At 41.4% G+C, this 562,500-nt stretch overlaps 2 protein-coding genes and 1 long non-coding RNA gene across 4 annotated transcripts; 2 read left to right on the plus strand and 1 right to left on the minus strand.

Annotated features, from left to right (window-relative positions):
• Nucleotides 1-56,998: 56,998 nt before the first annotated feature.
• On the plus strand, nt 56,999-62,024 carry LOC309568185. Its single transcript, XR_014226009.1, has 3 exons — nt 56,999-57,089; nt 59,958-60,063; nt 61,918-62,024. It is a non-coding gene; the product is annotated as an uncharacterized lncRNA (long non-coding RNA).
• A 111,851-nt stretch (nt 62,025-173,875) lies between these two features.
• LOC309568990 (sialic acid-binding Ig-like lectin 10) lies at nt 173,876-433,109 on the minus strand (the record flags this gene model as incomplete). Its single annotated transcript, XM_082274753.1, is given in 13 exon segments — nt 173,876-173,945; nt 178,634-178,727; nt 267,719-267,991; nt 269,573-269,608; nt 272,728-272,982; nt 323,135-323,407; nt 324,469-324,504; nt 326,471-326,723; nt 372,445-372,754; nt 383,091-383,349; nt 387,058-387,414; nt 431,312-431,662; nt 433,043-433,109. Coding segments are annotated over 13 exon segments (2,625 nt in total), but the record flags the coding sequence as incomplete, so codon positions are not given.
• A 24,297-nt stretch (nt 433,110-457,406) lies between these two features.
• LOC309568169 (sialic acid-binding Ig-like lectin 12) lies at nt 457,407-492,091 on the plus strand. Of its 2 annotated transcripts, none has more exons than XM_082273802.1 (11): nt 457,407-457,543; nt 460,953-461,038; nt 463,366-463,734; nt 465,868-466,125; nt 474,463-474,504; nt 477,005-477,256; nt 479,651-479,686; nt 482,953-483,000; nt 484,504-484,626; nt 487,649-487,704; nt 491,865-492,091. In XM_082273802.1, exons 2-11 carry the CDS (start codon nt 460,975-460,977, stop codon nt 491,877-491,879), a joined length of 1,263 nt encoding a protein of 420 aa, XP_082129928.1. In that variant the 5' UTR covers nt 457,407-457,543; nt 460,953-460,974; the 3' UTR covers nt 491,880-492,091. The 2 variants fall into 2 exon arrangements, with proteins under 2 accessions (XP_082129928.1, XP_082129929.1); XM_082273803.1 differs by having other exon boundaries at nt 457,422-457,547.
• The last annotated feature ends 70,409 nt before the right edge of the window (nt 492,092-562,500 follow it).

Genomic DNA, 562,500 nt, shown 5'->3' on the forward strand with positions numbered 1-562,500 from the left:
ATGGACAGTAAATGTATGCTAGCATCATGTATACGTATCATCCCGGTGAGCATGAGTGCCAAGGGCCCCACTCCTAAAGGTCAAAGTAAGAAACAGAATCAGTAAGTAGCTATTAGGAAGGGGCCTACTAAGGCAGGGATATATCTTGTCACAAACAAAAAGAAAAGGAGGAAGAGGGAGTAGAGCAAAGGGTTAGAAACGAGGGTGTGAAAAGAAAAAAGGAAGAGGAAAAATAAAAAAAGGGAAAGGAAAGGGAAGGGAAGGGAAGGGAAGGGAAGGGAAGGAAAGGAAAGGAAAGGAAAGGAAAGGAAAGGAAAGGAAAGGGAAGGGAAATGAAAAGTAAAAGGAAGAGAAAGGAAAGGAAAGGAAAGGAAAGGAAAGGAAAGGAAAGGAAAGGAAAGGGAAGGGAAGGGAAGGGAAGGGAAGGGAAGGGAAGGGAAGGGAAGGGAAGGGAAATGAAAAGGAAGAGAAAGGAAAGGAAAGGAAAGAGAGGGAAAGGAAAAGGAAAGGAAAGGAAACAGAGGGAAAGGAAAGGAAACAGAGGGAAAGGAAAGGAAAGGGGAAAAAAGGAAAGGAAAGGGAAGGAAAAGGAGAGGAAAGGAAAAGGAAAATAAAAGAAGGAGGGGAGGGAAGGTGGGGAGGGAAGGGCAGGTGTGGAAGGGGAGCTACCATGATAGCTTACAAAATTTAAGAAAGGAGAAAGAGAGCAAAGGGACAGACCCTCAAAAACCTTTTGTTTTGATGCACCTGGAATGTATTTAGCTGATATAAATGAAAAAGTTTGATTGGGTTTTAATTATTTCCTAATCATTTTTTTAGACACCTGAAAGTTCAAACGAGTACTCAGATGTAGAGGATGTCAGCTACGCATCAATTAAGTTTTCCAAAGGGATTGCCAAAGTCACACCAAAGCAATCTGAGACTGAATATTCAGAGATAAGGTTCCCATAATTTATACTGGAATTTACGAAAGGACACATTTACAGAATAACAGTCTTTACAGCTGTCCTCAATATAAAAGTGAAAGGGCAACTTTTTTACAATTCACCACCATAATGTATTCGAAAGCAGACTGGAAATGTTTGGTTTTCCTATAATAAGATAATCTGCATCTCTTTGAACATGGGTCACCTACTATAAGATTGGTCCTAGGATGTGCAGGATACTGGTGGATTTATTTTCTTAGACTCTACAGACAAATATCATTCTTCGAAAATCCTGTGTCAAAGGCCACATGAAAAACACCCTTGGCAATGGTTACCTGATTGGGGATCAGAAGACTGTGGAATTTACTGTATGACAGAATAGGGTGCATTTTTAAGATTTGTGGCTAACCCTAAAGTAAATGTAAACCTTGACTGAATGACATTTAGTTTGTTGGTGTATCATAATAATTGCCAATTTTGTTTTTACTAATAATGTACGTGTCTTTGGCTTTTTATCTGCTTTACATTGCAGTGCTGCCGATCGCTTTTTTGTAGCCACTTCCTGTCTACATAGACTCCAGTGATGGCTGAAATACATTTCTAAGGACAGGTTTCTAATTGTGACAACAGTGGACCATGCCTGAATAATGTGTGTTGAAATGGTCTCTTTTGGTTCCAACTGGAAGCCTATATAACCTGGTTACAGCGTAGGAGAAAAAATAGGAAAAAGGGACAGAATGTTAATACCCTAGAATAGAAAATGCTCGAGAAAAGTAATTTATGACAGAATCACCAGGTATTATTTAATGAAAACAGAAAATTTAAAAATGATTGAAAATCACTTTTAAAATTGCATTAACATAATAAAGATTATAAAAGATTTTCGTGAATGGTTTGATCCAATTTAAAATATATGTAAACCCAATCACTAAAATCTCATATAAGTTTGAGCATATTATTGTCACTTCAAACATTTTTTTTTTTACATTTTTTATTAAATCATTAAAGCATAAAACATGATTAATATTAATAATAGTAATAATAATAATAATAATTAATAACAATAAAATATTTTTTCAGCACCTGGCGATTTTGGAACATTTTGTTATGGTTAATAACCATCTCCCAGTTGACGCTCCTGAGTTGTGCCACCCTATCACATGCATCCCTGGTGGAGACAAAGTAGCCAAGCTGATACACATTGGATAGATTTTCTAAAACTGGGGAGTGCAAGATCAGGTGCAGCTGTGCAAAGAAACCAATCAGCTTCCAGTTTTTTTTTTTTTTTGTCAAAGCTTAATTGAACAAGCTGAAGGTAAGCAGGCCATACATGGGTCAAATTCCAAAATCATTTTTTTAGGAAAATTGTAACTAAGAATTTTCTTTCGAATTCCCTCCATTAGTGGGCTGCAGCAACGGACAATTTTCATTCGACCATTAAATTTGAATGATCGGGCATGTTGGAAATTTTTGAAAAAACAAACTAATTTCTAATTATTGATGGGAGAATCCTGCAAGAAATATAATTGAAAAGAAATGTGCATGAGCTGTGACCCAGAAAGAAAAGAAGATTGCCAGCCACAAAAATTATTTTCTGTAGCAACATGAGGTGAAACTGAAGGCTTGGTTGGTCAAATTTGGAAATCAATGGTGGCGCCATCTGATAAACACACAAAATTTCTAATGTTCGAAAGAAAATGTGTTCGGAATTCGACCCATGTATGGGTCTCTTTGCATTTTAGTAAATAAACCCCGTTGCATACGCAGGACCCATTGGTATCAAAATCAGAAGGTGGACTTGCTAACCTCGTTGATTCTGCCTGTGGCCAAAATCTTACATTTACAAAATTCGGGCCAAAAATAATTCACTTACATAACAATATCATATATTTTTTTTCTAATTCTTTCATTTCAAAGAAAAAAAAATTCCAACAAAATACTTAATTATTAACCTGCTTACTCTCCCTCCACATCTGTTCCTATCCACTATTGCACTGCACTCACCCTGAAATAGAAGAAACAAACTATACAAAAGAATATATATATATGTATATATATATATATATATATATATATATATATATACACACACACATATATATATATATATATATATATATATATATATATATATATATATATATATATATATATATATATATATATATATATATATATATGTGTATGTATATGTATGTATATGTATATGTATATGTATATGTATATATGTATATGTATATATATATATATATATATATATATATATATATATATATATATATATATATATATATATATATATATATATATACATGCCCACACAAATTCTGTCATTCCTAACTCCTCTTTCCTAAAAATTAAGACAATCTAAACTTCCCATTTACTTATTTTACATAATTTACTAATAACCACAATATCCCTTCCTCATTCCTTCCTATATTACACAGCCCAAACGTCATCATCTCAAATGTTACTCTTTCCACCCCTATCAACTTTTTTGTAAATTTGTTGCATAGTTTTACCCCAGCAGTTCCTGTTTCAGGCTAATAGCACTCTGTCTCTGCCCAGCATTCCTGATGAAGGGGGAGTTTCTTTTAACCCTGAAACATGTTGGCTGTTATTTATTTTAATTTTTTTTTAATTCAAACCAAATCAATGGATTTGGACTTTTTTATCCTTTAGTCTGGCGTTGCTTCTGTTTGTGCATTTATTTTTTTTATAGGTGCTTAACTGCTTATATAGTGCTGTCCATTTACACAGCATGTGACATATATGTTGTACGATCACATCAGTCCCTGCCTTGATAAAACACAGTGGACAAGCACCAAATGACATGGCTCCCCAAATCATCATGGACTGTGGGGAATGTTGCATTTTATTTGGAAATCAAGGTCCCAGAGTCTGGAGGAAGAGTGGAGAGGCACACAATCCAAGTTGCATGAGGTCCAGTGTGAAGTCTCCACAGTCCGTAATGATGTGGGGAGCCGTGTCATCTGCTGGTGTTGGTCCACTGTGTTTTATCAAGTCCAAAGTCAGCGCAGCCCTCTACCAGGAAATTCTAGAGCACTTCATGCTTCCCTCTGCTGACCAGCTTTATGGAGATGCTGATTTCATTTTCCAGTAGGACTTGGCACCTGCCCTGCACCAATACCTAGTTTAATGATCATGGTATCACTGTGCTTGACAACAATGCAGATGAGCTGAAGGCCACTATCAAATAAACCTGGGCTTCCATAACACCTCAGCAGTGCCACAGGCTGATCACCTCCATGCAATGCCACATTGATGCAAAAAAAGCCCCGACCAAGTATTCAGTGCATACTATACTGTACATGGAAATACAGTGGGTACGGAAAGTATTCAGACCCCCTTAAATTGTTCACTCTTTGTTATATTGCAGCCATTTGCTAAAATCATTTAAGTTCATTCTTCTTCCTCATGAATGTACACATAGCACCCCATACTGACAGAAAAACACAGAATTGTTGACATTGTTGCAGATTTATTAAAAAAGAAAAACTGAAATATCACATGGTCCTAAGTATTCAGACCCTTTGCTCAGTATTTAGTAGAAGCCCCCTTTTGATCTAATACAGCCAGGAGTCTTTTTGGGAAAGATGCAACAAGTCTTTCACACCTGGATTTGGGGATCCTCTGCCATTCCTCCTTGCAGATCCTCTCCAGTTCTGTCAGGCTGGATGGTAAACATTGGTGGACAGCCATTTTTAGGTCTCTCCAGAGATGCTCAATTGGGTTTAAGTCAGGGCTCTGGCTGGGCCATTCAAGAACAGTCACGGAGTTGTTGTGAAGCCATTCCTTCGCTATTTTAGCTGTGTGCTTAGGGTCATTGTCTTGTTGGAAGGTAAACCTTCGGCCCAGTCTGAGGTCCAGAGCACTCTGGAGAAGGTATTTGTCCAGGATATCCCTGTACTTGGCCGCATTCATCTTTCCCTCGATTGCAACCAGTCGTCCTGTCCCTGCAGCTGAAAAACACCCCCACAGCATGATGTTGCCACCACCATGCTTCACTGTTGGGACTGTATTGGACAGGTGATGAGCAGTGCCTGGTTTTCTACACACATACCGCTTAGAATTAAGGCCAAAAAGTTCTATTTTGGTCTCATCAGACCAGAGAATCTTATTTCTCACCATCTTGGAGTCCTTCAGGTGTTTTTTAGCAAACTCCATGCGGGCTTTCATGTGTCTTACACTGAGGAGAGGCTTCCGTCGGGCTACTCTGCCATAAAGCCCCGACTGGTGGAGGGCTGCAGTGATGGTTGACTTTCTACAACTTTCTCCCATCTCCTGACTGCATCTCTGGAGCTCAGCCACAGTGATCTTTGGGTTCTTCTTTACCTCTCTCACTAAGGCTCTTCTCCCCCGATAGCTCAGTTTGGCCGGACGGCCAGCTCTAGGAAGGGTTCTGGTCGTCCCAAACGTCTTCCATTTGAGGATTATGGAGGCCACTGTGCTCTTAGGAACCTTAAGTGCAGCAGAAATCTTTTTGTAACCTTGGCCAGATCTGTGCCTTGCCACAATTCTGTCTCTGAGCTCTTTAGGCAGTTCCTTTGACCTCATGATTCTCATTTGCGCTGACATGCATTGTGATCTGGAAGGTCTTATATAGACAGGTGTGTGGCTTTCCTAATCAAGTCCAATCAGTATAATCAAACACAGCTGGACTCAAATGAAGGTGTAGAACCATCTCAAGGATGATCAGAAGAAATGGAAAGCACCTGAGTTAAATATATGAGTGTCACAGCAAAGGGTCTGAATACTTAGGACCATGTGATTTTTCAGTTTTTCTTTTTTAATAAATCTGCAACAATGTCAACAATGCTGTGTTTTTCTGTCAGTATGGGGTGCTATGTGTACATTCATGAGGAAGAAGAATGAACTTAAATGATTTTAGCAAATGGCTGCAATATAACAAAGAGTAAAAAAATTAAGGGGGTCTGAATACTTTCCGTACCCACTGTACTTTTCAGTAAGCCAACATTTCTATACTAATTTGTTTTTTTTTTATTGGTCTTATGTAATATTCTAATTTTCTGAGATACTGAATTTTGGGTTTTCACTAGCCGATAATCATCAAAATTAAAAGAAAGGAATGCTTGAAATATATCACTCTGTGTGTAACCCATCTATATAAAATATATGAGTTTAACTTTTTTTTATTGAATTTTTTAAATAAATGTACTTTTCCGCCTTCCTCTGGATCAACTGAGGGTATAGGATTGTGTATTGCGGGATTGTATGGTTGGGTTTTCAATACTGTTGTTTTTTTTTTTTTTTGGTTGAACCAGATGGTCTTTTTTCAACCTGACTAACTATGTAACTATATAACTATGTAACTATGTAATAATATTCCAATGGATATGAGATATGATATGCACCTGATTGATATGAGATGCACCTGTATATGCAGGATATTTCAGAGAAATTATTGATACAATCAAAAAGAATTATATTAGTATGGAATGTTTTTATAAAGCAGAAAATATGACTTTTCATCATAAATTCACCATTGGTGAATCAGTCACTATCACTTAAAACATTTGCACCAGGAATATTTATTCGTGATATACTTTCAGTGTAAAAGTATGCAGGAAGTTGCAGCATGATCAACTGATACAAACTTAGAAACATAAAGGAGAAATCGAAAAAAGGAGAACAAACAGTGTTAAAAAAAAAAAAAAACTAACAAAAAAAAAGAAATGATGAATAAGGGGGCAAAGAACCAGCCAGCCTAGGGTATACACAGGACATGCATTCTGCATATTTTCTAAGACCAGTACCAAGACTACGACTATATTGACCATGTTAATCACAAAGTACAGATTACTCCCTAAGTCTCCAGGTATATCTACTTATTAAATCATTTTATATAGTGCTTACATTTTTGCAATGCAAAATTGAAAATCCTTTTATTGTCTTTATTGGCTGGTTGGCTACCATTGGCCTACAGACTTTAAATAAATCTACTATTTTACCATATATTCATTTTCTATTATTATACATTAACTGGTCACACCTCACACAAAGTCCAAATTTTATATTTATGTTTCTCCTTTTGCTTTATTGCATATAGGGATGGAGACTCTGTTGGTCATGAGTCTCATATAAAGTCCAAAACTCCCCCCCCCCATGTTTTATTGACTGGTTGGCTACAGGGGAGTGGCATGGTTGGAGAGAAGTTTAGTTTCCTTAGAATGAGACTCCCCTGGTGAAAGCAAGAAGCAACATTTCAGGGTTACAATTTTATTAAATATGAAAGAACCATGGAGGACAGTGTGTTCCATTGGCATGACTGTTGTATGCTTTTTTCAGTATCAGCATTTATGTTATTTTCATCCAATTTTCAAGGGATTTCCAAATCATTCAACATGATAGTATATTTATCAAATATTGATGGGCTGAAAAAATTTCCATCAGAGTCTCCCCTTACATCTGGGTACCCATCAGTGTCCCCCCTTACAACAGAGTCCTCTTGACATCAAGGTACCCATCAGAGCCCCCCATTACATGGATAAATATTGAGCTGGAGACTATAGGCAGCCTTTGCTGACCTTAATTCTCAAGCTGTGCACTTTGAGGATACACCACCAACCCTAGCTGTGGGCTCGATAAAATCTTATAGCAGGCCAGATGTGGCCCATGAACTGCTGTTGAAAGATCTCTGTAATACGCTAAAAAAGGTTCAAAAGACTCTACGGCTTCTTACTATTGTCTACAACTTTTCACATTTACATGTATTTGTAAGAGACTAGGAACATACTGCAGGAAAGTATCATGTTTTTGTGGGCATGTCATGACAAAATTAATCTCTACCCTTGCCTATACCCTTGTGGAAGTGGTCCACACTCAGTAACTCCAGGGATATTTGTATTTTAGATTCAGACATAAGACAATTTTCTTGCATAATTATACTCACTTGCTATTTATATACTCTACGTTTCCCTATCAGAAATTACACTTCCAGGTCCTTGTCTGTTATAGATTTTTCAAAGCACCCCTGTGTTTAGCAAAATATGTATTCTATCATGAAAAAATTATAATTTCTCAGAGTCTCTGTATTTAATAATCTTTTTTTTTTTTTTTCACATAAGGTATTTATTAAAAGTAAATAAAAGTATTACATTATATATGGTAGTATATAACTTGTATAACAAAAGAATATACAAATGCAAACAATAACAGCATATATAAGCACAAGATATTCGTGATAGTAATGGATAGAGTACATGAATTAGGTTTTAATTGTGGATAGAAAAAATAAAATAATACGGTATGAAAAAAATGTATTGACGTGGGGTAAAATACATAAATAAATTCCAAAGGAAATCAAATAAAATCAAAAATCATAAATGGACTCAATATTATGAGGAATAAATGACACATAGGTAAGGGACAATACAATGTTGATAATATGATTACATCAATATAGAAAGGAAATATTCTACTGGTGTCAGAGGTATATGTTCTCTATATACGACAGTGGCGGCTGGTGCACTGAGGGCGCAGGGGCGCCCCCCCCAATCCATGCGTCCGGCAGCCTAATCTACATGCGGGGCGCCGGACGCATTAGAGTTCTTTTAGCATGTGATCAGAGGCAGAGGCTCTAATAAGCTAAAAAAAAGGGTGGGCTCGGGACGAAAAGCACTGTGCCCCGAGCCCACCCAGTTGTGTGACAATAGTGAATGAATATTTGCTATTGTCACACGGATTCTCCTCTTGGCCAATCAGGAAGCTGGTCTGAGACCCGTTTCCTGATTGGCCAAAAGGAGAAGCCATGCCGTTGGCCATGGAGGAGTTGGGAGGGGACGCAGAAGACAGGGGGAAGAAGCTGAAGCTGAAGCCGCCGCCACCGTGCGCTGCTGCCTACCCTCCCTCCACATATCCAGGCAAGGTGAGTGAGCCGGCGGGGGGGGGATGGCATGGTGTGCAGATGTGGCCTGGTGTTATCCGGGGAGGGGTAGTATGGTGTGGTCCGTCTGCCGCCCCCCCTCGGCCCATGGAGCACCAGCCGCCACTGATATACTAGTTATTAAATGAGTGAACCATCAATCCAAGAGACGTGTAATGTAGAGAAGTGTTGATATTGTGGATATGGGGAGAGTGATGATACTCTTGTGAGCCACCCAGCTCTTATTTATTTATAGTTTCATATTCTTCAGACAAGGTGAACAAAAGCCAATTACTCCATGTTTTGTGAAATCTGGTGGTGGACTATTTTTGAATGGCGAAGGTTTCTTCCATATAATATATACTGTTTACCTTTGCCAGCCAATCTATAATTGTCGTTATATAGGAGGATCTCCAGTGAATTGGAATTAAAGCTAGTTGGTGACCTTTTGTATTTCCTATATCTATAGGAATTTATGTGTAGAAGACATGCAGCGGGATTTAGATCTAATGTGGTTTCAGTAATATGTCTGATCCATTTTTTAATCTGTTGCCAAAAATCAAAGATTGGGAGGCATGTCCACCACATATGTAGAAAGGTGTCCTTGCTTTTGTGACATCTCCAGCATGTGTTCAGAAGCCGAGGGAAACCAATTACCTATTTTTAGTGGAGTAATGTACCATTGCATGAGGACTTTGCAGGAAATTTCCTGCATTTTTGTGCTCAGGGGACATTTGTGGGCAAAAACATATGCTTTTTCCCATTAGGCTCCTGAAAATTGCATTTTAAGCTCCTTTTTCAATGCTTTTTATGTTTTTCAATGTCTTTGTGCCCTTCCTGTGTAAGCCAGGAATAGGCTAGCGACATCATTTTGCTGGTATGCAACTTGTTATTGCAGATGACTTCAATAATCTCTATATTATGATATCTAGGACAGCAAGTGAGGGGAATTCTTCAACAGCAACACAGATAGAAATAACAATTATCCAAAACAACATACTCAAAGAGGCACTGGGAACTTTTAGACATGCAAGTGTAGTCAAGTAAAGTAAAATCTCAAACAAGCTCAATAAATTTGGTGAGGCAGCTACCAAACAGCAAGTCTTCCTTCAATGGGCACCCAGCAGTAGCTCAAACCATAGAAATACAGAAAGGAGCAACAGACCAAATTCAAATAATTGGAGATAATTTTAATTGTTGGTATAAAAAGCCATTCAATAAACCTCTGATCCCCCCCCCAACACTTCCCTATCTCCCTCCCTCTCTTTTTTTTCTCTCTCCTGCCCTCCTCCTCTCTCACCCCCCCCCCCCACACTGTCTCATCTTTAATGAGCCTCCCCACTACTCACCCGTCTAGTCCAACAACTGTCCAATCTTCAGCCTAACTAAACACAGTCCCTATACGGCTGTCCCCATATGCCTTGGACCTATTTAATGACTTCCATCTATAACCTTGACCGCCCACTACCACAATGGGCAACTTGAACCTCAATAAGGTGGCCAGTCTGCAGATTCGGACACAGCTTGATCCCTTTGGGGTGTCCGGTCCCCGAATGGGCCATCATGTTATAGAAGTATAACGCACATCATTGGTGTCATGTTGCCATTTTCTAGGCTGGAATCAGGTAAACCATATAAACCCTCTATATTTTGTTGGACAGCCGCCCTATATTGTTTGATATGCAGCTTTTTAGTTATGCAAACTCACTTCTACCATGGTCTTGTTTAATGCACAGTAGTCATGCGTGTTTCTTTTTTGTATATATCTGTTCACTTATGTATACATTGTTTATTCCTTTAAAATTAATAATAAAACGTATTAAAAAAAAGCCATTCAAAAACAGTCGACATGTTTTGGAGTTGCCATGTCAGGGGTTCAAGCTTATCCTACCCTACTAAAAAAAAAAGTTACATTTCTGTCTATGTTGCATTAACCCCATTTCCAATCTGGTAAAACTTAGTCAGCAGGACAGAAACTGTAAGGTCTGAATTAAATATAGAAATATAAATTTATAACAGACAGGTAACACAAATTAGATTATAAATAATACAGTAATTGCGCTAACTCAAAGCATGTGCTATATATCTACAGTAAATGTGTCAAAGAAGTAAGTAATGCTTGGGACGCTGCTGCTATTTTCGTTGTACAGCCACAACTTGCTCATAAAATCATCAATAAAAATGTGCTGCCACCTACACTCTGAACTCTATATAATGTATACAGTGCCACAATTCATAAATTCCAACATTAACCACTTTAGCCCCAGCCCTATTTCGGACACTTTTTGTTCACAAGTTAAAACCAGTATTTTTTCCTAGAAAACTACTTAGAACCCCCAAACATTATATATATTTTTTTAGCAAAGACTCTGGAGAATAAAATGTCGGTCATTGCAAAATTTTTTGTCACGCGGTATTTGCGCAGCGGTCTTTAAAACGCCATTTTTTTGGAAAAAATTTGAAAAATCACATTTCACTGCATTTAAAAAATACTAAACAGTAAAGTTAGCCCATTTTTTTTGTATATTGTGAAAGATGATGTCACGCCGAGTAAATAGATACCAAACATGTTACGGTTTAAAATTGCGCCCCCCCGTGGGATGGCGACAAACTACGGTCAATAGAGATCTCAATCTGCGACGCTTTAAATTTATTTAACGGTTACCAGTTTAGAGTTAGAGTGTAGCTCTTTTTTTTTTAATTATTGCCCACGCTCTGGCGATCGCGGCGATACCTCACATGTGTGGTTTGAACAGCGATTTCATTTGCGGCTCGACTTGCGTATACGTTTTTTTTTGTGCGCGAGCTAACGGTGACGGGGACGGCTAAATTTTTTTTTTTTTTTTTTTTTCCTATTTATTTTTTCTTTTTTTTTAAACTTTATTACAGGTTTTTAAAAAAAAAAAAATCTGATCACTTTTATTGCTGTCACAAGCAATGTAAACATCCCTGGTGACAGCAATATGTCGTGACAGGTACTCTTTATGGAGGGATCGAGGGTCTAAAAGACCCTAGACCCCTCCACTACACTTCCCTGTATGCAAAACGCCGAAAACGGCATTTTTGCATACAGCCGTTTTTCAAATCTGCCGCCTTTTGCAGCACAGTAACCCGGACGTGACGTCATGGACGCCGCCTCCGGGTTACGTCATCGGAGACCCGATCGATGCCGTTTCCGGCATTCATCGGGACTCCATCCAGCCGGCGGACGTGCCGGCTGGGTGCTCGGGGCTCCCGGTGGGACGGTAGCCCCGAGCAAAGCCGCGGAAGGCGGCGGGAGGGGGGGGACGTCCCCTCCCGCCCCCCCGGGTAACGATCGAGCGGCTCCCGAGCCGCATCGATCGTTACCGACGGAAAGCCGACCGTCGGCTTCAAACAACGGTACCGGGATGATGCCTCTAGCTAGAGGCATCATCCCGGTATAACCACTCAAAGTCTGATCACGTAGAGGTTACGTGACTGGTAGTAAAGTGGTTAAAGTGCAAATAATTCATCGAAGTGCAAAGTGCTTCAAATAAAGTGCTCCAATTCCAAGAGATACTGAAATTTTTTCACTAGCTGTAAGCCATATTAATAAAAATGAAAAGAAAGAAATGCTTGAAATATATCACTCTGTGTGTAACACATCTATATAAAATATATCTATATAAAATATATATGCTTTACTTTTTGAATTGAATTACTGAAAGAAATACACTTTTTGATGATATTCTCATTTTGTGAGATATATATATATATATATGTATATATATATATATATAGATGACCAGTGCTATGATATTACTGAAAGTTCCTCATGTGTGTGTTTTTTTATAGTTACCTACCGTAAGTGATTCTAATGAAATGTAGTACATAAATGTTTGAGAATGTTGGATGCGTAGCCCTACAAGAGAAGACACGGCTAAAGCAGTCACATATACAAACCAGTATCTTTTTAATTTAATTGAATACCTTTGTTCAGCTATCACAATGTGTACCTCTCATTATAAGTCAGATTGTGTTTAAAAAATTATTAATTATTGGCTGCCAAGTTTTGCATTATTTTTGGTGTATTAGTTGGTCAAAAACCAATTGTTGGCAAGGAGCTTATTAGTATATCTAGAACTTAAATGTATTTATATCTTTCTACCTACACCTTGTGTTTTTCACCTACATAAGATGTGCATTAATTATATAGTTTCATCCCCGAAACTCACCAACCGATACTACCAAACTGCCTTTCATGCAACAAACAAGCATGCCAAAACCAAAGGAGTGTCTATTCTAATTTCCAAACGCGTTCCAATGGCAATTGACGACACCCTATTAGATGATGATTGCCGATTTCTCTTTATTAAAGGTATATTATCGGGAAGACCAGTCCCTCTTGCTAACATATATAGCCCTAACACAGCTCAAGTGAGCTTCTTCAGGGCAATAGCTCAATCTCTATCTACCTTCCAGTCAGGCATGCATCCAGTCAGGAGGGGACTTCCCCAAACTTTTATACAAACATGTCTCAATCACTTACCCCATTTGAAAATACCTGCTCAAAAGCCACCCCTCAACAACATGTCATTTCCACAATGTACACTCTCATCGGAGACCAGGTATCATCTAATTCATGGAAAGCATGCCAGGCATGGAATCGAGATTTAAAAGTTAACATACCCCAGGAAGGCTGGAATAGCATCTTCCATGCTACCCACAAAGGCTCAGTGCACGTTTCCATTCAGGAAACTAATTATATTCTTCTCTCTAGATGGTATAGAACTCCAGAAATACTACACAATTTTGACCCCTCGCTTCCCCAACGTTGCTGGAGATGCCAACGAGAGGTAGGCTTGCTAATACACATTTGAGGGGATTGCCCTCTTCTAAAATCTTTCTGGAAGGAGGTACACTCAATCACTCAACAGGTCACAAGCGATACCCTGGAATTCTTATTACTTATTACATCACAACGCACACCTTCCAAAAGGATACCATAAATCACTTGCAATGCACATGATCAATGCAGCCAAATCTTGCATACAAGTTCACTGGAACTCTTCACCAATACCTTCCTTATGAGAATAGTTCACCAAATTGACAAAGTAGCAGAAATGGAAGAACTGATACATATTGCAAAGGAAACCATAGATAAATATAACCTGACTTGGACCTGCTGGATTCCACAAATAATCCCACATAACTTTCCCCCTACCCTCTTCCCCTTTTGGTGTTTTTTTATTTTTTCTTCTTTCTTCCTCTTCTTTTCCTCTTTTTTACCCATGATACTCTCACATAGAAGTAACAATTGAAACAGCAAAATGTTTTCCGAATCTCACCTAATAATTACACAAGCAACCGAATACTCACTCACCCTGGCTTCATATTCTCCCCCACAATAACAATATTAAAAGTTCAAAGTGTGGAAAAAAAGATCTGTAATGAAACAAAAAGAGGAAGACTACAACCAAAACATTTCAAAATTAAGACTTTTAAGCATTCACGCCTAAGTTAAAACCACACGAGAAAATTCAAGCTAACTTGTTTAACTCTGATAGCTCACAGAAAACTTTTCGACAACAAAATAATTTCTTGTTATTTTCTTGTTGTGGTTCTGTTTTTATGGTCAGACTCTTTTGTGTATCATCACAAATTAAAATTCGAACAAGATGATTGTCTTCTAGTTTTGTAACAGGCCATCTACCTCTGTACATGTTGTGAAATACCAAATAAAATGTTATCATAAAATATGCTAGATATCCCAGAAAGAAAATCTAACATTACCATAGTAGCACTAATAAATGTGCATAAATGGCATAAAACAAGTGCATAGTCTATAGAGTAGTCCATGCATTGAAAAAACCCAAGATAGAGATCCAATCGTCCATAAATTGTTATATAACACCAATGCAGTGGTTGTGATGGTACAGCCGGACCGAATAGCTGAAGAGAAGGAATAAAGCCGTCACCACACCTCGTGGACTCCTCTCCCCCTTAGTAATGCACTCACCACAAAGCAGACTTATTGGGCCATAAGTCACATTCCATCCAGTCACTTATCTCAGATCTTCTAATCACTCTCCACCCGATAGATGTAGGTTGTACAGGGGGTCATGGATCAATTGATACCAAAACCACAGACTTCTGTTGACTCCAGCTCACAAATTAAAATGCGAACAAGATGATTGTCTTCTAGTTTTGTAACAGGCCATCACAATTAACTCTGTACATTTTGTGAAATACCAAATAAAATTCGTTTGAAAAAAAAAAAAACAAAGTGCATAATCCAAAAATATTAAATTAACCTCTTTACGACCGCTCACATTGCTGCTACTGTGGCAAGGTGGCTCGTTAACGTCCAGCAATGTAGACCTACGTCGCTGGACTCGTCCCCTCTAAATTTCCCGTAGTTAGTAACTGCGATAACTTTTGCGCAAACCAATCAAAATACGCTTATTGCGATTTTTTTACCAAAAATATGTAGCAGAAAACAAATTGGCAAAAAAAGTTAAAAAATTTTGATTTTTACATTTTTTGGGGGGGGAATTTCATATAAAAAAATGTGAAAAATGTTGTTATTTTTTCAAAATTGTCGCTCTTTTTTTGTATATAGCGCAAAAAGTAAAAATCGCACAGGTGATCAAATACCACCAAAAGAAAGCTCTATTTGTGGGAAAAAAAGGACATCAATTTAATTTGGGTACAGCATCGCACGACCGCGCACGCAATTGTCTGTTAAAGTAACGCTGTCCCGAATGGCAAAATATGGCCTGGTCAGAAAGGGGGTAAAATCTTCCGCTCTTAAAGCGGTTAAAAATACGCTCATTGAGAATTTTTTTGTCAAAGACATGTAGCTAAATACATTTTGACCTAAATATATGACAAAAATTGAATATATTGGATATTTTTTAACTGTCAAAGTAGAAAAATATTGTTATTTACTCGGAATTACATCATCTTTCACAATATACAAAACATTTTTGCTAACTTTACTGTTTAGTTTTTTTTTTAAATCAGAGAATTGTATTTTTTTCCCAAAAAATTGCGTTTGAAAGACCGCTGTGCAAATACCGTGTGACATAAAATATTGCAAGGACCGACATTTTTTTCAGAGTCTTTGCTAAAAAATATATATATACAATGTTTGGGGGTTCTAAGTAATTTTCTAGCAAAAAATAAAGATTTTATCTTGTATGCAACAAGTGTCAGAAATAGGCTTAGTCCCTAAGTGGTTATAGAAATAGTTCAGCATTATGGGAAAGTGTGTAGATGGATGTGTACCACTGCTGGACTCCCTGCTGTCAGAATACACTGAGTAGAGCTGTAACCAATTGGCTGCAAACTAATGGTTGAACAAGGTTTTCCAGCAGGACTGTTCAAAAGAAGCTGATCGAACGATCAGCTTCCATCGAGCAGAGGGTGCTACATGAAGGCTGCTAAACCGGACAAACTTTGATCCATGTGTACCCAGCTTTAGTCTTTAGGAGATCCTAAAATAAACACTGATTTATAGTAGTAAATACATAATTGAATTTGTATTCATATAACCCATGAATGAACAAAAAACACATCAAGCTTTCATTTAAAGAATATCTACTACATTTTATTTCCTCTAATCCTTAGGTTTGCACAGCCTACTGCATTAGGGTGTGCACCCCAAAGCTCAAACACATACTGTATGTGTGTGTGTGCATGTGTATATACAGTAGTGATCGCTGGATATCATTTTTTTGATGCCGATACTGATACCGATATTTTGGTCATCAGATATTGGTATCGGCTGATATCGGCCGATATTTTCGGACATGTACATTTTTTTTTATTTTATTTTTTTACCAGGTACTCCTTGTGGAGGGATCTGGGAGTCTAAAAGACCCCGAACCCCTCCTCGGCACTGAAAAGCATCAATAACATCAAGTTTGGCTGTTTTATATGCTGTCAGTTTTTTTAATGTGACGCCGAGTACCCAGAAGTGATGTCATGACATCACTTCCGGGTTTTTTACATGGGGAGACCCGGACTAGCCACGGAAGGCGGCGGGAGGGGGGGGATGTCCCCTCCCGCTCCTTGTAATGACAGCTGAGTGGCTTCTTAGCCGCATCTGTTGTTATTACAAGACAGCCGACCGTCAGCTATGGACGCCGGCACCGGGTGATGCTTCTAGCTGCAGGCATCACTCTGGAACATGCACTTTCCCGAAATATCGGCAATATCGGTAACCTCAGGGGCCGATTCCTATACATCGCCCCCGATATATCGGTGGTGCCAATAATCAGTCGATCCCTAATATACAGTATACTGACGGTATCAGTAGAGCAGTGCATGGTGTCATAAAGGCAGAGATTGGTGTCAGTAGAGCAGTGGACAGTGTCAGTAGTTTTTATTTTTATTATTTTTGACAATTTTATTTTTATTAATATTTTTTTTTAATTTTTTAGCAGAAAAAAGGATATATTTTTTTTTAATTTGTTGAAATATCAGAGGTCTAAACCAGGAATATGAGCCACATGGGGTGATTAGGGTGTGCCGAGCCACACCTGGCACACCCTGTGCGCGCACCTATGCTTTAAGTAGCAAAAATGGCCAACCATAAGGTCAAGTTAAGCTGTAAATGTTGTGATGTAAATACCTAGCATTTGAAACAACACTCCAAAGATGTTTTATTATCCTAAATATTCAGGTCCGTAATTCCTCATTAAGCAACCAGCCTAAGCTAAGCCTGTAAGCTCTCTAAATGTTTTTTCTTCCTCTCACTACCTTAAATAGTGCAATGCATACGGTCCCAGAGCAGTGGTGCAGCATTTGGGAGGTTAACAAATTACATCCCATTACATTACTCCTCATTCCCATTGTTCATTTTGACATCAAATTTCGATTCAGTTTTAGTCCTAGTCTTTTGACTAAAATGCCATTTTAATTTTAGTCATATTTAAGTCATCTAATTTTTTTTAGATTTCGTTGTGATTTAATCGACTAAAATCTAATGGGTTTAGTGAAATTGTAATGCATTATTTAAACATTTCTCTATAATTGCCAAACTCATTACATACTCCTGGAGTAAAAATCTAATAGCATGTTATAATTTATGATATCAAGATTTGAACATGCACTGCGCACACAGATTTAGCCGTTGTGATATATAACGTCTTGATAAATAAAATCAAGTTTAATAAACAAAAAAAATATTGCTTTTTGACAAACAGAAGCGCAACTTTAAAATATTGAAAAAAAAAAACCTATAAACCCTATTGGCTGTAATGCCATTGCACATATTACCTGAATTTATTACTAACATTAACCACTTTACCACCGGAGGATTTTGCTGTGTTCCGTCCAGGCCACTTTTTGTGATTCGGCGCTGTGCGACTTCAACTGACAATTGCGCGGTCGTGCGACGCCGTACCCAAACGAAATTTACGTCCTTTTTTTCCCACAAACAGAGCTTTCTTTTGGTGGTATTTGATCACCTGTGCGATTTTTACTTTTTGCGCTATAAACAAAAAAAGAGCGTTTATTTTGAAAAAATAACAATATTTTTAACATTTTTTTATATGAAATTCCCCCCAAAAAAGATGTAAAAACCAATTTTTTAAAAAATTTTTGGCCAATTTGTTTTCTGCTACCTATGTTTGGTAAAAAAAAATCACAATAAGCGTATTTTGATTGGTTTGCGCAAAAGTTATTGCGTTTACTAACAAAGGGAAAGATTTCTGTCATTTTTGGTGTTTTTTTTTTTAACGCGTAATGGCGGCGATCTGCGATTTGTTTTGTGGGACTGCGACATTGCGGCGGACAGATCGGACCCTTGACTGACATTTTTGACACTTTTGGGGTTACCAGTGACATTACTGCAGTAATCAGTGCTATACATATGCACTGTTACTGTAAAAATGACACTGGCAGGGAAGGGGTTCATTTTATTGGAGAGGGAGGGGTTAATGTATGCCTGGTGCTTACTGACGTGTAGGGGGGGAGGTGACTGAGTGAGTCATGGACAGATCGGATGTCCAGCTATGCTGAACAGTCCGATCTGTCACTCCCTGTCACTATGGAGATCCGCCGCTGTGTTTACACACAGCGGGCGGATCTCCACACTAGATCCCCGGCGATCGGGGCAGAGCAGCGGCGATCGCCGCTGCTCCTCCCCTGGCCCGACTCCCGCTGTGAATGAAAACAGCGGGAGCGAGCCTCCGGCGGCGCGCAAGCGCCGCCCAGAAGGGGGAGTGTCTGACGACGTTAATACTACGTCGTCAGACGATAACGAACCACTTTGCCGCAGTACTATTACCGTACTCGGTCGGCAAGTGGTTAAACATAAAAAAAATAAACTAAGAAAAATAATTTTCTGAATATTCTTTTCTTTCAGCATCTTAGTAAATGGCCCCTACTTATTCTTGTGTGGTAGTGCAGTGTTAATTTTGAGGTCAAATTCTGTTTTAGTTTTAGTCATTGGGGTTGATTGACTAAAGGCAAATAGGACTGTGAACTTTGCAAAGTGCAGTTCCTCCAAAGCTTAGTAAATGAGGTAAAGCTTCACTTTGCAAAGAATGCCCAATACTGTCCAAGGAAAAAAAAAAACTGCATTTTTGCTTGCACATGATTGGATGATGGAAGTCACCAGAGCTCCTCCTCATTTACCAAGCCCTGGAGCAACTGTTCTTGCAACTGAAACTGGCCATTGTCCTTTAGTAAATCAACCTTATAGTCGTTTGACTAAAATGCCATTTTAGTTGTATTTTAGTCATCTGACTTGTTTTAGTTTAGGTTGTGTCTTAGTCGACTAAAACAGTATTAATTTAGTCAACAAAAATATTTTCAAATCTACAAAATGAACACACGGCTTACTCTTTAGCACCAGAAGGTTGGCAACAGCCTAAAAACCTTTAAGATCTCTCACAGCGGTCTGTACTCGCAAATGTCCTTGGAAAGTTGGTCACCTTCTTCCAACATCCATGCGGCACCTTTTTCTGTGAGACAAGACTAGATCTTCAGACGACAGCCCCTCAGACAGCTCTCTGTAACTTCAGCATCCAGACCCCCCAGCTAGCCCTGCTGAGGCCTCTCAAACAGCAAGCACATGGCAGGGCTGCCAGAGGGCAGCAAGCCCTCCAGGCTGGACTTCTCCTCTCCGGGACAAGACAAGACTGTTTTGTGTCTCAGAGTATTTATACAGACTCCCAGCAGCCTTCAGGGCTTCTGTCCCAGGGACTGGCCAGGTTGTATAAATATTCATGCTTCTATTTGCATTGCTCCACAACTATGTTCCAGGGTGATCCACAGTTTTCTGGAAAGCAGAGCGAGCAATCAAACCTGCAGCAAGTAAAACACTGAACAGACTGGCTTGACCCTGCACTGTTAAAGCCATCCTAAGCCATTATCCCCTGATTCTGCCCAGCTCTAAGGCCCCTTTCACATGGCTCCGTTACGTCGACGGAGCCATGCTGCTCAGCAGGGGATCGATCTGCCGATCCCCCACTGAGCAGGAGGGTGACAGCTCCATCTTTGCTCTGTGTGCAGAGACGGAGGTGTCAGATCCCCACTGTCCTCTATGGGGGAATCGGATGAGAATAGGGTTTCCATCCGTCCAGATTTGACGGACAGGATCGGATCGGATTTCAGCGGACATGTCTCCGCTGACATCCGATGCCCCATGGAGATGCATGGGGCATCTGTTCAGATCCACCTGAAAAACTGACAGGCGGATCTGAACGGTCGGCAAGTGTAAAAGGGGCCTAATGCTACAATTCATTTTATTGCAGTTTACCAATCTCTATTCTGTGTAAATAAGCATCTTGTGAAGAAAATGTCATTGAGGTCAAGGCTCTGTGCTCATTTCTCCCACTTCTTGTCATGTCTTTGCCACTTTCTGTTATATCTTGGGAGCAAAATAGAAAGAGAAATCTCCAAAAAAGGACACAGACAGCAACACAAACATGAACAAGGGTTTTAGCAAAATTAAAAAAAGTCTTTAGATGTGCACAACCACATTTGAAAAGGTTCCCTTTTCACATCATAATCTAAAAACCAGTGTTAATTTAGTTGACAAAAATATTTTCGTAATAATTTCCGTCAGTGGCATCTTTCCAGTGATCAAAACTATACGAAAATTACCACAAATTTTTGTTAATTGACAAAAACTATGACAAAAATCGATTCCAATTTTTGTCAATGAACTAAAATGAAATGAAAATGTGGAGGGAGGAAGGGATATTTACCCACGTGAACGTCCAGTTTCCTCAGAGCTCCCCCTGTAAGGCCCTTGAGTGTTTCCCCTCCCAGCAAAGCAAGGTAGCAACTGTAGTATACTTAGTGGTGTGTTGTGCTTTGCACTGTGCAGCATTATAAGCCTCCTCGGGCGATTTTTTCAGAGCACTGTGTGCTTCAGCCTCCTCAGACCACTGTCCAGAGCATTGTGCAGCATTTACAGGCTTCCTGACCATCCAGAACAATGTGTGCATTAAAGGGCTCCACAGACCACTTTCCAGAGCACTGTGTGCATTACAGGCCTACACACACCACTGTCCTGAGCACTGTGTGCATTACAGGCCTACACAGACCACCGTTCAGAGCACTGTGTGCAATACAGGCACCTCAGACCACTGTCCAGGGCACTGTGCATTAGAGGCCTCCACCGACCACTGTCCAGAGCACTGTGTGCAATACAGGCTCCTCAGACCACTGTCCAGGGCACTGTGTGCAATACAGGCTCCTCAGACCACCGTCCAGAGCACTGTGTGCAATACAGGCTCCTCAGACCACCGTCCAGAGCACTGTGTGCAATACAGGCTCCTCAGACCACTGTCCAGGGCACTGTGCATTAGAGGCCTCCACAGACCACTGTCCAGAGCACTGTGTGCATTACAGGCCTCCACAGACCACCGTCCAGAGCACTGTGTGCAATACAGGCACCTCAGACCACTGTCCAGGGCACTGTGCATTAGAGGCCTCCACCGACCACTGTCCAGAGCACTGTGTGCATTACAGGCCTACACAGACCACTGTCCAGAGCACTGTGTGCAATACAGGCTCCTCAGACCACTGTCCAGAGCACTGTGTACAATACAGGCTCCTCAGACCACTGTCCAGGGCACTGTGTGCAATACAGGCTCCTCAGACCACCGTCCAGAGCACTGTGTGCAATACAGGCTCCTCAGACCACCGTCCAGAGCACTGTGTGCAATACAGGCTCCTCAGACCACTGTCCAGGGCACTGTGCATTAGAGGCCTCCACAGACCACTGTCCAGAGCACTGTGTGCATTACAGGCCTCCACAGACCACCGTGTGCCATACAAACCTCCTCAGACAACCTTTCAGAGATATTTTTTACTCCAGGAGTATATAATGAGTTTGGAGATTCTAGAGAAATGCCTAAATAATGCATTACAATTTAACTAAACCTATTTGAATTTAGTTCACAAAAATGTATCTAGAGGACTAAAATGCACTGCAGATTTTAGTCGACTAAATACGAATAAAACTAAAACAATTCAGATTGTAGAGATTGGGATTGCTACTTTGATGTAGTTGTGCTCCGTCAGTGTGCTGAAAACATCAGCGTCTTTGTATGGACTACAATTTGGATCGGAGGTAGTTTTTCTAGTACCTACAATTAAGACATGCTTTAAAATACAAAAATGTCTCTTTTTTAAACTCCTATTTTGGAAAGTGTAGTCCAAGCTAAAAACACAAAGGGCTTGATTTCTAATGTCTACATGCAATTATTATCTAACTCACTTCTTAAATTTCCTATCCCATGTAGGCAGAAATGGGAGATGGATATCGATGTGGCTCTTGGAGATATATGGGATCAAATAATGAAGAATGTCCAGCAGGTTTTGTTGTCTCCAACTCATAGAGTCAACTCCACTCTTTATCCTGTATAGGTCTTATCAAACCCCAGAACTGCTGCATAGGATAGGCAGGAAGGAAAATCCTGAGCGAGCAAGATTGCTTAATCTCCTGGCATCCTGGTTCTTTTTTTTTTTTTAAGATCTCCAAAACGACACCGCTACCGGCAGACTGTGATAGATGTGATCAATTCTGTTTAAAATACTGTGTTGATTCTAAATCCTGTTCTATGTCTCCTAGGGTATATAAACCCTAACAACTTGGAATGTGATCAGGTAGTGGCCATTATACAATCACTTTTTATGACTCATAATTAAAAAGCTTCTATTTGGGCCTCACCCAACCCTCCTACCCTTGGGTCTGGACTGAATCCGGGAAATGGATACACATGTAATGTTTGTAAAATACAATTATGTTCAACAAAATGCATCCTGGAAGTTTGAAAAAATATGGAAAAAAATAGATGCTCCATGCTCTAGCTTGAGCTCATAATAAAGAGAGGTAGTACTTGAAGTGCTTAACTAATTATTCTACATAGCATATCGAATGCCCTGAAATACTTTTGGAATCTTTGGAATACTGGATAATGATGAATTAATTGTGTTGTCGACCTTAATGTTTTATCAGCTTAACTGAGTAGAAAGGGAAGGAGAGGGAAATTGTGTTTTTTGTTTTGTAGTTTGTTCTGTTCTTTTATATATTTTTGACATGGAAAATAAAAAAAAAACTTAAAAAATAAAATCTGATTTAAAAAAAACAATTCAGATGACTAAAATACAACTAAAACCAAAATTATATTTTAATTAAAAGACTATGACTAAAACTAAATCAAAAATTGACACCAAAATTAACACTGCTACAAAAAAAAAATAAAAAAAACAGGCACCTTAAAAAAGATAACTAAAGTTCTGCAGAAAATATGATGAAAGATAACATTAGAAAAAGACATTGGTACAAGATACTTTTTTAGATAAGAGACAGAAGTTAGATTTGCTGATAAGTTTATGTGAAATAGCAAAAAAGGAGAACTTGGTTCTACGAGACTTGAAGGGGAGCAGAAAGAACAAAGTTGTCGATATATAGGCACAGGGCATACAGTACATTATACTGGCTTTCTCTGGATGATTTAATTCTACTCTGGTACCCAAGGATTTTTCCAAAGATTTGAGGAACTACAAAATAGAAGACTTCAATTCTCAACATCCAGGTATGTCCAATTCTCTAAGAATATTGTACAGTTGTAAATATATAGGATGCAAAAACAGAATGTCATTTCAGGGTTTTATCCCACAATTTCTGTCTCTGCTGTCACCTTCTGGTTTTTTGAGACTTATCGGTTAAAAGTCAGTATAGAAAATGATAGATAAAAAAGACTAAATAACAAAGAACAGTGCTTACAAAATTATCAATGTTGAAACCCGCATATATATATATTAATACTACCAAAAAAATATATCTATGGACATATATAATGATAAAACAAAGTGTAATCGTGCTTCAATACATCGATAATTAGTGCAACTCTAAACAGGTGCAATAGTGCTGGAAATAGCCCAATATAATGTGCAATAAATATAATAGAAAGTGCTGAAAAATAGTCCAATATAATGTGCAATAAATGCCTAAAGTGCTGCAAAAAAAGTGCTGTAGTGCTCCAAATCGCAGAAATTCCCCTCCAAGTGAGCACTTTGAGACCCTTTGCTATAAGTTTCCTCAGAAGTGATGGACCCTCATAGAAGGTCAAATGGACTTTGTAGAAATCCACAGAAAATCTCCTCCAAGTGGACACTTAATCGACATAGTGAAGTCCGCATTAATACATTTTATTTCCACCTCATATTGTACTTTTACAGAGTAAAAACAGAGGCACGCATAAAGGAAAAATGGTACCCATGGACCGCTAACATGAATACTTCCGGGAACGCCGCCGGCATGCGTTCCACTGACTCCAGGAATTGATGTAGTTGGTTCTGCCGTGACCGGAAGTGCGTTGACGTGTTTCATCTCACCTCCCAGGGCATTATCAAAGACATCCAAAGACATCAAAGTGCTCACTTGGAGGGGAATTTCTGTGGATCCCTACTAAAGTCCATTTGACCTTCTATGAGGGTCCATCACTTCTGGTGAGTGTGGTCCCAAAGGGGATTGAAACCCCTTTACACTGATTGCGATTTGGAGCACTACAGCACTTTTTTGCAGCACTTTAAGCATTTATTACACATTATATTGGACTATTTTTTAGCACTTTCTATTATATTTATTGCACATTATATTGGGCAATTTCCAGCACTATTGCACCTGTTTCGAGTTATCTGAAAAAATATATACAAAGTATATTCCTCACGCCAGTGGAACTACAAGGGTACCATGTAGATTAAAATATTAATAAAAATTAATTTAAAAACCAAATAACCTAAAAACAATATATTTTGCAGCTGCTGTATAAATAAAAAGGTATTGAATATAAATGGTCTTATAGAAGACCAAATACAGCGCTTGCTAAACCAGTGGATACCAGTATATATGTCACTCTCTATATAGTATGTGCAATTCCATTGTAAACTTGACGTCTACTAAAATAATTCAACATATATTCATTTAAACAAAAACTCCCTCTAGTGGATACTTGTGCAAATTAGTGCATGGTGAATAAATATATAAATATATAAAAAATCCAATTATGAATGAAACAATAATTAAAATGTTTTTAAATATTATGAAAAAAGTCCAAAATATATCAAGTGACTTCAGTGCTCAAAAGTGGTGGTGAATGTCCTTAATGACAATAAATCTTCAAATCCAAAAGTGCAAGTGCTCTGGCGTGGTTTGCCGTGACATCAATTCCTTGGTAAATAGGTAAATTGGATCACTTACCAGATTAAGTGGGCAGTATATGCCATATGGCACTAGAACCATTCTCGCTTGAAAAAGCCCCCTGGGCTTAGTAGGTTTCCCCTTTAGATGGTCCTATGAGCTGCTGATGGCTCCTCTAGGCTCCAGGGAACTCGGTCAGTGGTAATATATAGGAGGAGAAAAGAAGGCTCCAAATGGTGTAATATTGCTTAGGAAAATCCTTTATTTCCCATACAACGGGTAAAAACAGTTTAAAAGGTTTTAAAACATCACTGGTGGTCTAGCGGTGCGGGCTGCTCGTCCTTCTCACAAAGCAACGGGCTTCCTTACAGCTTGCGCTCCACCTAGTAGACGTCAAGTTTACACTGGAATTGCACATACTATATAGAGAGTGACATATACAGTATACTGGTATCCACTGGTTTAGCAAGCGCTGTATTTGGTCTTCTATAAGACCTGTTTCGAGTTGCACTAATTATTGATGTATTGAAGCACGATTGCACTTTGTTTTATCAATATATATGTCCATATATATATTTTTTTGGTAGTATTATTATATATATATATATATGAGGGTTTCACCATTGATCATTTTGTAAGCGCTGTCCTTTGTTATTTCGTTTTATCTGAGTTTTTACTTGGTGAACAGCAGCTGCATTATTTTTATTGTATTTTATCACCAATTATTCACTATTGATTTAGCGCGGGTTTTAATTATTTAGATAAAATAAAAAAGACTCCTTTTCTGTTCACAGACACAGGGACTTGGGTGTGGGACTAAAATCGGGTAAATATACAACAAAGAAAAAGCTTGCTAGCAGTGTAGGACCTTCCAGTGGTAATGGCAAGATTTTTTTGGATCCCAACATTGACTGCTAAAAATTAAAAATACGTTGTCGGGAATGACAAGTCATATAGTTGTAGTTTAGCTTTCCATTAGTTGCTTAATTGCAATAAAGCAGAACTTAAAGTTAGTTGACCAAATCTATAGATTATGAGATTTAATATTTGTCTGATATGATTTGGTAAAGAGGAGTCCTTAACCAAAAAGGAAAGTTTCAACAAAACAATAGAAATGTATTGATAAAGAGTATGAAGGTCTGAAACTAACAGAAATAATCCATCGGGTTACAAAAAAGAAACATTATTAAGAGAGCTCTAACATATTACTAAATACAAATAGTGACAAAGAAAAGACATAAGACAAACATTTAGATATAAGTGCTATATATATTCCATATTTACCATGGAACTACAGGTGAGGGCCCCATTCTGGTAACTAGTGTTCAAAAGGCTTTTCCCCCCTTTCTCCGTCTAGTGTGTTTATTATTATAGGCCTCTCTTTCAATGGTTTGCATCGAGTGGCTCTGATTGTTGGGCATCTCTATTCCCTCTATTAAAATCTTACTCATCCTTTATAACATTGACTAATTCCCAATCCTCTTTGCTTCCCGTAAGTCAGCCCCCTTTAAAGAAAATCCTTGGCACAAACTATGTTTCTTGGTAGTGACAACTAAGTATGCCAGTTTATCACCTTTTTCATGGAAATTAAGCATTAATGACAATAATAATAATAATAATAATAATAATAATAATAATTAATGACAGGCTGGCCACCTTCATTGCATATCCTAATGAAGGATCCTTTGAAGTGGATATTTGTAAATCAAACAGGTTTGGGTCTCATTGTTAGATAAGCAAACTCCAGCACCAAACTGTCTGAAAGAAGACTTTCAGCATATTAGCCTTCTAGCACACAGTAATAAATATTAGCATATTCCCTCTGGCAGCTTAAAGTGGTTCTAAAGGGTGGGACCAGACGTGAAGTCACCACACTCTTCAGCTGCTCGCTACTCTGTTGTGACCATCGTTGCAGCTAATTTTTGGATTGTATACATGCTGATTCTGATTTGAAGTACGCCATGATTGCCAGTATCTGCATGGTTATGTTTGGGGAAGCTTTCTCCCTACAGCGCATTTGGATTTTCCATTAATTTGGAAACCAACACATTTTTTCTGAACCTTTATGGACTTTTATTTTGATGATATGAAATTCACTGTCATATTATTTTTGTGCCACACTATTACCTTTGTTTGTGTATGAGCAGGACGTCGCTTAGCACAGAGCACTCCCCATTCATTCACTGTCCAGTGCAGATGAGGCTGCAGAGAAAATCATATATTTTTGAGCTTTGGGGTGCACACCCTAATGCAATAGGCTGTGCACACCTATGTACAGTGGGCACATATGAGGAATATGAAACGTTAGGTTTACATATTCTCTAACTGTTTAAACAGTGCCATTGAGTGCCCACCATCAGTGCCCACAGTGCACACAATCAGTGCCCATAGTGCTGCCAGTTAGTGCCCATCAGTGCATGCTCATCTGTGCTGCCCATCAGTGTCCATCTGTGCCACCCGTCAGTGCCCATAAGTGCCGCACATCAGTGCTCATCAGTGTCCATCAGTGCTCATCAGTGCCACCTGTCAGTGCCCATCAGTGCTGCCAATCAGTGCCACCTCTCAGTGCCAATCAGTGGCACCTCTCAGTGCCCATCGGTGCCGTCTTTCAGTGCCCATCAGTGCCGCTTATCAGTCCGCCTATCAGTGTGGCATATTAGTACCTCCTTATCAGTGCCACCTCATCAATGCCCATCAGTGCAGCCTATCAGTGCCCATCAGTGCCGCCTCATGAGCGCACATCAGTGAAGGAGAAAAATTATTTATTTTCAAAATCTACTCACAGAAAATAAGAAAAAAATTCAGTTTTTTTTTTTCTTTTGTAAGAAATAAAAAACCCAGCAGTGATTAAATACAAGCAAAAGAAAGTTCTATTTGTGTGAAAAAAATGATACAATTTTCATATAGGCACAGTGTAGCATGACTGCGCAATTGTCATTCAAATTGTGACAGCGCTGAAAGCTGAAAATTGGCCTCGGCAGGAAAGTGCACTGTATTGAAGTGGTTAAAGTAAGGTGTACATAGAAAGGATTTTTCACACAATAAACCAAATGCAAATATTTCCTAGCACACTTACCAGCTGGGCAGCAAAAAAAAAAAAAAAATATTACACTTTTTTTACAATTTGCATTTAAAATTAAGATTTTAGTTGCATACATTTGCAAATATATGTGGAAGGCTCCTCTGTGACATGTGGACCCTAACTCTAATCTATGAGAACTCCCATCTTGGGATATATAAAGTGAAAAGAAAAATAGGACAGGCATGCCTGGAGGTAGCCAGTACCTCCTTAAAGGTGCAGGAACACACTAGAAGCTCAGCATAGAACAATGGCAGCTAAAGACTTTCAGAGTTTCTCTGGACCAACTCAAGCAAAACAAAAATGGTGACCATGACTATCAATTTATAACTGCCTTTTAATCTAATCTAATCTCAGCCAGATCCCCAAATGTCACCCATAAAATAGCAATACCTTTAAAGTGTGCTTATACCCAGGAACTCAATTACCAGTCCTTAGATGGGGTGGCTGCATTATTATTTTTGTTTGGCTAAAATATATTCAGCAAGTTCAAAAAATACTTATTGATCTTGACCAGACATGTCCTTGTCATTAGCTGTGAGCTAAACAATGTTATCTTCCTTTGGTAAACTTCTAAACCCATCAGCCCCCCTTCCCCCATGCAGTGGAGATGGCATGTAAAGTCTGGCCTGTGTGACAGTCATGGCTCCATCTATAGATACAGTGAAGAACTAAATGTAGCCACCCCAGGACAGGATGCGTGTTGTTTTTGGGATTAGCAAAATAAAGGGGAAGAAGTCTGAATAAAGAAAACCAATGCAGCCATTGCTTCTAACGTGCTGCAATATATTATATTTTTGATGTGGGAGCTTTGATATGCTTTAAACCTGACCCTTGAAATTAACCCAACTTCCATTTTTAATAACATGGTAACAAAACAAGCCAATTGTACCTTCCATTTCCGTAGGTCAAAATTCTTCCAAAATTTGCAAATAACGCACACTCCAACTACAGCTGGAAAATTGAATGACCCGCAAAGGGGGTGTAAACAAAAATCACTTCTTTTACCATACATGTGAATGTGTCCTTCTGCAAGGGCTGGATCTACACAAAGGCAGACTGCTTCCTTGATTGCTGTGATGGTTGGGCTGCTGGGGCAGGAGTCTCTCCTGCCGTCATCTTTCCCTCTTTCCCAAGGCTCTCCCATTGTAATATGTTGGGAGTTTCACTGTCAGTTTGACTTTCTGTGTATCAGAAGTGCTGATTGCAGCCCCCTGGCAAAGCAGCATGTCCCCATGTTGATGAGCTCTTTCCCATCCTTGGCCCAATTTACGTGTGAGTCTGCAGGGGGGTACTTATCCTAATTTGAAATATGGGGCCGGCTATTTGTTCCCCTTACATGAATGAGTAAGGGATGCTTACTTATTCATAAACAATAAAAGAATAAGTAATCAAGTCCTTTTTTGAACAAAAATATTACAAAAAATGTTCCAAGATGTAAATCCATTGTCAATCTTGTCATCCAGAGATATAGATCTATCATCAAAAAAGGACTTTGTCACAGTCTTGTGGACTTAATTACTATATTACTTTTTTTTGTGAATGAGTAAGCAGAGGTACTATGTGGTGCTTGGATTTCCGGGGGACCAGTGAGCTAGCCTGGAAATGGGTCTAGTATGGATTTTGTGGGGACTCTACTCCACACTTTTTTTGTGTTTTTTTTTTTTTTTTTTGCAGGGGGGGAACCCGTTAAAAAGCATTTTAGGGGTACCCCATGATCTTTTTTTTGTTGTCTTTTTTTTTTGCATGGGGTCCTGCTCCTAACTACCATACCAGAACCCTATCTAGGTTAACGGTCTCAATTTTGTGTTGGTTGTAACCGCAACTAAATTTATGGCTTCCAGCTACAGCAGCCATATGTTTTGTTCCCCTATTTGCCTGGCCCTCTTTTATGTGCTGTGCTTACACCCACCAGTGGGAAGGGGGGGGTGGAATCAGGGGTGCAAACATTCACGTTGAAAATATCTTATAAAGATTGTAATTAGGTCCATAGCTCTTAAACAGGGTGAAGATCCAAGGGATGGGCAGATGGACAATTATGTCTAAAAATGTCTTCTTTTGCTTTTTGTCCAAATTTCTAAAATGGTGACATGTTCTCATCTTTTAAATCATTGTTTAATTAGTTTACGGCTCCTGTAATAAGCCCAGTCAGCACTGATCCTATAGTCAAGATGCGGCATGAAAGACGGGTTCTTTGGATACAGATGGTAGCAATTAATTTCTTTCTCCTCTGGGAAGGTATGTGTGATCCATAAAATCTGGGTTTTCATTTAATTAGTTAGCACTGTCTATCCTTTGCTGAGAAGTTTAGTGGGTAACTCCACTTCTGGGGAAAAGCAATATAGCAGGAAAAAAAAATCAACAAATCAATATATATATATATATATATATAGATATACACATATACATATATATACATATATATATATATATACATACACATACATATACATATATATATGTACAGTATCTTCTCACATTTTTGGAAATATTTTATTATATCTTGTTTATTCATGTGACAACACTGAAGAAATGACACTTTGCTACAATGTAAAGTAGTGAGTGTACAGCTTGTATAACAGTGTAAATTTTCTTTCCCCTCAACATAACTCAACACACAGCCATTAATGCCTGAGCCACTGGCAACAAACGTGAGTACACCCCTAAGTTAAAATGTCCAAATTGGGCCCAATTAGCCATTTGCCCTCTCCGGTGTCATGTGACTCGTTAGTGTTTCAGGTGTGAATGGGGAGCAGGTGTGTTAAATTTGGTGTTATCGCTCTCACTCTCTCATACTGGTCACTGGAAGTTCAACATGGCACCTCATGGCAAAGAACTCTCTGAGGATCTGAAAAAAATAATTGTTGCTCTTCATAAAGATTGCCTAGGCTATAAGAAGATTGCCAAGACCCTGAAACTGAGCTGCAGTCAAGACCATACAGCAGGTTAACAGGACAGGTTCCACTCTGAACAGGCCACGCCATGGTCGACGAAAGCAATTGAGTGCATGTGCTCAGCGTCATACCCAGAGGTTGTCTTTGCCCAATTCTTGCTGCGTCTTAGGCTCACAGAGATTCCTCTTGCCATTGCTGGGAAGCCCCCATACACTCAACCGGCTCAAAGGTGGCGGCCATCTGGGAATCTGTCAGGTGCCCGACAGCTTCCCAATTATGCCTCTGAGAACCTCTGTGAGCCCGATCATTTGGTTATTGTACTTGCATAGAAGGTGCATTATAATATCTACTGCAGCATAGCCTACATGGAAGTTCCCGGGTTCTGTAGTAGCTGATGGGTCAGAGGCGTACTTACAGGGGGTCGCATGGGTCGCAATTGCTTCAGGGGTCCCGCACAGAACTTATCTCTCCATGCAGCCACTGAATGCCTGCTTCTCCTCCTCTCCCTCCAGCAGGCATTCAGCAGCTGCAGGAGGGAACTGGAGGATATTGGTTCCTCTACATGCTGCCCCCGCCACCTCCCTATCCCTGTCCTGCTGCCCCTGGGCCCCTATTGTCTCTCCTAGCCCCTAGATATGTCAGGATGGAGAGTGGAATAGAATTGATGATCAGTACCAATCACTAACTTACTATGCTTTAATTTATGAATGAATGAGAAGCTCTGTACAGAGCTATCCATGTTCATTCATTCAGTCCTGTAAAGCAGGAGCAGCAGAGATGGAGAATGACCTTTCTCTGTCTCCAAGGTGAAACATCAGAGGTCCATTTAGATCCCTGATATCTCAACAAATCCCCCCAACAGTGCTCCTAAAAAATGTATAGCCCTTTGTGGTTTCATGCACCAGGGCCCTGAAGGTTCTAGCTACACCTCTGCGGTGGGCACTTCCAGGTTCAAAGATGGACCCTGCTGTGTGTAACTGCAAACTTTATCTTTTTTAGGGGCTGTAGGTAGCATCTGCTGTCTACACAGTACCGTAAAGATGTCTGATGATTGAGCAGTTAAAGGAGTCGTAAAGGCTCAAGGTTTTTTACCTTTTTGCATTCTTTACATGAAGTAAAACAATCTTCAGTGTGCAGCAATCCCCTCACCCCCCAGCCTCCCAGTACTTACCTGAGCCCCATCTCGATCCACCTTTATCCAGCGACATGCATAAGAGCCTTGGCTCTCTGTAGTTTCTCTCTCTTCATGGGCTGAGACAGCAGTAGTAGCCATTGGCTTCCACTACTGTCAATCACAGCCATTGAGCCAATGAGGAGAGATTGGGGGCAGGGCCGATCTGTGTCTGTGTGTGAATGGTCACACAGAGCAGTGAATCTGGAGTGAGCCTGCTTGGGTGCCCCCATAGCAAGCAGCAAAAAATAAAATCTGCCTTTGCAATCACTTTAATTGCCTTGTTCGGTTATTTGGCTGCCACTAAGAGGTGAAGGAGGGGTAAAGGGATATAGACAAAAGTGAAGAGGGGGAAAGGGGAGGAGAGATGGGTGAGATGGGAAAGTAGGAAAGAGATGGAGGAAGGGGAGAGGGGGAAGGGGAGGGAGGTGAGAGAGAGGGGGGAGAGAGAGGGGGTGAGAGAGAAAGAGGGGAGTAAGAGAGAGAGAGGGGGAGCTAGAGAGAGAGGGGATGAGAGAGGGGGCAAAAAAGAGAGAGGTTGAGATAAAAGGGGACGATAGAGAGAGGAGGGTGTGAGAAAGAGGGGTGAGAGAGGGGGGTGAGAGAGGGGGGCGAGAGAGAGGAGGTGAGAGAGAATGAGAGGGGTGTGAGAGAGAACATAAGGGGGCAAGAGAGTGAGGGGGTGAGAGAGAATGAGAGGGGGTAAGAGAGAGGGGGAAAGAGAGGGGGGAGAGAAGGGGACAAGAGAGGGGGGGTAGAGAGAGAGAGGGGTGAGGGAGAGAGAAAGGGGGGGGACACCAACAATATTCTTTTCTGCAGTTTATTTGCACTCAGAAGAAGAGATTACTCTATATCCACACACAGGATCACTTCTGGATGGTCCCAGCCAGGGATACAACACAAAGCGATATCAGGGCTGGAGACCCAGGGCAGTATTCCCATTGGCCGGGCTGCAGAGGGGAGTGGCATGCCATGCACGGCTTTACCGGAGAGGTGTTCCATTTTCTGTGGCCAGACACTGGACTCTAAGTGCTGTCTGCTCTCAGTTGTCTCCATTCTGTCCTCAGGTTAGGGGATCTGTGTGTGTGTGGGATCATCAGATGTCACTGATCTATAGGTGTACAGACACAAATGTATGATCAGTGCTCTGAAGCAAGTAGAGATGAAGTGACAGAGCCTCTCGTGGGGCACTTACTAACCCCGGGCCCTTGGGCAGTGCCGGAGTGCCCGAATTGTCAGTCTACCCCGACACCATTGATATACAGAAAGCCTCCAAAAATGTAATGTCCTGCTTGTGTAATTGGCTCACTGTTTTTTTCTGCACTAGTCTGTACCAGTGTTAATTTTGACATCAAATTTCGATTTAGTTTTTGTTACGAACCCCCGGACACAAAAGGGTTAAAACCGTTTAGGAGATCTTCCCCTTCCAGAGCTACAGGCACAGCTACTTGCAGGACACCAAACTCCCGAACTGGAAACCAAGGAATGATGCAAACAGTGTAGCTGGAACCTTATGAATGCTGCATACAGCTGAATAGGAAAAACCATATGAAGGGTTTACACTGATAGCAGTCAAACTGGAGCAGCATACAATAAATCCCCCCAATAACGAGACAAGGCTCCGCTTTGAGGTTAAAACAGGAACAACATTTATTGGAAGAACACAGCACACTTTTATACAGAATTTGGAACATCCTGCCCCCAACAACTGCTTTCCTATTGGTCAATTGTAAAGTACCTGCAGTTCCCCATAAGGTCCTCTCCAGCCATGCAAATGAGGGCTTGAAAATGAGTCAGCAGTGATTGGTCAGATAGCTTGATCAGAAGGACTGCCATGTGCAAGGAGACAGAAGCCCCAGGGGGCAATCAATGTACACAATAGTCAGACACAGAACAATGGTTCCCTAACGAGCCCTCAATACACATTACTCTGAGTGTCAATACATCCCTTAGCAGACAACAGGTGAGGTCATTAGCACACCTGACAATGGGTGAATGGAAAGCCACCTCAGACCAAAAGCAACATTGTTTAGACAGCCCGTCTCCACAGTTTTAGTCATAGTCTTTTGACTAAAATGCCATTTTAGTTTAGTCATATTTTAGTCATCAAAAATTTTTTTAGTTTTCGTCGTATTTATTCAACTAAAATATTGGTAATTTTATCAATGAAAATATCAACGAAATTAACACTGGTCTGCACTAAGATACATTGTAAATTGTAAGCACCCCTTGCTATAGGAATTTCATTTTTGGTGAGCATCTCTACAAGGGTTAAATACTGCTAAAGAGATGCAGACACTGGAGCTTTTCTCATTGGAACATTGAACATGAGCATGTACCTATTGATTATAATGTTCTAGACCCCTTTTCAGAATTGGTCTGGAAGTAAAGGCTATCTAAAGACAACATAAGAAAAAAAAAATGATATAATACAGCTTACCAGGGCTTGTACAGTATGTCATTAGTTTTATTTTATTAGGCTAAGTTCATTGTCAACAAGTACAAAACATACCTGTTGATGATGAATAGCGGAGGAGTTTGTAGTCAAATCAGAAGAGCCTAGGGTGACAACGCAAGAAAGAGAATCTGAGGAATGGTAAGCTGTAATACGTTACTTTTTTTTCCCCTGTTTTAGGTTTTAGATATGCTTCTTGCATTCTTAGTTTGGTCAATTGTAAGGTATGATTTTGTAATAAGTCTTTTCTCCATAGGAGTTGCTTATGGTGGCCCACGTAAATATGTGGCCAAAAACGTCCCTGTCCATAAAGATGAAGGTATCACCATTGCAGGTACCTCTAATCAGATTGTTGTGCGTTGTATGGTTATAATATCAGATACTGTATACTGTACATATAGTGTGCTACGTTAGCCTGTCAACAGCGGCATGAGGAAGTGGCCTAGCATGAAAGGACACATAATCCAGTCCATGATCAAGGTAAACTTTTTCTTAAGGAAACAATTACCCCAGATGAGATACATAAAATATCTTTAAAACACGTAATTACTGACCTTTCTAGCTTTTGGTCATGTGGAGTAAAAAGATTGTATGCTAGCCAAAAACTTTCTTTACTAGTTTCAAATAAAATTCAGAAGAAAGAAAGAAAGAAAGAAAGAAAGAAAGAAAGAAAGAAAGAAAGAAAGAAAGAAAGAAAGAAGAAAGAAAAAGAAAGAAAGAAAAGAAAGGAAGAAAGGAAGAAAAGAAGGAAGGAAGGAAGGAAGGAAGGAAGGAAGGAAGGAAGGAAGGAAGGAAGGAAGGAAGGAAGAAAGAGAGAATGAAAGAGAGAAGGAAAGAGAGAAAGAAAGGGAAGGAAAGAAAGAGAGAGGGAAGCAAGAAAAATAATCTAAGGACTGGCAAGCTGTAATACATTTTTTTTTTTGTTAACTGTTTTCATCTTTATATACACTTTATGAACTCTTCATTTGATCAGTTGCAAGTTTTTTGCTTGCTGAGACTTGCTGTGCGCTGTATGGTTATAATATCGAAAACTGTTAGTGTGCTAAGGGTAGCCTGTCAAATGTGGAGTAAAAAGATTGAATGCCGGCCAAAACTTTTTTTACTACTTTTGGATAAAATCAGAAGAAAGGAAGAAAAAGAGAGAGAGATAGAAAAATAATCTAAGGACTGGCAAGCTGTAATAAATTATTTTTCTGTTAACTGTTTTTGTCTTTATATACACTTTATGTACTCTTCGTTTGATTGTTGTAAGTTTTTTGTAACAAGTCTTTTCTCCATAGGAGTTGCTTATAGTGGCCCAAGTAATTATTCCAAAGTGACCAAAAACATCCCTGTCCGTGAAGATGAAGGTGTCACCACTACAGGTACCTTTACTCAGACTTGTTGTGCGTTGTATGGTTATAATATCGGATACTGTTAGTGTGTTAAGGGTAGCCTGTCAACTGTAGAGTAAAAAGATCGCATGCCAGCCAAAACTTTTTTTTACTACTTTTGGATAAAATCAGAAGAAAGGAAGAAAAAGAGAGAGAGATAGAGAGAGAGAGAAAGAAAAAAAAGAGAATGAAGGAGAAAGAAAGAAAGAAAGAAAGAAAGAAAGAAAGAAAGAAAGAAAGAAAGAAAGAAAGAAAGAAAGAAAGAAAGAAAGAAAGAAAGAGAAAGAAAAAAGAAAGCAAGAAAAAAATTCTAAGGACTGGCAAGCTGTAATGACTTCTTTTTTTGTTAACTGTTTTTGTCTTTATATACACTTTATGTACTCTTCATTTGATCAGTTCTAATTTTTTTGTAACAAGTCTTTCCTCCATAGGAGTTGCTTATGGTGGCCAAAGTAATTATTCCACAGTAACCAAAAACATCAATGTCCATGAAGATGAAGGTATCACCACTACAGGTACCTTTACTCAGACTTGTTGTGCATTGTATGGTTATAATATCGGATACTGTTAGTGTGCTAAGGGTAGCTTTTTTTATTACTATTGGATAAAATTCAGAAGAAAGAGAGAAAGAAAGAAAGAAAGAAAGAAAAGAAAGAAAGAAAGAAAGAAAGAAAGAAAGAAAGAAAGAAAGAGAAAGAAAGAAAGAAAGAAAGAAAGAAAGAAAGAAAGAAAGGAAGAAAGAAAGAAGAAAGAAAGAAAGAAAGAAAGAAAGAAAGAAAGAAAGAAAGAAAGAAAGAAAGAAAGAAAGAAAATAATCTAAGACTGGCAAGCTCTAAGAAAGAAAGAAAAAATAAATTATTTTTTTGTTAACTGTTTTTGTCTTTAATAAACACTTTAAGTACTCTTCATTTGATCAGTTGTAAGTTTTTTGAAATAAGTCTTTTCTCCATAGAGTTGCTTATGGTGGCCCAAGTAATTATTCCAAAGTGACCCAAAAACATCCCTGTCAATAAAGATGAAGGTGTCACCACTACAGGTACCTTTACTCAGACTTGTTGTGCGCTGTATGATTATAATATCGGATACTGTTAGTGTGCTAAGGGTAGCTGGTCAACTGTGGAGTAAAAATTTTGCATGCCAGCCAAAACTTTTTTTACTACTTTCGGATAAAATTCAGAAGAAAGAGAGAAAGAAAGAAAGAAAGAAAGAAAGAAAGAAAGAAAAAAGAAAGAAAGAAAGAAAGAAAGAAAGAAAGAAAGAAAGAAAGAAAGAAAGAAAGAAAGATGGAAAGAAAGGAAGAAAGTAAAAAGAAAAAAAGGAAGTAAAAAGAAGAAAGAAAGAAAAAAAAATAATCTAAGGACTGGCAAGCTGTAATAAAGAAAGTAAAAAAAAAAGGAAGAAGAAAGAAAGAAAGAAAGAAAGAAAGAAAGAAAGAAAGAAAGAAAGAAAGAAAGAAAGAAAGAAAGAAAGAAAGAAAGAAAGAAAGAAAGAAAGAAAGAAAGAAAGAAAGAACGAAAGAAAAAAGAGAAAAAAAGAAAAATAATCTAAGGACTGGCAAGCTCTAAGAAAGAAAGAAAAAATAATTTATTTTTTTGTTAACTGTTTTTGTCTTCATAAACACTTTAAGTACTCTTCATTTGATCAGTTGTAAGGTTTTTGTAACAAGTATTTTCTCCATAGGAGTTGCGTATGGTGGCCCAAGTAATTATTCCAAAGTGACCAAAACATCCCTGTCCATGAAGATGAAGGTGTCACCACTACAGGTACCTTTACTCAGACTTGTTCTGCATTGTATGGTTATAATATTGGATACTGTTATTGTGCTAAGGGTAGCCTGTCAACTGTGGAGTAAAAAGATTGCATGCCAAAACGTTTTTCTACTACCATCGGATAAAATTCAGAAGAAAGGAAGAAGAGAGAAAGCCAGAAGAGAGAGAAAGAAAGAAAGAAAGCCAGAGAGAATGAGAGAATGAAAGAAAGAAAGAAAGAAAGAAAGAAAGAAAGAAAGAAAGAAAGAAAGAAAGAAAGAAAGAAAGAAAGAAAGAAAGAAAGAAAGAAAGAGAAGAAAGAAGAAAGAAAGAAAGAAAGAAGAAAGAAAGAAAGAAAGAGAAAGAAAGAAAGAAAGAAAGAAAGAAAGAAAAGAAAGAAAGAAAGAAAGAAAGAAAGAAAGAAAGAAAGAAAGAAAGAGAGAAAGAAGGAAAGAAAGTGAAAAAAAGAAAGAAAAGAAAGAAAGAGAGAATGAAAGAAAGAGAGAAAGAAAGAAAGAAAGAAAGAAAGAAAGAAGAAAGAAAGAAAGAAAGAAAGAAAGAAAGAAAGAAAGAAAGAAAGAAAGAAAGAAAGAAAGAAAGAAAGAAAGAAAGAAAGAAAGAAAGAAAGAAAGAGAGAAAGAAGGAAATAAAGTAAAAAAAAAATAGAAAGAAAGAAAGTAAAAAAAAAAAAAAAAGAAAGAAATGAAAAAAGAAGAAAGAAAGAAATGAAAAAAGAAAGAAAGAAAAATAATCTAAGGACTGGCAAACTGTAATAAGTTATTTTTTGTTAACTGTTTTTGTCTTTATATGCACTTTATGTACTCTTCATTTGATCAGTTGTAAGGTTTTTGTAACAAGTCTTTTCTCCATAGGAGTTGCTTATGGTGACCCAAGTAATTATTCCAAAGTGACCAAAAACATCCCTGTCCGTGAAAATGAAGGTATCAACACTACAGGTACCTTTACTCAGGCTTGTTGTGCATTGTATGGTTATAATATCGGATACTGTTAGTGTGTTAAGGGTAGCCTGTCAACTGTGGAGTAAAAAGATTGCATGCCAAATCTTTTTTCTACTACTATCGGATAAAATTCAGAAGAAAGAAAGAAAGAAAGAAAGAAAAGAAAGAAAGAAAGAAAGAAAGAAAGAAAGAAAGAAAGAAAGAAAGAAAGAAAGAAAGAAAGAAAGAAAGAAAGAAAGAAAGAAAAAAAAAAGAAAGAAAGAAAGAACTGTCAAGCATAAATACATTCTTCATTTGATAAATTGTAAGGATTATGTAACAAGTCTTTTCTCCATAGGAGAAGAAAGAAATAATCTAAGGACTGGCAAGCTGTAATAAATTCTTTTTTTGTTAATTCTTTTTTTGCTAATTGTTTTTGTCTTTAGATGCACTTTATGTACTTGTCATTTTATCAGTTGTAAGGTTTTTGTAACAAGTCTTTTCTCCATAGGAGTTGCTTATGGTGGCCCAAGTAATTATTCCAAAGTGACCAAAAACATCTCTGTCGATAAAGATGAAGGTGTCACCACTACAGGTATCTTTACTCAGACTTGTTGTGCGTTGTATGGTTATAATATCAGATACTGTTAGTGTGCTAAGGGTAGCCTGTTAACTGTGGAGTAAAAAGATTGCATGCCAGCCAAAACTTTTTTTACTTCTCGGATAAAATTCAGAGGAGAGAAAGAATAAAGCACTGTCAAGCTGAAATGCATTCTTTTTTTGTTAACCGATTTTGTCTTTTGATACACTTTATGTACTCTTCATTTGATCAGTTGTAAGGTTTATGTAACATAGAAGTTGCTTATGGTGACCCAAGTAATTATCCCAAAGCAGGGACCAACAACTACTATGAAGATTATGATGTCACCACTACAGGTACCTTTACTCAGACTTGTGCGTTGTATGATTATAATATCAGATACTGTTAGTGTGCTAAGGGTAGCCTGTCAACAGTGGCATGAGGAAGTGGCCTAGCATGAAAGGACACATAAAAAGGAAACAATTACCCCAGTTGAGATAGATAAAATAGCTTTAAAACAAGTCATTACTGACCTTTCTAGCTGCTCGTCCTGTGAAGTAAAAAGACTGTATAATTGTTAAAGGGATAACCACGCTAAAGATGATAAATCTTAACAAACTACATCATATATTATACGAAGCAGCAACTCTACTGTGCGATATCACTACAAAATACAAACATAAAAAAGAAATAGAGTTGCGCTAAAAGTGGTGATTAAACATGCCAAGTATTTGAAATGGAAGCAAATAGAGTGAACATATTGACTGCAAAGGTTGCAGTATAAAATAAAATCCAAATAAATAGATTTTAAGCCTGAAGGTGCTAGGTCATAAATGGTTACCATTCAAGGTTTCACACAGCCCCCATCCACCACTGTGTGCCGCAGACCACCAGAGATACCGCCACCTTAGGTGTAAACAAATGCCTGCTTACCAGCAGTACTGGGCCTCTTGTCACAGGAGGCCAGTAGCATTCCTGCAGACTTTTCGCTATACTGTAAAGTCAGGCATCCAGCTAGAACATCTGTGTATTCAAGCTCAAAGACAAAAATATGCTCCACATGGTGTAAAATCCAAATAACATTTATTTAAAATGTAATAAATTGCACTCACAATAAAGAAGATCAAAATTACATTAAATCTCTTGCCGGCCAGCATGTAGACAAAACACCCGCACTTCCGGGACTCGTGGTCAGCGATGACATCAGCGCATCAACCACCCTATGCATTTCATCATAAATTACGTCATTCTGAGGCAAGGGCAATGTACCACGCCATCGCCTTACATAGTCGAACAACATACCAAGCCTCAATTTGAGTTCTGAATGCTCGACTAGGCTTTATCCAAAGCCTCATTCTGTGTCTGCGGTAGTAGAACACAATACAGAGCAAAAAACTCAATCTGGACCCTGAGGTGCTCAACTGGACGCCACCCAAACCTAACATTTCCATTAAAAATTCACTTCCCTTGGTAATGAGGATCTATAAGCACATAATACAGATAAATAAATACACTGCTCAACAAAAATGAAAGGGACAATTTTAATAAGAGCATCACGTCAATTAAACTCCTGGGATATTGATCTGGTCAGTTAAGTAGCAGAGGGGGTTGTTAATCAGTTTCAGCTGCATTGGTGTCAATGAAATTAACAATATGTGCACTAGATGGGCAACAATGAGACATCCCCCAAAACAGGAATGGTTTTACAGGCCACTGAATTTTTTTTTCCTACTCATTTTTTCTGACAGTTGTTTTACTAGTTTTGCATTTGGCTAGAATCCGTGTCACTACGGATAGCATGAGGCGATACTTGGCCCCTATAGAGGTTGCACAGGCAGTCCAATTCCTCCAGGATGGCACATCAATACGTGCCATTGCCAGAAGGTTAGTTGTGTCTCACAACACAGTCTCAAGAGCATGGAGGAGATTCCAGGAGACAGGCAGCTACTCTAGGGGAGCTGAGCAGGGCCGTAGAAGGTCCTTAACCCATCAGCAGGACTGGTATCTGTTTCTTTGTGCAAGGAGGGACAGGATAAGCACTGCCAGTGCCCTACAAAATTACCTCTAGCAGGCCACTGGTGTGAGTGTCTCTGACCAAAAAATCAGAAACAGACTTCATGAGGGTGGCTTGAGGGCCCGACATCTTCTAGTGGACCCTGTGCTCACTGCCCGACACCGTGGAGCTCGATTGGCATTTTCCATTGAACACCAGAATTAGCAGGTCCGCCACTGGTGCCTTTTGCAGATGAGAGCAGGATCACCCTGAGCACATGTGACAGACTTGAAAGGGTCTGGAGAAGCCTTGGAGAATGTTATGCTGCCGGTAACATTGTTCAGCATGACCGGTTTGGTGGTGGGTCAGTGATGGTCTAGGGAGGCATATCCATGGAGGGATGCACAGACCACTACAGGCTAGACAATGGGACCCTGACTGCAATTAGGAATCGAGATGAAATCCTTGGACCCATTTTCAGACCCAACGCTGGTGCAATGGGTCCAGGGTTCCTCCTGGTGCACGACAAAGCCCAGACTTACTGTATGTGGCGGGAAAATGCATGCAGCCAATTCCCGGAGGAATCCAACAGAACACTTCTGGAACATTATGTTTTGGTCCATCCAACACCGCCAGGTTGCACCTCAGTCTGTTCAAGAGCTCAGTGATGCCTTGGTCCAGATCAGGGAGAAAATACCCCAGGATACCATTCGTCGTCTCGCATCCGTCGTCGTCTTGTATGCATGCCAACGTTGTCAGCCATGCATACAAGCACGTGGGGGCCATGCAAACTACTGAGTACCATTCTGAGTTGCTGCAAAGAAATTTCAGCACAATGGACTAGCCTGCTGCATCATTTTTTCACTTTTCGGGGTACCTTTGAATTCAGCCCTCTGTAGGGTGATAATTTTCATTTCCGTCAAACGATGTGGCATCCTTTCATTCCTAACACATTATCCAGTCCATATCAGTGTAGATATCCAAAATAACATTTTTCCCAAATGAGATCTGATATGTCTTCAAAGTGTTCCTTTCATTTCTTTGAGCATTGTATATACTTTCTACCCCCTCGCGTTATCATCCTGCCATACTAGATTGAATTAACGATACTGTCCCCTCATGGTAAGAGGTAATAAAATATTCTACATGATAAAAGAAAAACATTATTATCTACCACTATTGTTCATTAAAAAAGAACTAAAGAAATGGCTAGGAAAAATATATAAATATATATATATATATATATATATATATATATATATATATATATATATATATATATATATATATATATATATATATATATATATATATAGACAAAAAGGACTAAGTGAACCTAAAATTAAAGTTGTATAAGTCTATGTTTGAGTCCATAGTGCTTCTCAAGGACCAAACATTTGCATTGCACCATTATTTCTAAAAACACATAAAAAAGGTCAAAGGCATATTGTTTCCCCTCAAGACTTGATACACAAATAGTGGAACACCCCTATACAGCACTAATCTGAAATGTCTAGATTGTTTTCGGAATTATCAACAAAGGCATTAACGTCTACATCAACATTAAGGCCTAAAGGGGAGAAACATTTAATTTTTAATGTGAAAAGGAAAAATATATTGCGCTCAACACACTCAGAGACACAAGAAAGTGCTTGTGTGCATATAAACTGATATTAACCATAAATAGGTATCATTGCACTGATCCAAGTGAAACAAATAAGTGATAGAAAATGTCCTTTCAAATAGGTGAGTGATGAATAATAAGTGATAGTCCTTAAAGTGCTCAGTGCAAAAGGATCTCTCAGCAGAACCGAATGTACTTCAACTTGATGTGAGGGACCTCCACCATTAAAACAATTAAAAGCCTCTGGGCTTGAAAGGCACCAGCACTAGCAAAGTGTCTGGATTGTTGTCCAGCTGAGGGTCAAAATCTGCTGATTCTGGATAGAAGAAGCGCAAAGTAGTCTTGCTGCCAACATCCTTCTCGTACTTATGGACAGGAGCGTTGTTCAACCTGAGCCTGATTAAAACAATGAGGATATCACAAGGATAGCCTGGAGACATGTGTGGAGATCAATGCTGAATGAGACCCCCTGTAATTAAGGGGTCAACTACCTCTGGTAAGGAGTACCTAATCTAAGCACTGGGTGGAGTTTTAATGGTGGAGGTCCCTCACATCAAGTTGAAGTACATTCGGTTCTGCTGAGAGATCCTTTTGCACTGAGCACTTTAAGGACTATCACTTATTATTCATCACTCACCTATTTGAAAAGACATTTTCTATCACTTATTTGTTTCACTTGGATCAGTGCAATGATACCTATTTATGGTTAATATCAGTTTATATGCACACAAGCACTTTCTTGTGTCTCTGAGTGTTAAGCGCAATATATTTTTCCTTTTCACATTCATGCGTTTTTACGTTTTTATTGCAGCTTGCACTGTGGAAGCAATTTCCAAAACTTTTTTGCACTAATTTTTTCTATGCACATAATTTGTTGATTGTGTTAATTAATTATTGTCAGATATCACCGTTCGCGCAGTTTCTTTGTTTGGGTTACACCAAATTTTTCTTTATTTAATTTTTAATATCCACTTAATTGAGAGTTGTAAGATCCCTCCCACCAAAGAACCCCCCCTCTAGTGTGGACTGTATCTATTGATACCTAAAAAGATTGATTTTGTAGGATCCATACTATGAGCAAGAGCATAATGCTTGGAGACGGAATGGTTCTTAACCTCCCTGGCGGTATGATTATGTCTGGAAGTTCATACCAAAAGCGGTACAATTATTTTCATGGAAATTTGGTGTTATGTATTATAGGCCTACAATTCTTAGTAATTACTGACTTAAACTTGAGCAAAACAAGAGTCTAGTAGACATCCCAGATGTGATAAATTTTGAAACACAAAATCATGAATTATAATCTCATAAATAATGTAATTTTATTCAATAATGCAGTAAATAAGGAAATTTGTCAAAGAAAGAAAATTCAATACAAATGCTGCGTGTGATAAATCTTGAAACAAGGAACTACACAAAGTCCAACGTCACAGTCAGGACAAAGGAACCTAGTTTCCTTTCAGACTTTCTTTCCATTTCTATCGCGTTTCGAGCAGCAAACAACACACATCCTGGTTGGTGCTGCCTTTTTTGCAGTTGGCGGAATATAGTCTGCAAAGTGACGGCCGGTCAGACGCTCTGGGTTGACCACGTCAACAGCGCGACGTCCAGGTCTATTTTCAACTCCTGATGGTGTCTGGTACTTTGCAAAAATCTGCTCAGCCACCTTCCAGACAAACTCGGAATGAGCAAGAGGGTTTTCACTGTTGGCTTTGTGCAGGATGTAAGTGTTCCATAGACATTGTTCCAGAAGATGTCTAAATATTTTTTTATAGTATTTTTTTTGCTGTTTTCGTACAGCGGGATAGAAGGTCATGGCCTGATCGGCTCTGTCCACACCTCCCATTGTTTTGTTATAGTCAATTACGACCTGTGGTTTCAGCACATCAGTCCCACGTTTTGTATGGACCGTGGCAGTGGAGGTAGTGTGAACAGTGCTCATAAGACACACATCCTTCTTGTCTCTCCATCTCATTGCCATCATCTTTCCCTTCTGCCAGGCAACCATTTCTCCGGTTTTTAGGTTTTTTTTGGCAAAAAAAGATGGCATGTCTCGACTGTTAGGCCGAACGGTACCATATGCGTCGGTTCTATTTTGTAGCAAAACATCATATAGTTCCGGGGAGGTATAGAAGTTGTCCGTCGTCAAACAATATCCCTGGTTTAGCAAGGGGTCAAGAAGTGTCAGGACGGATGATGTGGCAATCCCATAGTTGCTGTACCTGGGGTCGAATTTAGTGCCTTTGCCGGTGTAAATTATGGAATTCCATATGTACCCCGTGGATGACTCGCAGAGCATATATGTTTTGATGCCAAACCGCGCTCTTTTTGATGCGATGTACTGAATCCAACTTAGGCGACCCTTGTAGGCCATCAAACTCTCATCCACGCTGATGTCCCTTTCTGGCACGTAGGTCCGCTGGAAATTTCCCACAATAAGTTGCCATACCTCCCAGATCTTTTTCAGTTTGGGCGCAGGATGCGTGGCCTCATCAAATTCCTCATTGTTTGTGAAGTGGAAATACTTCATAATCAGGGAGAAGCGATACTCAGACATCACGGTCCCAAAGAACGGTGTGGCCAGTAACCTGTTGGTGGTCCAGTACCATTTTTGGAACGGTTTCCCCACCAACCCCTGAAGAAAGAGGAGTCCCATAAACAGCCACATGTCCTCTTTCGTTACCGGTTCCCACCTTCTGCTTCGGGAAAGCCTGGCATGCAGCGTTGCGGATTGCTGCTGTTGGTAGCGATTCGTCTCGGCGACAATTAATTCAATTACCTCCTCAGTGAGGAATAATTGCAGGTAGGCCAGAGGATTGTCACGCTTGACATCTACCTTCATCCCAGGTGATCCGGTGAAGGGGAATCTTTGGGGCGCTACCTGGTCCGCATCGCAATCAATAGCGCACCAAGTGCGCACATCGCTGAGGTCAGGGTCATCGCCGTTCTCACTTGCCAGATCCGTGTCAGTGTCAGTGTCGGACGACAAATCACCGCATGACTCGCTATCGCTCACTTCCGCGAGCACCTCTGGGTCGCTGTCGCTGCCGCTGTCACTCAGCTGGTCCAAAAGCGGTTTAGACTGGCGCTTTTTTGATGCCATAATATATTTATTTTTTTGGGCACAAATCACAAGTTTACTGAAGAGAGGGGCACTGTAATGTCAGATCTGAGGTGATCTGTGGTGATACAGTGTAATCCTTTCAGATTACAGTGTATCACCTCTTTTATTTTGTTTCACTTTCAAAACTCCCGCCCAGTTCCGCTCCCGTGCGCCGCCTCTGCTCGCAGGGAACGGAACCAGGAAGTCAGATGCCGGTCACCCGGCGATCGGAGCGAAGGACATCGCTGGATTGCCGGGACAAGGTAAGTGGAATGCTTCTGGGAGCCAAGGGAGGCTCCGCTGGCACTCTGCAACTCTACCCCGAGCGTGACTCGGGGTTACCGCTCTTGATATGAAAATTCAACCCCGAGTCACGCTCGGGATTACCGCCTAGGAGGTTAAAACCCTTTCTGACATTATTGATGTGTTCATTAATTCTAACTAGTAGGGCCCATTTAGCCCTGCCCACATATTGAAGTCCACACAGACATTGTAGTAGATATAGGTTCGATTTTGTAATTTCTAGAAGTACTTGTGGACCTAAATTCACTTGTTTTTCTATTTTTGCACCCATTCAAAGCACATACTTGGCATTTTCAAGATTGCTAGTAGCCAACAAGATTCTGAAAAAAGGGGTCGGTTTACAAGGTTGATTGAGCACACTAGGGGCAATTCCATCCCTCAGTGAATGTACTCCTCTTAACACTACTTGAAGTCTAGCTGGTAAAGATCCTCCCAGCATTACACAAAATATGCCAGTGTCTTTGTATCAGTCGCTTCACCAGCCAATGTTGAGTGGAGTACGTAGTAATAAAGGGGAGGGAAGGCTCTTTCTTACCTTCACCTGGTCCACTGTGTTTTTTTTTTTTTTTTTTTTTAATTTTACTCCTATCTACCTGTTGGATCTGATCCACTATGGAATTAAGTGTGTACCTCATATCCCTTTTCCACAAATCTCTTAGTCAACACTGCGGCCTGTTGGTTATATTCCTCGACATCTGTACACTTTCGTCTTAGTCTTATATTGGCTTTTGGGAACAGATTTCAGCCATGATTTGTGGTGACAAATGTCAAGAGGAATATAAGAATTCCTATGAGCCAGTTTTAAGTAAGTGGATGTAACAAATCTATCTTCCTCAATATGGATCTCTTCCCGACTTGCTTCATAGTTTAATACAATACTCTATGATTGTCATTCAGAGATTCCATGAAGTCACGGAGGCCATTGCTGTCTCCATTCCATAGGAGGAGGATGTAATCAATATACCTAACCCACAGGACCATCTCTGGTCTCTGGTGGGCATAGATGACATCCTCCTCCCATTTGGCTATAGACAAGTTAGCAAAACTCGGGGCATATTTGGCCCCCATAGCAACCTCTCTATCCTGGCGGTAAAACTGTTGTTCCAACCAGAAATAGTTGTGGGATGCTGCATATCTAAGGATTTCCATTATAAAATCGGTTTGTTTAGTGGAAAGACCTGAATCTCTACTAAGATAGTGCTCAACCGCTGTCAGCTCAAGGTCATGTTGTATAATAGTATGTAATGAGGTACCGTCAGCGGAAACCAACCACATGTCATCACTCGGGTGGCAATTGGACAGAATATTGTCCTTTATCTTTAATGTATGATGGCATTTTCTGCACCAAAGGTTGTAAATAGTGATCAATGATCAGACGGGTATGGTGCCAGCTGATTGGAAAAAAGCCGACGTGGTATCAATATTTAAAAAGGGCCAAGGTATATCCCGGGTAGCTATAGGCCGGTCGGCCTAACATCAATAGTCTGCAAGATTTTGGAGGGGATGTTAAGGGACCACATACAAGACTTTAGTAATGAAATGGTATTATTAGTAGTAATCAGCATGGATTCATGAAAAATTGTTGTTGCCAAACCAATCTATTAACCTTCTATGACTAAGTGAGCTGCCACCTAGATAAAGGTAAGCCTATGGATGTGGTGTATCTGGACTTTGCGAAGGCCTTTGACACCATTCCCCACAAACGCTTACTGTTCAAAGGGTGGTGAATAATGGAGAGTACTCGGATTGGGCGGGTGTGGAAAGTGGGGTCTCCCAGGGTTCTGTCCTGTGACCAATCCTGTTTAATTGATTCATAAATGATCTAGAGGAGGGGATATCTAGTACAATCTCAGTATGTGCGGATGATGCTAAACTAAGCATGCCAATATCTTCTATGCAGGATGTGGAAACATTACAAGCGGACCTGAACAAAATAATGGGGTGGGCAACTACATGGCAGATGAGGTTTAATGCTGAAAAATGTAAAGTAATGCACTTGGGTGCCAGAAACCAGAAAGCAAGCTACTCACTAGGGGGGGGGGGACCTCTGGGTGAGTCTAAGATGGAAAAGGACCTGGGGGTACTCGTAGACAACAGGCTTGGCAGTGGCATGCAATGCCAAGCCGCTGCAAGCAAAGCCAACAGAATACTGGGATGTATAAAAAAGGAGATTCACTCCAGAAATAAAGAGATTATTCTCCCTCTCTACAAGACTCTGGTCTGGCCACATCTGGAGTATGCTGTCCAGTTCTGGGCACCGGTCCTCAGGAAGGATGTGCTGGAACTGGAAAGATTCCAGAGAAGGGCAACAAAAATAATTAGGGGAATGGAGGACATCAGCTATGAGGAAAGACTACAAGCTCTGAACTACAAGCTCTCAACAAAAAATGGTAATGGCTTATTATAGTGATCGACCGTGATCGACCGTTATCGGTTTTTTTAGTGCCGATACCGATGGCATCTTGTGTGGACTCCTTGTGTACTAAAATCATATAGAAGGGAACCTGGTTTCCCATCATTTACTCATTTGTGTATCTGCCCCTGAGTGAGGGGTTTTTAGATGTTAAACTCAAGGTGTTTTTGTAAAATGAACCTTTTTTTAGTGTTGTCATCAAGTGAATAATACCACTGATGTGCCTACTTCTGACACCTGTACTGACATTTAAAGTATTTTGTGTCTTATCTGTAGAGGCTGAAAATAAAAGTTTAAAAGACGGAACATCCAACCCAACTCCAGCACCATCAACAAAAAATGGTAATGGCTTATTATAGTGATCGACCGTTATCGTTTTTTTTAGTGCCGATACCGATGGCATCTTGTGTGGACTCCTTGTGTACTAAAATCATATAGAAGGGAACCTGGTTTCCCATCACTTACTCATTTGTGTATCTGCCCCTGAGTGAGGGGTTTTTAGATGTTAAACTCAAGGTATTTTTGTAAAATGAACCTTTTTTTAGTGTGGTCATCAAGTGAATAATACCACTGATGTGCCTACTTCCGACACCTGTACTGACATTTAAAGTATTTTGTGTCTTATATGTAGAGGCTGAAAATACAAGTGGAAAATGCGAAACATCCAACCCAATTCCAGCACCATCAAGAAAAAATGGTAATGGCTTATTATAATCTCTCTGAACTGAGAAATGTGATATAGGATAAGAATTCAATTTATGAGCTCTCCTAATACAGAATGCCAACTCATCACACATATACTGTATCTCTCATCTTGTTTTCATAGTAACATTCTTATTATATCTTTTTAGGTGTTTTTTGTCTTTCCAGACAATTATTTGTCTTTAGTAACAAAATTTGGATGGGTAAAAAAAATTGGCATTCTGTAAGCGGAGCTGTTGTTTTTCATCATCTGTGTTAATTATTACAAGTTCATACTTGTAATAATTAAGAATTTCTATCAAAATATTGGCACATTTTTTATAAATTAGCTTTCAAGGGGGATTTAAAGTGGTTGTAAAACCTCAAAACCTGCTGTCAATCAAATCCAATGACAGGTTGTTATTATTTTTTATAACCCCTTTAAATTCATAACCCACATGTTTTACATTGGAAAAGATCCGTATGCAGACCCAGTAAATTATAGTTTTCTTCAATGTATCTTTTGTGTAAAAAAAAAATTATTTTGAAGAAAAAAAAAATAGTTTTCATTTCAGAGCCCCGCAAACCTTGACTAGGGCATAGGGCAACACAAAAAAAATATATAATATTTAAAACAATATAGCAATTTAAAACAAATCAACATATCATTTGTTTGTAAAGCACCCTGTAAAATGTTCACAAATATTTTATACATTGATCCATAGGCTACAAGTCAGCATTGGAAACCTCTATATTGTTATGCTGAAAAGTTACTTTAAAACTTTACCTGTGCTTACAAGAATTTTTTTTTTTTTTTTTTGGTATCACTTGTAGTAACACTAGCAACGCTTAAAGTGGTTCTAAAGTCAGAAGGTTTATTTACCTTAATGCATTCTTAGCATTACGGTTAACCACCCCAGCGCCCCTCATACTTACCAGCACCCCATCTCGATCCAGTGATGTACATGAGAGCAACTGCTCTCCGGGTTCTCTCGCCTTATTGGCTCCTGCTGCTGTCAATCACAGCCAGTGAGCCAATGATGAGAGATCAGGGGTGGGGCTGAGCTGGACACTGTGTATGAATGGACAATGTACATTTACATTTACAGGAGCGCGGCTTGGGAGTAAGCCTATTCAAGTACCCCCATAGCAAGTGACTTGCTATTGAGGGCACTCGGCAGGGGGGAGGAGCCAGGACTGCTGGCATGGGATCCAAAAAGAAGAGGATTGGGGCAGCTCTCTGAAAAACTATTGCACAGAGTAGGTAAGTATAATAAGTTTGTTATTTAAATATTTTAATGTTTAGTTCATTGTCTTTGCTCATTCAATGTCATTGAGTTAATGCCTTGGGGGCAGAATTCCCTGAGAGCTGGGATTCTGTCAGCAGACCATTCATTTCAACAAATATTCTAATAAGATTATATGTGCATTTAATGTATAACATACATGTTGTTTACCTGTAAATACCTCCCTGGTGTAGTCCTCCAAAACTCCTGAGAATTCTGCTAGGTGCCACCATCTTGGATGTGATGTTAGCAACCCAAGCAGACTCAGAGCTGGCACTCAGGTGACACTTTATAATATTCCCCTTAACCCCTCTGGCAGGTACATAAAAAAAATGATGTAGGGAGGTAGAGAGAGGACAGGAGGATCTGTACCAGAACATTACTGACGACCTTAGCATAAGGAACAAACTATTCAGAGAAAGGGAATACAATAAGACACGTGGCCACTCACTAAAACTAGAGGAAAGGCGATTTAACCTTAAAGTATGTAGGGGGTTCTTCAATGTCAGAACAGTAAGGATGTGGAATTCTCTTCCACAAGCAGTCGTATCAGCAGGGAGCATCGATAGTTTCAAAAAACTATTAGATGGGCACCTTAAAGACCACAACATACAGGGGTATACAATGTACAGTTAACAGCAAACACACACACACACACACACATCATAGGTTGAACTGGATGGACTGATGTCTTTTTTTCAACCTCACTAACTATTAGGGCTGCTGAATATAATCAAAAGATCGATGCATCGCGATTCGACCCTTTGCGATTCTGCATCGATGCGGGTTGCCGGCATAATCGATTAGGAAATGACGTCATCAGCCGCGGCCACACCCTATCGCGCAAGGGAGAAAAAGTCACAAGATCGGCAGCGGATTGGTGGGTTAGTGGCGGGAGCTTAATAAAAAGGCTCCGCCCCTCCCCTTTCGTCTCTTTGACCCGGGCCGAGGCGCAGCAAGACATCCCCCGCGTGTATCGGCGTCCCACCTGCGGCCTTGCAGCCAAGAAGCCAGCCAGCCAGCCAAGCCACAAGCCACAAGCCAGTCCACACTCCACAGCACAGGAGCGAGGAGCCCCAAGTGCGTCCCCATCGCAGCCAGCCAGCGCCGCCAGCCTCATCGTAGCCGACCGCCCCAGGCCCAGCCGCCGCCACGCCACCACTGCCAGTGATGCCAGCCGCCCGCCACAGAGCAGCACAGCACCTGTCCTCCTCTGCAATGCAGTGCACAACAACCCACACAGTCACACAGCAGCAGGTATGTACTAGTCCGAACAAATAATTGTATAATCATGACATTCATGGGGGTCTTGTCTGTATCTCTGGGGATGTCTGATGGGGGGGGCTGGGACAGGGGACAGTCGGTCGGGGCCCGGGGGTACTGTTCTGCTGTGGCAGTCTGGCAGCCAGGGGGCTCTCTCTGAGTGTCAGTGGGGGCCTGGGGGTCTCTGTCAGTGTCAGCTGTGGGGGTCTGGGCAAGGGGGGGACTCACTCAGTGTTTGTCAGTGCTGTGGGGGATTGGGGAAGGTGTGGGACAGTGGGACATCGAGGTCTCTGTCAGTGTCACTGTCAGCTGTGGGGGTCTGGGCAAGGGGGGGACTCACTCTCAGTGTTTGTCTGTGCTGTGGGGGATTGGGGAAGGTGTGGGACATCCAGGTCTCTGTCAGTGTGTCCGGCTGTCAGCTCAGCTGTGGGGGGAGGGGGGTCTCTGTCAGTGTCACTGTCACAGGCAGCTGTGGGGTAAGGGGGGGCCCCGGGGGTTTTGGCTCAGTGCATGCATAAGAGGGAGTCTGACAGACAGACAGTCATATTTTATGAAAGATGTTGCTTGGTTGACTTGTTGCGGCTTAGTTTACAAGTGGTATTTTTTTTTTTTTTTTTAAACACTGACAGTTTGGTAACTTACGTCATCTGTCTCCGTCACATACGTGGTAGTATGGTGGTAATGGCAGAAGGAGAAAAAGTTTGAGAGATAAAAAATGCACCTAGCGTTTTAAGAGCAAACATCTGGGCACATTTCGGATTTTACGAACATACAGGGAAGCGTGAGTTGGACAAGACACACGCCGTATGTAAAGCCTGTCACACAAAAATTAAATACCTAGGGAATACTACGAACTTGACAAACCATGTTAGCCGTTTTCACTCTGAGTTAGCAACACCTGTCGCCACCAGCAGTGCCACCACTGCTAAGGAAAGACTGCTAGACCCAGATCAGCCAAGAATTGATGCCATACTGTCAACTTATCCGCCCAACTCAGAAAAAGGGAAGAAACTAACCAAAGCTGTGGCAGCTTTCATCGCCAAGGACCTACGGCTTTACTCAGTTGTGGACAACGCCGGGTTTTGCTACCTTGTGAAGATGCTAGAGCCACGTTATAAGATCCCATCACGCAGTCACTTTACAGAAAACGTTATACCTGCACTCTACCACGACACCAAAGCTCAGGTACTTGCGTCAATGAACCAAGCCAGTCGAGTCGCAATAACGTGTGATTCATGGACTTCAGTCACAACGGAGTCCTATGTTACAATAACAGCACATTACGTTACTAAGGACTGGCAGGTCTTGTCACATGTGTTGCAAACAAGAGCCATTTATGAGTCTCACACAGGTGCTCATCTGGCAGAGCTACTGTCTCATGTCGTGGAAGAATGGCAGCTGTCTGATAAATCTGTAGTGCTTGTGACCGACAACGCGGCGAACATGATAGTTGCAGCTCAAGTTGGTAAATTTCCTCATGTTAAATGTTTTGCCCATACACTCAATCTTGCATGTCAGCGGGCACTGAAAGGGGCCACGCTCTCCAGGCTTCTCGCCAGAGTGCGACGAATATCCACATTCTTCCATCGCAGCACTAGAGCAAGCCACTGTCTAAAAGAGAAACAGAAATGTCTGGGCCTGAAGAATCATAAGCAAATAACTGATGTGCCAACAAGATGGAACAGCACATATGACATGGTCGAGAGGTTCTTAGAACAACAACCTGCAGTTTGTGCCACCTTGCTGTCTCCAGAAGTCAGAAAAGGAGAGTCTGATCTCTGCACTCTCAATGAAACAGATGTGTCAAATGCAGAGGACGCTGTGAGTGCATTAAAGCCAATGAAGGATGCAACCTTGCTGATGTCAGAAGAGCGCAACCCAACAGTGTCTCTCATTGCCCCTCTAAATGCACAACTGCTCCAGAGCATGACAGACACCATGGGAGACACACCCATGACCCATGAGATCAAGAATGCCATCAAAACAGATCTACTGAAGAGGTACAGCAGTGAGGCAGAGAAGATCCTTCATATAGCCTCTGCACTGGATCCTCGCTTTAAAGGACTGCCTTTTATTCTCAAAGAGGAGGAGAGATCGGAGATATACAGAGGAGTGACTGAGGAGGCTGCATCTTTGGAGGTAATTAGAATTTCATCATGTTTCCTCCCAGACAGCTAGAAGCTCAGCTACATTGTGTTGTGTAATAACATGCCCTGATTCACTGATGCGGTGTGGGAAGTGGAACTGTATGGTATGGATTACCGTGCAGTTTCCCACACCTCATCAATGAATCACACTCTTAGTCAGTTCAGCTCTTCTTATACTATTATCTTTTGTTCAAACGCACAGATTACATCTAATAGAAGGACAAATGTGGATAAAGTGCCTAGGGAAAAAGCAACTGTGGAAGAAGAAACAACACCCATTGAGGACAGCCATTCTCCTCCCAAAAAAAAGGCCACAACATCGCTGCTCATGACTTTGCTGGGGCAGTCTTTCACTGATGGTGCAATAGAACCTAAGACCCCCTATGCCAAGGCAGAAGACGAAATGGAAAAATATTGTAAAGCCCCACCTCTGCCTCTCACTGAGGACCCTTTGAAATGGTGGCGTGAGCATGAGGTCATATTCCCCCTCCTCTCTCAGCTGTCAAAGCAATACTTGTGTATCCCAGGTACAAGTGTATCTGCAGAGCGGGTTTTCTCTACTGCAGGAGATGTTATAACAGCGAAAAGAAGCAGTCTGAAACCTGAGCATGTGGATCATCCAGTGTTCTTACAGAAAAACCTACATGTTCCCAAATGCTAAGCACTGAAATAATTACTAATTCATGTTTTTAATGAATTAGTAATTACTAATTCAGTCTGCCACCAGTCAGTCACATCACCAGTCTTGTTTTATAGCTTTATAGTAAGGATAATCGAACTTTTGAAAAGTTCGGTTCGGCCAGAACATCCGAACTTCCCGAAAGTTCGGCCCGGATTTCAGAACCCCATTGAAATCAATGGGACCCGAACTTCTGTAATCAAAAAACACAATTTTGAAGCCCTAAAACCCAATAAATGCCCCTAAAAAGTGCCTAGGGTTCTGGGTCATGCCCCATTAACTATTACTCACACAAAAAAAAGTTCTTAAAAATTGTCATTGATTGAACAAAAGCCAATGATTGAAAAAAAAAAATTGAGATTTTTTTGATTTTGACTTTGGATTTAGTATCTGGGGGGTCTAAAAGGTGTGCATGTGAAGTTTCAGCTCTGTAGCATGTCCAGAACCATGAAAAAAAAAAAGATAATTTTTCAGTAGAACAGGGATGTGGGACCCTCCTTTAACCTATATGATCTTTTTTTCTGGTTCTGGACATGCTACAGAGCTGAAACTTCACAGGTACACCTTTTAGACCCCCCCCCCCCCCAGACACAAAATCACACAAAAAAAGTTCTTAAAAATTGTCATTTTTGATAAAAAAAAAGCCAATTATTGAAAAATTAAAAAAAAAGAGAGATTTTTTGACTTTGGATTTAGTATCTGGGGGGTCTAAAAGGTGTACATGTGAAGTTTCAGCTCTGTAGCATGTCCAGAACCATAAAAAAAGATCATTTGTATTAGAAAACTTTCAGCACAGGAGGTTGGCTTCGCTGCTGTAACACCTTGCCGGTTTAATAGCAGGCATTTTTTTGGGTTCTTTGCAGTCAGGAAAAACATCTGAACTTGTGTATAGTGGTACTGTGCACAAGTTCTGATGTTTTGCCTGCCTCCAAAAACCCCCAAAAAATGCCAGCAAAAACACACCTGGGCATTTTTTTTTTTGACGCTAGGGTTTTTTTGGCATTTTTTGGGGTTCTTTTGAGGCAGGCAAAACATCTGAACTTGTGTATAGTGGTGTATATACACACATCCATATATTAATATAAACTAGTGTTGTTGTCTGTCTCTGCTATGCTGTTTGCATTTTCAGACCTTCCTATATGTTTGCAGTGCAAGTGCACTAAAGTATGCAGGGCTTGCAGGCCATGACAGGGTCCAGGAAAGTGTCCTTTGAAGCAAATGAAAATAAAAAGGATTCTTTTATTTGTGACTGCTTGATTGTTTGTTTTTTTTGATAAAGTTTTGAAAACCATTGGGCAGTGGGCTGGGCATGGGCATTGGGCAGTAATCGTGATGAATCGTATCGAATCGCGACCCTAATAATCGTAATCGCATCAAATCGTGAGGTAAGTGAAGATGCGCAGCCCTACTAACTATGTAACTATGTAACAGTATGTAGACACTATCAAAAAAGGGGATGGCAAAGGAGGGAGAGAATGGACTCTTCTTGGATTTGTCCAATTTCTTAGCAAGTTCCCAAGCACATTGCAAGTGAATGAAAAAATGTTTATGGAAAGAAAAAAATCCAGTAAGTATTTAAATACTTAATACCATGCAGAATTAAGTAACAGGTTAGTATAACAGGGCCCTTTTAAGACTTCCAATAACTGTATATACAGTATGTGAAAAATATTATTTGTGATGGATGTTTGATGGTGTAGGATGGTCAACTGACCATTGATGAATTGTTCTGTACAATTAACTTATTTCTCAAAATTCTTACTTTTACCTAATTTCAGTTTTTATGTCTTGTTTCATTTTTAACAGTCAGTTATTGGATCATTGGAATAATATGTGGAAGTATCCTCCTCATCATCATATTTGCTATTGTTCTTCTATATAAATTGTGTTTAAGGTACGTTTTTGGCTCACATATGCAGCCAAATTTATCATTAACTATGGACAATGCCTACAGACACCCGTTCTGAAAAGTTGGGTTTAAAATTACCACATATTTTGACAATACTGGATAGAGCAAGATAATAAATGGTATTTAACCACTTCCCGACCACCCCCCGCCTTTTTATTGCGGCATTGTGGCTCTCCTGCAAAAACCGACGTAGATCTCCGATTGCAGCCTGATACCTGTGATCGCTCCCCGCTGAGAGAGAAGGAAGGTCAGCTGTAAACACTGCCGATTGTCCTTCTCCCTGAAATGATCACAGAGCTCATGTGATCCTTCTATATATGATCACATGTCTCTATGGTCATTTCACAAGCCACGCCCCCCCACAGTTAGAATCACTCCCCTAGGCTCACATTTAACCCATTAATCACCCATAGGGTTAACCCCTTCCCTGCCAGTGTCATTATTACAGTAACAGTGCATAATTTTAGCACTGATTACTATAGTTATGTCACTGGTACCCCCACAAGTGTCAAAAATGTCATTAAGGGGTCCGATCTGTCCGCCGCAATGTCGCAGTCCCGCAAAAAATTGCAGATCGCCGCCATTACTAGTAAGAAGAAAAAAAAAACAATAAAAATGAAATAAATCTTTCCCGTAGTTTGTAGACCCGATAACGTTTGTGCAAACCAATCAAAATACGCTTATTGCAATTTTTTTTCACCAAAAATATGTAGCAGAAAACAAATTGGCCTAAAATGTTAAAAAATTTTGATTTTTTAATTTTTTTCCCCTTATTTATAGAGGGGATAACGTTTGCGCAAACCAATCAAAAATATGTAGTAGAATACAAATTAGCATAAAAGGATGAAAAAATTTGATTTTCATTTTTTTTTTTTTTTGGGAATGTTATATAGCAGAATGTGAAAAATATTGTTTTTTTTTTTTTTTTTTTCAAAATTGTCGCTCTTTTTTTGTTTATAGTGCCAAAAAATAAAAATCGCACAGGTGAACAAATACCACCAAAAGAAAGCTCTGTTTGTGGGAAAAAAAGACAACAATTTTATTTAGGCAGAGCGTTGCACGACCGCGCAACTGTCAATCAAAATAACTCAGTGCCGAATCGCAAAATAGGGCCTGGTCATTAAGGGGGCAAATCCTTCCGGTTTTAAAGTGGTTAAAAAGTATAGGTACAGCAAAAACGTCTTCTCTATTTTCGACAGAATAGTAAAAGGTTACAGCTCCTATCATTTTATGTTTTACTGTCTGCCACATTGCAGACCTTTCCCTTTGCTATAAGTAAGGCAGTAATGGCCGAAACATGTCAGCATTGATCTTGTGTGTATGATGTAGCCAATAAAGGATAATACCAAGGAGTTAGCATGTTTCCGGCTTAATTTCTGCTTTCCCTTCACTTCCTATCCTGGTAATGCAACATTGCAACAAATGAGAGGTTAGGGTAAATCTTCCAATGCAGATACAATGACAACTTTTATATAAATTTGGTGAGATTTCCTGTTGCATCTCCAGGCTAGAAGGGAAAGGGTAAACTTTCTAGCAGGACACAGACAGCAAAAAAAAAAAACATCAAAACTAAAAATTATTTCAGACATTCCCTATGCAAAGCAAACAAAATGCAAAAATGTTTTGACAATCTAGAAATTTTAATCTGGCTATTAGAGACATAAAAAACAAACAAAACAAAAACCTGATAGCTCTAACCAATAAATACTCAAGCCAAAACTAGGGAATAAGGTGTTGGCTATACATAATGTGCACTCCTCTCCCCTACATCAAAATGCATCTTTCTTTTCCTCCGTTTGGTAAAAGTGCAACACTTGGCAATTCCAGACATAGGTTACTCTTCCCCCCATACAACTCATTATTTGCCCAGCATTGTATCATGGGATCAGGGAAGGAGTCCTTTGCCCTGTATAACAAAAGCTGTTCATTCGAAGGAATTGCATGAGGACTCAAGGACATACAATGCGATTAGAGGAGAAGCGTTTTAACCTCAGGCAAAGAGGAGGGTTCTTTACTGTTAGGGCTACAAGATTGTGGAATTGTCTACCACAAGAGGTGGTTTCTGCGGGAAGTATGGTGGCTTTCAAAAGATTCTTAGACTTACATCTCAAGCATCAGGACATTAAGGGCTATGTTAGATGATTACGGCCACACACACCTACACAGGTTGAACTGGATGGACTATTGTCTTTATTCAACCTCACCTACTATGTAACTATGTAACATTTCAGAAAGATAGTTTAGATTTTGCTAAGGACTGTTGGTCCCCTTGGTTCCCTTGGTCTTGGTGCCAAACAGAGAGGGAGCTGAGAAAGCCAAGTACGCTCTTGAAAGGGCATAGGGATATTGACCTTTTTACTTTTCTTTGCAAAGAGCTAGGTCAAGAGTCACTTTCCCAGTCTGGAAAAATAAATATTAGGAGAACCCAGGAGGAAGAAGGAAAGAGGGAAAAACCAGAGCAGAGTGAGGTTGTGAAAGACAACTCAAGAGACCTAGGGATGAGAAGATAAGGATGCAAGAGTAAGGCTGGAAACACACTATCCAACTTTTGTGGTTAGATTTCCTTCAGATTTACCTTTTCTATGTAGTGCAAGGGCCTGCCAGATTGCATACAAATTGAAAGTGTTTAGGTTTGACCTCATATTATCTGGTTTTGGTAAGTCTAAAGGAAAAAGTCTTCAGAAAATCTTATAGTGTGTATGGCCCATAATTGGGATGGGCTAAAAAAGGGCAGGAAGACCTTATTATCCAAGAGCTGTAGTGTCAAAAAGATAGCAAGAGTAGGATATTAAATGAGTGACAAGACCACTTTCACATTCAGAGATATTTAGAGTATTATTTTTTTTTTTATAGAGAACGCCCACATAATGAGGTCTCCCAACAAATGCCTTCACCCCAAGATGTTCCACCAGATGACATGAGCCATTTATATGCGAAAGTCCAAAAGGAAAAATCCAAGGTTGGTGAACTAACCTAAAATGTATCTTAACCCAAAAATAAAAATGTGATACAGTATGTTGTAGCTTACCAGTAACTCGATGTTGCGAATAATTTTCCTTTATTCAGGCGATTTTTTTTTTTTAACCTGCTAAACCTGCAAACACCACACTCCGGGACTGATTTACTAAAACTGGAGAGTACAAAATCTGGTGCAGCTCTGCAAAGAAACCAATCAGCTTCCAGTTTTTTTTTTTCTTTTGTCGAAGCTTAACCACTTTACCACTGAGTACCGTAGTACTACTGCGGCAAAGTGGCTCGTTATCGCCTGATGACGTAGACCTACTTCGTCAGACACCTCCCCTTCTCGGCGGCGGCCGGAGGCTCGCACCCACTGTATTCAGTCACAGCGGGAGTCGGGCCAGGGGAGGAGCAGCGGCGATCGCCGCCGCTCTTCCCCGATCGTCGGGGATCTAGTGTGGAGAACCGCCTGCTTGTGTAAACAGAGCGGGCGGATCTCCCAAGTGACAGGCAGGGTCAGATTGCAGGGTTCAGCATAGCTGAACCCTGGATCTGTCCTTGTGTCACTCAGTCACCTCCCCCTCCACACGTCAGTAAGCACCAGGCATACATTAACCCCTCCCTCTCCAATAAAATTAACCCCTTCCCTGCCAGTTACAGTAACAGTGCATATTTATAGCACTGATTACTGCAGTAATGTCACTGGTACCCCCAAAAGTGTCAAAAATGTCAGTCAAGGGTCTGATCTGTCAGCCGCAATGTCGCAGTCCCGCAAAAAAAATCGCAGATCGCCGCCATTACGCGTTAAAAAAAAAACACCAAAAATGACAGAAATCTTTCCCTTTGTACATAGGTAGCAGAAAACAAATTGGCCAAAAATTTAAAAAAATTTGATTTTTACATTTTTTGGGGGGAATTTCATATAAAAAAATGTGAAAAATATTGTTGTTTTTTCAAAATTTACGCTCTTTTTTTGTTTATAGCGCAAAAAGTAAAAATCGCACAGGTGATCAAATACCACCAAAAGAAAGCTCTGTTTGTGGAAAAAAAAGGACGTAAATTTCGTTTGGGTATGGCATTGCACGACCGCGCAATTGTCAGTTAAAGTTGCACAGCTCCGAATCGCAAAAAGTGGCCCAGACGTAAGACAGCAAAATGCTCTAGTGGTAAAGTGGTTAATAGAACAAGTTAAGGTTAGAAACTGATCATGCACAGCTGCATCAGATTTTCCACTCTCCAGTTTTAGTAAATCAGCCCTCCCTGTCCTTTCTTGTTTACACTAATTTTTCCGTTGTTTCTATGGAGGGACCCATAGTTGTCATAAAGGCCGGTTCTCGAACATGTCTGCATTTGTTAATTTCTGTTACATGGGTGATTGATGGGACTAGTAGTTGTAGATAAGGTTCATGGGGTTTATTTAATAAAACTGAAAAGTGCAAAATCTGGTGCAGCTGTGCATGGTAGCCAATCAGCTTCTAACTTCAGCTTGTTGAATTAGGCTTTGAAAAAAAAACTTTGAAATTGATTTCTATGCAGAGCTGCACCAGAGTTTGAACTACCCAGTTTTAGTAAATCAACCCCTTTGCACGTTCTTTTAGGCTCACAAGAAGTGACAAGAACGCAGCATTTCTAGCAAGATCCACAGGCATTTTCTATAATTGTCGAAAAAGTTCCTTTCACGAACTAACGCAGACACATCTAAGAATTAGTAAGCTGCAATATTTGAAACTTTTTTGGGTGTTATTAAGAAATATATTATTTTTCCTCTCGCTCCAATATCCTTAATGATTTTTTTTTTAATACTTACAATATTTGCATTTGGTGTTATTTTTATTATTTAATTTTTTTATTTTAGGAAAATTGCCCCTCCACTGTAGAGGATATCAATTATTCATTGGTAAAGTTCCCCGAAGTGGTGTCTACAGACAAAGTAGAACAATCCGATACAGACTACTCAGAGATAAAACTTCCATCATAACTCATACTGGAATTACTTTAAATGCCCACTCAAGTCTAAACTGTTTTTTTTTTTTTTTTTTACAGTACATATATGTGCCACGGCTAATCCTGTTCATGTCACATCACAATTAAGTAGTCAAAAATTAAAGAAAGAGAGAGAAACTGGTACTTTGTGGGCATTAAACTCCCTCCCCCCCCCCCCTCAGATGCTATTAAGATAACACATAAGTTGTAAAAAATTTGCATTTTATTAGTAATAAAGTTTAAAAAACTCCAATATTTATAGATATGGCATAGAATAGAAAACCAATTTTTAACATAAATGAGGATATAATTCATAACGTGAAATCCCCACGTAGCAAACTTGAGGGTACCGCCCCTATGCACATCAATACAGGCAGCCAGGCAGCCGATGATGCAGAGGACGGGACTGCTTCCCAACACATTTCGCCTTACAACTTCTTCAGGGGTGTTTGCATGGGGACATTTTTCAAATGGGTTACTATAAATATAAAAGAAAAAAGATTTTCATCATCTACTATCTACTGTATAAAACATTCAAATGAATATCTCATATAACTATACATTGCATAGAAACTTACAAGTAAGAAAATGGTTTTGCAATCTTCTGAATGAAATCAGAGACACTCATAAACGATCAGAGTGGACACTTGCAGCCAGAGGAACATCATGTATAGGTAAAGCTACTTCCAACCTATGAGTAAAGAGGAAAGGGGGGACCCCGTCTTCTCGATAGTCCACAGATGAGATAGGGGGCAAGGAGGAAGACAAAAATGTTTGCTTTTAGGGTAAGTATCACATAACCTTGGGCAACTTTAAGTAAATGCCAATGACTTAATAGGATCCTTTCAACTTGAACATGGTATTGTGAGAAACGTGTGATGATACGAGTAGGTTCATTTGCTTGTTGAAAAGATCCTATTAGGTCATTGGCATTTACTTAAAGATGATCCAATAGTAGCCAAATTTTTAGGAGAGAGACGTCAAATAACTTACCGCCGGGCTAAATCACTGTGTGCTCATTTAACCAATAACCATTTACAAGTTTTTTGACTATTTTCCCTGCTTTCAGTGACCCAAGGTTATGTAATACTTACCCTAAAAGCAAAAGTTTTTGGCTTCCTCTTCGCCCCCATCTCATCTGTGGACTATCGGGTCCCCCCTTTCCTCTTTACCCATAGGTTGGGGGTAGCTTCAGCTATACATGGTGTTCCTCTGTCTGCAAGTGTCCAATCTTATCCTGGTAATGCAACATTGCAACAATTCATTTATGAGCGTCTCTGATTTCCTCCAGCAGATTGCAACACCATTTTCTTACTTGTAAGTTTCTATGCAATGTATAGTTATACAAGATATTCATTTGAATGTTTTATACAGTTAATAGTAGATGATGAACATCTTGTTTCTTTTATGTGTATAGTAACCCATTTGAAAAATGTCCCCATGCAAACACCCCTGAAGAAGCCATAAGGTGAAACACGTTGGAGGACTCCTGTTTTCTGCATCACCGGCTACCTGGCTGCCTGTATTGATGTGCATAGGGGCAGTAAACTCAAGTTTGCTATGTGGGGATTTCATGTTATGAATTATATCCTCATTCAGGGTTACTTTATGTCATATATTGGTTTTATATTCTACGCCATATCTCTTGGAGTTTTTTCAACTTTATTACTAATAAAATGTGTAATAATAATTGTAAAATTTTTACAATTTATGTGCTATCCTAATAGCATCTGAGTAGGGAGTTTAACACCTACAAAGTCCCTCCTTCTCTCTCTTTCTTAAATTTTTGACTGTTTTTTTTTTTTTTGTTTGTTTGTTTGTTTTTTGTGTTTTTTGTTTTTTTTTTTTGTTTTTGTTTTTTTGTTTTGTACATAGCAGGGATTTGGTTATTTGTCAGATTTTAAATGTGTTTTGTGAATTTTTCCTTTTCTGTAGCAAAAATGAATTATTCTTTAAATTGTACATAAAGCAAATACTTTTCTTTTTAAGGTATAACATTAGGAATGTTAAAATCCCTGTCAGGTTTTATCTACAGTTTGCTAACTGTTTCCTTGCTGGATAGATTTCCCTTCTCTTTTCTTACTAGTAACCATTGTCACTGGGGACTGGACATGATGGGTGATCCAAAATTTTAGAGTCTTTGCAGCAGGAAGAAGAGAAAAAATATCTTCCAATAGGGACACCTGTTCCAGTACAAAGCTGGCTTTACATAAACTTTAAATAATATTTTTATAATTTTAAATATTATTTTATTGCAAATATTAAAAGTAATTATGAAAAAAAAAGGCTTGCAAAGGAAACAGCTAATTTTTCATAACCTCTCTACAAAAAGTAACTTTCTGAGAACTTTTGCAATCAGTGAGATTTTGAAAAGTGATAAAATATCTCTTGAAGAGAGTTAAAAAAAAAAATGTTGCAATGTTAAAAGCCAAACCCATGGTACTCTCTGAAGGGTCTTTTGACAGGTCAGACCTCTACTCAGGCAAGAGTCTAGTCTTCTTAAAAGCAGGCAGAGAGAAAATCATAGCTTTGTCATATTTTACTATTTAGTTCTTCGATGTTTATAATACAAATAATAAATATATTATTATATACAGTACATATGGCTCTTTGTCATAGAGGCTTATTTCCATTATATCTCCACATGATATTCTGCTTGGTACCTTAGACCAAATGCATCAGGATAAACTTTTAGTCATATTTTAGAATTCACAAATATATGTTATAGCAGGAGATGTAATTGCAGTTCAACACATGTAACTCTGAAAAAATATAAAAAATCATTGTAATTATATATATATGTATATGTATATATGTATATATATATATATATATATATATATATATATATATATATATATGTGTATATATGTATATATATATATATATATATGTGTATATATGTATATATATATGTATATGTATATATATATATATATATGTAGCGGGGTTAAACATGCCTAAAGACACTGTTTGATATGTGGGAAGGAACTAGGCTCCCTCTAGTGGTAGCTGCATGGAATTTCCCGGGCTGTGACTTCCTTTTCACAAGATGAAGAAACTACATCTCCCAGGCTGCTTTGCAAGATCCAGGAACTAGGCTCCCTCTAGTGGTAGCTGCATGGAATTTCCCGGGCTGTGACTTCCTTTTCACAAGATGAAGAAACTACATCTCCCAGGCTGCTTTGCAAGATCCAGGGTGCACGGCTGCACCGCACGGCACTATGGGGGAGGTTATTTAAAGGAAGAGAGAAGCGCGCGGGGGGGGGGCCTTTCTGCGCTGGACTCTGAGGAACCAGCGAGCGAGAGTGAAGGACTGACACTGGATATTGGGCCAGAGCCTTTTAGCCTGGAGGGACGACGTGGAACCGTCCCATCTCAAGCACGAGGCACATTCCTGGAGGTCATACTGCTGTTTGCCGAGACCGGAAGTCATCCGCCAGAAGGACCCCGCGCGGCTGGCATATAGCCAAAGGACTGAGACCGCAGTGGAAGCGCGCGAAGGAGAAACTTCTGTTGGTGAGAGGGCACATGCCCAATAACTGACTTTATCTGCTGAAGAGACAGTTTTATCTACAGATAGCGGTAGCGCAGCAGGAGGTGATAAAACCCCGGGGTTTATCACCATACTCTCTCAGGAGACTCATAGACAAACAATAAGGTCTGTAAAGGAGTCGCCAGAGGCTTATCTCTCTCGCAGAAGTTATTGCTCAGTTACGCAGACACCCTGCGGTGACAACTAACAGCTCGATGTTTTTTTTCTCTCTTGATCTTTATTCCTAATCTGGATTACAAATGAGCTCTATTCAATAACCTTGCTAGCGAAGATCAACAAGAAAGAAGAGAACTCTGGGGGAGGGACTCAGATAGGCCCACCTACCTGGTACTGTGTCTAGCCTTAATGCAGGGGGAGTGTGGGGGTATTCTTTTACCTTTTTAAAGCTGTTTTAAATAACCTTTTATGGACTTGTATTGTATTGTATTGTATCTCCCCTATTCAATTTGATACATAGTAAACTAAGTTTGGTTAATTACAATCTTGTGCGTTGTTCCATTGTGTCACCCAGAAGGACTACTATTCAAGAAGGTAACAAGGTATTGTTGCATAGTGAAGTATTGTATTCCAACCTGTGTATCTATTTGATAGTCCAGTCCTATTCTGGGTCAGTTGTGCCTGAGGAGGGATCGAGCCAATTTGATTGGGTTGTTAGGCAGGGTGTAGACCCAATAATATAATCAGCAGCTCCTGCGGGGGTGGTGCTACACGTGGGGGCTCGTCCGGGATGCAACAGCATCCAGCTTGTCCGGGTCAGTGGCCACCCCTTCTTCAGACACGATATGGCCCAGGTAATGGACCGAGGACTGATAGAATTGGCACTTCTCAGGAGAAAGTTTCAGACCTTCTTCATGTAGCCTCTTCAAGACCTTTTCCAACCTCTCCTCATGTTCTTCTAAAGTTCTGCCAAACACGATAACATCATCCAAGTATACCAGTACCTCTATCAAATTCATATCTCCAACGGTCCTCTCCATCAGCCTTTGGAAGGTAGCAGGGGCCCCGGACAACCCCTGAGGCATGCGATTGAACTCAAAGAACCCCACAGGGGTGATGAAGGCTGTTTTCTCCCGATCTTCAGGGTGCATGGGGATCTGATAATACCCACTCTTTAAGTCCATCACACTGAACCACTTCGCCCCTGACAGACTCTGTAGGGCATCTTCGATTCGAGGAGTGGTATACTGGTCTGGGATGGTTCTTCTGTTCAGCGTTCGGTAGTCGATACAAAGCCTCAAAGATCCATTTTTCTTCCGGACTACCACTATCGGGGAAGCATACGGGCTCCTGGATTCTCGGATAATCCCGATCTTTTTGAGCTCTGCCAGCTGTTGACGTAGATCTTCTAAGTCACCTAAGGGGACTCGCCGGACTCTCTCCCTGAAAGGCTTGTCCTCACTCAGGCGGATCTTATGAGTAGCGCTCCTGGCACATCCCACGTCAAACTCGTCCTTAGAGAATATTTCCCTACATCGAGCAAGTTGTGCCTTGGCCCTCTTCACCCATTCCGGCGGGAGGGCAGCGTTTCCAGAGCAAAGCTCCTCTATAACCGCTTCACCCTGTTCCTTTTCTTTGAAATCAATGGGGGCAACTGGGGTAGCCGGGTTGACTTGGCCCAGGAGCACTCTGGCCGGTACCTTCACTGGTGTAATAGAGGTGTTTCTGACACTCACTAAAACCCTTCCACGGTTTTCCTGTAACACCTTCAAAGGGATCACCTCAGGGATCACTTCTATCCCTCTCTTTCTCACCTTTTGATGTTTTTTTTTTCAACACAAACTTTAAGATGTAAGTGTTTAAGAAATTGCAAAGGCACATGTGCTTTTTAAAGGAGCACTATATAAAAGCACTAGAAATCAGCACTATATTAACACTGTAGAAATCACTTATTTGCTTATTAATTGCACTTTATCGTTTTACTGTTGCACTGCTATTAGAATACAAAATTGGATGTATTCAGATTGACTTATTTCAGCAAAATGTTAATGTTTTTGTTGTATAATGCCAACCTATGCACTAGGGTACATACTGTTGACCTCTTTGGGGACCAAAGTTTCTCAAGTGGGGGGAGTGTGTAGCGGGGTTAAACATGCCTAAAGACACTGTTTGATATGTGGGAAGGAACTAGGCTCCCTCTAGTGGTAGCTGCATGGAATTTCCCGGGCTGTGACTTCCTTTTCACAAGATGAAGAAACTACATCTCCCAGGCTGCTTTGCAAGATCCAGGAACTAGGCTCCCTCTAGTGGTAGCTGCATGGAATTTCCCGGGCTGTGACTTCCTTTTCACAAGATGAAGAAACTACATCTCCCAGGCTGCTTTGCAAGATCCAGGGTGCACGGCTGCACCGCACGGCACTATGGGGGAGGTTATTTAAAGGAAGAGAGAAGCGCGCGGGGGGGGGCCTTTCTGCGCTGGACTCTGAGGAACCAGCGAGCGAGAGTGAAGGACTGACACTGGATATTGGGCCAGAGCCTTTTAGCCTGGAGGGACGACGTGGAACCGTCCCATCTCAAGCACGAGGCACATTCCTGGAGGTCATACTGCTGTTTGCCGAGACCGGAAGTCATCCGCCAGAAGGACCCCGCGCGGCTGGCATATAGCCAAAGGACTGAGACCGCAGTGGAAGCGCGCGAAGGAGAAACTTCTGTTGGTGAGAGGGCACATGCCCAATAACTGACTTTATCTGCTGAAGAGACAGTTTTATCTACAGATAGCGGTAGCGCAGCAGGAGGTGATAAAACCCCGGGGTTTATCACCATACTCTCTCAGGAGACTCATAGACAAACAATAAGGTCTGTAAAGGAGTCGCCAGAGGCTTATCTCTCTCGCAGAAGTTATTGCTCAGTTACGCAGACACCCTGCGGTGACAACTAACAGCTCGATGTTTTTTTTCTCTCTTGATCTTTATTCCTAATCTGGATTACAAATGAGCTCTATTCAATAACCTTGCTAGCGAAGATCAACAAGAAAGAAGAGAACTCTGGGGGAGGGACTCAGATAGGCCCACCTACCTGGTACTGTGTCTAGCCTTAATGCAGGGGGAGTGTGGGGGTATTCTTTTACCTTTTTAAAGCTGTTTTAAATAACCTTTTATGGACTTGTATTGTATTGTATTGTATCTCCCCTATTCAATTTGATACATAGTAAACTAAGTTTGGTTAATTACAATCTTGTGCGTTGTTCCATTGTGTCACCCAGAAGGACTACTATTCAAGAAGGTAACAAGGTATTGTTGCATAGTGAAGTATTGTATTCCAACCTGTGTATCTATTTGATAGTCCAGTCCTATTCTGGGTCAGTTGTGCCTGAGGAGGGATCGAGCCAATTTGATTGGGTTGTTAGGCAGGGTGTAGACCCAATAATATAATCAGCAGCTCCTGCGGGGGTGGTGCTACATATATATATATATATATATATATATATATATATATATATATATATATATATATATATATATATATATATATATATGTTTTTTTTCTTATTTTTTTTTTTTTATATTTATTTCTTTTTTCAAGGTAAATATTTTTTCAAAAGTACTAATGACATAACATTTTCACTATATGTCGGTAACAACCCATGCAGTCTATACATACAAAGAAACCTAAACAAATAGGTTCAGAATTTAAGTTATGTGTAATAAAATAAAATAACACAGGGAAAAGTATTGAACACGTGAAGTAAAGGAGGTGCAACTAGGCATGGAAAGCCAAGACACCAGCTGAAATCTATCAGTAATTAGAAAGCAATCCTGCCCCTTGTCAGTGCAAATTATTATCTCTCAGTCTCAACTAATAGCCTACATTACCAAGGTGTCTCATGATGGGTAAAAGCAAAGGGCTCTCTCATGACCTTTGCAACCTTATTGTTGCAAAACATACTGATAGCATTGGTTACAGAAGGATTTCTAAACTTCTGATTGTTCCAGTGAGCACTGTTGGGGCCATGATCTGGAAGAGGAAAGAACATAATTTCACCATAAACTGGCAATGGCCAGGTGCTCCTTGCAAGATTTCTGACAGAGGAGTGAAAAGAATTATCAGAGAGTTGTCAAAAAGCCAAGGACCACTTCTGGAGAGCTTCAGAAAGACCTGCAATTAGCAGGTACATTTGTTTCAAAGCAAACAATAGTTATTGCACTCAACTGCCATGGCCTGTATGCATGCTCACCATGCAAGACTCTTGTTAAAGAAAAAGCTGGGAACATCCCTGCTACCCCCCTCACCTGACACCCTGCTAGCCCCCTCACCTGACACACTGTCCCCCACCTGACACACTGCTACCCCCCTCACCTGACACACTACTACCCCCACCTGACACACTGCTCTCCCCCCCTCCCTGACACACTGCCCCCCTCCCTAACACACTGCTCTCCCCCCCACCATGACACACTGCTCCACCCCCCTCCCGGAAACACTTCCCCTACCCCCACCCTGACACACTGCTCCCCCCACCCTGACACACTGCTCCTTCCCCCCACCTTGACACACTGCTCTCCCCCCACCCTGACACACTGCTCTCCCCCCCACCCTGACAGACTGCTTCCCCCCACCCTGACACACTGCTCTTCCCCCCACCCGGACAAACTGCTCTCCCCCCACCCTGACATACTTTTCTTTCCCCCCCACCCTGACACACTGCTCCCCCCCTGACACACTGCTCCCCCCCTCCCTGACAGACTACTCCCCCCCACCCTGACACACTGCCCCCCCCACCCTGACATACTTTTCTACCCCCCCCCCACCCTGACACACTGTTCTCCCCCCACCCGGACACACTGCTCCCCCCCTATGAGTAATGCAAGTATAGGGGAGGGAGTATGGAGAATGCATTGATGCAGGTGCTGCAAATATAGGAAAATATGGACATTTTGTTTTTTTTTTTTTAAATTTATTTATGGGGGGGGGGGGGGGGCGCAAGTAGCTGGTCTTGCCTAGGGCGCAGAATAGTCTAGCACCGGCAAAAAACAACAAACTAAAATTTTCAGTTCACTGACCAGCCTGTCTGCAACCAACCGAATGGACCCTGTCCTAACATGTTAAAAACAAGGGGGGTTTCGTTTGCACACATTTGCAAATACAAGCGTAAGCTGCAGAGGCCACGTCATGGCACCCTAGTGTACTGTAGTCCGAACTCTATAAATTTAAGATTCTCCTGAGTTGGAAAACATATACAGGCATACCCTGCTTTACATACCCTCACCTTACGTACGCTCGCGAGTATGGACACATTGGTCAGCTTGTCATGGCATTGTTCCTGGTTTTTAACATGGGTGTCTATGGGAAATCTTGGTCGGCTTGACATCTATGGGAAATCTTGGTCAGCTTGGCATGGCAATGTTTATTAAACATAAGTGACACGGACACCAAACTTAGGGAGCACCGAGAGGGGACCCAGGACTACAACATATCCAAAGATTTGGGGTAATCTATTATGTTGTAGTCCTGAGACTCCCAAATGTGCTTCCCAAGTTTGGTGTCCTCGTCATTTTTTTTTTTTCGGGAGCAGTGCCATGTCAAGCTGATAAAGATATCCCATAGAGCTAGTGTATTTACATGCATTGAGAAGTGAAAAAAAGGTATTGCTTCCCTTTAAGTACATTTTCATTTTACATACATGCTCTGGTCCCATGGTGTACTTAAAAGTGGGGTATGTTTCTGTAGCCCTGTTATAGGGGAGTCATATGAAGTTGTCCTCTCCACATAGGCTATGGCGCTAACCTGCAGGTAACCAAATGAGCCAGAGCCTTCGCTAAAGGAAGAGTGGACTATGGATATATAATTGGCAGTGCCTCCACCTAGAACAGGGCTTCAGGGTATGTAGAGGTGATCCCTTTCTAAGACAATTAGTGATAACTCAAAATAACAGACAGCAGTAGTACTAATACACTCAGCATAGATTTCTAAAAGTAAAGATATGCAGACATACCAGTATGTGATTAGTGTAACTAACTTTACACATGAAAAAGTGATGGCATTACATACAACCAAAGCAATAATAGGAAAAATGTAAATATGTAGAGAAGAACAGTGTATATATGTATCTATATATATATGGATATATAACTAAAGGCCTTTAACACCAATACCTCCAAATAAGGCACTGTGGCACAGTTTAGTTGCAGGGGCCCCTGATAAGCTGACTTGTAATGCGTAACACAATCCGGCTTGAGAGGATGAACGCCGATGCATCTGTGGAGCGGTGGCTTCCTGGGGACGCGTGTACAGATGAATACACAGATGGTGAAGAAGTCTAGAACGTACCAACTGCAAAGCAGATCAGGCCTATCTGAACCTCTCTCTTGGTCCCTAACCTGACTATAGACTATCAATGCTACTGGGCCGCTACCTATCCAAATGGCCATCGGAAGCCTATCCTGTCGCTACCCTGAGCTGTTTACTGTTCCCTAGGCTAATACTAGCTAGGAACCCCCTAGACCAAAAAGGGACACTGTTGCTTTAAATAATAAAGTGGTAGATATACACTTCAACCCAAACCAGTCACTTGATAGGTTATAATCAAATGAGCTTTGGTCTACAACTGAGGTTGTATGAGGCTAAAACTAGAAGCCAGAAACATATGTCAGGGATGTATAGCCCAGTGCCTGATGGTCACCCGCAAAGAGGAGTAAAAGGAGATACAATCAATAGATATATGTCTGTATTAGCAATTAATTTACTAAGAAGGGGATAACTCCTTCTTTATATATATATATATATATATATATATATATATATATATATACAAACCGAATTCCAAAAAAGTTGGGACACTGTACAAATTGTGAGTAAAAAAGGAATGGACTAATTTAAAAATCTCATAAACTTATATTTTAGTCACAATATAATATAGATAACATATCCAATGTTGAAAGTGAGACATTTTGAAATGTTATGCCAAATATTGGCACATTTTGGATTTCATGAGAGCTACACATTCCAAAAAAGTTGGGACGGGTAGCAATAAGAGGCCGGAAAGTTAAATGTACATATAAGGAACAGCTGGAGGACCAATTTGCAACTTATTAGGTCAATTGGCAACATGATTGGGTATAAAAAGAGTCTCTCAGAGTGGCAGTGTCTCTCAGAAGTCAGGATGGGCAGAGGGTCACCAATTCCGCCAATGCTACGGTAAAAAATAGTGGAGCAATATCAGAAAGGAGTTTCTCAGAGAAAAATTGCAAAGAGTTTGAAGTTATCATCATCTACAGTGCATAATATCATCCAAAGATTCAGAGAATCTGGAACAATCTCTGTGCATAAGGGTCAAGGCCGGAAAACCATACTGGATGGTGGTGATCTCCGGGCCCTTAGACGGCACTGCATCACATACAGGAATGTTACTGTAATGGAAATCACAACATGGGCTCAGTAATACTTCCAGAAAACATTGTTGGTGAACACAAACCACCGTGGCATTCACCATTGCCGGCTAAAACACTATAGGCTAAAAAAGAAGCCATATCTAAACATGATCCAGAAGCGCAGGCATTTTTTCTGGGCCAAGGCTCATTTAAAATGGACTGTGGCAATACTGAAAGGTTTATCCAAGTTCTAGAACAACATATGATCCCATCCTTGATGTCGTCTCTTTCAGGGAAGACCTTGCATTTTCCAACATGACAATGCCAGACCACATACTGCATCAATTACAACATCATGGCTGCGTAGAAGAAGGATCCGGGTGCTGAAATGGGCAGCCTGCAGTCCAGATCTTTCACCCATAGAAAACATTTGGCGCATCATAAAGAGGAAGATGCGACAAAGAAGACCTAAGACAGTTGAGCAACTAGAAGCCTGTATTAGACAAGAATGGGACAACATTCCTATTCCTAAACTTGAGCAACTTGTCTCCTCAGTCCCCAGACATTTGCAGACTGTTATAAAAAGAAGAGGGGATGCCACACAGTGGTAAACATGGCCTTGTCCCAACTTTTTTGAGATGTGTTGATGCCATGGAATTTAAAATCAACTTATTTTTCCCTTAAAATGATACATTTTCTCAGTTTAAACATTTGATATGTCATTTATGTTGTATTCTGAATAAATTATTGAAATGTGAAACTTCCACATCATTGCATTCTGTTTTTATTCACAATTTATACAGTGTCCCAACTTTTTTGAAATCGGGTTTGTATATATAAAAAAGACCATTTCAAATGTTGACTTACATTCTCAATTAATGCTGTTCAAAAACGGTAACACTCAAGAAAGATGGTTTTTCCATCAGTATACAAAAGAACTCTACCCTACCTCTGTTCAAAAACGGTAACACTCAAGAAAGAAGTTTTTTCCATCAGTATACAAAAGAACTCTACCCTACCTCTGTATAATAATGGAAAGATTAAGGGCAGCTATGTCTGGAGGGAGCCCACCCCTCCTTAACCACTTCCCGCCCGCCCTATAGACAAATGACGGCGGGAATGTGGTTGTGTTATCCTGACCGGACGTCATATGACGGCGGCAGGATAACACAGCTCTGGGCGCCCCCGGGGGCGCGCAGAGCGGCGATCGGTGATGCGAGGTGTCAGTCTGACATCCTGCATCTCCGATCTCGGTAAAGAGCCTCTGACCGAGGCTCTTTACCATGTGATCAGCCGTGTCCAATCACGGCTGGTCACATAGTAAATAGGAACAGTCATTGATTGGCTTTCCTTAGTTCGTGCCTGACAGGCACAAGTAAAGGAGCGCTGATCGGCGGCTCCCCTGACAGGGGGGGGGGGGGGTCGGCACTGGTAATCAGATCATTGATTACCAGTGCAGACCCTCGGGGGGGGATGCCACTAGATCCACCAGGGATGCCCACTATGACCCCAGGGATGCCCACTATGGCCACCAGGGATGGCAATCAGGGCTCAGGGAGCCCCCCATTGCCCTCCCCATCAGTGCTGCCCACCAGTGCCCTCCCTATCAGTGCTGCCCACAAGTGCCCATCATTGCCATCCTTTAGTGTTGCCCACCAGTGCCCATTATTGCCCACAGGTGCCGCCTATCAGTGCCCATTAGTGCCCATCAGTGCCGCCCGTCAGTGCCAATCAGTGCCGCCCATCAGTGCCCACCAGTGCCGCCTATCAGTGCCCATTAGTGCCCATCAGTGCCACCTATCAGTGCCCGTCAGTGCCACATATCAGTGTCCATCAATGCCACCTATCAGTGCCCAGCAGTGCCGCCTATCAGTGCCCACCAATGCTGCATATCAGTGCTACCTATCAGTGCCACATATCAGTGCCTATCAGTGCCGCCTATCAGTGCCACCTCATCAGTGCCACCCCATCAGTGCCTCCTCATCAGTGCCTGTCAGTGCAGTCTCATCAGTGCTCATCAGTGCAGGAAAAAACTTATTTATTTACAAAATTGTATAACATAAACAAAAAAACTTTTTTTTTTTTTTCAAACTTTTCGGTATTTTTTTTTTATATGTTTAGCAAAAAGGAAAAAACCCAGAGGTGATCAAATACCACCAAAAGAAAGCTCTATTTGTGGGGGGAAAATAACATCAATTTGGTGTAGGTACAGTGTTGCATGACCGCACAATTGTCATTCAAAATGCAACAGCGCTAAAAGGGGAAAATTGGCCTGGGCGGGAAGGGAGGGAAGTGCCCTGTATTAAAGTGGTTAAAGGTATAGGAAAGTACTGGACACCCAGCAATAGAACAATGGCAGTAAAGGTATCCAGTGCTTTCCCTCACCAATATACCAACATTACAAACAAATGGCAACCACCCCAACCTATAACTGGCCTTTACAACAAAGAGCACATGGAAGGGCAACACATATCAAAAATCATAACATAAATGAAATCATACATTTCCAGCTCACTTACCAGCCCACCTGTAAAAAAGTAAATTTACCCTGTGTTAACAATTCACGTTAAAAACCAGAGGAAATTACAGTAAGATGAAATGATATAAGATGTAGAAATACATAAAGGAGAAATAGCACAAAAGGAGAACTTAGTGCTACAAATAGGCTCTAAAAAAAAAATAAGTAAGGGTGCAAGGGAACCATCCTGTCAGTCTGAGGTATACACAGGACACGCATTCTGCTTATTTTCTAAGACTAACACCAAGAGTACAACAATATTGACAGACTTAATCACAAAGTACAGGTTAAGCCTTCAGATTCCAGGTATGTTGATTTATTTAACAATTTTTTGTAGTGCTTAACCATTTAGCCCCAGGCATATTTCGGACACTTTTTGTTTACAAGTTTAAATCAGTATTTTTTCCTAGAAAACTACTTAGAACCCCCAAACATTATATATATATTTTTTTAGCAAAGACGAATAAAATGTCGGTCATTGCAATATTTTTTGTCACGCGGTATTTGAGCAGCGGTCTTTAAAACGCCATTTTTTTTGGAAAAATTTTGAAAAATCACATTTCACTGAATTTAAAAAATACTAAACAGTAAAGTTAGCCCATTTTTTTTGTATATTGTGAAAGATGATGTCACGCTGAGTAAATAGATACCCAACATGTTACGGTTTAAAATTGCGCACACCCGTGGGATGGCGACAAACTACGGTCAATAGAGATCTCAATAGGCGGCGTTTTAAATTTTTTTAATGGTTACCAGTTTAGAGTTAGAGTGTAGCTCTTTTTTTTAATTATTGCTCACGCTCTGGCGATTGCGGCAATACCTCACATGTGTGGTTTGAACAGGGATTTCCGTATACGTTTTTTTTTTGTGTGCGAGCTAACGGTGACGGGGGCGGCTAAAAAAAAATTTTTTTCCTATTTATTTTTTAACTTTATTACAGGTTTTAAAAAAAAAAAAAAATGATCACTTTTATTGCTGTCACAAGCAATGTAAACATCCCTTGTGACACCAATATGCAGTGACAGGTACTCCTTATGGAGGGATCGAGGATCTAAAAGACCCTAGACCCCTCCACTACACTTTCCTGTATGCAAAACACAGAAAACTGCGTTTTTGCATAGAGCCGTTTTTTAAATTTGCCGCCTTTTGCAGCACTGTAATCCGGAAGTGACGTCATGGACGCCGCCTCCGCGTTACGTCTTCGGAGACCCGATCTAAGCTGTTTCCGGCTTTGATCGGGACTCCATCCAGCCGGCGGATGTGCCGGCTGGGTGCTCGGGTCTCCCGGTGGGACAGGAGGCCCGAGCAAAGTCATGGAAGGCGGCGGGAGGGGGGGCATCCCCTCCCGCTCACCCGGGTAACGATCGAGCAGCTCCCGAGCTGCATCGGTCATTACTAACGGAAAGCCGACCGTCGGCTGTAAACCACGGTACCGGGATGGTGCCTCTAGCTAGAGGCATCATCCCGGTATAACACCGCAAAGTCTGCCGACGTAGATCTACGTCACTTTGCGGTAAGTGGTTAAGTATGTTAGATTAAAAATGTAGGCCTTCTGTAGGCCAGTCCCTTTATTGTCTCTATTGTCTGGTTGGCTGCAGAGGAGTGTGGTGGTAGTGGAGATGTTTAGACGTTTTAGATTGAAAATTACCTAGTAAGAGCAAAAAGCAAATTGCCGGGGTTGCAATTTCTGCAATAGACCACATATCATAAACATTATAGAATCTTGGAGAACATGTTCTGTCATGACTGTTGTATACTTTTTTTCAGTATAAGCAATTATATTCTTGTTATCTAATATGTCAGGATCTCCAAATTCTTCAGTTTTCAGAGCAGAACCACAATGTATATTTTTCAAATATTTGCAGGCCAAAAAAAAAAAAATCCCCATTAGAGTCCCCCTACATCAGGGTCCCCATAAGAGTTTCCCTCTTACATCAGGGTTCCCCTTACATCAGGGTCCCCCTCAGAGTCCTCCTCACATCAAGGTAACCATAAGAGCCCTCATTACATGGGGGAATTTTGAAGTGGAGACTATAGTCAGCCTTTGCTGACCTTAATCCTCATGCTGTGCACATTAAGGATACACCATCCTCCCTAGCTGTGGCATGGATAAAATCTTGTAGCAGACCAGATGTGGCCCACAAGCTGCTTTTGAAGACCCCTGTAATATGTTTATACAGGTTCATAAGGTTCTACGCTAAGGATGGGCGAACAGTTCAGCCCGAGCATTAGTTCGGACCGAACATTTGCTTGTTTGCACGTTCGCTGAACACCCGAATTTGCAGGGTGTTCGCCAGGTGTTTGCCTCAACAAACACCCTGCAAAGCACAGTACAATATGCTCTCTGATTGGGCAAATCTTTGCCCAATCAGGTCACAGTGTAAGGTGGTTGTTAAGGAGTGGGGCCGGGAAGCCGGCCGTGGCGTCCTTAACAACCAATGAGTCATCAGCTGTCAATGGGTTTCTCCACTGACAGCTGAAAAAAAAAAGGGCTGGTTGAAAAAAAAAATTCCTTTAAATATAAAGCCTGGGGGGTCCCCTTAATGTGTCTGTATAGTGGCGCATCTTTAGCATGCATTAAACATGATACAACAAAAATTACATTTTTAAAGAAAAAAAGTTAAATCGCACTTAAAATGACTCAGGGTTACAATTGCTGATACCAGGCTATTGAAAAAATAAAGAGTAAAACGGTATGTGGTCCCTCCCCCAGTCCATACCAGGCCCTTAGGGTCTGGTATGAATTTTTAGGGAAACCCCATGCCAAAATTTAAAAAAAAAAAAGGCGTGGGGTCCCCTGAAAAATCCATACCAGACCCTTATCCGAGCATGCAGCTCAGCAGGTCAGAGGCCAAGCGAGCGCCCCCCACCTGAAGCATACCAGGCCACATGCCCTCAACATGGGGGGGGGTGGGTGCTTTGGGGCAAGGGGGGCTCTTCCCCCCACACGCAGGCCCTGACAACCACAGCCCAGGGTTGTCGGGAAGAGACCCTTGTCCCCATCAACATGTTTGACCATTTGTTCGTCCCACTAAGTGTGTTAGAGCAGTGGTCCTCAACTCCGGGCCTCTGGGCCCACTAAAAGGGCAGGTTTGCAAGATAACTAAATTACATCACAGGTGATCTCATTTGCTGCTCAGTGATTGTTGTATTCTAGTCTGCATCTCCCCAAGGTAATACTTAAAATCTGGCATGTTAGTGGGCCCAGAGGACCGGCGTTGAGGACCAATGCGTTAGAGGCCCTAATTGGCTGAAGTAATGAAGGATTTTCCCAATTAGGGCACAAAACACTGTCAGAGCCATGATTGAAGAAAATAATGATGACAGTGTCCAATCCTTCCCAGAGCAGCCATTTTCAGTGTAATATGGTTGATGGAGTGGAGATAGATAGAACAGGGCTCTGTTCATTGTACTAGCAAGTTAGTGTGCTATAGTGTGCAATTGTGATTCTTTTGTGAGTGTAGAGTGTTAGAGTAGTGTGAATATAGTGATAGTGCAGCATGAGTGTAGTGCGACCGTTCATTTTTACTGTAGTATCAGTTTAGTGTTTCAGGGCAGGTTACCTGAGGTGTGTTAGTGTACAGTGTCAGTGCAGTTTTACTGCAGTATACTAGTGTGTTAGGGTATTTTTACTGCAGTATAGTAAAGTGCGTTAGTGCACGTTTACTGCAGTATATTGAACAGCGCTAGTGCACTGCTACTGCAGTATATTGAAGTGCGTTAGTGCAGGTTTACTGCAGTATACTAGTGCGTTAGGGTATTTTTACTGCAGTATAGTAAAGTGCGTTAGTGCACATTTTTGTGTCAGTGGAGTGTCTGTGTAGTAAGTACTCAAGTTAACCACTTTACCACCGGAGGATTTTGCTGTCTTACGTCCAGGCCACTTTTTGCGATTCGGCACTGTGCGATTTTAACTGACAATTGCGCGGTCGTGCGACGCCGTACCCAAACGAAATTTACGTCCTTTTTTTCCCCACAAACAGAGCTTTCTTTTGGTGGTATTTGATCACCTGTGCGATTTTTACTTTTTGCGCTATAAACAAAAAAAGAGCGTAAATTTTGAAAAAATAACAATATTTTTCACATTTTTTTATATGAAATTCCCCCCCAAAAAAATGTAAAAATCAAAATGTTTTAAATTTTTGGCCAATTTGTTTTCTGCTACCTATGTTTGGCAAAAAAATCACAATAAGCGTATTTTGATTGGTTTGCGCAAAAGTTATTGCGTTTACTAACTAAGGGAAAGATTTCTGTCATTTTTTTTTTAACGCGTAACGGCGGCGATCTGCGATTTTTTTTGCCGTACTGCGACATTGCGGCGGACAGATCGGACCCTTGACTGACATTTTTTACATTTTTGGGGATACCAGTGACATTACTACAGTAATCAGTGCTATAAATATGCACTGTTACTGTAAAAATTACACTGGCAGGGAAGGGGTTAATTTTATTGGAGAGGGAGGGGTTAATGTATGCCTGGTGCTTACTAACGTGTGTGGGGGGAGGTGACTGAGTGACACAGGGACAGATCGCAGGTTCAGCTATGCTGAACCTTGCAATCTGTCACTGTCTGTCACTTAGGAGATCCGCCCGCTTTGTTTACACAAGCGGCGAATCTCCAGACTCGATTCCCCGATGATCAGGGAAAAGCAGCGGCGATCTCCACCGCTCCTCCCCTGGCCCGACTCCAGCTGTGACTGAATACAACGGGAGCGAGCCTCCGGTGGCGCGCGAGCGCCGCCCACTAGGGGAGGAGTCCAGCGACATAGGTCTACGTCGCTTAACGGGAACTAACCACTTTGCCACAGTAGAGCTCGAGTGAGCGGTCGGCAAGTGGTTAAAGTGCACCAAAAACCACTTCTTATTGATTAAAGTGCATCCAAGTACACATTTCCCCTTTTCTATTATTTTCGGTAAAAAGCCCCCCCCTCCCCCTCCATCATGTCTGGGAGGCCAACAAGGAGAGGTAGATGTTCCCATGAAACTGTGAAGGGGCCAGCAGTGTCTGTGTCCACAGGCAAAGGTGGATGTGGTCTGTTGTCAGGCAGGGCACCATTTCCTCTGTTTAGTGATGGTGCTCATGCTATCCAGCCACAGCATGCAGAGGAGGTGGTGGCCTGGCTTACAAAACCATCCTCATCTTCTATCACCCAAGCAGAGACTATGGCATAGTCCACCACAGCTGCCGGAGAGGATTATTCTGCCTCCTTGTCCACTGTTATTCCTGCAAAAGCCCCAGCATCATGCATGAGGGAGTCAGCTGAGTTATTTAAACACAGTGTGAGCCACTTGCTTTCTGACGATGCAGAGGCATTACTTCATTCTGATGCTGGTTCTGACTCTGAGATTGAGGAAGGTAGGAATGTGAGCCTACAGAAAGCAGAGAACACTGATAAACAACACATTGGCAGTCATGTTCCCCCAGCTGCAGCTTATTGCAAAGTTGGATCCAGTGATGATGAGGATGGAGGGAATGATGAGGTCACTGACGTGACTTGGGTGCCGGATAGAGCAGAGAAGGAAAGTAAGGGTGAGGCACAACCCTAATGAGGCAGCCATCATGGAAGAGTAGAGAGCAGACACCCTATTCCATCACATTGTGGAGCTGTTATCTTCCAGCCCACTTCCCACAGTTTAGCTGTCTGGGCCTTTTTTAGCACATGTGCAGCAGATCACATTGTTGCAATGTGCAAACTTGGCTTCAAGCAGATCAAGCATGGCAAAAACACCAGCCATTTGGGTACCACATGCTTGACAAGGCATTTAACCACCCACCACTCAGCCCATTGGCAAGAGCTCCTGAAAGCCACACAAAATGGATGCAATTCTGCTCTTCCTCACTCCTCACCTTTCAGGTCTACCACCACTATATCGCATGACCTCTCAGCAGCCTCCACTGACAGGGATGATGGTACAGAGGAGGGTGTCACAGGTCCTTGCAACATGTCATTTGCAGAATGTGCTATACCACAATGGCAGGTTCCCAGTTGCAATTTCTTTTCACTTAAGGCCATTCCAGCTCTGTACCATCACTTGGAAGGCAATATTGTGACATCATTGGGAAAGGCAGTCAGCTGCTGACACATGGTTTAGCAAGCATGGTCAGGGGTGATAAATTTTGTTCAGAGCACACTGGATAACTCTGCTTTCAATTCAGAAGGATGCAGGACAGGGCTCAGTGCTGCAGATTATTTTGCCGCCATGTCTCCATACCGCTGGTGGTGATGAAGTGAGATTTGTCATTTGTCTTCCTACCTTCACCTTGTGTTTTTCAAATGCATAAGATGTGAGTTGACTATGTAGTTTCATTATGTTATTTGTTGCCCTGTATGCACACCATAAAGTAGAGTAAATTTTCCCATTCTGGTGTCAGCAATATCTGTTTGTGTTCAAACATGAGGCATGCAGTATGCCACTGCAAAGGTTAATATATGACCTCTGTCTTTAGTGTGATAATTGAAATTTCCTTTTAAGAAACTAAATATCCCACAATCCCAGGGTCTCTCAGTCTAGTACTCTGCAGGTGAGACCTAAATAGTAATAAGATCTGTAACAGACACAAAACAGGCAGGGCAACTGACACCGAGCTCACACATGGTAGGAGAAATGTGTTTTCATCACAATATCACTCCCACATGCGTGATGGAACACAGAGAAAAAGGCAAAGCATGCACTGGACACTGTGTGACCTGGAACAAGTGGTTGTCTATCCTTAGGGACAAGCTTGGAGAATGAACACATGGACAAATGGGAATCAAGCAGGCATGACATTGCAAACTGCAGGCACAGCATGTGAGCCCATCATTAGAGGTAAGGTAAACAAACATCAAAGGGAGTAAAACTACATTAATACCTAGTTAAAACAACAAAAACATTTAAAAATGTGCAATGCCTTTAAAGTTACCCGTAAAGTCTCAAATAATGTTATATCCAGGTCCCTAAAAAAAAAAAAAAAAGTATTATGCTTCCTCACTCTGGCATTTAAACCCTTTTTAGGAGTGTTGGATTCCAGGTTCCCTCTTGCATGCAGTTCTTCCTCCCTCAAACTTTTATTTCCCAGCAGAACTCAGTAGTGAGGTAGGGGCAGAAGGATGGAACCGCAGCATACAGAGGGGTACACAGACATCTAACTCTCCTGGAACTGCTGGATGTTGATGGGACTGATTTAGGCCATAGTGTAGAGCAGAGAAAAGGTATTTTTCTTGTTTTTCCATCCTTGAATCTGTTTGGTTAGTTTACAGATCCTGTGCAGAGCTGATGTGGTTCTCATGGTCAGGATGCATCATAAGAAAGGCATGATCTGGCTTCAGATGGTGGCAGTGCAATGGTTCCTGCTTTGGAAAGGTACGTGTGTTGTATTCATTGTGGGAATTTTAGATAGATTAGAGAAGCATTGGGGATTCATGCAGCTTGAGGCCTTCCAGTGTCTCATGTCAGTAGATCATGCCTTACATATTCTTCACAGAACACTTTGGTTTTCTGTGATAGAATAAAGAAGAAACCTTTTGTTCTTTCTTTGCATGCCAGGATTTGGATTTGATCCCAGGGCCCATTCTATGTCTTACATTGGCTCTTCCTACTGAGCCACCTGAAGCTCTCAATACCTTCTTGCGTGATTTTGTAGTCTGTCTTTATTTATACCCAGTTTCCTGCTGAACTCTGAACTCCTTTCTCCTCCCTTGAACTTCTAATTCAAGCCATGTCTCTTCACTTCCCGTTAGCCACAGCTATTGTGCATATTCTAATTTCTTGCTTTTGTTGCTACTGCTACTACTGTTTTTTATCTATCACTACATGTACACCCACGTACACCCACCCACTCTCCACTTCAAACCTGATACCTTCCTCTACCAACTTTGTCTTCACCTCTAACTCAATTTTTGCTTGCTAATTTACTTTTATACTTACCTGCTGTTTCTGCTACTGGGCTCTGAGCCTGACCCTAGAGCATGACACTTGAATGATTAAACTGTCTTAAGACCATAAATGGAGGGTGGGCTATTAAACCAATAAAAACCTACTAAACCTACTAAAAAAAATCCCCTCTCATAATTGTGGTGTATTGCAGTGCATTACTGCACACACCAACGAGCAGCTTGTGGATGAGCGACTTAAACATTGTATTGCAGCCAAAACTGGTCCTGATCTTTTGCTTCTTTGTTTTTAATCCCTTCCCACTCAGCCTTTATGACCTTATGGACCTTTAACAAGGTCTGTACACCTGGAGCACAGGAAGGAACAGCCAATCATGTCACCACTGTGATTGGCTGTCACAGTGGTCACATGTTTGGGATCCACCTAAAACAAGAGCTCGGCTTGGTCACTGTGCTGGTATCATGTTGTAAACGCGCTATCAGCACAGAAAGCTCTGCCACCCATTAACACATATTTGCAGCTTCTGACTAGGGATCGACCGATTATCGGCAAAGCCGATATATCGAGGGCCGATATGCACTTTCCCCGATATATATCATAATTGGCCCCGGAGGTTACCGATATTGCCGATATTTTAGGAATGTGCTTGTACCAGAGTGATGCCTACAGCTAGAGGCATCACCCCAGTACCGGCGTCCAAGGCGGACAGTCGGCTGTCTTGTAATGACAACTGATGCGGCTGAGAAGCCGCTCGGCTGTCATTACAAGGAGCGAGAGGGGACGCCCCCCTCCCGCTGCCATCCGCAGCTCGCCCGGGTCTCCCGTCCCACTGGGAGACCTGGGCAACCAGCCTGCATGGCTACCGAAGACCCGATCAAAGCCGCATTTGTCACTGATCGGGTCTCCATGCAAAAACCCGGAAGTGATGTCATGACGTCGCTTCCGGGTACTCGGAAGTACCTGGTACTGCCAATTTTTAAAAAAATGACAACATTCAAAACTGCCAAACTTGGCGTTTTGAATGTTTTTAAGTGCAGAGGAGGGATTTGGGGTTTTTTTTAGACCCCCAGATCCCTCCACAAGAATACCTGTGAAGAAAAAAAAAATGTTTTTTAAATATACAAAAATATTGACGCATATCGGCCGATACCGATATACATTGGCCAAAATATCAGTATTTGTGAACTTAAAAAGTGCGCTTATTCAATGTATGTCAGAAATCACCTAACAGTGATAAGTGAACTGAAATAGGATGGTGAAATTACATACAAATGTTCTCAAATTAGTAGCTCTTAAAAGCAAAACTAAATTCCTAGTGATAAAAACCAAAATACAAAAGTGAATCATATAACAGTTCGTGAAAAATAGAAGAACTCCTCTTGCTGGGATATAGGTGAATAAATCAACCAAAACCAGTGGTGTGGAAAAGTCCAAAACTTGCAAGAGAAATATGGGTGAAAATGAATAAAATATCCCTCCACCAGGTGAAATTCCTCCTTACCCAACGGAAGAAGGTAAGTGCTATAAAGATGATCCAACTGTTCACAACATCAATATTTTAAACTGGGTCACCTTCAAACGTGAATAAAACTCCAGTGCAACACAGACAAACCTGGCCTCTTACCAGAAATCAACAGCAAACAGGCTCAGTGATCACTATGATAAAGCTGAAAATGTTGTTCCTTCCTCCCTCTTATCAGATGGGTGGCTTTTCAGTTTCCACAGATTGACTCCAATATGCATAAAAAATATATAGGAGGCTGATAGTGTATTACCCTTGATAACGTTTATTAAATAGATAAGATTGCACTTACATAAATGAGATGTTAGCGAGTGTTAAAGGATGATCTTAGCAGAGAGAATTTTGTGTAGGACTTGCGTCCGGCTGCAGCGGGACGCGAGTCCTACACAAAATTCTCTCTGCTAAGATCATCCTTTAACACTGCATTTGGCAAGGTACTTTATGGTTTTATTGAAAAATTAATAGTACCACAGAGGGCCTTACTGTCAATTTTGTCTTGTCATTCCTCACATTTGTATGTGTTATCCACTTCTGGACCGGAAGGATTTTCCCCCTTAATGACCAGGCCATTTTTTGCGATTCGGCACTGCGTTACTTTAACAGAAAATTGCACGGTCGTGTGACGCTGTACCCAAATAAAATTGATGTCCTTTTTTCCCACAAACAGAGCTTTCTTTTGGTGGTATTTGATCACCTGTGCGATTTTTATTTTTTGTGCTTTAAACTAAAAAAGAGCGAGCGACAATTCTGAGAAAAAAAAAATATATATATTTTCACTTTCTGCCATATATCATTCCCCCCCCCCCCCCAAAAAAAAAATCTAATTTTTTCATCCTTCTAGGCTAATTTGTATTCTGCTACATATGTTTGGTAAAAAAAAATCACAGTAACCATATTTTGATTGGTTTTCACAAAAGTTAAAAACTAGTGGAAAGATTTATGCCATTTTTATTTATTTATTTTCTTTACTAATAATGGCAGCGGTCTGCAATTTTTAGCGGGACTGTAACATTGCGGCGGACAGATCGGACCCCTAACTGACTTTTTCTTACACTTTTTGGGGGACCAGTGACATTACTACAGGAATCAGTGCTAAAAATATGCACTGTTACTGTATTATCGCCACACTGTGGCCTCCTTGGCTTTTGTTGTTGGACTGCTAAGAATAGAAGCACAACAATAATGTTCTCATGCAAATAAATCCAATGGCAGTATCTAAAGCTGACAAGCTGACATGCCTCACATTATTGAAATTTTATGTGAAAGTATCTCTCAGGGGGGACTGATGAAAATAAGTCCCCATTCTCAGGACTTCAGGTCATCCGTATGGCAGTGCAAAAGCAAAAGGAGATATGGAGCTATATAGGAAAATGAAGGGGGACAAAAATGGGGTATACTACAGGAAACAATAAGGAAAATATTTATAATTTAGATGATCCTTTAGTTCATAAATTATCTGTACACATATTAAACAAGACTACTTGTGTTCTGTATTCAGAGAACTTTCTTTTTTTTCCACAGGTGTCATTTATGGTGAGCAGCACCCTGGATATTCTATCCAAATGAACAACAATGTCACTGTGCAGGAGGGGCTATGTGTCACCATTCCATGTAACTTTACTGCTGATAACAGGACAGCATTTGCAAACTCTACTGGCATGTGGGAGATGTATTCTCGAATCTTTGTTGCATATAGTAATAAATCCAAACAGGGGACAAAACCAAACTTCCATGTAGTGGGAAATCCAGACAATGGAGATTGCACCCTGACCATAACTGATGCCGGGAAAGGAGATTCTGGGTTATACTATTTCCGATTTGAAGAAAATGAGACAAGCCGAGTTAAATACACCTATAAACAACTAATTCTAAATGTGAATGTTACTGGTATGTTTGTATTGAGGACATACTCTAGACTTTAATACATTTTTACATTTTTGTCAGAATCCAAGCAAGATCTGTAAATCATTAAAAAGCCGCTGTTCGTTTCCTCTTTTTTTTGTTAAATTGATGCCACAGTTCAATTCAGAGAAATTATAGCCCCCTTCCCACCAGTTCTGTACAAAGATTTTAGCTTTATATTGCTCTATATGGCTTCAATCTTACCAGATCTAGCTGATCTACAATAGTTTTAGACGTGCTACAATGTCTTGCTACTTTTTACCCCTCTTATTTCAGAATGTTTTGCTTAGATTGTTCCTTCAATTTGTAACATTTTAAACTTGAAGTGGCCATTTATTTAAAAAAACAAAAAACACATTTTTATATATATATATATATATATATATATATATATATATATATATATACAGTATAAGCAATTATATATATATATATATATATATATACACACACACAGTATAAGCAATTGTATATATATATATATATATATATATATATATAATATATACTGTATATGCAGTATATACAGTATAAGCAATTATATATATATATATATATATATATATATATATATATATATATACATATATAAATAACTAAATAAATATATATATAAAAAAAATATATATATATATATATATATATATATATATATATATATATATATATATATATATATATATATATACAGTATAAGCAATTTCAAGACATTAGTAACATGGCTAGGTATCACATAAAATGCCCAGGTAAAATATATAGCATAATAAAATAACTCAGAAATGTCATGCTTTGCCTAAAAGCATTTCATGGGTTGCCTAATTTCACACATTGCCTGCTAAATATATATTGTGTTAGGATAATAATAAATATAATGATAATAATTAATAACCATGCATATTATGTAGCTAATGCTACATACTGTATAGTTCATATGGCACTGACAGTGGCCACATTTCTTAATAATGAAAATTATTTTTTTGGGCCAGCTTAGCCCAAACAAACTATTTAAATTAATGCCCCGTTCACACGTGCAGATTATCTGCAGACTTTTGTCTTCAGATTTACCTTTTCTATGTAGTGCAAGGGCCTGCCGGATTGCATACAAATTGAAAGTGTTTAGGTTTGACCTCATATTATATGGTTTTGGTAAGTCTGCAGACAAAAGTCTTCAGATAATCTGCACGTGTGTACGGGGCATAACACAAAACATGGAATTAGACTTTAACAATTACAAGAATCGTTTTAAAGGCATTTTTTAAGATTATCATTTCCATTTTTTTTTTCTACAAATCCAAATTAAACCCGTATGCTGAATTATAGATTCTCATTGTATCATTACAAATGAATTTACTGAGATTGGGGTGTAAATAGGGTATTGTTTTACAATTCACCATGTCTTGTATACTACACAGAGCTCAAAGATAAACCTCAAATCATAGTAGATGGAAAACTGATCGCAGGTGAAAAGGTAACTTTGACATGTATCCCTCCTGGGAATTGTACTGGTACACCTCCGAATGTTCAATGGACGAAGAGTGATCAAAAAGTTACCTTGAAAAATTCATCATTTTTAACATTCACCCCTACAAAGAGCGACCACCAGATAAATGTCATCTGCAAGGTGACCTTCCAGGCTGGGAATAATTCCATCACTAAAACCACAAAGAAACTCCAACTCAAAGTTCATTGTAAGTCTACCATCCACCATATGCGCATTTTATTTGCTCTTTTTCTTGTAACTGGCCATAGCTAAATTGCTGTGATGGAAGAAAAGAGCTTATATTTTGTGATGAATTAAACAGCTGAATACACATTTTCAAATGCATTATCATACTAAAGCTTGGCAGGATCATGCTATTAATAAAGCTGAACTCCAGGCACACAGCTATATACACATTTGAAATGCAAATATATGAATTATCTTATCTACCAAGTCATTTGGAATTAACCCCAGGCAATTTTGTGATACATACACCCCTACAGACCACACATACACTATATTGTCAAAAGTATTGGGATGCCTGCCTTCACACGCACATTAACTTTAATGTCCAGTCTTAGTCTGTAGGGTTCAATATTGAATTGCCCCCCCTTTGCAGCTATAACAGCTTAAACTCTTCTGGGAAGGCTGTCCACAAGGTTTAGGAGTGTGTCTATGGGAACGTTTGACCATTCTTCCAGAAGTGCATTTGTGAGGTCATGCACTGATGGTGTTCTTTCAGGTTGAGGTCAGGACTCTGTGCAGGCCAGTCAAGTTCCTCCACCCCAAACTCACTCATCCATGTCTTTATGGACCTTGCTTTGTGCACTGGTGTGCAGTCATGTTGGAACAGGAAGGGCCATCCCAAAACTGTTCCTACAAAGCTGGTATCATAAAATTGTCCAAAATGTCTTGGTATGCTGATGCCCTAAGAGTTCCCTCCACTGGAACTAAGGAGCCAAGTCCAACCCCTGAAAAACAACCCCACACCATAATCCACCCTCCACCAAATGACTTGAACCAGTGCACAAAGCAAGGTCCATAAAGACATGAATGAGCGAGTTTGGGGTGGAGGAACTTGACTGGCCTGCAAAGAGCTTTATTAATGGCCTGACCTCACAAGTGCGCTTCTGGAAGAATGGTCAAACATTTCCATAGACACACTCCTAAACCTTGTGGACAGCCTTCCCAGATGAGTTGAAACTGTTATAGCTGCAAAGGGTGGGCCGATTCAGTGTTGAAACCAATGGACTAAGACTGGGATGCCATTAAAGTTCATGTGCATCTAAAGGCAAGAGTCCCAATACTTTTGACAATATAGTGTATGTGTGGTTTGTAGGGGTGTATGTATCAGAAAATTGCCTGATGTTAGTTCCAAATGGCTTGGTAGATAAAATAATTCATATATGTGCATTTCAAATATGTATATAGCTGTGTGCCTGGAGTCCAGGCACACATTATTCTTGTTAAAGAACAATAAAAAATCATTGTCATGTATTCTTTTTTACATTACAGATCCTCCTACGGTTAGGGTCACAAATGCAGGTAAGAATGAAAGGCTTTGAGTTGCCTCAGTATTGATAAGAAGTGCAGTGATGTCAATTGTGGTTTTCTTATACAGCACTACTAACCCAGAGTAATTTTAAAACTGCACTGGGGATTCAAGTGGCTAGTTCAGCCAAAACTGGATGGAGTGGGGAATGATTTGAATCCCTGTTAGGTTTTACTGCTCTATGTTGTCCTTCTAACAGTAGTTTCACAACAAAATAAATGGAAAAAATCTGCAGCAAAATTACTGACAAAAATACAAAGCTGACTGATATTAAGGCCATTAAAGTTCATGTGCATCTAAAGGCAAGAGTCCCAATACTTTTGACAATATAGTGTATGTGTGGTTTGTAGGGGTGTATGTATCAGAAAATTGCCTGATGTTAGTTCCAAATGGCTTGGTAGATAAAATAATTCATATATGTGCATTTCAAATATGTATATAGATGTGTGCCTGGAGTCCAGGCACACATTATTCTTGTTAAAGAACAATAAAAAATCATTGTCATGTATTCTTTTTTACATTACAGATCCTCCTACGGTTAGGGTCACAAATGCAGGTAAGAATGAAAGGCTTTGAGTTGCCTCAGTATTGATAAGAAGTGCAGTGATGTCAATTGTGGTTTTCTTATACAGCACTACTAACCCAGAGTAATTTTAAAACCGCACTGGGGATTCAAGTGGCTAGTTCAGCCAAAACTGGATGGAGTGGGGAAGGATTTGAATCCCTGTTAGGTTTTACTGCTCTATGTTGTCCTTCTAACAGTAGTTTCACAACAAAATAAATGGAAAAAATCTGCAGCAAAATTACTGACAAAAATACAAAGCTGACTGATATTAAGGATCAACCGATTATCGTCAATGCCGATATATCGGGGACCAATATGCACTTTCCCCGATATATCGGAATCGGCCCCTGAGGTTACCGATATTGCGGATATTCCAGGAAAGTGCTTGTACTGGAGTGATGCCGGCAGCTAGAGGCATCACCCTGGTACCGGCGTCCATAGCCAACGGCCAGCTGTCTTGTAATGACAACCGATGCGATGCGGTTGTTTACAAGGAGCGGGAGGGGACGTCCCCCCCCTCCCGCCACCTTCCAGGCATCCTACCTCCATGGCCGCCGAAGAGAAGACCCGATCAAAGCCACATTCGGCTCTGATCGGGTCTCCATGTAAAAACCCAGAAGTGATGTCATGACATCACTTCCGGGTATTCGGGCGCCAGATTTAAAGGCTGTTTTGAAGGCTTTTAAGTGCAGAGGAGAGGTTTGGGGTCTTTTATACCCCCAAATCCCTCCACAACTGTACCTGTGAAAAAAAAAATTTAAATGTCCGAAAATATCGGCCAATATCGGCCGATACCGATATCCAATGACCAAAATATGGGTATCGGCACTAAAAAAACGATATTGGTCGATCACTAATTATAACCTACCTCTACTCTACTAAACAAAGTATTTTTACTTCTGACAATTTTTTTCGCTTTCTGGCTGGTTAAATGGCCATCAACATTGTAGGATGTGAGTCTTGGATAGTAGTAAAAACCTAAAAGAGTTTCTAATACTTTTGCACCCTCTCCAAAACAAAAAAAAAAAAAAAAAAAGTTTTGTCTTGACTTACTGTACAATTATCTGTAATTGAGGTTACTAATAATAATACTTATTAATATTAGTGTTATTATTATTAATAATATTATTATTAGTAGTAGTAAGGTAACATTATTTCCTTATTAGAACCCATAATGTTCTGCATCACCTCAGCTTAAATGTGTCCCCTATATTAATATATACAGGTGCATCTCACAAAATTAGTATATCATTAAAAAGTTAATTTATTTCAGTAATTCAATTTAAAAAGTGAAAATCATGTATTTTATATAGATGTGTTACACACAGAGCAATATATTTCAAGCATTTCTTTCTTGAAATTGTTTAGAATATGGCTTACAGCTAGGGAAAATCCAAAACTAGTATCTCAGAAAATTAGAATCTTACAAAAAACTAATAAAAAAAAAATAATATTTTTAATACAGAAATGTTGACTAAGGCCCCGTTCACACTGGGGCGATCCGACTTCCCCGGGCGACTACACAGGTCGCGGCGCGCTGCTCGCACCGCGACCTCGGAGCAGCCGGCACGGACTTCATAACATTGAAGTCAATGCAGGTCGCTCCAGGTCGCCCCAAAGAAGCTCCGGACCCTTTTTCTAAGTCGGAGCGACTTGTGTCACTCCTATTAGAACGGGTCCATAGCTTCTGTATGGCAGGCGACCTACGGGGACCTGGTCGCCTGACAGGTCGCCCCAGTGTGAACGGGGGCCTACTGAAAAGTATGACCATGTACAGTATAGTATGCACTCAATACTTGGTCGGGGCTCCTTTTACATAAATTACTGCATCAATGTGGCGTGGCATGGAGGTGATCAGCCTGTGCTTTGATAGCGGCTTTCAGCTCATCTGCACTGTTGGGTCTGGTGTCTCTCATCTTCCTCTTTTCAATACCCCAAAAATTCTCTTTGGGGTTTAGGTCAGGCAAATATCATAAGAAAATAAAAGAATGCATGTTGACTATCATGAATAATCCTTATATTTAAGTGTCATGTTATGCAAGCCATATTTGACTTCTCTAATCAATGTTACTTTCTGAAAATCCCATCATTTGTATAATGATTGCATATTACCTATTTGTATTCTCAGTGAATGTGGTATTTCTCTTTCTTTTTCAAAAAACTTCAATTGTTAAAAAAAATGTATACAATATACTGTATATTGGAATATTAATGTAATTGCTTAAAAAAAAAAAACAGGAACAACATTAAATAAATAGCATTTATGAAAATAATAATAGGGATACCATTTAAAGTCCTTCATAATTCTGTTGTATATTTTGAATTGCAGAAAATGAAGTTGTTAATAGATTTGTTGATGTGAGTGGACAGAAGTACGTAGATCTAATTTGTAAAGCAGACAGTAACCCAGAAGCCATTGTTACTTGGTACGAGGAAAGAAATATTGTCAACAGGAATAAATCATCAGCCCTTCTGCATGTTGATAAACCGAATCACACAACCTATGTTTGTTTAGCATGGAATGAGCTGGGAATGGATCTACAACCTGTGGAAGTGGGTATGTGCATTGCCTACAAAATTTTTTGACAAAAGAGGAAATGCTAAATCACATATAGTATGTACTCTGAAGGACCAACACTTTAGTTGTGCTCCAGACTCAGATTGTGATCAGTTGACTTCTTAGATGGCCATTTAGATATTGCTATTCTTATTATGATACAGGATTTATATAGTGCCAGCAGTTTGCACAGCGCTTTACAATATTAAGGGAGACAGTACAGTTACAATACAATGAAATGCAAGAAGGTTAACAGGGCCTACTCATACCTGCTTATAAGAGCTTACAATCTAATAGTATGGGGTAAGTGGTACAAAAGGTTATAACTAGAGGGATGAGTTTTCAGGGATTGCCTAAAGGCAGCCAAAGTAGTAGATAGCCGCATAGACTTGGGTAGGCAGTTCCAGAGGATGGGAGAGGCTCTGAGAAGTCCTGGAGGCGAGCATGAGAGAAGAAGACAAGAGAGCTAGAGAACAGGAGGTCAATTTGGGTGATATTTGGAGACAAGATTGGTGATGTAGCTCAGGGCAGAGATGTGGATGGCTTTGTATGTTGTTGTTAGTATTTTAAATTTAATTTGTTGTGTAATTGGAAGCCAGTGGAGGGATTGGCAGATAGGGGTGGCAGACATTGAGCAGTTAGTAAGGTAGATAAATCTGGCAGTAGCATTCATGGTTGGTAAACTGAAGAGGGGTATGGAGAGGGAGGCCCATGAGAAGGGAGTTGCAATAGTAAAGGAAAGAAATAACAAGTAAGTGAATTGAGTAGCTTGGTGTTTTTTTTTAGTTAAAGGGATGAATTTTAGAGATGTTACGGAGGTGTCTATATGCTTTTGACAGTGATTTTGAACAGGAAGGGCAGGTCAGAGTGCAGGATTACCTCTAGTACCCTGGGGTGAGGGGAGGGACTGATAGTTGTATTATAGATCTTTATGGAAAAGTCATGGAGGAGGGCACGGGCTGTGGGAAATATTATCAGCTCGGTTTTAGAGATACTTAATTTAAGGATGTGGTGCAACATCCATGCTAATATGTTAGGTAATGAGTTAGTAATGCGAGAGGAGACTGAAAGAGGGAGGTGAGGAGTAGAAAGGATAAGATAAGCCCTTAAAGAGGCTCTGTCACTTTACCTTTATACTCACATTTGCCATTTTCCCCAGTTTGTTGGTATAGAGGGTATTTAAACTCCACTTAGGATGTTATGTTCAGCCCTAAGTGTATAATCACCAGGTGTGGACACTGTCACCTGACAAGGAGGACCATATTATCAGTCCTATGTAAGCTTCAATATCATCCAACACAGAGCTTACATTGGATTTGACACCCGGTGAAACTGAGTATTACAGGGAAATATGAGTGAGACCCTTTAAACTGAGTTCAAGCAAAACTAATGTGAAAAATGAACATGCTTTACTCTTTCTTTATATTAATTACCTACAGCAATGATGTAGAGGTAGAAAAATGGAACCACAGCACATGGTGGAAGATAAAGCTATCCATAGTGTTGAATACCGGAGACAGTCAGGCTGCATTGTATCTCATTGCTAAAGACTATAAAAGGGTATAATAATCCAGTATTTAATTCCATTCAACTGCAGCTATACCACACATTTCAATTGGACTGACCATTTAGCACAAGTGAAAGCTGTTGCCAAACTCGCAAAGTGTATAAATAATTTGAGATGCAATTCATGAAATCTTACATTTTTCTTTCAGGCACAACTCCTGATTTAAAAAGCTTCTTTCAAGGTATGTTATCTTACGTGATGTCACGTTGACTTTAAACTCTGCCTTTAACATTCAATGTAGACTGGCAAATCACCAGCTTTCCTGACTTAAACTGGCTATACACATTACCGTCTAGCTGTAAAATCTCCTTTAGCTTTACCAAAATGCAACAGCCTACCTAAACTATCCATTCAATCTGTATCCAATCAAACAGGCCCTTGCACTATATAGTCATTGGTAGCCCCAAAGGAGGCTATAAAATCAAATTGTAAACATTTTAGAGACACTTAAAGAAAACAAAACTGGCCCTCAAAGTAAGAAGATGCCAAATTCATGCAACCGATGTCAAAAAGAGTCAAAAAGCCCATCAGTCTATTCTATAAGGGACTAAAGGGGTTAAAGGCCACATGAAGCTACATTCCCCTAGTCCCCCCTCCCCCCAGAGTACTTCATATTTTTATACATGTAAATAAAAGAAGAAACTCTGCGCTTAGGTATTAGCCCCCGTTCACACTGGGGCGACCTGTCAGGCGACCTGGTCGCCTGACAGGTCGCCGTAGGTCGCCTTCCATAGAGAAGCTGTGGACCCGTTCTAATAGGAGTGACACAAGTCGCTCCGACTTAGAAAAAGGGTCCGGAGCTTCTTTGGGGCGACCCGAAGCGACCTGCATTGACTTCAATGTTATGAAGTCCGCGCCGGCCGCTCCGAGGTTGCGGTGCAAGCAGCGCGCCACGACCTGTGAGGTCGCCCGGCGAAGTAGCGTCGCCCCAGTGTGAACGGGGCCTGAGTGTAATAAAAATAGCAGCCAGCACTATAGGTCTTGAAACTAACCCAAAATACAGGAAATTTTTAAAAGGTGCAGCGTTAGTGAGAAAAAAAAAATAATAATAATTAACCAATACACGCACAGATTTATAAAAAGTATAATAATAAAAAAAAAAATGTTGGTGTAAGAAAAAAAGTGACCATCAACTGAAAAAAATCCATGCACTAATAATCCATGATCCATGTTAAAAAGTCCACCTCAATAAATGTGTAAAAATATGAATTAAATGTCCCAAAATCATACAAGTAAAAAAGATAGGCTCCCATTTACCAGGAGAGGTAGCAGAAAAGTCTCCACCAATGTGCCGCTCGTCTGTATAAATATACCTTAGCAGATAACGAGACCACCTATGACAGATGGTCAAGACAAGCTCTGTGTATAATCACTGGGGCAGGGAAAGCACTGCAGCTCCTAAAGACCTTCCATGTAGCACTCAAAAATATCCACCGAAAAGGTCAAGGAAAATGTAAAGAGACTCTCATCGTGTAGTAGGTAAGTAAACTGGTTTAACGTAAAAGAGATTAAAAATACCCAAAAAGCCATAAGTTAAAACGAGTTTAATCGTATAATCCAACAAACAAACATTGGAACTTCTTCCTCGTGCTACACACTCGCTCACTCCTGGGTCCTGGCTAGAGTGATTGCGTCACCTTCACTGGCTCCGCCCGATACGTTTAGTCACAACAGACATCATCAAAACCCTTAATGATATCTGTACTTCTACACATATTTGTACATATTTGATGTCATATTTCTACACATTTATTAAGGTCTACACAGTACATAAATTTTTTCATTTGATGGTTAATTTTTTTCTTACACCAAATATTTTTATACATAACTTCTGATTGGTCATGTGGCACAGGGTCCTCTTCCTCTTAGCTGCTAGTGCAAGCCTCCCTTGTTAGATTCTTGATGCTAAACCCAGGAGAGGGTGATAGATTGTAGAGTTTTTAGTCTATAGAGACAGCACCAGAAGTTGGTTGAGGATTTCAGTGAGGAAACCCATATGGAGGATTGATAGTAAAGAGACGACTTTGATTCGTTTGCAAGGAAATAAAAAATGATATTTAATACCAGACTGCAGTAGTATTCCATGTTAACTGGCTCCTTCTATACGTACTGTATATGTAATGGTTGATGTATGAACGATGACAGGTAAATGTTAATCAATTTGTGTCAGTTGATTTAATGCATGTAAATCAGAGGCTTCATATATTGTTTCCATTTAATAGAAACCACAGTTCGGGATATGCTCATTGGGGTAGCATGTGGACTCACTATCGGCCTTATTATTATTGTTCTTCTCTTCAAATTCTGCTCATGGTAAGTTTTATGATCACGCTTGCTCTTACTCAAACACTATACCCATTGTAGGTCATGGATGTGCAGAAAAAGCTCAAATAAGCATGTCTCTAAATACATTTTGAAACAACACATAACATGGGGTCTTAGATAGCACACAAAACAACAACAAATGGTCCCCCGGCTTTGAGCAGACCAACCTATGGCCTTCATTTCAAAATGTCTCTTTCCAATAAATGGGCCAAAGGAAACCTTGTCCCAGTCCTTGGGATTTAGTAAAAGTTTGAAAGCCTAAAAATTATGAGCACCAGTAACTCCTGTACCAGGTGTACCACATTCCTTTACTTATGGAAACAACGTGTGACATTATTGTACTTTACAAACAAAAGGCACACAATTAACAAGTCAAATTAGGACTTTTTTTTTTGTTGATAAAATAAATAAATAAATAATAATAAAAAAAAAAAAAAAAACACATTCTCAGTCCCCTTTCTTTTTGTTGTTTTTTCATTTTTTTTCTTTATATATGTATGAATTAATTTATTAATAATAATATATATATATATATATATATATATATATATATATATATATATATATATATATATATATATATATATATATAATATTATTATTATTTATATATATATATAATGTTATATATTATTATTATTACCTGTTTTTTTTTCTTTGTTTGCAATTGGTGGGGGCAACTCATATTATCATGCATTGACTTGTTAATGCATGCACAATAATTAATTAATTAATTAATAAAATAAAAAAAACACATTCTCAGTCCCTTTTCTTTTTGTTGTTTTTTTTTATTTATTTTTTGTCTTTATATATGTATGAATTTATTTATTTATATTATTATTATTATTATCATTACCTGTTTTTTATTTTTTTTTCTTTGTTTGCAATTGGTGGGTGCAACTCCTATTAGCATGCATTGACTTTTTAACCACTTGCCGACCGCCGCAAGTACATATACTGCGGCGGTCAGCCCCTCACAGGCAAAGTGACGTACTGGTACGTCACTAGCCTGTGGGGCTCTGGGGAGTGAGCGCCGCCAGGCGCGCGCTCTCGCACGGTCACGGACCCCCCCGCGCGTGTGAGCGGCGGACCCGATGTCCGCCGCTCACTCACAATTGTCCCTGACAGCGGGAGAAAAGCAGGCGGCTAGTGTAAACAAGCCACCTGTCATTCTCCCCTGTGTAGGAACAGTGATCATACGGTTCTACTATGTAGGACCGTTGATCATTGTTCCTACACCTCAAGCCACAGCCAATCACAATTAGAATCACGCCCCTAGGGACACACACAGCCCCTCCCTCTCAAATAAAGTTAACCCCTTCACTACCAGTGTCAATTTGCAGTAACAGTGCATATGTATAGCACTGATTACTGCAGTAATGTCACTGGTAACCCCAAAAGTGTAAAAAATATCAGTCAAGGGTCCGATCTGTCCGCCGCAATGTCGCAGTACCGCAAAAAAAATCGCAAATCGCCGCCATTACGTGTTAAAAAAAACAACAAAAATGACAAAAATCTTTCCCTTTGTTAGTAAACGCGATAACTTTTGCGCAAACCAATCAAAATACGCTTTTTGCGGTTTTTTTTACCAAACGTATGTAGCATAAAACAAATTGGCCGAAAATGTTAAAAAAATTAGATTTTTACATTTTTTTGGGGGGAATTTCATATAAAAAAATGTGAAAAATATTGTTATTTTTGCAAAATTGACGCTCTTTTTTTGTTTATAGCGCATGATCAAAAAATTGCACAGGTGATCAAATACCACCAAAAGAGAGCTCTGTTTGTGGGAAAAAAAGGACGTCAAATTCGTTTAGGTACAGCGTCGCACGACCGCGCAATTGTCCGTTAAATTCACGCAGTGCCGAATCGCAAAATACCCCCTGGTCAGGAAGGGGGTAAAATCTTCCGGGGCTTAAGTTAATGCATGCACAATAATACACATTTCTTTGTGTGTGGATGGACGTAAAGGAAGCACCTTTCCATTGATTGAACCCATGATGACCCTCAACGCAGCTGAACTACTTGTAGACAATTGAGTGTTTATTTACACTGTGTTTGTGCATTTAGGTGTCATGCAGAATAACTTGGCCACATGTTGTGGCACATGCACATTAACACCAGAATTGTGTAAAAGTGTACTGAATCCTAAGTTACGTGCGTTTCATTTTTTTTTTTTTCATTAGGAACCAGCCAACACTGAAGCCAGATCCTAATCACTCTCAGGGATTCCAATCATCTCAAGAATATCCATCAAATGATAACAACCAAATATATGCGCAAGTTCAAGAGCCAAAATTACAAGTCAGTGAAACAGATGAAATTATTTTATCTGTATATTTGACAAAAAAAAAAACAACCACAATGTGTTCCATTTAAAGGGTCAGTCCAGTCAAAACTGATGTTTCAGTTTAGGGTAGATGCTGTAAATATAATTCACCTGACATTGTTTTCCTATATCTATGGGATTCTGCTGCAATAAAAGCTCCTTACATTCCTGTTTGAAAAGTTCTGAAAAATTTACACTGAACTGCCCATGCGTTAGTGTCAGGATTAATTAATCCCTGTACACAGCAATGGGAGTTACGTCATCCCAGGACAACCAGTCAAAATGGTCAAAGACACCAACCAGGAAGAAGAACACGGGGAAAAGGTTGGTGCCAGCCAGGGAGCCCACAAACGCTGCATTGCTGGAGAGTTGAGCATTTGCATATTTCGGAAAGCTTTAAATATCACTTTTGGGTAGACTGAACCTTTAAATGATTTCCAGTTTTCATTTTTTTTATTACATCTTTGTTTAAAGTGATTGTAAAGTTGTTTTTTTTCACTTAAAATACCAAACATGTTATACTTATCTGCTCTATGCAGTTGGTTTTGCACAGAGCAGCCTGGATTTTCTTCGGCTCTTCTGGCCCCTCCCTCCCTTTGAGTGTCCCCAGAGCAAGCAGCTTGCTATGGGGGCACCCGGGGCCAAGTCACAGCTCCGTGTATCCATTCAGACACGGAGCTGCACCACCCCCCTCTCTCCTCATTGGCTAACTGACTTTGATTGACAGCAGCAGGAGCCAATGGCTGCTGTGTCTTAGCCAATGAGGAGGGGGTTCCCGGATGGCTGAGACAGTTGTGGACATGGCTGGATTGAGAGGGGGCTCAGGTAAGCTTTAGGGGGGGGGGGTGCTGATGAGGGCTGCTACACACAGGATGCATTAATTTAAAAAAAAAACCTTTTGACTTTACAACCCCTTTAAGCCTTTAACGAAAGCTCAACTGGGCTTTCAGTCTGAATCATTTGATTACATTCTAGGTGCATCAAAACAAAACTTAGTTTGTTTCAAAGAGGAAACAGTCACAACTTGAGTTGAAGTTTTCCTCAGCCAGCATGCTGCAGTGAAGGAACGTTGCTCTTTGCGTGAAAGCAGTGGTCCCTCTGCAGAGGTCTGTCATGCCCCCTGAGTCAAGATTAAGGCTTTACATTTATCAGGAAACATAAGCTTTGATGGTTGCAGAGATACACAGTGTCTCACAAAAGTGAGTACACCCCTTACGTTTTTGTAAATATTTTATTATACCTTTTCATGTGACAACACTGAAGAAATGACACTTTGCTACAATGTAAAGTAGTGAGTGTACTTGTATAACAGTGTAAAATTGCTGTCAGCTCATAATAATCCAACACACAACCATTCATTTCTAAACCGTTGCAACAAAAGTGAGTACACCCCTAAGTGAAAATGTCCCAAATTAGGCCCATTTAGACCCCCCCCCCCCCCCCAGTGTCCTGTGACTTGTTAGTGTTATAAGGTCTCAGGTGTGAATGGGGAGCAGGTGTGTTAAATTTGGTGTTATAGCTCTCACTCTCTCATATTGGTCACTGGAAGTTCAACATGGCATTTCATGGCAAAGAACTCTTTAAGGATCTGAAAAAAAGAATTGTTGCTCTACATAAAGATGACCTAGACTATAAGAAGATTGCCAAGACCCTGAAACTGAGCTGCAGCAAGGTGGCCAAGAAGTTACAGCAGTTTAACAGGACAGGTTTCACTCAGAACAGGCCTCGCCATGGACGACCAAAGAAGTTGAGTGCACGTGCTCAGCGTCATATCAAGAGGCTGTGTTTGGGAAATAGACATATGAGTGCTGCCAGCATTGCTGCAGAGATTGAAGGGGTGGGGGGTCAGCCTGTCAGTGCTCAGACAATACGCTGCACACTGCATCAAATTGGTCTGCATGGCTGTCATCCCAGAAGGAAGCCTCTTCTAAAGATTATGCACAAGAAAGCCCACAAACAGTTTGCTGAAGACAAGAAGACTAAGGACATGGATTACTGGAACCATGTCCTGTGGTCTGATGAGACCAAGATCAACTTATTTGATTCAGATGGTGTCAAGCGTGTGTGGCGGCAACCAGGTGAGGAGTACAAAGACAAGTGTGTCTTGCCTACAGTCAAGCATGGTGGTGGGAGTGTCATGGTCTGGGGCTGCATGAGTGCTGCTGGCACTGGGGAGCTAAAGTTCATTGAGGGAACCATGAATGCCAACATGTACTGTGACATACTGAAGCATAGCATGATCCACTCCCTTCGGAGACTGGGCTGCAGGGCAGTATTACAACATGATAACGACCCCAAACACACCTCCAAGACAACCACTGACTTGCTAAAGAAGCTGAGGGTAAAGGTGATGGACTGGCCAAGCATGTCTGCAGACCTAAACCCTATTGAGCATCTGTGGGGCATCCTCAAATGAAAGGTGGAGGAGCGCAAGGTCTCTAACATCCACCAGCTCGTCATGGAGGAGTGGAAGAGGACTCCAGTGGCAACCAGTGAAGCTCTGGTGAACTCGATGCCCAAGAGGGTTAAGTCAGTGCTGGAAAAAAATGGTGGCCACAGAAAATATTGACACTTTGGGCCCAGTTTGGACATTTTGACTTAGGGGTTTACTCGCTTTTGTTGCCAGCGGTTTAGACATTAATGGCTGTCTGCTGAGTTGTTTTGAGGGGACAGCAAATTGACATGGTTATACAAGCTGTACACTTACTGCTTTACATTGTAGCAAAGTGTCATTTCTTTAGTGTTGTCACATGAAAAGATATAATAAAATATTCACAAAAATGTGAAGGGTGTACTCACTTTTGTGAGATACTGTATGTCTAAATCAGCAGGTGGTATGCTGGATCTCTATGAAGGGATCCCAGCTTCCGCAGAGAGAGAGAGAGAGATAGTCTTTCTTTTCAGCATGCTTGCAGGGGACAGGTTGTGGCTACTTTTTAAACAAAACTCACCATTTATTTTGATGCCCCTGGAATGTATTTAAGGCTTCATGCACACTGCAATTGATAAACTCGTGTTTTTGTGAGTTTGGGCTTTTTTTTTTTTTTTAACAGCCTTTAAACTCCCCTATGTGTCCATGTACACATGGACATTTTTATTAGTTTATCAGCAAGGGAGTTTATTGACTGTTATCTGAATGCCCTAAAATCGCATTCAAGAGCAGTTCTTTTGACCACAAAAACTTTGAACTCTAATAAAACTCTTATAAACTCCTGCTAGTGGCCAATAATCCTGGAATGGTAATCCTTTCAGTCTTTAAAATCCTAATTGGACTCTCCAGGTGTGGTTCCCGTGAATCAAACAACAATCACCTTATTAAACCACCACCAATGTGCACACCAACTCCCATTGGATGGCTCCTTACCAGAGACAGTGGCCCCTCATTTTCATGGTATGGGTAAAAGTGCTTTGGGAATAACAGTATTGGTAATTCCCGGTTAGAATGAGCTCAGAGGGACCTCTTGTGCATGATTCCCACGAGATAATATGGAAGAAAGAAAGAACTCTCCTCGTGTGATACTGTTTTAAATTAACACATTTTTTAAAAACTAATCCTTCTCCCATTGCACTTACATAAAAAGCATAAAAAATTTCCAAGAAACCAGTGTGCATGAAGCCTAACTGATATAAACTAAACATTTGATTGGGTTTTAATTCTTCCCTGAATCTTTTTTCAGGCACCTGAAAGCTCAAACGAGTCTTCAAATTTAAAGGATGTCAGCTACGCATCAGTCAAGTTTTCCAAAGCGATGGGTAAAAGCACACCGAAGCAACCCGAAACTGAGTACTCAGAGATAAAGTTCTCATAATTTATACTGGAATTTCTGAAAGGACAGCTGTCCTTAATTGAAAACTGAAAGGGCGTTTATTTTATAATTCACCACTGATAATGTAATTTAAAGCATACTGTAAATGTTTAATTTTCCTATAGTAAGATAATCTGCATTTCTTTGAACGTTGGACACCTGCTGTGATATTGGTCATGGGATGTTGATGGATTTATTTTAACCACTTTACCACCGGAGGATTTTTCTGTCTTACGTCCAGGCCACTTTTTGCGATTCGGCGCTGTGCGATTTTAACTGACAATTGCGCGGTCGTGCGACGCTGTATCTAAACGAAATTTACGTCTTTTTTTCCCCACAAACAGAGCTTTATTTTGGTGGTATTTGATCACCTGTGCGATTTTTTGATCATGCGCTATAAACAAAAAAAGAGCTTAAATTTTGCAAAAATAACAATATTTTTCACATTTTTTTATATGAAATTCCCCCCAAAAAAATGTAAAAATCAAAATTTTTTAACATTTTCGGCCAATTTGTTTTATGCTACATATGTTTGGTAAAAAAAAATCGCAAAAAGCGTATTTTGATTGGTTTGCGCAAAATTTATCGCGTTTACTAACAAAGGGAAAGATTTTTGTCATTTTTGTTGTTTTTTTTTTAACGCGTAATGGCGGCGATCTGCGATTTTTTTTGCGGGACTGCGACATTGCGGCGGACAGATCGGACCCTTGACTGACATTTTTGACACTTTTGTGGGTACCAGTGACTTTACTGCAGTAATCAGTGCTATATATATGCACTGTTACTGTAAAAATGACACTGGCAGGGAAGGGGTTAATTTTATTGGAGAGGGAGGGGTTAATGTATGCCTGGTGCTTACTAACGTGTGTGGGGGGAGGTGACTGAGGTAGTCAGGGACAGATCGCATGTTCAGCTATGCTGAACACTGCAATCTGTCACTCCCTGTCACTTAGGAGATCCGCCGGCTCTGTTTACACAGGCGGGCGGATCTCCAAACTAGATTCCCCGACGATCGGGGAAGAGCAGCGGCGATTGCCGCCGCTCCTTCCCTGGCCCAACTCCCGCTGTGACTGAAAGCAGCGGGAGCGCGCCTCCGGCGGTGCGCGAGTGCCGCCTACAGGGGGAGGAGTCCAGCGAAGTAGTACTACGTCGCTGGACGATAACGAACCACTTTGCCGCAGTACGGTCAATGTGACCGGTCTGCAAGTGGTTAATACACTGTACAAACAAATACCATTCTCCAAACATTCTGAGTCAGGCGCCACATGAAAAATACATTGGAAGCAGTCATTTCATAGAAGACCGGAAGATTACAGATTTTACTGTATAACAGGATAGGGTGCATTTTTATGGTTGGCCGCTAAACCCTTAAAGGCTAAGTTTATAATTCGGTTCCCTTATGTACCAATATACCATAAATGTACCTCAGTTGCAGAAAAATACAAGCTTTCTTTGATTTTGAGAGCAAGACCTTACCTTAGCCCTTGCTATATTTCTTAGAAAGCTTCAATACTTGCTCAATACACAATAAATGCTGTGCTATATGAATGCTAAATGACTGTACAATCAGAATATAACAATATTAAAATAATATTAAAAAGTGCATCAATTTAGTGAAAAATTGTCCAACATAAATGTGCAATCACCATAGGAAGTGGGTGGAAGGTAGTGTTGTAATAAAGGAGGTGTAGTCCATAGTGGTGCAGAGGTGAGAGGTTGATGGGGGGGCAAAGGTGAATTGTGGATAGGGGTGCAGAGGTGAGATGTTGATGGGGGGGGGGCAAAGGTGAATTGTGGATAGGGGTGCATAGGGAGTGGAGCTGTGGACAGGGAAAAAAACAGGTGAGCTGTGGATGGGGGACACGGAGGTAAGCAAAGAGATAAGCAGAGGTTTGGATTTGATGGTTACTTTTGGGGAAAAACCAAGGACATTTTCTGGGGGACTATAAAGCATACAGAGTTAGTGACCAAGAGTATGTAATGTATGTCACAGTGTGCAGGGTCCAGTGGTGAGAATTTTGTACATTACATATTCAGAACCGCTATACTCTGTATGCTGTGCTGTATGTTACATACTAAAGGCCTCTGGATGGTACGCCTTAATGCTATACTCTGCACAATGCGTTTTGCCTTACATACTCTTAAACCCTGCACTCTGTATGCTGGACTGCATATTACATATGCCTTACCCCTGCTCTATGTGTGCTGAGCTCTGTGTTACATATTCCTGACCACTGCACTCTGTACACAGGACTATATGCTCCATATTAGAGCCCTGCGTGGGACTGTTTTATTAAAAGCGCACCTGCTTGCACCCGCTAAATGTATGACCAGGACCACCCGCACCTGCAATGTTTGTGTTCCACTCCTGCCCGCACGTACAATGGTTGTGTCCACTCTCGCCCGCACCCGCGATGTTTGTGTCCACTCTCGCCCGCATCCACAATGGTTGTGTCCACTCTCGCCCGCACCCGCGATGTTTGTGTCCACTCTTGCCCGCACCCGTAATGTTTGTGTCCACTCTTGCCCGCACCCACAATGTTTGTGTCCACTCCCGCCCGCACCCGCAATCTTTGTACACTTTTGTACATTTATCGCAACTCCATCACATCCCTATTAAATATTTTAGCCCGCTTGATGTGCCCTAATATGTACTGTAGCTTCTGCTACATACAGAACTTCTGTATTATTAATATTTTAGCCCGCTGGATGTGTATACAGTAAGCTTCAGCTACTTACAAAACATCCCTTTGCTGTAATACTCTATGTACTGCGTTGAGCCAATCATGGCAAGTGGTGTATTCTATTAATGCATACAAAGCCTGCTCGGATTGGCAAAGGTTGTATAAGCCCGCCTCAGCCAATCCGAGCAGGCTTTGTATGCATTAATAGAATACAAAGCTTGCCGTGATTGGCTCAGCACGGTACATAGAGTATTACAGCACAGGGATGTTCTGTAAGTTGCCGAAGGTACTGTATACACATCCAGTGGGCTAAAATATTTAATAAGGACGTTCTGTAACTAGCTGAAGCTACAGTATCTGGCATATAAGATGCCAAGGGTATCTTTTTTATAATAAAAAGGGTATCTTTTTTATTATAAAAAGTCATCTTATACGCCGGAAAATACATTACACCAAATCGCACCGTTCCCCGCGGGTCTCCTGCAGAATTTTGTGACCTCCCACTCCCGTCCGCCACAGAGGTAAAACCGCCAGCTCCCGCGAGATTTGCGTTGGGTTCTGCGGGTACTGTGGGAGCCCAAACCCAATGCATCCCTCTACTCCATATTTCTGAGAAAAAGGGATGCTTCACATTGAATGTAAGTGCTATTTCATTTGCTGATTTTTTTTTTTTTCTGCGCCTTGTGTTGTGTAATATGCACTGCTCTCAACTGCACAATACACTCCTGAGCCCTGTGTGTTATGAAGTTCTGAGTCCTGTATTTTGTTACATATTCCTGAACCATGTGCCTTGTGTGATACGCAGTTCTAAGCCCTAACTTATTACAATCATTTGGTGCCGCTGTACTTTTCTCCTCTAAAGAAGGTGTGTCTGAGGGTGGGGTTTGGGCGTGGTTGGGGGTGGGATTTGGGGGTGGTTGGGGGCGGTGAGTTGGGCACGGGGGTGAGTTCCTGCACCTATTTTTGGAGAAAAAAAAGCCCTGGCTACATGTCTATATATACAGTATGTGTATAGGTATATGCAGGGCTTTTTTTCAGCGGGAACGCGGGGGATCGCAGTTCCGGCACCTCCAGCACTAAATGTATGTAATGGCCAGGAGTGCTGGGGTGTGCTACAGGATCTATTGATGCTGGCTGCTGGGGATCTATTGTCATTTGAGGGGATCTATTTTGGCCTGAGGGGGAGGTCTGTTGTTGCTGTGGGGAATCCATTGTTGCTGGAGGTGGCTCTTCTGTTGCTGGGGGTCAGTTGTTGCTGGGAGGGATCTGGAGAGTCTATTTTGCTGTTGGGGTCTATTGTTGCTGGGGGGGGGGTATTTTGTTGCACGTGGTCCATTGTTCCTGGCTGCAGGGGATCTATTTTACTGCTTTTCTTGTTAACGTTAACAAATGTTACTTGGTTCTATATTCTCTGAAAGGGGCAGTACTGGGAGGTGGGTGGGAGTTGGAACCAAGGAACGATGCTTGAAGGTTGATAGGGGCGGAGACAATGGGATACCTAGAAAGGAGGAGTTCTTGCACCTATTCTCTGAGAAAAAAAAACCCTGGGTATATGTATAAATTAGGGATCTACCAATTATCAGCAAAGCCCATATATATTGAGGGCTGATCTGCACTTTCCCCGATATATCGGAATCGGCCCCTGAGGTTACCGATATTGCCAATATTTCGGAACAGTGCATGTACCGGAGTAATGCCTGCAGCTAGAGGCATCACCCCAGTACCGGTGTCCACAGCCGCTCGGCTGTCATTACAAGGAGCAGGAGGGGATGTGTCCCACCGGGAGACCCGGGCAACCATCCTGCAGGACCGCGAAAAAGAAGACCCGCTCAAAGCCGCATTTGCCTCTGATCGGATCTCCATGTAAAAACCCCCGAAGTGATGTCATGACATCACTTCCGGGTATTCGGCGCCAGATTAAAAAAAAATTCCAGCATTCAAAACAGCCAAACTTGGCGTTTTGAATGCTTTTAAGTGCAGAGGAGGGGTTTGGGGTCTTTTAGACCCCCAGATCCCCCCACCAGAGTTCCAGTAAAAAAAAATAAATAAATAAAAAAAAAACATTTTTAATGTACAAAAATATCGGCTAATATCGGCCAATACCAATATGCGATGACCAAAACATCAGTATCGGCAATAAAAAATGATATTGGTCGATCACTAGTATACATGTATGTATATACTCACCGTCCATTTTTATAGGTACACCTTGCTAGCACAGGATTGGACCCCCTTTTACCTTCAGAACTGCCTTCATTCTTCGTGGCATAGATTCAACAAGGTGTTGGAAACATTCCTCAGAGATTTTGGTGCATAGTGACATGATAGAGCAGGGGTCTTCAAACTATGGCCCTCCAGTTGTTTGGAAACTACAACTCCCATCATGCCTAGTCTTGTCTGTGAATGTCAGAGTATTACAATGCCTCATGGGATGTGTAGTTCTGCAACAGCTGGAGGGCCGTTGTTCGAGGATCCCTGTGATAGAGTCACACAATTGCTGTAGACTTGTCAGCTGCACATCCATGATGCAAATCTCACGTTCCACCACATCCCAAAGGTGCTCTTCTGGATTGAGATGTGGTGAGTGTGGAGGCCATTGGAGTACAGTGACTTCATTGTCATGTTCAAGAATCCAGTAGTGAATACACTGTCATATACTAGATCTTCCAATAATCTTGGAATAGCTCGATGTATTACAAATAAAGCCCTTCAGCTATTTTTTTATCCAAGGTTAGGCACTTTTTGGTCTCACATTTCAGACCCTCCCCAGTTCCCGTGTCTACCTGGAAATGGGAGACTTCCCTCCCTGGCACACTATGTTCCCAATGGGAGTGCCTAGGGAGATGGAGCCTTGCACTGGGAAGCCGAATTTCTATTTCTTGTTTAGTCCCATCACTAAAATGCTCATGCTTTACATGTATCAGTTGCACAAGTCTTCAATTTGGAACCAGTGGATATAGAATGTTATCGAATGTTATATAAGTTGTTCATCTCACCTCATTTTATATTTCTGTTTGTATATTTTTTGTGACAAAACTAATAAAAAACAATATAAAAAAAAAAAAAGAAACCAGTGGTGAGATGATTGGAGCTTTGTGACATGGTGCAATATCCTGCTGGAAGGAGCCATCAGAAGATGGGGACACTGTAGTCATAAAGGGATGGACATGGTCAGCAAGGCCATGGTGTATAATCCATGATCAATTGGTACTAAGGGGACCAAAGTGTGCCAAGAAAATATCCCCACAAAATTACACCACCAGCCTGAACCGGTGATACAAGGCAGGATGGATCCATACTTTCATGTTGTTTATGCCAAATTCTGACCCTACCATCCGAATATTGCAGCTGAAATCAAGACTCATCAGACCAGGCCCTTTATTACAGTCCCGAAGCGGGACCTTTTCACAAGTTCTGCAGTGTACCCCCTTCCTGCCATCTTGGGGCCTCCCCACGGTTGCAAGTGTGACCTTTGCAATCCAGAAAGTTCACCCACTGGTGTCAATAGTTTTTATTTCTGTGTATTTTAATTGTATTATTTTTTATTATTTTATTTTATTTTTTTACAATGTCACTGACTATGACTCTGTCCATTCAGGAAAGGAAGGAGCTGGTAAATAACATATTTACCGACCCCTTCCTGGTTCTCTATTGTGACACATCCACTGCAGCAATCGGCAGGAGAGGGAAGGGAGCACAGTGGGGGGGGGGCGCAAAAGTGGCAGGGGGGGGTGCTATAGTGGCGGGGGGACCAGGGGAGCACACAGGGGCCCAGAGACAGCAGAACACTGCCCCCCCTTCCTGCACACTGCCCCCCTTTAATGCTACACCCCCTCCCTGCACACACTGCCCTCCTTTAATGCTACACAGGGCCGCTGATAGGGGGGGAACCACCAGCCCTCTTGTAGGGGGCCCGAGCACACAGGGGGGCCCACACAGAGAGGGGGATTAGTGATGGACAACAAATACAGAAATCTTCCTCCAGCACCTGAATCTGATCTGTCCCTCTCCCTGCTATCAGCTTTTATCTGTTGAGAAAGAGACAGTTGTCCCTCACTAATCCCCCTCCCTTGTGTGGGCCTCCCTCCCAACACTGGCTCCAATGTTATCTCTGCTCAGGGGTTTATTTGTAAATTGTAACTTTGTTTCTCTCTCTCTGTCTCTCTGATCACTGAGCTCCAACTGCCCAGCCTGTATATTTTTCTCATCTCATCTTCTTTTTTATTTAACATAGTTTTTTATTTAGATTTAGCAGGAATTATGTGAGTTATGTTATATTTGTGTCTGCTAATAGTGATTTTGTTGTAATTTTAGCTAAATATATCTTTAATATTTTCTTGGGGGGGGGGGGGGGCCTGCCAGGTAGTCTGTATGGGGCCCCATGATTTCTAACAGCAGCCCTGATGCTACACCCCCCATTCCTGCACACACTGCCCCCCTTTAATGCTACAACCCCTTTACCATAACAACCCTCTTCCTATACACACTGCCCCCTTTTAATCCTACACCTCCCTTCCTGTACACACTGCACCACTCTCTAGAGGTGACATCCACCGGGGATGAGGAGGTGACAGGAGAGGAATGTGGCACTGGCCATGGCTGCGCCCTAGGTGGCAGTGCACCCTAGGCGGCTGCCTAGTTTGCCTAGTGGCCCTGGGTCTAAGTGGGCATCTTGTGTGGTTAGTGGCATTGAAGGCAAGGCTCTGTGGCCAATTAAGGTTAAAGCTGTGTGCTCATTTCTCTCCCTTCCTGTTGTGTCTTTGGAAAAAAACATGAAGAGAAAATCTCCTTAATAGGATATAGACAGCAACACAAAAAATAGGCCAAACTCTTTGTAAACCTCATCCTATTCTAAAAAATAAAAAAATAAATAAAAAAAATAAAAAACAGGCACCACCAACGAGACATGTACATTTCTTAAGAAAAAATATGGTGCAAGATTATGTTAGAAAATATTGACGCAACACATTATTTTAGGCAAGAGGCAGAATTTAGATGTGCTGATAAGTGTATGTAAAATACTAAAAAAGGAGAACTTGGTTCTACCAGACTTGAAGAGGAGCAGAAAGGACAAAGTTGTCGGTATATACGCACAGGACATATAGTGCATTAAACTGGACTGGTTTCATTCTGCTACAATACCTGAAGACCTTTTTTACAATTCTGGAAAAATACAAAGTAAAGGACTTTGATTCTCAACATCCAGGTATGTTAAATTCTTCAATATCATTCTACAGCTATTGAAGTGGTTGTAAAGGTAACAGACAAGGGTCCCCCACATCCAATTAGCAAGTCAGGAGATTGTGATCGTCTCTCTATGGAGCCGGTTCACATATCTCCGGAGCGGCTCCGTTGCTAATTGCACAGGAGTCCTATGCGTCTTCTGGTCCATTTCAGGTCCAATCTCAGCCAAAAATTCGGACTGAAATGGGACCTGAAACTGTGAGCAAGGACCCCTGCTGTGAGATGCCCTGTGCGGCAGTGTGTCCTTTTCCCCTACAAATAGAGCTTTATTTTGGTGGTATTTGATCACCTCTGCAGTTTTTATTTTTTGCGCTATAAACAAAAAAAGAGCAAAAATACTGAAAAAAAAACAATATTTTTCACATTCTGCTATATAACATTCCCAAAAAAAAATTAAAAATCTAAATTTTTTAACATTTTATGCCAATTTGTTTTCTGCTACATATTTTTGGTATAAGCATATTTTGATTGGTTTGCGCAAAAGTTATCGCGTCTACTAACTACGGGAAAGATTTATGTCATTTTTATAGTTTTTTTTTTTTACTAGTAATGGCGGCGATCTGCGATTTTTATTGGGACTGTGACATTGTGGCGGACAGATCGGACCCCTAACTGACATTTTTGACACCTTTGAGGGGACCAGTGACATTAATACAGTAATCAGTGCTAAAAATATGCACTGTTACTGTAATAATGACACTGGCAGGGAAGAGGTTTAACACGTAAGCCTAGGGGAGACCTGTGATCCTATATAGAAGGATTACAGGAGCTCTGTGATCATTCCAGAGAGAAGAACGGTCAGCTGTGTTTACAACAGCTGACCGTCCTCTCTCAGCGGGGAGCGACAATCTGAGCCGCCGGCCCTGTGCATTGGAGTACCGGCTGCCGAGTGGGGACGGGAGCGCGCCGCCGGCAGCACGCGCTCACCCCCTAGCTGCAGGCGCGCGACCGATGTAGAGCTACGTCAGTTCGCACAGGAGGGCCAACCTGCCACGGTAAATCTGCGGCAGGTGGTCTTTAAGTGGTTAAGATAAAAATACTTTTCATGTTCTGCTTCCCCCTAGCCCACTTACCTGAGCCCGATCTCAACCTAGACCTTGCCTGAGAGCAGCAGCACTGCTCTCTCTTCTCACTGGACATGGAGACAGGAGCGGGAACTCTACTGACTTGTACCATAGACTTATGGGATGCGTTTTTCAGGGGGGAAAGACTCAGACTGACAAAGGGGATGGTTTTCTCTCTGTCAGTTGTCTGTGCACTCTGGCAGAGTCAGCGGGGTTCTGAAAGGTTTTCCAAGCTGAAGAGGTCCTTTCCAGGGTGCGGCTCCAGTGCTTCTCCCATCTCAGCGGCAGCCAACTTTCCCGCACGCTGTTGTTGGACTCTGTGATCCTGATCTATAGATGCTCCCTAAGCGCTGTTGTTTGTAAGCGCATGATCATTTATTTGCTTTTTTGTTTTGTATTTTAATAAGACGTTATCTTACTACGAGGCTGCTTGGCACCTGTGTTTTGTTTTTGATGGACCCTGGTTCTTCCAAGCCCCTTCTTTGAGTGGCAACACAGCCAGTAGCTAGATTCAGCCTTTACCTTTGTTCAGCAGACAGCTATACCTCTTATGCTATTCTGCTATTATCTTTATCATCTGTTTACTTATCTATTGGTTCATTTTGTCCCATTTGTTACTTACACATTTCATTTACATGTACCTCCTGGGCATGTCAGTGTTTTTTCCTTCATTGTTTGTGATTAATACATTTTTTCACTGTCAAATGTATTTCTTTTTAAAACATTTTATAAGAGCCCATTCAGACTAGCACGACTTGTCAGGCGACTTGTCGTCCTGACAAGTCGCGGTCGGTCGCGGTCCATTGAGTAGTACCGGACCCGTTCTAATAGGAGCGACACAAGTCGCTCCGACTTAGAAAAAGGGTCCTGTACTACTTTGGGGCGACCTGGGAGTGACTTTCATAGACTTCCATTATGTGAAGTCCCTGCAAGTCGGGCCGAAGTCGCGGTGCACAGTGGTGCACGCGACTACACAGGTCGCCCCCCCGAAAGTCGGATCGCCTCAGTGTGAACCGGCTCTGAGTGTTTCAACACACAGAGTATACATGACAGAAAGCAATGCACAGAGACCATGCAGCTAACAGTATTAAAAAAAGCCTTATTTTGGAATCCTTGGATCTCCAAGGTGCTTCCCTCAGACTTTAATGAAGATGTTTTACTTTCCTGGTAATATTACCACACGTCCTGTTATATTGTCTTCTCCAACCTATGCCTTATTCCCAAGATTTGCTCTCGTTTCTTTCTCTTTTTTTACTTTCTTTTCCTTTTTCTGTTCTCTTACTTTTTATTTCCTTTCCTTCTACTTCATTTTTATATTCTTATTATTTGCTCGTAATGATCCCTTGATACAACAATATGTTTTCTCTAATTTATTTGAGTCCCTGTCCATTTTATAAGACCAAGTGACTATATTTCATATCATCTTGGATTGTTCTCTACATGTTATATGAGATACTTTTATTAGTTGAGATTTGTAGAGATCCTTTGTTTGTGGAATGTTCATCCCGCTTGTTCTCCTTCTGGGTCACAGTTTGAGCCCATTAAGGGTGTCCTAGAAGTTGGAGGCGGGCATATTGTTTATATTGATGCAATCTTTTGGACCTTAACTTCATATTTAATTATTATACATATTCATTTTTCTCTCTTGTCGGATGACTCTCTCTATACTCTTTGTCCCACTTGGCTACAAAATATTTGGACTTAAGGCCCATACACACGAGTCGAAATTCAGCCGGGAATTTTCGTCCGACGACCGATCTGCCGATTTTCGGTTTGTTAGTATGATGCTTCCGACAACCGACTCCGACTTTTCGGCCGAAAAAAATCTGGTGTGCAGGGTATAAAATTTTTGTCCTCCGTCAAAACACGTCCGATTTTCGTGCAGTCAGTACAGATTTCGACAGGGAAAAATCTTATGAGCAAGACTGGGCATGCTCAGAGAAGAAAGAACACAAAGAAAGCAAACCAACACATAACATTACTTCTGAAGTAGAATTTTGTCGTGCGGGAAAATTTGTGTGCAGTCTAGGCACATTCCAACCAACAAAACACCACTCTGGACAAAAGATGGACGACCGGTTGGCGGAAATTCGTTGCGTGTGTACTAGGCTTGAGTCTTCTTTATATTTTTTTGTTGTATCTTTTGTACATCGTTGTTGTATCTATTACATGTTTATAATATAATAAAATGCTTTGAACGAGAAAAAAAATGCCCTATAACAACATAATGAATTCGTAAAAGACAACGGTATGGAACAGGTTTATTGAACTGTAAGGAGAGTGTATCAATGGAGCCCAGCGTGGGTGGAAGTGAGCCAGAAGTTACCTAGATCTTCTTGGCAATCCTCCCGAGATCCAGGCACCCCCGGAATGATCTTTCTGTGTCCGAACCTGGGGAGAGACCCCCTCAACAAGGGTTGGGCTAGCCATTGGATTGCCTAGAGCAGGGGTCTTCAAACTATGGCCCTCCAGTTGTTTCGGAACTACAATTCCCATCATGCCTTGTCATGTCTGTGAATGTCAGATTTTTACAATGCCTCATGGGATGTGTAGTTCCGCAACAGCTGGAGGGCCGTAGTTTGGGGATCCCTGGCCTAGAGGCGTCGATGAGTGTTATCAAGTTAAATATACAGGGAAAGTGTTGCATGGAGGAAGCATAGAGAGATGAATAAAAAGGACAGCAAAGGTCAAATTTATTTCTATTGGAGTTTTTCATACAGTTGTTGTGACTCTTGTGGTGCTTTATTACTGTCCCCATTAGCCACAATTCATTGCCTGTGAGCACTGAGTTAGCTTCTATTCTTTTTTTTTTTTATTGGAGTTCTTGTCCAAAATAACCATTATTTGATATAGTATATGTTCATGTTGATATTATATTCCATGGGAGCCAGTTTTATTTAACCACTTAAGCCCCGGAGGATTTTCCTGCTAAACGACCAGGGGGTATTTTGCGATTCGGCACTGCGTGACTTTAACGGACAATTGCGCGGTCGTGCGACGCTGTACCTAAACAAATTTGACGTCCTTTTTTTCCCACAAACAGAGCTTTCTTTTGGTGGTATTTGATCACCCGTGCGATTTTTACTTTTTGCGCTATAAACAAAAAAAGAGCGTAAATTTTGCAAAAATAACAATTTTTTAACATTTTCGGCCAATTTGTTTTATGCTACATATGTTTGGTAAAAAAAATCGCAAAAAGCGTATTTTGATTGGTTTGCGCAAAAGTTATCGCGTTTACTAACAAAGGGAAAGATTTTTGTCATTTTTGTTGTTTTTTTTTTTAACGTGTAATGGCGGCGATCTGCGATTTTTTTGCGGTACTGCGACATTGTGGCGGACAGATCGGACCCTTGACTGACATTTTTTACACTTTTGGGGTTACCAGTGACATTTCTACAGTAATCAGTGCTATACATATGCACTGTTACTGTAAAAATACACTGGTAGTGAAGGGGTTAACTTTATTTGGGAGGGAGGGGCTGTGTGTGTCCCTAGGGGCGTGCTTTCTACTGTGATTGGCTGTGGCTTGAGCTGTAAGGACACTGATCAACGGATCTACATAGTAGATCTGTGTGATCAGTGTCTTTACACCGAGGAGAATGACAGGTGGCTTGTTTACACTAGCTGCCTGACATTCTCCCTCTCCCCCGACGATCGCCGAGTGACCGGCGGACATCGGGTCCGCTGGTCACACGCGCGGGGGGGTCCGTGACAGCGCGGGAGCGGGAGCGCGCGCCTCCGGGGGGCGTGCGCTCGCTCCCCAGAGCCTCACAGGCGAGCGACGTAGGCCTACGTCGCTCTGCCTGTGAGGGGCTGACTGCCGCAGTAAATATACTGTGAGCAGTCGGCAAGCGGTTAACCATTGCTTTTAAGGCCTCATGCACACAGGACGTTTTTAAAGCGGCTGTTTTTGGCATCAAACTTTTTTTCTGCAGCCAGTAAACTCCCCAGCATGTTATCCTATGTCTCCATGCACACACAGGCTGTTATCAGCCGTTTTTGGCAGGGGGCGTTTTCTGGCTGGGAAAAAAAAACATTGAAAACGAGTGGGTTTTGAGTGGCGTTTTTCAGCTGTAAAAACGCTCTAACGCCGATAAACGCTGATAAACACCAAACAAACGTCAAAAAACACCAGTTAGCAGAGGTTTTTTTGACATTTTTGATTCCATTTTTTCTTTTAAAATCTGGGTTCTGTTTTAACCACTTAACGACCAGCCACGTAGATCTACGTCGGCTGACTTTGAGTGGTTATACCGGGATGATGCCTCTAGCTAGAGGCATCATCCCTGTACCGTTGTTTGAAGCCGGCGGTCGGCTTTCCGTCGGTAATGATCGATGCGGCTCGGGAGCCGCTCGATCGTTACCCGGGGGGGCGGGAGGGGACATCCCCCCCCTCCCGCCGCCTTCCGCGGCTTTGCTCGGGGCTCCCGTCCCACCGGGAGCCCCGAGCACCCAGCCGGCATGTCCACCGGCTGGATGGAGTCCCGATGAATGCCGGAAATGGCATCGATCGGGTCTCCGATGACGTAACCCGGAGGCGGCGTCCATGACGTCACATCCGGGTTACCGTGCCGCAAAAGGCGGCAGATTTAAAAAACGGCTGTATGCAAAAATGCCGTTTTTGGCGTTTTGCATACAGGGAAGTGTAGTGGAGGGGTCTAGGGTCTTTTAGACCCTCGATCCCTCCATAAAGTGTACCTGTCACACATATTGCTGTCACAAGGGATGTTTACATTGCTTGTGACAGCAATAAAAGTGATCAGATTTTTTTTTTTTTTAAAAAAACCTGTAATAAAGTTAAAAAAAAAGAAAAAATAAATAGGAAAAAAAAAAAAAAAAAATTTAGCCGCCCCCGTCACCGTTAGCTCGCGCACAAAAAAAAACGTATACGCAAGTCGAGCCGCAAATGAAATCGCTGTTCAAACCACACATGTGAGGTATCGCCGCGATCGCCAGAGCGTGGGCAATAATTTAAAAAAAAGAGCTACACTCTAACTCAAAACTGGTAACCGTTAAATAAATTTAAAGCGTCGCAGATTGAGATCTCTATTGACCGTAGTTTGTCGCCATCCCACGGCGGGGCGCAATTTTAAACCGTAACATGTTTGGTATCTATTTACTCCGCGTGACATGTTCTTTCACAATATACAAAAAAAATGGGCTAACTTTACTGTTTAGTATTTTTTTAAATTAGTGAAATGTGATTTTTCAAATTTTTTCCAAAAAAATGGCGTTTTAAAGACCGCTGCGCAAATACCGCGTGACAAAAAATTTTGCAATGACCGACATTTTATTCTCCAGAGTCTTTGCTAAAAAACTCTAACTCTATATAAAAAGTATATATATTTTATATATATACTGGTTTTAACTTGTGAACAAAAAGTGTCCGAAATAGGGCTGGGGGTAAAGTGGTTAAGGTATCGTTGATGGAACATAGCCTGGGTTCACACTGGTGCATGCTGAACACCGCATGTGATTTGCACCAAAAATGCACCGCATTCCTGTACACATCACATGTGATGTCTGTGCAATGCAATTTGAGCCATGGATTTTTTTTTTGGCTCAAATTGCATCACATTGGCACCAAAATGTTGTAGAACCCTTTTTTCTCTGCACCTTATCGCATTGCATGAGTGTGAACACCCATGTGATGCCAGTCTGGCAAGCTCACTGCATTTTGCAATCTGTTTCGGGGTATTTCTCATGGAACATGATGCTTCGTTGACATTGTGCCAATTTGGCATAAGATTTGTCAAGTCAAATCGCATGTCAAATCGGAGCCTAATACTGGCAAGGGCGGGTTTGAAATCATTCAGCTGTACGCGCACAATTTCAAACTCGCATGTCAGTATGAGTTCGGGGGTGATTTGACAGGCATCTGTACGGGTTCATGCACAGATGTCTATTGAAATCGCCCTGAAGTCGCCAAAAATAGTGCAAAAATTACTTTTGGGAATCAGTGCGGCACCACAAAAGTCAGGATTGCACCAATTCGGAAAGTGATGTTGCCGGCAACAGGCTCTGATTTGGCATGCGATTTGACATGTCAAATCTGCCCGATGTGAACAAGGGCTTAATGTTCCATGAACTACAGCTCAAAACAGATTGAAAAATGCAGTGAGCTTGACAGAATCGCATTGTTACCAAAACGTCAGTAGCAAGCTCTAGCTATAGAAGGGATTTTTCAGCATTTTTTAGCTTTTTTCAGCTGTAGCGTTTTTTAGCAAAACTATACTCTCACAAAAGCTTAAGGCTCAAAAATGTTGATAAACGCTGCATAGTCATGTTTTTTAGAGTTTTTTGGCGTCTTTCAGCATTTTTAAGCTTTTATCAGAGTTAGAGCGTTTTTCCAGCTAAAAAACGCCTCTTAAAACCCACTAGTTCTGATTTTTTTTTTTTTTTAAAGCTGGCTTTAATGTTAGCTCTGCTTCTAAGTGTGTTATCCTTGTTACTTTGTTTCTCTCCCTCTGTCTCTCTGATCCCGGAGCTCCAACTGCCCAGCCTGTATATTTCTTTTATCTCATCTTCATTTTTATTTATTAACTCAATTTTGACTTTTAGATTTAGCAGGAATTCTGCAAGTTTTGTTGTAATTGTGTCTGCTAATAATGATTTTATTGTATTTTTATCAAAACATAGCTTTAATATTTTCTTGGGGGGGGGGGTTGCTGTCAGGTAGTCTGTATGGGGCCCCGCGATCTCTATCAGCAGCCCTGGGTACTGTAAATATCTCCTAAATGGGCACCATGTAGGAGATATTTATTATACATGCAGCCATTGACGTCATCGGCGCATGTGCTTTGAAGGGACAGCCGCCCATGCCATTCCTTCAGATTCCTGTGCCATGAAAGGCGGCTCCCCCGGGCACACGCTCCAGCCAATCACACAGCCAGAGTCTGCGGACTCGGAAGGAAGACAGGAGAAGACTGATGTGGCCTGCAGCGGGAACACGGCATCGATCTAGGGCTTCATTTGTAGGTAAGTTTCACATAATGTGCTAGTATGCGTTGCATGCTAGCACATTATGTCTTTAATTTGCAGGTCATAAAAAAAAAACCTATCAGTTTACTTCCTCTTTAACTTACAAGTTTTAGCTCATTTAAGTTCGAGCTAAATAATTAACAATAATAATAATTGTAAAAATTTTACAGTTTAGTTTAGTCTAATTTAGTTTATGTAAAGTCTGTGTAAATGTACTGCCTTTTTTTTTTTTTTAATTTTGGATACTTTTTGATAAGGTGGGGAATTTTTTGTTGCTTAATCTCTCTTTTAAATTATTCTTTGACTAGTTTACAGCTCCTCTAATAAGACTGGCCAGTACTGATTTTGTAGTCAAGATGTGGCATGAAAGGCAAGTCCATTGGATACTAATGGTGGCTATAAATTTCTTCCTCTTCCAGGAAGGTAAGTGAGACCTATAAAATCTCTGATCCATAAAATCTGTTTAAAAAAATAGTTTGCACTGTCAATGTGAGAAACGAAGTAAAGAACGACACTACACATAAACAGTAAAATGTTTGTCACGAAAAATAATTTTCTTCTAATGTTTCCTTAACCACTTAAGCCCCGGAGGATTTGGCTGCTCAAAGACCAGGACCTATTTTGCGATTTCGGCACTGCGTGACTTTAACGGACAATTGCGCGGTCGTGCGACGCTGTACCCAAATAAAATTGATGTCCTATTTTTCACACAAACAGGGCTTTCTTTTGGTGGTATTTGACCACCTGTGCAATTTTTATTTTTTGCGCTATAAACAAAAAATTGCGTCAATTTTGAAAAAATAACAATATTTTTCACATTTTTTCATATGAAATTCCCCCAAAAAAATGTAAAAATCAAAAATGTTTTAACATTTTAGGCCAGTTTGTTTTCTGCTACATATTTTTGGTAAAAAAAATTGCAAAAAGCGTATTTTGATTGGTTTGCGCAAAAGTTATTGCGTTTAATAACTAAGGGAAAGATGTATGTCATTTGTATTGTGTTTTTTTTTTTAACTTGTAATGGCGGTGATCTGCGATTTTTTTTGCGGGACTGTGACATTGCGGCGGACAGATCAGACCCCTGACTAACATTTTTGACACTTTTGGGATTACCAGTGACATTACTACAGTAATCAGTGCTATACATATGCACTGTTACTGTAAAAATGACACTGGCAGGGAAGGGGTTAACTTTATTAGTGATCAAGGGGTTAAGTGTGTCCCTAGGGGCATGATTCTAACTGTCAAGGGGCGTGGCTTGTGATGTAACCACAGAGACATACGATCCTACATAGCAGGATCCTATATTCTCTGCAGTTACACCAGGGAGAATGAAAGGCGGCTTTGTTTACATCAGCCGCCTGCCTTTCTCCCTCTCCAGTGAGAGATTGCGAGTGGCCGGCGGACATCGGAGCCGCCGGTCACTCGCGCGGGGATCCCTGTGAACAAGCGGGGGCGGGAGCTCGCCTCCGGCGGCGCGATCGCCCCCTATTGGCTCGCGGGCAAGTGACGTACCGGTACTTCACTTTGCCCAGGAGAGGCTGACCGCCGCAGTATATGTACTTGCGGCGGTCGGCAAGTGGTTAAAGGGGTTGTAAAGTCAGAAGGATTTTTATCTCAAAGTGGATGTAAACCTGATTCATGAAATTTGACCTGGGCACATTTATCTGTAGTGTTTCTTATCTCTTTCCAAAGCCCTAAGTCCTGTGTGTTTCTGCTGCTCTGTTCCTCTCTTATCAGCATGATAACTTCTGACAAGTTCTCCGTCAACTGAGATAAAACCAGGCTGAATTTTGTGTCTGGGTGGCTGCTATAAATAGATTAGTAGAGATCTGGTCTATTCACAGCACATTCATTCCTTCCTCTGCCTATGTGGAGTAGGGGGGGGGGTGCCTTTCCTCCAATCAGTTGACATACATTGTATGCCAAGACTACACTCCCAGTGCTGAACAGGAAGAGAAAAGTTCTAACACGATGTGCACTTTCTAAAGAATATAGCAAGCTGAAGACAGCAGATATACATGTAAAACTTATGTAGGGAGATTTGTGTATCATCTGAGGCTGTTCACTTCACTGGGTATACGAGAGGGTTTACATCCACTTTAATGCATTCAATGCATTAAGATAAAAAGCCTTCTGTGTGTAGCAGCCTCCCTAATACTTACCTGAGCCCCCTCTCTATCAAGCGGTGTCCATGAGAACTTCAGCCGTCCGTAAATCTCTTTCCTGATAGGTTGAGACACAACAGTGGCACCAATGGCTCCTGCTGTTGTAACACTAAAAGTATCCCCTAATACTTACCTGAGCCCCCTTTCTTTTAAGCGGTGTCCATGAGTACTTCAGCCGTCAGGAACTCTCTCTCCTGATTGGCTGATACACAACAGCGGCGCCAATGGCTCCTGCTGCTGTAACAGTAAAAGTATCCCCTAATACTTACCTGAGCCCCCTCTCTATCAAGCAGTGCCCATGAGTACTTCAGCCGTCCAGAACTCTCTCCTGATTGGCTGAGACACAACAGCGGCGCCATGAGTACTTCAGCCGTCCAGAACTCTCTCTCCTGATTGGCTGAGACACAACAATGGCGCCAATGGATCCTGCTGCTGTAACAGTAAAAGTATCCCCTATTACTTACCTGAGCCCCCTCTCTATCAAGCAGTGTCCATGAGTACTTCAGCTGTCCGGAACTTTCTCTCCTGATTGGCTGAGACACATCAGCGGCGCTAACGGCTCCTGCTGCTGTCAATCAAACTCAGTTAGCCAATCAGGAGAGAGAGGGTGGGGCTGAATAGCAGCTTCGTAACTGAATGGATGGTTGAGCTAGATGGACTAGTGTCTTTTTTTCAATCTATGTAACTTTCTAAAAACTGGCAAGCTGTAATACTTTCCTTTTATTTCCTGGTTTTGTGTACTCTCAGCCCATTATAAGTTGTATTTTTGTAACAAATCGTTTCTCCATAGGAGTCGTTTATGGTGATTCAGCTGAAAATGCCATTGATAAAGAAGGTCAGTGTATCACCATTCAATGTAACTTTACTGCTGATGGAAAGACAAGGTTTATTTGCTCTCTTGGCATTTGGAGAAATGCATCTGAAAGTAATGTTGCATTTAGTAATAATTCTACCAAGGCGACAAATCCAAACTTTAACCACTTAAGCCCCGGAAGATTTTACCCCCTTCCTGACCAGGGCCTATTTTGCGATTCGGCACTGCGTGAATTTAACGGACAATTGCGCGGTCGTGCGACGCTGTACCTAAATTAATTTGATGTCCTTTTTTTTCCACAAACAGAGCTTTCTTTTGGTGGTATTTGATCACCTGTGCGATTTTTTGATCATGCGCTATAAACAAACAAAGAGAGTAAATTTTGAAAAAATAAAAAAAAATTTCACATTTTTTTATATGAAATTCCTCCCAAAAAATGTAAAAACCAAAATTTTTTAACATTTTGGCCAATTTGATTTCTGCTACCTATGTTTGGTAAAAAAAATTGCAATAAGCGTATTTTGATTGGTTTGCGCAAAAGTTATTGCGTTTACTAACTACGGGAAAGATTTTTGTCATTTTTGTTGGGTTTTTTTTAACGAGTAATGGCGGCGATCTGCGATTTTTTTTGCGGTACTGCGACATTCCAGCGGACAAATCGGACCCTTGACTGACATTTTTGACACTTTTGGGGGGACCAGTGACATTACTACAGTAATCAGTGCTATACATATGCGCTGTTACTGTAAAAATGACACTGGCAGGGAAGGGGTTAACTTTATTGGAGAAGGAGGAGTTAAGTGTGTCCCTAGGGGCGTGATTCTAACTGTGCAGGGATGTGGCTGTTCATGTAACAGCAGAGATCTACGATCCTACATAGTAGGACCATTTGATCTCTGCTGTTACACAGGGGAGAATGACAGACGGCTTTGTTTACATTAGCCGCCTGCCTTTCTCCCTCTGTAACTTATGATCGTGAGTGACCGGCAGACATCGGGTCCACCGGTCACTCGCGCAGAGGTGTCCGTGAACGAGCGGGGGCGGGAGCGTGCCTCCGGCGGCGCACGCTCGCCCCCTATTGGCTCACAAGCGAGTGACGTACCGGTACGTCACTTTGCCTGCACGGGGCTGGCTGCCGCAGTATATTTACTTGCGGCAGTCGGCAAGTGGTTAAAGCAATTGGAAATCCAGGCTATGGAAATTGCACCCTGACTATAACTAATGCCATGAAAAATGATTCTGGGTTATATCATTTCCGGTTTGAAAAAACTAGATGACTGCAGAAAGAGTTATTCTTTTATCATCAACACTGTAAATGTTTCTGTAATAGGTGAGTTTCTGTGAACAGAATAACAGCAAATAATAATAGAAATGAGTATTTCTAGGGCAGTTTTTAAAGATTTTCAAATTATTGAAGAGGGTCTGATCTTTGCATAGTCAATTAAAGCAGACTGGGCTGTCAGGGGCAGAACACAGTTGGCTATACTTCCCATAGAACCAAAGGGCCAAAGTAATAGTTTGCCCTACTGTTCTACTGTTTTAGTAGCAATAGCTACTGGCAATTTTCTCCTTTAGGCAATGTTCCCCAGAAATGGCATGCATTGGGGGGTTATGACCTCCAATACTGTTAGGGCTCATTCACATGTGCCGCAACCCTTGCCACCACTCATAAAGTGTTATCTAATACCAAAGTGCCCAATAAGTGTTTAGGTGCTTCACTATCCAAATTATATGAAAGGGTCTATTGGTTGATAATCTTTCTTTAACCACTTCTGGACCAGAAGGATTTTCCCCCTTAACCGGTTGCCAACCGCTTACCGCATATTTACTGCAGCGGTGTGGCTCTCCCAAGCAAACCGACGTAGGGCTACATCGGTTGCTTGGAGGCAGCTAGGGGGCGAGCACGCGTCAGCATCAGTGGGGAAGCCGATGCATCAGGCAGGCGGCTCTGATTGCCACCTGACACTAGCGATCGTTCCCCGCTGAGAGAGAAGAACGGTCAGCTGTTGTAAGCACAGCTGACCGTAATTCTCCCTGGAATGATCATAGAGCTCATGTGATCCTTCTATATAGGATCACATGTCTTTATGGTCGTCTCAGAAGCCACGCCCCCCCCAGTTAGAATCACTTCCCTAGGCTCACATTTACCCTCTTGATCAACCACAGTGTTAACCCCTTCCCTGCCAGTGTCATTATTACAGTAACAGTGCATATTTTTAGCACTGATTACTGTAGTAATGTCACTGGTACCCCGAAAAGTGTCAAAAATGTCAGTTAGGGGGTCGGATCTGTCCATCGCAATGTCGCAGTCCCGCTAAAAATCACAGATCATTACTAGTAAAAAAAACAAACAATTAAAATGACATAAATCTTTCCCGTAGTTAGTAGATGTGATAACTTTTGCGCAAACCAATCAAAATATGCTTATTGCTAATTTTTTTTTTCTAATAAAATATTGGCGTGAAGCGCCAACAGTACCTGCGCAAATGGATAAAGTGCAAAATGTGTTTAAAGTGTATCAATAATAAATAAATAGATATATATAAATGCACATATATATAATGGTGTGAACCAAAAAATGGGGAGCTGCAGCTAAATCGTGGAAAACATGAAGATAATAAATGGTACACCTACGGTGTGTTAAGCTGCGCTCGCCTAAAAGTGCAATGTGCAATAAAGTACAGAGTACGTAAACACAGTATATTAACTAAATATAAAGTGCTATGCCCAACAAACTATATAATGCATCAAATATTCGAATAAAGTGCACGTGACAAGTATAAAGTGCATCAATAATCAGTGAAAATAGATCATAAATAAAAGTCCCATGCACCAACAAAAGAAAAAGAGTGAATAATAAATAGTGCAGCCTCCGGGGGATATTTCTTCCTCATAAGACAAATCTTCACTCCCTTCACCACATTGGCACCCGGTGTGTGAGGATGCTTACCAGAAAGCACCGACCCCTTGATTATAGGGTGTCAAATGCAAGCAGAATGGTATCAGGATAACCAGAATCCGAAGTGAAAGACCAAGCCCTCCTAGAGCATCCACTATGCAATCGCCTGTGTATCAAAAGGCTTCACACTCCTCCGCCTCCTCAAGCTCATCAGCGATATAAAACAAAGGAATGGCCAGAATAGTGAAGTACATTCAAGCAATTTATTAAAATAAAGTGGACACACTTACATCATATACAGATATACGAGCATTCAACTCAGGATCCGAAGATAACACAGGAAAGTGCCCATTCCGCGTTGTGCAGTCAGTATCATTCGGTCCCCCAAAAAAAAAAAAAAAAAGATGTAGCAGAAAACAAATTGGCCTATAATGTTAAAAAAAATTTTGATTTAAAAAAATTTTTTTTTTTGGGAATGTTATATAGCAGAAAGTGAAAAATATTGCTTTTTTTCAGAATTTTCGCTCTTTTTTCGTTTATAGTGCATAAAAATAAAAAAAATCGCACAGGGGGAATTGAATACCACCAAAAGAAAGCTCTATTTGTGAGAAAAAAAGCACATCAATTTTATTTGGGTACAGTGTCGCACAACCGCACAATTGTCCGTTAAATTATCGCGGTGCCGAATCGCAAAAAAACGGCCTGGTCATTAAGGGGGCAAATCCTTCCGGTCCAGAAGCGGTTAAAGTGTATCTAATACCAAAGTACCCAATAAGTGTTTAGGTGCTTCACTATCCAAATTATGTGAAAGGGTCCATTTACACCCGATGGGTTGGTAATATTTATTTAATACACACCAATGCAAGGACCTGTAAAAAATAATGTATGTGAAGGGAAGCAGTTTTTACTGGTGAGTTGTGCTGGTTCGCAGTGGAAAAAAAAAAAGTAGCGCAACCCCTACTTTTCTCTAGGGCAATGCAACCCATGGTTAGCACGTGTAAGCCCAGTGCCATGCATCAAATCACATGAAAAACTAAATATGGCTACCTTGCTGTGCAATAGACCCCCTTGCATGTTCCAGAAGGTAAGGAGGAAAGTACAAGGTAAAGCACAATGCACCACAATGCATGCAGTGTGAATGGACCCACCACCCTCTGTAGAGTTTTGTTTACTAAAATAATTTATAAGTGAACCTGGTTTCCCCATACTTCACTCATTTATGCACCTGCCCCTCAGTGATGGGTTTTTGTATTTGACAATTAGGTTGTTTATGTAAAATAAACCTTCTTCTAGTGGTCCTATCTCTACTGACGTTCGAATTATTCTGTGTCTTATTTTTAGACTGCAACGGAGGCACTTCATCATGTTCAACTCCAGAACCAGAAACCATTGGTAATGGCTTACTCTAATCTTTGAACTGAGTAACATGTAGGATAGGAATTCTATTTTTGCAATCTCCTACTACAAAATGGCAACACATCCCACATATACTGCTTATCTTTTCCTATGGTACTATGCCTTGTTATATCTTTCCAGATATTTTGGTCTTTACAATCAATTATTTGTCTTTAGTAACAAAATGTTGATGGGTAAAAAAATTGACATTCACAAGTGGAGCTGTTCAGGTGCATCCCATAAAATTAGAATATTGTCAAAAAGTTTATTTATTTCAGTAATTCATTTCAAAAAGTGAAGCTCATATATTTTATATAGACGTTGATGTGTACGTTTATGAAAATGTGAATTTTTTTCAACGTTCACTTCTCTGCAGTTCTCCGAGGAAAATTATCTCCTCTGGCACCCTGTTTATGAAGCGGAGAACTTCAGTTCTCACAGGGTGATCAGAGGAGATGTGTTTCCTCGGAGAACGTCCGAGATCTGTGTAGAAGTGAATGGGCTGCCTGTAATCTCGTGAGACAAAGCGAGATTACAGTACGATAAAATCACTAGTGCCGGTTTAACCACTTTAGGATCAGAGGATTTTCCTGCTTTTTTTTTTCCATTAAAGATTTTTATTAAATATTGAGGCAATACAAGCATAATAACATCCAGCATTTAAAAGGGAAATACAAAGAATTCAGAGTAGCGTAACACGGACAATAATTGCATCATTATACACAGATGTACATTCACGACCTGATACGCTGCAAGCAGGAGACCTGATACGCTGCAAGCAGGAGACCTGATACGCTGCAAGCAGGAGACCTGATACGCTGCAAGCAGGAGATGAGCCAATTGACACAATCATAGTCTTCAAGGAAGGGGGGGGGGAAGAAGGGGGGGGGGCAGGGGAGGTGGGCAGAGGAGGAGGAAAGAGGGGTAGGGGGGGGGAAAGGGGGGGGAAGGAGACGGGAGGGGGGGGGAAGAAGGGAGGAGGTGTGGAGAAGGGAGGGGAAGGGGAGAGGGAGGAAGGGAGGAGGTAGATAGGGGGGTAGAAGTGGGAGAGGGGGGGGGCTCAGAGGAGAGGGACGAGACCTGGGGGAGGGTAGGGGGGGGTAGGAGCAGGGGAGGAAGAAGACGTGAAGGAGGGGAAGGGGGGGAGGGAAGGAGGAGGGAGGGAGGGGGGGAGGGAAAGACAGGAGGGGGAGTAAGGGGGAGGGAAAAGGGGAAGGAAGGAATGCCTGAATTGGGGTAGCATGAAGGGGGGGGGGGGGGGAGATAGGGCATAGTGTACGTGTTGGAGGGGGTGGGAAGCATGTCAATAGCCATCTCCAGTATTGCCAAAATGAAGGAGTAATGGAAATTGGAATAGAAGGTATAACAACTAACAACTTAACAACATAACAACAGCTGGTCAGCTGAATTATCAACACATCAATTTCAAAGTATTCAATATTGGGGTTACTCAATGTTAGATTTTACCCTTGAGCCAGGAGGACCATTTAGTCCACTCCTTATCGAATCTGGCACCGCGACCGGCCTTATGGGCAATTAGGCGTTCATATTCAAAGGTAGTTTTTACTCTAGCAATAACGTCTGAGACTTGGGGCACAATATTAGATTTCCACTTCTGAGCCACCAGGCTGCGAGCAGCCAATAGATTGTGGGTAACTATGGTGCTGCTATCGGAAGGGAACCTCTCGACCCCCACATTCAAGATCGCCAATGCTGGAGAAGGCAGGGTAGGGAGCCCAGAGATATCCGATATCATGGAGAAGAGTGCATTCCATATATTAGTAAGGTGTCGGCAGGATTTTCCTGCTTAATGACCAGACCACTTTTTGCAACTTGGCACTGCGCCAATTTAACTGACAATTGCGCGGTCATGCAATGCCGTACCCAAACAAAATTTATGTACTTTTTTTTGCCAGAAACAGAGCTTCCTTTTGGTGGTATTTGATCACCTCTGCACTTTTCATTTTTTGTGATATTAATAAAAAAAAAAGCGAAAATTTAGCAAAAAAATTTACATTTTCTACTTTGACAGTTAAAAAAAATCCAATATATTCAATTCCTGTCATATATTTAGGCCAAAATGTATTTAGCTACATGTTTTTGACAAAAAAAATTTACCCCATTCCTGACCATGCTATATTTTGCGATTCATCACTGCGTTACTTTAACGGACAATTGTGTGGTCGTGCGACGCTGTACCCAAATTAAATTTAAATTTATGTCCTTTTTTTTTCCCCACAAATAGAGGTTTCTTTTGGTAGCATTTGATTACCTGTTCGATTTTTAATTTTTGAAAAAAAGAGCGCAATTTAAAAAAAAACAACAATATTTTTCACATTCTGATATACTGTATAGCATTCCCCCAAAAAAATGTATAAATCAAAATTTTTTAACATTTTAGGCCAATTTGTTTTCTGCTACATAATTTTGGTAAAAAAATCACAATAAGCGTAGTTTGATGGTTTTCGCAAAAGTTATTGCGTTTACTAACTACGGGAAAGATTTGTAATTTTTATTGTTTATTTTTTTTTACTAGTAATGGCGGCGATCTGCAATTTTTGTTTGCGGGACTGCGACATTGTGGCGGACAGATCGGACCCCTAACTGACATTTTTGACACTTTTGGGGGTACCAGTGACATTACTACAGTAATCAGTGCTATACATATGCACTGTTACTGTAAAAATGACACTGGCAATGAAGGGGTTAACTGTATTCGTGATCAAGGGGTTAAGTGTGTCCCTAGGGGCGTGATTCTAACTGTCAAGGGGTGTGGCTTGTGATGTAACCACAGAGACAAACGATTCTACATAGCAGGATCCTATATTCTCTGCAGTTACACCAGGGAGAATGACAGGCGGCTTTGTTTACATCAACTGCCTGCCTTTCTCCCTTTCCAGCGGGAGATCGCGAGTGGCCGGCAGACATCGGAGCCGCCGGTCACTCGTGCGGGGATCCCTGTGAACAAGCGGGGGCCCCCTATTGGCTCGCTGAGTTTGGCTTGCTGAGTTGGCGAGTGACATACCGGTACTACACGTTGCCCAGGAGGGGCTGACCGCCGCAGTATATGTACTTGCGGCGGTCGGCAAGTGGTTAAAGGGGTTGTAAAGTCAGAAGGATTTTTATCTTAAAGTGGATGTAAACCTGATTCATGAAATTTGACCTGGGCACATTTATCTCTGGTGTTTTTTCTTATCTCTTTCAAGAGCCCTAAGTCCTGTGTGTTTCTGCTGCTCCGTTCCTCTGTTATCAGCATGATAACTTCTGACAAGTTCTCCGTCAACTGAGATTAAACCAGGCTGAATTTTGTGTTGGGGTGGGTGCTATAAATAGATTAGTAGAGAGCTGGTCTATTCATAGCACATTCATTCCTTCCTCTGTCTATGTGGAGTGGGGGGGGGGGTGTGCCTTTCCTCCAATTAGCTAACATACATTGTATGCCAAGACTACACTCCCAGTCAGTGGCGGCTGGTGCTCAACATTTTTGGGGGGAGGGCGCAAACAGAAAAATGTAATAGGCATTGCTTTGCGGTAAAAAACTCTGTAAAATATTGCGTGACTTTGAGGTCGCAAAAGTGTGAAAGGGGCCTTCAATAATTAAGGTATAATGTGCCTCCTTTCAATGCAGAGAGACCAGCGTGCCCCCTTCAATGCAGTGACCAGCGTACATGCCCCCTTTCAATGCAGTGACCAGCGTACATGCCCCTTTCAATGCGGTGACCAGCGTACATGCCCCCTTTCAATGCAGTGACCAGCGAACATGCCCCTTTCAATGCAGTGACCAGCGTACATGCCCCCTTTCAATGGAGTGACCAGCGTACATGCCCCCTTCAATGCAGTGACCAGCGTACATGCCCCCTTCAATGCAGTGACCAGCGTACATGCCCCCTTTCAATGTAGTGACCAGCGTACATGCCCCCTTAAATGCAGTGACCAGCATACATGCACTTTTCAATGTAGTGACCAGCATACATGCCCCCTTTCAATGTAGTGACCAGCATACATGCCCCCTTTCAATGCAGTGACCAGCGTACATGCCCCCTTTCAATGTAGTGACCAGAGTACATGCCCCCTTTCAATGCAGTGACCAGCATACATGCCCCTTTCAATGTAGTGACCAGCATACATGCCCCCTTTCAATGTAGTGACCAGCATGCATGCCCCTTTCAATGTAGTGACCAGCATACATGCCCCCTTCAATGTAGTGACCAGCATACATGCCCCCTTTCAATGCAGTGACCAGCATACACGCAGAGACTAGCATGCGTGCATGCCCCCTTCAATGCAGTGTGCCCCCTCCCCCCCCCCAGACCAGTGCACTTACCTGGAGCCCTGGAGCAGTCCTGGCAGCGGCTTCTCCTCAGTGTTTCGGCGGCCGGCTTTTCTTCAGTCCCCCGGCGGCGCGTCTCCTCGAGTCCTCCCGCTCCCACCTCCTCCTCGGCCAATGGCATGGGGTTTGTCTTGCGGCCAATCAGGAAGCGCGTATCAGACGCGCTCCCTGATTGGCCAGGAGGAGGATCCGTGTGACAATAGCAAATTTTCAATCTCTATTATCACACAATGGGTGGGCTCGGGACGCACTGCTCTGCGCCCTGGGTCCACCCTTTGCATCGCCCTATTGAGCCTCTGGCTCTAATCACGTGATGCCAAAAAAAAAGCCCCATTGAACTCCATGTGTCCGGCGGCGCCCTTGCGCCCCCAATGCACTGGCCGCCACTGCTCCCAGTGTTGAACAGGAAGAGAAAAATTCTAACACGATGTGCACTTTCTAAAGAATATAGCAAGCTGAAGACAGCAGATATACATGTAAAACTTATGTATATATAGGTGTGTTCCCGCTAATGTACATCCACTGCTGGGAGAAGGTTTGATGAGCGAGCATCTATCCTAAAGCACAATTTGATTGGCCTCTGCCCATCTGATCAGGCTACAATTGGACTCCAGTTGTGACACTTGGCCCTCAATCTGTGCATTCTCTTTGTCGCATATCCATTGGCTCTACTTTGACCTTATACTTGCACCAAACCTTCTTCACACACATAAAACCATCAGTTCCTGTGGGTGTTTGTCAAAAAAGCCGTGTTTTTACTTGCTGGCAAAACAATTCACTGGTGTTCATATCTCCACCAACCATAAATAACTATTTCCAGTACAGTCCCTGAAGAAGAGGTCTCCACCTCGAAACGTCGGACCACATATGGAATAGTTGGTTGAGTGTATATGTACATCTTTTTTATTTACACCAGTTTTGCCGAATTTTTAACTGTATTCCTTACATTTTTGTATGTGTATTTTTTCATATTTTTGTATGTGTACCAATAAAATTACAATATATTATAATCAAATTATACTTGTAACAAAACTCATTTCGAGTGACCTATAAAGTCCCACCCCTAGGGGATTTTCCAAATATGTAAAACTTATGTAGGGAAATTTGTGTATCATCTGAGGCTGTTCACTTCACTGGGTATACGAGAGGGTTTACATCCACTTTAATGCATTCTATGCATTAAGATAAAAAGTCTTCTGTGTGTATCAGCCTCCCTTATACTTACCTGAGCCCCCTCTCTATCAAGCAGTGTCCATGAGTACTTCAGCCGTCAGGAACTCTCTCTCTCCTGATTGGCTGAGACACAACAGCAGCACCAATGGCTCCTGCTGCTGTAACAGTAAAAGTATCCCCCAGGGCTTTTTTTCTCAGAGATTAGGTGCAGGAACTCCCCCTCCTAAGTTACTTTGTGTCTCCGCCCTCTACCCACCACCGAGCACTAACCCTTGGTTCCATCCCTTCCAACTTCCGAGCACTAACCCTTGGTTCCACCCCTTCCAACCTCCGAGCACTGACCCTTGGTTCCACCCCTTCCAACCTCCGAGCACTGACCCTTGGTTCCACCCCCTACCCAGCTTCCAGTACAGCCCCTTTTAGAGAATATAGAGTCAAGTATAATTTTGTATTGGAATGTATAGGATTAGGTTATAACAAGAAAAGCAATAAAATAGATCCCCCACAGCCAGCAGCAATAGACCCCACCCCCAGCATCAATAGAGCCCCAGCAGCAGCAAAAGATCTCCCAACAGCCAACATCAATAGACTCTAGCAGCCAGTAACAGTGGACCCCTCCCTAAACAGTAGATCCCTTCCAGTAACAATTAACCCTCGGTATCAAAAGATCCTCCACCAGCAACAATAGATTGCCATGCAAAAATAGACCCCCTCCAGCAACAGTAGATCTCCCAGCAGCCAGCATCATTAGACCCTCCAGCACCCATTGGAGGTGCCAGAACTGCGTTCCCCCGCATTCCCGCTGAAAAAAAGCCCTGGTATCCCCCAATACTTACCTGAGCCCCCTCTCTATCAATTAGTGTCCATGAGTACTTCAGCCATCCGGAAATCTCTCTCCTGATAGGTTGAGACACAACAGCAGCACCAATGGCTCCTGCTCCTGTAACAGTAAAAGTATCCCCTAATACTTACCTGAGCCCCCTTTCTATCAAGCAGTGTCCATGAGTATTTCAGCTGTCCAGAACTCTCTCTCCTGATTGGCTGAGACACAACATGGGGCGACAATGGCTCCTGCTGCTGTAACAGTCAAAGTATCCCCTAATACTTACCTGAGCCCCCTCTCTATCAAGCAGTGTCCATGAGTACTTCAGCTATCTGGAACTCTCTCTCCTGATTGGCTGAGACACAACAGCAGCGCTAACAGCTCCTGCTGCTGTCAATCAAACTCAGTTAGCCAATCAGGAGAGAAAGAGGGCGGGGCTGAATAGCAGCTCCGTATCTGAATGGATGGTTGAGCTAGATGGACTAGTGTCTTTTTTCAACCCTGTAACTTTCTAAAATCTGGCAAGCTGTAATACTTTCCTTTTATTTCCTGCTTTTGTGTACTCTCAGCCCGTTATACATTGTATTTTTGTAACAAATTGTTTCTCCATAGGAGTCGTTTCTGGTGATTCAGCTAAATATTCCATTAAACTGGTGAACAATGTCACTGTTGAAGAAGGTCAATGTATCACCATTCCATGTAACTTTACTGCTGATGGAAGCACATGGTTTAATTGCTCTGCTGGTATTTGGAGAGATGCATCTGAAAGTAATGTTGCATTTAGTAATGAATCTACACTGGCGACAAAACCAAACTTTAAAGCAATTGGAAATCCAGGCTATGGAAATTGCACCCTGACTATAACTAATGCCATGAAAAATGATTCTGGGTTATATCATTTCCGGTTTGAAAAACTAGATGACTTCACAAAGAGTTATTCTTTTATCAACAACACTGTAAATGTTTCTGTAATAGGTGAGTTTCTGTGAACAGAATAACAGCAAATAATAATAGAAATGAGTATTTCTAGGGCAGTTTTGAAAGATTTTCAAATTATTGAAGAGGGCCTGATCTTTGCATAGTCAATTAAAGCAGACTGGGCTGTCAGGGGCAGCACAGAGTTGGCTATACTTCCCCTAGAACCAAAGTGCCAAAGTAATAGTTTGCCTTACTGTTCTACTCTGTTTTAGTAGCAATAGATACTGCCAATTTTCTCCTTTAAGCAATGTTCCCCAGCCATTGCATGCATTGGGGGGGTTATGACCTCCAATACTGTTAGGGCTCATTCACATGTGCGGCAACCCTTACCAACACTCATAAAGTGTTATCTAATACCAAAGTGCCCAATAAGTGTTTAGGTGCTTCACTATCCAAATTATGTGAAAGAGTCCATTCACACCAGATGGGTTGGTAATCTTTCTTTAACCACTTTTGGCCCGGAAGGATTTGCCCCCTTAAGCGGTTGCCAACCGCTTACCGCATATTTACTGCAGCAGTGTTGCTCTCCCAGGCAAACCGAGTAGGGTTACGTTGGCCACTTGGAGGCAGCTAGGGGGCGAGCGCCCACCGCCGGTGGCGTGCTCCCGCCCCGCTCGTCAGCGGGGAAGCCGATGCATCAGGCAGACAGTTCTGATTGCCGCCTGACACCCGCGAACGTTCCCCGCTGAGAGAGAAGAACGGTCAGCTGTTTTAAACACAGCTGACCGTACTTCTCCCTGGAATGATCATAGAGCTCATGTGATCCTTCTATATAGGATCACATGTCTTTATGGTCATTTCAGAAGCCCACAGTGCTAACCCCTTCCCTGCCAGTGTCATTATTACAGTAACAGTGCATATTTTTAGCACTGATTACTGTAGTAATGTCACTAGTACCCCCAAAAGTGTCAAAAATGTCAATTAGGGGTCCGATCTGTCCATCGCAATGACGCAGTCCCACTAAAAATTGCAGATCGCTGCCATTACTAGTAAAAAAAAAAAACAATAAAAATGACATCAATCTTTGCCGTAGTTAGTAGATGCGATAACTTTTGTGCAAACCAATCAAAATACGTTTATTGCGATTTTTTTTACCAAAAACTTTGTAGCAGAAAACAAATTGGCCTAAAATGTTAAAAATTTTGATTTAGAATTTTTTTTTTTTTTTGGGGGGGGGGGGGGAATGTTATATAGCAGAAAGTAAAAAATATTGCTTTTTTCAGAATTGTCGCTCTTTTTTTGTTTATAGTGAAAAAAAAAAATAATAAATCGCACAGAGGGGATCAAATACCACCAAAAGAAAGCTCTATTTGTGAGAAAAAAAGCACATCAATTTTATTTGGGTACAGCGTCGCACAACCGCACAGTTGTCCGTTAAAGCAACGCAGTGCCGAATCGCAAAAAAATGGCCTGGTCATTAAGGGGGCAAATCCTTCTGGTCCAGAAGTGGTTAAAGTGTTATCTAATACCAAAGTGCCCAATAAGTGTTTAGGTGCTTCACTATCCAATCTATGTGAAAGGGTCCATTCACACCAGATGGGTTGATAATATTTCTTTAACCTCCTTAGCGGTATTCCCGAGCGTGGCTTGGGGTTAAATTTCCGTGCCAATAGCGGTAACCCCGAACCACACTCGCTGGATTCTGGAAGGGGTTACTTACCTTGTCCCCGGGATCCCGCGATGTGTCCCTACAGCATACGGTGGCCGGATCTTCTGCCCGATGCTGTGAGCCCCGGCTTCCGTCTCCTGCGATGTGACGCTCGCAGGGGGGTGGAACCGGCGGCAAAATTGAAAAGTAAAACACACCAAACACACTAATATATTGTAATCTTTTTGGATTACATTGCAAAATAAAATAAATTTACATTAGTTTGCCCCCCAGTGCCCTTTCCTGCAGTTTTACTGTACATATATATATATATATATATATATATACTTTAACTTATTTATAGTTATTTATTATATTATAATTTATGATTTTGTATTTCAAACGTTATCATACCCGAGATGTTATAAAGAGCACACAGCAAAAAAAAAAAAAAATCATATGTAAATAGTTGGTTTGGGCTGCTCATCCTTAACCCCTTCCGTACCGCGTCATGTCAAATGACGTCGGCACAAATCCTTTCTCGATCCGGGCGGACGTCATATGACGGCGCCCGGATCTCCCCGCTACTGCGCGCCCCCGGGGGCGCGCAGCGCGGCGATCGGGGGTGAGGCTCGTCCCTCGGACTGAGCCCAACCCCGATCAAGGTAAACAGCCAATGAAATTGGCTGTTTACCACGTGATCGGCTGTGTCAATCACAGCCGATCACATGAGCGGCTCCAGCGCGAGCCGCTCGTTCCTTCCTTAATGCGCGCCCCCGGGGGCGCGCAGCGCGGCGATCGGGGACGAGGCTCGTCCCTCGGACAGAGTCGATCCCCGATCTAGGTAAAGAGCCAATGAAATTGGCTCTTTACCACGTGACCGGCTGTGTCCAATCACAGCCGGTCACAAATGTCATCAGAGAACACGGTAACTAGCTGTCACCGTGTTCTCCTCCTCACACACTGATCCTGTGTGAGGAGGAGATTGTGGTAACAGCTAGTTACCAACTACAGTGCACCCTAAACACACTGATTGCCCCCCCCCCCCAATAAAGAGCACCTGTCACTAGCCCATCAAAGTACCCGAGTACCTGTCACCAGCCCATCAGGTACTCTGATGACAGGTACTCGGGTACTCTGATGGGCTGATGACAGGTACTCGGGTACTCTGATGACAGGTACTCGGGTACTCTGATGACAGGTACTTGGGTACTCTGATGACAGGTACTCGGGTACTCTGATGACAGGTACTCGGGTACTCTGATGACAGGTACTCTGATGGGCTGGTGACAGGTACTCGGGTACTCTGATGACAGGTACTCTGATGGGCTGGTGACAGGTACTCGGGTACTCTGATGATGGGTACTCTGATGACAGGTACTCGGGTACTCTGATGACAGGTACTCGGGTACGCTGATGACGGGTACTCGGATACTCTGATGACGGGTACTCGGGTACTCTGATGACAGGTACTCGGGTACTCTGATGACAGGTACTCGGGTACTCTGACGACAGGTACTCTGGTACTTTGAGTACCCGTCATCGGAGTACCCGAGTACCTGTCACCTACCCATCAGAGTACCCAAGTACCTGTCACCTACCCAACAGAGTACCCGAGTACCTTCCACCTGCTCATCAGAGTACCTGACACCTGAAGTACCCGAGTACTTGCCACCTGCTCATCATTACCCATCACTACTCATCAGTACTCATCAGTACCCATCAGTACCTATCACCTATTAGTATCAGTACTGATCATCCGTACCCATCATCAGTACAGTATCAGTATCACCTATCAGTATCAGTACTACTCATCAGTACCTATCACCTGCCTGTCACCTGCCCATAAGAGTACCCGAGTACCTGTCACCTGCCTATCGGAGTACTCGAGTACCTGCCACTTGCTCATCAGTACCAGAGTACCTGTCACCTGCCCAGCAAAGTACCCGAGTACCTGTCACCCTTCATACAGCCACCATGTCCAAGTCCAAAAAGGTTTATATACGTCGTCCGTTTAAACCTAAATACCGGTGTTATGGCAGCAGATAGCTGCCATAACCCTGGTATTTTTTTAAACGGTGGACGGTTGGCTTTCCGATAAGGGTGGTCCCAGCTGCGGATTCGCCGCGGGATCACCCTTCCGTGGTGGCGGAAGAGGTGCCCCCCCCCTCCCGCTGCATTCTGGTCCTTTTCCCCGTTTACCGGACCCGCCAGCAGCGGGGAAAACGATCCGGTCCCAGATCCTCACAGACAGGATGTCGAGTGAGGGCAAGCTTGCCCTCACTTGACTCTATGGTCTTGGAGGACCGGAGCTACGGCAAACGTCATTGCCTAGCAACCAGTTTAAAGGTCCCTTTTTTTTTTTTCATCTTATTAAATTTTTTTTTAATTTTTTTTTTTTTTATTTTTTCTATCTTTTAGTGTACTTGTGAGATCTGAGGACTTTTTTTAAAATAAATAGTAAAAAAAAAAAAAAAAAAAAATTAAAGCGCCCTGTCCCCGCGAGCTCGCGCGCAGAAGCGAACGCATACGGAAACCCCGCCCACATATGTAAACAGTGTTCAAACTACACATGTGAGGTATCGTCGCGATTGTTAGAGCAAGAGCAATAATTTGAGCCCTAGACCTCCTCTGTAACTCTAAGATAGCAACCTGTAGAAATTTTTAAAATGTCGCCTATGGGGATTTTTAAGTACCAAAGTTTGTCACCATTCTGTGAGCGTGGCGCAATTTTGAAGCATGACATGTTGGGTATCTATTTACTCGGCGTAACATTATCTTTCACATTATGGAAAACAATTGGGCTAACTTTACTGTTTTCTTATTTTTTAATTAAAAAAAGTGATTTTTTTCCCGAAAAATTGCGTTTGGAAGACCGCTGCGCAAATACGGTGTGATAAAAAATATTGCAATAATCTCCATTTTATTCTCTAGGGTCTCTGCTCAAAAAAAATATATAATGTTTTGGGGTTCTAAGTAGTTTTCTAGCAAAAACAACTGATTTTAGCTTGTAAACACCAAATGTCAAAAATAGGCCTAGGCAAGTGGCTAGGATGCATGATGATGCTCCTTGGATGTTTAGGCCCCTCTATATGGCTAGGCTGTGAAAAAGTCTCACACATGTGGTATTGCCATACTCAGGAGGAGTGGCAGAATGTATTTTGGGGTGTCATTTTTGCTATGTACATGCTATGTGTTAGGAATATTCTATAAATTTACAACTTTGTGTAAAAAAAAAAGTTTTTATTTTTTTCCCACATTTTCCAAAAACTTGTGGAAAAAAATGACATGTTCAAAGGACCCATAATGCCTCATAGAATATACGTTGGAGTGTTTGCTTTCCAAAATGGGGTCATTTTGTGGACTTTTCCATTGTATTGGTGCTCTAGGGCCTTGAAAAGTGTGATAGGTAGTAAGAAAGTTTTATGTGTATTTATGCTCCTAAAACGCCTTATGGTGCTACTTGGACGTGGAGTCTCTTTTTGTGGCCAGGCTGTGTAAAAGTCTCACACATGTGGTATCACCATACTCAGAAGGAGTAGCAGAATGAATTTTGGGGTGTCATTTTTGCTGTGTACATGCTATGTGTTAGAAATAGCTTATAAATTGACAACGTTTTGGGAAAAAAAAAGAAAAAAAAATGTTTTCTTAATTTTCCCAAGAATTGTGGGAAAAAATTATAACTTCAAAAAACTCACCATGCCTCTTACTAAATACCTTGGACTGTCTACTTTACAAAAAGGGGTCATTTGGGGGGTATTTGTACTGTCCTGACATTTCAGGGCCTCAAGAAAGGAGATAGGCCATCAGTACATCTGGTGTGATCAATTTTCAGTAATTGGTACCATAGCTTCTAGACTCAATAACTTTCACACAGACTAAATAATATACACTAATTTGGGTTAATTTTACCAGAGATATGTAGCAGTATAAATTTTGGCCCAAATGTATGAAGAAAAATTAATTTTTTGCAAAATTTTATAATAGAAACTAAAAAAAGTGTTTTTTTTGCAAAATTTTTGCTCTTTTTTTGCTTATATCACGGAAAAAAAAAACCCCAGTTGTGATCAAATACCAGCAAAAGAAAGCTCTATTTGTGTGAAAAAAATGATAAAAATTTTGTTTGGTTACAGTGTAGCATGACTGAGCAATTGTCATTCAAAGTGTAAGAGTGCTGAAAGCTGAAAATTGGTCTGGGCAGGAAGGGGGTCTAACTGCTCTGTATGGAAGCGGTTAAGAATTACTAGCAAAATAATTGTACCGCTTTCAGCACCTAAAATCGGAAACAATCATACCGCCAGGGAGGCTAATACACACCAATGCAAGGACCTGTAAAAAATAATGTATGTGAAGGGGAGCAGTTTTTACTGGTGAGTTGTGCTGGTTTGCAGTGGGAAAAAAAATAGCGCAACCACTACTTTTCTCTAGGGCAATGCAACGCATGGTTAACACGTGTAAGCCCAGTGCCACGCATCAAATCACAGGAAAAACTAAATATGGCTACCTTGCTGTGTAATAGACCCCTTGCATGTTCCAGAAGGTAAGGAGAAAAGTACAAGGTAAAGCACAATGCACCACAATGCATGCAGTGTGAATGGACCCATCACCCTGTGTAGAGTTTGGTTTCCCCATACTTCACTCATTTATGCACCTACCCCTCAGTGAGGGGTTTTTGTATTTGACAATTAGGTTGTTTATGTAAAATAAACCTTCTTCTAGTGGTCATATCTGTACTGACCTTCAAATTATTCTGTGTCTTATTTTTAGACTGCAACGAAGGCACACCATCATGTTCAACTCAACAATCAGAAAACACTGGTAATGGCTTACTATAATCTTTGAACTGAGAAACATGCAGGATAGGAATTCTATTTTTGCACTCTCCTACCACAAATTGCCAACACATCCCACATACTGTATACTGCTTATCTTTTCCTATGGTACTATGCCTTGTTATATATTTCCAGATTTGTTGGTCTTTACAGTCAATTATTTGTCTTTAGTAACAAAATGTTGATGGGTAAAAAATTGACATTCACAAGTGGAGCTGTTCAGGTGCATCCCATAAAATTAGAATATTGTCAAAAAGTTTATTTATTTCAGTAATTCATTTCCTCACTCTGTCCCCGACGATTGGGGAATAGCGGCGGTGATCACCGCCTCTCCTCCCCTGGCCCAACTCCCGCTGTGTCTGAATACAGCAGGAGCGAGCCTCCGGCGGCGCCTAGAGGGGGCTGGATCCAGCGACGTAGGTCTACGTCGCTGGACCCAGGAGAGCCACTCTGCCGCAGTAGGCTCAAAGTGAGCGGTCGGCAAGTGGTTAATAAGCAGTGATAGATTATCACTGCTAAGTACAACAGCGTTCGACCCCCACTAATGTTAATAAAATAATTAGTCCCCCCACATAAATATATATATATATACTGCATTCACACACACACATACATTTTATATATATATATACACACACATTAAAGATATATATACATGTACATATATTCATAAATATGGCAGGGGGACATGATTACTGTGTTGGGGGGGTCTGAATGAGGAAGAAGGATGTCAATAATCTTCCTTCTTCCCCCTCAGTTCTACCCCAATTCGGTCTTCTCTCCCCGATTCACCACCTTGTGGCTGGTGAATTCCGGTAGTGTGAATTCTGGCACAGATCACCAGTGAAGTGCAGAGATCGCAGCTTTATAAACTGGCCGTTTCTGTGTCAATCAATGACAGATTCTCCGTGTGTAGAGATGATCAGCGGAGAACATGTTCTCCTCTGATCATCTCTGTTTCATAAACCGATAATGATCCGAGATGAGCTGTGATCAGCAGGATCGCTGCTCATCTCGGTTTCATAAAAGGACACCAGAGGGATATATTTCAAGCATTTCTTTTGTTTAATTTTGATTATTCATGCTTACAGCTAGTAAAAACCCAAAATTCAGTATCTCAGAAAATTTGAATATTACACCAGTAATAAGACCAATAAAAACAAAAAAATAAAATTAATACAGAAATGTTGGCTTACTGAAAAGTCTGTCCATGTACAGTATAGTATGCACTCAATACTTGGCCGGGGCTCCTTTTGCATGAATTACTGCATCTGTGTGGTGTGGCATGAAGGCGATCAGCCTGTGGCACTGCTGAGGTGTTATGGAAGCCCAGGTTGCTTTGATAGCGGTCTTCAGATTGTCTGCATTGTTGGGTCTGGTGGCTCCCATCTTCCTCTTGACAATACCCCACAGATTCTCTGTGGGGTTTAGGTCAGGCAAGTTTGCTAGCCAATCAAGCACAGTGATGCCATAACCATTAAACCAGGTATTGATATTTTGACAGTGTGGGCAGGTGCCAAGTACTGCTGGAAAATGAAATCAGCATCTCCATAAGGCTGGTCAGCAGGGAGAAGCATGAAGTGCTCTAGAATTTCCTGGTAGAGGGCTGCGTTGACTTTGGACTTGGTAAAACACAGTGGGCCAACACTAGCAGATGACATGGCTCCCTAACTCAATGCGGTAACCAGGATAACCAGGATATTAGAGGCTTTCTTACATTTGTGAGTCAACTGAACAACTTTATTAAGGAAATATGAAATATGCAATTCCCCCATCAGCATTTAAGTACTTAATTTCGTGCTTTTACCCAGAATTTTCCTTAACCTCTTGCCGACCACCTGCCGCAGATATACTGTGGCAAGGTGGTTTGGCTGCGTGAATCACCATACCCATACATCACTCCTCTGGAGCGATCATGGGGGCGCGCATGCGCGTTGAATAGTAAGAAGGAAAGCTGATCTGCGGGGGCGGCGGCAATCACTCCCAGGGCAGACAGAATGGCGGTCTGCCGTTATAAACATGGTAGACCGTTGTTCTGTCAGCAATCAGCACAGGGATCCTGTGTTCCTTCTATTTAGGAACACAGGTCTCTGTGTTGATTCCATAAGACCACCCCCTCACAGATAGAAAGCACCCCCTAGGCATATATTTAACCCTGTGATCGCCCCTGGTGTTAACCCCTTCCCTGCCAGTGTCATTAGTACAGTAACAGTGCATATTTTAAGCACTGATTACTGTAGTAATGTCACTGGTCCCCCCAAAACTGTCAAAAATGTCAGTTAAGGTTCCGATCTGTCTGCTGCAATGTCGCAGTCATGCTTAAAATTGCTGATCGCCGCCATTACTAGTAAAAAAATAAAAATAAATAAAAATGAAAAATAAAAATCTTCCCCCTAGATGGTAGATGCGATAACTTTTGCGCAAACCAATCAATATACACTTATTGGGATTTTTTTTTACAAAAAATATGTGGCAGAATACAAATTGGCCTAAAATTATGAAAATATTAGATTGTTTTTATATTTTTTATTGGAAAAGTTATATAGCAGAAAGTAAAAAATATTGTTTTTTTTTTTTTAATTGTTACTCTTTTTTTGTTTATAGCGCAAAAAATAAAAACGCAAAGGTGACAGAATACCACCAAAAAAAAGCTTTACTTGTTGGAAAAAAAACGACATTAATCTTATTTAGGAAAAGCATTGCACAACCGCACAATTGTCAGTTAAAATAACACAGTACTAAATCGCAAAAAATGGCCTGGTCATTAAGGGGGGTAAACCTTCCGGTCCTTAAGTGGTTAAAGATATTGTAAAGGTAGAAGTTTTTTTTTTATCCCAATTTTTTTTTATGCATTAGGATAAAAAAAAAAGCTTCTATGTGCAGCAGCCCCCCCCCCCCCCCCTCAGTCCCCCTAATACTTACCTGAGCCCATCTTTATCAAGCGATGTTGCAGGAGTTTCTCAGCTGCCCAGGACTCCCCTTCTCATTGGCTGAGACAGCAGTGCGGTGTGATTGGCTCCCACTGCTGTCACTCAAAGTCAGTCAGTCAATCAGTAGGGGGAGGGGGAGGGGCCAGGTCACGGCTTCATGTCTGAATGGACACAGGGAGCTGTGACTCAGTCCGGGTGCTCCCACAGCAAGCTGCGTGCTGTGGGAGCACGTAACAGGAGGGAGGAGCCATGAGCACAGAAGAAGGACCCGAGAAGAGGAGGATGGGGGTAGGTAAGTAAGGTAGGTATAACATGTTTGTTATTTTTTTTTTAAAACGAGTCATTACAATCACTTTAACCACTTTACGACCGCCCACCGCAGATATACTGCGGCAGGCAGCCGCTCCTGGGCAAAGTGACGTAGGTATACATCCCTCACTCTCAGGAGGCTAGGGGGCGGGCGCGCACCGCCGGCAGCATGCTCCCGCCCTAGCTCGTCAGCGGGGAAGCCGATGCGTGTGTCAGGTGGCTCCAAATGCCTTCTGACACCCGCGATTGTTCCCCGCTGACAGAGAAGAATGCAATGATCATAGAGCTGATGTGATCCTTCTATATAGGATCACATGTCTCTATGGTCATTTCAGAAGCCACGCCCCCCACAGTTAGAAACACTCCCTTAGGCTCACATTTAACCCCTTGATCACCCATAATGTTAACCCCATCCCTGCCAGTGTCATTATTACAGTAACAGTGCATATTTTTAGCACTGATTACTGTAGTAATGTCACTGGTCCCCTCAAAAGTGTAAAAAATATCAGTCAAGGATCTGATCTGTCCACCGTAATGTCGCAGTCCTGCAAAAAATTGCAGATTGCCGCCATTACTAGTTAAAAATAAAAAAAAAACAATAAAAATGACATAAATCTTTCCCGTAGTTAGTAGACACGATAACTTTTTCAAAAACCAATCACAATACTCTTATTGCGATTTTTTTTTTACCAAAAATATGCAGCAGAAATCAAATTGGCCTAAAATGTCAAAACATTTAGATTTTTATTTTTTTTTTGTTGGAGAATGTTATATAGCAGAATGTGAAAAATATATATTTTTTTTTTCAAAATTGTCGCTCTTTTTTTGTTTATATTGCAAAAAATAAAAATCGCACAGGTGACCAAATACCACCAGAAGAAAGCTCTATTTGTGGGGAAAAAAAAGGACATCAATTTTCTTTGGGTACACCATTGCACGACTGCGCAGTTGTCCGTTAAAATAACGCAGTGCCGAATCGCAAAATAGGGCCTGGTCATTAAGGGTGCAAATCCTTCCGGTCTTAAAGTGGTTGAGCTAGTAACAGCGTAGTTTTAAAACCTGTATGTACAGTAAGTGAAAAATGTTATTTGAGATTGATCCTTGATTGTATATGATGGTCAAATGACCATTATTGTAGAAAACTAATTTTTTTTCTCACAATTATTACTTTTACTTAACTTTAGCTTTTATGTCTCATTCCATTTTCAGCAGTCAGACATTTGATCATCGGAATAACCTGTGGGATTATACTACTCATCATATTAATTGCTATCATTCTTCTATTTAAATTTTTTTCAAGGTACATTTTGGTTCACATATGAAGCCGAATTTATCATTAACTATGGCCAATGCTCATAGACACCTCTTTTAAAAAGTTGGGTTTAAAATTATCCTTTCTTTTTTGTTACAAGCAGCCCCCGGGTTACAAACAAGATTGGGTCTGTAGCTTTGTTCTTAAGTTGAATTTGTATGTAAGTAGGAACAGGTACATTTGCTAAGTGTAGCTCCTGCCAAAAAATAATAATTATTACGTTTTTGAATAGGGAACGGTTAACACCTCTGTAACATTTGTTTTGCTATCTATGTCCCTGTTCAGAAGATTTTACCTCACTTTCTGTCCCTGGATTTTGAAAAATTTGGGTTGTTGTGGGAACAAGGATTGTTGATAAAGATTCAGTGGAGACACCTTTTTTCCCATGAGAACTCTTACAGGAGTGAATTTCCCTTCCTAGGGGGAGATTTCCTCTCACTTCCTGTTGTCTCCCTTAATTTGTAAGTGGGAGTCGTATGTAAGTCAGATGTTTGTAACCTGGGGTTGTTCGCCTATTCTGCATAGGGCAAGATGATTAATGTTATTTAAAGTATAGGTATAGCCAAAAATCCTTCTTTATTTTGGACAGAGTAGTGAAAGGTTATGTGACAAACTCACTCAGGACAGGGGCTTTTGGACTGCAGGCTAGCCTTTTGCCTACTGCCTATGGGCCCTGGCTTGTGAGGAAACACTATTCTTTGTGGGGTGTATGCTGGGGGGACCCTTGGAGTAATGCTACTTTGCATTCAAGTCCACATCTCCCCAAGACACACACACTCTGGGACCCTGGGCCTAGGATCCATATTAAATGCCTAGCTAGCTATTGCCAATAGGAGACTGCTCCGCACAGTCAGACTCATGGCAGATGCTAATGTCATCAGCTCAACCACCTGTCTTCCATACATTGTTGATTGTGCTGATTAACTCACCTATTGTCTTTTGTGGGGATGTGTTTACACTTATAATAATGTCTATTGTACTTCATGAGCTTGATGACGGCAAGTCTGCTAGTTAATTAGCTCAAGTTAATTAAATCATTGTCATCTATTAGTTGCTAGAGGGAAAGTAGAATACTGTTTGTGTTGCTTGTTCCTTAGATATGTTAATTATATTTCTGTACACAATTTCATCTGCATATGATAACGTAATCAGGCACCTGACCTGGTGGGGTATATATTCGGTGTGAGATTGTTTAATAAATGTTCCAGATCTTATACAAGCTATTCTCAGCTAGTTTTGTATGGGGGCGGCTAGAATATCTGATATCTATGTTCAAGACTGAAAGAAGTGGTATACTGACGGAAGCATACAAGCACATTGGGGGTTGCGGTTCCGTTACAGGTTACAACTCCTATATTTTATTTTTTTACTCTCTGTCCCACTGCAGACCATCCCCTTAACTTTCTGTCCTGGTGAAGCCACAAGAAGTGAGAGGTTGGGGTAGATGTTCAAATGCAAATAAAATGACAAATATCTGATAAATTTGGTAAGATTTCCTGTTGCATCTCCAGGTGAGAAAGGAAAGGGTAATCTCTCTAGTGGGACACTGAGTGATAGTGGTTTCAGACATTCAACAAAAACTATTTTAGCTATCAATAAACTTTAATCTAGCTATCAGGGACACAAAAAAAAACCCTGACAGTTCTAATCTATCAATACTCAAGCCAAAACTAACAAAACGATGTTGGCTGCACATACTGTGCACTGTAATCCTGCACCCATCTTCCCAACATCAAAAAATATTTTTTTCTGGGAAAATGTAATACTTGGCAATTGCAGTCAGTTTAGAGCTTACCAAGGACTATAGTCTTGATGCCAAACAGGAGGTAGCTGAGAAAGCTGAGTATATGCTGTTGAATGGGTGGAGGGTTATGAGAAGTTCAGTAATATATTTATTTTTTCTTTGAACAAAAACAAATCACCCAGGAGAGCTGGGGATGAGAAGACAGGGATGCACCAGTAGGGGAAATGGGCTAAAATAGGGCAGAAAGACCTCATTATTCAAGGCTTGTGTGTCAAAAAGATAGCAAAAGTAGGGTATTAAATGCCATGACCATTTTTGCTATTCAGAGATATTTATATGATTTGTTTTTCTTTTTTTTTTTTAATAGCGAACAGGCATCAAAGTCAGATATGGAGTGCTCTCAACAGATTCCTTCATCTCAAAACGTCCCACCAGATGACATGAGCAATTTATATGCAAAAGTCCAAAAGGCAAAATCTAAGGTTGGTGAGCCAACCCTAAAACAAAAATGTGATATGCTGTAGCTTACCAGTCATTAGATATGGTGGCTGGGTTAGTTTTCTTTTTTTTACAGACTTTTGTTTCTTTTTTTTTTTTTTTTTTTACCTATTGATCCTGCAAATAAAACACTCCCTGTCCCTTTGTATCTACACAAATGTATTCATTGCTTCTATAGAGGGAGCCCTGGTTGTCATACAGGCTGGACTTCAAACATGCCTGCCTTGGTTCAGCTCCATTATATTGAGGATTAATAGAACTAAGAGTCTTAGATAAGGTTCTTCGTGTCTTCTTTTACGCTCACAGGAAGTGACAAAGACATAGCGTTTCTGGCAGAGGCGTAACTAGAACCTTCAGGGCCCCGGTGCAAGAAACCATGAAGGCCATGAAGGGCCCCTGGACCCCTGGCCCGGGCCCATCCCTTCAAGCCTGGGGCTCTTCCCACTAATCCTGGGGCCCTTTATGCTCGTTGCGGGGCCCTTTATTACGGTCCCGCAGTGGGACCCTTTCACAAGTTCTGCAGTGGGCCCCCTTCCTTCTTGGGGCCTCCTAACAGTGGTGGAATGCCAGGGCCCGGTCGCAAGTGTGACCTTTGTGATCCTGGAAGTTCACCCACTGGTGTCAGTAGTTTTTATTTTTTGGTATTTTAATTGTATTATTTTTGACCATCCGCTGACATCCAATTTGCGTCCTTTCCGATCAGTTCAGTTTTTTTGAACGGAAGAGAACCCTATTTTTCTTTTGTTTAAAAAAACAGAGCGGACGCAAAAATGGATGTCAGCGGTGTCATCCGCTGACATCCGCAATCCCATTGACATGCATTATCTTCATTTATCATCCGCAAACAGATGGGATGATAAATGGACATACTGATCAGATGACAAGTGTCATCCGTGTCCATAAAAAAAAAGAAAAGTGCCGGAGCAAGGACCCTTATTCCAAAATGGATTAAATTCATTATTTTCCTCAAAATTCTACAAATAATACCCCATAATGAAAATGTGAAAGAAGTTTTTTTTTTAATCTTTGCAAATGTATTAAAAAATAAAAAATTAAGCAAATCCCATGTGCATAAGTATTCACAGCCTTTGCTCAGTCCTTTGTTGAGGCACCTTTGGTACCAATTACAGCCTCAAGTATTTCTGAGTATGATGCTACAAGCTTGGCACACCTATTTTTGGACAGTTTCTCACATTCTTCTTTGCAGGACCTCTCAAGCTCCATCAGGTTGGATGGGGAGCGTCGGTGCACAGCCCTTTTCACATTTCTCCAGAGATGTGCAAATGGGTTCAAGTCTGGGCTCTGGCTGGGCCACTCAAGGATATTCACAGAGTTGTCCCATAGCCACTCCTTTGTTATTATGGCTGTGTGCTTAGGGTTGATGTCCTGTTAGAAGATGAACCTTTGCCTTAGAGGTCCAGAGCAATTTTGAGCAGGTATTCATCAAGGATGTCTCTTTACATTGCTGCATTCATCTTTCCCTTAATCCTGATTAGTCTCCCAGTTCCTGCCACTGAAAAACATCCCCACAGCATGATGCTGCCACCTCCATGCTTTACTGTAGGGATGGTATTGGCCAGGTAATGTGCAGTGCCTAGTTTCCTTCAGACATGACGCTTTCCATTTAGGCCAAAGAGTTCAATCTTTGTTTCATTAGGCCAGACAATTTTGTTTCTCATGATCTGAGAGTCCTTTAGGTGCCTTTTGGCAAACTCTGGGTGGGCTGTCAGGTGCCTTTTACTGAGGAGTGGCTTCCGTCTGGCCACTCTATCATATCAGCCTGATTGGTAAAGTCCTGCAGAGATGGTTGTTCTTCTGGAAGAAGATTTCTCTCCACAAAGAAATGCTGGAGCTCTGTCAGAGTGCCTATAGGGTTCTTGGTCACCTACCTGACTAGGGCCCTTCTCCCCCGATTGCTCAGTTTGGCCTGGTGGCCCGCTCTTGGAAAAGTCCTGGTGGTTCCAAACTTCTATTTATGGATAATGGAGGCCACTGTGCTCATTGGGACCTTCAATGCTGCAGAAATGTTTCTGTACCCTTCCCTAGATCTGTGCTTCAATACAATCCTGTCTTGGAGGTCTACAGACAATTCCTTGGACTTCATGGCTTGGTTTATGCTCTGACATGCACTGTTAACTGTGGGACCTTATATAGACAGGGGTGTGCCTTTCCAAATCATGTCCAATCAACTGAATTTACCAAAGGTGGACTCCAATTAAGTTGGAAAAACATTTCAAGGATGATGAGTGGAAATAGGATGTACCGGAGCTCAGTTTTGAGTGTCATGGCAAAGGCTGTAAATACTTATGTACATGTGATTTTTTTTTTATTTTTAATACATTTGCAAAGATTTCGAACAAACTTCTTTCACGTTGTCATTATGAGGTATTGTTTATAGAATTTTGAGAAAAATAATAAGTTTAATCCATTTTGGAATAAGGCCGTAACATAACAAAATGTTCAAAAAGTGAAGCGCTGTGAATACTTTCCAGATAACCTGTATATAGGGGAATATGGACCTCCTTCCTCCTGCTGGTGACCCCTCTAGTTATATAAAGGTCTATATAGAGGAATTAGAACCTCCTTCCTCCTGCTGGTGATCCCTCTAGTGATGCATCCTAGAATTCAATTTGCTTTTCCCACTGCCTGCTCACACTGTTTGCTCATTTTGCAATCATCTAAAAAATACCCCCAAATCTTTATTCTTCTGTAGTGCTGGCTAACACTATATCCCCAATGTTGTACTCTCTCAGAGGATTCTTTTTTTTTAGGCGCATTATTTATATATATATATATATATTATATATCTAGAAATATAGAACTGCAGTCTCCACTGTTTTGATCAATCCTCCAGCAATGTCAAATCATGTTTCATGTCAGAGGCGTAACTAGAACCTTCAGGGCCCTGATGCAAGAAACCATGAAGGGCCCCCCAGACCCCTGGCCGGGGCCCTTCCCTTCAAGCCCAGGGCTCTTCCCACTAATCCTGGGGCTCTTTACACTCCTTGCATGGCCTTTTATTACGGTCCCGCAGCAGGATCCTTTCACAAGTTCTGCAGTGGGCCCCCTTCCTGCAATCTTGGGGCCTCCCCACAGTGGTGCAAAGCCAGGGCCCGGTCGCAAGTGTGACCTTTGCGATCCTTTAAGTTCACCCACTGGTTTGCTACCGGGCCCCCTGGAGCATGGGGCCCGGTAGCGATTGCAACCCCTGCAACCCCTGTAGTTACGCCCCTGTTTCATGTTATAGACACCTCCAGGGATATCAACTCTATTACAGACCTTTGTATCATCAGAAAAAAGACATACCTGGCCCAACAAACCTTAAGACCCTTTTCACATGGGCGGTGTGCCCCAGGGACTCTGTTTTGCTCAGCAGGATCGATCCGCTGATCCCCGCTGAGCAGGCGGATAACAGGTCCGTCTCCGCTTACTTTGCAGAGACGGAGCTGTCAGATCCCCGCTCTCCTCTTTGGGAGATCAGATGATAATGGACTGCCTGTCCATTTTCATCCGATCTTATCTGATCCGATCCTCCAGACAGATGGAAAATGGGGTTTCCATCTGTTTGAATTTCACAGACAGGATCGGATCGGGGAACAGCGGGTGTCACCGAACATGTCACTGCTAACATCCACTGCTCCATAAGGCTGCACGGAGCATCAAATCAGGTCCGCCTGAAAAACTGACAGGCGGACCAGATGGGAAAAGGGCCTAAGTTATATCACTTACATATCGAATAAATAGAACAGGACCCAGTACAGGGCCTTGTATTGCACCAATAGTGACTGGTCTCTGTTCTGCATGATCCCCATTTACAACCACTGTCTGGTATCTATTCTTTAGCTAACTGCATATCAACTGAACCACCCAAGAGTTAAGTCCTAGCTTAAACATCTTTTGTATTAGATCTGTGCGGTGTGCGGTATCTTACTGCATACTGCAATGCTGTGCGGTATCTTACTGCATACTGCAATGCTGTGCGATATCTTACTGCATACTCCAACACTGTGCGGTATCTTACTGCATACTCCAACGCTGTGCGGTATCTTACTGCGTACTGCAACGTTGTGAGGTATCTTACTGCATACTGCAATGCTGTGCAGTATCTTACTGTGTACTGCAACGTTGTGAGGTATCTTACTGCATACTGCAACGCTGTGCAGTATCTTACTGCATACTGCAATGCTGTGCAGTATCTTACTGCATACTGCAATGCTGTGCGGTATCTTACTGCATACTGCAATGCTGTGTGGTATCTTACTGCATACTTGGATCCGGTAAGTTACCGCTTTGTGAATCTTACTGCATACTACAATGCTGTGCAGTATCTTACTGCATACTGCAATGCTGTGCGGTATCTTACTGCATACTGCAAAGCTGTGCGGTATCTTACTGCATACTGCAACGTTGTGAGGTATCTTACTGCATACTGCTACGCTGTGCGGTATCTTACTGCATACTGCAATGCTGTGCCATATCTTACTGCATACTGCAACGCTGTGCAGTATCTTACTGCATACTGCAATGCTGTGCGGTATCTTACTGCATACTACAATGCTGTGCAGTATCTTACTGCATACTGCAATGCTGTGCGGTATCTTACTGCATACTGCAACGCTGTGTGGTATCTTACTGCATACTGCAATGCTGTGCGGTATCCTACTGCATACTGCAATGCTGTGCGGTATCTTACTGCATACTGCAATGCTGTGCGGTATCTTACTGCATACTTGGATCCGGTAAGTTACCGCTTTGTGAATGAAGCCCAATATATTATTTTTAGTGATGTCGCGAACCTAAAATTCGCGGTTCGCGAACGGCGAACGCGAACATCGGCAAATGTTCGCGAACCGGCGAACCGGGCGAACCGCCATAGACTTCAATAGGCAGGCGAATTTTAAAACACACAGGGACTCTTTCTGGCCACAATAGTGATGGAAAAGTTGTTTCAAGGGGACTAACACCTGGACTGTGGCATGCCGGAGAGGGATCACGCAAAAAAAAGTTCTTAAAAATTATAATTTTTTGATAGAGAGCCAATTATTGGAAAAATTAAAAAAAAATAAAAATAAAACATTTCTTTGGATTTAGCATCTGGGGGGTCTAAAAAGTGTACCTGTGAAGTTTCAGCTCTGTAGCATGTCCAGAACCCCTAAAAAACAGCATTTTTCTTATATTTTCAGTAATACGGCTTCTCTGCGGCTGGCTTTTTCTCTTGCAGGCATTTAGCGGGCATTTTTTTAGGCAGGCATGTCATTTTTTGTATTTAGTGTCTGGGGGGTCTAAAAAGTGTACCTGTCAATTTTCAGCTCTGTAGCATGTCCAGAACCCCTAAAAAACAGCATTTTTCTTATATTTTCAGGAATATGGCTTCTCTGCGGCTGGCTTTTTCTCTTGCAGGCATTTAGCGGGCATTTTTTTAGGCAGGCATGTCATTTTTTGTATTTAGTGTCTGGGGGGTCTAAAAAGTGTACCTGTCAAGTTTCAGCTCTGTAGCATGTCCAGAACCCCTAAAAAACAGCATTTTTCTTATATTTTCAGGAATACGGCTTCTCTGCGGCTGTCTTTTTCTCTTGCAGGCATTTATCAGGCATTTTTTTAGGCAGGCATGTCATTTTTTGTATTTAGTGTCTGGGGGGTCTAAAAAGTGTACCTGTCAAGTTTCAGCTCTGTAGCATGTCCAGAACCCCTAAAAAAAAGCATTTTTCTTATATTTTCAGGAATACGGCTTCTCTGCGGCTGTCTTTTTCTCTTGCAGGCATTTATCAGGCATTTTTTTAGGCAGGCATGTCATTTTTTGTATTTAGTGTCTGGGGGGTCTAAAAAGTGTACCTGTCAAGTTTCAGCTCTGTAGCATGTCCAGAACCCCTAAAAAAAAGCATTTTTCTTATATTTTCAGGAATACGGCTTCTCTGCGGCTGGCTTTTTCTCTTGCAGGCATATATATCAGTGGTGGGTGGGCAGTGGCACAGTACACTCTCTGTGGACCTGACAGCAGTCACTGGCACCCAGGCAACTGCAATTTTAAAAAAATATATTTTTTTTTTTACTTTGCAAGCTGCTGTGCCACCTTATATATCAGTGGTGGGTGGGCAGTGGCACAGTACACTCTCTGTGGACCTGACAGCAGTCACTGGCACCCAGGCAACTGCAATTTTAAAAAAATATATTTTATTTTACTTTGCAAGCTGCTGTGCCACCTTATATATCAGTGGTGGGTGGGCAGTGGCACAGTACACTCTCTGTGGACCTGACAGCAGTCACTGGCACCCAGGCAACTGCAATTTAAAAAAATATATATATTTTTTTTACTTTGCAAGCTGCTGTGCCACCTTATATATCAGTGGTGGGTGGGCAGTGGCACAGTACACTCTCTGTGGACCTGACAGCAGTCACTGGCACCCAGGCAACTGCAATTTAAAAAAATATATATTTTTTTTACTTTGCAAGCTGCTGTGCCACCTTATATATCAGTGGTGGGTGGGCACACAGTGGCACTGCAGTGGGCACAGTACACTCTGTGGACCTGACAGTCACTGGCAGCCCAGGCAACTGCAATAATAAAAAATATTTTTTTTTTCAATTTATTGCAACAAGATGCTGTGCCACCGTATATATATCAGTGGTGGGCAGTGCACTGCAGTGGGTACAGTGCACTCTGTGGACCTGACACAGCACTCACTGCAATTATGACAGAGGAAAAAAAAATATTTTTTAAAATGCCAGGTACTGTGCCTGTGCCACCCGAAATGAGTGTGGTGTGCACACAGTACAGTCTGTGGTAGGTCTGTGGCCTCTCACACACAGCGGGCAGGCAACTGCAGTGTACAATAGATATATATAGATATATATATATATATATATATATAAAGAAAAAAATCTATTACCTTACCAGCCCTTAAAAGGGCTTTTGGGGACACTATATATATATATATATGTATATATATAAATAAAAAAATCCTCAATTACCAGCCCTTAAAAGGGCTTTTGGGGACACTAGATAGATATAGATATATATATATATGAAGAAACAACTCAATTACCAGCCCTTAAAAGGGCTTTTGGGGACGCTAGGTATATATATATATATATATATATATAAAAAAAAAAAAACACAAATACCAGCCCTTAGAAGGGCTTTTTGGGGTGCTGATATTACAGCAGTAGTGGACCAAGAACACTGCAAGACCAGGAACACTGACTAACTGTCCCTAGCTTAACAGCAGCAGCAGCAGCAGCAGCAGCTCTCCCTACTCTCACTACACACACTGCTTCAGAATGATCTAAGATGGATGCTGCCCTTGCTTATTTATAGGAGGTGGGAGGGTGTGGGAGGGAGGTACGCTGATTGGCTGGAAATGTGTCTGCTGACTGTAAAGTTCAGGGTCAAAGTTTGCCTCAATGATGTCTTATGGGGGGCGGACCGAACATCGCATATGTTCGCCGGCAGCGGCGAACGCGAACATGCTAAGTTCGCCGGGAACTGTTCGCCGGCGAACAGTTCTATACATCTCTAATTATTTTATCCTCTGCTATATACAATGTACCTTATTTCATTTTTTTACTATTTGCCTTTTTTATTCCTTTCTCTTTTATTTTAGGAAACTCACCCCCCTGCTGAAGAGGATCTCAATTATTCATCAGTAAAGTTCTCCAAAGGGGTGGCCACAGACAAAGCAAAACAATCTGATACTGATTATTCAGAGTTAAAATTTCCATAGCTCATACTGGAATTACTGTAACAGCCCACTCTAGTCAACTTTGAAGTTTGTTTTTCAGCTTTGTACAGCAGAGAAGTCTTGCATATTTGTAAGATAGTTTCTTTTTTGCTTTTTTTTTTTGCAAAAATTTTTTTCCCTTTTATTTGTATGTAAAGCCAAAACTTGTCTTCTTTTTAGTGTAACATTAAGAATGTTAAAATCCCTGTCAGGTTTTAATTGCTGTCAGAGAAGATTTATTCTTTCTTTTCTACCAGTGATCATTGTCACCAGGACTAAACACGATGGGTAATCCGATATTTTAGAGTCTTCACAGAAATAGACTAAAAAAAAATTCCAATAGGGACACCTGTTCCAGTGTAAAAAATTGTTTTACATAAACTTTAAATGATATTGTTATGTACATATTAAAAGAAAATGGAAACATTTTAAAGCATGACATGTTAACTATCTATTTACTAAGCATAGCATCATCTTTTTATACAAAAAAATGGGCTAACTTTACTGTTTTTTCATGAAAGTGTATTTCTTTAAAAAAATGCATTTGAAAGACTGCTGCGCAAATACCGCATGACATAAAGAATTTCAAAAATTGCCATTTTATTCTCTAGGGTTTCTGCTAAAAATATATATATATAATGTTTGGAGGTTCTAAGTAATTTTCTAGCAAAAATACTGATTTTAACTTGTAAGCAATACATGTCTGAAAAAGGCTTAGGCATAAAGGGGTTAAAAAATGTATAGCATTGTTTAACGCCAAACCCAAGGTACTCTCAAAAAGCTCCTTTTGATAGATCAGACCTGCATTCGGCTAGTCTTCTTAGAAACAGAGAAAATCATAGCTTTGTTATATTTCAATATTTTCTTCTTTATTATTTATCAGACAAAAATTAATAAAACATATTAAAATATATATCATGATAGAGGATAATTTCCATTCTATCTCCTAATGATATTATGATATCTGCTTGGTACTTTAGACCAGGGGGTCTCCAAACTTTCTAAACAAAGGGCAAGTTTATTATTTTTTTTTTTTTTCAGATTTTGGGGGGGTGGACTGTGGCCAGCGGAAGTGGAAATTTTCCTGGTATCAGTGGGAATAAACATTGACACATTTGGTATTAGGGAGGAATAGTGCCCCATTATTAGTATCATAGGGAGGAATAGTGCTCCATCATTGGTATCATAGGGAGGAATAGAGCTTCATCATTGGTATCATAGGGAAGAAAAGTACCCCATCATTGTTATCATAGGGAGGAATAGAGCTTCATCATTGGTATCATAGGGAAGAAAAGTACCCCATCATTGTTATCATAGGGAGGAATAGTACCCCATCATTGGTATCATAGAGGGGAATAGTACCCCATCATTGGAATTATAGGGGGGAATAGAGCTTCATCATTGTTATCATAGAGAGGAACGTACCCCATCATTGGTGTCATAGGGAGGAATAATAGCCCTCATTGGTATCATAGAAAGGAATAGTACCCCATCATTGGTATCATAAAGAGGAATAGTGCCCCATCATTGGAATCATAGGGGGGAATAGAGCTTCATCATTTTTATCATAGAGAGGAATAGTACCCCATCATTGGTATCATAGAGAGGAATAGTACCCCATCATTGGAATCATAGGGGGGAATAGAGCTTCATCATTTTTATCATAGAGAGGAATAGTACCCCATCATTGGTATCATAGGGAGGAATAATCCCCCATCATTGGTATCATAGAGAGGAATAGTACTCCATCATTGGTATCATAGGGAGGAATAGTACCCCATCATTGGTATCATAGGTAGGAATAGTACCCCATCATTGGTATCATAGGGAGGAATAATCCCCCATCATTGGTATCATAGAGAGGAATTGTACCCCATCATTGGTATCATAGGAAGGAATAGTACCCCCTCATTGGTATCATAGGGAGGAATAATCCCCCATCATTGGTATCATAGAGAGGAATAGTACCCCATCATTGGTATCATAGGGAGGAATAGTACCCCCTCATTGGTATCATAGGAAGGAATAATCCCCCATCATTGGTATCATAGAGAGGAATAGTACCCCATCATTGGTATCATAGGGAGGAATAGTACCCCATCATTGGTATCATAGAGAGGAATAGTGCCCCATTCTTGGTCTCATAGGGAGCAATAGTGCCCCATTATTGGTGCCAGTGTGAGAATAGTGTATTGTATAGAGGGGAGGAATAGTGCCTAAAGGGCTGGATAAAGGCAATCAAAGGGCCTCCAAAAAATGAGTCCAAAGCTTTATTCAGCGATCACATTGTTACATCAAACATCAACATTTCTGATCCTCACAAGACCCCTTCGTCAGGCATGTAACAAAGTGTGATACAAAAGAGAAGATATTTAAAGATATTTACTATCACCTCTAAGCAACAAGGGGGCATGCGTTATTTACAAGCTTATGTATATGGTGGGAAAATGAAATCATTATGCCGTCAGGGGGCAGGACAGAGGTATTTAATTGCTCACTGATTAGTGGATGGTTCTTTCAATATCTTCTGTTTTGTATCACACTTTGTCACATGCCTGATCAAGGGGTCCTGTTAGGCTCCGAAACATTTTTGTTTGCTGTAACAATGTAATCACTGAATAAAGCTTTGGCCCCTATTTTTTGGAGCCACACCTATGGTCTGCTGGTGACTAGTGTTGAGCGAACACGGACTGTATTATTCGTGTTCGTACCGAATAATTGGATTTTTTGTACCCGAACACGGACACGGACACTTTACTGTATGTTCGGGTAAAAATCCGTGTTCGGTCGTTTTATTTCCGGGTTTTGCATGCTTTGGCGCTCTTTTCATGGCGGGCTTTCAACAGCCAATCAACAATCGTTTAACTGGTGTGCCTTAAGCCATCCCAGCCATGCCTGCAAATGTCTCAGTAGCTGTGATTGGCCGTCTGAAGCATGTGACCAAGTCTTTATAAGTTCGAGGCAGCCGCAGCGGCGTCATTATGCTGCTTAGATTCAGGGACAGAGCACACATCAACGTGCTGGCTGCTGATTAGGGAAAGATAGGCAGGAAAAAACCATTTGTGTCCGGATAGAATTGAGGGACAGGTCGGAGTGTTTAGGCAGGGCGAGTTGTAGGCATTTTAGGGATAGAGTCTGCTGAATTATAGGGTCAGTGTCTTCTACAAACTACAATCGATATTGCTGTGTGGGGGGTGGGGTCTGCACTCAATCCTGATCTACGATCTCTTCTCAATCCTGTTAGGGACAGAGTCTGCTGAATTTTAGGGAAACTGTGTTCTACAAACTACAATCGATATTGCTGTGTGGTGTGGGATTGGAGATAGGCAGGTGTCAGTGATCCACATCCATTTTTCTGTGTGTGAGCTGCAGTGAACACAATCTTTTTGGGCTGCAGTGAACACAATCTTTTTGGGCTGCAGTGAACACAATCTTTTTGGGCTGCAGTGAACACAATCTTTTTGGGCTGCAGTGAACACAATCTTTTTGGGCTGCAGTGAACACAATCTTTTTGGGGTGCAGTGAACAAAATCTTTTTGGGGTGCAGTGAACACAATCCTTTTTGGTGTGCAGTGAACACAATCTTTGTGGGGTGCAGTGAACAAAATCCTTTTTGGGGTGCAGTGAACACAATCTTTTTGGGGTGCAGTGAACAAAATCCTTTTTGGGGTGCAGTGAACAACATCCTTTTTGGGGTGCAGTGAACACAATCTTTTTGGGGTGCAGTGAACAAAATCCTTTGTGGGGTGCAGTGAACACAATCTTTTTGGGGTGCAGTGAACACAATCTTTTTGGGGTGGAGTGAACAACATCCTTTTTGGGGTGCAGTGAACAAAATCCTTTTTGGGGTGCAGTGAACAAAATCATTTTTGGGGTGCAGTGAACACAATCTTTTTGGGGTGCAGTGAACACAATCTTTGTGGGGTGCAGTGAACACAATCTTTTTGGGGTGGAGTGAACAACATCCTTTTTGGGGTGCAGTGAACAACATCCTTTTTGGGGTGCAGTGAACACAATCTTTTTGGGGTGCAGTGAACACAATCTTTGTGGGGTACAGTGAACAGAATCTTTGTGGGGTGCAGTGAACACAATCTTTGGGGGGTACAGTGAACACAATCTTTGTGAGGTGCAGTGAACACAATCTTTGTGGGGTGCAGTGAACACAATCATTGTGGGGTGCAGTGAACTCAATCTTTGTGGGGTACAGTGAACACAATCTCATACTTCTGAAGGTTTGAGGGTGCTGCCTGTTCCATACTCCCCCTACTCCTCATCTAGCCTTTTAGGGGTACAAACAATAGTAATTGGGGCCTAGTGTGGTTGTGTACGTGTGATATACATACACTTTTTTGGGATCATATTTTCTATTCCGCTATTTAATCAAAAACCTTTGGGGATCAGTTAAATTGGGGGATAGTCTGTGTTGGTACGTGTGAGAGAGATCCACCTTTCCAAGTTGTTGGGGTTCATCTCATACTTCTGAAGGTTTGAGGGTGCTGCCTGTTCCATACTCCCCCTACTCCTAGCCTTTTAGGGGTACAAACAATAGTAATTGGGGCCTAGTGTGGTTGTGTACGTGTGATATACATACACTTTTTTGGGATCATATTTTCTATTCCGCTATTTAATCAAAAACCTTTGGGGATCAGTTAAATTGGGGGATAGTCTGTGTTGGTACGTGTGAGAGAGATCCACCTTTCCAAGTTGTTGGGGTTCATCTCATACTTCTGAAGGTTTGAGGGTGCTGCCTGTTCCATACTCCCCCTACTCCTAGCCTTTTAGGGGTACAAACAATAGTAATTGGGGCCTAGTGTGGTTGTGTACGTGTGATATACATACACTTTTTTGGGATCATATTTTCTATTCCGCTATTTAATCAAAAACCTTTGGGGATCAGTTAAATTGGGGGATAGTCTGTGTTGGTACGTGTGAGAGAGATCCACCTTTCCAAGTTGTTGGGGTTCATCTCATACTTCTGAAGGTTTGAGGGTGCTGCCTGTTCCATACTCCCCCTACTCCTAGCCTTTTAGGGGTACAAACAATAGTAATTGGGGCCTAGTGTGGTTGTGTACGTGTGATATACATACACTTTTTTGGGATCATATTTTCTATTCCGCTATTTAATCAAAAACCTTTGGGGATCAGTTAAATTGGGGGATAGTCTGTGTTGGTACGTGTGAGAGAGATCCACCTTTCCAAGTTGTTGGGGTTCATCTCATACTTCTGAAGGTTTGAGGGTGCTGCCTGTTCCATACTCCCCCTACTCCTAGCCTTTTAGGGGTACAAACAATAGTAATTGGGGCCTAGTGTGGTTGTGTACGTGTGATATACATACACTTTTTTGGGATCATATTTTCTATTCCGCTATTTAATCAAAAACCTCTGGGGATCAGTTAAATTGGGGGATAGTCTGTGTTGGTACGTGTGAGAGAGATCCACCTTTCCAAGTTGTTGGGGTTCATCTCATACTTCTGAAGGTTTGAGGGTGCTGCCTGTTCCATACTCCCCCTACTCCTAGCCTTTTAGGGGTACAAACAATAGTAATTGGGGCCTAGTGTGGTTGTGTACGTGTGATATACATACACTTTTTTGGGATCATATTTTCTATTCCGCTATTTAATCAAAAACCTTTGGGGATCAGTTAAATTGGGGGATAGTCTGTGTTGGTACGTGTGAGAGAGATCCACCTTTCCAAGTTGTTGGGGTTCATCTCATACTTCTGAAGGTTTGAGGGTGCTGCCTGTTCCATACTCCCCCTACTCCTAGCCTTTTAGGGGTACAAACAATAGTAATTGGGGCCTAGTGTGGTTGTGTACGTGTGATATACATACACTTTTTTGGGATCATATTTTCTATTCCGCTATTTAATCAAAAACCTTTGGGGATCAGTTAAATTGGGGGATAGTCTGTGTTGGTACGTGTGAGAGAGATCCACCTTTCCAAGTTGTTGGGGTTCATCTCATACTTCTGAAGGTTTGAGGGTGCTGCCTGTTCCATACTCCCCCTACTCCTAGCCTTTTAGGGGTACAAACAATAGTAATTGGGGCCTAGTGTGGTTGTGTACGTGTGATATACATACACTTTTTTGGGATCATATTTTCTATTCCGCTATTTAATCAAAAACCTTTGGGGATCAGTTAAATTGGGGGATAGTCTGTGTTGGTACGTGTGAGAGAGATCCACCTTTCCAAGTTGTTGGGGTTCATCTCATACTTCTGAAGGTTTGAGGGTGCTGCCTGTTCCATACTCCCCCTACTCCTAGCCTTTTAGGGGTACAAACAATAGTAATTGGGGCCTAGTGTGGTTGTGTACGTGTGATATACATACACTTTTTTGGGATCATATTTTCTATTCCGCTATTTAATCAAAAACCTCTGGGGATCAGTTAAATTGGGGGATAGTCTGTGTTGGTACGTGTGAGAGAGATCCACCTTTCCAAGTTGTTGGGGTTCATCTCATACTTCTGAAGGTTTGAGGGTGCTGCCTGTTCCATACTCCCCCTACTCCTAGCCTTTTAGGGGTACAAACAATAGTAATTGGGGCCTAGTGTGGTTGTGTACGTGTGATATACATACACTTTTTTGGGATCATATTTTCTATTCCGCTATTTAATCAAAAACCTTTGGGGATCAGTTAAATTGGGGGATAGTCTGTGTTGGTACGTGTGAGAGAGATCCACCTTTCCAAGTTGTTGGGGTTCATCTCATACTTCTGAAGGTTTGAGGGTGCTGCCTGTTCCATACTCCCCCTACTCCTAGCCTTTTAGGGGTACAAACAATAGTAATTGGGGCCTAGTGTGGTTGTGTACGTGTGATATACATACACTTTTTTGGGATCATATTTTCTATTCCGCTATTTAATCAAAAACCTTTGGGGATCAGTTAAATTGGGGGATAGTCTGTGTTGGTACGTGTGAGAGAGATCCACCTTTCCAAGTTGTTGGGGTTCATCTCATACTTCTGAAGGTTTGAGGGTGCTGCCTGTTCCATACTCCCCCTACTCCTAGCCTTTTAGGGGTACAAACAATAGTAATTGGGGCCTAGTGTGGTTGTGTACGTGTGATATACATACACTTTTTTGGGATCATATTTTCTATTCCGCTATTTAATCAAAAACCTCTGGGGATCAGTTAAATTGGGGGATAGTCTGTGTTGGTACGTGTGAGAGAGATCCACCTTTCCAAGTTGTTGGGGTTCATCTCATACTTCTGAAGGTTTGAGGGTGCTGCCTGTTCCATACTCCCCCTACTCCTAGCCTTTTAGGGGTACAAACAATAGTAATTGGGGCCTAGTGTGGTTGTGTACGTGTGATATACATACACTTTTTTGGGATCATATTTTCTATTCCGCTATTTAATCAAAAACCTTTGGGGATCAGTTAAATTGGGGGATAGTCTGTGTTGGTACGTGTGAGAGAGATCCACCTTTCCAAGTTGTTGGGGTTCATCTCATACTTCTGAAGGTTTGAGGGTGCTGCCTGTTCCATACTCCCCCTACTCCTAGCCTTTTAGGGGTACAAACAATAGTAATTGGGGCCTAGTGTGGTTGTGTACGTGTGATATACATACACTTTTTTGGGATCATATTTTCTATTCCGCTATTTAATCAAAAACCTTTGGGGATCAGTTAAATTGGGGGATAGTCTGTGTTGGTACGTGTGAGAGAGATCCACCTTTCCAAGTTGTTGGGGTTCATCTCATACTTCTGAAGGTTTGAGGGTGCTGCCTGTTCCATACTCCCCCTACTCCTAGCCTTTTAGGGGTACAAACAATAGTAATTGGGGCCTAGTGTGGTTGTGTACGTGTGATATACATACACTTTTTTGGGATCATATTTTCTATTCCGCTATTTAATCAAAAACCTTTGGGGATCAGTTAAATTGGGGGATAGTCTGTGTTGGTACGTGTGAGAGAGATCCACCTTTCCAAGTTGTTGGGGTTCATCTCATACTTCTGAAGGTTTGAGGGTGCTGCCTGTTCCATACTCCCCCTACTCCTAGCCTTTTAGGGGTACAAACAATAGTAATTGGGGCCTAGTGTGGTTGTGTACGTGTGATATACATACACTTTTTTGGGATCATATTTTCTATTCCGCTATTTAATCAAAAACCTTTGGGGATCAGTTAAATTGGGGGATAGTCTGTGTTGGTACGTGTGAGAGAGATCCACCTTTCCAAGTTGTTGGGGTTCATCTCATACTTCTGAAGGTTTGAGGGTGCTGCCTGTTCCATACTCCCCCTACTCCTAGCCTTTTAGGGGTACAAACAATAGTAATTGGGGCCTAGTGTGGTTGTGTACGTGTGATATACATACACTTTTTTGGGATCATATTTTCTATTCCGCTATTTAATCAAAAACCTCTGGGGATCAGTTAAATTGGGGGATAGTCTGTGTTGGTACGTGTGAGAGAGATCCACCTTTCCAAGTTGTTGGGGTTCATCTCATACTTCTGAAGGTTTGAGGGTGCTGCCTGTTCCATACTCCCCCTACTCCTAGCCTTTTAGGGGTACAAACAATAGTAATTGGGGCCTAGTGTGGTTGTGTACGTGTGATATACATACACTTTTTTGGGATCATATTTTCTATTCCGCTATTTAATCAAAAACCTTTGGGGATCAGTTAAATTGGGGGATAGTCTGTGTTGGTACGTGTGAGAGAGATCCACCTTTCCAAGTTGTTGGGGTTCATCTCATACTTCTGAAGGTTTGAGGGTGCTGCCTGTTCCATACTCCCCCTACTCCTAGCCTTTTAGGGGTACAAACAATAGTAATTGGGGCCTAGTGTGGTTGTGTACGTGTGATATACATACACTTTTTTTGGGATCATATTTTCTATTCCGCTATTTAATCAAAAACCTTTGGGGATCAGTTAAATTGGGGGATAGTCTGTGTTGGTACGTGTGAGAGAGATCCACCTTTCCAAGTTGTTGGGGTTCATCTCATACTTCTGAAGGTTTGAGGGTGCTGCCTGTTCCATACTCCCCCTACTCCTAGCCTTTTAGGGGTACAAACAATAGTAATTGGGGCCTAGTGTGGTTGTGTACGTGTGATATACATACACTTTTTTGGGATCATATTTTCTATTCCGCTATTTAATCAAAAACCTTTGGGGATCAGTTAAATTGGGGGATAGTCTGTGTTGGTACGTGTGAGAGAGATCCACCTTTCCAAGTTGTTGGGGTTCATCTCATACTTCTGAAGGTTTGAGGGTGCTGCCTGTTCCATACCCCCCCTACTCCTCATCTAGCCTTTTAGGGGTACAAACAATAGTAATTGGGGCCTAGTGTGGTTGTGTACGTGCGAGATACATACACTTTTTTTGATCATATTTCCTATTCCGCTATTCAATAAAAACCTTTGAGGATCAATTGAATTGCGGGATAGTCTGTGTCGGTACGTGTGAGAGAGATCCACCTTTCCAAGTTGTTGGGGTTCATCTCATACTTCTGAAGGTTTGAGGGTGCTGCCTGTTCCATACCCCCCCTACTCCTCATCTAGCCTTTTAGGGGTACAAACAATAGTAATTGGGGCCTAGTGTGGTTGTGTACGTGCGAGATACATACACTTTTTTTGATCATATTTCCTATTCCGCTATTCAATAAAAACCTTTGAGGATCAATTGAATTGCGGGATAGTCTGTGTCGGTACGTGTGAGAGAGATCCACCTTTCCAAGTTGTTGGGGTTCATCTCATACTTCTGAAGGTTTGAGGGTGCTGCCTGTTCCATACTCCCCCTACTCCTCATCTAGCCTTTTAGGGGTACAAACAATAGTAATTGGGGCCTAGTGTGGTTGTGTACGTGTGATATACATACACTTTTTTTGGATCATATTTTCTATTCCGCTATTCAATAAAAACCTTTCTAGGGCAAGATCTTAAATTACAGAAATATGAGGAGACCGTCAAATAAGGGCCGTGGCCTGGGTCGTGGTGCTGCTGGTAGAGCTCCTGTTGCAAGGAGAGGACATGGTCGATCTGTGCCAGCTACACGCACAAGTGAAACACCTTCCTCAAGTGTGAGTAGGCGACAGAACCTGCATCAGTATTTGGTAGGGCATCAAACGCCCCTAGAAGTGATGAGGCCAGAACAAGTTGAGGCGATAGTAGATTGGTTTGCTGCTGACAGTGCCTCCAGTTCCTTCACATTGTCTCCCACCCAGTCTACTGCAGAAAGGTCAGAGTTGGCACCTGCAGCCAATGTCCAACCGTCTTTCACCTCACCCCCTTGCAAATCAGGCCAGCAGTCTGAGCCCCAAGCCATACAGCAGTCTCTTATTCTTTTTGAGGACTCTGTCAGCAGGGTTTCCCAGGGCCATCCACCTAGCCCTGCCCCAGAAGTGGAAGAGATTGAGTGCAGCGATGCCCAACCACTTATTTCTCAAGATGAGTACATGCAAGGATCATCGCAGCACGTCTCCGATGATGACGAAACGCAGGTGCCAACTGCTGCGGCGTTCAGCATTGTGGAGACCGACAAGGAGGGCAGGGGTGAAGACTGGGTGGAAGATGATGTGGAGGACGATGAGGTCCTCGACCCCACATGGAATGAACGTCATGCAGGTGACCTGAGTAGTTTGGAGGAAGAGGCGGTGGTCGCACAGAGCCACCAGCACAGCAGAAGAGGGAGCAGGGTGCAGAAGCGGAGCGGCCGTGCCCTAGACACTACGCCCGCTACTGCCCAACGCAGCAAGGGAACGAGCGCACCAAAGTCAGCTCAAAGGAGTTCTCTAGCGTGGAAGTTCTTTAGAAAATGTGCTGATGACAGGACACGAGTGGTTTGCACCCTGTGCAATCAGAGCTTGAAGCGAGGCATGAACCTTCTCAACCTGAGCACAACCTGCATGATCAGGCATCTAAGTGCAAAGCACGAGCTGCAGTGGAGTACACACCTTCAAAACCAAGAAACGTCTCTGGCTCATCCTGCTTCCTCTTCTGCTGCAGTCTCGGCCGCTCCAGCCACATCTGTAGTGATACCGGCACCTGCCACCCCGCAAACAGACGATCTGTCAGCAACACCACCACCTGGGTCACCAACAACCATCTCCACAATGTCCCGTGGAAGCGTTCAGCTTTCCATCTCCCAAACACTTGAGAGGAAGAGGAAGTACCCCCCTACCCACCCGCGATCCCTGGCCCTGAATGCCAGCATTTCAAAATTATTGGCCTTTGAAATGCTGTCATTCCGTCTGGTGGAGACGCACAGTTTTAAAAACCTTATGTCGGTGGCTGTCCCACAGTACGTCGTGCCCAGCCGCCACTACTTTTCCAGGCAAGCCATCCCTTCCCTGCACAACCAAGTGGGGGAAAATATCAGGTGTGCACTGCGCAACGCCATCTGTGCCAAGGTCCACCTAACTACGGATACGTGGACCAGTAAGCACGGTCAGGGGCGTTATATCTCCCTAACGGCACACTGGGTAAATGCAGTGGCGGATGGGCCTGAGGCGGATAGCAATTTGGCGCATGTCCTTCCACCACCGAGGATTGCAGGGCGCTTCAGTTTGCCTCCTGTTCGTAACTCCTCCTACTCCGCTTCCTCATCCTCTACCGCCTCCTCATCCGGACAGCGTAACACCTTCACCACCAACTTCAGCACGGCCAGGGGTAAACGACAGCAGGCAGTTTTACAACTTGCCTGTTTGGGGGACAAACCACACACCGCGCAGGAGTTGTGGAGGAGCATGGAACAGCAGACAAATGAGTGGTTGCTGCCAGCGAGCCTCAAGCCCGGCCTGGTGGTGTGTGATAATGGGCGAAATCTCATAGCAGCTCTGGGCCTAGCCGGTTTGACGCACATCCCTTGCCTGGCGCATGTGCTGAATTTGGTGGTGCAGAGGTTCCTTAAAAACTACCCCGATATGTCAGAGCTGCTGCAGAAAGTGCGGGCCGTTTGTGCGCACTTTCGGCGTTCTCACCCTGCTGCTGCTCGCCTGGCAGCGCTGCAGCGTAACTTCGGCCTTCCCGCTCACCGCCTCATATGTGACGTGCCCACAAGGTGGAACTCCACCTTGCACATGCTGGAAAGACTGTGCGAGCAGCAGCAGGCCATAGTGGAGTTTCAGCTGCAGCACGCACGCGTGAGTCGCTCTGCGGAACAGCACCACTTCACCACCAATAACTGGGCCTCCATGCGAGACCTGTGTGCCTTGTTGCGCTGTTTTGAGTACTCCACCAACATGGCCAGTGGCAATGACGCCGTTCTCAGCTTAACTATCCCACTTCTATGCCTCCTTGAAAAAACAATTCGGGCGATGATGGAAGAGGATGTGGCACAGGATGAGGAGGAGGAGGAGGATGAAGAGGTAACATTTCCAAGGCTTTCAGGGCAGTCATTCGCAAGGGGCTCCGAGGGTGGGTTCCTGCACACGCAAACGCCAGGGACGCAATTGTCCAGCAGGGGCACAGTTCTGGAGGATGAGGAGGATGAGGAGGAGGAGGAGCTGGAGGAGGAGATGGAACCATGTTCACAGCAGGGTGGCACCCAGGCCAGCTCATGGCCATCACTGGTGCGTGGCTGGGGGGATACAGAGGACACGGACGATACACCTCCCACAGAGGACAGCCTTTCGTCGCCTCTGGGCAGCCTGGCACACATGAGCGATTACATGCTGCAGTGTCTCCACAACGACCGCCGAGTTGCCCACATTCTAACTTGTGCTGATTACTGGGTGGCCACGCTGCTGGATCCCCGTTACAAGGACAACGTACCGTCCTTAATTCACTCACTGGAGCGCGATCGCAAGATGCGCGAGTACAAGCGCACGCTGGTAGACGCCATGCTGCTGGCATTCCCATCTGACAGCGGGGCCACAGTGGAAGCACAAGGCAGAGGAGGAGGAGGAGGAGGTCGCCAACGCAACCAGGGCACCGCCAGCACCTCAGAAGGCAGGGTTAGCATGGCCGAAATGTGGAAAAGCTTTGTCAGCACGCCACAACAAACAGCAGCACCAGCAGCTCAGATGGAACGTCTTAGCAGGAGGCAGCATTTTACCAACATGGTGGAGCAGTATGTGTGCACACGCCTACATGTAGTGAATGACGGGTCTGCCCCCTTCAACTTCTGGGTCTCCAAATTGGGCACATGGCCTGAGCTTGCCCTTTACGCCTTGGAGGTGCTGGCGTGCCCTGCAGCCAGTGTATTATCTGAACGGGTATTTAGCACGGCTGGGGGCGTTATAACAGACAAGCGCAGCCGCCTGTCCAGAGACAATGTGGACAAGCTCACGTTCATTAAAATGAACCAGGCATGGATCCCACGGGACTTTTCCGTACCTTATGCAGAATAGCAATGGATACCGACCTTACCCACCCATTGTTCCATTTTTGCTCTTTCTCACTCTTTTGGGGTGTACCCTCATTTAAAATTTTTGAAAAGAAGCAGTGTTGGCTACCTCGTCCTCCTCCTCAGGGCCAGATTAATGTAGGGGCTATTGGAGCTGCAGCTCCAGGCCCCTACCTTTTATATAGGCCCCGGGTTGGCCATATTCACTGTTACCGCTCTTCTGTCACTTGTAAACACAGAAGTCTGGCTTCTATGCTCGCTTCCCCAGGCAGCACCCTCAGAACCTCCCCACACAGCGTGAAGGCCGGACAAGGAGGGACAGTTGGCGATGCATGGATGTGTTTATGGGCTTCAGAGACAGCATCCCATGTTGAATTAGGCATGCATGGCTGCACCCTTCCTCCTCTGGGTGCATGGCAAGGCACGGCCCTTAAGGCCCTTCAAAATCCTCAGCACCAAGCCCATGATGCTGTTAATCCGGCCCTGGTCCTCCTCCACCGCCGCTTCCACCTACACCGCCCATAGGTGTGCGCAGCCTATTGCATTAAGGTGTGCACCCCAAAGTTGAAATACACATGCATGTGTTTGCCAGCAGGGAGAGTAATGTATCGGGGCCATGTACCTGTAGGCAAGGAGAAATAGAGCAGAGCAGGTCCCAGGGAGATCTTTCCCATCTCCTCACTGGCAATGCTATGTGCCCTAGGTGATTAGGGTGTGCCCAGGCACACCCAGCACACCCTGTGCGCACGCCTATGTCACCGCCACATCCACCACCACCTCAACCTCCCTCCTACTCCATATGGGCCTCGTCCTTCAGAGATGAAGAAGAACATTGTTTTATTTTTCTGTTTTTTTTTTGTTGTTTTAAGTTATTTCCCTATCCACATTTGTTTGCAGAGCACTTGCCATGCTCTTAATTACGTTTTGCTGCCATTTGCAGCACTCTAGCCCTTTCCTTTGGTGTTTTAGAGCCATTTTAGTGCCTTAAAGTTCGGGTCCCCATTGACTTCAATGGGGTTCGGTGTCCGGGAAAAGTTCGGTAAAAGTCCGGGACACGGACCCGGACTTTTTTTTAAAGTTCGGCCGAACCCGTCGAACACGGACATCTAGGTGTTCGCTCAACCCTACTGGTGACATTAATTGTTCTGATTGCTCACAGTGCCAGCCGGTGGTTGCTTCAGCACCTGCTTAGACATACAGCCACTCTCACAGAAAATGTGTGCCTTGGGAAAAGTTAGCTGGAATCTTAAGATTCATAGGAAATATTTATTAAGGAATGAAACAAAAAGACAAGACAATGAAGTTTAAGGGTCTTCTCACCCACTTTTATTCTTAAAATCCAGAACATAAAGTCTTTACTGGGTCTATCAAACAAACAGATCATTTCAAGCTTCCTGGTTTACATTCTTGTATGGGACCCAAATATTTTACTTCTTCAGCCCATCCAATATATATATATATATATATATATATCCTGTATATAGCACTATGTGAGTGGGGCAGAAATTGCTTTCAGGCTGTCTGTTTCTGGTTGAAACCTGGCCTAGACTAGAGCCCTGTGTAGCCAGGGAAAGGTGTCACTGCTTTAACTCATTTATGTGTGCAAATTTAGCTTAAGCTACTGAGCTCTATAAAATAACAAGCATATTTCAATAGCGGGTAAGGAAAAAAATGTACAAATAAGGAGCACAGAGCTTCACCTGCTGTCTGGATTATAGAAAACATATAATATGCTAAAAAGTTTATTTACCTGACTTAAAAAGAGAGAATTTTTTTTTTTTTTTAAGCTCTAAATATAATAAATGAAGAGAATATATACACATATATATATATATATATATATATACACACATATATATATATATATATATATATATATATATATATATATATATATATATATACAAAATTGCTATGTATTTACTTTGTTTTTGGTGTACACAATATAGTCATGTTGTACGATACAACAAAAATTACAAGTAGAAAGAGCAGCACTGCCTGCGTGCTGGCTGACCACCTCTGTTTAACCACTTAAGGACCGCCCGCTGCAGTTATACTGCGGCAGGCAGCCCCTCCTGCATAAACCGACGTAGGTATACGTCAGTCGCGCGGCTTTGCTAGGGGGCGAGTGCGTGTCGCCCGGTGGTGCGCTCCCAGCCCCACTCGCCAGCGGGGACTCCGATGCACAGGGCAGGCGGCTCCGATTGCCGTCTGACATCTGCGATCGATCCCCACTGAGAGAGAAGAACGGTCAGCTGTTGTAAACACAGCTGACCGTTCTTCTCTCTGGAATGATCACAGAGCTCCTGTGATATTTCTATGTAGGATCACAGGTCTCTATGATCATTTAACAAGCCCCGCCCCCATATAGTTAGAATCACGCCCCTAGGCTCACATTTAACCCCTTGATCACCCACAGTATTAACCCCTTCCCTGCCAGTGTAATTATTACAGTAACAGTGTATATTTTTAGCACTGATTACTGTAGTAATGTCACTGATCCCCCCAAAAGTGTCAAAAATGTCAGATAGGGGTCCGATCTGTCCACCACAATATCGCAGTCCCGCTAAAAATCGCAGATCGCCGCCATTACTAGTAAAATAAAAAAAACAATAAAAATACATAAATCTAGTCTGTAGGCGTTATAACTTTTGCGCAAACAAATCAAAATACGCTTATTGCGATTTTTTACCAAAAATATGTAGCAGAAATCAAATTGGCCTAAAATGTTAAAAAATTTTAAGTTTTACATTTTTTTTTGGGGGGGGGGTGTTATATAGCAGAATGTGAAATTATTGTTTTTTTTTTTTTTTTTTTTTTAGAAGTGTCGCTCTTTTTTTGTTTATAGCGCAAAAAATAAAAATTGCACAGGTGATCAAATACCACCAAAAGAAAGCTCTATTTGTGGGGAAAAAAAATTACATACATTTTATTTGGGTACAGCGTCGCACGACCGCGCAATTGTCCGTTAAAATAACGCAGTGCCGAATTGCAAAAAAATGGCTTGGTCATTAAGGGGGCAAATCCTTCCGGTCCAGAAGTGGTTAAGTAAAAGCCCAGGAAAGGTACTTTCCTGCTAGAAGAAGGAGGGGATGTGTCCTTGCTCTGAGTTTTTCAATTGTGTATGTGTGACTTTACCTCCTGCTACTTACATTTATTTACAGCACAGACTATTCAGGCTATTTAAGACATAGAAGTAAATCACACTTTAGAATAGATGGTGCTGCTTTGCCTGATGATTGTCATTAGTTGCAGGTGGTAAAATGAAATATGCTTTGACAATGCCTTCTTAAAAACTTTTCATAATATCCCCAACTTCAGTTAAGGTATACTTACCCATCACCAATTTCTAAAACTTCTGAGGCATCCCATTCTCCAAAGCAAAAATAAATGTGTGTGTGTGTATATACATGTATATATTAGTGATCGACCTATATAGTTTTTTTATTGCTGATACCGATACCGGTATTTTGGTCATCGCATATCGGTATCGGCGGATATCTGCCGATATTTTCGGACATTTAAAAAAAAAATGTAATTTTTATTTTTTTACAGGTACTCTTGTGGAGGGATCTGGGGGTCACAATATAAATTGCTAATTCACCAAAGCATGTTTGAGATATCTTCAGGTAAACTCATGTGTTTGCATAAACAGACTCTTCTTCAAAAGAATCAAGGTCCTCTTCAAAGTAAACAGGCTCCTCTTCATAATTTGGGCAATCATACACCGCATAAAGGTTATTGGGTTCAGGAGTGTAATGCGCCTCCTACCAAAATAAAAATAAAAACATATATAAATATATCCCGCACAAAATCAACTAAATCAAGGTCGGAGAGAATGGTGTACTCCTCCTGTACAATATCAACCCCTTTATCCCTAATGCTGGGTAAGGGGCTGTGTTTGTGAGTGATTGTACTCAATGAATTTCTCTTTATTTTAAAAATGAATGTTACACTATGATCCTCCCTATCTGCCTTGAATTGTTATGAGGGTAATCAAGGCTAAAGCCTTTTGGAGGCAGGAGGCAGGAGACTGGAGGGTGTGGATGTAATACCATTTGTATGACCAGCTTATTCAGTTAAAACAGAAGGAAGTAAACTCTTCCACTCCTTTGCCACTTTTCATCTAGTCCAGGGAACTACGGCCCTCCAGTTGTTCAGGAACTACAATTCCCATCATGCCTAGTCATGTATGTGAATATCAGAGTTTTACAATGCCTCATGGGATGTGTAGTTCTGCAACAGCTGCAGGGCCGTAGTTTGGGAATCCCTGATCTAGTCCATTATATTAGGTTATTAGCAAACATTACCCATTGATAATCAGCCTCAATCAATTATTTACTTTTTATAAAAACTTTTATAAATTGTGTCTCTAGGGATCAGGCTGGGCCATTTTAGTCATTGTTTCTGGAGTCTGCACTGCAAATGACTTCTGCCCTTTCACATATCTTGCTGTGTGATCGCGTCTTAACCAAACCTCAATTTGCAATCAAACATTCCTATGGCAATCGTGCTCTGCCACTCATAGCTGACCTGACAGTGCAGAATTACATAATCGTTTTGCCGTTCTTGTATTGTGTGTCTGTCATGCTGCTGTATGCTGCGACTAATCACTGCCATAGTATGCAGTCCAATGACAAGGTTTACACCCTATGTGATGTCACACGGTCCCATGAGGTGTAGCAGGAAGTTCAGAGAGAATCTACAGTCTCGTGGGTTTTGATTGGAGTGCCACTGGGAGAGGAACTCACAGCTATTGCATTCTGTCAATGGATAGACGGCACCCATAGCGTGCCATGAAAAACGGGGGTGATGCGCATGCGCCGGTGATGTCACTACACAGGGCGGGATTGATTACAAGAAAACAAAGCAAATAAGGACACAACATAGCTCCTGGTTTACTCTCTGGTCATCTCGCGCCTCGACTACTGCCCTTCTCATTGGCTTACCTATACACAGGCTATCCCCCCTTCAATCCATCATGAACACTGCTGCCAGACTCATCCACCTTACCAATCGCTCAGTGCTTGCTGCTCCCCTCTGTCAAGCCCTCCACTGGCTTCTGCTCACCCAATGAATTAAATTAAAAATACTAACAACATCTTACAAAGCCATCCACAGTTTAGCCCCCAGCTACATCACTAGCTCAAAATACCAACCTAATCGCTCTCTTCATTCCTCTCAAAACCTCCTGCTCTCTAGCTCCTATGTCACCTCCTCCCATGCTCGCCTCCAAGACTTTTCCAGAGCCTCTTCAATCCTACGGAACTTCTTACCCCAATCTGTCCGATTATCTCCAACTCTATTAGCTTTTAGATGATCCCTGAAAATCCTCCTCTTCAGAGAAGCCTATTCTATCCATCCATGAAAACCCTGCTCTTCAGAGAAGCCTATCCTACCCAACCCTGAAAACCCTGCTCTTCAGAGAAGCCTATCCTACCCACACCTTACAACTCTACTCCTATTTTCTCCATCAGCCCATCCCCAACAGTTATTGCCTTCTGTTTCATTTAACCCTCCCTTCTAGATTGTAAGCTCTAACGAGCATGGCCCTCTAATTCCTCCTGTATTGAATTTTATTGTAACTGTATTGTCTTCTCTCACATTGTAAAGCGCTGCGCAAACTGTTGATGCTATATAAATCCTGTATAATAATAATCTACAAGCAGTGATCATTAGGGTTTTTTTTATGCAGATTAAAATGTGATAAATTTGTGGGAGGACAGTTTACTTCTACTTTAATTGGTCATCTCCATTTGGTGAGCCTATTTAGATTGGGATTATATCAGTGGATAAAAATCTTTAACGTTATGCTACTGGGAGTGAATCACTTGTAGATTGGACTGCACCATGGAATGAACTGCACAATATATGGATTGCATTTAATATACTGTACATTTGCTTGACTTATTTTTATTTTGAAGTTTTACACATAAAATTCCAACAAGTATTGCATTCTGATGTATTTTTATTTAGTACTGTTTTAGATTGTTTTGCACTCGGATAAATTAAAATAAACAATTTATCCTAAAAATTAGCATCTAAAACAATATGTTCAAAAGACATTTATAAATGTTTCCTAATGCAAGTTTTTTTTTTTTTTTTTTTTAAATATATATTAATAACATTAACCTTACCTCATCATCCTTCATGGCACAGTCAGTGTTTGCATACACAGAGCACAATTCAGTGTTTCCTTTCAAGGAGTGTGGTTGGCTGTCGTATTGATTTTTTGTAGTAAAGCGATCTTTGGTTTTATTTTTCTCCTCAGTGCTCTTCCTATAGAAGTTTAAAAATAAACAAATGAATTTTATGTGTAACTTGTTGAAATATCATACAGGTATATATATATATATTGTAAAAAGAAAAAAGGTAGTAGCGCTCAACAGAATATATCAATCAATTAAATCAAATAAATCAAATAACATCGTGCAAATAAATCGTGCAAATAAAGTCTCTGGTGTCCAAAGCAATTAGATCAATCAAAACGGCCAATGTTGAAAACACAGACTTGATAGGAGTGATTCCTTAAACAAAGCCTTCACCTCCACACGATCACCCAGTGAGAAGTATATAAATACGGCTTACCAGATCCACTGGACCCCTTAATTACAGGGGGTCAAACACGCTGTGTATTTCAGATCAAAATCTTGTGCATCCCATTTCCATAGGTGTACACACAACAGCCAGAACGATGCCACAATCAAGAAGCCAAGCCATAAATAGGGACATAGAGAACGCTCTCATGGTGCAGTAATTCTTAATAGGTCTTCATTTATTTAAGATATAATGCACTTACTGCAATTTAGTAGATAGAAAGCCTTCAGGTTAAAAATCGTTGGCTGGGAATAGGAGACGCCGCTCCACGCTGCGCTCCTCAGACCTCAGACCCGGAAGTGTATGGTCTCACGTTCCCGACGTATGTTTTGTCAGTCACGGCTGACGTCATCAGGGGATCATGTGACCGTACCTTACTCTGCATTATTTATGCAGATCGAGACCATGTCCGCACCAATCACTTCCATAGTGTGTGTTCCTGAACCGCCCATGCCTTTCAGCTTGTAGGTTCAGCCCCTATGTTGTTTTGCTCACTTTGGACGTTTTTATTCAATGCGGTCTGTCATTGCTAACATTAAAAGCGAATTATAAATACACTAAAATCCTGGATATATAAATAAGGTTACACACATAAAAGGTGCCAAATACCATAACCAGGTTTTGGAAGTGAATGGGGGATGAAACATAAGTTTTAAAATAGGATTAAACAACAATGGCATAATACATATTAAATCGCAAATACATCTTTAATATAAAACTGGAATTTATCCTAAAATAGACTAAAAGCTGGATAAGAACAAAGATAAAAAGGAACCTTAATCATTTATAGGACTGAGGACTGAAAATTAAAAATTTATATAATTTTAAAATTAGTATTAAAAATTTGATATATAGCAGTTTAGGTCGATATCAATGTTCATACCTGCCGGATACAAAGTGTTCATTTTATAGATCCATTCGGTTTCATTCATGGAAACCTTCTGTGTCATATTTCCTCCTCTCCAATGGTTCGCCACTTTGTCTATCCCACAAAAGGACATCAAGGTGGGATCTCTATTGTGGTACAGGCGAAAGTGGTTCGAGAGGCTGTGTTTGGGGAACCCTTTTTTCACATTCTTTATGTGTTCATTAATTCTCACGGATAGTTTCCGAGTGGTTCTCCCAATATACTGTAGCCCACATAGACAGGTTATCATGTAAGTTACATGGGTGGATCTGCAGGATATGAACTTTTTGATAGTAACATTTTGACCTGTATCTTTTGATTGAAAGGTGGTTATTTTCCTAGGGTTTTTCTTTGCAGTTCTGCACGCGTTACACCTTTTACAAGGAAAAAAACCTGTTAAATCTAAAAATGTGACTTTTTTAGTTGGGGGATCAGGTATATTAGGGGCCAAGTTGTGCCTTAAATTTTGAGCCTTTCAATATATAAAGGTGGGTTTGGGTGGTAATACTTTAATTAGGGTTTTATCTTTCTGCAAAATGGCCCAGTGCTTTCTAATAATACCTTCTATCTGTTTATAATCTCTATTGATTATAAACAGATAGAAGGTATTATTAGAAAGCACTGGGCCATTTTGCAGAAAGATAAAACCCTAATTAAAGTATTACCACCCAAACCCACCTTTATATATCGAAAGGCTCAAAATTTAAGGCACAACTTGGCCCCTAATATACCTGATTCCCAAACTAAAAAAGTCAAATTTTTAGATTTAACAGGTTTTTTTCCTTGTAAAAGGTGTAACGCGTGCAGAACTGCAAAGAAAAACCCTAGGAAAATAACCACCTTTCAATCAAAAGATACAGGTCAAAATGTTACTATCAAAAAGTTCATATCCTGCAGATCCACCCATGTAACTTACATGATAACCTGTCCATGTGGGCTACAGTATATTGGGAGAACCACTCGGAAACTATCCATGAGAATTAATGAACACATAAAGAATGTGAAAAAAAGGGTTCCCCAAACACAGCCTCTCGAACCACTTTCGCCTGTACCACAATAGAGATCCCACCTTGATGTCCTTTTGTGGGATAGACAAAGTGGAGAACCATTGGAGAGGAGGAAATATGACACAGAAGGTTTCCATGAATGAAACCGAATGGATCTATAAAATGAACACTTTGTATCCGGCAGGTATGAACATTGATATCGACCTAAACTGCTATGTATCAAATTTTTAATACTAATTTTAAAATTATATATATTTTTAATTTTAATTTTCAATCCTATAAATTATTAAAGTTCCTTTTTATCTTTGTTCTTATCCAGCTTTTAGTCTATTTTAGGATAAATTTCAGTTTTATATTAAAGATGTATTTGCGATTTAATATGTATTATGCCATTGTTGTTTAATCCTATTTTAAAACTTATGTTTCATCCCCCATTCACTTCCAAAACCTGGTTATGGTATTTGGCACCTTTTATGTGTGTAACCTTATTAATATATCCAGGATTTTAGTGTATTTATAATTCGCTTTTAATGTTAGCAATGACAGACCGCATTGAATAAAAACGTTCAAAGTGAGCAAAATAACATAGGGGCTGAACCTACAAGCTGAAAGGCATGGGCGGTTCAGGAACACACACTATGGAAGTGATTGGTGCGGACATGGTCACGATCTGCATAAATAATGCAGAGTAAGGTACGGTCACATGATCCCCTGATGACGTCAGCCGTGACTGACGAAACGTACGTCGGGAACTTGAGACCATACACTTCCGGGTCTGAGGTCTGAGGAGCGCAGCGTGGAGCGGCGTCTCCTATTCCCAGCCAACGATTTTTAACCTGAAGGCTTTCTATCTACTAAATTGTAGTAAGTGCATTATATCTTAAATAAATGAATACCTATTAAGAATTACTGCACCATGAGAGCGTTCTTTATGTCCCTATTTATGGCTTGGCTTCTTGATTGTGGCATCGTTCTGGCTGTTGTGTGTACACCTATGGAAATGGGATGCACAAGATTTTGATCTGAAATACACAGCGTGTTTGACCCCCTGTAATTAAGGGGTCCAGTGGATCTGGTAAGCGGTATTTATATACATCTCACTGGGTGATCGTGTGGAGGTGAAGGCTTTGTTTAAGGAATCACTCCTATCAAGGCTGTGTTTTCAACATTGGCCGCTTTGATTGATCCAATTGCTTTGGACACCAGAGACTTTATTTGCACAATTTATTTGCACGATGTTATTTGATTTATTTGATTTAATTGATTGATATATTCTGTTGAGCGCTACTACCTTTTTTCTTTTCACAATATCACGTTTTTCACGTTTATGTAGCAGCTGACAGTGTGGGAGAAATTCCACTTTAACTTCACAATTTATTTATACACATAATCCTTTTGCGCAGTTTTGGTATTTGTACCCTCTTGTACCCTCTATGTATATATATATCTTTTAAAAACATGCGTTATTTGAAAATCATATTTTTTATGCCCTTGACTTTAACCACTTCTGGATCTGAAGATTTTGCCCCTTAATGACCAGGCCATATTTTGCGATTCGGCACTGCGTTTCTTTAATGGACAATTACGCGGTCGTGCGAAACTGTACCTAAATAAAATTGATGTCCTTTTTTTCCCCCGCAAATAGCGCTTTCTTTTGTTGGTATTTAATCACCTGTGAGATTTTTATTTTTTGCGCTATAAACAAAAAAAAGTAACAATTCTGAAAAAAAAAAACAATATTTTTCACATTCTGCTATAAAACATTCCCAAAAAAAAATAAAAAATCAACATTTTTTAACTGGCAGGGAAAGGGTTAACACAATAAGTGATCTAGGGCTTAAATGTGTACCTAGTGCATGTTTCTGACTGTATGGGGGCGGGGTTTGTGAAATGATCATAGAGACCTGTGATCCTATATAGAAGGATCACAGGAGCTCTGTGATCATTCCAGAGAGAAGAACGGTCAGCTGTGTTTACAATAGCTGACCGTTCTTCTCTCTCAGCGGGGAACGATCGCGGGTGTCAGGTGGCAATGAGAGCCGCCTGCCCCGTGCATCGGAGTTCGCGCTACCAAGTGGGGGCGGGAGCGCGTCGCTGGCGGTGCATGCTTACCCCCTAGCTGCAGGAGCATGACCGACGTATACCTACGTCGGTTCGCGCAGGAGGGCCGCCTTGCCACAGTATAACTGCGGCGGGCAGTCGGGAAGTGGTTAAAGGCATAAATTAGGTAAAATGTGCAACATTTATGCAGGTGTATTTCTTTAACAATCTTTATTCTTTGACTAAACTAAGCAAAAATAAAAAGAAGACATAATTGCTGTTTGTCAGCTTCAGTTCATCCCTGCATACTTTGTAAAATAACAAGTGGTATAACCCCATTGCTTCAACTCTTGATTGGTTATCACAGTTTCTTTTGTAAAACAAAGGTGAATGTCTCAGCTATAATATTGGCTTACCTGCTACCCAACAGTAGTTTAAGTGTAATGCCAACCAACAAGAAGACAGCAATTCCCACTCCACCAGCAATCAGAAGATACTTTGTAATATCCACTGCAATAAAAGATACATATGCAGGTATTTAATAAAATTGGGATTCTTCACTGTGTATTCTACAGAATCCTATATACAAAACGCTAGTCATTAAGAGCCGGTTCACACTGCCGCGACCACTAAAGTCACCTCATAAGGGGCGACTTCTAGTGCAACTTTTAGCGTGACTGCAGTGCGACTTCGGCGCGACTTCGGAGTGACTTACTGCGACTTCAGTGCGACTTTACGTGAGAAGACTTTGTATGACTTTGTATTTGGCCAAGCAGAATGATGTGTTGTGACCTAATTTCCCTTTCCTGTTTTTTTTTGCTGGCATTTATCGGGCATTTTTTGGGCGTCTTTGGAGGCAGGCATGTCTTTAGTGTCTGGGGGGTCTAAAAAGTGTACCTGTGAAGTTTCATCTCTGTAGCATGTCCAGAACAAGAAAAAAAAGAGTATTTTTCTTATAATTTTTATTAGAACAGGAATATGGCTCCTCTCCACCTGGCCGTTTTTCTTGCAGGCATTTATCGCACATTTTTGGAGGCAGGCATGACTTTTTTTTGGATTTAGTGTCTGGGGGGTCCAAAAAGTGTCCCTGTGAAGTTTCATCTCTGTAGCATATTCAGAACCAGAAAAAAAGAGCATTTTTCTTATAATTTTTATTAGAACAGGAATATGGCTTCTCTCCACCTTGCCATTTTTCTTGCTGGCATTTATCAGGCATTTTTGGAGGCAGACAGGATTTTTTTTGGATTTAGTGTCTGGGGGGTCCAAAAAGTGTCCCTGTGAAGTTTCATCTCTGTAGCATATTCAGAACCAGAAAAAAAGAGCATTTTTCTTATAATTTTTATTAGAACAGGAATATGGCTTCTCTCCACCTTGCCATTTTTCTTGCTGGCATTTATCAGGCATTTTTGGAGGCAGACAGGATTTTTTTTGGATTTAGTGTCTGGGGGGTCCAAAAAGTGTCCCTGTGAAGTTTCATCTCTGTAGCATATTCAGAACCAGAAAAAAAGAGCATTTTTCTTATAATTTTTATTAGAACAGGAATATGGCTCCTCTCCACCTGGCCGTTTTTCTTGCAGGCATTTATCGGGCATTTTTGGAGGCAGGCATGATTTTTTTTTGGATTTAGTGTCTGGGGGGTCCAGAAAGTGTCCCTGTGAAGTTTCATCTCTGTAGCATATTCAGAACCAGCATAAAAGGTATCAAACTCACATTTAGACGAACATCATGAGCGTTTGTAAAGTAAAAGCCAAAGTGGAAATGGAGTAAAACATCTCCTTGAGCATGTCAAATCGTAGAAGCCGGCTGTTGAGGGCGTGGTAGCATCACGTCTGACTCACCTGACCGGTTTCGTCACACGTAGGACATCATCAGGGGCAATGATGTTGCAATAAATGTACCGCTCCAAGAGATCCCAACTAATTTAACCTACTCCCAGGGTTGGGTCCTAATGCACAATATTATTTGGTCTCAATATACAGTAACTTCTCAAGAAGAATTCCAATCTAGGAGCAGATTTATTGTACTTTTATGAACTCAAAATTGAAAGTAATCCAAAGTTTAAAATACTTACAGTAAGAACTCCCCATGAGCAAGCCACATGCTTTTCGTAATACGCTTTTAGAAGTATCAAAAAAGGTTTTTCCCATTTTTTTCTTGAACTGAATGCTAGTAATATCTTTCTCTATCTAGTGTTGAAATGTAACTTTTATAGCAGCACCTTCCAACTGCCACAACCTTCGCCGAAATAATGTTGTCATACATCCTCAATGAGGTCTCCATAATTAGAATGTTCAAGTAACTGGTGAGTTCATCTATGACAGAATGCCATATTCATCACTGCTACTATGGGGGATTCAGAGACATGTACTTTTGGGATGAAAACTATTGATTGAAGTCTCAAGTGATATATAGAGTTGGTTAATGATTTAAGTAATTATCCCATCCACAACTGAAATATTGGTCTCAGAGGGTACGGCCTTGGCCTTTATTTTTCTCTCTAAATACTTGGTTACCCCATTAAAACATAAACTTACAAATTATAGACAGTAACAAGGTTTTTAGAACAGTAACACATACTGATAACATTAAATAAAGTAAAATAATCCCCTTACTTTATTGTAACCTCAACAGTTTATCCTGTTTATCCTATAACCTCAAAAGTTTTGTCTTGAACTTCCAGGTTGAACAAACCCTATTTTTATTGGGCAGTAAACCATTTCATATGTTTTATACCTCTCATGGGTACCTATCCTCAGACAATGCAAAGTGTTACTTGTGTAGAACCCTCCTAGGTAGGTGCTAGGAAAACCATAAGGGAGGTCCTGTGTGCTTATCAGGGGGGCCTGATTGTTCAGCTAGGCTGTCATGTGTGCCCAGGTGTGTCTGTTGAGCTTGGGGAGTCTCTCCACTGTGTCCAATGAGGGCTCTTATTGGACAGTGGAGTAAACCTGACCAATAGCACACCAGGGCATGTATCTACCCCAGAGGGCATAATCTGCCACAATGCATCCTAGGATGGGGTATAAGTCTGGGGGAAACACGAGACAGAGCATCTTTTGCGGGAAGCAGAGTCCTAGGAGGAGGGTGACGGCTGTCAGCATGAGGAAAGTGTCCTGGGCAGTCGGCCTAGAGGACGGAAGGTTGAGCTGAGCTGCAGAGAGGGATCCAGTGTGCTGTGGATCGAGTGGATCTGCTGGGCAGAGGTTTCCAGGAAAGCAGTGTCATGAGTACTGAAAACTGCCCAGGGGTCTGCCTAGGATAGGGGACCACTCCAGAAGGTCAGAGGGATCCAGGAGCCAGCTAACCAGTAGAGAAGGCTTAGAAAAGGGGGTGCCAGTGCCTAAGCCCTGAAGATAAGTGTGTGAAAGAGGATGCCGGTGCGGGCCCTGAAGCGTACAAGTGTTCAGCAGTGCAGCAGTGATATAGTAGCTACCTCAGCAAGGAGTGCCAAAGGGAGCTTCAAAAGGACTTTGAGTCACAAGGAGGTGATTAGAAGTCAGTTCAGGGTTAACAGGCAGCAGGCCAGCGTTAACCAGCGTTAACCGGTGTTGACCACCAGCATCAAGCCAGCATCAAGTCAGCGCCAACAGGCATTTTTCAGTTGTCCCCAGAAAATTGTGCATAGTTGAGCCAAAGGAGTATCCCACTCATCCCTTCTCCTATCCAAGTTACTAAATAAACATAAAAACCTAAAGATACTGGACTGGTCATTGTCTCAGTGTTCACGCTTGGAGAACATGCTTAAATGTGCTGTTGTTGTTAGCGGTAACCCAGGCAGACCCACATCCAGCACAATGGATGGGAATGTTGCTACACTTGTAAATTTTTTTTTTGTTTTTGTCGTAAGGCCTCTCTTAAGAGTTGTACTTACAATAAACTGGAAGAAGCAGCTCTTCGGTGCCCTCTTTGTTTTCAGAGTAACATGACACAGCGGTGAAAGTAGATGGCAGTCCCTTTAGCAGACTCTTTGTCACATGATCATAAAAAGAGGTTTTGACCTCATATCCTTCTTCCGACTTGGTTATGCTGGAGTTCATGAAGCGCCAGATAACAAAAGCTGGTGGATTGGCTTTTACTATACACGTGCATTCCATATTGTTAAACATTGATCGGCAGTATGATTGTGGATTGATTTGTGGCTTATCTAAAAATAAGAATAGTAGAGTGATTATGACGTAAGACACTGATCATTTAAACGCTTCAGCTAGAGTTTTTTTAAAGGTGACTTTTTTTTCTGAAGGATACGCAGCATAGTACTGAAAAAAAAATTGAAAAACCCCCAGATATAAAAATCCCTCACCAATTACATTTCAATAGTTTATCGAATTTTCATATGTAACAAAACAATTAGCCAGTATTACTGACGTATACAGGGTATGAAGGCATCTTATTTTGAGCAATATACGCTGCAAATAACATAGGGCTGCATATCATTGAAACTGACTTTTCAATGAGCATACTGTAAAATAACGCCTCTTATTTGCCCTGAGCATTATTAGAAAAATGTACCTGGGGAAAAAAGACGGATCAGAAATATAGGTAAAATGTAACTATTAAACAAGGAGGATTGCACTGAAGTGAGCTTTACGGGATAGTATTACTACCAAAGAGTTGTGGGCCCATGGGCTCTAAGCCTTTTGGATGATGTTCTAAGTTTTCCTATCATAGGCCAACAGTGTTTCATAAGTATAGTGGTTTTGGATTTTGGTTTGCACCTATCAATGGGGGTGTGTTAGACTTTCACTTTCTAGTTATCGACAGTCTCGCTGCTAGCAATATGTGAGTTACTACTGTGCATAGGGGTAGGGGATGGTTTCTATAGATACATTGAATAGAGCTAAGCCTGGTGATAGAGGAATTGAGGCCTTGGCAATGTCTAAAATGAGATCTAAGACCAGAATCTCTGGAGCATTGGGCAGCTCCACAGGATATGGAACAGAGATCCTATCAGACCACATCCTCTCCAGCATAGCGGAGACATTTGAGGTTTGAATGCGGATATTTTCAGTGGTATTAGGTACCATCTCTGGGTGATTTTTATGGTCAGTTCCCAAAGGGAAGCACAGCATTAGCTTTGATAAATCGCCTTTAGTGCGCATTGCCATTGAGGATGGGAATATTGTTTCCCTAGTTTTCGCTCCCACTCATTAAAAGGAAGGGATTTCTCTCATTTTTTCTTTACCTGGAGGAGGTTATAAAATAGTGAGATCCTTTTTTATTGGGCGAAAGGGATATAAGATACAGCTATGCCTGCTTGGGTATCTCCCACATAAGGTGAGGTGTATGCACAGGGCAATGGCCACCCCCCACCAATTACTACAGTTCTATACTTTACCTACCCCTGAACCTAAAGGTATATCCCTTACATACAACATGCTACAGGAGAACTTGGCCTTCTTTAAGTCCAAATCCTTCCTACTATGGGAAAATTATTTAGCCTCTACTTTCACCACTTCACAGGGCCGTATATCCTTCCAATCAATTTATAAAGCCACACATTGTGTACATCATTGGGAACTAGTACAAAAGATGACTCTTCGCTGGTATCTCACCCTGTACTGTTTAGCCCATATCTCTCTCTCTCTTATGCCTCGTTTCCACTGAGTGGTACAGCTCGGTTCGGTACAGTTCAGTACGGTTCGGAATGGTACACCTTGATGAGGCTTGCGTTTCCACCAAAAACAGTACCTCAACAGTGTAGCTCCACCCTGTTGGTACGGTACTAATGTGCTCGGTACCCCAACGAAAGGGTCCCAAAAAAGTGATATGGTGCAGAAATTAGGGTACAATTCACAACTTTTGACAATTGAAACGTCAAAAATTGCAGACCATACCGAACTGAACCGTACCGCTCAATGGAAATGAGGCATTATTCTCCTTTTTGCTGGAGGAGGTGTGGCCAGACAGGTACGTTTATACATATTTTGTGGCCATGTAAAACTATAGTAAGTTATTGGAGGAAAATGTTCCAAATGATCGCAGAAGTTATGGAAATATATCAGGGCCTAATCCGATCCTGGCAATCCTGAGCCTGGGTATTGATCAAGTACCCAGTCCATTCTGTGCGGGGGGTTATGAACATTCTCATCGCAGCCAGGCTCACAATAGCCAGACATTGGAAGACTCTGTGTGCACCCAATCCTTCAGAGGTTATCTCAGTGGTCAACCTTCATTATTCATATAAAAGAACTCTTGGAAGTGGCGTTTGACACTCAATAGAAACCTTGCTCTAACTGATCCAATAGATCTCGTACTCCTAGCAAAAAAGGGCGCACCGACCTAGCGCATTATCCTCAATAGAAGGCTTTATTAAAGTAACATTAAAAAATGGCTACTCACAGACGTAGATAAAATAAATCATATCAAGCTCAATTGCTCAAACGTCCGGGTGTAGTCCATACAATCGTTCATAACTGATGAGTTGACGGCTGACGCGTTTCGAGGCCCAGCCTCTTCCTCAGAGCCTTCCTCTGGGCCTCGAAACGCGTCAGCCGTCAACTCATCAGTTATGAACGATTGTATGGACTACACCCGGACGTTTGAGCAATTGAGCTTGATATGATTTATTTTATCTACGTCTGTGAGTAGCCATTTTTTAATGTTACTTTAATAAAGCCTTCTATTGAGGATAATGCGCTAGGTCGGTGCGCCCTTTTTTGTTTCTTTGCTTTCAGTACCGGTGGACTACCCCAGTCCGTTATGGGCAGCAAGACCTAAGCCATCTAAGAAGCCAGTTGTGAGTCCCGGGAGGAGTGTGGTCGAGGGGCCTGGATACCAAGCGCAGGAGGAGGGTGGTCACACCTTATTGTTTTTTGGAGATCTCGTACTCCTACCTGATTTATGCTGTACTCTGACAAGCTTTAAATTGGACTCTGCTGTTTAATTGCCTTTATGATTTGTGGTATTTACACTATGGTGACTTTTTTTTTTTTGCATTTATGCTTGTCTGATGAATCTTTGCATGTCTCGTGTACCAGGCTACTAGCGATCAGATTGTATTTTCTCTCTCTCTTAAACATCCAATAAAAATGTATTGACAAAAAAAAAAAATAAATAAATAAATAAAAAGGGACTATGTTTAATAGATTGGGTGCTATTCTTATATTCTTGGCTATCCACCAGTCGTTACTGATCTAAAATAATCAGTTTGCTCATGTCCAATTACTATGACACCATGGTGCTTAATATTCAGGCTTATTCAATAAAGCTCACTTCCAATATGATTTTAGTAATCATATTAATCACAATTGAAAGTTTCAGTATAAAAATATGTATACCTTTTATTGGTACATAAGGCTAAATACACAGCCCTGCAGAAAAATCGAACATGTTTCAGCCCCAAAGGGCCTTTACCTCAGCTAACGTGAATCCAGAAGTAACTTTTCAAGTCTGTATTAATAAATTCCTGATGTGTCACAACAACAAACAGCAAAATTATATATTTTTTTTAGAAAAGCTCTATCTTATATAATTAAAAAGCCATCCATGTCAGTTACTTTGTGTAGGCTGGCGTGAGGTTATCAATCTGCTGCAGGCAGAGGGAAGCATTTTCTCTGTCTTCTCTCGGCCAGTGATCAGACTTCAAAATTATAATGTTGTAGCGAGCCGTGAGAGGCCGTAGCATGGGCTGATCTGTGTAGGATATTTGTAACATTATTCTTAACGTGGTAGTGTCATATCTGAGCTGATGATGAACCTAGATGATGCCTACACAAAGATGATTCTGCTCTTCTAAAGAAAAAATGTTTGGTGATCTCAGGGAGAGGTAATATATACCTCCAAATATTACACTTGCCCATTAATTACCATGCATAGAAATATATATCTGATGCTAGGTCTACTTCAAAGTCCCAATTCAGCTATGGGTTAGGTGGAGAAGGTTTGTAGTCATGACAGGTATTTATTGGTGAGTAATTAGCTAATAAAGGAACTAGCGTGTTTTTGGGCGAAAGAGTTATAGGCCTCTAACCAATAGGGGTATTTAACAGAGATGCAGCCAGTGAACCATAGCAATGCTATGTAAGTGATAAGTGAAGACTAAAATGAGTGCAATATCTGTAGATTTATGTCCTATTTTAGGTGGAGAAGGTTTGTAGTCACTGACAGGTATTTATTGCTGAGTAATAAGCTATTGTCACACAATGGGTGGGCTCGGGGTGCACTGCTCTGCGCCCCAGGTCCACCCTTTGATGAAGCCTATTAGAGCCTCTGGCTCTAATCAGGTGATGCAAGAAAAAAAAAAAGCCCCATTGAACTGGCACCCTGCATGTAGATTAGGGGGCCGGATGCATGGATGGGGGGGGTGGCGCCCTTGCACTCCCAACACACCGGCCGCCACTGATAGCAATGCTATGTAAGTGATGAGTGAAGACTAAAATGAGTGCAATATCTGTAGATTTATGTCCTATTTAAATATAAATATAAATAATAGTTCAAAAATTGTTGGTGATAATGAATATTAAATATTAAATATTAAAGTGCTGTACTAATATTATGGAGTGAATAAATAATTAAAAAATTAAATCTCATATATAAACTGATTAAAGTGCTGGTGCAAATGTGTGTTGAATTAAAGTGCAATCAATAAGTACGATTAATATATGAAATATATAAAATTTCAAACAACCCTGAGTATATGAAATTAATATTGGATGCTTGTGCTGATCTTCAAATAATCAATAAATATTGCGCAAAAAAAAAAATATTATAACCAAAAAACTCCTCCAATATCAAAGTGCAAGTGCAAAATATTAGAAAAAAGGGTGCTTATATAGTGCAATATAAATTTGCATAAATAATATGAAAGATCATCCATAATAAATAACTTTAATTTTTAATTAAGATTTAATTTTTCAATTATTTAATCACTCCATAATATTAGTACAGCACTTTAATATTTAATATTCTTTATCACCAACAATTGTTGAACCATAATTTATATTTATATTTAAATAGGAGTATAAATCTAGAGATATTGCTCTCATTTTAGTCTTCGCTCATTTATTGCTGAGTGTAATAGGTCAAGAGAGCGTCAAATGAAACATTTTTTGTGAATCCAAAGTCTTCATCATTCAACGAGTTATAACAAGCAGGGAAAAAGGCTTCCAACGCGTTTTAGAGATCACACAATCCCCCTTCATCAGGGCTGGGTAAAATGGCAAAATGTTAAATGGAATAAAACGATACTCCAAAGCAAAGTGATCTACAGGCAACAAATGTATAAACTACAGTCAGTGCTGGTGTTCACAGTAGACATGGCAAGTGGCTCCTTTGTAGATAACTAAGTGTAATTGATAATTTGTTATTCAGTCTTTTTAAAGTCAGATTTATTATCAGAAACAAAATCAAAACTTACATGTAATATTAAGTTCAGCGGCAGGAGAGGTCTGAATTCCAATTGTATTCTGAGCTGTACAGTACACTGATCTCATGTTCGACGTGATATTTGATATTAGAATTGTAGTTTGATTTCCTGTTAGAGATATTAGTGTACCATCATCCAAAAACCCATTCCAGATGTATTGGGAGACTTCAGGATTGCTTTGACTGGAACATTGTATAGAAACATTTTCCCCTTCTCTAATTTGACCAGCATTAATAATTGTCACTGTGGTATTTTTGGGTGAATCTAGAATATGAATAAAATATAATACAGGTGACAGGTTAGTATAAATATACAAATAGACCTGTACTCAATGATAAAGCCAGACTCTTTATAATAGATACTGTAGCACTGCCCCCATGGGAGCAACTTGTAAATTCCTAGCACTTTAAGTCTTTGGCTCAGTCAGTAAACAGTCCAGGGGATTTGGGGTTTCTTTGGAAAGTTTGGAGACCCCTGCAATATAGGATACACTATAACATAATGCTGCACTATTCCACAAGTAAGCATATATCACCATAACCAAAATGTAGAGAAAATATAGTGAAAACAAACATAAAAATGAAAAAAGTCAGTGCAGATCAAATAAGAAAAGTGCTTCTCCTACAAGACAAACATCCATGGTGAACCGTTAATCTTAGATTTCCGTGATCAAATAGTGCAGCGTGATCTCACATGGCTGTTCACCAATATAAAACCTTGAGTCCTCCACTTATTAACACTCTGAGGCTTACCAGAGGGTATGTGACTCTCATATAGGAAGCCAGGCAATACTTGGTTGGAATAATGGTAAGATGACATTCCAGGCCCACCTGTCCCTCATCTATCCATTCGCTAGCATGTGCTCCAAACTGTGGAGACACTCATAAATTAGTAGCATTAGGACAGCAAGTAATACAGGGTGCCGTGAAGAGGCCTTGCAGCCTACACATGCGTTTGCAAATGTGTGTTAACTAAACCCCTGTTTCAACGTACATTGTTAGACACATTGATTCAGTTTGTTAACAGACTGGTTGGTAAGTATGGTTTACTTAGGGCCGGTTGTTCTCATGCTCCTCATTTAAAGTCCCAATCTTTTTTCCTTAATTTCCATCACAGGGATGGAGACGCAGAGCCTTACCTGGCTCTTGTCTCATTCAAAGTCCCAATACTGCCTTCACTTTACATACAATCAGCGATGGAGGTGCGTGCTCCTCAGCCAGTCATTCTTAGTCTTAACCCTATGGCTATCACATAGAAATTCGATTATATTTACTTGTGATTTTGTAATATACATTGAAGGCCAGTCATAGATGGGGGCAGGTTGGGGGAGGCTTGGGCTACCTCCAGGCCCATCTGTCCCTCATCTATCTATTAGCTAGCATGTGCTCCCACTGTGGAGACACTGATAAATTAGTAGTGTTAGGACTGCAAGAAATACAGGGTGCCGTGAAGGGGCCTTGCAGCTTACACATGCGTTTGCAAATGTGTGTTAACTAATCCCCTGTTTTTAATGTACATTGTTAGACAGATTGATTTGGTTTGTTAGCAGACTGGTCGGTGAGTATGGTTTACTTAGGGCCAGTTGTTCTCACACACCTCTTTTAAGGCCCCAATCTTTTTTCCTTAATTTACATCACAGGGAATGGGGAAGCAGAGCCTTACCTGGCTCTTGTCTCATTCAAAGTCCCAATACTGCCCTCACTTTACAGATGACATTCCGCAGCTCACATCACCATCTCTCCTCCAGATACAAGGCAACATAAAGTATAAAAAAAAAAACAAACACGGTCCACGTAATAAAAAAACTGGATATATCAGCTTTAATAAAATGGTTAGAAACACTTACATATTTATATATATTATTGGCTGTATACAGCATCCTATACAAAATCCACAACTACCAGAGTTCGAAGCATCCAAACATGCATGGTAATGTCACAACCTCTAGCTATGTCCTATGCACTTCTTCAAATATGACGGCATCGGGGGCATGGAGATCTGAGATTGTTGGTTCACCATAGATGTTTGTCTTATATGAGAAGCAATTTTCCTATGAGATCTCGATGGACTTTTTTTTTTTTATGTTTGTTTTCGCTACATTTTGGTTATGAACAGTGTGGTAATATATGCTTACTTGTAGAAAAGCATGGCACATATATATTGCAACATCATGTTATAGTGTCGCCTATATGTATTGGTTGCTGGCAGCTTTTCCATATAGATCCTTTGCAGTGTCTTTTGGTTATTCTGTTATAATATTTTTTATATAAATAATACACATTTTAAATATATCCACGATAATATCTTTTTATTGTGTTATTTTATCAAATTTTCATATGTATATATAATTATGTTTTTGTTGTATCTCTAAAGCCCTGACTTACTTGTGGAATAGAGCAGCACTTATATACCGTAGTGCAAACATATTTTAAAAAATTGCCCCCGCAATAGCTTTGTAAAAGGATTTTTACACAATTTAGAATTTTTTTAATCTGTATTTCATTTGTTTATAAAAGCAGTTAAATAAAAAAAGAAAAACTCACACAAGACATTCATCTTATAGCTCCTACTCTTGGGACTTGTTTGGACCTTCATATACTTTGTCTGACAGTCTACAGTGAGCCCATTATGACTGATGGATGCTGTGATTATTTGGGTAGATACAAACTGCCAGATGCCATTTTCAAGGTGCACCACGTTTGGTGAGATCTCTCCCAGTATGTTATTCCAAACCAAGGATGGTGGCCTCATATTACATGTATGGTTTGTCATGCAGGTCATTATCACTGTGTCGCCTTCCATGATATTCTCAGAATTAACTTGTAGCTCAGGGGCTGCTGGCATATCTATAAACCAAAAAATAATTTAATTAAAGCATATTTAAACCCAATAACAAAAAATGTAATATATTTCTGCTTAGTGTATTTTAGGTGTGGTGACTGCATTTGTTTTTTCATTTTAGTTTTTGTTTTCTTTTATTTTCATCTTATTATTTTGCACCCCCTAACCGGTTCCTGACCGCCCGCCACCGATTTACTGCGGCAGGCAGCCCCTCCTGCGCGAAAAAACGTAGACCTATCTAGCCCCCTAGCTGCAGGTGTGTGCCACCGCCGGCGCGCTTCTGCCCCCACTCTGCAGCGGGGACTACGATGCACGGGGCAGACGGCTCCGATTGCCGCCTGACACCCGCGATCGCTCCCCGCTGAGAGGGAAGGACGGTCAGCCGTTGTAAACACAGCCGACCGTTCTTCTCTCTGGAAGGATCGTAGAGCCCCTGTGATCCTTCTACATAGGATCGCAGGTCTCTATGATGATTCCACAAGCCACGCTCCCCCCCCCCCCCACAGTTAGAATCACTCCCCTAGGCTCACATTTAACCCCTTGATCACCCACAGTGCTAACCCCTTCCCTGCCAGTGTCATTATTACAGTAACAGTGCATATTTTTAGCACTGATTACGGTAGTAATGTCACTGGTCCCCCCAAAAGTGTCAAAAATGTCAGTTAGAGGTTCGATCTGCCCACCGCAATGTCGCAATCCCGCTAAAAATAGCAGATCGCCGCCATTACAAATAAAAAAATAATAAAATAAATCCAAATTGCATAAATCTTTCCCCTAGTTTGTAAAAGCGATAACTTTTGTGCAAAGAAACCAATCAAAATATGCTTATTGGGATTTTTTTTTACCAAAAATATGTAGAAGAATAAAATTTGGCCTAAAATGATGAAAACATTTGGTTTTTACATTTTTTATTGGGAATGTTATATAGCAGAATGTGAAAAATATATATATATATTTTTTTTCAGAATTGTCGCTCTTTTTTTGTTCATAGCGCAAAAAATAAAAACCGCAGAGGTGATCAAATACCACCAAAAGAAAGCTCTATTTGTGGGAAAAAAGGATATCAATTTTATTTGGGTACAGCATCGCACAACCACGCAATCGTCCATTAAAATAACGCAGAGCCAAATCTTAAAAAATGGAGTGGTCATTAACCACTTCTGGACCGGAAGATTTTCCCCCTTAATGACCAGGCCATTTTTTGTGATTAGGCACTGCGTTACTTTAACGTACAATTGCGCGGTTGTGCGATGCTGCACCCAAATGAAATTGATGTCCTTTTTTCCCCACAAATAGAGCTTTCTTTTGGTGGTATTTGATCACCTGTGCAATTTTTATTTTTTGCACTATAAGCAAAAAAAGTGCGACAATTCTGAAAAAAAAACAATATTTTTCACATTCTGCTATATAACATTCCCAAAAAAAATTAAAAATCAAATTTTTTTTATATTTTAGGCCAATTTGTTCTCTGCTACATTCTTTTGGTAAAAAATAACATTCACAATAAGCGTATTTTGATTGGTTTACGCAAAAGTTATCACGTGTACTAACTACGGGAAAGATTTATGTCATTTTTATTGTTTTTTACTAGTAATGGCGGCGATCTGCGATTTTTTGAGGGACTGCGACATTGCAGTGGACAGATAAGACCCCTGACTGACATTTTTGAAATTTTTGGGGGGACCAGTGACATTATTACAGTGATCAGTGCAAAAAATATGCTCTGTTACTGTAATAATGACACTGGCAGGGAAGGTGTTAACACAGTAAGTGATCAAGGGGTTAAATGTGTACCTAGGGGCGTGTTTCTAACTGTGGGGGGGTGTGGCTTGTGAAATAACCACAGAGACCTGTGATCCTATATAGAACGATCACAGGCGCTCTGTGATCATTGCAGAGAGAAGAACGGTCAGCTGTGTTTACAACAGCTGACCGTTCTTCTCTCTCAGCTGGGAGCGATCGCGGGTGTCAGACAGCAATCGGAGCCACCTGCCCCATGCATCGGCATCCCCACTGCCGAGTGGGAGTGGGAGCGTGCCGGTGGCGGCGCGCGCTCGCCCCCTAGCTGTAGGCGTGCAACCGATGTATACCTACATCGGTTCGTGCAGGAGAGCCGCCCTGCCACAGTATAACTGTGGCGGGCGGTCGGGAAGTGGTTAAGGGGGTAAAACCTTCCGGTTCATAAGTGGTTAAGTCAATTTATGTATTTATTTTTTTACTGTTTATTTATTTGTTTGATTATCTCATTTACATATACACATAAAACAAAACATTCTCTATAAATAAATATGGAGTTAGAAGAGACTTACCTGATACACGTAGGTCAACAGATGAGGGGGAACTAAAATTTCTAACACCATAGATCTCTATGAGGAATCGATACACCATGGAATGTGCTTTGGTGATGTCCCTTATCCACAGGGAGCAGTTACCAACTTCAAGGTCATCCGCCAAGGACGTCTGCTTGTTGGGGAAAAGTATTTCTTGTGTTGCCTCCTGATACCACACGATTTGCTTCTTTTTAGATCTCTCTAAATCTGGTAGTGTGTACCAGCATGGAATCACCACACAGTCACCGGATAAAGCTCTTATCTGCGTAGGGATTGTCACTGACCAGTCTCTGCTCATGACATGAGGGAGAACAACTGATAAACAAAACACATTAGTGCAATTATTAAAGATAATTAGGATGGGAAAGGAAGGACGTAGTAAAGGAGGGCAAGTACTGCAAAAAGGAAGAGTGGGGTAAAAGGCAGAAAATGTAATGGGATTAGAAGGGAGGTAAGATGGAAGAAAGGAGAGGAGAGAGTAGAATAGGAGAACAGAGGAGAGCAGAGGAGAGGGGAGGGGAGGGGAGGAGAGGAGAGAATGGGAGAAGGAAGGAAAGGAAAGGAAAGGAAAGGAAAGGAAAGGAAAGGAAAGGAAAGGAAAGGAAAGGAAAGGAAAGGAAAGGTAGGGGAGGCAAGGGAAAGGAAAGGAGGGGGAGGGGAGGGGAGGGAAGAAAAAGGAAAGGAAAGTAAATGGATAAGGAAAAGGAAAGAGAATGGAAGGAGGGGAATGGGAGGCAAAGGAAAGGAAAGGGGGGGAGGGGAGGGGAGGGAAGGGAAGAAAAAGGAAAGGAAAGGAAATGGAAAAGGAAAGAGAAGGGAAGGAGGGGAAGGGAGGGGAGAAAAGGGGAAGGGAGGAGAGGAGAGGCAATGGGATGGGATGGTATTAAAAATAGGATAAGTAGGAAGAAAGGAAAGGGGAGGGGTGGGGAGGGTAGGGGAGGGGAGGGAAGGAAAGGGGGAGGAGGAGGTGAGAGGAAAAAGAGAGATGTAAATAGCACAAAAAAATAGGGATAAGAAGGCAGATAAGACAGGAGGGAATAGAATGGAAATGCAGTAAATAATGATAGGATTATGGGACAAAGGAAAATTGTAGGGAAAAGAAAGGACTGAAGGGGTTAGGAAGGCAGGAAAGAAGGAGGTAAAGAAGTGATAAAGCAAGTAAAGAAGAGAAGAGGGCTGAAAGGCAAGTAAATGCATGAAGTGATTACAAAAAAAGGAAGGCCCTTGGCTAATTCCTATTGGTTGAATGCAGTATAAACACTTCCTGCCCGTAGGCCGCATACATTCAGCCTTGGGGTGAGGTGGTTTTACCCGGATCATGACTGCAGCTATAGTCATGATCCTAGTATTGTACTTTTCTGCCATTACCTTTTAGATAAAACTGATCTGCATGATCACTTTTACAGGTGATGGAAAAGGGTCTCCTTTCTCCTGCCACCGCCACCTTTACTGGGCTCTCCTGTCTCACCAGGGAGCCTGGTGCCGATACAAATGGTTGGGTTGCATTCCTTGTGAAGAATGGAAGGAACCGAAGTTCCTGTCGCTCTTCTGTGATGTTTGAAATGACAAGGATTTCATCACTTCTTGTTTCGGTATGTTTATTGACAAGCCGGTACTGGCTTGTACAGCATCTGATCAAGCTGATTTCAGTTTGATTATATGTTTTGGAGGCCAAAGGAGAGATATGGGGTCTAATAGACCCAAGATTTTTCCAAAAAGAGGACCCGCCACAAGTCATTCTTTGCAATAGCAATAAAGTTGATCCAAAAAAATGTGTAGGTACAGTGTAAAAACAGTAATCACCGGTAATCAGTATAATCACCTGTTTTATTTTACCAAAAAAGTGGGGTGTTGTATTGTGTTTGTGTTCACTAAAATTCATGAAATTGTATTTTTTCCAAAAAACTTGCGTTTAAGAACCTGCTGTGCAAATAGTGTGTGAAATAAAAAAAAACGCAACACCCACCATTTTTTTATTTAAGGTCTCTGCTTAAAAAATATAAAATGTTTGGGGGTCCTAAGTCATTTTTACATGTATAAGAGAAATTGCAGAACTGGCCTTAGGGTTAAGTGGTTAATAATTATTAAAAACAAAGATAATTAACATAAATTTAATTCATATTAAAAAAAAGTATTAAAAACGTTGTGAATTTTATACTATGTTACCTTGTAGGAAAAATAAATGTTTCATCATCTTGGTGACCCCTGAAGGAACAGCACAGCACAACACTGTAAGAAAAGTTTTTATAAAGAAAGATTAGAACAAATACACTGGAAAAACTGGGAACTATATATATATATATATATATATATATATATACATATATATATACAGATATATATATGTATATATATATATATATATATATATATATATATATATATATATATATATATATATATATATATATATATATATATATATATATATATATATATATATATATATATATATATATGTATATATATATATGTATATATATTTATTACTACTTTGACTCAGCAGACAGCAGGGGTAATGCCAGGCCTCTTCAGAGGGACCATTGCTTCTACACAGAAAGCAAGGATCCATCTTTACAGCATGCTGGCAGGGAAGAGGATTTTAATAAAGTGGTCCTAAAGGCTCAAGGTTTTTTACCTTCATGCAGCCCCCCCCCCCCTAATACTTACCAGATCTTCCTCCAGTGCACAGGAGCCTCGGCTTCTCAGGGACTCTACCTTTTTTTAGTGACTGAGACAGCAACAGGAGCCATTGGCTCCCTCTGCTGTCAATCACAGCAAGTGAGCCAATCAGGACAGAGAGGGGGTGGTGCTGAAATATGGCACTGTGTGTAAATGGACAGTGGGAGTGAACCTGTTTGGGTGCCCCCCATTGCAAGCTGCTTGCTCTGGGGGCACTTGGAAGGAGGAAGGGGCCAGGAGTGCCAGTTGGAGACCCGAGAAGTGGAGGATTGGGACTGCTCTGTGAGAAACCATTGCACAGAGCAGGTAAGTATGACATGTTTTTTTTTTTTAATTGTCTTTAATCTTATTTTACAGCTGGAACTGCTTTTTAAACAAAATGAGTTGTAAGACTGCACATCTTTTGTTTTGTTGCATCTGAACCTGATTTATGTTGAAAGTTCAATTGGGCTTTAACAATGAGATGATTACCCAGCCCTAATAAGGTCTGTTCTAAAAACAAAAATAGAATAATAAATAACTGTTTGAAAGAGGTCCTAAACATAGTTAGTCATGTTAAAAAAGGACACAAGTCCATCTAGCTCAACCAATAAAAAAAGAAAGAAAACCCAACCATACAATCCCATATACACAATCGTATACCCGCAGTTGATCCAGAGGAAGGCAAGAACCCCAGCAATGCATGATCCAATTTGCTACAGCAGGGGGAAAAAAATCTTCCTGATCCCCCGAGAGGCAATCGGATATTCCCTGGATCAACTTTACCTATATATTAGTACCCAGATATATTTTGTACACACAGGAAATAATCCAGTCCTTTTAAGAAGAAATCTACCGAGCTGGCCAGAACCACCTCTGGAGGGAGTCTATTCCACATTTTCACAGCTCTTACTGTGAAGAAACCTTGGAAACAAAATCTCTTTTCCTCTAGAGGTAAAGAGTTCCCCTTGTCCTCTGTGATGACCTTTAAAGTGAATAACTCAACACCAAGTTCACTATATGGACCCCTTACGTATTTATGCATGTTGACCATATCCCCCTTAATCTCCTCTTCTCAAGAGAGAATAAATTCAGTTCCTCTAATCTTTAGATCATAGCTGAGCTCCTCCATGCCTCTTATCAGTTTGGTTGATCTTCTCTGCTCTTTCTCCAGTTCCCTGATATCCTTTTTGAGAACTGGTGCCCAAAACTGAACTGCATATTCCAGATGAGGTCTTACTAATGATTTGTACAGGGGCAAAATTATATCTCTCTCTCTGGAGTCCATGCCTTTGTTAATGCAAGAAAGGACTTTGCTTGCTTTGGAAACCGCAGCTTGGCATTGCGTACTATTAAGCTTATGATCTACCAGAACACCCAGATCCTTCTCCACTATGGATTCCCCCAGTTGTACTCCCCCTTGTATGTATGATGCATGCATATTCTTAGCCCCCAAGTGCATAGCTTTACATTTTTAACATTAAACCAAATTTGCCACATAGTTGCCCAATGAAACAGTGCATTGAGGTTGTTTCATTGTGAGTCCTAAATGAATGTCCAACCCTCCAGTCATAATCAGACACATGTGCTAGCATATTATTTTTTTCAAATTTTTATCAAAAATCTAAAAACCACTTAAAATTTTTGAAATATTTGTTTTTACCAATGAAGACAAATGTTCTTCCAGAGCAGAAGCATGGAATAATTGTTTTTCACACCTAATGCATTGCTAATGCTCTAAGCTACATTACAGTCTCTGAAAGCAAGAGGTGTGGTTTTCAAAGGAAGTGTGATGTCACAATCCAACCACAGGCACAGTTCTAATTCAAGGGCAAGAGATGTGTCATTTACAATAGGCAGCTAAATTGAAAACGAAATATGAACTTTCTAAAACATGACACGCAATGAAGTCACTTGGACCATTAAACTCAGTTTGACATCTTACATTTTCTGAAGAATATAAAATCAGCTTGCATACATATTTGTATCACACAGGTTGTTTGGCTAAGGTTCCCAAAAGCTGACATTTTCCGAGAAGATCTCTATTTAATACTTTTGAGGTTGATTTACTAAAGGCAAATAGACCATGCACTTTGCAAAGTGCACTTGCACTCTTCAAGTGCAGTAGCTCCAGAGCTTAGTAAACCACTTAAGGACCCCCCGCCATAGATATACTGCGGCAGGCTGGCCATCCTGCGCAAACCGCCTTAGGTATACATCAGTCACGCGCCTGCAGCTAGGGGGTGAGCTTGCGCCGCTGGGGGCGCGCTCCCACCCCCACCTGGTGCGAGGACTCCGATGCACGGGGCAGGCGGCTCCAATTGCCGCCTGACACCTGTGATCGTTCCCCGCTGAGAGAGAAGAACGGTCAGCTGTTGTAAACACAGCTGACCGTTCTTCTCTCTGGAATGATCACAGAGCGCATGTGATCCTTCTATATAGGATCACAGGTCTATGTGATCATTTCACAAGCCACGTCCCCATACAGTTAGAAACACGCCCCTAGGTACACATTTAACCCTTTGATCACCCCCCCCCCCCCGGGTTTACCCCTTATTGCCAATGGCATTATTACAGTAACAATGCATATTTTTTGCATTGATTACTGTAGTAATGTCACTGGTTCCCCTAAAAGTGTCAAAAATGTCAGTTAGGGGTCCGATCTGTCCGCCGCAATGTCGCAGTCCTGCAAAAATTCGCAGATCGCCGCCATTACTAGTAAAAAATAAAAACAATAAAAATGACAAATCTTTTCCGTAGTTAGTAGACACAATAACTTTTGTGCAAACCAATCAAAATACGCTTATTGCGATTTTTTTTTACCAACAATATGTAGCAGAAAACAAAATGGCCTAAAATGTTAAAAAATGTTGATGTTATATAGCGGAATGTGAAAATGATTGTGTTTTTTCAGAATTGTCGCTCTATTTTTTTTTATAGTGCATAAAATAAAAACCGCAGAGGTGATCAAATACCACCAGAAGAAAGCTCTATTTGTAGGAAAAAAAGGACATCAATTTTATTTGGGTACAGCGTTGCACAACCGCGCAATTGTCTGTTAAAGTAAAGCAGTGCCGAATCACAAAAAATGGCCTGGTCATTAAGGGGGCAAATCCTTCCGGTCCAGAACTGGTTAACGAGGTAAAGTTTTACTTTGCAAAGAATTCCCAATCACATGCAAGGAAATTTAAACAGCATTTTTGCTTGTACGTGATTGCATGATGGAAGTCAGCAGAGCTTCTGCTCATTTACTAAGCTCTGGAGCAACTGCATTTGCATAGTACAACTGGGCAGTCTCGTTGCCTTTAGTAAATCAACTCCTTTTTGTCATATTCCTAGGCAGAGGAGTGGATTTTTTTTTTACTGTGCTCATTATGACTACATTACATTAGTTTAACCACATCACAAAATCCCCCTGTAAAGAAGGACATACCAGCAGACAGGATGGCTCTTCTAGACAGCATCCTGTGCATCGGAACAGGCTAATTTGTGTTCCTTTACATGCTAATAGAAATTGCACATCTGTTACTCGCATTGGCACCAACCGGGGCTTTTCAACCATTTGCCTACTGGACACTTTTACCCCCTTCCTGCCCAGGCCAATTGTCAGCTTTCAGCACTGTCACACTTTGAATGACAATTGCGCATGTCAACACTGTACCCATAATACATTTAAAAAAAAAAAGTTTTTCGCACAAATAGAACTTTCTTTTGGTGGTATTCAGAGCTGGTTCACACTGAGGCGACACGACTTCGGGGGGCGACCTGTGAAGTCGCGTGCACCGCTGTGCACCACGACTTCGGCGCGACTTGCAGGGACTTCACATAATGGAAGTCTATGCAAGTCGCTCCGAGGTAGCCCCAAAGTAGTACAGGACCCTTTTTATAAGTCGGAGCGACTTGTGTCGTTCCTATTAGAACGGGTCCTGTACTACTCAATGGACCGCGACCGACCGCAAGTCGCGCTAATGTGAATGGGCTCTTAATCATGCTGAGTTTTTTATTTTTTGCTAAATAAACAACAACAAAAAAAATGTACCCGCTTGACAACTGTATACTGTATATAAATGGCAGCATAGTAGCTCTCCTGTGCAGGATCATGTAGCTGTAGGTGATCCTGCACTTCTGGGTCTGGGGCGTGCACACGCGCTGCCAGCGACCCGCTTCTGCTGTGATTGGACATAGTGTACATGTCCCTTTTACTCAAGCCAGTTATCGGGGAAATTACAAAAAACTGGCTTCTGTTTACATTGTGATCAGCTGATCTTAATGTTTTTTTTATGCTGATTGGCTCTTTACCTCAGTCTGTGATCAGCAGTGTCTGAAGGACATGGCGATCACAGGGCGCGCCGCCCGCACGCTGCAGCTGGTGCGCAGTGAGAACAAACATGGGAAAATGTCAAATGATGACTTTCCAGAACTGGACGACCATGCTGTAACCGTCATACAGCTATAGCACAGTTGGAAATTGGTAAACTAAACCTGGGCTACACTTCAATGCTATCCTGTCTACAGCCTTCCCATGCATAGCTGCTACCTGTTACTCTACACCTGACTATGGTTACTGACCTGACTTGCCTCTGACCTTGCTTCTGCCTGTTTCCCCTTGCTGATGCTCCACTGATCTGTTACCAACTCGGCCTGCATTCTGACATTGCTTCTGCCTATGCATCTGCACCTAATATGTCTGCTTGTGTATGTCCCAGTTGACTCTGCTTCTGTTCCAATTACTGCTGAACTTCCTGCTGCGAGCCTCTGCCTATATTCCCCTGATGCCCGTTTACCGCCTGTCTGCTACCAGCCTGTGCATGTCCGCTTCCTCCAGTGCCAGCCTTCTCCTGTCTCCTGCTTACTGGTGTCCATCAAGCACTCCTGCTCTGTTGCGGTCTACTGACGATCTTCCCCTGCTTGATCCTGCTAGAAAGGCCAATTGGTTCCCCTGCCGCTCTGTACTCCTGCGCTACCTGTGTGCTCCATCAGGGGCCCAGAGTCAGAGGTGTAAGAGAGGACTTTCTCATCGTGTCAGATTTCCACCAGGTATGTGACACTCCCCTTTCCATTTGTATTTCCATGAACCAAAATATGGTCTGCCCAATCAGTGTTGGCCCAGCCATGGTATGTTCAGATGTGCAAGCACCATCCATCTTAGACTTGGCAAAGGGGAAGGGGGTTGTCACACTTTGACATCTTTGCCTTGAGTAGCAGAGCGAAAGATGAGTAAATGTGCCTGGATTTAATTTTGTGATTCTTGCTCAACCCTTTCTGTGAACCCAAACTGAAATTTAGGGGGAAAATAATTTATTAAATTCTGGCCATTTGTAGGGCTAATAAGCAGAGCAAAGAAAACACATGGAAGCTGGCACTACCATGGGGCACATGTACCGATATGAAAATAAAAAAAAATACAAAATAGTATTTGTCCCTACACTGCTCCAACACACACTGACAATATGGCTGCTAGAAGCCCACCCTTTTATAAAGAAAGAAGCTGGTTATTCATTTCTCTCAAATATTGGCTTTTTGTGACTCCAGGGGAAATGCAAAGCAATGCACTGCATTAAAGATTTGTTTTTCCTATAGCAAACCTGCAAACCTTTTGGCCAAAAGATCAACATTTGCTTGCTTTGTAATCTTATAACAAAATGCAAAGTCCATTTATCATCTTATATCAGGGGCACCCCTGACTATGTCATATGATGTCATACGATGACGAAACGTGTAGGAAGGAGTGGATGACATATGACACTGATACATGCTTGGATATGGCGGCCATCTTGTTGGCTTGAAATGCCGAACTGACAGATTTGGACACGCTGGAGGCTTATAACTTTTATGTAAGTTGATATTTTATTTTTAATTAATCAATTTACGACATCTACACCATGAGAAGTGTTTCATTTATTTCCACATGAGATGCTATGATTGCAGAGAGGATCATTGAGGAGGAACATTGAAGGATTCAACTATCACCTGTACCTATTGTATAATACACTGCTTCCATAGACCTTTGTAGTGAGGGTCTGTGGCATATGGTAAGAGGTAGTGATTGACCAATATCGTTTTTTCATTGCCGATACCGATATTTTGATCATCGTGTATCGGGTATTGGTATCGGCCGATATGGGCCGATATTTTTGTACGCTTAAATTGTTTTTTTTTTTACTTGACAGGTACTCTTGTGGATCGATCTGGGGGTCTAAAAGTCCCAAAACCCCTCCTCTGCACTTAAAAGCATTCAAAACGCCAAGTTTTACTGTTTTGAATGCTGTCATTTTTTTTTAATCTGGTGCCAGTACCCGGAAGTGATGTCATGACATCACTTCCGGGTTTTTGCATGGAGACGGATTCAGAGCCAAATGCGGCTTTGATCGGGTCTTCGCCGGCCGAGCAGGCTGGTTTCCTGGGTCTCCCAGTGGGACGGGAGACCTGGGAGAGCTGCGGAAGACGACGGGAGGGGGGTATCCCCTCCCGCTCCTTGTAATGACAGCCGAGCGGCTTCCCAGCCGCATCGGTTGTCATTACAAGACAGCCAACCGTCGGCTATGGATGCCAGTACCGGGGTGATACCTCTAGCTGCAGTCTCCGGTACAAGCACTTTCCGAAATATCGGTAATATAATTATAATAATGATAATAATATAATTCTGATATATCGGGGAAAGTGCATATCGGTCCTCCATATATCGGCTTTGCCGATAATCGGTCGATCCCTAGTAAGAGGCTGTGTGATTGGGTGTCGGTAATGGTCCTCACAATATGGATTGAAGATTTGCTTTATGTTCTCTCTTTGGATGTGGACCTTATGTTATTTGATTAGCGCTGCATCTTCCTTGATCAATAGGATTGCAATGTTTAATAAAATAAAAAGAAGATATGTGATAACCCCACTATGTTTTGTATAATTTCTTAAAAAAAAAAGAAAAAAAAATTATTAAAAGAAAAAAAAAATCTCTCCAAAAATTTTGTGACAGCTATTTACACCCAATATTCAAAAAGATTATATCCATTTTTTGTGCAAAAATGAAGGGTTTTAGGACACAGTATAGAACTATCACTTTAATAAGCAAACAAAACATTTGGCAAACTATTATCTGCTATCATAGCTCTCCAATAAACTTTATTTTACTGAATAACACCACAGTCCATTCTCAGTATATACATTACATTTCACCATATAGCATCACTGCTAAAATGTATACTTTACAGGAGTGACATTACTACTCCATAAACATATCAACATATCAACATCATCGTTATCTAAATAAAACTTACTTTACTGCAACCAGTGCAATCTAAATAAAAGCTTATACAGGTTCTAATTTTGTTAGGCATAAACCCATAGGAGTATTAACTTACTATAGTCAGTGTGATGTTGTTCCTTCTTTCTTTCTTTCTTCTGTGTAGCCAGATCACATCATCACCTCTACTTACGGGTATGGTTACTCTGGCTTCAAGTTATTCATAATGTCACTCTGCAAATTCACAGGAAACCCTAATACAGAAGATGTCATATTGTGCTCATATCACTTGCTAGTGTTCTTTTCCTCCTCAGTGTACATACATTTTTATGTAAGAGAAACATTAAATACCAATACCTTAATACATATGTAGCACTACTCCCATGGGAGCTGCTTAAAGCGGATTCCCCTGGGTTACCCATAGCAACGAATTGTAAACTCTTAGTACTTTAAATCCTTGGCTCGGTCAGTAAACAGTCCAGGGGATTTGTTTTTTTGTATTTTATTGGAACTTGGATGGGAGAAGGGATGAGTGGGATACACCAACTTATCAAACTATGCACAATCTTGAGGACTCTATCTGTGTTGAATGCAGCAAGGCCACTGTTTCACCTTGCCACTGAAGTGACGTATTGCAAAGCAAACTATTTAGTAGATTACTTTTCAGGGTCTAACTTGGCACCCCCTTTCTCGCTGACTGTGTGTGCTGACCTTCTGTCCACTGACCTCACTGGAGTGGTCCCCTTCCTGGGAAGACCCCTGACAAGCCCCTGGTACTCACAGGCACTGTTTTTCCCAGGTAGCTCTGCCTTCAGCTCCACTGTCAGTTTCTTCAGGACCTCTATGGCTCAGCTCCACACCTGGCTCACTAGGCCAGGTTTTGAGGACACCATCACGCTATCCAGCAGTAGAGAAGTGTCCTGGAAGCGAGCGGTGCCCATTTCCTATATGCTTGTTCATATGCTACGTTTGTGAGTATATTGTACGCTACCCTTCTTTGATTTTAATAAATTTTAAGTGGTAATACACAAGGTCGGTGCACCCTTCTCTTGTTGTTTTCACTAGGCCGACTGCCTGTGACCACTTCCCCTTGCTGACAGGAGGAGAGACAGCTGTCACCCTCCTCCTGGGACTCTGCTTCCCGCCAATGACACCCTGCCTCATGTGCTCTCGGCTTTTAAGGTCAATCAGAGGATGCATTGTGGTGGTGCCCTCCCACTGGGACTGCCACAAAAGCCTGTGCATCATTGACCAGGTTTCCTCCACTGTCCAACAGGCCACCCCATTGGATGCAGTGGGAACACTCCCTTAGACCAGATAAATGCACACTGTACACATGAGCAGGCCTAACTAAAAGATCAGGCTCCCCTGATAAGCAGATGAAGCAAAACAAATGCTTTACCTAGCACCTCTCTAGGAGGGTGCTACACATAGTTAAAAATATATTAACCACTTGCCGGCCACTAGCAGTACATAAACTGCGGCAGGTCGAATCTGTCCCACCAAACGACACACCTGTATGTCGCTTCACTGGACTGCTAGCTGTAGCGTGCATGCCCATTCGCCACAGGGGAAGCCAATTCACGGGTCGCTGGCCGTGATTGCCGCGGGGCACACGCGATCACTTCCAGTGGAGACAGAACAGCGGTCTGCCATTGTAAACACAGCAGACCGCTGTTCTGTGAGTTATGAACACAGGGATCCTGTTTTCCTCCTATTTAGGAACACAGATCTCTGTGTTCATGCAGCAAGCCCCTCCCCCCCACAGATAGAAAGCACCCCCAAGAGACACATTTAACCCTTTAAATGTCCGATGTGTTCATCCCTTCTCTGCCAGTGTCCTTAGTACAGTAACAGTGCACATTTTTAGCACTGGTCCCCCCCAAAAGTGTCAAAAATGTCAGTTAGGAGTCTATTCTGTTCTCTGCAATGTCGCAGTCCCACTAAAAATTGCTGATTGCCGCCATTACTAGTAAAAAAAAATAAAAATTACATAAATCTTTTCCCTAGTTTGTAAACGTGATAACTTTTGCGCAAACTAATCAATATACACTTATTTTTTTTATTTTTACCAAAAATATGTAGCAGAATACAAATTGGCCTGAAATGATGAAAAAAATTGAATTTTTTTTTTTTTTTTTATTAGGAATGTTATGTATCAGAAAGTAAAAAATATTGTTTGTTTTTTTTTTTTCAGAACTGTCACACTTTTTTTGTTAATAGCGCAAAAAATAAAATTTGCACAGGTGATCAAAAACCACTAAGAAAAAAATCTATATGTGGGAAAAAAAGAACATCAATTTTATTTGGGTACAGTGTCGCATGACTGCAAAATTGTCTGTTAAAGTATCACAAAAAATGGCCTGGTCATTAGGTGATAAATCCTTCCGGTCCAGAAGGGGTTAACTAAGATTAATCAAAATGTAAAATTGCAGCCCTATGAGGATGTCATATATGACGAAACGCGTCATAGTACTCCAATTCCGTTGCAATCATTCCATGTTACACAAGTTGTATACCTGCAGACTTCTGTAAGTGTTTTGTACTTTTAAAATACATTTATTTTTAATGGTTTTGCACTATGTGCAACTATTTGGCTTGTCTTTACATATTGACCTAGACCGGGAGACACAGTACAGCTAAGGCGAAGTCCATCTTCATCAGAGTGAGGTGACACATCTATGGCTATTCCAATTTCTGATTTATGAGCTACCGGGGTTCCATATATCATGGTTAACCATTTCTGCTTGTATGACCCTTTTACTTTATGGTACCTGGGTCCAATACCTCTGGTAAGCGTAACTTCTACATCCGTGGTGGTGGGCTTGTCACACTGGTGACCACTGACATCTGGATATATATGTTTGCGATTCTGATTGTTCAAAATCTTCACCTGAGCCTCATGTTGGAATGGGGGACTTCTTCTATCTTTTGGATTATTTTTGTCATAATTATGTGGACTTCATTATGAACTTTCACAATTACACATATTTTTCAATATATATGTTTATCAATTAGTGCTGCACTTTTACATTTTGATTATGCTTTCAATTGTTTGTCTATTGTTATGCTAGCAGCTTTTTTCTTATGTAAATGTAGCAGGATTTGGGCCTGATGTGGGTCTGCTATGGTCACCGGTAACACCTTCAGCCCATTTAAGCTGAATACCCAAGTGTGAGATTGGAGTCAAAGACCAGTCTGGCATCTTTGGTTTGTTTTGTTTATTTGATATTGGGAATGGGAGAAGGGAATGAGTGGGATACTCCTCTGGCTCAACTAGGTACAAAATGGGACACTTGAAGAAAAATGCCTTTCAGCGCTGTCTTGACGCCGGCTGGATGCCGTCCAACGCATGCTGGCGCTTGAAAAACACTGACTTACTGTACTGTACTTGAAACTTGACTTCTGACACTCTGGTTAGCTCAAAAGTCCTGGACTGTACTGAGAACTGACTTCTGAAACTCTGATTAGCTCAAAAGTCCTGAACACTGCTCCCTCCGGTCCTTCCTGACTGAGGTAGCTTCTGTAAACTGCTTGTGCTGCTGCAAATCTCAACACTGCACACTGCACGCTGTACACTGAACACTTCAGAGCCCAACTGCTAGCACCCCCTCTACGCTTCAAGGTCCACACACTGGCACCCCCTTTACAATTCAGGGTCCACACACTGGCACCCCCTTGTACACTTCAGGGCCCAAACACTGGCACCCTTTTTACACTTCAGGGTCAACACTGGCACCCCCTTTACTCTTGCTTCCAGTACCGGCTAGCTGGCTCCCGGATCCCTCTGACCTTCTCCGGAGTGGTCCCCTCTCACTAGGCAGACCCCCAGGGGAAGTTTGCAGTACTCACGAACTGGAAATGCTTTCCTGAAACTCGACCCCTTTCAGCTCCGCTGGTCCTCGGCACACCGGATCCTCTCTGCAGCTCAGCTCAGCCCTCTGTCCCCACAGGCAAGCCGCCTGGGACACCTGATTCCTCTGAAAGGAGGAGAGACAGCCGTACTCTCCCTCCTGGCACTCTGCTTCCCGCCAAAGATGCTGCGTCATGCGCTCCTCTCAAACTTCTACCCACTCCCAGAATGCTGTGTGGCAGAATCTGCCTTTCTGGGATAGATACAGGCCTGGGTGAGCCATTGGCTGGGTTTCCTCCTCTGCCCAATGAGAACCCTCTCATTGAGTACAGTGGAGAGACTCCCCAGTCTCAACAGCCACACAGGGGAGGCATGACGACCCAGCTGAAAATCATGGCCCTGCTGTTAAGCAGACAAGGCCCACTACACTTTACCTAGCACCTACCTTGTAGGGTGCTACATACACTTTATTGTGTTAGCGCAGTAATATCTGTTTTTATTTGTGTTAACTAAGATTAGTATGAGATGTCTAATCTAAATGGTACTCTCAGAATACACTGTATTTACCATACCATAATTATATGTAGCACTACTGCCAAGGGAGCTGCTGAGTGTGGATCCCCCTGGGTCACCGCTAGTAACAACAGTACCTTTAAGCATGTTTCCAAGTGTGAGCACCTCAGACAAAAACCAGTCCAGTTTCTTTGGTTTTTAGGGTTTATTTGAGAACTTGGATACTCCAACAATTGAACTATGCACAATTAGGCAGGGACTCCACAAAAATGCTGCTTGACGCTGGTTAACGCTTCACTGACGCTGATCGCGGCTAGGCCGCTTACTATGACTTCACCTCTGACTGTGAGAAAGTCCTTTTTGAGCTCCCTGAGGTACTCCTTCCTGAGGTAGCTGAATTGTAATACAGACTGTATTGCTGAACACTTCAGGGCCCTTCCTGGTGCCCCCATTACTCCCCAAACTTCAGGGCTTTAATACTTGGCACCCCTTTACTGTACACTCCTGGTTAGCTGGCTCCTGGATCCCCCTTGACCTCTCTGGAGTGGCCACCTCTCATAGGCAGACCCCTGGGCAGATCTTGAGTACTCACGACACTGTTTTTCCAGAAGATCTCTGCCCAGCAGCTACACTCGGTCAACAACTTTAACTTCCACTTTATAAAACTCTGTTCCGACCGCATCTGGAGTATTCTGTCCAGTTCTGGTCGCCAGTCCTCAGGAGGGATGTGTTGGAGCTGGAGAGAGTCCAGAGAAGGGCAACTAAACTAATTAGGGGATTGGAGGACCTTAATTATGAAGAGCGTCTGCAATCGCTTGATTTATTCTCCCTGGAGAAGAGACGTCTGAGGGGGGACATGATAGCAATTTTTAAATATCTCAATGGGGATCTCAGCTTAGAAAAAAAGCTATTCAGTCGAAGGGATTGCATGAGGACTCGAGGGCATACATTGCAATTAGAGGAGAAGCGTTTTAACCTCAGGCAACGTGGGGGGCTCTTTACTGTAAGGGCTACAAGATTGTGGAATTCTCTACCACAAGAGGTGGTTTCTGTGGGTAGTATGGTGGCTTTCAAAAGACTCTTAGACGTACATCTCAAGGATCAGAACATTCAGGGCTATGTGAGATGATTACAGCCACACACACCTACACAGGTTGAACTGGATGGACTATTGTCTTTATTCAACCTCACCTACTATGTAACTATGTAACTCTGTATCCTCTGTAGCCCAGCTCAACCTCTGGTCCCTAGGTCGACCGCCTGGACCACCTTCACACTTTAACAGAAGGAAAGACACCGTCACCTCCTCCTGGGACTGATGCTCCTGCCAAAAGACACTCTGTCACATGTTCCCTCAGGATTTATTCCCAATCCCAGGGTGCAGTGCGGCAATCCCCGCCCACTGGGACTGTCATAGACCCTGGTGTGCTATTGTCTAGGTTTCCTCCACTGTCCAACAATATCCCTCATTGGATACAGTGGAGAGACTCCCCAGACTCAACAGACCACACCTGGAGGCATGTGACAGATTAGCTAACAGATCAGCCCCCCCCCCCCCCCGATAAGCAGACAGGGCCACATACATGCTTTTTCCTAGCACCTACCTAGGAGGGTGCTACATATATTTTACCAGAATCAAATTACTATTACCTAAATATATACCACTATTTTCTCAAGACACAATTCATAACAGATCCCCAAACTGTATACAAAATGTTCCAGCTGGAAAATAAACAGAGACACCCAGTAAGGCAGGCCATAGATTGTACAATTTTCTTTCCTTGAACCATGGGCTGAAGAAAAAAAAAATCACTTGGTTCCTCGATCAACACAGTTGGTATAGATGGGACATCCCTCTCCTGGAGCTATTGTATTCTGACAGTGAAAGGTTCCCCCTGTTGTCAGAAAACAAGGATCACTGCTGCCAGCTATAGTCGTTGGCTGTGATTGTAAGAAAAAAAAAAAACAGACAGGCTGGTTGTACTGAAGGCAGCAAAAAAAAAAAAAAACTGTTTTAATGCAGGTGAGCTTTGTGCAGCAAGTCCATAGCATAAGCAAACAACTCTTCTGCTCATCTAAGCAAGTAACGAAATTAAATTAGAACTATAGGCAAAACCTTTTTTTTTTTTTTTTTCATTTTGGATAGAGTAAGGGAGGGCTATAACCCCTTACAGGTTCTTTGTTGCCACCTGTGTCCCATTGGTGAGATTTCCCTTCACTTCCTGTCCCCTAGCCAAAACAGGAAGTGAGAGGAAATCCCTGCAAATTAAGGGAATTCCTTGGGGACCCCAAGGTCACCAGAACTAGTGTCCACGTTGGAAGATTTCCCCTCTATTACTTTAGGACAACCCAACATTTGGCATTTTCTTTTAGTTTCACTTTCAATGATAATGATAAACAGGGCAAACAGTGAATGTCCCAGGGGCGCAGGCAGCAGAAAAATTTGCAAGTGTTCTAATCTCTCTTTACTCTATCAAAAACGAAAAAAAAAAAATTGCCTATAGGTGTACTTTAACCACTTTACGACCGCAGTTATACTGCGGCAGGCAGCTCCTCCTGCCCAAACCGTCGTAGGTATATGTGTTTGTGTGTTTTACTTTTGAATTTGCCACCGGTTCCACCCCCCTGCGAGTGTCATGTCGCAGGAGATGGAAGCCGGGGCACACAGAGCATCGGGAGGAAGATCCGCCGCCGCACACCCCCCACATACATCGCTGGATCCCGGTCACAAGGTAAGTAACCCCTCTACCAGGATCCAGCGATGCTTCTGGCGGTACCCCGAGTGTGGCACGGGGTTACCGCTTTTGGCACTGAAATTTAACCCCGAGCCACACTCTGGAATGCCGCTAGGAAGGTTAAAGTAACGCAGTGCCGAATCGCAAAAAATGGCCTGGTCATTGAGGGGGCAAATGCTTCCAGTCCATAAGTAGTTAAAGTTAGTTTCTGTTTAACAGGGTACACCCTACTATGTCCTCCCACCTAAAAAAAAAAAAAAAAACACAGCATGTTGTATCTTTATAGTGTTCTATCAGCACTCAGCCTTTTCTCCAACAGCAGACTCCTACAGCAGGGAGAGCTACAAGGATAACAGATGGCAAAGTTCAAATTTCAAATGTCCCACAAACATCATAAGTAAAAATTGATCTGTTTTTAGAACACATCTAGAACAATTAATAACTGCTTAAAAAGGATTTAAAATTCCCATGTCTACCCCTCCACCCATGACTGGACACCAATTTGTTGGCATATTTCTTTTTTTCTTTGCAAATTTTAATTCAACTTTAAAACTGCTTATAAGTGTTTCAATTTGTTTTGTTGTACCAGTGGGGAAATATATTCTTGCAGAGTAGAAGAGTGTAAAAAATGTTTTCACACCTCTAAATATAAAATGGTCTAATCTACATTAAAGTTCCTTAAAGCTAGGGGTTTTCAGTGCAGGGAGTGTGGTTTTTACAGGAAGTGTGACAACATACTTCAACCTGATACAAAGTGCCAGTTCAAAGGCAGCAACAAGACTTGTCATCAAAGATAGACATCAGTGAGACAAACTGAGAATCAGATAAGAACGTATCTCTCTAAATGACCATCATATGACAGCGATAAAATCGCGTGTACTATCAAACTCGTTTTTTCAGAAATTGCCTGTAAAATCGGCAATTATTTTTCACACCTTTACTTATAAAACACTGTGTTTGGCTAAAGTTCCCATAAGCAAGGGGTGGCTATTTCATAAAAGATCTCTATTTGTTTATTTTTATGTTGTATTCAAAGTCAGAAAGCTTGGAGTTAATGGTATAATTTACTGGTAAATTTAATAGATAGAAAATTAAAGTGTGTTTAGTATTTTTCCGGTTTTCACATCTTAAACAAGCATAAATGCCTAAAGAATAAATCCACTTTTGTTGAGAAAAAAACATTCCCCTCTGGGTGATCTACATAGATTGCAAGGATTATAACAACCTGTGTTGCACATTCCTTCCTTTTGTTATTCTGAATAAATCATTGTTTGTTCCTCTGTGCTGAGTGTGTCTAATGGGAGTGGTTTTATAATTTTCAATCAGCTGTGCAGCTGCAGGGCACTACTGAGGAAATCTGCTTGGCCTGCATCCCTTTAGATGTGTTTCTATTGGAAGATATTCTCCAAAAACAAAATTTTTGGGATGCCTGAAATCTGACTTGTATCTTAGGCAGACTTCTGGGAAAATTAGTGAGCCAATCACACAAGCAGGAAATGATGTTTCTGGGGGTGTGGTCAGTATACATTCTGTGTACAGAACAACTCCGGGTTGCCATATTGCATTTTCAGAAAATTACGGCAGCTGCAGATTGAAAAGGAAAGGTCATTTTTAATAACATTCAATTACAATATGACTTAAATCCAATTTCCCCTTGGTAGGTAGTCTAAACCCCTTGACTATATTGGAACAATTGCTAAGAAAGAAAAGATGGGGCTTTGTATAGACTGGTGGTACAATATGACTTGTGTCGCAATTGTATATGCGGTATTATTTTTACTTTATTTGCTATTTTTTTTTAAAGAGTTACCCTTTAATTTTCTATTGGGATTTTGATTAGCAAAGCCCTGTTTTTAAAGTCTGCTTTTTTAAAGGTAAGTGATCACTGTCGGAGTGTATTACAACACAATAACAACTTTAAAAGGAAACTGTATAACATTTTAGTCCTTTTGTAAATTCCCTTCTGGGTTCGCAAGTAATATTTTATATACTTTTCATTTTTTTTTGTTACTTAATAAATGATGATTTAATATATGGTACTTTTAGGATACAAAAAAAGAAACAAAAAAAGAAGAAAAAAAACAAAAAAAGAGAAAAGGGCGCACCGACCTAGTGCATTACCACTAAAAATGTTTATTAAAATAGTATAAGATAAGCATTATACTCACAAACCAGATTTGAATATCGCACATAACATCATGTTCAACATAGATAAATAGATGGATAATATAAACTCCGCGCAAAAGATCTCTATTTGGATGTGCAAAAGGCAAAAAAGTGCAACTATAAGTGACAATGTAAAGGGATAAATGTATAAAGCACAAATGTGTAAAAAATGTGTAAATATAAAGGGTAAAAGATAATAGTAAGGCTGCAGTCTCCCAGAATATTAATCCGGAGACTAAATTAAAAGTGGATAGGAGATGGGTTTTGGCGCTGCCTTAGGTAAATTAAAAATCAGTGTACAATATAAACGTATAAATGGATAATGCAATAAAGTGACAAGTGCAAATATTAGAGTATCACAACTTATAAAGTGCACACTTAAAGTGGTATATAGAAATAAAGTGCTATTATCAAATAAAGTGCTATCATGCACGTGCAAAAGTCTTTAGCCGGATCACACAGTGTGATATAGGTGCTGTGAGTGCTAGTAGAAAGCCAATTAACTCTAGGGTATAAAGAATATTCTTTATTCTTTCTTTTTTGCAAAGGTTCAACCCAAGAATCAGGAACATAAATTTTGTAGTGTGTGTGTGTGTGTATGTGTGTTTGAGAGATGTATGGCCATGAGAAATCACCCCTCTCCAAACATAAATATTTTATTTTGTGACATCAATGTTCTCCATATAGGCAGGCAGGGATGTTGTCATGCTGGGCAAAGTCAGGATGCCATTTTGTTGAGTACTTTCATACATGTAGTTTTACATGCAATTTTACCTTTATCATTTGTGAGTACATCTTTACTTTAATTCACAATAAAACAACAATTTTCGCCAGTCCTCAGGAGGGATGTGTTGGAGCTGCAGAGAGTCCAGAGAAGGGCAACTAAACTAATTAGGGGATTGGAGGACCTTAATTATGAAGAGCGTCTGCAATCGCTTGATTTATTCTCCCTGGAGAAGAGACGCCTGAGAGGGGACATGACAGCAATTTATAAATACCTCCATGGTGATCTCAGCATAGAAAAAAAGCAATTCAGTCGAAAGGATTACATGAGGACTTGAGGGCATACAATGCGATTAGAGGAGAAACGTTTTAACCTCAGGCAACGCAGGGGGTTCTTTACTGTTAGGGCTACAGGATTGTGGAATTCTCTACCACAAGAGGTGGTTTCTGTGGGAAGTATGGTTGCTTTCAAAAGACTCTTGGACGTACATCTCAATGATCAGAACATTCAGGGGTATGAGAGATGATTACAGCCACACACACCTACACAGGTTGAAATGGATGGACTATTGTCTTTATTCAACCTCAACTACTATGTAACTATTTAGCATTTGTAGTCTGCACTATTGTGTTTTTTTTTTTTTTTTTTATGTCTTTCCGTAGTATGATGTCCACGAGAGGCTGAGGACCATTTATTAAGGAGGATTCAAAAGAATGTTCTTTGATTATATACAAATTGTTTTTGACCTCCATTTATACAGTGGGGTCCTTCCAAAATGACCATTTTGAAATTTATGGGGTCAGCTCGCAATATAGTCCTTATGCACATGCATGGATTAGAGTGGATGACATCATTTGAGATGTCTTGCACATGCACTATACAACATTCCATTAATCCGTGTAAAAAAAAAAAAAAAAAAAAAAAAAAGGCTTCCCCGAGATCAAATTTTTTAGGTAAATGTAGTGTTGAACGGAGCATGAGTAAGATGAACCACAAGAATTCAATAACTCCATATTAGGTGTCTGCAGTGTGGCAATACTGCAAGATCTGTACCTTGTTTTTGAGGAGTACACAGAAATATACACTCTTTATTTTATATTTATTTTTTCTATTACTTGATATATATTTACTTATATTTACTTGATTAACAAGAAAAAAAAATACATTTTTTTAGTCCATTTAGAGAAAAGTAATATTGACTTCTGAAACACAAATAGCCTTTTCAAAGCTCCCCCACCCCCATACTCAATTAAGGTCTACTCTCCTATCACCAACTTCTCAAACCTCTGAGGCTTTCCATCCTCCAAAACACAGCTAAATGTATTTTACGAGGGACGTTTCCACACTTTTTTTATATTTAATAGAGTTAAAAAAAAGTTTGGAAACTTTTTGAAGAACCCTCGTACATATGTCTTGGTGGATAGCCAGACAGGAGTTGATTAGGGGCTCATTGCTACCTATGGCCTCAAAAGGCTGAAAACCTGTAGGAGTTTCAATTCACGGGCCCAGTCAGCTCTGGGTACAGGAGGAGAGAGCAGCCCGTATCTTGTCAGAGGGTGAGAAGGAGAAAAGGAAAGGGGAAAGAAAAGAAAAAAGGTGGAGGGGGAGGAGGGGGAGGGAAATGGGGGGGAATAGGAAAGATGTACAGTCACCGGGATATTATATTTGTTGCCTTTTGTAATGGGATCAAATAGATATGTTCAAGTTTTGCCCAAGGCTCCCAAACATGCTCAAATCTTGCCCCTCTGTTTTGTAGGATGCTAACTAATTTCTCCTGTGACATAATCCAGGAAATCTTCCTTTTGGCTACTATGAAGGATACTGAAAGTTGTTTCCAGGCTCTGGATTTTGGCACATAAAAGTATGTAGAAGAGGAGAGACTGAACATGCCTGAGAGCCTTTTTAATTTGCTTATTTAGCAGTGCTATTTGAGGAGGTTGTTGGATTTGAAGGCCCGTGACCTTTCGGATCAGGTGAAAATTTTTGTTCCAAAAGCTTCTGATATGGGGGTATGTCCGCCAGATATGAAACAAGGTTCCCTGGTGGTTACATCCTCGGAAGCAGAGTGGGGAAGAGTTTGGGAATATCCAAGAGAGACGTGAGGGCACAAGATACCATTATTAAGAGTATAACATTAGCCTCAATATATTAAGAGTTTAACATTAGCCTCAATCAGGGAGACATTAATAATTTCTTTGAATGATCAGTGGAAGGTCTGGTACCAGGTGTCCAAGTCAAATTTTTCATTGAGATCCTGCTCCCAGCTCCGTTCACAGGATGGTTTTTCTTTAGTATCTGCTAGTAAGGCATAAATTATGGATATACCTCCTCTTTGATCCTGGGCTTCAGCGCACCAACGTTTATAGGGAGTGAGAATAGGGAGTCCGGTTTGTTAGTCCAAAGCAAATGGAGAAAATGTGTTATTAGGGAGAGTCAGAATTTTTCTGTGGTGGACATATTCAGTTTGCTAGTGCAGTAGGTAAAGGAAATAGGGCCCATGGGTTATTTTGTGCTTTTATGACCATTATAATTCATGGTCCACGCTATCTAAGAAGCGTATGCTAAGTGTAGGTGCTTTGTGGTGGATTTCATCAATTAACGTAATATTATTATATCATTTGGATCGGCTGCCCCTGTTTAGGGTAGTCCATGGGTAACAGGGGATAATTGATCAGGAAGAGAAGAGAGAAGATAGAGGGGAAAGGAGGGGGAGGAGATAGAAGGTGGTTAAGAAGGGGAGGAGGACCAGAAAGCAGGGGGATGTGAGAAAAAGCAAAGACCAGAAGAACCACGAGGAGGGGAGGGGGAGGCAAAGGAGGTAGAGACAGGTCCCAGGGGGGGGGTGAAAGGGGAGAGGAGATTAGGGATCCTCATCAAAGGGGCCCTAATAACATATATGCAGAGAGATCAAGGGGACATTATTGTTTCATCAAAGCCAGGGTCCCTATAACCATCTGTTTTTTGGGAAAGCCCATATGAATGCAGAAAACCAGCCAACTGCATGCAGATAGTATCTTTGTCTATTTAATAAACGCTGATTTGAACAAAGTATGGATACAAAGTACAAATTAACATGTATACAATGGTTGGTTAAACAGCAAAGTGGAGAAAGATCTAGGAGTCTTAGTAGAAGATAGACTAAGCCATAGCATGTCAAGCTGCAGTTGCCAAAGCCGGCAGAATATTGGCATGCATAAGGAAGGAGATATATCCCAGAGATAAATCTATAATCCTACCACTTTATAAAACTCTGGTCCGGCCACACCTGGAGTATTCTGTCCAGTTCTGGTCGCCAATCCTCAGAAAGGATGGGCTAGAACTGGAAAGAGTCCAAAGAAGGGCAACTAAGCGAATTAGGGAATTGGAGGACCTAAATTATGAGGATCGTTTACAGGCGCTCGATTTATTCTCCCTGGAGAAGAGACGCCTGAGACGGACATGATAGCGATTTACAAATACCTCAACGGTGATCTCAGCATAGTAAAAAACGATTCAGTCACAAGGGTTTTTTATAGTAAGGGCAATAAGATTGTGGAACTCGCTTCCACAAATGATAGTAACTGCGGGGAGTATGGCTACTTTTAAAAGACTCTTGGACATACATTCAGGGGTATGGGAAATGAATACGTCCACACACACCTACACAGGTTGAACTGGATGGACTATTGTCTTTATTCAACCCCAACTACTATGTAACTATGTAACTATGTGTCAAGGTTGACAAGTACAATCCAAAATGTAATACTCATTATGTATAGAACTTGATATGTACAATTTGGAGGAAAAAAGGGAAAAAGGAGACATGATTGAAATCTTTAAGTACACGAAGGGGTAAATGAGGTTAAGGAGAGCAGTATTTTCAAAAAGAAGCCAGGATCAAGAACTCTTGGATCTCAAACTAGCAAGAGGGAAGTACAAAATTAAACTTGGAAAGTTTTATTTTACTAATGTTTTTGGTTTTTGGAGGACATGCCGAAAAAGTGCAAAATAATGCAGAAAGAACCAAAAATCTTTGTCTCTTTTACAAACACTGATTTGAACAAAGTTTAGGTATAGATGCAAACTGTACAAATTGACTTGTATGCAATGGTTGGTTATAAAGAGTAATGTATAAAAGTTGATAAGTACAATCCAAAAACATGTGATACATGAAGATACCAGGACATTGACAACATAAAATAAAGTCACATCTGTCTTCCAGCATGTCTCTTTTTTTTGTTTGTTTCGTGACTGGATTTTCTGCCTTATCTTCTTTTCAAAACATTTTATTAAAATTTTTGATAAACACATGCAACTGAGTAACAACTGGTATACAGAAGTCATAAAATGCAAGATATGCTTATGACCAATATAAATGAAGCATAACCATATAAAATTACAAAATGAGTACAATAAAGCCTTTAGTTTTTATATATATGGTGTTAACGCTCGTATAAAACACCCAGCATGACCATTAAAAAGGATTAATGTGGGTATGTAATACTCAGAAGGGACCCCCCCCCCCCCACGGCCCAAACACCCCTAGGGGATCATGCTGTGTCCGGACCATGGAAGAGATCCCCCAGAGTAAGGATAGGTCTTCTTGATGGTATTTATTTTGGAATGGGTTGAGGGGGGGGGGGGCCTCTCATTGACAGTAGAGAAAATCGGATAAGGGGAGAGCCGAGTGGTCGAGGGCCAACAGTGACGGCTACTTGAGGTAGATCAGTAGTTGGGTGTATCAGGTAAGAGGGGGAAGAGGGAGGGTAGGGGGTACAGGTAGGGAAATGAGACAGAAAGTGATGGGGGAGAAATTCAGTTATATAGAGTACTTAATATGTTGTAGGGATGAGCAAACAGGTACCTGAGCAAGAAATTACAAGACGGACACTAAGAACGTGAATTTCAGTTTGTAACTATTAGTGGGGTGGAGGGGGTTAGGTAGTTCTGGTATTCGTCAGAATTTGTGAATTCAAGCCAAGGAGCCCATATAGTGTAGTATTTTCCAGGGGATTCTCTCGCTTGATGGATTCACTCTTCCATCTCAGCTAATTTGGTAATGCAAGAAAGCCGTTCACCTATAGAAGGCGGGGATGACGACATCCAATGACAGGGGACGCACATTTTGGCAGCATTAATAAGATGTAATGTGAGTGATTTTCTGTCTCTTGTCATTTTAAAACATACGAAACAAAAAAAAGGGAGAAGGCATGCTTTTAGTTGATAAACAAAGGGATACTCAACCTCACTTAGCTAAAGGGCATGCCTTTAAGTGAGTTATCCTCTGAATTTTAGTGTTTCAATAAAGACCTGCCAAAAAATCCACAAATTTCCAAACTGTTCAGCTTTATCCCTATTTTGAACAAGTAATTATTCCATTTTCATAATTTCATTCAAAGCCTCAAACCACTCAACCAAGGTAGGAATTACTTGTCACTTCAAGTCACTGCTATGCTGTGCTTCTTAAGGCAATAAGGTACTTTGCATAATAACACACATATTATACTCATTATACATTTTAAAAATGTAAACCCATTGTCATTTGATGGGCAGGCAGCTCCACTACATGTGAATATAAGTGTCTTAATGTTGGAGGCAATGGCAGCAGAGACTAGGCAAAGTAGGGAATGGGCTACGCCTTGAGGCCGATACCGAGGCAATTTTTTTTACCAGGCCACAAGCCCTAGCCATTGTACATTGGAACTTTAATCATTTTTCATGTTTGTCACAGAAATTATATATACTGTATGTGTCTTTTTCCATTACTAAGTCATGGTAGGATATGGGTCTTCTGGCCAACTCTGAAGTTCATGGGGAGGATGTGTGCCCATCAGGTTTCTTCCTCCCCTGCCTTGTGTGGGTCTCTCTTAAGAAGAGCTCCCCACCAAGTTCTCATTTGTTGGTTTTGGCTGATCATAAGGAGTGAGATCCACTGGGCCTTTTGACTAGGTGGGCTTGAGTATGCCTAGTCCCTTCAGGAGTCTTACACCCTCGGGGGGGGGGGAGGTCCATCCTCTTTGGGAGGGGACCAAAGACACACCCTAATGCACTTTTTGTGTGTGTGTGCGTGTGTTCACATGCATTTTTTGGTTTACTTTGGTGATTTCTTTTTGTGCACTGCAGTGTAGGCTCGAAAAAAATAAAAACATCTTCGAGCATCAAGGGGCAATAATACCATCTCTTTAAGATTTTAAAATGATGCTCTTGTATTTTTCAAGAGATGAAAAAAGAATAAGTAAGGAAGAACAATTTTTGCCATACCCCTGTTGAGAAATGTGTAGCGCCAACAGTCACACATTGAGTTTGAAAAGGTAACGAGGGGGCAGATTCACTGTTCAAGAGAAGTGTAGAGTATATATTTAAGAGCTAGTGTGCAAAGGCAGTTGGGGGCTGAGTACAAAGTTCAAATGCCGTCAATGAAGGATCCATGGAGGATTAAAATTTGTCAACGTGGAAAACAGAAAAAGGCAGATAGTATCTTTAATGGATACTGAAATCTGAACCCTATGTATGAAGGTCACATTGTTAATTGCTAATCGACCCAAGCATTCTTGAGATATCTTCAGGAAAGCTCATGTGTTTGCATAAACAGACTCTTCTTCGAAATAAACAGGCTCCTCTTCAAAATTCATATAAATGTTCTTGGGTTCAGTACTGTCATTTACTTCCTACCAAAATAAAAATAAAAAATATATAAATATACCCTTCACAAATTCAAAGCAAATCGTGGTTGGGGTGAGTGGTGTGTTTTGCCTGTACAGTATTATACAGTATTGGGCCTTTTATTCCTAGTACTGGGTGAAGCACTTTGTTTGTAAGGGATTTTAGTTTATGGATTTCCCTTTCTTTTTTTTAACTGGTTGCCGACTGCCCGTCGCAGTTATACTGCGCAAACCGACGTAGGTATACGTCGGTCGTGCGCCTGCAGCTAGGGGGCAAGCGCACGCCGCAGGCAGCACGCTCCCGTCCCTGCTCATCAGCAGGGAAGCTGATGCATGGGGCAGGTGGCTCCGATTGCCACCTGACACCCACCATCGTTCCCAGCTGAGAGAGAAGAGAACACAGCTGACCATTCTTCTCCCTGGAATGATCACAGAGCCCCTGTGATTCTTCTATATAGGATCACAGGTCTCTATGATCATTTCACAAGCCATGCCACCCACAGTTAGAAACACGCCCCTAGGTACACATTTAACCTCTTCCCTGCCAGTGTCATTATTATAGTAACAGTGCATATTTTTAGCGCTGATTACTGTAGTAATTTCACTGGTCCCCCCAAAAGTGTCAAAAATGTCAGTCAGGGGTCCAATCTGTCCGTTGCAATGTTGCAGTCCTTCAAAAAATCACAGATTGCCGCCATTACTCGTAAAAAAAAAAAAATAATAAAAATGACACAAATCTTTCCCGTAGTTAGTAGACATGATAACTTTTGCACAAACCAATCAAAATGCGCTTATTGTGATTTTTTTTACCAAAAATATGTAGCGGAAAACAAACTGGCCTAAAATGTTAAAACATTTTGATTTTTAAATGTTTTTTTTGGGAATGTTATATAGCAGAATGTGAAAAATATTGGTTTTTTTTTAGGAATTGTCACTTTTTTTGTTAAAAGCACAAAAAAAAAAAAAAAAAAATCTCACAGGTGATCAAATACCACCAAAAGAAAGCTCTATTTGTGGGGAAAAAAGGAAATCAATTTTATTTAGGTATAGCGTGGCATAACTGTGTAATTGTCCGTTAAATAAAGGCAGTGCCAAATCGCAAAATATGGCCTGGTCATTAAGGGGGAAAATCCTTCCGGTCCAGAAGTGGTTAAATAGTGTTACATTATGATCCCCCTACATGCCTAAACTATTTATGAAAGTAGTATAAGCCACAGCCATTGGAGGAAGGAAACCAGTAGGGGATTTAATTACAGGACTTGTATTAGCCAACCTATTAAGTTAACTGGTCATCCCCATTTGGTGAGTCTATTTCTACTGGGGTTATATCTGTGGATAAACAACATCTTTGTTGTTTTACACTTGGGAGTGAAATCCCTTGAAGATTGGACTGCACTGTGGAATGATTTGCACAGTCTTTGGATTGTACTTGCTATACATTTGCGCTGATTTCATTTATGCACATAATATTTTAAAATATATTGTATTCTTGTGATTTTATACTTTAACATTACTGTTTTTTAAACTTGATTTACACTGAACAAATTGAAACATGTCTCTTGAAAAATAAGATGTAAAACAATATGCCTAGAAGATATTTTAAAAAAATGTATAAACATACATTAATATATTATTATTATTATTATTATTTTTTTTTTTTTTTTTTTTACATTAATAACATTAACTTCACCTCTTTAGCGCTGTCAGCAAATTCTGCATTTCCATACAAGGGGTCTGGTTTGTGTTCATACTGGTTCTCTGTAGGTATGCAATTATTTGTTTTATTTTTTCCTTCAGTGTTCTTGGCCCTAAGAGTTTAAAAATATACAAATGAATGGTGTGTGTAACATATATTTGAACATTTGTATTGGAAAACATTTGATGTGTGTGAGTATATATATATATATATATATATATATATATATGAAAAAGTGGAAAACAACCTAAGACCAACCCCCCAGTATGGTCTTAGGTTGTTTCCCACTTTTTCATGTACAATTTTAGGGATGTAGGTACTTTATAAATCCTACCTAAATTCAATCCAGGAGCCCATTTATATATATATATATATATATATATATATATATATATATATATATATATATATATATATATGTATATACAGGGGTATCTCATAAAATTAAAATATCATCAAAAAGTTCATTTATTTCAGTAATTCAATTCAAAAAGTGAAACTCATAGATTTTATATAGATGTGTTACACACAGATGGATATATTTCAAGCATTTCTTTCTTTTAATTTGGATGATTATGGCTTACAGCTAGTGATAAACCAAAATTCAGTATCTCAGAAAATTTAAATATTACACAAGGCCAATAAAAGAAAAGGATTTTTATTACAGAAATGTTGGCGTACTGAAAAGTATGTCCATGTACAGTATAATATGCACTCAATACTTGTTCAGGGCTCCTTTTGCATGAATTACTGCATCAATGCGGCGTGGCATGAAGGCGATCAGCCTGTGGCACTGCTGAGGTGTTAAGGAAGCCCAGGTTGCTTTGATAGTGGCTTAAGCTTCAGTTTGGTTTCCAAAGGAAATGATAGATTTTTCACAGTCCGTGATGATTTGGGGAGCCATGTCATCTGCTGGTGTTGGTCCACTGTGTTTTATCAAGTCCAAAGTCAGCACAGCCCTCTACCAGGAAATTCTAGAGCACTTCATGCTTCCCTCTGCTGACCAGCTTTATGGAGATACTGATTTCATTTTCCTGGAGGACTTGGCACCTGACCACACTGCCAAAAGTGGCAATACCTGGTTTAATGATCATGGTATCACTGTGCTTGATTGGCCAGCAAACTCGCCTGACCTAAACCCCGAAGAGAATCTATGGGGTATTGAGAGGAAGATGGGAGACACCAGACCCAACAATTCAAACGAGCTGAAGGCCATTATCAAAGCAACCTGAGCTTCCATAACATCTCAGCAGTACCACAGGCTGATCGCCTCTATGCCATGCCACATTGATGCAGTAATTCATGCAAAAGGAGCCCTGACCAAGTATTGAGTGCATACTATACTGTACATTGACATACTTTTCAGTACGTAAAGTAATACTTTTCATTTCTGTATTAAAAATCTTTTTTTTTGGTCTTATGTAATATTAAATTTTTTTGAGATACTGAATTTTGGGTTTTCACTAACTTTAAGCCTCAATAATCAAAATTAAAAGAAAGAAATGCTTGAAATATATTCATCTGTGTGTAACACGTCTATATAAAATTTTAGTTTCACTTTTTGACTTTTTGAATTGAATTACTGAAATAAATTCCCTTTTTGGTGATATTGTAATTTTCTGAAATGCATATATATATATATATATATATATATATATATATATATATATTATGAATTAAATGTTGGGACTCTCAAAAGAACAATCAAGAAACCTTTCAGAAGACATGGCTACATTGATATATGTTCATGTCAGCTCTCGAAACAAGTCAGCTTCCTTTGGAGATATCCATTCCATGACTGTCATTGAGGCCATGCCAGGTGGAAATCTGGGTTCATTTATACTTTTATCTGCTTGAATTTTCTTCCTTATTTGTGAGTATGATGTGCATATATTTTAAATAAAACCCCTTTTTTGCAAAGGTAATGTGCTAAGCGGGTGCCCTCTATTTACCTTTTCTTTCTAGAGTGGCATTCGGGTTTCCCCTGTCCTGCTGAGAGTGGCAGCACAGCCCACGTGGTGCTTGTGGTAGTGGACCTTCAGGTTCCATCCGTCACATTACCACCTCTCAAGTGCAGGAGCATTTACTTTCTTCTTTCTTCAGCCTTTTTGATGATATTCTAATGTTCTGAGATGCATATATATATGTGTGTGTGTACCGTATATATATATATATATATATATATATATATATATATATATATATATATATATATATATATATATATATATATATATATATATATATATATATATGTTGATAGATAGATAGATAGATAGATAGATAGATAGATAGATAGATAGATAGATAGATAGATAGATAGATAGATAGATAGATAGATAGATAGATAGATAGATAGATAGATAGATAGATAGATAGATAGATAGATAGATAGATAGATAGATAGATAGATAGATAGATATGTAGATATGTATAATGAATTAAACTTTAGGACTCTCAAAAGAACATGCAAGAAACTTTTCAGAAGACATGGCAACATTGACATATTTTGACATGTATTCTGAAGAAGGCAATCGATTGATGGCCAGAGTGGAGTAAAGCCCCGTACACACGTACCGAGTGTCGGCCAAACGATCGGCCGTCTTTTGTCCGGCGCTGTCCTGTCGGTTGAAAAGTGCTAAAGACTGCACACGAATTTTGTCGGCCAACAACAGCCTACTGTTGAAGTGATGTCATGTGATGGTTAACTTTCCGTGTGTTTTTTCTTCTCTGAGCATGCCCAGTCTTGCTCATCTGCTGTTTGTCGGCCGAATTCTGTACTGACTGGCGAATAATCGGCCATTCTGTGTTGGCCAACAAAAATTTTAATGCCTGCACACCAGATTCTGTTTGGCCGAAAAGTCGCAGTCGGTTGTCGGAAGCATCGTACTAACAAGCCGACAATCGGCCGATCGGTCGGTGGCCGAATATTTACGGCCGACAATCGCTACGTGTGTACGGGCCTTTAGAGAAGTGTTGACTTGGAAAGTCACAGTTCTATCTCTGTGGACTCTGTATGCTTGCCTTGGTTCCCTGTTGTCCCCCATTTTATTTTGGTCACCCCCTCTTACTAGATTTGAACAGAATACTCATGTTGCCTGATCCCCACTCATCTTTTCACACAAACCTAGCGGAGAACTCTCTGCCCTCCTTTTGTCCCAGATTTTTGGCCCCCAACTCTCGGGACTATCAACCTTAGTTCCCCATTTCCTTAGTTTGTTTCTCCTGATACTCTACCTTGGTCATTTGCTCCTTTTTGGTTTTGTTGTTTAATCCAAAATTTTAATTCAATGAAATGATCCTATCCAGTGGACAGATATTCTCCTTCATAGTATGGATGGATAAAAACAGCAAGTTGTCTGTATTAGTATAGATTACTCTAAAAAGCACGTGACTGACGACCAAAGAATATCTATGCTATGTCTCATGTAATTAGACAATATAGAATATTCCTCCATGGCTTTTGTCCCAGTTTTCTTTAATCATGTTAAATTCTAAAAATAAAAATTTAAAAAGGAGCAAAAATAAATAAATTTTAGGAACAATTTGATATTTTTGTTTGTAGCCTTGGAAACCAATCTAATTAACCCTGTTTATAATTTTTGTACACATTCCTTCTAACCTTCTATTAAAGGCATGAGTTGTATAAAAAACATATTTCTACCCCCCCCCCCCCTCTCTGTAGAGGCATTTCATTAACTAGGTAAAATGTGAAACTATATAAACATTTTTGTTTCTATTGCAATCTTTATCCTTTGACTAAAACAAGTAAAAAACAAAAAATACAATAAAAAAAGAATTTGTGATTACTATTTGTCAGCTTTAGTTCATCCCTGCGTCCTTTGTAAACTAACAAATGGTGTAACCCCATTACTTTAACACACATATTTATTTGAGGTAGCTTCTGATTGGTTAAGTTTTTTTTGCCAAATAAAAGTGAATACCCCACCTATAAAAATATCTCACCTTCTACGCAACAGAAGCGTCAGTGTTACTGCAGCACACAAGAGGGCAGCAATTCCGATTGTACCAGCAATCACAAAATATTTTGTATTATTTGCTACAATAAAAGATACATATGCAGTTATTTAATTCAATGGGAATTCCACACTATATATTCTACTGAATTCTAAATTCAAATATACTGTTCATTAAAGAAGAACTAAGGGCAGGAAAAAAAAAAAACATCTATTCAAACAGTGTTCATCTATAAGGAAACACTGATTTTTAAAACCAACTAATTTAAGGGGGGTGATTTATAAATAAATTACTTTGCAAATATTTCAACATGCATCCAAGTGTAATAAATAATTCCTGTAATGCTTATGATATGCGTGCAATAGTTTCCTCGTTGCCTTTCCATTGGCAATTGCAATACCCCTAGCATTAGTTTATAAGATTAAAATTCACATATAAAAAAAAAATTGATGACATCATAATAATCATACAAAATGAATAAAAAAAAAAAAAAACACTTATAATTCATTTGATTACTACCAGACCTTGAAGAAAAAAGATTGCATTAAGAATTTGTAATTTAATTTTTCTATAAGTTTTATCAACAATCCAATCAATTATAATTAAATCAAAAACAGGCAACAGCACATTTAGATAATGATGCAGATAACAAATTAAAGGAACTTTAAATATTCCGCCAAGGAAATCATAACGAATATTAACAACATGAACAAAAAGATATCCATATAAGCAATTTGATATTTATTGTACACACAAGGTTTAAAAAGATGCTGGGTCAAACCAGCTCATAATGCACAAGATGCTGGGTCAGACCAGCTCATAATGCACAAGATGCTGGGTCAGACCAGCTCATAATGCACAGTTAAAATCATACCACACACTCATATAGAGCAAAGGTAAAGACTTTGCCTCCAAAAAACAGATGTGTTGTGTCAACTTGTTTCACAGAAACCTTGTAACCAGACCTTGACCATAGATAATATCAATCTTCAGTATATCAAGGATAGTTCTCTAAATCAAATACATATAATGAAAATCACATTAAATATAAAAAATAAAAACAAAAACATACTGTACATACCGTATATTAAAAAAATGTACCATCCCAACAAACAAAGGTAATTAAATCACATAAAACACAAAAATATCCACGCTCTGACTGGCTACCTGGTATAGAAAGCTGCTAGGCACATCTGCTGGTTACAAGAAGGACAATGTAAAACAAAAATGCAGCACTTTTATGAAAGCACATAAAGTCCATTTTCCTTTCATAAAAATCATGACTTGATAGGGTGAGCGGGAACAGAGATCCTGATAAGAAACCACCACCTCCAACGCCAACACATACAGCAGGAGTTATCTCCCCAACAAGCAATCCAAGGTCCACAATGTATATCTCCAGCAACTTCGCTAACTGCCATGTAAATCACATCCAGGGCCGGCTGGTGCTCAAAATTTTTTTGGGGGGCGCAAACAGAAAAATGTAATAGGCATTGCTTTGCGGCAAAAAACGCTGTAAAAAAATTGCGTGACTTTGAGGTCACAAAAGTGTGAAAGGGGCCTTCAGTAATCAAGGTATAGTGTGCCCCTCTATAGTGTGCCCTCATCAATGCAGAATGACCAGCGTGCCCCCTTCAATGCAGAGTGACCAGCGTGCCCCCTTTCAATGCAGAGAGTCCAGCGTGCCCCCATTCAATGCAGAATGACCAGCATGCCCCCTTTTAATGCAGAATGACCAGCGTGCCCCCTTTCAATGCAGAATGACCAGCGTGCCCCCTTTCAATGCAGAATGACCAGCGTGCTCCCTTTCAATACAGAATGACCAGTGTACCCCCTTTCAATGCAGAGAGATCATTGTGCCCCCATTCAATGCAGAATGACCAGCGTGCCCCCTTTCAATGCAGAATGACCAGCGTGCCCCCTTTCAATGCAGAATAACCAGTGTGCCCCCTTTCAATGCAAAATGACCAGTGTGCCCCATTTAAATGCAGAGAGATTATTGTGCCCCCATTCAATGCAGAGAGATCAGTGTGCCCCTTTCAATGCAGAGAGATCAGTGTGTCCCCATTCAATGCAGAGATATCAGTGTGCCCCCATTCAATGCAGAGAGATCATCGTGTCCCCTTCAATGCAGAGAGATCATCGTGCCCCCTTTCAATGCAGAGTGACCAGCATAGCGTGCCGTGCCCCCCGAGACCAGTGCACTCACCTGCAGCGGCGGCGGCTTCTCCTCAGTCCCCCGGCATCTCCTCGAGTCCTCCCGCCTCCTCCTCGGCCAATAGCATGGTTTTCGGGAAAAAATGGGTCTTCCTGATTGGCCAGGAGGAGGATCTGTGTGACAATAGCGAATTTTCATTCGCTATTGTCACACAATGGGTGGGCTCGGGGCGCACTGCTCTGCGCCCCTGGTCCACCTTTTTTCTGAAGCCTATTAGAGCCTCTGTCACTAATCAGGTGACTCAGAAAAAAAAAACATTGAACTCCATGAGTCCGGCCGGTTTCCTTGCTCTCTGTATATTTCACTATTTCTTCCTCTCTCCATTGCTGTTTCTTGCTTTAATGTTCACCCTCAGGGGATCCCATACGAAGGTGTTGCTCCCTCTTGAACATGCGAGGTAGGCGATGTGCAACTTTGGATCTCTAAGTTTGCCCACCACTGTTGTGGCTCCACTGCCTTGCTCCTAGTGATAGGTGCCTGCTTATGCGCATGGCAGTGACCACCTACATTTTTCTATGAGGGTGCTTTGTTTCTGCTAAGGGTTGTGGCTAGGGGGCTATGCCTCCACTGCCACCATCCTCTTAATTTACAGTTCTGATGTTGTTTCTAGTTTTTCCTTATTGTTTGCAGGTACATTCACACCCGCCTGCTGTCATTCCTGAGCAAGCTCTGCACTGGTGGGGCCCTGATCCCGCAGCTGAATCAACTGTAGGAAACAGGCCTGGCACTAGCTGGACTTTTATGGGCACCCTGACGTCTTTTTCACAACAACTGAACCTCTCTCCTTTCTTCTTGAAAAACAACTATTTCCAATAAATAGTTGGTTTAGGTGCCATCATAGTAGCAGCAACACCCTTGCTTGTGAATCCCTTTTTTTGTGCAAAGCAATGATGGCTGCACATGTTTCCTTGCAGGTAACTATCGTTAACCAGTTCTGGACCAGAAGGATTTGCCCCCTAATGACCAGGCCATTTTTTGCGATTAGGCACTGCATTACCTTAATAGACAATTGCGTAGTTGCGTGATGCTGTACCCAAAAAAAAAAATGTCATCCTTTTAAGCCAATTTGTATTCTGCTACATATTTTTGGTAAAATAAGCATATTTTGAGATTGGTTTGTTCAAAAGTTAATTGCGTCTACAAACTAGGGGAAAGAGCTATGTCATTTTTTTTTTACTAGTAATGACGGTGATCTACGATTTTTAGCATGACTGCGACATTGCGGTGGACAGATCGGACCCCTAACTGACATTTATGACACATTTTTTAGGAGACTAGTGACATTACTACAGTAATCAGTGCTAAAAATATGCACTGTTACTGTCTTAATGACACCGGCAGGGAAGGGGTTAACCTAGGGGCAATGAAAGGGTTAAGTGTGAGCCTAGGGGAGTGTTTTCTAACTGTGGGGGGAGGGACTTGTGAAATAATCATAGAGACCTCTGATCCTATATAGAAGGATCACAGGCACTCTGTGATCATTTCAGAGAACAACAGTTAGCTGTGTTTACAACAGCTGACCGTCCTTCTCTCTCAGTGGGGAGCGATTGCGGGCGCCCGGCGGCAATCACGACCGTTGGTCCCATGGATCAGCATCCCTAATGCCTAATGGGGGTGGGAGCGCGCCCTGCAGCACCACTCCCGCGACCGACGTACCCCTACGTCGTTTCGCGCAGCCGAGCCAGCCTGCCGCAGTAAAACTGCGGCGCGTGGTTGGCAAGTTGTTAAAAGAGGAAGAAGATTGATTTCAAGCACCACCCTCCTTTTAAAGTGTACAGTTTGTTATTCTAACTCAATCAGCATTACAGAGTGATTTCCAGCCTTGTCTTTGTCAACACTGACACCTGTGTGAACAAGAAAATAACTGATATGATGTCAGCTGGTCCTTTTGTGGCAGGGCTGAAATGCAGTGGAAATTGTTTTTTTGGGGGGATTAAGTTATTTTAATGGCAAAGAGGGACTTTGCAATTAATTGCAATTCATCTGATCACTATTTATAACATTCTGCAGTATATGCAAAATGCCATAAAAAATTGTGGCATCAAACGTTGTGAAAATTATTATTTGTGTCATTTTTAAAACCTTTGGCCAGGGATGTGTATTTTATGATTTTAAGAGTCATTTCAGTTCTTTTTAGCTTATTGATGATTGTCCCCCTATATCCTAGTTTTTTTTTCAGGACCTCCCCACAGGCTGGGGGGGACTGTGAGCCTCTTTGGGCCACAAGTGTGTACTCTATCTGGGCTCCTATGTATAGGCAATTTATGCAAGTATTTTGAGCAGTTTGTTGGGATGTATGGGTGTTCGATTGATGCGTGATATGTATGTTGGTTTTTCTTTTTTTTTCTATTCCAGTGTTTTAGACAGTGTATATGGTTTATTTACCTTTGTTTATTTAGATGGCATATTTTTTTGGAAAACATATATATTTTTGATTTTTTTGTATTTAACCCCTTGGAGGCGAGGCAATATTTATGATGTAACCGCAGTGACTGGTTGTCACGGTGGTCACATGATCAGAAAACTCCCATTTCCAAATACGTGGCCGCTTGCCACCAAGGCCCACTTGCTGAGAGGCCGCATATTTACGTACAGCCGGTGCCAAGGGGTCAGTGTGGTTTTCATTATATTTATTTGCTTTAAAGAAGTCTATTTTAACCACTTAACGACCGTTCGCCGAAGATTTACACAGGTCTCTAAGATCATTTCAAAAGCCCCTCCCCCATATGGTTAGAAACACTCCCCTAGGCTTACATTTAACCCCTTGATCACCCACTGTGTTAACCCCCTTCCCTGCCAGTGTCATTATTACAGTAGCAGTGCATATTTTTAGCACTGATTACTGTAGTCATGTCACTGGTCCCCCAAACTGGTCACTGATGTAAAAAATGTCAGTTAGGGGTCAATTTTGCGGGGACCGCAATGTCGCAGCCCCGTAAAAAAATCGCAGATCGCCGCCATTACTAGCAAAAAAAAAAAAACAATAAAAATTAAATAATTATTTCCCGTAATTAGTAGACGTGATAAGTTTTGCGCAAACCAATCAAAATATGCTTATTGCGATTTTTTTTTTTTTTACCAAAAATATGTAGCAGAAAACAAATTGGCCTAAAATGTTAAAACATTTTGATTTTTTACCTTTTTTTGGGGGGAATTTCATATAAAAAATGTGAAAAATATTGTTATTTTTTCAAAATTGTCACTCTTTGTTTGTTTATAGCGCAAAAAGTATAAATCGCACAGGTGATCAAATACCACCAAAACAAAGCTCTATTTGTGGGGGAAAAAAGGACATACATTTATTTTGAGTACAGCGTCGCACGACCGTGCAATCGTCCGTTAAAGTAACGCAGTGCCGAATCACAAAATATGGCCTGGTCAGGAATGAGGTAAAATCTTCCGGTCTTAAAGCAGTTAAAAATACGCTCATTGAGAATTTTTTTGTCAAAGACATGTAGCTTAATACATTTTGGCCTAAATATATGAAAATATTGAATATATTGGATATTTTTTAACTGTCAAAGTAGAAAATATTGTTATTTTTTCAAAATTGTCGCTCTTTTTTTATTAAAATCGCAAAAAATGAAAAGTGCAGAGGTGATCAAATACCACCATAAGAAAGCTCTGTTTGTGGGAAAAAAAGGACGTAAATTTTGTTTGGGTATGGCATTGCATGACTGCGCAATTGTCAGTTAAAGTTGCACAGTGCCAAGTTGCAAAAAGTGGCCTGGAAGTAAAGCAGGAAAATCCTCCAGTGGTAAAGTGGTTAAGGGGGCAAATCCTTCCGGTCCAGAAGTGGTTGATATTTTGATGATTGATATTATGCGTCTATGTCCTGATGAAATGGTTTCAATTAAATACACTGACAATACACAAGTGTGTTAGGACTCAGGCTCTTTAACTTTGCTCCATGTAAGTGTGTAGCTTTAACTGTATATTATGAGGTGGTTTAACCAAAAATCTTCAAACTGTGTTTAAACAATAAATTTGTTATTTTGTTCATGTTAGTGATATCCAGTATGATTTCCTATACATATTTAAAGTCCCTTTAATTTGTTATCTGTATCATTTTCTATTTTGCTTGGGATGATGCTCCCAGCACATTAGAAATTAGATACCTTATGATCCTACCACCTTTTTTTTCTTTTATTTACAACAGTGCATACACTTACATTTCACAATGATATTGATTGTTTGATTAATGGCCCCAAGATTATTTTGAGCCAAGCAATGATATGTATTTGCCTCACTGGCTCTTATATTGGCCAGATTGAGAATAAGCTCACTCCTGTTGCCCTTAATGAGCACGTTCCTCTCTTCCTTCATCCAGGTCACCTGAGCCCCTGGGTTACTGTCCACCATACATTTCAGAGCCAGCGAGCTTCCTTCTTGTACTGTTACTTCCTGATTTGTAATGCGGTCAGTGCTGGTGTGGTTTTGCATTTCTGTGAGACAGATAAAAACAGCTTTTAAAGAGGCACTGTCATCTCTGTGAACCCCTTTCAATTCCACTGATACCTGTCTCTTCAAAATCCCCCCAACACTTCTTCATCCATCACAGCTGGCCTTGGCACCAAACTATCAGCTGGTATCAGATGCAAAAAGGGTCCCAGTCAAAAAACTGGTTGGTGAGGGTAGTCCTTCACCGACTCACCCCAAAATGGGCTGTGGGGAATCTATGGGAGTAGAACCATCAAAAACAAAATAGAATGGGAGTAACCATTCACAAGATATAGAAGGGGTGATGTCATTGCTTTAGTCATGTGACGGACAGTGCCTGGGACTATCGATTGGCTGCTACACCTGAATACATGGGAGGTGGTCACCTGCTCCTCCATACCTGGAAGAACAGTGGCAGTTAAGTTAGATGAAGATGTGACGGGTACAGGCGGGACAAGGGGTGGGCAGGAGGATAGCTGCCCTGGGTGCAATGATTTATTGCAGAGGCGGGGGGTGCCCTGACCCTAAACCTAAGGGAAGGGGGGGGCTCAATTTGGCATCCTTGCCCTGGGGGCTGAATGACCTTGTCCCGGCACTGGATGGGTGAATTGCTGAAGAGAGGAGTATTAGTGGTCACCCCGAATTCTCAAACTAAATTCTCCTGCTAAGAAAATAAATCAATGAAGTAACTGTTTCCCCCAGAAGTGTGAAAAGTGCATCTTGAGCTACTGGGCTCAGTAGGCAACAGGATTTTTAATATAGGAGGTGAGGGAGATGAGGAATTACTGGAAAATGTGAAAAAAACTAAGAGCACCTCATGCCAGCTTCATGGAAGGTATAAAATATTTATATGTAATATTTTATATTTATAATAATGTAATATTATAAAAGAAAAATATATTAATTATAAACATTATCTAAATGTAATTTAGTCTGTTAAAGAGCTGTGTGTCAAAACATTTTTTTCCTATTAAATTATTAATATAATAATAATAATAATAATAATAATAATAATAATAATAATAATAATTATTATTATTATTATTATTATTATTATTATTATCGTATTATTATTTTTTACTATTAAAATAAAATGGAATGGCCATTGGTTTAGCTTTCAAGATTTTAGAGACAACATGAGTGAAAGTGATAAAATATATGAAATGCACAATACCTGGAGTGGTAATAAAGATGGAAGGTGGATCTGCAATGTAAACAGTGAATCAATACCACACATTAGAACAAAGCATTTGCAGTTTCATCAGATGATCAGTATTTTGTAACATAATTATTCTGTGGCTACCATAGCACAATTTAAAGGGAATCAGTCACTATTTTAAAACCCAAAACCCAAAAACCAGGTATTGTGAATCACTATGGCTCAGAGTTTATATACAGACTTTGCTGCTCTGCTATAGGGTCAGGGGATACCCAACGGAAAAACTGTAGAAAAGAACGAAAAGAGGGCGCACCAACCTTGCGCATTACCCAAGTGGTGTTTATTGACAAAAACAAAGAAAATAAATATACTCACAAACAAACATGTCATCAAAACATTTCCAGTCCACAATGGACACAAAGCTCCCAGGTCACCGGGACCATGTTCAGCACGCCAGAGGACCTTCCAGATGGCTGACGTATTTCGAAGGGAGATCCCCTCTTCCTCAGAGCCAATCTGTACTGTTGCATGGACACATTAGATATAGAAAGTGGGTCTCATGACATGGTCTCGATACCCCTCCCATTGGTGGGTGGGAATGGGAATGGTAAAAGGCGGGCTGCGCACTTGTACATAAAAAAAGACATATATACTGGCAAATGGCAAAACATCAACACTAAAACATCACAGTATTATGCACTCCAGACAAAATGATGGAACATGGCTGCTATGGGACTGTTGGCTGATACTGCAACATATATACACCTCTCAAACCTGCATATGTGAATAAAAAAAAAAAAAAGCTCACATCGATGATACAAAAATGTGGACCCATATGTTACATATGAGGAATATGCAAAATAAACCACCTACCAGTGGTGATTGCACATAGTCAAAGGTCCTGGAAGTGGATGAGTGGTGAAGACCATTCTCTGCAGCACAGTGTGGGACTAGCTACGGAGTGTGGAACGCATGCTGGTGCATTCCACCTGTCACTTCCATCTTCCGAGATGCACCAGCCCTGATGCAAAGAGAGCCTAAACATCTGGGGAACTGGAGAAATTGCAGAGAAGGGCAACCAAACTGATAAGAGGCATGGGGGAGCTCAGCTATAAGAAAAGATTAGATGAACTGCATTTATTCTCTCTTGCAAAGAGGGGATGAAGAGGGGATTTGATCACCATGTATAAATACATAAGGGGTCCATATAGTGAACTGGGTGTTGAGTTATTCACTTTAAGGTCAACACAGAGGACAAGGGGGCACTCTTTACGTCTGGAGGAAAACAGATGTTGTCTCCAAATACGGAAAGGTTTTTTCACCGTAAGAGCTGTGAAAATGGGGAATAGACTCCCTCCAGAGGTGGTTCTGGCTAGCTCACTAGATTACTTTAAAAAAAGGCCTGGATTCTTTCCTGGGTGTACATAATATAACTGGGTATTAATATTTATAGGTAAAGTTGATCCATGGAATATCCGATTGCCTCTCGGGGGATCAGGAAGGAATTTATTTTCCCCTGCTGTAGCAAATTGGATCATGCTTTGCTGGGATTTTTTCACCTTCCTCTGGATCAACTGCAGGTATAGGATTGTGACAGTATATGGGATTGTATGGTTTGGTTTTCTTTACTGTTTTTTTTTTTTTTTGTTTTTGTTTGTTATTGGTTGAGCCAGATGGACTTGTGTCTTTTTTCAAACTGAATAACTATGTAACTATGTAACCATAGTGGAAACAGCATGGCTCTCTCCCTGCAGATAGCCTCAGGTCTATGGGAACAGTAGCATAATCCTATTAGGCATTGTTCTCTGAGCCTTGCTGAGTGGGATTCATGCTAGTAGTAGTGGCAGAAATACATGCATGAGTTTGAGAGTCAGAGTAGCGTTTACGGTTCTACACGCTGGTTTCATTGTTAACTGTGGTGCGTGAATTTCCACACACCAATGATGGGAACCCATGCACACTGTTTTGCTCATTCACGATCGTGTACTCCCCCCTCTCTATTGTATATTTGAATGTATACAGGTGTGTCATTGGATGATTCTATGTGTGTAACTTATGTCATGTGACTATACATTTGGAACTGATTGGCTGATGTTGCATAGCCATCACTTCCTGCTGCTATCCCTGGACCCTGTGTTGTCCCATAAATAAACGGAGCTCAATGCTTTAGACAGGACAGTCTATCGAGCATCCGATGTGATAACAGCCCGTGTGTCTGTATTACTAGGTACTGCTGAGTGCGCTCCATTACCTTATACAAAAGAGCTGAGAACTGTGCATTTTAGTACAATGGGATTTATTGCGCCTGCCGTATATTAATATCCAAAAGTGCACTTATTAGCGCGACAGAGTTATTTGCGCATCAAATTTATATTGAGATCCAAGACATCACCAAAGCACAAATACACTGCTGAGGATGTTACACAGCTCATCAAATTCATTCTTACACACAACTACTTCACTTTCAACAATGACATCTATCTCCAGTGTATGGGTATTGCTTTGGGATGTGAAATGGCACCCCAATATGCAAACTTATTTATGACTGATCTGGAGGACAAATTCCTGAACAGCATACAACAAAAGCCATACAGATATTATCGCTATATTGATGATATCTTCATCATATGGACAGTAAGTGAAAACATCTAAAACAGTTTTACTCATTGATCAACACTTTTCACCCATCTATCAAACTTAAAAGGGATTATGCTAACACGCATGTCAATTTCCAGTATACATAAATCTTCACATTTTAATATACAGGAAACCGACTCTCAGATGAAACTATTAGACATGTGCGGTTCGTTATGTTCAGAATACATATTGAGACAATTTTTTTGTTATTCAGAGATTCAGATATATCCAAATCCCAGAATTACAGTACAAATTAATTTTACTGAATTCTCCAAATAATTATTTGAATTTCCAAAATTAGAATTGAAATTCTACTCAAATTTTACATCGAATTCCAATTGAATTCAAACTGTAAACATATTGTTAAAATCAAAGACTGTGTGTGTTATTAGTGTACCATTTCAAAATAATGCTGCTTTTGTTAAGCCTAAGGTGATTTAACCACTTTAGCCCCGCTCACATGGAGGCTACTGCGGCAAAGTGCCGCGATCCCATCCAGCGACGTAGACCTACGTCGCTGGACTCCTCCCCTTGTGGGCGGCGCTCGCGCGCCGCCGGAGGCTCGCTCCCGCTGTGTTCATTCACAGCGGGAGTCGGGCCAGGGGAGGAGCAGCGGCGATTGCCGCTGCTCTGCCCCGATCGTCGGGGATCGAGTGTGGAGATCCGCCCGCTGTGTGTAAACACAGCGGGCGGATCTCTATAGTGACAGGGACTGACAGATCGGAGTGTTCAGCATAGCTGGACATCCGATCTGTCCTTCTGTTACACAGTCACCTCCCCCCCCCCACACGTCAGTAAGCACCAGGCATACATTAACCCCTCCCTCTCCAATAAAATTAACCCCTTCCCTGCCAGTGTCATTTTTACAGTAACAGTGCATATATATAGCACTGATTACTGTAGAAATGTCACTGGTACCCCCAAAAGTGTCAAAAATGTCAGTCAAGGGTCCGATCTGTCTGCCGCAATGTCGCAGTCCCGCAAAAAAAATCGCAGATCACCGCCATTACTCATTAAAAAAAAAACACCAAAAATGACAGAAATCTTTGCCTTAGTTAGTAAACGCAATAACTTTTGCGCAAACCAATCAAAATACGCTTATTGCGATTTTTTTTACTAAACATAGGTAGCATAAAACAAATTGGCCAAAAATGTAAAAAAAAATAGATTTTTACATTTTTTTGGGGGGGAATTTCATATAAAAAAATGTGAAAAATATTGTTATTTTTTCAAAATAAACGCTCTTTTTTTGTTTATAGCGCAAAAAGTAAAAATCGCACAGGTGATCAAATACCACCAAAAGAAAGCTCTGTTTGTGGGAAAAAAAGGACGTAAATTTCGTTTGGGTACGGCGTCGCACGACCGCGCAATTCTCAGTTAAAGTCGCACAGCGCCGAATCGCAAAAAGTGGCCTGGACGGAAGACAGCAAAATCCTCCGGTGGTAAAGTGGTTAAAGAGTCATTGTAATCATTTGGTGAAGATTTTTCTTTTGTTCGTTCACTTTGCAAGTGTAAAATTGATCAAAATAAACCAGTAAAATATAAATATTTAAAAGCATTTGTTCTTGACATTATTTTTCCTCAACTGGGTAAAACTTCTGCACAGTATTGTACATAGTAAAATGTTGAAAGATTCTTCTTTTATTAATTAGAACACTTTGCATATTTTGAATAAACGTATTATTAATACAAACAAGATCAATGTGTATAAATAACACTCAGATGTTTGGTTACACGGCTAACGCATTCAAATCGGAAAAAAAAAAAAATCTAACATTTTCGATTCAACCGATTCTAAATTTATCAATTTGAACATTTCGAATTGAGAAAAAAAAACCTTAAATTTGAAGAAAATTTTAAAGATACATAGAACAAATTCTGAAAACAAATTAAATAAATCAACAGAATTTAACAAAACAAAATAACTAGAATAACAAATCTAAAAAAAAAAGCAATTTTTTTCATCATGCCCATGTCAAGCAACTATCTCCACAGTTCCCGTTTTCACCCCTAACACACTAAATGGGCCATCATACACAGCCAAGCCATCAGATACCACTGAATATGTTCAGACCCTGAAGACAGAGATAAACATTTCAGAACACTAGCAGACTCCTTCCATAATAAAGGTTACAAAAGACAAAACCAGCAACAACTGCTTAATCAAGGCCTGGAAAACACGAAGGAAAAAAAAAGAAAAAAAATAACCGCATACCTCTAGTCACTACACACAATTCAGCACTAGAAGGGATAAAAAAGATAATCAAATATTTACAACCCATCACGTCAGAGGATGAAATGCTGAAATAAATATTCCAACAACCCCCAATACTAGCTTTCAGACAACCACCGAACCTCAGACATAAACTAATTAGCTGGAAACCTCATTCTGATTATGAGGTCACAAATAATGGAAGCAAACCCTACAATAAAAAATGCTGCAAACTGTGCAACCAGATCAATCCATCTAAGTGTCACACACACGAATGGGACCTTCAGTATCACAGGATCATACAGCTGTACCTCCAGTAATGTTTTGTATCTCATTTAATGCAAAGGATCTTATGTTGGTGAAACAAGACAGAAGTTGCAAGCGAGGATGAATTTGCACAGACATACCATCAAGGAACATAAAGAAGATAGTTTCTGCACACCTGAGGGACATTTTTTCTCCCAACCGGACCACACTATAGAAGACCTCAATGTCTTAGTTTTTAAAAGGAAATTCAGAACTATCCAGGAAAGGAATTAAGAATAATACTTCTATTTGACACAAAAAATGACGGCCTAAATTTAGACATGAGTTTCCTTACTCATTATCCAACATTTTTTACGACCCCCTCTGTGACTATCTCCCTGCCCCCCATTCTATAGCTCTCCCTCTGTCTTATCTCACTAACTATGCTAGTTTTATCACCATTGCCATGTGAAACATTTTTGTGGGTATTTCTTTTTCTTTTTTTTTTCCTTTCCCTCAGAAATAGTGTCTTTTTAACATTCTGCTAAAACTTTTGTAAAATGGTACTGCTGGTACCTCGAAGAAGTGGGACGTACTCCGAAAAGCTTGTCCTGAAAAATTTTATGTTAGTGCAAATAAAAAAAGTATCACGGAAGTACATAATTGTCTCTGTCACAAGTGCAAATATCTGGCTACAATCACCTCAAGTAATGTAAAACAAGAAAGTAAATTGGAATTATACCTATGACAATATCTATGGACTAGCAGAAGATTGATTTGGGAAGTGGGTTGGCTAGTGGATTATCTACTAGCCGGTCAACTGAGTGACTTAATTTAAGAAGAGAGGGGGAAGGAAAGAAAAAAAAAAAGGAAAGAAAGCACTACGGGCTATTATGCTATGGTTTCAAATGATGATAAATGCTACCGGTAGATATGGTTAAATACTAGATAGGAGTGAGACTTGATTATAATTTTTTTTTTCTCTGGGTAGTTATTTGTTTGTTCTGTTTGTCCCCTTATGGAGTAATGATATTACTGAGTATAATATGATATTGTGTTTTATTGTGGTTGTACTGGGTGGAGGGAAAGTGAAATAGGAGGTATAGGAGCAGAATTATAAAAATTACCTGATTGAATAACATGTACAAACGTGTATAAGGCTTGGCTTAAGTTTATTGATCAGAACTCGTATAAACTATATAGCAATGGAGATGTGTAGAAATTGTGTGTATAATGATTATTTAAAAAATAATAAAAATATGTTAAGAATGTACAGCATAATCCAATTTGTTTTCTATAAGTTGTATGAACAATGGGATCACTTATCAAATAATAGTTTTTATATTTTTTTCAGATTTTTTTTACATTTTGGTCACATTTTTTTTCTATAAATACATTGATGAATATAGAAATAAATATGAAAATTGATGAGTTTAAATATGATTTGATTAACATAGAACTTCACATTTTTACAACCACTCTTGTATTTGTCCTAGTATACCCTGAAGAAGAGGGAGAACTTAAAGCCCCTGAAGCATGATGGTTGTTTTATGCCGCCTTCTTGTAAAAGTTTACATCAGTATTAAAAATGATTTGAACTTTTAGTTCCTTGGCCTGACGCTCTCATTGGAGCCATAGGGAAAAAAAAAGATCCTGACAGGGATTATAACCCTACTCTACTATATCTGAAACCAAAAAATTGGCTTGGCTTTAAATATACTGTGATGGTGACATGACAGATTTTATTTCAAAATGTAAAAATTTTAGCTGCTGGTGTGATTTCTTTTCCCAAACCCCGTATATTTTATACTCACACTGAACGGATAAGATGATTTCATTTTGGGTATAACTCTAGAATGATGGGAAGGTCATCTTACAGGTCAATAAAGTTTGATGGTGACTCCGAGTTGGGACAAACTTCAGATCTGTTGAATTAGTCCATATTCCTGTCTGATTCTGCCATGTAATGATTGCATTGGGGCAGCCTCTTGGTACAGTACATGTTAGTGTCACCTTTTTACCATCTGTCAGTATTCCGGGGTCCGTAATTACAGGTTTTTCTTTAAATTCTGCATGGAACCCCACACAAAAAAAAAAAAAAAAACATTTAAAAGTGTTTTTAAAGACAAAATGTAAACATTTTTGTAATATTGTTAAGATTTATTATCAAGGCAAGATACATGTGTTTCTGTTATTGGTGTCTTCACACCTATCAAATACTGGGTTATTTACCCCTTTAGCCTTGTCACTGAGGCTCATAGCAAAGGGAAAAGAACCTTGAGAAACATACGGTAGTCTCCAAAGGGAAGTGATTTCAGAAGCAAGGTATTTAAAATAAAATTACATGCAGCCTGTGCATTCTGAGCACCTCTCTCTGTCAATACACTTCAGCACACAGAAAATGCAAGGTAGAGAGGCCAGACAAGAAACAATCTTCTGCTTCTGTCAGGGCTCTATTATGCTGTTATTCTCTCACTTATTAGCAGTTAAAATCAAAATTACACATCAAGCATAGAAACACCAAGTTGCTTTAAAACCTTTATAACTACTTCCGGACCGCCTGCCGCAGTTTTACTGCCACAGGCAGCCCCTCCTGCGTGAACCGACATAGGTCTATATCGGTCACGCGCCTGCAGCTAGGGGGCGATCAAGCCTCCCCCCCGGCGGGGCGCTCCCACCCCCGCTCGTCAGCAGGGACTCCAATGCATGGGGCAGGCGGCTCCAATTGCCGCCTGCCACCCGTGATCGTTCCCCGCTGAGAGAGAAGAACGGTCAGCTGTTGTAAACACAGCTGACCGTTCTTCTCTCTGGAATGATCACAGGTCTCTGTGATCATTTCACAAGCCCCGCCCCATACAGTTAGAAACACGCCCCTAGGCTCACATTTAACTTCTTGATCATTTACTGTGTTAACCACTTCTCTGCCAGTGTCATTATTGCATATTGTTAGCACTGATTACTGTAGTGATGTCAATGGTCCCCCCCAAAAGTGTCAAAAATGTCAGTTAGGGGTCCGATCTGTCCGTCGCAATGTCCCGGTCCCGCAAAAAAATGTAGATCGCCGCCATTACTATGGAGCAATGCCATATGTGTTTGTATGGGAGTGGTGTTGTTTCCTTATTTCCGGGTGTGATGATTTATTTTTAAGTAGGTTCCGATCATAAGCAGGGTGTCCCCTATGCGATCGGTAAATACCCTCATAATAAATATTACATAAATCTTTCCCGTAGTTAGTAGACGCAATAACTTTTGCGCAAACCAATCAAAATACGCTTAATGTGATTTTTTTTTTTACCAAAAATATATAGGAGAAAACAAATTGGCCAAAAATGTTAAAAAAATTTGATTTTAAATTTTTTTTTTTGGGAATGTTATATAGCAGAAAGTGAAAATTATTATTATTTTTTTTTTCCAGAATTGTTGATCATTTTTTGTTTATAGGGCAAAAAATAAAAATCGCAGAGGTGAACAAATACCACCTAAAGAAAGCTCTATTTGTGGGGAAAAAAGGACATCAATTTTATTTAGGTACAGCGTCGCACAACCGCGCAATTGTCCGTTAAAGTAATGCAGTGCCAAATAGCAAAAAATGGCCTGATCATTAAGGGGGCAAATCCTTCCGGTCCAGAAGTGGTTAAATGTGGATAATTAAAATAGTTAGTCTTAATATAAATACACAACATTTACAATTTGGAGAATAATGTTCTCAGGCATAGTTCTCCATGCTAGGACAATCCTAACTTTTGTTGTAGCTGTAAAATGATACTTTCTATCTCGGAGACAGCTCTTACAGCTATGACAGCGGCAAGTCTCAGATTTATGACTTGGAACCAATCAGGTGTGTCTATCTGTCAGTTTGTAATTTAAAAAATATAAATAAATAAATAAATAAATATGTACAAAACCCAATAAACATTTAATTAAAAAATAAAAATAAAAAAAATGGAAAAGGATACACTATATTTTGTTTCAATTGAATTTGTACCTTTGTTTGACCATTTCTAGATGTTTTGAAATGACTTTTTACCATAATGATATTTCTTTTAAGTATTAGTTAACCTTTTAAGAAAAAAATGAAAGGGGAACTAACCCTGTACATTAAATTGATATTTAAGTTTTGGAATAAAATGTTTTACAAGCTTTGATGGTCAGCACTTATTACATATTTGGACTTCCTCCTAAATCCAGTTTTCTGCTGTTTATTTCTTACATTCCAGTTATATTCTAGACAGCATAAAAAAAAGCATTGGATATTGTACTTTACTTTCTTAATCACTGGCCAGGTATAAATATGTAGCTCAGGAGTTCAAATTTTCCTTCCTGCATGCTTGACCCAAGTTGATGACACAAAAAGTTCTGAAACCTGGGGCTGCCAGTCAAAAAGCATTTTCATATAATGCTCATTAATGGCAGCCTCCTAGGTATCAGTTTGCTTCCATCTAAATAACTTGGTTCAAAAGGACCCTTAAACTTGGATTAAACAAAGCTTGTGATTTCTTTTTTAAAAAGGGCTGTGTCCTAGCAATAATCAGGGGCGTAACTACAGGGGTTTCAGAGATTGCAATTGCAACCGGGCCCCATGCTCCAGGGGTCCTGTGCGGCTCCCCCCCTGTACACCTGGATAGGAGGGGGCAGCATGTAGTGAAATCACTGTCCTCCTTTTTCTTCCTGTAGCTGCAGGAGGAAAATGGAGGAGATTGGTTCCTCTGTATGCTACCCCGCCACTCCTCCTATCCAGTTCACTTGTGTTCTGCTATCTCTGGGCCCCTGTGTGCTCCCCTAGTCCCCCCCCCACTGTGCTGCCCCCCCCCTCTTCTTCCGGCTGCTGCAGGGGATGTGTCACAATAGAGAACCAGGAAGGGGTAGGTAAATATGTAATTTACCAGCTCCTTTCTTTTCTGAATGGACAGAGTCATAGTCAGTGACACTGTAAAAAATAAAAGAAAATTATAAAAAATAATACAATTAAAATACTAAAAAATAAAAACTACTGACACCTGTGGGTGAACTTCCAGGATCCCAAAGGTCACACTTGCAACCGGCCCTGGCATTCCACCGCCATGGGGAGTTCCCATGTTGGGAGGAAGGGGGCCCACTGCAGAATTTGAGAAAGGGTCCCGCTGCGGGACCTTAATAAAGGGCCCCACAGCGAGAGTAAAGGGCCCCAGGATCAGTGGGAAGAGCCCCAGGCTTGAAGGGAAGGGCCCCGGCGGGGTCCGCGGGGCCCTTCATGATTTCTTGCATCGGGGCCCTGTAGGTTCTAGTTACGGCCTTGGCAATAAGCATGTCAGAAAGGTTCCTGCTGGCTTTTGAACAAACATCAAGTTATATTGAATCCTGGCGTGTGATGTCTGTTTGAACCTTCAAAGCCTCTGTATTAATTCCAGTGCAAAAACACTTTAATGTGTGTGTTGACCTTTAGAAGAAGCTGTTGACTTTTTTGGATGGTAAGCCTACCTGTGACCTGTATTGTTATCATTTTGGATACATAGATGTGCGTTCGGTTGTTGTCTATCCCATCTTCAAATGCAAAGTGATACTTTCCAGAATCTTGCTCTTTTGCGTCAGTTATCATCAGTGTGCAATCTCCATTGTCTGGATTTCCCAGCAACTGAAAATTTGGCTTTGTGCCAACAATGGACTTGTTACTAGAGGCTGCAAATTCTTGGCATATCGTCTTCCAGTGACCTTTAGAGCTAGTAAAGGATTTCCTGTGATCAGCAGTAAACGTACAAGGAATCGTGACACAAAGACCCTTCTGGACAGTGACAGTCTGAACCACCTGAATAGAATAGCCATCTACTTCTCTAATTTCTGAGAGAGAAAGATTAGTAAAAAAATATTAAAGCATATTCAGAAAAAATTCAGAAAATATATGTAAAGCCAAAACTTTTTTTTTTTTTGAGAAAGGGTTAGAAGGGTCTTCAAAGTACTGCCCTCCAGTTGTTCAGGAACTACAATTCCCATCATGCCTAGTCATGTCTGTGAATGTCAGAGTTTTACAATGCCTCATGGGAAGTGTAGTTCTGCAACAGCTGGAGGACCGTAGTTTGAGGAACCCTGGGTTAGACCATTGGGTAAGTTTTTATTGCTGTCTGTGTTCCCTGCTGCAATCAGGGAAGAAGCAACCCAGGACTAGAACATGGTACATCTACACAATATCTTCATTATGTATTAGCTCCGTTGAAGTAATACCCACACCATTCTATACCCATCAGAACCTATCTTCACTAATCGGTCCAACACTATCACACACAGAACCTTTTTTTAACCAGTTCTGGTCCAGAAGGCCCCCCTAATGACCAGGCCATTTTCTGTGATTCGGCACTGCGTTACTTTAACCACTTTACCACCGGAGGATTTTCCTGTCTTACGTCCAGGCCACTTTTTGCGATTCGGCACTGTGCGACTTTAACTGACAATTGCGCGGTCATGCAACGCTGTACCCAAATGAAATTTACGTCCTTTTTTCCAACAAAAAGAGCTTTCTTTTGGGGGTATTTGATCACCTCTGCGCTTTTCATTTTTTGCGATATTAATAAAAAAATGCGACAATTTTGAAAAAATAACAATATTTTTCTACTTTGACAGTTAAAAATATCCAATATATTCAATGTTTGTCATATATTTAGGCCAAAATGTATTAAGCTACATGTCTTTGACAAAAAAATTCTCAATGAGCGTATTTTTAACCGCTTTAAGACCGGAAGATTTTACCCCATTCCTGACAAGGCCATATTTTGCAATTCGGCACTGCGTTACTTTAACAGAAAATTGCGCAGTCGCGCCACGATGTACTGAAATAAAATTGATGTCCATATTTTCCCCACAAATAGAGCTTTCTTTTGGTGGTATTTGATCACCACTGCAAATTTCTATTTTTTGCGCTATAAACAAAAAATGAGCGACAATTCTGAAAAAAAAAAAAAAAACAATATTTTTCACTTTCTGCTATATAACATTCCCTATAAAAAAAAATAAAAAATCTAATTTTTTCATCCTTTTAGGCCAATTTGTATTCCGATACCTATTTTTGGCAAAACAAATCACAATAGGCGTAGTTTCATTGGTTTGCACAAAAGTTATCACGTCTACAAACTAGGGGAAAGATTTATGTCATTTTTATTTATTTATTTATTTTTACCAGTAATGGCGGCGATCTGCGATTTTTAGAGGGACTTCGGCATTGCGGCGGACAGATCGAACCCCTAACTGACCTTTTTGACACTTTTGGGAGGAGCAGTGACATTACTACAGTAATCAGTGCTAAAAATATGCACTGTTACTGTAATAATTACATTGGCAGGGAAGGGGTTAACCTAGTTGGTGATCAAAGGGTTAAATGTAAACCTAGGGGAGTGTTTACTAGCTGTGGGGGAAGGGGCTTGTGAAATGAACATAGAGACCTGTAATCCTATATAGAAAGATCACAGGCGCTCTGTGATCATTTCAGAGAGAAAAACGGTCGGTTGTGTTTACAACACCAGACCGTCCTTCTCTCTCAGAGGGGAGCCATTGCGGGTGGCTGACGGCAATCGATGTCGCCAGACCCATGCATCGGCATCCCCGCTGCCTAGTGGGGATGGGAGTGCACCTTCCAGCACGCACTCGCCTCCTAGCACCACGCGTGCAACCGATGTAGTCCTACGTCGGTTCGCGCAGGAGGAGCTGCCTGCTGCAGTAACACTGTGGTGGGTGGTCCGGAACTGGTTAAGGAAGGATTAGACCATCTGTCAAGTTTTTATTGCCGTCTGTTTCCCTGTTAGTGAGATTTGCTCTCTCCTTTGTCACTGGTGTGCACTAAAAAATTATTTCTGTGAAAACACTTTCAACCAGGGTTTTTTAACTGGTGGGTTACCCAAACCCCCCTTGGGGTATGGGAGTCAAATGATAATGATATATAACTAAATAATTTAAAGCAAATTTAGAGAAGGAAATAGTTCCAATCAGGAGACATCCCTTCACTTGCGGAAATCCCCATTTAACCACTTGCTGCCTTTTTACTGCGGCTTGGCTGTGTCCAGTCATGTAGTGCTACGTGACTGGAGTGCATGTGGTTTTGGCAGCGCGCGAATGCGCGCCACCGGAGCCTGGCTCCTGCTGTGTTTAGCCACAGCGGGAGGCGGGCCATGGGAGGAGCAGCGGGTATTGCAGCTGCTCTCCTGCGATCATCCTGGAAACCGAGAGAAGATCCACCTGCTTATGTAAACAAAGCAGGCGGATCTTCTCTCAGACAGGCGGGCACAGATCAGCAGTTTCAGCTAAGCTAAGCTGAAACTGCGATCTCTCTGTGCCTGTCACAGCCCCCCCACACACACACGCACGCACACAGTCAGTAAGCATACAGGCTTACATTTAACCCCTTTGATCACCCCCAGTATTAATCCCTTCCCTGCCAGTGTCATTTATACAGTAACAGTGCATGTTATTTAGCACTGATTACTCTTTTAGTGTCACCGGTCACCAAAAAGTGTCAAAAATGTCAGTTAGGGGTCGGATCTTTCCGCCGCAATGTCGCAGTCCTGCTATAAATCGTAGATGGCCGCCATTACTAATAAAAATAAATAAATAAATAAAAAGTCCAAAAATCTATTCCGTAGTTTGTAAACACTATAACTTTTGCGCAAACCAATTAACATACGCTTTTTGGGATTTTATTTTTACCAAAAAAATTTAGCAGAATACAAATTGGCATAAAATGATAAAAAAAAAAAAAAAATTTTTAAAAAATTATTGGGAATGTTTTATGGCAGAAACTAAAAAATATGGCATTTTTTTTCGGAATTGTCGCTCTTTTTTTGTTTATAGCACAAAATCTAAAAACCGCAGAGGTGATCAAATACCACCAAAAGAAAGCACTATTTGTGGGAAAAAAGAGGACATCAATTGTATTTGGGTACAGCGTCGCACAAGCGCGCAATATCCCGTTAAAATAACGCAGTGCGGAATCGCAAAAAATGGCCTGGTCATTAAGGGGGCAAATCCTTCCGATCCAGAAGTGGTTAAACAGCTGACACTGGAACACATTTGGAAGATTTCCCTTCACTTTCTAATCTCATCACGACTGTAAACTTTAGACAAGATTACATGACATTTATATTAATGAGTATTAAGACTCAAGAACTAATTTAAAGTGGTTCTAATGAAAAAACTTTTTTTTTTTTTTTCCTTAAAGCTTTCTATGCATTAAGATAAAAAGAAAACCTTCTGGACATAGCTCTCCCCCGAGCCCCCCCCCCCCCCCCATACCTACCTAAGTCCGATTTGAATCCAGCGATGTGTATGAGAGCAGCAGCCTACTCAAGTCCCCCATAGCAAGAGGATTGCTATTGGGGGCACTCATCAGAGGGGAGGAGCAAGGACTGCCAGACGGAGACCCAAAAAGAAGATGATTGGGGCCACTCTGTGCAAAGCCATTGCATAGATCAGGTAAGTATTAGCCCCCGTTCACACTGGGGCGATCTGTCAGGCGACCTGGTCGCCTGACAGGTTGCCGTAGGTCGCCTTCCATAGAGAAGCTGTGGACCCGTTCTAATAGGAGTGACACAAGTCGCTCCGACTTAGAAAAAGGGTCCGGAGCTTCTTTGGGGCGACCCGGAGCGACCTGCACAGACTTCAATGTTATGAAGTCCGTGCCGGCCGCTCCGAGGTCGCGGTGCGAGCAGCGCGCCGCGACCTATGAGGTCGCCCCGGAAAGTAGCGTCGCCCCAGTGTGAATGGGGCCTAACATGTTTGTTGTTTTTTTGTTTTGGGTTTTTTTTGTTTGTTTTTTTATTACAACATTTAGAATCACTTTAATATTTTGCAGTTTAGCTGCCTTTAGATGTAGTGGCTTTGTTAGGTTTTTTTTTTTTTTTTTTTCATAATGGGGTTTATTTTCTTTTTTTCAATTGGTAATCATGCAAATAACACACCTCCCGTTCCAGAGTAACAACAACCACACATTTTTATTATATTTATAGAGGCAGCTACAGTTGCCATCCAGGCTGGACTACAAAAATGGCTGCCTTTGTTCATCTCCATTATTTTGGGAATGGGAGATTATATAAGAAGATACAGTATCACTCTTTTTCTCTTTTAGTACACAGAAGAGTGACAATGAGATTAGAAGATTCCAGGCAAGTTCAACAGGTACTGTACTTGATGCAAATTATTATAGCCTGAAAAAAAACACAATGCAGCCACCAAACATAAGGACTTGTAAGCTGCAATTTAATTATATTTTTGTGTATTGGGGTTAGTTACTGTTTAGGTTGCAAAAATACTTTTCATAGGTTTGCGGGACTTTAAATGAGGCAAACTGATCCTTGATTATATGAAATAAACATTTTAATATTTTAATAACAATGGACCATTATTGGCCTTCCATTGTAACAACTGTAGATTATAAACCAGTAGAAAAGGTCTACTTCAATTCATAATAAATAAATATACAAAAAATAAGTAATATAAAATAATAATGATTATACATTTCAAGGAATACAACATCATTTAAATAGGTCAAATTAAAACAGGTAGGTATGTCGAGAATAGCTGAGATGTGAGGGAATTTGTTCCTGTATTGCACCAAATATATATTTGATGGTACATAGTATTGTTGGCATCTGATATGGCATTAAAAGCATGATATCTTGGCATCCATATAACTCAATGCATTTTGTGGTTCTGTTCCCACTTCATCAGGAGCAGGGCTGTCTTTAACCACTTGCCGATCGCCGCAAGTACTTATACTGCGGCGGTCAGCCCCTCACAGGCAAAGTGACGTATGGGTACGTCACAAGCCTGTGAGGCTCTGGGGAGAGAGCGTGCGCCGCCGGAGGCGCGCTCCCGCTCGCTCACGGACCCCCCCGCGCGTATGCCCGGCGGACCCAATGTCCGCCGGGCACTCGCGATCGTCCGTTAGAGCGGGAGAAAGGCAGGCGGCTGATGTAAACAAGCCGCCTGTCATTCTCCCCTGTGTAAGAACAGTGATCATACGGTTCTATTATGTAGGACCGTTGATCATTGTTCCTACACCTCAAGCCACAGCCAATCACAGTTAGAATCACACCCCTAGGGACACACACAGCCCCTCCCTCTCAAATAAAGTTAACCCCTTCACTGCCAGTGTCATTTTACAGTAACAGTGCATATGTATAGCACTGATTACTGTAGTAATATCACTGGTAACCCCAAAAGTGTCAAAAATGTCAGTCAAGGGTCCGATCTGTCTGCCGCAATGTCGCAGTCCCGCAAAAAATAAATTGCGGATCGCCGCCATTATGCGTTAAAAAAAAACACCAAAAATGACAGAAATCTTTCCCTTAGTTAGTAAACCCAATAACTTTTGCGCAAACCAATCAAAATACGCTTTTTGCGATTTTTTTTACCAAAAATATGTAGCATAAAACAAACTGGCCTAAAATGTTAAAAAATTTTGAAATCAGAATAGAGTCCTGCGAGCTACCTCCCTATTCTAGATTTTTAAGCTGCCGCAAACACTTCACTCCTCAGAAAGTGCTCAATGCTATTAATAAAATAAATAGTGTTGCGCAAGAATAAAAATCTATATTTATCTGCTATTTCAACAATGTTGGTGGTAAACCCAGATTGTACTGTGTGTGGTGTGCTACAATACCAGTGTTTAAAATGAAGTTATGTGGTATAAATCCTATTTTAAAAGTCAAAAAAACAATATTTAAGGTGAATACAATGCTAAATATATAAATAAATAAATAATCTGCTTCAATAGTAATACAGTATAACCAAATTTAAAGTGCTAAGTGCTGATGCGATATTAATATACCGTTGTGCCTAAAATATTTGCAAAACAATGCCTGCTATAACCTCTCATGCAAAATGAAATCAATATATATAAACAATTGTGATACATATATATAGCCCATAAAGTGCATATATGTGTTATATTCTATGAGTCCTTAGTAGAAAGGAAAGTGCCAAGTGCTTGTAGAAAAATCAACTGTTAGTGCTCAATCCACTAAGACTGTGGATGTGTGGGTGTATTCCTAACCGGTATACTTGACCGATGTATCACCAAACTTTCTCACTCCATGCACCCCCTCGTGATTGGGCGCTCACCTTAAGAAAGGAAAAAATAAGCCTCAAATCGTAATCAGTAATATCTCCTCTGGGACACTTCTCCTCCCTTCCACTGAGATACTGAGAGATTGCTGGTGGTAACCTCCTACATGTGACTCCGACTCTCAATAGGGGGCGGTATCATGTGAAAGAAACAGCTCCAGATAGTGCTTATATCCTTTTAAAGCTTTTATTGTAATACCAATGAATAGATGTGCACTCACATTTTCAGGTGCATATATGCACATATGACTCGCTCTGACCGTCCCCGGATGCCTTCCTGATAGATAGGGAGCCGCCTCGGCTGCACGACCGTCCTCCTTGGTCTGCCTGACAGTCTCACCTCCGCTCGGTGCAATGCTCCGTCCGTCCTAGCCCCTCCCCTACGCGTGACGACACCGGGACCTCGTGTCTTCCTCAGGGGGATATGATTGGACGGCGGGACGTGTATGCTTTCTTATAGGGCTGTTTGGCGCCATCTTTATGTAGCTCAATGTTCAGATCTTTTTTCATAGCTATATATGCTTCTATACCTATATGTCTCTGTTTATCTACGATAGGAAGAACAGGAGCTGACTGTCTTGCGGTGTCTCCCTTACGATCGTTCAGGTATCCGTGGTATATGCAAACTTTAATAATGTTACCAATGAAAATAAATACACAGTTACCTTAAAATCAGTTAAAAACAATTTATAAAATCCTAAAATTGCCAGCATATTATACTTATAAAAACATCTAAAAATACCGGCATGTTGTATGTGATGTGTACCTGTTTAAAATTATACCTGCTTTCAAAAGTTGCTGATAAAACACCATAGATCAAATTCCTTATTTATTCCTCCAGGATATAGGGATCCCAGTTGGTGTATCCACCAGGATTCCCTTTTACTTAATTCTCTGATGAAATTCCCCCCTCTCCAATGTTTTTTGGGGGCTGGAGGAGATTTTCCGCAAATATTGGGTTGTCCTCTGTATGGACAAGTTTTTAGGTCCAGTGATTCCTACCCAACCAGTGTTTATATATAAGAAATCTCCCTCTTTCGGAGATCAGGTCATCAAAAAAGTCTTAGACCCGCCTTCTAGACCCAGGTTATGCTGGGATAGGGTGGGCTTCTTTGCATGCCGTAGATGTATTTCTTGTAGGCAGGTAAGGGAAACTTTCAGAGCTAAGACTTCTTTTGATGCTAATGGCAAAAGCTTTGAAATCAGGAAGTTCATTGCGTGCCAATCAACGCACGTTGTGTACTGTCTGGAGTGCCCGTGCGGCCTGATTTATATTGGCCGCACAAAAAGGACATTGTCCAAAAGAGTGTCAGAACATCTGGCCAATATCAGAAAGGGCTTTAAACACCATAGCGTTTCGCTACACTTCCGACAGAAACACAAGAGAGATCCATCTGGTCTCAAATTCTGGGGTATAGACAAAATGGACCCAGTGTGGAGAGGCTCTAATTTAGTTAGGGAACTCTCTAAACGGGAGACCCAATGGATCTATTTAACTGGTTCCTTAATGCCCAAAGGTTTGAACGTTGAATTGGACGTTAATTGCTTTTTAAGTGATTATTAATGTAATCTTACCCCTTTTTTATATTTATACCTTTATCAGGAATTTTATCCTTTGGTATTTATTCATTTCCCCGGTATTAAAGTGAGGCATTGTGAGGTACCCACCACCTATGCATGATGCCCATCCGGTTTTACTTTTTATCTGGTTTAAGATTTTAATGGGGATTTTTTATCATGAGATTTTTTTATTATCATGTATGGTATACATTTTGCATAATTACAATGATGGTGATTTTTGAATTTGTTTCTTTTAATTTGATTAATTGATACCGATCAGTATTAGTTTGTAAAGCACAGTCCTATGAACATATCTTTTCATATCCCAATTATTAAAACTAATTTTTTTGGGTTGGTATTTAGGGATTTAAATTGACCATTACTAAAGAGATGGTGGAGGGATGAAAAGAATTAATAGTTTGTAACTAATTTAGATATGGTAACATGCCGTTTTTCCTTGCATAATTTTCTCTCCCCGATGTGTGCAGAGGACTGAGCTTCATTAGGATCTTGCCGCCCTGTTACTTATCTTTGTGGATACATTGTATTACATACTATTGTTTCAAGGACTGTTGCAAATATATCAATGATCTCCAGTGACTCGGTCCCGCTCTGCTTTGCAGATCATTGCGTTCGCACTAGCTGCTGGTAGCAGAGTGGGCTAATTGTCTAATGAGGAGAGAGATCTCCAGAGACTCAGTCCCGCTCTGCGTTGCAGATCGTTGCGCCCGCACTTTCTGCTGGTAGCCGAGGGGGTTAATTGTCTAACGAGGAGTGAGATTAAATGAGGTGGAGGTGCCTCGCGCCCACACCCTCAGTAGAAGTCACTGTGTGTGACGAAACATGTCAGGGAGTGAGCGCGCGGCCACCCGGACTACAGTACAGTGAGGAGCAGCCGAGGAGTTACACGTACATCCTCTCGGTGCTGACGAGTAGGAGAGGAGTAGCAAGTGGTGAGCTCCCCGGCGGTGACACTGCTGTGTATCGATTCGTATATGCTACATGCTTTTAACTATTTGTTTGAATGTGAGTGCATAGATTGTGGGATTTTGTGGGGTGACTAATAAACTAGTGTTGAATTACTACCCTATGAGCCCCCTATGTTTTTGTCTTGCATTCACCCTGCATACATTTGGATGAGCCTTGATGTGGTATTGGTCCAATTATCCGGTCAGTGTATGGGGAGACATCTGGTCGGGATACCGATGTTACAGCGGATTGGATTTCCTTACCTGGGCTGATCTTACGTTACAAAGGCTGGTATTTTGTCTACATCTGGTGAGTGAGCATTGCCTTAGGGGTCACGAGGTGTGGTGGAAGTTTTTTTATATCTCCTGGTCGCTGATCCTGGATTAAGGACTTCTTTGCAGACTCACAGACTACTGCTTCACTCTTTAAAGCGCTGCTCATGTATTAGACTTTCCCTTTATTTTATATTGTGTTTAGTTTGATACATTGCTTACCATTTCTATTACCTATTGAGTAGCAGCTATCATTGATCGATTATCTCCTTAAGCGCGGGGTGATTGGGATATTAATTTTTTTGGTTCTTAATTTTATCTCAGTCTTTTGATTTTCAATACTGATTTATGTATTGTAATTTTTTCTCAACACTTGTCCACATATCAGAGAGGTATAAATTTGTGGTATTTGCAAGCGCTGTCTTTTCGGTTTACATTTTGTTTGAGTTTTTCACTTGGTGAACAGCAGCTGCATTATTTATTTATTCACACAAATAATTTAATCACTTTTATTCGCTTAGCACGGGTTTAATTATTTACAACATTTTACCATGTGACAACATTACTCTCCAAAATGAAATGATCTTGTATGATGTGAAATCTCTGCTCTCTAAATATAAATGATATTTTACTATGTGAGATCACTATTCTTCAAATATTAATATATAATATGTGACATACAGTAGATACACTCCAAATATAAATTATATTTTTATCATAAGAAATTACTGCTCCCCCAAATATAAATTATATTTTATTATGTGACATCACTACATACATATAGAGTATTCATACAGTATTTTACATTACGTAAAAATAAACTATATTTTAACACAGCGATATCATTGCTCTCCAAACATAAATTCTATTTTACCAGATCGAAGTCAGTTGTGATCTAAGTATATACCATCATTTTTTAAAAGAGACATAATACAGGACAGATCCCTAAATGATATACTGTACAATATGTTAAATGTTATATCTGAGATATCACTGCTCTCCCAATATGAAGAATATTGTATAGGAAAGATCTCACTGCTACCAATAAACTACAGTGCAATCTCTATTCTCTGGATATAGATTATAATTGTGTTACATTTTGTTACAGTGGCATCACTACTCTCTTAGCTTGTTATACATTACACATAAAATATATCAACTAAGAATATCAACTTAATGTACGTACGATCAATGTGGTTGGTCTCTCCCTTTTTTTGTGACTTCACACCTTTACATCTCTACTGACAGAAGTTATATACAATCTAATTTAGCAATTTTTACAGGAAGCTCAATATAGAGGGTGTTTTGATACTCATATTACTTATTTTCTTTCATACATGCTTTATTTGTATAGAATGTCATACAGTAGAAAAATATACAGAATATAAGAATGAGCCATATCTAAGACATGTACAGTGCCTTGAAAACGTATTCATACCCCTTAAAATGTTCCACATTTTGTCATGTTACAGCCAAAAATGTAAATATAATTTATTGGGATTTTATGTGATAGACCAACACAAAATGGCAAATAATTCTGAAATGGAAGGAAAATGATAAATGATTTTAAAAATGTATTACAAATAAATATGTGAAAAGTGTGGCGTGCATTTGTATTCACCCCCCTACATTGTAGAACCGCCTTTCCCTGCAATTACAGCTGCAAGTCTTTTTGGGGATGTCTCTGCCAGCTTTTCACAACTGAAATTTTTGGCCATTTGTCTTTGCTAAATAGCTTGAGCTCTGTCAGATTGGATGGAGAGCGTCTGTGAACAACAGTTTTCAAGTCTTGCCACAGATTCTCAATTGGATTTAGGTCTGGACTGTGGCTGGGCCATTCTAACATATGAATATACTTTGATCTAAACCATTCCATTGTAGCTCTGGCTGTATGTTTAGGGTTGTTGTCCTGCTGGAAGGTGAACTTCTACCCCAGTCCTAAGTCTTTTGCAGACTCTAACAGGTTTTCTTCTAAGATCCCCCTGTATTTGTCTCCATTTATCTTCCCATCAACTCTGACCAGCTTCTCTGTCCCTGCTGAAGAAAAGCATCCCCACAACATGATGGTGCCACCACCATGTTTCACAGGGGGAAGATGTGTTAAGGGTGATTTGCAGTGTTAGTGTTAGTTTTTCGCGAAACATAGCGCTTTGATTTTAGGTCAAAAAGTTAATGTTTGGTCTCATCTGACTAGAGCACCTTCTTCCACATGTTTGCTGTGTCCCCCACATGGCTTCACTTATGGCTTTCTTTCAACAATGGCTTTCTTCTTGCCACTCTTCCATAAAGGGCAGATTTGTGGAGTTCACGACTAATAGTTGTCCTGTGGACAGAGTCTCCCACTTGAGCTGTGGATCTCTGCAGCTCCTCCAGAGTTACTATGGCACTCTTGGCTGCTTCTCTAATTAATGCTATCCTTGCCTGGCCTGTCAGTTTAGGCGGACGGCCATGTCTTGGTAGGTTTGCAGTTATACTATACTCTTTCCATTTTTGGATGATGGATTGAACAGTGCTCCATGAGATGTTCAAAGCATGGATATTTTTTTATAACCTAACCCTGCTTTAAACATCTCCACAACTTTAACCCTGACCTATCTGGTGTGTTCCCCGGCCTTTGTGATGCTGTTTGTTCACTAAAGTTCTCTAAAAAACCTCTGAAGGCTTCACAGAACAGCTGTATTTATACTGAGATTAAATTACACACAGATGGACTCTATTTACTAATTACGTGACTTCTGAAGGCAATTGGTTCCACCGGATTTTGGTTAGGGGTATCAGAGTAAAGGGAGGCTGAATACAAATAGCGTACGTCGTCAGTTCTGGCCGGTGGAACGCACGCCAGACCTTACAGGAACCACCGAGCCGTGGCAGAGAGATACTGTCGTCTTTTATGTAAGTGTATATTTTTTAATAAAGTTTTTTCTATATGTACTACACTATATCACTGCTAGTTTTATGGAAGCCCAAGTTTCTTTAATAGTGGCTTTCAGCTCATCTGCATTGTTGGGTTTGGTGTCTCCCATCTTCATCTTGACAATACACCACAGATCAACAGATTCTCTATGGGGTTTAGGTCAGGCGAGTTTGCTGGCCAGTCAAGCATAGTGATACCATGATCATTAAACCAGGTATTGGTACTTTTGGCAGTGTGGGCAGGTGCCAAGTCCTGCTTGAAAATGAAATCAGTATCTCCATTAAGCTGGTCAGCAGAGGGAAGCAAGAAGTGCTCTAGAATTTCCTGGTAGAGGGCTGTGCTGACTTTGAACTTGATAAAACACAGTGGACCAACATCAGAAAATGACATGACATGGCTCCCCAAATTATCACAGACTGTGGAAACTTCACACTGAACCTCATGCAACTTAGATTGTGTGCCTCTCCACTCTTTGTCCAGATTCTGGGACCTTGATTTCCAAATGAAATGCAACATTTTCCACAGTCCGTGATAATTTGGGGAGCCATGTCATCTGCTGGTGTTGGCCCAAAGTCATCGCAGCCCTCTACCAGGAAATTCTAGAGCACATGGCACCTGTCCACACTGACAAAAGTACCAATGCCTGTTTTAATTATCATTATTATCATCATCATTATCATTATCATAATCATCATTATCACTGTGCTTGATTGGACCTCAAATCGTCTGTCCTAAACCCCATAGAGAATCTGGGGGGTATTGTCAAGAGGAAGATGAGAAACACCAGATCCAACAATGCAGATTAGCTGAAAGCCACTATCAAAGAAACATGGGCTTCCATAACACCTCAGCAGTGTCACAGGCTCCTCCATGACACGCTGCATTGATGCAGTAAATAATTTTTTTGGGGGGGGGTTGTTTCTAAGTATCCTTCATGAACACATGATCGTATAAATGTTGTCTGGTCCTTCATCAACCTTTGAAGAAGAAAAAAATATATTAACCAAATCCATAAATATTTTAGCATTTAAAAGCAATGAGATATTTAAGAATATACATACATAAAGGGAAGAACAAAGTTAAAACCCAACTAAAGTTTTTTTTTTTTTTTTTTCTTTTAAATAATAGCCATGTAGTGGTAAAGAGAACAATATGTAGCTTTTCTAGACAGTGCACTCACTACAGTCATCCACTGTCGGTTGTCTTCATGGTTGACTAATGCCCAGCATCATTTATGCTTCTTCTTTTTAGCCCAGGACTCTGCCCCCTGAAGGTTCATCATCAGGTCACCTTGGGTTCATAGACCAATTCTGCTCAGTATTGGTGCCATGTCATCATTAGGACCCAGTGGGGTAATGGGGCCTGAGCAGGGTGATGGGCAGGAAGTGGACCTTGCATATCTCATGACCAGAAGAAGGACAGCAGTAAAAATATATACTTATGATATATAGATGTTTTATATATATATATATATATATATATATATATATATATATATATATATATATACTATGTGTGTGGGGGGGGCTGAATTTGGGCTTAAAAAAGGATAAAAAAATGGCATTAGGGCATTATGCAAATTAATGGATCAGTAATAAAAAGCTTACATTTTACAAAGTATTACATTTTGAAAATCTGAAAAAGGGTGGGGTACAAAAGGGCATCACCTTAGGTGGCTACGGTAGTGTGAGGTCTAATGCTGGCCATATTCACCTACTAGATTTGTTTAGTGCACCTATTTTTTTCAACACATTTTTGGCTTGGTATAAGTTCAGGTAGCAGCTTTACCCATACCTAGCGCACCCACATTTGTATTCATTAATGCTGGCCATACACTAGCCGAAATATCGGAGAAACTCATTTTCGAAACGCAAAGAATCGGCCGTGAGAGCAGATGATCGTGCCATCATGTAATGACCGAATTTCGAACGATAAATTGTTCAGTGGACATAAATGAATTCAGTTTGTCACATATACTTAGTGCAAACAGGTCGGCCGAGAAACACATTAACCTTTCAATTTATTGTACGTTTATCATTCGGCCGGCAGATTTTCAAAAATGTTCCTTCGATTTTTTGGCTCTGAAAAGTTGAAAATGATTTTCTATTTGTGCCCATTAACTGGACGAAAAATGGACGATCGGACCAAATGACAGATTTTTCGAACAATTTTTCGGCAGGTGTATGGCCACCATTAATCTCTTGTGCCCAACTTATTTGGCTATTGCTATTTAGATCTAAGCAGAAGCCAAATCAGTAATCCCTCACAAGCTTGCTCAATGCCTTAATGAAGGGCCAGTATTGAGCCTGAAATATGTTGGTTTCTCGCCTAGCCTTTAGTCATGTGCAATAAAAATGTAATTGACTCACATTATATCTGTAGTGCCATTACCCGTATTATATTTTTCTGATAATCTCTCCCACCAGGAGAAAGAAAATCAGAAAATGTATTTTTAATAAAAATTGAAATAGGTTTAGAACTTCTGAGAAAATTATTATGCTATCCATTCCTTCCTGTCCTGGCGATAACTGCTCTGCGCATTTCTTGTACTGGTTTCACAGGGATAGAAAGTGAAGGGAAGGGGGAAAAAGAGCCGTGCCACCTCAGTGCAGATTTAAAAGTTGGTTTATTTTATAAAAGCATTCTAAAACTCACAGAGAGCCTGAGGAAAGAGCATGCATGCTCCGAACACGAGCACCAACCGCCACTATCGGATGTGACGTAGGACGCTGGAAGATTGCCCAGGAACAAGGAAGTGCCGCAGCCCGGACCAGTGGCTTCTCCACTCCACCTCCAAGTCTTCCCTGAAGTGATGCAGATGTTTTTATATGCTGGTATTTATCTCCTCTCTGTGAGTTTTACATTGCTTTTATGAAATAAACCAACTTTTAAATCTGCACTGAGGTGGCGCTGTTCTTTTCCCCCCTTCCCTTGCTTGTTTTTTGCAGAGTCCCACCTAGCTCTGTTTGGAGCCGGAAGCCACCCCACCCATCTAAACATCTACTCCTACACTCCATCATCACAAGTGACTGAATACCCCCATGTTCATGCACTGGGATGCATGCACAGACTGTACATGAACATTCACCTACGTACCATTGACCTCACAAGCGCTGGTCAAAGTTTTTTGTTTTCAATAGAAAGTGAAGGGAAATGGGGTTACAAAAAATGTAATCTGACAGACATTTGAATTTCAATCACAACGAAATTGTAAAAACCAATTCAGACCTTACATCCAGTTTCAACTTGTTTAATTTCTCGCTTGGGTTCTAAATTTACATGACCTAAGTAATAAAACAAACATTAATCACAACACACATCAATGCTTTCAAGATGAACTTCTTATAAGCATACTAAAAGTGTTAAATAATATTTTAAAAGTAAGGGTTAATTCGGATGAGCACTGACACCTGTCCTTCGCACTGAGTCACTGTTTTTTTTAGAGCTGCATGAAAGCAAACTATAGAAGTGCCACAGTAATAAAAGATGAATTTCGCTCTCACTTACAGTGCTCAAACCAAAATTAATACATGTGAATTCCACTAAAAGTATAAAGTGCAAATAATCAAATCATTCACATGTCATAAAAATCATAAAAATATAAATCCAAATGCAAACTTAAAGTGATTGTAATATCTAATTTTTTTAAAAAAATAACAAACATGCTATGCTCACCTGCCCTGTGCAGCGATTTTGCACAGATCAGCCCAGATCCTCCTCTTCTTGGTTCCCTCTTCTGTGCTCCTGGCCCCCTATTTCTTGCTTGCTATGGGGGCACCCAAGCCAAGGCACAGCTCCCTGTGTCCATTCAGACATGCAGCTGCGACCCAGCCCCGCCCCCTCTCTCTCCTGATTGGCTGACTGACTTTGATTGACAGTAGCAGAAGCCAATTGTGCCACGCTGCTGTCCTAGGCAACGAGGAGGGGAGTCCCGGGCAGCTGAGACACTCCTGCAACTTTGCTGGATAAAGATGTGTTCAAGTAAGTATAAGGGGGGCTGAGGGGGGCTGCTGCATGTAGTGAATATCTTTATTCTTTGCTGAAGTCTCAATAAATGCATCTCTCTGGAAGAACTGGGTCGTTGCAAGAATAACTCGCATTATAATAATTAATTAATACTACTACCACTACGATTACATCACTACACTGCACACAGAAGGTTTTTTTTTTTTATCTTAATGCATATGCATTAAGATAAAAAAAAAACTTCTGCCTTTACAATCCCTTGAAATAAAGTGACTGGTGCTAAATGATAGTCCCAATTTAAAAGTGGAAATCACATAAGATAACATTAATTCATATAAAGTTCATCATGATCAGTGAATAGTGTCCCGGTGATAGAAACTAGTGATCGACCAATATCGTTTTTTCATTGCCGATAACGATACCGGTAATTTGGTCATCACGTATCGGTATCAGCCGATATGGGCCGATATTTTCGTCCATTTACTTTTATTTACATTTATATTTTTTACTTGACAGGTACTCTTGTGGAGGGATCTGGGGGTCTAAAAGACCCCAAACCCTTCCTCTGCACTTAAAAGCATTCAAAACGCCAAGTTTGGCTGTTTTGAATGCTGTCATTTTTTTAATCTGGCGCCGAGTACCCGGAAGTGATGTCATGACATTACTTCCGGGTTTTTGCATGGAGACCCGATCAGAGCAGAATACGGCTTTGACCGGGTCTTCGGTGGCCGTGCAGGCTGGTTGCCTGGGTCTCCCAGTGGGGCGGGAGACCCGGGCGAGCTGCGGAAGGAGGCGGGAGGGGGAGACATCCCCTCCCGCTCCTTGTAATGACAGCAGAGTGGCTTATCAGCTGCATCGGTTGTCATTACAAGACAGCCGTCCATCGGCTATGGACGCCGGTACCTGGTGATGCCTCTAGCTGCAGGCATGATTCCGGTACAAGCACTTTCCGAAATATCGGCAATATCGGTAACCTCGGGGGCCAATTCCAATATATCGGGGAAAGTGCATATCGGCCCTCGATATATTGGTGTTGCGGATAATCGGTCGATCCCTAATAGAAACACACCCCAAATAATTGTTGACAAGTGGGCTTACACTACACTTACCAGAAAGATTTGACCCCTTTTCTCAAAGGAGGTCAAACAAGCTTGAGGTAAGTGTATCTCTGGATAGGAACTGTAATTATTTCTCCTTTGATGGTCTGAGTAGATTACTGCATCAGAAACTGTTTCCCTGTATCCCATTATGACTCGTGGGATGGAGGGGAGACATAAATAATTCCCTCATAGTGTAGTAATTTAAAAATATTTTAGAGGTTTATTCTCATTGGTGTTAGTTAATGTTATTATTTTGCACAGATTTATTTTTTAAAGTAACCTATAGAAGTGGATGCAGATGCAGCGACTGCACAGACACAGTCTTATGTAAAAATTTGGGGCGCATGCAGGAACAGGTGCACGGATCCAAATGCAGACACTTTTCTTTCGGATCCATGTTCCTGCTCCTGCATGCATGTCAAATAGTGATGTGCGCCTGCGTTCTTGCAGCCTCTGCATCCACTTCTATAAGCTGCCTGGGAACAGCTCTAAGGCAGATGCAGAAAACAGCTCAATGAACAGGGCAGATGCAGTGTCCCTCTGAATGAGCCCTAACAATTGCTCCATAATATCCACAGGTGCTAGGGAATGTCCCGCCTGATTTTTCAGATAATAATAAAATTAGATAACGTTCCAATATTCTTACAGTTCAAAAGCATCCAAATAATCCAGATCGATGCCCCATCTGAGTGAACCAGCAGAAAGCTCCTGGCCAGTGGGCCCTTAAAGTGTCCACCCTAAAACTAAAATCCCTGCATCTACAGACATCCATAATCTAACATAAACCTATTTAGCCCTGTAAAGAAGAAAACAGCATACATACTTTTTTTGAAGCCGACCTGATCCAGGCTCCAGCAGCGGAAGCTCTGCAGAGGACACAGTAGACAATGGCTTTGAAATGAATGGGGAGTGACGTCACCCATAGACTTACTATGGGGCTTCCGTTGACGGTTGTGTCCTCTGCACCCACCTCCACAGTGAAGCTGCGGCTGACAGCTCAGCGTAGGATCAGGTCGGATCTACTTCAGAAATGGTATGTATACTGATTTCTTCTTTTCACGGATAAATAGGTTAGTGTTAGATCGTACATGTCTGTAGATGCTAGGATTTTAGTGTTAAGGTGGACTTCTACTCTTAACTGTCACTCTCCCAGAATCTGGTGCTTTCCTCTTCTCTACAATGCTTTCAATGCAGGACTGCTTGTCTTGCATTGTGCATGGTGACGTCAGTCTGCGACCAACAGTCACAGTGCTGAAGAGAGTCGGCTATGATGGGATCTCACTGAGAAGAGAAAACCTGCAAAAGTTATGAATACATTTGTATAGTGGTTTGTACACTAATTGGAGAGATTTTTAAGCCCTGTACACACGCACAGATTGTTGGCCGTAAATTGTCGGCCAACGTCCGATGGGCCGATTGTAGGCTTGTTAGTATGATGCTTCCGACAACCAACTGCGACTTTTCGGCCGAAAAAAATCTGGTGTGCATGCTATAAAATTTTTGTTGGCCAACAACAGAATGGCCGATTGTTCCTCAGTCAGTACAGATTTCGGCAGACAAAAATCAGATGAGCAAGACTGGGCATGCTCAGAGAAGAAAAAACACAGGGAAAGTCAACCATCACATGACATCACTTCTGAAGTTGGTTTTCGTTGGCCAACAATAGTCCAGTGCAAGTCTAGAGCACATTTCAACCAACAAACAACACTGGACAAAAGATGGCCGATCGGTCGGCCAACAATCTGTGCGTGTGTACAGGGCTTTACTTTCTGTCTGAAAAACACATATTGCTGTTATTTTAAGTTCCTGTTTCCATTCCTTTAGCGATCATTCTCCAAACATTATATATTCTTTTAAAGCATTGGTTCCCTCAGTCCTCAAGCACCCCCAATAACTCATGTTTGCTGGATTTCCATCACTTTGCATAGGTATAATAAATCTAAATTCAAAGAAAAGCTTGATGCAAGCTTATCCAGACGTGGCCTGTCACCCTGACTTCAACTTTAAATGGGCACCCTTCATCGACTCAGCACTACATTTCACAGACCACTCAGCACAACCTCCCTACTTTTCAGTAACCAATGGCGCCCCCACCCCCACCTGCTAGAATTTGTTTTCCATAAGCTTACACTGTGGACCTCATCGGCTAACATTTGGTTGTGGTGGCACCCCTAACCTTTTTCGTTCTTGTCAACATCTAACATATTGCAATGACTCATAATCTACGTGCCTACCCTGGGTCACCCTCTTCCCCCTTCTTCCTCCTTGGTGATCACTGTCTTATAGAGGCCTTCCACTACCCCCCTATCCTCCCATTCCTATTCTCACCACTGTCCCTAGTCTGCTTTACTACGTTAATATGTTGCGTTACCTGCCTATGTGTTCCTTTGTGTAAAATTTCACGCTAATAAATAGTAGTGGAAAAAATTAATAATGAAGGACTAGCAGCTGCACATAGGAATCATAGAAAAAATCCCCACATAACATCCAGTAACAATATGTGCTGGCTAAAAAGTATACTTAGACAATTCAAAGTGACATATAAAATAAAATAAATGAATAGTGACTGATATCTTTAAATTATGAATATTATCCAATATATAAGAACAATCAAGTCCGTGCAGAAAAAATTATATCCAATATCCACAGTGATGTGATATAGTGAATAGATAGTGAAGTTCAAAAAAAAAAGCCACAAAAGTCCCAGTAGTTGTTACATCCACAAGGTATCTTGAAAAATAAAAAACGCCAGCGTGCAGATCACCGTGTGATTGAATAAGTTGGCAGCTTACCAAATAGAGTGGGTCACTCAAATCAATGAGTAGACCTGTAGGAGCTTTTAGGTAGAAATACCAAATACGGCCACAGGGTGTCACCTCACCGACTCAGAGTGGAAATCCATATAATGTATATAAGAGACATAACAACAGGGACATAGCGTAATTCCATAAATAATTCCCGTTTATTGAATAAAATGGTATCAAACTCACATGTTAGAAGAGTATCATGAGCATGAAGTACAGTAAACCAACACCTCGGAGGGAACGAACATCTCCTTCGGTATGGAAACACGAGCAAGCTGGCTGTTGGGGGCGTGGTAGAGTCACGTCTGACTCACCTGACCAGTTTCGTCATACGCTTGACGTCATCACGCCCCTGATGACGTCAAGCGTATGACGAAACCGGTCGGGTGAGTCAGACGTGACGCTACCACGCCCCCAACAGACGGCTTGCTCGTGTTTCCATACCGAAGGAGATGTTCGTTCCCTCCGAGGTGTTGGTTTACTGTACTACATGCTCATGATACTCTTCTAACATGTGAGTTTGATACCATTTTATTCAATAAACGGGAATTATTTACGGAATTACGCTATGTCCCTGTTGTTATCTCTCTTATATACATTATATGGTGTTCCTTTTTACCATTGTTTCATCCATAGTCTCCAAACTAGGAAATTCTATTTGGCAACATAGTTGCCATGCTTCTCTTTGACTATGAGTTTTCCTAACTAGCTACTAGAGATGCAGCCCTGATGCCTACACTTCCCCCTGTAGGAAGGATGGCACCAGAGCCCTCCACACACCCGCTTCTCCCCTCCTTCCCCCCCCTGCTTTGAAATCAGGGAGGGACGACCTCGAAGGGATGGAGAGATGTCCATTCATCCTTCCTATTATTCTATTTTCCCACAGTTGGAAACTCCATTTCTCCGGTGGTACTATCTTTGTATTTCGAATTGCTGCTATGAAACTTTGTTCCCGTTCATGTTTGAAAACCAATAAAGTGTTCTAAAAAATAAATAAATAAATCTGAAATTAATGACTTGGTGTTTATGGCAGATGTTTTATTTAACAGAAAATCCCAACATGGCCTTTATGGGGTACTTGAGGAGTGAGGATTGAAACCACTGCTTTAGAGGATCAGCTAAGGGCCTAATATTAATATATAAAAAAGCAATGCTTCAACACGTCTTAATATTTTTTAGTGTTCTTCTTTAAAGTTGAATTTGGGATAAAATCAAAAGTGATGCTTCCTTACATTGCAAAGGTTGAATGAATGTTTTTGTTATCTTTATCCTTCGCTTCCACAGGTGTCCTCCAAGCAACATGACTCGTCTTCTGAAGCTGCTTCTTTTTGGTGCTCCATCAGTCAGAGGCACTCTGACATCTTTATGTACAATGCATGGCCAATGATCCTTCATTGTATTTGAAAACACTGAGAACCTACTCACAACTTGGAGCATCAAAGAGAAGAGGAGAACACTGTTTTCCGGAGGGTGAAGATTAAGTAAAGTAAAACTTCTATTTATGTTACTAATAGAGAAAATAATAATTTAACCCTTTTCTGCAGTAGTGTGAAACTTCAAAACAAAGTTTCTTATTTACAGGAAAATGCATTATGTACAATAAATATTGAACTTTTTTTTTTTTTTTTTACCAGACTGTATTTTCCTTCTGTATCTTACAAAACCAAAGATTCCCAGGCCAATCATAAGAAGGATGATGATAATGGTGGCAGTTAACCAAGCAGTCATATTGGAGTTTGTAGGTTTGGAATCTGAAAAATAGAAATGCGGGCCACTTGAGTTTTTGTCTTAGTGAGACATTTCCGCCAGAAGTGAGGAATTAATCCACTCCTGTCCACAATCTATATATGTATGTTCTCCAGTACCAGAACATGGGGTGAGGATTTGTTTATAACTGTCCTACCTTTGGAAGCCACCTGATGGCAGTTTGTGTGGTTGGTGGCACTAAATCCAAGCTCTAGTCCCCACTGACCATCAGGAACCGATCAGGGTGGTTCCTGATCATGTGATTACAATGCAAGCTATAACATAATGAGGCTGGAGGCTTAATAGGCAAAATAAATCTTTAGCCTGCAGTACTGTACAATTGTCCTGAAGCCTGAACGTTGCAATTTTCTTCTGTTTAATATTGCAAATGTAGCATTAAAAACCCAATAAATAAATACTTTTTTTGCGGATTTGTCAGCCTATAAAAAAATCTAGCAGTAATATTCTGTGGTTATGAAGGGGGTAAAGGGAGGGTGCTGGATATGCATCCTAATAATTTTTATAATTTGATTGGGAAGATTACACCTATAATGTTATAAGGGCTAACCCTGGTTCATTTCTAAAACTCAAATCTATCAAAAATGATGTTCATAAGGACCTCTGTTTTAATTTTTTTTTTTTATTTTACCGATCAGGCTCTAGTATGAAGTTCAGCAACTGCCAATCAGAAGCACAAACATCTGTTTTGATGTTGGTCAGTCTATGCTAACCAATACCCAGGGACTTTTGTGGTTAAAAATCAACACAATAGTCCCTGGATATTGCTTATATGTTAGCATAGATTGACCCACTTTAAAAAAAGCTGATTGTGCTTCTAATAGGCACTTGTTGAACATTTACCTAAAGCCACAACTTATGTGCGATTATAGAGATGAGCACAAATGCTAACACTACTGGGACGTTCATCCAGCCAGTCCAAGCCTCTTAAGCCTGGTATACACGCAACGAATTTTCGCCGACCGGTCGTCCGTCTTTGGTCCAGAGTGGTGTCTGTTGGTTGGAATTTGCTCTAGACTGCACACGAATTTTCCCGCACGACAGAATTCTACTGCAGAAGTGATGTCATGTGTTGGATTGCTTTGTATGTGTTCTTTCATCTCTGAGCATGCCTAGTCTTGCTCATAAGATTTTTCCCCATCAAAATCTGTACTAATAAGACGAAAATCGGACGTGTTTTGATGGTCGACAAAAATTTTATAGCCTGCACACCAGGATTTTTTTGGCCGAAAAGTCGGAGTCGGTTGTCGGAAGCATCATAATAACAATCCGAAAATCGGCAGATCAGTCGTCGGACGAAAATTCCCGGCCGAATTTTGAATCGTGTGTAAGGGCTTATATAGGACACAAGTGAATGTGTCAAGGATATCTCAGTGGCTACCATTACCCACTCAGAAGGAAGACTATTTTCCTTTGCAACAGTTTAACATTTTTTGGGATTCCATTTACTGCATCTACTATTTACTTGACCACTGTAGATCTATATATATATATATATATATATATATATATATATATATATATATATATATGTGTGTTTTTAGATTATATATATATATATATATATATATATATATATATATATATATATATATATATATACATATACATACAGATCCTGGTGGTCATTTGCTTCAAGTACAGAACGTGATGTAAAACATTTTAGAGCTGTCACAGGAAACCAAGTGTAGGGAAATCTTCCAATGGAAATGTGTTTTCCATTGGTTTGCAAACATTTATTCTTACACTCTATTGTGTCTATGGACAGGAAGCAAAAGAAAAGATGAGAAGGGCTTTATTCAGTGATGTCCATGATGACCATTAGGTCATAAGTCCCTTTCTGTATGTGTACTTGCAGGGCAGGGAATGCCCCAGCCGTAGCTGAATGGACCAATGGGGATGCAATCAAGCATCAGCTTCCCAAAGGTTCTGTTTGGACCAAACCCACTTTATCCTCAGTTCTAACCATTCCCTACTCAATCTAAAACAAACTGGAAAAATAATGTAGGCTTTACATACACTTTAGGATGTTTTTGATGGTCTTGAATGCTGCAGTAAGATTTAAATGGCTTCTGTTGATTATGGAAGCCCATTTCAACTATCATGGACTTTCTCCTGTGACAAAAGGTCCCCCCTAATTATATATATATATATATATATATATATATATATATATATATATATATATATATATATACATATATATTTTACAGAAAGAAAAATAAACAGGGTATCTTGTGAGGGTACCTTACTACTACTCAGTAAAGAAGATAGAAGATTCAGGACCTGGGTGTGTCTGATGTGACCATAGATTTAGGTGAGTGTTATGTTAGGGTTTTTTTGTGTTTGTAGGAGGGGGTTGTTCCTTGCCAGACTCCAAATTCAACAAAAACAGGCAACAGCACATACAGTATACTTACATTGCACAATGATATTGGTGGTTTGATTAATGGCCCCAAGATTATTGTGAGCCAAGCAGTGATATTTATCTGCCTCACTGGCTGTTATATCATTCAAATGGAGCATAAGTTCACTCCCAATGCCTTTGCTGAGTACATTCTTCTCTCCCTTCATCCAGGTAACCTGAGATCCTGGGTTACTGTCTACTGAACATCTCAGAGCCAATGAGCTTCCTTCTTGCACTGTCACTTCTTGATTTGTGCTATGGTTGGTGCTGGTGGGGTTTTGTAGTTCTGTAAAATGGATAAAAAAAAATCATTAAAGCGATTGTGTCTGTTAAACACCCCCCCCCCCCCCATCATTCTACTGATACTTACCTCTCCAGTAATCCCCCAAAACAACTTTATCCATCACAGCCATAACCAAGCTACACAGTGCTAATATCAAAGCCTAGAGGAAACAGTGACATCACTGCCTTTGTCATGGGACCGTGCTCAGGGCTACTGATTGGATGCTAGAACTGAGCACAAGCTCCCCCATACATAGAAGTACTGGGTATTTTGTGCCAGCTAAGCCAGGTGAAGATCATCTGGCTTAGGGGAATCACTGGAGAGGGGAGTTCCAATGAGTTGGGAACTTTTTGAAGAGCAGCATCACTTGACCCTGAATGGGCAAACTGACAGAGTATTTATCAATGAATTTTCTTGACAAGAAAAGAAAATGCTGACCCCAGGGGTCCCTTCTCTGACTCATTCATATGTGTTAAATGATAGCTTGAGCTAATTAGCTCTGTAGACAGATAAGGAGAAACTGGGAAACATGAAAAAGAACTGAGAGCTTGACATGCTGGTTTCATGGTCAGTCAGCCAGGAACTGAAGATAAGGGCTTGCTGGCCCACTTTTAATTTAAGTTAAATTAAAATTAAAAAAATAAAGGACCGAAAATGTAGTTACTAATTCAAGGGAATTTCAACATCAAAATTAGAATAGAAACATTCTTTAACAACACCACTGCTCTTCTTATCAGTTCCTCTGACTGTATAATCCAGCTCTTTGGCTCTCCTTGCTCATTCAGCTTTAATAGGATTCTCCTTTCACCCCAAGCTCTCTCACTCCTCTGAGATTAAGATCCCCTCAGTCCCATGGACTCACCTAGCTGTCCCAGCCATCCCAGTCTTCCAGACCCTCTCTTGGTCTTCCAGACTCACGTAGCTGCCTTAACCTTTTCAGTCCCATGAACATAGAATCTCTCCCACATGTAGTGCAGTCTCTTGGAGAGAGCACCTTGAGCTCCAGAAAGGATTACACACCTGTCTTCAAACTGGAGCCCGCTTTCCCTGGCTAGAGCACTGAGCTTTACCCAAGCCTTGCTTATAACGAGGATACACACTTGCACACTCACACAACCTGCAGGTCTTTAGTAAGACCTGGTCAAAGGATTAAAGGCCTCATCCCACCAAAGACATTTTAAAACTTTAAGCTCCAGCCCCTCATCCGGGACAAAAAAACAGAGAAGAAAACAAAAACAATGCTCTGAAACTTCACGCTCTACCTTAATGTGAGTCCTGTGTCTTTTTCATATAATCATATAATCACACCATGGCAGGGCATTGCACTGTTAAAATATATAAAATCTAAACCATACTTTTAGTTTATTGGAACTCATCAGTGCATAAAGAATAATTGTTTGCACTAGATTACTTTTTTATCCTCTTCAGTCCAACGAACACATCTCAGACTCACCAGATTAAACCCATAAATAAAATAATGCATTTGGATAGAATGACGTTTAGTTTAGTCTTTTAAATTTTGGAGACAACTGTTCTTTATTACAACATGAGTAAAAGTGATAAAATATATGAAATGTACAATACCTAACATCTCAGTGGTAATAGAGATGGAAGGTGGATCTGAAATATAAACAGAAATAAAAGTAAACCAATACACATTGAAACAAAACACATTTCAATTGGATAATTAGTGTTGTGTAAGAGACGGTTCACACTACCGCGACCAGAAAGTTGCCCCCATGAAGGAGCGACTTTTTAGCGTGACTTTGAAGAGACTTGTTTAGCGACTTGGAAGAGACTTGGAAGAGACTTGTGCACTACTTTGAAGAGACTTAAATGATAGGTGACTTTGTCTGTGGGGAATGCCTGGCTAATCTTTTTCTTCTTCCTGGAAAGTCTGATAACAAGTCGCTTGAAAATAGATAAGGAACCGACTTAGGAGCAACTCCCATTGAAGTCTATGTGCACAAGTCGGATAGAGGTCGCCTTGAAGTAGTACAGGAACCTTTTCTGAAGTCAGAGCGACTTCAGTAGTGCATATTAAGATGGCTCTCATTCATTTACATTGAATTTGTGATGACAAGAGACTTGGGGCGACTTAAGGGCACACAAGTTATGTCCCAAGTCGGAGTAGTGTGAACCGACTCTTACTCAACTAATATTTGGCTATCATATCACAGTCTAAGTGAATGTGTCACTATCCAAAACCCCAAACCAAAGGCATGCTTGCAAAGAAAAAGGAATAATACTTACCACTCCTGCGTAGCTAAAAATCCCTTAGCAACGTTGCATACCTTGTAATCCTCTACATGCTACAGTTCTTTTCTCTGGCCCCATTTCACTGTAGGACAAAAAAGTGAATATTGGTGCCGGTGTTCCGTGAGAATTACCTACCCCGTGAGAAAAACCTACCCTGGCAGTGCGCATGCTCACAGCCCCTAGTGCGCATGCGCACTAGTCTGAAATGATGACTCTTCCGTGGAAAAAACCTACCATCGCGGCGGGTACATTAAAACAGCTGTACTGCAATATGAGTAAGCTCCGCTCCTTGCCCTGTCACTTCCCTGATCTTGTCTACTAAATATAAAAGCGGCTGGCGGCTCCGTGATTTATGTTGTCATACAGCCGCCGCCGGTTTTATATTTAGTAGACAAGACCAGGGAAGTGTCAGGGATAGCAGTGGAGATCACATGATATTTCTGGCGAGCTGTTTTAATGTAATTCCGCGGCGTTACATACACTTTCATACACCGGAAGTGACGAGGGTAGGTTTTTCTCACGGGTAGGTAATTCTCACGGAACACCGGTGAAATGAACCAAATAGCATTGGGCATTTGACACACATGTAAGTGTACTGGAAGAAGTTTCAGCCAGCATAAAGAGAGTGGAAACATGGACGCAGTACCTTTGGCTTTGGGGTTTATAATAGTGACATAATCACTTTAATCCCTGATCTAACATACAACAGCAAGAGACCAGCAAGAGAGCTCAGTTGCCGGCATAAAAAATATATTTTAATGAGTTATACAGCCATTACAAAGACAAATGATAGTGTCACCCTATCCATCTATAGACTAGTGGAAGAGGAAGAGACACAGACTACTGGGGAATGGTAAGAATGTCTGTTAAGTGTTTTTATTGCAATCTGTTTCTGCGTTGATAAGATTCACCCTCTCTGTTTATCCCGCAGACTACTGTTACAAGGATTGATAGTGAGGGAAGATCCAACATTTTTAAGCGCCGTACACACGAGAAGAAATTCGGCCAGGAATTTTCGTCCGACGACCGATCTGCCAATTTTTGGCTTGTTAGTATGGTGCTTCCGACAACCGACTCCGACTTTTCGGCCGAAAAAATCCTGGTGTGCAGGCTATATAATTTTTGTCGACCATCAAAACACGTCCGATTTTGGTCTTATTAGTACAGATTTAGATGGGGAAAAATCTTATGAGCAAGACTAGGCATGCTCAGAGATGAAAGCACACATAGAAAGCAATCCAACACATGACATCACTTCTGAAGTAAAATTCTGTTGTACGGGAAAATTCGTGTGCAGTCTAGAGCACATTCCAACCAACAGACACCACTCTGGACAAAAGACGGACGACAGGTCGGCGGAAATTCGTTGCGTGTGTACAAAGCTTTAGTTGTCACCAGAACAAGAAGAAAAAGAAGAGAGGCAAATCCTCCAATAAGAACACTTTTTCCAGTGACAATTATATAAGACATGAATTCCCTCACTTTGGATTGGGTTTCCCTTTCTCATGGGAAGTGAAGGGAAATTGCCTTAATGTTATACAAGCGAGACATAAGAACCTGGAACACGTAGCACTGAGGCACTGGATTTGACCAATAATTTGTGGTTGAAGAAGGTCATTCCCATTCAAACAGAGTGCAATAGCTTTGGTGAGGATTCTCTCAGCACAGACAGGGTACCCCTCAGCTAGGGGGCTCAGAGTTTTGCTAAAGAAAGTCTATTGAGAGTAGTAATCGACCGATATCTTTGTTTTGTTTCCGATATCGATACCGATATTTTGGCCATTGAATATTGGTATCGGCCGATCTTTAACAGGGAAAGTGCATATCGGCCCCCGATATATTGGCTTTGCCGATAATCAGCTGATTCCTAATTGAGAGCATTATATTAAGAAGCCAAGAGTCCAAAACTCTTTTAATACTGATGTACATTCATACAGGAAAACATATAACGACCAAAGCATTTCAGTGGCTAAACAATCTTTCCCTTTTTCATATCTATGTAACCAACAAAAAAAATAAAAAATTGATGACATCCTAATGCCCCCAAAAAAATAAAATCAAATTGGCAATATTGTAATGGATTTATTTAAATGTTGAAGAAAAGAGATCACATTAGGAAGCCATAATGCAACTTGTTTTCTATAAGTTTTATCAACAGTCAAATAATTTATGATATATTAGTTTTTTAGATTTTTTTCTGATTATCATAATTTTGATCACATTTTGTAAATCAATGAATTTGAATTTGTTTAAATTAACACAGAACTTCAAGATGGTTGTTTTATGCCTTAGTATAAAACAATTTTTTAACTCTTAGTTCTTTTGCCTGATGCCCTCATTGGAGCCATAGGAAAAAAAGAACCCTGTCCTACTATAGCTTAAACGAAAAAAAGGCTTGGCTTTAAACATTTGAGCTGCTGGAGTGTTTTTGTTTTTTTTTTTATATATTTTTCAACCACAAATTACTATTTTATACTCACACTGAACATATAATGTGATTTTATTTTGGGTATAATTCTTCAATGATGAGAAGGTCATCTGACAAGTCAATGAAGTTTGATGGTGACTTCGAGTGGGGACAAATGTCAGGTCTGGTGAATTATTCCATATTCCTGTCTGATTTTGCCATGTAATTAGTGCATTGGGGCAGCCTCCCGGTGCAGAACATGTTATTGTCACCTTTTTACCTTCAGTCAGTATTCCAGGGTCTGAGATTACAGGTTTTTCATTCCAATCTACAAGAAGCCCCACCCCAAAAATATAAAAAAATTAGTTTTAAGGACAAAATATAATAAACATTTTGAAGACATTGTATAGATTTAATATTAAGTCAAAATAGATGTGTTTCTCTTATTGGTGTCTTCAATAGAGTTGGGCTGAACACCGCCTGGTTCAGTATAAGCCAGAACCCTCGAATATCGCCAAAGTTCTCACCCAAAACGCAAACTCCTGGGACCCGAACTTTAAAAATAAAATGGGGCATAGCATGTGGGGCACTCGGTGGGCGGACATCCCGCCTAGCGCCCTGCAAATTTGGGTGTTCGCTGAATGGGTAAACAGGCGATGTCCAGGCCAAATGTTTGCTAGGTTCGAACTGTTCACGCAATTCTAGTCTTCAATTAAAATGAGCGTGCTGAGGTTTGTATGTGTCATGCTTGCTTATGCCCTTTTAAGTCCCTCCCACTGTTTGTGCAATTTGACCACACTATTTTTTTGGGGGGAAGGGGATACAATAAAATAGTCAGCCCCAGGTGCTCGGTGCGCCAAGGCAGAAACACGTTAATGAATAGACTTTAAAGGAATTGTTGGCATTTGTCGGTAGTAAACTTACCTGTGATCTGTATTGTTATCATTTTGAATAGATAGCTGTAATTCCAGTTGTCATCTTGCCTATCTTCAAATCTGAAGTAATACTTTCCAGAATCTTGCTCTTTGGCATCAGTTATCATCAGTGTGCAATCTCCATTATCTGGATTTCCCATCAAATGAAAATTTGGCTTTGTGCCAACAATTGACTTGTCACTAGAGGCTACATAGTCATTGCATATCGTCTTCCAGTGACCTTTAGAGCGGGTAAATGATTTCATGTGATTAGCAGTAAATCTACAAGGAATTGTGGCACAAAGACCCTTCTGGACAGTGACAGTCTCATTCACCTGGACAGAATAGCCATCTACTTCGCTAATGTCTGAAGGAGAAAGAATTGAAAAATACCATTCTCATACAACATTGAGAAAACAAAGAAAAGGCAAAACATTTTTTTGAGGAAGGATTAGATCATCTTTCGCGCTTGCATTGCTGTCTGTGTCCTCAGAAAGGAGATTGACCCCTCTATTTGATTTGGTGCCCATTGCCACTTACAACCTCACACTGCAGATAAATTGTCCAGGTCTCCGGACCAGAAACCAAAGTGGCAGCTGACTGAGAGTGGTCATTATTGGGGCTTGGTGAATCCTGTGGTTAATTTTTACAAATTATTGCCACCACATATTTGGTGGAAACATGAGCCATTTGCAATGATGACTGCAAGGAGCCTGGCCATTGTGACCATCGTTGTGACCACGGTGCTCTCAGCCTCACCCTGCCCTGGCAGAATAAAAAAGGTCTATTCAGGAGACATCCCTTAACTTTTTGTCCCAGAGACACAACATGATGTGAGATTAAATCTAACTTAGAGAAAATCACCATTTACAATAGCTGTCACCGGAACACATTTCTCAGTTGGGATATTTTCTTTCACTGTCTGTTCCCGTCACAACTTTAAACTGTATGTGGGTGGGGCCTTCTCGTCCAGCACCCATGAGAGTACTTCTCTCCTCTAATGTATGCGCTCAATGCTAGGGACCAGGCAGGGCCACATTCATGTGAAAGTCACCATTAGGGCAGAACCCTGGCTTAGAGATGAGCCATACACCATATGCAGTGAAGTGTTCCATCCCAAGTCACAACACACCTTCCTCTGTATATACTGTATTGCATTTAGGACTCGGAGGGACACTGCTAAGCCTATGCCTTCTCCACCAGTCCAGCTTAACTCTGCCATCTCACTCTCGGTGGCAGAATAGGATCCCGCCATGCACTTAGCGAAGACCCCATGGATGCACTTACATGCATGTGCATGTGATTCTAAAGAAACAGAGTTTAAAAAACATATTAAACTTACCTGCTCTGTGCAAATATCAGCCCCGATCCTTTTAGTTTTGGGTCCCCCGCTGGCGGGCCTGGATCCTTCCCTTTTGCTGAGTGCCCCCTGTTGCAAGTCTCTTGCTATGGGGGAACTCGAGCAGGCTCGTTTCCAAGCCATGCTCCTGTGAATGGACATTGTCCATTCATACACACAGCGTGGGCCCCGCCCCTGCTCTCTCCTCTTTGACTCACTGGCTGTAATTGATACCGCTGCTGTGTGAGCCAATGAGGAGAGAGGGACCCAAAAGAGCCACTGCTCTCATGCACACCACTGAATCGAGGTGGGGCTCAGGTTAAGGGGGGGGTTACCCTAAAGCATAAAATGCATTAAGGGAAAAAACCTTCTGCCTTTAGGACCACTTTAACCCCTTCAAATCTCCCTTACCATGCAGCTAGGTACATGGGGTCTCCATAGTGCGGGAATGCGGGTCGGTCCCGATTGCTTTTGGGGGCACCGTCTGGTAAGGAAGGAGGCAGAATACAACCACCTCTCACCCCCCATGGTACCTCTATAGGTGACAGAACCTGTCACCTATGGCAGGTGCCCCACTTATTGACCAGGTACCCCACTTATTGACTGGCTGCTATACACCCTCACCAACTCATAGTTACCCGTGTCAACTACTCTCCTACTCCAACTCTTCTGTCAAGTTAACCCTTCATAGGGACTTTCTTCTTGTATCCCTTGAATGCTTTTCGGGACTTGTTTTTCTGAAAGGCCATGTTCCACAATGCACCCCTTTAGGGTAACTTCAGACCATGCATTTGAACAGTTCGTGAAATTTTCTAAATGTTTCTGCAACATGTAGAAATGAAAATGCACACTCGGTACTCCTCACTAGCTATGCGGTGCCTGCCCAGGCATACCTGTATAGGTGTAAGTCCAAGACTGTTGGAGTTGATTAGTGGAGGAAGGAAGATGGAGGATGCTCCAGATACATATTTTCTGGTGATCCTGACCTTCCCCCTATTTATATGTAAACCAGGGTGGAGGGCAGAACCCAAAAAGCCCAGGAAACCAACTTACTCAAAGCTTAACCCTTACCTAACCTGGGCAGCTAACTCTTGCTTACTAACAGCACACTTAGTAAGCAGTAGTACATATAGACAGCATTATGTAACATTCTCATTGAGTATCTAAATTCAAAAACAAACTTAATATACTGCAGCTTAGCAAAACTTAGAGGTAGTGGCTGCATTCCTTTTCTTTTTATCCTGGCTTCTTTCAGTATTTAATTTGGTAATTCTGTCAATAACACAACACCTATTCTGGGATGTCACTCATTGTTGTGTATTCATAGAGGCAGCTATGGTTTTCATCCAGTCTTGACTGACTTTGCATCTCCATTACATGGGGGTGAGAGATTACAGAACAAGATAATAGTATTCTCTATTATCTTTCAGTTCACAGGAAGTGACAAGTAGGTTTCAGGCTAGATCAACGGGTATTTTCTGTACTTGATGCAAATTTTCATATCCTCAAAAAAAAAACAATAAAGACAATACATCTAATGAGTGGTAAACTGCAAGATATTATATTTTTGTTATTGGATTTAGTTACCCTTTAGGTTGCACTTACCTGTTACCAGTATTGTTACTTTTGTATCTATATAATTATATTTATTTATACTGTCTTTGCTCTCCACAAATCTGAAGAAGTAAGTCCCCTCATCATCCTTCTTGGCGTTGGTGATTTTCAGTGTGCAGTCACCATTGTTAGGGTCTCCGATTGCGTGAAAGTTTTTCTTTGTTCCTGCCGACATGTCAGTGGAAGCCACTATGATACCTTTCTCTTGCTTCCAATATCCTGTTGAATTGAGGAATTTCTCTCTACCGTCAGCCATGAATTTACAAGGCACAATGGCACACATAGTCTGTGGGATTGTGACGTCTTGGTTAACTTGAATGGAGTAAGTAGTGGATATCACAGTCTCTGCAGGGAAAGAAAATAATAAAAAATTATAGAAATGGATATTCTTTATGAAAGGGCTAGTCTGCTCAATTATTCATGGATTCAAATATGTCAGAAATATTCAAACAGTGAAACTTCCCAGCCATATTTCATGTTCTTGTCTATCTTGGAGATTTGGCTGTTCCCAGCCACCTTTGTGTTCCACCTCATCCTGTTACATTCCCAATAATGTAACATATTTAGAAATTCAGCAGGTGAACATTTTACCTCGCATACTTTACCTCCTCGGAACACTACCCATTAGACTATCAAAAGTCTTTTTCCACTCTTTCAGAAGAACTTGTAGTTCCTTCCCGTGGAACCATAATCGCACCAGAGTCATGCACAACTCATACCAAAAGTAAGGGAGGGATTGGCCTGCCCGAGATTATGATACACTACTATTACTGGGCCTGTCACCTGCAATGTATTGTGGATTGGAATATCCACTACCACACAAAGGATTGGGTATTACTAGAGAACTTTTTTTTCCAGAGAAAAATTATAAATTATTTTCTCGATGGTACCGCACCCCTGCCATTCTACAAGTACAGCACCTCTATATCTAGCGCATGCTGGAGATACCAACATACTAAAGCAGACCTCCTGCACATATGGTGGGAATGCCCATCTATTCAACCCTTCTGGAACACCGTTAATAAACTCACCCAAAAAATAACTGCCCCCCCACTGGCCTTCACACCTGTACAGCTCCTACTCCACCATCACGACTCATCATCAAATTCATCATACTTCAAGTCCTTAGCAATGATGCTAATCAAAGCAGCTAAACTCTGCATACCTAAACTATGGGGCACCCCCAAAATCCCATCCATATCAAACTGGTTTCTACGCATAGATAAAATAGCTGAAAAGGGAAGAATTAATTTCGATATCTCGGGACTCACCGCATAAATTTGCCTCTATATGGGCAGGTTGGACCTGCTTCAAATCCTCCACGGACTATCGTCAATTAGCTGACATCCCCCCTTCGATTCCAACCTGAACACCTTTGCTTCCTGCAACTCATAAAACACCCTAATACATATCCACTACTTGACTCAGCCTCTGACTCAACTAAAACTGTTGGCTATCAAGTTTTATCACAACAAACATACACATTATAATAGCTATTGTTTGGTACTTAACCAATACACCATTCATGCGCTGCTACTCTTTTCTCGCTTTAATTGAAAAGTTGTCAATTAAAGTGACAAAGGGCACATTTATCGTTGTTCATGAAAAACATAATGAAAGAGAAAATGTATATTTATACCATTATTTGATAATAGTAAAATGAGAAAAAAAATACTTATACTGATGAAGTAAAATATAATAGAATAATAGAAATGATGAAATAAATGCTTTTGCTATTAAAATTTATATTCCATAAATCTCTGACATTTTTTTCACAGACCTTTTGAAATGAGGAACAGAATTGCCACAAGCCTTATCCCTAGATGTCCATCTTTTCTTGGCCACATCACCATACTGATAACAACTGTGCAATAAGCAGAACCTGTGAACAAACACAATTCATTAAATTAATTTACAATCAAAGTCATTTTATAGGACAGTGAAAGCGTTTGATTACACATTCAGTAGATATCAATTTACTTGTACTCTAAGTAACATTTGGCTACTTTAATTCTAAATGTAATTAGATTGGTACTTACTTTTCTGATGAGTTGACCAGTCAGCACTTTCTCCTACTTCTTGTAATCTTAAATTTTAATGATTTTAACAAGCTTCTTGTTTTTATAGTTTTAGAGATTATGACTCATTTGTAGGGAATTATTACTATTTATCCAATTTCTGTACTTCCTGATTTATCTAAAGTTCCCTATAATGTGTGATGTCTGAGTTTTGCTTGGTTGAAGGGGATTTCAGGGATGTTCTCTAAAAGAGGAAAACGAAAAAGGAAATATGGGTGTAACACGGTATAAAAGGTGGACTTAACCTTCAAAGTATAACTAAAGGCAAAAGTTTTTTTAGTTTTGGATGGAGTGGAGAGAGATTAGAGCACCTGTCAGTTTATATTGCTGTCTGTGCCCCCGCTAAGGAGATTTGCCCTCTCTATTTGTCCTGTTTACCGTTTTCATTGAAAGTGAAAGTTAAAGAAATTACCCAAATTTGGTCCCCAGAAAAGTAATATAGGGGACATCTTCCAATGGGGACACTAGTTCTGGTGACCTGGGGGTCCTCAAGTTATTTCCTTGACTTACAGGGATTTCCTCTCACTTTCTGTTTGGTTATGGGAGAGAAAGTGAAGGGAAATCTCCACAATAGGACACAGATGGCGAAAAAAAATCTGACAGGGGTTTTAAGCCTCGCTTACTCTATCCAAAATGAAAAAAAAAGGTTTTGCCTATAATTCTACTTTAAAGTATAACTACAGGCAAAACTTTTTTTTTTAGTTTTGGATCGAGTGGAGAAGGGATAGAACATCTGCCAGTCATGCTGTAGATAATATTCTTTCTTAGGGGGGGTTCAGCCTTGAGTTCCCAGAGAACAATAATTAGCATGCCTGCCAAACTGTGACAAATTGTGGTGTATATACATGGCCCCCAGCAGGCACATATGTTAGTAATGCAAATAGTAAACATGGACTTAGGCTTCAATGTCTGGTTTCTAAAGAGGTCAGTCTGTAAGGCTGTTTATAGAGGGTCTCTTCTTTATATTTAGGGCTGAGCTGCTGGCTAATTGGGGTGCCCTAACTGTGTACAGAGAGAGCTGCCTTGGGAGTTCAGCCTGTCACTGCTAAGACCATACACTGCACACTGCATCAAATTGGTCTGCATGACTGTCATCCCAGAAGGAAGCCTCTTCTAAAGATGATGCACAAGAAAGCCCGCAAACAGTTTGCTGAAGACAAGCAGACTAAGGACATGGATTACTGGATCCATTTCCTGTGGTCTGATGAGACCAAGATAAACCTATCTGGTTCGGTTCAGATTATGTCAAGTGTGAATGGTGGCAACCAGGTGTGGAATACCAAGACAAGTGTGTCTTGCCTACAGTCAAGCATTTTGGTGGGAGTGTCATGGTCTGAGGCTGCATGAGTGCTGCCAGAACTGGGGAGCTACAGTTCATTAAGGGAACCATGAATGCCAACATGTACTATGACATACGGAAGCAGAGAATGATCCCCTCCCTTCAGAGACTGGGCAGCAGGACAGTATTCCAACATGATAACGACCCAAAACACACCTCCAAGACGACCACTGCCTTACTAAAAAAGCTGAGGGTAAATGTGATGGACTGGCCAAGCATGTCTCCAGACCTAAACCCTATTGAGTATCTGTGGGGCATCTTCAAACGGAAGGTGGGAAGCACAAGGTTTTTAACATCCACCAGCTCCGTGATGTTGTCATGGAGGAATGGAAGAGGACTCCAGTGACAACCTGTGAAGCTCTGGTGAACTCCATGCCCAAGAGGGTTAAGGCAGTGCTGGAAAATAATGGTGGCCACACAAAATATTGACACTTAGGGCCCAATTTGGACATTTTGACTTAAGGGTGTACTCACTTTTGTTTCCAGCGGTTTAGACATTAATTGCTGTGTGCTGAGTTATTTTGAGAGGACAGCAAATATACACTGTTATACAAGCTGTACACTCACTACTTTACATTGTAGCAAAGTATAATTTCTTCAGTGTTGTCACATGAAAAGATAGAATACAATATTTACAAAAATGTGAGGGGTGTACTCACTTTTGTAAGATACTGCATATATCCACTAATTGAGGAGTCATTCCTCTTGTATCTGTGTAATTCCAAGGAGAGGTGCCACAGTGGGCTCCCAATCATCCACCAATTTCAATACAAAAGAAGAGTAGGAACACGATCTCAAATGCAAAAGTTTTCGTTACTAATCCCATAGTATCTCTCCCAAATATACTGGAGGCACTCAGAGAATACAGAGCTTTAGCTAATTACAAAATTAATCTTACTAAGTCGTCGGCACTGAGCATTTCTATGTCAATACAGGAGGAACTCCAATTTCGCACATCATTCCCATTCTGTTGGGCTGAGGGCTCGATAAAATATTTGGGGGTCCAGATTACAGCAGACCCCTCAGATTTATATAGGAAAAACTTTCTACCTTTATTGAGAAAGATCAAGGGAGACCTGAGAAGCTGGCAACAGCTATTTTTAACTTGGTTTGGTAGGTGTAATGCACTAAAAATGAATGTTTTACCTAGGATTCTATACATAATGTAGGCCCTACCAATTGCAATTCCGTCTACTTTTTTTTCAGCAGATTAAGACGATGTTTCGCTCTTTCATTTGGGCTCAAAGATCCCCACGGATCCGGCTACAGACCCTGCACCTCCCCAAAGACCGGGGGGGGGGGGGATACGTTTACCGGATATTCGTAGGTATTATAGAGCTATTCACTTGACACAGGTAGTGGACTGGAATTGCAATGGGGCCCTTAAACGATGGGTTGGGCTTGAGGTAAATGAGGCGGGCCAAATGACCCCTCCTGCACCATGGTCAATATACTCTTCTGCGGATGAGGTGTATGCACATCCTACTATAGGGACGACAATACGGGAAACCAGACGTATTGAACATTTCTCTAAGATATCCCCCAGCCCATCCCCACTGATACCGATCTTAGGGAACCCTGAATTCCCTCCGGGATGTGTAAGCGCAAAGGTACGAAGTTTGGCACATGTCAGTAAAGTTTGTATATATGATATATGGAAGAAGGGGCAAATACCTACACAGGAAGAGATTGCGGAATGGCCAGATGTTGATCTGGATTATTTCAGTATTTTTCAATTAAGACACTTCCTGAGGACATATCAGAAAGGGGGGTATGTCCCTAGGACATCAACCCCCTTCGAAGAGGTATGTATCTCGAAGGCCCTGCCCAAACATTTGATATCTTTATTTTATACATGGTTGTCAGAAGAGCAAGAAGATCAACACTTCTCGTTTATACAGAGGTGGGAACATGAGCTTGAGATATCCTTAACCCCTGGGCAAGTCAACAAAATTTTGGCTACAGTTCATAAAACATCCATGGATTGTAAGATCCAGGAGATGGGCTACAAAATACTTACTAGGTGGTATAGAGTCCCTGAGGTGCTACATAAAATGGATGAGAAATACACGGACAGTTGTTGGCATTGTGGATCGGAAGTAGGGACTATGGTCCATATCTTCTGGTCATGTCCCCTGATAAGGGTATTTTGGATGAAAATCACTGTAATAATTAAACAGTTGACAGAGGTAGAGATACAGGATGATCCCACTCTATGTCTTCTGCATCTTACAAAGGGATCATCAAAAAAATATATAAAATCTCTGACACTTAGACTCTTAAATGCTGCGAAGGCATGCATACCTATTCTATGGAGACAAACTCAGACTCCCTCTCTGAAAATGTGGTTCGAAAAAGTTAAAGAGATTCATAAGATGGAGGAACTGACATCGGTGTTAAAAAATTCAGAGGAGGTGACTAGAGCTCGGTGGCTGCCGTGGGTATCTTTCACTGGGTCAGAGGTGTACTCCAATTCTATTGAGGTGTAGATTTTGCGTTGCATGGGCATGTGCCCTCCTCCCCTCCCGATCCTTACCCTTTTATGTTGTCAATTTTTCAAGGGGTTTTTTTTTTTTCTTTTTTTTTGCTTCTTTATGTAAGATCCTAGGGGGTCTTACAAGGTCTGGCTATGCCTCTAAATACACAATATTCCCATTAGGGGGAAAGACACATTTTGCACTAAATCCCAAGGAAGGGTCTTCTCAATTTACTTATTACCCCCTTCTATGGGGGGATTATTTGAACACGTGCACGTTTGTTTAGATTATTCTTTAGTGGGGTTTTTTTTTTTTTTTGTGGGTGTGCTTGGATTTGCCACAAGTGTGATATGCTGAGTTTGGATTCACAATGAGCATAACGATGAATATTTTTTTTTTTTTTTTACACTTCGAGGGGGGTGGGCGCGGTGTGTTGGATTTTTTTTTTTTTCTCTTTTCTTGTTGTTTATCCTGATGTATGTATTATTTTTTTATGGTTTAATTGGTCTGTATTTGTAAAAAATAAAACCCAATAAAAATTGTCAAATTTAAAAAAAAAAATGCAAAAGTTTACTGAATAGTATTCTCCATACAATACGTGAAAATAAGAAGCAACTGTACAGTTTCGAGCATACCATGCTCTACATCAAGCTGTTGTGACTATATACAACAGATTCCTACCTACTGTATATACCCACAGAGCAGAGTGTAACCACACTATAAAACACACATAAAAATTTGCTACACACAATAATTGTCTAACAAAACATTCAACTATCAATTGTTTCCACTATACCAAAAATTTGTCACATTTCTGTACAACATTTCTTTCCATATGATCTTCTCCGTGAACCATTCAATTTCTTATCTTTTTTTTTCATTTGTGTCTGTTCACACCTACAAGAAAGCATAGTGATTATCAAAATGTATCCCATTCACAAAAATAAATACAATTCATAATCTATATTCATCCACTGAGGATGCAAAGATTGAAGTCTATTGATCTCCATACCTCTCTTTGTTTTCATTTTAAAATCCTGCCCCCCCCCCCCCCCTTGGTCCCTGAGCACTTCTTCCAAAATCATAAATGGCAGATCTGAATCCTTATGTCCCTGTTCAGAGAAATGTTTCAGTATCGGCAATCCAGGTTGTTTATTCCCAATGGAGCTGCGATGCTTGGCAATTCTATCTTTATTTTTTTGTGTGGTTTCTCCCATATATATTGACTTGCACAGACACACTAAGATATAAATTACTGGCGTGCATGAAAGCCCTTTATCTCTATATCTCTGTCCATTGCCTGGATGAATACAATTCTCTCCTTTCACCATCAGATTACATTGTATACAATTAAGAGACACATTCTTACGGTCAGAGTTTAGGACGAAGGAAGCCTGAGATAAAAACGACTTTCCAGGGGAGGAAAGGGAAATGGATGCTTCTCCTGCCTGAATTGCATACAATGTAATCTGATGGTGAAAGGTGAGAATGAGACATAGATGGCAAACAATTAACTGCCAGGGTTTATAATCCTCTTTAACCACTTCTGGACCGACAGATTTTCCCCCTTAATGACCAGGCCATATTTTGGGATTCGGCACTGTATTACTTTAACGGACAATTGCACGGTCGTGCAATGCTGTACCAAAATAAAATTGATGTCCTTTTTTTCCACACAAAATAAGCTTTCTTTTGGTGGTATTTGATCACCTTTGCAATTTGAATTTTTTTGCGCTATAAACAAAAAAGTGTGACAATCCTGAAAAAAAAAAAACAATATTTTTCACTTCCTGGTATATAACATCCTCAAAAAAAATTAAAAAATCTAAATTTTTTAACATTTTAGGCCAATGTTTTTTTGCTACATATTTTTGGTAAAAAAAAATCACAAGCGTATTTTGATTGGTTTGCGCAAAAGTTATCGCGTCTACTAACTACGGGAAAGATTTATGTCATTTTTATTGTTATTTTTTTTTTTACTAGTAATGGCAGCAATCTGCAATTTTTAGCGGGACTGCAACATTGTGGCGGACAGATCGGACCCCTAACCGACATCTTTGACACTTTTGGGGGGACCAGTGAGATTATTACAGTAATCAGTGCTAAAAGTATGCACTGTTACTGTAATAATGACACTGGCAGGGAAGGGGTTAACATTGTGGGTGATCAAGGGGTTAAATGTAAGCCTAGGGGAGTGATTCTAACTGTGGTGGGGGGGGGGCGTGGCTTGTGAAATGATCATAGAAATCTGTGATCCTATATAGAAGGATCACAGGGGCTCTGTGATCATTTCAGGGAGAAGAACGGTCAGCTGTGTTTACAACAGCTGACTGTCCTTCTCTCTCAGCGGGGAACGATAGCGGGTGTCAGGCGGCAATCGGAGCCAGGTGCCCCATGCATCGGAGTCCCTGCTGTCGAGTGGGGGCGGGAGCGCGCTGGCGCGGCGGGAGCGCGGCGGTGCGCACTTGCCCCCTAGCTGCAGGCACGCGACCAACGTAGGTCTACATCGGTTCGCGCAGGAGGGCCGCACTGCCGCAGTAAAAAGGAGGCGGGCGGTAGGGAAGACGTTAATCTATTCAAAAAGGAATAAAAAAAAAAAGTTTTGCCTAGAGATCTTAATTTTGCTTCTTAGCCACCCGTTCGCACCACTGTAACTTGTCATGCGATTTGACAGTTTAAAATCAAATGACAAGTTGCACCCTATTTGTGCCTATGAAACTGTTCAAACCAGTGCGACTCTGACTCCGACATAGCCACCTGTGCATGAAGTCTCACAGATGTCAGCAAGCCGCACATGAAATCGATCTGACCGGCGGCTTTGAAGTAGCGTGATTTTAAAGCCGCGTTTAGTGTGAACAGGGTCTAAATGAATCGAACATTGCAACTTTCCTAATTAGAATACTAAGAGTGCATCGGCTAATTATAATGAACCAGACCTTTCTATTCAGCGTAAGTATCCAAAGACCATAGTAAAAACAAAGAACTATAAAATAAGAGATTATTCTCCCACTCTACAAGACTCTGGTCCGGCCACATCTGGAGTATGCCGTCCAGTTCTGGGCACCGGTCCTCAGGAAGGATGTGCTGGAACTGGAGAGAGTCCAGAGAAGGGCGACAAAAATAATTAGGGGAATGGAGGACATCAGCTATGAGGAAAGACTACAAGCACTGAACTTATTCTCTCTGGAGAAGAGACGATTGAGGGGGGATATGATATCAATGTACAAATACTGTACTGGTGACCCTAGCATAAGGAACAAACTATTCAGAGAAAGGGAATACAATAAGATACGTGGCCACTCACTAAAACTAGAGGAAAAACAGTTTAACCTTAAAATATGTAGTGGGTTCTTTACTGTCAGAGCAGTGGGGATGTGGAATTCTCTTCCACAAGCAGTGGTATCAGTGGGGAGCATCAATAGTTTCAGAAAATTATTAGACAGTCACCTTAAAGACCACAACATACAGGGGTATACAATGTACGGTTAACATCAAACACACACACACTCATCATAGGTTGAACTGGATGGACTAATGTTTTTTTTTAACCTCACTAACTATGTAACTATGTAACTATTCCTTCATAGTAGAAACAGGTAGGACTCTGTAACAGCGCTTTTTCAAATCCCTGCAATGTACATTGATCATACAAAGGGGATTGTTTTTTTTTCTCAATAAAAGTAGAGTTACTCTTTAAGGTGGAACTGTCAGTATAGAAATACAGGAACTGACTTTCTCTGAATACTATTGGCTCTAGAGTGTCCTTCTGCTTCGCTTTAGCACTGGTAAAATGATATACGGAGAAACACAAAAGAAGTTTGTTTGTTCGGAGTTTCTTTTTAAAGCCTGATATTGTAACGTTAATATCTAATACAAAGAGAAAGAAATTGCAGAACCCGTTTCCTTTACAATTCAATGTTCTGTACTCATTGCAACATACACTGCCTGGCCGAAAAAAAAAAAAAAAATTGCCACCTGGAATTAACTAAGCAATTAACTTAACTAAACTAAAACTAAACTAAAACTAAACTAAAATTAAACTAAACTAAAGTGATCCTATTGGATAGTTACTGCATGTGCCCAAAGAATGAGGTCACCTGAATATACTGAATGACCAGGTTTTTCCCTCAATGGATTTTTTTCTTCCCTGATGGCACAGACATATTCCAAGATGACAATGCCAGGATTCATTGGGCTCAAATTGTGAAAGAGTGGTTCAGGGAGCCTGAGACATCATTTCCACACATGGATTGGCCACCACAGAGTCCAGAACTTAACCCCATTGAGAATCTTTGGGATGTGCTGGAGAAGGATTTGCGCAGTGGTGCAACTCTCCCATCATCAATACAAGATTTTGGTGAAAAATCAATGCAACACTGGACGGAAATAAATCTTGTGACATTGCAGAAGCTTATCGAAACCGTGCCACAGGGAATGCGTGCCATAATCAAAGCCAAAAAAATATTGTTGAGTGTGTGACCTTTTTTTTATTTTTTTGGTGGCAACTTTTTTTTTGGCCAGGCAGTGCATGTTGATAAAACCAATATATATGAGGATATACTGTATACAGTGTATATTCTTCTTTATTGATTAGTTTACCTTTTTTCCCAATAAATATTTTGTTGCAGGGAAAAGAAAAAGAAAAAAAAGGAAGAAAAGTAAAAAAAATAAAGAGAGGAAAAGAAAAAAAAAGGGAAAATAAAAAGAAAGAAAAGAAAAATAAAGGGAAAAGAAAAACAAAAGTGAAAATAAAAAGCAAAAGGAAAAAAGAGAAGGGAAATAAAAAAAGAAAATTGAAAAGAAAAGGGGAAAAAAAGAAAAGGAGAGAGGAGAGGAGAGAAGAAGAGAAGAGAAGAGTAGAGTAGAGGAGAGGAGAGGAGAGGAGAGGAGAGGAGAGGAGAGGAGAGGAGAGGAGAGGAGAGGAGAGGAGAGGAGAGAAGAGAAGAGAAGAGAAGAGAAGAGAAGAGAAGAGAAGAGAAGAGAAGAGAAGAGAAGAGAAGAGAAGAGAAGAGAAGAGAAGAGAAGAGAAGAGAAGAGAAGAGAAGAGAAGAGAAGAGAAGAGAAGAGAAGAGAAGAGAAGAGAAGAGAAGAGAAGAGAAGAGAAAAGAAGAAAAAGGGAAAATAAAAAGAAAGAAAAGAAAAATAAAGGGAAAAGAAAAACAAAAGGGAAAATAAAAAGCAAAGGGAAAAAAGAGAAGGGAAATAAAAAAAGAAAATTGAAAAGAAAAGGGAAAAAAGAAAAGGAGAGAGGAGAGGAGAGGAGAGGAGAGGAGAAGAGAAGAGTAGAGGAGAGGAGAGGAGAGGAGAGGAGAGGAGAGGAGAGGAGAGGAGAGGAGAGGAGAGGAGAGGAGAGGAGAGGAGAGGAGAGAGAGAGAAGAGAAGAGAAGAGAAGAGAAGAGAAGAGAAGAGAAGAGAAGAGAAGAGAAGAGAAGAGAAGAGAAGAGAAGAGAAGAGAAGAGAAGAGAAGAGGAGAGGAGAGGAGAGAAGAGAAGAGAAGAGAAGAGAAGAGAAGAGAAGAGGAGAGGAGAGGAGAGGAGAGGAGAGAAGAGAAGAGGAGAGAAGAGAAGAGAAGAGAAGAGAAGAGAAGAGAAGAGAAGAGAAGAGAAGAGAAGAGAAGAGAAGAGAAGAGAAGAGAAGAGAAGAGAAGAGAAGAGAAGAGAAGAGAAGAGAAGAGAAATGAAGAGAAGAAAAAAAAAGGGAAAATAAAAAGCAAAGGGAAAAAAGAGAAGGGAAATAAAAAAAAGAAAATTGAAAAGAAAAGGGAAAAAAGAAAAGGAGAGAGGAGAGGAGAGGAGAGAAGAAGAGAAGAGGAGAGAAGAGAAGAGAAGAGAAGAGAAGAGAAGAGAAGAGAAGAGAAGAGAAGAGAAGAGAAGAGAAGAGAAGAGAAGAGAAGAGAAGAGAAGAGAAGAGAAGAGAAGAGAAAAAAAGAAAAGAAAATGCAGAATTCATCCAATGATTTCCACTGAAGTTTGGTAAATAATATAAGTGTGTCCGATTTCCTTTTTTTCAATAATGTACCACTTGTTATTAAAATAAAAAACAAAACAAAACATTGTATTGCTTTATTACACAGAATCATCACTGTATTAAATATGAACTCATAGAAGATGTAAAAGGAAAAACAATAAATGTAGCATTGTATCTATTGATATATCCTTTAAATATACAAGTAGCAGAATACAGATTGACCTAAAATGATGAAAAAATTTGATTTTTTTTATGGGAATGTTTTTTAGCAGAAAGTAAAAAATATAGTTTTTTGTTTAAAGCTCAAAAAATAAAAACTGCACAGGTGATCAAATACCACCAAACGAAATCTCTATTTGTGGGTGAAAAAAGGACATCAATTTTATTAGGGTCTAGCATTGCACAACCGCGCAATTGTCAGTTAAATTACCGCAGTGCCGTATCACAAAAAATAGCCTGGACATTAAGGGGGAAAACCTTCCGATCCAAAAGTGGTAATAAATGGTGTTACATTGTGATCCCTCCTATCTGCCTCACAAATATATAAAATGAATATAAGCCAAAGTTTGTGAAGGTAGGAGACCAGTGGTGAATTTATTAACAGCACTTACCAATTATGAAACCATGAAACTATGAATAATGGCTCACCTGCTGCTCAACAGAAGCTTCAATGTAACGGCAACCAATAAGAGGGCAGCAATTCCGACTACGCCATCAATCACAAGATACTTTGTATTATCCACTACAATGAAACAATAATAAGCCATTTTTTAATTGATTGGGAATTACACAATATACTGTAGATTCTACTGAATCCTAACTGAATACAGAAAAATTAATCACTAAAGCAGATCTAAAGGCAGAAAAAAAACACCAATTCAAACAGTGTTCATAAAAAAGAAAACAGTAAGTGATTTTTTAACCACTTAAGCCCCGGAGGATTTGGCTGCTGAAAGACCAGGGGGTATTTTGCGATTCGGCACTGCGTGATTTTAACGGACAATTGCGCGGTCGTGCGACGCTGTACCTAAACTAATTTGACGTCCTTTTTTTCCCACAAACAGAGCTTTCTTTTGGTGGTATTTGATCACCTGTGCGATTTTTTGATCATGCGCTATAAACAGAAAAAGAGCATCAATTTTGCAAAATAACAATATTTTTCACATTTTTTTATATGAAATTCCCCAAAAAAAAGAATGTAAAAATCAAAATTTTTTAACATTTTCAGCCAATTTGTTTTATGCTACCTATGTTTGGTAAAAAAAATTGCAAAAAGCGTATTTTGATTGGTTTGCGCAAAAGTTATCGCGTTTACTAACAAAGGGAAAGATTTTTGTCATTTTTGTTGTTTTTTTGTTTAACGCGTAATGGCGGCGATCAGCGATTTTTTTTGCGGTACTGCGACATTGGGGCGGACAGATCGGACCCATGACTGACATTTTTGACACTTTTGGGGTTACCAGTGACATTTCTACAGTAATCAGTGCTATACATATGCACTGTTACTGTAAAATTACACTGGCAGTGAAGGGGTTAACTTTATTTGAGAGGGAGGGGCTGTGTGTGTCCCTAGGGGCGTGATTATAACTGTGATTGGCTGTGGCTTGAGCTGTAGGAACAATGATCAACGGTCCTACATAGTAGAACCGTATGATCATTGTTTCTACACAGGGAAGAATGACAGGCGGCTTGTTTACACTAGCCACCTGCCTTTCTCCCTCTCCCCCGACGATCGCTGAGTGACCGGCGGACATCGGGTCCGCCGGTCACACGCGCGGGGGGGTCCCTGACCGCGCGGGAGCGCGCCGCCGGATGCGCGCGCTTGCTCCCCAGAGCCTCACAGGCTAGTGACGTACCGATACCTCACTCTGCCTGTGAGGGGCTGACCGCCGCAGTATATGTTCTTGCGGCGGTCGGCAAGCGGTTAAAAGCAACTAGTCTAAGGGGAAGATTTATAAAAAAAATTACTTTGTGACTGTCTCAACATTTATGTACACTTAACAAAATATCCGCGAATACTAATTTGTGGTCTTTTTTTGTTTATAGTGCAACACATTTTTTGGGTGGTATTTGATCACCTGTACGAATTTCATTTTTGCGCTATAAACAAAAAAAGAGCGATAATTCTGAAAAAAAAAGAAACAACAATATTTTTTACATTCTGTTATATAACATTCCCAATACAAAATATTTAAAAATCAAATGTTTTCATCGTTTTAGGCCAATTAGTATTCTGCCACATATTTTTGTTAAAAAAAAATCCCAATAAGTGTATATGGATTGGTTTGCGCAAAAAATATTGCGTCTACAAACTAGAGGAAAGATTTATGGAATTTTTATTTATTTATTTATTTTTACTAGTAAAGGCGGCGATCAGCAATTTTTAGCGGGACTGCGACATTGCGGTGGACAGATCTGACACCTAACTGACATTTGTTACACTTTTGGGGGGACCAGTGACATTGCACAGTATACAGTGCTACAAATATGCACTGCTACTGTACTAATGACACTGGCAGGGAAGTGGTTAACACCAGAGGCAAGCAAAGGGTTAAGTGTGTCCCTAGGGGGTGCTTTCTAACTGTGTGGGGGATGGACTTATGGAATGAACATAGAGATCTGTGTTCCTAAATAAGAGGAACACAGGATCCCTGTTTTCATTGCGGACAGAACAGCGGTCTGTCATGTTTACAATGGCAGACCGCCGTTCTGTCTCCACGGGGAGCGAACGCGGGTGCCCGGCGGCAATCAAAGCCGCCGGACCCGCAGTTAAGCCTCCTCTGTGGCAAATGGGCGCATGCACGTGCCCCCATTTGCGGTCCTGCCTGGGGCCCTTTACTCTCATTATGGGGCTCTTCATTACGGTCCTGCAGCGGGACCCTTTCACAAGTTCTGCAGTGGGCTCCCTTCCTGCCATCTTGGGGCCTCCCCACAGTGGTCGAATGCCAGGTCCCGGTCGCAAGTTTGACCTTTGCGATCCTGGAAGCTCACCCACTGGTGTCAGTATTTTTTATTTTTTGGTATTTTAATTGTATTATTTTTAATCATTTTATTTTATTTTTTTACAATGTCACTGACTATGACTCTGTCCATTCAGAAAAGGAAGGAGCTGGTAAATTACATATTTACCGACCCCTTCCTGGTTCTCTATTGTGACACATCCCCTGCAGCAGCCAGCAGAAGAGGGGAGGGAGCACAGTGGGGGGGGGGGGGGGGGACCAGGGTAGCACACAGGGGCCCAGAGACAGCAGAACACAAGTGAACTGCATAGGAGGAGTGGCGGGGGCAGCATACAAATGAACCAATCTCCTCCATTTTCCTACTGCAGCTACAGGAGGAAAAAGGAGGACAGTGATTTCTCTACATGCTGCACCCGCCGCCCCTCCTTTCCAGGTGTACAGGGGAGACGCACCGGCCCCCTGGAGCTTGGGGCCCGGTTGCATTGCAACCCCTGTAGATACGCCCCTGCAGTATGTGTCTCTGTAAGTATGTACACTGAACTTTTTCTATAAATGAATGCATACAACCTCCACTGTAATTTTGGTGGCTCACCAGAGTTAACCTATAAATTATTTTTTGCATGTGGGTGGAATGGCCTTTGGCTTAGCTTCCCGATTTTGGGGACAACTGTTCTTTGTTACATCAAAAGTGAAAGTAATAACATATATGAAAAGTAAAATACCTGGAGTCTCAGTGATAATAGAAGAAAATATAGTAACCCAATATTTTCTAAACCTGAGCAAATCAATAACCAAAAGGCAAATAAATTACAATAAAGAGCTGCGTGTTGTAAAGTGTAAAAAACACCTTCTGTGACAAGAAACAAAGGAACCGCGATCTTACATCATAAAATACATATCACCCTAGTGAATAAACAATAGTGAATAAACAACTAAATAAATAAATACATCTTTATTTAAATATAGAAAATATTTAAAAATTGTGAAGTCCATATATAATCACACACGTGAATAACGTCCTCAGTGAGTATAAGAAAGGTTCCTCTCCACCAGCATGCAGACGCACTATACACTGATCAGAGTTAACCACTTCTGGACTGTAAGACTTTCCCCCTTAATGACCAGGCCATATTTTGCGATTCGGCACTGCGTTCATTTAACGGACAAATGCACGGTCGTGCGACACTGTACCCAAATAAAATTGATGTCCTTTTTTCCCCACAAATAGAGCTTTCTTTTGGTGGTATTTGATCACCTGTGCGATTCTTATTTTTTGCGCTATTGTCGCTAGAGCGACAATTCTGAAAAAAAAAACACAATATTTTTCACATTCTGCTATATAACATTCCCAAAAAAAAAAAAATTAAAAATCAAATTTTTTTAAGATTTTAGGGCAATTTGTTTTCTGCTACATATTTTTGGTAAAGAAAATTGCAATAAGCACATTTTGATTGGTTTGCGCAACAGTTATCGCGTCTACTAACTACGGGAAAGATTTCAAATTCCCAGATTGTCATTTTTATTGTTTTCTTTTTTTTTTTTTACTAGTAATGGCGGCGATCTACAAATTTTTGCGGGACTGCGACATTGCGGAGGACAGATCGGACCCCTGACTGACATTTTTGACACTTTTGAGGGGAACAGTGACATTACTACAGTAATCAGTGCTAAAAATATACACTGTTACTGTAATAATGACACTGGCAGGGATGGGGTTAACAGTGTGGGTGATCACACTGTGGGGGGCGTGGCTTGTGGAATGACCATAGAGACCTGTGATCCTATATAGAAGGATGTGTTTACAACAGCTGACCATTCTTCTCTCTCAGCGGGGAGCGATCGCGGGTGTCAGGTGGCAATCGGAGCCGCCTGCCCGCTGCATCGGCTTCCCCGCTGATGAGCGGGGGTGGGAGCCGCCCCCTAGCTGCAGGCATGCTACCAAAGTAGACCTACGCCAGTTTGCCTGGGAGAGCCACATTGCCGCAGTAAATAGGCGGCGTGTGGTCGGCAATCGGTTAATTGACACCTATTACAGGGAGTCAAATTACGCATATGGGAAAATCCAAGATGTCGTACATGAGGTCACAGGAATGAATTCAAACGGCTGCTATTATCCATTTAATATGTATATAAATAGCGTATTCGAAGCTCCAGTGTTGCCATATAGAGAGGGGGAGGAAGAAACACTCTCAATCCCTCTCTCTTTCATGATGTATCTCAAACACCACCCAACGCCGTTTTGTCAGTCTATGTCTGACATCTTTTAGGTAGAAAAATTAGGACGTCAGACATAGACTGACGAAACGGCATTGGGGGGTGTATGAGATACATCATTTCCAGTCAGCTGGAACTCCGGTGGAGCGCAAACCAGCGATTCCTATACAGTACATGCTGATCCCTGTCTTCTTTGATGTAAGTGCAATACAACCTCCTTTTAAATAAATGATTTGAAATACTGCACCATGAGAGTGTTACTTCCTCTCCCTCTCTATATGGAAACACTGGAGCTTTGAATACGCTATTTATATACAGGGCTCTTTTTCAGCAGGAACACCTGGGGAATGCAGCTCCAGCAGCTCCGGCGCCTCCAGCGCTAAATGTATGTAATAGAAAGGGGTGTGGGGTGTGCTGGAGGGTCTATTGATGATGCTGGCTGCTGGGGGATTTATTGTCATTGGTGGGGATCTGTTTTTGTGTGAGGGTCTATTGTTGCTTGTGGGTCTTATGTTGTTGGTAGGTCTATTGCTGCTGGAGGGTCCATTCATGCTGGCTGTTTGGAGATCTGTTGTGTCTGCTGGGGGGGTCTAATGTTGCTAGGGTGGATCTTTTGTTGCTGGGTGTGGTGTTTTTTTGTGGGTGGTCCATTGTTGCTGGGTGTGGTGTTTTGTTGTGTGTGGCCCATTGTTGCTGCGTGGGGAGGTCTATTGTGTGCGGGATCTGTTGGTGCTGGGGTGGTGTGTTTTGTTGTGAGGGAGGTTATTGTTTCTAGGGGGTCTATTGTTGCTGGGGGGGGCGTCTATTGTTGCTGGCTGCGGAGGATCTATTTTACTGCTTTTCTTGTTATTATTACCAAACTCCATACAAATGATTTAGCACCACAAAATGATACTTGGTTCTGTATTCTCTAAAAGGGGTTGTACTGGGAAGTGGGTAGGGGGTGAAACTAAGGGACAGTGCTCAGAGGTGGGTAGGGGGCGGAGACAAGGGGTGACTCAGAAGGGGAAGTTCTTGCATTTATTCTCTGAGAAAAAAGCCCTGTTTATATATATATATATATATATACAGTATATATATATATATATATATATATATATATATGTATATTATGTGGATGAAAGCAGCGGTTTGACCTCATGTATGACGTCTTGGATTTTCCCAAATGCGCAATTTGACTTCCTGTAATAGGGGGTCAATAAATCTGCATGCTTGTGAAGAGGAACCTTTCCTATACACATTGAGGACGTTAGTCACGTGTAGGATTATATATGGACTTCACAATTTTTTTTATAATATATTTGTATATTATATAATATATAAATTATAATATACATATAAATATATAATATATTTATATATATTTTTTTTATTATATATTTTCTATGTTTAAATGAAGATACAGTACATTTATTTATTTGTCTATTCACTATTGCTTATTCACTATGGTGATATGTATTTTATGATGTAAAAAAAAAATGTAAAAAAAAATCAAATTTTTTCATGGATTTTGGCCAACATGTATTCTGCTGCATGTTTTTGGTAAAACATGTTGGCTTAGAAAAAAAGCAACATGTTTTGGGGGTTCACATACCTCCCCTAGGCCAAGGCTACAATATGAATGAATGTATGCTGTATAAATATTTACAAATTCATGAAAGATGCAAAACAAGTATATTAAATTATGGCTTGATATTCCGAAAGCCTAAAATATTGTTAAAAATAGAAAATGGCTCATAAAAACTATAAAGGGCATTTATAGTAAATATATAATTGTTCATGAAAACCATTGTGATAGGGAGAATGTGTACAATATTCCTACCATTATTTGATAATAGCAGAAATCAGAAAATAAATACTAATAAAGCATTTACAAATAGTAAAATATAATTAAATATTAGAAATGAAGAAATAAATGTTAATACTGATAAAATTTATGTTCACTAAAGCTCTGACATTTTTCTCACACACCCTTTGAAAAGAGGAAGAGAACTGTCACCAGCTGTAACCCGGGGAGTCCATATTTTCTTGGCCACATCCTGACACTGAGAAACCACTGTGCACTGAGCAGGACCTGTGAACAATCACAATTCAGTAGATGCATTTACAATCAAATGTATTTTAACCATTTGCCGACCGCCCCACCCAGAATTACTGCTGCATGGCGGCCCAGGCACGCATAATCCCGTAGATCTACATGATTATGTGCACGCGGTTTCGGTGGTGCGCGCGCGCCACTGGAGCCGCGCTCCCACTGTGATAAGACACAGCGGGAGCGAGACCGTGGGAGGAGTGGGCTCAATCGCCGCCGGCCTCCCACGATCTTTGGATAGAATGCAGCACCTGGGCGAGTATTTTTTCTTTAGTACATAACTGTTAAACCCTTACATTTGGGGAAACAATTGTGTTAGTAGCAGCTTCCAAGGTCAGCTATGGCAGTAATAATAGCCTAAACACAGGATTTAAAAAAAAAAAAAAAACTAGTATGGAAAAAGAACTGCTGCAGGAAGACCACTGGTAATACTATTAAATGGTCCTTTGACCTCTACCTGGCATATTTTGGGAACACCTTTCAGAGTTCAGTTCCTTCCTAAATGATGGCTATACCGTTTCACAGTTCAGGGATTGTATATAAAGTATGATTCTGCTCTAGTATGAAGGTGAATTGCTCACATATATAAATAGGTAAAGGGGAGTTGTAGGTTTCAGGACAATATGTCACATGCTTCTGATGAATACAACCTACTCAGGAAAAGTTATTTTTCTTTTTAGTAACTGAGGATCCAGAGGCGTAACTAGAACCTTCAGGGCCCTGATGCAAGAAACCATGAAGGGCCCCCCAGACCCCTGGCCGGGGCCCTTACCTTCAAGCCCAGGGCTCTTCCCACTAATCCTGGGGCTCTTTACACTCGTTGCATGGCCTTTTATTACGGTCCTTTCACAGGTTCTGCAGTGGGCCCCCTTCCTGCAATCTTGTGGGCCCCCTTTCTGCAATCTTGGGGCCTCCCCACAGTGGTGCAATGCCAGGGTCCAGTCGCAAGTGTGACCTTTGCGATCCTGGAAGTTCACCCACTGGTTTGCTACCGGGCCCCCTGGAGCATGGGGCCCGGTAGCGATTGCAACCCCTGCAACCCCTGTAGTTACGCCCCTGTGAGGATCAACTATGTAATGCATGACATAACTATCATCTGCTTAAAGGGATCAATCCACTAAAAAGTCAAATTTACTTTCTAGGTGTATCCTTTTGGGTTGGGTCATTTTTGCCTTTGTAAAAGGCTTGGCTACTCCAAGATCTTCTTATAATAAATTTCAAGTGACATTCCACTAGAAAGGCTGGAATTAATGGGTCAGATGAGGAGCATTGATTTTCTAAGGCCAGCCTTAGATAGAGCGAACTTCTTTTCTGCATCCATGGGTTGCAAAAAAGAAAATCAAATTCCTCATCAACACCAACTCCCACGGAGCCACTGTGTTCTCCTGGTGGGGGAAGCTGTCCTCACCAAGAGAACACATTGATTTTTGCAAGCAGCTAAAACAGCCACTAGCAATAATTGCCTGTAAAATTTGATGGCTGTACCCAGGTTGATCGATCAGCTAGGGTACATTCAGCCTGCCCATACATTCTAATCTCGGCCGATTCCTGCTAGTTACCTAGCTGTCCAGTTGGTTCTCTGACTTCTATACAATGGGAGTCACAGCCTTAGAGCAACAAGTGACATCAGAAAATCTTTGCATGTGTTTCTGGGTCAGTGGCTCAAAAAGTTCTAAAGCAAAAAAAAATGTATTTCTGTAAATACTCCAAATAACTCTGTTTTAAGGGTGGAGAGGGGAAAAGGGCAGAAGTCAGCAGGCATAAAAAAAATAAATACATACTTCCAGATCGGTTTTTAATAGGAGTTATGAATACCATTATATCAGTGGAAGGAATGGGGTCTTTGTGTTAACAGGAAAAGGTGACCCAACATTGGTGTTCTGTGAGATTCAACCTGCAGACTTCATGCCCTGTGCTGTCCCTCATAGGGAGGTCACAACCAGGCATATAAGCACCATTGGAAAGGAGTTCACGCCACCTAAGTGTGTCTGATATAATGCCAGGTGCTGGAACTATCTCCTTTCCACTCTCAGACTTTCTGGATACAGTAGCTTGCAATGAGAAAGCTCTGCATGTAGGGCCTTCGTGCAGAGGCTGGTCTATGGCAACCACCTTGCCATAGTTTGGGGACCTTTGGTTTAAGCCTTGTTCCCACAGGCATTAGCTTGAGTAAGATCAGTTCGAGCTGCAAACTCCTTCCTAACTTCTAGCAGCTTTATTGATGCATGTAAAACACTCCAGTTTATAGATCTGAACCACAGATCACAGAGTGCTGACTGTCACATTAACCACTTGACGACCGCCCACTGCAAATTTACTGCGGCAGGTGGCCGCTCCTGGGCAAACCGACGTAGTACTACGTCGCTTGCTCAGGAGACTCTAGGGGGCGAGCGCGCGTCAGCCGGGGAGACAGTGCGTGTGACAGGAGGCTCTGATGGCCGCCGGCCACTTGTGATCTCCCCCTGCTCACAGAGAAGGAGAGACGTCTGATGTAAACACAGCTGTCTGTCATTCTCCCTGAAGTGATCACAGAGGCTTTGTGATCCTGCTATATAGAATCACATGTCTCTGTGATGATCTCACAAGCCCAACCCCCCCCCCCCCAGTTAGAATCACGCCCCTAGGCTTACATTTAACTTCTTGATCACGAATAGTATTAACCCCTTCCCTGCCAATGGCATTATTACAGAAACAGTGCATATTTTTTGCACTGATTATTGTAGTAATGTCACTGGTACCCCCAATAGTGTCAAAAATGTCAGTTAGGGGTCCGATCTGTCCCCCGCAATGTCACAGTCCCACAAAAAATCGCAGATCGCCGCCATTACTAGAAAAAAAAAAAAAAACAATAAGAATGACATAAATCTTTCCCATAGTACTAGTTAGTAGACGCAATAACTTTTGCGCAAACCAATCAAAATACACTTATTGCGATTTTTTTTTACCAAAAATATGTAGCAGAAAACAAATTGGCCTAAAGTGTTAAAAAAAAAGGGGAATGTTATTTAGCAGAATGTGAAAAATATTATTTTTTCTTTCAAAATTGTCACTCTGTTTTTGTTTATAGCGCAAAAAAAAAAAAAAAAATCGCACAGGTGATCAAATACCACCAAAAGAAAGTTCTATTTGTGGGAAAAAAAAGGACGTCAATTTTATTTGGTTACAGCATTGCACGACCGCGCAATTGTCCTTTAAAGTAACGCAGTGCCGAATCGCAAAATAGGGCCTGGTCATTAAGCAGCAAAATCCTCCATGGGTAAAGTGGTTATGCTTCTAGTAAAATTGGGGGGAGCTTCAGCACTTCTTGTCGTGTAGGAAAATGGTGGTTGCTGAAGCTTGCTAGCAGCCTGTTTAAATTACACTTTCATTAGGATTTAGTTTTTCCCTGCCCAGAGCTGGCTTCAAGCCTTAACAATGCATAATAAAAGCCTGCTATACAGTCTGCTGGAGAGAAGTAATGAGAACATCTGATACTTGATTGTTACTTTTTATATATCTCTATATTGAAACTACCAACATCCAGGCACTATAAGCATATGATTGAGGGTATGTTGCCGAAAAAAGGTCACAAACCCAGCTGCTCAGACTATTTCACATGAAGTTGTGGAATGACAATCCAAAAGAAACACACAACTCAGAGAGCTAATTGAAAAATGACCACAAGATGGTGCTGTAATGTATCGATAAGACAGTTCTCTGTGGTAAGATCTCACAAATAAATCATATGTTCAAATTGTTCAAAAATAAATAAAATGGTAATTTCAATTCAAAGATGACATCATAAGCCTGGTAGGGTAAAATCCATACCAGACCCTTATCCGAGCATGCAGCCCGGTAGGGCAGGAAGGGGGAGGGGATGAGCGAGCTGCCCCACCCCCCCTGGACCATACCAGGCCACATGCCCTCAACATGGGGGGGTGTTGGTGCTTTGGGGCAGGGGGAGCTCTGCACCCCCCACCCCAAAGCACCTTGCCCCCATGTTGATGAGGACAAGGGCCTCATCCCCACATCCCTGGCAGGTGGTTGTGGGGGTCTGCGGGCAGGGGGCTCATCGGAATCTGGAAGCCCCCTCTAACAAGGGGGCCCCCCAGATCCCGGACCCCCTCCCTATGTGAATGGGTATGGGGTACACTGTACCCCTACCCATTCACCCCATAAAAGGCAGTGTATGTAAATAACGACAGGAGACGTTTTGGAAAGTTTATTAAAAATCTTCATCTGTTCTTCTCTGCTCCTTTTATGACATCATAAGCCTGGTAGGGTAAAATAATTTACAACGGTAAGCTGGCATAAGCTTGTATGGTGGGGGCAAAGGCATAAGATGTTACATACCAGCCCATGGAGGTGGAGGAAACCCAGGAGGACAGTTGTTGTAGGATTCAATCGATGATGTGCCCAGGGAAACTTGAGGGGGGCTCCAAGGGGGGTTCTCAGGAATTTTTTTAAGAGCACTTGCCATGCTCTTAACTATATTTTGCTGCCATTTGCAGCACTCTAGCCCTTTCCATTGGTGTTTTAGAGCCATTTTAGTGCCTGAAAGTTCGGGTCCCCATTGACTTCAACGGGGTTTGGTGTCTGGGTAAAGTTCGGAAAAAGTCCGGGACACGGACCCGGACTTTTTTTTCAAGTTCGGCCGAACCCGCCGAACACGGACATCCAGGTGTCCGCTCAACTCTACATATAACTAAACAATATCTTGTTGCCACCATCAACCCCAATATAGAGGAGAACTCCCCCATAAAGATAGGATAGATATAAGGGAATGATACCGAGACCCACTGGTACAGGGGGGGTAACCACTTAAAGGGGTGGTGAGAACAAGCATGAAGTCCTGCTCGACATGATTTGCGCAGACATGCTCTTTCGGGAGCACCAAGTATTATCTGACTTATTCTACATGAGATGAAAATAGTACAATCAATGTCAATAGAACACAATTATCTCTAAGTACTGCATATGAGGTTTCTTAGTGCCAGCATGGCTGTACTTACAATGTAGTAACCAACAATGTAAAAAGAGAGAGGCCGGTGTAGACGTATAGGTACGTGATTTGGCGGCAAGTGGTAAAAGTTTAGAAAGATACATGGTATAACCAAGACATGGGAGTAAGTCACACATGTGCAAGTCACAAGCAAGTCCCAAGTCTTAACCTTCAAGTCTCAAGCAAGTCCCAAGCTACTGTGGCGAAAAGCAAGCAAGTCAAGTTGAGTCCCTGTTAGAATTCAAGCAAGTCAAGTCATTTATTTTGGTCAAGTCACAAATCAAGTCAAAATACTGATCTTTCCCAATTTTCACCTTTAAATCAGTTAAAAGTCAGTGGTCAGGAAAGATTTTGTTTTATTTTCAACATTAACAAAACTGCTTAGTGCTATTTTCTTGGCATATTAAAGAAACACTTTGAATGCCCAAACAGCTCAAAATCCTTCGTCCGGTCATGTTTCAACACCACAGTCACTAAAAACATGTTAAGTATTTCCATTGTTAAACAGCCAGTGTCCTAAAAATCAGAACACACTAAGGTGTTTTAAGTGACTGTGGTGTCAGAAGCATAACAGGCACATTCATTTTCCTTTAACACATCTTGAGAAAATGCAAATATTTAATAAATTAAAAAAGTAAAGTCATTTCGAGTCATATATCTCAAGTCAAAGTCAAGTCTCAAGTCATGAATACCAAGTCAAAGTCAAGTCGAGTCTTTCATAAATTTTAGTCAAGTAAGTCTCAAGTCCTCAAACTGGTGACTTATGTCTGACTCAAGTCAAGTCACGTGACTCAAGTCCCCCACCTCTGGTATAACCTATACAAATGTTCAAATTTACTGTATTTTCCGGCGTATAAGACGACTGGGCGTATAAGACGACCCCCCTACTTTTCAAGTTAAAACATTTTGGGCTATACCCGCCGTATAAGACTAACCCCTTCCAAAGCAAAGCAAGGCAACACCATAATCCAAATACGCTGAGCATAAAAATCCCAAAGGCAATTAAGTAATTTTTTTAAAAAGGAGCGGGCTCTGGTATTCCACTACAGTGCGCATGCTTGGAAACGCGTCATCATCACGCCGGAAGATCCTTGGACGGCAAGCGCGGCTCACCCTGCGTCCCATCCTGCGTTTCTAGCCTCAGTCTGACTCCAGTCATACTACTGCACTTCCTGCGGGACAGGAACCAGAAGGACACAGAGGATCATTGACCATCAGCGGTGGCCCCATATCGTACATGGATGCCGGAGGACCTATCTCACCTACATTCACTTACTTTGATGTAAGTTTTTCATGTACCTTGCCCATTAAATGTTACAGTCTGTACTCACAGGCGGCTGTCTTTTTCTCTCTTTGTATCTTGGATGTTTGGAAATTGCTTCCGCTCCCCACTAGGCTGACCCTGAGTCTATGGACTGCTTCTTGTTCCACAAGAAAGATGATTAGGATAGCCTACATGGCTACCCCACGGACTGCCATTTATTGTAATGCTATTTGCTTGCGCCACCGTGTATTTACTTTTATCTGTTGACCAGCTGACTTTTATCAAAATGAATCAGTCCTGGATCAAAAGCAGCTATCAAGCCCCTGATGCTGATGTAACTGATTGAATTTGCTAGGGGTCTGCCATCCCTTGAAGACTGCATATGCTGCCTATCCTATTCCTCAACCTTGATTTTGCCATCTTCCAACAATGTTTTTGGTTTAGGTTACCACCAACCCCCAAGGCCTAATTTTTCTGCACTTGTATGACAGATCAAAACATTCAGGGGTATGTGAGATGATTGTGTCCACACACACCTACACAGGTTGAACTGGATGGACTATAGTCTTTATATAACCTCAACTACTATATAACTATGTATCTATGTAAGATGCATACAATTTACATTTTGTACATAATTTTTAACAACAGGCCCTGTCCCTGTGCCCTGCACCCAGCAAGAGTAATTGTGAGGGGTTAAGGTGTCCAGGCACCACCAACACTAAAGGCCCAATTTTTGTAACCTGTATGACAAGTAAATGCGATTTCAAATTTGTATGGAATTCTTACCAGCAGGTCCCATTCCTGCACCCAGCAAAAGTAACTGTGAGGGGTTACGGTGTTCAGGCACCACCAACAGCAAAGGCCCGATTTTCGGCACCCATATGACAAGTACATGCGACTTCAAATTTGTATGGAATTCTTACCAGCAGGTCCAGTTCCTGCGCCCAGCAAAAGTAACAGTGAGGGGTTTTGGTGTTCAGGCACCACCAACACCAAAGGCCTAATTTCAGTTTCAGTTCTTGCCGATACTAACCTTCCAGGTACCCATCACTCCAGCAGGTTTGCATAGCCGACACCCAACCTTGGCCAGGTCAGATGACAGCAGAACGCCCCTACTAGATCACTGATAAGAACACATACAACACTTGATCTTTGCCAATGTCAAATTGATATTAAAGTTTTACCAGCAGGGCCCGTTCCTGCGCCAAGCAAGAGTACCTGCGAGGGGTTGCGGAGTTCAGGCACCACCAAGGCCCAATTTTTCTGCACCTGTATGACAAGTACATGCGATTTCAAATTTGTATGGAATTTTTAGCAGCAGGGCCCGTTCCTGCACCCAGCAAGAGTAACTGTGAGGGGTTGCGGTGTTCAGGCACAGCCAACAACCAAGGCCCAATTTTTCTGCACCTGTATGACAAGTGCATGCGATTTCAAATTTGTATGGAATTTTTAGCAGCAGGGCCCGTTCCTGCACCCAGCAATAGTAAATGTGAGGGGTTATGGTGTTCAGGCACCACCAACAACCAAGGCCTAAATTTTTCTGCACCTGTATGACAAGTACATGCCAATTTAAATTTGTATATATATTTGTATATGACATTTTTTCCTTTAGAAATGTCAATATTGCTGCAGCCGGCTACATACATCGTACAGATGCACTACTTTACAGTCACATTAAGGGGGCCCCCAGGCACGATATTTGAAGGAATTTTTCATTTTTATAGTTTCACTTGAAGCCTCATTAAAATCAGTAAATAAGTGCTCCTTAAAAACGATCTTTTAAAAATTATTTTTTTTGCATTGCTACATGTTACCCAGGTCAGTACCCGGACCCCCATACACTTTTTTTGGGCAATAACTTGCATTTAAGCCATTTTGATGTTCGAGTCCCATAGACTTCATGGAGTTTGTTTGTTTGAACAAACTTTTCCCCTGTTCGCGGTGTTCTGGTGCGAACCGAACAGGGGGTGTTTGGCTCATCACTAGTAATTACCCGTAAGGGAAGGGACATAGGCGTAAACACAATACTTTAATAGCTTTAAAAAAATACAATATAGAGACAATATAAAATCAAGTATATAAAGAGACTCTGCCAATATCTTGAATGACACGAGTATCAATTCTGCCATTTATGTAGTCACATCTGACGACGTCACATCTGACGAAACCGGTCGGGCGGTTTCCGGACACCGCGTTCATCACGCCCCTCTTGACGTCGGCTCACTTCACTACCGCGGGACGCCGTGATTTTACGATGTCTGCTTTTACATGTCTTGTGCAATGTAAGAGTAACCTTTAATAAATTTGATCGATTATCATTGCTGGATTACGCTATGATTTCCTTCCTTATTCCTTCCTACTTGGTTAACCATTAACACCGGAGCTATTCATGAGCTTTACCACGGCAGTGTGTTGTACCTTGGAAAGTTAAGAAGTGGTTGGAAGCGATCCATATCTATCTATATATATGTGGAGGATAGAGTCCATCCCGAGTGGTTTTGTCTTAAGCCTGAGTGGCCTGTCCATTAAGTTGGGGGCCCATTCCCTCTGGTAAGCAGCCACCTTTATTTATTCACCACGGGTGTCTTCCTTCTGCTCACCATACCTTGGGACCTCACCTTCTTTTGGACTTTTTTCTCTCCACCTCAGATCCATGTTTGGGATTCATGATTCTTATGGATTTTTCATATGTTGGTCTTGGTTGACTTCACTGCACTAATGACTTATGTGATATATTCATTTATCAGAGTAATTTTTAGCGCTGCACTATTTTGATACGCATTTATGTAGTCATAACTATGTGGTAAGTTGTAAAGTGGCAGGTGCAAATACGTAAAATCAGCATTTTTTGCTAGAAAATTACTTAGAACCCCCAAAACATGATTTTTTAAAATCAGGGGCCCTAGAGAATAAAATTGTGGGTGTTGTAGTTCTTTATATCACACGGAATTTGCACAGCCATTTTTAAATTGCTAATTTATTTGGGGGGGGGGGGGCAATAATATGTTTTAATGCACAAAAACAGAGTAGAATACCCAATGGTTTGGTAAAATATAAACTATATTATGCCACATAAATAGACACCTAACATGTCACGCTTTAAAATTGAGTAAACTAATGGAACGGCACAATAAATTATCCATAGATGCTTTAAAAAGCCTTTACAGGTCACCGGTTTAGTGTTACACAGGACGCCTAGTGCTAAAATTGTTGCTCTTTCTACATGTTTGAGGCCATACCTCACGTGTGATGTGTGGCGGGAACGGCATTGATATATGTAGAGAAATAATAGAGACCCGAAGCATCCACAGAGACATGCCTCCATCCCTAATAATGCATACAGGCAGAAATCATGGGACTTTAAATGAGGCAGGTAAGAAATAAAAATATATAAAAAGTACTGTACATATAGTTTACTACTATTTTATTAAAAAGTCATTGAACAACATGTATGTATATTTTATCATTTCCCAGTTTAATATGAATTTATTTTATGAATCTTTATATGTCAGCTTTGTTTCAGATGCCTTTACCATTTTTTGAAATTGTCATTGTGCACTTTGTATGATCATGGGATATTGTTCAATAAATTTTAATAAATTTGAAACTATATGTACATTTTATATTTATTTTTGCTAAGTGACCAGCCTCATTTAAAGTCCCATGACCTCTGTATTTTCTGCCTTTAGCCATTGATATATGTGGGTGTGACCTATGTATGCGTTTGCCTTCGCGCATGACCATGGGGGGACAGGGGTGCTTTTAAAAAAATTCTATTTTAATACCTATTATTATTTTTTTACACTTTTATGGCTATCACAAGGGATGAACATTATCCCTTGTGATAGCTGGAGCAGTGAAGGTCCTCTTTATAGAGATCTGGGGATGGTCCAGTCCTCAGTCCTCCCTATGGTTAGCTGGCAGGAACGTTGGATTCGGTCCCGGGCTCCCCAGTGGGACAGGACAATCAGCTTTGCCCCTACCGCTGACAGTAAAAGTGATCCAGCAGCTAATTAGCTATCACTAAATTAGCTGCTACGATCACTTTTACATGAAAGAGCATTGCTGACTAAAAAAATTGATACTGGGATGATGCCTGGGATTATCAGGTTTACCTATGAGACAGCCACTTGTCACACTTGAAATCAATTAAAATGAGACACTTGCCCTAGTCAATTAAGGTTAAAAATTCTGATAGAAAGGGTTACATGACAGAAATGCTGAAATCAATGTCATTATTATTACAGGCATGGATTCACCGATTGCCTATTGCACACGATCAAGAACTGCTCTTAGACAGCAACGGGAGAACACCAAGTCCAACAGAAGTCGATCTCCAAGGGGGCGCATCATTGCTGAAGACCAGCCAGCAACAGCCAGACCACCGGCCAGGGAGTATCCACAGCTGCCAACGTGTACTATCTGCTTGAGTGGGATGGAAGCAGGAGAGGACACTACAACCCTCCCCTGCTCCCACCAATTGCATTCAAGCTGCATTAGAACATGGAGACGGCAAAGCAATTTATGCCCCATTTGTAGAGAAGTGACTGGTTTTGTTCTTCCACATGAGAACTGGGAGATACCCTTCCTCAGTAGAGAAGACATCTACAACTTTGGGTTTTTTCTTGAACATAATGCATTTGGAAGTGCCCGTTTGGTCCTCTAGGTTTAATATCTATTTGTTTCTTTAGATCCCTTCAATCAAAGGACATCTAGTGAGAAATCAATTAACAGGGAAACAGGACCACCAACTTCCTCGCGTTTACAGGTTTGTGGTGTGGCCCACTGAGGCCCCAGAGATTGAGCTGCGAGCCCTGTGGGCACGCAGAGGGAGAGTTGCGAGCCCGGCGAGGCTGCAGAGCGAGGTGTGAGCCCAGCAGGGCCGCAGAGAGAGGAGGGAGCCCAACAGGGCCACAGAGAGAGAGAGATCTGTGAGCCCGGCATGGCCAGAGAGAGAGCTGCTAGCCTGGCGGGGCCACAGAGACAGGTGCAAGCCCAGTGGGGCCGCAGAGAGAGAGCTGCGATCCAAGCAGGGCCACAGAGAGAGAGCTGCTTGCCCAGCAGGGCCGCAGAGAGAAAGAGCTGCTAGCCCTGTGGGGCCGCAGAGAGAGGTCCAAGCCCGGTGGGGCCACAGAAAGAGGTGCGGGGCCGCAGAAAGAGGTGCAAGCCCGGTGGGGGCTGCAGAAAGCAGTGTGGGGCCACAGAAAGAGGTGTGAGCCCGGCGGGGCTGCAGAGAAAGGTGTGAGCCTGACGGGACCGCTGAGAGAGCTGCTTTCCCGGCGGCGCCGCAGAGAGAGCTGCTAGACGACCGGGGCCACGCAGAGGGAGCTGTGAGCCTGGGGGAGCCACAGAGAGAGCTGCTAGCTCGGCGGGGCTGCAGAGAGAGATGCGAGCCTGGCAGGGCAGCAGAGAGAGCTGTGCGAGCCCAGCAGGGCGACAGAGAGTGCTGCTAGCCCGGCAGGGCTGCAGAGAGGGGTGCAAGCCCAGCGGGGACGCAGAGAGAGAGTTGCGAGCCCAGTAGGCCCGCAAAGAAAGGGGCAGGCCACAAAGACAGGTGCAAGCCCAGCTGGGCCACAGAGAGAGAGAGAGCTGCTTGCCCAGGAGGACCACAGAGAGAGAGATGTTAGCCCAGTGGGGCTTCAGAGAGAGCTGTTAGACAGGTGGAGCCACAGAGAGAGGTGCGAGCCCGGTGGGGCCGCAGAGGGAGAGTTGCAATCCCGGTAGGGCTGCAGAGAGGAGCGAGCACGGCGGAGCCACAGAGACAGGTGCGAGCCCAGTGGGGCAGCAGACAGAGCTAGAGAGCTGCGGGGCTGCAGAGAGAGAGCTGCTTGTCTGGTGGGGCCGTAGAGACAGTGAGAGAGCTGCTAGCCCAGCGTGGATGCAGAGGGAGGTGCGAGCCTGGCGTAGATGCAGAAAGCATTGAGAGCCCAGCAGGGAAGCAGAGAGAGGTGCGAGCCCGGTGGGGCCACAGAGAGAGAGAGAGAGAGCTAAAAATCTTTGAGCCCGGCGGGGCCACAGAGAGAGAGGTGCAAGCCCGGCGGGGCAGCAGAGAGAGGTGAAAGCCCGGCGGGGCAGCAGAGAGAGGTGCAAGCCCGGCGGGGCAGCAGAGAGAGGTGCAAGCCCGGCGGGGCTGCAAAGAGGAGGGAGCCATGCGTGACTGTAAAGAGGAGCGAGCCTGGTAGGGCCACGTAGAGAGCCCGGCTGGGCCAAAAAGAGAGAGGTGCGAGCCTGGTGGGGCCACAGATAGAGGTGTATGAGCCCTGCGAGGGCCACAGAGGGAAAAGTGAGCCCTGCGGGGCTGCAAAGAGGAGTGACCCCATGCGTGACTATAGAGAGGAGCGAGCCTGGTGGGGCCACAGAGAGAAGTGCGAGCTCGGCAAGGCCGCAGAGAGAGAGAGCCCATCGGGGCCAAAAAGAGAGGCTGCGAGCTGGGTGTGGCCACAGATAGAGGGGTGTGAGCTCTGTGAGTCTGGCCAGGCCACAGAGAGAAGTGCGAGCCTGGAGGGGGCCACAGGGAGAGGGGCGAGTCTGGCGGGGTCTCAGAGAGGAGTGAACCCGGCGGGGCCCAAGAGAGAGAGGTGCGAGCCCAGAGGGGCAACATAGAGAGGGGTGCGAGCCCGGCGTGGCTGCAGAGAGGAGCGAGCCCGGCAGACCACAGAGAGGAGAGAGCCCAGCAGGGCCGCAGAGAGGAGAGAGCCCAGCAGGGCCACAGAGATAGGGGTGTGAGCCTGGCTAGGCTGCATTGAGAGAACTGTGTGCCCGAGGCGGCCGCAGAGAGAGGGGACTGAGCCTGGCAGGAAAGCAGAGAGGTGCAAGCTCAGCAGGGCCGCAGAGAGAGGGGTGCGAGCCTGGCTAGGCCGCATTGAGAGAACTGTGTGCTCAAGGCGGCCGCAGAGAGAGGGGAGTGAGCCTGGCGGGAAAGCCGAGAGGTGCGAGCCCGCCGGGGCTGGAGAGAAAGGTGCAAGCGCGGCAGGGCTGCAGAGACTGGTGCGAGCCCGGAGGGGCCGCAGAGAGAGGTGCAAGCCCAGAGGAGTCGCAGAGAGAGGGGTGCGAGCCTGGCTATCCCGCATTGAGAGAACTGTGTGCCCGAGGCGGCCGCAGAGAGAGGGGAGTGAGCCCGGTGGGAAAGCAGAGTAGTAAAGTAGTGTAGTGTAGATTAGTATAGTGTAGTGTAGGTCTGGCCAGAGAGGGATTACTTTGACGCAGTTGGCCAGCTTAAACATGTATTGCAATGCATTGCAATGCATGTGAACTAAAGATCCCTGTTTTTATGTAAAGTTTGCCGAAAAGAGTGTATAGCAGTGTACAGGGGGTTCATTCAGTGTTTTTAACACCTTTAGCGAGAACTTGCTATTACCATAGTAGTGTATTTTACTGAAAATTCATAAATGGTTGTGCTAATCTTGTGTGCCTTGTTGTTACAACATTGCTATGGTGATCCCTGGCATTACTGCTTGCACTTACAAATCCCTACACATGTGTACTCCTTCTTCCTAGTCACAGTAGCTCTGAGCTCAGTGCGCCTCTGACTAGGACCGCAAACAACACATGTGCAGGAATCTTCTTAGCAATATCTTAGCATTAAGGCAGAACAGGCTAGGCTCTATCTCTGAGAGGTACATAAATAACCTACACCAACAAAAAGGGCATAATTCAGCTTTAATCACAATACACAGTTGGCTTCATCAGATTCTGGGAAAGGTAAACTAAAGCAGGCTGGAGATTTTGCAACTTTCTTTACTTCCACCACAGGGTTGCTTGTTTCCCCATCAACAATGTCAAAACTTTTTCTTAGTTTTGAATGGAGAGGGGTTAGAACATCTGTCAGGTTTTTAGTGCTGTCTGTGACCCCAATCAGTTCTACATTGTGAGGAAAAAATACGGATGCTACCACGGATATATTTAAAAAAGCGCTCTAATCCTGATCACCTGTATGAAGCATGTTGGACAGAAGATCAGACTTGTCTGCACGCTTATTGTAGGAGAGTAATGAGGGAGGGAGTAAAGTTCAGGAGGTGAAGGAGGAGGAAAACCCTGGATCAGTACTAATGACAGATCACATGAGCACACACATTATGGAAGTGTACAGCGCTTATCACACGCACAGAATGACACCTGCACAGGAATGGGCCAAAGGAGAGGTCTGTATAGGTGCAGAGCTAAGCATAGCCACCCTTAATCTGATCACAGCTCTTCCTCATATCAGTGCTTTCTACAAAAATGGGGTGCTGACCATTGCCCTGGAATGCAGCTCACCCTATCCTGGCTGGGCGATTGTGAATATCTGAAGAGAAAAGGTGTAATAGGCTCTCTGGGAGGAGTATGCCAGGAAGAGAAAGCCTGCTAGCTATGGTGAAAGGTCAGTGCATGGAGAAGAGGGGTGGGGGTGGTGTTAGGGTATAGGGTGATATGAGATGCATAGCTTTCAACATTTGACCTTGACACAGAAGGACAATTCAAAGAGGGGAGGTATGTAGCAAGCTAAGTGTACACTGGCAAAATATGGGTGTGGTCAGAAAAAAAATGGGTGTGGCCGTTTGACTGTGGTTTAACCCCTTTGCTGGCAGAGCATTTTTTTACACATATGCTTAAAAAAATAATTTTGGATTAAAGTTTACACAAACCCCACAAAACGTTATATATAGTGTTGAGCGAACACGGACTGTATTATTCGTGTTCGTACCGAATAATTGGATTTTTGTTACCCGAACACGGACCCGAAAACTTTACTGTATGTTCGGGTTTAAAATCCGTGTTCAGTCATTTTATTTCCTGTTTTGTATGTAATGGCGCTCTTTTAATGGCGGGCTTTCAACAGCCAATCAACAAGCGTTTAACTGGTGTGCGCCATCACAGCCATGCCTACTAATGTATTAGTAGCTGTGATTGGCCATCTGAAGCATGTGACCATGTCTTTATAAGTTTGAGAGCCCCAGCGCGCCGCGTCATTCTGCTGTAGTTTAGGGACAGAGCACACATCATACGTGCTGGCTGCTGATTAGGGACAGACAGTGATTCTGTGAAAAATTGTGTCCGAAAAGAAGGCAGGGACAGGTCAGAGTGCAGGCAGGGAAAGTTATTAGAGCATTCTAGGGCGAGGCTGGAGATTAGGCAGGGTCAGTCTTCTACATCAATTTTGCTGTGTGGGGGGTGGTGCAGTGAACGATCTTATTGAGCATATTAGGGACAGGCTGGAGATTAGGCAGGGACAGTCTACATCGATTTTGCTGTGTGGGGGGTGGTGCAGTGAACAATCTTTTTGCCCTCACTTGAGCCCACTGAGGAGGTGGAGGGAGAAAAAAAATCTATTTTTATCAGTCTGTTGTGTGCAGCGTTCAGCTATATTTCACTACAGATTGTTGTTCTAATCTGCTATTAAAAAATTAATTTAAAGGGGAATTTTTTTTAAGAGCACTTGCCATGCTCTTAACTACATTTTGCTGCCATTTGCAGCACTCTAGCCCTTTCCATTGGTGTTTTAGAGCCATTTTAGTGCCTGAAAGTTCAGGTCCCCATTGACTTCAATGGGGTTCGGTGTCCGGGTAAAGTTCGGAAAAAGTCCAGGACACGAACACGGACATCCAGGTGTCCGCTCAACTCTAGTTATATATTGTCTGAAAGCAAACATCCTAGAGAATAAAACAGTAGTAGTTCCAATTTTTTATGTCACACGATATTACCACAGAGGTAATATGAAACTCAACATTTCAGATAAAAATAAATTACAGGTAATTTCCGGGAACACAAACGCAATAAGATGACCCAATTTTTGGTAAAATAGAAGATGGGTTTGCAACGACTAAATGATATTCAATATGTCAAACATTAAATCTGTGAGTGTACAAACTTCAGTACCGTATATCTTCTATAGGCAACACTTTAAGAACCCCCTACAGTCATTCATGTAGGGTTATGGAGGAGGTCTGATACTAGAAATATTGCTCTCACTGTGGCGTGTGCGGCCATATGCAACATTTGTATCGCAATAGGCATTTTTATGCATACGTGCCCCCGACACCTGCGTTTATGTTCATACATGTGTGTGTATATGAAGGGTGTTAGGGAGGGGCCTTATTTTTTTTTCAATGGTGGGGGAAATTTTACGTGCAACTATTTTTTTTTATTGAAAAAAAAAAAGATTATTTTAGTGAACTTTTTTCCCCATCACATCGGCGCCGTTACCATGGGTGTGTAGAAGCAATCAGGCGGCAGCATATCTGCTCAAATGCTTCCATCTGACAGGCTAGGAGCCTGCTTGTCAGTTTTACACACAATGCTGGTGGCTGTAGCTGCTGGGAATGTGTGTAAAACCCCCTGTATCTATGTGTGCAAATCAATGCAAACAAAACAATGTACAGTGCCTTGCGAAAGTATTCGGCCCCCTTGAACTTTGTGACCTTTTGCCACATTTCAGGCTTCAAACATAAAGATATAAAACTGTAATTTTTTGTGAAGAATCAACAACAAGTGGGACACAATCAAGAAGTGGAACGGAATTTATTGGATATTTCAAACTTTTTTAACAAATTAAAAAACTGAAAAATTGGGCGTGCAAAATTATTATGCTTTTATGCTTAAACAAGGAGAAGTATATTTCTCACATCAGGAACAAAAATGGGAGAGAGGGGTAGGGCACAGGACACAAAGGCAGATTGGCAGACTCCTTAGACAAAATGAAGAATAGACAGACAGCAGTACAGAAAAAGAACCTTTAAGCTTAGGCTGACCTGGGAGGCAACTACTCTCCCCAGGGTTCAGTCTCCTGTAGCTGTCTGTATTTTGTAGCTTCAGCTGTCCCCTATAGCAAGAACAAGTAACTTGCGGAAGATACAGGAACTCTGAGGATGATTCTCTCTGGATGCTTTCCCAGCCTCTCCAACACATGGCAGAGTCACCTCTGGTACTCCATCTCAGGTCTTCCACCTTTCCTTTAATCTTCCTAGCAGTATGCACTTGCAGAGCACATGGTTAGGCCTCAGACTCCAGGCCTACTCAAACAGCAGCAGTTCCTCACACACCCACCAGAGACAGGGGTCTGGGTGGTAAGAGGCAGATCCCCTGACTTCCTCCAAATAAATAGCCTCTCCCAGCATGCTCCACTTCCAGTGTGATTGGCTGAGAGAAACATAAATATTCATAACCTGACTCACTGCAATTTATCACACTAATGGCAAAAGCAACAGTGCCACCTACAGACAGAAGGGAGAATTGCAGCCAACCAGGGTTAGGAGGAAAATCCAATGATCACAGAACTATATATCAGCCAGGCTAGCTACCACCTAGAACAACTAAATTTACTAGCAATCCTGCTTAGGACAAGGGTGCTACATAACTATTTTTTGAAACCGCTAAATTGATGGGTTTAGGTCCACTTTATGATTTACTGCTGCTTATGGGCTTCAGCAAAATAGCAGCTTTAAGCAAGTAGAAAAAGGAGCAATGCTGGAGGCAATCTACAGCACACGCTAAATTTCGTAGCATATTTATTTTTTGATCAAGTTGTTATAGGTAAGGTTTAATGAGTAAAGATTTCCAAAGTATTTTACTAAAGTGACATTGCTGATCTCCAAATAAAATATTTAAAGGAATTTTATCATGTGACATCACTGCTCTCTAAGTGTTAATTATATTTTATTGGAATAACATCACTGCTCTTCAAATTTAATTTATATTTTATAATGAGAAATCACTGCCCTCAAAATATGAATATAATTTTGTCATGTAACATCACTGCTCTCCAAATAGGAGGCTATATTTTACTTATGTGATTTTGTGGTTTCCATATATAAATTATATTTTGCCATGTGACATCAATACTCCACAAAATAAAATTATCTTTGATCATGTGTCATTACTTTACTCTAAGCAAAAATATATTTTATCATGTGACATTGATACAGTCCAAATATAAATGATATCATATAATCATGATATTTTATTAATAATAATAATAAATAGCGTATATAAAGACATTTTATCATATAAAATCACTACTTTCCAAACATAAACTATATTTTATTATTTGACATCACTACAATAAAAATATAAATTATATAGCATCATGAGAAATGACTGATATCTAAATTTAAATTACATTTTACCAGAGATTATCATTATGCCTCTTAAAATATAAACTATGTTTTAACACTGATGTCATTGCTTACCAACTATAAATTGTGTTTTACTAGAGCAAAATCATTGTTATCCAAGTAAATCTAAGTTATCCAAGTAAATACATTTTTTTAAAAGAGGCATATTACTTGACAAATCTCCAGATTATATACAATATGTTTAAGCTGGGAAATTTCTGCTCTCAAAAGATCAAGAATATTGCAAAGATCTCACTGCTACCAAAAACACTGCAGTGCAATCACTATTCTCCTGATATGGATCAAAATGTTGTTACAGTGCCGTCACTATTTTCTGAGAATGTTATATATTACATATAAAATATATTTAAAAAAATATCAACTCTCAATATATTACTCTTCTCAGTATGATGATCAATATGGTTGCCAGGAGCCGGTTTCCCATTAGGCACTGTAGACATATACCTACAGACGCCCTTCCTAGAGGAGCGCCGATCTGAGATGAAGAATTGCTCCTCTCTTTCCTGGAGACAGTTATGGCCCGGTCGAATGGAGGAAGACTCAGGATCAGTGCTTTATGCAGTCATGGAGCAGCCAGACATCCACAGGACTCAAAATGCCAAAGTGGAAGCTGGTACCCACCAGCAACTCAACCCCACCCCGGACAGCATGGCAGTCAATGGGATCCCCCTTGCTGAATAAGTGTCTGGATGGGGGGATGGGGGCTTTAAAAGGAGAGATCCCTAATCTCTGTCACCCTCAGGAACTGCAACATTTCCTGGTGTGGTGTCCCCAGTCCTAACATTCCTTATTGTGGGGGGAGGGGATGTCACTTGATGCATGGACTCCTAAGGTGTCACCTTGTCTCCCTCAATCAGAGATGCTGCCAGTGATATCTAGTGACACCCCTAATCCCCCACCCGCCACCATAAACATCCCACTGGGGTGACATCTCTTCCCCCCACCAAATAATAATATAATAATAAAGACGTGGGTCACCAGAGCTCCCCCCCCCCACATTGCAAGGGGACCTCTGTTGACCCTGATGTAGAGGGGAACTCTGATGTGGGGGGAACAGTGTGGACTCTGATGTAGAGGAGAACTCTGATGTAAGAGGGAACACTGCCGACCCTTATGTAGAGGCATAGGTGTGCGCAGCCTATTGCATTAGGGTGTGCACCCCAAAGTTTAAATACACATGCATGTGTTTGCCTACATGTATATGGCCCCGGTACATTACTCTCCCTGCTGGCAAAGTGAAATAGAAGTGTGTGGCACTTCTCTTATGGCAGAGCAGGTCCGAGGGAGATCTTTCCCATTTCCTCACTGGCAAACAGAGCGATAATGCTAATGTGCCCTAGGTGATTAGGGTGTGCCCAGGCACACCTGGCACACCCTGTGCGCACGCCTATGTGTAGAGGGGAACTCTGATGTAAGAGGGAACACTGTCAACCCTGATGTAGAGGGGAATTCTGATATAAGGGGAACACTTTGGACCCTGATGTAGAGGGGAACTCTGTTGTAAGAGGGAACACTGTGGACCCTGATGTAGAAGGGAACTCTGAAGTAAAAGGGAACACTGTGGACCCGAATGCTGAGGGGAACTCTGAAGTAAGAGGGAACACTGTGAACCCAGGTGTAGAGGGGAACTCTGATGTAAGAGGGAACACTGTGGACCCTTATGTAGAGGGGAATTCTGATGTAAGGGGGAACACTGTGGACCCTGATGTAGAGGGGAACTCTTATGTAAAAGGGAACACTGTGGACCCTGATGTAGAGGGAACTCTGAAGTAAGAGGGAACACTGTGGACCCGAATGCTGAGGGGAACTCTGAAGTAAGAGGGAACACTGTGGATCCAGATGTAGAGGGAACTCTTATGTAAGAGCGAACACAGTGGACCCTGATGTAGTGGGGAACTCTGATGTAAGAGGGAACACTGTGGTCCCTGATGTAGAGGGGAACTCTGATGTAAGTGGGACCTCTGTGAACTCTAATGTAGAGAGAAACTCTGATGTAAGTGGGAACACTGCGAACCCTGATATAAAGGGCAGCTCGGATGTAAGTGGGAACACTGCAGACCCTGATATAAAGGGGAACTCTGATGTAAGAGGGAACACTGGGGACCCTGATATAAAGGGGAACTCTGATGTAAGGGGGAACACTGCGAACCTTGATGTAAAGGGGAACTCTGATGTAAGAGGGAACACTGCAGACCCTGATATAAAGGGGAACTCTGATGTAAGAGGGAACACTGCAGACACTGATGAAAATTGAAATGTCTGCAGTGTTCTCCTTTACATCAAAGTCTGCAGCATTCCCCTTTACACATGTAAAAATATTTGATCAAGATCAAAGAAAAAAAAAGTCTTATTGTCTTGTCTTTTTTTTCTTTTTTTGGGGGGGAGGGGGGGGGGGGCTTCAGAATTCTCTGCCGCCCTTCAGAATTCTCTGCCTATAGGCTCCTGAGATGTGAATCCAGCCATGGCGGTTGCTTTGTTTCTTCTTCTCTGTAGTCACAACACTTTATCAACTCTACTGACAGAATTTATTCACAAGGTCATTCTGCAGTTTTTTACAGGAAGCAATATAGAGGGTGTCATGATACTCACATCACTTTTTTTTTTTTCTTACATTTTTTATTTGTACAGAATGTCCTACAGTAGAAAAAAAAATACAGAGCATAAGAGTGAGACATATATAAGACATGTATATAAATACAAATGGCTGACATAACATGAATAAGCCAGGACTTTAGTGCTGTAGTATAATGTCATCACACAATTTGGCTATGTAGCCATTTAGAGGGAGTTTTCTAAGTATCCTTCATGCTCTAAATTGACATGTGTGTATATATGTTGCGTGACCATCCTCAACCTATGAAGAAGAAAAACACGTATCAACCAAATACATACATACATTTTAAGCATTTGTGGTATTTAGCACTGTAATATTATACAGAAAATAACAAACTCCAGTTTTTTTTTTTTTTTTTATGGTAAATAATAGGCTTATTGTGGTTAAGAGAAAAATATGCAGCTTTTGATGCAATGCTCATCCTTTCCTAGGCTGTGTCCCCATTACAGTCATCGAGTGCCGGTTGTCTTCTGGGTTGGCTGATGCTCAGCATCATTCATCCCACTTCTTTTGAGCCCAAAGTTTCAAGACTCTGCCTCCTGAAGGCTCATGATCAGGTCACCTTGCGTTCATAGGGGAATTCCACTGAGTATTGGCGGAATACATTATCAAGACCCAGTGGGGTAATGGGGTCCCAGTGGGGTCCCAGTGGGGTGAATGGGAGGGAGGTGGACTTGGATATTATGTGACAGCAGTAAGTAAAAGATATGTACTGTGTACAGATTTTTAAAAAAGGTGCACAAAGATAGTAGAAGGCTGAATCTGAGCTTAAAAAAGGATATTCAAATAGAAACTTTACAGTTTACCAAATATTCTATGATAAAAATTGAAAAAAGGTGGGGTAAAAAACAGCAGCACCATAGGTGGCTAGGGCAGTGTGGTGTCTAAATCTTTTGTGCCCAATCTATTTGGCTATTTCTTCTTAGATCTAAGCAGGTGCCAAATCTTCAATATCTCACAAGCTTGCTCAGGTTGAACAGCTGATGCCTCCAGGAACCCTGATGAAGGACAAGTTAACCTGAAATACGTTGTTTTTTCTTCTAAATCTTCAGTCGTGTGCAATAAAAATGTAATTGACTCACATTATATATGTGGTGCTCTTACAGAAGTTTAGAACTCATGTAATTGCACACACAGTCCAATCATACAGAAATTGTAAAAGCCAATGCACACCTCATATACAGCTTCCATCTTTTTAATTTCCAGTTTTGGTTCTGAATTTACATGACCTTAGCAAGAAAACAAACAATAATCACAATACACATCAATGTTTTCAAGATTAAGTCCTTATAAGCATACTAAAGGTGTTAAATACTCTAAAAGTAAGGGTTCATTTAGACGGGCACTCACACTCTTCCTTCGGGCTGATCCACTGTTTTCTGTGTCTGCATTTGCCTTGGAGCTGTGTAAAGGCAACCTATAGAAGTGGATGCAGATGTAGTGGCTGCACAAACATAGTCTTATGAAAAAAATTGGTATGCATGCAGGAACGGGTTACACTGATCCAAATTTAGACACTTTTCATTTGGATCCATGTACCCGGTCCGGCATGCATGTAAAATTTTAATATGTGGCTGTGTCCTTGCAGCCTTGCTTCTGCATCCAGATTGTAGCCCTGTTAAGGGACACGTTTCACTGGTGGTAAGCCAAAGTTTTATTTTGTGGGATCCTGTTTCCATGCCTCAGAGATCATTCTCAGATCATTATATATTCCTTTAGAGCAGTGGTTCCCAAACTCAGTTCTCAAATACCCCCAACATGTTATGTTTTCTGGATTTCCGTCATCTTCCACAGGTGCATTAAGGCCTGGTTCACAGCTATGCATTTTTCAGTGTTTTTTCAGTTTTGCAGAAACTCGCTACAGTCCATTTAACATGGTTTCCTATGGGTCACGTTCACATCTATGCATTTTATGGAAAGAGCCAGGGACCAGGGTTGTGTTTTTAGTTCCATAGACTTCAATGGATCAAAAACATGTATTAAAAAATGCAAAATGTAACTGGAATATGCATCAACTACAACCTGCATAGGTGGGAACCAGGCCTAAATCAAAATCAATGACTTGGTATTTTTTTCAGATGTATTATTTAACCACTTTAGCCCCAGCCGCCGCAGATGTACTGAGGCAGGCTGGCGCTCCCAGGCAAAAGCCCTTACATGTACGGCGCTCGCCTGGGAGGAGCTAGGGGACGATCACGCATCGCAGAGGCGTGCTCCCGCCCCTGCTCGTCAGCGGGGAAGCCAGTGCGTGCGGCAGGCGGCTCTGCGGGCCGCCGGCCACTCGCGATCTCCCGCCGCTGACAGAGAAGGATGGACATCCTTTACATCAGCCCGCGGCTGATGTAAATACAGCCATCCGTACTTCTCCCTGAAGTTATCACAGCTGTCATGTGATCCTGCTATATTGGATCGCATGTCTCTGTGATGACTTCACAAGCCACGCCCCCCACAGTTAGAATCACGTCCCTAGGGTCACATTTAACCCCTTGATCACCAGTACTGTTAACCCCTTCCCTGCCGGTGTCATTTTTACAGTAACAGTGCATATTTTTAGCACAGATTACTGTAGTAATGTCACTGGTACCCCCAAAAGTGTCAAAAATGTCAGTTAGGGGTCCGATCTGTCCACTGCAATGTCGCAGTCCCGCAAAAAATCGCAGATCGCCGCCATTACTAGTAAAAAAAAACAAAAAAAATGACATAAATCTTTCCCGTAGATTGTAAACGCAATAACTTTAGCGTAAACCAATCAAAATACGCTTAATGCAATTTTTCTTACCAAACATATGTAGCAGAAAACAAATTGGCCTAAAATTTAAAAAAATTTTGATTTTTACATTTTTTTTTGAGAATTTGAGAATTTCATATAGCAGAATGTGAAAAATATTGTGCTTTTTTCAAAATTTCGCTTTTTTTGTTTATAGTGCCAAAAATGAAAATCGCACAGGTGCTCAAATACCACCAAATGAAAGCTCTATTTGTTGGAAAAAAAGGACGTCAATTTCGTTTGGGTGCAGTGTCGCACAACTGCACAATTGTCCGTTAAAGTCACGCAATGCCGAATCGCAAAATAGGGCCTGGTCATTGAGCAGCCAAATCCTCCGGTCTGAAAGTGGTTAAGAATAATTCCCAAAACATGGCCTTTATGGGGTACTTGATGACTGAGGGTGGGAACGGATGCCTTAGAACAGGGATCCTCAAACTACTCCTCCAGCTGTTGCGGAACTACACATCCCATGAGGCATTGTAAAACTCTGACATTCACAGACATGACTAGGCATGATGGGAATTGTAGTTCCTGAACAACTGGAGGGCCATAGTTTGAAGACCCCTGCCTTAGAAGATCAGCTAAGAGCTTAATAATAATGTAAAAAAGCAATGCAAAAACATGTTTTATTATTTCTCAGTATTCTTCTTTAAAGCTGAATTTAGGGTAAAATCAAAAGTGGTGCTTTCTTGCATTGGAATGGTCAAAGTAATGTTTTTTTGTTATCTTTATCCTTCACTCCCAAAGGCCTCCTCCAAGCAACATGACTGGTCGCCTGACGCTGCTTCTTTTTGGTGCTCCATTATTTACAGGCAGTCTGACATCATCACGTATAATGTATGGCCAATGATTTTTTATTGTATTTGAAAACACTGAGAACCTGCTCACAACTTGGAGCATCAAAGAGAAGAGGAGAACACCGTCTGCCGGAGGTTAAAGAATAAATAAAGTAAAATTTCTATTTATGCTACCAAAAGAGAAAATAAGAAATACATCCCTTTTCTGTAGTAGTGTGAATCTACAAAATAAAGTTTCTTATTTACAGGAAAATATAAATATTTTAACTTTTTTTTTTTTTACCAGACTGTCTTTTCTTCCTGCATGTTACAAAACCAAAGATTCCCAGGCCAATTAAAAGAAGGATGCCGATAATTGTGGCAGGTAACCAAGCAGCCATATTGGAGTTTGAAGGTTTGGAATCTGTAAAATAGAAATGCGGGCCACTTGAACTTTTGTCATAGTGAGACATTACTAACAGAAGTGAGGAATTAATCCATTCATGTCCACAATCTATATATATATATATATATATATATATATATATATATATATATATATATATATATATATATATAATGTAGGGTGGGGATTTATTTAGAACTTTCCTATCTTTGAAAGCCACCTGATGACAGTTTGTGTGGTTGGTGGCACTAAATCCAAGCTCTAGTCCCCACTGACCATCAAGGCCGGCTATAACAAGCAGGCTGAAGTCTTTAGCCCTCACTACTAATGTACTGCAGCCTGAAAGTGGCAATGTATTTCTATTTAATACTGCAATTGTCAAATGCAATTACAGCATTTAAAACCTAATAAATGAAAAAAATATATATATTTTTTTACTGATGCTTCTAAAATTGTCACAGGCATCTAGCCTTAATATTCCCTGGTTCTGAAATAAAGGGAGAGGGCTAGATATGCACCCTAATAGATTTTATAAATTGATTTGGAAGATTAACATTATAAAGTTTGTAGGTACTCATGCTGGTTAATTTTGTAATATGCAAATGAATAAAAAAAAAGGCTGTTCATAATAGCAAGGCCACTTCACAGCATACTGTATTACCTGCAGTCCTAACTCCTCTAAATTGATGAGAGTCTCCACAGTGGAAACACATGCATTCTAACTGATAGATAGGGGGCAGGTAGGCCTGGAAGTAGCCCAATCCTCCTTAAAGGCACAGGGGCACACTGGACGCCCAGCACATAGTACAATGTCAGCAAAGGCATCCAGTGTGTCCCCTCACCAGATGAAGGCCAGTTATAGGTGGGGGCAAGGGCCATTTTGTTTGTTATCGATGTCTACTGGTGAGGGGACACATTGGATGCCTTTGCTTCCATTGTGTTATGTGCTGTACGTCCAGTGTGCCCCTGTGCCTTTAAGTAGGATTGGGCTATCTCCACCCTCCCTATCTATCCATTAGAATACATGTGCTTCCACTGTGGATACTCTCATAAGTTAGGACAGCAGGTAATACAGGGTGCTGTGAAGATGGGATTTCCCATTACTTTGCAAACATTGAATCTTACACCCTGTTGTGTCTATGAACAGGAAGTGAAAAAAATTCACTGAAAGAAAACAGACAGCAAAAAAAAAAAAAAAAAGTTGAGAAGGACTTTAATCAGGGATGACTTGGGATGGCCATTAGGTCATGAGTTTCTTTGTGTATGTGTAGCTGCAGGGCAGGGAATTCCCCAGCCACAGCTGATTAGACCAATGGGGGTGCAATCAAGTAATAGCTTCCCAAAGGTTCTACAGAACCTGGGCTTGGACCATATTTGGACTGAACCTAGTTTGTCCCCAGTTCTAACAGTTCCCTACTCAATCTAAAACAAACTGAAAAAACGGTGGCTGTATATACAAACAAAATGGCCCCTGCCCCCATCTATAACTGGCCTTCACAGCAAGGAGCACATGGAAGGGCAACGCATGCAAGACAAAACCAGAAAAATTCCCAGCTCAACTCACCAACCAGTCTGCTTACCAACCTAATTAACCTGTCTAACAGTATCCAATAACAACAATGGTTTAGTTAGCACACATTTGCAAACACATGCGTAAGCTGCAAGGCCACTTCACGGCACCCTGTATTACCTGCAGTCCTAACTCCTCTAAATTGATGAGAGTCCCCACAGTGGAAGCACATGCATTCTAACTGATGTATAGGGGGCAGGTGTGCCTGGAGGTAGCCCAATCCCCCTTAAAGGCACAGAGGCACACTGGATGCCCAGCACATAGCACAATGGCAGCAAAGGCATCCAATGCGTCCCCTCACTAGGTGAAGGCCAGTTATAGGTGGGGGCAAGGGCCATTTTGTTTGTTACCGATGTCTACTGGTGAGGGGACACATTGGATGCCTTTTCTGTCATTGTGCTATGTGCTGTACGTCCAGTGTGCCCCTGTGCCTTTAAGGAGGATTGGGATACCTCCAGGCCCACTTGCTCCCTATCTATCCATTAGAATCCATGTGCTTCCACTGTGGAGACTCTCATAAGTTAGGACAGCAGGTAATACTGGGTGCCATGAAGTGGCCTTGCAGCTGACGCATACTGATAGACAGGTTAATTTGGTTGGTAACAGACTGGTTGAGCTGGGAATTGTTCTGGTTTTGTCTGGCTTTCTATACACTTTTTGGTGGTCTTGTATGGTGCAGTAAGATTTAAAAGGCTTCTGTGGATTATGGAAGCTCCTTTCAACTATCCTGGACTTGGTCCTGTGCCAAAAGGTCCCCTTACTATTTTACATTTTTTACAGAAAGAAGAACAGACAGGGTATCTAGTGGGGGGACCCTCCCACTATTCAGTAAGGAAGAAACAAGATTTAGGATCTGGGTGTATCATGAGTGCTTGGGGCATTTGGTTCATTATTTTCTTTTAATTATTGGGGCAATGTTGGGGTATTTTTTGTGTCTGTGGGAGGAGAGTGTTCCATGCCAGACTTCAAATTCAACAAAAAACACATTTACTTACATTGCACAATGATATTGATGGTTTGATTATTGGCCCCAAGATTATTGTGAGCCAAGCAGTGATATTTATCTGCTGCACTGGCTGGTATATCACTCAAATAAAGCATAAGCTCACTCCCATTGCCTTTGCTGAGTACATTCTTCTCTCCCTTCATCCAAGTCACCTGAGCTCCTGGGTTACTGTCCACTGAACATCTCAGAGACAGTAAGCTTCCTTCTTGTACTGTCACTTCTTGATTTGTTGTATGATTGGTACTGGTGGGGTTTTGTAGTTCTGTAAAATTAATTAAAACAATTATTAAAGAGGTCATATCTGTAAGCCCCCCTCCATTCTCCTGATACTTACCTCTCGAGTAATCCCACAACACTCCTTTATCCATTGCCAGAACCAAACTACACAGTGCTAGTATCAAAGCCTAGAGGAAATGGTGACATCACTGCCTTTGTCATGTGATAGTGCCCAAGGCTATTGATTTGATGCTAGACCTGAGCACATGAGAGCCGTTCACAAGCTCCCCCATACATGGAAGTACTGGCTATTTTGTGCCAGCTATGCCAGATGAAGATGTGATAGGGGAATCACTGGAGTGGGGAGTACCAGTGGGTTGGGAACTTTCCAAAGGACACCGACAATTGACCCTACATCTTCTAGATAGGGATTCCTTTGCCACCCCTATCTAGTCTCCCTGTCTAGCTGCCTCAGCCCCATGAACATAGAATCTCTCCTACATGGAGCGTTGTATCTTGGATAGAGCACCTTGGAATGCAGACAAGATTACACACCTGTCTTAAAACTGGAGCACACCTTCCTTCTGGCTGATGCACTGAGCTATACCCAAGCCTTGCTTATAACTTGTGTACACACCTGAACACTCACACAAACCTGCAGGTCTTCCGTAAGACCTGGACATAGAATTGAAGGCCTCATCCCACCAAAGACACTTTGAAGCCTTCAAGCTCCAGGCCCCGATCTGGGACAAAACCCAGAGAACACAGAGAATCTCCATTCAAAAACAATGCTCTGAAGCTTTGCACTCCACCATACTATGAATCCTGTGTGTCTTTTTCATATAATCACACCATAGCAGGGCATAGCACTGTCACAATATATACAATCTACACTATACTTTCAGTTTATTGGAACTCATCAGTGCATGCAGAATTATGGTGGCCATCATTAAGTTTGCACTAGATTACTTTTTTATTCTCTTCAGTCCATAGAACACATCTCAGATTTACCAGATTTAACCTATGAATAAAATAATGCATTTGGGGGGAATGGTGTTTGATTTAGTCTTCCAAGTAAAGTGAAAAAATATATGAAATGTACAATACCTGGCATCTCAGTGGTAATAACAATGGCAGGTGGATCTGAAATATAAACCAAAATAAAAGTAAACCAATACACATTGAGACAAAACACTCACATTTCAATTGGATGATCAGCATTGTGTAACTTACTTATCATCTGGCTATCATAGCACAATTTAAAATTAAAAAGACATAAAGGGGAATAACAAAAAGAGAAGGGAAAAGGAGAAATAGGAATCAAGGGGGGATGGGAATGGGAAAGGAAGGGCAGAGGTATCCAAAAATGGAGAAGGGGGAGAGCAGGGAGGGAAACTAGGACCCCATCCTTCTCCACTGTCAGGGGACTATGTGTCTGTGGACAAGGCTAAGTCATGCACTTAGAATATCCTTCTGTTATCACGAAATGATAGCAACAGGATACATTTTTCCTAAATTTGGAGGGTGTATCCCTAGCTTGGTTTACAAGCTCTTCCATTTCTGCGGTCTTCTGTATGTGTCAAAACCAGCCTGTTATGATCAATGGGGCCGGAGCTCGCCTTTGAGCTGGAATGACCATCTTGGGTGCATTCACAAGGTGCATGACTAGGGAACAAAAATAGATTGTGGGATAGTTGAATGGTGTAGAAGGAATTGAGTAGTTAAGCGAGGAAGTAGTCATTTGGTTCATAAGCGGATGAACTTCCATCAAAGAAAAGTTGGATTAGTGGACACGGCCACCATATGTGTAAAAGCGAACCCACCTCCTTATTACAATGCCATCACAGGGGAGAAATTGAAGGGGAGATCTAATGTAGTTTAGGAGGGGTCTTTACTAGAGTTGAGCGGACACCTGGATGTCCGTGTTCGGCGGGTTCGGCCGAACTTGAAAAAAAAGTCAGAGTCCATGTCCCGGACTTTTTCCGAACTTTACCCGGACACCGAACCCCATTGAAGTCAATGGGGACCCGAACTTTCAGGCACTAAAATGGCTCTAAAACACCAATGGAAAGGGCTAGAGTGCTGCAAATGGCAGCAAAATTTAGTTAAGAGCATGGCAAGTGCTCTTAAAAAAAAAATCCCCTTTAAATACATTTTTTAATAGCAGATTAGAACAGCAATCTGTAGTAAAATATAGCTGAAAGCTGCACACAACAGACTGATAAAAATAGATTTTTTTCTCCCTCCTCCTCAGTGGGCTCAAGTGAGGGCAAAAAGATTGTTCACTGCACCACCCCCCACACAGCAAATTCGATGTAGACTGTCCCTGCCTAATCTCCAGCCTGGCCCTAATATGCTCAATAAGATCGTTCACTGCACCCCCCTCCACACAGCAAAATCGATGTAGAACACTGACTCTGCCTAATCTCCAGCCTCGCCCTAAAATGATCTAATAACTCTCCCTGCCTACACTCCAACCTGACCCTGCATTCTTTTCGGACACAATTTTTCACAGAATCACTGTCTGTCCCTAATCAGCAGCCAGCACGTATGATGTGTGCTCTGTCCCTAAACTACAGCAGAATGACGCAGCGCGCTGGGGCTCTCGAGCTTATAAAAACATGGTCACATGCTTCAGATGGCCAATCACAGCTACTAATACATTAGTAGGCATGGCTGGGATGGCTTAAGGCACACCAGTTAAACGCTTGTTGATTGGCTGTTGAAAGCCCACCATTAAAAGCGCGCCATTACATACAAAACAGGAAATAAAATGACCGGGTAACAAAAATCCAATTATTCGGTACGAACACTAGTCTTTACCATTTCAAATGTAAATTGATTAATTTGAATATGAGTTGATTCACATAGAACTTCAAAATGGCTGTTTTATGTTTTCTTCTTGTAAGAATTTACACCAGTATTAAAAATGTTTTGGTCTGATGCCCTCATTGGAGTCATAAGAAAAAATAACTTGACAGGGATTTTAACCCTCTTCTACTATATCTCAAGCTAGAAATAGCTTAGCTTTAAACATTTTAGCAGCTGAACTGTTTGTTTTTTTTTTTTAATATAAATTCTCAACCACAAGTTCATATTTTATACTCACACTGAACAAATAATGTGATTTCATTTTGGGTATAATTTTTGAATGGTGAGAAGGTCATCTGACAGGTCAGTGAAGTTTGATGGTGACTCCGGGTGGGGACAAATGTCAGGTCTGTTGAATTAGTCCATATTCCCGACTGATTCACCCATGTAAATAGTGCGTTGGGGCAGCCTCTCGGTGCAGTACATGTTAATGTCACTTTTTTACCTTCAGTCAGAATTCCAGGGTCCGAGATGACAGGTTTTTCATTAAACTCTACAAGAAGCCCCAACCCACAAAATATTAAAAATGAGTTTTAAGAACAAAAGATAATCAACATTTTGAAGACATTGTAAAGATTTAATATTAAATAAAAATAGATGTGTTTCTCTTATTGGTACCCTCAATTAAAATGAGTGTTATATGTCAATAAAGCATATGCCCCATTAAGGCCCCTCCCACTGTTGGTGCAATTTGACCACACCCTTCCGACCATTTTTGGGGGGAATGAGAGGGGGTGCAAAAAAATAGCCCCAGGATCCAGATGTGCTAGGTGCCCCACTGCAGGAACATTTTAATGAGTAGAACTTTAAAGGGAACTGTTGGCGTTTGTGGGCAGTAAACCTACCTGTGACCTGTACAGTTATAATTTTGGATGCATAGCTGTACTTCTGTTTGTCATCTTCAAATCTGAAATAATACTTAGCGGAATCTTGCTCTTTGGCATCAGTTATCATCAATGTGCAATCTCCATTATCAGGATTTCCCATCAGCTGAAAATTTGGCTTTGTGCCAACAATTGACTTATCATTAGAGGCTACAAATTCATGGCACAAAGTCTTCCAGTGACCTCTAGACTTGATAAAGGAATTCATGTAATTTGCAGTAAATTTACAAGGAATCGTGACACACAGACCCTTCTGGACAGTGACAGTCTGATTCACCTGGATAGAATAGCCATTTACTTCCCCAATATCTGAAGGAGAAAGATGAGTAGAAAAATGTTATAATATACTCATACAACATTAAGAAAATATGAGTAAAGGCAAAGCTTTTTTTTGAGGAAAGGTTAGATCATCTGTCACGCTCTTATTACTGTCTGTATCATAGGAAAGGAGATTGACCCTCTATTTGATTTGGTGCTCATTGTCACTCTCAGCCTCATACTGCACAGAGATTTTCCAGCTCTCTGGACCACAAGTGGCAGCCGACTGAGAGTTATCATCATTGGGGCTTGGTGAACTCTGTTGTTAACTCCTTATATATACAAATCATTTCCACCACATATTTGTTGGAAACACAAACCATTCACAATAATGACTGCAAGAAGTCTGACAGTTGTCAGACCATTGGTATGACCATGGTGCTCTCAGCTCTACCTTACACTGGCAGAAAAAAAAAGTTATATTCAGGAGACTTCCCTTAACGTTCTGTTCCCAGAAACACAACATGATGTTAGAGTAAATCTAATTTAGAGAAAATCACCCTTTAAGACAGCGGTCATCAGAACACATATCTCAGTTGGGAGATTTCCTTTCACTGCCTGTTCCCATAAAAAGTTTAAAATGTACGTGGGTGGGGCCAACTTGCCCCGCACCCATGTGGGGTACCTCTCCTCTCGTTTATGCACTAATCAATGCCAGGGAGCATTCACGTGAAAGTCACCAATAAGGCAGAACTCCGGCTTAGAGATGAGCCGTACATGTGCAGTGAAGTGTTCCGTCCCAAGTCACAACACACCTTCTTCTGTATATAATGCATTTAGAAGGGACACTGCTGAGCCTATAGCTTCTCCCCCAGTCCAGCGTAACTCGGCCACCTCACACTCAGTAATAGAATGGGGTCTCGTTGTGCATACTAGACTTCATGTGTGTTTTTAAAGGAACACATTTAAAAAACAAACATATTATATTTAACTGCTCTGTGCAATGGTTTTGCACAGAACGGCTCAAATTCTCCTGCCAGCAGTCCTGGCTCCATCCACCTGCTGAGTGCCCCCAATAGCAAGCCTCTTGCTATGGGGACATTTGAGCAGTCTCGCTCCCAAACCACCCTCCTGTGAATGGACATTGTCCATTCACACACACACACACACAGCGTGGCTTGGCCCCGCCCCCACTCTCTCAGCATTGGCTCACTGGCTGTGACTGACAGCAGCAGGAGCCAATGGCTCTCATTGCTGTGTGAGCCAATGAGGAGAGAGAGACCTGGGAGAGCTGCTACTCTAATGCACATTGCTGAATCCAGATGGGGCTCAAGTTAATGGGGGCTGGGGGGTGCACCCACAATGTTTTTTACCTTAATACATAGAATGCATTAAGGTAAAAAACCTTCTGCCTTTACATCCACGTTACCTCCTTCAGCTCTCCGGTACCATGCGGCAAGGTACATGAGTCTCCATAGTATTGGTTCAGTCCTGATTGCTTTTTGAGGAACCGTCGGCTAGGGAAAGAGGCAGAATACTGCCTTCCTCACTACCTGAGGATCTATCACCTATGCAAGGTACCACACATTGACCAGCTGCTATACACTGTAACCAGTTTATTGTTACCCATGACAACCACTCCCCTACACCTACTCTTTGTAGTAAAGAGTTAACCCTTCGTAGTGACTTTCTTATTGTACCCCTTAAATGCTTTACAGGTCTTGTTCTTCTGATACGCCATGTTCCACCATGCACCCCTTTAAAGTAACTTCATACCAGCCATTTGAACAGTTCACAAACTTTTACTGAATGTTTCTGCGACTATTACAGTTTACAAGGCACACTTGGATCTCCGTACTAACTACGCTGTGGCTGCCAAAAATAGGTGTAAGTCCAAAACTGGCAGAGTCGTTTAGTGGAGAATTCCTGTAGGGTAGAAGACAGACGATGCTATGGGCTACATCTTTTCTGGTGATCTAGACCTTCCTGTCAGTACAGTTGGCAGCTCATTGAGCCCAGCCTTCCTCCTTTTTCTATATACAGTAAACCAGGGTGGAGGGCAAGACCAAAAAATGCAGGAAACTGACAGACTTAAACCCTTACCTAACCTGGGCTGCTAACTCTTGTTTACCAACAGCACACTTAGAAGGCACCTGGCTACATGTAGACTGCATTACATAACATTTTCATTGAGTATCTATCCCATAAACAAATTTAATGCATTGCAGCTTAGCAGTACTTAGAGATGGTGGCTGCATTCCTTTTCTTTTCATCCTGGTTTCTTTTCTGTATTTCATTTGGTAATTCTGCCAATAACAAAACTCTTGTTCTGTGATGCCAATGATTACTTATTTTTCTGAAAAAATAATTTTTTTCTGGGTCAGCCCCGCCCTCCTTCTCCATGATTGGATAGTGTTTTTTCAAACATACCATATCACTCAAGGTAGTGTCCTTTCTACCTATTTTTTCTTTTTTAATATATTAAAATTCAATTATTTTTAATTTATATCCTGTTATAACTCAGATTATCAATTTCAGATATACAACCTGTATTTATTGCTCCTTGAATGTACGGAGGTCCAAGAAACGCGTTGAGCCTACAATAACTCATATGTATTTCCAAGTTTGATACAGTTAGAGAATGTGAGCTTACAAGGAGCATGATGTTATATCAAATTTGTTATAACTCTGAGAGATCCTAGTTTGATCCGTGTGAAATTGTATTTATACTTATTTGATGTGAATTTTATAAGCTACTGTATGCCATTTCTCTGGATGTGTCCTTATCGGTTGTATATGTGATTTTTAATAAATCTATTACTCATAGTACAGTCCAGTTGAACTCATTTAAAGTCCCAATTCTTTTCTTTGGTTTTCTCGCATACTTATTTTTCTGTATTCATAAAGGCAGCTATGTCTGTCATCCAGTCTGGACTGCCTTTTTTCATATCCATTATATGGGGGTGGGAGATTGTAGAAGAAGATAATATTGTTTTCTATTGTTTTCTTTCAGTTAACCGAAAGGGACAAAGGGGTTTCAGGCAAGATCAACAGATATTATCTGTACTTGATGCAAATTCTCATATACTGAAAAAAACAATATAGGCAATACATCTAATGAATGTTGTTTTAGGATTTAGTTACCCTTGAGGTTGCACTTACCTGTTACCTGTATTGATACTTGTGTATCTAAATAATTATATTTATTTATACTGTCTTTGCTCTCCTCAAATCTAAAGAAGTAGGTCCCCTCATCTTCCTTCTTGGCATTGGTGATTTTTAGGGTGCAGTCACCAGCATTAGGGTCTCCCACTGCGTGAAAGTTTTGCTTTGTTCCTGCTGACATGTCTGTAGAAGCCACTGTGATATAAAAATCTTGCTTCCAATATCCTGTTGAATTAAGGAATTTCTCTCTACCGTCCGCCATGAATTTACAAGGCACAATGGCACACATAGTCTGTGGGATTTTCACGTCTTGGTTAACTTGAATGGAGTATATAGTGGATATCACAGTCTCTGCAGGGAAAGAAAATTTAGAACATTTATAGAAATGGTTATTATTTATGAAAGGGCTAGTCCGATCAAATATTCCTGGATTAAAATATGTCAGGAATATTCAAGCAGTAAAACCTCCCTGCCATATTTCCAAAATGTTCTTGTCCATCTGGGAGTTTTGGTCGTTCCCAGCCAACTTTGTGTTCCACCTCATCCTGTTACATTCTCAATAATATAACATATTTAAAAATCCTGCAGGGGTGGTGGGAGCCCCTCTTAATGGGCACACCATTTCCCATGTGCACCGTCTAAAGGACATCTAAACTTCATTAAAGCACATCTTCTGTGTTTTTGTCCTTCTTTCTCTCTTTGGAGTTGTGTCATTATGCAGGTGTTTGCTCACAAATACAATATAAGATTATGGTTGTGGAGGGGGAGAAATTGGCTTTACTAATCATTAATAGTCAATTGGCACCTTCCCCATGGTAGAAATTGTGTAAAGAGAGAGGAGGGGGTTTGCAACCTTGTCCAAAATGGGCAAAGGTGGAACCAAAAGGGATTTTAATGTGCCACTGATGCAATGATTTTTTCCAGATTCAGTCCATATTTAAAAGTTAATAAAAAAGTTTTTATTCAATATACATTAAAAACAAACAGACATACATATTCATTACAATTTTGTATACATGTATTGTACATAGAGCAGAGTACTTAAATTTCAAAGAGCCCACAAAGGCGCAATTGTCCGTTAAATTAACGCAGCGTCGAATCGCAAAATATAGCCTGGTTCGGTCTTAAAGTGGTTAAAAATACGCTCATTGAGAATTTTTTTGTCAAAGACATGTAGCTAAATACATTTTGGCCTCAATATATGAAAAAATTGAATATATTGGATATTTTTTAACTGTCAAAGCCGAAAATGTCAATTTTTTCACAAAATTTTTGCTATTTTTTTATAAATATCGCAAAAAAAGAAAAGCACAGAGGTTATCAAATATCACCAAAAGAAAGCTCTGTTTGTGGGAAAAAAAGGACGTAAATTTTGTTTGGGTACGGCATTTTATGACCGCGCAATTGTCAGTTAAAAATGCGCAGTGCCAAGTTGAAAAAAGTGGTCTGGACGTTAAGCAGGAAAATCCTCCAGTCCTAAAGGGGTTAATACCTAATAATAATAACATAATAATGCTGGTAACCTAATTGGTTTCTGTCTAAATTGACAGTAGTACAGTATATGAAGAAATGTGAGTTAGGGACCTTAGACTGTAAGCTCCTTGAGGGCAGGGCCTGACATGAATATACTATAAACTGTATATACACTATATTACCAAAAGTATTGGGACACCTGCCTTTACAGACACATTAAATTTAATGACATCCCAGTCTTAGTCCGTAGGGTTCAATATTGAGTTGGCCCACCCTTTGCAGCTATAACAGCTTCAACTCTTCTGAGAATCCTGTCCACAAGGTTTAGGAGTGTGTCTATGGAAATGTTGGACCATTCGTTAAGAAGTGAATTTGTGAGGTCAGGCACTGATGCGGACCAGAATGCCTGGCTCACATTCACAGCTCTCATTCATCCCAAAGGTGTTCTATCGGATTGAGGCCAGGACTCTGTGGAGGCCATTCCACCCCAAACTCGCTCATCCATGTCTTTATGGATCTTGCTTTGTGCACTAGTCCAAATCATTTGGTGTTTGTCATGCTCACAACTTTGTGGGAACAGTTTGAGGATGGCCCCTTCCTATTCCAACATGACTGCACACCAGTGCACAAAGCAAGGTCCATAAAGACTTGGGTGAGCGAGTTTGGAGTGGAGGAGCTGATCTCAACCCAATTGGACACCTTTGGGATAAACTAGAGCAGAGAATGCAAGCCAGGCCTTCTTGTCCAATATCAGTGCTTGAACTCACAAATGTGTTCTGAAAGAATGGTAAAACATTCCCATAGACACACTTCTTGAGGACAGCCTTCCCAGGAGAGTTGAAGCTGTTATAGCAATATATATATCAAGCAATATCTCACAAAAGTGAGTACACCCCTCACATTTTTGTAAATATTTTATTATATCTTTTCATGTGACAAAACTGAAGAAGTGACACTTTGGGGGAGATTTAATAAAACTGGTGCACACAGAATCTAGTGCGGCTGTGCATTGTAACCAATCAGCTTTCAGGTTTTATTGTCAAAGCTTAATTGAACATGCTGAAGTTAGAATCTAATTGGTTACTATGCACAGCTGCACCAGATTCTATGTGCTCCTGTTTTAGTAAATATCCCCCTTTGCTACAATGTAAAGTAGTGAGTGTACAGGTTGTATAACAGTGTAAATTTGCTGTCCCCTCAAAATAACTCAACACGCAGCCGTTAATGTTTAAACCGCTGGCAACAAAAGTGAGTACACCCTTTAGTCAAAATGTCCAAATTGGGCCCAAAATGTAAATATTTTGTGTGGCCACCATTATTTTCTAGCACTGCCTTAACCCTCTTGGGCATGAAGTTCACCAGAGCTTCACAGGTTGCCACTGGAGTCCTCTTCCACTCCTCCATGACGATATCCAAGAGCTGGTGGATTTTAGAGACCTTGGCAAGACACACTTGTCTTTGTACTCCTCACCTGGTTGCCGCTACACATGCTTGACACCATCTGAACCAAATAAGTTTATCTTGGTCTCATCAGACCAGAGGAGATGGTTCCAGTAATGCATGTCCTTGGTCTGCTTGTCTTCAGCAAACTCTTTGCCGGCTTACTTGTGCATCATCTTTAGAAGAGGCTTCCTTCCTTTGTTATACAAGCTGTACACTCACTACTTTACATTGTAGCAAAGTGTCATTTCTTCAGTGTTGTCACATATTATACAAATATAATAAAATATTTACAAAAATGTGAGGGGTGTACTCACTTTTGTGAGATACCATTCATGCATATATATATATATATATACATTTATATTTTTTACATTTATTTTAGGTACTCATATAGCACCGTCAATTTACACAGTGCTTTACATTTACATTGTACATTCACATCAGTCGCTACCCTCAAGGAGCTTACAATCTAAGGTCCCTAACTCACATTCATACATACACATACTAGGGCCAATTTAGACAGGAGCCAATTTGGGGAATTCTTCTGTTTATTCTGGTGGGCAAGTTTTTACTTTGACAACTAGATGGCACTTTTGGTAAGCAGTTTATTGATGTATTCAAAGGTCGTATCTTCACTGCCTAATGCTATTCTTAAAACAGATTCTCACATTGAGACTGTTGCATTTTAAACTTTACTTCACTGTTTGAGATTGCCACTGATAGCAGTTTGTTTGCAATTTTTCACATTTTGTTTGCATTTGATTTTTAAGATGCACTTTATTTTTATGTTTACTTTGTATTTTTGGATTAATTCACTTTTACTTTGATAATGAATCTGTGTATATGAATCGTGCCGCACTTCTGCTTTATATTCTAGCTTATTTAGTATCAAAATAATCTAAATATAGTGCAAACAGCTTTTCATGTTTGATTTTAAGATAAAAAAGAACGTTCACAGAACGTGTACATTAAAAAAAGGTTGTCCTGACAGGGACTTTTTAGGACAAGATAAATATAAATAACAATAAAAACTATTATTGGAGATAGAGTTCAGAAGTCCAGAGTATTTTGTTATTAGTAAAAAATCAACATGAAGAGAAAGCCTACGAGTTTCGCTTTACTGTCCTCTAGATAAGGGCGATAAGGGCTTCAGTTTGAATTAAGAGTATATATATATATATATATATATATATATATATATATATATATATATATACATATTGTAACAGGAAGTCAGCTAAATCTGGGAATGTAGTCACAGGAAGGAGATACATTTCTACCTGATTTAGAAAGTCCATTAATTAATTTAGGGTGTTGGCTACAGAGCTAGCCAGCAGGAAGTTGAAAGGCCTTCACCTGTTCAGAATGAGGGAGTTAAGGCTCTATAATTTGTTCAGAGAAATTCCTATTGTTTGCTGCCTCCAGAAGCTGTGTCCTGAAGCCATGTGGGCTGGGAGCAGGAGGACAGTCAGCATGTGCCTCCCGACAGGATGTGTGGGCCTGGGAGAAGACCCCCCGGAGTGATGTGTGCCCGGGACGGTAACCAAGGGTGAATACGTCTCAAAGGTGAGAAGACGAACTGTTGATGTGAAAGAAACAAAGGACTGTGTTCCCCTGTGAAGATATTATAAAAGGACTATTGAGTGTCCGCTGGAGGACAAGGAAGTCTGCCCGACGGTAGGTTGGAGACAGATACCTAGGCAGGTTCCAGTTGTGAGAAGGTAGCCGCCCACAGAGGCAAGGATTTATTTTCTGTTTTATTTTATTTTGGATGTTTTGCTGCATACAGCCTGGTGAAGAAAACACCATTAGAATAAACCATAAACCTGTTGTTTGCAAGCACTTTTGGGCTATTTCTCTGTGAAAACGCACTCCCCAAGGAGTCATCCACGCCTACCACCGAGCTAATCCCTCACATATGGTGGAGGTATGCAGTGGGCATAAGCAGAGATCCCTGCAATGGAGTGCATATGTTTGATGAACTTTGTCTGGTGCATGAGATTGCACAATCTATGTGTGCAGGAGAGAAGATCCTGACAGAAAAAAAAAAAAAAAGTGTTTTAAAGAGACAGCGGTCTCAAAATTATTTGATGAACTTTGTTGTGTCTGGTGCAAGTGACTGCACAAACTGTGTGTGCAGGAAAAGAGATCCTGCAAGAGAGAGAAAAACTACATGTGTTGAAGAGACAGTGGTCTGAAAATTGTTTGCTGGACTGTGAAAAATTTGTTTGTGGAGTTATTGAAGATGGGGCGGTCCAAACGCCTGAAAAATGCAAAGATAGATGAAATGAGAGACCGGATTCTATGGATGGAGGGGATGTTGCCGTCTGAACCAGCCCCATCCATGCCTAAAGAGAGTCTACTAAAGAGGAAGGTTGTTGTCCCTAGCAACACTGATGAAACTGCTATGGAGACGCAGTGTGCTCAGATGAAAAGTAAACTCAAAATGGAGGAGATGTTGAAACATCTGATTATATCAAATGCAGCTCAACAGCAAGCAAATGCAGCTCAACAGCAGGCAAATGCGGATTTTCAGCAGAGCTTTGCAGCTCAACAAAAGGCTCATCAAGAGAGCATGGCAGGCTGGAAACAGAGACGCCAGCAGCCAATGGAGGCCATCGGTTTGGAGGAAACCGAGTATGTGTGCAGGGCTGAGTTGGATGCCTTGCAACGGAAAATGGAAGAAAAGGAACAAGCCTTGGAATTGCTTAAAATGGAGCATAGAAACTTGCAGGAAATGAATGAACTACTCAAGTCTCATGTGTTACAGTGGGAAGAATCCACTGCTCTTCTTTTGGTCGAGTTGCAAAAATGTCAAGACACTATAAAGGAGAAAGATACCATCCTCATGGAAAAGGAAATTGAAATTCAGACTTTGCAGAAGCAAAGTATGGCTGATATGTTGGAGTTGCGTAATCAGCTGGAAAAAAGTCTTCAGTCTTTGGGAGCTACAAAAATAGACCTGCAGGAGTCGCAGGAACAGAATGTTGCTCTGGAAGCGACATTGTCTCTCAGCGACAAAGAGAAAAGTGAAAGAGAGGCTAAATTACTGAGTACTGTGTATGAGCTCACTACTTTAAGCAATGTGGTAGATGAATGGCGTGCGGACTGTGAAAGTTGGAAAGGGGAAGCCCAACGTGTCCAGCAGCAGTTAAAGGAGAAAGAAGCCTGTGTGGCAGAATTACATTCTTATTCCCAGATGCTAGCCAATGAGGTGAAGGCTCTTATGCAGGGAAAAGAAGATTGTGAACATAAGAGGGAAAAAGTAGAGGCACAGCTTCTGGAATCGCAAGTCAAGGTGTCAGAAGGTGACCGATTGTGTGCTAAGCTGTCAGAGAAGGCAAACCGACTGCAGGTTGAGTTGGACAATGTTACAAATCAGCTTTCTCAAGCAGACAGCAAATCTAGAGAAATTGCGGAAGATTTTTCTATCTTGGAATCGCAGCTGCAAGACACGCAGGAACTCTTACAGGAAGAGAGGTGTCAAAGGCTGAGTTTTAGCACAAAGCTCAAACAAATGGAAGATGAGAAAAATGGCTTCCTGGAACAATTAAAAGAGGAGGCGGAAGCAAAGAAAAACCTATCAGAGCAAGTCGCAACATTGCAAGCTCAGATAGCGGATATGAAAAAACGCATGGAAGAAAGCGTTGCTTCATTACAGTGTGTTGAAGATGTGAAAAAGAAGTTTGATCAGATGCTTGGTGAAGAGAAGACTGTGTCTGCAAAATATGCAGAAGAACGCGACCGCGCAGAAGCGGAGGCGCGTGATAACGAGAGCAAAGCCCTGTTCTTGGCTCGCTCTTTGGAGGAAGCTCTAGAGTCCAAGGCTGAACTAGAAAGAGTTAACAAGCAGCTATGTACAGAGATGGAACATGTGGTCAGCTACAAGGATGAGGTTGAGAAAAGCGTTCAGGAGCTAGAAAAGTCTAAACGAGCCTTAGAACAGCAAGTAGAAGAGATGAAGATTCCGTTGCAGGAACTGGAAGAGGAATTCCAGGCAACAGAGGATCTGTCCCAAAGAGGGGATAGTGTGCCTGATGCAGTTTTTAAAAGGATCAGTGTTTTGGGGTCTGTCCTGAGTGAGCCTCAGAAATGTGATGACACGTGGCTTGAATCACCCCTTTGGAATAAACCGTTCCTTCAAAAACTTCAAGCATTGGAAAATGTATCATTAGAGCTTCAGCAAACAAAGGAGCTGAGTAAGAAATGTGGTGATTTCTCAGTTCAGGCTGAAAACCTAGTGGAGAAAACTAAGGCTGTTGGTGAAAACGTGAAGCAAATGAATAAGTGCCTTTCAGGGAGTGTTTCCAAAATGGAACTGGTGAAAGACGGGTGGCAGAAGTTTGATCGTGATCTTGAGATGCATTCCATGTGGAATTCAGATAGAGAAAAAGAACTAGGTGACCTTGAGCGGTCAAATAGTTCAGCAGAAAGTGCATTGAAGAAACCTGTAAAAGAATGTGTTGCAGTTCCATGCTTCTTCACTGATGCAGAGAGGAGGTCTATAATGGATACCACCCAGATCGCTGGGTTCAACTGTGTTGTTGCCTTTGACCCCTATGTTGGTGGAAGGAAAGTTGATGATGTTCTGGTTGGCTACTTCTGTGAAGAGTTTGGCAAGAAATATAAACTGAATATCAAATCAAGTAGTAGGCCTTTACTGCGACTCGCTCAGGAGGGCGAAAAGTTTAAGAAGTTGATGAGTGCAAATGCTTCAGATCTGCATATGAATATGAAATGTTTGAATGATATTGATATCTCTGGGAAAAGGAACAGGGGTCACTTTGAAGAAATGTGTGACAGCCTGTTGTCTCAATTGGAAAATCCTCTGCACAGCATCTTAGAGCAAGCAAAGCTCAAGAAGAAAGATCATTCCCTTTTACAACAAAAAGTCAATGATTGTGTACAGCTGTATGGAGAGGCAACTCAAGTCACAGAGGGATGTCAAGAGTCCCTACTTGGAACAAAGCTTAGTGAAGCAAAGGTTCTCAAAGTTTTGTGGAAAACATTTATGGATTGCAGAGAGAGGCGTCTTAAGAATGTTGAAGACATTAAGACTAGCCCAATTGAGTTGCCTATGGATCACGGTCCTCCATGGTGGATTGGACAGACGGTTATGAGGGACAAGCTGTCTGACATTTATGAGAAAGCTGTCAATGAAGATGACAGAAACGAGAAGGAGCGAAATGATGCCAAAAATGCAGTTGAAGAATGTGTATATGAGATGAGAGACAAACTGTGTGGCATTTATGAGAAATCCGTCAATGAAGATGACAAAACAGTTTCATCCGGAAGCTTGAGGATAATAGGAGGCTTATCAGTGAGTCAGCAGTGCTTGACACATGCGTGCCTGGAAATCTGTGTCCCAACCCTAGGGTTGAAACAAGAGGGGGGGGTATGTAACAGGAAGTCAGCTAAATCTGGGAATGTAGTCACAGGAAGGAGATACATTTCTACCTGATTTAGAAAGTCCATTAATTAATTTAGGGTGTTGGCTACAGAGCTAGCCAGCAGGAAGTTGAAAGGCCTTCACCTGTTCAGAATGAGGGAGTTAAGGCTCTATAATTTGTTCAGAGAAATTCCTATTGTTTGCTGCCTCCAGAAGCTGTGTCCTGAAGCCATGTGGGCTGGGAGCAGGAGGACAGTCAGCGTGTGCCTCCCGACAGGATGTGTGGGCCTGGGAGAAGACCCCCCGGAGTGATGTGTGCCCGGGACGGTAACCAAGGGTGAATACGTCTCAAAGGTGAGAAGACGAACTGTTGATGTGAAAGAAACAAAGGACTGTGTTCCCCTGTGAAGATATTATAAAAGGACTATTGAGTGTCCGCTGGAGGACAAGGAAGTCTGCCCGACGGTAGGTTGGAGACAGATACCTAGGCAGGTTCCAGTTGTGAGAAGGTAGCTGCCCACAGAGGCAAGGATTTATTTTCTGTTTTATTTTATTTTGGATGTTTTGCTGCATACAGCCTGGTGAAGAAAACACCATTAGAATAAACCATAAACCTGTTGTTTGCAAGCACTTTTGGGCTATTTCTCTGTGAAAACGCACTCCCCAAGGAGTCATCCACGCCTACCACCGAGCTAATCCCTCACAATATATATACATAGTGTATATATATATATATAGATATATATATAGATATACTGTATATATGTACATTGCTCAAGAAAATTAAAGGAACACTTTGAAAACACATCAGATCTCTTGTTCAATGTTTAAAGTTTATCAGAGAGAACAAAGGAATGAACAGTATCTGCTGTACAATAGGATATAGTAAATAGTAACGCATGGAATGCATAATATAAGTATGCATAAACAATGTAAACAATTCCAGAAGAAAAGTATATAAGGTACAAGCACCCCATTTGGGAACAAACTGTGGCGTGAGGGAAAGGTAATACGACCAACCTTAGATTTTCACTTGTAAGCAATCTTAAAGAGAGAGATAATAGTTTCCAGTGTAAAAGTAGTAATGTTAGTATTAAAGGTACAAAGCAACTATGATATGACCTTGAAGTAGTTCAAGACCTAACAAATTGGGCCAAGTGGCCAATAAGTAAACAACGGGGGAAGATATTCTTCTATGGATTTGCATTAAGGTTTGTAGAAACTTTATGGGTATACAACGCATTAACAACAAGGGAAAGGGACTGGGGGGATAGGAAGGGAAATAGGGGGTATGGCTAGGATCCTTCATGACATGTCCTACATTTAATAATGTAAGTAGCAGTTTGGCACACTACCAGAGGAGAGTGTCAAAGAGCACAATATATCTGGGAGACTGCAGAACAGGGTGGGTGATGCTGGCATGTTAGTGGTAAGTCCGATTGGGAATCCAAACAAGGATCAAGGAAGCTGTGGGGAGAGGTTAGGGAGGGATTAAGACTGAAAGGGGGAGGGAAGGACAGATGAGTAGGGGGTATGGGAGCGCAAAAGAGGTGGTGGTAAGAGGTTACAGGGGGGTGGGTAGCAGTGTGATGGAGGAGGGGGGAGGGGAAGATAGGGGGAGGGTATAGGTGTGGTGGCAGACTCAAAGTGAAGGGTAAAGGAAGCCTGGTTAAAAGGTTAGGGGCGCAATAGGGTTTTGTCAAAACCAGGGGATAGGAAATGGGTCACCCATGGGTTTCAGAGCTTCACGAATTTCGGGACTTTATCCAATATTGTTGCCTCTATCTTAGCATGGATCATAGCATGCGTAATTCTATGTTTTGCTGCGAGCACACAAAACACAAGGTAGAGGTTTTCCAGACTCTTGCTATGGTCTGCTTAGCAGCGGTTGTGACATAAAGCAGTGGTTTAAACTGACGGTGAGTCATGAACATACATTTGTTATTCAGGAGAGCCACATTTGGGGTTGGTGAAAGAGATGTGGCAAAAAGTTTTCTGACCAGAAGGTTTGCACTATGGGAAAATCCCTCCAAATGTGGAGGTGTGTACCTGCCTCGTTGCAGGCACGAAAGCGATGTGACCGGTTTAGTGGGAGGAATTTGTGAATCCTGGAAGGGACCAGGTACCACCTGGTAAGCACCTTGTAGTTAATTTCTAAGTCAGGGATGTTTGGGGAGGAAGATTTAGTTGCCTGCCAGATGTGTGACCAATAAGCATTATCAAGCATGAGATTGGGATCACTTTCCTACCTGCTAACATAGTCTGGGGGTTTCACTGTTTCTGGGGCTACCAGGAAAAATGCATCAGATCTCAATGGAGAAAATATCATGCTGGATATCTATATTGATATTGACTGGATAAAATGGATGGCACATTGTTTGATAAAAATTAGAATTATCACCCTACAGAGGGCTGAATTCAAAGACACCCTTAAATTTGAAGTGAAAAAATGATGCAGCAAACTAGTCCATTTTGCTGAAATTTGATTGCAGCAACTCAAAATTATATTCAGTAGATTGTATGCCCCCCCATGCTTCTAATGAGATGGTGGATGGTGTCCTGGGGTAATTCCACCCAGATCTGGACCAGGGCATCACTGAGTTCCTGAACAGACTGAGGTGCAACCTGACGGCGTCAGATGGACCGAAACATAATGTCCTAGAGGTGTTCTATTGGATTTAGGTATTTAGGTCAGGCGAGTGTTGGGGCCATTGAATGGTTTAAATTCCTTGATCCTCTAGGATGGCTGCATACTCTCCCCACATGAGGCCAGTCAATGTCATGCGCCAGGTGGAACCCAGGACCTACTGCACCAGTGTAGGGTCTAAAGATGGGTCCAAGGACCTCAACCTGATAGAACACCTTTGGGATAAATTAGAATGGAGACTGCAAGCCAGGTCGTTTTGTCCAACATCAGTGCCTGACCTCATAAATGTGCTTCTGGAAGAATGGTCAAACATTCCCACTTCTAAACCTATTGGAAAGACTTCCACAACAGAGTTGAAGCTGTTATAGCTGTAACGGGTGGGCCAGCTCAATATTGAACTCTATGGACTAAGACTGGGATGCCATTAAAGATCATATGCGTGTAAGGGCAGGCGTCCCAATACTTTTGGTAATATAGTAATTTATTTGTTTATTTTTAAAATCTTAGGCCCCTTTCACACATACGGTACGTTCAGATCCGCCTGTCAGTTTTTCAGGCGGATCTGAACGGATGCCCCATGCATCCCTATGGGGCAGCGGATGTCAGCCATCCGATCCTGTCCATCAAAACCCAGACGGATGAAAACCCTATTTTCCATCCATCTGGCGGTGCGAATTGGATGAGAACGGACAGACGGTCTGCTCTCATCCAATTCCCCCATAGAGGACAGCGGGGATCTGACAGCTCTGTCTCCGCACACATCTGCCATTCTGCCATCCGCCTGCTTAGCGGGGATCGGCGAATTTATCCCCCCTGAGAAAAACGGAGTCCGTTGGCGGAACGGACACGTGTGAAAAGGGCCTTAGGATAAGGAAAGCTGGAGGAAAAAAATAAAACCGAGTAATTATTTTTAGAAAAACCATTTATTTAAAAAATATCATTGCACTTACATGCTAAAAGTGAATCAGACGCAAACAAGTATATAGCACAGCCACGGACCTCGCCAGTGAGCTTGTGCATGGTGACATCACAAAAGCGGCTCAGGCTGATGCATTTCCCCATAACAGGCATCTACTTGAAACAGAGTCTCTGTAAGTGAGGTCTCCAGAACTGGACACAGTATTCCAAATGAGGTCTCACTAAAGATCTATCTAGGGCATGGGCCTCCGCAGAATTTTTTCGGGGGGGGGGCATAATTTTAAGGTCACCCATGCCCCACCCCTTTTCAATAATGTCATGAAGGGGAGGGGCTTAATCATTTTACTTATTTTGAGTATTTATTTTTAAAGGGCAAATGGCAGCATTTATTTTTAAAGCATTTGTTAACCTAAAAAATTGATCCTATTCCCTTAAAGCATGTTTTACAGCACAGTGCTTGTGCTGTGTAATTTGGCCCCTTCTATCACCTAAAATACCTGGCTGATCCTGCCTGGCTATGTCCTCCCCTCTGAAAACTGACCACCATATACCATGGCTACTGAGCCCTGACACTGTGGTCAGCTTACGTGCCTCCATTATCTGCAACTCTCCTGTCCTCCTCTGTCCTCTCTCCCCCCTCCCTCCCTGCCTGTCTGCTCCTGTGTCAGTGCCCCCTACCCTCCTGCTGCTGTAGTTTCATTTAAAGTTTCATATCCTGTCTACAGTCTGTTTAATAATCCTGTGTGCCCCTGTGTCTGTGTTTTATAAAAATAGGCCATTCTTTACAGGTTTTCAGAGTGCCACACATGACCCACTGCCTCTCTCCACCTCTCCCCCTCCCCTCCTCCTCCCCTCCCAACCGACATCAGCAGGGAATCCTCTGCCCCTCCCGCGGCAGGCAGCTGTCAGACAGGGAAAGGAGACAGCCGACGGGTCAGGTGAGCGGTGCTCGGCACTCTAAAAACTGGTAAAGAACGCCTTATTTTTTTAAACCAGACACAGGGGCACACAGGATTATTAAACAGACCAGACAGGATGGTATAAAGTAGCTTAACAGCCACTTTAAAGGGGAAGCTGAGATTCCAGGGGGGGCATTTGCCCCCCCCCCCTGCCCCTACCTGCGGACGCCCATGGAGGCATTGTAAAACTCTGATATTCACAGACGTGACTAGGCATTGTGGGAAATGTAGTTCCTGAACAACTGGAGGGCCATGATTTGAAAACCCCTGGTCTAGAATATAATCACCTCGGGTTGGCCTTTTTAATAACTATTTTAGAGAAACCCCATTTAGTGCTTCCATTACATCCCTGCTCCTATTTGTAATAGCAGTTTGAGAATTCCAGTTAATGTTAGCCATGTTGAAGTCACCCATAATCAAAACCTCTCCCTTCATTGCCATTTGAGTTATCTCATCATTTAACAAGTTATCATAATCTTCAGTCTGTCCTGGGGGTCTGTATACTACACTGATTCTAAGTGAAGATCCCTCTCTGGTTGAAAGGCATACCCAAAGGGTTTCGAGTATTATGTTTGGTTTTTTTAATAATGTTAGCTTTATGCTATTTTTAACATATATGACAACTCCACCTCTCCTCTTCCCTACTCGGTTGTTCCTGTATAGTGTGTACCCTGGTACTGTATAGTTATTTCCCAGTCATTTGAATCCTTGACATATGTCTCTGTAATTGGGGGCAGAAATGCTCCTCATAAATTACATCTCTGCCCCCATTTATCAGTTTAAATGCATATACATAAAATTCCTTAATTCTATACTAAGAAGCTCAGTGTTCATGTGTGACAGATGCAGACCATCTCACTTGTACCATAACTAATAAATATAAATCAGCGCAACCCAAAAAAACTATTCTAGTGATTAAGAAAACTCCAATCAGTATTGTTGTGTATACTATAATAAATGTGAAAAAGTGGCTGCTACCGCCAAGTATGTTTTCATTGTATATACTATATATAAAAGTATTGCTGTGCTTAGGTTAAAATATAATAAAAGTAGGCGAAAAGCAGCTACCACAGATCCATATTGTAAAAAACAGATCAATAAGCATGTATACATTAAAGGTGTAGCGCTAATCTAAAAATGTACAAGTCCATATGCAAGGAAAGTCAACAAGTGTTATTATCAACTCCACAAAGATGTGTGTACAGGTTGAAAAATCCAAATTCCAAGACCATCATCAAGTTGAAAGACACACTGCCTCTTACCGTTTCGTCATAGGCTGTGTGTATATATATGTATATATATATATATATATATATATATATATATATATATATATATATATTCTTAATTTTACTATTTTTTCTTTTTGTCTTTGTCTGTTTTTTCTTTTTTGCTTTGTGGAGTATTCTGCTGCAAGAGACATGTACGTCATTATTTGACAATGCCGCCTGCAATTGTGCTGATAGTTTTCAGGTGTTTGGATACTATTTGTGCAGCTATTCCACTTGCATTCTCATGGTTATGACTAAACGAATGTAATTTCGTGAAATGCGTTAACCTTGTTACTGTCTCTGATTATTTGTCTGTCATCTTGATCAATACATTGTTAATTATTATTAAGTGGGAGTGCAGTCTCTCATCGTCTATGTGAAAATTGCTGAGCCCTGACACCATGGTCAGTTTACATGCTTCCATCATCTGCACCTCTCCTCTGATCCTCCTCTCCCTTCTCCTCTCTGTCTGTCAGCTCATACCAATGCCACTCTGCTCCCCATCCCATTGCTATAAATCTATGTGATGTTCATACCAGATAACAACATGTGCCTCAATTTATATGCTTTATAAAAAATATGACGATTTCTAACTCTTTTTAGAGCTTCTTCCGACGCTCACCTAACTGCTCGCCTCTCTTCTCTCCTCCCCTCCTCCCGACTGACGTCAGCAGTTCTCAGCCCCCACCTGCTATAGCTGTCAGCCTGGGAGAGGAGAGAGGTGAGCAGTCACGTGAGAGCTAGGAGGCACTCTAAAATAAGGTATAAATTGTGATATTTTATATAAAGCATTTACAGTGGGTCACATGTTGTTATCTAAAAGATATGGTATGAACATCACATAGCGGCTTTACAACCACTTTAAGGAAATTAGAAATATTTTAAACCTACTGTATCGAGCAACACAGGGAACACTAAATAATATGGTGTCCCGTAGAACATTGCTTCTCAACTCCGGTCCTCAGGGCACACTAACAGGCCAAGTTTGCAAGAAAACTGAAATACATCACAGGTGATATAATTTGCTGTTCAGTAATTGCAGTTTTCCAGTCTGCATCTCCCCAAGATAAAATCTGGCCTGTTAATGTGGCCTGAGGACCGGAGTTGAGAAACACTGCTGTAGAAAACCCTCTATACTGACTGCACTACGGGAAGAAATTGAAACATCATGCAGAGCAATTCCTGTGAACACTCTAGTCCAGAGATTCCTAAACTACAGCCTTGCAGTTGTTCAGGAACTACGATTCCCATCATGCCTAGTCATGTATGTGAATGTCAGAGTTTTACAATGCCTCATGGGATGTGTAGTTCTGCAACAGCTGCAGGGCCATAGTTTGGGAATCCCTGCTCTAGTCATTGGGGTTTATTTACCAATGTGCACTACAAGTGCACTGCAAGGCAATGGCCTCCACAGTCACCAGATATCAATCCAATAGACCACCTTTGGGATGTGGTGGAACGGGATATTTGCATCATGGATGTGCAGCCGAAAAATCTGCAGCAACTGCATGATGCTATCATGTCAACATGGACCAAACCATCTCCGAAGAATGTTTCCAACACCTTGCTGATTCTATGCCATGAGGATTGAAGGCAGTTCTGAAGGCAAAAGGGGGTCCAACCCGGGACTAGCAAGGTGTACCTAATAAAGTGGCTGGTGAGTGTACATATACAGGCGGTCTCCGGGTTACAAATATCCGACTTACAAACAGAGAGACAACAGGAAGTGAGGAGAAATCTCCCCCCAGGACGGGGAAATTCACTCCTGTAAGACTTCTCCTGGGAAAAAGGTGTCTCCACTGAAGCTTTATCACCAATCCTTGTTTCCAGAATAACAAAACATTTTCAAAATACAGTTGTCACAGGGACAGGAAGTGAGGGGAAATCTTCTGAACAGGGGCACAGACAGCAAAACAAACGGTACAGGTGTGTTAAAACTTCCTTATGCTATCCAAAAAAAAACTAAAAATTATTCTTTTGGCTGGAGCAACACTTACAAAATGTACCTGTTCCGACTTACAAACAAATTCGACTTAAGAACAAACTTACAGTCCCTATCGTGTTTGTAACTCGGGGACCACTTGTATACAGTATATGTGTATGTATATTTGTATACAGTATATGTGTATGTATATTTGTATACAGTATATATGTATGTATATTTATATACAGTGTATGTATATTTCCCAATTCTTTATATATGAGATCCGAGATGCAAAAAAGCATAATAAAAAAAGTATCTAATAGTGACTTTATATTACAAAACCATAAAACAATATATATATATATATATATATATATATATATATATATATTTTTTTTTTTTTTTTTTTTTTAAACAATGAAAAATTTCTCATTAAAGTGACAAAAGACATACTGTATATAATAAAATGTATATGTTCATGAAAACCATAGTGAAAGAGAAAATGTATATTTATACCATTTTTTGATAATAGTAAAATGGGAAAATAAATATCTACACTGATAAAGTATTTATAGGTAGTAAAATATAAAAGAATAATAGATATGAGGAAATAAATGCTAATGCTATTAAAATCTATATTCCGTGAAGCTCTGATATTTTTCTCACAGACCTTTTGAAATGAGGAACAGAAGTGTAACCAGCCGTATCCTGAGACGTCCATGTTTTCTTGGCCACATCCTGAAACTGCTAACGACTGTCCAATGAGCAGCACCTGTGAACAATCATGATTCACTAAATGCATTTACAATCAAATTATTTTATAGGAAAGTTAAAGCTTTTGACTACACAGAAATATGAATTTACTTTTAATTTAAATAACATTTGGCTATTTAATTCTAAATGTAATTAAATTGGTACTCACTTCTTTGATGAGTTGACCAGTCAGCACTTTCTCCTGCTTCTTGTAATCTTAAATTGTAATGATTTCAGCAAGCTTCTTCTTTTTATAGTTTTAAAGATTATTATCTCATTTGTAGGGTATTATTCAACCAATTGCTGTTCTTCCTGTTTTATCTAATGTTCCATAAACTGTGTGATAAAAGAGGAAAACTAAATAGTAAATATGGGTGTAACACGGTATAAAAGGTGGACTTTGCCTTTAATCACCTCAATACCAGGCACTTTCACCCCCTTCCTCCTAAGCCAATTTGCAGTTTTCAGTGCTCAGTCATGTGACACTGTATGCATGAAATTTCTATCATTTTTTTTTTAGATAAATAGAGCTTACTTTTGGTGGTATTTAATCATTCATTTTTTTTTTTTTTTTTTGCACTTTAAACAAAAAAAGACCAACATTTAAAAAAAAAAAAAAAAAAAAAAAAAGCATGCTTCTCTGTTATAAACTTTTACAAATAAGTCTTCTTTTTTTTTTATAAATTTTGACTAAAAATTTTACTGCTACATTTCTTTGGTAAAAGTAACCCAAATCAGTGTATATTTTTTGGTCTGTGTGAAAGTGTGAAAGTTATAGATAGAGTCTACAGTGACTCTACACGTTATGGTGCCAATTGATCACACATGATGTGCTGATGGCCTATCTCATTCCTTGAGGCCCTAAAGTGTCAGGACAGTACAAATATTCCTCAAATTACCTCTTTTTTGAAAGAAAACTGTCCAAGGTATTTAGTAAAAGGCTTGGCGAGTTGTAATTTTTTCCTACAATTCTTTGGAAAATGAAGAAATTAAATAAAATGTGTTTTTTTTTCTCACAAAAATGTCATATTAACCAGTTCTGGACTGGAATGATTTACCCCCTTAATGACCAGGTCATTTTTTGCAATACGGCACTGCATTATTTTACTGACTGATGCACGAACGTGTGACGCTGTACCCTAATAAAAATTATTTCATTTTTTTTTCCCACAAATAGAGCTTTCTTTTGGTGGTATTTGATCAACTGTGCGATTTTTTTTGTGCTATAAACAAAAAAAGAGGGACTATTCTGAAAAAAAAAAAAAACAATATATTTTACATTCTACTATATAACATTCCCAATAAAAAAAAAAATTAAAAATAAAATGTTTTCATCATTTTAGGCCAATTTGTATTCTGCTACATATTTGGGTAAAATAAAAATCCCAATAAGTGTATATTGATTGGTTTGCGCAAAAGTTGTCACATCTACAAACTAGGGGAAAGATTTATGTCATTTTTATTTTTTTATTTTTTTACTAGTAATGGTGGCGATCTGCGATTTTTAGCGGGACTTCGACATTGCGGCTGACAGATCGGACCCCTAACTGACATTTGTTACACTTTTGGGGAGACCAGTGACATTACTACAGTAATCAGAGCTAAAAATATGCACTGTTACTGTATTAATGACACTAGCAGGGAAGGTGTTAACACCAGGGGCGATCAAGGGGTTAAATGTGTCCCTGGGGGGGTGCTTTCTCTCTGTGGGGTGGGGGCTTGCTGCATGAACACAGAGACTCGTGTTCCTAAAGAAGAGGAACACAGGATCCCTGTGTTTATAACTGAAAGTTGTTTACAACGGCAGACCACTGTTCTATATTTCCACAGGGAAAGATCGTGGGTTCCCAGCGGCAATCGTGGCCGCTGTCCCCGCTAATCAGCTTCCCCTGCGGTGAATGGGCTTAGAGCAGTTAGGTGTGTTATACTAAACTTTCCTCATTAGAATACTGAGAGTGCATCAACTGATTATAATGAACCAGACCTTTCTATTCAGAGTAAGTATCCAAAGGACATGATGAAATAAAGAACTATTCTTTCACAGTAGAAACATGTAGGACTCTGTAACAGCACTTGTTCAAATCCCTGCAATGTACATTAATCACCAGGAGGGGATTGTTTTTTTCTCAACAAAAGTAGAGTCTCTCTTTAAGGTGGAACTTTCAGTATAGAAATACAGAAACTGAATTGCTCTGAATGCTGTTTGCTCTAGAGTGGCCTTCTGCTTTGCTTTATTATTAATAACAGGGTGTAGGGAGGAACACAATAGAAATTTAATTGTTTGGAGTTTCTTTTTTAAGTCTCATAATGCAATGTTAATACCTAATACAAAGAAAAAAATTGCAGAACTGTTTTCCTTTACTAAACAATATTCTGTATGCTTTGCAACATATGTTGATAAAACTGTTATATACGAGGATATATACTCTCTATCCTCTTCTTTATTGATTATTTTACCTTTTTTTCCCTACAAATATTTTGTTACAGGGAACAGAAAAAGAAAAAAAAATAGAAACGAGAGGACAAAAAATTGAAGGGAAAAGAAAAAAGAAAAGAAAAGAAAAGTAAAAAAAAGAAAAGGAATTTCATAATGCAATGGTAATACCTAATACAAAGAAAAAAATTGCAGAACTCTTTTCTTTTACTAAACAATATTCTGTATGCTTTGCAACATATGTTGATAAAACTGTTATATACGAGGATATATACTCTCTATCCTCTTCTTTATTAATTATTTTACCTTTTTTTTTCCCTACAAATATTTTGTTAAAGGGAACAGAAAAAGAAAAAAAAAATAGAAAAGATAGGAAAAAAAATTAAAGGGAAAAGAAAAAAGAAAAGAAAAGTAAAGAAAAGAAAAGAAAAGGAATTTCATAATGCAATGGTAATACCTAATACAAAGAAGAACATTGCAGAACTCTTTTCATTTACTAAACAATATTCTGTATGCTTTGCAACATATGTTGATAAAACTGTTATATAAGAGGATATATACTCTCAATCCTCTTCTTTATTGATTAATGAACTTTTTTTTCCCTACAAATATTTTGCTACAGGGAACAGAAAAAGAAAAAAAAATAGAAAAGAGAGGAAAAAAAATTAAAGGGAAAAGAAAAAAGAAAAGAAAAGGAATTTCATAATTCAATGGTAATACCTAATACAAAGAAAAACATTGCAGAACTCTTTTCTTTTACTAAACAATATTCGGTATGCTTTGCAACATATGTTGATAAAACTGTTATATACGAGGATATATACTCTCTATCCTCTTCTTTATTGATTAATGAACTTTTTTTTCCCTACAAATATTTTGTTACAGGGAACAGAAAAAGAAAAAAAAATAGAAACGAGAGGAAAAAAAAATTAAAGGGAAAAGAAAAAAGAAAAGAAAAGTAAAGAAAAGAAAAGGAATTTCATAATGCAATGTTAATACCTAATACAAAGAAAAACATTGCAGAACTCTTTTCTTTTACTAAACAATATTCTGTATGCTTTTCGATATATGTTGATAAAACTGTTATATACGAGGATATATACTCTCTATCCTCTTCTTTATTGATTATTTTACTTTTTTTTTCGCTATAAATATTTTGTTACAGGGAACAGAAAAAGAAAAAAAATAGAAAAGAGAGGAAAAAAATTAAAGGGAAAAGAAAAAAGAAAAGAAAAGAAAAGGAATTTCATAATGCAATGGTAACACCTAATACAAAGAACACAATTGCAGAACTCTTTTCTTTTACTAAACAATATTCTGTATGCTTTGCAACATATGTTGATAAAACTGTTATATACGAGGATATATACTCTCTATCCTCTTCTTTATTGATTATTTTACCTTTTTTTTCCCTACAAATATTTTGTTAAAAGGAACAGAAAAAGAAAAAAAAAAAAGAAAAGAGAGCAAAAAACAATTAAAGGGAAAAGAAAAAAGAACAGAAAAGTAAAGAAAAGAAAAGAAAAGGAATTTCATAATGCAATGGTAATACCTAATACAAAGAAAAACATTGCAGAACTCTTTTCTTTTACTAAACAATATTCTGTATGCTTTGCAACATATGTTGATAAAACTGTTATATACAAGGATATATACTCTCTATCCTCCTCTTTATTAATTATTTAACTTTTTTTCCCTAAAAATATTTTGTTACAGGTAACAGAAAAAGAAAAAAAAATAGAAAAGGGAGGAAAAAAAATAAAGGGAAAAGAAAAAAGAAAAGAAAGGCAAAGAAAAGAAAAGAAAAGGAATTTCATAATGCAATGTTAATACCAAATACAAAAAAAAATGGCAGAACTATTTTCCTTTACTAAACAATATTCTGTATGCTTTTCAATATATGTTGATAAAACTGTTATATACAAGGATATATACTCTCTATCCTCTTCTTTATTGATTATTTAACTTTTTTTTCCCTAAACATATTTTATTACAGGGAACATAAAAAGAAAAAAAATAGAAAAGATAGGGAAAAATATTAAAGGGAAAAGAAAAAAGAAAAGAAAAGAAAAGGAATTTCATAATGCAATGTTAATACCAAACAGAAAGAAAAAAATTGCAGAACTCTTTTCTTTTACTAAACAATATTCTGTATGCTTTGCAACATATGTTGATAAAACTGTTATATACGAGGATATATACTCTCTATCTTCTTCTTTATTGATTATTTAACTTTTTTTTCCCTAAACGTATTTTGTTACAGGGAACAGAAAAAGAAAAAAAATTGAAAAGGGAGGGAAAAAAATAAAGAGAAAAGAAAAGTAAAGAAAAGAAAAGAAAATGAATTTCATAATGCAATGTTAATACCTAACAGAAAGAAAATAATTGCAGAACTCTTTTCTTTTACTAAACAATATTCTGTATGCTTTGCAACATATGTTGATAAAACTGTTATATACGAGGATATATACTCTCTATCCTCTTCTTTATTGATTATTTTACCTTTTTTTTCCCTACAAATATTTTGTTAAAAGGAACAGAAAAAGAAAAAAAAAATAGAAAAGAGAGCAAAAAACAATTAAAGGGAAAAGAAAAAAGAACAGAAAAGTAAAGAAAAGAAAAGAAAAGAAAAGGAATTTCATAATGCAATGTTAATACCTAATACAAAGAAAAACATTGCAGAACTCTTTTCTTTTACTAAACAATATTCTGTATGCTTTGCAACATATGTTGATAAAACTGTTATATACGAGGATATATACTCTCTATCCTCTTTTTTATTGATTATTTTACCTTTTTTTTCCCCTACAAATATTTTGTTACAGGGAACAGAAAAAGAAAAAAAATAGAAAAGATAGGGAAAAAAATTAAAGGGAAAAGAAAAAAGAAAAGAAAAGAAAAGGAATGTCATAATGCAATGTTAATACCTAACAGAAAGAAAAAAATTGCAGAACTCTTTTCTTTTACTAAACAATATTCTGTATGCTTTGCAACATATGTTGATAAAACTGTTATATACGAGGATATATACTCTCTATCCTCTTCTTTATTGATTATTTAACTTTTTTTTCCCTTAACATATTTTGTTACAGGGAACAGAAAAAGAAAAAAAATTGAAAAGGGAGGGAAAAAAATAAAGAGAAAAGAAAAGTAAAGAAAAAAAAAAGGAATTTCATAATGCAATGTTAATACCTAACAGAAAGAAAATAATTGCAGAACTCTTTTCTTTTACTAAACAATATTCTGTATGCTTTGCAACATATGTTGATAAAACTGTTATATACGAGGATATATACTCTCTATCCTCTTCTTTATTGATTATTTTACCTTTTTTACCTATTTTACCTTTTTTTCCCCTACAAATATTTTGTTAAAAGGAACAGAAAAAGAAAAAAAAAATAGAAAAGAGAGCAAAAAACAATTAAAGGGAAAAGAAAAAAGAACAGAAAAGTAAAGAAAAGAAAAGAAAAGAAAAGAAAAGAAAAGGAATTTCATAATGCAATCCAGGGTGTAGGGAGGAACACAATAGAAATTTAATTGTTTGGAGTTTCTTTTTTAAGTCTCATAATGCAATGTTAATACCTAATACAAAGAAAAAAATTGCAGAACTGTTTTCCTTTACTAAACAATATTCTGTATGCTTTGCAACATATGTTGATAAAACTGTTATATACGAGGATATATACTCTCTATCCTCTTCTTTATTGATTATATTACCTTTTTTTCCCTACAAATATTTTGTTACAGGGAACAGAAAAAGAAAAAAAAATAGAAACGAGAGGACAAAAAATTGAAGGGAAAAGAAAAAAGAAAAGAAAAGAAAAGTAAAAAAAAGAAAAGGAATTTCATAATGCAATGGTAATACCTAATACAAAGAAAAAAATTGCAGAACTCTTTTCTTTTACTAAACAATATTCTGTATGCTTTGCAACATATGTTGATAAAACTGTTATATACGAGGATATATACTCTCTATCCTCTTCTTTATTAATTATTTTACCTTTTTTTTTCCCTACAAATATTTTGTTAAAGGGAACAGAAAAAGAAAAAAAAAATAGAAAAGATAGGAAAAAAAATTAAAGGGAAAAGAAAAAAGAAAAGAAAAGTAAAGAAAAGAAAAGAAAAGGAATTTCATAATGCAATGTTAATACCTAATACAAAGAAAAACATTGCAGAACTCTTTTCTTTTACTAAACAATATTCTGTATGCTTTTCGATATATGTTGATAAAACTGTTATATACGAGGATATATACTCTCTATCCTCTTCTTTATTGATTATTTTACTTTTTTTTTCGCTATAAATATTTTGTTACAGGGAACAGAAAAAGAAAAAAAATAGAAAAGAGAGGAAAAAAATTAAAGGGAAAAGAAAAAAGAAAAGAAAAGAAAAGGAATTTCATAATGCAATGGTAACACCTAATACAAAGAACACAATTGCAGAACTCTTTTCTTTTACTAAACAATATTCTGTATGCTTTGCAACATATGTTGATAAAACTGTTATATACGAGGATATATACTCTCTATCCTCTTCTTTATTGATTATTTTACCTTTTTTTTCCCTACAAATATTTTGTTAAAAGGAACAGAAAAAGAAAAAAAAAAAAGAAAAGAGAGCAAAAAACAATTAAAGGGAAAAGAAAAAAGAAAAGAAAAGTAAAGAAAAGAAAAGAAAAGGAATTTCATAATGCAATGGTAATACCTAATACAAAGAAAAACATTGCAGAACTCTTTTCTTTTACTAAACAATATTCTGTATGCTTTGCAACATATGTTGATAAAACTGTTATATACAAGGATATATACTCTCTATCCTCCTCTTTATTAATTATTTAACTTTTTTTCCCTAAAAATATTTTGTTACAGGTAACAGAAAAAGAAAAAAAAATAGAAAAGGGAGGAAAAAAAATAAAGGGAAAAGAAAAAAGAAAAGAAAGGCAAAGAAAAGAAAAGAAAAGAAAAGGAATTTCATAATGCAATGTTAATACCAAATACAAAAAAAATGGCAGAACTATTTTCCTTTACTAAACAATATTCTGTATGCTTTTCAATATATGTTGATAAAACTGTTATATACAAGGATATATACTCTCTATCCTCTTCTTTATTGATTATTTAACTTTTTTTTCCCTAAACATATTTTATTACAGGGAACATAAAAAGAAAAAAAATAGAAAAGATAGGGAAAAATATTAAAGGGAAAAGAAAAAAGAAAAGAAAAGAAAAGGAATTTCATAATGCAATGTTAATACCAAACAGAAAGAAAAAAATTGCAGAACTCTTTTCTTTTACTAAACAATATTCTGTATGCTTTGCAACATATGTTGATAAAACTGTTATATACGAGGATATATACTCTCTATCTTCTTCTTTATTGATTATTTAACTTTTTTTTCCCTAAACGTATTTTGTTACAGGGAACAGAAAAAGAAAAAAAATTGAAAAGGGAGGGAAAAAAATAAAGAGAAAAGAAAAGTAAAGAAAAGAAAAGAAAATGAATTTCATAATGCAATGTTAATACCTAACAGAAAGAAAATAATTGCAGAACTCTTTTCTTTTACTAAACAATATTCTGTATGCTTTGCAACATATGTTGATAAAACTGTTATATACGAGGATATATACTCTCTATCCTCTTCTTTATTGATTATTTTACCTTTTTTTTCCCTACAAATATTTTGTTAAAAGGAACAGAAAAAGAAAAAAAAAATAGAAAAGAGAGCAAAAAACAATTAAAGGGAAAAGAAAAAAGAACAGAAAAGTAAAGAAAAGAAAAGAAAAGGAATTTCATAATGCAATGTTAATACCTAATACAAAGAAAAACATTGCAGAACTCTTTTCTTTTACTAAACAATATTCTGTATGCTTTGCAACATATGTTGATAAAACTGTTATATACGAGGATATATACTCTCTATCCTCTTTTTTATTGATTATTTTACCTTTTTTTTCCCCTACAAATATTTTGTTACAGGGAACAGAAAAAGAAAAAAAATAGAAAAGATAGGGAAAAAAATTAAAGGGAAAAGAAAAAAGAAAAGAAAAGAAAAGGAATGTCATAATGCAATGTTAATACCTAACAGAAAGAAAAAAATTGCAGAACTCTTTTCTTTTACTAAACAATATTCTGTATGCTTTGCAACATATGTTGATAAAACTGTTATATACGAGGATATATACTCTCTATCCTCTTCTTTATTGATTATTTAACTTTTTTTTCCCTTAACATATTTTGTTACAGGGAACAGAAAAAGAAAAAAAAATTGAAAAGGGAGGGAAAAAAATAAAGAGAAAAGAAAAGTAAAGAAAAAAAAAAGGAATTTCATAATGCAATGTTAATACCTAACAGAAAGAAAATAATTGCAGAACTCTTTTCTTTTACTAAACAATATTCTGTATGCTTTGCAACATATGTTGATAAAACTGTTATATACGAGGATATATACTCTCTATCCTCTTCTTTATTGATTATTTTACCTTTTTTACCTATTTTACCTTTTTTTCCCCTACAAATATTTTGTTAAAAGGAACAGAAAAAGAAAAAAAAATAGAAAAGAGAGCAAAAAACAATTAAAGGGAAAAGAAAAAAGAACAGAAAAGTAAAGAAAAGAAAAGAAAAGAAAAGAAAAGAAAAGGAATTTCATAATGCAATGGTAATACCCAGGGTGTAGGGAGGAACACAATAGAAATTTAATTGTTTGGAGTTTCTTTTTTAAGTCTCATAATGCAATGTTAATACCTAATACAAAGAAAAAAATTGCAGAACTGTTTTCCTTTACTAAACAATATTCTGTATGCTTTGCAACATATGTTGATAAAACTGTTATATACGAGGATATATACTCTCTATCCTCTTCTTTATTGATTATATTACCTTTTTTTCCCTACAAATATTTTGTTACAGGGAACAGAAAAAGAAAAAAAAATAGAAACGAGAGGACAAAAAATTGAAGGGAAAAGAAAAAAGAAAAGAAAAGAAAAGTAAAAAAAAGAAAAGGAATTTCATAATGCAATGGTAATACCTAATACAAAGAAAAAAATTGCAGAACTCTTTTCTTTTACTAAACAATATTCTGTATGCTTTGCAACATATGTTGATAAAACTGTTATATACGAGGATATATACTCTCTATCCTCTTCTTTATTAATTATTTTACCTTTTTTTTTCCCTACAAATATTTTGTTAAAGGGAACAGAAAAAGAAAAAAAAATAGAAAAGATAGGAAAAAAAATTAAAGGGAAAAGAAAAAAGAAAAGAAAAGTAAAGAAAAGAAAAGAAAAGGAATTTCATAATGCAATGGTAATACCTAATACAAAGAAGAACATTGCAGAACTCTTTTCTTTTACTAAACAATATTCTGTATGCTTTGCAACATATGTTGATAAAACTGTTATATAAGAGGATATATACTCTCAATCCTCTTCTTTATTGATTAATGAACTTTTTTTTCCCTACAAATATTTTGCTACAGGGAACAGAAAAAGAAAAAAAAAATAGAAAAGAGAGGAAAAAAAATTAAAGGGAAAAGAAAAAAGAAAAGAAAAGGAATTTCATAATTCAATGGTAATACCTAATACAAAGAAAAACATTGCAGAACTCTTTTCTTTTACTAAACAATATTCGGTATGCTTTGCAACATATGTTGATAAAACTGTTATATACGAGGATATATACTCTCTATCCTCTTCTTTATTGATTAATGAACTTTTTTTTCCCTACAAATATTTTGTTACAGGGAACAGAAAAAGAAAAAAAAAATAGAAACGAGAGGAAAAAAAATTAAAGGGAAAAGAAAAAAGAAAAGAAAAGTAAAGAAAAGAAAAGGAATTTCATAATGCAATGTTAATACCTAATACAAAGAAAAACATTGCAGAACTCTTTTCTTTTACTAAACAATATTCTGTATGCTTTTCGATATATGTTGATAAAACTGTTATATACGAGGATATATACTCTCTATCCTCTTCTTTATTGATTATTTTACTTTTTTTTTCGCTATAAATATTTTGTTACAGGGAACAGAAAAAGAAAAAAAATAGAAAAGAGAGGAAAAAAATTAAAGGGAAAAGAAAAAAGAAAAGAAAAGAAAAGGAATTTCATAATGCAATGGTAACACCTAATACAAAGAACACAATTGCAGAACTCTTTTCTTTTACTAAACAATATTCTGTATGCTTTGCAACATATGTTGATAAAACTGTTATATACGAGGATATATACTCTCTATCCTCTTCTTTATTGATTATTTTACCTTTTTTTTCCCTACAAATATTTTGTTAAAAGGAACAGAAAAAGAAAAAAAATAGAAAAGAGAGCGCTGGAACGCAGGGCTAGCCTCTTCTGGCACATAAAATACTTCCAGAAATATATCTCAGAGGATTTGAATCCTAAGGGGCTACGAATCCAGGTGTTTCCTAACATCTGGCAGATTAGCCCAGAATTCAAAAACTCATGGGAGAGCAATTTGAAAGCATGCTCACGTAGAATGATGGAATTATTAATAGGATATTATCAAGAGGAACAAAAGGCCATTAATGAGGAGATAAAAGCCATACAACTAGAATATAAGGATATTCTTGCAAAAGCCACCTTTAAAGAGAAAGAAAAAGAAACCAAGGACCAATTAGATACATTCACGAAGGAACTAATCCAAAAAAAAGAACAGAAGTTCTCCAGGGATAAGTTGGCCTTCGGGGCGGGTTCAGCGTATGCTTGGCCACAACCTAGGAATAACTTTACGGGAAAAAATTGGCGAGGACAAAGGAATAATAATAGAAGGAGAAATTATAACGATAGTGAATCTGACTCTAATGTATCACAATTTTCTCTCCCTTCACGCACATCGGAATATGCACGACCAAGGAATCGCACCTTTAGAAAAAGATCCAAGGCACCTGAAGAGCACGGGGGTATTGAAAAAAGAAGACTGGTGGAAGATACCACAGTCTCCTATTCACTCAATAATCTTGGTGATGGCTCTGCTCACTCTTCTTCTATCACTTCACCTTCACTTCTTCAATCTACACTTACGGAAGCAGGTAATATGAAAACTCGCACTAAAATACAAGGAGCAAATGACAGCACTACCATAGGTACACAACAAGCACTAATTACATCATATGCAGGAGCGATTAACAATGCGAATCTGGGCGCCACACCCAAAAGTATAAAAAGACAATGACTTGACGAAACACTAGATGCACAGATACACAACACGGAGCCTATAGTTGAATCGGCCTTCTCGATTATTAACTTGTCCTCATATACTCCCACACAGGACGAATTAGAGGTCCTGCGCCGTGGCCTTAGCTTTTGCCCCGACAGCAATACAACACACTTTGACATCGTCAAGGATGTACAGTTGTTTGCGAGAAAGCTAACTTACCGTTATATTTTCGATAAAGAAAGACAACAAATTAAAAAAGACAAAGAACTATCTGAACTATGGAAAGATTTTTCAGTGAAAGATTTTAGAGCATTAAAGGATCTCATCCAACTTTTGGACGAGAACGATCCCCCCACAATTTCAGACATAGAGGAAGTAAGAACAGAATCAGAGGACGAGTGTATGGATATAGAAGGGATACAGACACTAGCACAGCAAAAAATGGACATGATACAAGCCCCTATGGCCAAAAAAAAGTCTAATAGGTTCCCTCCCTTACAAACCAATCCGAACGTGTTGGCTTTCGTGAATAAGACCACAGCAGATATCAACCGTTTGAAAATTCGCAACCCTATGAAAGAGAATCTAAATGATCATCTTAAACAAGCTCTTGAATCACTAAGAAAGAATTCCCAGATTATAATAAAGCCCTCCGATAAGGGGGGCAATATTGTAATCATGGATCACTTACAATATCGCAATATGTGTTGGGACATCCTAAAAAATAGGGAGTGGTACAAGCCCATCAATGAAGAAAAAATTCTGTCTGCTCAAAGTAAATATAAAGTACTTATCTTTGAAGCATATAGTAATGGTATAATTAACAAAGACACATATGAAGCTATAAAAATTGATTCACCTCGTGTCCCTACATTTTATGCATTGCCAAAAACGCATAAAAACTCACAAAATCCCCCAGGACGCACAATCATATCAGGAATCGGGTCCTACACAGAACCATTAAGTAAATTAATTGATCAATATCTCAGGCCCCATGTAACCAGTCTGCCGTCTTTTATCCAGGACACACCAGATTTACTTAGGGTGTTATATGATCAAGTAATGCCCCCTGGATGTGTCATGATTGCGTTGGACATCGAGGCACTATATTCCTCGATCCCACATGCACTCGGGCTACAGACAATTAAAAGATTCCTGGATGAACGAGGCCCCCAAGCAAAACCACACAACCAATTTATTTTGGATGGGCTGGCACATATTTTGAATAATAATGTGTTCACATTTGATGGTTCCCATTTCATCCAGGTGCAGGGCGTGGCCATGGGCACATGTTGTGCCCCGGCCTACGCCAACCTGCACCTGGGTGGATGGGAACGAAATATTTTTAATGATGAGGACCTCTCCATGTACCTGAGCCACGTAGTCACGTGGCTCAGGTACATAGATGATGTCCTCATCATATGGGACGGGGATATTGAATTATTTGAAACTTTTTTTCAAAAGTTACAGATTAACACTTTCAATTTGAAGTTTACTATGTCCTGGAGCAGAGAACAGATTGATTTCCTTGATACCACTCTCTATTTTGAGGATGATGGTAGTGTTGGATCAACCTTATTTCGTAAACCGACAGCAGGAAACACAATACTGCATTCGGAAAGTTCCCACCCCAAAGCGTTAATCAGAAGCATCCCCTACTCCCAATACCTCAGATTGAGACGAAATTGTTCTAAAGATATAAATTACAAAAGGGAAGCAGACAAATTGAAAGCACGTCTGCTACAGAGAGGGTACAGTGCGACAACGCTGAGAAAAGCATATAATAAGGCAAAAGCAAACACGAGGCATGACCTGCTTTTCAAAGAAAAAACGAAAAAAACAGACGATAAGGTCAGATTTATTTCCACATACTCTAGGCAATATAATGAGGTTCGCAATATTTTACAAAAGAACTGGGAGATCCTGACAAGCGACCCAATCCTTAAAAAATACCTAGATGATCACCCTAACATCACATATAAACGAGCGAAATCAATTAGAGATGATCTAGTCACGAGTCACTATCGGAGACCCAATGAAATATCACATATAAAAGGCCTATTCAAATGCGGATGCTGTGATTTTTGTCCATATATCCTTGAAGGAGAGTCCTTCATAATGCCTAATGGTCATAGAAGATATATTAATCAGCATATCACCTGCCAAACAAAGGCGGTAGTATATATAATGTTATGCCCATGTGGGGCGTTCTATGTGGGTAAAACCATAAGACCCCTCTGGAAAAGGATCTCAGATCATATATCGTATATCAATAACGGCCAAATCAATACCCCGATAGGTGGCCATGTTGGGCTAAAACACAAATATGACCGAAACATGGTTAAGTTTACTGTGTTAGATGTTATCCCTGAGGACATAAGAGGAGGAGATGTTGATAAAAAAGTGTTAGCACGAGAGGCCAGATGGATATACGATCTAAGGGCGACCGTGTATCCAGGCCTAAATGATATGATCAGCTATAAATCATTCTTATAGTATCTCCACTAAAACAATCCTCCTTTTGAGTCCACAGATCCGTCTCCCTCCTCTTTTCTTTTTCTCCCCCCAGGGAGTCCTTTTCCTTGCATCACTATGAGGGACAGATGAAGATTTTCCATTGGAATAGGGACTGTCAAGTAGATATAGAATAGAATAGTAAATTAAGAATGGATCCTATATGGATACCGCAATAAAGTAATGATTCTGTATATATAGAGTGACGTAACACATATATGTATTTTGTGCTATATAATAGATGACTTGTAAGGTGACACTGTTGTAGCATATGCTGTGTTGGAACGATCAAAATAACCATCTGATACTGCACTGCCTGGGATTATTATATACCCCGATATGCCAATTATATATATGTGGCCTCGCACTATTGGACCGATGTTTGGTCTTCTGCAGGTTTCCAGGAGGTAGGAATATTGCCAAGGTATTTTACTATTATTCCACTAGATGGAGCTTGAGCAACAAAATAACGCAGCCCTTAATATGATTTCATCCAATCGGATGCTGGATTCTGGCATCCGGGCGGGTCCAGAGTTGGTCAACACTTCCTTTAAGGTAACGACCTCACTTCCGGCGCGACCGGAAGTGATGTGGATGCGCGGCGCCATCGCCGGCCTAGTCCTGGGCAGAGGAGAGTGTGTCCTCACTTCCGGAGCGACCGGAAGTGATGCGGTCAGGCAGCGTCACTGCCGACCGCAATTATGTAGTAAGCAGTTCCACATGAACTGCCCCGAATTGGGCGCCAATGCGCTTTAATGTGGGCGTTTCTTCCCCCTATATATAGGATTAACAGTGTGGAGGCAAACAGGCAGGCTGCTAAGTGAACCAGACATAGAGGTAAGTAATGCTAACCCCGTAATGGAAGGATGGATAGGTGCTCGTAGGACTGCATTCTATGTAATATAGACTGGAGGACTTATAGATCTGACATTAACTCCTATAATTATCTCTTTCAGGGCTTATACAGCCCAGGACCATATTGTCCATATAGCTGAAATTGTATGCATGTCTCCCTTTCCTGCCTGGAGTCTACCTTAGACTGAGGAAAGGTATGTATGCGTCTATGCAGCTTCCTTATCTTTTTCCTAGCATACATAAACCTCCCCCCATTAACCATGTTATATGGCACTGTGGCCTTTAATATTAACAACTCTCTATATGCACAATCCCGGTCCTCCTTCTAGGTCAGTTGTGTTGCCATCAAGGACCCTGTAACTGGGGAAATATACACTATATCTCTGAACTACAGAAAGAAAGGTGCTGCCTATCCTATTCAAGCCATGTAACACAATACTAGGTGGGTGTGAACACTTTGACTTTACTATTATATTATATTACATATATTTTTGATACTACCATCAAATCATTAGTCTATCCATCTAACTGTCTCCACTCAACCAATAGCTATCCTCACTAGTTCTCTTCCCTCTTCCACTGATAAAGAATAACCCATGCTCTCATGTTCATAGATCTATTATATCTAGGAGTGAATATATATATAAGGGCGAATATATCAAGGAGAGGACCTTCATCTTGTGAGTTGGGACTCACTCCAAAAAGTTCATAAGGGGGATAGCCAAAAAAGGTTGGTTATGAGATTACAAACATATGAAAATCGAAATCATACGGTAGACACATATATATATCTATTGGCATTTTGGTTTACAGCCTTGCCCCTGGCAACACAATCTGGGACGTAATACATTGGATCCTATGCAAGAAATACATTTTTGATGTCTGTTATGATAAATACCGAAGCAATATAGCTCCAAGCAGCATTAGTATCGCTACAGCTTTGTCGCCTAGCACAAGTCACTATCAAGAAGGGTCAGTACAAAAACTAAAACCAAATATACCTATGTAATAATTGAAATATAATGTTATTATGTATGATATATCATGGAATTTATGATTGACTGGCACTCATTTCATTATGCTTTTATGTTGTTCATAGAAAACATCGGTCTGTTATGGTCTCTCAGGCCCTGAGGAAGCCTTGAGCGAAACGCGTCGGCTTGCTGGGGACCTACCGTGACCGAATCCAGCTTGAGACCCAATTTCCACCTTATACAGATTTTGGTTACAACCCCTTCTGGGGATATGCTTCTCTATAAGTAGTGACGTTAATTGTTTGATTTTATCATTGTATGTTATGTCAGTCCTTTGTTATCATACATGCATGGTAGTCCATGCTTAGTTTTATTGGTCTTTATACAAATAAAATGCAATTTTGGTTTTATAAACGGTTCTTTGTCTGATCCTTCTACTCCCACTGGCCCGCAAAGCCCCATCTTTTTCTGTCATTTTGTTTTTGTAAATCCCTCACAGGGGTAAGGGCCTATATTACACGGTAATTTTATATAGAAAAGAGAGCAAAAAACAATTAAAGGGAAAAGAAAAAAGAACAGAAAAGTAAAGAAAAGAAAAGAAAAGAAAAGGAATTTCATAATGCAATGGTAATACCTAATACAAAGAAAAACATTGCAGAACTCTTTTCTTTTTCTAAACAATATTCTGTATGCTTTGCAACATATGTTGATAAAACTGTTATATACAAGGATATATACTCTCTATCCTCCTCTTTATTAATTATTTAACTTTTTTTCCCTAAAAATATTTTGTTACAGGTAACAGAAAAAGAAAAAAAAAATAGAAAAGGGAGGAAAAAAAATAAAGGGAAAAGAAAAAAGAAAAGAAAGGCAAAGAAAAGAAAAGAAAAGAAAAGAAAAGGAATTTCATAATGCAATGTTAATACCAAATACATAAAAAAATGGCAGAACTATTTTCCTTTACTAAATATTCTGTATGCTTTTCAATATATGTTGATAAAACTGTTATATACAAGGATATATACTCTCTATCCTCTTCTTTATTGATTATTTAACTTTTTTTTCCCTAAACATATTTTATTACAGGGAACATAAAAAGAAAAAAAATAGAAAAGATAGGGAAAAATATTAAAGGGAAAAGAAAAAAGAAAAGAAAAGGAATTTCGTAATGCAATGTTAATACCTAACAGAAAGAAAAAAATTGCAGAACTCTTTTCTTTTACTAAACAATATTCTGTATGCTTTGCAACATATGTTGATAAAACTGTTATATACAGGGATATACTCTCTATCTTCTTCTTTATTGATTATTTAACTTTTTTTTCCCTAAACGTATTTTGTTACAGGGAACAGAAAAAGAAAAAAAATTGAAAAGGGAGGGAAAAAAATAAAGAGAAAAGAAAAGAAAAGAAAAGAAAATGAATTTCATAATGCAATGTTAATACCTAACAGAAAGAAAATAATTGCAGAACTCTTTTCTTTTACTAAACAATATTCTGTATGCTTTGCAACATATGTTGATAAAACTGTTATATACGAGGATATATACTCTCTATCCTCTTCTTTATTGATTATTTTACCTTTTTTTTCCCTACAAATATTTTGTTAAAAGGAACAGAAAAAGAAAAAAAAATAGAAAAGAGAGCAAAAAACAATTAAAGGGAAAAGAAAAAAGAACAGAAAAGTAAAGAAAAGAAAAGAAAAGAAAAGGAATTTCATAATGCAATGGTAATACCTAATACAAAGAAAAACATTGCAGAACTCTTTTCTTTTACTAAACAATATTCTGTATGCTTTACAACATATGTTGATAAAACTGTTATATACGAGGATATATACTCTCTATCCTCTTTTTTATTGATTATTTTACCTTTTTTTTCCCCTACAAATATTTTGTTACAGGGAACAGAAAAAGAAAAAAAATAGAAAAGATAGGGAAAAAAATTAAAGGGAAAAGAAAAAAGAAAAGAAAAGAAAAGGAATGTCATAATGCAATGTTAATACCTAACAGAAAGAAAAAAATTGCAGAACTCTTTTCTTTTACTAAACAATATTCTGTATGCTTTGCAACATATGTTGATAAAACTGTTATATACGAGGATATATACTCTCTATCCTCTTCTTTATTGGTTATTTAACTTTTTTTTCCCTTAACATATTTTGTTACAGGGAACAGAAAAAGAAAAAAAATTGAAAAGGGAGGGAAAAAAATAAAGAGAAAAGAAAAGTAAAGAAAAAAAAAAAGGAATTTCATAATGCAATGTTAATACCTAACAGAAAGAAAATAATTGCAGAACTCTTTTCTTTTACTAAACAATATTCTGTATGCTTTGCAACATATGTTGATAAAACTGTTATATACGAGGATATATACTCTCTATCCTCTTCTTTATTGATTATTTTACCTTTTTTTCCCCTACAAATATTTTGTTAAAAGGAACAGAAAAAGAAAAAAAAAATAGAAAAGAGAGCAAAAAACAATTAAAGGGAAAAGAAAAAAGAACAGAAAAGTAAAGAAAAGAAAAGAAAAGAAAAGAAAAGGAATTTCATAATGCAATGGTAATACCTAATACAAAGAAAAACATTGCAGAACTCTTTTCTTTTACTAAACAATATTCTGTATGCTTTGCAACATATGTTGATAAAACTGTTATATACAAAGATATATACTCTCTATCCTGCTCTTTATTAATTATTTAACTTTTTTTTCCCTAAAAATATTTTGTTACAGGTAACAGAAAAAGAAAAAAAAATAGAAAAGGGAGGAAAAAAATAAAGGGAAAAGAAAAAAGAAAAGAAAAGCAAAGAAAAGAAAAGAAATTTCATAATGCAATGTTAATACCTAATACAAAAAAAAAAAAAAAAATTGCAGAACTATTTTCCTTTACTAAACAATATTCTGTATGCTTTGCAACATATGTTGATAAAACTGTTATATACGAGGATATATACTCTCTATCCTCTTCTTTATTGATTATTTTACTTTTTTTCCCTACAAATATTTTGTTACAGGGAACAGAAAAAGAAAAAAAATAGAAAAGATAGGAAAAAAATTAAAGGGAAAGGAAAAAAGAAAAGAAAAAGGAATTTCAGAATTCAAGCAAAAGTTTCCACTGAAGTGCATTTTATTTTTACAATAATTTATAACTTGTTATTACAATAACAAAAAAAAAGGAAACAATTTGTTATCAAAGGGGAAATTTGTACCATTTTATTTCCAATACAGACAAAATAAAGGACAGATCTCCAGATTACATACAAACTGTTCGAACTGGGATATCTCTGATCTCCAAAGATGAAGCATTTCATCAAGCAAATTTCAATACACTGCAGTGCAATCACTATTCTCAAGACTTAGGTCAAAATGTTGTTTTGACTACGCTCTCAGTATGTTATACATTACATTTAAATATATCAGCTTACTGTACTCAGTGTGATCAATGTGGTTATTTGTGTCTTCTGTTGTGCGGTCACACCACGTTATCACCTCTACTGGTCGAAAGATATTCTTAATGTCATTCTGCGATTTTTACAGGAAGCACAAAATAGAGGGTGTCATGACATTTACTGTAAATTACTTCTGAATGCCTTTCTTCTTTTGCAATCTGCTTTTTTTTTTTTTTTCACAAAGAATAAAACAGTTTGATAGAGACATTACCATAGAATTTTAGGTCATAGAACATGTTAAGTGATAACAGTGTAGTTAAAGGAAATAACACCATGATTAACCCCTTTAAGCCTAAAGGTTAAACAAATCTTAATGCCTAAGCCCTATTTTGCAACTTTGACATGAGCTAGTAAAACCATACATATCATCGCAACTACCTTGTGCATCCAGGTGGATTAAACCTATTTTCTTTTCAGGACAAATTGAGCCTTTATTTGGTAGTAAATGGTTATGAATATGTTTTTTCATTATTATTATTATTATTATCAATGACAAACTGGCCCAAAATACTAAAAAAAATGTTGTTTTTAATGCAGCTGTATATTTCTTGTTACTACCATAACCTAGCACCTAGTTCTTAGGAACAATCCAAAATAAATTAGCATGCTCCTTATGATTGCAGCAATAACACATATGTTTATGTTATTTGTTGTTTGTACCCGTAGTACAGCCTAGAAACAATAGTGCGCATTTTGTTTCTTTTTTTTTTGGTCCTACCTAAAACCTACTGACACTAACTGACACTGATGCTATTTTTTTTTAAAAATCCTGTTTTAAATATACTGACCCTAAACTTCGACCTTGACCTTTGACCCTGACTTGACCCAAACACTAACCCTGGCACTGACCTAGATCAAACCTCAATCTAGGTATTTTTTTGTTTTTTATATTTTTTTTATGATTTATTTATTTTTTTACACACACTTTTTTTTTCTCTCTGCAAGGAGAGAGAAAGATACAGTGTATATTTCCTCTCCATTCACACAGAGAGAGAAATACAAGAGCAAAGAGCAGGCTGCATAGTGACTGATCACTGTGGTAGCCAATCAAAGGCTACCAGAGCAAATTTACACTGTTATACAAGCTGTACACTCACTACTTTACATTGTTGCAAAGTGTCATTTCTTCAGTGTTGTCACATGAAAAGGTATAATAAAATATTTTAAAAAAATGTGAGGGGTGTACTCACTTTTGTGACATATTGTAAATCTGCATTGTAATAGAAAAGTTTCAAAGCAACAAGATGGCCACTACGTCCAGTGCTACTATGACATCACCCGCCGTGACTCCACCCTACATGTTTCCTCATCAATGACATCGTTAGGGGTGTGAATATGAAATGTCGGATTTACACATTCTTTAACCATCTGTTTTTGGTTTGTGAAGGACACATAGAACAAGTCCAGACGGATGCAGACAGAACTAGAGAAAACCCACACACTGCATACAGATAGTATCTTTGTCTCTTTATTAAGCACTGATATGAACAAAGTATAAGTATAGATACAATCTGTACAAAATGATATGAATACAATTTTTGTCTAAACAGTAATGTATAAAAGCTGAGACGTACAATCTGAAAAATGTATTATATGAAGATACCAGGACATGAACAGCAAGAAATAAAAAGACACAATTATCTTGTGATTTTGAAACATAAAAAAGAGTGGTGAATTGAAAATTAAGAATAGAAGGAAAAGAAATAGAGAGAAAAAGAAATGGAAAGAGAGTGAAGAAAGGATTTAACCCACAAACAAATGCATACTTAACCTAACTAAGCAAAAGGACAGGTCTTTAGGTAAGGTAGCCATTGAATTTAGTTGTTTCAATAAAGACCAACCAAGAAATCCACGTTTTGAAACAAAACTGCTTAGTTTTATCCCTCTTTTGAGCAAGTAATCATTCCATTCGCATAATTTCACTCAAAGTCTTGAACCACACCGCCAAGGTAGGAATTACTTGTGACTTACAGTGTTGTGGAATAAATTGTCTGGCAGCTATTAGGAAAACTCTCAGAACAATCTGTTTCACAGATCTCATTGTGCCTGCAAAAATGGATAACAGTGTTGCTTGTGGGTTATTTGCATGATAATGTTTATTATAGATGTTAGAAATTGTGTCCCATAATTTGATGAGCAGGCAGCTCCGCTAAATATAAATATAAGTGCTTTTAAGTTGGAGGAATGCCATCAGATATTAGGTGAGGTAAGGAATTGAGATGGTCTGGAAAAAAAAAAAAAACCAAGGGGGGCCCTTGTACCACCTCGTTAAGGTTTTACAATTACACTCTTGTGCTTTACAAGAGTGAGTAAGGAAGAACACTTTTTTCCATTCCTTTGTAGAGAAATGCGCATCACAATCTGACTCACATTAAATTTGAAAAGACAACGGGGTGGCAGATTTACTAATGAAAAGTTAATATTTTGTAGAAATAGTGTGTGAAGGCCGTTGGGACTACTGAGTACAAAGTTGTTCAAAAGCCATCAATGGGCGATGCAAGTTTCAGCCTTGAGGGAAGGATCTATAGAGGCTTAACAATTGTCAATGTAGAAACCAAGTAGAGCTCCTTACTTAGAGCATGCTAGTTGTCAGATAGTATCTTTGACAGACACCAAGCACTGGACCCTATATATGAGGATCGCAATGTAAACCTAAGCATTTTTGAGATATCTTCAGGAAAACTCATGTGTTTGCATAAACAGACTCTTCGTCAAAATTCATATAAAGGTTCTCCGGTTCAGTACTGTACTTTAGGTCCTACGAATAGAAAAAAAAAAAAAATATATGAATATACCCTTTACAAATTCAAAGCAAATTGTGGTTGGGATGAGTGGTGCCTCCTCCTGTACAATGCTGAGCCTTTTATCCTTAGTGCTGGGTGAAGCACTGTGTTTGATTCCCACAGTATACTTTGATCCCCTATGATCCCCACTTTCTACCTCAAATATTTAAGAAGGTAATATAAGCTGAAGACTGTTGAGGAAGGAAACCAGCAGTGAATTTAACAACAGTGCTTGTGTGACCACCTTATTCAGTTAACTGGTCATCTCAGTTTGGTGAGTCTATTTCTACTGGGGTTGTATCTGTGGATAATCACCTTTTTTGCTAAATTCCTTGGGAGTGAAACACGTGGAGATTAGACTGCACTGCGGAATGATTTTCACAATTGAATGTATTGTATTTAATATACATTTGCACTTATTTTATTTTGACCTTTTGTGAATACTATTTTAAAAATGATTGTATTTTTTTTAATTCCTTTTTTATTTCTTTGCACTAACATAAATAAAATCTGCTTCTTAAAAATTAAAATCTAAAACAATATGTCTATCTGCTTCTTAAAAATTAAAATCTAAAACAATATGCCTAAAAGACATTTATAAATGTTCCTTAATGCAAGTTTATTTTTAAATTAATTACATTACCTTCACCTCATTAGCTTTGATGGCAAATTCAGTGGAGTTCAGGTCTGTGTTTCCATAAAAGGGGTCTGGTTGGTGGTCATTATTTTTTTTCTTAGTGTTCTTCATCCTAAGAGTTAAACAAATTACAATTGAATGGGATGTGTACCTTGTAGAAACATTTGTTGTGTGTGGCATAGCAACATTGGCATATGTTCATGTATTCTAAAAAAGGCAGAGGTCGATGGCTTGAGTGGATGTACTGACTCTGTGGAGATGGTATATTTGCTTTGATTCCCTGGTGACCCCCATTTTCCTTTTTTCCATTTTGGTCTCTCCCCTCTTTCCTGCCCCCTTTTTTTTCTCTTTCTCTACTACCCTCCCTTTTATTAGGTTTGAACAGTATAGTCATGTTGTTGTCTGATCCTCACTCATTTCTTTCACACATACCTTGTTGAGGACTCCCTGCACCCCTTTTGTCCCAGACTCCCTGCACCCCTTTTGTCCCTCTACAACTCTAGGAACTTTCAATCCTAATTTCCTTGGTTTGTTCCTCCCTTCCCTCTCCCTTGGTCATTTGTTTCTTGTTGTTTTACTTGTTTAATTCCAAAGCTGAATTTTATAGGATGGTCCGATCCAATGGAAAGATTTTCTTTTTCGTAACATGGATGAATAAAAACAGCAAGTTTTCTGTATTACTCTACAAAGCACCTGATCGACCAAAGATTATCTATGCTATGTCTCTGTAATAAGACGATACAGAATATTTCCCCATGGCTGGTAATATTTTTTATTGTCTCTCAGTTTTCTGTAATTTAATTGAATTAAAATAAATAAATAAAAATTGCAAACAATTTGTTATGCCTTTTTGTGGCCTTGGAGACCAATCTTGTCAAATTTGCTTATAATTTCCATTTTGTGAACATTCTTCCTAACATTCTTTTTAAAAATGTAATTGGAACAGACCTGGAACAGAGAAGCAGCTAGATATGAGGTCTGTTAAAAGCCATCATATTGCAGAATAGCAGCATGTCGTTTGGTGGATGTTGGCATTAGAATTTGAAATTGATGACAGAAGATGTGAGATGTTGATGGCCATTTGACAACTTTTAAAGGACCTCATACCCAGCCACATCTGTGTTCCAGGTCTGCTGCAATCACATCCATCATTACAGCCCTGATGAAGGGAGAGGCACTTCCCTGAAACGCGTTGGCTTTAGCCGTTACCTGTGAACTGTCAACTTCCATAAATATACCTTCAAATGGTACTAAATGCTTTTATACTAAATGCATCGCTACACTCATCTAAAAGTACTCTGCGGAGCATCTTTTCCACCAATTTCAGAGAGGCAACAGCCTGAGACCTTACTAGGGTTCACCTACACCACAAATTTATTGGGTACAAGCCCCCCTAAAGGAGAACCAAGCCCATGGTGCTTCCATCTATGCCAGACCATCCAGCACTGTCACACACACATCAGATAACCTTCTATTGAAGGTACGGGTTGTATGAAAACCCTGTTTCTATCCTCCTGACTTTGAAGGAATTTCATCAACCTGGTAAGATGTGTTACAAGATATTTACTTTTATTTCTAAGATAATCATTAACCTTTGACTAAACCAAGTAACATAAATAAATCATAATTGCTGTTTGTCGTCTTTAGTTCATCCCTGCATATTTAAAAAGTAGCAAATGGTGCAACCCTATTACTTCAACACAAATGCTTGAGGTAGCTTTTGATTGGTTACTGCAGTTTATTTTGCCGAATAAAGGTGAATGTCCCAGTTAAAATATTGTCTCACCTGCTACTTAACAGGAGCGCCACTGTAACAGCAACCAACAGGAGGGCAGCGATTCCAACTCCGCCAGCAATCCCAGCAATCGCAAGATAATTTGTAATACCCGCTACAATAAAAAACACATCTAGAAAATATTAGTAGAATGGGAATTCCACACTATATTTTCTACTGAATCCCAAATACAAAAATACTAGTCATTAAAGCAGAAGTAAAGGAAGATTAAAAAAGAAAAGATAAAAAACACCAATTCAAACAATATTCATGAAAAAGAAACAGTAAGTGAAATTATAAAAAAACCAACTAGTTTACGGGAACGATTTATAAAAAAATTGCTTTGCAAGTGTCAACATTTTGTGAAAGCTTAACAAATAAATTCTGTAATGTTTGTAATATATATTATGTGTATTTTGCACTTCTGTATGGTGGTGGTGATGGTGGTGGTGATGGTGGTGGTGATGGTGGTGGTGGTGGGAAAGGTTTCCTTGCTGGACTTCAAATTGAACAAAAACAGACAACAGCACATTTACTTACATTTCACAATGATATTGAAGGTTTTATTAACGGCCCCAAGATTATTGTGAGCCAAGCAGTGATATTCATCTGCCTCACTGGCTGTTATATTGATTAGATGGAGCATTAGCTCACTCCCGTTGCCCTTGCTGAGCACATTCTTCTCTCCCTTCATCCAGGTCACCTGAGCTCCTGGGTTACTGTCCACCCAACATTTCAGAGCCAATGAGGTTCCTTCTTGTACTGTCACTTCCTGATATGTGGTGTGGTTGGCAATGGTCAGGTTTTGCATTTCTGTAAGACAGACAAAAAATGTAATTATTAAAGAGTCACTGACATGTCTGTGAACCCTCTTCGTTCCACAGATAGTTACCTCTCCAATAATCCCCAAACGCTCCTTCATCTATCACTGTCGGCACCAAACTTCCAGTTATTAGAGTCTATAGGAAGGGGTGATGTCATTGCCCTCATCATGTGACAGTGCTTGAGGCTATTGATTGGCTCTAGACCTGAACACATGGAAGGCAGTCCCTTGCTCAACCCTTACCTGGAAGCACCGGTATTATGTGCCAATTAAGCTAGATGAAGACATGGCAGGTGAATTGCTGAAGAAGGGAGTACCAACAGTCACCCTGAATGGTCAAACTAACAGTGTTTCTTTAAACAAATCCTCCTGGCAAGAAAACATTTTTTAAAGTAACTTTTTTCCCCAGGAGTCCCTGCTCTTATTCTTTTACTTGTGCAAAAATTGCAGCTTGAGCTACTGAACTCTGTAGACAACTGGAACTAGCTTCCGTCTACAAGAGATAAGTAGACAATGGAAAATGTGAAAAAGAACTGACAGCACCAAGTGCTGGCTTCCTGGAAGATACAAAATATGTGTATGTACCATTTCATATTTATAATTAAATGAAATAAAAAAAATAAAAATGAAAACTAATTTAGTCTCTTAAACTTTTTTTCTTTGTTTAAATGCTTGTTATCACTTTCATCACCCTTTGTTACATCTCAACACTACTGATATCCTCCTGAAGCCTCTTTGTGACGGCTTCCAAACAACAAACACTCTAATGATGGCTGCGTGGTATTTCTATGGACGGGTTTCCTGATGGTGACTATACATTTGTCTCTGCAAGTATGTACCCAACATTTTTCCTATAAGCTAATGTATAATGGCTTTTTATATATATAAGCGTCATTGTACTTTTGACTTATTAGAACTCATCATTGCAAGCAAAATAATGGTTGTTATTAGTGATCGACCGATATTGTTTTTTTGTTGCCGTTGCCGTTACCGATACCGATAATTTGGCCATTGAATATCGGTATCGGCCGATATTGGCTGATATTTTTGTACACAGTGTTATGGGTAACTAGTTACAAAGTAACTGATTACAGTAACTACATTACTTTTTTTGGTAACTAAGTAATGTAACTAGTTACAATACAAATATTGGTAACTACACTACTTTACTAGGCTATAGGAGGTAACTACACTACTTTACTAGGCTATAGGAACGCGCTTTCCTGCGTTACCCAAGCCGTGCGATACAATCGTTATTTCGAAGAATAGAGAGGGATGAAGTTTATGACTTTTTGTTGCACTTTATGTTTTATTCTGTTTTTTCGGGTTTTGTTCTCATGTTTCCCAAAGCCTGTGTTTATACAATAAACTCTATGCAGAAAGAGTGTCATGTATCTTCTTCTACACGGTCAATTAAGAAAGAGGAAAGTAAAGTAATAAGTAGAGAAGTTACTTTTCAAATGCAGTAACTAGTAAAGTAATCTCATTACAATTTACAGAAATAACTAGTAACTAGTTACATTTTTTGAGTAACTACCCCAACACTGTTTGTACATTTAATAAACTTTTTTTTTTTATCACTTGACAGGTACTCTTGTGGAGGGGTCTGGGAGTCTAAAAGACCCCAAACCCCTCCTCTGCACCTAAAAGCATTCAAAACGGCTGTTTTGAATGCTGTCATTTTTTAAAATCTGGCGCCGAGTACCCGGGAGTGATGTCATTACATCACTTCCGGATTTTTACATGGAGACCCGATCAGAGATGAATGTGGCTTTGATCGGGTCTTCGGCGGCCGTGCAGGCTGGTTGCCTGGGTCCCACGGTGGGATGGGAGACCCGGGCGAGCTGCGGAAGGCGGCGGGAGGGGGGGGGATGTCCCTAATGTCCCTTTCCGCTCCTTATAATGACAGCCGAGTGACTTCTCAGCGGCATCGGTTGTCATTACAAGACAGCCGACCGTCAGCTATGGACGCAGAAACCGGGGTGATGCCTCTAGCTGCAGGCATCACTCCGGTACAAGCACTTTCCCAAAATATCGACAATATTGGTAACCTTGGTGGCTGATTCCGATATATCAGGGAAAGTGCATATTGGTCCCCAATATATTGGCTTTGCCGATAATCGGTCGATCCCTAGTTGTTATGGTTCTGTTTGCACTAGATTCATTTTTTATTCTTTTTTGTCCATAAAACCCAGCTGTAACTCACCAGACTCAACCTAGAAATGAAATATTGCATTTGTGTGGAATGACCTATGGTTTAGTCTTCCAAATACTGAAGACAACTGTTCTTTTTTACAAGTTGAGTTATTGTGATAAAATATATAAAATGTTTTGACGATACCTGGGTTTTCATTGGTAATAAAAATGGAAGGTGGATCTGTAAAATAAACAGAAATAAAAATAAACCAATATACATTGATACAAAACATTCATGTGTTGTGTAACTCAACTTATCATTCTGTGGCTATCATAGCACAATTTAAACTGAATTTGTCACCAATTTAAAACCTTAAACCAAAGGAAGAAAATTATTAACTGTTACCACTCCCATGTAGGCGAATATTTTTTAGCATCTGCCACTTCCAGAAGTGTTGGATGCCTGGTACTCCTCTACATGCTGCGGTTCCTTTCTCCAACTCCTGCATGTCTGAAGGACTAAATAATGATTTAGGGAAGGAACCAAACAGCTTTAAGTGTTTGATGCACCTGGAAGTGTTTTGGAAGATGTTTAGGCCGCATATCTCTTGAAGAGAATGAAAATAGGCAACATTGACATGGTACCTTCTGTTTTGTATTTTATAATAGTGATAGATTGACTTTAAAGTGATTTTAAACTTTCTCCTTGTTAAACAACACATTCAGTTTAAAATAGAAATGAAAGGTAAAACATTTTTGCATAGATATGAAAAAACATTAAAAATACCTTTTTGCCCTTTTGTATAAGTGATCACATTCCCTCTGTTCTCAGCTGCATAAGAGCTGGTGGGAGGAGAAGCAACAGTACACTGAGCTTTCCAGTGAATGGCTGTGTGTGTGTGTGGGGGGGGGATGGGTGTCAGAACAAGTCTGATCATTGGAGGAGGGCAGGCTAAGTTCCCAGCAGGGCCGGCCCTACTATGGGGTCCCGCTGGGTCCAGTGAACCAATACGGCACTTTTAGAGGGGCGGAAAATTTACGGGCAAGATTTTTTTCCAGCAGTTTTGTGTGTCATCAGTTTGCGGCGCATTACGGGCAGCATTTTCCCACCTCATACTGCCGCCCGCAGTGCAAACTCATGAGTATGAGGAGGTGAAGCGTCTCCTCTAAGGAACATCCCTCGCGTGATAGTGGTGTACACAATGACATCAGAACACTCCATCTTACACAAGGCAGGCTGGATCTTCTAGTGCCGTAGCCATGGAAAACGCATGAGTGACAGGAGGACTGAGGACAAACACTGGGTGTTTTGGTGGACCGGTCCGAAGGTGAGTTATGGAAGAAGATAACAGTATATATAATATTTTCAAAATTTTACATTTACATTAATTTACTGTTTTTACTGATATTTTTTAACTGTTAAATTTATTTACTGTTATTTTACAGTTTTCTTTTGTTTGTTTTTACTCCCTATACCACACAAAGCAGCTTCCTAACCCCCACAAAGCAGCCCCTTAACCCCCTATAAAGAAGCCCCTTAACCCCCCTCCCACAAAGCAGCCCCTTTACCACCCCATAATGCAGTCCCTTAACCCCCCCCACAATTCATCCCCTTACCCCCCCTACAAAGCAACCCCTTAACCCTCCCCCCCACAAAGCAGCCTCCTAACTCCCCACAATGCAGCTCCCCAACCCCACAAAGCAGCACCTTAACCCCCCCAATAAAGATGCCCCTTAACCCCCCACAAAGTAGCCCCTTTACCCCCCCACAATGCAGTCCCTTAACCCCACCACAATTCAGCCCCTTACCCCCCCCCCCACAAAGCAGCCTCCTAACCCCCCACAATGCAGCCCCCTAACCCCCCCCCAATGCGGCCCCTTAACCCCCCCCCCCTCCTCGATGCATCCCCTTAAAAATGTGATATGTTGCAGATTGCTGTGAGTCATATTGCTGTGGAGCAATACACAGTGTATCACAGTTCTCCACAGTAATATAACTCACAGCAATCTGCAGCATATTAGTGTATCATGCACTAATACCCTGCAGATTACTGTGAGTTATGTTGCTGTGGAGCACTGTGACACACTGTGTATCACAGAACTCCACATTAATACAACTGACAATAATATACAACATATCGGTGTATAACAGAGCTCCACAACAATACAACTCACATTAATCTGCAGCATATCAGTGTATCACAGAGCACCACGGCTATACGATTTACAGCAATCTGCAGCATATTAGTGTATAACAGTGCAGATTACTGTGAGCTGTATGTAAATAAAAACTATTTTACAGATTTGGGTATAAGTTCATGCCAACTGTACTGATATTTTTGATTGATACAGTCCCAATTGTGTTATATCGTAATGCAGCAGCTCCCATAAAATAACTGTTAGTTTGTGGGCGTAATGACTGTTATTACATAAAAAAATCTCTAAAAAAAAATTATTTTCCCTCCCCTGTCATTAAAAATCTGCAGTAATGTTTCATGCCCTGACTGTCTGCTGATTTCTTTGGTCTGTGTATCAGCTTTAGGGACACGGCTCTCACACCTATGTGTTTAACCGGTTGCCGACCGCCGCACGACTATATACTGCGGCGGTCAGCCCCGGCCAGGCAGAGTGACGTATCGGTACGTCACTCGCCTGTCACTGACTTGCGAGCCTATCGCGGGCGGGCGCGCGCCCGCCGAGGCGCGCGCCCGCCGCGGCTCGTTCACAGACAAGTCAGTGCGTGTGACCGGCGGACTCAATGTCCGCCAGTCACACTGCGATCGCTCCTGTGAAGGGAGAAAGGCAGAGCGGCTTGTGTAAACAAGCTGCCTGTCAGTTCTCCCTGTGTAAAAGTGAAGATCTGTCCGTTCTACTATGTAGAACGGTTGATCTTTGCTTTTACACCAATAGGAATGTCCCTACACAGTTAGAATCACGTCCCTAGGACACACTTAACCCCTCCCTGTCCAATAAAGTTAACCCCTTCCCTGCCAGTGTCATTTTTGCAGTAACAGTGCATATGTATAGCACTGATTACTGCAGTAATGTCACTGGTACCCCCAAAAGTGTCAAAAATGTCAGTCAAGGGTCCGATCTGTCCGCCGCAATGTCGCAGTACCGAAAAAAAAATCGCAGATCGCCGCCATTACGCGTTAAAAAAAAAAAACACCAAAAATGACAAAAATCTTTCCCTTTGTTAGTAAACGCGATAACTTTTGCGCAAACCAATCAAAATACGCTTTTTGCGATTTTTTTTACCAAACATAGGTAGCATAAAACAAATTGGCCGAAAAATGTTAAAAAATTTTGATTTTTACTTTTTTTTTGGGGGAATTTCATATAAAAAATGTGAAAAATATTGTTATTTTTGCAAAATTTACGCTCTTTTTTTATTTATAGCGCGTGATCAAAAAATCGCACAGGTGATCAAATACCACTAAAAGAAAGCTCTGTTTGTGGGAAAAAAGGACATCAAATTCGTTTAGGTACAGCATCGCACGACCGCGCAATTGTCCATTAAAGTCACGCAGTAAAAAAACGCAAAAAAACCCCTGGTCCTTTAGCGGCCAAATCCTCCGGGGCTTAAGTGGTTAAACAATCTTCTCTCCTCCACCCCAGCCTCTAACAGGAAACACTATATTAACCAAGCCAGCTTTGTCCGAGCAACAATTGTGTGAAGACTTCCCTGAGTGTTTTTTACTGTATGCTCTATGTCTGATCTCTGTGTACCGACTTTGGCTTGTTCACCTGACCATCCATCTCTGCTTGTTGCCAGGACCTTTGGCCTGTCCTTCTGACCATCCCAGTGTGCTTGTTGCCCTGACCTTTGGCTTATTATTCTGACTATCCCTTGTGGTCCTGTACTGCTGCTTCCTCTCCATCCATCAGAGATACCTGTGAGCGTGAGCTGGGAGGTCCTGGGGGCTGCAACTTGGAGTCAGCTGCAGCCAAGTCTATCCTCACCATCAGAGGCTCTAGTGAAAACCTGCTGGGTCTTAGACTCCACACCCTGGGGGGAATCTTATGCTCTAGCTCCCTGTCCAGGACCTTGCCTGCGACCCTGTGTAGCTGCTTCTCTGAGCCATCAACCCTCAGCAGTCAGCTTCTGGGTTCACAACATCCACGGTGCTCTCCCTGACACTTGGTCCTGTAGGTGACGCTGATATCCCCTTTGGGATAGAGCCAACATTTTTCCATCCATTCAGTTTGTACAATTAGTGCACTATTCAAATTAGTGGCCTTCTGCCTCAATAAAAGAATATGGTTTTAGTCACTCTTCAATGCAGCTAAGCATCTCCCTATGAGCTTGCATTTTAATTTAATAACTGTGTTATTTTATTACGTTGAGAATTATCCTTTCAACAAACTGACATTCACCTGTTTTCTGGGAGATCCTTAAATCCAGTGGTCATTAGCGTGAACACATGTCCCAGAGCCATATGAATGCTAATTCTACACTAAATTAGGGGGGGTCCAACCTGCGGCCCTCCAGATGTTGCAGAACTACATCTCCCATACCCCCTTTCCAGCCTATTAGCTGACAGAGTTTTATGGGAGATGTAGTCCTGCAAAATCTGGAGGGCCACAGGTTGGAACCCTCTGCTCTAAATGGTTGAACGTTGGGTAAATCCACATAGCAGAAGACTTTAGGTGTTTTTGTATGATCATAGTCTGTGTAGCTATTGAAAAAGGCAAACAAGATTTTGTCTTATATTGTCTTATTGTGTCCAAGAATGGGTCCAAGAATGAAACGGTGCCCCCCCCCCCCCCCCAATAAATAAATATATAAATCAAGCCCACCAAAAGGCCCCACATCCATTATTTTATATCATGAAAATTACAACTAAAATTACATTTATCAGGAAGTCAGATTTACTTGCAACAGCAGCTTGTCTGTATGGAAAATGATATGACATACCATTATGTTCAATTTGAAACCACAAACTCCAGTATTATTTTGTTTTATATAGCTTTCTTTATATAAATAGCTTAAATCGTTTAAATATATTGCAAAACAGTTTGTCATAAACAACAGACAAGAAGGACAACAATATTGCACTTAACTATATATCAATCAACTCAAATCAGTGCTTTATGTGCCTTCTTGGCTGCAAATGTAGACACAGTGCTTTATAGAGCCGTATATAAATAGTTTAAATACTTCTACTGCAGGGGTCAGCAATCTATAGCACTTGTGCCATGCTTGGCCCTCAAGGTGCCTTTGCACAACACTCAAGCATGCCACAGCCAAACAGGCTTACCTATCAAGGGTCCCAGTGGAACTTAAGGCCCCTTTCACACGGGTGATCCAATCCGATCCGCCTGTCAGTTTTTCAGGTGGACCTGATCGGATGCTCCATGCATCCCTATGGGGCAGAGGATGTCCGCTGACACCCGCTGCTCTCCGATACGATCCTGTTCGTGAAATCCAGATGGATGGAAACCCTATTTTCCATCCGCCTGGAGGATCGAATCGGAGGGGATTGGATGAGAACAGACAGGCAGTCTGTTCTCACCCGACCTCCCCATAGAGGACAGCAGGGATCTGACAGCTCTGTCTCCACACACAGAGCGGAGACGGAGCTGTCATCCACCTGCTCAGCGGGGATGGGCGGATCGATCCCCTGCTGAGCAGAACGGACTCCGTCGGGCAGTGCGCCCGTGTGAAAGAGGCCTAAGATATCTGCAATGCAAACTGAGCAGTGATTGCAGGTGGGGAGGAACAATCCTCAATTTACTCTTTGCAGCACTTAGAGGAAGTGATCTCTATATATAGAGGAAGTGTCTATATTTGCAGCCAAGAAATCTTGCAAAGCACCGATTTAAGGCAATTGATATATAGTATAGTTGAGTGCAATATTGTTGTTCTTGTCTGTTCATGACAAACTGTTTTGCAATATATTTAAACTATTTAAGCTAATTATATACAGTAAATAAAGCTATATAAAACAAAACAAGTCTGGAGTTTGTGGTTTGGAATTGAACATAATGGTATACCATATTATTTTGCATTTAGTCAATGTGCTCTTGCATGTAAATCTGACTTCTTTCTACATTTAATTTTAGTTTTAATTATCATGATATAAAATAAAGGAGGTGGGGGTCTTTTGGTGGGCGTATTTTTTTTTTTTTTTTTGGGTAGTGGGGGGCAGCATTTCATTCTTGGACCCAGGTAGCACAATGTCTTGGGCCAGCCCTGGTTCTCAGCATAGCTAGAGAACTGACCACAGTGTGCTCTCCTGCGGTGACGTGGCAGTATCATGCTGTGGGGATGTTTTTCAGCAGCAGGATCTGCGAGACTAGTCAGGATCGAGGAAAAGATTAATGCAGCAATGTACAGAGACATCCTTGATGAAAAGCTGCTCCAGAACGCTCTGGACCTCAGACTGGGGGAAGGTTCATCTTCCAACAGGACAAAGACCCCAAGCACACAGCCAAGATAACAAAGGAGTGGCTATGGGACAGCTCTGTAAATGTCCTTGAGTGGCCCAGCCAGAGCCCAGACTTGAACCAGATTGAGCATCTCTGGAGAGATCTTCCAGATCCAACCTGATTGAGCTTGAGAGGTCCTGCAAAGAAGAATGGGAGAAACTGCCCATATGTGGCTGTGAATATTTATGTACATGGGATTGTTTCATCTTTTATTTTTAATCAATTCGCAAAGATTTTAAACAAACTACTTTCACGTTGTGATTACGGTGTATTGTTTGTAGAATTTTGAGGAAAATAATGAATATATTCCATTTTGGAATAATGCTTTAACATAACAAAATGTGGAAAAAAAGAAGTGCTCTGAATACTTTCCAAATGCACTGTACATGGCACAGCAAGCGAATATCAGGAATAAGAAATGCTGGGGTAACAAACACTTTAAGCCCTGAACTAGCCTACAAGAAGTGTGGACCAGCAAAGGGCTTCACTGTCTAAATAAATGTATGTTTAAGAACCTTTTCTTATAAATTACAGACAGCTTAAAATGTTAACAGATTTAACACATTAAACACATAATTGCCCAACTTCTACAGCCTTTGTAAAGCCAATGATGGTGTCATTTTTCTCTGCTGGGATTATAATGTAGAATAGGAAAATACAGTGGAAATATAAATAAGAGAATAATATCTATGGACTACCGTGTTTCCTCGAAAGTAAGACCTACCCTGAAAGTAAGACCTAGTGTTATTTTTGGGGAGGGCTGCAATATAAGCCCTACCCTGAAAATAAGCCCTAGTTTAGTGTATGAAAAATCCTAGGATGCACTTTATTAGTGTTTTAAATAATGTCCAATGTGTGTTTTTGTAATATAATACTGTGAAATACCTTCCTTGGATCGCCACTCCGCTCTCAGCTGATTCTGTCTTTCTCCTCTCATACCGTAGCTGTCAGAGGGGGATCTCAGCCCCTCCCCTCTGCATGCAGTTTACACAGAAGTGCCAGTATTCGATTAGAATTGTGGGAAATACCTTCGATACATCGGCTCTTCCGTGACCCCCAACTGTCAGTGGGGGAGAAGAGGGCAGCAGATCAGCTGAGCCCGGAGCGGCGATGTAGAAGGTATTTCACACTATTGTAATCTAATCTACCCGATGCTTCTGTATAAACTGCAGAGGGGAGGGGCTGAGATCCCCCTCTGACAGCTACGGTATGAGAGGAGAAAGACAGGAGAGAGTGGGAGACACAGCAGTGATGTAATGAAGGTATTTTACACTATTGTATTACAAAAACACACACTGGACATAAATAAAACACTAATAAAGTGCATCCTAGGATTTTATATACACTACGGTAAACTAGGTTCACACTGGATTCTTGGCACACAGGGAGGGAAGAGAGGGACAGAACATTATAAGACCTACCCTGAAAATAAGCCCTACTGTATCTTTTGGTGCCACAATTAATATAAGACCCAGCTTATTTTTGGGGAAACACGGTAGTAAAAGAGAAAGAGAGCCTCTAAGTTGGGGAGTGATTCATCTACAGTAATCTGTAGTTGTGGATTGCCAAGCAAGTCAGTGTAGAGGCCGTTATTGGAGCAATAAGGATTCATTGAAGTGGGGAGGTAAGTAATGAGTTACCCATGGTCATTCTCAGTGCTCATAGGACCAAACAGTCTTGTGTCTATTTTCTGGTACTAATTCTCAACTGAGTTAAAAGTATCTTTCATTCAAACACTTTAGATGTTGGTGTGATCGTATTCCAATATTTTCCAACCACAAGTTCATGTTTTATACTCACACTGAACAGATAATGTGATTTCATTTTGGGTATAACTCTTCAATGATGAGAAGGTCATCTGACAAGTCAGTGAAGTTTGGTGGTGTCTCCGAGTTGGAACAAATGTCAGATTTGTTGAATTAGTCCATATTCCCGTCTGATTCTGCCATGTAATTAATGCGTTGGGGCAGCCTCTCGGTGCATCACATGTTAGCGTCACCTTTTTACCTTCGGTCAATTTTCCAGGGTCTGAGATTACAGGTTTTTCATTGAAATCTACAACAAAAGACACCCCAAAAATATTTAAAAGGGGTTTTAAAGAAAACATATAACAAAAATGTTGGTGATATTATAAACATTTAATATTAATGCAAATGACATGTGTTTTTTCTTATTGGTGTCTTCACATCTATCACTAACTGAGTTCATTATTCCATTGGCCTTGTCACAGGGGTTAATAGTAAAGGAAAAAGAACCTTAAGAAACACATTCCAGTCTACAAAGACAAGGGTGATGGCAGAAAAAAAGGTATTTTAAGATGAATTAACATGCATCGTGTTTATTTTTACATTACGCATAAGCACATAGTAAATGCCAAGTAGAGTAGCCAGACCTTCTGCCGGGGCCCTTATATACCTGTTATTCACTCTTGGAATTACAGCAACTACAGGTGCATCCTATAAAAATTAGAATATCATTAAAAAGTTATTTATTTTAGTAATTCAATTAAAACTCATATATTTTTTATAGATGTATTACACACAGAGTGATATATTTCAAAAAATGTCTTTCTTTTAATTTTTATGATTATGGCTTACAGCTAGTAAAAACCCAAAATTCAGTATCTCAGAAACTTAGAATATTGTGAAAAAGTTCAATATTGTAGACTTATGGTGTCACACTCTAATCAGCTAATAAATTTAAAACACCTGTAAAGGTTTCCTGAGCCTTTAAATTGTTTCTCAGTTTGGTTCAGTAGGTTACACAATCATAGAGAAGACCGCTGACATGACGGTTGTCCAGAAGACAGTCATTAACACCCTCCACAAGAAGGGTAAGTCACAAAAGGTCATAGCTAAAGTAGCTGGCTGTTCACAGAGAGCTGCATACAAGCATATCATTGGAAAGTTGAATGGAATGAAAATGTGTGGTAGAAAAAGGTGCACAACCAACAGGGATAAGATTTTAGAGGATTATGAAGCAAAGGTCATTTAAGAATTTGGGGGAAATTCCCAAGGAGTGGACTATGACTGGTGTCAGTGCTTCAAGAGCCACCACACACAGATGTATCCAGAGCATGGACTACAACTGTTGCATTCTTTGTGTCAAACCACTCCTGAACCAGAGACATCAGAAGCGTCTTACCTAAGCTAAGGAGAAAAAAGATTGGACTGTTGCCCGGTGGTCCAAAGTCCTCTTTTCAGGTGAAAGTAAATTTTGCATTTCATTGGAAATCAAGGTCCCAGGCTCTGGAGGAAGAGTGGAGAGGCACAGAATCCAAGTTGCATGAGGTGCAGTGTGAAGTTTCCACAGTCCATTATCATTTGGGGAGCCATGTCATCTCCTGGTGTTGGTCCACTGTGTTTTATCAAGTCCAAAGTCAGTGCAGTCCTCTACCAGGAAATTCTAGAGCACTCCATGCTTCTCTCTGCTGACCAGTTTTATGGCGATGCTGATTTAATTTTCCAGCAGGACTTGGTAAGTGCCCACAATGCCAAAACTACCAATACCTGGTTTAATTATCATGGTATCACTGTGCTTAATTGGCCAGCAAACTCGCCTGACCTAAACCCCATAGAGAATTTGTGGGGGTATTGTCAAGAGGAAGATGACAGACACCAGACTCAACAATGCAGATGAGCTAAAGGCTGCTATCAAAGAAACCTGAGCTTCCATAACATCTCAGCAGTGTCACAGGCTGATCGCATCCATGCCACACCGCATTGATGCAGTAATTCATTCAACAGGAGCCCCGACCAAGTATTAAATGCATACTCCACTGTACATTGACATACTTTTTAGTAAGTTAACATTTCTGTGTTAAAATTTTTTATTTTTATCTTTATTGGTCTTATGTAATATTCTAGTTTTCTGAGATACAGAATATGGGGTTTTCACTAGCTGTAAGCCAAAATCAGACAAATTAAAACAAAGAAATGCTTGCAATATATCTGTGTGTAACACATCTATATAAAATATATGAGTTTCACTTTTTGAATTGAATTACTAAAATAAATTAACTTTTTAATGGTATTCTAATTTTATGAGATGCACCTGTATAGCAACACTGCAGAGCAAGCATCACCTGGGAATAATTTTACATTGATTATAGCAAAAATTTAAACATAATGCACAGCGTTTTCTGTTTATACATTATGTTCACAGTCAAAGTTTCTATGTTGTCAGAATGTTAATCTATGCTACATCAGTGAAATGGTGTACCGATAGCTGCAAGTCTCGGGCTTATGACTTGGAACCAATCAGCATTGTACCTAATCATGTGATCCTCACAACAGCCAATCACAGTAGATGTCTGCAGATGTCACTGCTCTTCCTTATCTCCACTTTTTGTGTATAGAGTTTTTTTTTTCATATGCTTGCCTATTTGTTAGTGTGTAATAAAAACCTGAGCAGGGTTTTTTAATTTTTTTCTGAATTAATCCTAATGTTTGTATTGCCATGTCTGTAAATTGTGGAGTGACTTTTCACCTTAATGATAGTTCTTTAAATTGCAATTAATGAGAAAAACAAGTTTGTGGATACCTGATCATCACACCTACTTTGTGTTTCCAAAAGTAGGTGTAAGATTATTGCATTTCAATGTTTCTGGTAATGGGCACTGCTAGTGTTCCAGCATACAAAGACATTTTAGACAATTTTGAACTTCCAACCTTGTGGTAACAGTTTAGTGAAGATCTTTTTCTGTTCTAGCATGACTGAACCCCTGTGCGCAAAGCCAGCTTCATAAAGACATGGTTTAATGAGTTTGGTGTGGGGGAAACTTGAGTGTCCTGCACAGAGCCATAATCCCAACCCTACTAAACATCTTTGGCATGAATTGGAATGCCAAGTATAAGCCAGATCTTCTCATCCAACATTAGAATCTGACCTCTCAAATGCACTTTTGGCAGAATGGACACTAATTTCACAAACTCACTCTAAAATCTTGTGGAAAGCCTTCCCAGAGGAACAGAGGGTGTTATGGCTGCAAAGGTTGGGAAGCAATGGAATATCCAGCAAACTGTGATGGTCAATACTTACATATTTGGACTTCCTCCTTAATTCAATTTTCTGATATTTGATACTTGGATTCCAGTTATTTTCTATCTATCTTCAGAAAGAATTGGTAAGTCTACTTTCTGAGTCACTGGCCAATCATAAGTATGCAGCTCGGGACTCACACAAAAAGTATTTAAACCTGAGACAGCCAGTCCACGTGAATTTTCATAAGGAGTTGAACAGTGGCAGTCTCCCGGGTACTAGGTTGTTTCCATCGAAATACCCTTGAAGGTTCAAAAGAACCCACAAACTGGGATTCAACAGAACTCGTGATTTCTCTTCTCTAGAAAGAGCTGTGCCTTAGTGCAAAGTATGCCAGAAAGGTTCCTGCTGAATTTTAATTTCCAATATTTTTATTAAAGTTTTGCAAAAAGTAAACAAAGTGTACAACAGTGCAATTTACGCCCATAAGGCTCAAACATATATCTCAAGGATAGCATAACATCCCATAATATAAATCAAGGCACAACTGATACAGATATAGCCGGTGTAAAATAAAAGAAAAAATGCAACAGAAACATGGTAATGCTAAGAATGGCAGCCTGAATCCTCTGCTGAATTTTAAATATAAACCATGCTTTGAAATGAACCCTAGAGTGGTGTTTGTTTGAACATCCAAAGCCTCCAATTATATCTCAGTCCAGGACCGCTTTAATGAGTAGACCATTAAAGGGAACTGTTGACATTTGTGGGCAGTAAACCTACCTGTGATATGTATTGTTATCATTTTGGATGCATAGCTGTATTTCTGGTTGTTGGCTTGCCCATTTTCAAATCTGAAGTAATACTTTCCAGAATCTTGCTCTTTGGCATCAGTTATCATTAGTGTGCAATCTCCATTATCTGGATTTCCCATCAAGTGAAAATTTGGCTTTGTGCCAACAATTGACTTGTCACTAGAAGCTACAAATTCTTGACATACAGTCTTCCAGTGACCTCTAGAGCTGGTAAAGGATTTCATGTGATCAGCAATAAATGTACAAGGAATCGTGACACAAAGACCCTTCTGGACAGTGACAGTCTGAGCCACTTGAATAGAATAGCCATCTACTTCTCTAATATCTAAAGGGGAAAACATAAGAAGAAGAATGTTATAACATACTCCCAACACATTGAGAAAATGTATGTGAAGTCAAAACCTTTTTTTGAGAAAGGGTAAAGCCCAGTACACACAAGTCAAATATTGGTCAGTAAAGGCTGGTTGAACAGAAACTGTCCGACACTGGGCCTGTGTGTACGGCAGTAATAGGAAATCTCCCAGGGTCAGGTGTAGTCCTGTATTGGATTTTTGCTGCTGGAAGGTGGTGGAGAAAAAGCAAGGAAGTGCAAGTGCCAGCGCCACTGCTAGTGCACCCTCGACTGCAGCTTCAGCAGCGAGCAGTAAGCCTTTTTTGAGGTTAAGCTGGCTGGTTTTGTTCACTGCCTTTGGACTGGAAGTCCACCTGACTGTGTTTCGGGAGTACAGCTTCATCTGGATTATCCACTACACTTCTGTTCTATCAGCATTGCGGTTATGACCTGCTCTTTTTATTTGCCCTATTGACCTTTCTACAATTTGAGGGTCTATACGATCTGGTAAGCAGGATTGACTCTTCCATCACCTCGGTGACGTGTGTTTCCAGATAACGGGAGTCGGTGTGGGGACTTGTTCTTTTACAGTTCTTTGATTGTTATATTTTATTGGTTTCATTTTCTGGCACTGCATCCTTTTGTTTTATTGTTCATTTATGGGTGTATGATCAGACCCATTGGGGCTGGCTGCCTACATTACTATTCACTGTATCTTCCTAGCGCAGATATCTTTTTGTTTTATTATTACTGTGTGTACGGTAGCCTGTCCGATAGCAACCGGCCAAACATCCAGCTTCTGTGGAAGGGCCATGACTGAAAAAGATCTTCTGATCGGCATCCGATCAGCGCTCCCAGCCAATGGATGGCACTGATGGTGCCCTGGCCCTGCAGCTGAATCGACTGTAGAGGAGAGTCCTGGCACTTGCTGGACTTTCTTGGGCACCCTGAAGCCTTCTTCCCAAATGCAGTGGAAACATTTTTTATGGACTAAAAATGTGAAAGAAAGGAGGCGAAAGCACCTAGTGCATTACCCTTGGACACCTTTAAATTTTTTATTAAAATGCCAAATATAAAATGCCAAAAACATACTCACAAACATGAAGAGCAAAAATCACTTAAAATGAGTCCACCTCGATGCGGAAAGGACATATCCCTGGATATTAGGGCAGCTGACGCGATTCGGGAGGCACGCTCCCTTCCTCAGAGCTGTTCCATCATTCTCTAGGACCAAATTTATACTGAATGTGCTAGCACAAACCCCTCCACCATGTACACTGAGCGGGCCATATAGTATCCATACCAGCCAACAACATAAACAGAATATATTTTGCAACACGACGGTAAGACATTGGGCTGCTGGACGTTCTAGATTACATTTTATACTGTCAGGGTCATTGGGGTGATTAAATAATAGAAAAAAAAATGGATTTAAAAAGCCATATATATTCCATCTTATGCATGTAGATTTTGAACAGTGCAGCTTCTATCTTGTTTTGGAGGTGAATGAAAGTTCATATATGTTCTTTTGCAAAATGTCTCTTACAAGAAATTCAACAGAGATCCTTGTATTCCTTGATCGTAAATAAGTGGTACATGGACATCTCATCAGATAAGGACCAATTAGCGAGACACCATACTAGTCACTGATGTCCAGATGTTAGTCTGCCTGTAAGTATTGCAACAATGGACAATAGCCCAGTGTACTCTATCAGACATTTACAATATATATATGTTTTAAAGATGCATTATATCGTATGTAAGAAAACATGAGTAATAATTATACGTATATGTATACATATATATTTAGGAATGTTATATAACATTTTGGTTTTATATTCTTACAGTAGTAATCTTACTTAGACAAAGAGTGAATACTAATTACCTCACTTTATGTAAGTTTGTGTTTAAGTTTTTAAGGTAATATAAATCCTATAAGCCAGACACTATGTCTGACAGTGATGTCAGAATTCAAATAATGAATGGCTTTTCACTGGCAAGACAGGTCAAAGGTCATGGGATAATAATACTGGTCTAATTAGTCTAAATACTGAATCTAATGAACAGTACAATACTGCCCCCTTTGGAGATAATATAAATGCAGCCTTGTGGTAATTCAGTATTTTCCAATATAAATTTATATATATTGTATTAAAAATATAATCTTTATGATGTTACCAGATCCAATAATTGCCAAGATGAGTGATGGAGATATAGATGGACATTTATGTATGTACTGAGAGTATGGACAAAGTTTTATGTTGTGTTTGATGATTACTCTTTAAAGAAATCATCATTTAACTTTAATATCTAATATTGGATTAATTAGTAAAGAGGTGTGACTATGATCTCACCAGTTAATGGATAGAATGTCCCAACCAATGGGGATAATGTTCCTCCCTCTGGGTTTAACTTATGGTAATTTGAATAGTCCTTTGTTCAATACCATATAAAAAAGAGAACCCAGATGTAATAGGACACATTACACTACTGACAACACCCATTACATTTGCAACATACACACTACTACATCCATCTATATACTCATCCAGACATACTCCATCTTACTCCATCATTTATCTGAAACTTGGAGGGAAGCCACCATTTTAAGAAGGCATCCATCTTAAGGACTCTGGTAACGACCATTTGAAGCTAGCAGCCATCTTAAGTGTGGTAAATATACCTTGCGGTGTTTATTTTATATTATTCAATATTGTTTATTTCCTTCCTTATATGTTTTATATTGTATATTTAAGGGTAATAAGATTACAATCCCAGCCGTATAAACCATACAAGATTTTTCTCTAAAAAGCTGATTTTTGTTTTTATACATTTTTATTAATATCAGATTCAGCGCATTATTGCGATTTTAGTCTCTCGTTTTGCATAGCTTATTTTCACTCCATCTGCAGTGGAGTGACTATCGGCTGCGCCATTCGCAGACAATTGTGGTCTGATTATTTAGAACACTTACCTATGGTTTATGCTATACCTGAGAAAAGGTAATCTTGTTTTATTTTACTTTCATTATTGAGCTAAACATCACATTGCATTTATTGTTAAGTTTGTATTTTATGTAAAGTTATCTTTTTGTGTTACCTTAAGTCTGATCATTTATTGTGAATACATGTCTTTTGAATAAATATTCTTATATATATTCCTTACTGTAGACTGTTTTCACTAAGATTGGTATATGCTTTTAACAATAAATTAATCAATTAAAAATAATTCGCTACATATTGATTTGTGGAAATAAGTTGAGATTCTCCTACCTCACAGATCTTTGCTTATTGACGTAAATAGACACTGTTATATTCAGAGCAGTATAAATATTCTGACAATACACATGCATATGGTATAACAAGCATTTTATATAGACATATACAACGTTTGTTACATTTGCAACCACCTTTCTAGCAGGCTCAAGTTTATTGTAGTAGTACAATTATTTATTTTATAGTGTGTGGGTTAATTTATTTCTAATTTTGTCATTCAAATTTATATGAATGTAATCATTTTTAATTATATGTGTATGTTGTGCGACCCAACAGAGGGGTTTATTTGTGTTGGCGCAACTCCTTTTCCCTTGCGTGTATGTCTGGGCAAGGCCAGCCGGTATGTGTGGTGAGGGGTGTCCTGGGGTGTCCCTGGCCCCCCCCTCCCCCCCCCTATTTTTATATATATATTTTTCATAATATCATCATCATTTGTGCTAGCACATTCATTATAAATTTGGTAACCTCATATGGTACAAAAAATATATTGATGATATCCTCCTTATTTGGAGAGGTGATGTATGTTCACAATTGAATGACAATCCCTACAATATCCAATTGTCTTTTGTACACAGTAAACTGGAAGTTAATTTTTTAGACCTTAATCTCAAGATTCATGAAGGAAGAATAGTTAGTTCATCTTTCTTTAAACCTACAGACAGAAACAGTTATATTCAACTCAGTAGCTGTCATCACCCTATGTGGTTAAACAATATCCCTAAAGGTCCATTTTTGCGCATAAACGTAACTGCCAAAATTTAGACGATTACTATAACCAATGTTCCATTCTCAAGGAAAGATTCATTGAGAAAGGGTATTGCAATACCAAATTAGACACCATAATAGAAGAGGTTTCTCTAGTCAACAGAGACACACTATTGAGTGATAACCCCTGAACACGCAATAAACCTTTCTGTCCATTCATTACCAACTTTTCTACACAACACTACCATATAAAAATAATTTTTCAGAAAAGATGGGATATTTTATTAGCAGATCCAATATTAAAAGCACATCTACCAGCCAAACCAGAGGAGATATTTTGAAGGGCACCTAACTTGAGAGATAAGTTAGCTCCCAATATTGTTAACCCACCTGCTCAAATAACCTTTTTTCAAGAATTAAAGGGTTTCTTTCCCTGCAATAAATGCGTTATTTGCACAATTACTCCAGGCAGGAAAAGACGGATCATGAATTTCACCTCCTCTGTCACCAATATATCATATGACATTGATCAATTCATTTCCTGTACAACTACACATGTAGTATACGTTCTTCAATGTTCTTGTAATAAACAATATGTCGGTAGAACTACACGAAGATTAAGAGACAGACTCCAGGAACATATCTACAAAATCAAAAAAGGTTTCAAACAACACAGCCTGTCAGCACATTATAGACACTGCCATAACAGAGATCCGAGTTGCTTAAAATTTATAGGTATAGCCAAACTTACCCCCCATTGGAGGGGATGTAATCCCACTAGAGAAGTCTCTAGTGCAGTGAGAGCAGTAAGGATGTGGAATTCTCTTCTGCAAACAGTGGTATCAGCAGGGAGCATTGATAGTTTCAAAAAACTATTAGATGGGCACCTTAAAGACCACAACATACAGGGGTATACAATGTACGGTTAACAGCACACACACACACATCATAGGTTGAACTGGATGGACTGGTGTCTTTTTTCAACCTCACTAACTATGTAACTATGGGCCTAATTCATAGTACGGCGAATTGGCGTTTCGGCGGGATTTTGCGAACCGGCGATTATTTAAGTCTGAAATTGGCATTCAAAGAACGGCGGGCGGAAAATAGCGCCTAGTGTGAGATTCATTAAGATGCAATATGGTCAGAGCGCGACTTAAAACCACGCCAGCTAAAAGCTCGACTAAAGTTTAGCCAAATTTTCCCCTGTACCCCCAAAAATCCCAAATCACTGTGGAAGGTGTGGAAGTCAATTTGGAGATGACTTGCGTTTAAAAAATGTCAAAAACTGACTTAGAAAGAGAGATATCTGCGAAAGTGTAGAAAGGTTAAACAGCTCCTCCAGCCTCGAGCTGCGAACGCGCGAATGTGCGCATGCGTAACGCCAAATAGGCTCCAAAAATTTCGCCAGCGCGATTTTGGGTCAAATTTTTTTTGAATACCGCTTGGAAATCCGCTGTCTCGCCCATAGAAAATGGCAAAAACCGGCGGAATTGGAAAAACATGCACACTTCCAACAAGGGATCCCTTAGTAAACACCATCACATTCCATACACCTTTCCTGCTAAATCATAGCAGTCAAATCTACAGTGTTTATATAGAACCTCCACATTATCGGAAAAAACCCACAAAATATTACATTGGGGAATTGGTCGTCAGATATAAAAAAAATAGATGTAAAACATATTTCAAAGAAAGATTATTAGCATTTCACACATATCAAGGAAATGTCACAATTTTGACAATATTTTATGTGTTTCCAAAGAATTTTTTTAGAAATATATTGCAAATACTACATTTTCTTCCATATGGGTATGGCCAAGTGTTACCATTTTAATACACATTTAACTGAAGGTATATATATATATATCTCATACTTGGCTAATTAGCAAAGTATGCCCAACAAACAAATAGAGCTTTAGCTCACGATATTGCTACATATTGACTGGCATCTTTTGTATTTTGTTCATGTCTTTAGATTAAAAGTTTGCTGATACACATGCCTTTTTCAAACATGAACAAAATTATAGATGTCAACATTTGGAGAATTGGAGATATCCAAGTGTTGCCCATACAGAGGGCTCCTTCCGGATTCGAACTTACAAACCTACAGCAGGAAGGCAGACTCCCTAATCATTGTGCTATTTCTCAGTGACCGTTGGGTGTTTTCTTCATGCCGGCAAAATGCTCACATGGGAAAAGGGGCCATTGAACTGAATAGGATTGGATTTTTTGCCTGTTTTGGGAGTTGATCCTTGAGCTGGACAAATCCCCCTCAAACGCCCCCAAACGGGCTACGTTCACATGTAGGTGTTTGTGGTCTGTTTTTGGGGCTTTTTTAGGTGATTTCATATAACAATGCCTGCCCAAAAAATGCATGTCAAAACGCCTGTGAAAACGCCAGCCAAAACGCACATAAGAACGCCTGATATAATTGCCACGCCAAATTTAGGGATGTTCATGAGTGATGAGTCAGATTGTTGGCTTACATATCTGTTCAATCGTCACAATCTCACTTCCCAAATCCCAAAAGGTGTGTTTTTAATTGTTTCCCTAAATATATATTTCTCTCTCTCTCTCGCTCTCTCATGTAATTGTATATATATGTATGTATTCCTGTATCTAAACATTCTAAATAATGACTAGCAAACTTGAAGAGAGAATTTTATCAATTCACATATACTATACACACCTACATACATACATACATGGATTTGGGCAGTTTAGGTCTCTCTCCTCCTCCTCATTTCTATTTCCCTTGTTTTGGCAACTGAGCATGCTCCAAAACACACAGGACACACACAGTTAATTTTTGGACTGGGCGTTACCATTCTGGGTGTGTGTTTGCTTGGATTATATATAGCTCACTCAGACATCAGGAAAGATTTGACCTACAAAGAGGTCCAAAATATTTGTGTGTCACATGCTTTATGGTTCACATTTGTGGCCCTTTGTTATTTATGGAGGTGAGATTTGGCTGTGTTGTGTGTTGACTCTCTGTAAGTATTTATTGCTGTTAACATAATTCTGTCAATCTGCACATGCATCTGTTGATTATGGGCTCTTTGTCGATGTATATGGTCTAAATGTTGTACAAAGGTTGTTTTTGTTTGAAAAATACAAATCTGTGGCTTCAATGGGATACTGTGGAGACTGTGCCAAAAATGTCATGTGAAATGTTTGAGCTGTGTATTTGTGTATTAAACAGCATGTTTACAATCTTTTTTACAAATGTCTTCATGTGTCTAAATAAAGTTTTCTGGTGTCCACAAATGTATGTATTTGTATTTCTTTTTCTAAGTTAAATATGCTTAATGGTTGTGTATGGTGACTATTCGCGAATTCGCGAATATACAAACCCACATTCTCACATTTATACATGAAACCGGAAACGAAACTTTTGGTGTGTGCACACGTTTCCGGAAATTATCCCGGCCCTTATCGCAATCATGGCTCCTGCGCTCTACACGTCCGAAATTGTGGCATTTGTGTGTAAGGTAAGGAGGGGGTGTGAATGTGCGGGATGGTGGGTGGGTGGGTGGGTGGGTGGCTGGCTGGGTGGGTCGCTTATCTAGCGGGTGTGCAAGAAACTTTTGGTCTGCTGATCTGCGCATGCACTTTCTGCCTATTAGACGTGATCTAGAAGCTTCCTGTTATAGAAACTTCCTAGATGTGAACCTGTTCCATATATATATATATATATATATATATATATATATATATATATATATATATATATATATATAATGTATGTATGTGTGTGTATATATATATATATATATATATATATATATATATATATATGTGTGTATGTGTGTATATGTATATATATATATATACACAAAATATATATTATAGAAAATATATATATTCGAGACAATATATATACTATGTATATATTATATACAATATATACATTATATACAATATATACATTATAGAATATGTTATATACCATATATTAGTGTATATAATAGGGAACAGGTTCACATCTCTGATCTTTCTATATAGATATAGATAGGCATACCCTGCTTTAAGTACACTCACTTTATATACAATCGTGAGTAAGGACACAGCTTGTTCAGCTTGCCATGACACTGCTCACAAATAGTGTTGAGCGAACACGGACTGTATTATTCGTGTTCGTACCGAATAATTGGATTTTTTGTACCCGAACACGGACACGGACACTTTACTGTATGTTCGGGTAAAAATCCGTGTTCGGTCGTTTTATTTCCGGGTTTTGCATGCTTTGGCGCTCTTTTCATGGCGGGCTTTCAACAGCCAATCAACAATCGTTTAACTGGTGTGCCTTAAGCCATCCCAGCCATGCCTGCAAATGTCTCAGTAGCTGTGATTGGCCGTCTGAAGCATGTGACCAAGTCTTTATAAGTTCGAGGCAGCCGCAGCGGCGTCATTATGCTGCTTAGATTCAGGGACAGAGCACACATCAACGTGCTGGCTGCTGATTAGGGAAAGATAGGCAGGAAAAAACCATTTGTGTCCGGATAGAATTGAGGGACAGGTCGGAGTGTTTAGGCAGGGCGAGTTGTAGGCATTTTAGGGATAGAGTCTGCTGAATTATATAGGGTCAGTGTCTTCTACAAACTACAATCGATATTGCTGTGTGGGGGGTGGGGTCTGCACTCAATCCTGATCTACGATCTCTTCTCAATCCTGTTAGGGACAGAGTCTGCTGAATTTTAGGGAAACTGTGTTCTACAAACTACAATCGATATTGCTGTGTGGTGTGGGATTGGAGATAGGCAGGTGTCAGTGATCCACATCCATTTTTCTGTGTGTGAGCTGCAGTGAACACAATCTTTTTGGGCTGCAGTGAACACAATCTTTTTGGGCTGCAGTGAACACAATCTTTTTGGGCTGCAGTGAACACAATCTTTTTGGGCTGCAGTGAACACAATCTTTTTGGGGTGCAGTGAACAAAATCTTTTTGGGGTGCAGTGAACACAATCCTTTTTGGTGTGCAGTGAACACAATCTTTGTGGGGTGCAGTGAACAAAATCCTTTGTGGGGTGCAGTGAACACAATCTTTTTGGGGTGCAGTGAACAAAATCCTTTTTGGGGTGCAGTGAACAACATCCTTTTTGGGGTGCAGTGAACACAATCTTTTTGGGGTGCAGTGAACAAAATCCTTTGTGGGGTGCAGTGAACACAATCTTTTTGGGGTGCAGTGAACACAATCTTTTTGGGGTGGAGTGAACAACATCCTTTTTGGGGTGCAGTGAACAAAATCCTTTTTGGGGTGCAGTGAACAAAATCATTTTTGGGGTGCAGTGAACACAATCTTTTTGGGGTGCAGTGAACACAATCTTTGTGGGGTGCAGTGAACACAATCTTTTTGGGGTGGAGTGAACAACATCCTTTTTGGGGTGCAGTGAACAACATCCTTTTTGGGGTGCAGTGAACACAATCTTTTTGGGGTGCAGTGAACACAATCTTTGTGGGGTACAGTGAACAGAATCTTTGTGGGGTGCAGTGAACACAATCTTTGGGGGGTACAGTGAACACAATCTTTGTGAGGTGCAGTGAACACAATCTTTGTGGGGTGCAGTGAACACAATCATTGTGGGGTGCAGTGAACTCAATCTTTGTGGGGTACAGTGAACACAATCTCATACTGAAGGTTTGAGGGTGCTGCCTGTTCCATACTCCCCCTACTCCTCATCTAGCCTTTTAGGGGTACAAACAATAGTAATTGGGGCCTAGTGTGGTTGTGTACGTGTGATATACATACACTTTTTTGGGATCATATTTTCTATTCCGCTATTTAATCAAAAACCTTTGGGGATCAGTTAAATTGGGGGATAGTCTGTGTTGGTACGTGTGAGAGAGATCCACCTTTCCAAGTTGTTGGGGTTCATCTCATACTTCTGAAGGTTTGAGGGTGCTGCCTGTTCCATACTCCCCCTACTCCTAGCCTTTTAGGGGTACAAACAATAGTAATTGGGGCCTAGTGTGGTTGTGTACGTGTGATATACATACACTTTTTTGGGATCATATTTTCTATTCCGCTATTTAATCAAAAACCTTTGGGGATCAGTTAAATTGGGGGATAGTCTGTGTTGGTACGTGTGAGAGAGATCCACCTTTCCAAGTTGTTGGGGTTCATCTCATACTTCTGAAGGTTTGAGGGTGCTGCCTGTTCCATACTCCCCCTACTCCTAGCCTTTTAGGGGTACAAACAATAGTAATTGGGGCCTAGTGTGGTTGTGTACGTGTGATATACATACACTTTTTTGGGATCATATTTTCTATTCCGCTATTTAATCAAAAACCTTTGGGGATCAGTTAAATTGGGGGATAGTCTGTGTTGGTACGTGTGAGAGAGATCCACCTTTCCAAGTTGTTGAGGTTCATCTCATACTTCTGAAGGTTTGAGGGTGCTGCCTGTTCCATACTCCCCCTACTCCTAGCCTTTTAGGGGTACAAACAATAGTAATTGGGGCCTAGTGTGGTTGTGTACGTGTGATATACATACACTTTTTTGGGATCATATTTTCTATTCCGCTATTTAATCAAAAACCTTTGGGGATCAGTTAAATTGGGGGATAGTCTGTGTTGGTACGTGTGAGAGAGATCCACCTTTCCAAGTTGTTGGGGTTCATCTCATACTTCTGAAGGTTTGAGGGTGCTGCCTGTTCCATACTCCCCCTACTCCTAGCCTTTTAGGGGTACAAACAATAGTAATTGGGGCCTAGTGTGGTTGTGTACGTGTGATATACATACACTTTTTTGGGATCATATTTTCTATTCCGCTATTTAATCAAAAACCTTTGGGGATCAGTTAAATTGGGGGATAGTCTGTGTTGGTACGTGTGAGAGAGATCCACCTTTCCAAGTTGTTGAGGTTCATCTCATACTTCTGAAGGTTTGAGGGTGCTGCCTGTTCCATACCCCCCCTACTCCTCATCTAGCCTTTTAGGGGTACAAACAATAGTAATTGGGGCCTAGTGTGGTTGTGTACGTGCGAGATACATACACTTTTTTTGATCATATTTCCTATTCCGCTATTCAATAAAAACCTTTGAGGATCAATTGAATTGCGGGATAGTCTGTGTCGGTACGTGTGAGAGAGATCCACCTTTCCAAGTTGTTGGGGTTCATCTCATACTTCTGAAGGTTTGAGGGTGCTGCCTGTTCCATACCCCCCCTACTCCTCATCTAGCCTTTTAGGGGTACAAACAATAGTAATTGGGGCCTAGTGTGGTTGTGTACGTGCGAGATACATACACTTTTTTTGATCATATTTCCTATTCCGCTATTCAATAAAAACCTTTGAGGATCAATTGAATTGCGGGATAGTCTGTGTCGGTACGTGTGAGAGAGATCCACCTTTCCAAGTTGTTGGGGTTCATCTCATACTTCTGAAGGTTTGAGGGTGCTGCCTGTTCCATACCCCCCCTACTCCTCATCTAGCCTTTTAGGGGTACAAACAATAGTAATTGGGGCCTAGTGTGGTTGTGTACGTGCGAGATACATACACTTTTTTTGATCATATTTCCTATTCCGCTATTCAATAAAAACCTTTGAGGATCAATTGAATTGCGGGATAGTCTGTGTCGGTACGTGTGAGAGAGATCCACCTTTCCAAGTTGTTGGGGTTCATCTCATACTTCTGAAGGTTTGAGGGTGCTGCCTGTTCCATACCCCCCCTACTCCTCATCTAGCCTTTTAGGGGTACAAACAATAGTAATTGGGGCCTAGTGTGGTTGTGTACGTGCGAGATACATACACTTTTTTTGATCATATTTCCTATTCCGCTATTCAATAAAAACCTTTGAGGATCAATTGAATTGCGGGATAGTCTGTGTCGGTACGTGTGAGAGAGATCCACCTTTCCAAGTTGTTGGGGTTCATCTCATACTTCTGAAGGTTTGAGGGTGCTGCCTGTTCCATACCCCCCCTACTCCTCATCTAGCCTTTTAGGGGTACAAACAATAGTAATTGGGGCCTAGTGTGGTTGTGTACGTGCGAGATACATACACTTTTTTTGATCATATTTCCTATTCCGCTATTCAATAAAAACCTTTGAGGATCAATTGAATTGCGGGATAGTCTGTGTCGGTACGTGTGAGAGAGATCCACCTTTCCAAGTTGTTGGGGTTCATCTCATACTTCTGAAGGTTTGAGGGTGCTGCCTGTTCCATACCCCCCCTACTCCTCATCTAGCCTTTTAGGGGTACAAACAATAGTAATTGGGGCCTAGTGTGGTTGTGTACGTGCGAGATACATACACTTTTTTTGATCATATTTCCTATTCCGCTATTCAATAAAAACCTTTGAGGATCAATTGAATTGCGGGATAGTCTGTGTCGGTACGTGTGAGAGAGATCCACCTTTCCAAGTTGTTGGGGTTCATCTCATACTTCTGAAGGTTTGAGGGTGCTGCCTGTTCCATACTCCCCCTACTCCTCATCTAGCCTTTTAGGGGTACAAACAATAGTAATTGGGGCCTAGTGTGGTTGTGTACGTGTGATATACATACACTTTTTTTGGATCATATTTTCTATTCCGCTATTCAATAAAAACCTTTCTAGGGCAAGATCTTAAATTACAGAAATATGAGGAGACCGTCAAATAAGGGCCGTGGCCTGGGTCGTGGTGCTGCTGGTAGAGCTCCTGTTGCAAGGAGAGGACATGGTCGATCTGTGCCAGCTACACGCACAAGTGAAACACCTTCCTCAAGTGTGAGTAGGCGACAGAACCTGCATCAGTATTTGGTAGGGCATCAAACGCCCCTAGAAGTGATGAGGCCAGAACAAGTTGAGGCGATAGTAGATTGGTTTGCTGCTGACAGTGCCTCCAGTTCCTTCACATTGTCTCCCACCCAGTCTACTGCAGAAAGGTCAGAGTTGGCACCTGCAGCCAATGTCCAACCGTCTTTCACCTCACCCCCTTGCAAATCAGGCCAGCAGTCTGAGCCCCAAGCCATACAGCAGTCTCTTATTCTTTTTGAGGACTCTGTCAGCAGGGTTTCCCAGGGCCATCCACCTAGCCCTGCCCCAGAAGTGGAAGAGATTGAGTGCAGCGATGCCCAACCACTTATTTCTCAAGATGAGTACATGCAAGGATCATCGCAGCACGTCTCCGATGATGACGAAACGCAGGTGCCAACTGCTGCGGCGTTCAGCATTGTGGAGACCGACAAGGAGGGCAGGGGTGAAGACTGGGTGGAAGATGATGTGGAGGACGATGAGGTCCTCGACCCCACATGGAATGAACGTCATGCAGGTGAACTGAGTAGTTTGGAGGAAGAGGCGGTGGTCGCACAGAGCCACCAGCACAGCAGAAGAGGGAGCAGGGTGCAGAAGCGGAGCGGCCGTGCCCTAGACACTACGCCCGCTACTGCCCAACGCAGCAAGGGAACGAGCGCACCAAAGTCAGCTCAAAGGAGTTCTCTAGCGTGGAAGTTCTTTAGAAAATGTGCTGATGACAGGACACGAGTGGTTTGCACCCTGTGCAATCAGAGCTTGAAGCGAGGCATGAACCTTCTCAACCTGAGCACAACCTGCATGATCAGGCATCTAAGTGCAAAGCACGAGCTGCAGTGGAGTACACACCTTCAAAACCAAGAAACGTCTCTGGCTCATCCTGCTTCCTCTTCTGCTGCAGTCTCGGCCGCTCCAGCCACATCTGTAGTGATACCGGCACCTGCCACCCCGCAAACAGACGATCTGTCAGCAACACCACCACCTGGGTCACCAACAACCATCTCCACAATGTCCCGTGGAAGCGTTCAGCTTTCCATCTCCCAAACACTTGAGAGGAAGAGGAAGTACCCCCCTACCCACCCGCGATCCCTGGCCCTGAATGCCAGCATTTCAAAATTATTGGCCTTTGAAATGCTGTCATTCCGTCTGGTGGAGACGCACAGTTTTAAAAACCTTATGTCGGTGGCTGTCCCACAGTACGTCGTGCCCAGCCGCCACTACTTTTCCAGGCAAGCCATCCCTTCCCTGCACAACCAAGTGGGGGAAAAAATCAGGTGTGCACTGCGCAACGCCATCTGTGCCAAGGTCCACCTAACTACGGATACGTGGACCAGTAAGCACGGTCAGGGGCGTTATATCTCCCTAACGGCACACTGGGTAAATGCAGTGGCGGATGGGCCTGAGGCGGATAGCAATTTGGCGCATGTCCTTCCACCACCGAGGATTGCAGGGCGCTTCAGTTTGCCTCCTGTTCCTAACTCCTCCTACTCCGCTTCCTCATCCTCTACCGCCTCCTCATCCGGACAGCGTAACACCTTCACCACCAACTTCAGCACGGCCAGGGGTAAACGACAGCAGGCAGTTTTACAACTTGCCTGTTTGGGGGACAAACCACACACCGCGCAGGAGTTGTGGAGGAGCATGGAACAGCAGACAAATGAGTGGTTGCTGCCAGCGAGCCTCAAGCCCGGCCTGGTGGTGTGCGATAACGGGCGAAATCTCATAGCAGCTCTGGGCCTAGCCGGTTTGACGCACATCCCTTGCCTGGCGCATGTGCTGAATTTGGTGGTGCAGAGGTTCCTTAAAAACTACCCCGATATGTCAGAGCTGCTGCAGAAAGTGCGGGCCGTTTGTGCGCACTTTCGGCGTTCTCACCCTGCTGCTGCTCGCCTGGCAGCGCTGCAGCGTAACTTCGGCCTTCCCGCTCACCGCCTCATATGTGACGTGCCCACAAGGTGGAACTCCACCTTGCACATGCTGGAAAGACTGTGCGAGCAGCAGCAGGCCATAGTGGAGTTTCAGCTGCAGCACGCACGCGTGAGTCGCTCTGCGGAACAGCACCACTTCACCACCAATAACTGGGCCTCCATGCGAGACCTGTGTGCCTTGTTGCGCTGTTTTGAGTACTCCACCAACATGGCCAGTGGCAATGACGCCGTTCTCAGCTTAACTATCCCACTTCTATGCCTCCTTGAAAAAACAATTCGGGCGATGATGGAAGAGGATGTGGCACAGGATGAGGAGGAGGAGGAGGATGAAGAGGTAACATTTCCAAGGCTTTCAGGGCAGTCATTCGCAAGGGGCTCCGAGGGTGGGTTCCTGCACACGCAAACGCCAGGGACGCAATTGTCCAGCAGGGGCACAGTTCTGGAGGATGAGGAGGATGAGGAGGAGGAGGAGCTGGAGGAGGAGATGGAACCATGTTCACAGCAGGGTGGCACCCAGGCCAGCTCATGGCCATCACTGGTGCGTGGCTGGGGGGATACAGAGGACACGGACCATACACCTCCCACAGAGGACAGCCTTTCGTTGCCTCTGGGCAGCCTGGCACACATGAGCGATTACATGCTGCAGTGTCTCCACAACGACCGCCGAGTTGCCCACATTCTAACTTGTGCTGATTACTGGGTGGCCACGCTGCTGGATCCCCGTTACAAGGACAACGTACCGTCCTTAATTCACTCACTGGAGCGCGATCGCAAGATGCGCGAGTACAAGCGCACGCTGGTAGACGCCATGCTGCTGGCATTCCCATCTGACAGCGGGGCCACAGTGGAAGCACAAGGCAGAGGAGGAGGAGGAGGAGGTCGCCAACGCAACCAGGGCACCGCCAGCACCTCAGAAGGCAGGGTTAGCATGGCCGAAATGTGGAAAAGCTTTGTCAGCACGCCACAACAAACAGCAGCACCAGCAGCTCAGATGGAACGTCTTAGCAGGAGGCAGCATTTTACCAACATGGTGGAGCAGTATGTGTGCACACGCCTACATGTAGTGAATGACGGGTCTGCCCCCTTCAACTTCTGGGTCTCCAAATTGGGCACATGGCCTGAGCTTGCCCTTTACGCCTTGGAGGTGCTGGCGTGCCCTGCAGCCAGTGTATTATCTGAACGGGTATTTAGCACGGCTGGGGGCGTTATAACAGACAAGCGCAGCCGCCTGTCCAGAGACAATGTGGACAAGCTCACGTTCATTAAAATGAACCAGGCATGGATCCCACGGGACTTTTCCGTACCTTATGCAGAATAGCAATGGATACCGACCTTACCCACCCATTGTTCCATTTTTGCTCTTTCTCACTCTTTTGGGGTGTACCCTCATTTAAAATTTGTGAAAAGAAGCAGTGTTGGCTACCTCGTCCTCCTCCTCAGGGCCAGATTAATGTAGGGGCTATTGGAGCTGCAGCTCCAGGCCCCTACCTTTTATATAGGCCCCGGGTTGGCCATATTCACTGTTACCGCTCTTCTGTCACTTGTAAACACAGAAGTCTGGCTTCTATGCTCGCTTCCCCAGGCAGCACCCTCAGAACCTCCCCACACAGCGTGAAGGCCGGACAAGGAGGGACAGTTGGCGATGCATGGATGTGTTTATGGGCTTCAGAGACAGCATCCCATGTTGAATTAGGCATGCATGGCTGCACCCTTCCTCCTCTGGGTGCATGGCAAGGCACGGCCCTAAGGCCCTTCAAAATCCTCAGCACCAAGCCCATGATGCTGTTAATCCGGCCCTGGTCCTCCTCCACCGCCGCTTCCACCTACACCGCCCATAGGTGTGCGCAGCCTATTGCATTAAGGTGTGCACCCCAAAGTTGAAATACACATGCATGTGTTTGCCAGCAGGGAGAGTAATGTATCGGGGCCATGTACCTGTAGGCAAGGAGAAATAGAGCAGAGCAGGTCCCAGGGAGATCTTTCCCATCTCCTCACTGGCAATGCTATGTGCCCTAGGTGATTAGGGTGTGCCCAGGCACACCCAGCACACCCTGTGCGCACGCCTATGTCACCGCCACATCCACCACCACCTTAACCTCCCTCCTACTCCATATGGGCCTCGTCCTTCAGAGATGAAGAAGAACATTGTTTTATTTTTCTGTTTTTTTTTGTTGTTTTAAGTTATTTCCCTATCCACATTTGTTTGCAGAGCACTTGCCATGCTCTTAATTACGTTTTGCTGCCATTTGCAGCACTCTAGCCCTTTCCTTTGGTGTTTTAGAGCCATTTTAGTGCCTTAAAGTTCGGGTCCCCATTGACTTCAATGGGGTTCGGTGTCCGGGAAAAGTTCGGTAAAAGTCCGGGACACGGACCCGGACTTTTTTTTAAAGTTCGGCCGAACCCGTCGAACACGGACATCTAGGTGTTCGCTCAACCCTACTCACAAACCATAAGTGACAGGGATAACAAACTTAGGGAGCAACGAGAGGGTACCCAGGACTACACCATATCCATTTTGTGGCTGGGCAGCTTGCCTAGGTAATCTATCATGTCATAGTCCTGGATCCCCTTAACATGCTCCCACATGGTTTCGGAGTAAGGCTATGTCAATGTGGCCAAAATTTACAATGGAGCTGGTGTATTTTCATGCATTGAGAAAAGAAAAAAGGGATTGCTTCACTTTAAGTACATTTTCAGTTTACATACATGCCCTGGTCCCATTGTGTACTTAAAGTGGGCTATGCCTGTATATAGATAGATTTGATTAGTTTCAACGTTTACACAAAATGAAACACAATTATCTGTGACAGATTGCTCTGACGCTTTGGAATCTGTCTAGATAAAGACAAATGTATTGACCCTTTTCATATATGCAAGATTAGAAACATTATTATATTCCCTAAATGCATAATGCCAAAAATTATTGCCTTACATACATCCATACACACTGCAAGCTCGGCCCCGTTTGTCTTGTCTGACACTCTTACCATCATAAGCTGGATCTGCACACAGCAGCTAATTGGTTCACCTGAGATGGAATCAGTGATCCCAAAAATCTGGAATGGTCATGTCTTCAAAGGATTGCCTTGAACAAATCACCTCTAAAAGAAACACATGAGTGTATAATCACTTTTCTTAATGGATCACATTCCCAACACACCCATCTCACACTGCCATATGATAATGAATGGGGGTGTCCATTGCAAGTTAAATACACCCCCAGATCACATTGCTTTGTTAATTTACAGATCTAACTGGAATTTGATGGCACTGCTGTGAACCACTATGCCATCAAATTCTGCTGGGGACCTTTAAAAAGGATTATGTGTGATTGTGTGGATAATTATGCCACCTTAAATTTGCATCTCCCACATACCATGTGCAACTCTTGCAGGAATTGCAAATCAAGGATAATTCAGCACAGCATAATGAACAGACACATTGAGGAGTGTAGGAGCACAGCGTCAGATTCCCCAATCACACTATGGGGTTTTAACTCCTCCATAATTTTGCCACTTTGGAAACCAAGTGCTTACTTTATGTATACTTTTTAGACGGAACTCCAATTTCTAATAGGGTGATATCATTGCATGAGATTTCCCCTCACTTCCTGTCTTAGTGTCACCAAGACAGGAAGTGAGGGGAATATCACTGTGGGGAAATAGCTTGCAATTGTTGCCTTATAATGTCCATAGTATATATAAAAGGAAAGAATTGCTGGCTATATCCCCACGGGAGATTCCCTCATTTCCTGTCGTGGTGACACCAAGACAGGAAGTGAGGGGAAATCTCATGCAATGATATAACACTGTTACATGTTCTAGTTATGTAGCAAACTTAAGAATATACAAAGCAAACCTCTTTTTTTTCCATTTTGGCAAAATCATGGATTAATTACAAAACTATCTTTGTTTGTCCCGTGGCTTGCAGGAAAAACATTTTGCCTTGATTCCACCATCAACACAGACAGGGGAAACCCTCCTGCGGAGCCATTGTGTTCACCCGGTGCTGCCCCTGCCAGGAAAACACAGTGATTATTGCTAGTGGCTACAAGAGATGCTAGCGATAAGTGTGTGTAAAATCTGACAGACTGGTTGTACGTTGTCCTCCAGGTGATCGAGCAATCCACTTGGGTACCTTCAGCCTGGCCATACATAGTTTAAATCTGCATCTCAAATGAAGCAATCCCATTTACATATAACACTCCATAAATGAGAATTGAGGGGCTTATCAGGTCTGCGTCAAAAATTAACAGCCACACCCAATCAGACAGCTCATGTTAAAAGGGACCTGAAAAGCAATCTGCATGGCTTGCTTTTCCAAGCATTGGCTAGTTTAGTGAGCCTGGACTAATAACAGTCACTGTAATGCTACCCATACTGCTGTCCTTTTAACATGGTGACAAAAGTTGATACCTATGCTACATGTGTGTAAAGTTACTTTCACCCTGCTAAATGGACAGCAATAAGGTTGTAAATACAGTGACTGCCTGTCCCCCCCTGATGGCGGCCCTGGGTGTGTCATGAAAGGCCAATTGAGAAAATGGCTATATCATGTAGAGGAAATCACCAGTGTGGGGCAACCTATGTCATGGAGGTAGATTTGGACATCGATGTATATGTATCACCAGAAATGGAATTCTTTGTTCTACAATATCTCAAAGACGACCTAGCATGTTATTTGAAGACTGTACTATTTTGGACATACTTGGACTCAAACATACACTGCTCTTTCCACAGCTCCTCCTCCTCTGGGGGTATGATAAAGTTAATACGCATCTTCACCAAAAGCACAAGATGATGTGTCGTGTCCGGATGAGGCTGCAGCGGAGATTTCAGTTCCAGGCTGATATGGTGGATTTGCAGCGGGCCTGGAGTGATGCCAAAAGGCGCTCACCCAGGCTCCTGCTAAAGGGTGTGGAGCAAATCTCCGGTAAGTAAAAATATACATTACATGTGACCAGATAGGTTACAATTTTTTGGGTAGGTGGACATGTGTTTAGCTATGCAACAACACTAATACCAACACCCCCCCCCCCCCTCCCTCTCGCTCCTACCTTTCCTACCTCCATCAAGTGTCTCTTCACAACCTTTAATACTACTATGTACATTCGTATTTTTTATGTTTCTTTTTTTTCTTCTGCTTCTAGCCAAAGCGGACGGCCGGCACCCTCTTGTGCTTTTGGTGAAGAAGGGGAGGAGGAGGACGGCCACACTCCAATATGCCTTCAGAGACAGCGAGCCATTTGAGCAGCTGAAAATTGTGGATCGTAAGTAGAAAATAAAAATGGTAGAAATTTCAAATCTCTAATCACATTTTACAGAGCCCCCTTTACATCGGAGTCTCCAGACTTACTACACTGTAAGAGGGAAGTGTGAAGACTCTGATGTAAGGAGAGTTCTGGGAACCATTATTTGAGGGGGGAAGCTGTGGACTCTGGTGTAAAAGGGAACTCTGTGGTCCCCAAAGCTCCCCCATACATCTGAGCTTACAGAGACCCTCTTACACTTCCCTTCCTCAGTCCACCACAGTCAAGGGCACAACAAGTCCCACTGCAGAAGGCTACCTGCTTGGACTTGTAATGCTCTCTGTAGGGGAATGAGGAACTACTGCCTGCTATGCTAAGACTTGTAGTGCCCTCTGTTAGGGACTAAGGATTCCTCAGTCCTCAACATTCTAGGGCACTATAAGTCTCAGCATAGTGGGCTGTCATACCTCAGTCCCTCACAGCTCGGGTCAAAAACAACACAGTTAAACATCTAAAGGACAACTCCAAACAAAAAACTACCAATTATGGACAGAGTCCATATGCTCTATAATGTCAAAGACCCGCTACCACTCACCTTCCACCTCCGGTGCTGTCATTGTGTAGGGCAAAGGGCTCCATCTACACCATGTTTGGCTTTCAGGTCAGATAGGCAGGACTTGCTCAGCTCCACTCTCTTCCCTGGCAATTGACCCTGGCGTTATTGTGGATCTTTCCTCCTCTAGAAAACACCCAGGGGCCCTCTCCTTGTCCCCCAGCCACCCAGGGCCTTCTTCTCCTCCTCCTCCACCAACCATTTTCAGACTCTTCCAAATTCCCTGGGGCTACTCAATCCCTTTGCATAGTGGACACCACAAATCTATGACCAGCCTGCAAAATATCAAGTCTGGGCCTGGTTACCTGTATGTTCCGGGTCCAGGGCGGAGCTCTCCTCCCAGAGCAACAACTGATGATAGCAGAGTGAGTTGACTGGCCAGTCACTTCCTACTGGTGCAGGTACACACCTACCGATTCCTCCACATCTTAGGATAACATGATCAGACGGCCAATCCCCAGTCAGAGAAGGAGGAGTAAGTGTCAGCGGACAACAGACACCTGGCAGACGCAGTGAAGGGACTGCAGCAAATTTTATATCCGAGGATTGAAAGCAATCTTTTACTTGGGAGATTTCCCTGACTGCGCCCTTCGAAATGTTGGTGCTCCGCCACTGGCCGCAAGGCCCCTGTAGGTGCGAGGCCTTAGGCGCCCGCTTAATTTGCATGGTGCCCTCCTGTTTTAAAACATGGTCAATGCATCTCATTGGTGTAAGTGCACTTCTATGTTCTGAATTGTAGGGGCATTGAGTATGGTGCTAGCATGATGAGAGGTTACTGCCTATTTGTGTCCATAAATAATATATAATGTTTTTCTTTTATTTTAGAAACCAGTGATCAGGATGTGGAGGCTCAGCCTTCTCAGGCCCCCTGTAAGTAATGTGGATGTGCTGGTGTGTTGTGTATTAGGTCGAACTTGGAGGAATGATTGTTTGTTTTGTTTTCTTTTGTGGTTGATGTAACTTCAGCAAGAGAGGAGCCTCAGGCAGGGCCAAGTCGCCTGGATCCGGGCCAGGAACACATTGGTGCCCAAGAAGAGGCCAATTGGTCTGAACCGGATGAGGACCTGGGCTCTCCTCAAATGGGAAGTAAGTATTCTACATGTGTTTGTGTGTTCAATGTGTCCTGGGAAATCTAAGGGCTGTAATATCTATATTTTGCCATTGGGGTTATGTAGCAGCTGACATTGAGGATGTTAGTTGTGGAGGACTGGTGAAGAGGGGCTGCTGCTTACCCAGTCCAAAGTAACTACTACCTTCAATGTTTCCCAACTACTTTCTGTGTGCCTTTATCAAATAGCTTTGGTTCAAGGATTGTATTCGTGTCTTTGTGTTTCTAGGAGATACGACGCCATCCCCCCATGAAGGGACACCATCCCCCCATGTAGGGTCTCCCCCATCCTCCCCCACTCCAGGCTCCCCTGAACTAGTCTGTAAGTACCTAAAATTAGATTCTCACATGAATTGTGTGTGCTAGGATGATGTGTATCTAGGATAATCTAAGTTGGAGTCTAAGCAAGTGTAGTTTTGCTATATGTGACAGGAAGGTTGGTCATGAAACACTCTTGCTTAACCTTCATGTTTGAAAGGTCGTTTTGGGGAGCTTTACAGGACATGTTATCTTTTGTAAGTTATCTCAAGCCACCCTATTCTAAATTGGTGTTAGTTTCTCTACATTGGAAATGGTGTGCTTTGTACTTGTAAATTTTTTGTGGACATTGTAATTTAATCATGTCCTGATTTAGTCAACACTGAAAATGTGTGTTTGTCAATCTTTCATAAATACTCTTCCTCGGTAATGTAACACATTCCAGTTCACAATTTGTGTTCTTTTTGTGCAGTTTCTCCAGAGCCAGCCACGCCAGCCACGCCATCCACTTCAGGGGCCCAAAAAAAACCTGATGATGGTAAGTTGTGTGCTTTTCCAGTAATGTGTCTACTTAGTAAGTGGAGAAATGCTAACTGTGTATGTCCCCGCTCAGGCTTCAAGTTGTTCTAAAGGCAGCAGGTTCTTTATGTGAATGCATTCTATGCATTAGTATTCCAAGTGATAGGTGTGCATATTCCCCCTAAGACTTACTGGGACCATTTTTTACGGTCCAAATTTTTGCACTAATACTTGTCTGGAACAGACTCCCCCTCCTCCTTAACTGAGGTGACAGCATGCCAATATTGCCTCCTGATGCTGTCACTCCTAATCATTGAGACCATTGGAAGGGAGGGGGGCAAGGCTGGCTCACAGCCTAGTGCCTGAACAGGCACAGGGTGCTTGGCTTCATCTCATGTGCCTCCATAGCAAGCTGCCTGCTGTGGGGTCAAACAACAGGAGGGAGGTGCCTAGAGGTGTGTACAGGGGCCATGTAAAAAGGAGGATTGTTATTTCTCTTGTCCCCAAAAACCTAGAGAGTGTAAGTCTAACCTGATTAGTTTTCCGCAGCCCTCCCAAAATGATATGTTTCCAACACTTAGAACAGGCAGGGCTGAGGCACAAAAAACATCCGAAAAACACAATCAGCACCAAAGCAGGGAGTACGTATCCTTAACGCTACAAGCTTCACCCAGTAGAATGACGCTTGCACTGTACAAATCTGCATCACCACCATATCAAAGTCTAAATCTAACTGTCAGGGAAATGTGGAGGGGTAATGAGTGGGTGTTAGAGCGTTTTCATGACTGCGTAACCTACAGTTAGCGTGATTCGATTTTTAGATACATTTTTTTATTTTCTCTTAACACAGCTGGGATGGCGGAAAAACATAAAGGGGAGCAGACATATCTCCTCCGGCCAGAACTGGCCCTCCGAATTCCAAAGGGTAAGTCTCTACTATGTGTCAGGTTCAATCTATAGACAGTAAGAGGGAGAGAGAACGCTACACAAACTCCAATGGTGATAGAGATAAATGTGTGCACATGTATCGTGTTGACCAATTGAACCCAAAACACCTTACATTCTTCTAAATGATTGCTTGTGTTGACATGAAGAAAAGCCTTTTACTTAGCTTTGGTGGAACTGCTACTAACATTCCAAGCCATCTTATGTAACCTTTTGACCAATTTGCTGTGAAAGTTTGAGTTCAAGGTTTACAACAGCAATTTAGCATATTTGCTTCAGAGTGTTGATAAAAGCCAAACAATAGACTCCTAAGCATATTTGTTGAGGCACATTAATTACAATCGTTGTTTGGATCATTTTGGCTAAAACTAATTGTTATGTCTTTTTCTACCCAGGGCACACCCACCTCACATATGAGGATCTTTTGGAGTATGTGACATGGTGTATTGACCGAATTCTAGTTTTAGAAAACATTTCGGGGGTTGCTCCAGACCCAAAGGAGCCATTTGTGCGGAATGTCACCCCGTTAAAAAGATCATAGTTTTTTTTCATTGGTTTTGTTATTGTACCCAGCAATGTGACATTTCTCCCTTAAAAAAAAAAATTATAATTAAAAAAAAAAATAAAAACCCCTTTTTTTGGGACCCAAAAAACAAAAAAAACAAAAAAAGCCTTGTTTTTGGCAACCAAAAAAAATATAAAAATTTTAAAAAACCCCTTTTTTTGGGACCCAAAAAAACAAAAAAAAACAAAAAAAGCCTTGTTTTTGGCAACCAAAAAAAATATAAAAATTTTAAAAAAACCCCTTTTTTTGGGACCCAAAAAAACAAAAAAAAACAAAAAAAGCCTTGTTTTTGGCAACCCAAAAAAATATAAAAATTTTAAAAAACCCCTTTTTTTGGGACCCAAAAAAACAAAAAAAAACAAAAAAAGCCTTGTTTTTGGCAACCCAAAAAAATATAAAAAGTTAAAAAAAACCCTTTTTTTGGGACCCAAAAAAACAAAAAAAAACAAAAAAAGCCTTGTTTTTGGCAACCAAAAAAAAAAATGTTTACAAAAAAGCCTTGTTGTTTTTGGTAACAAACTAAACCAAAAATGTTTACAAAAAAGCCTTGTTGTTTTTGGTAACAAACTAAACCAAAAATGTTTACAAAAAAGCCTTGTTGTTTTTGGTAACAAACTAAACCAAAAATGTTTACAAAAAAGACTTGTTGTTTTTGGTAACAAACTAAACCAAAAATGTTTACAAAAAAGACTTGTTGTTTTTGGTAACAAACTAAACCAAAAATGTTTACAAAAAAGACTTGTTGTTTTTGGTAACAAACTAAACCAAAAATGTTTACAAAAAAGACTTGTTGTTTTTGGTAACAAACTAAACCAAAAATGTTTACAAAAAAGACTTGTTGTTTTTGGTAACAAACTAAACCAAAAATGTTTACAAAAAAGCCTTGTTGTTTTTGGTAACAAATTAAACCAAAAATGTTTACAAAAAAGCCTTGTTGTTTTTGGTAACAAACTAAACCAAAAATGTTTACAAAAAAGCCTTGTTGTTTTTGGTAACAAACTAAACCAAAAATGTTTACAAAAAAGCCTTGTTGTTTTTGGTAACAAACTAAACCAAAAATGTTTACAAAAAAGCCTTGTTGTTTTTGGTAACAAACTAAACCAAAAATGTTTACAAAAAAGCCTTGTTGTTTTTGGTAACAAACTAAACCAAAAATGTTTACAAAAAAGCCTTGTTGTTTTTGGTAACAAACTAAACCAAAAATGTTTACAAAAAAGACTTGTTTTAGTGAAAACCTTAAAAAAAATTTTGGAACACAAAATATGTTTATCTAAATAAAATTAAAGTATGTTGCTCTTTGCAACACAAATGTTACATTGGCAATTTAGTTCATTCTATTATATATTGTAATATATTTTGTGTACGCTACAGTTGGTAGACACCCACATGTGTTATTAAAAAATTTATTTTATTACCCAAGTTTTCTTTTTGGTGTACACATCGAATGTCTTTTGTGTTGTATTTGTTTAGTCGAGTGGTGTGGTCTGTAATTGTTAGTATGTTGGCTTTGGTTTATGTTAGCCTTGAGACTTGTTTTGAAGCTACATTTGAAGGGAGACCTTTTCTTGGGTCGTTATGTGAACATTGAGTTATCTAAATTTACATGAAATCATATGTTTGGAGATCGAGAAGCACGTGTGTATAAATGCCTACATTAACCAGGGCCATTACTTGGCCACCAACACTCCTAAAAAACCAAAGAGCAAACACAAACTAATCATTTTGCATAAAATTTTATTTCATCCCCAAAAGAAGCACTATAATAAATCATATTGTGCCACCCTCAAATTAAAAAAAAAAAATGGCCCAACAAATTGGCCAATGTAACAATCATTAACAAAACTAAACCAAATTAAACAAAAAAACAAAAAATTAAGTTGGTGGTGGTGCCTGAAGCAGTGTGGTGAGCACTGTTAAGGTTCCTGCCATCAAATGGTGGGCCAATAGTTCCATCTGGTCTGGGGTTAGCTGTAGAGTTGTGGTCAAGTGGCCCATTAGGATCATATCTTGTGTCTGAGGCTGCTGATGATGCAGGGTGTTGAACCTTGGAAATGTCCCAGACAGAAGATGTTGTGCCAATAGTCTCATCTGCTCTGGGGTCAGCCTAAGAATTTGGGCAACGTGTGCCATTAACATGAGATGGGATCGTTGCTGCTCCAAGGCTATTTGATGCTGCTGGTGGTGCAAGGGTTGTGAAGATGTGTGGGGAGTGGTGGTTGATTGGTTGTTGTGGTCCACGGTGCGGGGGCAAACGACATGTCGCATTGGTAACAAAAAAGAAGAACGGCCTGGGGAGGAGTGAAGTGATAAAGGTGTGGAGGGAATGTAGTCAGGTGGAAGGGGTACTGTGGAACCAGTGCGCATTGAGGTTGTGCAGGAGGATTGCTCATTGAGGGGTGTGGGAGTCCGAACGGAGTGTGAAGTGCTAGGAGTGGCTACAGGAGGAATTGTCCCATCCCCAGCTGCCTGACAAGTGGCCAACACTGGCATTACCCTCCTACTACCACAACCTGCAGTGGCAGGTGAGTGAGATGTTTGGGAGGGCTCTGCCAATGGGGCATCTTCAGATCCAAACAGGCATTGGCGTGTGGCCAGCACCTGAGTGTCAACACTTTGCCGATCCCGTTGATGCTGGTCTGCTAAACTTACCAAGCTGTTACGCATATCCTGTTGAACCTGTAACATATCCTGGTGAACCTGTACCATTGTTGCTACAGATTCCTGTATGAGCCCGAGCAGACGTACTGCCTCAGTAGATTGCTGAGTATGCCTCCTTAACTCATTTTGGACCTGATACTCATCAAGCAGCCTCTCGGCTACATCCAGCATAGATGGACGAAGTTGGGTAGGTGACAATCCCTCTGCATCTAAGGCTACCTGAAAGCAGAAGAAATAGACCAAATCATTATCAAACATCATGACTAAATATTTCAGATTAGTTTGACAACTTAACACCCCAAGCAGAACGTTGAAAAGTTTGATGTGCTTCTAATGAGTACTTGTTCATTGTAAGATTATCCAAGCTAGCAACACTTCTGATAATGGGTACATATTATATTGGTATGACTAATATGACAAAGGCAAAAAAGATTCAACATGAAGGTGTTCCCAATTAACCCTGGTGTGGTAGGTTGTTTATGCTTTTGGTAAATCTGTTACTACACCAATGACTTTATACATCTACGTATGTTGTCTAAAATCTTGCCATCAATCGGCTAGAGGACAACCCAACCAAACGATACCCATGAATTTGGACCTGGAAAATCAAAGACGGGCCGGACTTTAAAGATCCTGGATGTTTTTGGAACATTAGTGGCACACCAAATTATAACATAATTCCCTGATGTTTAAGATAGAACTCTTGTTTAGAGATGTATAGAACTGTTCGCCGGCGAACAGTTCCCGGCGAACTTAGCATGTTCGCGTTCGCCGCTGCCGGCGAACATATGCGATGTTCGGTCCGCCCCCCATAAGACATCATTGAGGCAAACTTTGACCCTGAACTTTACAGTCAGCAGACACATTTCCAGCCAATCAGCGTACCTCCCTCCCACACCCTCCCACCTCCTATAAATAAGCAAGGGCAGCATCCATCTTAGATCATTCTGAAGCAGTGTGTGTAGTGAGAATAGGGAGAGAGCTGCTGCTGCTGCTGCTGCTGCTGTTAAGCTAGGGACAGTTAGTCAGTGTTCCTGGTCTTGCAGTGTTCTTGGTCCACTACTGCTGTAATATCAGCACCCCAAAAAGCCCTTCTAAGGGCTGGTATTTGTGTTTTTTTTTTTTTTTATATATATATATATATATATATACCTAGCGTCCCCAAAAGCCCTTTTAAGGGCTGGTAATTGAGTTGTTTCTTCATATATATATATATCTATATCTATCTAGTGTCCCCAAAAGCCCTTTTAAGGGCTGGTAATTGAGGATTTTTTTATTTTTATATATATACATATATATATATATATAGTGTCCCCAAAAGCCCTTTCAAGGGCTGGTAAGGTAATAGATTTTTTTCTTTATATATATATATATATATATATATCTATTGTACACTGCAGTTGCCTGCCCGCTGTGTGTGAGAGGCCACAGACCTACCACAGACTGTACTGTGTGCACACCACACTCATTTCGGGTGGCACAGGCACAGTACCTGGCATTTTAAAAAATATTTTTTTTTTCTCTGTCATAATTGCAGTGAGTGCTGTGTCAGGTCCACAGAGTGCACTGTACCCACTGCAGTGCACTGCCCACCACTGATATATATACGTTGGCACAGCATCTTGTTGCAATAAATTGAAAAAAAAAATATTTTTTATTATTGCAGTTGCCTGGGCTGCCAGTGACTGTCAGGTCCACAGAGTGTACTGTGCCCACTGCAGTGCCACTGTGTGCCCACCCACCACTGATATATAAGGTGGCACAGCAGCTTGCAAAGTAAAAAAAAAAAATATATTTTTTTAAATTGCAGTTGCCTGGGTGCCAGTGACTGCTGTCAGGTCCACAGAGAGTGTACTGTGCCACTGCCCACCCACCACTGATATATAAGGTGGCACAGCAGCTTGCAAAGTAAAAAAAATATATATATTTTTTTAAATTGCAGTTGCCTGGGTGCCAGTGACTGCTGTCAGGTCCACAGAGAGTGTACTGTGCCACTGCCCACCCACCCACCACTGATATATAAGGTGGCACAGCAGCTTGCAAAGTAAAAAATATATATATATTTTTTTAAATTGCAGTTGCCTGGGTGCCAGTGACTGCTGTCAGGTCCACAGAGAGTGTACTGTGCCACTGCCCACCCACCACTGATATATAAGGTGGCACAGCAGCTTGCAAAGTAAAAAAATATATATATATTTTTTAAATTGCAGTTGTCTGGGTGCCAGTGACTGCTGTCAGGTCCACAGAGAGTGTACTGTGCCACTGCCCACCCACCACTGATATATAAGGTGGCACAGCAGCTTGCAAAGTAAAAAAAAATATATATATTTTTTAAATTGCAGTTGCCTGGGTGCCAGTGACTGCTGTCAGGTCCACAGAGAGTGTACTGTGCCACTGCCCACCCACCACTGATATATAAGGTGGCACAGCAGCTTGCACTCATAGTACAACAGTAACAACACATTAAAAAAAAAATGACAGGCAGAGGCAGGCCACCCCGCAAGGGCCGTCGTGGTCGTGGTGCTGTGATTTCCTTAGGCTCTAGAATAATGCCCAGTGTTCAGAGGCCACCACAGCCCCTGAACTCAAAAAATTCTGAGGCCATAGTTGACTGGCTTACACAGGACACCCAATCGTCTACAGCTTCCGCTTGGAAGCTTAATGCACCATCCTCCTCCAGCTCAGCTTCGGGCACCTCTCAATTTACCACTCGCCAGCCCGCCGGCACCACCACCAACACTAGCACCACAGCCGCTTCACTTGATCCGTCAGAGGAGTTATTTTCACATCAGTTTGAAGAAATAAGTGATGCGCAACTATTAGTGCCAGAGGATGTAGATAACGGGGATATGTCTCAGTCAGGCAGCATTATACACATGGACGTACATTGTGATGATGATGATGTTGTACCTGCTGCTGCTGCCTTTGCTGAGTTGTCAAGTGAAGCGGCTGATGATGACGATGTGTCTGTGGATGTCACCTGGGTGCCTGCTCGAAGAGCAGAAGAAGAGGGGGAAAGTTCAGATGGGGAGACAGAGAGGAGGAGGAGACGAGTTGGAAGCAGGGGGAGGAGGTCATCGCAAGGAGCTAGTGGCGCAGTCAGACAGCATGTAGATTCGGCACCCGGGGTCAGCCAGACAGCACGCCAATCAACGCAAGCTGTTGCCACCACCAGAATGCCGTCCTTGCAAAGCTCAGCAGTGTGGCATTTTTTTTGTGTGTCTGCCTCTGATATCAGCGATGCCATTTGTAACCTGTGCCAAAAGAAACTGAGTCGTGGGAAGTCCAACACCCACCTAGGTACAACTGCTTTGCGAAGGCACATGATCTCACATCACAAACGCCTATGGGATCAACACATGAGTAAAAGCAGCACACAAACTGAAAGCCACCATCCTCCTCCTGGTCCAGCATCTTCAGCCACGTCAACCACTGCTGTCCTCCATGCCCCCTATCAACAACCCGCCCCTCCGCCTCTCACCTTCAGCAGTTCCTGCTCGTCACCTGCCCACAGTCAGGTGTCTGTGAAGGAAATGTTTGAGCGCAAAAAGCCAATCTCGCAGAGTCACCCCCTTGCCCGGCGTCTGACAGCTGGCTTGTCGGAACTCTTAGCCCGCCAGCTTTTACCATACAAGCTGGTGGAGTCTGAGGCCTTCAAAAAATTTGTCGCTATTGGGACACCGCAGTGGAAGGTACCCGGCCGAAATTATTTTTCACAAAAGGCAATCCCCAACCTGTACTCTATTGTGGAAAAAGAAATCATGTCACGTCTGGCACACAGTGTTGGGGCAAGGGTCCATCTGACCACTGATAGCTGGTCTGCAAAGCACGGTCAGGGCAGGTATATAACGTACACTGCGCATTGGGTAAACCTGCTGGCGGCTGCCAAGCATGGAATGCGTGGCTCTGCTGCAGAGGAGTTGGTGACACCGCCACGACTTGCAGGCAGGCCTGCTGCCACCTCCTCTACTCCTCCTACTCCATCCTCTATGCTAACCTCCTCGGCTGAGTCCTCTTCTGCTGTTGCGTCTTGCTCCACACCAACTGCACCCCCCCAGCTCCCCAGGGGCTATTCCACATGCCGGATACGACAGTGTCACGCTGTCTTGGGGTTGACTTGCCTGAAAGCAGAGAGTCACACCGGACCAGCACTACTGTCCGCCCTGAATGCACAGGTGGATCAGTGGCTGACCCCGCACCAACTGGAGATCGGCAAAGTGGTGTGTGACAACGGGAGCAATTTGTTGGCGGCATTGAATTTGGGCAAGTTGACACATGTGCCGTGCATGGCACATGTGTTGAATCTGATTGTGCAACGTTTTGTGCAGAAGTACCCAGGCTTACAGGACGTCCTCAAGCAGGCCAGGAAGGTGTGTGGCCATTTCAGGCGTTCCTACACGGCCATGGCGCACTTTGCAGATATTCAGCGGCGAAACAACATGCCAGTGAGGCGCTTGATTTGCGACAGCCCGACACGTTGGAATTCAACACTGCTAATGTTCGACCGCCTGCTCCAACAAGAAAAAGCGGTCAACGAGTATTTGTATGACCGGGGTGCTAGGACAGCCTCTGCGGAGCTGGGTATTTTTTTGCCACGCTACTGGACGCTCATGCGCAATGCCTGTAGGCTCATGCGTCCTTTTGAGGAGGTGACAAACCTAGTGAGTCGCACTGAAGGCACCATCAGCGACATCATCCCATATGTTTTTTTCCTGGAGCGTGCCCTGCGAAGAGTGCTGGATCAGGCCGTAGATGAGCGTGAAGAGGAAGAGGAAGAGTTGTGGTCACCATCACCACCACCAGAAACAGCCTTACCATCGATTGCTGGACCTGCGGCAACACTGGAAGAGGAGTGTGAGGAAGAGGAGTCAGAGGAGGAATGTGGCTTTGAGGAGGAGGAACACCAACCACAGCAGGCATCCCAGGGTGCTCGTTGTCACCTATCTGGTACCCGTGGTGTTGTACGTGGCTGGGGGGAAGAACACACCTTCAATGACATCAGTGAGGACGAGGAATTGGACATGAGTAGCTCGGCATCCAACCTTGTCCAAATGGGGTCTTTCATGCTGTCATGCCTGTTGAGAGACCCTCGTATAAAAAGGCTGAAGGAGAACGACCTGTACTGGGTGGCCACGCTACTAGACCCCCGGTATAAGCAGAAAGTCTGTGACATGTTACCCAATTACCGGCAGTCGCAAAGGATGCAGCAGCTACAAAATAAGTTAAAAACTATGCTCTACACAGCGTATAAGGGTGATGTCACAGCACAACGGGAATCCAACAGGGGAAGAGGTGAAAGTAATCCTCCTCCTACCACCACAACCACGCCGGCAAGGACAGGACGCTTTACAGACGTCTTGTTGATGGAGGACATGCGGAGCTTTTTTAGTCCTATGCATCGCCACAGCCCTTCGGGGTCCACCCTCAGAGAACGACTCGACCGACAGGTAGCAGACTACCTTGCCTTAACTGCAGATATCGACACTCTGAGGAGCGATGAACCCCTTGACTACTGGGTGTGCAGGCTTGACCTGTGGCCTGAGCTATCCCAGTTTGCCATTGAACTTCTGGCCTGCCCCGCTTCAAGTGTGCTGTCAGAAAGGACCTTCAGCGCAGCAGGAGGTATTGTCACTGAGAAGAGAAGTCGCCTAGGTCAAAAAAGTCTTGATTACCTCACGTTTATTAAGATGAATGAGGCATGGATCCCGAAGGGACTGACAGTGGGGGATGCATTTGACTAAAAAAGGCCTGGTGATGACTGAGATGCCTTGGCCTAAAAATGGTCCACACGCTGCTGTATATAATCATTCTCTGCATGCCGGATGACTTACGTGACGTCTCCGCCACCAACTACGGTTCAAGCAGCAATGTTTTAGTGCACTTTCTGCCTTAAAACCTCAATTTTTCAGGCCGCTGCTACAGCAGCGGCTGCAACAATACCTACTTTTTCATGCATGTGTACATGCCTAATTTTTCTGGCCTCTGGTGCTACACTGTGGCTGCAAAAAAACAAAAAACAAAAAAAAAGGCACATACATGTGTCAATTCCCCTTCGTGATCGTTACCTTGTCGTGGTGAAGGGGCTTGCGTATCACAATGAAGCGATCACCTCTAGGATTGTGTTGGCACACCCCAGATGATAAGGTCGTTGCTTCATTGTGTACAGACCAAAAGCGATCCGCAGGATAATTTTTCATAAAAAAAAACATTCATTTTCTTTCATTCTTTCTGCGGAGCTGGGTATTTTTTGGCCGCGTTACTGAATGCTCATGAACAATGGCTGTAGGCTCATGCGTCCTTTTGCGGAGATGACAACCCTGGTGGTCAGTCGAACCCAAGGCAACATCATCGACCTCATCCCATATGCGTTTTTTCTGGAGCGTGCCCTGCGAAGAGTACTGGATCAGGCTGTAGATGAGCATGAAGAGGAAGAGTTGTGGTCCTCATCACCACCAGAAGCAGCCTTGTCGTTGTCAATTGCTGGACCTGTGGCAACGCAGAGAGAGGAGTCTGAAGAAGAGAAGTCAGAGGAGGAAGGTGGCTTTGAGGAGGTGGAATACCAGCCACAGCAGGCGTCCCAGGGGGCTTGTTCTCACCTTTCGGGGACCCTTGGTGTTGTATGTGGCTGGGTGGAGGAAGAGACCTTCAATGATGTCAGTGAGGACAAGGAACGGGACATGGCTAGCTTGGTATCCAACCTTGTGCAAATTGGGAGTTTGCGGTTGTGCAAATGGACTGACTGACTGTTAAACGGGGAGTTTGGTCTGTCAGAGTTTGTTCTGTCACTGTGAAGCGGGCAACGGGCGTAACCCTTACACTACTTGACCGATAAAACATCATACCTGATCGTATTCACACACTGGATGTTTTAGTGCTGGTTTACACTGCCGCTACCACTAAAGTAGCGTCGCTTCCAGTGCGACTTTGGCGCGACTTAGCGCGACTTTGGCGCGACCTCATCGCGAGGTGACTTTTTATTTGGCCAATCACAATATCATGTTTTGTTACCGTCACCTAATTTCCTTTTCCTGTTTTTTGTTTTACATATTTCCCCATGTGTGCAGTGTTGTCTGTGTCATAGCTCAACTGATAGGCATGTTTGCCTTGGCATATCATATTTCAGCTTGCCAGAAAGAAAAAAAGACAGCTGGAAAGACACTGCATTAGTTTTCTACTAAAAATCATAAGAAAAATGCTGTTTTTTTTGGGTTGTGGACATACTACAGAGCTGAAACTTGACAGGTACACTTTTTAGACCCCCCAGACACTAAATACAAAAAATGACATGCCTGCCTAAAAAAATGCCCGATAAATGCCTGCAAGAGAAAAAGACAGCCGCAGAGAAGCCGTATTCCTGAAAATATAAGAAAAATGCTGTTTTTTAGGGGTTCTGGACATGCTACAGATCTGAAACTTGACAGGTACACTTTTGTGACCCCCCAGACACTAAATACAAAAAATGACATGCCTGCCTAAAAAAATGCCCGATAAATGCCTGCAAGAGAAAAAGCCAGCCGCAGAGAAGCCGTATTCCTGAAAATATAAGAAAAATGCTGTTTTTTAGGGGTTCTGGACATGCTACAGATCTGAAACTTGACAGGTACACTTTCGTGACCCCCCAGACACTAAATACAAAAAATGACATGCCTGCCTAAAAAAATGCCCGATAAATGCCTGCAAGAGAAAAAGCCAGCCGCAGAGAAGCCGTATTCCTGAAAATATAAGAAAAATGCTGTTTTTTAGGGGTTCTGGACATGCTACAGAGCTGAAACTTGACAGGTACACTTTTGTGACCCCCCAGACACTAAATACAAAAAATGACATGCCTGCCTAAAAAAATGCCCGATAAATGCCTGCAAGAGAAAAAGCCAGCCGCAGAGAAGCCGTATTCCTGAAAATATAAGAAAAATGCTGTTTTTTAGGGGTTCTGGACATGCTACAGAGCTGAAACTTGACAGGTACACTTTTTAGACCCCCCAGACACTAAATACAAAAAATGACATGCCTGCCTAAAAAAATGCCCGATAAATGCCTGCAAGAGAAAAAGCCAGCCGCAGAGAAGCCGTATTCCTGAAAATATAAGAAAAATGCTGTTTTTTAGGGGTTCTGGACATGCTACAGAGCTGAAACTTGACAGGTACACTTTTGTGACCCCCCAGACACTAAATACAAAAAATGACATGCCTGCCTATAAAAATGCCCGATAAATGCCTGCAAGAGAAAAAGCCAGCCGCAGAGAAGCCGTATTCCTGAAAATATAAGAAAAATGCTGTTTTTTAGGGGTTCTGGACATGCTACAGAGCTGAAACTTGACAGGTACACTTTTGTGACCCCCCAGACACTAAATACAAAAAATGACATGCCTGCCTAAAAAAATGCCCGATAAATGCCTGCAAGAGAAAAAGCCAGCCGCAGAGAAGCCGTATTCCTGAAAATATAAGAAAAATGCTGTTTTTTAGGGGTTCTGGACATGCTACAGAGCTGAAACTTGACAGGTACACTTTTGTGACCCCCCAGACACTAAATACAAAAAATGACATGCCTGCCTAAAAAAATGCCCGATAAATGCCTGCAAGAGAAAAAGCCAGCCGCAGAGAAGCCATATTCCTGAAAATATAAGAAAAATGCTGTTTTTTAGGGGTTCTGGACATGCTACAGAGCTGAAACTTCACAGGTACACTTTTTAGACCCCCCAGATGCTAAATCCAAAGAAATTTTTTATTTTTATTTTTTTTTAATTTTTCCAATAATTGGCTCTCTATCAAAAAATTATAATTTTTAAGAACTTTTTTTTGCGTGATCCCTCTCCGGCATGCCACAGTCCAGGTGTTAGTCCCCTTGAAACAACTTTTCCATCACTATTGTGGCCAGAAAGAGTCCCTGTGTGTTTTAAAATTCGCCTGCCTATTGAAGTCTATGGCGGTTCGCCCGGTTCGCCGGTTCGCGAACATTTGCCGATGTTCGCGTTCGCCGTTCGCGAACCGCGAATTTTAGGTTCGCGACATCACTACTCTTGTTGTGCTGGTGCATCGTCAGAATGTCATAGCACTAATTTAACACACACAATGTAAGCCACATCTAGTCCAAAATCAATGCTACCATTGAAATGTTACATGTGCACCTTGTTCCCTTATATCACATACCACAGCACTGGATGCAGAATTGTCGCCAGCTCCTGATCCAACTCCAGCTGCAACGTCAAGAGGGGCCTGATGTTCTTTTAAAAACAAAAAAAAAAAAACATGTTTAGTACATAACCTTAGTCAGTAATGATTATGGCCAGATTGCCCTCCTAGCTTCATGAATGAAGCATTGAGGCCAAACATTCAAAAGTGCTTTCCTGGGCTCATAGGACACTTGCTAAACCCTCCCAAAGGTTAAGAAGGCTTGGTCTGCCTACTAATGACGGCACCCATTAATGCTGTCAACTGTGTTTTGCAGGGTAAACATCTAAAAGGCAACACTCTTTCATAAGAAAAAACATGTGTGTTAATGGGGTTAATAAGATTCCAAAAAACATTATTTGGCTAGACATACCAACACCTTCCTCCAGGCCTAGCTGCACTGGGTGTGTTCCCTGCTGCGGATCTTCTGTAAAGGACATAGCAATATGAGCTATCTTGGAAAAAAAAAACATCTACATTGTTTGGCACAGTATGATATTGGACCTACCAGGAGGAGGGTCAGCACTGATGTCAACACCTGTGAGTCCGTCTGGTTCGCCAAGCTGCATGGGCTGTGGAGGGGCTGAGATCCGTGCTACAGATGAACAAATTGCAGGTTGGGGAAAACAAAAAAAGGACAATTGGAAGGGCAAGTATCACATTCTATTAATGTCACACATAGGATAGTAGATAATCTTTTCCAAACAACTCACACAATTGACATCCAAGATAATATCCTACCTCGGTGCAAAGCATCCGAATCTAAGTCCTCTCTGGTAAAGATGGTATCAGGTCCTATGATGTTCAAGAAAGGTAATTGATAATCCCAGAGAGAACTTCGTGCACGTTCATCCAGCCGACCTTGTCGGTCATAAAGACCCTCCGCAGCCCATGCAATTAGCTTCTTCCGAACGGACCCACAGATGTCGTTGACCTTCTTCCGCACACTGTCACGGTGGCGAGGTGCTTCACCCAGTGCATTTACAGCATCCCGGATTTCATCCCACAATCTGTTCTTCTCTGTTACTGAGTAAGACGCGGCCCTGGTCCCATGTATCGCCTGATATCTGGCCATATAGGCGTGGACCAGGGCACAGCACTGATTGTGGGTGAAACGGGGAAGCCGGGATAATGTGGACAAGCTGACTCTGGTGGACGGACCCGCTCCAGGACTACTGTCAGAAGAGCCAGCTTGTCCACTTGGTGTGTTACCACCTCCCCCGGCTTCCTCCTCCGGGATGGGGATGGTGGACTCCCTCATGGATACAGCTGGAGCCTCCCTCACACCAGAGCCAGACGATCTGCCCACCCTGCCCCCCCTGCCCCCCCTGGCCACCCTGGCCACCCTGGCCACCCTGCCCCTTCTCATCCTTCCAGTGGGTGGGGCCATGGGAGCACGAGGTGGGCAGAGAATCTGGCTGTCCAGCAGCAGCAAAGAGCCCCAAACTCCTAAATCTGAAATGACAAAAGAGAAAACAGAAAAAACAGGATTTGCAGATTGCTCTTCATATACAGTATAATTAGTGAACAGTTACAGAACACACTTACCTAATGGCACAAACAGACTTGGTGGTGGTGGTGGTGGTAGTAGTGGGCAAAGAGCAGAAGAGGCTGCAAAGAAATGGAAAAAAAAAACACATAAGAAAATGCATATGGGTACAAATCACACGAGGCCCTCCAAACACTTACCTAATGGCACAAACACGGTGGTGGTGGTGGTGGCAAAAAAAGCAGAAGAGGTTGCAAAGAAATGTAAAACAAAAAATAAGAAAACGCATATGGGTACAAATCACACGAGGCCCTCCAAACACTTACCTAATGGCACAAACACAGTGGTGGTGGTGGTGGTGGCAAAGAGCAGAAGAGGCTGCAAAGAAATGGAAAAAAAAAACACATAAGAAAACGCATATGGGTACAAATCACACAAGGCCCTCCAAAAACCAGATCAGCAGCTTAGCAGCTCACAAAAGAAAGATTTGCAAAGTTGTCTTTGAGTCCAATGAAGGTGGTTAACCAATGTGTAAATGGTGTCCTCTAGTCACCCAAAGAAAACCTACAAATGATTCCAATGGTATTGCCATATCCCCAAAGTACTTTGCATAAGTGAGTCAATATTGGTTTCCTCACTCTAGTTGCAGATATATTCCAGAAGTAAGACCTAGGCTAATGTAATAGGAACAAAATAGGGGCCAAGTTGTAACTTGCAAGAGAAACCCACCACTTTGTGTGTCCTTTTTCCCATTTGTATTAGTGATTTAGGCAGTTAGACAGAGTTGAGATGTTTCATATGATTTTTTGCAAACAGACGAGCAGGTTGTTTAGTAAAATGCCTAATTGTCTCCCATTTTGAGGAGTCATCTAAAGTCACATGATAGGAAGAACTAATGTATATTTTTCTTATTTTTCAGGGGATGCTGGTTACCCGCAGCTGACGTGGCTGATGGCTCCAATCAGGTACCCCCAGGGCCCAGCAGAGAGGAATTACAACAGGGCCTTGCGGAGAAGCCGGAGTATCATTGAGTTGACCATAGGTCTTCTCAAGTCCCGGTTTCTCTGCTTGGCCCGGCCTGGGGGTGAACTCCTGTACTCTCCTACAAAGGCTTCCAAGATCATCCTGGCGTGCTGCGTGTTGCACAACATGTGCGTTGCCCGGGATGAATCTTGGGAGCTGACGGAGGAGAGGGAGCCAGAGGTCCGTCAGCCGGCGGCCCCCAGGCGGCGGAGCACCGCTGCCGGTATGGCCACCCGGAATACCCTGGTTGCTAGCCACTTTACATGTAAGTACTGTAACCGGTCAAGATAGGGCATGTGTATTAATTAGCTAGTTAGCAGAGGTGCCACTCACAGGGAGACAGAGGGTCATTATCATCTGCCAATGACACTTGCCATTGTAGATAAAGTGTAGTCAACATTGGTAAAATTGTGTTACTTGAGCAAAAACATGCACCTCTAACCATAAACATGTTGGTATTGTGAATAGTGTAAAGGGCTGAGAAGAGCTGGCAGGTGTTTATTTGTGTCTATGCCACCTGTGTAGTTATTGATAACATGAACGGCTGCTTGGTATCTTATGGTGTTTTAATTTTCCAGAACATCAACATCTTGGAATCATGGCACGTACCATGGGAAGCCTGTGGTGATGGGCTGTCTGGCGTCACAGGTGTGTATTCAAATGTTTACATTAATGATTTCTGGTTTGTGTAAGTTGGCATAAAATGTGTTATTTCACTCGTGATGTCGAAATTAAATGAAGTTCAGAATGAAGCAAACAGGCATTAAGATGTGATTTTCATAATGAAATGTCTTATCCTTTGTTTTATTTTTCCAGGAGTGGTACTGCTTGCGGGTGTAGGTGGTAGAAACCCACCTTGATGGACTCCACTCATCTTCTTTTGTGGTCAGTGGATATTTGGTAAGGCACATGGCCAATGACCAACATGAACACCCTGGAACTTCGAAAGTGGCTTGGAAGCTGACCAGCAACCTTGCCATGCCTGTCCCCTATGAGCTGGTAGAGGTGCAGAATGGATTCTGAACTCTGCCGGAAGTTGTGGAAGACATCAGAATCCCGTAGCCATGGAGCAAAGATCGTGGTCTGGCGCTGTAAAGGCACACGGACTGGAGAGTGACAATATTATTTTGCTGCATCCCTCCTTCTGCTGTCATTCTCAAATAAATAAAGACATTAGAATTGAACATGTGTTTTTTTGTTTTGTGTGGGTGCCTACAGACAAAAGGGCCATCCACACTGTAAGATTTAGAGAAGACTTTATCCTTCAGATTGACATTTTCTATGTAGTGCAAGGGCCTGCCTGATTGCATCCAAATTGAAAGTGTTGAGGTTTGAGCTTATATTATATGGTTTGGTTAAGTCTACAGGAAAAAGTCTAGACAAATTGTTAGTGTATGGCCCATTAAGCTGCCAAGGCCGGAGTTTTGCACTTTGCATGCTGCTTGTACTGGTGATGTGAGGGGTTGTAATGTAGAGTAGGGATGTGACAGTGTTGTGTTGAGGTGTGAGGCAAATGTAGTGTTGGACTATGAGGGTCTGTGTTGTTGAAATATGGAGAGAGTCCAATATCAGACACCTATGTTTATTGGTCAAGAAATTGTAAGAACCATGGTAAATATGTAAAGAATTGCATCTCGATAAAACTAGGACCACACTCATAAAATCAAAATTGTGTTGTTTCCATTGATGTGCTTGAAATTTGGGTAGGACACCCCCCCCCCCCCCAAATTCAAGATAGTTAAAAAAAACTGTTAAAAAAAATGAGAGTGAAAAGAGATCCCAAGTGTAGTGATGTGATTTGAACCCATGACGTTGTTAACTGCAGTGAAGTTGCAAAGCACTTAGCTATTGTGCAGAATAATGCTGTATGGTGGAAAAAAAGGAGTGTGTTAAGGCTAAAAAGCACATATAGCTAAAGAACTAAACATTGTATGGAATGTGGGAAGAAGACCATGGTAAAATTGTGAGGTTTCATCTTGCCCTGAAGTAGGGTAGGGGTTTGGTCACTTGCCTTTGGTACTTTCAATCATAAGATCGATTTGACACACAGACAAGATCAAAAAAACACTTAAAATGGTGTAAACTTGCAAGCGCTTCTGAGTGTAACATTATTTAGCAATATATATGATGTAATCCGTTACATTTTAGCAATATAAACAAAAAAAGAAAATAAAAAAAGTAGGTGGAGATGGTAAGCCTCGAACCTACAGCAGAGGGAGATGAATTACAGACGTGTGATGTGTGCACTAATCCACTAGCCCACATCGCTATGTGAAACTGCTATAAGCACGAAGACATAAGTTTGCGAATTGGCGAAGCCGCGATCGTAAGTGAATCCCGCTGACGGCGGAATTCATTATTGCTGTTTCACTAGCCAATTCGCCGCAGCGCCAGTTAATTGATTTGAACGCGGCGAAACTGAAACACGTCATAGATGTTTGAAGCTGCAGTTTCTTTAAATCCGGCCCCCCATAACTAAACTAGAAATGAAATGGGCCTACGAACTTAAAAGTTTCTCCCCTCTGGGTCTAAATATAGATTGGGACGTTAATTGTTTTATAGATTCAAGATAATACATTTTTCCCTTTCTCTATATTTCATTTTATTCATTATTCATTTATCAGTTAATACAAATTACATTTAGCCATTACATATATATTTTCCTCCTATACAATTTTTACCCTACCTTATTTATGTTTGTGATATTATTATCCATGTAAATTTACACTTTACCCCTACCAGATATACACATTTTTTATCTGAGATATTTATGTCATTTGATTTTTTATAATATGTTATGCACATATTTATCATCATAGATGCACTATATTTATGATGCACTTTAATATTAATTTATTTACCCCATTATATAACCACTGTTGACCTTGATAAAATGTATTTGTTCAAATATTATTTCATTATGACATTCACATTATTTCAATATTTCATTATGACAATATGTATTCACTAATAATTTCCTCTATGCATTGTGGCATTATCACACTTTATATTTATTTAATTTTATTCCATTCATATATTTAATTTAATTTATTTTTAAGAATTCAAATATATTTTTTTGCCACTCATTATTTATTATTCATATATAGATAATTAACCTTACTTTAAGATTTTATTTCCATGCACTTTCCCCATAATAATATACCTCACTTATATATTAACACATTTTTTTCATACTGATGCTCTGTACTATTTAATAACACTAGTATTAGAGCTGGAGATGAGACTTTGTTATTTATTTGTTTCTTCTTTATTTCTTATATTTTCCCTTCTTCATATATTCTTAATAGATCGACCCAAATTAATAGTTGTGAGTCATTCATTTTTCTCCGGGTTGCAAATATATATTTATTTTCCTTTTTTTCCCTGTTCGAAAATGGCGGCACTAGTCTCCTTCCCTTAGATTAGCCACATCAATGTCTAAAGTGGAAGCGATACTTAACACTTCCGGGTTAGACAACCCCTTCTTTGTTTACCTCTAGGGCGGAAGTGATGTCAGACACGTACTCCGCCGGATGTGAGAGACCGGTGTTCCGTGAAAAAACCATACCCGTAAAAATGCCATACCCTCGTCACTTCCGGCGCACCTACGTCAGAACCTACGTCATTGAACAGCTGAGGAGCTCACTAGTTCGGAGGGTATGGAATTTTCACGGTACACCGCCTCAGCTGTTACATTAAAACAGCTCGGCTGCAACATGAATCATCTCCGCTCCTACCCCTGTCACTTCCCTGATCTTGGCTACTAAATGTAAAAGCGGATCACGGAGCCGAGATCTCAGTGATTTAGATTTCATACACCCGCCGCCGCTTTTACATTTACTAGCCGAGATCAGGGAAGTGACAGGGGTAGGAGCGGAGATGACTCATGTTGCAGCCAAGCTGTTTTAATGTAACCGCCGCAACAGCTGAGGCGGTGTAACGTTACAACACACTACCGGTAAAATTCCCTACCCTCCGAGCATGCGCAGTGCTAAGCTCCTCAGCTGTTCAATGACGTATCCGGAGCTGTGAGCATGCGCACTGCTACACTGCTCAGCTGTTCCATTACTTTTCTGACAGGAAGTGACGTGGGTATGGAATTTTCACGAGGTATGGTTTTCTCACGTTACACTGGAAATGACGTTCCGTCTCTCACACCGATCGTTTTGTGTACTCAACACATATCGCTTTGTCATTATTTATAACCCTCATATTATACATTTTATACACTGCGCATTAAATTAGTGGTTCCCTAAATTATATCTTACCAGATTAGAGGATAGCACACGAAACCAGAGGTGACGTTCCGCCTCTCATTCTGAATACCAATGTGAAATAATCATAGTCTGATCATTTTAAATAAATAAATTTAAACTTATTTGACATTATTTATTATTTATACAGTTCTTTCTTCCTATCATTTCACATTTCCCTTATTCTTACCCAATTGTATTTTAGATACATATATTTCTATTATGAGACTCCAATAAAATGGAGGTCAAAACAGGAAATGAAAATTCCCTGGTGACCCCAATCACCTATATGTGGTCTGATGACCTAAATTAACATACAGATATATATATATGCCTGTTTGAGATGATAACTGCAAAGCTTCTGAGGACGCGTTGGAGGCGAAATGGCCGTAGAGCTTGTTATCTCAAACACCTAAGGTCCCAGCTATCACTTTTCATTTTAGTGGTGGCTTTATATGTGAGTTCTTTTTTTACCATTGTTTGATTTTATATTCTATATACACTGTTTTTGTATGAGTGTTACTGAATATGTTATTGTATATTTTTATTAAATTGATTTCTACTTCATACTACACCATGAGCCTCTCCCATTTTTTTTATATAACTTAACCCTTCCATGACGTGCTGAGTCAATCTATGCATTGGAGGTTTTCTATGAGGCTGGAAGTTGCTGGCTACATTGATGTCCCAAAAGATCTGGAGACTGGTCGCATAACACTCGTTTGCTGTCCTATAATCTAGACAGCATTTGGCTCTGGTGAGTTTGCATTTCACTTATTTTTGTTGGTGGAGAGATCGTTATCCTTTTCATCGTGACATCCACATGTTCACTGGATTGCGCCTATTGAATGTCGTTACATTAATTTTATGAACTTTTCACAAGAGACATTTCTTCAATTTGTTTATTTTTTTAAATTGTTTCTTTTTGTCTATTTACTTTAGCACTGCATTTTTCTTTTGATTATTGTCATTATAAATTTGGGCCTAGAGAATGATGGACCAGCTCTGAGTAAGGAAGCGTGCCTCCGAAACACGTCAGCTGTCCTAATATAGGGATATGTCCTTTCCACATCCAGGTGGACTCATTTTATGCGATTTTTATTCTTCATGTTTGTGAGTATGTTTTTGGCATTTTAATAAAGATTTTAAAAGTGTCCAAGGGTAATGCACTTGGTGCTTGCGCCTCCTTTCTTTTATATTTTTAGTCTTTGGAGTTTCCCCATCTGAGGAGAGCAGCATGCCTAATATTCCCATTAGAGTGAGCGATTGGGTCATTCAGACATTATTTATGGGATTAAGTTAATTTTCATGGTAAGGAGGGATATTTTTTCATACAAGTGCATGGTACAGCAGGCACATATCGGGAATTTGAAATGCTGTGGTAACAATCACTTTAAGTTACACTCACCTGTTACGTATACTTTTACTTGTTTATCAAAATAATTATATTGAATTATACTGTGTTTGCTCTCCTCAAATCTGAAGAAGTAAGTGCCCTCATCTTCTTTGCTGGCGTTGGTGATTTTCAGGGTGCAGTCACCATTGTTAGGGTCTCCGATTGCGTGAAAGTTCTGCTTTCTCCCTTCTGACAAGTCAGTAGAAGCCATTATCTCATACCCTTTCTTCCAATATCCTTTTGAGTTGAGGAATTTCTCTCTACTGCCAGCTATGAATTTACAAGGCACAATGGCACACATAGACCACGGGATTAGCACTTCTTGGTTAACTTCAATTGAGTATTTATGAGATATCACAGTCTCTGCAGGGGGGAAAAAATGAAATACAGTATTATAGAAACTGATATATTTTTTAATAAAGGGTGAGTCAGCTCAAATAATAATTATAGGTGGAGCCTGGTGTACAGAGAAATGCCTGCCTTCAAATATGTCTGGAATATTCAAACAGTGGAAACTGCCTTCCATATTTCCAAAATATTCTTGTCCACCTGGAAGTTTTGGCTGTTCTGAGCTACCTTTATGTTCCACCTCATCTGGATACATTCTCAATAATATAAAATATAAAAAATCCAGCAGGGATGGTGGGAGCCCAACATAATAGGCATTCTGTGTGAGAATATAATTTCATATGCACACCCTCTAAAACATGGGTGTCCAACCTATTGGCTTCTCTGGGCCACATTGAGTGTAGAGAAATTTTCTCGGGCCGCATATAAAATATATACTATAGTAAAGGTATACAAGTAATAAAATGCCGCCGCGCCCTTCCCGCACGGCCGCACCCCCCGCACTAATTTAACACAACTAGAGGATGATCTAATGAAATGGAATCAGTATACAGAGGTTTACTTCTTCTGAGAGATATTAAAGGAACACTCTAGCCACCATGACCACTTCAGTGATTTGAAGTGGTCATGGTGGTAGGAGTCAGAAACTCAGAAACACTGCACATGCTCACATCCCCCCCCCCCACCTCCCCTCCGAGGCAGTCTCTGCCTACTGTTAGTTGGAAGCCGCTGTGGCCATGCCCCTGACCCAACTTCCTTCCTCCCCAGCATAAAAAAATTGTCAGGGGGCAGTGGGCCGCATTGCCTGGGGTTCCCGGGCCGCATGTGGCCCCCGGGCCGCAGGTTGGACATGCCTGCTCTAAAAGATGTCTAAACTTCCCTAAAGCACATCTTCCATGTTTCTTCCCTTTTCCTTGGTGATGTGTCATCATGCAGGTGCGGGCTCACAATACAATGCTGCCGAGAACAGCACTCAATACATGAATGTGTATTAGGAAAATGTTTACTGCTTTCCAGGGTATGGGAGGGAGTGGGAGTTTGTCACAAATTATTATTTCCAAATTCATGAAAGATGCCAAAAAATATATCCGTATATTCAAATAATGACTTCATATTTCAAAAGCCTAAAAGAATCGGATTTTTAAAACTGCAAAATTACTCATAAGTGATAAAGGGCATATATAATAAATGTATCAGTTTCCATGAAAACTATATTAAAAAGGGAAAATCTATAGTCATACCTTTAATTGATAATAGTTGAAAATTGGAAAAAATAAAATTATACTAAAAAAGTACATAAGTAGTAAAATATTAATAAATCAGAAAAATTAGGAAATAAATGCTAATGCTGACAAAATGTAGGTTCTCTAATTCTCTGACATGTTTCTCACAGACCCTTAGAAATGAGGAAGAGAATTGTCGCCAGCCGTATCCTGAGATTTCTTGGCCACATCCTGAAACTGAGATTAGACAATGAGCAGGACCTGTGAACAATCACAGTTCATTAGATGCATATACATTTTTTTATGTTAAATTTGTGTTATATGACAGTAAAGTGTCACTAAACCTACAACAATAAAATCAGTCTGTATATGCAGTAAAGCATGTTTGTTATACTCACTGTGGAACTTAACCACTTAAGCCCCGGAAGATTTTACCCCCTTCCTGACCAGGGGGTATTTTGCGATTCGGCACTGCGTGAATTTAACGGACAATTGCGCGGTCATGCGACGCTGTATCTAAACGAATTTGGTGTCCTTTTTTTCCCACAAACAGAGCTTTCTTTTGGTGGTATTTGATCACCTGTGTGATTTTTTGATCACGCGCTATAAACAAAAAAAGAGCGTAAATTTTGCAAAAATAGCAATATTTTTCACATTTTTTTATATGAAATTCCCCCCCAAAAAAATGTAAAAATCAAAATTTGTTAACATTTTCGGCCAATTTGTTTTATGCCTATGTTTGGTAAAAAAAATCGCAAAAGGCGTATTTTGATTGGTTTGCGCAAAAGTTATCGCGTTTACTAACAAAGGGAAAGATTTTTGTCATTTTTGTTGTTTTTTTTTTTTAACGCGTAATGGTGGAGATCTGCGATTTTTTTTGCGGTACTGCGACATTGCGGCGGACAGATCGGACCCTTGACTGACATTTTTGCCACTTTTGGGGTTACCAGTGACATTTCTACAGTAATCAGTGCTATACATATGCACTGTTACTGTAAAAATACGCTGGCAGTGAAGGGGTTAACTTTTTTTTGAAAGGGAGGGGCTATGTGTGTCCCTAGGGGCATGCTTTCTACTGTGATTGGCTGTGGCTTCAGATGTATGAAGAGTGATCAACGGTTCTACATAGTAGAACCGTATGATCATCCTTCATACACGGGGGAGAATGACAGGCAGCTTGTTTACACAAGCCGCCTGACTTTCTCCCTCTCCCCCGCCGATCGCAGAGTGACCGGCGGACATCGGGTCCACCGGTCACACGCGCGGGGGGTCCGTGACCACGCGGGAGCGCGCCTCCGGCGGCGCACGCTCGCTCCCTAGACCCTCACAAGCTAGTGACGTAGCCCTACGTCACTTTGCCTGTGAGGGGCTGACCGCCGACGTAGATAGTCGTGCGGCGGTCGGCAAGTGGTTAAAGGGTTAATCCTCTGCATTGTGTAAAAAAAGGCTGTTTGATCCTGACTTCTCTGATCCTACCCTTGTTCCCCTGTCCCCATAACATGACCGGATAAGACAGAGTTACTGGAGTCAGGCTGCACATACTCAGTTTGGTGGGTATTTCTAGAGAGTTTTTTTTTTTTCTTGGGAGAGTGCATGTGATCAGCCCAGGACCAATCAGCACTGTCTAGACCAGGGGTGTCCAAACTATGGCCCTCCAGCTGTTCAGGAACTACAATTCCCATCATGCCTAGTCATGTCTGTGAATGTCAGAGATTTACAATGCCTCATGGGAATCAATGTTTCTGAACAGCTGGAGGGTCATAGTTTGGACACCCCTGGTCTAGACAGATCCTGATTGGACAGCTCAGTGCACTATGGAAGTTCCTCCTACAAGTTTTAACCAGACACTGATAGAAGTCACAAGACTGCTTTATACTGCTGATGAGAAAAGGTATTTATCATTTTTTATTTACTAAAATAATTGCATTTCCATGTTCTGTGTACTGTGGGAGACCAGATATAGTGAATGCAGGGTCATGGGTTATTACCACTTTAAATTAGATGTCAACTCAATTAATAAAAAACGCTCAGGTACATTTTAAAATGTTAGTGTAATGTCAAAATATATGTTCAGTCTTTTAAATATACAGCTAATACCTAGTGTTGTTTCCATAGAAGTGTCCTTTTATGGGGAGATAACTGTCTCCCAATTATGCTTCTGCATTGCTGCCTTGATTCAGGGCTATCTTATTAGATAGAGAAAGGAGGTCAGAAAACCAATCTTTTAATTATGGGCTCACCTCTTCAGAGCTTCATTACTGTCTCAGGAAGACTTTTTAAACAAGAGGCTTCTTTTTTCCCCCTAACTCCAGGCCATCACCCATGGGTAGCTTTGCAATATCATGAATATCAAGACATCAAAGCGCAAGGATCATGGCTCATTGAAGGAGAAGAAAAGCCCAAATAATCCATAACCCAATGTAGCCGGCCAACTGCACTGTCTCCAAAAAGAGTCCTTTCACCTAACGTTACCCAACTTTTGTAGAACAGATATAACTTGGGGCACCTAAATACTTCAGTTCAGAACTATCTGAGATAATTTCCCTACACTCAGGGCTATCCTCTACCTACTGATCCATTGAAAGGGGAATTCCCAACACCATGGCCTTCTGAGTAGTCCAGCTGAAGCTTTTCCATGACCGGGATATTCCAAACTCTCAAGGCCAGCACAGTGGACACCAACATGGTGACCCACACCCTTGCCCTCCAAGAACATTATGAGCTATCAGTGTGACAGAGTCAGACCAGTCTATACCACTTACAGAGTTCATTTCAACATTACTTCTCCTCACATGGGATCTTTCAAGAGATATTCCCATTCCCAATAATGAATGCCCCTGTAATCCAGTTGCATAAATAACCAATCTTTCAGTGGTATTCAACATTTTTGGGGGGGTGCAAACAGAAAAATGTAATAGGCATTGCTTCGTGGTAAAAAATTGCGTGACTTTGAGGTGTGAAAGGGGCCTTCCGAAATCAAGGTACAAAAATATGTAGCAGAAAACAAATTGGCCTAAGATGTTAAAAAAATTTTGATTTTTACATTTTTTTTTTTGGGAGTGTCATATAGCAGAAAGTGAAAATATATATATATATTTTTCAAAATCGTTGCTCTTTTTTTTGTTTATAGCGCAAAAATTAAAAATCGCACAGGTGATCAAATACCATTAAAAGAAAACTCTGTTTGTGGGAAAAAAAGGACTTACATTTAACCACTTGCCGACCAGTCACATTGACTGTACTGCAGCAAAGTGGTTAGTTATCGTCCAGCGACGTAGACCTTTTCAGTCACAGCGGGAGTCGGGCCAGGGGAGGAGCGGCGGCGATCGCCGCTGCTCTTCCCCGATCGTCTGGGAATCTAGTTTGGAGATCCGCCCACTTGTGTAAACAGAGCGGGCGGATCTCCTCAGTGACAAGGAGTGACAGATTGCAGTGTTCAGCATAGCTGAACATGCGATCTGTCCTTGTGTCACTCAGTCACCTCCCCCCACACACGGGGGGCACCAGGCATACATTAACCCCTCCCTCTCCAATAAAATTAACCCCTTCCCTGCCAGTGTTATTTTTACTTATTTTTTATTTTTTGACAAGTGTCAAAAATGTCAATCAAGGGTCCGATCTGTCCGCCGCAATGTCGCAGTCCCGCAAAAAAAATCGCAGATCGCCGCCATTACGCGTTAAAAAAAACCACCAAAAATGACAGAAATCTTTCCCTTAGTAAATGCAATACATTTTGCGCAAACCAATCAAAATACGCTTATTGTGATTTTTTTTACCAAACATAGGTAGCAGAAAACAAATTGGCCAAAAAATTAAAAAAAAATTGATTTTTACATTTTTTTGGGGGGGGGGGAATTTCATATAAAAAATGTTAAAAATATTGTTATTTTTTCAAAATAAACGCTCTTTTTTTGTTTATAGCGCAAAAAGTAAAAATCGCAAAGGTGATCAAATACCACCAAAAGAAAGCTCTGTTTGTGGGAAAAAACGGACGTAAGTTTTGTTTGGGTACGGCGTCGCACGACCGCGCAATTGTCAGTTAAAGTCACACAGCGCCGAATCGCAAAAAGTGGCCTGGACGTAAGACAGCAAAATCCTCCGGTGGTAAAGTGGTTAATTTGGGTACAGTATCGCACGACCGCGCAATTGTCCATTAAAGTAACGCAGTGCCGAATCGCAAAATAGGGCCTGGTCAGAAACGGGGCAAATCCTTCCGGGCCTAAAGTGGTTAAAGTGTATTTAAACATTAATAATACATTTCTCGTATTTGATCCTCTAAAAATACAATTAACAGCATTTTATTTTGTTGGGCAAAAAAAAAATAATAAACTGTTCATGCAGCCAGAAACCTTGTGAGCTGATAACTTTATGAGCTTTCTGGATTGTTATCAGTTAGCATTGTTCCCTGTTATCCCCATGAACTACAAAACACCTCCCCCTGTTATGAAGAAGAGAAGGAGGCCTTACCTCAACTCACAGATTTTAATCAAACAATTTTCTTTTGTAAATGAGGTTCTATTAATTGGATGCATTTAAAATGTGTGTGATTTTACCTTTTACATTATCTTTAAATGCCTCCAAAAAGTAAAAGAGGAAGTCTGATTTAGAAGGAGTTCTACTTTTTTTGTTTTTGTCCGTTCCCATCCGATTTCCCCATAGAGATGCATGGGGAACTGACAGCTGTGTCTCCGCTAAGAATATGTGTTAACCACTTAAGCCCCGGAGGATTTTCCTGCTCAAAGACCAGGCCCTATTTTGCGATTCGGCACTGAGTGACTTCAACGGACGCTGTACCCAAATGAAATTGACGTCCCTTTTTTCCCAGAAACAGAGCTTTCTTTTGGTGGCATTTGATCACCTGTATGATTTTTATTTTTTGAGCTATAAACAAAAAAATAGCGACAGTTTTGAAAAAATAACAATATTTTTCACATTTATTTGTATGAAATTCTCAAATAAAAAAAATGTAAAAATCAAAATTTTTTAGCATTTTAAGTCAATTTGTTTTTTGCTATATATTTTAGGTAAAATAAAATCGCAATAGGCGTTTTTGGATTGGTTTGCGCAAAAGTTATTGTGTTTACTAACTATGGGAAAGATTTATGTCATTTTTATTGTTTTTTTTAAACTAGTAATGGCGGCGATCTGCGATATTTTTTGCGTGACTGCGACATTGCGGCGGACAGATCGGACCCCTGACTGACATTTTTGACACTTTTGGGAGTACCAGTGACATTACTACAGTAATCAGTGCTATAAATATGCACTGTTACTGTAAAAATGACACTGGGAGGGAAGGGGTTAACTTTATTGGTGATCAGTTAAATGTATCCCTAGGGGCGTGATTCGAACTGTCTTGTGATGTAACCACAGAGACATACGATCCTACATAGCAGGATCATATAGTCTTTGCACTTAGATCAAGGAGCAAGACAGGCGGCTGTGTTTACATCAGCCGTCTGCCTTTCTCCCTCTCCTGCGGGAGATTGCGAGTGACCGGAGGACATCGGAGCCACCGGTCACTCATGCGGGGATCACTGCGAACGAGCGGGGGCGGGAGCGCGCCTCCAGCGCCGCGCGCTCGCCCCCTACAGGCTCCTGGGCGAGCCACGTACCCCTATGTCGGTTTGTCCAGGAGCGGCTGACCGCCGCAGTAAATAGTTGTGCGGCGGTCGGCAAGTGGTTAAAAAGCAAAGTGAATGACTGTAAGGAAAGTGCTAAGGCTGCATTTTAGGGACAGGATAGTTAGTAGGGGACTAAACTGGGACTAAACTGGGATGAAAAGGGTGTCAGTCAAAGGCTGGGTGGAATGGCCAGAGCTGAGAGCAGAAGCTGCAGGACTGCAATGTAGATTTATTTAGGGGACAGCTAGAAGAAGGTGAAGAGTTAATGTGAACAGGAAAGAGGAGAACATCAATCATTGCTTACTTACGATTGTGCAGACTGCTGGAAGTGAGATGAGACGGACAAAGTGAAAGTGACCAACTAGGAAGACTGAAGTGAGGGAGGGAAAACGAGCCGACAGGGCGGAGGGGAGCTGGAATAGAGAGAAGTGAAAAAGGGTGCAGGAGAGATAAGGCAGAGTTGAAGTTGCTGGAACGGAGGAGCGGGGAAATTAGTTCCTTGTGCAGTAACAGGAGGGAGCATGACAGTCACTCCTGTTAGCAGGAGAAGCAGCAGAAGCTCCCAGTACAATCCCCTCCTCATCACAGATTTGGACACTGCCCAGACTCTGGGTTGAGGCTCAGTCAGGCGGCGGGCAGGGCCGGTGCTACCACTAGGCAAACTAGGCGGCAGCCTAGGGCGCACTGCCACCTAGGGCGCAGCCATGGCCAGTGCCACATTCCTCTCCTGTCACCTCCTCATCCCCAATGGATGTCACCTCTAGAGAGGGGGGGCACTTTGTATATGAAGGGGTGTTCAGGGTTAAAGGGGGGCAGTGTGTATATGAAGGGGGTGTAGAGTTAAAAGGGGGCAGTGTGTATAAAATGGGGGGTGTAGGGTAAAGGGGGGCAATGTGTCTTGGAAGGGGTTGTAGCATTAAAGAAGGTCAGTGTGTACAGAAAGGGGGGAGGGGCAGTGTGTACAAGAAGAGGTGTGAAGGGTTAAAGGGGGGTATTTTGCTTATGAAGGGATGTGTAGAGTTAAAGGGGGGCAGTGTGTATATGAAGGGGGGTGTAGGGTCAAAGGGTGGCAGTGTGTATATGAAGGGGAGTGTAGGGTTAAAAAGAAGCAGTGTGTATATGATGGGGGGGTGTAGGGTGAAAGGGGGGCGGTGTATGCAGGAAGGGGGGCAGTGTGTGCAGGAGGGAGAGAGTGGGGTTAAAAGGGGGGGGGGCGTTATGTACACGAAGGGGGCAATGTGTACAGTTATATTTTTTTGGGGGGGTTCAAGTAGCTAGTCTTGCCTAGGGTGCAAAATAGTCTAGCACCCTCCCTGGCGGCGGGAAGCAGAGAGAGTGACGCCCAGCCCAAGCACCGCCCCTACGATGTCGGACGCCCTGAGTGGTCCAGGCTGGACCAATCACAGGATGCAATCGTGAGTGGGAGTGTTCGGGGCACATATCTTTTCGCCCCGAAGGACACTCTAAAAGGCCGCCAATCACTGCAAAAGAAAAGAGGCACATGATGCCAAAACCCCCACCCCTCCCATAGCCAGCAATGTGTCTGGCATATTAAAGGTACACTTTTTTTGTTTTTTATTTTATGTTGAATTTTACTGTGACTAGTCTTGGGGGGACGGCGCCACTGCACCCCCTATTGACCAGCTGCCACTGCAAACTTTAATTAGGTAAACATCTTCAAAAAGGATGTAAAGTTTTAGGCAGGTGTAAAGAAATGTTGGAAATTAAGAATGCTTTCAAAAATATATATTTTAATTGTTTATTTTTTTAACAATTTACAAAATTAAAAGTGAGCGAACAGAAGAACAACCTAAAGCAAATCAAAATTGGGGTGACTACCTTTTCACTTCAAACCAGCATCAATTCTTCTACGTACACTTGCACACAGATTTTGAAGGAGCTCGTTAGGTAGGTTGTTCCAAACATCTTGAAGAACTAACCATAGATCTTCTGTGGATGTTGACTGCCTCAAATCCTTCTGTCTCTTCATGTCATCCCAGACAGACTCCATTATGTTGAGATCAGGGCTATGTGGGGGCCAAACCCTCACTTCCAGGACTCCTTGTTCTTCTTTACACTAAATATAGTTCTTAATAACATTGGCTGTATGTTTGGGGTTCATTGTCCTGCTGCAGAATACAGTTGGGGCCACTCGCATGCCTCCCTGATGGTATGGCATGATGGATAAGTGTCTTCCTGTATTTCTCAAAATTGAGGACAGCATTGATTGGGAAACATTGAGGATAGTAGACGCAGTGGTCAGCCAAGAAAACCTAATGCAGCAGATAAAAGACAGATCATGCTTCCTTTCGAAAATGTCCAGCAGTGCCATCAGTACAAAACTGGTGGAAACTTGTAGGACCCAGGTACACCTATCTACTGTCTGGAGACGTTTGGCCAGAAGTGGCCTCATGGAAGAATTGAAGCCAAAAAGCCATACCTCTGACATGGAAACAAGGCTAAACAACTTGACTATGCAGGAAAACATAGGAACTGGGGTGCAAAAAAATGGCAGCAGGTGCTCTGGACTGATGAAATACTTGGCTGTGGCAGGAGGCAGTTTGTTGGTGAATGGCTGGAGAGTGGTACAATAATGAGTGTCTGCAGACAAAAGTGAAGGATGGTAGAGGTTACTTGCAAGTTTGGGGCTGCATTTCTGCAAATGGAGTTGGAGATTTGGTCAAGATCAATGGTGTCTTCAATGCTGATAAATACAGGCAGATGCTTATCCATCATTCCATACCATCAGGGAAGCATGTGATTGGCCCTAAAGAACTATCTTCAGTGTAAAGAACAACAAGGAGTCCTGGAAGTGATGGTTTGGCCCCCACAGACCCCTGATCTCAACATCATATAGTCACATAGTCTGTCTAAGATTACCTGAAGTGACAGAAGGATTTGAAGCAGCCTACATCCCCATAGCATCTGTTGTTAGTTCAGTGGTGTATTTTGGTTTTGTGCTGCCCTTGGAAAGACTAAAATTGGGCGCCCCTTTCCTCCTCCTATGTAAATGTGCCCACCCCTTCCTGTTTAAGGAATGTGACTCCCTCCCAGCAATATTTTATGGTATTGCACTACGTCGGTGAGCCCTTCTCTTGTTTTTTGCTTTAAGTTTGTGTGGATACCCATCATCCTGAGAAGGCAGCAAGACTTTGGATGCTAACGATATAGCCAATGTCTCTTTGCCCTACATGCAACATTTAAGCGCAGGGGACATCTACTTGTCTTTCTGTTATTGCTCGAATCAAGCCTAGGGCAGTTTGGCTCATCCCTAATTGCAACATACAGAGAATAGAGTTCAATAACTGCTTACTTTAAATTGGGATCTAGGGAATGTATCCATGTAGAGTTGTAAAGTTACTGAAAGCTCCACCTTAAGATTATGCACACTTGTTTTTACAAAAAATAAGAAAATAAGTATAAATTAGCTTTTCCTTTATATATTATTTGGCTATTTTAAAATTAAATAAATTTAAATTGGCACTCACTGTTCAGATGAGCTGAGCAATTGAAACCTCCTCCTGCTGCTTCGAATCTTGAACTGTAAGATTTCAGCAAGCTTATTCGTGTTATAATTTTAGAAATTATGACGCATTGGGGTTATTTGAATATTATTTGTCCAATTTCTGCACTTCTTGTTTTATTTGATGTTCTTGCTGTATATGAAGTTCCCTTTCTCATGTCTTTCTGTATCGCTTTGAGTTTCACTAGAATTTCCAGGGGGGAGGGGGGGGGGTTCTAAATGTGGAAACCTAAGGACAAAATATGGGTGTAACTTGGTATAAAAGTTGGACTTATGCTGGCCATACATGTTTAAATTTCTTGTACAATTTTCCTTTAGATTTACCAAAAACCATAAATTATGAGGTCAAACCTAAACAACACTTTCAATTGTATCTAATTAGGCAGGCCCTTGTACTACATAGTTGAAGGTAAATCTGAAGAAAATTGTACGGAAAATGGTATAATGTATTGCCAGCCTATGCCTTTAAAGCCCAAATGAACCTTCAACCAATATCAGCTAAATACATTTCAGGTGTTTTAAAACAAAGTAGAAAAACCTTTCCCTTGCCAGCATGCTGCGGAGATGTGTTAGGAGTGCTGAGCCCAAAAGGGCAGGTCACATTTGATATTCAAGAGGTAGATCTTCTGAAGGTCTCCAGAGGATTGCAAACATAAGGGTTGATTTTCTAAAGCTTGAGAGTGCAAAATCTGGTGCAGCTCTGCATAGAAACCAGTCAACTTCCAGGTTTTTTCGTCAAAGCTTAAAGGAGTTGTAAAGGCAGAAGGTTTTTTTTATCGCAATGCATTCTATGCCTTAACCACTTTAAGATCGGAAGGATTTGCCCCCTTAATGACCAGGCCCTATTTTGCAATTCGGCACTGTGTTACTTTAACAGACAATTGCGCAGCCATGCAACGATGTACCCAAAAGAAATTTACGTCCTTTTTTCCCCCACAAATAGAGCTTTCTTTTGGTGGTATTTGATCACCTGTTGCGATTTTTATTTTTTGCGTTTTAACCAAAAAATACGACAATTTTGAAAAAAAAAAAAATATTTTCACTTTCTGCTATATAACATTCCCAAAAAAAATTAAAAATCAAGATGTTTTAACATTTTAGGCCAATTTGTTTTCTGCTGCATATTTTTGGTAAAAGAAAAATCATAATATTTTGATTAACTTGCGCAAAAGCTATTGGGTCTACTAACTGCAGGAAAGATTTATGTCGTGGCGGGGTTGGGGTTCCGTGTCTGAATAGACACAGGGAGCTGTGACTCGGCTTGGGTGCCCCCATAGCAAGCTGCTTGCTGTGGATGTACTGAACATAAGGGAGGGGCCAGGAGCAGCGAAGAGGGATCTGAGAAGAGGAGGATGCGGGCTGCTCTGTTAAAAACTGCACAAGGGAGGTAAGTATAACATGTTTGTAATTTTTGTAGGAAAAAAAAACAAGACTTTACAATCACTTTATTTGAACGAGCTGAAGTTAGAAGCTGACCCAGATTTTGTACTCTCCAGTTTTAGTAAATCAACCCCATAGTATTGTCAGGATTATTGGGGTGATGAATTAAATAGAAGAATAAAAATGGAATTATTATAGAGATTTTGAACATCACAGCTCCCATCTTGTTTGGAGGTGAATGAAAGTTCATATATGTTCTTTTGCAAAATGTCTCTTACAAGAGAGTCTAGAATTTCAATAGAAGATTTCTGTCTTTCTTGTTCATAAATAAGAGGCCATATACATCTCATCAGATAAGAGTCAATTAGCGAGACACCATACTAGTCACTGATGGCTAATCTAGCTTGTAATCTTATCTGTATATATATCTATATAATAAGTCGCGCTAACTTGAATGATGGAAAATAAAGTCCATAAAAGTCCATATATGATAGGATCATGAAATTCAGATAGGCTCCCTATGGACATACGCTTACCAGAAATGGTAAATAAAAGGGCAGGTTCTCTAAGATGAATCTCATCCCCTTGATAGCAGACTGGAACCAATAATCTTGCGTTGATTCAGCAGTAGTTGGATAAAAAGAATGAAAAAAACGCAATAGCGTAAAACCCAACACATGTGAGTGATGCAAATCTGGATATAAGTGTATAAAACTCCACCAATGTGAAATACTCAAAAGCAATCAAAAAAAAGGAAGAAGAAAATATCTCTTAGGTGGGACACCTGTAGGTACCCCTTACCGGAAATGGGTGAAAATAAGTGCAAATAAGTAAAGGTGAGGTGCAATCCTAAATCAGCTGGTGTCGCCTCTTACCAAACGAAGGAAAGAAAAACGCCAAAGTGAATGGGAAATCCTAGATAGGCATCCTGTGTGTAGAAAACCTCCACCAGTAGAACTCGCCTCTTACCAGAGATTAATAAAATTATGCCAAGTTGCAATACAAATCATATGTGTCAAGCAAGATGAGATGCCAGCCTTCACCAATAAGATTTGCCTCTTACCCCATGGGAATGATCAAATCGCCTATAAAGATGATGGACCTCAAAGGGACCTGTTGTGGAGTACTGCCCGAATGGCTCCAAGGAGGCCAGGAAGATCACCACCGAATAAAAGAAATGACTTCCATAGTTTAAAACCGTATTATGTTTATTAAAGGAATGAAGAGTAACACTTACAATAAGCATAGGTATGTAAGCCGCCGGCCGGACGGTCTCCGCTCGTCCGCACTCCCAGGATCGCGACCTGGGAGTGCGGACGAGCGGAGACCGTCCGGCCGGCGGCTTACATACCTATGCTCCACACTTCCTCGTTATTGTAAGTGTTACTCTTTATCCAACTACTGCTGAATCAATGCGAGATTATTGGTTCCAGTCTGCTATCAAGGGGACGAGATTCATCTTAGAGAACCTGCCCTTTTATTTACCATTTCTGGTAAGCGTATGTCCATAGGGAGCCTATCTGAATTTCGTGATCCTATCATATATGGACTTTTATGGACTTTATTTTCCATCATTCAAGTTAGCGCGACTTATTATATAGATTCTGTTTAGGGTGTGGTCACACTTGAAGTTGCTGCTGTTTTTTATCATTATCATTGTGTGAACTTGGAATATATAATGTTATATATATATATATATATATATATATATATATATATATATACACATAGGTATACTTTTCTATTAAGTGTAGGGACATATGTGTCTTGTAACTAATTACTTCATTTTAAGGCATGTGGTAGGAGTGTTTATATAAGAATTACTTTGGACTGGGCTAGGTAATATAAATCCTACAAGCCAGACGCTTTTCTTGACAGTATAGGACACAGCCAAGTGATATAATTGCTTGAATCAGTCTTAGGTCAAAGGTTATCTTTAATAGTGGTCTTATTGTATATTTTACACCGAATCTAATAAGAAATACGATACTGCCCCCTTTGGAGATACTACTAAATGCAGTCTCGGGGTAACTCAGTATTTTACAATAAATATATATATTGTATTAAAAATATATCTTTATAAATGGTGTTACCAGATCCAATTCCTGCCAAGATGAGTGATGGAGATATTAGATGGACATCTATGTATGTATATTATGAGAGGATGGACAAGTTTTTATGTTGCTTTTATGATTATTTCTTAAATATGAAGAAATCATCATTTAACTTTAATATCCAAAATATTGGGTTATTAGGGTGTTGCCAATGACATCACCAGTTAATGGATAAGATATCCTAACCAATGGGGATAAAGTTTCATCCTTCTGGGTTTAACTTATGGTAATTTTAATGGTCCTTTGTTCAATACCATACAAAAAGGAGAACCCAGATGTGAGAGACACATTACACTACTGACAACACACATTAAACTTGCAACACACACGCTAATAACATCCATCTATATACTCATCTAAACATACTCCATTTTGCTCCATCATTTATCTGAAACTTTGAGGGATGCCAAACGAAACTCCTCCCTAACTGGCCACCATCTTGGGAAGGCAGCCATCTTAAGGACTCTGGTAACGACTATTTAAGCTAGCAGCCATCTTAAGTGTGGTAAATATACCTTGCTGTTTATTTGATTATTATTTAACAATTGTTTATTTCCTTCCTTATATGTTTTATATTGCATATTTAAGGGTAAAAGATTACAATCCCAGCTGTATAAACCATAGTAGATTTTTCTCTAAAAAGCTGATTTTTGTTTTTATACATTTTTATTAATATCAGATTCAGTGCATTATTTGCAATTTAGTCTTCCGTGTTGCATAGCTTATTCTCGCTTCATCTGCAGTGGAGTGACTGTCGGCTGCGCAATTCGCAGACCATTGTGGTCTGATTATATAGAACACTTACCTATGGTTTATGCTATACCTGGGGAAAAGGTAATTTTTCTTTTATTTTACTTTCATTATCGAGCTAAATATCACATTGCATTTGTTGTTTGAAGTTTGTATTTATGTAAGGTTATCTTTTTGTGTCATTTCCAGTTTGATCATTTATTGTGAATACATGTCTTGTGAATAAATATTCTTATATATATATTCCTTACTGTAGACTGTTTTCACTAAGATTGGTATATGCTTTTAAAAAGAAATTAATCAATTAAAAAGAACTTGTTACATATTGATTTGTGGAAATAAGTTGAGATTCTCCTACCTTACAGATCTTTGCTTATTGACATAAATAGACACTGTTATATTCAGAGCAATATAAATATTCTGACAGTGTGAAGGATGAAAGCACCACACAGTTATCCAGAAGGTTATTACTCTTGATAAAACTTTAGCAGATAACGCCAACACAATTTAGGGACTGAAAACTCCTCCTTCATCAGGACTAATATGCATAGACAAACGGCCAGCGTCAGCATTGCTGGCCGGGGAGAAAGGTGGCAGGGGGCGGGACCAATTGTAAGTACTGTATGTGCACCCATAGCGGTGTATAATTCAAGTTTATTATACACCACTGTGGGTGCACACACAGTAGTTACAATTGGTCCCGCCCCCTGCCACCTTCCTTCCCGCCAGCAGCTGTTTGTCTATGCATGGGACAGATCCTTTACTAAACAATAATTTGTATACAATAACGTGAATGCTGATAAAACTGTTGTATAGAAGGATATGCGCATTATTATTTACTTTATATGATCTCCTTTATTCATTCCTTTTCAAAAGGCAGGGACTGGAAAAGAAAGGAAAGGGAAAGGAAAGGAAAGGGAAGGGACGGGAAGGGAAGGAAAGGAAGGGAAAGGAAAGGAAAGGAAGGGAAAGGAAAGGAAAGGAAAGGAAAGGAAAGGAAAGGAAAGGAAAGGAAAGGAAAGGAAAGGAAAGGAAAGGAAAGGAAAGGAAAGGAAAGGAAAGAGGAGTCGCAGAACTCAACCAATGATTTTCCCTGAGGTTTGAGAAGTAACATCAGTATGTGCCACAGGCTGATTTTCTTTTTACAAGAATGTATTACTTGTTATTAAAAAAGAGAACAAAAAAAAAATACTATGAAAGGGGAAGCACTGTATGTACTTTATAACTTACAGTAACATACACATGATCATCACTGTGTTAAACCTGAAACCAAGGAAGATATAAAAAGAAACAAATGAGTGTAGCATTGTATTCATTGATATGTCCTTTCAAAGGGCATTCCATCTTTAACTCTGGAAAATAAAACTTTGATTTAAATATATTTCTCAAAAGCCACAAAGGATTTTAAATCAACAACACTAAATGTCTGCAAACCCAGTGTTTACTTTGCATTAATAGCAGTGACATCATCATGGCCTGTGGAGAAAGCAAAGTTGTGGGAGGGGCTCATCAGGATCCACCCACTACAGGCTGTCTTCAGAAAACTGCAGGAGGGGGGCGGAGACAAAACCAGTCACCCTGCACAAGAAGAGAGAGCAGCAGTGAGCGGTCTTTATTACAGGAAAGAAAAGCCCCACACTGGATTACTGCATGGATCTGTAAGAAATACACAAAGCACACCAAGTAAGGATACACATGATGAATGTATTTAGACACCATTTGGTTATTCTGGAGTTTAGCTCTAAATTGTTTCGTGCTGTGTTTTTCTGTCTCTGTGAGCTCTCGAATCTGTCCTTTTCCCTCTTACTTTCAATTGTTTGGAGTGAACAGTGTATGTTTGTGGTCACAGGCACTAATCTATTAACACTACAAATCCCATAACTCAAAAGGAAGCAAGAGAGTGTGGTTACATTTCTACATACAGTGGAATTATAGAGAATGAATAAAGCCACCCCCTACGTCTTCAGACACAAATTTAATTCTTCCTCATAAACCACTTGCCGACCGCCGCCACATATATACTGCGGCAGGCTGGCTCAGCTGCGCGAATTGCTATACCTGTACGGCTAGGCAGCAGGGATGCCGATCCACAGGACCAGCGGCACCAATTGCTGCCGGGCATCCACGATCGCTCCCCGCTAAGAGAGAAGGACAGTCAGCTGTTGTAAACACAGCAGACCGTTCTTCTCCCTGAAATTATCACAGAGCTCCTGTGATCCTTCTATATAGGATCACAGGTCTCTATGATCATTTCACAAGTCCCTTCCCCCACAGTTAGAAAACACTCCCCTAGGTTCACAGTTAACCCTTTGATCATCCCTAGGTTAACCCCTTCCCTGCCAGTGTCATTATTACAGTAACAGTGCATATTTTTAGCTCTGATTACTGTAGTAATGTCACTGGTCCCCCCAAAAGTGTCAAAAATGTCAGTTAGGGGTCCGATCTGTCCACCGCAATGTCACAGTACCACTAACAATTGCTGATCGCCGCCATTACTAGTAAAAAAGTAAATAAACAAAAATGACATAAATCTTTCCCCTAGTTTATAGACGCAATAACTTTTGCACAAACCAATCAAAATACGCGTATTGTGATTTTTTTACCAAAAATATGTAGCAGAATACAAATTGGCCTAAAAGGATGATTTATTTATTTATTTTTTTTACATTTTCTTGTCGGGGAATGTTATGTAGCAGAAAGTAAAAAATATTGGGTTTTTTTTCTGAATGTTTTGCTCTTTTTTTGTTTACAGCGCAAAAATAAAAATCACACAGGTGATCAAATACCACCAAAAGAAAGCTCTATTAGTGGGGAAAAAAGGACATCGATTTTATTTAGGTACAGGGTCGCACGGCCGCGCAATTGTCCATTAAAGTAACGCAGTGACGAATCGCAAAAAAATGGCCTTGTCATTATGGGGGCAAATCCCTCCGGTAAGGAACTGGTTAATGGACCCCATTTCAAAATACCATGACTTTCACACATTCTGAAGTGTTTAAACAATATAAATGATTATTTGGGGAAACTTCTCTTGCAGGTCACCACTGCAGCAAACCAACATACGGCAAAGGCATGGAAATCCCCTCACCTTAGCATTGCGGAAACTAAAAACAGAATTACCAGAGCCATGACTCACGCCAAGGTCAAAGCAGATTTGGTTGATAAGATAAAGAAATATGAAAGCCTGTGGAAACCCTGGGTGGATCATTAACTCTCTGTTACTTTTGATAGTACACTATCTCCCAGATTATAACCAATTTTGTTAATCAGAGCTCCACTTTTAGGGCTTTCCACATTCCCTCACCCTTCCCCTCCCCTCGGGACCAGCCCGGATCTCTCCTCGCCTTACTGGCTTCTTAATTTCTCTCCTCCTATCCTCCGTTTCCTACTCCTCTCTCTCTTTTACAACTTTCTAATTCCCACTAGTTTTTAACTACTAGTCAGTGGAGGACTGGGCCAGGGGGCAGGGGGGCAATTGACCCCTGGGCCACTCTGATGCCCTGTAAAAAGACCTTTACCGCTTCTGCCACAGCCATGCCTAAATGATTCCTGGTGAAGAGAAGTAAAAAATACCCGCTGCTGACCTACTGAGTGTGGGATGAAGGGATGAAGAGAAGGACAGAGCGCAGCGCCCCCCCCCCCCCCCCCCAGCATGGATGATGTAAACTCTGTCTGAGCAGAGGCCAGTTCCATGCCCAACTGGAGACTCTCTCCCGGCCAACCCCAACTGAGCTGTCCCAGCTCCCCCTAACCGTGTTATACATCCTTTTTTTTTTTTTTTTAAGCTTAAACAATAAAATATGCGCTTACAATCATGTAGACATCAGTTCACAAAGTTTCCAAACATAAGCGAGGGCAAATGTGACGCTCTAACTGGTTCAGAAGCCGTCACCTGGACCTGCACTTGGCATGCATTCCAACATGCGTACCATGGACAACCGGATGTGAGGACACTGAGAGACTGGAATCCGCATCTACGCATTTCATCCCCCCCACAGGACTTTCTCAAAGAATGGGGATAGTGATAGTAATCAGATCCAGAAACCAAGAAGGCCACTGAGGAACACTGAACTCATTGTGATGTGCATGAAATCAGTGTGAGATTTCTGTTTTTTCTTTGCTCAGTGTTCCACTCCCCAGCAGCATAAACACTTACCAGATGATGTGGACCGCCTAGCCATAAAGCATGTGGGTCTAGCAGGCCTTGTCTGGAAAGTTAAACCAGGGTCAGTTCTTGTACGTCCTTGACAGGACCAGGGCTCATAAATGGGAAGAAGAGGATCCAGAAATAGTGTAATACGTCCTTTTTTTTATAAAAATTTTTCTTTTTCTAAGCTTAAACAATAAAATAAGCGCTTACAATCATGTAGACATCAGTTCACAGAGGTTCTGAACATAAGCGAGGGCAGATTTGACGTTGTAACTGGTTCAGAAACCGTCGCCCGGACCTGCACTCGGCATGCATTCCAACATGCGTACCACGGACAACCGGATGTGAGGACACTGAGAGACTGGAATCTGCGTCGATGGATGTCACCCCCCCCCCCACAGGGCGTTCTCAAAGAACGGGGATAGTGATAGTAATCAGATCCAGAAACCAAGAAGGCCATTGAGGAACACTGAACTCATTGTGATGTGCATGAAATCAGTGTGAGATTACTTCATTTTTTTTCTTTACAACTGTCCATTTTCCGCGAGCCTGTCACCACTGCATCCTCAGTTTTCTCTTCTTTACTGACAGGAGTGGAACTCCAATATGGTCCTCTGCTGTTGTAGACCATCTGCAGGGCCGGCCCTACCATGGGTCTCACTGGGTCCATTGGACCCAGGCAGCACATGAAGAGGGGCAGCAAATTGACTCCCAAGATTTTTTTTACAGCAGTTTTGTGTGTCATCAGTTTGCGGCGTGTTATGGGTGGCATTTTCACATCTCATACTGCTGCCCATAGTGCAAACTGATGAGTATGAGAAGGCAGAGTGTCTCCTCCGGGGAACTTCCCTCACGTGATCGTGGTGTGCGTAATGACCTCAGATAGACAGACAGTGGGTGTTTGGTGGAACGGTCCGATGGTGAGTTATAGAAGAAGTATACATAATACTTAATAATACTTACCAAAGGTTATATTTATATAAAATAATGGATGTAGGGGCCTTTTGTTGGGTGTGATGTTTTTTTGGGGCAGCATTTCATTCTTGGACCCAGGCAGCACAATGTCTTGGGCCGGCCCTGACCATCTGCCTCAGGATTCCATAAGTTGTGTATTCTGAGATGCTTTCTGCTCACCTTGGATGATCACTTATCCCACCGCTGCCACCGCTGAAAGGCAATCTTAATTATGTTTGTTCCTTGGATGACCAGTGAGACCCTCTTACGATATCGGGGTCACACAATGAAGAGACAAGAGGCAAATATATGGGTTCAAAGTGTGTCCAATTTTAATGATAGCATACGAGGCTTTATATGCAAGATGAAACATGGGTGGATTAAGGGTTCTCAACCAATCAGAATATTACATACAATACCACCTTCCATCATATCCAATCAGAGCATGACAACTATATAACCTCCCATGTCTTTAAATGTATCATCAGATTTTCAAAACTTGTTATATTCAAAGAGAAAATTGGGGAAATATGGACTTTATAGGCACTAGTAGCTTAAAAAATACAATTTTATTGATTGACAGTTTAAAACAGGAGATTTCCAAACAAAAATAGAAACGAGAATATAAATATATTGCCTCAGTAGGCATATGTGACATAGATGTAACAATCACAGTTGTTGTTATATTCAAAGTTCATTATGAATATTCTGATCAGCATTGGTAACGTTAATTATTATCTAATCATTAAATGACATTACAATATGTCATTATGACCCCCACTAGCCATTATTGACTCTAGACTCATGATAGCAGAATGACTATGCCGTTTGATATTTGAGAGAATATGTGAGAATATGTGAGAGCAAAAAAATAGTTTAACCCTTTTACTCCCACAAGAATCGTTAAGAGTAGAGATTAAACAAATCCTCCTACATAGGTTTTACTTGTGTATCTGTGGTCTTCTCTTTCCTACACCCCTTTAAAAGTGCAGATTGTGTTAAAAAAGCTTTGCTAATCTGCAAGGAGCACAGAGGAGGGGTGGAGAGACTGCAGTTACAATGTGTGATGGCTGATTGGAGGAAAGTCACCCCCCCCCCCCCTCCACACAGCAGAAAAACTGAATTGGTAATAGACAAGCTCTGTTTAGAGCTTCCCCCGACACAAATTTATCTTATGAGTCCCAAAAACCTCTCAGTAGTGATCCATATTGATAACAGAGGAAGGAAGCACCAGAGAGAAATTACACTTAGAGCTTTGGAGAGAGTCTTACTAATGATTTGTACAGGGGCAAAATGATACACATGGCTATTGTATTTAGACAACATTTGCTTATCCCAGAATTCAGCTTTAAGCACTTTAGCTCCAGAACGTTTTACCCCCTTAATGACCATGCCATTTTTTGTCATGCGGCACTGCGTTACTTTAACTAACAATTGGGCATTTATGCAACGCTGCACCCAAATGCAATTGATGTCCTTTTTTACCCCACAAATAGAGCTTTCTTTTGGTGGCATATTATCACCTCTGAGGGTTTTAGATTTTGCGCTATAAACAAAAAAAGAGCGACAATTTTGAAAAAAAAAAACACAATATTTTTTACTTTCTGCTTTAATACATTTCCAGTCAAAAAATTTTAAAAATCAAATTTTTTTATCAGTTTAGGCCAATTTGTATTCTGCTACATATTTTTGGTAAAAAAAAAATCCCAAAAAGCGTATTTTAATCGGTTTGAGCAAAAGTTATAGCGTTTACAAACTATATGATAGATTTTTGGACTTTTAATTTATTTTTTGTCTTTTTTTTAGTAATGGCGGCGATCAGCAATATTTAGCAGGACTGCGACATTGCGGCGGACAAATCTGACACCAAGTGACACTTTTTTGGGACCAGTGGCATTAATACAGTAATCGGTGCTAAATAATATGCATTGGTACTGTATAAATGAAACTGGCAGGGAAGGGGTTAATACTGGGGGTGATCAAGGGGTTAAGTGTGCTCCTAAATGTGCTTTCTATCTGTGGGGAGGGGGAGGGCTCTGTGACAGGCACACAGAGATCAGGGTTTCAACTTAGCTGAAACACAGTCTCATTGTGCCTGTCTGACAGGAGAGCCGTCGGCTTTGTTTACATAGGCAGGGGGCTCTCCTGTCAGTTTCTCCGAAGATTGCGGGAGGCCAGCGGCGATCAAGCCCGCTCCTCCCACGGTCTGGCTCCCGCTGTGCCTAATCACAGCGGGAGCGCGGCTCTGACGGCGCGTGCAAGACCACGTGCACATAATCACGTAGATCTACGTAATAATGTGCAGCCGAGCCGCCCTGCCACAGTAAATCTGCGTGGGGCGGTCGTCAATTGGTTAAAGTGACAATAAACAATATCTTTATTCTCCCAAAATAATCCATACACCTCCATTACTCTTCATTAAATTGTCTCTTACTGTTTTTTTTTCTGCCTCCTTGAGTCTCTGAACCTCTCCCTTTCCCGCCTCACTTCCATTTGTTTAGAAGAAGAAGCACACATTAGTTGTGGTCATTTGCACTACTCTGTACACACTACAAATCCTATAGTCCATAATCCAAGTCAGGTGCGGGCGAGAGAAGGTGGCTACGTTCCTACATCCAATGGAATTATGGAATGTAGCCACCAAATGCTATTTATCCTCATTGATGGGTACCATTTCAAAATACTATGACCGCCAACTTTGCAAATTTTAGGATTCTAGATTGTTAAAAATATATATATGATTGTTTGGGGACAGTGACACACACAGCTACTTTTTTATATATCACATTTGCAACCAAAGTAACAAAACTAATTGTTAGAAACATTGTGATAGAAAATCCAGGTTTTCCAACTACAGGTTTGCTCTGTGCAGGTATGTCATTAAAATACTACCCCCCCCCCCCCCCAAATAAATAAATAAAGCCATTAAAGCAAAGACCCATTATAACAGTCAGTATTTATACCATGTGCTTTACCTGTTATCTACCACTAGGTGTCCCTTGCCCCACTCATGTTGATGTTTATTTACTCCTGTTGCCTCCTACTAAGTTTTTATTTTAAGCTTTGAACTCTGGAGGATCTGGGAGTGCTGTGGGTAAGGTAGATTTTATTCCGTCGTCTCTCTCTTTGTCGTGTGCTATTTTTTATTATGATAAATATGAAGTGTTGCTATGAATTGTTAGAGGTGTATTTTATAATATTTATTGTAATTATTAGTTTATTAACATGATAAAGATATAAATATGCTATATATATATATATATATATATATATATATATATATACACTGTATTTTATACATATGTATATACTGTATACTATATATATGTACGTGTGTGTGTATATATATATATATATATATATATACTGTATATTACATATATATGTACATGTGTGTGTATATATAGTGTATATATATATATGTATATATACTATACAGTATATATATATATATATATATATATATATATATAATTATATTTATATAAATATACTGTATATTCTATATATATATATACTGTATACTATATATATACACACTGTTTAATATATATATATATATATAAACCATATACACCTTTTTAACAATCGTTATTACGAAACAAATATCATAGCCGTTCAGACAATGAGACAGTAAAGATCAGAAAATAAGCACAATATATGGGTATACAACATGTAAGTGAGAGGACTGTGAGAAAGAGAAGAGGAAAAAAAAAGGGGGGGGGAGTAAACTACATATATCATCCGGAGTGTGGGGGGGGGCGGTTATAGGACAAAATTCCATCTATCTAGAATAAGATCAGGCAGCCAGGGGACCAATCAGAGGGTCAAGTTTGTTCTGTCCATGGCTGCTAGACACTGTCACATTTCCGAGGACACCCCCCACATCAATAGAAGATTCCCAGGATGTAGGGGGAAGCCCATTTACCAAGAATCTCTTTTTTTTTGCATAAAAGAATAAAAATGAAATCAGAGGCTTGGTATATCGAGGTCGCTGTACATCATCCTGAATACCCAATAAGGCTAATTCAGCCGATAGTGGCAGAGATAACTGCAATCGAGAATTAATGCAGTCAAGGATCGCAGTCCAGTATTGTACAAGCTTGGGGCAGGTCCAAAACATATAGAAATAAGAGGACTGGCCCCCGAGGGCAGTTCTGTGGGTATACCTTATGCAGTCTCTGGGGCGTACAATAAATTGTATGTCAAAATTTGGTTTGTAGTAATTTGTGTCGAGAGGAGATCACTATTTTGGAACCATCTTCAAAACACTCCTCCCAAGTCTACCTGTCTAGACCCGGAATATCCTCCTGCAATCTTACCCATAGCTTATCCATTTTTGGGTGAATCCACACTGAGAAGTGGTAAGTATAAGGAAGAGAGGGGTTTATCAAGGGATTCCTGGGCCAGTAGTTCCTCTATGGAATCGGCTTTAAGACTACGGACTGTGCTCTTGCAGTGTGACTCAACTGAAAGTAATGAAAGACCATCCATCTAGGGAGTCTATATTTAAGGGCACGGTCCCAGAAGGATAGAAGTATCCCTGCAGGGATTACACCTTTAAGTATTTTTAACCCAAAATTAGCCCAAAGTTGAGGATCCGGTATCGTCATAAAGTAAGGGAGAGAAGGATTTCCCCACAACAGGCGGACCACTGATTAGTGTGTAGAAATCGCTTTCTAGCAGCCACCCATACTCGTAAAGTTACTTTAGTGGGGTCAGGGAGGGAGAGATATGCTTAGGGGCCCCTATATACTAGGTTGCTGAGTTCCATAAGAGAGCCCAGAATGGCTGCCTACCAGCAAACAGCAACATTAGCTCTGGATTGTACGAACCGCCATCTAACAGTGACTAAGCCACCACAGCTTACGGGGAGCTGAAGGGTTGATCTAGTTAAGCGAGGAGGGGATCCCCGGCATAAAAAAGGAGCTAATATAGCCATCAATTTTTTAAAAAAGGAAGTAGAAATTCACACCGGACAGTTTCTAAAGACATAGTTCAATTTGGGGAGGTAAATCACATGGGCGTTCCACCCGGCGGACTCCTCTTTTCTGAGTAGGGGATCAATCCACTGATCCTCGCTAAGCAGGGGGGATGACAGGTCTATCCGCTCACTGTACAGAGATGGACCTGTCAGAGCCCCGCTCTCCTCTATGGGGAGATCGGACCGCCTGTCCATTTTCATCCGAACTGATCCGATCCTCCAGACGGATGGAAAATAGGGTTTCCATCTGTCTGGATTTCACAGACAGGATCAGATCGGAGAGTAGCAGGTGTCAGCGGACATGTCACCACTTACATCCGCTGCCCCATAGGGGTGTATGGAGCGTCCAATCAGGTCCACCTGAAAAACTGGCAGACAGACCTAATCGGAAAGCCCGTCTGAAAGGGGCCCTTATTGAACAAGTTGAAGTGTGAGGCTGATTGGCTACCATGCACAGCTGCACCAGATTTTATACTCTCCAATTTTAGTAAATCAACCCCAGTGGGCGGGCTCATGGGAGGAGTTATGCATATATCAAAATGTATGGATTGATGTCAGTCTGGAGGAGTGGGCGTTCCTAGGCAGGCTACATTTGCACGCCTCCATGTGATGCTGAGCCTCCACCATTGAAAGAACTGAAATCCAATTAATGAAAGGGGTGGGCCAGGGACAATCAAGCTGGGGATAAAAGAGCTAGATGGTGTTGGACGTCCTCGACTCAGGAAAGGAGTCTCTATCTGACTTGCTGCAGCTTCTAATGCACATTGTGAGAAGCTCACAGTGTGCAGTGAAATCCAAGCAAGCATTTGCAGTACAGGAGAAGAGCCTGTGTAATTTTACAAAGGGAAGGCTGGAGTTCATATACATAAAAAAAAAATAAAAAATAGGTAAAATAGATTTTTTTTTTTAATCTTTGATTCTTCACAGCTGAGCCTGAGGGCTGATCATTGCTGAGGGAATTACATTTTACTATATTGGCAGATGTCACTTCTGAAGGTGACAACATCTGTTATAAATATCAAGTGAGTACATTTATAAATAGACGGTAAAGGACAACAGTTACAACTTACTACACTGTTGTGGCTGCTTCGTATTAATTTTATTTATTATCCAATGACCCAATATTGCTGCTTTTTATATTTTATGGACAACAAAGCATTAAAAGACTGGAGACGGATAATTGGATTTTAACAAGCAAGTATAAAAATGTATTGACAGTTTTATTTATTTTTTATTATTGGCGTAATTCAATATTTGTACTAATAGCAACACTATAATACAATGTGTATCTTGATAATAGCCAGGTTTAAAGTTTTTTTTTTTTGCAAATACTGTGTAACATAAAAAAATTGCAAATGTCATCTTTTTATTTTTAGCATAAAAATGTTAATGCACAGATTTTTATTATTTCCATAATTCAATATTTGTACTAATAACAACACCATGGTGCAATTTGTGTCTGGATAGTGGTTAGGTTTAACGTTAGGAGTTAGATTGAGTTTTAAAATGTTTTTAAAATTTAATTTGAAAGGTAATTTATTTATTTATTTGCAAATATTGTGCACCATAAAAAATTGCAACTGCCATCTATTTATTTTTAGTATAAAAAGATTATTGACAGTTTTTTTTATTTTTTTATTATTGGCGTAATTCAATATTTGTACTAATAGCAACACTATGGTACACTTTATGTCTTGATAGTGGTTAGGTTTAAAGTTAGGGGTTTAGATTGAGTTTTGAAATGTTTAACAAGTTTAAATTGAAAGTTTTTTTTTTTTTTTTTTCAAATATTGCGAAACATAAAAATTTGCAAGTGCCATTCTATTTATGTTTTCTGAAACATAAAAAATTGCTAGTGCAATTCTATTTATGTTTTGAAATGTGTTTCAAATTTAAATGGAAAGTTGTTTTTTATCTATTTATTTCTATTTTACATTTTTATTTATTTTTTTGCAAATGATGTGCACCAAAAAAAAAAAAAAAAATATATATATATATATATATATATATATATATATATATATATATATATATATATATATATATATATATATATATATATATATATTCAGTATATCACAAAAGTGAGTATACCCCTCACATTTTTGTAAATATTTTATTAATGTTTTTATCTATTTATTTCTATTTTATATTTTTATTTCTTTTTTTGCAAATTATGTGCACCAAAGGAAAAAAAAAAAAATATATATATATATATATATATATATATATATATATATATATATATATTTATATATATATATATTCACTATATCACAAAAGTGAGTACACCCCACACATTTTTGTAAATATTTTATTTTTTTATCTATTTATTTCTATTTTACATTTTCATTTCTTTTTTTGCAAATTATGTGCACCAAAAAAAAAAAAAATATATATATATATATATATATATGTATATGTATATATGTATATATATGTATATGTATATATATATATATATATATATATATATATATATATATATATATATATATATATATATTCAGTATATCACAAAAGTGAGTACACCCCTCACATTTTTGTAAATATTGTATTCTATCTTTTCATGTGACAACACTGAAGAAATGACACTTTGCTACAATGTAAAGTAGTGAGTGTACAGCTTGTATAACAGTGTAAGTTTGCTGTCCCCTCAAAATAGCTCAACACACAGCCATTAATGTCTAAACCGCTGGCAACAAACGTGAGTACACCCCTAAGTGAAAATGTCCAAACTGGGCCCAATTAGCTATTTTCCCTCCCTGGTGTTATGTGACTCGTTAGTGTTACAAGGTCTCAGGTGTGAATGGGGAACCGGTGTGTTATATTTGGTGTTATCGCTCTCACTCTCTCATACTGGTCACTGGAAGTTCAACATGGCACCTCATGACAAAGAACTCTCTGAGGATCTGAAAAAAAGAATTGTTGCTCTACATAAAGATGGCCTAGGCTGTAAGAAGATTTCCAAGACCCTGAAACTGAGCTGCAGCACAGTGGCCAGGAACATACAGTGGTTTAACAGGACACGTTCCATACAGAACAGGCCTCACCATGGTCAACCAAAGAAGCTGAGTGCACATGCTCAGCGTCATATCCAGAGGTTGTCTTTGAGAAATAGACATATGAGTGCTGCCAGCATTGCTGCAGAGGTTGAAGTGTTTGGGGGGTCACCCGGGTCAGCCTGTCAGTGCTCAGACCATACGCCGCACACTGCATCAAATTGGTCTGCATGGCTGTCGTCCCTTTAGAAGCCTCTTCTAAAGATGATGCACAAGAAAGCCTGCAAACAGTTTTCTGAAAACAAGCAGACTAAGGACATGGATTACTGGATTCATCTCCTGTGGTCTGATGAGACCAAGATAGGCTTATTTGGTTCAGATGGTGTCAAGCGTGTGTGGCAGCAACCAGGTGAGGAGTAAAAAGACAAGTGCGTCTTGCCTACAGTCAAGCATGGTGGTGGGAGTGTCATGGTCTGGGGCTGCATGAGTGCTACCAGCACTGGGGAGCTACAGTTCATTGAGGGAACCATGAATGCCAACATGTACTGTGACATACTGAAGCAGAGCATGATCCCCTTTCTTTGGAGACTGGGCCGCAGGGCAGTATTCCAAAATGATAACGACCCCAAACACACCTCCTAGACATCCACTGCCATGCTAAAGAAGCTGAGGACAAAGGTGATGGACTGGCCAAGCACGTCTCCAGACCTAAACCCTATTGAGCATCTGTGGGGCAACCTCAAATGGAAGGTGGAGGAGCGCAAGGTCTCTAACATCCACCAGACCTGTGATGTCATCATGGAGGAGTGGAAGAGGACTCCAGTTACAACCTGTGAAGCTCTGGTGAACTCCATGCCCAAGAGGGTTAAGGCAGTGCAGGAAAATAATGGTGGCCGCACAAAATATTGACACTTTGGGCCCAATTTGGATGTTTTATCTTAGGGGTGTACTCACTTTTGTTGTCAGCGGTTTAGACATGAATGGCTGTGTGTTGAGTTTTTTTGAGGGGACAGCAAATTTACACTGTTATACAAGCTGTACACTCACTACTTTACATTGTAGCAAAGTGTAATTTCATCAGTGTTGTCACATGAAAAGGTATAATAAAATATTTACAAAAATGTGAGGGGTGTACTCACTTTTGTGAGATTATATATATATATATATATATATATATATATATATATATATATATATATATATATATATATATATATATATATATATATTTATTTATTTTTTATTTTTTTTATTAAAAGCATGCTTTTTTAAAAAAAAAGAAAAGAAAGTTCTGCAAATGAGTTCCCATTATTAAAATAAGGAAGGTGCTTTTTGTTATTTTGCAGTGTATATAATTATCACAAGTATAGATTGTCCCAAAAGTTTACACATTTTCCAGATTTAAGTATTTTCCTTTTCTTGTATTTATTTTCTTTTAATACCAGTGGGAACCTAATGACATATAACCATTTAAGTTGACCCAAACACTGGATCTTCACTAAGGGCCTAGATATTTTTGTGGTTTAATCAGTGTTCAAAGCCACGTGAATATCACAATAAATAGCATAGATACATTTATAACCTGTTCTGTTAATCCACAGATCTTTTGTACTCAGTGTCAGGATGGCATTTGGCTCCGGGATCTGGATAAACTTTGCGATCACAGTGCTGTTTCAGGTTTGGATGGGTAAGCATGTCTTTGTGGTCAAAATTAACTTCAGCCTTACTTTGATTCCCAAAAAAGTGTTCTATGGAAAGAGCATTAACTCATAGCACCCACTATTAGCATTTTATCATTTGATTCCTGATTGGCTACTAAGGCGTTCTGCATAACATTGCTGTTTGTGCATAGTTTTGTTTGCTAAAACATTGTGGCAAGCCAACATTCTATGGAATGATGTCACTTTTAGGACATTATCCTTCATCCAACAGCCATCTAAATAATTTATCTGATGGTCAATGAGGTTTTGTGTGAGGTGGTATTTGGGTTCTATTGTTTTGGGGGAAAGAAAGTGATGGGCTGTCCAGGATTTAACAGTTATCACTGGAACAGGAGGTGAGGGGAAATCCATAAATCTCAACTGTCCCTCGTCCGGAACCAAATTTTCTTCCTTGATTCGTCCCTCTTGTTGGCCTAATAATGTATAGTTCTCTAAACATGTTTTATTTACCTATTAAATGTGTTTTAGTGCACTGAACCTATTATCTAACCTTTACATTATGTCATTTGTTATTTTAAAAAGTCGAAATATAGAAAAAGTAGTGAAGAAAAAAAATAAATTTTGGGGTAAACCAATAATTATTCTGTGGATGAATACTCACAGTTTGCATTACTAGAGGCAGGGCAGTGGTGTGCATTTTGCCTAATGTGAAATGTGTTTGGGTGCCTTGATTCTGATAAAGGACCACCCATGCCTTAAAGAAGGGTTGGGGTAAATTCACAAAATAATATACAGTACTGTACATACAATATAGGTACAAATAGGGAAATGGGAAAGAGGATGGGGGGTCCTCTCTAGGCTAACACATATCCATTCTAACTTTAACACCAAGGCCTCTTGTCCAGTCTTGAGACACACCCTTAGTTGGGTCCCTGGATTTGCATCCTTCATTCATTATGGGTAGCACAGTGCCTAAGTAGTTAGCACTTCCACCTAGCAGTATTAGGGTTTCTGGTTTAAATCCCAAACACAGCACGGCATGTTCTCCCTGTGCCTGCGTTGGTTTCCTCCAGGTACTCTGGTATGAAAAGTGCCGTGAAAATTGACAGTAATAAATACAGTACATGAAGATAAGTCACACCAGAGGTCACAGAGGTTGAGTTGAGATTTGGAGCAGATGATTAAACAGGATGTCCATATGATCCTTCCCCAAGGAGATATACTTCAATAATAACAAGTTTGGACAGAAAAAATAAAAAATACCCTCAGGGGTCCTACTGGTCAATGTGCTAAGGATCTTATGCATTCATCTAGTTCTTTTTGTGGTTGGTTGATGGTCCAATCTTCATCTCCCTTTAAACCAATTCCTTTGCAATTATCTTCTGCAGAAGGCATATTTTAGTTCATGTCAAAGTTGCATTGATATACATTTTTATCCAATATAACACCTACATACTTTGTGCTATAATGCTTCCCTCCATTCCATCTCACAAAGTTGGATAGATTGAAAATCTTCCAAAAGGGATACCTGTTAAAGTGACAAGAAGGGACATCCTTTTTTAGAGATTACTATCACTTTCTGCCCTATCTTCAGAACCAGAAGTGTTATACATTTCCTTAATGGAACACAGACTTGGGTTTTAATTCTTTCTTATTCTAGCCAATACTTAAAAAAAATGTTCACTTTAGGTTTACCGATACCACTACGTATATCTCAAGTCTCTGAGGTTTCATATCCCATATAACAATCTGGTTGCAATAGCAATGATGTTATTTATATTTTATGGCGCAAGATCTACTAAAAACTAAACTGTGGTTGTACCCAGGGCTGTGGATAAGGGAGTACCACCAGTCCTACCTATGTGAATCATACCACATATGATTCACCCTGTAGGAGGCCTGGGGCAGCGGGGGTGCCCAGGCCTCCTACAGGGTGAATCATATGTGGGCAGGAGGGTAATTGACACCGCGGGGGAGTTTTATTTTTTATCTCCTTTTGAAATGTTAATCATATAACTATATATAAGTGTTATTATATATTAATGTTCCTACTGTGCTGAGACTTGGATTCGTTTTTAGTATTATTCTCATCTAAGGGCCAAAGTAAGTTTAGTGCATGTCTTTGGGGAAGACCACTTGAAAACAGCTTTGATCTATGTCACTTGAGTTTGTTGCTTTTATGACCAGCTTTGAGGAAAGTAGACCAACATTTATCTTTCCTTACTTTCATTGTTACTGTTGAAACCTAGTAGCATTGCCAGCAATGCAAATTTACACATACTACAGAACTACTAAATGAGTTTTGTAGAGGCCCTACGTTTTTCTGTCACTCATGTGGTTTATCTTTCTCTAGGCAGTCAAGGTGAGACAGCTCAAGATGGGTATTCCCTCCAGGTGGACTCCAGTGTCATTGTCATACAAGAGGGTCTATGTGTGTCCATTCCATGCCAATTTACTGCTAACAACAGGAGGAAGTTCACAAATAGCACCGGCTACTGGAAGATGGATTTGGGAACTGCTGTGGCCTCCAATGATAAGTCCATAACAGTAACAAAACAAAACTTTCACCTGGAAGGAGACCCAAATGTCGGGAGCTGCACGCTGCACATAGCCGATGCCACAAAACAGGATTCTGGGATCTACTTCTTCCGATTCGAAGAGAGCAAAGACAGTCTCAATATGTTTAATTTTCTGGCTAACAAAATAACTGTCCAAGTGACAGGTAAGCTCGTTTGTATTCCAAATGTTTGATCACTAATTATGTCTCAAAACATGCCCATGCATAATAAATTTGATTATTTTGCATGCTGTGACTCCAACCCTGTTGCAAAAAAACACCTCAAAGCTGTGCCTTTACAAGAAGGAAGTAATTCCTCACCTCTCTCCAGCAAACAGCTTTCCATTGAAGATACGTATTGTCAGTTAAAGTCTATTCAGATTCTGACATTGAATTGTCGATCTTCTGATACTTGATGCCAGGGCCACCGATAAGGGCGTAACACCGGTCGAGGTCCAGACACCATTAGTTCAACAGCAGGCAGCTGACCAGAATTAGGAAGGGGAACCTGAACAGGAGCGGCAATGGGGATGGCATTTACTTGAATTGATTTTTTTCCTCTCCTCTCCCTTCTGCCAGCTTTCAGCTGTTGCGGGGGTAGCTGCAGGGGATCAGTTTCCATAAATGCCACCCTTCCTGTCCAGGCAGGTTTCCATTCCTTCTGTTGCCCAGGGGCCCCCCTGTGTGCTCTCCTGGTCAACCTTCCACCTCAACCCGCAACCCCAGCAACACCAGTGGCCTCCCCTCCTCTCCATCCCACAGGCTGCTACGGGGGATAATTTTAGGATCAAGAACGGGGGCGTGGCAGCCTCTTAATTTTCTGAATGAACGCAGTGAGTGATTGGTACCAATCACTCATGCTGTTCATTCATAACTGAATCATTGAAAAATGTGAATACTATGTTTCAGTTTGTAAATGAACAGGAAGACTGTGCAGGGCTCTTCCTGTTCATTCAGTCAATGCAGCTGAGGCTGCAGAGACAGAGAATGAGGACTGTGTCAGATAGTCTGTACAGGGCCCCATGATTTCTAACTGCTTGATGCTTTAAGTAGTTCTTTCCACTGACCCTTGCATCACTTCTGGGTACAGTACGGGACACAATAGTAACTTGGAGATCAGCAGAAAGAAACACTGAGTGCAGGAGATTGACACTCCCAGAAGCGCTGGTTTCGAAACATACTTCAGCAGGCAACATATTTTCTACAGAATGGTATTTAAGGGTATGGGCAGTGGAAGATGTAAGTATTTTACGGGGAAAGCTTTTCGGGCAATTTTTTCTACAGAAATGCATTGCTCACCATTATAGACCTTTTGAAAACTATTAGTTACCTGATTGTCTCTGGCTTCAATACCCTTTGAGTTACTAAACCTGGTCTGCATACCCAGAAAGTGCTGAAGCCTTTGAATCTGGCATTTTCAAAGGGAGAGTTCACCAATGCCAGCTAAGTTTTATATCTCTAAGTTCACGGTAGGGAATTTTAGAACCCCTGTTGAGATTTTACTGTTATCCTGGGCTCTGATAAAGAGATTTAGAGTCGGTTCACACTAAGGCGACACGACTCCTTACTACTTCGGGGGTGACTTGTGCATTACCATGCACCATGACTTCGGAGCGACTTGCAGGGACTTCACATAATGGAAGTCTATGCAAGTCGCTCCCAGGTCGCCCCAAAGTAGTACAGGACCCTTTTTCTAAGTCGGAGCGACTTGTGTCGCTCCTATTAGAATGGGTCCTGTAGCGGTAAATGGACCGCGAGGGAGCGTGACTTGTCAGGCTGACAAGTCGCCTGACAAGTCGCGCTAGTGTGAACCGGCTCCCTCACTTGCTGTTAATGTGAAAACAGTTTCACAAGTCAGTAAATAAGGAAAGTCAATAAAAACCTTCTAGCAACTGAAAAGATGAGCGTGCCAAGCCATTGGAATTCGGTATAAATTTGTATTTGCTGGAATTAAAGGGGTTTATCGAGAGTTGCCAAACTGTCTTTGGCTGTCAACCTTCAATGAAACCCTTTTATTGTGACAAATAAAACGTCAGACCTCACTGGACCTACATTGAAAAACAAAGAGCTGTCAAAATACAGCAATAATTTGATTTATTTGAAACCTCCACTAAGCGTGAAGGCCAGGACTCCACCACAATTTTTCATTGCTTTTGAAGATTTCATTTCACTTCCTTTCTGCTGAATTTATTGCCACCACTCTACCCAGAACTAAAAAAAAGCTATTTAATCCATGAGACCCATTATTTGTTGTTTTGCATATTGCCTGTACAGTGTTTATGCTTTTTTCCAAGGCAGCTCTCACTCAGAAACCTGAGATTATTGTCTTTGGGGAGATGGTCGCCAAAGAGGAAGGGAGATTGACTTGTTTCCTTGCGGGAATCTGCTCACCGCCAATAATAAAATGGTGGAGGGACAATGCAGATGAAGTTTTGGAAAGCACATCTATGTCAATAACCCCAAATTTATGGGACCATGGAATTTCTGTAACCTGCGAGGTGTCCTTACCAAAGGTGGACTCTTCTACTAGACAGACCCTTATCTTGGATGTTCAGTGTAAGTAGACTACAGTGTATTTTTATTTATTATTTTGCATACGTAACACAAATAGTTGGATCTTGATGGACTGTGATACAATTTTGCTTTAAGATTCGGTATTCAACTGATCAGGATTTTTTTCCCCCTGCTGGAGCAAATTGTATCATGCTTTTCTGGGGTTTTTCCCCTTCCTCTGGATCAACTGTGGGTATAGGGTTGTGTATCTGAGATTGTATGGTTGGTTGTTTGTTTTTTTTATTGGTTGAACTAGATAGACTTGTGTCTTTTCTCATCCACAATTCAAGATCTGGTGCCTGCTAGAAAGTGATGGCAGGATAACGTAGCCTGAGATGTCCTAAGCTGCTCTGGAAAAATTCTCCATGGGGAGGAGAGACAATAACAATAATCCGCAATGTAGTATACTAGAGCGCTAAAAAGACAGGCTTAAGCCCTGTACACATGATAAGAAATTCAGCCGGGAAATTTCGTCCGACGACCGATGTGCCCATTTTCGGCTTGTTAGTATGGTGCTTCCGACAACCGACTCCGACTTTTCGGCCGAATAAATTCTGGTGTGCAGGCTATACGTATAATTTTTGTTGTCCGTCAACACACGTCCGATTTTTGACTCATTAGTACAGATTTCGACGGGGAAAAATCTTATGAGCAAGACTAGGCATGCTCAGAGATGAAAAAAACACATAGAAAGCAATCCAACACATGACATCACTTCTAAAATAGAATTCTGTCGTACGGGAAAATTTGTGTGCAGTCTAGAGCACATTCCAACCAACAGACACCACTCTGGACAAAAGACGGACGACCGGTCGGCGGAAATTCGTTGCGTGTGTACGAGGCTTTAGAAGAAAAAAAATCCACTGATGATCCTGACCAGAACCATACAGGGACTTGAAGAAACTCCTCAATGATTGTATTGTAAAATTCCATGTTTATTGGGGGGAAAATCTTAAAAACTGCAGGTAAACATTGCATTGATCTGCAATTCATTTGCAATGTTTACCTGCAGTTTTTGAGATTTTTTCCCTAATAAACATGGATTTTTTCCAATACAATTATTGAGGAGTTTCTTCAAGTCCCTGTATAATTCTGGTCAGGATCATCAGTGGAATTATTCCCTTCTAAGCCTGTCTTTTTAGCACTCTAGTATACAACATTGCGGATTATTGTGTCTTTTTTCACCCTGACTAACTATGTAACTATGATAAAGTATTTATTTTACTTTATTTTATTTATTTTTTATTGATTAATAAAAGTGAAACAGCGAAACTCTCACGCAAGAGACATACAAACAAGGCACATAATAAATACAGAGTTTCGTAGAACTGTTAAGCAATGATACAACCACACAGTGTGAGCCAGGGTCGGCACTGAGTGCCTGAGTCCTAGGACCCGGGAGCAGGAGGGAGGGGCGAGAGGTGTGGAGTAGCCAGACCATATATTAAAACAAAAAGCAAAAAATAAAAAAAAGGGGGGGGGGAGGGAGAGAGTGGGAAGAGAGGGAAAGGGGAGAGGAAGGCGAGTATAGTTCCCATAGGCTAGATCAGCCTTTTTCAACCAGGGTGCCCAGGCACCCTGGTGTGCCTTGAGGTTTCTTCAGGGGTGCCTCAGCAAAATGCCCCAAAAATTTACCAAAATTTGCCCTGCCTTTTACGTTACACAAAGTCACAGGTTTTCATTGTGCACCGTTACAACCCTGTAGCTGCCAACCTGCTATGCTAACAACCTATGACATCATCAGTTGATAAGGACGATGTCAGTCTCCTGCGTAGCATGCTTGTTTGACTCTCCCCTGCTTCTCTCCATATGTTTTGGGGTCCTATTAGATGAGTGATGGAGAAAACTGAGGAAAAAGAGAAACATTGGCATACTAGTCAGTACCAACTTGTACCTCTAACGTTGGGTGTCCTACGTGTGTGTGTATGTTGCTGCATTATGTAAAACTATTAGAATCATTTTTACATTTTAGGATGGGGTGCCTCAAGACTGTCCATAATTTTAAAGGGTGCCTCGAGACTGTCCATAATTTCTGGGGTGTGCCTCGACTGGAAAAAGGTTGACACTGGGCTAGATAACAGGTGAAGTCAGTTGGGATTACCCAAAATTCTTAGAGTAGGAAGAGCATAAGACCACCACGGAGCCCGTACCCTGAGAAAATTAGAGTGGGATCATGGAGGATGCTAGTCATCTTTTCATTGATCATTAGGGTGGTCAAGAAGTTCTTCACCTCCACAAATGGAACAGTGAGGTTTTTCCAGGTCTCAGCTATTGTGCATTTAGCAGCTATGAATAGATAGGTTGCTAGTTTCTGTTGATAAGATACTAGACCAAGGATTTTGCAGTGTAGACGAACAAGCTTAGCAGAGAAAGTACTTTTTCACCACATTTCTGCTCTGTGAGGTTAGGGGAGCCACAGACCTCAGAAGAGTTATTGCGTACATTCCCATTCTAAGGGTGATTAGGCAACCACAGAAGCAGATGTAAGACAGAAATAACCTCTGAAGTAGTCTCTGGTCGCTATCTCCCATTGACCTTTTGAAATTCTGTAGTACAAAAAAAAAACAAAAAAAACACTGAAATTTGTATTTGGATCTGTGAAATTTGGTGTGAATTTAACTTCATTCGAAAACGTAATCTGTCGTGGAATCTCCGACACTACAGCTCAGTTGCCCCCCACTGCACTGACATCACCCTGATTTCTGATGAATATAGAACCTAAGTGGTTACCGGTGGCTGCTTGCTGAGATGACACAGCAGTGGCCTAATGGTAATGGTCACCAGGACAAAACAACAAAAAATATATAATAAATTTACTACAAATAATAAAATAATATAAATAACATAACCTAATATAAATAAAACCACTATAAATATAATAATAATATACATAATAATTGTACTTATTGAAACCATCCCTAAATTACAGCTTTTAAATTCAGAGTTGAAATTTAAAACTTTTTTTTTTTTTTTATTGACCATACAGCAGTACCAGATTTATCAAAACCTGCACATACACTATATTACCAAAAGTATTGGGACACCTGTCTTTACACGCACATGAACTTTAAAGAAATCCCAGTCTTTTGGGCCATACACACTATAAGATTGTCTGAAGACTTTTTCCTTTAGATTTACCAAAACCAGATAATATGAGGTCAAACCTAAACACTTTCAATTTGTATGCAATCTGGCAGGCCCTTGCACTACATAGAAAAGAAAAAGTCTTCAGAAAATCTTATAGTGTGTATGGCCCTTTAGTCTGTAGGGTTCACTATTGACTTGGCCCACCCTTTGCAGTTATAACAGCTTCAACTCTTCTGGGAAGGCTGTCCACAAGGTTTAGGAGTGTGTCTATGGGAACGTTTGACCATTCTTCCAGAAACGCATTTTATGAGGTCAGGCACTGATGTGGACAAGAAGGCCTGGCTTGCAGTTTCCGCTCAAATTCATCCCAAATGTGTTCTATCGGGTTGAGGTCAGGACTCGAGATCCTCCACCCCAAACTCGCTCATCCATGTCTTTATGGACCTTGCTTTGTACACTGGTGTGCAGTCATGTTGGAACAGGAAGGGGGCATCCCCAAACTGTTCCCACAAAGTTGGGAGCATGAAATTGTTCAAAATGTCTTGGTATTCTGACGCCTTAATGGAGTTTTAAAGGCAGAAGGTTTTTTTATTTTAATGCATTCTATGCATTAGGATGAAAAACATTCTATGTGCAGCAGCCTCTCTCAGCCCCCCTAATGCTTACCTGAGCCCCATCTCGATCCAGTGATGTCAGCAACTGTCTCAGCCGTCCGGGACTCCCCTTCTCATTGGCTAAGACACATCAGCAATGCCATTGGCTCCCGCTGCAGTCAATAAAAGTCAGTTAGCCAAAGAGGAGAGAGAGGGGGGTGGGGCCGGACCACAGCTCCATGTCTGAATGGATACACGGAGCTGTTACTCGGCTTGGATGCCCCAATAGCAAGCTGCTTGCTGTGGGGGCACTCAAAGGGAGAGAGGGGCCAGGAGAGATGAAGAGGGACCAGAGAAGATGAGGATCCAGGCTGCTCTGTGCAAAACCAACTGCACAGAGCAGGTAAGTATAGCATGTTTCTAATTCTTATTGAAAAAAAAATAGGAGAATTTACAATCACTTTAAAATTTACCTTCACTGGAACTAAGGGGCCAGGCCCAACCCCTTAAAAAAACAACCCCACACTATAATCCACCCTCCACCAAATGATTTTGGACCAGTGCACAAAGTAAGGTGAATAAAGACATAGATGAGCGAGTTTGGGGTGGAGGATCTTGACTGGCCTGCACAGAGTCCTAACCTCAACCCAATAGAACACCTTTGGGATGAATTAGAGTACAGACTGCGAGCCAGGCCTTCTCTCCAACATCAGTGCATGACCTCATAATGCACTTCTGGAAGAATGGTCAAACATTCCCATAGACACACTCCTAAACCTTGTGGACAGCCTTCCCAGAAGAGCTGAAGCTGTTATAGCTGCAAAGGGTGGGCCAAGTCAATATTGAACCCTACGGACTAAGACTGGGATGCCATTAAAGTTTATTTGTATGTAAAGGCAGGCGTCCCAATACTTTTGATAATATAGTATATCTGGGGTCCTCAGAATAAATACGAAAAAATAATTTATTGAGTGAAAATACAGTTGCCTGTTTTTAACTATGCTGTCCTTGTTTGTTATATTATGTAAAAAAAAAAATTAAAAAAAATAAACAATATTATAGTGAAAATATTTTAAATAATATTAATTATACAGAAATAGTCATGGATGAAAGAAACCAAAGCTTCATTTTTTTAACATTGTTGTGTATTTCTTTGCTATTTAAAAAAAAAAAATATATATATATATATACAAAAAACAACATATATTTATATATATATATATATATATATATATATATATATATATATATATATATATATATATATATATATATATATATATATATATATGACAATGTGGGTTCCCCTGGGGGTGGGACTTTTTAGGCACGATTGATAATATATAACATTTCTAATATATATATAAAAACTGAGCTCTTGATCATTGTTGATTATACATAGAAAGGGAAGACATATGTATCAAGATATTCTCAATGGGCAGGTACTGCCCACATTCAATACATACAGTACAAAGAGGGAAAAAAAACAGCATATTGTTACTGCTAGGTGCAGTATACCACAGCAGCCAATGATGGGTAGAATGATGGCTGAATGTTCAGTGCTCTTGGTCTGTATTTATATATATATATATATATATATATATATGTATATATATATGTATATATATGTATATATATATATATATATATATGTATATATATATATATATATATGTATGTATGTGTATATATATATATATATATATATATATATATATATATATATATATATATATATATATATTTATTTATTTATTTATTTATATTTTAGCACAGCACCACCAAGACTTTATAACTTGGTCTTCTCACAAATGTTTTCATGGCCCCAGGACTTGAAAGGGTTAGCCAGTTTCTGGAGATAAAACCTCTGTTTTCCGTAAATATAGAATATGACAGCTTTTGTTTGATTTCTCAGCATTCTGTTCAGCATTAGTTCCATTTGCCAGCATGTTCAGAACTCTATACCAGAGTCTAATCTTAGTATACACTCATCTGCGTGTTGTTGCCAAACAGCCGTGTCTTAGGCTCTGAGCCATTGCTCGGCACATCTGTTATTGTCAATTACGAAGCGCGTTCTACGTAGTTCTATTATTGCCTTGTACTGTATGTGTGTGCTTTATTGCTGTAGATTATATTAAAAAAAAAATAAAAACTGGTGCAGAGAAAGTACATGTCAGAACTTCCTGTAGGAAACAGCAACCTCCAAATCTTTACTCCTACAGATTTGAGAATAAGTCAAAATTCTGATTGGTGGCATAATACAGTATCTGGAAGAAAAGTTACAAAAAATTTAAAATTTCAGGAACTGGATCAGCTTTAGTTAACAGATAGAAAACAGAACTTAACAAGGCTTACACATGCCTGCTGATGTCGTGGATTTAGTACACCTCCTGTGATTTACGAGGGCTATACTGAAAGCGATGCAAAAGTAGGGATAACTTTTTCATAATTCACGAGTATAAAGGTCATTCAAATTTCACTTGTTGGTAGAGTAACTCTTCCTCTATACAAAGGTACAACTCTACATATTCTCCATCACAAGTGATGCATTTGAGCTATCATTGAACCCAACTCCTTAATCCCCTTGTTGTTGTCCCAAAAGACCTTCAAACAGGCAGAAGTCAGAGGATGCTAAATCTATGCTGTACAGTGGATGAGGGATTACTGACCAGCCAACTTTGCCAATCGCATGATTTGTTGCCAAAATGTGTGTGGATGAGCATTGCCATGGTGAATGCGGATCATTTTCAGATTCATGTTTAGTCTCTCTCTCCTAATGGCCTTTCTAAGCTTCTTAAAGTGGAGTTCCACCCATTTTAGTCACTTTAGATGTATGTAATCCCCTTTAAAACGAGTTTTACCAATGGAAATTTTTTTTTTTTTTTTTGTTGCTAGTAAATACCTTATTTTCTGCTTTATTTATCCTCTTCTCACTTCCGGGTCCGGTCGGCGATTACGTCATTCGGCGATTCGCAGTGTGTGCTGGGATGTATTTCAGGGCATGAAATCTTGCATTATTACACAGGAGATGAGCTGTACTGCGATCTCTGCCCCGCCTCCGCCCCGCCTCCTCTCAGTAAGCTGTATGTATGTAGTGTATTGAGGCCGTGCTCCGCCCCGCCTCCTCTCAGTGAGCGAGGACTGAAAGCATTATATCCTCACTGAGCTCAGTGAGAGGAGGCGGGGTGGAGGCGGGGCGGAGCACGGCCTCAATACACTACATACAGTACAGCTCACTGAGAGGAGGCGGGACGGAGGCGGGGCAGAGCATGCAGTGCAGCTCATCTCCTGTGTAATAATGCGAGATTTCATGCCCTGAGAAACATCCCAGCACACACTGCGAATCGCCGAATGACGTAATCGCCGACCGGACCCGGAAGTGAGAAGAGGATAAATAAAGCAGAAAATAAGGTATTTACTAGCAAAAAAAAAAAAAACTTTCCATTGGTAAAAGTCGTTTTAAAGGGGATTACATACATCTATGTAATCCAATTTATTAAAAATGGGTGGAACTCCACTTTAAGTATCACAATGTATTGCTTACTGGTTACGATATGGCCCTGTTCCATAAAAACAGGGAGAATGATGCCTTTGTCATCCCAAAAAACAGTTACATGACTTTCTATGCTATTGTCTCTTGAACTCCTTAGGCCTTGGGGGAGAGGTGTGACACCACATTGATGATCTCCCACTATGTAAATCTCATGTTATCGCCATAGACCCTTCTCAAGGTGTTAAGGGTAAAGATGTGAAAAGGATTTTTTTCTAGCTCCTGTCCAGTGAGACTGCCCTATTGATCATTGAGGGTATGGTCTGAGAGCAATAATAGTTTTCATAGTCGCAAAGGAGCTCAGATGTCAACTAAACTAGCCCTTAAAGGTACATTAGAGATATTCAGGGACAGGGGCTGACTGGCAAATTTCGGCCCAGGGGGCAAGTACAAACCAGAGGCCCATGGTGCAGCAACTCGGCCCATCTCCCTCTCTCCCTCTTCCCAGCCTCCTCCTGACCCCAATTCTAGGCTGAAGCTCTGCTCCAGGTACTCTCTGCTCACCGGCCGAATCCAGGTTTCCGACAAGGTCAGCAGGGGGCAGTTGGGGGACCTGGGAAAGTTTGGTTGGAACTGCCTGGGGAGGAGAGTCTCCAGTGGGGCATGGAACTGGCCTCTGCTCAGACACAGTTTTCACCAATAATGCTAGGGGGGGTCTGCGCTCTGTCCTTGTCTTCATGCCGCCCTCAGTAGGTCAGCAGTGAGGACTTTTTACTTCTCTTCACCAGGAATCCTTTGGGCATGTCTGTGGCAGAGGCGGTGCAGTCCTTTTACAGAGCATCAGAGTGGCCTGGGAGGGGGGGGGGGGCAACTGCCACCTGCCCCCTGGCCCAGTCCTCCCCTGTTCAGGGACTCATTTGTATGCATTTTTTTTAAAGATAAAATTGATAGTTTCACAGGAAAATTTAGTTTGCTGTGAAACTACTGATTTTATCCTAAATATTTCATACAAGTTCTGCGTACCTGGTATAAAAAAAGACAGTTGCTAAGCCATGATGCAAACATTAAGACAAGTCATTTAAATGCCTTAACCATTGGATTTAATTTAAATGACAAAGCTACAATATTCTTCCTCAAAACCTCTACTAATCTTGTCTTCCTTTATTTCAGATCCCCCAACCGTCAAGGTCAATACCGTTATTGAGCCCTTAGGTAATGTGTTTCCTATCTAGTTTCCTGCTATTCCCTCGTCTACTAATAAGTCTGTATGCCTTGGTTTTATTGTGCAGTTCAGTAAGAGTGTTCTATACTATATGGCCAAAAGCTTGGGGACTCCTAAACATCATATCTACGTAAATTCGTTTGTTGGACATTCCATTCCAGAACCATGAGAGTTTGTGGAGTTTCAGCTTGCAGCTGTAAAAGGCTCCACTCTTCTGGGAAGGCTTTCCTCAGAATTCTTGAGTGTGTCTGTTAGAATTTTGTTCCCATTCAGCCAAAAATCATTTGTGCCATTAAGAACTGAGGTTGGATGAGAAAACTTGGCTTGCAATTGGTGTTCGAACTTATCTCAAAGGTGCTCAAAAGGAGTTTGTGTAAGTGACTTAAGTGGCCTTTAACTTGTCTTTTTGGAGTTGGCTTTTTGGGCACAGGGGTACAGTCATGCTAAAAAAGAAAAGAGTCTTAACCACTTAAGCCCCTGACCAGGGCCTATTTTGCGATTCGGCACTGCGTGACTTTAACGGACAATTGTACCTAAACGAATTTGACGTCCTTTTTTTCCCACAAACAGAGATTTCTTTTGGTGGTATTTGATCACCTGTGCGATTTTTTGATCACGCGCTATAAACAAAAAAAGAGCGTAAATTTTGCAAAAATAACAATATTTTTCACATATTTTTATATGAAATTCCCCCCCAAAAAAAATGTAAAAATCAAAATTTTTTAACATTTTCGGTCAATTTGTTTTATGCTACATATGTTTGGTAAAAAAAAATCGCAAAAAGCGTATTTTGATTGGTTTGCGCAAAAGTTATTGCGTTTACTAACAAAGGGAAAGATTTTTGTTGTTTTTTTTTTAACGCGTAATAGCAGCGATCTGCGATTTTTTTTGCGGTACTGCGACATTGCGGCGGACAGATCGGACCCTTGACTGACATTTTTGACACTTTTGGGGTTACCAGTGACATTTCTACAGTAATCAGTGCTATATATATGCACTGTTACTGTAAAATTACACTGGCAGTGAAGGGGTTAACTTTTTTTTAGAGGGAGGGGTTATGTGTGTCCCTAGGGGCGTGATTCTAACTGTGATTGGCTGTGGCTTGAGCTGTAGAAACAGTGATCAACGGTCCTACATAGTAGAACCGTATGATCACTGTTTCTACACAGGGGAGAATGACAGGCGGCTTGTTTACACTAGCCGCATGCCTTTCTCCCTCTGCAGCGACGATCACCGAGTGACCGGCGGACATCGGGTCCGCCGGTCACACGTACGGGGGGGTCCGTGACCACGCGGGAGTGCGCCTCCGGGGGCGCGCGCTCGCTCCCTAGACCCTCACAGGCTAGCGACGTAAATCTACGTCACTCTGTCTGTGAGGGGCTGACTGCCGACGTAAATAGTCGGCAAGTTGTTAAGCAAACTGTTACTGCAAGGTCGGAAGCACAAATGTCTTTGTATGCTGAAGCATTAAAGCGGTTGTAAATCACAGGTGATTAAAAAAACCCTAACTCTAACCCTAACCCTAATATCTGCAAGGCATTGTCATAATGCGCTAGTATGCATCACATACTAGCACAATATGAGAGACTCAGCTTAGAATGAAGCCCTCCAGCACTGCAATGTCACCGTTATGACGGGTGACATCTTCCCCCGGTCTTCCTTCTAGGTTCGAGCCCTCCAGCTACATGAGCGGCCTGGGGGGCAATTACGTCACTGCACATGGGAGCTGCCATTTCCGACACGGGCTATCAAGGTCCGGCTCTATAAGCCGGACCTTCAGAGCACATGCGCCGGTGATGTCATTGACTGCATGCACTCTGAATATCTCTTAAACTGTGCAGTGGAGATAACTATCCGCTGATCCCCCGGTAAGCAGGCGGATGACAGGTCCATGTCCTCTCCACTATGCAGAGCAGACATGGACACAGACCGCTGTTCTCAACGGGGCGGTCCGATGAAAATGGACTGCCTGTCTGTTTCCATCCAACTGTCATCCTCTACACAGGATGGAGAATGTATCCATTCGTATGTTTTTAGCAGACCAGATCGGATTAGATGCCTGCGGGTATCAGCTGACCCATGTCACCTGACATTCGCTGCTCCATAGAGAAAAATAGGTTGTCCGATCGGGTCCGCCTGAAACATTGACAGGTGGACCTGATCAGTCTGCTGGTGTGGAAGGGGTCTTCGGTAAGATATAGGCACATTTTGGGAGTTTGTCAGCAGCTGGTCTAATTCAGGCAGCCTTAGGGACACAAGCCCTGATAAGGGTTTTTTTCATGATGAAACGCGTGGAATTGTGTCTTTCTCCTTATCCGGGAATAAATCTATATCTGGACAAATGTTGATGTGGGGCTTCAATCTCAACTTTATTTTAAGAAAGAGTTCTTCTGTGTCCTCATAATCTTTGGAGCGCTGGCTTTTTATGTCCTCAAGCTGTGTACACAAGCCCTAAGTTGTATAATCATCTCCTAATTTTGTTATCTGTAGAAACGACTTTAGAGAACCATACAGTGGCCTTGAAGGAAGGGCAGTCTGTGATTCTGAGATGTTTGGTGGACAGTAATCCAGCGGCTGAAGTGACCTGGACCAAAGGAGAAAAGACCTTAGCCAGCAGTGTGACCGGACAGAAGCTCGAGCTCTACCTGGCGCATGTAAAGTCCAGCGATGCCGACACATATAGCTGTGCAGCACAGAACAAACATGGAGACACGAGTGACTTTGTTGATATTGAAGTGGAATGTAAGTGATGGAAAAAAGAGTACCTGAGTTTGATTTGCTATCAGCCTCTTGCAACCAGGGGCGGACTGACCATTCGGGGATTAGGGCACTGCCCGAGGGCCCAGGGTCAGTAGGGGGCCCCATGAGAGGCTACACACTATAGAAAGAAGCCAGGAACTATCATGCAGGCTATGCTGTGGTAGATATTTAAATGCCCACTCTATGTGGCTGAGCTGCAATTTGTAGGTGGGGCTTTGTGTGGCTTGAGTGTGGACACAGGGGGCCCCATGATCTCTGATTGCCCGGGGGCCCCATGAGTTGTCAGTCCACCCCTGCTTGCAACCCCTGTACAGGGTTGGAGTGTGAGAGGACGAAGCAGCTCAAGGAGCCAATGAGTTTATGTGCTGACATGAAGTATGCTGCTAAGAGGAGAGAGCAGAGTGACAGAGAGATGAGCTCATCACTGTGCTACTTCTCCTTTCACTGTCCAGTCACAGGCTGGGGGTGTGTCCAGGAGGACTTGGGCTCAGTGCAAGTGGGTTACATGATGCTGGCCATCAGATTGATCTAGTGCAGGGGTTTTAAACTCAATTGCATTGTGGGCCGCATCAGCATTATGGTTCCTCTTAAAGGGCCGGTTGTATCTGTAAGACTAAATGTCCAGCGCACACCCCACCTCCCCTTACATCCGATGTCAAGAGCCCCCCCACTATCTGAAGTTAAGAGCCTCCACTCTCCCTTATATCACAGTGCACCCCCGTTACCTTGTGCTGCTTCCAGGAAGAAGCTGGCTGTGGAACTGGGAAGCATTAAGCGTAGGGTCTGGAGAAGGACCAGAGGAGGGCAAGAGTCAGCTGCCGAAGTCTGCTGAATGCTGGGACCAGGGTAGGTGGAGAGAAGAACTTCTGATTCACAGAGAGGCACAAGATCTGTAGGAGGTGTTCTGTCCTCTCAGCTGCTGACTCCCGAGACTGGGGTAAGGGTAGAGACGAGTCTCTCGGCAGCTTCACAGAGAAGTGCAGGATCTTGCGGAGGAGCTTTGTCCTCCTCTCTGTTGCCGACTGCTGAGAAAAGGGGGTGGGCGGGGAAGAGGGGGGTGCCTCAGTTTAGGAGAGGTGCGAGGGCCACATAAAATGGCCTGGCGGGCCAGAATCGGCCCCCAGGCCTTGTGTTTGACACCTGTGATCTAGTGGAATAAAAAAAAAAAGTACTGCAGGGGGAAATCTGTGTATTGAAGGTGAGTTTTGCAGTAAAAGCTGATTTTATTTTATCCTTTAATGGGTGATGTATTTTATTCTGCTATTTGTAGGTATAAGTTATGAGTTCAATTTGAAACTCAAGCAACTACTGCAGCTTTGTGTTTTTTTTTTTACATAGTTAGGGAGTCAATTTATGGACACAACTTTTACATAGGTTTCAAACATTTCCCTAAATTAAACTAAGTAGAAAAACGTGTGAATCGTTGGTGAAAATGTGTATAAAGAGACCTCTAAATGTATATATGCTGATAGGAGGAGAGAGTAGGGTGAAAGTGAGATGAACTCATCAGTCTGCTAATTCTCCATTACTGTCCAGTCACAATCCTAGGGAGGGACAAGACCTGTAAGAGTTACTTAAAGGCAACAGAGAAAAATCAGGTCTCCTTACCTGCCAATTTATTATGAATGGGCTGCCTATGCACCACAAAGGGACCAAAAATACACATGTTGTAATTTTGGTCCCTTTGTGGTGCATAGGCAGCCCATTCATAATAAATTTCCTTCACACACATTATATATATATATATATATATATATATATATATTCCTTTCACACACCATACCAGAACCAACTGTGTGGTTAAAAGTGTGCTGTTTACATATGTCACCAGCACACCAGTAAGCTTGTTTTAAAGTGCAAAGCTCTCTTTATTGCATGATTACATAGAAGAGCAACTTCTGAGGACCAATCAGAGACTCTTCATCAGGTATGTGACATCACATGATATTGACGGGTCCCTGCAAATTCCCAAAACATTGCTCCTCAGTGATCATGCATTTTTTTGGTCCCCTGTGGTGATATATTTTATCCCACATAATTCATATGACCCTTTTGTGCATTATAATTCAAAGCCAAGCATTAGCCCCTGCTACCTAGTGTCTTGGGATGCCAATAACAATGAATAATACCCATTTTACTGCTCGTTACTGCAGTGTACAGGTAAGTATGGGCCCAAAGATCGCTTGGAGAAGTTTTAAGTAAAGTTATTATTATTTTATTTTTATTTTTTTTTTCGAGTAACATATGCTATTTTTCCTAGTGCAAGTTAGATCAATAAAGAAACAATGTGATTGGTTGTTACGTTCTCTGGATTCATTTTACATGTCATCCTCATTACCATCATCAATACTGAATTGTAATGCCACTTTCTTGCAGCCAGCAAAGTAGAACCAAGTGACAGCCTCTATGTTGGTAAGAAATTATTTACCTTTTCTATTACATTTGTGAATTGTTTATTTATTTTTGTTGCATTAATAGGTGTTCTGTAGTCAGAGAGCCAAGAGTTGCCCAACTATAGCTCACCATACTGTGCTATACCATACAATGTCATTCCATACCATATTATACCATACCAAACCATACCATTCCATACCATACCATACCATACCATACCATACCATACCATACCATATCATATCATAACATATCATATCATAACATACCATACCATGCCATACCATACCATACCATACCATATCATATCATATCATAACATACCATACCATGCCATGCTATGCCATATTATACCATACCAAACCATACCATTCCATACCATACCATACCATATCATATCATATCATAACATACCATACCATGCCATGCTATGCCATATTATACCATACCATACCATCCATAGCATGCCATGCCATACCATATCATACCACACAATGCCATACCATATTATACCCTCCCCTACTGTACCATACCATACCATACCATATCATAACATACAATACCATGCCATACCATATTATAACATACTATACCATACCATCAGTACCATACCATCCATACTATACCATACCATTCCATTAATACAATGACATATTGTTTCATACCACACCATGCCATACCATATTATACCATACCTTACTGTACCATACCATACTATATTATACCATACCATACCCTACTGTACCATACCATACTATACCATACCATACCAAATCCTAACATACCATACCATACCATCCATACAATACTATGCCATACCATACCACCAATACCATACCATTCCATACCATTCCATACCATTAATTCTATGATGTATTGTTTCATACTACACCATGCCATACCATATTATACCATACCTTACTGTACTATACCATGCCATACTATATTATACCATTCTTTATCCTACTGTACCATACAATACTATATTATACCATAGGGAAAAACAAAATTCGGTGTAACCGAAAAAGGAACTGCGCAAATGGAGTGATATTTAACAATGAATATATAAATGTGAAAAATTAGGGAATTTCTTCCTCTAGCGAGCAGCAATAAAAACGTGATAACGCAATATGTGATAGTGAATATAGGTTATTGCGCTCAGCAGTAAACTCACAAAAAAGTGCTAGTGCATAAATAATGTCACTAGAATCAACATAAACATATGAACCAATTATTTAAAAGTGAATATTCCAATGAATGTCAATAAATATTCGGTGAATATACAATAATAATAAACATAGTCCTTAAAAAGTGCTCGGTGCAAACTTTAAGTTCCAGCAGCAAAAACAATTGGACTTGATGTGAAATGCCTTCACCAATCACCATACACCCAGTGCTCGGATAAAATACTTCTTACCAAAAGAAGTTGACCCCTTAGTTATAGGGGGTCATGATCGCAATGTATCTCCACAAGAGCTCCAAATTCTCCTGTTACAGTCTTCACATCCAGTGTGTGACAAGCCAGAAGTATACAGATAACTCCGAGACTCCGGACAACATGTTATAAGAAATAAGGAGACTCCAATAGCGTAATATTGCCATATAAAGAGATTTAATTAAAAGGTAATGCACTTACTCCATAGCGGTAAGTAGAACGTTGTTTTTGCTGCTGGAACTTAAAGTTTGCACCGAGCACTTTTTAAGGACTATGTTTATTATTATTGTATATTCACCGAATATTTATTGACATTCATTGGAATATTCACTTTTAAATAATTGGTTCATATGTTTATGTTGATTCTAGTGACATTATTTATGCACTAGCACTTTTTTGTGAGTTTACTGCTGAGCGCAATAACCTATATTCACTATCATATATTATACCATACCCTACTGTAGCATACCATACCCATCCAAACTGTACCGTACTGTAGCATACCATACCATATTATCTATTCCATTCAATGCCATACCATACTGTAGCATTCCATATCATGCCATACCATATTATACCATACCCTACTGTACCATAACATTCCGTAAAATACCATACCATAGTTCTCTCAACATACCATTTTAATTAACTATTCACCAACAAACCACAGGTGTTTTAAGCAGGTCCTTAACTGTGATGGGGCTCCATAGCAAACCATCAAGAGCCTCCTAGCTTTTCTGATCACCTTAAAAAAGACAATTCCTCCATCATAATATCTTTTCCATTGCATTTTTTTAAGTGTCGCCAACCTATATATACATTTATTTTTTTTCTAGTGCCAAATGCTATTGCTACATGACACGGGGTAACAAAACAGTGCTGCCCCCCTGTACTTCTGGTACTTCTGGGACCCATAGCGGTTGCTTGGCCCTCTATGGCTATAGTTACACTCTTGGATATAAGTATTTTGCTATGATTAATATTATTATTCCCCGGGCCCTGTTTCAAGCCCGTTTACTTATCCTACCACATTGGACAGCACAGGACCCTCCAACATATGGGATGTGGCTGGAGCAGCTTGGTGCCACTCTCCGCATGGAAAAGATTATTTACCAACACAGGGGTTTTCCTCTAAAGTTTTCTAAGATTTGGGGATTCTGGTTGAACTCCCCGGGTATGGCCCCCACTGACCTGATTATGGAACGTTTGTTGATATAAATCCCCTGAGTGTTTTAAGGGCCCTTATAATTTAATAGAGCCAAGGTGGGATGTGGGACGGGTATTTCCGGTTGGATGAACAAAGGCAATGTGGTTTGGATTGCGTTCTTTTACTTTGATGAAGAGTTGAGATTTGTACTATGTGGAATTGCCTAAGGCCCCGTTCACACTGGGGCGATCTGACTTGGGGGGGCGACCTCCGAGGTCGCGGTGCGAGCAGCGCGCCGCGACTTCGGAGCGGCCGGCACGGACTTCATAACATTGAAGTCTATGACGGTCGCGCCGGGTCGCCCCAAAGAAGCTCCGGACCCTTTTTCTAAGTCGGAGCGACTTGTGTCGCTCCTATTAGAACGGGTCCGCAGCTTCCCTATGGAAGGCGACCTACGGCGACCTGTGAGGCGACCAGGTCGCCTCACAGGTCGCCTTAGTGTGAACGGGGAAAATGTGGATGTTGACTGTACATTTACCTGTTGTAACGGTGTGAGTTTTCTCAATAAACTTTTCTTTTGATTTAAAAAAATATATTGTTATCCAATATTATTAGCAAAACATTGACAGCAAATTAATGATTGAGATAGAATGGGAGTTGTGCTCATGAGACCTGACAACCTAAAAGATGATTCTATTACAGATGGATCTCCCGATCTGGAAGAAGTTACTGTAGCTTCACCTCAGCAAGGTACGCAAATCATTAGCAAAAAAAAAAAAAGTCTTCCATTTGGAATTTAGATCTGTTTTAAATGTATTGGATGATGCGAAGATGATAAATGAAAACCATGCTTGTTCCCAGTGGTGGGATTCAGCCGGTTCACATCGGTTCTTTGGAACCTGTTACTAACATTTAACAAGTTTGCAGAACCGGTGCAAGCCGGAGATCAAGGCAGCAATCTGAAATTCCCCGCCCCTGTGCTCAGCTGGCTCTTCTATTCTCCTGCTCATTTCAGCGTCACTCAGCAAAGTCTCCCCAGCCAGAGTACCGCCCCCACCCCCGAGTTGGCTCCCGCGCAAATTAAGTTTAAACTGCTGCTGTACAGAGGCCCTATGAGAGCCGGAGGACACAGCACACAGCGGGCTTGTCTGCAAGGCAAGCCCCCCTCCTCTCCCCTGTCATACACAGTGATCACCCATCCGTGCTACTGCTGGAAGGAGCCCAGGTGACCAAGGATGAGTGTGCTGCAGCTTTGTCATGGTGAGTGAGATGACCCCATATTCCCCACACACCATCCCATCCCCCACCCCACTCTATCTCCCCTGGGGACAGGGACCCCTTCTCCCCTGGGAACAGGGACTCATTTTCTGGGGAGAGGGACCCCTTCTTTTCTGGGGACAGGGACCCCTTCTCCCCTGGGAACAGGGACCCATTCTCCCCTGGGGACAGGGATCCCTTCTCCACAGGGGACAGGGACCCCTTCTCCCCTGGGAACAGGGACCCATTCTCCCTGGGGACAGGGACCCCTTCTTTTCTAGGGTCCCTTCTTTTCTGGGGAGAGGGACTCCTTCTCCCCTGGGGACAGGGACTCCTTCTTTTCTGGGGACAGGGACTCCTTCTTTTCTGGGAACAGGGACCCCTTCTCCCCTGGGGACAGGGACTCCTTCTTTTCTGGGGACAGGGACTCCTTCTTTTCTGGGGACAGGGACCCCTTCTCCCCTGGGGACAGGGACCCCTTTTCTGGGGACAGGGACTCCTTCTCCCCTGGGGACAGGGAAACCCGTTCTCACCTTAAGGCTTCTCCGTGGCTATCTCCCACCAGGAACTCTATCCTTACAGGGAGTCCTGGGGGCCATACTGCTGCCTGAGAGGGATGATGAGACCCCTGAGGTGGTGAAACTCACACAAATCAATTTTTTTCATCCCAATTTGTTTTCTGCTACATATTTTTGGTAAAAAAAAAAAAATGCAATAAGCGTATTTTGATTGGTTTGTGCAAAAGTTTTCGCATCTACAAACTACGGGAAAGATTTATGTGGTTTTCGATTATTTATTACTAGTAATGGCGGCAATCTGCAATTTTTAGCGAGACTGCAACATTGCGGCGGACAGATCGGACCCCTAACTGACATTAGATAAAAAAAAGGACACCATGCTTGAAAGTCGGAACTGGTTACTAAAATTTTTGAATCCCACCACTGCGTGTTCCCACCATACCAGGAAATCAGAAAATTAATATGGCTGTTTTTTCAGCTTCCAAGGACATCGATTACAAACTCCTTGCTGGGCTGGTAGCAGGAAATGTCCTGGTCCTGTCGCTGATCGCTTTAGCGCTTTTCTGCTTAGTGAAAAGGAATATGAAGAGAAGACAGCAAGGTATAAACTGAGATGCTCTAAAGACAAAATATTGTAATATGTGCTATATAAGTAACTCAACCACTCATCTTACATTTTAATTTTGTATTATTATTATTATTCACAATATTATATCTTTATCATTTTTAATAGTATTATTATTTTTAGTTTGCATTTATAAATCATGCATTTGTGCCATACAGTAACTCAAACAATCATCATATATTTTTATATTGCTAAAATATTATACTGTATTATTATAAAACAGTATTATTATTATGATTATTATTATTATGTTGCATTTTTGAGCCTCGTACACACACGCAACGATTATCGGTCAACCGATCGGCCGACTTTTGTCCAGTGTTGTTGTGTTGGTTGAAATGTGCTCTAGACTGCACACGAATTTTCTCGGCCAACAAAAATCCACTTAAGTGATGTTATGTGATGGTTTACTTTCCATGTGTTTTTTCATCTCTGAGCATGCCCAGTCTTGCTCATCAGATTTTTGTCTGCCGAAATCTGTACTGACTGACGGAAAATCGGCCGTTGTGGTGACAGCCAACAAAAATTTTATAGCCTGCACACCAGATTTTTTTCGGCCGAAAAGTCGGAGTCGGTTGTCGGAAGCATCATACTAACAAGCCGAAAAACGGCCGATCGGTCGTTGGCCGAAAATTCACGGCCAACTAATGACGCGTGTGTACGGGGCATTAGATCATGCATTCTACTGTTGAGGTCCTTTTTGTACTATTGGGAACACCAATCAAAAATTTCTGCATACATTGAAAAAAATTCGGGCAAACGTATCCCCTCCCCACCAACCCGGTATAGAAAGTACCCTTTGCTCTAGGTATAGGGTACCTTTACGCTCCCACTACATTCCTGTGATATAGAAAGTGGTGCCTGGACCCAGGTGTTGACACATAGGAAGGGGGCTGCTTCAAGTAATGTGATTAGTGCCCCTTGGCATGCAGAGATGAAACAATGCCACCTGCAGGCAGTGCATGGCAATACTTCTTCCCAAGTGTTACACAGTACACAGTAGCGAGTCACATTACGAACCCCCCCCCCCCCAAAAAAAAAAAAACATACAGGTGTTGGTGTGTTTCAGACAATCCTGACCTAGTTTGTAGCCCAAAGGGGTGCTAACTGGAATGTTAGACCCGAGGTATATTTGATAAATACACAGGATGATTGGTGCCATGGCAGGGGCACCAGACCTTAACAGGAAATCAAGCAATCACACTAGGTGGTGGTAACTATCCATTTTTCTTATTTTTTTTATTTAATGAGTGTTATTTTAAAGCCCAGTTTCAGGATTTCTGCCTCATCCACCTTCCCTGCACCCCTCAACACCCAAAAAAAAAAAAAAATTAAAAAATCTAATACATATTTGAATTCTAGGTGTCTTCTGGCTCCTTACATGAGAAAGAGAGTCCTCTTTCTCTTCTTCTGCCTTTTTCTGTCTTCCAGCAGTGGGTGGTCCTTAATGCGTCACAGAACATTACCCACGTTATGTGAGTGTCTTTGTCTGCAGCATTCCCTGGTGGTCCCAGGCAGGCCTGATGACGCATCTCCAAGGGGTGTGCCCATGACAGCCTGGGCTCATTCAACCTAGATGTGGGCATGCACTAGAGTAGGCATCTCCAATATTTCTAAATAAAGGTCCAGTTTAAACTCCTTTTGACTTTAGGGGGGTAGGCTATGGCTAGTGAGAGAAATAAATGCCCTGACTTCAGCTGGAGTAAACTATTCCCCATCATTGGTATTAATAAAAAGGAATAGTGCCCCAATGTTGGTTTTAGTGGGAAGAATAGTACCCCATCATTGCTGTCAGTGGGAGAAATAGTGCCCCATTATTGATGTCAATAGGAGTAATAGTGCCCCATCATTGGTGTCATTGGGAGGAACAGTGCCCCATCAATGGTGTCATTGGGAGTAATAGTGCCCCATCATTGGTGTCATTGGGAGTAATAGTGCCCCATCATTGGTGTCATTTGGACGAATAGTGCCCCATCAATGGTGTCATTGGGAGGAATAATGTCCCCATCATTGATGTCAGTGGGAAGAATAGTGCCTCGTTGTTGGTGTCAGTAGGAGTAGTGCCTCATATCAGTGGGAGAAAAAGGACCAAACAAAGGCAAACAATATCTATATTAGGCCAGCAGCTAGAGCAGGGGCCTCCAAATGTTTTAAACAAAGGGCCAGTTTGCTGTCATTCAAACTTTAGGGGGGCCGGACTGTGGCCAATGGGGAGGAGTATTGCCCCATCGTTAGTGTCGGTGAGAGGAATAGTGCCCCATTGTTGGTATCAATAGGATAAATAGTGCCTTATCATTGGTGTCAATGGGAGGAGTAGTGTGCTATAGTTGCTTGAGGAGTAGAGGACTAGTGCCTCATTGTTGGTGTTAGTGGTAGGAACTATGCCCCACTGTTGACAGAGGGAGGAATAATGCCCCAAAGGAAGCAAATGGCCGCACCAGGCTGCAGTTTGGAGACCACTGAGCTAGAGGATAGATTATGCCTGCAAGGGACAGCACCAGGAAGAAGGTAAGTATTAGCGCCCAAGCTGCATTCTTTTCTTGCATTGGTGTGAAAAATTTAGGTATTTGGCAAAAGCTGGGGTTGGGCTGGGGTTGGGCTTTAGGCAGTTATAATTTGCACCCTGGGCTAAGTTTCTGAGTCCGCAGCCAGTCTTCCTGCCTTCTCCATATGTTATTTTAACCAACTACAGTAGAGTGGAAAATGCAGTCAAGAGTCAATTAACTTACCAGTTGTGTAAGTATACCCAGACAAAGACAGAGAGGTCATACAAGTGTGATTCTGGCAGTGTCCCAAGTGGAAATTAACAACAGGATCCCAGCCCGGCAGACCAAGAGCACTGAGCATTCAGCAATCATTCTACCCATCATTGGCTGCTGTAGTATACTTCAACTAGTAACAATTCACTGTTTTTTTTTCCTCTTTGTACTGTATGTATTGAATGTGGCCAGTACCTGCCCATTGAGAATATGTTGATACATGTGTCTTCCCTTTCTAGGTATAATCAACAATGGTCAAGAACTCAGTTCACCGGGAACGGCATCGGCCTACAAGGTATATGACTATGCATGGTTATTGGTGGGATGCATGCATCCAATCCTTATATACCGTATATACTCGAGTATAAGCCGACCCAAATATAAGCCGAGACCCCTAATTTTACCACAAAAAGTGGGAAAACGTATTGACTCGAGTATAAACCTAGGGTGGGAAATGAAGCAGCTACTGGACCCAACTGGACCACTACAAGACACAAAACAGGGGCTGCAGGCATGGTACAGGAGATGGCACAGGTCATAATATAGGCATTGCACAGGTCATGGTAAGGGCATGGCACAGGTCAGGGCACAGGTGATGGTATAGGCATGTCACAGGTCATGGTACAGGCATGGCACAGGTCATGGTACAGGCATGGCACAGGTCATGGTACAGGAGATGGTATAGGCATGGCACAGGTGATGGTATAGGCATAGCACAGGTGATGGTATAGGAATGGCACAGTAAGTACAGGCATTGCACAGTATGTACAGCCATTGCACAGTATGTACAGGCATGGCACAGTATGTACAGGCATGGCACAGTATGTACAGGCATGGCACAGTAGGTTTAGGCATGGCACAGTAAGTACAAGCATGGCACAGTAAGTACAAGCATGGCACAGGAGATGCAGTGCTGCGGGCATAGTACAGGAGAATGTCCTGTACCATGCCCGCAGCACTGCACGAAGAAATGCAGGGGCTGCGGAGGAGTCTCACTTACCTGTCGGTGAGCCGCTTTCGATTTAAAAATCGCGCCTCCCGGCGCCAATACTACGTCACTGCAAAACACGTTCAGCTATTCCCGGGCATGCCGCACATGCGCAGTGACACGTCGGCGCTGAGCGGCACCATTTTTAAAAACACAGTGAAGCCAGTGACTTGAGTATAAGCCAAGGGGGGCACTTTCAGCATGAAAAAACATGCTGAAAAACTCGGCTTATACTCCAGTACTTACACTTCAACTGTCAGGGTTTAATATGCATGAAAGAATTGAAAACCAATGGGTTTACAGAGAGTTTAATATGTTAAAGCAAAGAAAAGCAATAGAGCTAGCCATACACGTGCATACACGAGCAGTGAACCCTAAATTTTCTATTTACCCGGGTTTAAAGCCCAACTCCAGAATTTAGAAAAATTCTACCCTTGCATTGGGTCCCCCTTCCAGCCACGCCACTGAAGGGGCTAATAGGGTGTTAGTCCCAGAGTGTAGAGAAAGAGGCAGAATTACTTACCCTATTACCCTCTCCACCACCTTCAGCACTGCCATCTTTTTTCCTTTTTGCTGTTCCTCTGCAACATCATGTACAATGTATGGCTATTAACCCTGCATAGTACAGTGAGGGAAAAAAATATTTGATCCCCTGCTGATCTTGTACGTTTGCCCACTGACAAAGAAATTATCAGTCCATAATTTTAATGGTAGGTTTATTTTAGCAGAACAACAAAAACATCCAGAAAAATGCATTTAAAAAAAGTTATAAATTGATTTACATTTTAATGAGTGAAATAAGTATTGGACCCCTTCGCAAAACATGACTTAGTACTTGCTGGCAAACCCGTTGTTGGCAATCACAGAGGTCAGAGGTTTCTTGTAGTTGGCCACCAGGTTTGCACACATCTCAGGAGGGATTTTGTCCCACTCCTCTTTGCAGATCCTTTCCAAACTATTAAGATTTCAAGGCTGACGTTTGGTTACTCGAACCTTCAGCTCCCTCCACATATTTTCAATGGGATTATGGTCTCGAGACTGCCTAGGCCACGCCAGGACCTTATTGTGCTTCTTCTTGAGCCACTCGTTTGTTACTTTGGCTGTTGTTTTGGGTGTTTGTCATGCTAGAATACCCATCCATGACCCATTTTCAATGTCCTGGCTGAGGGAAGGAGGTACTCAACCAAGACTTGACGGTTTATGGCTCCGTCCATCGTCCCTTCGATGCAGTGAAGTTTTTCTGTCCCCTTAGCAGAAAAAACACCCCCAAAGCATAATATTTCAACCTCCATGTTTGATGGCGGGGATGGTGTTCTTGGGGTCATAGGCAACATTCCCCTCCTCCAAAAACGGCAAGTTGGGTTGATGCCAAAAAGCTTGATTTTGGTCTCATCTGACCACAACACTTTCCCCCAGTTCTCCTCTGAATCATTCAGATGTTCATTAGCAAACTTTAGACAGGCCTGTATATGTGCTTACTTGAGCAGAGGGACCTTGCAGGCACTGCAGGATTTCAGTCCTTCACGGTGTAGTGTATTACCAACTGTTTTCTTGGTGACTATGGTCCCAGCTGCCTTAAGATCATTGACAAGATTCTCCCGTGTAGTTCTGGGCTGATTCCTCACTGATCTCATGATCATTGAAACTCCACGAGGTGACATCTTGCATGGGGCCCCAAACCAAGGGAGATTGGCAGTTATTTTGTGTTTCTTTCATTTGCGAATAATCGCATCAACTGTTGTCACCCTCTCACCGAGCTGCTTGGTGATGGTCTTGTAGCCCCTTCCAGGCTTGAGTTAAGCCCCGTACACACTTACCGATCGTCGGCCGAACGATCGGCCATCTTTTGTCCGGTGCTGTCCTGTCTGTTGAAAACTGCAAAAGACTGCACACGAATTTTGTCGGCCAACAACAGCTGACTGCAGAAGTGATGTCATGTGATGGTTAACTTTCCTGGTCTTTTTTCTTTTCTGATCATGCCCAGTCTTGCAAATCTGCTGTCTGTCGGCCGAATTCTGTACTGACTGGCGAACAATCGGCCGTTCTGGTGTTGGCCAACAAAAATTTTAATGCTTGCACGACAGATTCTTTTCGGCCGAAAGTGCGCTGCCGGCTGTCGGAAGCATCATACTAACAAGCCTTCAATCGGCCGATCGGTCGTCGGCCGAATCTTTACGGCCGACAATCGGTACGTGTATACGGGCCTTAAGTCTTGGTCTTGGCCATGGTGGAGAGATTGGAATCTGATTGAGTGATTGCTTCTGTGGACAGGTGTCTTTTATACAGGTAACAAGCTGAGATTAGGAGCACTCCCTTTAGAAGAGTGCCCCTAATCTTAGCTCGCTACCTGTATAGAAGACACATGGGAGCCAGAAATTGTGCTGATTGATAGGGGATCAAATACTTATTCCAGTCATTAAAATGCAAATCAATTTATTACTTTTTTGAAATTTTTGTTTCTGGATTTATTTGTTGTTATTCTTCTCTCACTGTTAAATTAAACCTAACATTAAAATTATAGACTGATCATTTCTTTGTCAGTGGGAAAATCTACAAAATCAGCAGGGGATCAAATATTTTTTTCCCTCAGTGTATGTAGAGGGGGTGAGTGTGCAACCACAGCCATGACCAGCTTGGAGAGGAGGCTGCAGGGGAGCAGTTGCACTGCTGGGAAGACCCTGATGGAGCATAGAATATGTTATTTGATCTGATTCTCAATAATCGATGGAAATCTTAACTAAGTGTTATTAAACCCAAAACAAAAAATGTTATTTATTGCATCTTAAAACCATTAGATGTGGTGGCTGCATTCCTTTTCTTTTTTTAGGCTTGTTTTTCCCCTGTTTTTACCGGTTGATCTGGCCAATAACAAACCTCCTGTATTAGAGTGCCTCCATTCGTGATGAAGGAGCACATTGGCACAGCACAGCATTGTCAGTCTGGGGGTGAGGGGAGTGTTAAATCTACTAATAGATTTAAATACACCAACAAAGTGCAGCCAAACTCACACTTCATAATTAGTCAAAGCAATTTTTATTCTTTTGGGAGAAAGCTTTACACTATATAATAAATAAAAGTTGGACATTTTAATCACCACTGCCAGTGTTAGGTGGTTTGTCTCATCCATGTAAACTGGTACATCTGGAAGAGAGTTTTTTCTTTTGAAAAACAACAGACTTACTTGCTGGATCACTAGAAGAAAATAGAAGAAAGGAAGCCTAAAAAAAGGAAACAAATGCAGCCATGACATTTAAAAATTGGTAAGCTGCAATATAAATAAATGTTTGCTTTTGGGTTTAATACTGCTTGAAGGAATATCTGCTTTGGAAAACTCTAGTTGCCTGCCAATCATGTTGACAAAATGGGTTCAACTTTACTTTATTTTATCTGATATAACATTTATAGAGACTGGCTTGTGTATTTTACTCTTGTATAACTTTATATATATATATTTTTTTCTTTTCAAGGGCTTCAATAATTAAGCTTTATGAATGGATTTATGAACTTTGTGCACTTTGACATCATCATCTCTAAAAACTGCCGTGACGGAGGGCTCATATCGTTATTTAATGTTGCCGGAGGACTCTGTTCCTTTCCACTCTGCTACTTCCCACCATCCCCCCTTCCATATTACCCTACATGTAGACAAATGAAAAAAAAAAAGTACCCCTCTAACACTCCTATCAGTGATATCAGCAAAACATGACACTGGTGGAGACCATATATATAACAGCTTGTCAGGCTACAATATGCTACAGAAAATAGCAACCGAACGCACACAGGACGCCAACTCCCTGTAACTAAAATGAAATCAGCAATAATGTAAAATAGCCTTAGCTCTGCTCTCCACCCACAGGAGAGACCCCCTCCAACGCGTTTCGCCTCAACGATTAGGCCCACTAGGGGGCGAAATGCATCTGAGGGACCTCTCCTGCAGGAGGAGAGCAGAGTTGAAACTAGTGATCGACTGATATCGGTTTTTTGTTGCCAATACCGATATTTTGGCCATTGAATATTGGTATTGGCCGATATGGGCCGATATTTTTGTACATTTATTTATTTATTTATTTTTTATCACTTGACAGGTTCTCTTGTGGAGGGATCTGGGGGCCCAAACCACTCCTCTGCACTTAAAAGCATTCAAACGCCAAGTTTGGCTGTTTTGAATGCTGTAATTTTTTTTAATCTGGCGCCGAGTACCCGGAAGTGATGTCATGACATCACTTCCGGGTTTTTACATGGAGACCCGATCAGAGCCGAATGCGGATTTGATCTGGCCTTTGGCGGCCGTGCAGGCTGGTTGCCCGGGTCTCCCGGTGGGACGGGAGACCCGGGCGAGCCGCGGAAGGCGGCGGGAGGGGGGGGGGAACGTCCCCTCCCACTCCTTGTAATGACAGCCGAGCGGCGTCTCAGCCGCATCGGTTGTCATTACAAGACAGCCGACCGTCGGCTATGGACGCTGGTACCGGGGTGATGCCTCTAGCTGGAGGCATCACTCCGGTGCAAGCACTTTCCGAGATATCGGCAATATCGGTCATCTTGGTGGCCGATTCCTATATATCGGGGAAAGTGCATATCGGCCCTCGATATATCGGCTTTGCCGATAATCGGTCGATCCCTAGTTGAAACCATCTTACATTGCTGGTCTAGTTTTGGTCACAGTGAGTCAGCGTCTTGTGTGCAATTAGTTCCCATATTTCTGTAGCATATTGTATCCTACTTCCCTTGTCATGGCCATCATTCTGTTCTCCCATACCTAACCCATGTGTACACAGGTCATCCCCCCCTCCGCCCCCCAACCCTATTAACCCCCACTTACCGCTCCTCCAGATTTTCTAGCCACATTCTAGGGTCTCCATACTCTCCACCTGCTTTATCTTGGATGGCTTTACAACTGGATGTGCCGGACATGAAGAGCTGAATCTGAAAGATACTCTGATCCTGGATAGACTCATCTGGAAATGCTTCTGCTTCTAGGTTTAGTATGAATCCCTATCACCGCCTTATGGTGTTTAAAGGGTGAGTTCACCTTTGCACACATTTCCCAAAAAGATCCCCATAAACCACAGTTTTCCCAATACGTTAAAAAAGGTAGGCTCCATTCCCTAAACAAATGCCCACATTTGCAGCTAACACCATCGTCCTTCTCAAAATAAGCAGAGGTGTTATAAATAACTGTTTTGCCTAGCATCATATTGTATGTTAAAGGATAGAATGCTTCTGACAATAATTTATCTGTTACAGTATTGGTATGAATAAAGTTTTAAAAAAAAAATGAATTTAAGCATGGGTAAACCAGTATTTATTACAATTTTCTGGGATGATCATTGGTAGGTTTTGCCTAAACAGTATATTGTATCTAAATTCAACTACTCCAACTACTACAAAATATCATATCATATTTTAAAAAGCAATTTTCAATATTTTTAAGTCTGCAACTTTCATTAACTACTTTCCTACCGGGTACTTTCACCCCCTTCTTGTCCAGGCCAATTTTCAGCTTTCAGCGCTGTCACACTTTGAATGACAATTGTGTGGTCATGCAATGCTGTACTCAAATGAATGTTTTATCATTTTTTTTTCACAGAAATAGAGCTTTTTTTTTTTGGTGGTATTGAATCACAGTTGGGTTTTTTTATTTTTGACAAAAAAAAAAAAGACCGGAAATTTTGAAAAAAAAAAACGTTTTTCTTGGTTTCTGTTAGTAAATTTTGTAAATATTTTTGTAAAATTTATGAACAATAGAAAAAGTTTTTTTTATATATATAATTTTGAGTTGCCTATAAAGTCCCCCCCCTAGGGGATCACACAGTTGGTTAATATTTACATGGGATGTGGCACTCACACTGAGGAACACAGCGGGAACACACCTCTAAATTAAATTTTGTAAATCAGTAATTTTTCTCCTTCGGTGATGAGGCAGCACTGATGGACACTGATGAGCACTAATGAGGTGTCACTTATGGGCACTGATGAGGCGGCACTGATGGACACTGATGAGCACTAATGAGGTGCCACTTATGGGCACTGATGAGGCGGCACTGAAGGGCACTGATTAGGTTGCACTGATGAGGAGGCACTAATATACCGCACTGATAGATGGCAGTGATATGCGACATTGATGGGCACTGATAGATGGCACTGGTGGGCACTGATAGGCGGCACTGATGTACGGCACTGATGGGCAGCACTGATGGGCAGCACAGATGAGCAGGCACTGACTGGCATCACTAATGGGCACTGATTGGGGTCACTGATTGCCACTGATTGGGGTCACTGATGGTCACTGATTGGTGTCACTGATGGGCTCTGATGGAGATTTACTGTAATCAGGACACTGATGATCAGTGCCCTGATTACAGCGCGGCTCTTCCTTGCTCTGACGCGTTTCCTCCCAACAGGGCTTCCACGGAGATAGGAAGCCCATATTTGAACAGACTCTCTCTAAATCCAGGATTCACCATTGTTAAACCATCTGTGAATATCCTGCAATCTGTTTTTTTGCAATGAAGGCCATGTGCGCTGTTTTTTTTTTTTAGCTGTCTATTTGTTCCTATCGCCACTCCAAATGTACCTGTGACAGTAGCCTTCAACAGCCCTTCAGTGATCTAATATACATGTACTTCATGGAAATCTGGCTTTAGCGCTTGGAATATATATATGCATGCTTTTGGGCTGTGCAAAATGATTGCACAGACCTGGTAAGTATGACATGTTTGTTATTAAAAAAAAAAAACACCTTTAATATTTTTCACTTGTGACTTCTTTGACTAACTGCCACTAGAGGTCAGTAAAGCACCACTGCTATTACCATACAAAGCAAAAGCTAGTTCCAGGATACAATACTTATATTTGTCCACTGGATGTCAGCAGAGTACAACTTTTGGCAAAATTCATCCAAACGCCCTTGAAACCATGTTACATTCCAATATTGTGTTTGTGTCTCCCCTACAGAACAGTTGAGGCACATAAGAGAGAGCAGCAATTTAAATAAGGTCATGCTGCTAGCATTCTTTTGAATTTCCTTCCAGTTCTCCATTGCTTGATAAATGCAGGCTGGCAATAAAACCTTTTTTATATTCAAGGTTAATCTACTTTTTTTTTTTTTTTTTCTTTTTAACCAAAGAAACAATAAAAAGACTAGGATGACTATATGGTTGTAATATCTGTGTATGCAATACTCAAGAAATACCACAAGATGGCAGCAACGAGAATGTAGAATGTAAAATGTTGTAAAAAAGAATATATATAATGTTACATTGTTCCTTTTTTTTTTTTATAAAGACCTCAAGTACAGTGGATGTTTTTGACATGGCTGTTAGAGGCATCTGACATTTTTTTTCCTGCCTCTAAAAGCCCCTGGTGAATGTTAGCCTATGGGGGTTGATTTACTAAAATGGGAGAGTGCAAAGTCTGGTGCAGTTGTGCATGGTAGCCAATCAGCTTCTAACTTCAGCTTGTTCAGCTTTGACAATAAAACCTGGAAGCTGATTGGTTTCTATGCAGCTGCACCAGATTTTTCACTCTCCAGTTTTAGTAAACCAACCCATATGTGTCCATGCACATAAAGGCGTTTAGAGGAACTTAGAGGCAGGAAAGAAACCCCCACTGCGTTCAGAAGCAGCGTAATTTTTGCAGAAAAAATGCTTGACGCACGTGAACACGTGTAAACGCATCTAAACATGTGTTAACGCTAGGCACTTTTAACATTTGAGTGTTAATGCATTTCCATGGCCAGAATACCTTAATATAATTAAATGAATTAACGCCCAAACGCTTGATGCGCCGAAACGCGTCTAGGCACATTTACATGTAATAAGCATTTTCTTCTTCCAAAACGCTGCTGCCAAGAGGAAGAGTTGGCCAAACATCCAGGCCTAACTATTGTTTTTTTACTAAAGATTTTAGAAAGGATAATACAATATATTGAAACAAACATCCCATCACGTGAGATCAGAATGCATAGCACAAAGAAAGGGCCTTGTGATTAGATAAAATGACATGAAGAATTGTACAGCAAATTCAGCAGAAACTTGTAAACATTAAGTAAAGTTACAAGATCTGATATTGCGGTCTATAGTAATCGGCTAGACAGGGGTGTCAAACTCAATTTCATTAAAGGCCACATCAGCATTATAGTTGCCCTCAAAGGGCCGGTTGTATCTGTAAGACTACAAAAATGTATCCAGGGTTTTTTTTTAGTATAGGTGCAGGAACTCAATCCCACCCCCCCCCACCCCGCTGAACCCCATTAAATGGTTGGATGTGGCCAAATTGCACTGAAGAAGATCTTAAAGAGGCAATAAATACCAGGAGTGCATTTAGTGCAGAGTTCAGGTGTGCGCTACACACATAGTGCAGAGTTCAGGGGTGCGCTAAGCACAAAGTGCAGTGTTCATGGGTCCGCTAAACACTAGGGAAGAGTTCAGGGGTGCGCTACGCACATAGCACAAAGTTCAGGGGTCCACTACCTAAATAGCGAAGATTCCAGGGGTGCACTATGCACATAACGCAGAGTTCAGGGGTGCGCTACGTACATAGCGCAGAGTTCAGGGGTGGCCTACCTACCAAGAGCAGGTTTCAGGGGTACCCTACCTACTGAGTGTAGGGTTCAGTGGGGTGATTTATACCGAGTGCAGAGTTCAGGGGTGCACTACATACCGAATGCAGGGTTTTGGGATATGCTATGCACAGTATGCAGGGTTCAGATCTCACAAGTTGTCCACATCTCATTTCAACTCTTCGTCAGCCTCTGACCTCCAGGTCATGTATCCAGGGCTTTTTTTTTTTATCAGAAAATACGTACAGGAACTCAATGCGGCTGAAATGCATTAAATGGTGGGTGTGGCCAAATTGCACTGAAGAGGATTTTAAAGAGGCAATAAATACCAGGAGTGCATTTAGTGCGGAGTTCAGAGGAGCCTTTTGCACAGAGTGCAGAGGGGTGCGCTACGCACATAGCGCAGAGTTCAGGGGAGCACTACATTCAGGGGGACCTTATGCACAGAGAGCAGAGTTCAGGGGAGTTCTGCGCACATAGTGCAAAGTTCAGGGGTAGGCTATCTACTGAGTGCAGGGTTCAGGAGTGTGTTATGTACTGAGTGCAGGGTTCAGGGGTGTGCTATGCACAATATGCAGGGTTCAGCTCTCTTTAACAGGTTGTCCACATCTCATTTCTACCCCTTGGCCTCTAAACTCTGCACTACTCTCCCCCATCCCCCACCTTTGCATACATCTCCCTCCACAGCCCTCAAAAAAAGGCTTTTGTGGTGAAAGTCTTTGCCCTGGGTGCTGGATGATATTCTCCTGGCACTGGGTATGCTATCCACCACTGAAGCACTTCCTCGCCCCCCCCCCCCCCCCCTCGGCAAACTGAGAGTGTCAGCACAAACTGGGGCCCAGAAGTCACATGAGTCAGTATACCAACCAGTCTTGGATGGGGAACAATGGAGTTACAATATAATTGGAAGCAAATGTTTAACACTTACTACGGGATAACGCTCAGTTTATGATGTGACCAGCAGGTATATTTTATAAAACAGATACAACACAACACTTTCAAAGTTATATTTATCAGACCAAAAGGGAGTACATAGTAGAAATTTACTATTAGGGTTTACATAAATCTTAATATTGGTCTCTAGGTTCCTGCAGAGGGCCTTGGCCTTTGCTCTATTACTGTACACATTTGGGATTAAAGTGTATTAAAGGCTCAAGGTTTTCTACCTTTATGCATTCCTCTACATGAGGGTAAAAAAACTTCTCTATTCAACAGCCCCCCAGCCACCCCCTAATACTTACTAAGCCCCCTCTTGAATCAGTGATGTGCACGAGAGCAGCGGATCTCCCAGGTCTTTTCCTCCTCATTCGCTGAGACAGCAGCAGGAACCATTGGCTCCCACTACTGTCAATCACAGCCAGTAAGCCAATAAAGACACAGTGGGGATGGGGCCGAGCGGCGCTGCGTGTATGAGTGGACACACAGAGCAGCAACTCAGCAGGATGAAGGAGCAAGGAGCACCAGCGGGGGACCCAAGAAGAGGATTGGGGCTGCTCTGTGCAAAACCACAGCATAGAGCAGGTAAGTATGAGGTGTGTTATTTAAAAAAAAAAAAAAGTTCTCTTTATATCTTTTTAATCCCCATTAATTTCTTCACACTAACCCCCACTCCTGCCACTTACTTACAATTACACAATCCCAATGGACAATAGAGGCTCGGGCACTGGACAACTGAAAGGAAATGGTTAGCTTATGGCCAAGAGAGGCAGAACTTAATGCTAACTTGGAGTTGGAGGACGTTAAGGTATTCAATCAAAGTGGCTACAATGGAATGCAAAGATGTTTTTAAGCTAATAAATAGGACAGCCTTTCTCAAACAAGGTTCCGTGAAACCCTAGGGTTCCTCTAGAGGCTACCAGGAGCATAGGGTTCCTCCATAGGTTGCCACAGGCCCAGTGTTTCTCCAGAGTTTGCCAGGGGTCTAGGGTTTCTCCAGAGGTTGCCAGGGGCCTAGGGTTCCTCCATAGGTTGCCACAGGCCTAGTGTTTCTCCAGAGCTTTCCAGGGGCCTAAGGTTCCTCCAGAAGTTGCCAGGGGCCTAGGGTTTTTCCAGAGGTTGCCAGGGGCCTAGGGTTTCTCAAGAGGTTGCCAGGGGCCTAGGGTTCCACCAGAGGTTGCCAGGGGCCTAGGGTTTCTCCAGAGGTTGCCAGGGGCCTAGGATTCCTCCAGAGGGTTCCAGGGACCTAGGGTTCCTCCAGAGGTTGCCAGGGGCCTAGGGTTTCTCCAGAGGTTGCCAGGGGCCTAGGGTTCCACCAGAGGTTGCCACAGGCCTAGTGTTTCTTCAGAGTTTTCCAGGGGCCTAAGGTTCCTCCAGAGGTTGCCAGGGGCCTAGGGTTTCTCCAGAGGTTGCCAGGGGTCTAGGGTTTCTCCAGAAGTTGCCATGGGCCTAGGGTTTCTCCAGAGGTTGCCAGGGGCCTAGGGTTTTTCCAGAGGTTGCCAGGGGCCTAGGGTTTCTCCAGAGGTTGCCAGGGGCCTAGGGTTCCACCAGAGGTTGCCAGGGGCCTAGGGTTCCTCCAGAGGTTGCCAGGGGCCTAGGGTTTCTCCAGAGGTTGCCAGGGGCCTAGGGTTCCTCCAGAGGTTGCCAGGGGCCTAGGGTATTTCCAGAGGTTGCCAGGGGCCTAGGGTTCCTCCAGAGGTTGCCAGGGGCCTAGGGTTTCTCCAGAGGTTACCAAGGGTCTAGGGTTGCTCCAGAGGTTGCCAGGGGCCTAGGGTTTCTCCAGAGGTTGCCAGGGGCCTAGGGTTTCTCCAGAGGTTGCCAGGAGCGTAGGGTTCCACCAGAGGTTGCCAGGGGCCTAGGGTTTTTCCAGAGGTTGCCAGGGGCCTAGGGTTTCTCCAGAGGTTGCCAGGGGCCTAGGGTTCCACCAGAGGTTGCCAGGGGCCTAGGGTTCCACCAGAGGTTGCCAGGGGCCTAGGGTTTCTCCAGAGGTTGCCAGGGGCCTAGGGTTCCACCAGAGGTTGCCAGGGGCCTAGGGTATTTCCAGAGGTTGCCAGGGGCCTAGGGTTCCTCCAGAGTTTGCCAGGGGCCTAGGGTTTCTCCAGAGGTTACCAGGGGTTCCCTAAACAATGAACATGTTTTGCCTCTCAGATAAGCAACCACTGGCCCCAACGACCTTTATGGCAATCTGTAAGAGAGGGGATTCTTTCCAATGACCACCTTTGTAAGAAGCATCCTTCCCAGTGACAATCATGCCAATGCACAGTGAGCTGTAGATGTAGTCGTTTCTAGTAGGGATTCCCTGAGCCTGGAAATGTATTTCAAGGGTTCCACCATGTTAAAAAAGTTGGGAAAGACTGAAATAGGGAATACGTCATGGGTCTCCACCCATCTAGTTAAAATAAAAGATAATTATGATTAATAATGGTCATCACTGTAGATTTCTCCTCACAAGTACGTTGTAGATTCTAGTAGAGTGTGATCTATCAAAAAGATAAAATCACTTTTTTTAACTCACTTGTTAATTTAAAATGGATCTTGTTAAAAAAAAAAAAAAAAACAAGAGGAAAACAAGATATGCACATTAGGCTCATTAAAAAGAACGTCAGCAGAAGGCACATATAAAGTATCAAAAAGTGTCAAATTAGGTATGTTTATAGTAACAAAAAGACCTTTTTGGAACTCCTGAAAGGCTGATTGTGATTTGGCTTAAATATTATTCTAGAAAACCTTTGAAGAGGTAACTAACATCCTCAGGGTATGAGCAGAGGTGATACACAGTAGTATACGTAAAGCTAAGCTCTGTGGACCTGAATGGTCGGAAGCAATTTATAATTGCATCCCAAGGTAAGTGTATCATTGGGAATATCCACAAGGATTAAGAAAACTATGCTCAAATTCACTTGTCTTAATCACTTGCTTGCAGAGCATCGCATATTGAGCAGGAATTTACTGTCATTTCAAATTCATGTAATCCAAGGAGAATATAATGTAACAACAAACATAAATAGACCCATGCAGAGATTTATAATAAATGCTATATAAAGCTTGGAAGAGGTTGGAGAAGCTGTAAATCCAATCTAACTTGGATATGTTCATGCTGGTTAATTTGAGGATCCCACACATAGTTAGATTGAGTAATTGCCTTCATAATTTGTTATCTTTTGCTAATGGATGATGTTCTAAAGGGTCTGGTATGGAATTTTGGGGGACCTTGTTTGTTTTTCTGTGGGCCCCCATAAAGTCCTACCAGCCCTAATGGCCTGGTACGAATTTTGAGTTGGAACCCTACCCTTTTTATTTTTGTTTGTAACTATCCTGGCTGCTTTGTATACATGGTCAAGATTCCCGGCCAGTATATTAATAGGGCCAGATGCCCTCTCTGGTTATTAACCACTTAAGCCCCGGAGGATTTGGCTGCTAAAGGACCAGGGGTTTTTTTGCGCTTTTTTACTGCGTGACTTTAACGGACAATTGCGCGGTCGTGCGACGCTGTACCTAAACGAATTTGACGCCCTTTTTTTCCCACAAACAAAGCTTTCTTTTGGTGGTATTTGATCACCTGTGCGATTTTTTGATCACGCGCTATAAACAAAAAAAGAGCGTAAATTTTGCAAAAATAACAATATTTTTCACATTTTTTTATATGAAATTCCCCAAAAAAAAAAGTAAAAATCAAAATTTGTTTTATGCTACCTATGTTTGGTAAACAAAATCGCAAAAAGCGTATTTTGATTGGTTTGCGCAAAAGTTATCGCGTTTACTAACAAAGGGAAAGATTTTTGTCATTTTTGTTTTTTTTTTTTTTAACGCGTAATGGCGGCGATCTGCGATTTTTTTTTCGGTACTGCGACATTGCGGCGGACAGATCGGACCCTTGACTGACATTTTTGACACTTTTGGGGTTACCAGTGACATTTTTACAGTAATCAGTGCTATACATATGCACTGTTACTGCAAAAATGACACTGGCAGGGAAGGGGTTAACTTTATTGGACAGGGAGGGGTGAAGTGTGTCCTAGGGGCGTGATTCTAACTGTGTAGGGACATTCCTATTGGTGTAAAAGCAAAGATCAACCGTTCTACATAGTAGAACGGTCAGATCTCCACTTTTACACAGGGAGAACTGACAGGCAGCTTGTTTACACAAGCTGCTCTGTCTTTCTCCCTTCACAGGAGCGATCGCAGTGTGACTGGCGGACATCGAGTCCGCCGGTCACACGCACTGACTTGCCTGTGAACGAGCCTCGGCGGGCGCGCACCCGCCCGCGATAGGCTCGCAAGTCAGTGACAGGCGAGTGACGTACCGATACGTCACTCTGCCTGGCCGGGGCTGACCGCCGCAGTATATAGTCGTGCGGCGGTCGGCAACCGGTTAAACACTTTACGACCGGTCACTGTGCCTCTACTGCGGCACAGTGGCTCGTTCCCGTCCAGCGACGTAGACCTACGTCGCTGGACTCCTCCCCTTGTGGGCGGCACCGCCAGAGGCTCGCTCCCGCTGTTTTCAGTCACAGCGGGAGTCGGGCCAGGGGAGGAGCGGCGGCGTTCGCCGCTGCTCTTTCCCGATCGTCGGGGGAATCGAGTTTGGAGATCCGTGTAAACAAAGCGGGTGGATCTCCTAAGTGACAGATTGCAGGGTTCAGCATAGCTGAACATGCGATCTGTCCCTGTGTCACTCAGTCACCTCCCCCCACACACGTTAGTAAGCACCAGGCATACATTAACCCCTCGCTCTCCAATAAAATGAACCCCTTCCCTGCCAGTGACATTTTTACAGTAACAGTGCATATATATAGCACTGATTATTGCAGTAATGTCACTGGTACCCCCAAAAGTGTCAAAAATGTCAGTCAGGGGTCCGATCTGTCCGCCGCAATGTCGCAGTCCCGCAAAAAAAATCGCAGATCGCCGCCATTACTCGTTAAAAAAAAAAACACCAAAAATTACAGAAATCTTTCCCTTATAACTTTTGCGCAAACCAATCAAAATATGCTTATTGCGATTTTTTTTACCAAACATAGGTAGCAGAAAACAAATTGGCCAAAAATTTTAAAAAAATTAGATTTTTACATTTTTTGGGGGGAATTTCATATAAAAAAATGTGAAAAATATTATTATTTTTTCAAAATTTACGCTCTTTTTTTGTTTATATCGCAAAAAGTAAAAATCGCACAGGTGATTAAACCAAAAGAAAGCTCTGTTTGTGGGAAAAAAAGGATGTAAATTTCGTTCGGGTACGGCATCGCACGACCGCGCAATTGTCAGTTAAAGTCGCACAGTGCCGAATCGCAAAAAGTGGCCTGGACGTAAGACAGCAAAATCCTCCGGTGGTAAAGTGGTTAAGGACGTGGTGGGTGCTGGCACCCATGGCTTCCTCTTAACATCCTTGACAGTGGACGAAGGAAACTGTTATATATAGAAGTGGGAGAAAACCCCACTACAATATATGATGTTTGGCTCCTCCTGAACGGGGTGAAAGTCCTGCATTCGGACAAACACCTAAACAATCGAGGTTCAGTTAAAACCTGTGTTTGGACCAAACCACAAGCTCACCCTAGTCTTAAGGATCATCTAGTAAACCAGGTGAGGCCTCTATATTATTCTAGAATTTTCTCATGCTGGACCTTTGCAAGATATGCATGAATGCCTACTTTGTTGCATTGTTTTGTTGAGGCCCTTCACCGCCATATGCATAGCATCAAGTTACTTTATGCCAGGGTTTCTCAACTAGGGTTCCTTCAAAGGTTTCTAGTTGTTCCTTGAGTAATGAGCAATTTCTGCCTCTCAGATAAGTTCCCACTGACACCATTGGTCTTTTTAGCAATCTGTAAGAGGGTAATTCTTCCCAATGGCCACAATTGTAAGGAGCATTCTTACCAATGATCATCACATTAATGTATAATGAGTTGTAGATATATTCATTTTTAGCAAGGGCTCCCTGAGACTGCAGAGTTATTTTAAAGGTTCCTCTGTGTTGAAAAGTATGAGAAAGGCTGCTTTTTACAGTCGATTTGCCTTTACTGTTGTATATCTTATGGCCTACTGCCTATGTACAACAGGGAGATGATTAAAATTTTCCAGATTTACATTATTTTGTCAAAAGTATTGGGACCCCTGACTTTACTTGCACATGAACTTTAATGGCAGTCTGTAGGGTTCAATATTGAGCTGGTCCACCCTTTGTAGCTATAACAGCTTCAACTCTTCTGGGAAGAGTTTAGGAGTGTGTCATTTGGAATGTTTGACCATTCTTCCAGAAGCGCATTTGTGACGTCAGGCATTGATGTTGGAGGAGAAGGCCTGGCTTGCAGTCTCCGCTCTAATTCATCCCAAAGGTGTTCTATCAGGTTGAAGTCAGGGCTCTGAGTAGGCCAGTAAAGTTCCCCCAAACCATACTCACTCATCCATGTATTTATGGACCTTGCTTTGTGCACTGGTGCGCAGTCATGTTTGAACAGGAATGGGCCATCCCAAACTCCTCCCACAAAGTTGGGAGTATTAAATTGTCCAAAATATCGGGTTCGGTCAGGACTCTGAAGGCCAGTCAAGTTCCTTCACCCCAAACTCACTCATCCATGTCTTTATGGACCTTGCTTTGTGCACTGATGTGCAGTCATGTTGAAACAGGAAGGGGCCATCCCAAACTCCTCCCACAAAGTTTGGAGTATGAAATTGTCCAAAATGTCTTTGTATGCTGACGCCTTAAAAGTTCCCTTCAATGGAACTAAGGGGCCAAGCCCAACCCCTGAAAACAACCCCACACCATACACCCACCTCCACCAAATGATTTGGACCAGTGCACAAAGCAAGGTCCATAAAGACAGCGAGTTTGGGGTGGAGGATTTTGACTGGCCTGCACAGAGTCCTGACCCCAACCCTTTGGGATGAATTAGAATGGACACTGCAAGCCAGGCCTTCTCGCCCAACTTACGTGCCTTACCTCACAAATGCCCTTCTGGAAGAATGGTCAAACATTCCAAATAGACACACTCCTAAACCTTGTGGACAGCCTTCCCAGAAGAGTTAAAGCTGTTATAGCTGCAAAGGGTGGGCCAACTGAATATTGAACCCTACGGACTAAGACTGGGATGCCATTAAAGTTCATGTGCGTGTAAAGGTAGGTGTCCCAAAACTTTTAACATTATAATGTATACACACACACACAAATATATATATTTGTTGGTGTGTTCCCGCTATGTTCCTAAAGGTGAGTGCCACATCCCGATTTATGAAGCATATTGTGGAGAATCCCCTAGAAAATATATATATATATATATATATATATATATATATATATGTATAGTGTATATTCAAGAGGACTATGCAGTGCATTGAGTATGATATAGCACTCTACCTAAGTGACTCTCTTCACAGATTTGACCAACATACAATACTGGTCCATATCTAAGTGACTTTACATGAAGATGCATCGTTCATCTCACCTATCTTTATGTTATTTCAGCATCAGTCCTTGTAATGTCTATTAAGGCACTTTCAATTCAATTCATTTATGCTGATATTCACTTTGCACTATGAAACCTCTATAGTACATTCAACGTGGCATTGAACTGGTTTCTGTGAAAATGGCTCTACATGCTGATTTCGATCCCATTTGACACTCTTATCTGACTTCACGCTGTTCTAGCTTTATGTACAAGCCCTGTGGAAGATCTATTTGGATGTTACAGCATTTACTCTGTTGGTTCTTACATTACATACAACTGGATTCACATATCACCAATTTGTGGAGCAAATGTGATTTTCCTACAAGTGTTTCTGATTGATGGTGTTTCTATATAACAATTTCTACAAAAGATTGACTTAGAGTTGCACAGACATGTTCGTGCTTTGCTGAACAGACAGTTTTTCGTTGTAATGCAGATTTTGGAGAGTTATGTGGAAGATGCCTAATAGTTATTAGATATCAAATACTATTACAGGGTTCCTCAACCAGGGTTCCGTGGAATTCTAGGGTTCCTCCTGAGGTTGCTAGGGGTTCCTTGAGCAATGGGCAATTTCTGACTCTCAGATAAGTTTCCAATGACACCATTGTTCCTTTTAGCTCTCTGTAAGGGGGTAATTCTTCCCAATGATGAGAAGAGTAAGGAGCATTCTTCCCACTGACTGTCACACTAATGTGTCATGAGTTGTAGATTTTAGATTTTTAGCATGGGTTCCCCCAGACCAGAAATTTGTTTTAAGGGTTCCTCTGTGTTGAAAAGGTTGAGAAAGGCTGTACAATTACATGGTTGGAAGACCCATGTTTCATGGTTTTCCAACACAATCTCCTGTGTTTGGGATACAATACAGTATATATTGACCTCTCTCTGATTAATTAGAAGGTTTTGATGGTCTTTGGTGTCAAGTAACTATGTACACATCCTTCTCAAGGAAAACATGTTCATTTATAATATCTACCTTCCTGTCTCCTGATAACATCTATCTCCCACAGACATACGTATGTGCTATCAGTGCTCCTGAACAACTGTATGATTTTACATTAGACCAAACTATCTCAACAATTTTAACAAAGGAACACTTGAAATAATATTCAGTTCTCAGGGAACCCTTGCCAATAATAAGGGTATCTATAGTTCACAGTGCATAATGCCCCTTACATTGGTTGTCAGTGGGAAGAATGTTCCTTGCAATGGCGGTGAGTGGGAAGAATGCTCCTTACTTCAGTGGTCAATGGAATGAATGTCCCTATTACATTGGTGGTCAGTGAGAAGTATGCCCTTTACACTGATGGTCAGAGGGAAGAATGCCCCTGTCGGACCCGTATCTGAACATGCAACCTCTGCTGTGTCTGGCAGTATCTCTTCTTGCTGAACCATCTGAGATGCTGGACAGCTCCCGGACAATTATGCGTTTAACTTGTTTCTGGTGACCGTTGAATGCTTTGCTCCTCCCAGGAAACTCTTATTAAAGCCATGCTCCTCCCAGGAAACTCCTATTAAAGCCATGCCTTTGCACTTCCTGTTTGCCAGATTGTTGTGCTCTCTCCAGCCTATATCTGGCTCTTGTCACTCATGCTACTGTCTGTATCTTTGCTAACGATCTTTGGCTTGTTCCTCAGCTACGCTTCTGCTTGAACCCTACCTGCCTTTGTTTCTAGTGGTCTTAGACTACCCTGGTCTTGTAAGCTGCTGCAAGGCCGAAGCTATCCAGAGATGCCGAGTCAAAAGTTCTCAGTAGCTGCATGATTGTGGCCAAGGTCAATAAAGGATCACACCATTCAGGAGACAGGTGCTTCGCACCGATTTTTTTTTTTTTTTGTTGAACCCTACCTGCAACTGACCTTTGGCTTCTTTACTGATTATGCTTCTGCTTGATCCCTACCTGCTATGTCTACTACAAGCCCCTGGCTTGCTCACCTCCTGTTGGGGCAATCCTGAGGACCTGGTACTAACATGCCGCAAAATCACCACCATCGGGAGCTCTGGTGAATACTGATTAGTGCTTGGAACCCACAGCTTAGGTGAGCTTTTGTCATCTGCCAGGGTGACCTGCTTGTATATTTACTCTGCTGGTCAGTGGGAGACTCTCTACTGCTATAGCTACTGGTCTCCAAGCCTGACCACTGACCATGACAGCTGTCCTGGAGTGGTGGTCAGTGGGAAGAGAATGCCCCTTACATTGGTGGTCAGTGGGAAAAATGCCCCTTACATTGGTGGTCAGTGAGAAGTATGCCCTTTACACTGATGGTCAGAGGGAAGAATGCCCCTGTCGGACCCGTATCTGAACATGCAACCTCTGCTGTGTCTGGCAGTATCTCTTCTTGCTGAACCATCTGAGATGCTGGACAGCTCCCGGACAATTATGCGTTTAACTTGTTTCTGGTGACCGTTGAATGCTTTGCTCCTCCCAGGAAACTCTTATTAAAGCCATGCTCCTCCCAGGAAACTCCTATTAAAGCCATGCCTTTGCACTTCCTGTTTGCCAGATTGTTGTGCTCTCTCCAGCCTATATCTGGCTCTTGTCACTCATGCTACTGTCTGTATCTTTGCTAACGATCTTTGGCTTGTTCCTCAGCTACGCTTCTGCTTGAACCCTACCTGCCTTTGTTTCTAGTGGTCTTAGACTACCCTGGTCTTGTAAGCTGCTGCAAGGCCGAAGCTATCCAGAGATGCCGAGTCAAAAGTTCTCAGTAGCTGCATGATTGTGGCCAAGGTCAATAAAGGATCACACCATTCAGGAGACAGGTGCTTCGCACCGATTTTTTTTTTTTTTTTTGTTGAACCCTACCTGCAACTGACCTTTGGCTTCTTTACTGATTATGCTTCTGCTTGATCCCTACCTGCTATGTCTACTACAAGCCCCTGGCTTGCTCACCTCCTGTTGGGGCAATCCTGAGGACCTGGTACTAACATGCCGCAAAATCACCACCATCGGGAGCTCTGGTGAATACTGATTAGTGCTTGGAACCCACAGCTTAGGTGAGCTTTTGTCATCTGCCAGGGTGACCTGCTTGTATATTTACTCTGCTGGTCAGTGGGAGACTCTCTACTGCTATAGCTACTGGTCTCCAAGCCTGACCACTGACCATGACAGCTGTCCTGGAGTGGTGGTCAGTGGGAAGAGAATGCCCCTTACATTGGTGGTCAGTGGGAAAAATGCCCCTTACATTGGTGGTCAGTTGGAAGAATGCCCCTTACACTGGTGGTCAGTGGGAAGAATGCTTCTTACATTGGTGGTCAGTGGGAAGAATGCTCCTTACAGTGGTGGACTGTGGATTGAATGCTCCCATTATAGATTGCTAAAAAAATATCCTTGTTGTCAGTGGATACTTGTCTGAGAGGCAGGATCTGCATATTGCTCAAGAAATTCCTAGCGACCTCTTGTTCCATGTAGCCCTTGGAAAGGCTGCATTAGGGGGACTCAAGTCTAACAAACCTCGCATTACTTAGCTGCAATAAACATTCACTACACAGATAGAAATACAATTTTGACAAAAGTACACAGTATTGTGTATAATTTTTCTTTGGCAGTTTTTCTCTTTTATGTCGTTTTTTTGTTTTATTTGATTTTTTTTTTCATTTTATATAACTTTAAATAAATGTAATATTTAAATATTTGTTTTAATTTTTAATAATATGAAGTTGTTTCAGAATTTTAGTATGAAGTCATCCTTTTTGATTTATCCCTAGTGGGGCAATCAATAACTCCTTGGTGTTTATCTTGCAGAAATGTGACGGTGCCATGGATGACAATAACTTATTATACAAATGACTGTACCAACCCTTATGTCTCTAAGCATATTTTTAAAATAATTTATCATCACAATTTGCTGTTTTCATCAGGATATAGTGACATATGTAAAACATTGTACATATGTTCATCTTGAATGAGTGGAGGATTTTTATTAACACATTTTGCCATCATCTAAATGTACAAATACTTTTTGAGGTTTGTCACTGTTTATATACAATATGGCAGACACGAGAGTGGGTTGTCACTGATGAACACTCATCTTCGTGCAAATTATTAATTTGAGATTTCCTGGAATGGTTTTCGCTATAGATATATATTTTTGATAAATTCTATATTAAAAGCTGCACTCCTGACAGTACTTGACCTTTGGATAAATGGTCGGTGCTCAAAGTGATTACTTTGGATAGTGCCAAGCCAAAATCAAACTAGAAGCACTCCAAATAAATGCATTTTACATATTTATGGTGGAAGCAGCATTACATACAGTAAGTCAAAACATTTCCAACATTTTGGGGCCCCACATGATTCAAAGGCCTCACAGGGTCCCTTCCTTAAAGTGACTTAGAGGTCATATTTCAGGATGTTGCAAAGTCCTTTCTTCAGTGGTAACATAGTGACTGTGTTTTAAGACCTCACAGGGTCCCTTCCTAAAGACGACAGAGTGACATTATTTCCAAGTCTCACAAGGTCCCTTCCCCAAGGTGACATATTGATCACGTTTGAAGGCCACACAGAGACCCTTCTTCAAGGCACCATAGTGATCACATTTTGGGGCCTCAAAGGTGCCATTCTCAAGGTAAAATAGTGATAACGTTTCAAGGCCTCACAGGGTCCCTACCTCAAGTTCACATAGTGACCATGTTTCAAGGCCACACATAATTCCTTCTTCAAAACAACATAGTGACCACGTTTTGGGTCCTGGCAGGGTTCTTTCCCCAAGGTAACATAGTGACCATGTTTCAAAACTCCATAGGGTTCCTTTCACAAGGTGAAATAGTGACCAAATTTCGGGGCTTTGTACGGTCCCTTTCTCAAGGTAACAAAGCAACCACATTTCGGGGCCTTGCAGGGTCCCTTCCTCAAGGCGAAATAGAGACCACATTTGAAGGCCTCACAAAGTCCCTTCTTCAAGGCAACATAGTTACCACATTTTAGGGCCTCGCAGGGTTCCATCCCCAAGGCAAGGTAGTGACCACGTTTCAAGCCCATAAATGGTTTCTTCCTCAAGGTGGCATAGTGGCCACATTTCAGGCCTCACAGGGTCCCTTCCTCAAGATGACATAGTGACCACATTTGGGGCTTCGCAGGGACCCTTTCTCAAGGTAACATAGTAACTATGTTTCAAGTCCTCCCAGAGTCCTTCCTTCAAGGCAACATGATGAGTACATTTCAGGGCCAAGGCGATGTAATGACCACGTTTTGAGGCCCCACAAGGTCCCTTCCTCAAGGTGACATACAGATTATATTTTCGGCCTCACAGGGTCCTTTCTTCAAGACGACATAGTGACCAAATTTTAGGGCCTCACAAGATCCTTTCCTCAAGATAACATAGTAAATATCTGTAAGACCCCACAAGGTCTCATCTTTAAAACGACATAGTGATCACATTTCGGGGCCTCACAGGGTTCCTTCCTCAGGTTAAGCAGTGACCACGCTTCAAGGACTCACAGGTCCCTTCCTCAAGTTGACATATTGACCACATTCCAGGCTGTGCAGAGTCCCTTCCTCAAGGTAACATAGTGAGTATGTTTCAGGCCTCACTGGGTGCCTTCTTTAACCACTTCAACCCCGGAAGATTTTACCCCCTTAATGACCAAGCCATTTTTTTGCTGTACGGCACTGCGTTACTTTAACTGACAATTGCGCGGATGTACGACACTGTACCCAAATAAAATGTATGTCTTTTTTTCCCCACAAATAAACCTTATTTTCAAGGTATTTGATCATGTCTGTGGTTTTTATTTTTTGTGCTATAAACAAAAAAGTCAGACAGTTTTAAAAAACAAAAACAGTATTTTTTACTTTATGCTATAAAACATACCCAATAAAAAAAATTAGAAAATTCTAATTTATTCATCCATTTAGGCCAATATATATTCTGCTACATATTTTTGGTAAAAAAAAAATCCTAATAAGTGTATATTAATTGGTTTGCGCAAAAATTATAGCGTCTACAAACTATGGGAATAGATTTATCGAATTTTTATTTTTTAAATATTTTTAACTAAAAATGATGGCGATCAGCGATTTTTAACAGGACTGCGACATTGCGGCAGACAAATCTGACACAAAGTGGCACTTTTTGGGGACCAGTGACAGCAATACAGTGATCAGTGCTAAAAAAAAATGCACTGTCATTGTCCTAATGACACTGACAGGGAAGGGGTCAACATCAGGGGCAATCAAAGGGTTAAGTGTGCTCCTAGGGAGTGCTTCCTAACTGTGTCTGGGGTGGCCCAGCTGGAGGAAGACAGGGATCCGTGTTTATTATTAGTAGAAACACAAGATCTCCATCTTCCTCTCTGACAGAACGGCGGTTGTTTACATAGGTAGACTGCTTTTCTGCCTCTTCTCCTAATGATCGATGGGACCCGCTGATTGGCTCCTGCTGTGTCCAGCAGGAGCGGGTCACCAGAGGCTCGTGCGTTCCAGACCCAGGGCATAAGCCGACGTACAGGTACAGTGGTTCACGCAGGAATGCGGCCCTGCCGCAGTAAATCTGCATGGGGAGGTCCTTAAGTGGTTAAAGCGGAGTTCCACCCTGGGACATTTTTTTTTTATAAAAATAACCCCGGGACAGTCAGAGCTAGTACATTCCACAATGGCTAGCCTCTGATCTGTCCCGGGTCGCACTTACCTGCAAGAAGAAATACTTACCTTGAAAATGTATTGTCCAGCGCTGCCATCTCAGGTGTGGGCAGCTTGAAGCCAGCGCGATCCTCTTCTGTGTCCTCTTCCGTCTTCTTCGGTCCCACGATGCACTGCACCGGCCCAGCCGGCACTTCCGGTGCCGCAGCGTCATCCCTGCACAGCTTCTGGGCATGCCCAGAAGCTGTTTAGCAAGGTATGACGGCGCCAGCACCGGAACTGATGTTGGGGCCGGTGCAGGCGCATTGATTCCTGGGAGCGATGACGTTCAGCTCCCAGGAATCATTGCAAGCCAGGAAGTGACAAATCGCCGTGGCCGCCGAGGGGAGGAAGAGGAAGTAAGGTGAGTATATTTTCTTCTGAACCAGGTAAGTATAAAAAAATTAAAATTGCGATTATCCATTTGTTTTTCAGGTGACCCGGAGCGAGAAGATGGAGGTAAGTATAATTTTAGGGTGAAACTCCGCTTTAAGACGACCGAATGATCACATTTCAGTGCCTTAAAGGGTTTCTTCCTCAAGGTGACGTAGTGACCAATCTTCAAGGACTCACAGGTTTCCTTCCTCAAGGCGACAGTGACCATGTTCGGGACCTCACTGGTTCCTTCCTCAAGGTGACGTAGTGACCAGTCTTCAAGGACTCAAAGGTTCCCTCCCTCAAGGCGACAGTGACCACGTTCAGGACCTCACGGGTTCCTTCTGCAAGGTAATATAGTGACTACATTCAGGCCTCACAGGATCCCTTATTTAAGATGATATACTGATCACATTTCAGGGCCTTCTCCAAGGCGATGTACCTGAAGCTTTCATAGTAAGTGCATTACCATTGCCTGCATTAGTTGTGTTGCACTTTATGGACCTTGTTTATGGATTTTATACCAGTACTCTGTTCATCTCTTGTTGATTACTGGTATTAAGCTCATGCGAGTCTATGTTTCTATTTTATTTGTACTACTTGTTTTAATAAATACTACACTTTGAGATTCCATTACTCTTATGCCTGGTGATTCATCATAATTGATGATTGGTGATTCCTCATATGACCGGTTTGAATACCCTTTGATGACACCGCTCTGAATGTGCTGGAGCACATAAATCTCTGTCCTTGACATAATTTCCAGAGAGACATCATATTCGTACCATATTGTGTGTTTGCTGTCCTATAATTTAGACAGCATATGGTTCCGGTGAGTTCTCATTCTTTCTCTTTGGTGGAGGATATCATCTTGGTGACATTTGAGATACAATTGAGCATTGGGAGCTACAATCATTTCTCTGTTTTATTTGGACTTTTTCACTTGGACTCCAGCATGTTCATTCGATTCATTGCACTTCATCAAGTTTTGTTGTGTTGTTTGTGATTTAAACATCGCTCTTTTAGATATCGCTGCAACCTTTTATTAATTTATCACTGTTATTGTTGGTATATTTGCACTGTTTTGCACGCCGCTGATTTTATAATTGTTTTGACGCTGACATATATTTTTCTTTTGTTGTTTTGATGTACCTGAAGTGCTTATGATTTTATAAATTTTCATATTTTTTGATCATTGTGGATGCATCCTAGTTTTTGGTTGTAACCATAAAAGTTAATGCATGTATTCATTTATGTTACTTTTCTAGATATCAGATAGTAGAAATCAGTGGCGGCTAATGCTCAACATTTTTTTGGGGGGGGCGCAAACTGAAAAATGTAACTTTTTGAGGTCCATAGACATAGGCATTGCATTGTGCCAAAAAAACGCAGCAGAAAATTGCGTGACTTTTTAGGTCACACAAGTGTTAAAGAAAAAATATACCACCATGATCACCCTATATTTTATTGCACAATATATAGGGCTCATTGACATGCTATATATTCATAGATTACCTATTAGTGCAGGAATTGTCCCATGCAATATAATCAGACATTCCCCATTAGTACAGGAATTGCCCCATGCTATATATTCAGATATTCCCCATTAGTACAGGAATTGCCCCATGCTATATATTCAGATATTCCCCATTAGTACAGGAATTGCCCCATGCTATATATTCAGATATTCCCCATTAGTACAGGAATTGCCCCATGCTATATATTCAGATATTCCCCATTAGTACAGGAATTGCCCCATGCTATATATTCAGATATTCCCCATTAGTACAGGAATTGCCCCATGCTATATATTCAGATAGTCCCCATTAGTACAGGAATTGCCCCATGCTATATATTCAGATATTCCCCATTAGTACAGGAATTGCCCCATGCTATATATTCAGATATTCCCCATTAGTACAGGAATTGCCCCATGCTATATATTCAGATATTCCCCATTAGTACAGGAATTGCCCCATGCTATATATTCAGATATTCCCCATTAGTACAGGAATTGCCCCATGCAATATATTCCGATATTCCCCATCGCTCCCGGTCGCCCCAAAGAAGCTCAGGACCCTTTTCCTAAGTCGGAGCGACTTGTGTCGCTCCTATTAGAACGGGTCCTGTGCTACTCTATGGCAGGCGACCCACGCGACTTGTCAGGCGACCAGGTCGCCTGACAAGTCGCCCCAGTGTGAACGGGGTCTTAGACTTGGAAGAAGATTCCTTATTGGAATTATTCCTGTTGGCATTAAACAGTTCTCGTTGCACCCAATTTGATAAGAGTTGGTCGATATGGCCAAGTGGATTAAATCCTTCAATCTCTCTGAGATTTGGTCCAGGTAGCCCTTTCTTGTCTTTTTTCTTCTTTCTTTTCTTTTTCTCTTTTTCTTTTTTTTTTTCTTTCTTTTTTTTTTTCACTTTCTTATTACTAGGGTCTAAGCTTGATACTTTGTGGGGTTGGGAAGGTAACCAAGGTTTTTGGACTTATAATGCCTTCCTTTGGTTATCTTGTATGGATATTGTTGTATCATGGGCGCTCTATGGGGTGGATTGGGGGGGTGGACCCACCTGGCCACATTGAGAGACCAGGTTGGAAATACCCCCCTGTCTGCCTGTCATTGAGCCCCCTGTGATTAAGATTATGTTCTTTGCATTAAGACTACTTCTAACTGGTGTTGTTAATCCCAATTGTGCTTATTATGAAGTTTTTGTAATGTAATATTACCCTATGTTCTTTAAAACTAATAAAAATTATTGGAAAGTAAAAAGATTCCTTATAATAAACAGGAGTTGTCTTTAAACTTTAGGAGGACAAACAGCGGATTGGCTAAGTCTTTGGAAGGTTCACATAATAAAGTCTTTATTGCTGATTAGACACTCATGTTGTACAGAATGTAAGGTCTTTGTCGTATGTAAGGACATTGCAGGTACAAATATAGCCATTCACCGTGAAAGTATCATTTGAAAGCAACGCTGGAAATATATTTACAACAATAGGATAGGCTCAGTGTGAGTTCAGGGGAGTGAAATATGAAAAGTTTAGTCCCAAGGCCCATACATTGCAGACGCGCCCCCCCCCCCCCCCCCCCATAGTGTCCCGGCCTCTGCTTGCATGGCTGCCCATCTATAATTCCTCACGTTGTGAATCTTTTATTACCGCTTCCTCTATGTCTCCTCATCAATATTCAAAGCCTCCGCTGTAAAATGCCACCCGATTGGACTGCGCAGCGGCAGGGGTCAGTCCGGAGCCGAGCTGTTGAAAGGACACATTTTTCTCAATAACCCGGCAAGCGTCTGTCTCCTGCCGTCTTCTTTGGATTTGCTGCCACCCCTGGGGCCTATTCCTTTTACATCTTTTTTGCTTAAGCCAATTTATAAGGGGTAGATACATCCTGACCATGCAGAACAAGGAAATGGATATTTATATTCGTCTACTCTCCGCTCTTTTCCTCCGATGTGATGGGGGGAAAATACCTGGGCTAAAAATATTGTTTTAGCCTGAAAAACCGTGACTGATGGAATGGCGAACGGTTCCCCAGATCAATGTAACCATCACAAAACAGCAGTATTTAATAATCGAGCGCAAAGAGTTAAGGTGGTTTTAACAGACCATTAAACCATTTGGCAAGGGCTGGTGTCCCTGCTCAAAGCGGGGCTTCCCCTCTGTCTGCCATCACGCTGAGGCTAGCGACAAAATATTGACCACTGTTGACCCTTCTGAATCTGCAGCATCAGAGACAGTTTAACCACTTAAGCCCCGGAAGATTTTACCCCCTTCCTGACCAGGGCCTATTTTGCGATTCGGCACTGCGTGACTTTAACAAACAATTGCGCGGTCGTGCGACTCTGTACCTAAACAAATTTGACGTCCGTTTTTTCCCAGAAACAGAGCTTTCTTTTGGTGGTATTTGATCACCTGTGCGATTTTTTGATCATGCGTTATAAACAAAAAAAAGCGTCAATTTTGCAAAAATAACAATATTTTTCACATTTTTTTATAAGAAATTCCCCCCCAAAAAATGTAAAAATCTAAATTTTTTAACATTTTAGGCCAATTTGTTTTATGCTACATATGTTTGGTAAAAAAAATCGCAAAAAGCGTATTTTGATTGGTTTGCGCAAAAGTTATTGCGTTTACTAAATAAGGGAAAGATTTTTGTCATTTTTTTTGTTTTTTTTTTTAACGAGTAATGGCGGCGATCTGCGATTTTTTTTGCGGTACTGCGACATTGCGGTGGACAGATCGGACCCTTGACTGACATTTTTTACACTTTTGGGATTACCAGTGACATTACTACAGTAATCAGTGCTATACATATGCACTGTTACTGTAAAAATGACACTGGCAGTGAAGGGGTTAACTTTTTTTTGAGAGGGAGGGGTTAAGTGTGTCCCTAGGGGCGTGATTCTAACTGTGATTGGATGTGGCTTGATGTGTAAGAACAGTGATCAATGGTCCTACATAGTAGAACTGTATGATCTCCATTCTTACACAGGGAAGAATGACAGGCGGCTTTGTTTACATTAGCCGCCTGCCTTTCTCCCGGTGTAACGGACGATCGCGAGTGCCCGGCGGACATCGGGTCCGCCGGGCACACGCGCGGGGGGGGGGGTTGGGGGGGGGTCCGTGACCGAGTGGGAGCGGGAGCGTGCCTCCAGGGGAGAGCTCGCTCCCAAAACCCTTACAGGCTAGCGACGTAGCCCTACTTCGCTTTGCCTGTGAGGGGCTGACCGCCGCAGTAAATAGTCGTGTGACGGTCGGCAAGCGGTTAAAGAGACCCTGTCAACAACTTAAAAAATGCCGGTAACAGCACAGAACAATCAAGTATTTAAAATCGCATATTCCTTTTCACGATTATTCATTAAAATGTTCCCTTGAACTTCAAAATGTGATTTCTTCAAGAAGGTGTCAATTACGTAGCTCCTTACTTCTATGTCATTAGCCCTCTCTTCTTCTGGGAGTATCTAATTACTGTCTGTGCTGGCCCATCTCCTCCGCCCCTCCACTCACCTCCCTGCATAAGCTTTTATGGAGCAAAAGGGTAATGCCATAGAGCAGCTTTTCTCAACCTTTTTAGCTCTAAGGAAGCCTTGAAATAATTGTCAGGGCCTAGGGAACCCTTTCCACAAATTATAGATGCAATTCACAGCTTACAAATTTAAGATCAAGACATTAAATGTGCTCAGTAAAAGAAATGCCTATCACATTAGTGGACTGAAAATAATAAAATATTTAATTGAGTGGGAGAAGGTCCTGTGGTTATGGGACAGATGCTAAAAGATCATTTGTGTCTTGTTGTTGGCTTTGCCAAGTGATGTTGGCCCTGGAACTACCAGGTGGAAAGGCAATTTTCCACAGCTTAAGGAACTCCTAGCACCCTCAAGAGGAACCCTAGGGTTCCATGGATCCCTTGTTAGGACTGGACAGAGGCGTAACTAGAACCTTCAGGGCCCCGGTGCAAGAAACCATGAAGGGCTTCCCGGACCCCTGGCCAGGGCCCTTACCTTCAAGCCTGGGGCTCTTCCCACTGATCCTGGGGCCCTTTATTACGGTCCTGCAGCGGGCCCCCTTCCTGCCATCTTGGGGCCTCCTCATGGTGGTGGAATGCCAGGGCCCGGTTGCAAGTGTGACCTTTGCGATCCTGGAAGTTCACCCACTGGTGTCGGTAGTTTTTATTTTTTGGTATTTTAATTGTATTATTTTTTATCATTTTATTTTATTTTTTACAATGTCACTGACTATGACTCTGTCCATTCAGAAAAGGAAGGAGCTGGTAAATTACATATTTACCGACAGGAGGAAAAAGGAGGACAATGATTTCTCTACATGTTGCGCCCGCCGCCCCTCCTAACCAGGTGTACAGGGGAGCTGCAAAGGCCCCCTGGAGCATGGGGCCCAGTTGCAATTGCAACCCCTGCAACCCCTGTAGTTACGCCCCTGGGACTGGAAGCTATAGATCAGGCATGTACACCCTGCGGCCCGGGGGCAGCATGCGGCCCGGAACCGCAGGCAATGTGGCCCACTGCCCCCTGACAATTTTTTTTTTTTTGCTGGGGAGGAAGGAATTTGAGTCAGGGGCACAGCCACGGAGGCTGCCTCGGAGGGGTTCATCCACTAGTTGTGTTAAATTAGTGCTGGGGGGGGGCGCGGCAGCACTGGAGGGCGCGGCAGTATGGGAGGGCGCGGCAGCGTTTTATTACTTATATACCTTAACTATAGTATATATTTTATATGCTGCCCGAGATAATTTCTCTACACTCAATGTGGCCCAGAGAAGCCAAAAGGTTGGTCACCCATGCTATAGATGGTCACTTGAACGATAGCTTCCAGAGACCTCCAGACAGAGGTGGACAAAATCTAAGGGTCACACATCCTCTCCTAGAATTTAGGGTAGGTCTCACCTCACAAACCTTGTGGGGAGTGAAAACATAACAAAGTAAAATTGACACACATGTGGTAACAAAAATAATGTGCCAGTTGCAAGACGACGGATGTGGTGAAAAATACAGGTGCAGCTCAAAAAATTTGAATATCATCAAAAAGTTAATTCAAAAAGTAAAACTCATATATTCTATATAGGTGTGTTACACACAGAGTGATACAGCTGCAAGAAAAAGTATGTGAACCCTTTGGAATGATATGGATTTCTGCACAAATTGGTCATAAAATGTGATCTGATCATCATCTAAGTCACAACAATAGACAATCACAGTCTGCTTAAACTAATAACACACAAAGAATGAAATGTTGCCATGTTTTTATTGAACACACCATGTAAACATTCACAGTGCAGGTGGAAAAAGTATGTAAACCCCTAGACCAGGGGTGTCAAACCCAATTTCATCAAATGGCCGCATAAGCAGTATGATTTCCCTCAAAGGGGCAGATGTATCTGGGGTGCGCTACATACAGAGTGCAGAGTTCAGGAGTGCATTAGGTACAGAGTGTAGGGTTTAGGGGTGCATTATGCACAGTGTGCAATCCAACCCGTCCAAAGCTTTCTTGCATCTCTCCTACCTGACCTGGCTCTAGTACCTACCTGTGAATGCGCCTTTGCCTTGCCTTTCAAAGAAGTAATTTTCTCTCTAGGCTTCTGGTGATCCGTCCCTGCCATTGGTGTGTGCAGGGTCTGTTACTTCCGGGAGCTGCTGTGTTTGCAAGTGACAGCAGGGAGCGGAGGCCTGCTTGGAGCTGGTAGAATGGAGTTTCACCATGTTCTGGCTGCAGAACTGGGTGCGAGGGCCACTTGATAAGCCCTGGAGGGCCAGATTCGGCCTGCGGGCCTTGTGTTTGACATGTGTGCCCTAGACTAATGACATCTCCAAGAGCTAATTGGAGTGAGATGTCAGCCAACTGGACTCCAATCAATGAGATGAGATTGGAGGTGTTGGTTACAGCTGCCCTGCCCTATAAAAAACACACACCAGTTCTGGGTTTGCTTTTTACAAGAAGCATTGCCTGATGTGAATGATGGCTCGCACAAAATAGCTCTCAGAAGACCTACGATTAAGAATTGTTGACTTGCATAAAGCTGGAAAGGGTTATAAAAGTATCTCCAAAAAGCCTTGCTGTTCATCAGTCCACGGTAAGACAAATTGTCTATAAATGGAGAAAATTTAGCACTGCTGCTACTCTCCCTAGGAGTGGCCGTCCTGTAAAGATGACTGCAAGAGCACAGCACAGACTGCTCAATGAGGTGAAGAAGAATCCTAGAGTGTCAGCTAAAGACTTACAAAAGTCACTGGCAAATGCTAACATCCCTGTTAACAAATCTACAATATGTAAAACACTAAACAAGAATGGTTTTCATTGGAGGATACCACAGAGGAAGTCACTGCTGTCCAAACAAAACATTGCTGCACGTTTACAGTTTGCACAAGAGCACCTGGATGTTCCACAGCAGTACTCGCAAAATATTCTGTGGACAGATGAAACCAAAAGTTGAGTTGTTTGGAAGAAACACACAACACTATGTGTGGCGAAAAAGAGGCACAGCACACCAACATCAAAACCTCATCCCAACTGTGAAGTATGGTGGTGGGGGCATCATGGTTTGGGGCTGCTTTGCTGCGTCAGATAATACACAGTATGAACAAGTGGATATCTGGACAGCTGCACTCCAAAAAAAGGCCATCTTAAGTAATGTATCAAAACAGCATAAAAACATCAACCAAAACCCTCATGAGGGATCAGAGGAGAATCAACGCGTTTCATGCTGCTTTAGCACTTAACCATGACCTTACCTTAATTTGGCTTCCACGCGAAAGGCCCCTCAGGAACCCCATGATACTAACAGAGATACTACACAGCAGGGCATACCTGCCATAAGGCCAGAATGATGGGCGAGCAACCCTACTGATAAGAACAGATACTACATTTTATCTTGGCCAAAAGTTCAAAGGCAAAGGGATGGTGTTTGAGAAAAGGCCCTCCTCAATCCATTGATACTCACCCTTACAGCAATTTCCCACCCCTTTCTACTCCATCACGGTAGGAGTATCAGTAAGGAGTGTGGAGGGGTGGCCTTTTAACTTAATTTGGCTTCCACGCGAAAGCTCCCTCCGGAACCCCATGATACCAACAGAGATACTACACAGCAGGGCATTCCTGCCATAAGGCCAGAATGATGGGCGAGCAACCCTACTGATAAGAACAGATACTACATTTTATCTTGACCAAAAGTTCAAAGGCAAAGGGATGGTGTTTGAGAAAAGACCCTCCTCAATCCATTGATACTCACCCTTACAGCAATTTCCCACCCCTTCCTACTCCATCACGGTAGGAGCATCAGTAAGGAGGGTGGACGGGTGGCCTTTTAACTGACAATGTCATACTTTGCCCTGAAAGAATAGAGTGACAGTGTCACTGTAAGTCCATCAGATCTCAGCATCGAAATTATCCGATGGGTAAAAAAATAAAAACCTTGTAAAAATTGGCATCTTTGTTTGTTCTATTTTTCAAGAAGATTTAGAAGGGTAGGATAAACTTGTAGATAAACTTAAAAGTCTCACCTAATTATGCTTCAGAAAAGTGGAAATTTACCTTCGTGCTCAACAAAGGCTACCAGAATGAAAGCTACCTTCTCTATAGAGATAAATAAACCTTCAGATGCACCCTTTCTACGTCAGATCAGATTAATTTGCTCTCAAAGAAGAATCCCCTGTTAAAGCTGCACCCTCAGGAGGAGAGGAGCTGAAGAAGTTAAGTCAGTTGCAATAAATCACCGTAACGCCAGTATCCCGAGGGGGGGAAAAACAGCAGGTGAGCGCTGGATTCCGCAGAGCTCCTTTAATGGATCAGAGTGCTCCATACAGTAAAGTGGGGAGACAATCTAGGAGCACTTAACTGCATCAGCACATGCTTTGTCAAGCCTTACCCTTGCATGGCTGACCTCTGCTGCAGCAAGCCTTGCAGAAAGGCTGACCAAAGAAACTGGCTGTCAGCAGCTAGCGGATCCGGCTCAGAAAACGCAAGTGACAGTGAAGAAAAGGGTTTACTGTGCGTGACCTTGGCAAGGGCACTGTTGTTTGTTAAAAAGGCCTGTAGGACAGCTGAGCTTGCATTTTTGACATGCAGTTGGGCTTAAAGTGAACCTGTGCTTTGCCCATGCAGCTCAAAGCAACAGTTTCTTGTTAATTCCCCTTCCCTAGCCATCTTTTATCTCCACTGATGCCCAATTTAGCTACCAGGAACTAGAAATGAAAGCTCTGTCAAAGTCACTCAAGTAAGAGCTTACAAAGGGCTGAAGACTGTCTCCTTACTTTTGTGACAGGGTTGGACCAATCACCAAGCACCAGTGCTGTCACACAGTGTCACATACCTGGTGGAGATCAAGCTGGAAAGGGGGCTTCTTTTTCACCTCTCGTCCAACATTTTGGTAATGGTGACAGGTGGTGTGCGTGACATGAGGCAGCCAGGGCCAGCCATTGGTTGCAGAATGCAGATGACCATTGATCACCAGAAAGGGAAACAGAGATTGGAACTTGGTGACACTTGATCAGCAGACAGGAGCATAGCCAGGACACAAGCCAAAGGTCTTTAACAGCCAGGCAGCAAAGTACAGGGACATCAGACAGAGGCACAGTCAGGATACAAGCTGGGGTCAGTACACAGCAGAGCAGCAAGGTACAGGAACATAAGCTAGGAGCAGAGACAAAGTACAAGCTTAGGTCATAACATGCAGCCAGGAATCCAGAGGCAGATCAGGGGCAAGTTCTCTGGGGAGTTCAAAGTGCAGAAAAATAGGAATCAAGCATGGATGTAGGCAGGTGCAGTCTGTTTTCTCCACTGCAGGCGGCGCTCTTCTGTAGCTGCAATGCAGACAGAGGAGGAAGTCCAGAGGAGCCTCGCTCCCCAATGATCTCCTCAGTTACAGAGAGGCCATTCCATGAGAGTGGTGTCCCATGTGTCTTTGGTGGCCTTCTTGTAGAGCTCCCTGGCTCCTAAGTCTGGCCTGCATTTCTCATGTGGACAGAGTAGGGACATGGTCAACCATCTGGCAGTCGTAGAGGTCTCTATGACCAAGCACTATCGAATGAAATGCATTAAGGGGTGGTCCTGGGCAGAGGCAGACTGGCAACTTTCGGCCCAGGGGACAAGTACAAACCAGAGGCCCATTGGGCAGCGACTCGACCCACCTCCCACTCTCCCTCTTCCCGTCCTCCTTCTGACCCCCCATTCCAGGCTTAAGCCCTGCTCCAGATACTCTCTACTCACCGGCTGAATCAAGGTTCCCAACCTGGCCAGCAGGGGGCGGTTGGGTAGAGCTGGGACAGCTCGGTTAGGACTAGCTAGGGGAAGAGAGACTCCAGTGGGGCATGGAACCGGCCTCTGCTCAGAAACAGTTTACACCAGGGGTCTTCAAACTATGGCCCTCAGTTGTTCGGGAACTACATTTCCCATCATGCCTAGTCATATCTGTGAATGTCAGAGTTTTACAATGCCTCATGGGATGTGTAGTTCTGCAAAAGCTGGAGGACCAGAGTTTGAGGATCCCTGGTTTACACCATCCATGCTGGGGATGGGGGGGGGGGGGCTGTGCTCTGTCCTTGTCTTCAACCCGCACTCAGTAGGTCAGTGGCGGGGACTACTTACTTCTCTTCACCAGGAATCCTTTAGGCATGTCTGTGGGACAAGCGGTGCAGCCTTTTTACAGGACATCAGAGCGGCCCAGGGGGCAATTGCCCCCCTGCCCCCTGGCCCAGTCCACCCCTGGTCCTGAGGCAGGACCTGCCATCACCATGTCTGTGGATGTCCTTTAGAAAAAAGCAGATGTCAGTGATCTCTAAGGAGTGTGGCGGCTTCTTGTAACTACAACAAGTATGTAGGTGTGGATGGCTCAGCTTGCCCCTAGCACTGGGTGTTCACGTGGCAGAGGAGAAAAGTCTTTGGAACAGAGGGCTACTTGTCAATATCATCCAAACAGGATTCAGGAGGTGCACTCCTACTGCCCTCCCGCTGAAGCTGTGTGCTTATTTTCTAGGGGATTGTACAGAACTACGGTAACTTGGGTGAACTTTCAGACTTTAGTCGAACCTTATTGCTTGCTGGGCAGTGTCAGTAACTTATTAAATGATTTCTCTGATTGCATAAAATTGCTCTTTAAAGAAGAACCCTACTAAGTACAAGTTTTGTGTTCAGTTTCATAAATTAACCCGAAGGCAATTTCAGGAAAAATGGAATGACAAAGCGGCTGAACATGCTCAAGACGTCAGAGCCTCTCTTAGCTGTCATTGACTCTGTGACACCATTTAATTTTTATGGCTCCCTTGAGCAGATTTGAGAGTGTCAAGGATATGCAGGTTTTGAAAGTAGATGTGAAGCAGTATTAAGGAACCAAAGACTCAAGTAAGTTTAAAAACTGAAAGAACTAAGTACAGCATCCACCATGTCTTTTCTCCTGCACCTGTGCAGCGTTATGTTCACTAGTAAAGAACGGGTGCTCTTTAACCACTTAACCTCCAGAAGATTTAGACCCTTCATGATCAGGCCATTTTTTTGGGCGATACGGCACTGCGTTACTGACAATTGAAGAAGAGACACTTTGCCGCGGTACATCTCGTGATGCGGTTGGCAAGAGGTTAAAATAAACCTGTGGTGAGGCTGTGGACATTCGATTATTTACATACAGTATACTGTATTTAAAGTTCTAATGTTGTAAAGGCAGAAGGTTTTTTCTTTTAATACATTCAATGCATTAACCACTTAAGCCCCGGAAGATTTTACCCCCTTCCTGACCAGGGGGTATTTTGCGATTCGGCACTGCATGAATTTAACAGACAATTGCGCGGTCGTGCGACTCTGTACCCAAATGCATTGGATGTCCTTTTTTTTCCCACAAACAGAGCTTTCTTTTGGTGGTATTTGATCACCTGTGTGATTTTTTGATCATGCGCTATAAACAAAAAAAGAGCGACAATTTTGCAAAAATAACAATATTTTTCACATTTTTTATATGAAATTACCCCCCAAAAAATGTAAAAATCAAAATTTTTTTTAATTTTTGGCCAATTTGTTTTCTGCTACATATGTTTGGTAAACAAAATCGCAAAAAGCGTATTTTGATTGGTGTGCGCAAAAGTTATTGCGTTTACTAACTATGGGAAAGATTTTTGTCATTTTTGTTGTTTTTTATTTTAACAAGTAATGGCGGCGATCTGCGATTTTTTTTTGCGGTACTGCGACATTGCGGCGGACAGATCGGACCCTTGATTGACATTTTTGACACTTTTGGGGGTACCAGTGACATTACTACAGTAATCAGTGCTATACATATGCACTGTTACTGTAAAAATGACACTGGGAGGGAAGGGGTTAACTTTATTGAAGGAGGGGTTAAGTGTGTCCCTAGGGGCGTGTTTCTTACTGTCATTGGATGTGGCTGTGTGTGTAACAGCACAGATCAACGGTCCTACATAGCAGGACCGAGTGATCTGTGCTTTTACACAGGGGAGAATGACAGGCGGCTTTGTTTACATTAGCCACCTGCCCTTCTCCCTCTCTACCCGGCGATTGCGAGTGACCGGCGGACATCGGGTCTGCCAGTCACATGCGCTGGGTTCTTTGGGTACGAGCGGGAGCAGGAGCGCGCCTCCGGCGGCGCGCGCTCGCCCCCTATTCGCTCCTGGGCTAGTGACGTACCGGTACGTCACTTTGACTGGGAGGGGCTGACCGCCGCCGTATATAGTCGGGTGGCGGTCAGCAAGTGGTTAAGATAAAAAGCCTTCTGTGTGCAGCAGCTCCCCTCAGCCCCCTAACACTTACCCGTGCCCCCTCTCTATCCAGCAATGTCCACAAGTTCCTCATCCATCTCCTGATTGGCTAAGACACAGCAGTGGTGCCATTGGCTCCTGCTGCTGTCAATCAAACTCAGTTAGTCAATCAGGAGAGGGATGGGGGTGGGGCCAAATGACAGCTCCATGTCTGAATAGATACATGGAGCTGCAGCCCCCATAGCACGCTGCCTGCTGTGGGGGCACTCGACAGGAGGCAGAGGCCAGGAACACCGAAGAGGGAACCGAGAAGAGGAGGATCTGGGCTGCTTTGTGCAAAACCAACTGCACAGAGGAGGTAAGTATAACATGTTTGTTATTTTAATTGAAAAAAAAAAAAAACTAGACTTCACAATCACTTTAATAAGCAGTAATTGAGCTTAAAACAAGTCATCACTAACCTCAATGGCTTCAGGCAGGCTAAAATAAGTCATCATTAAAGTTTACAGCATAAAACCTATAAACTGTAGACTGTTGAGACACTGCTGGCAGGAGGAAGAGTAGTAGTGAGCTGAGTGGCCTGAGGGATTGACTTGGATGACTACATTGTTTCTCCTGTGGGGTTTGAGGATGAATTGCTCCAGAGTAGTCACATTTGAGGGGCTAATACATTGCAGTCAATATACAGTATTGTTCTCTGTCTTCTGTAGCACTACCCCCATAGAAGCTGCTGTAGATGTACACAGGTTCTTTCTCCAACTAGTGCAGGACAGCCAAGCAGCCGGGCAGCACCTCATCCACTTAGGCTCAATAAATAGTCGAGGGGTGTCCGTTTGAAGTTCATTGCTAACTAACTTGGGAGTGTAACGGGGTATGGAATACTCCAAAATGCTCAATGTACATACTGCACTGAGGACTTTTCCCTATTTCTAGTCAGCAGCAGCAATACAGTCATTCACTCCCAGCTGAGGACCAGGAGAATTGTTGGGCACAAGTAGAAGAAATAGGCTGAAGTGCATAGGTGTGCGCAGCCTATTGCATTAGGGTGTGCACCCCAAAGTTTAAATACACATGCATGTGTTTGCCTACATGTATATGGCCCCGGTACATTACTCTCCCTGCTGGCAAAGTGAAATAGAAGTGTGTGGCACTTCTCTTATGGCAGAGCAGGTCCGAGGGAGATCTTTCCCATCTCCTCACTGGCAAACAGAGCGATAATGCTAATGTGCCCTATGTGATAAGGGTGTGCCCAGGCACACCCGGCACACCCTGTGCGCACGCCTATGCTGAAGTGGTCTAGATTCTTGCAGCTGGGGACCACAAGACTGCAGCACAGGGGTTTGGCTTTACTCACAGGTCCTGCCAATGGTCAGTCAAGAGTTGCAACCTCTAACACAATAGTCCAGCTTTCAGTCGAAAAAGGGGGGTCCAAGAGCAAGCAGTCCCACTTACCCTGAGCATGAGGATCTATCCTTGCAGGGCAGAAAAGACAAGACCTCTCAAGGTTCCAGGAGAGCACTGGGGGGCCAGCAAAAGAAGTTGTATAGGCGGGGGATGGGGCAGCTGCATATAGATGAATTGACCTTTCCCTATTCTTCCTGCAGCCGCTGAGAGGGGAGCATCAGACATTCTGCAGCTGCAGGAAGAATAGGGAAAGATGAATTCCTCCATATGCAGCTGCCCCATCCCCCGACGTGCCTCATGTACCCTACTATCAGGCTATATGGGGCACATCCCCTCACACATTGAGGAGCAGGGCACAGAGGGCTCAGGCCCCCCCATTCCAGGGTGTGGTGGGAGCAAGGTACATAGGACATGTCCCCTCATACACATGCCTCATGTACTATGCTGTGAGGCTATATGGGACATGTCCCTTCACACATTGAGGAGCAGGGCACAGAGGGCTCAGGGCCCCCCTCATTCCAAGGCGGGTGGGAGCAGGGTACATAGGACATCATACACATGCCTCGTGTACTATGATATGAGGCTATACAGGACTCGTCCCCTCATACACTGACTCACGGTACATACACAGGACTCGTCCCCTCACACAGAATGGGAGCAGGCGCAGCGCAGTGTGCACATCCTCGGCCCTCCCCTTGTAGACATTTGTAGAGCGGGGATTCATGGCAGCTGTGAGGGGGCCTGTGGCGGTGTGTCTGCTGTATATGAGAGGTGGTGGAGGGCCAGGTGTGGGAGGCTGGGAGCCCGTACGAGGGAGGTAATCTATTCCGGAGTGTGTAGAGCGCACAGGAGGGAGGAGAACAGAATCCTGCCAGGTACAGTGATGTGATGGAAGGAGGGAGAGCACGCTGTGCATGTTCTTCTATGTGCTCAGTGCCGTCCATGGATGTGCAGCAGCAGAGAGGTGTACATAGCATAGGAACACACACCACACACACAGTTCACCTCAGTGAGGAGCCGAGCCATGTACAGTGTGTGCTGTGTTATCCTATACAGCAGTGCAGCACACACACTCGAGTTGGGCACTTACCTCCTTCCCGCTGCGGCTCCGCCCCCGCCCCACGAGCAGCGTGGACTGTGGATCTGCGGCGATCATCCGCCTTCTCTTTCACACTGGCCGTACACACCGCCCACCCGCCACTGCCGTGGAGGAGGGGAGGACTCTACCTGGAGCTTCAGCGCCTGGGTGCGGTGCACCCCGTGCACCCGCCCAGGATCGGCCATGCTAGTGGCAGGGGGAAGTAATCAAACCCCCCAGCCTGTAAACCTTCTGGAGCTGAAAGGGTTTAAGCGGTATATTGATATTAATTATTTATTTTTACTCTGTATCCTAAAGTCTGTTTTTTTTTTTGAACATGTGACCAGAAGAAGATGACTACCAGCTCCTCCTGCCACTGTTTCCCTGCAGACAGGCTGTGAGAGAGCTTAGTCATGTGACAGCTTTATATTGATTAGGAAAGAACATACTTAGATTATTTTCATTTTTTTTTTTTTTTTAAATAAAATAATAACAGTGCCATCATCCACATACAGCAAGAGAAGGGATACTATATATTAAACAGTGCGTGTTTAGTATCACTTTAAACTTAAAACGAAGTCACCATATTGGAAGATGAATCCAAAGCAACAGATATTGTCATTAACGACACACTAAACTGGACACCCCCTCTATTTATGAACAATCGCTATACAATTACAGTAGAAACTATTTACTTTATGCTCTCCAGCTGTGGCCATACACATCCATCAATGTGTGTCAAAACAATCCGCCGGCCATCACAAGATGTAGTGACTCGTCTGCTGGTGCAACATGATATGACAGGAGATTTAAAGAGCACCACTAAATCAATAGTTTCAAATAACATCAAAAAAGGAAAGATAAAACTTCAAGAGCTAAAACTTATGTTTGATACCTGTAATTTAAAGGGCCAGTCCACCCAGTGCTGGTATTTCATTAACCACTTCTGGATTTACCCCCTTAATGACCAGGCCATTTTGTGCGAACTGACAATTGCGCCGCCGTGCGACGCTGTACCCTAAAAAAAATGTTGTTTTTTTTCCTCCACAAATAGAGCTTTCTTTTGATGGTATTTGATCACCTCTGCGACTTTTATTTTTTGCTCTATAAACAAAAGAAGAGCGACAATTCTGAAAAAAAAAAAACAATATTTTTTTACTTTCTGCTATATAACATTCCCAATACAAAAAAATTAAAAATCTAATTGTTTCATCTTTTTTAGGCCAATTTTTATTTTGCTACACATTTTTGGTAAAAAAAAAAATCCCAATAAGCGTATATTGATTGGTTTGCACAAAGGTTATTGCCAGTGGTGTATTTAGGTTTTGTGCTGCCCTAGGCCTGACTAAACTTGTGCACCCCCTAATTTACATATGACCCACCCCTACCTGTAAAGGCCACACCCCTTACTGTTTATGACCCGCCCTGTCATCTGTGAACCACAGACCACAAGTCTATCAGTGCCCATCAGTGTAGCCTTATCGGTGCAGCCTCTTTACTGACCTCTTTATGGGGGTGCCAGACTGATTTGCCTCCTGGACTCTGCCCTCTGGCCCAATTCACCCCATAAGATTCGCACTATACTAAAAGTGTAGCCCAAGCCGGCGGGGATGCTTTTCATGCGGGACTCGGGGGGAGGCTGTTTTTTTTTCATGTAGGGTGCAGCTTTTTTGCTGCCCCCCTGCAAAGTGCCGCCCTAGGCCTGGGCCTTGTTGGCCTAGGCCAAGATACAGCACTGGTTATTGCGTCTACAAGCTAGGGGGAAATATTTATGTTAATATTATTATATATATATTTATGTAAATATAAATGTATATATAAAACATATATATATATACATATATACGCCCAGGCCTCCTTTTTTTTTACTTTTTGCGCTATAAACAAAAAAAGAGCGACAATTTTGAAAAAATAACAATATTTTTCACATTTTTTTATATGAAATTCCCCCCAAAAAAATGTAAAAATCAAATTTTTTTATCATTTTAGGCCAATTTGTTTTCTGCTACATATTTTTGGTAAAAAAAATCGCAATAAGCGTATTTTGATTGGTTTGCGCAAAAGTTATTGCGTTTACTAACTAAGGGAAAGATTTCTGTCATTTTTGGTGTTTTTTTTTAACGAGTAATGGCGGTGATCTGCGATTTTTTTTGCGGGACTGCGACATTGCGGCAGACAGATCGGACCCTTGACTGACATTGTTGACACTTTTGGGGGTACCAGTGACATTACTACAGTAATCAGTGCTATACATATTCACTGTTACTGTAAAAATGACACTGGCAGGGAAGGGGTTAATTTTTATTGGAGGGGGAGGGGTTAATGTATGCCTGGTGCTTACTGACGTGTGTGGGGGGAGTTGACTGAGTGACACAGGGACAGATCGCATGTTCAGCTATGCTGAACCCTGCAATCTGACCCTGTCTGTCACTTAGGAGATCCGCCCGCTTGTGCTTACACAAGCGGGCGGATCTCCACACTCGATTCCCCGACGATTGGGGAAGAGCGGCGGTGATCACCGCCGCTCCTCCCCTGGCCCGACTCCCGCTGTAACTGAATACAGCGGGAGCGAGGCTCCGGCGGCGTGCACGCGCCGCCGAGAGAAGGGAGTGTCTGGTGACATAGGTCTACGTCGCCGGACGATAACGAACCACTTTGCCGCAGTCCAGTCAACGTGACTGGTCGGCAATTGGTTAAAAAAAGCTTTAAACCAAAGAAAACCAATTTTCTGTACAGAACCTTCTCAGTCCAAACCATGACGAAGAGGTAGAATTAGAATTTCCATAAGCTTAGAATTTCCGTAACGAGTTGGCTTTTTAAACAAACATTGCAACCAATAAACTTTGTTTCACACTATTTTCCCAAGAAACAAAAACTTGTCAGAGCCCCTAACCCTTCCGCACACTAAATAAAAAGTTTTGGCTTGAGTTGGGCTTTAAATTCTCAACGAGGAATGGGGAAGACCCCATGTCAACATCTCTGTGTAGAGAGCGCTAGCAAAAAGTGTAAAGCTGAGTTTTTCTTTAATGCCACTGCCAAATAAAATATATAGAAAAATGTATTTGCTTCCAATTTACGAGATGATCAATAAACAGGTCCAATAAATATTATTTTTAAACTGACCACAAGTAATAGATCAGGGGTAAACCTCTGGCACAGCTCTCCTTCAGAGGTTGACCTAAGAGAAGTTACTAATTCTGTGTCCAGGGCTTCTTGGCACATTAGTTTTGTTTTTAATTTAATTACAAGTATTGCGTAACTGTAATCAGTCAAGATGAATCAGTCATTAGTTGCAATCTAGCTGCCGTTCCTCACTGGCTCAGTGTTTATGACGACTGGACCGTTTCCAGGTAAACGGATGATTTTCAAGCTGTATAGAAGAAGTGCTAGGCTGTATATAAGGCCCTGTGTGACAAGTGAAGGTCACTTTCTGGGATATAATTTGGGACTTGAGCTCTGCACTGACATTATGCCTAATTGCTTGTGGCAAATGGATTGGAGATATTAGTTAGAATTGATTAGGAAAATCAGCTAATTGCCCGGTTTGAATACAAAACTGTGTTCTCTTTTCAGGCCTAAAGCATAATTATTACGCACTGCTTAAAGGCCAACTCCAAATTTTAAATAGAGGTATTCATTTTGAGTTGACACCTTTATGTCTTGCAGATGCCAGTAGTAAGGTCTGTAAGCAGGAGCTTGTTCCTTACCACTTTGTAAAGCTTGTTCCTCCTTCCGTTTTACAGCTTGTTTCTGATCTGTTCCCGTAGCTTGTTCCTCCAGCCTCCATGCAGCTAGTTACCCTTTTTTCTCATTTTTTCTCTGCCCTTATCATAGATTGCTAATCTACCCTTCCAATCCCCTGTCCTTCTCATAGATTGCTACTCTACCCTTCTTTAGCTTGTTCCTCCACTTTTCCCGAAGCTTGTTCCTCTCCAAATTCAATAGCTAGTTGCTTTGCATTAGCCATAGTTTTATCCTTCATTCTTTCTAAAGCATGAATCATTCCACCCATCCCATAGATCAGTGATGTCCAAACTGCGGCCTGAGGGCTGGGTGTGGCCCTTTGCTTGCCTTTATCCGGCCGTTGGAGCACTATTTATCCTACTGATATAAGGCATTATTCTGCCAACTGACACCAACAATGGGGCACTGTTCCTCCCAATGACACCAATAATAGGAGCACTATTCCTCCCCCTAATACCAAATGTGGTGATGTTTACTCCGGATGCCAGGAAAATTTCCACTCCCACTGGCCACAGTTTGTGAAAAAAAGTGTGCAGGACAATAAACTTGTCCTTAGTTTAGAAAGTTTGGAGACCCATCTCATAGATTAACCCTCGTTACTTTTCACTTCCTATAGCTTTTTCCTCTGCCCTTATCATAGGTTGCTATTCTACCCTTCCCATTCCCATAGTCTGTCCTTCTCATAGATTGCTACTCTACTGTTCTATAGCTTGTTCCTCAATTCTTCCCATAGCTTGTTCTTCTGCTCATTCCATAGCTTGTTGCTTTGCATTACTTATGGCTTTTTCCTTCATTCTTTCCCTAGCATGAATCATTCCACCGATTCCATTGATTAACCCGTCACCCTTTCTAAAGCTTGTTACTTTTCTCTTCCTATAGCTTTTTCCTCTGCCCTTATCATAGATTGCAATATTACCCTTCCCCATAGTCTGTCCTTCTCATAGATTGCTACTCTACCATTCTATAGCTTGTTACTTTTCTCTTCCAATAGCTTTTTCCTTTGCCCTTATCATAGATTGCTATTCTACCCTTCCCATTCCCATAGCCTATGCTTCTCATAGATCGCTACTCTACCATTCTATAGCTTGTTCCTCGACTCTTCCCACAGCTTGTTCCCCTGTTCAATCCATAGCTTGTTGCTTTGCATTAGCCATCTCTTCATCCTTTATTCTTTCCATAGCATGAATCATTCCACCCGTCCCATAGATCCACCCTCTCCAAAGCTTGTTACTTTTCACTTCCTGTAGCTTTTCCCTCTGCCCGTATCATAGATTAATTATTCTACCCTTCCCATAGCCTGTCCTAGCTTGTTCCTCTGAACTTTTCATAGTTTATCCCTCCATCTGTCCCAATGCTTGTTACTTTTCACTTTCCCTCTGCTCATTCAATAGCTTGTTGTTTTGCATTAGCCATAGTTTTATCCTTCATTCTTTCTAAAGCATGAATCATTTCTTCCATCCCATAGATCAGTGATCTCCAAACTGTGGCCTGGGAGCTGGATGTGGCCCTTTGCTTGCCTTTATCTGGCCGTTGGGGCACTATTTATCCTACTGATATAAGGCATTATTCTGCCAACTAATGGGGCACCATTGTGCCACTGACACCAACAATGGGGCACTTTTCCTCCCAATGACACCAATAATAGGAGCACTATTCCTCCCCCTTATACCAAATGTGGTGATGTTTACTCCGATGCATGCCAGGAAAATTTCCAATCCCATTGGCCACAGTTTGTGAAAAAAAGTGTGCAGGACAATAAACTTGTCCTTTGTTAAGAAAGTTTGGAGACCCGTCTCATAGATTAACCCTTGTTACTTTTCACTTCCTATAGCTTTTTCCTCTGCCCTTATCATAGATTGCTATTCTACCCTTCCCATTCCCATAGCCTGTCCTTCTCATAGATTGCTACTCTACTGTTCTATAGCTTGTTCCTCAACTCTTCCCATAGCTTGTTCCTCTGCTCATTCCATAGCTTGTTGTTTTGCATTACTTATGGCTTTTTCCTTCATTTTTTCCATAGTATGAATCATTCCACCCATCACATTGATTACCCATCACCCTTTCCAAAGCTTGTTACTTTTCTCTTCCTATAGCTTTTTCCTCTGCCCTTACCATTGATTGCTATTCTACCCTTCCCATTCCCATAGCCTGTCCTTCTCATAGATTGCTACTCTACCATTCTATAGATTGTTCCTCGACTCTTCCCATAGCTTGTTCCCCTGCTCATTCCATAGCTTGTTGCTTTGCATTAGCCATAGCTTCATCCTTTATTCTTTATTCTTTTCATAGCATGAATCATTCCATCCGTCCCATAGATCCACCCTTTCCAAAGCTTGTTACTTTTCACTTCCTGTAGCTTTTTCCTCTGCCCGTATCATAGATTACTATTCTACCCTTCCCATAGCCTGTCCTAGCTTGTTCCTCTGAACATTTCATAGTTTATCCCTCCATCTGTCCCAATGCTTGTTACTTTTCACTTTCTATTTTTTCCTCTATCCTTCTCATAGATTTCTACTCCTTCATTCTTTCCATAGCATGAATGATTCCACCCATCTCATTGATTGACCCTAGCAAATCCACCCTTCCAAAGCTTGTTACTTTTCCCTTCCCCCTTTCCACAGCATTTCCCTTTTCCCTTCCTACATCGTGTTCCTCTGCCTTTCCTTTTTTTTCCACCCTGTCACTAGCTTGTTGCTTCACCCTTACCATAGCATGCTCCTCTGAACTTTTCACAGTTTGTTCCTCCACTTGTCCTATATCTTGTTGCTTTTCACTTCCCATAGATTATTCCTCTGCCCTTCCCCCTAGTTTGCTAATCTACCCCTCCCATAGTGAGTTTGTTTGCAAATTCCATAGCTTGTTGCTTTGCATGAGCCATAGCTTCTTCCTTCACTCTTTCCATAGCATGAACCATTCCACTTATCCCATAGATTATTCCTCCACCCTTCCCAAAGCTTGTTACTTTGCACTTCTTATTGCTTGTCCCTCTGCTTCATCTGCTGCAGCTTGTTCTTCTGTCATTCCTATAGTTTGCATGCCTCTGAAACATTGCACTTACCCTGTTGTGATGTAATCTTTCCGCAATACAAATTTTGGACTGCAGTATAAGATCCATGGTGTGCTGGCAAACATGTAAATGTATCTGTGAAATATCCAGTGTCCAGCTAGGGCTCACTGCAGCACCCACTACAGATGAGCCTCCAATCCAGGAATGTGTGCGAATATGGGAATATGAACAAAACAATAGATCAGACAGGGTGCTTTCTAGCATCTCCGGTAGCCCAGTAAGAAGAGGATGAACATTTATTTTCTTTTGCACTTGTCAAGCAGATTGTCATGGTCAGGGGTAAGGCTCAGAGGCCAGTATCTAAGGTAGTAGAGGCTCCCACCAACCAGCTGGATACATGCAGAAGCAGGTTACCCTGGTGGATGACACAAGGTCACACAAGTCCCGGCACAAAACTGTGTTTACCAGAGCTCCTGATGGTGAAGATAGCTTGTGGTCCCCAGGATTGTCCCACTAGATGGCGAGCAATCCGGGGTCCAGCAGCAGCCACAACAGGCAGGGAGCAAGCAGAAGTGCAGTCAAGCCAAAGGTCCGCAACACATGGTCGCAGGTTGGGATTAAGTAGAAGCACAGCTGAGCAACAAGCCAAAGGTCAGCAACAAATAGGAGTAGAGACACAGAAGGCTGCAGAAGCGACAAGAATGAGACACCAGCTGGAGAGAGCACAGCAATCCAGCAAACAGGAAATGCAAAGCCGTAGCCCAAATAGGAAGTTTATGGAGAAGCAAGGATTTCAAAGTTTAACAGAAACAAGGCACATGGCAGGGTTGTCCAGTGGATAAATTGTCCAGCATCTCAGGTAGCCCAGCAAGAAGATTTCTGGCTGGATGAACAGCTATTTTCTTTTGAACTTATCAAACAGATCGTCATGGTCAGGGGGTAGGACTCAGAGGCAAGTAGCAAAAGTAGTGGAGAGGCTCCTACCAGGGGCGGACCATCCATTGAGGGCGCAGGGGCACGGCCCCCCTATCCATGCGTCTGGCCCCCTAATCTACATGCAGGGCGCCAGACGCATGGATTCCAATAGGGTTTTTTTTTTTTAAGCACATGATTAGATCCAGAGGCTCTAAAAGGCTTCAGAAAAGGGCGGGCTTGGGGTGCAGAGCACTGAGCCCCGAGCCCACCCAGTTGAGTGACAATAGCGAATGAATATTCGCTATTGTCACACTGACTCTCCTCCCAGCCAATCAGGAAGAGGGTTGTGAGACTCCTTTCCTGATTGGCTGAATAGAAAAGCAATCTTACTGGCCAGTGGCCAGGAAGAGGCAGAAGACACACAGTGGCTGGAGGAGGACAGCGGCTCAGGCATACAGCACTCCCCGGAGAGGGGGAGGAGGAGGAATGTGTCGCCTGACTGACTGACCCAACTGACCGACCGGGGGGGGTGCTTATTGGTTTGACACCCCCCCCCCCAAATTACCGAGCACCAGCTGCCACTGGATCCTACCAACCAGCTGCATATATGGAGCAGCAGGTCACCTTTGTGGATAAAACGGGCTCACCAGAGGTATAGTGTCCAAGCACCAGACATTGTTCACCAGAGCCCCTGACAGTGAAGCTTGGTTTGTGGTCCCCAGGATCGCCCCACCAGGAGGTGAGAAAGCCGGGGTCCAGCAGCAGCCACAACAGGCAGGGATAAAGCAGCAAAAAAGCCAAAGGTCAGCAACACATTGTCGCAGGTTGGGATTAAGCAGAAGCACAGTCAAGGAACAAGCCAGAGGTTGGCAACAAGTAGGAGTGGAGACACAGATGGCTGCAGAAGAGACAAGAGCTAGAAACCGGCTGGATAGAGCACAACAATCCGGCAAACAGGAAATGCAAAGTCATAGCCTAAATAGCACGTTTATGGAGGAGCAAGGAATTCAAAGTTCAGCAGAAACCAAGCACAAGGCAGGCTTGTCCAATGGATCAGACAGGGTGCTGTCCAGCATCTCAGACAGCCCAGCAAGAAAAGACATTGTCAGACACAGTGGAGGTCGTAGGCTCAGAACCTGGTCTCGACACAAATATAATAAAACTCTTTTGATGACAAGTGTCTCTGAGTGACAATTTAAAAAAGCTTTAAAATAAATATTACCAAACCAAGAAGGAAATTCCCCTAGGGGTGGGACTTTTTAGGCACAAATCAAATTATATAAATAACAAACCAATTTATATAAAAGTTAAATTCTTTATTGAATGATACAGAGGAGATAAAAGCAAGAAGGCAAGCTAAAACATATTGCACATAAGACAGTCGAACTCAAAACCACAAAACCTCCGGGCTGTAACCCGACTCGTTTCGGAGTCTCTTGGGCTCCTTCCTCAGGGGTGCCCTTGGAGGGTGGTCTGTGGGTAATTATTGCATAATATATTAATTCCAACATTATATATATAGTTTCAATACATTGAACAAAGAGTTTGGATAACAACTTACATAGTTCACTGTGATGATGAGCATAGGTAGCCTGCCTGGCGATTAAAAACAAATGGGCAGCATATCACTATTGACCATCAGGAGTGCCGTATTCACGATGTTCTAGGTCTAAGCCAAGAATCTTAGCTCTTGAGGTGTTCAGGATTTTTGTGCTGACCAGTCTTGATAAGAGACTGGGTAGGGGCAGCTGGAACCTCAAATGACAGCAAATCTGCTGGGCAAGAATCGCATAATTATTGCAAGGTCCAATCAAAATTTGAGGAAGGAGCCCAAGAGACTCCGAAACGCGTCGGGTTACAGCCCGGAGGTTTTGTGGTTTTGAGTTCGACTGTCTTATGTGCAATATGTTTTAGCTTGCCTTCTTGCTTTTATCTCCTCTGTATCATTCAATAAACAATTTAACTTTTATATAAATTGGTTTGTTATTTATATAATTTGATTCGTGCCTAAAAAGTCCCACCCCTAGGGGAATTTCCTTCTTGGTTTGGTAGTCATTTTTGGGATGTGGCACCGTTGGGATTTAGACAACATGAGCAATTATTTTTGTATACAATAAATATTAACACAGAGTGAACAAAATAACCTTGTGAACATCAAGTCCCGTAAGTGAATAGTGATAAAAGAATCCACAGCCAGTGAAGCAAAGCTGAATGTGCTAGTAAAATATTCCTCCAGGCGGTCATACAGCATGATATACAGTAATACTCCACTGCACCGTCTCGATACTTGAAGAAGAACTCCCGATACATATCAGGGATCCAACTGTATGAAACTGAGTTCCACTGCAGCAAGCTCGCTCAATATATGGGTGTCATCGACTGATGCCGTGCATTATCTTCAAATTGGTTTATTAAAAATATTATTGCACTTACATCCATCAAGTTAAATGTGGGACATCAAAAGTACAGGTGAGCACGGCCGCCTGCAGTGCGGACCGTGCATAGTGACCGCGGCTACTCCGACGCGTTTCGCCTTCTACTGGCGATCTTACCAGGACAAAGCACAAAACTGCTTGGACCTAGCATCTAGATTTCGCAACATAAAGAAACATTCCTAATATAATTTATTTCTTTATATATTGATTAGAAAGGCACTTAAACTTAAAATATTTTATTTGAAAAAATATTTAAAAAAAATATATAAATAATTCATATATTAGAAAATATAACTAAAGAATATTTTGCCATTAATTCATTAAATAAATTAAAATAATATAAATAATAATTAATTCAAAAAATTATCATGAACAAAATAAAAAATGTTATTAAATATATTTCTCAGTTGGGGAATAGTAAGACTTAATAGAAATAAATTATAAACAGCTATATATTACCTCCGGGTACGTTTTTTACATAAAAACTGCTCATTCCCACTCCCCCCAACTGATCACATATTGTTACTAGTGATCGACCGATATTGTTTTTTCATTGCCGATACCAATATTTTGTTCATCGCATATCGGTATTGGCCGATATGAGCCGATATTTTCGTACATTTTTTTTTTACATTTTTTTTTACTTGACAGGTACTCTTGTGGAGGGGTCTGGGGGTCTAAAATACCCCAAACTCCTCCTCTGCACTTAATAGCATTCAAAACGCCAAGTTTGGCTGTTTTGAATGCTGTCATTTTTTTTTAATCTGGCGCCAGTACCCGGAAGTGATGTCATGACATCACTTCCGGGTTTTTGCATGGAGACCCAATCAGAGCCAAATGCGGCTTTGATCGGGCCTTCGGTGGCCATGCAGGCTGGTTGCCCAGATCTCCCAGTGGGACGGGCCGAGGAAGGCGGTGGGAGGGGGGGGACGTCCCCTCCCGCTCCTTGTAATGACAGCCGAGCAGCTTCTCAGCGGCATCGGTTGTCATTACAAGACAGCCGACCGTCAGCTATGGACGCCGGTAGCGGGGTGATAACTCTAGCTGCAGGCATCACTCTGGTACAAGCACTTTCCTGGAATATCGGCAATTTCGGTCACCTCAGGGGCCGTTTCCGATATATTAGGGAAAGTGTATATCGGCCCTCGCTATATCAGCTTTGCCGATAATCGGTCGACCCCTAATTGTTACACATAAACATTACTGTGCAAACTTAGCTGGTTTATGGCCTAAAAACATTTCAACGTTCTACAGTGTGCCAAGAGCGGTCCAGCAGGGGGCACTATCGACACACTGGTTGCTCCGTAGGCCTGCCTTATCACCTGATTAAGAATGACTTGTTTTCCTACAAACCTAACAGTTTCGCTCAAGCCTTCTCACAGGCCCCTCTGGCTCCAAACCCCAGCAGCACATGACTGCAGCTTGAGTCTATTTATTACAAGAGTGAAATAACAAAATGAGATAACTGAGCAAAATAAACATTTTTTTCCCCGATATCTCATTTTAAGGTCTCTGCATAAAATTACTGTCTGCCTGTGTGCGGGCAAGCTTTGCAGAGTGCAGGGAGGTCAGCTGTAATTGCACACAACATCTAAATGTATTTCATTATTCATCACTTTTGTTTTCTTTTTAAAGATTGGAAATGTTAATAAGAAAACAGACCTTACGGGGTTTTCTGTTGGAATCAGATAAAAGCCTCTGCTATTAGGCTCAGATCCGGGGTCCATAACCTGTGTGGGCATACTGGTGGAGTACAAAGGCGTAGCTGCGGCGGTGGCAGAACATTTGACAGCTATGGGGCCCAAGCACAGCAGGGCCCCCCCTAATGTCTTGCTGTTTAATGATTTATTCAGACGGAATTTGCAGATATTTTAGTATATTGTTAATGCAGGAAAAAAATATATTTTCTCAGATAATGCCCCCTACTGGTGGTAACAATTACAAGCCTTTAGCTTAACCACTTTCACCCCCTTCCTGCTCAGGCCAATTTTAGGCTACGTTCACATGTGGGCGTAGCTGATCACGGGCAGAATCACTGCGATTCTGCCCGCGATCCGGAAATCATTGCAAATCACGGGATTCCTGTGCGAGGCCCGTGATTTGCAATAGCACCCCAAACGCTCTGCGATGTTGCAGCGATTTCCGCCTGCTGAATCGCGGTAACATCGCGCAAACAGAATCACGGGACGCATGACGCCCAAAAAGGTACAGGAGCTTCTTTTGCGCGTCATGCGTCCCGCGATGTTACCGCGATTCGGCAGGCGGAAATCGCGGCAACATCGCACAGCTTTTGGGGTGCCATTGCAAATCACGGGCATTGCACAGGCGCCCCGCGATTTGCAATGATTCCTGATCGCGGGCAGAATCGCGGCGATTCTGCCCGTGATCCACTATGCCCACATGTGAACGTAGCCTTAAGCTTTCAGCGCTGTCACACTTTGAATGACAATTGCGCCGTCATGCAGCACTGTACTCAAATTTAATTTTTATCATATTTTTTACACAAATAGAGCTTTTTTTTGGTGGTATTTAATCACCACTGGGTTTTTTATTATTTACTAAAAAAAAGACAGAAAATTAACCGGTTGCCAACCACATGCCACCAATTTACTGCGGCCGTGTGGCTCTCCCAGGCAAACCGACGTAGGTCTACGTCGGTCGCTTGGAGGCAACCAGGTGGCGAGGGCTCCCGCCCCCGATCATCAGCGAGGAAGCTGATGCAGCGGGCAGGCGGCTCCAATTGCCGCCTGACACCCACGATCGCTCCCCGCTGAGAGAGAAGAACGGTCGGCTGTTGTAAACACAGCTGACTGTTCTTCTCCCTGGAATGATCACAGAGCGCCTGTGATCCTTCTATATAGGATCACATGTCTCTGTGTTAATTTCACAAGCCCACCCCCCCCCCACAGTTAGAAAACACCCCCTAGGCTCACATTTAACCCTTTGATTGCCCCTGGGTTAACCCTTTCCCTGCCAGTGTCATTATTACAGTAACAGTGCATATTTTTAGCATTGATTACTGTAGTAATGTCACTGGTCCCCCAAAAGTGTCAAAAATTTCAGTCAGGGGTCCAATCTGTCCGCCGCAATGTCGCAGTCGTGCAAAAAAATCGCAGATCGCCGCCATTACTAGTAAAAAAAAAAAACAATAAAAATCACATAAATCTTTCCCTTAGTTAGTAGATGCAATAACTTTTGCGCAAACCAATTCAAATACGCTTATTGCGATTTTTTTTTTACCAAAAATATGTAGCACAAAAAAAATTGGCCTAAAATGTTTAAAAATTCTGATTTTTAACTTTTTTTTTGGGAATGTTATGTAGCAGAATGTGAAAAATTTAGTTTTTTTTTGTCACTCTTTTTTTGTTTATAGCGCAAAAAATAAAAATCGCACAGCCCTCGTTCACATTGGAGCAATTTGTCATGCTTGAGAGGTCAAACCGCGTGACAAGTCGCAGCCTATTGCCAGCGATGGCACCATTCCTTGCGGCACCGCACTGATTTGCAAAAGTAGTTCCTGCAGATTTCAGATGCAATTTCAATAGACTCTTCATGTGAAGTAGCACAATTTCAAAGAAGCATCAATGTGAACCAGGGCTTAAAGTGGTTGTAAACCCTTCCATTTACCCAGTTAAGCGACTGGCCTCAGGTGATACACAGAGATAAAACAAATCCTATGTAAGTTGTACCTGTTTATCTGCAGTCTTCTCTTCTCTACATCCATTCAAAGAAGAGAATTTATAAAGCTTGTCTGAGCTTTCAGTAACAGGGGACGGAGTGCTGAAATTACACTCTGCGGATCTCAGTGAGGAGAGCTCTGAGAGCTGATTGGAGGGGACACCCTCCTTCACACAGCACACAGGAACAGAGTTGAGGCAGTCAATCACAGGCTGTGTGCTGGAGCTCCCTCCCCTGTCACCTTTTTTCTCTTAGTTTCAGGAAAACTTGTCATAAGAGACTCATGCAAATAGCAGAGGACAGAGGGAGCGGACAGAAAAAACACTGAGTAATCTGGATTGAGACAAGTACTCACTATAGAGGGAAAAGTTTAGTTCATGTTATTATGTCTGAGGTTTACTTTAAGGGAAAAAAAGAAACATTGACATGACATCATCTGGTGACCCTGCCCCTTTGTGATGTCAAAGACCCAGCATGCCTTGTCTCCGCGTGGCCTCGCCCCTTAGTTATTTAAGAAATGTCAGACAGAAGAGCAGGCAGAAGGCGGGGAGCTTTCAATAAAAATGGTGGACAGGATACATAGAGAGAGCGAATCTCCTTAACGGGGACACAAAAAGCAATAAATTCTGACAGGTGTTCTAATCCATCACCACTCCATCCAATCCAAAACAGAAAAAAAAAAAAAAACTTTTGCCTTTAGTTATACTTTAAGCAATATTTGGAATAAAACCTTATTGTGGATTTCTAATATTTTAGTGTGACATTTCAATTTCAGATTATTGTCTTCACATCCCGAGGCTATTGTTCCTCGGTGCACGAAATCTGCCCATGTGTCATCCAGATGCCCCAGAGAGACAACATTAGCACAACGCTGATCAAATCAATTTAGGTGTCACCAATACTTGGGGTTTCCAAGGCCATTAGTCTACTACTCTAAGCAATTGGTTAAGCGGTGGGCTGGGGTTCCTGGATCCAAAAAAAGCTAAAGAGAATTCCAAAAACTGTTCATATACATGTATTTCAAATTTGTACTCAAATGTTTGTCTGGAATTAAGCTCTAAGAACTTCAAGAAAGCTTTTTGATGCTTCGTGAATGCTTTATAACTGTTTTGTGAATGCTTGCTGAAAGCCATCTATAAAAAAAAAAAGGCTTTAGGGTGAATTTATTAAAATGAGACTAGCAGAATCTGAAGCAGCTGTGCATGGCAATTTTGGGTGCTGCCAATAGGGGGGGGGACCAACGTTCCTGCTGCTGGGGGCCCGGACACACAAGGGGACCAGGGCAGCAGGTGGAATCAGTGTGGCAGGGCAGAGGGGCAATTACAGAAGGATGCTCTGTGCGGAAAGCCAATTTCTTTCCCTTCCCCTTCCCCTCATTGGCGCATGCACTCTGAAGAAACGGCATGCCCTGTGCCGGGACCGGCGGCTCTTTCGCGCATGCGCGGGAGTGCCAACGCGAATGCGCGCGAGTGAGGTCACGGGGCTCTGGCCAGTAATACAGCCAGAGTCTGTAGACCCCGAGGAAGATCGAGGAAGAAACACCGCAGGCGAAGATGGGTGTGGCCGCCAGCGGGGACAACGCAGCCCTCGTTTACAGGTGTGTCATATAATGTGCTAATATGCAATGCATACTAGCACATTATGCATTTACTTTGCAGGGGGAAAAAAAGGAAGAGTTTACTTCCTCTTTAAAGAAAGTGTAAAAAATGTAAGAAAAAAAAAAAAATTAACAAATTGTAAAAAATACTTTTAAAAATTGTACATTAAAAAAAAAACTTGTAAAAAATAATTTAAAAAAAATTAAAAAAAAATGTAAAAGTGAAAAAAAAAATATAAAAAAATTGTTTTAAAAATTGTAAAAATAATTTTAAATAATAGCAGCTCATTTATGTGAATCCTATGGCTGATACAGTGTGAATGAGTGTTTTGTTAGTGTAGCGGGAGCTATCTGCTACTCATGAGGCTATGACACATGCCTCAAACACAAGGCCCGCGGGCTGAATCTGGCCCTCTAGGCCATTTCATGTGGCCCTTGCCCCCAGGGGAGGTAATAAGTGAACAGTCTGCACAGTATGCATAGCAAACCCCTGAACCCTGCACTCTTTAGGCAGCACACCACATACTTGCCAACTGTCCTGTTTTTGCCGGGACAGTCCCGGCAAATAGGAGCCTGCCCCGGGTAATTTTCATTGTCCCGGTGTAACGTTAAAAAACCATACCCCGTGAAGAAACCATACCCTTGTCACTTCCTGTGGGAAACAACTGAGCAGCGCAGCAGTGCGCATGCTCAGAGCCCCGGATACCTAATTGACAATTAAAGAATGTGACAAGTGCGCATGCTCGGAGGGCATGAAATAATCACGGCACTGTGTGTAATTTAATGCTTGCGGCGGTATAATTAAAACACTTCGGCTGCAACATCAAACATCTTCTCTCCTATCGCTGTCACATCCCTGATCTCCCCTAATAAATATAAAAGCGGCGGCGGGTGTATGAGATGTAAATGACGGCGATCGCGGCTCCGTGATGCGCTTTTATATTTATTACCGGAGATCAGGGAAGTGAGAGGGGACGGAGCGGAGACGAATTATGTGACAGAGGAGCTGTTTTAATCGAATCGCCGCAAATGGAACTACCGTGAGAAATCCATACCCTCCGTAGGTGCACCAGAAGTGACGAGGGTATGGTTTTCTCACGGAACACCGGCAATGTACTTATTTACACTTTGCACTTTATATTTACATTTTTTGTACGGTCACACCTGAGCACATTGGACACTTTAGAATTGCAGGGAATTGTGATGAGAATTTTAAACTTTAGGCAGAAGTAGTGCAGCTGAATGGGAGAATTATTCCAACTCTGCTACTTTGGCCTCAAGTTTAAAAATTCCCTTCTTAATTTCCTGTAATTCTCTCTTTATTGAGTAGACCCTATAATCTGATGATAAGTAGGCGGATATTAATTATGTGGAGTGGGTGGAGCTTCAGGGAAGTGGGTGTGGTAAGTAATTGATTTAAAAAAAAAACACAGTTTTACACCATACAGGCTGAAGCAGCTATGGGAGTGAGCCCCGAGACCTCATTTACAGAACTTTTTATTAAAGTATGCGATGCATACTAGCTCATTATGCCTTTGTCTTTTTTTTTTTTTTTTTTACTTTTTGGGTTTACAACCGCTTTAACTGAGTACAGTTTTATCGTTCACATTTAGCAGGAATTTTGTAAGTTATTTTATGTTTGTATCTGCTAATAATGATTTTAGTGTATTTTTAGGGAAAAACTCTTTTTGATATGTTCAGGCTGCCCTGTCAGGTAGGCCTTATGTGATTTCTAACAGCAGCCCTGTGGCAACCAATCAGCTTCTATCTTCAGCTTATTCAGTTAACCACTTAAGCCCCCGGAGGATTTGGCTGCTCAAAGACCAGGCCCTATTTTGCGATTCGTCACTGCATGACTTTAACGGACAATTGCGCGGTCGTGCGACGCTGTACCCAAATTAAATTGACGTCTTTTTCTCCCACAAACAGAGCTTTCTTTTGGTGGTATTTGATCCCCTGTGCAATTTTTATTTTTTGCGCTATAAACAAAAAAAAGAGCAACAATTCTGAAAAAATAACAATATTTTTCAAATTTTTTTTATATGAAATTAAAAAAAAAATGTAAAAATCAAAATTTTTTTAACATTTTAGGCCAATTTGTTTTCTGCTACATATTTTTGGTAAAAAAAATCGCAATAAGCATTTTTGCGCAAAAGTTATTGCGTTTACTAACCGCGGGAAAGATTTATGTAATTTTTTATTGTTTTTTTTAAATAGTAATGGCGGCGATCTGCGATTTTTTTTGCGGGACTGCGACATTGTGACGGACAGATCGGACCCCTAACTTAAATTTTTGACACTTTTGGGGGGGCCAGTGACATTTCTACAGTAATCAGTGCTAAAAATATGCACTGTTACTGTAAAAATGACACTGGCAGTGAAGGGGTTAACTTTATTAGTGATCAGTGGGTTAAATGTGTCCCTAGGGGCGTAATTCTAACTGTCAGGGGGCGTGGCTTGTTAGATCATCACAGAGACATACCATCCTATATAGCAGGATCGCATAGCCTCTGTGATGATCTAAGGGAGAATGACAGGTGGCTGTGTTTACATCAGCCGTCTGTCTTTCTCCCTCTCCTGAGGGAGATCGCAAGTGGCCGGCGGACATCGTAGCCGCCGGTCACACGCGCAGGGATGTCAGGAAACGAGCGGGGGCAGGAGTGCGCCGCCAGCGGCGTGCGCTCGCCCCCTACAGGCCTAAGTCTACGTTTTTTTGCCCAGGAGTGCCGCAGTAAATAGTCTTGTGGCAGTCAGCAAGTGAGTGGTTAAAGGGTAATTCCACTTTCGTGGGGAAAAAAAATAGCAAATAAAAAAATAAAAACAATATAGAGCATACAATTGTGACACAAATCATATTGTAATTGAATGTTATTAAACATTACCTTTCCTTTTCAATCTGCAGCTGTTGTAATTTTCTGAAAATGCAATGCAATATGGCCGCCTGGAGGTGTTCTGTACACAGAATATATACTGACCACACCCCCCAAACATCATTTCCTGCTTGTGTGATTGGCTCACCAATTTTCCCAGAAGTCTGCCCAAGATACAAGTCAGATTTCTGGCATCCCCTGCAACAAAAATGTCATTTTTGTTGAGATACTCCCAATAGGAACATGTCTAAAGGGATGCAGGTCCAGCAGATTTCCTCATTAGAGCTCTGCAGCTGCCACAGCTGATAGATAATTATGAAACCACTCCCATTAGACTCACTCAGCACAGAGGAACAAACAATGATTTCTTCAGAATAACAAAAGGTAGGAATCTGCAACAAAGTTTGTAAAAATCCTTGCAATGTACAGAGATCACCCAGGGGGGAATGATTTTTTTTCTCAACAAAAGTGGAGTTACGCTTTAAGCTTTCGCAATGAAAGGCAGAAGCTGATTGGTTGCAATGCACAGATTCTATCTACTCCAGTGTTAGTAAACTCCGCACCTTGTGTATCGGGCCTGAAGGTACTAAGTTAATGGAATTGAACATTCGTGCTTTCACAGGACTCCTCGATGAACGTTCATTTCCTTATAATTTGGAGTGTATTGTGATACCCTATCACCACATTAGAAGCGATTGACTGTAAATCTCCAATCTTAGCTCTAATTTCAGCCCTTCAGTCTGAATTTCAAAGTGAACGTTGAAATGGAGCCATGTGATATTGTAGAAGGCAGATTTGCAGGTTCATTGACCTGCAACTAATTCCATTGATCTGAATGGGAGGTGAATTCCAACAGATCAAATGTCTGCTGTGGAAAAGCCAGCAGCAGGTTGGGAAGAGTCGGTGTCTGCCGGGAGCCCAATAAATAGTCTGCATAGTAACTCGTAAATTTGGCTCCTAGTTGGGTTTTTCAAGGGGAAGGTGAAATACAATTAGGGATTATTCATTTAGGAAAACGGCTCCCTACAAATCTTTATTGAACATCAAATGTGTATTTTTTCTGCATTAACCACTTAACGTTGCTCACATTGCTGCTACTGCAGCAATGTGGCTCGTTATCGTCTAGCGACGTAGTACTACGTCGCTGGACTCCTCCCCCTGTAGGCGGCGCTCGCGCGCCGCCGGAGGCGCGCTCCAACTGTTTTCAGTCACAGCGGGAGTCGGGCCAGGGGAGGAGCGGCGGCGATCGCCGCTGCTCTTCCCTGATCGTCGAGGAATCGAGTGTGGAGATCCACCCGCTTGTGTAAACAGAGCGGGCGGATCTCCTCAGTGACAAGGAGTGACAGATTGCAGGGTTCAGCATAGCTGAACCTGCGATCTGTCCCTGTGTCACTCAGTCACCTCCCCCCCAACACGTTAGTAAGCACCAGGCATACATTAACCCCTCCCTCTCCAACAAAAATTAACCCCTTCCCTGCCAGTGTCATTTTTACAGTAACAGTGCATATATATAGCACTGATTACTGTAGTAATGTCACTGGTACCCCCAAAAGTGTCAAAAATGTCAGTCAAGGGTCCGATCTGTCCGCCGCAATGTCGCAGTCCCGCAAAAAAAATCGCAGATCGCCGCCATTACGCGTTAAAAAAAAACACCAAAAATTACAGAAATCTTTCCCTTAGTTAGTAAACACAATAACTTTTGCGCAAACCAATCAAAATGTGCTTATTGTGATTTTTTTTACCAAACATAGGTAGCAGAAAACAAATTGGCCAAAAATTTTAAAAAAATTTGATTTTTACATTTTTTTGGGGGGAATTTCATATAAAAAAATGTTAAAAATATTGTTATTTTTTCAAAATAAATGCTATTTTTTTTGTTTATAGCGCAAAAAGTAAAAATCGCACAGGTGATCAAATACCACCAAAAGAAAGCTCTGTTTGTGGGAAAAAAAGGACGTAAATTTAGTTTGGGTACGGCGTCGCACGACCGCGCAATTGTCAGTTAAAGTCGCACAGTGCCGAATCGCAAAAAGTGGCCTGGATGTAAGACAGCAAAATCCTCCGGTGGTAAAGTGGTTAATATGGTGTAGGCGGAGTCAAAGATGATTTGCACTTGCTTTCATTTTGTTCAGACGGCATCTGCATCCTAGGCTCTTTTTTTTGCATTTATAAGCAAGAGTTTTTCAGTGGATGTAATCAATCAGCATACTATATCCCATCCCTATAGTGTTTAGCAATAGGAGGTCATGGAGGAGGAAGCAGGGGAGTTTAATTTACGACTGCATATACGCAGTGGTGTATTTTGGTTTTGTGCTGCCCTAGGCAAGACTAAAATTGGGCGCCCCCCTCAAAAGTAAATTTGCCCCACTCCTTGCTCTTTAACGGATGTGACTCCCTCCAAAATTGAAGGACTACAAGTCCCAGCATTAACCTCTGAGATCTCACGAGAGGGGGGGTGAGAGAGGGTGGGATAGAGAGAGGGGGGTGGGTGAGGGAGGGAGAGAGAGAGGGGGGTGAGAGAGAGAGAGAGAGAGAGAGGGGGGGGGGTGAGTGAGAGAAAGAGGAGGGGGTGAGAGTGAGAGAGAGAGAGCAGGGGTGAGAGAGAGAGAGAGGTGGGGGTGAGTGAGAGAGAGAAAGAGGAGGTGGTGAGAGTGAGAGAGAGAGAGTCTCAGGTGGAGGGGGGGCAGCTTTTTTGCTGCCCCCCGGCAAATTGCCGCACTAGGCCTGGGCCTTGTCGGCCTAGGCTAAAATACAACACTGCATATACGCCGACATATGTGACTCTGTACAGTCATGAGAGCTGCACAGATAAGAAAAAAGAGGAAATGAAGAGCTTAGAAGGGAAATGAAATATGAGCATGCTCAGTAGAGGACACCAGCTGCTCTACACAATCTCAGCCTGCAGTGAGGACACAGAGAAGATGGGAAGGGCAGCTGAAGGGAGGATCAACCAGGTATATTTCATTCTACATAGAACAAAAGCTGTAGTGGCTTTGTGAGTATGAACACTCTGTTATATAGCACGTGTGAGGGTTTTTTTTTTTATAGTCTGGGTTTAACCACTTCCCGCCCGCCCTATAGGCGATTGACGGCGGGAAAGTGGTTGCATTATCCTGACCGGACGTCATATGACGGCAGCAGGATAATGCGCACAGAGCGGCGATCGGTGATGCAGCGTGTCACTCTGACACACCGTGACGTAGGCTCTTTACCATGTGACCAGCTGTGTCCAATCACAGCTGGTCACATAGTAAATATGAAGTGCCGTTGATCGGTTCGTGCCTGACAGGCACGAGTAGAGGAGAGCCAATCTGCGGCTCTCCTGACAGGGTAGGGGTCTGCGCTGGTAATCAGAGCATTGATTACCAGTGCAGACCCTTGGGGGGGGGGGGTGCCACTAGAACCACCAGGGATGCCCACCCCTGACTTCCAAAAAACAACAATATCTTTTCTGCGCTCGAGTGGTATGGTGAATGTTCTAGGTGGTTTTATGACACAAATGGAGTGGTCTTGCTGCCCCCCTCAGGACCAAGGGTATCCAAAAGCCACTACAAGAAAACAACAAGAGAAGGGCGCACTGACCTTGTGCATTACCACTTAAAAGTTTATTAAAATCAAAGAAGGGTAGCGTACAATATACTCACAAAAGTAGCATATGAACAAGCATATAGGAATGGGCACCGCTCGCTTCCAGGACACTTCTCTACTGCTGGATAGCGTGATGGCGTCCTCAAAACCTGATGTGGCTTATGCGTTTCGAGGGAGGACCCTCTTCCTCAGAGCCAAAATTGACACAAGTGCCGTTGTTCGGTTCGTGCCTGACAGGCACAAGTAGAGGAGAGCCGATCTGCGGCTCTCCTGACAGGGGGGGGGGTCTGCACTGGTAATCAGAGCATTGATTACCAGTGCAGACCCTTGGGGGGGGGGGTGCCACTAGAAACACCAGGGATGCCCATCCCTGACCCCAGGGATGCCCACCCATGAGCCCAGGGATGGCCATCAGGGATGGCCATCAGGGCTCAGTGCCCTCCCCATCAGTGCTGCCCGTCAATGCCCTCCCCATCAGTGTTGCCCACCAGTGCCCATCATTGCCATCTATCAGTGCAATCCACCCGTGCCCATTATTGCACACCAGTGCTGCCTATCAGTGCCCATCAGTGCCGCCTATCAGTGCCGATCAGTGCCGCTTATTAGTGCCCATCAGTGCCCATCAATGTCCATCAGTTCCCATCAGTGCCGCCTATCAGTGCCCATCAGTGCCGCATATCAGTGCCCATCAGTGCCGCCTATCAGTGCCCATCAGTGCCCATCAATGCCGCATATCAGTGCCCAGCAGTGCCACCTATCAATGCCCACCAATGCTGCATATCAGTGCTACCTATCAGTGCCACATATCAGTGCCCATCAGTGCTGCATATCAGTGCCACATATTAGTTCCACCCCATCAGTACCTCCTCATCAGTGCTCATCAGTGCAGGAAAAAACATATCTATTTACAAAATTGTATAACATAAACAAAACATTTTCAAACTTTTCGGTAATTTTTTATTTGTTTAGCAAAAAGGAAAAAACCCAGAGGTGATCAAATACCACCAAAATAAAGCTTTATTTGTGGGAAAAAAAATGACATAAATTTGGTTTAGGTACAGTGTTGCACGACCGCGTAATTGTCAGAGTCATTTTTCCCTGGAGAGGACCTTCAGTGGTGGACTGAGGAGGAAGTTGGGGATAGTGATGGAGCAGGGAGAGGGTCAGTGATCTATGGGAATATTAATTTATGCAGTGGCGAGGGGGGGGGGGGGAGATTCTAAATAAAAAATTACTTCTACTTAAAGTCTTTGACTGACGGCATTCTGATCTGTCTGACCTCTAGAGCAGCGTACAGTTCCGGAATCCAGGTAATCATAATTCATGAATCAAATGATTTTCTGGACTGGACAAACCTTCGGGCATGCTGTATATTCATGAGGACCAAAACATTTGCAATTTACAGGGTTTTCAAAATGATTTTTCCAGTCACTAACTGTGAATTGATTTACTCATCACTACAGCATATGATGGATAGGGAAGAGGGGAGAAGGAAGGGATCGATGGAGGGGGGGAGTGCGTGGAATGGATGATGGATGGATGCATGGATGGATGTAGAGGAAAGGAGGAAGGGATAGATGGAGGGGTGGATAAATGGATGGATAAATGGAGAGAGAGGGGAGGTGTGGAGGAAGAAAAGAGGGAGGAGAGGATGGAGGGGTGGATGGATGGGTGGATGGATGGATGGCTGGAGAGAGAGGGGAGGTGTGGAGGAAGAAAAGAGGGAGGAGAGGATGGAGGGGTGGATGGATGGGTGGATGGATGGGTGGCTGGAGAGAGAGGGGAGGTGTGGAGGAAGAAAAGAGGGAGGAGAGGATGGAGGGGTGGATGGATGGGTGGATGGGTGGCTGGAGAGAGAGGGGAGGTGTGGAGGAAGAAAAGAGGGAGGAGAGGATGGAGGGGTGGATGGATGGGTCAATGGATGGATGGCTGGAGAGAGAGGGGAGGTGTGGAGGAAGAAAAGAGGGAGGAGAGGATGGAGGGGTGGATGGATGGATGGGTGGATGGATGGATGGCTGGAGAGAGAGGGGAGGAGAGGATGGAGGGGTGGATGGATGGATGGATGGATGGATGGATGGATGGATGGATGGCTGGAGAGAGAGGGGAGGTGTGGAGGAAGAAAAGAGGGAGGAGAGGATGGAGGGATGGATGGATGGGTGGATGGATGGATGGCTGGAGAGAGAGGGGAGGTGTGGAGGAAGAAAAGAGGGAGGAGAGGATGGAGGGGTGGATGGATGGGTCAATGGATGGATGGCTGGAGAGAGAGGGGAGGTGTGGAGGAAGAAAAGAGGGAGGAGAGGATGGAGGGGTGGATGGATGGGTCAATGGATGGATGGCTGGAGAGAGAGGGGAGGTGTGGAGGAAGAAAAGAGGGAGGAGAGGATGGAGGGATGGATGGGTGGATGGATGGATGGATGGCTGGAGAGAGAGGGGAGGAGAGGATGGAGGGGTGGATGGATGGATGGATGGATGGATGGATGGATGGATGGATGGATGGATGGCTGGAGAGAGAGGGGAGGTGTGGAGGAAGAAAAGAGGGAGGAGAGGATGGAGGGATGGATGGATGGGTGGATGGATGGATGGCTAGAGAGAGAGGGGAGGTGTGGAGGAAGAAAAGAGGGAGGAGAGGATGGAGGGGTGGATGGATGGGTCAATGGATGGATGGCTGGAGAGAGAGGGGAGGTGTGGAGGAAGAAAAGAGGGAGGAGAGGATGGAGGGGTGGATGGATGGGTCAATGGATGGATGGCTGGAGAGAGAGGGGAGGTGTGGAGGAAGAAAAGAGGGAGGAGAGGATGGAGGGATGGATGGATGAGGAGAGAAGGTGGTGAATTGATGGATAGCTAGGTGTATGGAAATGGAGTACTGTACTATGAAATGGGCAGAAGTGTCAGAGGATCTTTCTGCCTTTGGAGAGGACCTTCAGTGGTGGGCTGAGGAGGAAGTTAGGGAATAGGGATAGTGCTGGAGCATGGAGAGGGTAAGCGAATATTAGCAGTAATGTTTTATGCATCGGCGTGGGGAAGGGGGTTGGATGAAAAATAAATTTACCTGGGGTTCTGGAGGATGGATGGATGGATGAGGAGAGACAAAGAAGGTGGTGGATTGATGGATAGATGGGTGTATGGATGGAAAGAGAGAGAAAAGAAGGGGGTGGGATAAAAGATGGATGAATGGATGGATAGAGAGAGGGGAGGAGGAAAGGATAGATGTGGGGGTGGGAGGTAATGGATGATGGTTGGATGCAAAGAGAAGGAGGAACGGATAAATGGAGAGATTGATGAATGGATGGAGAGAGAAAGAGGGAAGGTATGGAAGAAGAATGAAGAGAAGGAGGAGAGGATGGATGGATAGAGCGAGTAAGGGGGAGAGGGAGAGGTTGGTTTATTTGTGTATGAATTTACTAAGGGGAGAGGAAGGGAAAGATAGATAGATAGATAGATAGATAGATAGATAGATAGATAGATAGATAGATAGATAGATAGATAGATAGATAGACAGACAGACAGACAGACAGACAGACAGACAGACAGACAGACAGACAGACAGACAGACAGATAGACAGATAGACAGATAGACAGATAGACAGATAGACAGATAGATAGATAGATAGATAGATAGATAGATAGATAGATAGATAGATAGATAGATAGATAGATAGATAGATAGATAGATAGATAGATAGATAGATAGATAGATAGATAGGATAATGGCAAGAATGAATTGTGGAATGAATAGATAGATGGATGTAGAGTGATGTCAGTTGGAATGCAGGTTTAAATTGAAGGAGGGATGGATCTTTGACAGATGAATGAATAAGGAATAGTATGAAGAGATAGATGGAGGCAAGTATGGAGTAAGGAAGAGCATGATTATTAGCGGAAAAAGATAGATAGATAGATAGATAGATAGATAGATAGATAGATAGATAGATAGATAGATAGATAGATAGATAGATAGATAGATAGATAGATAGATAGATAGATAGATAGATAGATAGATAGATAGATAGATAGATAGATACACATAGAGACATACACTATATTACCAAAAGTATTGGGACGCCTGCCTTTACACACACATGAACTTTAATGGCATCCCAGTCTTACTCCGTAGAGTTCAATATTGAGTTGGCCCAACCTTTGCAGCTATAACAGCTTCAACTCTTCTGGGAAGGCTGTCCACAAGGTTTAGGAGTGTGTCTATGGGAATGTTTGACCATTCTTCCAGAAGCGCATTTGTGAGATCATGTTGGAGAGAAGGCCTGGCTCACAGTCTCCGCTCTAATTCATCCCAAAGGTGTTCTGTCGGGTTGAGGTCAGGACTTTGTGCAGGCCAGTCAAGTTCCTCCACCCCAAACTCACTCATCCATGTCTTTATTGACTTTGCTTTGTGCACTGGTGCGCAGTCATGTTGGAACAGGAAGGAGCCGTCCCCAAACTCTTCCCACAAAGTTGGGAGCATAAAATTGTCCAAAATGTCTTGGTATGCTCACACCTTAAGAGTTTCCTTCACTGGAACTAAGGGGCCAAGCCCAACCCCTGGAAAACAACCCCACACCATAATCCCCCTTCCATTAAAGGATTTGGACCAGTGCACATAGCAAGGTCCATAAAGACATGGACGAGCAAGTTTTGGGTGGGGGAACTTGACTGGCCTGCACAGAGTCCTGACCTCCACCCTTTGGCATGAATTAGAGCCAAGACTGGGAGCTGGGCCTTCTCATCCCAACATCAGTGTCTGACCTCACAAATGCGCATCTGGAAGAATGGTCAAACATTCCCATAGACACACTCCTAAACCTTGTGGACAGCCTTCCCAGAAGAGTTTAAGCTGTTTTAGCTGCCAGGGGTGGGCCAACTCAATACTGAAAGATGGGATGAATGTGAAAGTGAGAAAAAAAATGATAGATCAATGGATGGGTAGATGAATAAAGACTTACATGGACTTAGACAAGGAGGAAAGATGGGAGGGACAGTTGGAGGCAGGGAGAAAATAATGTAGGCATGATGGGTAAATAAAAAGATGGATAAGAGCAGGAAAAAAGAATGAAATGGATGAATAAATGGATGAAGGAAGGGAAGGAGGATGGAGCAGAAGGATGAAGGGAAGAAGGAATGGTTGGTGGATGGATGGATAGTCGAGGAGAGAAACCAATGGGATGGAAAGTTGAAGTGAATAAAAAGGATAGATCAATGGATGGGTAGATGAATGGAGAGATATAGTATATGGACCCAGAGAAGAAGGGAAGATAGGAGGGACAGTTGAAGGGAGGGAGGGAGGAAGCAAATTTGGGATGGTGGGTAAATGTTTAGACGAGTGACAAGAAACAGTGTGAAATGGGTGAACAGATGGATGTAGAAAGGGAAGGAGAATGGAGTGGAAGGCTGAAGAGAAGAAGGAATGATTGATGGACAGATAAATAGTTGAGGGGAGAAAGAGACGGGATAGATAGTTGAAGTAAGGAAAAAAGGGTAGTTTGAAGGGATAGACCAATGGATTCGTAGATGAATGGAGACATATATGAATTTAGAGGAGGGAAGATAGGAGGGACAGTTGAAGAGTGGGAGGAAGGGAAGTAGGGTTGGTATGTAAATGTTTAGATCAGGGGTCTTCAAACTATGGCCCTCCAGTTGTTCAGGAACTACAATTCCCATCATGCCTAGCCATGTCTGTGAATGTCAGAGTTTTACAATGCCTCATGGGATATGTAGTTCCACAACAGCTGGAGAGCCGTAGTTTGAGGATCCCTGGTTTAGATGGATGACAGCAAGAAACAGTGTGAAATGGATGAATAGATAGATGTAGGAAGGGAAGGAGGATGGAGTGGAAGATTGAAGGTAATAAGGAATGGTTAGTGGATGGATAGCCGTAGGGAGAAAGAGATGGGTTATATAGAAGAAGAGAGGAAAAAGGATAGATCGATGGATGGGTAGATAGATGGAGACACATATGGATCGAAAGAAGGAGACAGGGTGGAATAGATTGTTAAAGGGAGGTAGGAAAGTAAGGAGGGAAGAGTGGATGAGCAGATAACAGGCCAAATGGTTATAGGGAATATTCCCCATCCGGGGGGGGGGGCATATTCTTCTATTGGAGTGAGCACTTTGTCACATCTATCCCTGCCACAGCTATTTACAGGCACACGCTTTATAATGGATTCTTCATACTGATGGACCAGTGTACCTATTGAGCTTTCATATCCCTGGCGCCATTACAATTGTTGGCTACATGGAGACTTTTGTTGGTTCTCCCAAAGATACAACTAATTATTTCTCACCTATTGGGCGTGTCCCGACAGTGCACTCCAGAGTGAGAAGACCCCCTCGTTACATTTTATATCTATTCTAAGGTCAAATCTTACCTTCATTGTCTTTCACCATAATTTGGTTTCTACTCAGAACCATATATACCAGTAGCTCTAGAGGAAGCTTGCTACGTAGGCGAAACATATAGGGCAATCTGGCTGCATGCAACGTCTACTTACCAACTTTCGCATAGTGTAACTCAGGGACGATTAAACAACTCCCTTGTCATCGTCCGTGAGGTCTACTAGATGTGATGTATCATTTTGTCATCTGGCTTTGAAATGTGATATGTATCTTTACCATGTACTATATGTGTGACTACTCTATATAATTCTACTGATGGCGCCATTAGAGGCCTGAGGAAGGAGCGCATGCTCCGACAACGCGTCGCCTGCCTACGTCATCATGCTCCACGTCCAAGCCGGAAATACGCCGCCGGAAGCCCCGACAGTGTCCCCTGGGTTCGGGTTAAGCCGTTTTCCACCGCTCGAGCGGACTACACAGTGGATCGGTCGGATCCTCTTCCACAGGCACCCGGATCTATCGATCCTCCGGACGAACTCTACGGCCATTATCCATTGCTGTTTCTTTTTACTTGTTTGTGAGTATATAGTGTGCTGATTTCTCCAATAAAATGCGAGCCCTATTACACTTAGAGTGGCGCCTGCCTTTCTTTTACAGTTTACTGAGGCAACATGCCTTCTATGTTTTCTCCTGTTCTTGTTTGATTTTAATCAATGATCAATAAAATATAAATTTTTAATTATCAGTGCCTATAAAGTCCAAAATGCTTTTTCCCAAATTTCCCTATACTCATCAGGATGTGGCACTGTGTTCATCACCAACAACCTTTGGCTGTTGCTCTCCCTGTTGCTCCACCCGGCGCACCCGGGGGGGGCACGCAATTCACATGCGGGCTCCCCCTACTATCCTGGCTCCTCCTGCGGGCACCACCCGATCATCTCGGCCCCGCCCGCTATGGTTGAGCCAGTCACTGCGTCGGCGCCGCTGGAACGCAGGCCGCGCTTCCGCATCTGGGCGCGTGGCCTGCGTTCCATCGGCGGGGGATGCCATTGGTCACCTTCAACGCCGGAGCGTGCACGTGGCACGCACTGCGCATGCTCCGGCGTCTCTCACTCCACATATAAACAGTGGCGGACACTAGACACAGCATCCGCCGCTGCTGACACTGCAAATTCATCCGCAACTACTCCCTAAGGTAAATACCTGGACTATATCCCTTTCACCCAACCAAACATGTAGCTGAAGATGACTTAACACGGATTTTACAATTTCAGGAACCAACAGGGAGACCTATTCCCATAACAAAAATTACATCACCTCTGAACAATATCAGGTAATTTACTAGCCTGACCTCTCTTTTTTACTCCTGGACACCCTCCCCTCCTTAATATATCTTACCTTGTATAGTGTCTATATTATCCCCCTAATTTCCAGACACATATTCCAGTAAGTATTATATACTCTGCTATGTTCCCATTGTAATAGTCTCTCAGGACCATTCGTCCTTCACCCATCGGGAACCAACCACACAATTCTCTACTCCCTCGGGCATAAAAGTCCCTGTTCGGATACAAATACTACAAGGTATGAGTACAACACATACATGGTTACTACTAACTTTTTGACACAATCCAACCAAAACACCCCATTGAAAATAGGTACAATTTTTATTTTTAGTTTTATTTTTATTTTCCAGAAACAAATAAAACTTCCTCTACCTTTCGACTCTCAGTGGAATAGATACTCCACAACCCCTTTAAGCATAGGTGCTGAGACAATTACCAGAAGGTATTTCCCCTTCCTTTTTTTCTTATTTAAAAATATACTACCTACGCAGAGGACACAATGCGAATCATTCCTTTGCATATACATTTACACAGACGCCAGTGTGACCTCAACCTAGGCATCCTCGCTGGGGCCACATACGGGAGGACCTACAGCCTCAGGGACCCATTGGCACCCACGTCGGTATCCTGCACAGCGGAACTCTTTTCTTTCCTTTCTTTTAACAGCTGTGACTCTCTTGCCACTTCTTCAGTACCTTACAGGTATGAATTTTTAAGAATCCAAGCTTTACCTATACGTGCAATATATACAATGTATATCTGATAACTTACTTTTACTGTATACTTATATTGTATTTGATAATATGTTTATGCAACTAATCTAAACAATACTTATCATGTCATGTAGGAAATCACAAATCTCCCCACTTCAGACCCCTGAAGAAAGGCCTGCGTGCCTGAAACGCGTTGGGTGGGAGGATTTCCTTCAAGAAGCTAATATGTACCTTTGAGTATATGCAATACAATTCTCCTCATTTCTTTTTTGTTAATTATACCCATCTACACTATCTGTACAATCTATGTGACCTTTATACCCGTTCGATCTATGTAAGATCAATTTTAAACCTTGTTTAATAAAACGATTTATTTTTATCTACTTGTGGAAGTGTGTTTGCCGGTAAAGTCCCACACCCTAGGGGGACCCCCCATTCTGCTTGTTCAGTTTACAGGGATGTTGGCAAACCACTTCTAAGCTTTCATATAGCTGGAGTATTTAACTTCTAAATTCTGTGTTCATCACCACTGCGCCCAAACTTAATGCGGTTTGGTAGCGCAACATTGAATCCATTAGGCCAAATGGTTAGCCTTACAGAGAAATGATGGCCTTTAACAAATGTAAAAGAAAAAAATTAGCAGCCAAACAGGAACAATTTGTATATGAGCCATGCATGTGCTACCTGCATTACGAGCAAAGCCACGTTTACCTGACCTATACAAGTCTGGAGTTTGTAAAATCTTTATTCACCTTCTGTCTGAACATGGCTGCCAAAGTTCAATATTTCTGTCAGCCTCCTGCCTGTCTGTTTCCAACGGTTATTATGTTGTTGGGAGGTAAAAATCGTTGGAACAGCAAACATTTTTAACATATTTTTATTGTATTAGCCTCAGGTAAATCTAGCGAGACAGCGCTTGGTGCATCAACGGTGCCATCGATCAGGAAACAGTTTTCTACGTATTTCCCCTGATGCTTGTATGGTGGAGTTTGTACATAGGCTGTGTAATTCCCATCCTTCATTGTATATGATTGGATTTTAAGCATCGTTTTTAAACTATTTGTAAATAAAGAGAGCGGGGTTTTGAATCCACGCGCACAATGGCTAAGCTGAGTGTGGCTAGCTGCCGTTCTGTTTCGCGTTCGCCCTCTAAAACGTCCTTCACCGCGCTCTGCAGGAACACCCACCGGACATTGCAAATAGGGGCCGCCTTGTTACCTCGCCTGATACCTTAATGTCATAAGCCTAATTTCCCCTAAGGTTGTCATTATTGAACTGCGTTATTGATCAAAACGTGCATCGCTGGGACTGTTGCATTGTTTTGCACTCATTATCATTTGTGAATAGCTGACATTCCTACCAGCAACTTTTAGACCTTACATCATTACCTATTAACCCCTCGCACTGAAAACACTGCTAACTGAGTGCAGGGGATAATTTGAAAGAATAATTCCAGGCATGGCTATGTTATACATAGTTATATTGGTCTCACTTGGACCAATGTGTAATCAGCATACCTTGCCCATGTGTATTTACCATACCTTGCCCATGTGTATTCACCATACCTTGCCCATGTGTATTCACCATACCGTGCCCATGTGTATTCACCATACCTTGCCCATGTGTATTCAGCATACTTTGCCTATGTGTATTCAGCATATCTTGCCCATGTGCATTCACCATACCGTGCCCATGTGCATTCACCATACCGTGCCCATGTGTATATACGATACCTTGCCCATGTGTATTCGCCACATTCGCCGGCATATTTAAATTATGGTGTATACATATTACATAGGTATAAGCTGGATGTATATTATAGCCATGCCTGGACTTATTTTTAAGTGGACTTTTTAGTAACTTTACAAGTTTACAAGTCTTTCAAAATTCCTCCACCCTTTACCATAAAAATGCCATCCTTGAGCTCCGGTTGAGTGACTTATCCTGGCTAAGATGATGTCATCGACTTGTGGCTGGCTATTTAAGTTCAGCCAAATCCTAATAATACTTATACCTGCTCCCACTCCCATTCTAAGCCTATTCTAACTCTCCTGTGAAAGGGAAGATGTCTATACTTACCTATTCAGAAGGCGCTCTGGTCAGATCACATGATTGGCTTCCAGCGTCGGTTTCAGTGTAGGAGAGACAGCCAACATTGGATGCCCCATAGTAAGTCTATGGGAGAAGTCACTGCATAGGTTCTCTAGCTGTTGCCAGCAATCTCTCCTCTTGACTGAAGTCAGCCCCTGGAACATTTAAGGAGGGAGGACGAGGTAGGCTAGGTCTGCCCAACCTCCTCCCCATGTTCTCCTGTGCCCGCCCACAACCCCTGCATGCAGCCAATGAGTGAACTCTCTCCTTTTTCCTTCCATGTGTCATAATCTTCCTGTCTTCCATGTACCTTAGTGATCCTTCCTTCCTGCTTTCCATGTACCATAGTGATCCTTCCTGCCATCCATGTGCCATAGTGGTCCCTCCTTCCTGCCTTCCATGTGCCATAGTGATCCTTCCTGCCTTCCATGTACCATAGTGATCCTTCCTGCCTTCCATGTTCCATAGTGATCCTTCCTGCCTCCCATGTACCATAGTGATCCTTCCTACATTCCATGTGCCTAAGTGATTCTTCCTGCCTTTTTATGTACCATAGTGATCGTTCCTGCCTTCCATGTGCTATAGTGACCCTTCCTTCCTGCCATGTATCATAGTAATCCTTCCTGCCTTCCATGTGCCATAGTGATCCTTACTGCCTTCCATATGCCATAGTGATCCTTCCTACCTTCCATGTGCCATAGTGATCATTCCTGCCTTCCAGGTGTCATGGTGATCCTTCCTTTCTTCCAAGTACCATAGTGATCCTTACCGCTTTCTATGTGTCATAGTGATCCTTCCTGCCTTCCAGGTGCCATATTGATCCTTCCATGTACCAAAGTGATCCTTCCTGCCTTCCATGTACCATAGTGATCCTTCCTGCCTTCCATATGCCAGTGATCCTTTCTGCCCTCCATGTACCATAGTGATCATTCCTGCCTTCCTGGTGCCATAGTGATCCTTCCTGCCTTCCAGATGCCATAGTGATCCTTCCTACATTCCATGTGCCTAAGTGATTCTTCCTGCCTTTTTATGTACCATAGTGATCCTTCCTGCCTTCCATGTGCTATAGTGACCCTTCCTTCCTGCCTTCCATGTGCCATAGTGATCCCTCCTTCTTTTCTTCCATTTACCATCGTGATCCTTCCATTTTGCCTTCCATGTACCATAGTGATCCCTCCTTCTTTGTACCATAGTGATCCTTCATCCTGTCTTCATGTACCATAGGGATCTCTCCTTCCTTGTACCATAGTGATCCTTCTTTCCTGCCTTCCATATACCATAGTGATCCTTCCCTCTCTCTATCTCCCTAATGGTTGGTTTATACTGCAATACTTATTCTTTGGCTCCATCCCATGGTGCTGCAGGTCCTTCATAATTGTCTATTTTAAGCTCCCTTTCTATTTCCGGTGTATACAAAACCAGATGTATGGGAAGTCATTTTCTAAATTACTGTTTTGAGGTTTGTGTGTATCCCTGAGACTTCCTATTTAGGAAGCAGGAAAGCTGATCCACAGGACCGGCGCCTGCGATTGCCTCCGGGCACGCACGATCGCTGCCCGTGTAGAGAGAACGACGGTCCGCAGACCGTTGTTCTCTCTGGCATGAACACAGATTGCCTGTGATCCTCCTCCAAGTCCCTCCCCCATACAAAACACTCCCCTAGGCTCACACTTAACCCTTTGATCACTCCTGGGTTAACCTCTTCCCTACCAGTGTCATTATTACAGTAACAGTGCATATTTTTAGCACTGATTACTGTAGTAATGTCACTGGTCCCCCCAGAAAGGTGTCAAAAATGTCAGTTAGGGGTCCGATCTGTCCCCCGCAATGTCGCATTCCCGCTAAAAATCGCAGATCGCTGGCATTACTAGTAGAAAAAATAAATAAAAATTACATAAATCTGTCCCCTAGTTTGGAGATGCGATAACTTTTGCGCAAACCAAACAAAATATGCTTATTGGGATTTTCTTTTACCAAAAATATGTAGCAGAATACAAATTGGCCTAAGGATGAAAAAATTTGATTTTGAATTTTTTTTTGTTGGGAATGTTATATAGCAGAATGTGAAAATTATTGTTTTTTTTTTTTTCCAGAATTGTCGCTCTTTTTTTGTTTATAGCGCAAAAAATAAAAATCGCACAGGTGATCAAATACCAC

Source organism: Pelophylax lessonae (genome assembly GCF_965119305.1).
Source record: "Pelophylax lessonae genome assembly, chromosome: 12".
Lineage (NCBI taxonomy): Eukaryota > Metazoa > Chordata > Amphibia > Anura > Ranidae > Pelophylax > Pelophylax lessonae.

Bases quoted from the DNA above. Each gene is read 5' to 3' on its own strand.
- LOC309568169 (XM_082273802.1), top strand. From the start codon at position 460,975: ATGGCATTTGGCTCCGGGATCTGGATAAACTTTGCGATCACAGTGCTG. The intron at 466,126-474,462 runs GTAAGTAGACTA...CCTTTATTTCAG, and splicing joins CCTTATCTTGGATGTTCAGT to ATCCCCCAACCGTCAAGGTC. The intron at 474,505-477,004 runs GTAATGTGTTTC...TGTTATCTGTAG, and splicing joins TACCGTTATTGAGCCCTTAG to AAACGACTTTAGAGAACCAT.